The sequence below is a fragment of the Chlorocebus sabaeus genome, chromosome 18 (assembly GCF_047675955.1).
Source record: "Chlorocebus sabaeus isolate Y175 chromosome 18, mChlSab1.0.hap1, whole genome shotgun sequence".
In the NCBI taxonomy this organism is placed as follows: Eukaryota; Metazoa; Chordata; class Mammalia; order Primates; family Cercopithecidae; genus Chlorocebus; species Chlorocebus sabaeus.
The window spans coordinates 33,436,500-33,996,789 of NC_132921.1; the positions used below are offsets into that span (position 1 = coordinate 33,436,500).

At 41.0% G+C, this 560,290-nt stretch overlaps 4 protein-coding genes, 3 non-coding genes and 2 pseudogenes across 17 annotated transcripts; 8 read left to right on the top strand and 1 right to left on the bottom strand.

The window, feature by feature from the left end:
• The first annotated feature begins 34,394 nt into the window (after positions 1-34,394).
• Positions 34,395-36,926, top strand: LOC103222840 (signal recognition particle subunit SRP72 pseudogene; annotated as a pseudogene).
• Positions 36,927-39,110: 2,184 nt separating this feature from the next.
• Positions 39,111-43,411, top strand: RPL17 (ribosomal protein L17). Of its 3 annotated transcripts, none has more exons than XM_007974059.2 (7): positions 39,111-39,195; positions 40,057-40,109; positions 40,198-40,238; positions 41,005-41,139; positions 41,384-41,482; positions 42,369-42,560; positions 43,329-43,411. In XM_007974059.2, the coding sequence occupies exons 2-7, from the start codon at positions 40,070-40,072 to the stop codon at positions 43,374-43,376; spliced, it is 555 nt and encodes a 184-aa protein (XP_007972250.1). In that variant the 5' UTR covers positions 39,111-39,195; positions 40,057-40,069; the 3' UTR covers positions 43,377-43,411. The 3 variants fall into 3 exon arrangements, with proteins under 3 accessions (XP_007972250.1, XP_037838258.1, XP_037838259.1); XM_037982330.2 differs by having other exon boundaries at positions 39,180-39,496; XM_037982331.2 differs by lacking the exon at positions 39,111-39,195 and adding an exon at positions 39,812-39,827.
• Positions 39,912-39,977, top strand: LOC119618677 (small nucleolar RNA SNORD58). The gene has a single exon (XR_005235046.1). It is a non-coding gene; the product is annotated as a small nucleolar RNA SNORD58 (small nucleolar RNA).
• LOC119618675 (small nucleolar RNA SNORD58) lies at positions 40,296-40,360 on the top strand. The gene has a single exon (XR_005235044.1). It is a non-coding gene; the product is annotated as a small nucleolar RNA SNORD58 (small nucleolar RNA).
• On the top strand, positions 42,607-42,670 carry LOC119618676 (small nucleolar RNA SNORD58). The gene has a single exon (XR_005235045.1). It is a non-coding gene; the product is annotated as a small nucleolar RNA SNORD58 (small nucleolar RNA).
• A 1,159-nt stretch (positions 43,412-44,570) lies between the features above and the next one.
• C18H18orf32 (chromosome 18 C18orf32 homolog) lies at positions 44,571-52,055 on the top strand. Of its 4 annotated transcripts, none has more exons than XM_007974056.3 (3): positions 44,571-44,686; positions 49,969-50,156; positions 51,301-52,055. In XM_007974056.3, the coding sequence occupies exons 2-3, from the start codon at positions 49,992-49,994 to the stop codon at positions 51,361-51,363; spliced, it is 228 nt and encodes a 75-aa protein (XP_007972247.1). In that variant the 5' UTR covers positions 44,571-44,686; positions 49,969-49,991; the 3' UTR covers positions 51,364-52,055. The 4 variants fall into 4 exon arrangements, with proteins under 4 accessions (XP_007972247.1, XP_007972248.1, XP_072862425.1 ...); XM_007974057.3 differs by lacking the exon at positions 44,571-44,686 and adding an exon at positions 44,693-44,850; XM_073006324.1 differs by lacking the exon at positions 44,571-44,686 and adding an exon at positions 46,907-47,048.
• A 21,570-nt stretch (positions 52,056-73,625) lies between these two features.
• On the top strand, positions 73,626-74,330 carry LOC140709050 (large ribosomal subunit protein eL21-like; annotated as a pseudogene).
• Positions 74,331-80,096: 5,766 nt separating this feature from the next.
• DYM (dymeclin) lies at positions 80,097-478,981 on the top strand. Of its 6 annotated transcripts, none has more exons than XM_007974061.3 (17): positions 80,097-80,438; positions 107,571-107,763; positions 141,480-141,532; positions 153,878-153,971; positions 154,926-155,059; positions 170,601-170,673; positions 198,036-198,161; positions 199,856-199,998; positions 246,000-246,182; positions 250,473-250,651; positions 259,210-259,335; positions 273,140-273,253; positions 274,585-274,679; positions 356,471-356,573; positions 399,946-400,128; positions 416,852-416,965; positions 478,579-478,981. In XM_007974061.3, exons 2-17 carry the CDS (start codon positions 107,624-107,626, stop codon positions 478,726-478,728), a joined length of 2,010 nt encoding a protein of 669 aa, XP_007972252.1. In that variant the 5' UTR covers positions 80,097-80,438; positions 107,571-107,623; the 3' UTR covers positions 478,729-478,981. The 6 variants fall into 6 exon arrangements, with proteins under 6 accessions (XP_007972252.1, XP_007972256.1, XP_007972257.1 ...); XM_007974065.3 differs by having other exon boundaries at positions 246,003-246,182; XM_007974064.3 differs by having other exon boundaries at positions 80,163-80,397.
• On the bottom strand, positions 151,387-151,823 carry LOC103222442 (ATP synthase subunit g, mitochondrial). The gene is given in 1 exon segment (XM_007974060.3): positions 151,387-151,823. A coding segment is annotated over 1 exon segment (312 nt). The 5' UTR covers positions 151,809-151,823; the 3' UTR covers positions 151,387-151,496.
• Positions 478,982-560,290: the final 81,309 nt, after the last annotated feature.

Genomic DNA, 560,290 nt, shown 5'->3' on the forward strand with positions numbered 1-560,290 from the left:
GGAGGATATAATATCCGATCCCCACTTCCCATCATGACCTGAACTAGTTTTTCAGGTTAACTTTGGAATACCCTTGGCCAAGGGGAGGGTCCACCAGTTGGTTGGGGGGCACTTAGAATTGTATTTTTGGTTTATATAACTATTTGAGTCAAAAGAAAAATCAGACAACACAATACAAAAACAAGCAGTTTAAGATCTGAGCAGAAATTGTCTGTTCATCCTCTTGGGATTCCATAAGGAAACACAGAGGAAAATTCCCCAAAAAGGAGTCTGGCACCTTCTCTGTTTTTGTCAAGGAATCCCAGGCTGTTAGAAATTAGTTTAGGTTCCTCATACAGTAGAGGATGGCAAAAGGAAGGAGAGACAGGCAGAAGTAAGTGGAGAGAACAGAATTCAGTTGACTGAGAATTTAAAAAAAACAAAAAAACTTTTTCTCAAAAAACAAGATCCTGGGAGAGAGAGAGAGAGAAAAAAAAAAAAAAGCATAAAGTCCCTTTAAATAGGCACATATACATACTGGATATCAACTTAGAAGTTTATTTTGCCAAGGTTAGGGACAATGCCTGGAAGAAATAAACATGGACTTATAGAAACAGTCTGTGGTCTGTGCCTTTGTCCAAAGATGATTTTGAGTGCTTCAGTATTTAAGGGGCAAAAGCGAGCTGGAGGGGAAAAAGGGAGGGCATAGTAATCCAGGTGTTGCAAGAGAAAAGAAGCAGGTAGGGTGATAGTCGATTATGCATTCATCTCGCACTCTGTAAATGGACAGGTTATATAAGGTAAGGCCCCTGTGGAGATATTTCACCTTTTATCTGTAGCTATCTGCTTAGGAACAAAAGAAAAGGCAGCTTCTTGCATGACTCAGCTTTCAGCTTGATTTTTTCCTTTGGCATGGTGAATTGAGGTCCCGAGTTTTTTATTTTCCTTTCACACATGTTGGAATAATGGAGCAGTGAATCTTTTATGGAAAGACAATGGGGATAGCTTCTAAAGTTTTTCAGCCATTTTTCTGGCATCTTTGGGCCACCCTAGAAGTACCATTTGCATGGCTGGCAGTACTTCCTCAGGCGTATCCCATCCTGCTGTGGCCATCCAGTTACTTGCCTCCCCGGGTCCCATCTCGTGTATAATCTGACACAAATTGGGAGGTCCAGAGTCACGGACTCCTGTGAGAATTCTAAATTTCTCAGCAAATTTTTTGGGGTTTTCTCTAAGGTTTGGAAAATCTTTTGCTATGACTCTGAGTTCAATTTTTCACCAGTTTTTTTACTCGGATTTGAGCAAAAGTAGTTACAGGAACCAGACGTGGCTGTTCTGAGGGCCTAACTTCCCATCGCTCATCGTCTTCAGGGTATAAGCATAACTGGGCAAAAGGATTAGTAGATGTAGGCTGAGAAAATGGGTGAACAAATATATTGAGGATAAAGGGAGGAAATGGTCAAAGTCATGTCAGTTACCATAAAATTATTTTTATTTTCATCTTTAATTCATCTCTTAAGCTTTTCAGTTTCCTTATTTGCCTTTAAAAAGGAGTCTTTTTGAGAGGCAATTTTGGAACCAGTCAACCTTTTAGAAGCCTTCGTCTACCAAACAGGAAATGCATTCCATTGTTTCTGAGATATGTGTGATCCCTCCTTTTCCAATGTGCCCCATAAATGAACAGTTTTATCCAGCTCAAAACTTCTCATTGTTGTGAACCTAGGAATTAAGTTTTAGTTTTTTTTAAAAAAATGTTTTAACCCATCCCACTTTAAATGGTCTCTAGCAAGGTGCATTCATTTCTCTAGAAAACCACAGATTTGGGGTCCATAATTTCTGAACATACTATTGGCTTGTGAACACCTGTGGACAGAGGACTCCCAGACTCCTTAGATGCTGATGAACACGTCATACCCTGTCCCTCTAAAATTTTACCTACCTGAAGCCTCCAACTGAACCCAGTCCAGTTCCACTGGACACCCAGTTCAATCTCTGGGTCCAGTCAAAAATAAAATTACTCCTGTAATCCCAATACTTTGAGAGGCTGAGGCAGGAGGATCACTTGAACCCAGGAGTTCAAGGCCAGTCTGGACAACATAGCAAGGCCCCCATGTCTACGAAAAAATATGTTTTAAAAAAATTAACCAGGCATGGTGGCATGTACCTGTAGTCCCAGCTACTCTGGAGGCTTAGATGGGAGGATTGCTTTGAACCCTGCTTTGTTCAAGGCTGCAGTGAGCCATGATCACACCCTTGTACTCCAGCCTGGGTGACAAAGTGAGATCCTGTCTCAAAATAAATAAATTAATTAATTAAATAAAATAGAACAGCTCAGATGGACACAGTGGCTTATGCCTGTAATCCCAGCATTTTAGGAGGCTGAGGTGGGTGGATCACTTGAGGTCAGGAGTTCCAAACCAGCCTGGCCAACATGTAGAAACCCTGTCTCTACTAAAGTACAAAAATTAGCTGGGCATGGTGGCGTGTGCCTGTAATCCCAGCTACTCAGGAGGCTGAGACACAAGAACTGCTTGCATCCAGGGGGCAGAGGTTGCAGTGAGCTAGATCGCGCCACTGCACTGCACCCTGGGCAACAGAGCAAGACTCCATATCAGATAAAATAAAATAAAATAAATAAAATTACTCAAACTTGGAGAACTCAGGACACAAACTGGAGATCAAAATCCAAGAGATACTCACTCAGGACCTCCAGATGCAGTGAGAAAGCAGTGAGCATGGTGGGCTCAGCAGGCACCTCATGCCTGCTTCCTTGATACTCCTGGGGGTTGCTGGGTGTCTTAGTCCATTTTGTGTTGCTAAAACAAAATTCCACAGACTGAATAATTTATAAAGAACAGAGATTTATTTCTCATAGTTCTGGAGGCTGGGAAGTCCAAAGTCAAAGGGCCTGCATCTGACAAGGGCCTTCTTGAGCTGAACTCATCCTTTTTCAGGAACCCACTCTCCTGATAACTAGCCCACTCTGCCTATAACAGCATTACCCCATAGATGAGGGCAAGCCCTTGTGACCTAATAATCACCTCTTAAAGGTCTTCCCTCTCAACACCACTGCTTTAGGAATTAAGTCCACAACATACAGTCGGGGACACATTCAAACTATAGCAGTGGGATGGGGGTGATTGTCACCTTTGGATCCCTATTTTGACACCAAACTGCAAATGAAAAACCTGAAGCACAATAAAATTGCAAACTGTTTATTTGAGTAAGAAGTAATTCATGAATTGGGTACACTGGACCAAAACAGGTTTAGTATTCCAATGACAAATCATCAGGGGCAAGTATTTTGGGGGTAAATTCAGAAGCAAAATTTACAAATTATTTGATTCTTTTTGCACTTACAAAGTTGCCTTTTTTGTTGGAAAATCCTTAGTTACATAATCATATAAATTGGCTGCTTATGATTGGCTGAGGTTAAGTTTTCTGCCTAACATAAGCATGCACCAGAAATGACTCAAGTTAAGTTTTACCTATATTTACAGTTTTGACCCAAGTTAAGTTTCACTGATGTTCACAGCCTAAGCAAGGTTAAGGCTACTTTAAGGCCTAGCTGGTTTTATGTGCTCAGGAATTTTGTTTCTTTTCTTAGAGAGGGGGTCTCTACAGCTCACCATAACCTCAAATTCCTGGGCTTAAGCCATCCTTCTGCCTGAGCCTCCTTAGTAGCTAGGACTACAAGGGCATGCCACCACACACAGCTAACTATATTGCCCAGACTGGTTTCAAATTCCTGGCTTCAAGTGACCCTCCCAGCTTTGTCTCCCAAAGCACTGGGACTACAGGTGTGAGCCACAGCACCTGGCCTGCTCAGGAATTTTTTAGGCCCAGTCTCCATTTATAATTTTGTTTTAACAAAGGTAATAATTCATGGAGGTTCTCCTACATCTACTCCTTGATTCCAGACCCTTATGTCTATGGGGAAATCAGTGTCACATTTTGGTCAAGACTCAAAGCCCATACCACGTCCTATAAAACCTACAACCTCAGTGTCTCAGGTTAGTGACCCCAATTGGTATCACTTTGGGAGGCCAAAGCAGGAGGATCACTTGAGCCCAGGAGTTTGAGACCAGCCTGGGCAACATAGTGAGACCCCATCTGTATTTAAAAGAAGAAGACAACACAAGACAAGAAAAAAGAAGTCTGGACACCAGCTCCATGTGGCCTCTCCTCTGATGTTCTAATTCTGATGTCCCTAACTTCTTCTTGTCCCTTCTGCCCCCCACCCTAGGGGTGGTAGCTGCTTTCTGTGCTTACTCTCTCTGGATTAGTTCAGTGTGCTACTTTTGCTCTTTCAGACAATGGGAAGTGAACTGTGGTGGGAAGAAAAGCCAGAGTGTTTGACCCCCTCCCTCTCTGTCTTCAGGGGAGGCAATGGCTCCAGCATGGCTCCAATTGCTATCAGCCAGAGCAGCTGTGATTCCAGCCTCCTTCGGGTGATCCCAGCCCTTGGCTCTGGTGACACCACCTCCTTCCCTTGACTCTGACCTAAGGATTGTAGGGTATTCTTTCTGCTGCTATTCTCTGAATGGCATCATCATCTCCTGTTCGGCTCCTCATCTCCTCCATCCCCTATGTAACTGGGAATCTCCTCTGTTTCACATACTTACAGTGGTATCTCTTATGTTGGTTAGGCCCTGACTGATACCAATATAGTTCTTGACTGATTGAAGACACTTATACAAATCCATACCCTACCCCCATTGTTGCCTGGAAAAAACTGTATTTCATGCTTCAAAGTTCAGCTTAAAAAAAAATTTTTTTCTGAGGATTTGCTTATCTTCCACTCTCCACCTCATCTCACCTCATTCCCACCCATGAATTCATTGCTGTAATTCTGGGATCTCCTAGCACTTGGCTTCTACAACATGTCCCATATAATTGTTTTTATGTCTCTTTTCAGCTAGAATAGGAGTTCCTTTGCTGTTTTTTTTTAAGACAGCGTCTCTCTCTGTTACCCAGGCTGGAGTGCAGTGGTACAATCATAGCTCACTGCAGTCTCGATCTCCCGGGCTCAAGCAATGCTCCCACCTCAGCCTCCCAACTAGCTGAAACTACAGGCACTCTTTAGTAGAGGTGGGGTCTTGCTATACTGTCCAGGCTGGTCTCAAACTCCTGAGTTCAAGTGATCCTCCCACCTTGGCCTCCTAAAGTGCTGGGATTACAGGCATAAACCACCACTCCTAGCCTATTTATTTATTTATTTATTTATTTATTTATTTATTTATTTTTGAGTCAATGTCTTGCTCTGTTGGTCAGGTTGGGGTGTAATAGTGTGATCTCGGGTCACTGCAACCTATACCACCCAGGTTCAAGCAATTTTCCCACCTCAGCCTCCAAAGTAGCTGGGACTACAGGCATGTGCCACCACGCCCAGCTAATTTTTGTATTTTTAGTAGAGACAGGGTTTCACCATGTTAACCAAGCTGGTCTCAAACTCCTGACCTCAGGTGATCTACCCACCTTGGCCTCCCAAAGTACTGGAAGGCCACCAGGCCCAGCCTCTAGCCAATTTTTTAAATTGCTATTATTATTATTTTAGACGCAGGGTCTTATTCTGTTCCTCACTCTGGAGTGCAGTGGTGCAACTGGCATGATCATAGCTCAACGTATCCTCAAACTCCTGGGCTCCAACAATTAGGGTGGGAGTTTCTTGATGGCAAAAACTAAATTTTATTCATATAATTTCCTATTTATATATTTGACACACACTAGATACTCAGTAAATGTTTACGGAATTAATGAAGGAGTGATATTGACTTCTTCTGTTTAAGACAAAAACAAGAGACTAGGGAGAGGGTTGACTAGGGACTTAATTGCTTAATGGGTGTAGAGTTCCAGTTGGAGAAGAGGAAAATGTTCCAGAAATGGATGGTGGTGGCGGTTGCACAACAACGTGACTGTACTTAATGCCACCGAACTGTATACTTAAAAATGGCTAACATGGTGAATTTTTGTTGTATACATTTTACTACAATTTTTAAAAATAAACTAACAATTAAAATACCCTTTATTCTCAGCTTATAAAATGAAGTTCCACACCCTATGGTGTGGAATTCTCAATTCTACTTCAAGATCTGTGTTTTCAGAATATTCTCACACTTGCATACAAGGACGGAAGCAAGTCTGTGGGTTTCATTGCAGTCTTACTTGCAATAGCAACAAAAGAGGTATGGGTAGGGGGAAAGGACAACCTTAATGTCTAGTTAGGAAAATGGCTAAATTGTACCATTTCATACTATGGTATAGTATATACTATTCCAAAGGAATCTATGAAAGCAACATGGATAAATCACAGATAAATCTCACAAACACAGTATTATGTAAAAAACGAAGGCTGCAAATGATATTGACAGTATGATGCCATTTTGTAAATCTTCTCTTTTGTTGAGATGGAGTGTCGCTTTGTTGCCCAGGCTAGAGTACAGTGGTGTGATCTTGGCTCACTACAACCTCCACCTCCCGAGTTCAAGTGATTCTCCTGCCTCAGCCTCCCAAGTAGCTGGGACTACAGGTGTGCACCACCAAGCCTGGCTAATTTTTTTTATTTTTAGTAGAGAAGGGGTTTCACCATGTTGGCCAGGCTGGTCTCGAACTCCTGACCTCAAGTGATTCACCTGCCTCAGCCTCCCAACAAGTGTTGGGATTATAGGAGTGAACCACCATGCCCAGCCAGATTTTGTAAGTCTTTAAAATAAGCAAAACAAAGTATTATTTATGGCAGAATTCATATATATAGTAAAAATATGAAAACATGCAACTTCAGGTTAGTGGTTTGCCCATGGAGAGGGATCTGAAAGGGATGAGTGTATTGGGTTTTAACAGTGCCTTTAATATTTTATTTCCTACAAAAGGAAGTAGGAAGTAAATATGGCAAATACTACACATTTGTTCAATCAAGTGAATGACTGAACAATAGATGGGGGGGTCAATTATATTTTTCTGTACTTCTTTGTATTCTTGAAATGTTTCGTAATTGAAATCTAAAAATTAAATTAAGTTGATAAAATAAAGGTCGGATTCCTTTGTGACACACACACTGTGACTAACGAGATTCTCACTACATGACAATCTGCCTGCCCAGGCCCTTGCCCACTTACCGACGCACACTAGTCAATGTGAGATTCAAAATGCGGAAACACTTGCATGAGGATGATTTGGGCAATTAAAAATCTCACACTACACATGTGCATGTGCACACATGGACACACACCTGAACAAAACAACCAGCCATACAACGCTAAATTAAAAACCCAAGTGCCCGCTGTAAGATGGCAATAGAATAGAAATGGAATACTCTCTCTTTTGTATTAAGAATAAAACCAATTAGGTCACAGCTTGGAAGTAAAATCCTTCCATGAATGACAGCCTTTGCAAGTAAGATGGTTCCCCTGAGGCTGGTAACAATGCTGGCAGAAGAGCAGAGAAGGATGCTGATTTCACTTTGTCTGGCCCAAGAGCCCCTCCAGGGAGAGCCAAGCAAATGGCATCGTGGGGCTTAGTAAGAGGGTGAGATAGGAAGGGAGGGAACCACCTGCCCAGGAGTTCCTGCAACTCACAGAGGAAACTTTGCCAAGGCCTCTAGTGCATGGAATCCCTAAAAATCTCCAGGCCTAAGGGCCTCCCTACTGCAGAAATCGCTTTCACAGCTGCTCCTGTCAAACCTTCACTTACACATTTCCAGAGTTGAGGCCCGACTGCTTTTGAGGCAGCCCATTCCATTATTGGACCACTTTAGTTGTTGGAAGATTCCTATATTTTTTTAAGAGAAGTAATCAGATCTGAAGCAGGAAGCACAATATATAATCACATTGTATAAAATGACCCTGAGTGTGCACGAGTGTTTGGGAGGTCACACGCCAAAATACTAACACTATGAGGGTTGGAATTACTGGTAACTTTTATTTTCTCTTTTTTGCCTGTCTGTATTTTCTAAAATGAACACATTTACTTGGTAAAGTGGGAAGAGATCATATTATATATTGATTAGGATTAGTGGGAAGCCAGGGGTGGTGGCTCATGCCTGTAACCCCAGCACTCTGGGAGGCCAAGTTGGGAGGACCGCTTGAATCCAGGAGTTTGAGACCAGCCAGGGCAACATTGTAGGAACACCATATCGATGAAAAAAAAAATTTAACTAACAGGGCATGGTTGTTGCATGCCTATAGTCCCACTATTAGGAGGCTGAGGTAGGAGGATCACTTGAGCCTGAGAGGTCAAGACTGCAGTTAGCCATGATCACACCACTGCATTCCAGCCCAGATGACAGAGAAAGACCCTGTTTAAAAAAAAAAAAAAAAGGCTGGTCACATTGGCTCACACGTGTAATCTTAGCATTTTGGGAGGCTGAGGTGAGAGAATTACTTGAGATTAGGAGTTCGAAACCAGCCCGACCAACATGGTAAAACCCCATCTCTACTAAAAATACAAAAAAAGTACCCAGGTGTGTTGGCGGGCACCTGTAATCCCAGCTACTTGGGAGGCTGAGGCAGGAGAATTGCTTGAACCCAGGAGGCGGAGGTTGCAGTGAGCCGAGATTGTACCACTGCACTCCAGCCTGGGCAACAGTCTTTTGAGACTTCATCTCAAAAGAAAGGAAACAAACAAACAAAAAAAGATGAGTGGGAGATAAAATATTTTTCCTCTCACAAAGGGGAGATAAATCCTTTCATATTTTGCACCCATTGGTCCCAGTTCTGTTGGATCCACCCTCAAGTGGGCAGTGGTCCCAGATGGGGCAGCCACTCAAAGGCCAGGCCAGAACTTTCTATGCTGCTGGTTCAGCCTGAACACATGCCACCCAATAAAAGAGGAAGGAAGCTTTTCAGCAACTATGGTAAACTTAAGCATGTCCATACTTCACTGAATTAAGAAAACCAATTTCTTCTCAGAAAAGGGGGTGCTCAACTGTCATATTCTAATCAGTACTTTCCAGAAATGCAATGAATTGAAAGCCAGTTTAGCTAAAGACAGGTTAGGGGGGAAATGTTTTGATCTGAGTAATGCAGGAAAGAAAATTTTAATCCCTGGCATTTGCATAGCCCTTTGAGAGGAAACCTTTCACAGGCATGATCTTATGTGACTTAAACCAGAATACTCTCTCCCCACACCACCCAACCAAAATGCACAGTGCATCCAAAATATTGTATGGATATGCATATTCAGTTTACAGGGAAGAAGGGCCTCATTACATCAGATTCTCCAAGGGGTTTGTTAAAGGGTTAGGGCCACTGGTCTGATAGATGCAGCTTAGAACTGGTTTTTAGCAAACTAGGTCTGGGTCCTCATCTGTTGAAAAGCAGTATTGGGTGGCATGATCTCTGTAACCTCTTCCAGCTCCTGCTGCCCCTCTCTTTGTTACACTCTCCAGGCACTTGGGAGTCAGAACTTATTTCCAGGGCCTAGAGGTGGCCCAACCTTCACCATCTATCATAGCCTGCCCCGGGACTTGTCATGGAGTGATGAGGACATCGGCCTGCCTGGTGATGGGATTTGCAGCCAATAAAACCCTCCACCAGGCAAGAGGATTGTGAGACCTGTCTGGCTACAATTTATTCTCCTTAGACACTTTGACTGACTGCAGCCAATTGCCAGGGGAAATTTGAATCTGAATGCTGCTGCCTGTGAAATTAGCTTAGAAAAATATGCAGGCTCTCTTTGACAATGGGCAATTCCAGCCCAATCTAAAGAGCCACAATTGGGGTGGGATAAAGACACACAAGCAGACACTGTCCAGTTCGGGAGGGTCTCAGGAAACCAGAGAGAGATTAACTTCTTCCTGGAGGGAGCACGTTGCCCTGCAGGAGAGGCAGTCACTCAGCTTAAAAAGGATGAATGGGCCGGGCACGGTGGCTCAAGCCTGTAATCCCAGCACTTTGGGAGGCCGAGACGGGCGGATCACGAGGTCAGGAGATCGAGACCATCCTGGCTAACACGGTGAAACCCCGTCTCTACTAAAAATACAAAAAACTAGCCGGGCGAGGTGGCGGGCGCCTGTAGTCCCAGCTACTCCGGAGGCTGAGGCAGGAGAATGGCGTAAACCCGGGAGGCGGAGCTTGCAGTGAGCTGAGATCCGGCCACTGCAGTCCAGCCCGGGCTACAGAGCAAGACTCCGTCTCAAAAAAAAAAAAAAAAAAAGGATGAATGGAGGCAGAAGAGACCAGAAGGGATGGGGGATAAGAGAGAAAAACATTATTAAGCTCATCTGAAGAATACATTCAGGAAGTCATGGGTGTAAGCAAGAAAAGGGCAGCTTCAAGAACAGATGTGCAAGCACAGTTGTTGCAGCAAGGTATGTGTAGGATCAAAAGGTTGGAGGCAACCTACATGTGCATCCCTGGGAGACTGCTGAAACATACTGGGGAATACTATGTGGCCATTGAAAAGAATGTGATAGAGGCCGGGCACCATGGCTCACACTCCCAGCACTTTGGGAGGCCAAGGTGGACGGGTCACTTGAGGTCAGGAGCTCAAGACCAGCCTAGCCAACATGGCAAAACTCTGTCTCTACTAAAAATACAACAATTAGCCGGGTGTGGTGGCAGGCTCCTGTAGTCCCAGCTACTCGGGAGGCTGAGGCAGGGAGAATTGCTTGAACCTGGGAGGTGGAGGTTGCAGTGAGCCAAGATCAGGGTGACAGAGTGAGACTCCATCTCAAAAAAAGAAAAAAAGAAAAAAAAAAAAAAGAATGTGGTAGATCAACGTGGACCGATATAGAAAAAAACTCCACTTTTTCTTTGCTTTGCTAAGAAAAAAGCAAGTCATAGAAAAGCATGTGACGTATGTGGAAAATGTTACTCTTTATGCTTTTAAAGGGAAAATGCTTATAGATTTGTATTATCTCTCTGAAAGAATTCCCAAGAAACAGATCAGGAGTAGAAGGGAGACTTACTTTTCACCTTCTACCTTTCTAGACCTCTTGAATTATTTACTATGTGCCTGTATTCCTGTTTGAAAGTGTAAATAAGCGAATAATGTTAAAAAAGGAGAAGGGAGGTGGAGACGGTAGTTGCTGCCCTCCCTCCAAAGTCAGCCCTGCCACGGAGCCATCTTCCCTTTCCAGATGGGATGGTTAACTTCATGTGCCAACTTGGTGAGCCACAGTACCCAGATAGTTGATCATTATTCCAGATGTTTCTTCGAAGGTTTTTTTGTGTTTTTTGTTTGTTTTTAAATGGAATTTCACTATTGTTGCTCAGGCTGGAGTGCAATGGTGCAATCTCGGCTTACAGCAACCTCCACCTCCCATGTTCGAGCAATTCTCCTGCCTCAGCCTCCCAAGTAGCTGGGATAACAGGCATGTGCCACCACGCCCAGCTAATTTTCTTTTTTTTTTTTTTTTAAGTATTTTTAGTAAAGACAGGGTTTCACCATGTTGCCCAGGCTGGTCTTCAATTCCTGACCTCAAGTGATCCACCCATCTCTACCTCCCAAAGTGCTGCAATTACAGGCATGAGCCACTTCACCTGGCCGAAGGTGTTTTTTAAATGAGATTAAATTTAAATCAATAGGCTTTGAGTAAATTAGATGACCCATTGAATGACTGGGCCTCATCCAATCAGTTGAAAGCCTACCTTCTTGCTCAGGGGCAAGAATATATATACTCTGTTGGTTCTCTTGATCTGGAGAGAACTGACACTGGGGCTTGAGAGAATCTCTGAGCCCAGGCTTATGCATAGGCACAGGTGAGGCGGCCTTTGCTACCTGCTGGGGAAAGGGTGGGGTCTGAGAATCGTTCACATGGAGACTGGATATTGACCTCACTCTGGGGTCAGAACTGGGAGGAAGGTGGGTCTGGCCAGGCCTCTCCCTGTATGTGAAGGAAGCCTACCCATAGTTCTCCCATGAACACTCTGAATACTCCCCGAGCATGAAATGGAAGCTCTATTTGCTTCCTTGTGGCCCTTCCTCACAATCTTTCTTTTCTGTTTCCTCTCTCGCTCTCCAAGTCCTTTCCCTTCCATGTCTTCTTTGTGAACAAGGTTACACCAATAAGGCAAAAATAAAGATGTTGCTATGTTGCTGTTTCCTCCCTGGCTATGAGCCTGCTGTTCGCCTCAATTCAGTTATTCCTCATGGCTTCCAGCGCCAGCAAGTTCTGCTGAGCAGAAAAGACAGTCTATCAACTGGTTACTTTGTCTCAAAGACCCAAATAGTAAGTTTGACCATTGTCCTCTGCTTTCATTGACCAAATAAAACCAGGTGATTCAAGTCCAAATGATTGAAAATGACATGTATATGCTGGGCTTATGCATATATATGTATATGTGGTGGCTCATGCCTGTAATCCCAGCACTTTGGGAGGCTGAGGCAAGCAGATCATTTGAAGTCAGGAGTTTGAAACCAGCCTGGCCACCACGGTGAAACCCCATCTCTACTAAAATTACAAAAATTAGCCGGGTGCAGTGCCGTGTTCCTATAATCCCAGCTATTTGGGTGACTGAGGCAAGAGAATCGCTTGAACCCAGGAGGCAGAGGTTGCAGTGAACCGAGATCACACCACTGCACTCCAGCCTGGGTAACAGAGCAAGACTCCATCTCAAAGAAAAACAAAAGACAAAAAAAAAAAAGAAAATGACTTGTACAGATACCCTGTTTTTTCCTCCCTTCCCAACTCATGATACACTGCATTATTCATTCAGACTGTGTTATTCATTCCTTATTCCACCAAGAAATACGGCATAAAATAATCTCAGACCTTGAATTGGGTGGTCCCTTTACACTAAGTCTCCTTCCCCGTATTCCAGATTCAATTAAGCAGTCAATCCAGAAAGCCATGCTGAACTCAGTGATGATGAAGGCAGCACACTAGCCACTGAAAAGATTCAAAAGGGCAGAAAAAGAGCTTATGGACAAGACAAGTGGATACACTGCAATACATAAATAGATCATAATAAGCAAAGCAGTATAAGGCTAAAGAAGTGACAGATCAGAAGAGAGCAGTTACTGTGGGCTGAAGTATCTCAGAAGGCTCTGGCCTTGAAGATACATAGGAGGGCGTTGAAAATAGACAAAAGTTAAAAAAATAATCCTGCTTTACCTTCTGTTACATCATTTAATCCCTACAGCTACCCAGCAGGGGAGATGGTTCAGAAAAATCTTCCCATTGTCAGGCGGGTTCAGTTCAAGGAAACCAAATGTTTCTTGCCACACACCAGGAAGGGATGTTCAAAGAGGCCAGTTGCTTTCACCGATGTTGTGGAGCATGTCAATGCCAGAATCAGGGCTGGAGCCAGGTTTCCAAACTCCATAGTTGGTGCTCTGGCCACTGAATGAGAAAAATGGACAAGGATTTCCAGGCGACGGCATTCAGGCAGAAAGGCCCAGAGGCACAAGGGAGAGGAGCCAAGAAAAGTGGGCACCCATTCTCATTCTCATAGGACATGTATGCACACACATGCATGTGCACACACACACATGCACACTCCGTTTCCTCAAATTACACTTCTGCCTGAGAGAGTATGAACAAGCAAAGCCTTGTGCACACATCAACTACACCAGGATTCAAGAGGACAGCTTTGACCTCTAGGTCCTTGCCCCCCATAGGAATCAAGCTCCAAATGCATTCAGCAGGATTAATATGATGAGAGAAAAGCTTGCATTTGAGGCCCGGCATGGTGGCTCATGCCCATAATTCCAGCACTTTGGGAGACCAAGGTGGGCAAATCACTTGAGGTCAGGAGTTCGAGACCAGCCTGGCCAACACGGCAAAGCCCCATCTCTACTAAGAAGTACAAAAATTAACCGAGCATGGTGGTGCCCGTCTGTAATCCCAGCTATGTGGTAGGCTGAGGCAGGAGAATCACTTGAACTTGGGAGGCGGAGGTTGCAGTAGCCGAGATTATGCCACTGCACTCCAGCCTGGACAACAGAGTGAGACTCAGTCTCATAAATAAATAAATAAGCTTGCATTTGAGTTTGTCTGACTTTATGTCAGAAACTTATAGAGGAAGTAATAGTATAATAACTCTATTCAGCCAAATAAATAAGTGGAGCTTTATCATCCATGCAAAGTTATGCGCATTGTCCCAGAGCTGATAGTTTTAGCCATACACAAGAGAATTATCACCAGGACAAGGAATTTGTTCTAGGAGCAATAAACTGTGGGGTGAGTTATTCACTACAGCTCATTGGTCTGGGCCTTCGAAATGGACAAGACTCCACCATCAGGTGACCAGCCTAGATACTCTATCACTGGGAACTGTTACAAGCCCAGCTGATGTGAACAGAAAAGGAATGAATGGACCTACCAAGGGATACCGGACACTGGCCTCCACTTTCTCTACCCGGGTCGGCCAGTCTCCTTATCGGCATAGTCAGGATGATAAAACTCCAGGTTTATTTGGATCCCGCAGAGGACACTGCCATGTGGAAACAACTGCAGCTGTCATCTTGGACTTTACCCCCCAGTAGACTCAGTGGGGAAAGGGGGGAACATTCTGGGGACCTCTGTAGAGGGGCTTCAGACCTGGATAGATTTCCCAGCAGGGTAAAGTTCAACTTCCTCCAGGATGCTGGGTTTTACAATGTCCTTCCTTCATATTATCTAGAAATCCAGACCCTATCCTCTTTTTTTTTTTTTTTTTGAGTTTTGAAATGAACTCTCACTCTTGCCCAGGCTGGAGTGTAGTGGCATGATCTCGGCTCACTGCAACCTCTGCCTCCTGGGTTCAAGCAATTCTCCCTGTCTCAGCCTCCCGAGTAGCTGGGATTACAGGTGCCTGCCACCACACCCGGCTAATTTTTTTATTTTTAGTAGAAATTGGATTTTTTTGTCATGTTGGCCAGGCTGGTCTTGAACTCCTGACCTCAGGTGATCTGCCCACCTCAGCCTCCCAAAGTGCTAAGATTACAGGCGTGAGCCACTGCATCCAGCCTATTATACAATTTTATAAGTTACAGATAAATTATAACAATGGAAAATAGGCTGGGTGCAGTAGCTCACACCTGTAATCCCAGCATTTTGGGAGGCCAAGACAGATGGATCAGTTGAGGTCAGGAGTTCAAGACCAGCCTGGCCAACACGGTGAAACCCCATCTCTACTAAAAATACAAAAATTAGCCGGGTGTAGTGGCAGGCACCTGTAATATCTACTACTCAGGAGGCTGAGACACAAGACTTGATTGAACCCGGGAAGCAGAGGTTGCAGTGGCTGACATCACACCATTTCACTCCAGCTTGAGTGACAGAGCAAGAGTCCATATCACAAGAAAAAAAAAGGAAAATAATTATCTTTTAAACACATGCAAACGAACTCCATCCAGTGGAGTGACAATTCTTCCATTTCACCACCACCACCACCACTACCAAGGAAAAGCCTGTTTCAGGCTGGGCGTGGTGGCTCACGCCCCAGCACTTTGGGAAGTCGAGACAGGTGGATCACCTGAGGTCAGGAGTTCAACACCAGCCTGGCCAACATGGTGAAACCCCATCTCTACTAAAAATACAAAAATTATCCAGGCATAGTGGATTATGACCACGTGCCTGTAATCCCAGTTACTAGGGAGGCTGAGGCAGGAGAATCGCTTGAACCTGGGAGGTGAAGGTTGCCGTGAGCCAAGATTGCACCACTACACTCCAGCCTGGGCAACAGAGCCAGACTCCGTCTCAAAAAAAAAAAAAAAAAAATGTTTAACCTTCACTTACACCTTTATTTTAATAGTCCCAATCTGTTTTTTGGATTGTCCTTTTTTTTTTTTTTTTTTGAGACAGCGTGTCCCTCTGTCACTCAGGCTGGAGTGCAGCGGCACAAACTCTGCTCACTGCAACCTCCTCCTCCTGGGTTCAAGCAATTCTTGTGCCTCAGCCTCCTGAGTAGCTGGGACTACAGGCACGTGCCACCACACCTGGCTAATTTGTGTATTTTTAGTAGAGACGGGGCTTCACCATGTTGGCCAGGCTGCTCTCTAACTCTTGACCTCAGGTGATCCACCTGCCTCGGCCTCCCAAAGTGCTGGAATTACAGGCATGAGTCACCGCACCTGGCCTGGATTGTCCTTTGTTTCTGTTTTGTTTTTTCTTTTTCATTGTTTTTTGAGACACAGTCTCACTCTGCGGTGGCACGATCTCGGCTCACTGCAACCTCTGCCTCCCAGGTTCAAGTGATTCTCCTGCCTCAGCCTCCAGAGTAACTGCGATTACAAGTGCATGCCACCATGCCTGGCTGATTTTGTATTTTTAGTAGAGACAGGATTTCACCATGTTGGCCAGGCTGGTCTTGAACCCCTGACCTCAAGTGATCCACCCACCTTGGCCTCCCAAAGTGCTAGTATTACAGGCATGAGCCACCACACCTAGCCTGGATTGTCCTTTGAATTGGTTTTAATACCTTGCCAGTTTTCTCTTTAATTAGTTAAATATAACCTTTTTTTTTTTTTTTTTTTTTTTTTGAGACAGGGTCTCACTCTGGTGCCCAAGCTGGAGTGCAGTGGTGTGATCATGGCTCACTGCAGCCTTGATTTCCAGGCTCAGCAATTCTCTCACCTTGGCCTCCAGAGTAGTTGGAACCACAAGCATAAGCCACCAAACCTGGCTATTTTATTAGTATTATTATTTTTTGTAATGATGGGATCTTACTACGTTGCCCAGGCTAGTCTCCAACTCCTGGACTTAAGCAAGCCTCCTGCCTTGGCCTCCCAAAGTGCTGGGGTTACAGGCATAAACCACCATGCCCAGCAAAATCTTATCATGTATTAACTTTTCAAAAAAATCTACTCCCGGCTGGGCGCGGTGGCTAACATCTGTAATCCTAGCGCTTTGGGAGGCCGAGGCAGGTGGATCACTCAGGAGTTCAAGACCAGCTTGGCCAACATGGTGAAACCCCATCTCTACTAAAAATACAAAAACTAGCCGGGCATGGTGGCAGGCGCCTATAATCCCAGCTACTCAGGGGGCTGAGGCAAGAGAATCTCTTGAACCCAGGAGGCAGAAGTTGCAGTGAGCCAAAATCATGCCACTGCACTTCAGCCTGGGAGACAGAGTGAGATTCCATCTCAAAAAAAAAAAAAAAAGAAAGTCTACTCCTGATAATTTCCACCTATTGGATTTAGTTCTGCACCCTCATCCATGCAGTGGATTCAAGTCCCAGAAGACTGTCAACGTGGATCCCACCCCAGGGTCTTTTCTGTTCCAGGCCAAACGTTCCCAATCTACCTAGCAATACACTAATTACAAGCTGCAAATCAGACAGGCCTGGTTTGGAATCCCTTGTCTACAACTTTATAGCTAAGTACCCTTGGCAAGTTACTCGGTATTGCTTATCTCCATTTCTCTCACCTGTGTAAAGGGAATAGAAATGCCCATTCCAGGCTGAGCGTGGTGGCTCATGCCTGTAATCCCAGCACTTCGGGTGGCTGAGGCAGGCAGATCACCTGAGGTCAGGAGTTCAAGACCAACCTGGCTAACATGGAGAAACCCCCTCTCTACCAAAAAATACAAAAACTGGGCTGGGCGTGGTGGCTCATGCCTGTAATCCCAGCACTTGGGGAGGCCAAGGTGGGAAGATCATTTGAAGTCAGGAATTTGAGACCAGCCAGGCCAACATGGTGAAACCCCATCTCTACTAAAAAATACAAAAATTAGATCGGGCGCAGTGGTCATGCCTGTAATCCCAGCACTTTGGCAGACTGAGGTGGGTGAATCACGAGGTCAAGAGATCAAGACCATACTGGCCAACGTGGTGAAACCTCGTCTCTACTAAAAATACAAACATTAGCTGGGTGTGGTGGCACACACCTGTAGTCCCAGCTTCTTGGGAGGCTGAGGCAGGAAAATCACTTGAACCCAGGAGGTAGAGGTTGCAGTGAGCCGAGATTGTGCTGCTGTACTCCAGCCTGGTGACTGAGCGAGACTTCGTCTCATAAATAAATAAATAAATAAGCCGGCATGGTGGCGGGCACCTTTAATCCCAGCTACTTGCGACATTGAGGCAGGAGAATCGCTTAAACCCAGGGAGGCAGAGGTTCTAGTGAGCTGAGATCATGCCACTGCACTCCAGCCAGTGTGACAGAGTGAGACTCCATCTCCCCCCCAAAAAAAAGAAAAAAAAAGTATATATGCACAAAAAATTGTGGCCAAGGCAAAAGAATCACTTGCACCTGGGAGGCAGCAGTTGCAGAGAGCTGAGATGGCACTGCTGCACTTCAGCCTGGGTGACAGAGTGAAACTCTGTCTTAAAAGAAAAAAAAGTGCCCACTCCAGAGACGCTATGTCAGACAGACTCCAGGATGGCCCCTGCAGCATTCACCTGCTGGTACTCATTCTCTTGTGCCACCCTGGGGGGCAAGGACAGGGTGCTACATGCATCCTTTGCCCACAAAAATAATGGGGAAAAGCTTCTTCTGACGCTGAACTGGTGCCATCTAGTGGCCCATGGTGTCCCTCAGCCACTCCACCACACAAATGTGTCCTTCAAATGAAGTTTTTGTGAATAGTAGTATTCAGGGCTTCTTTCTGGACTGACCCTTGGCAATATCCAAGACAGGTTTCCCCATAATTTTGGTATCCCTTTTCTGAAATTCTCTCCCATGACAGGCAGGTGTAATGGAAAGAAAGCAAACGGTGTCAGGCTCACCTAGCTCTACGCATAATGCATCCCCAACCACTTACTGGCTGTAGGACCTTGGGCAAACTACCAAACTTCCCTGAGCCCCAAGTTCATCCTCCGTAAAACGTGGGTAGCACAATCCTCCTTACAAAGCTCTTCTGGGGAATATGTGGAAGGAACCATACCCAGTGCTCAGCATACAAGTAGATGCTCGCTAAATAATTAGCTGTATTTTCGTGTCTTCCCCTTTATCATAGTTCCATCCTATCTTCTCTGTGGGCTCCAGAATTACTTTCCATTACCTAAAATATTCATTGACACTAAGAAGTGTGAGACTGAATGTATAACTCTCCCCAGGAACACAAAGGATTCACGCCAGGAGGCCTGGGGTTCCGCCCTGCTCCAGCTCTGCCATTTATCGGGTTAGCTTACCTTTCTTGTAACCAAAAAAAAAAAAAAAAAAATGCGTTGTAAAGATTATTTGATTTAATGAATGTGAAAATAACTCACATAAAATAAGCATTCAGGCCGGGAGCTGTGGCTCACACCTGTAATCTCAGCACTTTGGGATTCCAGCACAAGGAGGGCGAATCACTTGAAGTCAGGAGTTCGAAACCAGTCTGGCCAACACGGCAAAACCCTGTTTCTACTAAAAAAATATATATATATATGTGTGTAAAAAAAAAAAAAAATCAGCCGCGCATGCTGGCGTGCTCTTATAATTCCAGCTACTTGGGAAGCTGAGGCACTAGAATCACTTGAACCTGGGAGGTGGAGGTTGCAGCAAGCCAGTATCTTGCCACTGCACTCCAGCCTGGGAGACAGAGTGAGACTCTGTCTCAAAAAAAAAAGAAAAGCATTCAATAAATATTAATATTCATTCCAGAAATAGATGAATTTTACAAGAGGAAAGATGGAAGGAGGCAACTCTAACGATTAGTCACTGGTGGAATTTTAGACATGAAGTCAGATATCCAGGCACAAATTGTATCTAATTGCATTGCCGACTCTACATAGGCATGTTCATCCCAGTCTCATTGTCCACTTCAAGTTTTTATTTATTTATTTTTTTATTTATTTATTTTTTTTTTTTTTTTTGAGGCGGAGTTTCACTCTTGTTGCCCAGGCTGGAGTGCAATGGCACGATCTCGGCTCACCACAACCTCCGCCTCCCAGGCTCAAGCAATTCTCCTGCCTCAGCCTCCCTAGTAGCTGGGATTATAGGCATGTGCCACCACGCCCAGCTAATTTTGTATTTTTAGTAGAGACGGGGTTTCTCCATGTTGGTCAGGCTGGTCTCGAACTCCCGACCTTAGGTGATCCACCCACCTCGGCCTCCGAAAGTGCTGGGATTACAGGCGTGAGCCACTGCGCCGGGCCACTTCAAGTTTTTAGAAGAGTATTTGTCACTGGGTATGTAGAACAAATCAACTCTTTAATAATTGTTAGTATAAAGGAGTTAGTACGTTGAAAAGAAATGGGACTAACACGGTGAAGAGGAGGACGAGGGAGCAGCTGACTGCACATATAGACAATGCTCACACAGCTGAACCATCATTTATTGCCAGGGCATAGTGGTTGCTCCTTACTCTGTCCATCATCCAGGGTCCCAGCTGGAAACAGAATTCGCCAAGGGTAGCTCAAGTGAAAAAACCCTAATGAAGGGACTCCCAGTAGAGACATAGATAGAGTTAAGGGAGAAAACAAACAAAGACTGGTCACTTCCCCTTGGATAGAGGAGGAAAGGAGAAGATGGAGCTACTAGAGACCGGTGAGACCTGAAGTCACGGAGGAGGACCACCATTGGGAGCGGGGATCATAGGGGAAACAACTAGCGTCAGATTCTCCATAGCAAGCAAGAGACAGCCCTGGACTTTGGGGATTTTGGTCTGTAGAATTTTCCCTTGTGTGTATGATTAATTTAACTATTAAAATAAATTTTTAATTAACACATAATAATCGTACCTATTTATGGGGTACATAATGATGTTTTGATACACACCATGTATAGTGATCAGACAGATCAAGGTGATTCATATACCCATCATCTCAAGCATTTATCATTTCCTTGTGTTGGGAACATTCAATATCCTCCTTCTAGCTATTTGAAACTATATATTATTGTTAACTATAGTCATCCTACAGTGGTAGAGAACATTACACCTTATTCCTCTTATCTAGCTGTAATTTTGTATTCTTTAGCAAATCTCTCCCTATCATTCCCTTTCCCTACCCTTCCAGCTTCTAGTATCCTCTGTTCTACTTTTTACTTCTATGAGATAAACTTTTTTTAGCTTCCACACATAATGTGCAGGGTTTAACCTGCTGTTCTGGCTTTTTTTTTTTTTTTTTTTTAGATGGAGTTTTGCTCTTGTCACCCAGGCTGGAGTGCAATGGTGCAATCTCAGCCCACCGCAACATCCCCCTCCTGGGTTCAAGCAATTCTCCTGCCTCAGCCTCCTGAGTAGCTGGGACTACAGATGTCCACCACCACAACCAGTCACTTTTTGTATTTTTAGTAGAGATGGGGTTTCAACATGTTGGCTAGGCTGGTCTTGAACTCCTGACCTCAGGTGATCTGCCCGCCTTGGCCTCCCAAAGTGCTGGGATTACAGGCATGAGCCACCGCACCCAGCATCTGGCTTATTTCACTTAACATAATGTCCTCCAGTTCCATCCATGTTGCCTCAAATGACAGAATTTCATTCATTTTTATGGCTGAATAGTATTCCATTGTGTATTTATATCATAATCTCTTTATGCATTCATCTGTTGTTAAATACCTAGCTTGTTTCCATACCTTGGCTAGTGTGAATATTGCTGCAATAAACATGAGGACGCAGAGGTTTCTTCAATATACTGATTTCCTTTCCTTTGGGTAAATGCCCAGTAGTGGAATTGCTGGATCATATGGTAGTTCTATTTGAAGTTTTTTAAGGACCCTCCATACAGTTCTCCACCGTGGTCATACTAGTTTACATTCCCAGCAGCAGTGCATAAGAATTCTCTTTTCTCTACATACTTGCTAGCATTTGTTAGCTTTTGTCTTTTTGATAATAGCAGTTCTAACTGGAAAGGGATGATACCTCATTGTGGTTTTAATTTGCATTTCCCTGATGATTAGTGATGTTGAGCATTTTTTCATATATGTATTTGCCATATGTACATCTTCTTTTGAGAAATGTCTGTTCAGATCATTTGCCCATTTTTTAAATTGGATTGTTTGGTTTTTTGCTGTTGAGATGTTTGAGTTCCTTGCATGTTCTGGATATTAATTCCCTGTTAGATAGTTTGAAAATACTTTCTCCCATTCTTTAGGTTGTCTTTTCACTGTGGTGAATGTTTTCTTTGCCATGCAGAAGCTTTTTAGTTTGATATCATCCTATTTGTTTATTTTTGCTTTTTTTGCTTTTGTTGCTTTTGAGCTCTTATTCAAAAAATATTTTCCCAAGCCAATGTCCCAAAGTGTTTGTCCTATGTTTTCCCCTAGTAGTTTTTTGTTCACTTGTTTTTGTTTGTTTGTTTGTTTTGAGATGGAGTTGTGCTCTTTTGCCCAGGCTGGAGTAAAGTGGCAGCTCACTGCAACCTCCGACCCCCAGGTTCAAGTGATTCACCTGCCTCAGCCTCCCGAGTAGCTGGGATTACAGGCACCCACCAACACACCCGGCTAATTTTTTGTATTTTTTTGTAGAAATGGTGTTTCACCATGTTGGCCAGGCTGGTCTCGAACTCCTGAACTCAAGTGTGATCCACCCGCCTCAGCCTCCCAAAGTGATAGGATTACAAGCGTGAGCCACTGCACCTGACCTTCTCCTAGTAGTTTTATAGTTTTAAATCTTACATTTAGGTCTTTGATGCATTTTCAGTTGGTTTTTGTATAGCATGAGAGGTGGAGGTCTAGTTTAATTCTTCTGCATAAAAATAACCAGAATCATTTATTGAAGATTATTGAAGATAATTATTGAAGATTCCCTTTGCTCAATGAGTATTCTTGGTATCTGTGTCAAAAATCAGTTGGCTATAGTCACGTGAATTTACTTCTGGGTTCTCTATTCTGTTCCATTGGTTTATGTGTCTGTTTTTATGTCAGTACCATGCTGTTACTATAGCTTTGTACTATAAAGTCTTGTAGCATCATGCCTCCAGCTTTGTACTTTTTGCTCAGGATTCCTTTGGCTATACAGTCGTTCGTGGTTTGGTACAAATTTTAGGATTGTTTTTCTATTTCTGTGAAGAATGTCATCAGTATTTTGATAGAGGTTTAGTTGAATCTGTAGATTGCTTTGGGTAGTATGGTTATTTTAACAACATCAGTTATTCTGACCTGTGAGCATGGGATGGCTTCCAATTTATTTATTTATATATTTTATTTTATTTATTTATTTTTCTTTTTTGAGGTAGAGTCTTGCTCCATTGCCCAGGCTGGAGTGTAGGGGCACGATCTTGGCTCACTGCAACCTCCGCCTCCCAGGTTCAAGCAATTCTCCTGCCTCAGCCTCCCAAGTAGCTAGGATTAACAGGCATGCGCCACCATGCCCGGCTAATTTTTTTGTATTTTTAGTAGAGATGGTTTCACCATGTTGGCCTGGCTGGTCTCAAACTCCTGACCTCAGGTGATCCACCCCCCTCAGCCTCCCAAAGTGCTGGGATTATAGGCGTGAGCCACCGCGCCAGGTGTCTTCCAATTCGTGTTCTCTTCAATTTCTTTCACTGGTATTCTCTAGTTTGCCTAGCAGATACTTTCTTACTTCCTTGGTTAAATTTATTCTTAGGGGCTGGGCTTGGTGGTTCACACCTGTAATCCCAGCACTTTGAGAGGCCAAGTTGGGTGGATCACCTGAGGTCAGGAGTTTGAGACCAGCCTGGCCAATACGGTGAAACTCCATCTCTACTAAAAAATACAAAAATTAGGTCGAGCGCAGTGACTTACACCTGTAATCTCAGCACTTTGGGAGGCTGAGGCAGGTGAATCACAAGGTCAAGAGATCAAGACCATCCTGGCCAACATGTTGAAACCCTGTCTCTACTAAAAATACAAAAATTAACCAGGCATGGTGGCAGGTGCCTGTAATCCCAGCTACTCAGGAGACTGAGGCAGGAGAATCACTTGAACCCAGGAAGCAGAGGTTGCAGTGAACAGAGATTACAGCACTGCACTCCAGCCTGGGCAACAAGAGCAAAACTCTATCTCAAAAAAAGAAAAAATTATTCTTAGGGTTTGGGGTTTTTTTGGGGGCAGGGGTTGGGGTGTAACTATGGTAAATGGGATTATCTTCTAAATCTTTTTTTTTTTTTTTTTTTTGAGATGGGAGTCTTGCTATGTTACCTAAGCTGGTCTGAACCCCTGGGCACAAGCAATCTGCCTGCCTCAGCCTCCTGAGTAGCTGGGATTACAGACGTACACCATTGTGCCATCTTGAGTTCTTTTCTTGTTTGTGTCTAGAAATGCTACTTGTTTTTGAATATTGATCTCATATCCTGCAACTTTATTAAATTCACTTATTAGTTCTGAGAATTATTGAGTAGAGTCTTTATAGTTTTCTCTTTTTTTGAGACAGAGTCTTGTACTGTTGCCCAGGCTGGAGTGCAGCGGTGTGATCTCAGCTCTCTGCAACCCCCACCTCCCGGGTTCAAGTGATTTTCCTACCTCAGCCTCCTGAGTAACTGGGATTACAGGCATAAGTCACCATGCCCAGCTAATTTTTTTGTATTTTTAGTAGAGACAGGGTTTCGTCATGTTGGCCAGTCTAGTCTCAAACTCCTGACCTCAAGTGATCCACTGTCCTCAATCTCCCAAAGTGCTGGGATTACAGGCATGAGCCACCTCATCCGGCCTGATTTTTCTATATATAAAATCATGTCATCTGTAAACAAGGACAATTTTACTTCCTTCTTTTCAAATTGAATGTCCTTTTTTTTTTCTTTTGCCTAATTGCTCTGGCTAGGACTTCCAGTATTATGTTGTAATTCAATAAATACTTGTTGAGAACTTATTATAAACAAAAAATTATTCTAGGCACGGAGGGAAAAAAGACAAGAACTATGTTTTCTGCCGGGTGCGGTGGCTCACACCTGTAATCCCAGCACTTTGGGAGGCCAGGGTGGGCGGATCACCTGAGCTCAGGAGTTTGAGACCAGCCTGGCCAACATGGCGCAACCCCCTCTCTACTAAAAATACCAAAATTAGCTGTGGTGGCATGAGCCTGTAATCTCAGCTACTGGGGAGCCTGAGGCAGGAGAATCGTTGAAACCCAGGAGTCGGAGGTTGCAGTGAGTGGAGATCACGCTACTGCACTCCAGCCTGGGCGACAGAGCAAGACTCTGTCTCCAAAAAAAAAAAAAAAGAACTATGTCTTCAGAAAGCTCACATTTTTTGAAAAAGAGATAGAAACTTAAGAAGAAAACTAATAAATGTGATAATTGCATTCAGTGAGATATGTTGTGAGGACAATAAAACAAGATTATATGTCAGAGAGGAGCTCCATAGACTGTGTCAGGGAAGGAGTTGAGGCTTCAGTGACTGGAAGAAGCCAACACGTGAAGACCTAGTTGTAAATCATCTTACATGGAAGGAAGGGCAAAAGCAAAGGCATTAAGACAGGAATGAGTTAACTGTATTCCTGAAGCAGCAAGAAGCCAGTGTGGCTGGAGCAAAGTCAGTGCACAGGAAAAGGATAGGAAATGAGGGCCTGGAGCTAGAGCAGCCTGCACAGCACAGTAAGCAGTTTGGACTTTATTGGGTGTGAAATGTGAAGTCTTTCAAGGGTTTTAACCTGGGAAGTGCTTTGGAGAGAAGTGAGGAGTGTTGTATTATATAGTTTATATTTTTTAAAGATTACATTTTTCTAGTTATAGTTATTATAGTTCCAGAAACTATATTTTAGGAAAACCAGATCACCCCAGTTAATAAGAGAAAGCTTTTTACAAAGAATGCCAAGCCATTTCAGACTAAAGAAAAATAAAGAGACTTGGCAACCAAACACAATGTCTTATTCTGAATTTGGCTCTTCATCCAAAAAAAATTCCATAAAAGATATTGTTGGGATAATTGGCGGCAATTAAATATGGTCTCTAGATTAGACAATATTATTATAGTAAATGTTAAATTTCCTGATTCTAATAACTGATTACAAAAGAGAACAACCTGGCCGGGCACAGTGGCTCACGCCTGTAATCCCAACACTTTGGGAAGCCAAGGTGGGCAGATCACCTGAGGTCAGGAGCTCGAGACCAACCTGGCCAACATGGTGGAACCCCGTCTCTACTAAAAATACAAAAATTAGCCAAGCGTGATGGTGGGCGCCTGTAATCCCAGCTACTCAGGAGGCTGAGGCAGGAGAATCACTTGAACCCAGGAGGTGGAGGTTGCAGTGAGGTGAGATTGCACCACTGCACTTTAGCCTGGGTGACAGAGCAAGATTCTGTCTGGAAAAAAAAAAAAAAGGAGAACAACCTTATTCTTAAGAAATGCACACTAAACTGTTTAGACACAAGGGGATAATGTCTGCAACTTACTCTCAAATGATTCAGATAAAAATAATATATACATTTAGGTATATATAAGATGTGTGTGTGTATATATATATAAATGTATACACATATAGAGAATGAGAAATGTGCCAAAATATTACCAATCGGTGAATCTAAGTAAAGAGAATTCATTGTATTATTCTTGCAACTTTTCAGTGAGTTTGAAGTTATTTCAAAATAGAAAGTATTTACAGTTTAACTTTTATCTTTTTTTTTAGATGGCATCTTGCTCTGTCACCCAGGCTAGAGTGCAGTGGCACAATCTCAGTGGCCTCCCGGGTTCAAGCGATTCTCCTGCCCCAGCCTCTCGAGTAGCTGGGATGACAGGCAGCTGCCACCATGCTCGGCTAATTTTTTTTTAATTTTTAGTAGAGACGGGGTTTCACCATCTTGGCCAGGCTGGTCTTGAACTCCTAACCTCATGATCCACCCGCCTCAGCTTCCCAAAGTGCTGGGATTACAGACATGAGCCACCGCACTCGGCCTACAATTTAATTTTTTTAATTTAAAAAAATTAGCTAAGGGAAGTATAAAAATAACAGAAATAAGAAAATTAGCATTTTATAAGCTCTAACAGAATGTTTGATTCTGGCTAACATATTAGGTAAATATTTGGTGGGGTACTGACATTTACCCAGCCAAAGTAGTAACATCACACAGATTATTTTCTAGGCTAGAGGTTTACAAACATAGCCCACTTGGCAAATCAGGCCTACTACCTGTTTTTGTAAATAAAGTTTTATCACAACACGGACATGCCCATTTGTGAATTGATTGTCTATAGTTGTTCTCACACAACATAGTTGAGATGCATGGTTGCAACATGGGCTGTTTAGCCTACAAAGTCTAAAATACTTACAACCTGGCCTTTTAAGAAAAGATTTGCTGGCCAGGTGTGGTGGCTTACGCCTGTAATCCTAGCACTTTGGGAGGCCAAGGTGGGCTGATCACTTGAGGTCAGGACTTCAAGACCAGGCTGGTCAATGTGATGAAATCACATCTTTGACAGGCGCTGTGGCTCACGCCTGTAATCCCAGCACTTTGGGAGGCTGAGGTGGGCGGATCACAAGGTCAGGAGTTCGAGACCAGCCTGGCCAATATGATGAAACCCCATCTCTACTAAAAATACAAAAATTAGCCAGGCATGGTGGCTCACACCTGTAGTCCCAGCTACTCAGGAGGCTGAGGCAGGAGAATTGCTTGAACCTGGGAGGCAGAGGTTGAAGTGAGCTGAGATCCCGCCACTGCACTCCAGCCTTGGTGACAGAGCGAGACTTAGTCTCAAAAAAAAAAAAAAAGAAACCCCATCTCTACTAAAAATACAAAAATTAGCCGGACGTGGCGGTGGGAGCCTGTAATCCCAGCTACTCAGGAGGCTGAGGTAGGAAAATCGCTTGAATCCAGGAGGCAGAGCTTGTAGTGAGCCCAAATCACGCCACTGCACTCCAGTGTGGGCGAAAGAGCAAGACTCTGTCTCAAAAAAAAGAAAAAAGAAAAGATTTGCTAACCCCTGTCTAGTCTCAAGGAGAGCAGACAGTCATCACCACATCCCAGTTGTCAACCTCAGCATTCCTCAGGATGGTTACCCAGGTATGTCTGCTGGAGGATACAATGTGGAGTAGACAACAGCATCTATAATGTACTCCAGCCAAAAATACCTAATTTGAATCCACCCAGTTAAAAGCTATGATACCACAAAGAAGCAACTAGACAAATCCAGAAGATGGTAAATTATGTAGATTCACTGGCTTGTCATCTTCAACAAGACTATCATGAAAACAGAAACTATGGAAGATTAAAAGAGATTCAAGAGAGCCGGGCATGGCGGCTCATGAGATCTCAGCACTATGGGAGGCCGAGGCAAGAAGATCACTTGAACTCAGGGCTTCAAGACCAGTCTGGGCAACATAGTGATACCTCTTCTCTACGAATAATTTAAAAATTAGCTGGGCATTGTGGCACGTGCCTGTAGTTCCAGCTACTCAGGAGGTTGAAGTGAAAGAGTCGCTTGAGCCCAGGAAATCGAGGCTGCAGTGAACAGTGATTGCACCACTGCACCTCCACCCTGGGTGACAGAGTGAAACTCCATCGGAAAAAAAAAAAAAAAAAGGAGGCTCAAGAAACAACAACCAGGCCTGGCGTGGTGTCTCATACCTGTAATCCCAGTACTTTGGAAAGCTGAAGGGGGTGGATCACTTGAGGTTGGGAGTTCAAGACCAGCCTGGCCAACATGGTGAAAACCCATCTCTACTAAAAACACAAAAATTAGCCGGGCATGTGGCAGGTACCTGTTATCCCAGGTACTCAGGAGGTTGAGGCAGGAGAATCACTTGAACCCTGGAGGCAGAGGTTGCGGTGAGCTGAGATCGCGTCACTACACTTCAGCCTGGGCAACAGCAAGCCCGTCTCAAAAATGAAATAAAAAGAAACAACAACCTGATGTCATGTGGGATCTAGATTGGGTCTTGCTTTGTTTCTGTTTTTTTGTTGTGACTGCTTTTGTTTGTCTGTTTGTTGAGACAGAGCCTTGCTCTGTTGCCGAGGCTGGAGTGTAGTGACATGATCTCAGCTCACTGCACACTCTGTCTTCCAGCTTCAAGCAATTCACATGCCTCAGCCTCCAGAGTAGCTGGGACTACAGGTGTGTGCCACCATGCCCTGCTAATTTTTTCTATTTTTACTACAGACAGGGTTTCACCATGTTGGCCAAGCTGGTTTCGAACTCCTGGCCTCAAGTGATCTGCCTGCCTTAGCTTCCCAAAGTGTTGGGATTACAGATGTGAGTCACCATGCCTGGCGGGTCTTGCTTTGAACAAACCAACTAGAAAGGACATCTGGGGAACAACTGGGATAACTGAAATTGAGGTTAGGTATTAGAAGAAATGAAAATGTATCAACATGGTAAAATTGAGATTAACTGGAAAAAAATCAGATTATGAAATAGTATGTACAGTATAATTTCACCTGGTAAGTATATATGTATATACATACATGAAGTATATATCTCACACTATACTAGAAGGATATACATTGAAGGTTAATCTTTTGGAAATATAAGGATTTTATTTTCTTAATCTGCTTATCTGCTATATCTGACTTTCTACAAAACACATATAAATAATTTTAAATTTTTGAATAATTTTGAATTTTTACTTGTTATTTATTTATTGAGATAGAGTCACTCTGTCACCCAGGCTGGAGTGCAATGGTACGAACTTGGCTCACTGCAACCTCTGCCTTCCGGGTTCAAGCGATTCTCCTGCCTCAGCCTCCCAAGCACCTGGAATTACAGGCATGTACCACCATGCCTGGCTAATTTTTTTTCTTTTTCTTTTTTTTTTTTTTTTTTTTTTTTTGAGACAGAGTCTTGCTCTGTCGCCCAGACTGGAGTGCAGTGGCGCGATCTTGGCTCCTGCAACCTCTGCCTCCCAGGTTCAAGCCATTCTCCTGCCTCAGCCTCCCAAGTAGCTGGGACTACAGGCATGTGCCACCACGCCCGGCTAATTTTTTGTATTTTTAGTAGAGAGAGACGGGGTTTCATCGTGTTAGCTAGGACGGTCTTGAGCTCCTGACCTCGTGATCCACCCGCCCAGGCCTCTCAAAGTGCTGCGATTACAGGCATGAGCCACCTTGCCCAGCAACTTTTTCTATTTTTAGTAAAGACAGGGTTTCACCATGTTGGCCGGTCTGATCTTGAACTCCTGGCCTCAAGTGATCTGCCCACCCTGGCCTCCCAAAGTGGTGGGAATACAAGCGTGAGCCACTGTGCCTGGCCAATTTTAAATTTTTAAATAAATAAATTGCTCTAGCTGCTCTAGATGGATTACACAGGCAATCAAGAGTGGAAGCCGGTTGTCTAGTTGATCAGCAATATGCTTTTCAGTATCTGTTTCCCAAGTCTAGGTGGAAGCCAGATTCTTGCTGGAAATGAGGCTTCTCCTTCATGAGAATCCCACATACATGGCCACAGAGATCTTATGGCTGGGAGCACAAACTGGGTATGTTAAAGGGCTTGATATTCTCCAGGGTATTTTGTTGTCTAACAAAGCTGGTTAGAGATTTGCACAGGTCCACAGAGCTGCTCAGTAGGGGAAAATCTGGAGGAGTGTTATCCAGCAGCCTAAAGGCAAGGCACCAGCCCTCTCTGAAGTTATACAAGGGCCCAGCCAGGAAAATCACAAGTACACACACATACCCAACATCAGTTAATGACAAGATGAGAAAGAAAATGTACTTTAAAATTTGATCTTAAAACAATTCACACCTCTTAAAAATTATGCAGAATAAGCTGGGTGTGGTGGCTCATGCCTGTAATCCCAGCACTTTGGGAGGCCGAGGTAGGTGGATTACAAGGTCAGGAGTTCGAGACCAGCCTGGCCAATATGATGAAACCTCGTCTCTACTAAAAATACAAAAATTAGCCAGGCGTGGTGGCACGTGCCTGTAGTCCCAGCTGCTCAGGAAGTTGAGGCAGGAGAATTGCTTGAACCTGGGAGGCAGAGGTTGCAGTGAGCCGAGATGGTGCCACTGCACTCCAGCCTGGGCAACAGAGTGAGACTCTGTCTAAAAAAAGAAAAAATATATATATAATAATAATAAGCAAACTTTGCAGCTTGAGGAATTAAAGTGTCTCACAAACGGAATGAAATCCCTCAGGAAAGCCTAGTGAAGAAAAATGTCAGCTATTACCCTAACTCTGGGAGGTAAGGGAGAGATAGCCAGGCCGCGGAGAGGAGCAGCCAGCAGCCCAACGTCTGGAGAGGCGAATAAAAGGACTCCAGCCGCCTGAGAAGGGATTACATTTTCTGATTGTTGTGAAAAGAATTCCCCTTTCCTAGCTAATAAGGCCAATTTCTAAGTGAAGCTCAAAACAGAATTGTATGGGAGGCTCAGAATGAGAAGAACAAAGTAAATCCCTGGCAAGGGATTAAGAGTTTCCTCTCCCCCCTCCACCCTACCCTACTGCCTGCTCCCCTGGAGGCCCAGGAGCCAATCCTCTAAAGAGAATTCTACGAGGGGCAGGAAGAAGTGGATGATAATGCTGAAAGACAGAGCATTGAATATTCACTCATCTGAAAATCCCCAAAGACATTCCTTTCTAAGAAGATGGTCAGAGTAATCCATACTGGCCAACTGATTTAATGTGCCACACTGACAAACCCTTTCCTAAGAATTTATAGCCTCAACTAAAAACAGTTGTTTGGACAAACTGTCAAACTCCTGCAGGGCCCACTTGACATCTGTCTTTGTCAGGAGAATGGCCATTACTTTGAAAAGGCTAAGGGTTTCTGGTTTCCTGCTGCTCCCAGGAGATCTGCAGAGTAAGCGAAGTCTCAAAGCCTCGGTGGTTACCATTAGGCAGAACCCAATAGAAGTCCTCGGGAGAGCCATGTTTAAATTCAGCACTTGCCCAAGGTTGGCTAATCGCTGGAGGTCAGGAGTTCCAGACCAGCCCGGCCAACATGGCAAAACCTCGTCTCTACTAAAAATACAAAAAATTAGCCGAGCATGGTGGCAGGCACCTGTAATTCTAGCTACTTGGGAGGCTTAGGCAGGAGAATGCTTGAACCCTGGAAGGGGAGGCTGCAGTAAGCCAAGATTACACCACCGCACTCCAGCCTCGGCAGCAAAGCAAGACTCCATCTCAAAAAATTAACTAATTAATTAATTAATTAATTCAGCGCTTGCTATTCCATTCCCACCTTCTTGGCCTTTGTCTGGATTTCTGCTACAGCTATCCTGTTGCTCTGCTTAGAATTCAATCCCGTGTTCCTGGCCTCACCAGTGTACCCAGCCTCAGCACCAGAATAGTCCTCCTCAATACAGCTTTCATTGGGTCCGCCTTGATGAGTTCAGGCAGCAGCGAACGCGGAATGTGATGTGGTGGATCAATCCCTGAGAACAGAGCCAAAGCTGGGGTGAAGAGAGACAGCTGACCAAGAGACAGACTGCCCGGGGCACGACAGGAGGGCAAGACTAGAACAGAGAGTACAAGATCACCCGGAAACATGGCGGCCTGGGTAAGAAGCCGGGAAGGCATGAAAATGTGCAGAACTGGCAGCAAGGACCGTGGCAAAGAGCACAGGATTCAAAGGTATTAATAGAACTAGGCTCACATCCTGGCTCTATCCCTTCTGAACCTCAGTTTTCTTATCTGTAAAATGACACATTAATACCTGCTGCAGTGCACACTGCGATGTGCTTCCCAGACACCTCCCAGGAATGAAGGACTCAGTCTCCCTCTGCTGAGAGTGCAGGGTTAGTCCTCTCTGAGGATTGGCTGAAGAAGACTGCCCCACCCAAGGTCACACCTTCTTCCTGGGGCCGCCCACAGCCAATGACCGAACAATAGGGGAGGAACAAGTGCCCAGCCCTACCCCCAACGTGAGGCAACTGCGGGAATCTTCAGCTACTGAATCCTCCCGGGGTGGGGGAGTAGTGTTGGGGTTACGTCAGTCCCCTCTTCAGTTCGGCTTCCTGACGCTCTCTTCCAGTGTGGAACGCAGGCGCACGGTTTGCTCTCTGAGTCCGCTTCCTGGGCAGCCCAGCTTGCCACAGCTATCTCATCCAATCATGAGGTTCCGTTAACCTAGTTTTGTTTTGTTTTGTTTTTGTTTTTTTGTTTATTGTTTATTCTTTATTTGTTTTGAGGCAAGGTCTCACTCTGTTACTTAGGCTGGAGTGCAGTGGCACGATCTCGGCTCACTGCAATCTCCACCTCCTGGGTTCAAGAGATTCTCATGGCTCAACCTCCAGAGAAGCTGGAATTACAGGCATGTGCCACCACTCCAGGCTAATTTTTGTATTTTTTGGTAGAGTTAGGGTTTCACCATGTTGGCCATGCTGGTCTGGAACTCCTGACCTCAGATGATTTGCCGGCCTCAGCCTCCCAAAGTGCTGGGATTACTGGCATGAGCCACCAAGCCTGGCCCGTGAACTATTAATAGTAAATGTAAAGCATCCAGCCACAACACGTGGTATAGGCTGAGTATCCCTAACCCGAAAATCCGAAATCCGAAATGTTCCAAAATCCAAAACTTTTTGAGAGCCAACATAACACCGCAAGTGGAAAATTCCATACCTGACTTCACATGACAGGTCACAGTGAAAATGCAGGTGCACAACCCAGTTTATTTAACATACCCAAGGAACAAAGACCCTCCTAGTGCCCTTCAGCTGCACTAGGTGCACGCTGGACGCACCAAGGGCAGGTTCCCCTCAATGATGTCCCACGTGGATTCAAGACCTATGTGCATTATTTATTGCAATTTTTTTACTTATTCTCTGCTCTATGGTATAAAAATATTGAAAGATAATCAAATTATTGAAAGAGGGAAAGTTCTTTTTTACACAAGTACAATATAAAAAATGCTAATGGAATAACAGAATTACAAAATCATCATTTTTCAACACCTGATGACATAATGAATGTAGGCACTGAACTTTAATATCTCCTGAAGCAATCAGATGAAAAGCTGATGAGGAACTTCATAAGGAAGGGGTCACAGCAACAATTCCTGAACTCATTTGCCCATCTTTTTGTTTGTTTGTCTTTGTTTTTAATTTTTGGTTCTGTAAATGGTGTCTGTGTTACCCAGGCTACAGTGAAATGGCATGATCATGGCTCACTGCAGCTTCAGACTCCAAGGCTCAAGCAATCCTCTCGCCTTGGCCTCCCAAAGAGCTGTGATTACAGGCATGAGCCACTGTGCCAGGCCAACTGCCCAGTGTTAATATCAGTAAAACTGAGACAATTAGATGACATTATGTACACACAAGGCAAAAGGAGAGTCAAAAATAATATAAGTAGTTTATTTGGGCCAAGTTTGAGGATTGCAACCTGGAAGCATAAATTCAAATTGCCTTGAATATATGCTCTGGTTAGCAGCAAGTACAAGTGGATATTTAAAGGAAAAAAGAAGAGGCAGTTTCTAAATTGTTTACCAAGAATTTACAGTAAAATAACACAAGCTAGCCGGGTACGGTGGCTCATGCCTGTAATCCCAGCACTTCGGGAGGCCGAAGCATGCAGATCACGAGGCCAGGATATTGAGACCATCCTGGCTAACACAGTGAAACCCCATCTCTACTAAAAATGCAAAAAATTAGCTGGGCGTGGTGGCATATGCCTGTAGTTTCAGGAACTTGGGAGGCTGAGGCAGGAGAATGGCTTGAACCCAGGAAGTGGAGGTTGCAGTGAGCAGAGATCGCGCCACTTTGTGTGTGTGTGTGTGTGTGTGTGTGTGTGTGTGTGTGTGTCCAGCCTGGGCGACAGAGTGAGACTCCACCTCAAAACAAGCAAAACATAAGCTATTGATTGGCAATATGTTGTTTTTGTATCACAAATTCCAGGAACGTGAGAATAATGGATAAGGCAGCTAGTCAGGAAACTACAGGAAAGAAAAGAAAGAACAAAATGTCATTAAACAATGGGCCGTGCTGGGATTACAGGTGATTTGTAATCCCAGTACTTTGGGAGGCCGAGGCAGGCGGATTACAAGGTCAGGAGTTCGAGACCAGCCTGGCCAACATGGCAAAACCCCATCTCTACTAAAAATACAAAAAATAGCTGGGCGTAGTGGTGAGCACCTGTAATCCCAGCTACTCCAGAGGCTGAGGCAGTAGAATTTCACTTGAACCCAGGAGGCAGAGGTTGCAGTGAGCTGAGATCGTGCCATTGCACTCCAGCTGGGCAACACAGTGAGACTCCATCTCAAAAAAAAAAAGAAAAGACATACTGCAACTACAAGCTGAACAGAATTAAGAAAGCCTTGAAGACTACAGAAAGTGCCAACAAGCAGACAGACAAACTGAAGGAGTTTTATGGACAAGCGTTATGCCATTTGGAATGCTATGATGAATGCTTAGCAGTATACAGAGATCTCACCTGACACTCCCAAGATGATTATGATGAGGAAAGGAAAACAAACCTTTCAGCAGTTGTTACTCCCCAAAGCAATTGGGGAAAAGTTCCAGAGAACTTGGGCCTCCAAGAAGGCACACATGAGCTGTGCTACAACACTGCACGTGCGCTGGTTGGACAAGGCCAGCTGAACCAGGCCATGAAAATCCTACAAAAAGCTGAAGATCTTTGCCGCTGTTCATTATCAGAAGACTCTGATGGGACTGAGGAAGACCCACAGGCAGGACTGGCCATCATTCATTGTCAGATGGCCTATATTCTGCAGCTTCGGGGTCGAACAGAGGAGGCTTTGCAACTTTACAGTCAAATAATAAAACTGAAACCAACAGATGTGGGATTACTAGCTGTAATTGCAAATAACATCATTACCATTAACACGGACCAAAACGTCTTTGACTCCAAGAAGAAAGTGAAATTAACGCAGAAAGAGTGGAGTTTGAGCTTTCCAAGAAACAACTACAAGCTATAGAATTTAACAATGCTTTACTTGCTATGTACACAAACCAGGCCAATTAATGTCACAAAATATCCGCCAGTTTATAGTCCCAAAGTCCCGAGCATCTCCCACCTGTGTTAATCCAAGCTGCCCAGGTTTGCCTGGAAAGCAGCACACAAAAACAATAGAGCTGCTTCAGGAATTTTCAGATCAATATCCAGAAATGCAGCTGAAATGAAGCTGATCATGGCACAGCTGAAAATTTCTCAAGGTAATATTTCTAAGCTTGTGTAATATTGAGAAGCATAGAGGAGTTAGAGCAGAAACCAGGCGTGGTGTCTGTATTTGTGATCATGTATAGCCATGAAGAAGATATTGATATTGCCATTGAGGTCTTCACACAAACTATTCAGTGGTGTCAAAACCATTGGCCCAAATCTCCTGCTCATTTGTCCTTGATAAAAGAAGCTGCAAACTTCAAACTCAAATATAAACAGAAGAAGGAGGCAATTAGGGCCGGGCGCGGTGGCTCACGCCTGTAATCCCAGCACTTTGGGAGGCCGAGGCGGGCGGATCACAAGGTCAGGAGATCGAGACCATGGTGAAACCCCGTCTCTACTAAAAAATAGAAAAAAAATTAGCCGGGCGCAGTGGCGGGCGCCTGTAGTCCCAGCTACTCGGGAGGCTGAGGTAGGAGAATGGCGTGAACCCGGGAGGCGGAGCTTGCAGTGAGCCGAGATTGCGCCACTGCACTCCAGCCTGGGCGACAGAGCGAGACTCCGTCTCAAAAAAAAAAAAAAAAAAAAAGGAGGCAATTAGTGACCTAGAATAGCAATGGAAACAAAATCCAAAAGATTTTTACACCCTGGCACAGCTTATTTCTGCTTACTCACTTGTAGATCCAGAGAAAGACAGAGCTCTTTGTGAACGCTTGTCATTATCTGAAAGCATGTCTCTAAAAGTAGATGTCAAGGCTCTTGAAAATTCTCCTGGTGCTACATACATTTGGAAGAAGGGTGGAAAAGTTACTGGAGATGGTCAACGAAAGGGGCAAGGGTGGGGAAATTTGAAAAAGAGAAAAAGACGGGAAAATTGCCTAAGAATTATGATGCAAAAGTTACCCCAGATCCAGAAAGATGGCTACCAATGCAAGAACATTCTTATGACGAGGGAAGAAAGAAGGGTAAAAATAAGGATCAGATTGGAAAAGGGACCCAGGGAGCAACTGCAGGAACTTCATCAGAACTGGATGCCAGAAAAACTGTGAGCAGCCCATCCACCTCCCGAAGACCTGGCAGTGCAGCGACACTATCTGCCTCTACAAGTACCATCATACTCCCAAGACACAGAAACCTGCAGGGGCTCCAGCAACAAAAAAGAAACAGCAACAGAAAAAGAAGAAAGGTGGAAAAGGTAGCTGGTGATGAGAATATTCTTGTTGCAGGCTGTTTTTTCAACTAGTCTCAGGAATATAATTTTAAACTAGTCTAGGAATGTAATAAAGGTAACACACCAAGAAGAAGAAAAAAAAAAAAAAAGAGGCTGCAGTGCGCTATGAATGAACCACCACACTCCAGCCTGGGCAACAGAGAGAGACTCCATCTAAAACAAAAAGTTCATTTAAGTTTTATAGGAAAATCACTGAAGGTTCAAAAGACAAACTATTCACTCAAAAGGAAATGATCTCACAAGGCTTAAATGTCTTCTAATCCAATGCTGGTTGACAGAATCAAATGTGGTGTGACTATTTTTAATTATAGGCTTGATTTCTCCCTAAAATCAGAGAAAATAGAGTTGGAGTCCATATGGGAAGGAGAAAGAAGGGATAAAAGATGAGGAAGGCAAAGGCCAGATCACGGAAGGCTCTTATATCATCCCCAAATATTTGGAACAGGGGCCACAGGAAAAAAAAAAAGGAACCCCAAAAAATGACATGATCATTCTGACAGTCATTTCAGAAAAATGACTCTGTCAGGGCCAGGCGTGGTGGCTCACGTCTGTAATCCCAGCACTTTGGGAGGCTCAGGTGGGCGGATCACATGAGGTCAGGAGTTCAAGACCAGCCTGGCCAACATGACAAAATCCCATCTCTGCTAAAAATACAAAAATTAGCTGGGCGTTATGGTGGGTGCCTGTAATCCCAGCTGCTTGGGAGGCTGAGGCATGAGAATCGCTTGAACCTGGAGGCGGAGGTTGCAGTGAGCTTAAATCATACCACTCCCCTCCAGCCTGGGGCCACAGAGTGAGACCTTGTCTCAAAAAAAAAAAAAAAAAGAAAAAGAAAAGAAAAATGACTGTCAGGAATATGGAGGATATATTAAAGTGCAGAAAAAAATAGGGCAAGAAGACCACTTAAGAGAATAATCCAGATTTTGTTAAATAATTGTATGTGCAAAGACAAGAAGAGGGGAGTCTCTCATCTTTCTGGTTTAAGATCCTAGGTGTATGGGGAAGTCACCAACCAAGGAAGGGAGAAACGCAGGGTCACCTAGGGATGCAGAGTTTGGTTGCAGAAGCCTGCCTTGGATCCCAGGGCTGCCACTCCCGGCTGTAGCACCTTGGGTTTGTGGGAGAGTTCTTTTTTTTTTTTTTTTTTTTAAACACATTGTAGCAGCCAGATCAACTTCATCATTTACAAAGGGTTGTCCTAAGGATTACTTGAGGAAATGCATGTAGAAACACTGAAAATACTGCCTGGAATCTAGTAAGCTTATAGAATCATTGTCTGTTGTTACTCTTGTCACCATGCGACATAAAAGAGGAACCCGGCTGGGGGATGGGGGGAAGATAAAGAGTTCTGTTTAAGGGCATGTTAGGTTTCAAATAACCTCAGGTCTTTAGGGACCTCCCAGAAAGGATGTCCAGGGAGTAGTTCGCTGTCAGGGTCTAGCTCAGGAGAAAGATGTGGGGCGGGGGTATTATCCGGGAGTTAGCATGCAGTTGAAAGCTCATGTGAGGGGAGGGAATTACCTAGGAAACATCAGGGAATCCAGCATCAGCAATGGAAGTGGAGTGGAGGGGAGAGACTTGGGGCTGAGGTCTCTGACACTGAGGTCAAGGAAGCAGGTGAGCCTAGCCTGGAATCTACTCTCCTGGAGTTTGAACTGCCTAGAGTGGTGGTGCCATGAAATAGAAGACCTAACAAAAGCTAAGTGCTTCACTGACTATGAGGGAATAACCAGAGAGGTGACCTGGGGAAGGAAAAAAGGGAAGAAAATGCCAACAGGTTTTCTCCTCCAGATGAAGATCTAGAAGCAGCGGGAAACAACGAGGACATTGAACCAAACCCTTCAGTTAGTGCATTTTTCACACAGGTTATAACAAAATTGATTGGATGACATTCCCATCCTGAGAATTTCCTGATTACCATAATTACGTCTCATCCTTTCATCATTTTAATTATTTACAAACCACTTTCAGGGGTGCAGGGCCACATAATCAAACCTAACTAATGCCGATGAATAAATAAAATGTTTCTTTCATATCTAATAATACGTAGATGTCCTAGAACTACAACCCTGTTTTTAATTGACTGACATTTAAAGCCTGAAATTTTTATTTCTGTATAAAAAAAGAGAACTTTGAGACAGTCCCTAAGGAGGCAATTCGTTTTCACACGTTTTAAAAACATATTCCACACTCCCTTCCGCCTCCGCTCTCCTCCCTCCTCGGATCTCGTTTCATCAGCTACGAATCTCGCGAGAAGTCAAGTTCTCATGAGTTCTCCCAGAAGCCACCGCTCTTCCTCTTTCCCTCAGCGGCCTGAGGTGAGTGTTTCTCTTGTGTTGCTGCCGGGGCTCAATCCTCCTGCCATCGCCGCCATCCTGGCCTCGGGGGCGTCGGCCTCCAGGTCCCCGGGAGGAGAACTCCCAGAGCTACTAAATCCTCGCTGGAGGCGGTGGTTTCTTATGCGGGGGGACGTGGCGGAGGGCCCAACTTTGGGATCCGGGGCCGGTCGGTCTTTGAAGTCCGCAGAGGGACGTGATGGGCGGGAATGGGACCACCGGGCTCCTTCACTGGTGGGGCCGCCTGTGGTGCGTGCGGACTCCGGAGATCCAGTGTCCAGTGGTGAGTGATGGCCGAATACGCGTCACATTTGTGGCCGCAACGAGGAAAAGTTTTGGGGGAAATAAAGTCGGGTGGAGGCTTTACACATTTCTACAAGAGTGCTGCGTACCGGAGGGTTCTTAACGTGGGTCATAGCCCGAAGGTGTTGGGAGAGACGGTACTACCTGCAGCCCTGACAGCAAAGGGGTTTCTGTAGAGCGGGAGGGAGGAGGTAGAGGGTTGTAGTTGAGTTGTGCCATGCGGATGCGTCGAGTCATTTTACGCCTGGAAGATCCAGCATTGGATTGAAACAGGCTGTATTTTCTTCCAAAGGGTAGACTGGATTGGTGAGGTCCGTGTGGCTACTTTTGTGGAAGCAGTGCTGTAGTTACTGGCAGATAAAAGGGAAGAAAGCCCTGGGTGGAGGAAAGGATGGCTGCGATGATGGCATTTCTTAGGACACCTTTGGATTAATAATGAAAACAACTACTCTCTGAGCAGCTGTTCGAATCGTCTAATACTTACGTATACCGAGTTACTGTAAGTACGTATTGACACAATTACACTGTATTTTCCTCCAGGTAATCTGTGAAAATGGTTCGCTATTCACTTGACCCGGAGAACCCCACGAAATGTAAGTGGACAGGAGATAGATACCTATTTCCTACTTGGGGGTTGGCATAAGATGCCAAAAATTAACCAAAACGTTTTTTATTTTCTAGCATGCAAATCAAGAGGTTCCAATCTTCGTGTTCACTTTAAGGTATGCGATTCATAGTTGTGATCCAACAGTTCCTCATGTTCCACTCAAAAAAGGTAGCTGCGGTGATGACTTTCTTAGGACACCTTTGGATTTACCGTGAAAATTAATAAATTCTGAGCGGCCACCTTATATTTAGGCATTGATCATCGGGGTGTAAGGATGTAGGGTTTGTGAAATTGAGTAGAAGTACCAGAAAGTCATTTGAAAACCTAGTGTGCAGACCACGATGGGAAATGTTAATGGTACTACATGATGATGGAATAAATGGAGTTTGGGGGTTTTGTCTAGCTTCAACGAAGTTTCCCTGGGTTTTAGTCACAAGGGCTTTTTTTTGTTAGTTTGTTTTTTGTTTCTGAGATGGAGTCTTGCTTTGTTACCCAGGTTGGAGTACAGTGGTATGATCTCGGCTCACTGCATCTTCCATCTCCTGGGTTCATGCAATTCTTCCCTAGCCGCCTGAGTAGCTAGGATTACAGGCATGCACCACCACGCCTGGCTAATTTTTGTATTTTTAGTAGAGACAAGGTTTCACCATATTGGTCAGGCTGGTCTTGAACTCCTGACTTCACCCACCTCAGCCTCCCAAAGTGCTGGGATTACAGGTGTGAGCCACCATGCCTGGCCTAGTCACAAGTTTTTTTTAATTGCCTTGCCCCCAAAGAATAGAAATAACTTGACATTTTGAAAAGCCAAAAATTTCACATTTACTTTAAAAAGTAAACAATGCTTTGATCTAGTTAACCAACACTTTATTCTTCACTCTTAGAACACTCGTGAAACTGCCCAGGCCATCAAGGGTATGCATATTCGAAAAGCCACGAAGTATCTGAAAGATGTCACTTTACAGAAACAGTGCGTACCATTCCGACGTTACAATGGTGGAGTTGGCAGGTGTGCCCAGGTGAGAATTCTTAGTTGCCATTTGAAGAGACAAAATTTAATGGAAAAGTGATGGGATAGGATAAGAATGGCTAAGATCTGTGCCGATAAACCTATTTCTGGTTGCTGTAATGACAGAGGACACCTTGGATTGATGGTGAAATAAACCATGTTCTAAGAAGCCATGATGTCGGATCAAATAGATTCATCTTGGCTGTAATGTTAATTTAAATCAAGGAAAATGACTAATCTCCATTTTCTTTCAGGCCAAGCAGTGGGGCTGGACACAAGGTCGGTGGCCCAAAAAGAGTGCTGAATTTTTGCTGCACATGCTTAAAAATGCAGAGAGTAATGCTGAACTTAAGGTACCCAAACCATTAATATCCTGTGCAACTTGGGTGGTTTAATTAATGTTGGCTGTTCAGATCTATGTCCTTGATTTTAAAATTTCTACCTCCAGTTTCCACGGGACTAAATTATTTCCTTTTTTTTTTTTTTTTTTTTTTTTTTTGAGTCCCTTTATGGCAGAATTCTGTGAAGATCCAGAAGCGTGCCTCTGTGGTCTCTTTAAGCCTAACATTTAGTATTTCTATTTTTCGGCTGTCTTTTTACACTGGAGGTACTTTACTAAGGGCTTTTAACCCTTTTTGTGCCATACACTTTTTTGGTAGTATGGTTAATTATCAAAGTTATTGCCTTGGCAGTGATTAATGTGGTTTGTGACCTGCCTTCATAAAGAAGAGCCATGTTACATTTCGGAAAGAAATTGTTTAAAATTTCAACAAGTTTAAACAATGATAAACTTGTGTTGACAAAACACAAATTTCTCCATTTTGTATATTACCCATTAGCCTTTTGCATTTGAAGGTCTGGGCCAGAACTGAAATTAGTTTAGGTCTGTATTGCTCCAAACCTTGTAAGCCATGCTGAGAAATTCTGTTTATCATCAAGACTTTGAATTGGGTTCTACCTTACCCCTCAGCTCTCCACTGTCTAACGATCTTTGGGAAGGGCACTCATAGACAATGTATTTAGCACACTGAGTCTGGTGACAGTTTAGACACAAAGGTGAAGGCAGACAGTTGCTTAAAAACATGCTGTTTGAAGAATAAAAGGATTGCCTTTCAGAAATGATTTCATTGAGGCAGGACTTTGGAACAAGGCTGGGAATTCATATTTACCAAAGATAGTTTGTGGTGGTTTACTAATTAAGGATGTTCCTGGTTTCATTCTCCTTCCTTTCTTCCCAAGGGTTTAGATGTAGATTCTCTGGTCATCGAGCATATCCAAGTGAACAAAGCACCTAAGATGCGCCGACGAACCTACAGAGCTCATGGTCGGATTAACCCATACATGAGCTCTCCCTGCCACATTGAGATGATCCTTACTGAAAAGGAACAGATTGTTCCTAAACCAGAAGAGGAAGTTGCCCAGAAGAAAAAGGTAAATTAGTAGTTGCTCAGTTTTGTGATAGTAGAAAGATTTGTGGTTGCTGTGATGACTATCTTAGGACACCTTTGGAATAACTATGAAAGAAAACTATTCTGAGCAACCCTTTCACCTATCTTATTTTGGCTTTTGTGAGTTTGTTTCTTGACTAATAATAAAGGGTAGTTTTATATTCAGTACATCAGGCCTGTATGATTATCTGCTGATGGCCCCACTTACATGTACATAGCCACTTCAAAACCTCTTTTTTTTTTTGGATGGAGTCTTGCTCTGTCCCCCAGGGTGGAGTGCAGTGGTGCAATCTCAGCTCACTGCAAGCTCCGCCTCCCGGGTTCACGCCATTCTCCTGCCTCAGCCTCCCAAGTAGCTGGGACTACAGGTGCCACACCTGGCTAATTTTTTGTATTTTTAGTAGAGATGAGGTTTCACCGTGTTAGCCAGGGTGGGCTCGATCTCCTGACCACGTGATCCGCCTGCCTCCGCCTCCCAAAGTATTGGGATTACAGGCGTGAGCCACTGTGCCCGGCCAAGAAGCTTGTTTTCAGTAATTGATCACATTCAGTTCTTTCAAGTCAAGAACCTGATTGATTCTGTACACTTCTCTTTATACCTAATGAACTTCTGTTCTGTTGATTTCTACCATTTAAGTATTTTCCCCCTTAGTCCTTAACAACTGCGTTTCCTGCCAGAATAAGCTGAAGTCCTCCAAGATGTACTGTGGGTTTCTCTAAGAAACTTAACACTCTATTTTTCTTTCCCCAGATATCCCAGAAGAAACTGAAGAAACAAAAACTTATGGCACGGGAGTAAATTCAGCATTAAAATAAATGTAATTAAAAGGAAAAGAATGTTGGTTGTCTTTATTAGTGAACGTATTTCAGGTGTCCTTAGAAGATGAATCAAATGAGAATTTTTAGGATTGGAATTAAAACACAGATTGCTTACCCTGCACCATTAAAAACCATTTTCATGGTTGGGCACAGTGGCTCATTTCTATAATCCCAGCACTTTGGGAGGTGGAGGCTGGCTGCTTGAGCCCAGGAGTTCAAGCCCAGCCAGGGCAACATGACAAGAACCCTGTCTTAAACAATAATACAAAAATTAAGTGTGGTGTCGCTTTCATGTAGTCCCAGCTAATTGGGGGGCTGAGGTGGGAGGCTGCAGTTAGCACTGCTGCAATCCAACGTAAGACAGAACAAGACCCTGTCACAAAAAAAATGTTTCATTATCCCAAAAGGAATTTGCAATGGTTTTCTTTATAGAATAATCCAGTGTGTGAATATACCAGTTGGTCATCCCCAGTTGGAAATGGCTCTATTGAGCATTTCCTTTGAGTGTCATGACAGCACTCAAGCTCAGGTTTTGAAGTTTTTTAGGTTGATGCTCAGGGTTTTTTTTTCGCTGTTAATGCTACTGTGAACCTTTGTGTGCAGATTTTTGTGTTTTCATTTCTCGAGTATATACTAGAGTGGAATTGATAATAAGGTTACCTGACTAAACATCTGAGGAACTTACAAATATTTAGAAAAAGGCTGGACGTTACATTTCCACCAGCGGTTTATGAGGGTCCCAGTTTCCACGCATCATCGCCAACACGTACTGACCTCCTAGTGAGTGTCAGTACTTAAGTTTATAAAGTGATATAACTGCTTTTAAGCAACTGATGTTTGTAAAGTTGGCCTTAGTTAATGTTCGTTTGCTCTGCCCTTGAATTTAAAAAGCGAGCAAAACTAATAGCTTATTCAGTTGCCCTTGAACGGTCTAGCTGCCACCTTCCCTGTGGGTGCCGCGCCATTTGCACGGGCGTCATCCTTTACCGAGGTAGTGTTCTGAATTTCAATCCTGCGTTCTGGGTCACGGAGTAGTCAGGTCAGGCTTTCTTCCCGGAGCGGACCTTTCAGTTGGGCACCTGGGAGATGCAGGACTTGCGCGTTACCTGCAGGGCGCAGAGCCGGAAGTCCCGCCGCATCCCCATGGGCAACACTGCTGCTTGCCGTGCGCTCCGGAGCTGACGCAGGCGCACCTTTGTCGTCCCCCTTGAGGACGCCCATTGGCTCGGCTGCGGCTCGTCCCTCCCTCCGGAAGTGCGGACATTATCAGCTGCGTTTCCGCGGTCGCTGGTGAGTGTGTCCCGGCTAGCGGCCTGGGTTGGGCTTTGTAGCTGCTCCGCAGGCCCAGCCCGGGCCGCGCTCGCAGAGTCCTAGCCGGTGCGCGGCCTCCTGCCTCCTCCCTCCTCGGCGGTCGCGGCCCGCCGGCTTCCGCGGTGCCCGCCTTCTCTCTCAGGGTACCTTCCTTCCGCACGCGCGCTCCTCCGTCCTCCCCTCCCCTCTGTGTTCCTTGTCCACCACCGGCGCCCTCGGGGCTTGGATTTGCCTCTCCGATAGTTTATACTGATTTTGTTCTTTTCCGTGGCCAAGTATCGGTTTCACATCCCTTCTGTTACCTTCACCATTAGGCCTCTATTTTCTCTTTTCAGTCATTGTCATTGACTCAACCTGTCCCCGCTCCCTCTGTCTCCACTAAGATTACACGCTCTACTGGATGATTTGGAGGAAGGTGGCTTTCCCTGTGTTGCCTGACCTATTTCGGATGGAGCCTCAGACTTTAACTGTCTGCTCTATTGTCTGAACTTGAAGTCGAGTGAGAGAAGATTCCTGTGCAACAGCTTTAATCCATTTTGCTCGCTTCGTTGGCTTGGAGCGAATAATTAAAATAGTAATATCTCCTAGCCACCTTCTAGACTTTTCTGACCCAGTTTCCACATGTGTGAAGTAAAATATCTTACCGAAGAATTATGAAGATTAAAAGATAAGATACAAGTAGGCTTCATTCTGAAGAGAGCTAAAAAGTCTCTTAAAAGCCATAATTGTGGAATAAGTGATTAGTAGTATTTGTTCTCGAGAGTTTATGTACACCATACTGTGTGCGAACTTACTTAAAACACAATTGCAGAAGTGAAAATGAATCTTTTTGATGGAGGGCCTGTCGGTCACTAAACCATTACTGGTAACATTAACAGTTGTTTTGAAGGGGTTTAGTTGGTTTGGAAAGTTTGGTAAAAACAAGACCATTGTGTTTTTGGAAGAGGAAAAGGCAAGAGCATTGAGGAAAACCAGAACTGGAAATAATGATCTTAGCCAGCTCTAGTTACCAGTTACCCTCTGTGAGAACTTTGGACAGGTTACAACTTTTTTTTTCAATCTTGAGACAGGGTCTGCCTCTGTGGCCCAGGCTGGAGTGCAGTGGGCCATCATAGCTCATGGCAGCTGCTTCTTTCCCGGGCACAAGCGGTTCTCCTTCCTCAGCTCCACAAGTAGCTGGGACTGCAGGCGCGTGCCACCACTCCTGGCTAATTATTTAAAAAAAAAAAAATTAGGCCGGGATCCGGTAATCCCAGCACTTTGGGAGGCCTAAGTGGGAGGATCACTTGAGCTCAGGACTTGAAGACCAGCATATGCAACACAGTGAGACCTCATCTCTACTAAAAATTAAAAAATTAGTCGGGCATAGTGGCGGGGGCCTGTGGTCCTACCTACTCAGGAGGCCGAGGAAGGGGGATGGCTTGAGTCCGAGAAGTCAAGGCTGCAGTGAACTCTGAACACAAGTGGTATGTTTCAGCCACTGCGCTTTAGCCTGAGCAACAGAGCAAGACCCTGTCTCAAAAAAATAAAAATCAATTGCCTTTTTTTTTTCTGAGACAGAGTTTTGCTCTTCTCACACAGGCTGAAGTGCAATGGCAGGATCTCAGCTGACTGCAACCTCCGCCTCCCAGGTTTAAGCAATTCTCCTGCCTCAGCCTCCCCAGTAGCTGGGATTGCAGGCGCCCACCATCACACCTGGCTAATTTTTGTATTTTTAGTAGAGACGGGGTTTCGTCATGTTGGCCAGGCTGGTTTCCAACTCCTGACCTCAGGTGATCTGCCCGCCTCAGCCTCCCGAGGTGCTGGGATTACAGGCGTGAGCCACCGCACCCAACCTCAATTTACATTCTTGTTTATAGCTCTTGCTTGTAATTCATTTCAAAGACACATTCAGATTGGATTATCTATACCACTGTTTACCTGTGTTGTTAATAATTTTAAAATGCCTTAGCATAGTGATGGTGCTGACTCATTTGCCAGCAGATGCTATGTAATTTGCAATATTTTGAAAATCTTTTTTTTTTTTTTTTTTTTTGAGATGGAGTTTTGCTCTGTCACCCAGGCTGGAGTGCAGTGGCGCGATCTTGGCTCACTGCAACCTCCATCTCCTGGTTTCAAGCAATTCTCTCACCTAGGCCTCCCGAGTATCTGGGATTACAGGCACCCACCACCTCGCCCGGCTAATTTTTGTATTTTTAGTAAAGACGTGATTTCACCATTGTTGGCCAGTCTGGTCTCGAACTCCTGACCTCAAGTGATCCACCTGCTTTGGCTTCCCAAAGTGCTGGGATTACAGACGTGAGCCACTACTCCCGGCCTGAAAATAAGAAATCTTAACATGGTAAATTATCAGCCTTATGCACTGTTCGAAAGCTTCTTTCTTTTTTTTTTTTTTTTTTTTTTTTTTTTTTTGAGACGGAGTCTGGCTCTGTCACCCAGGCTGGAGTGCAGTGGCCGGATCTCTGCTCACCGCAAGCTCCTCCTCCCGGGTTTACGCCATTCTCCTGCCTCAGCCTCCGGAGTAGCTGGGACTACAGGCGCCCGCCACCTCGCCCGGCTAGTTTTTTGTACTTTTTAGTAGAGACGGGGTTTCACCGTGTTAGCCAGGATGGTCTCGATCTCCTGACCTCATGATCCGCCCGTCTCGGCCTCCCAAAGTGCTGGGATTACAGGCTTGAGCCACCGCGCCCGGCCGCTTCTTTCTTTTTAAGACCCTCTATCCTATTCTAGGAGATTAAAAAGTCTTGTAAATTTAAGAGATCATTTGGTGTAATAATGTATTATGGAACAAGTATTGGTTCTTCTTCAAGAAGTTGCTGATTTTGAGAAGCTCCCACACGATTTCTAATCATTTAGGAAATACATGGTGTTAGTTAGTTTTGAGACAAAGTCTTGCACTGTTGCCCAGTCTGGAGTGCACTGTTGCCCAGTCTGGAGTGCAGTGGCATGATTGTAGCTCTCTACAGCCTTGAACTTCTGGGTTCAAGTGATCCTCCTGAGCCTGGCATGGTGGCTTACACCTGTAATCTGAGCAACCCAGAACACTGAGGCAGGAGGATCACTTGAGGCCAGGAGTTTGAGACCAGCCTTGGCGACACAGTAAGACCCCATCTCTAAAAGAATTTTCTAAAATTAGCCAGGCATTGTGGCTAATTACTTAGGCTCAGAAGTTCAGGGTTGCAGTGATGATTGTGCTACTGCATTCCAGCCTGGGTGACAGTGCAAGACCTTGTCTCAAAACAAATTAACACCATTAATTTCCTTGATGATTAGAAATTATGTTGGAACTTCTTAAAATCAACAAACTCGGGAGGCTGAGGTGGGAGGATCACTTGAGCGGAGGCTGAGGTGGGAGGATCACTTGAGCCCAGGCTGCAATAAGCCACAATGGTGCCACTGCAGTCCAGCCTGGGCAACAGAGTGAGAAGGGTCTTAAAAAACAACAACAACAAAGAAGCAATCTTCCCACCTTCATCTTTCAGGTAGCTAGGATTACAGCCATGTACCAACAAGGTCAGCATGGGTGTTTTTTGGAAAGAAATAATTTACTTAGAACATATGATAATACTAAATAAATTTGTTTTGTTTTGTTTTGTTTGAGACGGAGTCTCGCTTTGTCGCCCAGGCTGGAGTGCAGTGGCGCGATCTGGGCTCATTGCATCTTCCAACTCCTGGGTTCAAGTGATTCTCCTGCCTCAGCCCCCCAAGTAGCTGGGACTACAGGTGCCCGCCACCACGCCCCGCTAAATTTTGTATTTTTAGTAGAGACAGGGTTTCACTATGTTAGTCAGGCTGGTCTTGAACTCCTGACGTCATGATCCGCTCACCTCAGCCTCCCAAACTGCTGGGACTACAGGCATGAGCCACCGCACTCAGTCAATAAAATTTTTTTTATTACTTGATACACCTTAAATTATGTTCTTAAAAATAAAAGCAAAATATATCAAAGGAGAGTTGTTGCCTGGGAAAGGCCAGCTGATTTGCAGCCTAGAGGTCTTGCAAAGTAATGTCTTGTTAAGTTTCGTATTGCAGGATTTACCATCAGCATTGTAGGTTTGGCTAATTGATATTGTCAGTCCCCGAAGATTAGGACTTGGGAGTTAATTCACGCAATGTCCACTCCACACTGAAATTGAATATAAGTCATAATACTGAATTTAATGTTTTTGTTTCTTTTTTTTTTTTTTGAGATAGAGTTTCACTCTTGTTGCCCAGGCTGGAGTGCGATGGCACAATCTCGGCTCACTGCAACCTCTGCCTCCTGAGTTCAAGTGATTCTCCTGCCTCAGCCTCCTGAGTAGCTGGGATTACAGGCATGCACCGCCACACCTGGCTAATTTTGTATTTTTAGTAGAGACGGGGTTTTACCATGTTAGTTAGGCTGGTTTCAAACTCCCGACCTCAGGTGATCTGGCCACCTCAGCCTCCCAAAGTGCTGGGATTACAGGCGTGAGCTGCCATGCCCGACCCATTTTTAAAACTCTAAATAGAGATAGTAGCAAAGACACCCAACCTCACTGATTGTTTTGAGGATTAAATGAGTTGATATATGTAAACTGCCTAGCACCTACTAAACGTTGTTGTCTTTCCTGTATCGTCAAATTCATAATTAGGGAGCAGCGATTGGAATTTTGGAGGCAGGCACCTCATTATTATTTACATGCCTACCACCTATTATTTCTTTATTTTGAGATGGAGTCTTGCTCTGTCACCCAGGCTGGAGTGTAGTGTTGGGATCTCGGCTCACTGCAGCTTCTGCCTCCCAGGTTCAAGCAATTCTCCTGCCTCAGCCTCTTGTGTAGCTGGGATTACAGGCGCGCGCCACTATGCCCGGTTGATTTTTGTATTGTTAGTAGAGACGGGGTTTCACCATGTTGGCCAGGCTGGTCTCAAACTCCTGACCCCATGATCCGCCCGCCTCAGCCTCCCAAAGTGCTGGGATTACAGGCATGAGCCACTGCACCTGGCCTATTTCTTTACCTTGTAGATAGCCGCTTTTTATTTAGCACTTATGTAGCTGGGACCATAGGAGTACACCACCATGCCCACCTAATTTTTTGATCTTGTAGAGGCAGGATCTCACTCTGTTGTGCGAGTTGGTTTCGAACTCCTGGGCTCAAGCTATTCTCTTGCTTCCCAAAGTGCTGGGATTACAGGCGTGAGCCACCACATCTGTCCCCTTTCAGATATCTTAATTTTGGTAAATTCCTTCAGTTACTAATCTGTGATGAACTGATTTTTTTCTTCATATATATCAACAGTTGAAGAGCTCAAGCTCGGGAAAATGGTGTGCATTCCTTGTATCGTCATTCCAGTTCTGCTCTGGATCTACAAAAAATTCCTGGAGCCATACATATACCCTCTGATTTCCCCCTTCGTTAGCCGTATATGGCCTAAGAAAGCAATACAAGAATCCAACGATCCAAACAAAGGCAAAGTGGACTGTAAGGTAAGAACATTCACATGTCTTGAATTATGAGCAGTGAACAGGGGTGGTACTTGGGTGAAACACTTAGATTTTGGAAAGACAAGTTTTAGAACCAGAAGCTTCAATAGTTTGTCTAACATTTGGCTTAAATTAAAGTTTTAAAGTAGGCCTCTGATTAATGCATTTATCCTTTGGCCAAAATGATAACCAGTATTTCCTGACTGATAAGTGTGATAGTAAATAGCTAATGGATGAGGAGAGATTATACTAATACAATCCAGTTTCACCGATTGATAACTTTGGTAAGAGATTTAATTAGAAGGATCATGGAGATTTAAAAAAAATTTTTTTTTAAATGAGTGGACAACTCTGTTGTCTTTAGAATTGGTGCTTTTTTAGATTCAACTTTGTACTCAGCTGCATTAATTTAGCCACCCTGCCCATTTCTGGAAACAAAATATTTTCACTCTGGAGCTTGAATGTTTCTTCAGCCTGGTGCAGTAGCTCACACCTGTAATCCCAGCACTTTGGGAGGTCAAGATGGGTTGATCACCTGAGGTCAGGAGTTCAAGACCAGCCTGACCAACATGGTGAAATCCCATCTGTACTAAAAATACCAAAATTAGTGAGGCGTGGTGTTGGACGCCTGTAATCTCAGCTACTCAGGAGGCTAGGCGGGAGAATCGCTTGAACCTGGGCAGCGGAGGTTGCAGTGAGCTGAGATCACATCACTGCACTCTAGGCTGGGTGACAGGAATGAAACTCCATCTCAAAAAAAAAAAAGAGATAATGTCTCTTAGTATCTTTTCGTTGTAATAATTTTTTTTTTGTTTTGTTTTGTTTTGTTTTTGAGATGGAGTCTCGCTCTGTCACCAGGCTAGAGTGCAGTGGCACAATCTCGGCTCACCACAACCTCCACCTCCCAGGTTCAAGTGATTATCCTGCCTCAGCCTCCTGAGTAGCTGGGATTATAGGCACGTGCCACCACACTCAGCTAATTTTTGTATTTTTAGTAGAGACGGGGTTTCACCATGTTGGCCAGAATGGTCTCGATCTCCTGACTTGGTGATCCGTCTGCCTCAGCCTCCCAAAGTGCTGGGATTACTGGCATAAGCCACCACACCCGGCTTGTTATAATGATTTCTAAAATGCTTTTTCGTTTTAGGGTGCAGACATGAATGGATTACCAACAAAAGGACCAACAGAAATCTCTGATAAGAAAGACTAAAGCAGTTTTCCTAAAGGACCTCATCATTTAAAAAATGGACCTGATAATATGAAACATCTTCCTTGTAACTGTCTCTGACCTTTTTATCTGAGACCGGAATTCAGGATAGGAGTCTAGATATTTACCTGATACTAATCAGGAAATACGTGATATCTATATTTAAAATGTAGTTAGTTATATTTAATGACCTCATTCCTAAGTTCCTTTTTCATTAATGTAGCTTTCATTTGTTATTGCTGTTTGAATAATATGATTAAATAGAAGGTTTGTGCCAGTAGACATTATGTTACTAAATCACTTTAAAATACTTGGTTCTGTATCTAATTCATAGGAATTTGACTGCTGTTTGCTCTACTTTCTTTGGGCTCTTCTAATTTGAGTGGAGTACAATTTTATTGTGAAACAGTCCAGTGAAACTGCAGGGAAATGCAGGTAGAATCTTGGGAGGTAATAATGATGTGTAACATAAAGATATAATAATTACTGTCCAACACAGTGGAGGAGCTTGTCCACAAATGTAGTAATTACTATTTATTGCTCTAAGGAAGATAAAAAAAGATAGGGAAAAAGGGGAAACTTCTTTGAAAAATGAAACATCTTTTACATAAATGTCTAATGTAATTATAAAATGTTAATCCTTACTGCATTTCTTCTGTTCCTACAAATGTATTAAACATTCAGTTTAACTGGTAGTTCTTTTTCTTTTAAAGTCGATTTAAATATTCAAAAGGGAAATTTTTCACTATGTCGGAAGGCAGAATTTGGATGTTGTGATGGGATCTGTGTGGTGGCGGGACAACAGTTACCATTGTTGCCTAGGAAGACACTCCAAAATTCAGTGGTTTTCAGCAGCAGTGACTCGACTGGGCAGTTCTGTGCTGTTCTGGGCTCACTCATATGGCTGGCTGCGCCTGGGTCTGGACCTGGGCACTATGTGATTTTTATCTTGGGCTTTGAAAACTCAGTGTAGGGACCTGTAAATATTCAAAGAGGATGAGATGCATCCTTATCTATATTTTTTGTTCCCTCTGAAGCTGGGAAAGATTAAAAGGGACTCCTGCCCTTGGGTCCCCAGTGGAGTCTGGGTCCTAACTCAGGCTCTGTTAAGTTCTGTGTCTGGTCAAGTTACTGACTTAACCTTGGACTTTATTTGATGTAAATCATATAAATCAGCAGGTCTTAGCTTTTATGTCCAAAGCCACCTGAGGGATAAGATAAATTCTCATTAGCAAATACACTTTTTTAAGGTATAAATGGTATTATAAAAATAACAGGTATCTACAGTAAAACAATGCAAGAGCATCCTAAATGAAAAGCAAAAGTTTTTTCTCAACTCTCATTCCCTTATTCCAGGTCCACAGAGGTAATCAATTGTTTTTTTTCATCGTGTGGTTTGTTTTTGTTAGACAGCAGCCTTTTCCTGAACACTGTTTCTCCTTGTGGAGCAAGGCTAACTCATAGGCAGTGCGTCCAGAGTCTGCCCCAGTTTGTTTTGTGTGTAACCTTCTAACAACTTTTTGAAAATTAATTTATTCCTAAATACACACATCATTTTTTTTTTTATTTATTTATTTTTGAGACAGGATCTCACTCTGTCACTCAAGCTGGACTGCGACAGCATGATCACAGCTCCCTACAGCCTCGACCTCTGGTCCTGAAGTGATCCTCTCACGTTAGCTTCTCAAGTAGCTGGGACTACAGCGGCACACCACCACACCCAGCTAATGTTTTTTGTATTCTTTTGTAGAGACAGGGTTTTGTCATATTGCCTGGACTGATCTCGAACTCCTGGGCTCAAGTGATCCTCCACTTGGGCCTCCCAAAGTGCTGGGATTACAGGCATGAGCTACTGCACCTGGCCCACACATCTTTTTTTTTTTTTTTTTTTTTTTTTGAGCCGGAATCTCGCTCTGTTGTCCAGGCTGGAGTACAGTGGCGCGATCTCGGCTCACTGCAAGCCCCGCCTCTCGGGTTCACGTCACGCCATTCTCCTGCCTCAGCCTCCTGAGCAGCTGGGACTACAGGTGCCCGCCACCACGCCCAGCTCATTTTTTGTGTTTTTAGTAGAGATGGGGTGTCAGCGTGTTAGCCAGGATGGTCTTGATCTCCTGACCTTGTGATCTGCCCACCTTGGCCTCCCAGAGTGCTGGGATTACAGGTGTGAGCCACCGCGCCCGACCCCACACATCATTTTTAAAAATATTAATATTACAACATTTCTAATTGTCCCTACTACTTTGCTCCCCAGAGGTTTTACCTATTGAGCTGTGGATTTTTAAAATTTATCTCCATATTTATAAATAATACATATAAACATTTCATTTTTTGAGATGGGGTCTCTCACCCAGGCTGGCTGGAGTGCAATGGCATGATCATAGCTCACTACAGCCTCCAACTCCTGGGCTCAAAATCCTCCCACCTCAGCCTCCTGAGTTGGTAGAACTAAGGTGTGTGCCACGATGTCTGGCTAATTTTTGTGTTTTCTGTAGAGATGGGGTCTTGCTGCTGTTGCCCAAGCTAGTCTCAAACTCCTGGCCTCAAAGTGATCCTCTTGCCTCAGCCTCCCAAAGTGCTGGGATTACAGGCATGAGCCACTGCCTGGCTATACTGTTATTTTTTGAGCCATCAACTTCAGACATTGTTTTCTGTCATGGTTGAGATACAGCCATCTTACACTGTCTCTGCTTCTCCCACACATCCTCCCAATGTGCTTTTATACGTTTTGCTTACGTCATCAGTGTGCATAGCATGAGTGTGCCAGGTGTCTTTCATTTGCCCCTCCAAGTCTCTGCTCCCCTCATCCTGCTTTTCAGCCCAAGGAAGCTGTATAGACATCAACAGGCTTACCATGCCTCTGGGTTCTGCTGGGTTTGGTCAATAGGGATCCATAGCAGGAGATAGAGGGAGGGAGGAGAATGAAGGCAGAGTGTTTATTCCCTTGGCCCTCTCTGCAAGGTCACTTCAAGCCAGCTCTTCCTCAGCCAGAAGACAGTGCACCTCAAGGAACACTCGAGGCAGCCAACTCCACCTGACTCCTTCCTTTTTCCTAACCTGTCCTTCCTCCTGCCCTTTTGGGCCCAGGGATGGTGGTATTTCTGTTACTGGTTCTGGGCTACTGCTCCCTCTCAAGAGTGCTGTCTGGCTTGCTGGGACACTGCCTGGGAGAATGAGCATGCACTGTTGCGCACTGCACAGGTTAATGCACTGTGATTGCATCCCTTTTTCATATACAGGTGGTGTCTTCCTGGAGTGACCAGTTTACCTTCTCCCCATACACCTCTCTTGCCTAGCTGTTGCCTAGACCTGGTGCACTGCAGTCCTAGGGACTTGCTGTTGCCACCCTCCTGTGTTGGATGCCTTGTTTCTATATTCCCTATCCTCTTCCTTCTTGGTTTATCCCTCATTTTTTTCTGTAGCACAGCAGTTTTCTAATTCAATACTTTTAGGAGGTTGAGTATGGATAATTTTGGAGTGTCCCCAGGATGATTCCAATTTATTTAAACCTGTTTTCCAGAGAGCTACGGGTCTCCTAAGGCCTTTCTCATTTCTAACAAGTCTCGCTCTCTAGAAAACTGGTTCCCAGTCGTAGTTTTCATACTAGCAACATTTTACAAGCAGGATTGGGGTGGCTAGTATGTAATTGCCAACTTTTGATTTTTCCAAGCAGGAGTATATCAAAAAGCTACAATTTATTACCAGTATTTCATAGAAGACAGTGTGATACCAAAAGAACATGGGAATAGTGGATAAAAATAGCCATTAGTTTGAATACGCTTATGAAAAGTGTTAATTTTATGAAAAATTCATTATTTTGTTCATATTTTTCTTATTTTAAAGACTGATTGGTAAAAGCTTTTATCCGTTATCCGTGGGCTGGAGTTGGTAGCCACTGTTTGATGCCACTGTTTCTTTGCCCTAAAATATCAACATCTGTCTGTGTGAAGGTCAGGGCTGCCTTTTTAGTAAGAGTTACCATTTGTTAAACACATTGTACCTGCACTGTGCAGGGGTGTTTCACACACACGAACCTACCTGATCTATATAAACATGAAATATAGTCAAGAAAACAGGATCCACCAGATGCGGTGACTCACACCTGTAATCCCAGCACTTTGGGGGCCCAAGGCAGGCAGATAACTTGAGGCCAGGAGTTCAAGACCAGCCTGGCCAACATGGTGAAACCCTGTCTCTACTAAAAATACATAAATTAGTTGGGCATAGTGGTGCACACCTGTAATCCCAGCTACTCCAGAGGCTGAGACATGAGAATCGTTTGAAACCAGGAAGCAGAGGTTGCAGTGAGCTGAGATCGTACCACTGCACTCCAGCCTAGGCAACAGAGCAAGACTGTCTCAAAAAAAAAAAAAAAAAAAAAAAAAGAGAAAAACAGCATCCCAGCCTGGGCAACATAGGGAGTCCTCACCACCAAAAATAAAAAAATTTAGCTAGGCATAGTAGTGTGCACCTGTGGACCCAGCTACTCTGGAGGCTGAGGTGGGAGGATTGCTTGAACCCAGGAGGTCAAAGGCTGCAGTGAGCTGTGATCAAGCCACTGCACTCTAGCCTGGACCACAGAGCAAGACCCTGTCTTAAAAAAAGAAAGAATAATGGAGTTTAAATATGTAAATGACAAGTCTAAGATTTCAAGGTCATACTTTTACACTATTTAAGGAGCCATCATAACTACTAATGTCTTTTTTTTTTTTTTTTTTTTTTTTTGAGATGGAGTTTCGCTCTTGTTGTCCAGGCTGGAGTGCAATGGTGCGATCTTGGCTCACCATAACCTCTGCCTCCCAGGTTCAAGCGTTTCTCCTGCCTCAGCCTGCCAAGTAGCTGGGATTACAGGCGCGCACCACGACGCCCAGCTAATTTTGTACTTTTAGTAGAGACGGGGTTTCACCATGTTAGTCAGGCTGGTCTCAAACTCCCAACCTCCGGTGATCTGCCCGCCTTGGCCTCCCAAAGTGCTGGGATCACAGGCGTGAGCCACTGGACCCGGCCGCCATAGCTACTAATATCTTAATTGTTAGTAATACCTTACTGGGAATAATTAGGCAGAAATGGAGAGGGTGAGTTTAGACTAATCAGTATTTGTGAACTTGTTTTAAAGTTTCTGGAGGCTGAAGTGAGAGGATTGCTTAAGCCCAGGAGGCAGAAGTTGCAGTGAGCCAAGATCATGCCACTGTACTCCAGCCAGGGCAACAGAGCAAGAGCCTGTCTCAAAAAAATATATAATAAAGTTAATTTTGCTAACCTTGTATTATAACTTTTTAGTTTACCTACTTTTCAACAACTTATTTTTGCTTTGTGAATGTTAACTGCATTTCCTGTCTCTTTTTATGAGTTAGACTCATTTTCTCAGGTAATTATTTAAGGCTAATACTCTTGGGTTTCGTCACTTTTTTTTTTCATTACTAGGCTGCCGCCTTAGGAAACATAGGTGACTCAGCACTTCCTCAAAGTGACCATTCAGAACTGGCATGTTGACAGAATAACTGGATTAAAAAGAAACTCCAACTGCTGATCTTTTCATTTATTATTATTTTTTAGAGACAGAGTCTCGCTCTGTTGCTGGGACTGGAGTGCAGTGGGGCGATCATAGCTCACTGCAGGCTCAAACTCCTGGGCTGAAGTGATCCTCTTGTCTCAGCCTCCCAAGTAGCTGGGACTACAGATATGAACCACTGTGCCCTGCCCAGGAACTGATCTTAAACCTAGTTCACTCATAATCAAAGAGGAAATGGAGGAAAGTTTTCTTATGGTTTCCTCCACAAACCTCAAAGCTAAATTTATTGACAAGGCAACAGTTCCTTAATAAAGAAGCAAAGACTATAGATTCTTTGGTTTGGCTGTCCCCTCCAAAACTCATGTTGAAACTTAATCCCCAATGTGGCAGTATTGAGAGGTAAAGCCCTCAAGAGATAATTGGGTCATGAGAGCCCTGCCCTCATGAATAGATTAATTCATTCATGGATTAGTGGGTTAATAGATTAACAGGTTATCATAGGAGTGGAACTGGAAGCTTTTATAGGAAGAGGAAAAGGTGCCAGGCATGGTGGCTCACGCCTGTAATCCCAGCACTTCGGGAGGCCAAGGCAGAAGGATTGCCTGAGCTCAGGAGTTCGAGACCAGCCTGGGCAACATGGTGAAACCCCATCCATACTAAAATACAACAACAACAAAAAAATTAGCCAAGCGTGGCGGCATGCGCCTGTAGTCCCAGCTACTTGGGAGGCTGAGGCAGGAGAATTGCTTGAACCCGGGAGGTGGAGGTTGCAGTGAGCCCAGATCGTGCCATTGCAGTCCAGCCTAGACTACAGAGTGAAACACTGTCTCAAAAAAAAAAAAAAAAGGAAAAGGCTGGGCACCGTGGCTCACGCCTATAATTAAAGCCCTTTGGGAGGCCAAGGCAGAAGGATTGCTTGAGGCCAGGAGTTTGAAACCAGCCTGGGCAACGTAGTGAGACCCTCATCTCTACAAAAAGTAAAAATAAAACAATTAACCTGGCATAATGGTGCATGCCTGTGGTCCTAGCTACTTGAAAGGCTGAGGAAGGGGGATCACTGGAACCTGAGAGTTTGAGGCTACAGTGAGCTATGATTACGCCACTGCACTTCAACCTGGGTAACAGAGGGAAACCCTGTCTCAGAATAATAATAATAAAATATATAAAAATTAAAAGACCCTGTCTTGGCCGGGCACAGTGGCTCACGCCTGTAATTCCAGCACTTTGGGAGGCTGAGGCAGGCGGATCATGAGGTCAGGAGATCGAGACCATCCTGACCAACACAGTGAAACCCCATCTCTACTAAAAATACAAAAAATTACCTGGGTGTGGTGGCATGCGCCTATAGTCCCAGCTACTCAGGAGGATGAGGCAGGAGAATCGCTTGAACTGGGGAGGCGGAGGTTGCAGTGAGCCGAGATCACACCACTGCATTCCAGCCTGGCGATAGAGTGAGACTCCTTCTCAACAAACAAACAAAAAAACATGTCTCTACAAAAAATAAAGGATAAATTATCGCCAGGCACAGTGGCTCATGCCTGTAATCCCAGCACTTTGAGAGGCCAAGACGAGCAGATCACCTGCGGTTGGGAGTTCAAGACTAGCCTGACCAACATGGAAAAACCCGTCTCTACTAAAAATACAAAACTAGCTGGGTGTGGTGGCACGTGCCTGTAATCCCAGCTACTCAAGAGGCTGAGGCAGGAGAATTGCTTGAACCAGGGAGGCGGAGGTTGTGGTGAACCAAGATCACGCCATTGCACTCCAGCCTGGCCAACAAGAGCAAAACTCCATCTCAAATACATAAATAAATAATCTAGGTATAGCGGGACCTTCCTGTAATCCCAGCTACTCAGGAGACTGAAGTAGGAGGATCGCTTGAGCCTAGGAGTTTGAGGCTACAATGACCTGTGATCGTGGCACTCTAGTCCAGCCTGAGTGACAAAACAGGAAAAAATCCGAGCTAGCACACTTGGCCATGTGATGTCCTACACTGCCTTGGGACTCTGCAGGGTCCTTACCAGCAAGAGGGCCCTCACCAGAAGTCCCTCAACCTGGGACTTCTGAGCTTCTGTAATTCTAAGAAATAAATTTGATTTATAAACTACCTAGTTTCAGATACTGTTATAATAACAGAAAACAGAATAAGGCAACAGGCAAACTTGTTCTTATGAACTGACAACGTGGAAGGTTTTAAGAAAAACAACAGAAGGCATTTGGGCAGAGAGTTGAATATCGGTAAGTTTAAATTGAAGATGTAAATAAATTTAAGATTTTTCAAGTGAAGGAGAGGGTGAAATTGAGAAAGTAACAACTATAGATGAGCTATGAAGGGCCAGCGTATGGTAGACGATTCACAAAATATACCAAATGCTCCAAGCGTTGAGCTGATCTGGACCTTAGGGTATGTTCAAACCAATCCTCTCATTTTTACTAAGGGCTAAAAAGGTTAAAAGCGGTAGCCCAGATGCTCTCACAGGGCATGAGTCAAGTTTCCTGCAAGGGTGCTGTGTACAGTTGGGCTAAGTGTTGGGCTAAGCATGCACTGCCCAATTTCAGAAGGCGCCGTACACATTGACAACAATGTCAAAGATTCCTCTAGGTCTATACTTTACACAAGGGACCTGTTCCTGACCTGATAATTCAGCAGGTCTAGTTCCAGAATTCCTTGGTGCATTGGTTTTCTATAGCTGCATAACAAATTGCCACAAATGTAAGGGCTTAAAGCAACCCAAATCTATTACCTCCCAGTTTGGGGGATCAGACGTCCTGGTATGGTCTAGTTGGAGTCTCTGCTCAGGGTTTCACCAGGCTAAAATCAGGATGCGGTCCAGGTCCGCAGTTCTCATCTGGGCTCAGGGTCCTCCTCCAAGCTCACTGGTTGTCAGCAGAATTCTTTTCCTTGTAGTCCTGTTTTCCTCCTAGTCAGCCAGGGCCTGCTCTTAGCTCCCAGAAGCTGCTCGCAGTTCCTTAGCACGTGTCCCCCAAGGTCAGCTCCCCACATCGATGTTCCCTTTCTTCCAACTCATCTGGAGTATATCTCTCTGCCTTCTAATCTTCTGGGACCAGCTAGAAAATTCTCTCCTTTTAAAGGGCAGAGTGATTAAATTAGGCGTGACTGGATAACCTCCCAAGGTCAACTAATTTGGGACCTTAATTATACAGTATCTGCAGAATCGCTTCACAGCAGTGACCACGTCAGTATTTTCATTCTTCTTCTTCTTCTTCTTTCTTCTTTCTTCTTTCTTCTTTCTTCTTTCTTCTTCTTCTTTCTTTTCTTCTTCTTTTTTCCTGAGACAGAGTCTGTCCAGCCTGTCGCCCAGGCTTGAGTGCAGTGGCACAATCTCAGTTCACTGTAACCTCCACCTCCCAGGTTCAAGTGATTCTTCTGCCTCAGCCTCCCAAGTAGCTGGGACTACAGGCACGCGCCACCATGCCTGACTGATTTTTGTATTTTTATTTTTTATTTTATTTATTTATTTATATGAGACAGAGTCCTGCTCTGTCACCCAGGCAGGAGTGCAGTTGTAAGATCTCGGCTCACTGCAACCTCTGCCTCATGGTTCAAGCGATTCTCTTGCCTCAGCCTCCCGAGTAGCTGGGACTACAGGTATGCCCCACCATACCCTGCTAATTTTGTATTTTTTGTAAAGACAGGGCTTTACCACGTTTGCCAGGCTGGTCTCAAACTCTCAACCTCAGGTGATCCACCTGCCTTGTCCTTCCAAAGTGCTGGGATTACAGGCATGAGCCACTGTGCCCGGCCTAGATGAGTATTTGATTGATGTTTGGGAGAAAGTGCCTGCACTTCACGGTCCAGGAATCTAGGGGCCTATCATAGAAGTCTGCCCACCACATTTGGCCCCTTTCCTGATAAACTATTCCAGTCCTTCAATTACTTGGGAACCCGCTGAGGATTGGAATGTCATAGTTCCATCTATTAATGCCCCTATGCTGTATTGACTGTAAACTCTGGAGAGTTGGTTATCTTGTCATTTAGAGAGCCACTCAGCATAGTCTTTCCTGACCCTAAATCAGATGACTAGAAATCATTTCAGATGGAGGGGGCATGAGGAAGACAGTTAAAGAAATAGTGTATTTCACATAGGAGAAGAAACAAGACAGGCGCATAAATATGAAGATACAGGTTTCATCAGAAAAATGCAAATTAGAACCCTAATGAGAAACTACCAGAATGGTTAAAATTAAACATCGAAGGTTGGGAGGATGAAGAGCAGAGGCAGTTCTTGGGTACTGCTGGTGGGAGTGCAAATTGGTACAACTGCTTTGTCAGCATTATCTGGTAAAGTTAAACATGCACGGCTGGGCGCAGTGGCTCATGCCTATAATCCCAGCACTTTGGGAGGCTGAGGTGGGTGAATCAGTTGAGGTCAGGAGTTCAAGACCAGCCTGGCCCACATGTTGAAACCACATCTCTACTAAAAATACAAAAATTAGCCGGTCGTGGTGGCAGGTGCCTGTAATCCCAGCTACTCAGGACGCTGAGGCAGGAGAATCACTTGAACCAAGGAGGCAGAGATTGCAGTGAGCCGAGACAGTGCCACTGCACTCCAGTCTGGGTGACAGAGCAAGACTTCGTCTCAAAAACAAAAACAAAAACATGCTCACACACTGCGATCCGGCTACTCCTTCCTAGAGTGTAGATCCCAGTGAAAATAGTGTACCTGTATACCTGGAGACAGGTGGAAGAATATTCTTGGAAGCAGTTTGTGTTAGCCCCCGCCAAAAAAATCCCCCAAAAAGTCCTTCTAAAGTAGGAAGGATTAAATAAACTGGTGTAACAAAGCTGTGTTATGATGTTTTAAGTGAGTTTCAAAAAATACCATGTGTAAACTGTAGACTCATGTCATTTTAGGTTAATAAAATAATGGGGGCAAGCTTGCTTAGCTAACCTCATTCAGAGATCCAAGAGCCAATCAGGAATCACTTGATATCCAAATTTACAAAATATAGCCAGGAATGGAAGTATGTGCCTGGAGTCCTAGCTACTCAGAAGGCTGAGGTGGGAGATCACTTGAGCCCCGGAGTTCAAGGCTGCAGTGAGCCATGATTGTGCCACTGCACTCCAGCCTGGGTGACAGAGCAAGACTCTGGCTTAGAAAAAAATATATATATGTATGCATATGTAAAATATGCATATACTGGAATACTATGCAGCAGTGAAAAATGAAAGAACTCAAAACCATTGTTGCTTAGGCATGAATGGTAGTTATTTTTTAGGTATGAATAGTGGTTATTTGTTGCTTAGGTATGAATGGTGGGATAGTAATTGGAAAGAACAAGCAAGCTTTCTAGGGTGCTAAAAATGTTCTCTATCTTGATGTCAGTGGTGGTTACACAAATAAATACATACATATGTTAGATATACCCTTAACATTCATCAGCTTACCAAAGCAAGTCAATAAAAACGTAAATTAATTTAAAAAGTGAATTCTTAGATGCATGCATGCATCCACATGGGTGAATCTCAAAAAGAATTTTGAGAGGAAAAAAGGAAGTCATAGAATAATACATACTGAATGATTCTGTTTTTACATAATTCAAAAACAGACAAAGCTAAATAATACATTATTTAGAGATATATAGAAAGGTAGCCAAATAATTTCTAAAAATCTAGAGAGTTATTAGAGAAGTCAAGATGGTGGTTATCTCTGGGAAGAGAGAGAGAAGATCACAGGATCAACACAGAGGGGGCTTCCTTCTAGGATATTGTTCCTATTTCATTTCTTAGTTGGGTAATTGTTTTTAGCCTCAGAATGTTAGAGGGTATTATCCTTTAAACTGTTTGTCTGACATGCACAACCACGTTTATAGCAGCACATTTCACAATTGCAAAGATATGGAACCAACTTATGTGCCCATCAACCAATGAGTACATAAAGAAAACGTGGTATATATATACCATGGAATACTACTCAGCCATAAAAAGGAATGAAATAATGTCTTTTGCAGCAACGTGGATGGAGGTGGAGGCCGTTATTCTAAGTGAAGTAACTCAGGAATGGAAAAACAAATATTGTATGTTCTCACTTTTAAGTGGGAGCTAAGCTAGGAGGCTGTAAAGGCCTAAGAATGATATAATGGGCTTTGGGGACTTGGTGGGGAAGGTTGGGAGGGGGATGAGGAATAAAAAACTATATATTGGGCGCAGGGTACACTCAGGTGATGGGTGCACTAAAATCTCAGAAATCATCACTAAAAAACTTATCCATGTATCCCCAAACCACCTGAACCCCAAAACTATCGAAATTAAAAAAAATTAATTGTGCATCTGTTATATATTTCTTTTCATTTATGGTATGTTTCACAATTATAAAAAGAAACAACAACAGCATAATCAGCTCTCTAAAACTTAACACATCTTTCCTAAATTTTAATTTTATTCTGCAAGTAATACATTAATATATTTGTACTATAGAAGGTTTTTTTAACTTGTCTTCAACATTTAGTTCATCATCTTCAAAAAATGGCTCCCCTGCTAAACTGGTTAGCTGTGTGATCTATCCAAGCAGCAAGAAGATGGCCATGCCATGGCAGTCCTCTTCCCATTTTCCCTAGCCACTCAGGGCTCAACAGCAGGGTGAGGCTCAGGTGGGGGTGAAGCGGGGGAGCATAAGGGCTACTTTCCCCCAGTACAACGTGGTGTCTGATGCTTGATGGGAGAGCAGAACTGGTGAGACTTGAGGGAAGGGTCCAGGGCCTGTATTCAGCCAGAGTCACTGCTGGAAGAGGAGGAGGAAGAGGAGGAGGAGGAATGCTTGCCATGCTTGTGGTGCTTGTGCATCTTTTTATGAGCTTCATTTTTTTCTGCATCTTTTTGTCCACTGTCAACGCCTGGTCCAACCAAGCCAGGAGCCAAGGGATTTGCAGGAGGCATTCCAGGGGCAGCCGGTGGGTGTGGAGGAGGGTAGGGACCCGAGGGTTGGATACCCTGGCTGTGGCACAGGAAGAGGGGGGTCCACCTGGGAGGAAAGCTGGATTGCCCTGGGGAGCTCCTGGGGTAGGAGGAAAGGGGCCTGGGGGAAAGGGTAGATGGATAGGTGGTGGGTGGGCAGAATTGGAACCTCCAGGGTACCCGATGTTGTGGGGATATGGATTTGGCCCTGGCTGCCCGGCATTGGGATTCCACATGTTTAGGTGTGTCCTCCAGCCCCGTCACTTTTCCACCACTGCCTGGGCTTGTAGAAGCCCAGGTTCTACCTGTGTGCTCTCTGTAGGAGATTTTTTAAAAATACAGATAGTATAAAAATCCCTCCTGACCTTCAGTGGATATTTTTTAATGGTGCCTTTTTTACCTGTTGACGTTCAAGATAGACTTTAAACAATCTGAAGGAAAATAAATCAATATCAATGACAGTCACACACTCAAGCAATCTGTTTCAAAGTCTAATCATTTGTCATCTATTCTCAGTGTTTCTATTGTAATTTTTATTATAATAATAGTACACGTTGAATCCCCAGCACCTATAGCAGTGCCTGGTTCAGAATCAATACTTAAATATTTATGGAATGAACAATAAATGTTCTTTCAAAAAATGATAATTCAGAAGTATCTGTATATTGCAAAAGGTAAAAGATCTTCCTTACCCTCCCCCTCTCCATTCTGATGATTACGTGAAGGGAAAAGCCTCTATCCTTGGTGAATCTCTCATTTAGCTCTTCCTTTTTAAGAAGTTGTGTATTCTGGTGGTCTTTAACAGAAGAGGGCTGTGTGCTATTGGGGGTTCATTGCCACCTGTAGGAGGCAAAATAACCTGTGATGAGTTGGCCCCATTGAAGTACCACACCTCTAGGAAGCCTTCCCTTCCTCCCCTTCTCTTGCCCTTGTTTCTGCAAGCTCTATACAACACTTCTTATCCAGGTGATCTTGCACTACAGGTAGCTGGCTACCTGCTGTGTCTTTCACAGGATGGTGAGCTCCTTGTAGACAGTGCTGTCTTTATCTTGCCACTTCCCACAGTGCCTTGGAGGGTACATTTGCTAAACGTTTTGGAACTAAACAGAAAAAAATAACACAGTATAATTAGAAAGTACCATAATGCTAAATCAACAAATTACTTGAATCTCTTCCTCTGACACTTTAGTAGCTCTTGAAAGGGCAATTTCAGTGATCTTGTCAAACAGCTAAGTCACCTGGTGACCTAGGAGAGGGCTTGGAAGTTTGAGTCATTGTTGTTTAGAATACTTTCCTCTCGACATCTGACCCCCATCCTCTGCAAAACCATGGGCAGTGCAGAGTAGGTCATAAGTATTGTTTTTTTTTTTGTAGAGACAGGATCTTGCTGTGTTGCCCAGGCTGGTCTTGAACTCCTGGGCTCAAGTGATCTTCCCACCCTGGCCTCCCAAAGTGCTGGGATTATAGGTGTGAGCCAACATGCCTGGCCTAGGTCATAAATCTTCCAGGCTCGTGCCACTGGCTTCTGGGAGATTCACCTTGCCTAATGAGACTATAAGATATGACCTAATGGAAATGGAAATGATTTTTACCTATTTGGGTTCAAAGACATCAGTAAATAAATCTGTTCTTGGCCACTGAGGTCAGTTCTAGTTCTTCAGATCTCGCCTAGAGTGTAGTGTTGGCGCCTCGTGTCATGGGTTGAATTGTGTCCCTCCAAAATTCATTTATTCAAGTCCTAACCCCTGAGGTACTAGCCTCAGAATGTGATCTGTCAAAAGACAAAATTAGGGTCAGGTGCGATAGCTCATTCCTGTAATACCATCTACTTGGGAGGCTGAGGCATGAGAATCGATTGAACCTGGGAGGCAGAGGTTGCAGTGAGCCCAGATTGTGCCACTGCACTCCAGCCTGGACAACAGAGTGAGACTCCATCTCAAAACAAACAAACAAACAAAAAGACAAAATTACAACAAATTTAGTTGAAATATCTTAACTGCTTTTATTTACAATTCTAGAATCAAGCAACACCTGATCCTATAAAATAAAATGGGTGTTCCCAAGAGCTGAGCAGAGGAGTTTGGTTCAATGGAGAGAAAAAAGCTAAGGAAAGCGGGAACAGAAAACAAAAAGTGGATTGGTTGTTTCAGAGTTACTTCCTTGTTAAGGCTGAAGCAGAGGGGACGTCCTTATCATGCTAGCTAAAACTGGTGTCTTTGGGGATTTGGCTATATCCCTCACTCTCTTCATTTCTCAGAGGGTCGGATAAACAACTTATTTTCCATTTGGTGACATGGAACCTTAGCATTAATGACTCCATTTTGGTTGGGCCTAGTGCAGGAGCTCAGTCCAAGCCAATGGCCTCCTATAAATTTTATTTAACAGGCTTTATTTGGAAATAGGTACACTGTAGATAGAATTAGGTTATAATGAAGTCATGAGGATGGGCCCTAACCCAATACGACTGGCATCCTTATAAAAAGAGGACATTTTGATGTAAACACACACACACACACACACACACACACACACGGAGAGGGCCATGTGAAGATGAAGGTGGAGATAAGGGTGATCCTTCTATAAGCCAAGGAATGCCAACAATTGTCAGTAGACCAGCAGAAGGTATGGCAGAGGCATGAAACAGTTTCTTCCTCGCAGCCCTCAGAAGGAACCAACTCTGACAATGCCTTGATTTTGGACTTCTGGCCTCCAGGCCTATGAGACAATAAATGTCTGCTGTTTGTGCTACTTTGGTATGGCACCCTAGTAAACCAATATACCCAGGTATTACAGTCTGATATTACAGTCCATGTTAGCTGGAAACACAAGGTAACTCTGAGGAAGCCAAGTGTGAGTCTTCCAACACTGGCAGTGTTGGCAAAAAGAGCTCTGAGACAGCCTTTTCCAGTGAGTGACAGCGTGGGCTGTGCAGACAGACTGCTGGTGTGTGAGCCTCCAATGGCTAGCTTTGCAATGTTGGGAAGTATATTTAACTTGTTGGGGCTGTACAATGGGGGACAATAAATAAATACCTCATCTTAGTCCTTCTGAGCTGCTATAACAAAATACCACAGATTGGGTAATTTGTAAAAAGCAAAAATTGGCCAGGCACAGTGGCTCATGCCTGTAATCCCAGCACTTTGGGAGGCTAAGGCAGGAAGATCATGAGGTCAGGAGTTCGAGACCAACCTGGCCAAAAAACTCTGTCTCAAAAAAAAAAAAAAAAAAAGAGCAGAAATTTATTTCTCACAGTTATGGAGGCTGGGAAGTCCAAGATCAAGGCACCAGCATATCTGGTGTCTGGTGAGAGCGTTCTTGCTGTGTCCTCACGTGGAGGAAGGGCAGAGGGGAAAAAAGGCCTAGGTAGTTCTCTCAAGCCCTGCCCCCCATCCCTTTTTTTTGAGATGGAGTTTGCTCTCGTTGTCCAGTCTGGAGTGTAATGGCGCAATCTCGATTCACTGCAACCTCTACCTCCCAGGTTCAAGCAATTCTCCTGCCTCAGCCTCCCAGGTAGCTGGGATTACTGGCATGCACCACTATGCCTGGCTAATTTTTTGTATTTAGTAGAGATGGGGTTTCACCATGTTGGTCAGGCTGGCCTTGAGCCCTCTTAATAAGGCTATTGATCCCACTAGTGAGAAGGGAGGAGCCCTCACTCCACTCAATCACCTCCCCAAAGGCCTTGCCTCCTTTTTTTTTTTTTTTTTGAGACGGAGTTTCACTCTTGTTGCCCAGGCTGGAGTGCAATGGCACTATCTCGGCTCACCATAACCTCTGTCTCCCAGGTTCAAGCGATTCTCCTGCCTCAGCCTCCAAAGTAGCTGGGATTACAGGCATGAGCCACCACGCCCAGCTAATTTTTTGTATTTTTAGTGGAGATGGGGTTTCACCATGTTGGTCAGGCTGGTCTCAAACTCCTGACCTCAGGTGATCCGCCTGTCTCGGCCTCCCAAAGTGCTGGGATTACAGGCGTGAGCCACTGCACCTGGCCAGGTCTCACCTCTTAACACCATCACCCTGGGGGTTAAGTTCCAACATATGAATTTTGAAGGGACACATATATTCAACCCATAGAATACTTATTCTGAAGTTTCCCTAATGACCATTAAGTGAATTTAATAGATCTAAAACTTTTTTTTTGTTTTTGTTTGCTATTTTATGTGTTTATTTATTTTAAAATACAGATGGGGTCTCCCTATGTTGCCCAGGCTGGTCTCAAACTCCTGGGCTCAAACAATCCACCCACCTTGGCCTCCCAAAGTGTTGGGATTACAGATGTGAGCCAATGCACCTGGCTGTAAAATTTTAGAGCAGTGCCTGCCATAGGTAAGTATTTCTGATACATCATTAACTTTTTCTTTCTTTTTTTTTTTTTTTGAGACAGAGTCTCGCTCTGTTGCCAGGCTGGAGTGCAGTGACACAATCTCGGCTCACTGCAACCTCTGCCTCCTGGGTTCAAGCCATTCTCCTGCCTCAGCCTCCCAAGCAGCTGGTACTACAGGCGCGTGCCACCATGCCCAGCTAATTTTTGTATTTTTATTAGAGACGGGGTTTCACCATGTTGGCCAGGATGGTCTTGATCTCTTGACCTTGTGATCTGCCCACCTCGGCCTCCCAAAGTGCTGGGATTACAGGTGCAAGCCACTGCACTCAGGCCTGGTTTTTTTGTTTTTTTTTTTTTAGAAACAGGGTCTTGCTCAGTTGCCCAGGTTGGAGTGCAGTGGCATGATCATGGCTCACTGCAGCCGTGATCTCCTGGGCTCAAGCAATCCTTCTTCTCCAGACTCACAAGTAGCTAGGACTACAGGTGTGCACCATTACGCCTAGCTATTTTTTTTGGTAGAGATGGGGGTCTCACTATGTTGCTCAGGCTGATCTGGAACTCCTGACCTCAAGTGATCCTCCCTTCTCAGCCTCCAAAAGTGTTGGAATTGCAGGCATGAACCACTGCACCTAGCCCCCATGTTAACTATTATTAGTTTGTGACTCTTCCTAATTTGTCCCAGACAGGAAGGAGACAGTGACAGCCGCACTGTGCCCCCTCCCTAAGTTCTGCCATCAGTACTGCTCCTCTGACATCTTTTCTGATGACCAGAAAGCCATCAGGACCCATAGAGATCGGGCTGTCTCAACCTCTTTCCCTAGGCTAGGCTAAGGGCTCAGGAAAAGGAAGAATGAATGGGGGCTCTGTAGAGTGCATCTAAGCTCTCCTGCATGCAGGAGGGCTGGAGAACGAATTGTGTAGCCGCTTACCTTATCAGGCAGGCAATACCCAGGAACGCTGGAGTCACTGCCTTTGGAGCATTTGAACCCTCTGCAGCAGTATCTGAGTCTTGCTGCTAACAGCTGGCCTTGCAAGGAATTCATTACCATAGCACCACAGGAGGCCTTAGAGGACGCTAGCTCAGGAGCTTGCTCAGTCGTTTGCACAGCTCGCTGGCTGCGTATCTCTGTTGGAATCCTCTCATGTCACTAGAATTCAAATCACTAACGTTCCCTATGCTGTTGTAACTTTATTTTACTACCTGTTCAGCCAGCCTTTGCTTGAACACATGCAGTGATTGGGATCTCATTTCTCTTCCAGATAGACCATTTCACTACCAGTAAGCTTAATTTCACTGAACCCCTGTGGTGAACTGTTTCCTAAGTCATTAAATAACTTTCTACTGCACCCTTTCTCATAGGGTTGTTTGGAGACTTAAATAAGATAACAGTGCCTAGCTCACAGAAAACAGCCTATAATGTGAACTGATAATTATTGCTGCTGATATTGTTTTCAGAAAGCTTTTATATGGAGCTGAAATCTGCATTCTGTAACTTTGAAAACTTAGTCTTAATTTGGCTCATTGGCATAACAGAAAATAAGTCTAACCATGCCCCCCTGAGGACGGTTCCATTTATCACAAGTCTCCTTTTAGTCTAGTTCTTCATACTCAGTTCCTTCAGCCCTTCCACATGGGCCGTAATTTCCAGATCTCTCACCCTCCTGACTGCCCTTCCCAGGACAGGTTCTGGTTGATCTTCATCTCTCCTTGGAGGAGTGGCTAGGGGCTGACAACTAAGACATGTGAGCTGTCCATCATCTGGATTACACAGAGGAACTAACATTGAAAATGACATGCTACATGCATTACTTTTTTTTTTTTTTTTTTTTTTTTGAGATGGAGTCTTGCTCTGTCCCCCAGGCTGGAGTGCAGTGGCGCAATCTCAGCTCACTGCAAGCTCCACCTCCCAGGTTCACGCCATTCTCCTGTCTCAGCCTCCTGAGTAGCTGGGACTACAGGCACCCGCCACCGCGCCCGGCTAATTTTTTGTATTTTTAGTAGAGACGGGGTTTCACCATGGTCTCGATCTCCAGACCTTGTGATCCGCCCGCCTCGGCCTCCCAAAGTGCTGGGATTACAGGCGTGAGCCACCGCGCCCGGCCATACTTGCATTACTTAATTTCATTCTCACAGCACCTTCATAAGGAGAAACCTGAGGTTCAGAGACGTTAAGTAGCTTTCCCCAAATTGTTTAGCTCAGAAATTGGGGAGCTAGAATTCAACCCAGAACTGTCTGACTCCAAAGTCTGCTCTTCTTTCTTGGGGAAGTGGAAGCCTGAATGCTGTTCTTGGAACAGCCTCAAGACAATAATCTGGGGACTGTCTTGGTCCTGCTTGCAGAGGGTCCTTCTGTTACGTATGGGTCTTTTCTGGCCCTTTAGCTTCTACAAAAAAAGTCAGTCCCCCTCCAGCTCTAAAGACACATGAAGTCTGTTTGCAGTCCAGACCTTCCAAACTTGTAGTTATAGAAACCTCAGCCTACCAGGGCTTGAAGGATACTTGGCTCCACTTTACATCCACATTCCTCTTTTCCTCCTGTTTTTAATGTCACAGTTTTGTGTATTTCATGCATTTTCATGTGCAAGTCACCCTGAGAACATAAGCAAACTATCAAATGAATAATCCCTGCTCTTTCTCTTTTACTACATCTAAGCTGAAGTTTCCAGTGTAGAAGGAAACTCTTTAGCTGAGTTCAAAGTCATCTAATACTTTCTAGGATTGTTTAACTTTGAACCACAGTCTATCTATTGTTCTTTCAGTTTTCAGTCTTCAGCATTTACATTTTTTTCTTTTTTTTTTTGAGATGGAGTTTTACTCTTGTCACCCAGGATGCAGTGCAATGGCACGATCTCGGCTCACTGCAACCTCCGCCTCCCGGGTTCAAATAATTCTTTCGCCTCAGCCTCTCTAGTAGCTGGGATTACAGGCGCCTGCCACCATGCCCAGCTAATTTTTGTATTTTTAGTAGAGATGGGGATTCGCCATGTTGGCCAGGGTGGTCTCAAACTCCTGACCTCGTGATCTGCCTGCCTCAGCCTTCCAAAATGCTGGGATTACAGGCGTGAGCCACCATGCCCAGCCTAAATTTTTAAATTATACTTACTTTTTGAATAGGTGATATGCTCACTAGGTACAAAATTCACAAGGCACAGTAGTGCACACACAGACTTCTCCCTCCCACTCTGGTTCTCAGGCACCCAGTTCCCCCTCCTAGAAGCCAATCAACATTACAAGTTTCTTTCTTCTTTATCTTCCAGAGATATTTCCCTTATGCACAAGCAAATAATATATCTGTATGGATTTAACTTTACCTTTATTTGTTCATATTTATTATTTTTGAGCCCGTCCTGCTCTGTTGCCCAGGCTGGAGTGCAGTAGAGCGAACATAGCTCACTGCACCTTCAACATCCTGGGCTCAAGTGATCCTCCCACCTTAGCCTCCCAGGAAGCTTGGACTACAGGCACATGCAACCATGCCTGGCTAATTTTTAATTTTTTTATAGAGATGGGATCTCAACATTGCTACTGATACTGTTGTCCAGGCTGGTCTTGAACTCCTGGGCTTACATGATTCTCCTACCTTAGCCTCCCAAATATGCTGGGATTATAGACATAAGCCACTGTGCCTGGCCTTTTATCTTTTTTTTTTAGACAAACAGAACATACAATATACACTGTTTGACTTTCTTTTTTTCAATCAAGTGTATTGTTTGAGATGGAGTCTCGCTCTGTTGCCCAGACTGGAGTGCAGTGGCACGATCTCAGCTCACTGCAAGCTCCGCCTCCCGGGTTCATGCCATTCTCCTGCCTCAACCTCCCGAGTAGCTGGGACTATAGGCACCCAGCAACCCACCTGGCTAATTTTTTGTATATTTTAGTAGAGACAGGGTTTCACCGTGTAAGCCAGGATAGTCTCGATCTCCTGACCTCGTGATCCACCTGCCTCAGCCTCCTAAAGTGCTGGGATTACAGACATGAGCCACCGTGCCTGGCCTTTTTTTTTTTTTTGAGACGGAGTTTTACTCTGTTGCCCAAGCTGCAGGGGTATGATCTCGGCTCACTGTAACCTCTCCCTCCCGGGTTTAGGTGATTCTTCTGCCTCAGCTTCCTGAGTAGCTGGGATTACAAGCGTGTGCCACTATGCCCAGCTAATTTTTGTATTTTTAGTAGAGACAGAGTTTCGTCATGTTGGCCAGGCTGGTCTCAAACTCCCGACCTTGAGTGATCTGCCCACCTCGGCCTTCCTAAGTGCTGGGATTATAGGCGTCAGCAACCATGCCCAGCGCCAACATTCTTTTTAAAGGTTGCCGTGTTCTGTTGGATGGGTATGCTGTAACATTATTTAATTATTCCCGTCTTATTGAACATTTAGGCACTTTGGTGATATTTGTTAGCCAAGTATACAGTTTTGTCTACATGGGCAATAGGGGAGATTGATTACCTGCTGTATCTGTTTGATAGAGCTGCTGTGACAAAGTACTATGAACAGTGCCTTCAACAACAGACAATTATCGTCTCATAGTTCAGGAGGCTAAAAGTACAAAATCCAGGCGTTAGCAGGGTTGGTTCCTTCTGAGGGCTTTTTTTTTTTTTTTGAGACGGAATCTCGCCCTATCGCCCAGGCTGGAGTGCAGTGGCCGGATCTCAGCTCACTGCAAGCTCCGCCTACCGAGTTTACGCCATTCTCCAGCCTCAGCCTCCCGAGTAGCTGGGACTACAGGCGCCCGCCACCTCGCCTGGCTAGTTTTTTGTATTTTTTAGTAGAGACGGGGTTTCACCGGGTTAGCCAGGATGGTCTCAATCTCCTGACCTCGTAATCCGCCCGTCGTGGCCTCCCAAAGTGCTGGGATTACAGGCTTGAGCCACCGCGCACGGCCCCTTCTGAGGCCTTTAAGAGAGAATCTGTTCCATGACTCTTGCCTATGGCACTCTTAGGCGTTCCTTGGCTTATAGGAGGATGCCCCCCATTTCTGCCTTCATCAGCACATGGCATTCCCCCTGTGTGTATGTTTTGGTCTCCAAATTTCCCCTTTTCATTTTTTAATTTTAATTTTAATTTTTTGAGATGGTCTTGCTCTATTGCCCAGGCTGGAGTGTAATGGTGCGATCACAGCTCACTGTTGCCTCGAACTCTTGGGCTCAAGTGATCCTTCTGCTTCGGCCTCCTGAGTGGCTGGGACTACAGATGCATGCCACTATGTCTGATCAATTAAAAAAATTTTTTTTTGGTAGAGATGAGGTCTCCCTATGTGGCCCAGGCTGGTCTCAAACTTCTGGGCTCAAGTGATCCTCCTGCCTTGGCCTTCCAAAGTGCTGGGATTACAGGTGTGAGCCACCACACCAGGCCGATTTCCCTCTTTTATAAGAACACCAGTCACAGTGAATTAGGGGCCACCCAAGTGACCTCATTTTAACTTGACAACCTCTGAGAAGACCCTATCTCTAAATAACGTCACATTCTGAGGTACTAGGAGTTAGAACTTCAACATATGATTTTTTTAAGGGGGAGGGGAACACAATTCAACCATAACACCTGATGAAATGGTTGGTTATTTAATTTAAAAAATGTTTACTGGCCAGGCGCAGTGGCTCACGTCTGTAATCCCAGCACTTTGGGAGGCCAAGGCAGGCGGATCACCTGAGGTCAGGAGTTTGAGACCAGCCTGGCCAACATGGTGAAACCCAGTCTCTACTAGAAATACAAAAGTTAGCTTCCTTTTGGCTGGAACCGCATCTTCCAGAAATGACAAACACAAAGGGAAAGAGGAGAGGCACCCAATATGTGTTCTCTAGGCCTTTTAGAAAACATGGCATTGTTCCTTTGGCCACGTATATGCGAATCTATAAGAAAGGTGATGTTGTAGACATTAAGGGAATGGGTACTGTTCAAAAAGGAATGCGCCACAAGTGTTATCATGGCAAAACTGGAAGAGTCTATAATGTTCCCCAGCATGCTGTTGGCATTGTTGTAAATAAACAAGTGCAAGATTCTTGCCAAGAGAATTAATGTGCATATTGAGCGCATGAAGCACTCCAAAAGCCAACATAGCTTCCTGAAACGTGTGAAGGAAAATGATCAGAAAAAGAAAGAAGCCAAAGAGAAGGTACCTGGGTTCAACTGAAGCACCAGCCTGCTCCACTCAGAGAGGCGCACTTTGTGAGAACCAAAGGGAAGGAGCCTGAGCTGCTGGAACCTCTTACCTATGAGTTCATGGCATAATAGGTGTTAAAAAAAATAAAAGACCTCTGGACTGTAAAAAAAAAAAAAAAATTAGCCAGGCTTGGTGGCACACGCCTGTAGTCTCAGCTACTCAGAAGGCTGAGACAGGAGAATCACTTGAACCCGGGAGGTGGAGGCTGCAGTGAACTGAGGTTGCCCCACACACTCCAGCCTGGGCGACAGAGCTAGACTCCATCTCAAAAAAAAAAAAAAAAAAGTTTACTAAGTTATATTCTTTCATGGCAATTTAACCTGATTTTTCACTTGTGTAATGCCTGCCTCCTCCACCAGACCTTAAGCTTCATGAGGTCAGGATCAGGTCTGCAGCACAGTGCACACAGAGTTCCTAAATAAATGTTGAACAAATTAATGAATGATTCAAATGGACACTCTTAATCAGAAGCATCAGTCCTCATTGTGTAGATTGGCAGTATCTTGCTGAAAGTCCTCTGAGTAGTGAGGAGGATGAGGAGGTTACACAGGACTACCATTTCTGACACTCAAATGTCTCCAGTATGTCACTGGATATTTCACTGCTTCAGTGGCTTTTCTGTGTAACTCAACCTATTTCTGGAGTACAGTTGATTTTTATAATAGTCTAACCAAAATGAACTGGGAAGGTTAGACATCTGCAAAAATAATAATAATAATAATAATAATAATAGAATTGCATGCCTTTCAAAGTGAAGTATAATCTTTTTGTGGGCCGGGCATGGTGGCTCACACTTGTAATCCCAGCACTTTGGGAGGCTGAGGTGAGTGGATTGCTTGGGCCCAGGAGTTTGAGAACAACCTTTGCAACACAGTGAGACCTAGTCTCTACAAATAATAAGGAAATTAGCTGGGCATGGTGGCACATCCCTGTGGTCTCAGCTACTTAGGAGATTGAGGTGGGAGGATTGCTTGAGCCCGGGTGGTTGAGGCTGCCATGAGCTGTGAGTAAATCACTGCACTCCAGCCTGAATACAGAGCAAGACCCTGTCTCAAAAAAATTTTTTTGGGGTGCATTTTCTGTTTTGTTGTTACTTTCTATGGAGCATGAATAATTGTACAGTCCCATATTGAATATGTGTTGGAAACACAGGCAGCCATTTGGAAGTTTTTTGTTTGTTTGAGATGGAGTTTTGCTCTTGTTGCCCAGGCTGGAGTGCAGTGGTGCGATCTCGGCTCACCGAAACTTCCGCCTCCTGGGTTCAAGTGATTCTCCTGCCTCAGCCTCCTGAGTAGCAGGGATTACAGGCATGCGCCACCACGCCCTGCTAATTTTGTATTTTTAGTTGAGACAGGGTTTCTCCACGTTGGTCAGGCTGGTCTCAAACAGAAGTTTTCTTTTTAATCACACTTTTTAAATATTTACTTATTTATAGAGATGGAGTCTCACTATGTTGCCCCGGCTGATCTCGAAATCCCAGTCTCAAGAGATCCTCCTATCTCGTCCTCCCAAAGCACTGGGATTGCAGGCATGAGCCACCATGCCCAGTCTAGTTTTGCTTGTTTATTTATTTATTTTTTAATTTTTGAGTGTATTTATTTTCTTTTGCTGCTATATTACCAGAAACTTAGTGGCTTAAAATAACATACATTTCTTATCTGTTCTGCAGATCCAAAGTCAGATACAGTCTCATTGGGTTAAAATAATGGCATAGGTAAGGGTGTGTTCCCTCCTGGGAGCTTTGGAGGACAACCTGTTTCCCTATCTTTCCCAGTTGGTAGAGGCCGCTGTCCATATTCCTAGCCTCTTCCCATTTTCAAAGCCAGTAATGCCTTGTCCTCACATTGGTCACTCTGGTCTTCTTCCATAGCCACCTCTCCCTATGATTCTTCTTCTGCCTCCCTCTTGTACTTTTCATTATTGTGAATATGTGGGGTGCACTCTGATAATCCTGGATACTCTCCTTATGTTGATTAACAATCTTAATGCCATCTGCAGCCTTAATTTCTCTTTGTCAAGTAACCTAACATATTCACAGGTTCTGGGGATTAGGATGTGGATATCTTTTGGGGGATATGAAATTATTCTGTCCAGGCTGGGCGCAGTGGCTCACACCTGTAATCCCAGCACTTTGGGAGGCTGAGGCGGGTGGATCACCTGAGGTCAGGAGTTCAAGACCAGCCTGGCCAACATGGTGAAACTCTGTCTCTACTAAAAATACAAAAATTAGCTGGGTGTGGTGGCCTCCACCTTTAGTCCCAGCTACTCAGGAGGCTGAGGCAGGAGAACTGCTTGAACCTGGAAGGTGGAGGTTGTAGTGAGCTGAGATTATGCCACTGCACTCCAGCCGTGGCAACAAGAGTGAAACTCCGTCTGAAATTAAAAAAAAAAATTATTCTGCCGGGCGCGGTGGTTCGTGCCTGTAATCCCAGCACTTTGGGAGGCCGAGGCGGGCGGATCACCTGAGGTCGGAAGTTCCAGACTAGCCTGACCAACAGTGAGAAACCCCGTCTCCACTAAAAATAGAAACCTAGCCGGGTGTGGTGGCGCATGCCTGTAATCCCAACTACTGGGGGAGGCTGAGGCAGGAGAATCGCTTGAACCCGGGAGGCGGAAGTTGCGGTGAGCCAAGATCCAGTCATTGCCTGGGCAAAAAGAGTGACGTTCTGTCTCAAAGAAAAAAAAAAAAAAAATTATTCTGTCCACCAGGTGGAATAATGTAATATTTAATAATAAGAACAGTCGCAAGGTGTAGAGAGTTACTGTATATCCATCACCCAGCTTTCCTTAATGTTAACACTTTATATAACCATAGCACATTTGTCAAAACTAGGCAATCAGCATTGGTACAATACTTTTAACTAAACTCTGAACCTCATTGAAGTTTCATCAGGCTTTCCACTATTGCCTTTTTCAATTCCAGGATGCAGTCCAGGATATCCTATTGGATTTAGTGGAAGGATTTCATAGCTTTTCTATTGCTGTTCCTGCACTAACTAGACACTGAAGTTGCTGTCGAGTCAATCAAAGTTATCATAAGACCTTTTTTTTTTGGTTTGCTTTTGAGATGGAGTCTCACTCTGTTGCCCAGGCTGGAGTGCAGTGGGGCAATCTTGGCTCACTGCAACCTCTGCCTTCCAGGTTCAAGCAATTCTCCTGCCTCAACCTCCTGAGTAGTTGGGACTGCAGGCCTGCACCACCACGCCCGGCTAATTTTTTTTTTTTTTTTTTTTTTTGTATTTTTAGTACAGATGGGGTTTCACCATGTTGGCCAGGCGAGTCTTGAACTCCAGAACTCAGGTGATCTGCCCACCTCGGCCTCCCAAAGTGCTGGGATCATAGGCGTGAGCCACCACACCCGGCCATCATTCTTCTGCAGGCAGTTTTGAAAGTTGGTGTCCAAGGATAATAATTTGCACATTACATGTACAAAAAAGTTGCATAAGGATTGCTACTCTAACTCATGCTTCCTATGTAGTAAAAAATATTCCTAATCTTATCCTCTGATTTATGACATTTGCCTAGCAACATTATAACATCTGTCTAGGAACACAGGCAAGACTGTTTATTTCAAGTCATCCAAAAATGACCAAAGGGAGAGGATGTAAAATTTCACTAATAGGATCCCCTTAAAATAAAATATTTTGCTTCTTGGTCTATAAAGCCATTTCTGAGGAGATGCTCATAACTGTTGCTGAGTCAGTTTGGGGAAAGTAGACTGTGTGCCAGGCAATATTAAAAACTATTTTGAGTTTGTTTTCTATGCCTGAGTCTCTTTTTTCATTTTTTATTTTTTTGAGACAAGAGTCTGGCTCTGTCGCCCAGGCTGGAGTGCAGGGGCACGATCTCGGCTCATGGCAAACTCCACCACCTGGGTTCAAGTGATTCTCCTGCATCAGCCTCCTGAGTAGTTGGGGCTACAGGCGCATGCCACCACACCTGGCTAATTTTTGTATTTTGAGTAGAGACGGGGTTTTACCATGATGGGCAGGCTGGTCTGAAACTCCTGCCCTCAGGTGATCTGCCTGCTTCGGCCTCCCAAAGTGTTGGGATCATAGGCATGAGTTACCACGCCCAGCCCCGAGTCACTTTTTGCAGTAATTTTAAAATAAAATTGTACATGTACTTCATATTCCTTGTAGAAAAATTAGAAAACATAAGGAAAAACTAATTTTAATCACACATGATCTTATTCCCAAAGTTGCAATATTGTTAATGTTATTTGTCTTTTTTCTACTAGCACATATACATAGGTATTATAAATATTATAGTAAACATTATGTTACATGTTATGTTAATACATCACTTAATATATTAGTATATTATATATTATAAATATTATATTTTAAGTGGCAAAAACCACAATTAGTTTTGCACCAACCTAATATAATTCACTTATGAAAATTTGATACTATATATGTTTCCGCTCAATGTATCATGAAAATGTTTTCAAATAAATATGCATTCATAGCATTCTTTACAAAGGCTGCATAGTAGTGTCATGGCTTTTTAGTTAGGTAGTTTGGGTTTTTTTTTTTTTTTTGAGACAGTGTCTTGTTCTGTTGCCCAGGCTAGAGTGCAATGGCGAGATCATGGCTCACTGCAGCCTCAACCTTCCCGGCTCAAGCGATTTTCCCATGTCAGCCTCCTGAGTAGCTGGGACCGAGGGTGTGCCCACCACTTCCAGCTAATTTTTGTATTTTTTGTAGAGACAGTGTATCGCTATGTTGCTCAGGCTGGTCCTTCCGAACTCCTGGACTCAGGTGATCCTCCCACCTCCGCCTCCCAAAGTGTTGGCATTATAGGCATGAGCCACAGAGCCCAGTCTACTTTGGGTTTTAATATGTTTTCCTGTCATAATTCTGCAAGCTCAGTGAATTTACTGGCAGTCTATGCTAGAAAAGAATATCTAGTATTTGTATAGTACTTTACAGAGTATACTGGCACATATTGACTATGTAATGGGAATAACGGTGCTATCTGTTCCATAGGGTCATTTTGCGAAATGACAAATAGAAAACATGGCATGGCATGGCAAATAGAAAACAATCCATAATGTGAATTGTTATTACTACAGTAATGTCAACATTCCTGTAAGGGCAGAATCATCATCATGTATATATTTTAGATAAGGAAACTGGCTGGGAGAGGTGAAGTAATTGATCTAAGACATCAATGTGGAAACCTCAGCTCATTTGACTTCAAATTCCATAGTTTTGGCATTGCCTCATATTGCTAGTCTTTTCTATGGGACCTGTCCTTTCCCACAACATTGCAGGCAGGGCTAGCCTTGCCAGCTGCCTCCATCAAGTTATTTTCCTGTTTCTCAACTCTCCAGAATCCCACACGAAATTGCTTGACTTTGGGATGGTTATTCAGCTGCAATTAACAGGGGCCTTAATAAAGTTAAGCCGCCGAAACAAGCGGTGTAGCATGAGAGAGGACTCTAGCACCTGGCAGGTGAGGTTTTTGCACTTCTCTCTGTCTCTTTTTTTTTTTTTTTTTTTGATAAGAGTCGAGCTCTGTCGCAAGGCTGGAGTGCAGTGGCGCGATCTCGACTCACTGCAACCTCTGCCTCTAGGGTTCAGACGATTCTCCTGCCTAGCCAGCTAATTTTTGTATTTTTAGTAGAGACGGGGTTTCACCATGTTGGCCGGGATGGTCTCGATCTCCTGACCTCATGATCCGTCCACCTCGGCCTCCCAAAGTGCAGGGATTACAGGCGTCAGCCACCGCGCCCGGCCATTTTTGTGCTTCTCGATTTCGCCACGTGGCCTTGGTAGCCCAGGAGGCTCTAGGAGGGCGGAGGCACGAGTAACACCCAAAGGACTACAGTTTCCAGAAGTCCGCGCGCTCCGCGTGCCACGTGACCGCCTGGCTGGCGCGCGCGCCTGGGGGTTCGGTCCCTAGCCGCGTTCTCGGTCGCTTCCCTCTTCCCTCGCCGCCTCCCGGCCTCCACACCGACGCGGCCCGGGCTGGAGCCAAGCCGGGGCCGAGCTGCAGGCCAAGCCGGAGCCGGATCCTTACCCGCAGGACGTGGAAACATGGAGGCCTGAGCCGGCGTGCGCCACCTGAGGCTGCGGCGGCGACCGCGACTTCTCCTGACCCCTCTGCCACCGGCCCGTCAGTCCGTAGGTCCGTGGAGCTGGAGCGTATCCCCCCGCCGGCTGAGACAGGTGGGCTGTGGCGCCGCCCCCCTCAGCTCGGCCCGGCCTGAAAGCCCGGCTGCTCCCGGCCTCCTGTCAGAGCGGGTCAGGGGCCACCCTCCCCTCCCCGGCCAGCGCCCGGAGGCGAGGGGCAGCGCAGCGGGGCGGCGGCGAAGGGACCCTCCCTTCCCTGCCCGCGGGCGCCTGGGCCACCCCGGGAGGGCTGTGGTGATAGCGGACGGACCTCTGTCCGAGTCTGCTGTTGGGAGTTGGGGGGATACCGAAGGCCAAGTCGGTGCTTCCGGAGATGGGGCGGTGTTGGTCTGACAAATGGGCGTGTGATGGGCAGGGTGAGCAATAGTTGTGGGTTTTTCTTTCTTGTTTTTACATTCATAGTTTATTGAGATGTAATTAACATGTCAGAAAATTAACCCTTTAAAAGTACAACTCTGGCTTTTAGTATATTCAGAGTTGAGCAGCCATCACCACCGTTAATTCCAGAGCATTTTTATCACCCCCAACAAAGAAGCTCGTACCCATTAGTAGTCTCTCCTCCTCCCTCTCTCCCCTACACTATTATCTACTTTCAGTCTCCGTGAATTTGCCTGAGTAATTGTGTTTTGACTGAAAAGTGAAAGGGTGGGTGTTTGTGAACTGGGGGCAATAGTGGGGTTTGAGGGTATTGGTGTGGTAAAGCTGATTCGATAAAGCTGTTCTCTGCTGAACAGGGGCAGAGAAGTGGTGGGATGATTGTAATTGGCCAGCAAAGCGGGTACCCAGGATAGACTGATTAGGGGGCACAGATGGAGTGAGATCGTTGAAAGAAGAGAGGGGAAGTTGGAGAGAGGGGTGTGTAGAGCAAGGGCGATGTGCTGAAAGATGAAAACTTGGAGGGTGGAGGCGGTGGAGAGGAATGTACCGTCCACCAGAGGAACTCAGGTGCTTAGGCTGATGAGTTGAGGGCTCAAGAGAAGAATAAGGTGGAAGGGAAGAGAATCTATAGGAATGGGTGAATGGTTGCTGCAGAGGATGAAATTTATGAATATATGGATTTCTGGAGTGATTATCCTGCTTTGAAGTTTTATTTTAGATAATCCTCTCAGCAATTCAGAGATAGACCGGACGAGTATGAATATTCCCATTCTGTAAATGAAGAACTAGTCTTTAGAGGTTAGGCGTCTGGCTTAAGCTCATAAACTGAGTACATAGGGCAAAATGAGTTGGAATAATTGATGAAACAATCAGTCACAAGTGGATTAAATGGCCGAGAACTGAGTTGGGGCAATGTTAATAGGAAGGAGATTCAGCTATTAAGAAGTCTGTGTTGTTACAACATATAGTTCAAGGAGTTTTTATGTTTTTGCACTTTTTAACCATAGAAAAGTTCACACAGTGAAATAATAAAGGGTACTCCCATGTACCCATTACCCAGCTTCAACAATTAACTCATGCCAATTTAGTTTCATCTGTGTACCTATCCATTCCTATCCCTACTCACAGTTATTTTAAAGCATATCATAGGCATTCAGTTTCATCTGTAAATATTTCAATATATATCTGTAGAAGATTGAATTGCTTTTTTTTGTTGTTGGTGGGAGGCAGAGTCTCGCTCTGTTGTTCAGGCTGGAGTACAGTGGCGTGATCCCGGCTCACTGCAACCTCTGCCTCCTGGGTTCAAGCAATTCTCCTGCCTCAGCCTCCCGAGTAGCTGGGATTACAGGCACGTGCTACCATGTCCGGCTAATTTTTTGTATTTTTAGTAGAGACAGGGGTCTCATCACGTTGCCCAGGCTGGTCATGAACTCCTGAGTTCAGGCATTCTGCCCATCCCGAAGTGCTGGGATCACAGGGGGTAGCCATAGCACCTGGCCTGCGCTCTCTTTTTAATAGGCCCACAATACCATTATCACACATAAAAATTTATAGTAAGTTTTTAATATCTAGAAAGATTTACTGTACTTTAAAAAAAGCGTGGTAATCCATTTGATACAAGGAGGATGAACAGTGCAAATGCTTTTATGTTTGACTCTGAAAAATGTGGCATAATTATCTCCTGATTTTTCCATTAGATCCTGCCATCCTGATTGTTCCATTTTTTTTTTTTTTTTATTAATATGGCTTATTTTTCTACAAAAAGTTTGAAGAATTGTCACTTTGGCTGGCTTTTTAATGAATGGAGGGCAGGAGAGAAATAGAAGTGAAATCTGTTACAACATGTACAAATGGCTCTTTCTTATATTGCTCCGAATATTTGGGCAATTTGGTTATGCTTTTCTTTTCTAGATAATTTCTTATATTGTTAGAAGTTATTTAATGTTATGTATCAGTTTTCTATGATTGCTGTAACATAACATGTTACCACAAATTTAGTGGCTTAAAACAATGCATTTATTATTATAGTTCTGTAGGTTAGAAGTCAAAATGGGTCTCACTGACTGTCAACAAGGCTGTGGTCTTTTCTGGAGGTTTCTAGGGGGATATCTATGCCTCTTCCAGCTTCTAGAGGCTGCCACTTTCCTTGGCTTGTGGCGCACTTCCTCTATCTTCAAAGCCACCAGTGTTGCGTCTCTCTGATCATACTTCCATCCTCAAGTCTGACCACACGTGGGAAAGGTTCTCTGCTTTTAAGGACCCATGTAATTAGATCAGACCCACTTGGCTAATTCAGAATAATCCCCCTTGAGGTTCTTAATTTAATCACGCTTGCAAAGTCCCTTTTCCCAGCAACATAATCACGGCTTCCATGGTTAGTATGTGGACATCTTTGGAGGCTGTTATTCTGCCTACCACAATGTGTTTTGGAATATTTTGCTGAGACTTAAGAAAGTAGGTGATTTCTTTTGCTGCTGTACATGCAATGAGAGGGCCGTCTTTCACTTAGGATTGTAGATAATGGGAATGGTTAGATCTAGAGAAGACTGTTTCCTTTGAGTGGAATATGGGAAATACCTGTGACACTTGTAGTATAGGCTTTGGTAAAATGAGACCTTTAAAAATGATTAAGTATAAAAGCAAATACAGCTCCATGTAAAGTTTTCCTATATTTCGTTTTGGTCTCTTTTTCATATTCATGTCTTAAAAACATAATATATATGTGTGATCAGAGGGCTAACCTGATACTTGACACAGGACACGCTGGGGGCAATGATGGTTCCCATGCCCAGGGTGAGAAGGCAGGGACTCTCTGTCCTAGTGGGAGATAAAGGCACCCCCATTTCAGCAGCAAAGGAAGACTTCTAATGAAAGTGAGAGAACATCTTCAGGCAGAATGAACTACTGTGAGATCTGGACTTGAAGCAGCCCCTTGTCAAGTTCTTCTGTGACTCAGCTGGGCATGGTAGAGTGCTGTGGGCCTAACAGAGCAGAGTGATAAGACGGCCATTGCTGCTTTTCCTTTCTCCGTACAGAGAGAAGACTAATCTTAGAGATGCAAAGGATTTCCGGAAGTCCTCCGGTTTGGGATCCTGTTTCCTGGTGGGTTTCAGTTTCCTACTTAGCTGTCAAAGTCTTGACTGTCTCTAGGTGTGAAGATTCTGGCTTTCTGGTGGTGGTGCATCATTTATGAGGAAATGTGATGGGACTTATTAAATATCTGCTCTTGCCTTTAAGCATTTTTTTTTTCTAGTAAGGTTTTTAGCAGAGCTTAATGCTTTGAACTTTGCTTGTAAACAGTTTGTAAGTTATCCTCACATTACTTGATTCTAGACAAAATGAACTAGTGGGGCTGGGAACAACTTTACATATAGGTCTTATTTAGTAAAAGTTTTTTTTTTTTTCATTTCTTTAAGAAAGTTTGATTAGTGATTTTTGATATCTTCTCTGATTTTTATCACATTCTTTAAAAATGCAGACAACAAAAGTGGCTGAAACTTTCCAATAAGGACATTGGAATACTTATTTTTAAAAAGCTTATCTTTTCTTTTATTGCTCAGTCTTTTGGGCATTTGAAACCTTTTGTCCATCATATGATCGATGATAAATTTCTTTGTTAGGTTGAGTCAGTCACTGAATCTTGACAATTCTTCCTTCAAAATATGTCATGCAACCCTCCATCCAGAATACTTTGAAAGCCCTACCTGTATCAGTTAGGATTAGGTTTGGCTACGAATAACAGAGACCTGAAAAATAATAGCTTAAACATGTGACTAGTTTGTTTCTTTTGTAAAAGAAGTCCAGAGGTGGACAATTGAGCTGGACAGCAGAGCTGGTTTGGCAGCTCTGCTGTCATCAGGAATCCAGCCACCTTGCAGTTTCTTACACTGTTAACCTTAAAGTATGGCCCTTGATTTCTGGGTCCAAGATGGCTGCTGGAGTTCGAGCTAAAATTTCCATGTTCCAAACAGCAGGATGGAGGAAGGGATAAAGAAGTGACTGTCCACTCTTAGAGACTTAAATGTATTTTAGTTGAACAGGAATATGCCTAGTCAAAAAATTGGAGTTCTGTTCCTAAAAGGAAGGGAGGACTGGAGATTGGGTAGGGAATTAGCATTTTTTGCTATTCTTTTTTCTTTTTTCTTTTTTTTTGGAGACACTCTGACCCTGTTGCTGGAGTGCAATGGTGGGATCTTGGCTCACTGCAACCTCTGCCTCCCAGGTTCAAGTGATTCTTCTGCCTCAGCCTCCTGAATAGTTGGGATTACAGGCATGCGCCACCATGCCTGGCTAATTTTTGTATTGTTTTTATTAGAGTTGAGGTTTCACCATTTTGCCCAGACTGGTCTTGAACTTCTGACCTCAGGTGATCCACTCACCTTGGCCTCCCAAAGTGCCGGGATTATAGACAGGAGCCACTGTGCCTGGCTTCTGCTCTTCTTTATAATTAGTTTCTCTGTCTGGACCCAGACTAACCTACATACTTTTTGAAACTCTAGGTTTGAATCCTAGTTCTGTCATTTATTTGCTTTGGCATGTTACTCAACTTTTTTGAGCTTCAGTTTTCTCATCTGTAAAATGGGACTAATATATACTTTATATGTTTTTTAGAGAATAAAATGAAAATACCTCTATGTATCTAGCAATATATACACTATAACTATTAGTTGTTTTTCATTCTCTTCCTTTAGGTTTCTCGACTTGGATATCTGAATGAATGGTGTAAAAAGATGAGAATTGGAGATGGACAAGGGGAAGGATATATATTAAGTTCAGTATTGAGCATGTGGAGTTTGAGGTGCCTGTGGGACACCAGATGGCAATAGATGTTAGGCAATTAAATAGGCCTGGCACTCAAAAGACAGTTCTGACTAGACATAGATATTTTGGATTGTCAGTGTATAGGGGTAGAGTTCATCAGTCTGGAAGTCTTAGGGAGGATGTATGCAATTGTACGGTTACTATGTGCAAAGTAAGAAGGCATGCCCTTTAAAAGTGAGTCTTTGTGTAAAGCGTCAAGCCTCAGCTTACTTTCTGGCCTCTTCTTTATTTATTATTTTTATTTTTATTTTTTTGTGGGTTAAGGAGTGGAAAGTTTAATAGAAGAAAGGAGAGAGGAGAGCAGCTCTTTGAGAAAGAGAGAGACCTCCGAAAAAGAGGGGAGGCCATGGACCACAGCAGATTTTATATGGAGAAGGTGGTGTCTGATTCACATAGGGCTCACAGATTGGTTCAATCATGTATGTTGTCTACAGAGTGTGTGGGGACGGCTGGTTGCCTCTACCTAATCGTATGCAATGGGCTTGCTAGTTGATTGGCGCCATCCTATCTGCTCCTTACAGTACATATGGCTGGCAGAGAAGAGACGATGGAGCCGCCATTTTGAAAATGTCTAGTCCTTAGTTCCTGCAGGCATTCTCCTGTGCAAGCTCCCAGTTTACAGGCTGCTCTTTGTTAGAAAATGATTTGGGGCTGCTTTTCATTAAAAAGAAAAGTCTTACTGAGGACTCCCATGCCTTTGCTATCTGCCTAAGTAATTCATTGTTAACTTCTGTATCATCATTCCCTGCTCTGGAGTGGCAACCCTAACTGCTGTTAAGTAATTCCTTGTTAACTCCTGTGTCATCATTCCCCACTCTGGAGTGACCCTAACTGCTGTTAGTGGGTGTTGGGTGATGACTCTTTGTGGCTACTTCCTGCCGAAAAGGGGCGCCACGTGGGGAACAGCAGCTAGGGCTCCTCCTGGGGTCAATCTAAGGGTCCCTGGAAGAAAGGCATGTCCGTGTGTGGTTCTGTCGGCAGCACCGTTTGGAGTTTGATTCTGTGGCTATTCTGATGGGTTGTAACACTGGTTTGCCTCCACCAGATGTTGCTGAAATGTTAATATAAAAGTAACATTCCTTTTAGGATAAGTGGCATTGGATTTGGGTGGCTGTAGTAATTTTAGTGTTAACCTTGGCTAGATCTTTCCTACAGTTATCAATCCCTTCATGACTTCCACAGAAAATCTCTTTCCTTTATAACCTTCTTTGCATAGCCAGGGTGTGACATATTACCAAACCCAATAAGAAGTTCTAGCAAACTCGGTGATGGTAAAACTTTCATGCTTCCTTTTTGTTGGTAATTATCCCTGCTATAAGGATAATAATTAAGCAAAATACTACAACAATGGAAGCTCTCTGTCCAGTATTTCAGTTAGAAGGTGCTACCATGTATAATCCTACTGCAAATAGAGTGAATATAGCAGTTCCCACAAGTATGGTATAGTAGATACTTTCCATCTGAAATTTTACTTGCCAGGGTATCCAGATTTTTATGTTACCCATCCCTTTTTGTTTCTTCCAAGCTTCAGGAGATCGCCACTTGATTCACAGGAATAAGCAGGGTTAGTCTAAAATGTAGGCACACAGCTTAAAAACAATTAGTGTGACTAGGATTTAATGACAAAGGTATGATAAGCTTTGGAGCCTATTTTCTCTCTCTAGTCCTCATTTTTGGTAAAAACAAATTATGATAGGACCGTGTTGTTTGTAGAATAAACTTTAGTCTTATATTTGGCCGGGTTATTTGCATAAAGTTCAGCAAGAGTAATTATTTCTACATAGTCCTTTTGGATTGGCTTTGATAGAACTCTGTTCCACAAGAAATCTCAGATAAGACTTCTTAAAGCTGAGCCCAGCCATGGGTTTGTATCCTCAAATACCTGTGAGTTGGCTGATCCTTTTCTCTTAAGGTCCCAAGATAAACTTGGAACTCCTGGACCTGTTAGAAAGTGACATTCTTCACAGACCAAAGGTTAGGAACCCTGTGCAGGGACTGTGTAGACAAGGTATGAGGCCAGTTCTTCCCATGGAACTTTTTCAGCTCTGCAAGTGGAGATTGACTCCTTAAAGGGAAGCATACACTTCCAGTCAAAGCCTTGATAAAATAATAACCAGTTTTTCCAGTTGTGTCCTGTTGAAAAAGAAAAATGGATTCTTATTTCACTGATGCAAACAACTATATTGCCATAAGTTAAGAGTTCTCACAGATTAGAGGAACCAAGCAGAGAGAAACAAACATGCTCCAAGTTTTGTTCACAGGAGTATACCTTACTGTATTATTAAAGACTGTAAATAGTTCAAAATGAGTTTCCTTGACCCTGAAAAGCAAACCAAGGATCAGCAATATTCTAAGCAAAAGTCAAAAAGATTGCTTTAGCTTTCTGAGTGCAGTCCATTTAGTCAGCTCTTGTTTCGCTTGATATTTGTGAACATTTCAGTTCTTAATGAGTCCTGTACATTCTTTCTCTCTTCCAATGTTACAATCTTCAAAGCTGTTAAAAACCTGCATTTGAGAACACCGGTTAAAAGTCCTTAATATAGCTTGATTATAAACCATCTTTTGAGAAGGAACAAAGCAAGACAACAATTGTCTGTGAATGACAAAATTTCCAGGTTACAATTAAAAACATGACTGAAAAGTTTAGTTAACCTTAATTATGATTGATAGCATATATTTAGACATTAGAATTTTAGAAATCCCATACAATTTTGGAACATATATTAGTATTCACCAAAATATAACTTAAAGAAGATTGGACATCATTTTGGCAATTCTCATGTGACTAAACACGTCAGATAATCCTGTTTACCTCTTTGGATGTTTCAGGGACCCTCTGAACAATCCAGAAAGCCAGGCATCGGGAAAGACAATTTTGAAGCTTGAAGCTTGATTTTGGGATGCCTGTTAAATGTTAGAGGTTTAAAACACTTGATATTATGAAATAGAATTCCAAATTGCCATTATTTATTTTGCCAAAATGATGACACAAAAGGCAAAAATCTTTCATTAGCCTTTACTATTACATGAAAATCCTGTTTAAAGCCAAAATTTACCCTTGTATTAGTTTATTAAAGTTGTAAACAACCTTTTGATAAAACTTCATAGGAAATTCCATCTAATCTTAACCAATAACCATGGGGTGAAGTCTTTACAAACCCTTTACAACCCCTTTTGCTAAAGGGCAGATTAGTGTCTTAAGAGAGCCTTACTGTGCTTTTCTTTCAATGCTCAATTTAGGAAAGGACGATATAATACCTTTTTGAATTTAGTTAATGTTTACACATTTTTGCAAGATTAATTTTTGTCTTTCTATAACTTGTTAAACCTTTAGCTCTGTCTTATTAAATTTAAGATAATTCCTTATCCCTGGGCAAAATTTATATTTCCATGCTTTCTTATAATCTTTTATTAAAAAACACATTTCACTGTTTTTATAAGCCTTGCAGATAAAACCGTTTAGAGATCTCAAATACATGTTGCACTGTTAACTCTCAGCAACTTTTACTTTTGGTGAAAAACCTGGTTAGTAAGTAATTTTAATTATGTACTAGGTGTGGAGTCTAGGACCCAGATGAAGTTTGGCTTATGGGGTCCTGGGCCTGCATCCTAACCTGAGGTACCCTTTCTGTTGACAGAACTGTACAGAAAGACACACAAGCACACCAGATTGGCTACAGCATAAGACCAACCTCACAAATTCTTTTTTATTAATTAAAACTTTACAGAGAATAAACAGTGATCCTTATTGTCCTTTTTACCGGTTTGCACAGGAAGAGATAAGCCAAATTGTTATTGGCTTATGTTATATTGTTGACTGGTTAAAAAAACCTTTTATCCTTTTGCCAACATGTTGGGCTTCTGGGTTCCCTTCCTATTAGCTCAATTCTAAGTCAAGCATTTTAAGGTTTTGGGAAATTAATTTTTCCTACTTTGGAGGAACATTATAAAAGAAGAGATAGGAACCATTGTACACTGTGAAAGAAGGAAAAACACCATAGAAAAGTCTGGGGATTCCAGTTAGGGTTGTCAAGAGGTACTGCCTCTCTTCTTATTGGGAATTGTGTTTCCCTTATTTCTTTGCCTTCCCTATTTTCCCTTTTCGTTTTAGGCCTACTATAGGAAACATTGCTCATCTTTGAATTTCTCTGCTGCCTGCTTTTCAGCTGTAGTTAGGGTTTGGCTTAGAAGCAACATAACATCTCTTCATGAGAGGTCAAACACCTGAGTTAAATTTTGGAAGGCTTCTATATACCTAGCAGGGTATTTAGAAAATTGGCCTAAGTCTCCTTTATTTGCCTAAGGTGTTGCAAAGAGAAGGGAACTTGAACGCTAGTGACATCACCTCCATTGGGCATTTCCTGTAGAGGTAAGAGTGAAAGTGGGGAGTGGGAAATTTTGGAGATGGTGGAGGTGGAAGAGCTGGTGGTATGGTTGGAGATGGCCCTGAATAAGGGGGACTTGGAGGGCTGGGACACCCAATAACTGCCTCAGATGATTTCCCCAGAAGTTGCTTCTCTAATTTTGGGGAATTATTATCTTTGGGCCTGCTCAATGTGATTGCTAAAAGGGCTGGGTTGATTCTGTAACGCTTACAAAAGTCTAGTAAAAAGGCCATGCATGCCCTTGTGCAAAAGAAAATGAGCTGCTTTTTCTTTAAAGTTTCAGGGTCAAAGGAGTCCTTGTGCTTCAGAATGCACTCCAGGGGAGTGCAGGATGAAGATGGTACCCACTTAGAGAAGTGACAATAAGGTGGCCCTTTAGTCTCCTTCCTTTGGGTGTAACCCATGGTAGAGAGGAAGACAGTGGGGGCATACCCCCTGCTTTTTTCTCTCCATGTTTCCTGGGTCCCAGGCACGTTGTTGAACGTGCTGCCCATGGTTGCCAGTGTGACCCCCAGCCATGGAATCAGAGGAACTAAGTCATTGGGTCTAGTCAAGCTCACCCAAGTGGCTCTAGTCCTCTGCCTGTTATTTCCCTTCAACTTCGTAGACTTGTGTGACTTGCCTGGCTTCCCAAAAAATGGATCTCAAGAAAAACTACACAATAGTTGGGCAAGGCCCCTTTAATGGAGGGGGTGTGCTAGATTGAACTCTGTATCCTGCTATTATGGCCTGTGCTGAAGCATTTACCCTTAGAGAATGGTTCCAGTTAACTTCCAAACTTAAAACTCCCTTACTAATTAAGTACTACTCTAATTGTAGGCAGAATAGGTGCCTTAAAAAAAACGTGGGAATCGTATGGCCGTTTTCCTGCTGATGAGACAGTATTGAGACTAAAATTTGGCTTTGGAGGATATTTTACCCCTAGTTGTTGAAGGCAGAAGTTTCCCAATTACAGAAGCAGCATAAAGCCTGGTTTCTAGTAGAGAGGCAGAAAAAGGAAAGAGAATTGGGAGGCTAGGATATTTCAGTGAAGGACTGACAATATGCTTCATGGAGAGGATTCCTATTTCACTAGGTGGCACTGTTGACCTTGAAACACCACATACTCTCTAGACCAAGGGCAGAGAGAGACCTGGAAAATGCCATGTGCTCTCCAGACCAAGGGCAGAGAGAGAGAGAGGTGCTCACTGTTGGGGGGTCAGGGAGCCCTGTTCTTAGAAAATCACAAAGATGCTTCCCCTTAAACTATATCCCCAGTTACTACGGCATTCCCTGATCTTGCCAAACAAGATTACTTCCCTGAACCTTGAAACTTCCCACACATTTCTTACACAGAGAGGATAAGAGATATGGCAGTTGCGAACAGCAAAGGAGGAAATTACAATAGGAAAGTTGGAGTTCTTGTTGCCGACACCCCATTGGGGCGGTTGGAGGCTGGGGTCCAGAGCCTTTGGATAGCACCGGGGGTAGCCCCAGCCAGAAATCCTCAGTTACCCCGGGACTTCTTCCAGCCCCACATGACAGCTAAGTCCTTCATGAAAGGTCTAAAATGGAAGCCGAGAGCCTTGGAATGAAAGGACAGAGTTGGAGTTCACTCTTCTACTTACCGTTCTGATGAATGTTGTACTTTGGTATCCCGGACGAAGCCCCCATTTTGAAGTGGCTACACTGTCTGGGGTATATACCCTGGGGTTTGTTGTTGCCCACCGAGAAAGAATTGGGACACGGACACGTGGGTGGGTTAAGGAGTGTATAGTTTAATAGAAGAAAGGGGAGAGGAGAGCAGCTGCTTGAGAAAGAGAGGCATTTAAAGAAGGTACTTTCTGGCCTCTTATGCTTCTGCTTTGATTCCTTTTCTGTTCCAGCCATGTTAAACTTCTTTCAGGTCCTTGAACAGACCCTACCTGTTATTTCTTAACCATAGGGCTTCACACGTGCCATTCTCTGCTTTGGAAGTTTCTGAACTCCCACATCCACCCAGGCCAACCCTTCTTGTCCTCTAGGTCTTAACTTTTTTTTTTTTTTGAGATGGAGTCTTGCTCTGTCTTGCCCAGGCTGGAGTGCAGTGGTATGATATCGGCTCACTGCAGCCTCTAACTCCTGGGTTCAAGTGATTCTCCTGTCTCAGCCTCCTAAGTAGCTGGGATTACAGGCGCCTGCCACCACACCCAGCTAATTTTTGTGCTTTTAGTAGAGATGGAGTTTCACCATATTGGCCAGGCTGGTCTTGAACTCCTGACCTCAGGTGATCCGCCCACTTCAGCCTCCCAAAGTGCTGGCATGAACCACCGTACCCAGCCGGTCTTAACTTTTGTGGTGTGACCTCTTGGAAGCTTTCCCCAAGTCTTGAATAGTTGCCATCTTAAAATTTCTTGTTGATTTATTTGTATCTCTGTATATAATTCCATTCTTCACAACTTTAACCTTGGCACTTTGCATACTGCTGGCCACATAGTGGGCAATCAGGAATATTTACTGGCTATTGATAGGCTTCTTGTGCTTATTGTAACCATAATGTGATGTAGCTTATATATTGCTTATTTGGTTTTTCAACCCTGTACTGTTCTTTAGTATTTGCACATTGAATTGTTTATATGAATCATTGATTATGAAATAGTAAAGCTGATTCTCTCCTATTTATTTTGATATTTTTTCTACTTAAAGTAATACTTGTGTATTGTTAGAAAAGGTAAATAATGGTAAAGGCAGGTTATAAAAAATCAGCAATATCCTTACCCATCCCCACTTTTTAGTCTCATTTTCAGAGGCAGTTGCTTTTAAGAACTCTGTCTCTCTCTCTCTCTTTTTTTTTTTTTTTTGGGTAGAGATGGGGTCTTGCTATGTTGCCCAGGCTGTTCTTGAACTCCTAGCCTCAAATAGTCCTCCTGCCTGGACCTCCCAAAGTGCTGGGATTACAGGCCTGAGCCACTGCACCTGGCCCTAAAAATTCTTTTAAGCTTTTTCTTTTGATACTTACCTCTGCGTTTATAAATCTGCCTAAATTGCTATTTTGTGATTTATCAATTTTAGATAATACATATTAACTTCTTGTCATGGTAGGTGGGGTACTCTTCCACTTCTTTCCCCATTTCTAAAAGCCCTTCCAGTATAGTTATATAAGAATTCTTGGTTAATTTAGTGTTTAACTTTTATATTGTTATGACTACATAAATATTGTTCACTGCTGGTAAGTACTTTACCATGTTTCCCCTTATTGCCTCCTAGTTTGCTTAGTTTTCCATGGATATATTATTAATTTTTAACAAATACTTTGAATGGCCTGTGGGATTTAGTGCCTAAGAAACTGATGTAAGGTGTTAGTCTGGCTACTGCTATTGCAGTTGTTTTGTGTCCCTGTTCCAGAGGTTTCATGTCTTTTTCAGCTTTGTCAGTAAAGTAAAATCTCAGATCCCCACAGTGCCTGACCTGACAGTGTAACATCCCCCATTTTGTTTGTGCTTTCTTTTTGGAACTGTTACTATTAATATATTAAAATCTTCTAAATTATTCTTTAAATTTTCTATTTTTTCTCCTCTTGTTTTTCACTTATTTGTCTTCTTGCTCTTTATTATGGGAGTTCCCTTGACTTTTATCTTTTCTCCGTTCTAGTGAATTTGTTAATCTTATTTTAAATTTCAGGTGTCCTTTCTTGTTCTTTATTTCATTTTTTATGACATCCTACTCTTGCTTCATGAAGCAATATGTGGTTAAAAGAGAATGGTTTCTGTACCTATCCTACCTGGGTTTAAAACCTGCTATGCCACTTTCTAGCTCTATAATCTTGGGCAAGTTACTTAACCTTTCTTTGCTTTAGTTAAATTATGTAGGCTAGGAGTTGGCAGACGTTTCATGTAGGACCAGATCATAAATATTTCAGGCTTTATGAGCCAAGGGGCAAAATGAAGGATATTTTAAATTATTTAATCAGTTCATTATGTAAGTACTTATATAACAAGAGAGAAAACATTTCTACTAGTTTTTTGTTAATAAAAATGCAATACTAATAATGATCGAGAACAATTTTTGCAATAAAGGTTTGCTAATGAGAAGAATGAATTTTTTTTTGGAGGAGAGGGGATAACATTTGGCTTAATTGGAGTTTAAAGTTAGTGTTGTCTATCATCAAAATTGATTATAAATGTCCACCTATTAATGCTGATTTGTAATGAGATTTCATGTATTTCATCTTTGAAAATGTCTTCTTAGATACTGCCAAATACTGCTAATAGTCTGTGAACATATGGTTTTAATAGAGCATATTCATTGCTTGGAAAGCATTTACAGAATTCTTTTAGACTCTTTTCTTGATATTTAACGTTTAGCAATTCATTACATTGCAGACTAATCACTTCCAATTGAGAATTAGGTGGAAGCTTCTCGTTGCACAGTTAAATGGTTTTTGAAATGTGAAGTGTTCGTTTCTACTTGCATTGAGGTATGAAAAAATACTGCTGGAAATATTTGATTTTGGAAAATATGTCTGCTGCGTATTTGTGTGGCAGCAGAGATCTTGCTTCTTATTTTAATTTTTGGCAGCATAGGAAGTGCATGAAGCATCTTGACATGACTTGTGACTCAGGCAATGTTAGTTGTCCTTGAAATGACTGTCTCAATATAGGTTTTGCATGTAGACCCTGTAGTCCTTCTGATTTTAGGCTGAATTCATTAACAGATGTAATCAAGTCTGCAGCAACAATAGTGGTTGAGGGTGATTCTTTTCATTCAGAAAAATTTGTCTTGGCCTGGAGCTTGAAACATTTCAGTAAAACTCTGCCATTGTTAAGCCATTATGTTGTTTTGTGGCAGGACTCGTCAGGATATTTCGCTTCTATTTCTGACAAAAATGTCATGAGAACAAATGAAATTTACCTTTGGCATTACTGGTCCAATAACACATGATAGATTCAAATGTTTTCTGCAGAGTACCTGCTGATTGAGAATATGATGAATAGCCATAAGCTTTAAACACCTTACATCTCACAAGGCTTGTAAATTTGTCCAGCTAAGCCCTTTTCTGCTTCATACATATTTTTACCACCGTCAGTTGTTACACATCTTAGCAGATTCTACTTCAGGTTGTTCTAAATTAGTATTTTCTTGACTTTTTGGAAAATATTCATAGATGTAATTGTTTCTTACGTACTGTACTTCGAGCCACTGTTTTCATGGAAAGAGTAAGATGTTAAAGATATTTTCTCTGGACACAATTCTTTGACGGCTGTAATCAAACACAATTTAATTAACTCACCGTTGGTAAATCCTTTCCTTGCTTGCTTAACAAATGAGCCATTTGGAAATTTACTTTGGTTGCAGCCTCATTTCCCTTGTTAATTTTTGGCAAGACATTCTGCTCTGAGGAGGTATATCTTGTTTAACATTTGCCCATTTTCCTCTCCATTGCTCTCATGAGTTGGGAGTGAATGCTGTGTGGCAGGGCATATTGGGATATTGTGATGAGTGCTTAGTCTAGTAATGCTTCCTATATTGTATTTTGCTGGCACAGCTGTGATGCGTTTACATAATAAAGTATTTTGACATCTAACTAGATTTAAAAATTCTACAGTTCACTGTGACTTACGAGTGTGACATCAGAGTACTTCTGTTGTTTTGTCGTGATAGTCACTGGTAAAATAGTATGGCAATACTCATGACACTTGAAATGCTGTTGAGTATAACTGTATCATTGAGATTTGTGGTGCACTGAGAGTATAAAGAGATGAGGGCACCACAAATGGTCTCTGTAGCAACTACCCAAGTCTGCTGTTGTATCAGGAAAACAACTGTAGACCGTATGTACACAAATGAGCACGGCTGTGTTCTGATGAGACTTTATTGACACTGACTTTTTTTTTCATATAATTTATACATGTCACAAAATATTCTTTTGATTTTTTTCAACGATTTAAAAATGTGAAAATCAGGTTGGGTGCAGTGACTTTATGCCTGTAATCCCGGCACTTTGGGAGGATAATGTGGGCAGATCACCTGAGGTCAGGAGTTTGAGACCAGTATGCCCAACAAGGTGAAACCTCGTCTCTACTGAAAATACAAAAATTAGCCAGACATGGTGGCGCATATCTGTAGTCCCAGCTTCTAGGGAGGCTGAGATGAGAGGATTGCTTGCACCCAGGAGGTGAAGGTTGCAGTGAGCTGAGAGTATGCCACTGCACTCCACCCAGGGCGACAGAGTGAGACCCTTTCTGGGGGAAAAAAAAAAAAAAAAGTAAAAATCATTCTTTGGACAGTACATAGGATTTAGCCCTTGGGCTATAATTTGCCAATTTATGATTTAGGCAATGAGAAAAAAAAGTACTATGCCATAGTTTGTGGTGAGTGTTAAATCAGTTAGTATGTGTGAAACACTTAAGATGGTGACTGGGGACATAGTAGGTGCTAAATAAATATTTGGTATTATTATTGTTACCGTTTTCATTATTATCTAAGGATATTTTAGTTTTTATTTTTTTCTTAGAATCATCTGTTTTCTATGATTCCTTTCTTTAGTTTGTTTTGGTTTCCTTTTTCTTTTTTTGAGATAGGCTCTTGCTCTGTTGCCCAGGCTGGAGTGCAGTGGCGCAATCACAACTCACTGCAGCCTTGATCTCTCAGGTTCAGGCAATCCTCTCACCTCAGCCTCCTAAGTAGCAGGAACTGTAGGTGTGCACCACCATGTCTGGCTAATTTGTTTATTTTTTTGTAGAGATGGAGTCTTGCTGTGTTGCCCAGGGTGATCTCCAAGTCCTGGGCTCAAGTGATTCTCTTGCCTTGGCTTCCCAAAGCGCTGGGATCTAGGAGTCAGTCACCATGCCCGGGCTGTTTTGGTTTATGTGTTTCATGTTGGAGGCTTTACTCACAAGTCTAATCATTTTTGACTGTCCATTCTTATTTAAAAATGAAACTACCCCAAAACTGATTGGAAGCTCTTTGTGTAAGTAGATTTTGTTGAGTGGTGGGCATTGCTGTGAGGTGATGATCTGTTTTTTAAATTGGCCTGGCAGTTCCTAAATGTCTGTATCTTTTCCCTAGGTTCCTATTCAGTTTCTCTTGAGAGGAATCCTTCAGTCTCCTGCCTTGGAGGCAGGGAAACTCACGATGGAGCTGTAGCAAGTTGACTTTATCTTCATTCTCCTGTTTTCTTCATTTTCCACCTTATTACCCTCCCCAACTTGGCGTTGGTCTCTCTAGTCGTATTTCTCTGGGGAGCACATGTAATAATCTCTTCCTGGGGAGAGAGACCCCCAGACTTTAGCCCTGCACTTTGCCCCATATTCCCCAGTGCCCAGTCTCTCACTCTTCAGCCTTCCCACGGCTCCATGCCTTCCTTCTTGTTAGTGTCCCCCTTGGCAGGAACTCCCTTTGAGGCTTCCTCAGGTCTGCTAGTTCAGGTACACTCCTCTGTCACCTTCCCATCTTCCACACTTCCCTTGATCTGATCTTTGTAGGTTTATATCTTTCTTTCCATTGCTTTCATTTCATTGGGCAGGGAATACCCAACTCTACTTAATATAGCACTTGGAACCTAGTTGCGTTTCAGAGAATGTTCTATTACTTGTGGACTCATGGCACCTGTGGCATTTACTATGTCCTTTGACTGGTGATTATTGCCCGTTATTTCTCTGATCTCCTGTTTCAGCTTTCTCCTTAAAGGCTCTTAAGTACAAGTGTGGCATATATGTGTGTTGTGTGTGTTTGTACACACAGGGAATCCATATATATATTATATATCATATAATATATCATTTATGATATAATGTAATATAAATATATTATTTATAATGTGTATATTATATAATATATAAATAATATAATACAATATAATATGTATATATTTAGGAGGAGAGCAATTCTGGAATATAGTGTAGAATTGTGGATTATCAGCCTGAGATGGGACAAAGGGCATTAGGGCATCATTTACACATTTGAGGGTGTTAGAACAGGATTTGGTTATCATGGATTTTCAGATCCACTAATGTTTACTTTCTATTTAAGGCACATTAAATCAAGAGATAGTCAGTACACATAAAAGAGGAGATTTACTTTTATGTATTTATCAAATATTTCACAAATTAAATATAAAATATTGAACATATCATGTATTATTTATTTATTTTTTTGCTGACAGAGTCTCCCTGTGTTGCCCAGGCTGAAGTGCAGTGACATGACTGTATAATAGCTCACTGCAGCTTCAAAATCCTGGATTTCAGGTGATCCTCCTGCCTCAGCCTTCTGCGTAGCTGGGACTACAGGCTCATTAGCCGTGTTGCCTGGCTAATTTTTGAATTTTTTATAGAGACAGAGTTTTGCTTTGTTGTCCAGGCTGGTCTTGAACTCTTAGCTTCTGGAGATCCTTGCACCTTAACCTCCCAAAGTGCTGGAATTACAGGCGTGAGCCACAGTTCCTGGCCTGTTACCAAGTATTTTTTAACGTTTACTAGTTCGATGGGTAACGATGATACATTATTGTTTTAATTAGCATATCGTACTCAGGATTTAGTCTGAAGATCTTTTCATATATTTATTAGCTGTGGGACCTTGGCTATTTTCAGCAAGTATTTTTTGAGTAATTTCTCTTTAGCAGCATGCCGGAGGTTGATTAGGGATAAGGAAGAAGTATAAGGCCTGATTCATACCTCTCAGGTATAATCTACCTGGGGAGATATGTTTTATGTACTACAGCATAATAACATTTCAAGGCTGCTTTTACATAATCACAGCTTTAGGGGATTAGTGGAGAGTTTTAAGGGGTAACAGGGAGGAATGATAGAATCAATTTTACACATTAAGATTGAGCTCTTGACTACATTGCATTGAAGATAGGTCCTTTGAAAGGTTTGCTACTAAAAGTGTCAGCAATAGCCTACTTCTCGTGTCTAGCATAGACTTACATAAGGATCACTGTTACCAACAAACTTACTGATTATATTATATATATCATTGAGTTAAAAAAAAGTCTTAAGTAATTTAGAGATATCAATACAACTGGCTTCCTGACCACAGGTTGGGTCTAGAAGGAGAAATTTGAAAGTAGTATCATGGAAGCCAATAGAAAAGCCAGGAGATGGGATCAGTTACTGACAGATTTAGAGAAAGAAGAGCTGGAAGCCAAGGGAGTCTAATGATGCCCAGTGAGGGCAAAGGCAGTAGGAGTCTTTGGAGATGACCCAATAGTGTTTTCTACTTTACTCTAGTTTTCATTGATAAGGGTCTTGAGAATTCCAAATAAATTGGGAGGAGGTGATTGTGTGTGTGTGTTTGGAATCCTTGGCAGGAGTCATTGCAGAAGAGATGCCGTTGGGGCTCAGTTTTCTACTTTACTTTCTGTGGGGGAGCAGGTGGATCTTTCTGGCAAGAGTGCCTCAGTGGCTACTGGTCTTATTATGTCTGAACTTGTTTCTCCTGTATATTCCAGCTGCCCAGGGTGTTGCCTTCACTCTGTTCCTAGCAGGTAGCACCCTGTTGTTGCTTCCTGTGGGAGTAAGGGCTTAGGCAGGGGTGTCTGCTCAGGTGCACTAGCCAAGCTTCTGGGCCTTTTTCTGGCCTTTCTGCCTTTGTGCCGGAGTTCCTGTTCACACTCTTTGGGATGGTGCCCTTGAAGGCCCTTGAGCCTGCTCTGGGATGCCGTTTCCCTTTTTAGCCCATTTCCAGCTGTTTTCTATTTTATAGGGATTCTTCACAGCTTCTGGCCCCCTGTTATTTTATTTTATTTTATTTTTTGAGATGGAGTCTCGCTCTGTTCACCCAGGCTGGAGTGCAGTGGCCGCCCCTGTTATTTTTTTGAGCATGGCTGTGTAATCACTGGCTATTTAAAAAAATATTGTTTATATTATTTCTAGGGTTCGATGAGAAAAAACGGAGAAGGAGGCACTGTACTCTTTGCTCAGTTGGCTGTCTTGATTTTTTTTGTTAACGTTCTGTTCAGTGTCTCTCCTGATATGCTTGTAGGCTTTATTCATATTGTTTTAGAACGATTTCATAGTGTTCTTAGACTGAGCAGTTATTTTGATTTATTAATTTTATTTTTGATACAAAGTCTTGCTCTGTTGCATAGTGCAGTGTTGCAGGCGTGGCTCACTGCAGTGTTGAACTCCTGGGCGCAAGCAATCCTTCTGAGTAGCTGGGACCACAGGCTTGTGCCACCATGTCCAGCTAATTTTTAAATTTTTTTGTATAGATGGGGTCTTGCCATGTTGCCCAGGCTGGTCTTGTACTCCTGGGCTCACGCATTCCTCCTGCTTCTGTCTCCCAAAGTGCTGGGATTACAGGTGTACAGGTGTTTGATTTAAGACTTAATTTTGTGGTCTATCCTAGCCGCCTTGAAAATAAAGTTTATTTCCTATAAACCAGTAGAAAAGAGTCATAGGATATGAACAGGTAATGGCCTTATTCAGGGCAAGAGAGATGCAAAATAAAATTGTATTGAAAAACTTTTAAAAAAAATCTAAGTTGGCTAGGATCAGAAAGTTTGATTAAATAATGGTGGCTGTGAAGTAGAGAAATAGACATTGCTGGTGAGAATCCAAGTATCTATCAAAATTACAAATGCATATACCCTTTTACCCAGCAATTCTATTTTTCTCGATTTATCATATCTGTCTACTCATACATGTGTGAAATATTTTATATGCTTATGTAAGTGATAGTATAAGATATAAGTAATGTATATATCTTACTGGGGAATGACATTTATTTATTTTTTATTACTTGGAGAATGATTTGTAATAGCAAACGATGTCGACTACTTAAATGTCCATCAATATGGTATTTGAGAAATTATAAAATGGAATGTTACACAGTTGTAAAAAGGAATGAAGTGGTTCATATACGGATATATAATGACTTCCTATATATTGATGAGTGGGAATAGCAGAGTATAGAGGAATATGTCATATGCTATGGTTTGTTTAACAAGAGGTTGAACATATGTTTGTAGATACACAGAATGTCTGTGGAATGATGTCCAAGAAACTGGGAATGTTTTCTCTGAGTTGAGAAGGTGGTTAGAAGATGGAATGGGAAGAAGACTTTTCACTGTATATCCTTTGAAGCTTTTGTATTTTGTACCATGTATATTACTGATACAAAAAGAACATAAACAAAAACATCTGACAGATTTTGTTAGTAGACTCTCTGATAGTATTGTTTCTCATTGTTGCTTCACCTGGTGGGAGGAGGAGGTTGATTCCAAAATAAAATTTTGTTCTTTTGAAAATTCAGCATTCATGTACTCAGTTAAACTCTCGGGGTAAAATTGCTTGCTTTTAAGGTATCACACAAAAATAGTAAGATACTGGTCTATTTAAATGAGAACAAATTGTTATGATTCTCGTTTCTTTTGATCTGATGTCATTTTTATCCTGTTATAAAATTAACAGAATAAAAATTAAATTTATTAAAATATGAAGCACAGAGAAGGAAAATTGAGTACATGGTAGAGCCAGGAGGACCCATACTTAAATTGCTGTCAGTAATCCAACACTCTTTGAACTAACCCACTTTCATCCATACAGTTAGAGGTGCTTATTCAGTACACTAATATTAGGCCTATAATCCTAACTGCTAATTAGCATGAGTCCCCTGATAAATAGCGCACTGTAAACAAGTAGTAAAGGTCCTTTTTACTTGTTTGTTTAAACATACATTTTATTGAGGCATATTCAGGGTCACAGGGATTATTGGACAAATAAAAATAGTTTGAAAGATTTGGCTAAAAAGGAACCAGCAATATCCTTAAGTAGGTTGTGGAGGACAAAATCTGTTGTATACTCCTCAGAGTTAATGAAATTAATGCAGATCCCAGAGGACCCAAGAACATTACTTATTTTGTTTTTATTGAAAAAGTTCAATTTTGAATAAAATTTGGAAGAAATAATTTATTGGGTAGCTGGGAGAGGTGACTCATACCTCTAATCCCAGTGCTTTTGGAAACCTGGGCAAGAGGATCTCTTGAGGCCAGGAGATTCAGATTAGCCTCAGTAACATAGCAAGACCCTCATCTCTACAAAAAATTTTTAAAAGTTAGCAGGGTGTGGTGGCGTGTACCTGTAATCCCAGCTACTCAGAAGGCTAAGGCGGAAGGATTGCTTGAATCCAGGAGTTTGAAGCTACAGTGAACTATGTTCATGCCACTGCACTCTAGTCTGGGTGACAGAGTGAGACACTATCTCTAAAATGAGTAAATAAATTTAGTTTGGAAAACTAGTCTAAGTGAAAGAGCATTCTATAATAGGAGTAACTATAATACTATATAACTATAATAATCAGTGTAACTATAATAGTTACACTGAGTAACTAGAATGTGAGATCCTAATATCTCATCATGTATAATATGGATGATGAAGTAACTTAATATGTAAAAACAATCCTAGTGGTTGTGAAAGAAAGTACCTATTAGTCTGATTTGTTGGCCAGGGACACGTAGATTCTTTTTCGTTTGTTTGTTTTTGTTTTTGTTTTTGTTTTTTTTGAGATGGAGTTTCGTTCTTGTTTCCCAGACTGGAGTGCAATGGCGCGATCTCGGTTCACTGCAACCACCACCTCCTGGGTGCAAGCGATTTTCCTGCATCAGCCTCCTGAGTAGCTGGAATTACAGATGCCTGCCACTTTGCCTGCCTAATTTTTTGTATTTTTAGTAGAGATAGGGTTTCACCATGTTGGCCAGGCTGCTCTTTAACTCCTGACCTCAGGTGATCCACGCACCTCAGCTTCCCAAAGTGCTGGGATTACAGGCATGAGCCACTGTGCCCGGCCCTGTGGTTTTAATTGAGCACTTTATGAGATTAGGTTTCTCTTTTCTTAGCATATCAATTATACTTTTTTTTCACTTTTTTAGTGGTTACCCTAGAGTTTGCAATCTACGTTTACAAGCAGTCCAAGACTGCTTTTAAATAGCACAATAACAACACTACCACTTCACAGATTGTACAGTACCTTATGATAACAAAGTACTCCTAATTCCATCTGCCTGTCTGTTGTATTTTCAGTTCACATATACATTGCTGTCCTTCACCTCTTTTTTTTTTTTTTTTTTTTTTTTTTTGAGATGGAGTTATGCTCTGTTGCCCAGACTGAAGTGCAGTGGCATGATCTTGGCTCACTGAAACCTCTGCTGCCTGGGTTCAAGTGATTCTTGTGCCTTAGCCTCCCCAGTAGCTGGGATTACAGGCACATGCCACTGTGCTCTGCTAATTTTTGTGTTTTTTGTAGAGACGGGGTTTTACCATGTTGGCCAGGCTGGTCTTGAACTCCTGACCTCCAGTGATCCCCCTGCCTTGGCCTCCTAAAGTGCTGGGATTATAGGTATGAGCCACCATACCTGGCCTAAAAGTTTTTAATTTGATGAAGCCCAGTTATCAATTTTTTCTTTTCTGGGTTGTGCTTTTTTTTTTTTTTTTTAGTTGAAATCGCCATGTGGTGCCACCACACCTGGCTAATTAAAATGAATTTTTTTTTTTTTTTTTTTAAGACGGTATTGCTATGTTGCCCAGGCTGGTGTCTAACCCCTGCCCTCAAGCGATCCTCCTGCCTCAGCCTCCTGAGTTGCTGTGATTACAGGCATGATCTACTGCATCTGGCCAGAAAATATTTTATTTTTAATCAAAGTAGTATATGGACACAATTTTGAAAAGTCAACTAATATGACAGACTTAATGTAAAAAACTGCTCTACCACCCTCCCCACTCCAGAGTCCTTTTCCACAGGGGTGGCCACTTTCTTTTTCTTTCTTTTTTTTTTTTTTTTTGAGACAGAGCTTTGCTCTTGTTGCCCAGGCTGGAGTGCAGTGGTGCGATCTCGGCTCACTGCAACCTCCACCTCCCGGGTTCAAGTGATTCTCCTGTCTCAGCCTTCCAAGTAGCTGGGATTACAGGCACCGGCTGCTACACCCAGCTAATTTTTGTATTTTTAATAGAAACAGGGTTTCGTCATGTTGGTCAGGCTGGTCTCAAACTCCTGACCTCAGGTGATCCACCCGCCTCGACCTCCCAAAATGCTGGAATTACAGACGTGAGCCACCGCACCTGGCCACCACTTTAAAATCTATAAGCTGTTGCTTTGTGCTATTTACCTCCTTATTTATTTATTTAACTTGAGATAGAGTTTCACTCTGTCACCCAGGCTGGATTGCAGTGGCACAATCCCGGCTCACTGCAATCTCCACCTCCTGGGTTCAAGTGATTCTCGTGCCTCAGCCTCCTGAGGAGCTGGGGTTATGGGCATGCTCCAACATGCCTGGCTAATTTTTGTATTTTTAGTAGAGATGGGTTTTCACTGCGTTGGCCAGGTTAGTCTTGAACTTCTGGCCTTAAGTGGTCCACCTACATTGGCCTCCCAAAATGTTGGGATTACACCACACCTGGCCCTGCTTCCTTATTTATAACTAATACATTTTTACTGTTTTTTGATTTACTAACTTTACATATTTTCTATTGAGCACTACCTATTATGGAAGATGAAGGTTTAGCAGTCATAGACCACCAATCCTGCTTCTTTTTCCGGAATCTTTTGAGAGTTAACTCACAATTTTTGGTTAAATATTTAGTATTTATATCATAGTGATTATATAAATACTGATTACTGTTGAATTTAGTCATATACTATGATTACATGACCTTTCTTAAATAATTTCTGTTTTTCCCAAAGTATGTAGTCTATACAAAATTATTTACTTTATTCTCCATATAACTATTATTCATTGCTTACAAATTCTCCTACAGTGTTGTAACATTCCACAGAGTAAGGTTAGACACATCAAGTGAACTGTCAGTTCTATGCTTTCTTCTCCTGGAGATCCGCGAGCTGTTTTGACTCTTGTCCCAGCCTGCTGCGTGGCTGTGATTCTCTATACCACTGCCCTGTGTTGGATCCCTTATTTCTTGAATTTCTTATTTTTTCTTGGCTTACTCCCTCATGTGGAAGGAGTACATCTTGTAGCTTCCTTGTAGGTTCCTGGGAGGTCTTTTGAATCTTGGCAGATCAGAAAATGTTTTTATTCTACTTTCAAACTTAATTGATAGCTTGAAAAGCTATAGATTTCTGGTTAAATTATTTCCTTTTGGCTAGGCTCAGTGGCTCATGCCTGTAATCTCAGCACTTTGGGAAGCCAAGGCAGGAGGATTGGTTGAAGCCAAGGCAGAAGGAGTTCGAGACCAGCCTGGGCAACACAGTAAGACCCGATCTTTACCAAATAAAAAATATTAGCTGGGATTTGGTGGCATGTACCTGTAGTTTCAGCTACTTAGGAGGGTGAGGCGTGAGGATCTCTTGAGCCCAGGAGTTTGAGGTTACAATGAGCTATAATCACGTCATTGTACTCCAGCATTGTACTCAGCAACAGAGTGAGGCCCTGTCTCTTCAAAACAGAGCAAAACAAAAAACTGTTTTAATACTAGTGCTAGCTATGAATAAATCCATAATATTTTTTGCGAGTTTTAAAATCTTATAAATGACAGCATACCATATCTATTAGGTAGCCTGCCTTTTTAAAAAAACATTTTATATTTTTGAGATGTATCCATTTAGCTCTGTTTCATTCATTTTCACTAGTGTATTATGTCCCCTTATAATTTTGATAGCTTAAAATACTATTGTAAGTTAGGAATTTATATATTTCAGAGTTTTTTTTTTCTTTTTTTCTTTTTTTTGAGATGGCGTCTTGCTCTTGTTGCCCAGGCTGGAGTGCAATGGTGTGTGTGATCTTGGCTCACTGCAACCTCTGTCTCCTGGGTTCAAGTGATTCTCCTGCCTCAGCCTCCCTTGTAGCTGGGATTACAGGCATGCACCACCACGCCAGACTAATTTTGTATTTTGAGTAGAGGGGGTTTCTACATGTTGGTCAGTCTGGTCTTGAACTCCGGACCTCAGGTGATCTGCCTGCCTCGGGCCTCCCACAGTGCTAGGATTACAGGCGTGAGCCGCCGCGCCTGGCCTTCAGGGTATTTCTTTTATAGCATTTTCTAATTGGGCTTAACAAGCCCTACTTTAAGAAATTAAACCTTATGATTAGCTGGCTTAATATAGAGGCTTAATTGAAGCTGAATTATTATTCATTTGAAGTTGAATTGAGTTATTGGGGCCCCTGTCCCCTTGCAGGAAGGGTGAAAGTAGTGGCTGGCCTCAGGTTCAGGGGCAGGTGATGAGGAACTAGATTAGTATTTCTCTCTCAGATTCGGAAGACCCGGCTGTCCATGTGCATCATCGGGGAAGCCTCTTGCTCTCTGAATAAGCAGCTCAATCCAGCTTCCAAATTCTGACCATGGCTTCAGTGCCTTTGTGGAATGAGGAGGGACATGAGGAAGAAAGTGAGTCACTAATGTACATTCTCACCTGAGCTGAGCCACCTTTGGTCCCTGAGCCCATGTAGTTTCCTTTCGTTGTGATTGTAATTTTAAAATAGTATAATTTATTATTTACCTTATCACCATTTTGTTATTCAATGGGAGACCTTTTCTGAACAAATCAAGATAAAACATGATCTAGAAGTGTGTTAAATGTGATTTAAGGAAGACAGTGATTCATATTTGTAACTAAACTATTAGTTTTCTTCCCTTAGTGACTGAGAACAACCAATACTGACTTTTGAAGAGCCTCGTGGATACTAATTATTTATTCACTCGCTTGTTCTTTCAACATACTGTTTAGGGAATTTTTTACATGCTAGTCTAGACAGTGGGCATAGAAAGATGAATAAAATAATTCCTGTCATAAAAATGTGCATGGTTTAGGAGAAGAGGCATACCAACAAAAACTACGTATATGCCCTATGGCAGAATGAGAGAAACATTAAATGTGATTCCTTTATAACTGGGATCTCTTTCACTTGAAGTGGGTAATTCAGGTTTGTCCCCATGACCCCCATAAGTAGGGGCAGCACGTGGTAATTACTTGAGCTATATTCCCTTCCTTGTACATTCAAGCCATCCGGATTTCTGTATTTCTTTGTCACCATTGTTTTGGTTGTAAAACAGCTTCATTTTCAGACTCATTATAAGTTAGATTATTATGATTTTGCTTTGAGACATTTTCTTGGGTAGAGATATGCCCATCCTAAGATACATAGTACAAATGCCATATAGATTTGGATTTTTGTGTTTGTATTGGCTAAGACAGGTGTTAGCTCCATATTCTTTTTCTTTTTTTTCTTTTTTTTTCTGAGACGGAGTCTTGCTCTGTCGCCAGGCTGGAGTGCAGTGGCACGATCTTGGCTTACTGCAACCTCTGCCTCCTGGGTTCGTGTGATTCTCCTGTCTCAGCCTCCCGAGTAGCTGGGACTACAGGTGTGTGCCACCATGCCCAGCTAATTTTTGTATTTTTAGTAGAGATGGAGTTTCACCATGTTGGCCGGATGGTCTCAATCTCTTGATCTCGTGATCTGCCCGCCTCGGCCTCCCAAAGTGCTGGGATTACAGGCGTGAGCCACCGTGCCTGGCCTAGCCCCATGTTTCTTGTAACTTAGTATCTGGTGTCTAATATATTTATAAATACAGACAGATGTGATTTTCTTTAGTAAGTTTACAGTTTTTTTTATAGGTAGACAAAGAATGATGACTTTTGAACAAGTTTAAAGTTTTTTTATTTTTATTTTTTATAGGTTGTCTTGTGGAAATGCAGGTTTAAGGACAAGTTATCTGCTTAAGGTAGAAGATGGGATCAAATAGCAGCAGAATCGGCGATCTTCCTAAAAATGAATACTTGAAAAAGTTATCAGGCACGGAATCTGTCTCTGAGAATGACCCGTTCTGGAATCAGCTTCTCTCGTTTTCTTTCCCTGCACCAACTAGCAGGTAAGAGATTGCCTGGAGATTGAAAATTTGGATAACGGGCCATATCAACTTGTGTGGTATGCGGATTAAAAAAAATTTTAGAAATGTTCTATCTGGTCTGTCATACATAAATCAGTAGAAAATCCAAAAGATTTGAAAGTAGAAAATAAGCTTTTCTCTTCTTTTTACCCCACTCACTAGCCACCTCCCTTCTCTAGAGGTGAGCACTGGTGGCAGTTGATTTCGAATCGTTCTAGAGATAGTATAGGTTACTTAAGCATATATCCCATATAGTTTCACAAAATTGTTTAAATACAAATGGTAGCATACTACAAGTACTGTTCTGTCCCTTGCCTTTTTTCCCACAGTTAAGTAAAATATATCTTGTATATGTAGCACATATGCAACTGCCTTATTCTTTTTAATGACTGTGGAGTATCTGTAGAATATGTTTAATTGGTTTTCTGTTGATGAACATTTAGATTATTTCCAGTCTTTTATAACAGTTATTGCCACATACATCATTTCTTATACACACAAATATATCTTCAGTATAAATTCCTTGAAGTACAATCGCTGGGTCAAAGTGTATGTGCATTTGCAATTTGGTAGCTATGCCAAGTTGTGCTCCATGGAAGTTGTAGGAATTTACACACCTACCAGCAATGCATGAGAGGTGTGTTTCCCCATATCTTTGTCAGTTTGATGCATTTTTAGACTTTTGACCTTTGCCAGTTTTGGAGGTGAAAAACAATATCTCATTTTTAATTATATTACAAAAACTGATAGACAATAATGTAGAATGACTAGAATATTGAATTCCTATACACTCAATAACTAGATTTTAAAAAATTTTATTTACTTTTTAAGAGCTTTATTATGATAGGCAGAATAGTAGCCCCCGAAAGATGTCCATATCTTTGTCTGCAGAATCTGAATATGTTACATTACATGGCAAAGGGGAATTAAAGTAGCAAATGGCATTAAGGTTACTAATCAGCTGACCTTGAAATAGAGAGGTTATCCTGGATTATCTGGGCAGGCCCAATGTAATCACAAGGCTTCTTGAAAGTGGAAGAGGGAGGTGGAAGAGAAAGTCAGATGTGATGTGAGGAGGACTCAGCCTGCCCTTGCTGGCTTTGAAGATGGTAGGGGGTCATGAGCAAGAAATGTGAGCAGCTTTGCCGGGCGCGGTGGCTCGCGCCTGTAATCCCAGCTGTTTAGGAGGCTGAGGCGGGTGGATCACGAGGTCAGGAGATCGAGACCATCCTGGCTAACACGGTGAAACCCCGTCTCTACTAAAAATGCAAAAAGTTAGCTGGGCATAGTGGTGGGCACCTGTAGTCCCAGCTACTCTGGAGGCTGAGGCAGGAGAATGGTGTGAACCCGGGAGGCAGAGCTTGCAGTGAGCTGAGATCACGCCACTGTACTCCAGCCTGGGCGACAGAGCGAGACTCCGTCTCAAAAGAAAAAAAAGAAAAGAAATGTGAGCAGCTTCCAGAAGCTGGCAGAGGCAAGAATGCAGATTTCCCTCTGGAGCCTCGGGAAAGGAATGCAGCTTTATTGACATCTGGATCTTAGCTCATTGAGTGTCAGACTTCTGACCTACAGAACTGTAAGATAATAAATTTATGTTGTTTGCACTACTAAATTTTGATAACTTTTATAGTAGCAATAGAAAAATAATACACTTTTTGAGGTATGTTTCATATATCATGTAATTCACCCATTTAAAGTGTATTATTCAGTGTTTTTATTCACAGAATTGTGTAACAATCACCAATTTTAGAACATTATAATCCCAGAAAGGAGCCCTCTCCCATGCCCATTAGCAGACATTCCCCCAAACTCTAGATTGCACTAGCAACCACTTATTTATTTATTTATTTATTTATTTATTTATTTATTTTTTTGAGAGGGAGTCTCAGTCTGTTGGAGTGCAGTGGCACGATCTCTGCTCACTGCAAACTCTGCCTCCTGGATTCAAACAATTCTCCTGCCTCAGCCTCCCGAGTAACTGGGCCTACAGGTGCATGCCACCACACCTGGCTAATTTCTGTATTTTTTGTGGAGATGAGATTTCACCATGTTGGCCAGGCTGGTCTCGAACTCCTGACCTCAAGTGATTCACCTTCCTCAGCCTCCCAAAGTGCTGGGATTATAGGTGTGAGCCACGGCGTCAAGCCACTAATTTAATAACAACTACTACTATCTTTGCCTCTTCTAGACGTTTCATGTAAATGGAATTGTAACAATAAGGGGTCTTTTGTGACTGGCTTCTTTTTTTTTTTCTTCTACTTTTTTAGAGATGGGGTCTTGCTCTGTTACCTAGGCTGGTCTTAAACTCCTGGTTTCAAGCAATCCTCAGCACCCCAAAGTGCTGGGATTACAAGCGTGAGCCACTGCACCCAGCTGTGACTGGCTTGCTTCACTGAGTGTAATATTCATACATGTTGTTGCATGCACCAGTACTTGCATTCCTTTTTTTTTTTTTGAGACGAGGTCTCACTCTGTTGCCCAGGCTGGATTGCAGTGGTGCGATTGTAGCTCCCTATAGCGTTGAACTCCTGGACTCAAGTGATCCTTCCACTTCACCTTCCTGAGTAACTGGGACCACAGGCATGCACCACTATGCCTGGTCTTGAACACCTGGCCTGAAGTGATCCTCCTTCCTCTGCCTCTGAAAGTGTTGGGATTATAAGCATAAGCCACTGCACCCAGCGTCTGTTCCTTTTTATTGCTGAGTGATACTCCATTGTATGGATATACTGCATTTTGTTTGTCCATTCAGAAATTAATAGACATTTGGATTGTTTCCATATTTTGTTCATTATTGTTTTTTAAGTATCTTAAAGTCTTTTTTTACATAACCATAATACCATTATCACACCTAACAAAATTAACAGTAATTCCTGCTACCCAGTTCATATTTAAAATTTTCCAGTTGTTTTATAGTTTATTACAATTAGGAGCCAAATAAGGTGCATATGTTGCATTTGATGGTTCTTGTTCTTAAATATCTTTTAAAGTAGACTATAGGTATCCACTTCCCACCTTGCCACTATTTTTTGCTTCATGTCATTTTTAAAACAAATTATGTCAGTTTTTCTGTAGAATGTTCCATCTTCTCTATTTATCTGATTGCTTTTCACACCTTGTAACTTGTTCTTTTGTTCTGTGTATTTCCTGTAAATTGGAAATGAGATTTAAAAGCTTGATAAAATTTAGGTTAATCATTTTTGGTAAGGTTTTCCATATGTAGAAAAAGTGTGTTTTATACCAATTATCATACTAAGATTGATCAGAGTTTTGAGTGTAAATATTTTAGCATCTATTGATTTTTGTCTGAATCACCTGTTTTATGAGGTTACAAAATGGTAATATTTCTAATTTGGTCATTTCTACATTTATTAACTGGAGTTCTTCTGTAAAGAGGACTTTATGTCATCAATTAGGTTATGTAAAATATAGTTCTTACTATATTTATTACTAATTAAGGGTAAACATTTCAGTTTTTTTCTTTACCGATTTTCAGGAAGGGGTTGGCGTAATCGTGACAAAGAAGTCTATACTTCTCGTTTCCCTTGACCTCAGAGGTAGAGGGCCTATTTGTCTGTCTTTTGAGGGTAAATTCGTACACACACACACACACGTTTTTCCGTGTGACTAATAGCAGTCATTTTTCTTTTTGATACCCAGTTCAGCAAGTTTTGGATAGTGGTCCTTATGGTTTTATTTGGCTTTCTTTAATAATTAAGGTTGTGTTTATTTTCATATGTTTAAGGAGTATTGGTATTTCCTTTTCTGGGAACTGTCTGTTTACATCTTTTGGCAATACATTTTAATTTTTAACTTTATTGTATACAGTTGGATTGTGCCTTCGAAGTTTAATTTAGTTTAAGCCGGGCGTGGTGGCTCACGCCTGTAATCCCAGCACTTTGGGAGACTGGGGCGGGTGGATTACCTGAAGTCAGCAGTTCAAGACCAGCCTGGTCAACATGGTGAAACCCCGTCTCTACTAAAAATACAAAAAATTAGCTGGGCATGGTGGCGGGCGCCTGTAATCCCAGCTACTTGGGAGGCCGAGGCAAGAGAATCGCTTGAACCTGGGAGGTGGAGGTTGTGGGGAGCTGAGATCCGCGCCATTGCACCCCAGCCTGGACAACAAGAGCAAGACTCTGTCTCAAAAAAAAAAAAAATAGTTTAACTTAGTTGATAATTAATCTGATGGCTTGGATTAGATGTATTTTATATTGAAGTGGTTACTTATTCTTGCTTCTGAGATCCTTGGAAAATTAAAGGTGGCTGTGGATTGGTGGGAAAGGTCATACTGGACATGAGCTATGGCATCAACAAATTTTGAAATCATTTCCTTAATCCTTGCAGAATTATCATTGAGTACTGCGAGTACTGCTGCTCATGTGATAGTGATACGACTTAGAGGAAGAAAGGGCAAAATGGAGAGCATGATTTATCGTCAAAAATAATTTTTCTTTTCACTTATGTAAATTCGAATGTAATTTATAAAGCTATTCCAAATTACAGTATATGGTTTTTACACTGAAATATACTAAAGTAGACTTAACTAAATAGAGGTATGTACCATGTTTAAGGAATAAGGAGACTGCTGTTAAAATGTCACTTCTTTTCAAATTGACCTATAGATTGAAGACAATTTGAATTAAAATTCGAAAGCCTTGTTTTGGAAGATTGGGGGATCTTGATAAGTTTATTCCGAACTGTATATGAAATAGAATAAAGAATAAGAATAACTGAAATACTTAAGAATAATAAGAATAAGAATAAATGTATGTGTATGTACTTGTTTTATGTGGAGCTGGCATATCAGTGGGGAAAAAGATGAACTTCTCAAAAAACAGTGATGGGAATAATTTGTTAGCCATTTTTGTCTACCTGTGCCAGTGCCTCACAGTTTAAGTTATTATGGCTTTATAGTTTATTTTGTTAATTGCTACTTTTACTCAAAAAAAATTTTTTTTGAGACAGAGTCTTGCTCTGTTGCCCAGGCTGGAGTGCAGTGGTATGATCTTAGCTCACTGCACCCTCTGCCTCCCAGGTTCAAGCAATTCTCCTGCCTCAGCCTCCCAACTAGCTGGGACTACAGGCATGTGCCACCACGCCTGGCTAATTTTTTGTATTTTTAGTAGAGAGAGACGGGGTTTCATCGTGTTAGCTAGAATGGTCTTGAGCTCCTGACCTCGTGATCCATCTGCCTTGGCCTCCCAAAGTGCTGGGATCCCTTTATACCTTTCTCTTAAATCACCTGAGTGATTTAAGAAAAGGGAATGGCAGCCAGGCGCAGTTGATCACGCCTGTAATCCCAACACGTTGGGAAAGGTATAAAGGGATCTTAGTGAAAAAACTGTAAAGTAAATAAACTGCATTGTAAATCTGTGAGGGTATACTTATAAAGGTTTCTTCCTGCCCCCACCGCCACAAGTGAGTTTACATGATAGAGGTTTCGTTTGTGGTGTTGCATATACTTTTGGCCTGTCACTTTCTCTTTGGCACTGCCCTGCTCCTCACTGATGGTATTTGATGTGTGACCTTGGGACTGAGTAGGCTTTGAGGTAGCACTTGCCCCCTCGTTGACAGAGTCAGGGACCAAGATTACCTAGTTTATGAATTATTCAGGACTAAGATGAATCTCAGTAGAAGAGACTCTGAATCTAGATAATTATGAGATTGTTCACTCTTGGAATTCCTTAGATATGTATGTACCGTCTTCAAGTAAAGTCCATTTTTGTAGCCAAAAATTGATGTTTGCTGCAATTTTTAGAAATACTAATAAGGCCTTTAGGGTGAATCTAATCCTTCCTTACTATTAACTATTTTTAGCATCAGAGTAATCAGATTTTGTTAGAGTTTCCACATGTGGTTCTAAAATTTTACTTAAATTATTTAATAGTTTAAAATTTTTCACTCTTAAAATTAGTTGTGCAGCAAAGGTCTGAAACAAAATGAAGAATAATTAAATACTAAAGGTTAATAATATACACTGGTTTTTTCCTAAATATTTTAAACTACTTATATGACTGATTTTCTTTTTTTGTTTTTTATCTTTTTTTTTTTTTTGAGACGGAGTCTAGCTCTGTTGGCAGGCTGGAGTGCAGTGGCGCGATCTCGGCTCACTGCAACCTCTGCCTCCTGGGTTCAAGCAATTCTCCTGCCTCAGCCTCCCGAGTAGCTTGGACTACAGGTGCGTGCCACCATGCCCAGCTAATTTTTGTATTTTCAGTAGAGACGGGGTTTCACCATGTTAACCAGGATGGTCTCGATCTCAACCTCGTGATCCACCTGCCTTGGCCTCCCAAAGTGCTGGGATTACAAGGATGAGCCACCGCACCTGGCTTATGACTGATTTTATACATGTTTCTAAATTACATAATGGCAGCAAAAATGAAAAACAGATCTGTGCTTATTATTTTTTGGTTCACAAGCATCTGAGGCTATGGTGTGTGTGAACATAACCATGTGTCATGGTTATCTTTGAGAACTGCTGGACCAGACTATCTCTGTGTATCAAACTATTATTCATTTATTTGTTTCTCAGGCTATAATGGTTAGCTAGATATATGATGTCTTTTGTCCTTAAAGGCTTATAATCTTTTTTTTTTTTTTGAGACAGAGTTTCACTCTTGTTGCCCAGGCTGGAGTGCAATGGTGTGATCTCGGCTCACTGCAACTTCCGCCTCCCAGGTTTGTGATTCTCCTGCTTCAGCCTCCCAAGTAGCTGGGATTACAGGCATGTGCCACTATGCTCGGCTAATTTTGTATTTTTAGTGGAGATGGGGTTTCTCCGTGTTGGTCAGCCTGGTCTTGAACGGCTAATTTTGTATTTTTAGTAGAGATGGGGTTTCTCCGTGTTGGTCAGGCTGGTCTTGAACTCTCAACCTCAGGTGATTGGCTTGCCTTGGCCTCCCAAAGTGCTGAGATTACACGTCCAGACAGGGCTTATAATCTTATCTGTAAATCAACAAACAAGTATGGTGAAATATGATAAAGGGTGTTATAGAAGAATTGCATTTTATGCATATGCAAACAAATATGCACATATATCCCTTCTCTTTTTTTGACAAATAATAGCACGTATGTTACATACACTTTTTCACTTTGTGCTTTTCTTCATCAGTTGTATCTTGGAGAGCCTTCTATATATATTAACTTCCTCTCTCTTTTTAATGGGAGACATATATACCAAAATTAATTGGATTTACCATTTGGATTTTACCATTTGGATTGCTTCCAGTGTTTTGTTATTACATATAATGTAGCAGTGAATAACCTTATACAGGTTGGGTGTGGTGGTTCATCCCTGTAATTCCAGCATTTTGAGAGGCTGAGGCAGGAGGATCTTTTGAGGCCAGGAGTTTGAGACCAGCCTGGGCAACATGGCGAGACCCCATCTCTACAAAAAATAAAAAAATTAGCAGAGCTCGGTGGCTTATGCTTATAGTCCCAACTACTTGGGAGGTTGAGTCAGGAGGATCCCTTGAGCCCAGGAGTTCAAGGTTGTAGTGACTATGATCAGGTCAATGCTCTCTCCAACGTGGGCAACAGAACAAGACCCTGTCTCAAACACCACCACCACTAACACCACCACTACCACCTTATACATATGGATAGAAGTGACTTCTTGTACTATAAAGGAAACGTGACCAAATGACTTCTAGTAATGCTTCCAGTTTGTGTTGAGAGGAATGGGAATCAAGTGTATTAGGTCGGGAGTGTAGAAAGTGCTTCCCAACGTATTTCATGATGTTTCAGGGTAAATCGATAAGGCTGCTCGGGTCTAGAGTGGTCTGCGGCTCTGAACAGTGTAGGGGCTCTAACTATGAAAGGGTGAACTGGGAAATAAAAATCTGTCCACCTGTTACCTGTTTTTGGCATACTTGTTAGAAAGTTGAGGATTAGAAGTAGAGTCCCTTGTAGGCTCTTGTTGAGTGGATTTGGAGAACACATTGTTTCAGAGACATTATTTTTTTTAAGTAGGGTGAGTAGGTGGAAAGTGCAAGAAGAAAAACTAGGGCAGGAAAACAAAATCTGAGACATCTGCAGCAACGTACCTGGGATGTGCTGAAGGTCTGAATTTCTGTTACTGTGTAGGAAATGGAAAGTCCTATATCTCGGTAAGTGTATGTAACCAGCTAATAGCAGTATAGAGAATAATATCTTTAAAAAGTTATTTTTGTTTTAAATTAACACTTGATTTGAGTGTTAGTACTTAATGAGCGTAGAGTTCTAGATTTGAGAGCAGCGCTGAGCAGTATAGCAGCAGCCTGAATACTCTTCTCCAGAGGAATTGTTTTGCTAAAAGGTGCAGTGACTTTGGGTGAAGTGTGAAGAATGGAGACCATGAAGCATGGCAGGGGGAACATGGATTTTGAAGCCAGACTGACCTTGCCTGAGCTCCACAACTGACTAGTTTGTGAATTTGGGAAAGCTGCTTAATGTCACTGAGCCTGTTACTGCTTTTGTAAAATGGAAATAATAATCCCTACCATGTAGATTCATAGGGATGATGAAACAACATCACACATGTAAAGTGTCTGATTTTGCTCTTCTTTTAAGGAGTAATTACCAATTAGTTTACAAAAGACCAAGGACTCTGTCTTGAGAGTTAGTCTAAAATATTTGAGGAATGAAAATAAGCAGCAGAAATTTAACCAATTTTCTGATGACGGCTTTATCTTGATGATTGAAAGTCCTGTGCCTCTTTTGAACTAATTGTTCTGCTGTTTTAAAAATTAGGCCAGACAGTGATTATAGTAATAGTCATCTTTGTGTATAAACAGTCTACCTTTTTTTTTTTTTTTTTTGAGTCGCGTTTCTCTCTTGTTGCCCAGGCTGGAGTGCAGTGGCATGACCTTGGCTCACTGCAGCCTCCGCCTACCAGGTTCAAGTGATTCTCCTGCCTCAGCCTCCCAAGTAGCTGGGATTACAGGCACATGCCGCCATGCCCAGCTAGTTTTATATTTTCAGTAGAGACAGAGTTTCACCATGTTGGTCAGGCTGGTCTTGAACTCCCGGCCTCAAGCAGTCCACCCGCGTCAGCCTCCAAAAGTGCTGGGATTATAGGCGTGAGCCACCATGCCCAGCCACAACCTACTTTTTATAAAGGCTACTTTTCAGAAAACTTTACTGTGTTATAGAAATTGTATTATGTGTACTGAGCACTAGATGGTGCTCATATAAGGCAAAAAGGGCAGCTCTTGGCACAGTCACTTAAAACTCATTTTTCTGAGTACCAAAGTAATGCATGTTCATTTTTAATACTTTTAAATACAGAAAATCACCAGGAAGGCAAAAAAAAAAAAAAAAGATAAAAATAATAACAACCAGGAGTAACTTGTTAACATTTTGGTGTATATCATTTTAATTCTCTCCATTTTAATTTTTTTTTTTGAGAGACCCAGTCTTACTCTGTCACCCAGACTAGAGTGCAGTGGCATGATCTCAGCTCACTGCAACCTCCACCTCCTGGGTTCAAGCGATTCTCCTGCCTCAGGCTCCTAAGTAGCTGGGACTACAAGTGTGTGCCATGCTTGGCTAATTTTTGTATTTTTGGTAGAGACGGGGTTTTGCCATGTTGGCCTGGCTGGTCTCAAACTCCTGACCTCAGGTTGAAGCAGGAGAATCGCTTGAGCCCTGGAGACAGAGGTTTCAGTGAGCCGAGGTCATGCCACTGTACTCCAGCCTGGGAGACAGAACGAAACTCCGCATCCAAAAAAAAAAAAAAAAAAAGTGAGTATTTTTTTGATTAATATACCTAAAAAAATAGTCATGGAATGTCTTCCAGTTGCCAGGGACTCTTTTTAAGGACTGAAAACATGAATGACATGGTCCCTGCTCTCAAGCAGTTTACATGTTACTAGAGGAGATGAGTGATAAACAAGTGAAAAAATAAATATGTTAGGTCATTTCTGGAAGTGTCAAGTGTAAGAAAGAAAAGCAAAGCAGAGTGAGGTCATGGAGAGCAATAGCTTTAGGAGATTTCTTTAGCCAGAGAGTCTCTGGGAAAGCAGCATTTGAGCAGAGACATTAGTGACACCAGGGAGTGAGCCATGCCTGTTTTGGGGAGAGTATTCCAGGTAGAGGGGCAGTGAGTGTAGAGAGACTGAAGCAGGAGTAAATTCTGCTCATTAGAGGAGCAGCAAAAGGCCTGTGTAGTAGAACAGCCAACATGAAACAAATTACATAGGAACTTGGCTATGTGAAAGATTTTATAAGTTGTATCGTAGTCCAGAGATGAGCCTGTTTCAATGTCACTATTTGGGAATTGAGTCTAGTCTGCTATAATTTACTAACTATCCTATAATATGGAAAGATTTTATTCATGTATTTTTTTATTGTGGTAAAATAAACATAAAATTTACCTTTTCAACCATTTTTAAAATTATTGTTTTTTCATCTGGTCCTCTTGACTCTCGTAACCTTTTCAACCATTTTTAATTGTACAGTTTAAAGTACGTTCACAGGGTTGTGCACCCATCCCCACCATCCCTTTCCAGAATGTCTTCATCACCTCAGATAGAAACGCTGTACCTATTAAACAATAACTTCCCATCCTCTCCCCCTAGTTTCTGGTCACCTCTGTTTTTACTTTCTGTCTCTTTGAATTTGACTACTCTGGGTATGTCATATAAGTGGAATAATATAATATTTGTCTTTTTGTGACTGGCTTATTTCATGTAGCATAATGTTTTCTTTCTTTACTTTTTCTTTTTCTTTTTTTTTGAGAACGAGTCTCTCTCTGTCTTCCAGGCTAGAGTACAGTGACACAGTTTCGGTCAGGGTAGCCTCAGCCCCCCAGGTTCAAGTTGTCCTCCCGCCTTAGCCTCCCAAGTATTTGGGATTACAAGCGTGCGCCACCATGCCTGCTAATTTTTGTATTTTTAGTGGAGACGGGGTTTCACCATGTTGGCCAGGCTAGTCTTGAACTTCTGACCTCAAGTGATCTCCCCACCTCGGCCTCCCAAAGTGCTGGGATTATAGGTGTGAGCCAGTGTGCCCAGCCTAGTGTCATGTCTTCAAAGTTCATCCATGATGTAATTTCCTTCCTTAAGGCTAATTACCCATTGTAGTTTTATACCACATCATATGATGTTTTCTAAACTTCAGTTTGCTGTACTCTTATCCTTTTAAAGGGCTTCCATTTCTCTTTAGCATTGTTGGTTTCCACTTGTCACTTTCACTTTTCTTTCAGGGATTTTTCTTACGTGATAAAAAATGTAATTCTACTGAGATAAATGATAAAATAGAATGATGAAATGATAATGATAATATCATTCTGCTAAAAGGCTTCGCTAACATAAGCATCATTGTTTCTTTACCAGTTATTTATTGAGCTCACTGTTTGTCAGATGCTGGGCCTATTGCTGTAGGCACCTCTGTTTGTTTAGTTCTATTATTGTTATTCAAGTCTGTTACTCCCATGTGTGAGAGAACTGAGGCCTAGGAAGGTTGTCTAAAGCCACACAGTGAGTAGCGAGTAAGGACCAGATTTAATTTAAACCAGGTTTATTTGTCTAAGTCCAGAGAGGAATTCCGTTGACCATCATGCCACACTGTCTCCTTGGGAAGCACAGGCTAATTTGAGACCCAGTTTCACATAATTACTAAAGAGCTGCAACATTAGATCGTATGGTAATCTTTGAGAGTAGAACCACCAGATTATATGTTCACATTTTCAAGCACTTTTCAAAGCTGCAGATCATAATCACAGGTATCTTAAGTGCCATTATTTACAGTGATCACACAAGCTGATGGGTAATCTGTTTAGTATTTTCACCTTGCCTTGAGTGGAACGTATCTTTTCTCTTTTTAAGCGGAGCTGCCTGAATGATTCTTTGTCAAAGTTTCTTAGTCTGTTTCCTCAGTTGACACACAGGAAGAGAGACTTCTATTGAATTAGGTCACGTTTTTAGCTGACAGAAACAAGTGATTGTAAAATTATTTTCTTCTTTGAATCTTTGATGCCTGTCTCTGTTTCTATATTTTTAGACTCTTTGGCACACTTTATGTTCAATTTTATTAGAACTTTTCAAGTTGAAAAATCTGCTCTGTTGTAGAGGTGGGCCTGGGATCGCTACTAAACCATCTTCTAAATTCTGTTTTGATTTTTTTATCATAGGTTTTCTTGGTTGGTCACCAAAACAATGTACTAGGCTATTTTACTCAGGGAATAAATAATTTGATACTATTCTTGGCATCTTATTATATTTTTCAAATTGAGGGACCACAAGAAGTTCAGTTTTTACATCTTGAATCAAAACCTTTATTTCCCATCCTTTCATTTCTACCTTTCTATGCAAAATTCATTTTAGAAGATGCTTAGGTTTTCCCAGGATTAATCAGTCCCTTAAGCTAAAAGCTTAAATGGGGAAATATAACCTTTAAAGCATTAAAGTAAAGGGACATGTAAGTTTTACTCCAGGTGCACCCTTGATTCCTTTTCTCACATTATCTAGCATAGTAGTTGCTGAAAATTTGACATTTTAATAGTTATAGTTCCTTTCATTTTGGCAGTTGAATGACAGCATATAGGATTGTCTGTGAACCACATGAATGTAAACACCTTTTTGGTTCTGCATGGGTGCATTAAAAATTGCTATAATTTATATGCAGTTTTTATCCTTTGACTTTTTCCTATGAATAGGCCCTCTTAAAACATTAACCTTCCCACAGTTTAACCACTGAATGGGCTGATTCTTGTTAGTTTTGTGAATAATTTCTGTAATTCTCTTTGCTAAGGTGAGGGGGAAAATGTCTTCAGAAATGCTTCTGTCCTTTCCTGAATGGTTACTTGTTGATTTATTCAGGTTATGTCTTAAACTGACTAGCATTATATATTGTCAGAATTTGTATGTTGTTGGCTGAAAATGACATCATATAAAATGTCAGTTTTGAAAGAATTTTATGGCAGAACTTTCAGCTGAAGGGACGAAGGATTTTCAGTGTTTATTTTATGAAACTTATAGTTTCTTTGATTGTTCAGCAAACCTGTATTCAGAAGTCTGTTATAACTTCTCGCCTAACTATCTGCTTTTCTTAAAAATATTTGAGCTATGAATTTCTCGGTTTTCATTATTGAGATTCATACATGAGAACGGTGTGCTTAAAAGTAAAATAAAACCAGTCTAAATTACAGAAAACTGTGAATTAGGGAATATTTAATTTAAAATTGTAGCTTCCTGACCACACTATAGTTTCTGATTTCATAGCAGTTACAAGAAAGTTGTCTATTATCTTACCATTTTCCTTACTAGATTTAAAATTTTGTTTTCTTCCCATTCTTTATAATTCACATAATTTTTACATGATTGTAATTATAATGTAGATATACTTTTTATAATAATTTATGTATGACACAACTCCTTTTAGGAATATATAGAAATTCCAACTAGTTGCTGGAGTGCTTCTAGGTTGATATTATGTGGGTTTGCCTTAAGAGTATCTAATTTAATATTATTCATATTGAAAGAATCTTAATCTGGAAGTTAGATATGTTTATTCTTATATTGTCACATTGGACAAGTTACTCAGCTTCTCTATTTCTGTCACTTGTAAAGTGAGGATACTCCCATTTCCTCGGTCAACTTCTCAGGGTTTTTAAAATAAATCCAATGAAATAATAAAGGTGAAAGAACTTCGAATAGTGTATATAGGCCTGTACGAAATGCAGGTTATTTCAGCAAATTTATTTACATGTGAACAATAATATGCCAACATCTTTAAATACATTTATTTTGTAGAAGGTTAAATAATACTTTTTCTAAATCCCTTTTTCCCTTGTCAAAATGATTTATTTAAAGTATAACACAAAAGTCAGTTTCAATTCAATTTATTTAATTTTAATTTTAATTTTTTTTGAGACAGGGTTTTGCTGTGTTGCCCAGGCTGGAGTGCAGCTCATTGCAGCCTCCACCTCCAGGGCTCAAGGAGTAGTTGGGAGTACAGGCACGCTACCATGCCCAGCTAATTTTTTTTAGAGAAAAGGTCTCACTATGTTGTCCAGGCTTCAGCTCAATTTTAGACAAACAGGCCCCAATCCTGAAATAGTAAATTTCTTTTTTTTTTTTTTTTTTTTTTTGAGACAGTGTCTCGCTCTGTTGCCCAGGCTGGAGTGCAGTGGCCGGATCTCGGCTGGCTGCAAGCTCTGCCTCCTGGGTTTACGCCATTCTCCTGCCTCAGCCTCCCGAGTACCTGGGACTACAGGGCCCGCCACCACACCCGGCTAGTTTTTTTTGTATTTTTTTTTAGTAGAGACGGGGTTTCACCGGGTTAGCCAGGATGGTCTTGGTCTCCTGACCTCGTGATCCGCCCGTCTCGGCCTCCCAAAGTGCTGGGATTACAGCCTTGAGCCACCGCGCCCGGCTGAATTAGTAAATTTCATATCAGTAAAGTTCTGCTAAATGTATATAATAAGACTTCTTTTTTTATTTTTGGTTGTGGTGTTATACAACCAATTGGTAAGCTTTTTTTTTTTTCCCTAAGATTATATATTATTCAACTTCCTATTTTTTTTTTACCTTAATCCCTGAGGACCAACACCATGGCCTGGCAGTGTCCATTGGTACCTCTTTTAATGCTTAAAAATCCAGTGGCCGAGTACTGTGGTTTATACCTGTAATCCCAGTACTTTGGGGGTCAAGGCAGGAGGATTGTTTGAGGCCAAGAGTTCTAGACCAGCCAGGGCAACATAACGAGACTCCATTGCTACAAAAAAAAATTAGCTGGGCATGGTGGCACACAGCTGTAGTCCTGGCTACTCGGGAGGCTGAGGTGGGAGGATTGCTTGAACCCAGGAGTTCTAAGCTGCAGTAAGCTGGGATCATGACACTGTAATCCAGCCTGGGGAATGCATTGAGAGGTCTCTAAAAACACACACACACAAAATCCAGAGTGTTCAGATGAAGAAGAAAGAGACAGATGAGTTAGCAGAAAAGCAGATTGAGATGACAAAGGAAAAAAGTGTTGGATGATGGAAACCACTAAAGAGGCACAAATCATTTCTTCAGGTACTGTGTGTAGGCTCCACGACCTAAGTCACAGAACGTCAAGTAAGTTAGCTTAAGTGTGCTGCTTCTGTTGACCCCAGTTGTATTTTACTTGCAAAATGTAGCCTGCCTGACCTGCTACACCAATTGACCAACATATTGTATATACCTCTTGCATATTTTCTTATGTGACAATGATCGGGAATAGGTATTTAGTTTATTAGATGGTCCATGTTATGTATTTTTTTTTTTTGTGGAAACTTGAATTCTTGAACTACAGGCTCCATATGAAAGAGGCTTTTTTCCCCCTACCAACAAGTATTTTTCCTTATTAATTTGTCAGGATGGGAAAACTAATTGACATCCAACAGTGGTACACTGTTGATGATTGAAGGGATACATGCTTTAACGCCAAGCTCTGATCTTTTTATTCCATCATTTGTGAACTATGGCGGGGTCTCCCCTGAGTTGTGGTGGAGAGCAGATCTGCCATCAAGGCCACAGAGTTGTTTGTCTTCCATCACCTCCCAAATGGTGGCTGATGACATTTGGAAGCATTTTCTGTTTAAGCAGCAATATAGTTGATCATATGTCTTTATAATGAACAAATGTAATCCAGAATTTTTTGTTTAACATTTGCTAACTTTTTTCTTTTGTTTCTTTTTTTTTTTTTTTCCTCAGACAGAATCTCACTCTGTCACCCAGACTAGAGTGCAGTGGCACAATCTTGGCTCACTGCAACCTCCACCTCCCAGGTTCCAGCGATTCTCTTGCCTCAGCCTCCAGAGTAGCTGGGACTACAGGTGTGAGCCACCATGCCTGGCCAATTTTTGTATTTTTAATAGAGACGGGGTTTTGCCATGTTGGCAGGCTGGTCCTGAACTCCTGACCTCAGGTGATCCACCTGCCTCGGGCTCCCAAGGTGCTGGTTCACAAGTATGAACCACCGTGCCCGGCCCACATTTACTGAGTTTTTACTTTTTCTGTCACAACTGAATATTTCTGTATTTTGTTGACTAGACCATTCTTGAAGTTTAGGCCAGAGCTGTTTGTTATGCCATAGGGTTCTCACACGAGTTTAAGTCCATAAAGGTTATAAACTCTGTACAATATTTATGTGCCCTGTCCCTCTTGTTATTTAATACAATTGATTGCCTGGGCCAGCTAAAGAACTTAGGTGGTGTTGAATAGTGTTCCTTCTAAATTTACATGACATGGTAATAATTTGCTACTTAGACATCATACCCTTTATGAGTTCCTCTGTAGGCCATTTTGGAGGGAAAACAATCCATATTTGTAATAAAGCTTTATACTTGCTTACTCTCATCACATACTTATTTGAGTTTAAAGATAACTGGATTTGATGTCAAAAGATCTTGATTTGCAACTTTGCAAATCTAGCAATGTGTGGAAGATTATAAGCTACAATTATGCACTACTGCTGGGTAATCTTTCTGGAATGTAATTTGCGACATTCATCAGAACAGAAGTGTTCACTGACCTAGCAATTGCACTTCTAGATTTATGTTAAGGACATAATTGGACAAGTTCAGAAATATATGTAGAGAGACATGTGTAATTCATAGCAATGTTTATGGTAGAAAATTGCTAACAACTTAAATGTCCACCAGTAAGATTGGCTACATAAATAAAAATGATGCATCTGCACACTGGAACAACATGTAGCCATTAAAAATAATCCTATGTTTTTAGATATGGAAAAGAACCTATAGCATAATAAGTGGTTAAAGCCAGTTATAAAATCATATGTATAACATAATATTGTTCATGCAAAATTGTATGTATATTTTAAAATGTATATAGTGTATTTATTTAAATTTTTAATATAAGTTTGTGTAGCTTTTTATGGTTCAGAGTTTTGTTTTTTTTTTTTTTGAGATGGGTTCTTACTATGTTGCCCAGGCTATTCTTGAATTCCTGGAATCAGGCAGTCCTCCCCCTTGGTCCTCTTGAGTAGCTGGCACTACAGGCGTGTGCCAATGCACCTGACTGGTTCAGTTTTTAAAACTTACTTGGAAATAATTTAGATTGATTAGAGGTTGCAAAAATGTACAGGGTGGTTCTTTAGCTCCCATAGTTTCCTCCAACTGTAACATCTTGTGTAACTACAGTACAGTATCAAAAATAGGAAACTGACATTGGTACAATCCCTAGAGCTTATTGAGATTTCAGCAGTCTGTGATACGGTTTGGATATTTTGTCTCCTCCAAATCTCATGTTGAAATGTGACTTCCAGTGTTGGAGGTAGGGCCTGGTGAGAAGTGTTTGGGTCATGGTGGCAGATCCCTCATGAATGGTTAGCACCATCCCCCAATGATGAGTGAATTCTTGCTCAGTTAGTTCACACAAGATCTAGTTGTTTAAAAGAGTGTGGCATCTCTTACCTTTCTCTCTCTTGCTTCGTCTCTTGCCATGTAACATGCTGGCTCCTCCTTCACCTTCTGCAATGATTGTAAGCTTCCTGAAGCCTTACCAGAAGCTGAGCAGATGCCAACACCATGCTTCTTATACAGCTTGCAGAACCATGGGCAAATTAAACCTGTTTTCTTTACAGATTACTTAGGCTCAGGTATTCCTTTATAGCCATGTAAAATGGACTAACACAGTTAGTTATCCGTGCGTTCATTTGTGTGTTTATGTATAGCTCTATACAGTTTTATCATGTGAATAGATTTATGTAACCAACCATGATCAAAATACAGCGCTTACCCTTTATAGCCACACCCATCCTCTCCTTCCCATCCCCATCCCTAATTCCTGGCAGCCACTAATTAGTTTTCTATTTCTGTAGTTTTATTTCAGCAATATTATGTAAATGGAATTTTACATTGCATAACATTTTGAGAAGGGCTCTTTTCACTCAGCATAGTGTCCTTGAAATCCATTGAAGTTGTTGTCATGGGTCTCACTTGTTCATTACTTTTTAATTGCTAAGTAGTGTTCTGTGTTGTAGATGTGCCATAGTTTATTTAGACGGTCACTCATTGAGGGACATTTGGATCATTACCACTTTTTGGCCGTAATGAATAAAACTGCTGTAAAATTCATGTACAGGTTTTTAAGTGAATGTAAGTGTTCATTTCTTTGAGATAAATGTTCAAGAGTGCAATTGCTGTGTTGTATAGTTTGTGCATATTTAGCCTTATAGGAAATTGCCAAATGGCTTTCCAGAGTGGTTTTATCACTTTGCTTTCCCACCAGCAGTGTATGAGAGAGCCAGTTTATCTGCCTCCTCGCTGGCATTTGATGTTGTCACTATTTTTTATTTTTGCAGTTTCGATAGGTGTTTAGTGTTGCCTCCTGGTGATTTTGGGATGGGTCGTTTTTACAATAATAAAAAGTAATAGCCACTTTCTTTTTTCTTTTCTTTTCTTTTCTTTTTTTTTTGAGACAGAGTCTCACTCTGCCACTCAAGCTGGAGTGCAGTGGCAACCTCTGTCTCCTGGGTTCAAGTGATTCTTGTGCCTCAACCTCCCAAGTAGCTGGGATTACAGGTGTGTTAATTTTTGTATTTTTAGTAGAGACGGGGTTTCACCACGTTGGAGCCAGACTGGTCTCGAAATCCTGACCTCAGGTGATCTGCCTGTCTCAGCCTCCCAAAGTGTTGGGATTATAGGCATGAGCCACCATGCACATCCAAAGTAATAGCCATTTTCTTTTAAAAAATAAAAATAATGGCCATCCTAGCCTGAGCAATCAGGCAAGAGAAAGAAATAAAAGGTACTCAAATAGGAAAAGAAGAAGTCAAACCATCTCTTGTTGCTGACAATATACTTCTAGAAAATCCTAAAAACTCCTGCAGAAGGCTCCTAGAGGAGATAAATGACTTCAGTATGATACAAAATCAATGTACAAAAAGTCAGTAGCATTTCTATACGTTGATAATGTTCAAGCTGACAGCCAAATCGAGAATGCATTCCCATTAACAACAACCTCAAAAAAGAAAATACCTAGGAATGCATCTGCCCAAGGAGGTGGAAGATCTCTATAAGGAGAACAATAAAACACTACTGAAAGAAATCATAGACAATACAAACAAATGGAAAAACATTCCATATTCATGAATTGGAAGAATTAACGTTGTTAAAATGACCATGCTGTCTGAAGCAATCTACACTTACAGTATATTCTTATTAAACTACCATGTCATTTTTCACAGAATTAGAAAAAACTGTTCAAAAATATGGAATCAAAAAGCTTGAATAGCCAAAACAATCCTAAGCAAAAAGAACAAAGCTGGAGGCATCACATTATCTGACCTCTAAGTATACTATCAGGCTACAGTAACAAAACCAGCATGGTACTGGCACAAAAACAGACCAGTGGAACAGAATAGAGAACCCAGAATTAAAGCCATATACCTACAGCTATCTGATCTTTGTCAAAGTGGACAAAAATAATAAGGAAAAGACTTCCTAATCAATAAATGGTGCTGGGATAGCTGACCATATGCAGAATAATGAAACTGGACCCCTGCCCCTTACCATATAAAAAGTTTAACTGAAGATGGATTAAATATTTAAATGCAAGAACACAGAGTGTAGGAATCCTACAAGAAAACCTAGGAAACATCATTCTGGACATCGGCCGTGGGAAAGAATTTGTGACTAAGTTCAGAAAAACAATTGTAACAAAAACAAAAATTGACAAGTAGAATCTATTTAAACTAAAGAGCATCTGAACAGCAAAATAAAAAATCAATCAACAGAGTAAACAGACAACCTACAGAATGGAAGAAAATATTTGCAAACTGCGTTCAACAAATATCTAATATCCAGAATCTATAAGGAATTTAAACGGCTCAACAAGCAAAAACCAAATAACCCCATAAAAGGCATAAATGGACAATTTTCTCTTTCTTTCTTTCTGTCTCTTTCTTTCTTTCTTTCTTTCTGTCTCTTTCTTTCTTTCTTTCTTTCTTTCTTTCTTTCTTTCTTTCTTTCTTTCTTTCTTTTTCTTTCTTCCTTTCTTTCTTTTCTTCCTTTCTTCCTTTCTTTCCTTTCTTTCCTTTCTTTCCTTTCTTTCCTTTCTTTCTTTTCTTTCTTTTCCTTCTTTTCTTTCTGATGGAATCTTGCTCTGTTGCCCAGGCTGGAGTACAATGGTGCAATCTCAGCTCACTGCAACCTCCACCTTCCAGGTTCAAGCCATTCTCCTGCCTCAGCCTCCCTAGTAGCTGGGATTACAGGTGCCCGCCACCATGCTCAGCTAATTTTTGTATTTTTAGTAGAAGTGGGCGTTTCACCACGTTGGTCAGGCTGGTCTCAAACTCCTGACTTTGTGATTCACCTGCTTTGACCTCCCAAAGTGCTGGGATTACAGGCATGAGCCACTGTGCCCAGCCATGAATGGACAGTTTTCAAAGGGAGACGTATAAGAAGCCAATAAACGTATGAGTAAGTGCTCCACATCATTAATCATTAGAGAAATGCAAATCAAAACCGCAATGATTTGCCATCTCACACCAGTCAGAATGGCTGTTACTAAAAGGTCAAAAAACAACATATGCTGGTAAGGCTGCAGAGAAAAGGGAATGCTTATACATCACTGGTGGGAATGTAAATTAGTTCAGCCACCATGGAAAGCAGTCTGGAGATTTCTCAAAGAACTTAAAACAGAATTACCATTTCACCCAGCAACCTATTACTGGGTATATATTCAAAAGAAAATAAATAATTCTACCAAAAAGACACATGCACTTGTATATTTATCACAGTATTACTTGCAGTAGCAAAGCCATCAGATCAACCTAGGTGCCCATCAATAGTGGATTGGAGGCTGGTCATGGTGACTTATGCCTTTAATCCTAGCACTTTGGGAGGCCTAGGTGGGAGGATCCCTTGAGGTCAGTAGTTCAAGACCAGCCTGGCCAATATGGTGAAACCCGATTTCTACTAGAAGTACAAAAATTAGCCAGGTGTGGTGGCATATGCCTGTAAGCCCAGCTACTCAGGAGGCTGAGGCAGGAGAATTGCTTGAATCCGGGAGGTGGAGGTTGCAGTGAGCCAAGATTGCACCATTGCACCAGCCTGGGTGACAGAAAGAGACTCCATCTCAAAACAAACAAACAAAACTGAAAAAACAACAGTAAATTGGATAAATAAAATGTGCTATATATATGCCATGGACTATTATGCAGCCATAAAAAGAATGAATTAACATCCTTTGCAAGCAACATGGATGCAGCTAGAGGCCGTTATCCTAAGGAAATTAACATAGGAACAGAAAACCAAATACCGCATGTTCTTACGTACAAGTGGAAACTAAACATTGATTACTTATGTATATAAAGATGACAACAATAGACACTGGGGACTACTATGGGGGGAAGAAGGAGGGGGACAAGGGTTAAAAAACTGTTGGGTACTATGTTCACTACCTGAGTGATGGAATCATTCATATCCCAAATCTCAGCATCATGCAATATTCCCATGTAAAAAACCTGCACATATACCCCCTGAATCTAAAATGAAAGTGGAAATTTTTAAAAAATAAAAAATCCTAGACTTAAGTCTTTGTTCTGCTACTTAGTGTTTTCTTTATCTGTGCAAATATCTCATCTATAATAGAAATACTATCTGCTATGCCTTTTTCACAATATGGCTGTATCAAATGAAATAATATATTCATAACCACCTTGTAAGCTATAAAACATCATGCAAATGTAAGTTGCTTAATACTGAGAGGTGTCCTAGGTGTGAACAAGGATGTTGATTTTCTTTGTCGTCTACTAGGTTTATACTTCTATTGTAATAAAACATTAATGTAAATAAAATCAAAGCACATCACCTACAGTTGTTTAATAGAGCTGCTTTGGTACTATTTCAAAATGTATAACCACTCAAAATTACTAAATGATGTTTTATACTCCTCTCCTGCTCAATGCAGGGGAAGATAAGGGAAGACTGATAAACTTCTTTAGTAATTTAAGTGTGTATTAAGGGATAAATAAGTTAATAAATATTTGACAGTTTAATACTAGTGGGTTTTGTTGTTGTTGTTGTTGTTGAGGAGTTAGGGAACTCATATTTATTGAGCTGTGTGCTGGGCGCTTTCTGCACATTGCCATATCATCTTCATAGCTGTCCTATGAGTTGGCATTTTTACCTCCATTTTACAGATGAGAACTGAGATTCTCAAATTAAGTAATTTGGTTATCCCAGTAGTTAATGAAGAAGTTGGAACTTAAAAATGCAGCTTCAAAAATCGATCTCTTTCCATTATACCAGGGGCATATCTGCTTTTCAGTAACAAGCACAAAATTGGAAATCTGTGTGAGCTGTATGCAGGAGTTTTGCTAATTGATGGCAGAGTTTAAACTGAGAGGTAGAGTATACTTGGTGTATATGGTTTAAACATGATCCGCCTATGAATCCAGTGGGTGCAGAGACGTTCCATATTCTTGCTGTTGGAATTCCTTCCTAGTATTTTAATTTGGTCTATAATTTTAGTGGAATTAAACAAGAATTTTTAAAGATTATGTACCAGATTGTGTTGTGATTTAGTAAGTTAGTGGTTCATCCAAATCTACTAGCCGGACACTTGGCAGCAGTGGTTAATTATATAGGGATTGTTGTGAGCACATGGTTAGACTTTATCATATACACTAGTGGAGACCTGATTATTGCTGTCATTCTCATTATCTTTTTCTTCCCCCCTAAAAATCTCAGGATGGTCATAGCCAGGGTCAGATATTTAACCATTATATACCCTAGTCATCTTGCTGCTGCTCTAAGAGTTTTGTTAATTTTTTTTTTTTTTTTTGTGCTTAATGACTCATCATTAGATGTAGGATGGAATCCAAACTCCTTAGCAGGACATAAGGATACTTCATTCTTTTGCTCTGATTTACCTTACCAGTCTTCTCTGCAACCTACACTTCCCAGTAACTCTGCCATGATATATGTTGGTAGGCTCAGTAGAGTTGGCACGTAACTTAGAAATAACTCAGTTGTATTATTGGTGTTTGTCGTTGGAATTTTGTAGCAGAAGCTCCTGTAGAAGCATATAGATGGTGGGAGGTTGAGGTTGTTGACATCTGTCTCTGTAGGGAGATTCTCTTCATGAAATCAAAGGAAGGAAGCAAACAGAATATAGCCCAGAAGTGGCAATGGTAATGTTTAAGAGTTTCCTCTACAGTTGTGAAATTTTTCTTTTTTCTTTTCTTTTTTTTTTTTTTTTTTGAGATGACGTTTCGCTCTTGTCATCCAGGCTGAAGTGCAATGGTGTGATCTCGGCTCACTGCAACTCCACCTCCTGGGTTCAAATGATTCTCCTGCCTCAGCCGCTGAAGTAGCTGGGATTACAGGCGTGCACCACCACACTCAGCTAATTTTTGTATTTTTAGTAAAGATGAAGTTTCACTGAGTTAGCCAGGATGGTCTCAATCTCCTGACCTCGTGATCCGCCCACCTCGACCTCCCAAAGTGCTGGGATTACAGGATTGAGCCACCGCGCCCAACCTGCTCTTAGTTTTAGCTACATGTAGTTGCTGACCACCTGAAATGGTCCAAACTGAGATTTGCTAAAGCATAAAATACATACCAGATTTCAAAGATTTTTAAAAGAATGTAAAACATTTCATTGATTTTATATTCATAAAATGATAATATCTGAGAAATTGGGGTTAAATAAAATACATTAAAATTAAATTCACCTTTTTCATTTTACTTTTTCAATGTGACTACTAGAAGACCTTAAATTACAAAAGTGGCTTACCTTATATTTCTGATGGACAGAGCTGCTAGAACCTCCCAGCAGTTAAAGGCAGTGTCATGTATAAAAAATATCATACATACACACAAAGCTAAGACCTACTAACTACTTAAGTGAATATCCTTTTACCTTAAAAGTCTCAAATTATATGCATATTTTAAAAGATACTGTCTTTTTAAAGTTAAATGTTTAAGTTTCATCTAAGATTGACTTTTTTTAAACAAGATAACCTAGAAGTGATCCTATGATATAGTTTATGGGTAGTAGTTTATGGAGACTCACCATATTAGATATTTATAAAGTGTCTGCCAGCCTTACGTCGTCTCTCTGCTGTCTGTCTCTCTGTCTGCTGCCTCCCTGCCCTTTTTTCTGTCTTCCCACCTACTTTTCAGAGTTGAGCAGAGGCAGACAGATAGGTGCAGCGTGTCTCCACTCCTGACATCTAACCCAAGCCTAGCCCAAGTCTTAGAGAATTTAGAATTGAGATGGAAAGACAGGTTTTCCATTTGGCTGGAACTTGGCTGCATAGTTGAGGGCGGTGGGAGGCCATCCTCTACTGACAGAATGGCAGAGAAAGCCAGTTAGTAAGAAAGATGAGTAAAAGCTTTGCAGAAAGAAAGACATAAACAGCAAGGACTCTCAGGATTGCTGCTGGCTTTCCAATTCCTGGGACCAGTTCTTCCAGAAGCCTGGATGTGTTCTTGATCTTGGATTCTATGAGACACTCCAGTCTCTTCATCACATCTTCCCCTTTCTCTGGCATATACTAAGTAAAATTGATTTTTGTTGACAACCAGAAGACTTCTAATTAATAAATCACTGTGGTCAGATTTAATGATGCACAGTAGTTGGCAAGAAGTGGGAACTATGAATTACTCAGTTTTTCGGTTACTCAGACAAAAAGTAAAAGAGGTATAAAATGCAAAGGATTGTAAAAAGCTTTATGAAATTAATAACTAGACCACATGCATAAAATCTATTTCACTGGTGCTTCCACTTTCTTCAGTCAATGGCACTCTCTTTTAAAGCTGACTGGAACCAAGAGTTTCAATTATACACATGTGGCTATAATCTTCGAAGCTGCTAAATTTGTTCATTCAGCAAATAGTGCTTGGGTGCCTAGGACATGCTAGACTTTGGGAAAGATGCTGCCTCTGCCTCCAGGCTACATGGAGGAATGAAGTAGCAGATAGACTGTTCAGTGCTGGGTAAGTATGAATTGTCACACCGGCCCTGTGTCTGAGCTCACAGGATGTGCACTCAATGAACCATAGGAGGAATCAAAGAGGCCATCCTGGAGGAAGTAACTGTTCTTCCTGAAGGACCAAAAGACATCAGGCAGGCAGAACAAAGAGAATAGTATGCAGAGACATGGCAGTCACAGAGAGCCTGGCATGCTCTGGGAAGGGGGTGGTTAATCAACACAGGGGAATGGCAAATTACAAAGCTGGAAAAGTATTCTAGACGGCTGGAATACCAAGTTCAGTCTCTCCACTTTCGTTTTGGGTATAAACAAAAACCAAAACAGAGCTCTGGTTTATTTTTACAACAGTATTAGCCTGAAAAGGGGATTAATTCCAACATATATTGGTGAGGTTGGTTTGGACATCACTTCTTCCAGGAAGCCACCTTTGATCAGGTCTCACCTAAGACAAGGTAAGAAGCCCATTCTCCACCCCAACAGCACTCAATCATAAAACTGGGCACGTGGCAGTAAGATTGCCCAATTGCTTGTCTATGGCCCCTACTAGATTGTGGGCTCCTTGTTCATCACAGTATTCCCAGCTCCGTACAAAGCAGGCAGTTAGGCACTGTCAGACACCACTCAGACCTTCATTACCAGCAGACAGAATTATTTCCCCTGGCTCCTTAGGGAACGCTTCCCAGTTTCCAGCCCTCAAGGCAAGGTCTGCTGGTCAAGTTTAAATTTCTGTTAAAATATTTTTTAAAAGACATTTATTTTTCTTTCTTTCTTTTTTCTTTTTTTTTTTTTGACGCAGAGTCTTCCTTTGTCACCCAGGCTGGAGTGCAGTGAGTGATCTTGGCTCACTGCAACCTCTGCCTCCCAGGCAAAAGCAATCCTCCTGCCTCAGCTTCCCAAGTAGCTGGGATTACAGGCACTTGCCACCACGCCTAGCTAATTTTTGAATTTTTAGTAGAGACGATGTTTCACCATGTTGACCAGACTGGTCTTGAACTCCTGACCTCAGGTAATCTGCCCACCTCGGCCTCCCAAAGTGCTGGGATTATAGGCGTGAGTCATTGCACCCAGACTAAAAGACATTTATTTCTTTCCAGATATAAAAAAGCATATCCTTTTGAAGCAGTCTCATTTGTCAGAATTATCTGGAAAGCTCCCCACTGTAGTGAGCTAGCCAGCACCTGCCATTCTGTGACTATGTCCCCCAGGCCTGGATCCCCTAACACAGGGCCACAATCTGAAATAGCATCACTGCCACTGCCTCGTTCAGCAGTCACCACTTTAGAGCAGAAGCATCTTCAGAGCTCACATTATAAGCTCCAAGAGAACAGGACAATGTCATTCACTTATACATCCCCCGCCGTGCCTGATACAGTGACTTAGCCAGAAAAAAAAACACTTAGTAATTATGTATTAACTAGAGTCATAGAGCTCTGTTTGTTGCAGGATGCCTGCAATTTCTGCACTCTAAAGTGTTACTTATTTCTACAAAGGAAATCAGCCAGGCACACCCCTGCCAAAAGCAACACACCGATTGTTATAATAGAATTCCTTTCCTCTCATCCTTCCATCCCTCAATTTTCTAAACTTCTTGGAACATTTTAAGAATAATCTGCTTTCCCATTTGCTTGATTTAGAGCTATAATGAGGTGGTAAGGAACTGGGTTGGTTGGTAACTGTTGCTGCCTATTACAGGCATCTGTGCACGGTACTGTTTTAGTTAAACAAATGAGCTCAGATGTTCTGGCAGCAGGCAACTAACAAATCATCATTTGCAGTAAATAAAAGTAAAATGGTGCTGTAAAAATGTGCCAATGTTTCCAAGAATATTACGATTAGAAACGAAATGTTGTTTCTGAAGGCAGATTTGGGCAGTAAAAACACGTAAAAGGGGGCAAAAAGGCAGTGTCAGATATTCATACTAATTCAGACTAAATAAGTATCACACAGTATACTTCAAGCTTAATGCATACATAAATTCCATACCTCCAGGTCAATTCGAAAACTGTCAGTAGTGGGAAATTAGGGATAAATACTTAAAACTAGTTATCTCTTAGTCAAAGTAGCTAAACAAACTAAACTCTCAACAACCATACTGATCCAATGACCAGGTGTGACTCTCCCTGATGCAATCCATATATTAGAGGCCTTCTTTTCAGAGGATGGCCACACTATCACTTTGCCAGCAACATAAACAGATGGGAGTCACAAAACTGGAATCTTGGTTTTATTTTGTTTTTTACTGATACATAATAATTGTAAATATTTGTGGGATACATGTGGTATTTTGATGCATGTATACAGTGTGTAATGATCAAGTGAGGGTGATTGGGACATCCATCATCTCAAACATTTACCATTTCTTTGTGTCAGTTTTGCTGGTGACATCACAATGAACAATTACTAAGGGATTGGAGAACTGCGCCCAAGAATCAATCAATCAACCTTTTTCTCTCTCTCTCACACAGACACACACACACACACACACACACACACACACACACACACACACACAAAATCTGAAACACAGTTAAGAACCTTCATTGGGCTACCCGGAAGATAATTCAGTAAGGAAGTGATTATGAAAATTGTCACAACTAGACTGGGTACTAAAAAATACAAAAAAATTAGCTGGGCGTGGTGGCGGGTGCTTGTAGTCCCAGCTATTCCGGAGGCTGAGGCAGGAGAATGGCGTGAACCCAGAAGGCGGAGCTTGGAGTGAGCCGAGATCCCGCCACTGCACTCCAGCCTGGGCAACAGAGTGAGACTCTGTCTCAAAAACAACAACAACAACAACAACAGCAACAACAACAAAGACCAATCAGTTTCCTTCCACAGGTTTTCTAAAGTTTTCTTGTCAAAAACCTTGATGGAGTGAGTCACTCTTAAAAAGTGCACTTCACCAGCAACAGAAAAGAACCCTGGAGGGGTACAGGTTTTAAAGCTGCCACAAGAGAGTTGCCCATTTGGAGGATTTACTGTACCATGTGTATTGGTAGAAAAGAAAACATAATTTTTAATCAAGTCACCAGGCTCTAAAGCTGGTTCTTGTTCTACTCAGACTTTGGATTCCTGGAATTTTACTTTAAACTCCTTGCATGCCTCAGTTTTCTTATCTATAGAAATAAGGTTTATAATGACCCTGTCCCCTAGAAGAGATTTTCATGGGATTTAATTGCACCAATACATTTGAAAGTGTTTTGAAAGATATTTAAAGGGTTAAACAAACGTGAAGCATTATTTTAATTTATTAGCTATGGGGAAATCACTACATTTTGGAATCAATAATAGCTATCATTTTTAAAAAGTTTTATTTTGTTAATTGACATAATTATATTTATAGGGTACCATATGATGTTTTGATGTATTATACATTGTGTAATGATTAAATCAGGGCAATCAGCATATCCATCACCTCAAATACTTGTTATTTCTTTGTGGTGAGAACATTCAAAATTATTTTAGCCATTTTGAAATGTAAAGTACATTATGGTTAATTCTAGTCACCTTACTGTATAATAGAACACCAGAACTTATCCCTCTTATCTAATGTAACTTTGTACCTGTTGACCTCTCTCCCTCTCCCCGCCTGACCTACCTAGCCTTCAGTGCCACCGTTCTACTGTTTACCTCTATGGATCAACTTTTTAAGTTTTCACAGATGAGTGAGATCATGTGCTATTTGTCTTTGTGCTTGACTTATTTCACTTAATGTCTTGTGGGTTCATCCAGGTGCCTCAAAGGGCAGGATTTCATTTATTTTTATGCCCGAATAGTATTCCGTTGTGTATATGTACCTCATTTTAAAAAAATTCATCCATCGATGGATACTTAGGTTGATTCTGTATCTTGGCCATTGTGAATAGTGCTACAGTAAACATGGGAGTGCAGATATCTCTTTGACATACTGATTTTGTTTCTTTTGGATATAGAAGTTGAGTATCCCTAATCCAAAAATCTGAAATCCAGAATGCTCCAAAATCCAAAACTTTTTGAGCACTGACATGATGCTTAGAGAATAATACTCATTGCACTATTTTGGATTTTGGGTTTTTGGATTAGGGATGCTGAGCTATAATGCAAATATTTCAAAATCGGGGAAAAAAAAATCTGAAATCAGAAATGCTCCTGGTCCCAAGCATTTTGGGTGAGGGATACTCAGTGTTTGTACCCAGTAGTTGGATTATTGGATTATATGGTAGTTCTATTTTTAATTTGTTGAAAAACCTCCCTACTGTTGTCCTTAATGGCTGTACTAATTTACTTTCCTAGTGCCTTGGTCTGTTTTGTGTTGCCATAAAGGAATACCTGAGGCTGGATAATTTATAAAGAAAAGAGGTTTATTTGGCTCACACTTCTGCAGGCTGGTAGCAGCATCTGCATCTGATGAGTGTCTCAGGCTGCTTCCACTCATGGCAGAAGGTGAAGGGGAGCTGGTGTATACAGAGAACATATGATGAGAAAGGGAACAATGGGGTGGGGAGATGCCAGGCTCTTTTTCACAACCAGTACTAATGGGAACTAATAGAGTGAGAAGTGATTCACTTCTGAGGGAGGGTATCAATCTGTTCATAAGGGATCTGCCCCTATAACCCAGACACCTTCCATTAGGCCCCATCTCTAACATTGGGGATCAGATTTCAATATGAAGTTTATAGGGATCAAACATCCAAATTATAGCACCTACCAACATTGTATAAGAGTTTCCCTTTCTCTGCATCCTTGCCAATGTTTGTAATTTTTTGTCTTTTTAATAATAGCCATTCTAAATGGGTGATGTGATATCTCATTGTGGTTTTGATTTGCTTTTCCCTGGTGATTAGTGGTGATGAGCATATTTTTCATATACCTGTTGCCATTTGTATGTCTTTTTTTTTTTTTGAGATGGAATTTCGCTCTTGTTGCACAGGCTGGAGTATAATGGCACGATCTTGGCTCACCACAACCTCTGCCTCCTGGGTTCAAGCGATTCTCCTGCCTCAGCCTCCCCAGTAGCTGGGACTACAGGCATGCGCCACCATGCCTGGCTAATTTTGTATTTTTAGTAGAGATGGGGTTTCTCCATGTTGATCAGGCAGGTCTCAAACTCCCGACCTCAGGTGATCCTCCTGCCTTAGCCTCCCAGAGTGCTGGGATTACAGGTGTGAGCCACTGCACCCGGCCTTGTATGTCTTCTTTTGAGGGGTGTCTATTTAGGTCTTTTGTTCATTTTTAAATTGGATTTTTTTTTTTTTCTGTTGAGTTCCTTATGTATCCTGGATGAGTCCCTTGTCAGATGCATAGTTTGCAAATATTTTCTCCTTTTCTTTGGATTGTCTATTCACTTTGTTGTTTCCTTTGCTGTGCAGAAGCTTTTTAGTTTGATATAACCCTATTTGTCTATTTTTGCTTTTGTTCTCTGTGCTTTTGAGGTCTTGTCCAGCAAGTCCTTGCCCAGACCTATGTCCTGCAGCATTTCACCTAAGTGTTCTTCAGGTAGTTTCATAGTTTCAGGTTGTACGTTTAAGTCTGTATTTTAAGTTGATTTTTGTAAGTGGTTAGAGATAGGGGTCTAGTTTCATTTTTCTGCATGTGAGTATTCAGTTTACTCAGTACCATTTATTGAAGAGATTGTTCTTTCCCCAATGTGTGTTCTTGATGCCTTTGTCAAAAATCGTATATGGATTTATTTCTGGGTTCTTTATTCTGTTGAACTATCGAAAAAAGAAATAAGGTAATACATTTTCAATAGCTATTAAAAAACACACCTAGCAATAAATTTAACTGAGGAGGTAAAGATCTCTGCAATGTAAACTATAAGTTATTGATGAAAAAAATTGAAGAAGACATAAATAAATGCAAAGAATATCCCTTGTTATATATCAGAAGAATAAATATTGTTAAAATGTCTATGCTATCTAAAGTGATCTATAGATTCAATGCAATCCCTATCAAAATACCAGTGATATTTTTCACAGAAATAGAAAAAAAGTTCTAAAATTTCTGTGGCAACACAGAAGACCCAGAATAGCCAAAGCAATCTTGAGCAAAAGAGCAAATCTGGAGACATTACATTACCTGATTTCAAAATATACTACAAAGCAATAGTAGCCATAACAGCATGGTACTGGCATAAAAACAAACACAGACAAATGGAACAGAGTCTATCATTTATTGAGGATTTACTTTGTGTCAGGCACTGTTCTAAGCACTTTATCGATACTGTATAATTTAATCATAATAACCTTATGAAGGTACTGTTACTATTTCTGTTTTATATATGAGGAAATTAAGACATAAAGATTTAACAAACCAGCCCAAGGTCAACTATCTAGTAAGTAGTTGAACTGGAGTTGGAATGCACTTAAAAAAATTGTGGCGAAATATACACAATGTAAAATGATTTTAACCATTTTAAAGTGTATAGTTCTGTGGCATTAAGTGTATTCACATTGTTGTGCAACCATTAACACCATCCATCTCTAAAACTTTTTAATCTTGGCAAACTTAAACTCTGTACTGACTAAACACTAGTTCCCTATTTTCCCATCCCCAGCCCCTGGCAACCACCTTCTTGGTTTTTCTCTGCGAGTTTAACTCCCCTAGGAGCCTCATATAAGAGGAATCATACAATATTTATCTTTTTGTGGCTGGCTTATTTCACTTAGCATAATGTCTTCAAGGTTCATTCATGTTGTAGCATATATTGAAATTCCGTGTTTTATTTATTTATTTTTATTATTATTATTTTCTTTTGAGATGGAGTTTCACTCTTGTTGCTTAGGCTGGAATGCAATGGCGCCATCTTGGCTCACCGCAACCTCTGCCTCCTGCATTCAAGCGATTCTCTTGCCTCAGCCTCCCGAGTAGCTGGAATTATGGGCATGCACCACCACGCCCGGCTAATTTTGTATTTTTAGTAGAGATGGGGTTTCTCCATGTTGGTCAGGCTGGTCTTGAACTCCCGACTTCAGGTGATCCGCCCGCCTTGGCCTCCCAAAGTGCTGGGATTACAGGCATGAGCCACCGCGCCTGGCAAAATTCCCTATTTCTTAAGGCTAAATAATATTCCATTGTGTGTATGTACATTTCATTTATCCATCTATCTGTTGGTAGACATGTGGGTTACTTCTACCTCTTGGCTACTATTAATGGAGCTGCTATGAACATGAGTGTACAACTATCTCTTCAAGACCCTGCTTTCACTTCTTTTGGGTATCTACCCGGAAGTAGAACTGCTGGATTGTATGGTAATTTTATGTTTAATTTTTTGAGGAACTGCTATATTTTTTGCCATAGTGGCTGCATCATTTTACGTACCATCAGTGTACAAGGGTCCTAATTTCTCTACATCCTTGCTAACACTTGTTACTTTCTGTTTTTTTTCCTTCATCCTTCCCTCCCTCCCTCCTTCCCTCCTTCCCTCCTTCCCTCCTCTTCCTCCTTCCTCTTCTTCCTCTTTTTTTTTTTTTTTTGAAATGGAGTCTGACTCTGTCTCCCAGGTTGGAGTGCGGTGGGACAATCTTGGCTCACTGCAAACTCCACCTCCTGGGTTCAAGCGATTCTCCTGCCGCAGCCTCCCAAGTAGCTGGGATCACAGGTGTGTACCACCATGCCTGGCTAATTTTTGTGTTTTTAGTAGAGATGGGTTTCACCATATTGGCCAGGCTGGTCTCGAACTCCTGACCTCAAGTGATCTGCCCTCCTCCGCCTCCCAAAGTGCTGGGATTACAGGTGTGAGCCCACCTCGCCTGGCCTTTTTTTTTTTTTTTTTAAATAAAAGCCATCCCAATGGGTATGGAGTAGTATCTCACTCTGGTTTTAGTGTTTCACTAATGACTAGTGATGTTGAGCATGTTTTCATGTACTTATTGGCCATTTCTATATCCTCTTTGGAAAATGGCTATTTAAGTCATTGGTTCATTTTAAAATTGGGTTGTTTGGTTTTTGTTGTTGTTGAGTTGTAGGAGTTTTAAAAGTATATTCTGGATATCAGTCTCTTATCAGATATGTGATTTACAAATATTGTTTTCCATTCTGTGGGTTGACTTTCACTCTGTAGATAGTATCCTTTGACGCACAGAAGTTTTTAATTTTGGTAAAGTCCAGCATGTCTGTTTTTTTCTGTTGATACCTGTGCTTTTTGGTGTCACATCCAAGAAATTGTTGTCAAATGCAATCTCAAGAAACATATTTTCTTCTAAGCTTTATTTCTGTCTCTGTCTGTCTGTGCCTCTTTTCTCTGTGTCAGTTTGAGTCTGTCTCTGTATCTGTTTCTATATGTTTGAATATTTGCATCTTTTTTCTACATATTTATAAACCACCAAAACATATATGTATCATCTCTTTTCTTGCCTTATTTCTTCATTTTCCTTTTTTTTTGTAGAACTTTTTGAAAGTATTGCAGAAATCATGACACTCATGTATTTCCCAAAAATAATAGCATCTTTCTAAACTATAATTACTACTGCCTTTAGAATCGGGCACACAGGGCCCCTGCCTTGTGCCGTCTACTTTGGAGTGCCTTTCTTGAATTTTGCTAAGTCTTCCCGCTGCCTCAGTGCCTGAAACGCAGGGTGCCCCAAGCTCTTCTCTTTAGGAGTCTCATATTTAGAATTACAGTAAATTTCCTAATTATATTGAAAATTGAAGCCTAACTTTTTTTTTTTTTGCTGATCTTATTGTTCACTACTGTGTACCATATTTTTCCTCAATTACTTATCTTTATGTATTTCTTTAACTGATTAGTGTGTACATATTTAGTATTATAGTCATTAATTACCTTTATTCTTCTGTCTCTCTAGTACTGAGTTGAAACTCTTGGAGGAAGCAACCATTTCAGTCTGCAGGTCATTAGGTAAGTGGGGAAAATGTGTGTGTATATGTGTGGGGCATTGTTTTCAAATTTGGTTTTAGATTTTGATAGTATATGAATTGAATTAATGAAGTAATTATTCTTCTTTGATAGCAGTAGTAGTATTTTTTTCTATTCGTGGCATTCACAGATGCTGCTAGAAGATACCCTTCAGTCAATAGCAATATGACACATGCTTGACTGTGTCTGCAGTAGTGGCAGTGGACTCTGCTAAGCCATAGACAGTCTTTCAGCTTGTTCTTTTTGTGAATTTTGAAATACTGAAAATAATGTGATTTACCAACTGCTATTATTGACTATGTTCACCAGAATAATTATTACTTGTTAAAATCTATTAGGAATCTATATTAGAAAGTTTCTATAACAAATTGATATTATGGCAAAGAGCATGGAATCCAGAATCACTTTATGATTTTAATTTCAGGTGTGAGACTTATTAGCTGAGCTTTAATTTCCTCATATAAGTTGAGGATAAGGACAACTATTTACAGGATTCTTATAAGGAAAAATTGGGTAATATGAAATATTCTGTACAATGTGTGGCATGTAGTCATTGCAAACCATTTATATCAGCAAATGTTACCTTTTTCAGGTCTTGTTTTTCAACTGCTTAACTTTCAAGTTCGTAGCAATTGGAAGAAATTGTATATATTTTTAAAATGCAGGCAGTTATACTTAGATTGCATTGGTGCTTTGAAAATTAAAGATAATGTGTCTGTAAAATACCTAGTGTATAGGAGTATAATAAGTGAGAACAATATTCTGTTTTAAAATCAAGCTATATAGGCCAGACAAGGTGGCTCACGCCTGTAATCCCAGCATTTTGGGAGGCTGATGTGGGTGGATCATGAAGTCAGGAGTTCAAGACCAGCTTGGCCAAATGGTGAAACCCCGTCTGTACTGAAAATCCAAAAATTAGCCAGGCATGGTGGCAGGCGCCTGTAATCCAGCTACTCGGGAGGCTGAGGCAGAGAATTGCTTGAACCCAGGAGGCAGAGGTTGCAGTGAGCCGAGAGGGTGCTGCTGCACTCCAGCGTGGGAGACAGAGCAAGACTCTGTCTCAAAAAAAATTAAAAAAAAGAAATCAAGCTGTATGGATAACTCCCATATAAACTATTTTGCTAAAAACAGTTTTTGATGATTTTTTTTTTTTTTTTTTTTTTTTTTAAAAGAGAAAGAGTCTTACTTTGCTGCCCAGGCTGGAGTGCACTGGTGCCATTGTGGCTCACTACAGCCTTGATCTTCTGGGCTTCAGTGATCCTTCCACCTCAGCCTCCTGAGATGCTGGGGCTACAGATGCATGGCACAACACCTGCCTAATGATTTTATTTTTTGTAGAGATAGGGGTCTCCTGTGTTGCTGAGGCTAGTCTTAGGCTCCTGGCTGCAAGCCATCCTCCTCCTACCTTGGACCCCCAAAGTGTTGGGATATTACAGGCATCAGCCTCTGTGCCTGGGCCCAAATATTTTTGTTTTTAAAAACAAACTATGTTGATAATGAAAAAGGTGTTATTGTAGTAGTTGCCTTGCCTTACAACCATAGCTTAGGGAATTTTTTGCTTAATAGAGCTGGCTTTCAAAAGCCATGTTGCAATTCAGTGCTGAAAATTAAGCAGTTTGATGTAACAATATTAGTGCAGTTACTGTGATAATGACTTTTAAGGTGACTTTGGGTTTTTATAAAAATTAAAAGATGAAAAAACAGAAAAATGTAACAAAATAAGGAAAGCAATGAGAAAACAAATAAAGAAAAAAATTACATTAAGAAAACCGAAAGTAGCTGGGAGTGGTGGCTGATGCCTATAATACTGGTAACTTAGGAGGCTGAGGCAGGAGGGTTGCTTGAGGTCAGAGTTCAAGGCCAGCTTGGGCAACATAATAAGATTCCATCTCTACACACAAAAAAATTGAAAAAACTTAGGCATGGTGGCACGTGCCTGTAGTCTCAGCTGCTTGGGAGACTGAGGCAGGAGGATTGATTGAGCCCAGGAATTTGAGGCTGCAGGGAACTGTGGTGGTGCCACTGGACTCCAGTCTGGACAATAGAGCAAGGCTCCAAATCTAGGGGCAAAAAAAAGCAAGTAATATTTACTTATTATATATAATGTGGAAAGCATACTAAAATGTAAACAAGGTAGTAATTGCTCATAATTTGAAAACCCTGACATGGCATTGTTGATATTTTTGTATTTTTTCTTCTACTTATGCAATGGATGTAAATTTATATATATATCATCCACCATACAGACACACACACACACACACACACACACACATTTTAATCTGTGTTTTTCATTTGACATTGTATCAGGAATGTGTTCATGTTTTAAAATACTTTTGGGAACAGCAAAAAAAGATATACATTTATTGCTCCAAATTCCAGTAAATATGATGGTTCGGCTAAAATAAAAATAATCTCATATTAAGCAGTACCTATGTAATCGCTGCAAATCTTTAGTGACAGTTTCATATAAATGGTATTGTTTATATTTTGTTTACACTCAGCAGCATGTCAGGAACCTCTTCACATCAATAAGTATAAGTGCATATCAACTTTAAGGGCTTTGTGAGTATGCTTAGTTTCCTTTTTGAAAAAAAAAATTTTTTAAGTGCTCGTCTACTGTCAACAATTTTCCTTCTCTTTTTTCTTTTTTTGGTCTGAAAATGTTCTATTTTTTTCTTCGCTTTTGAAGCATATGTTTTGCTGGATATAGAATTTTAGATAGACATTAATTTATTTTCCGTAATTTAAAGGTGTCATTTCGTTATTTTTTAGCTTTTCTTGTTTTTGTTGTGAAGAAAGCAGTCAACCTTATTGTTGCTTCTTTGAAAATAATGGAATTTTTAACTTCTGGCTGCTTTTAAGTTTTTCTTTTTATCTTTTGATTTTCAGTAGCCTTAGAGTGAGGTGCTGAGGAGAAGTTTTCTTTGTTTTTTTGTTGCCTGAGGTTTGTAGAGATTCTTAAATCTGTGGGTTGGTGTCTTTTATCAGTATTGGAAAATTCTTAGCCATTATCTGTTTATATATAAAATTTTTGTTCTATTCTGTCTCTCCTCTCCTCCTGGTACACTTGTTATACTTGTGTTCAATGCTTTTGTTTCCATTGTGTTCCATATACTTGTTAGGACTTTTTTTCTTTTGTAGTTTACATTGTTTTTCTCTCTGACCTTCAATGAGATATTTTCTGTTAATTCATCTTTAGTTTCTAGTCTTTTCCTTTTTTTTTTTTTTTAAATTTTTATTCTGAGACAGTGTCTCACGCTTGTTTCCCAGGCTAGAGTGCAGTGGCACTATCACTGCTCACTGCAACCTCAGCTTCCTGGGCTCAAGAGATCCTTCCACTTCAGCCTCCTGAGTAGCTGGGACTACAGGCATATGTCACTATGCCTGGATAATTTTTAAGTTTTCTGTAGAGGTGGGATCTTGCCATGTTGTCTTGAGCTTCTAGGCTCAAGTGATCCTCCCATCTAGGCCCCCACAAAGTGCTGAGATTACAAGTGTGAGCTACTGTCCCTGGTACTCATCTTTTCTTCTGATATGTCCCATTTGCTGTTAAAACTATCTACTGAGATTTTTAAAACAAGCTTTTAATTTTAGAATAGCTGTAGACTTATGGAAACATTTCAAAGCTAGTATAGAGTGGTCCTGTATACTCTTCACCTACTTCCCCTATTTTAACATCTTACTTTAGTATGGTACATTTGTTTCAACTAAGGAATCAACATTGGTACAGATAAACCCCAGAGATATTGTGGGTCAGTTCCAGACCACTGAGATAAAGCCAGCATTGCAATAAAGTGAGTCGCATGAATTTTTTGGTTTCCCCGTGCTTATAAATGTTATGTTTACATTATACCATGGTCTATCAAATGTGCAATAACATGTGTTAAATGTACATATCTTAATCTTATAACTGTATCACAAAAAAATGCTAACCCATCATCTGAGCCTTTAATGAGTCATAATCTTGCTCGTGACAACATGACATCCAAGATCACTGATTCAACCAGGTGCGGTGGCTCACTCCTGTAATCCCAGCACTTTGGGAGTCTGAGGTGGGCATATCACCCGAGGTCAGGAGTTCAAGACCAGCCTGGCCAACATGGTGAAACCCCATCTCTACAAAAATACAAAAATTGACTGGGCATGATGGCAGGTGCCTGCAATCTCAGCTACTCAGAAGGCTGAGGCAGGAGAATCGCTTGAACCCGGAAGGCAGAGGTTGCAGTGAGCCGAGATCGTAGCATTGCACTCCAGCCTGGGTGACAGAGTGAGACTCTGACACACACACACAAAAAGATCACTGATTAGAGATCACTATACAGATATAACAATAAAATGCTTGAAATATTGCAAGAATTGGCTGGGCATGGTGGCCTGTAATCCTGGCACTTTGGGAGGCCAAGGCGGGAGGATTTCTTGAGTCCAGGAATTTGAGACCAGTCTGGGCAACATAGCAAGACCCTGTCTCTACAAAATACTAAAAGAAAATTAGCCAGACATGGTGACTCCTGAGTAGCTACTCAGGAGGCTGAGATGGGAAGATCTCTTGAGCCTGGGAGGTTGAGGCTGCAGTGAGCTGTGATCACACTACTGCATTCAGCCCCATAGGTGACTAAAGACCCGTTTCAAAAAAAAAAAGAAAAAAGTAAGTAAATAAATATGAAGACATTTTGCAAGAACTACCAAAGTGTGATGCAGAGACATGAAGTGAGCATATGTTGTTGGAAAAATGGCGCTGATAGACTTGCTCACTGCAAGGTTGCCACAAACCTTCAATTTGTAAAAAATGCAGTATCTTTGAAGCACAATAAAGCAAAGCATGATAAAATGAGGTTATGTTAATTCTATTAACTAAACTGCACACTTCAGTCTTTCACTTGCTTTCTCCTAATGTGCCTTCACTGTTCCAGGATCCCACCTAGGGTGCCACATGACATCTAATCGTCATGTATTTCTCTGGTCTGCAACAGTCTCTCAAATTTTCCACATTTTTGATGCCTTTTGATGATTTTGGGGAGTATTAGTAGGGTATTTTCCCAAATGTTCCTCAATTTGAGTTGTCTGATGACTTTCTCATACTTAAACTGGGGTTATAGGTTTGTGGAAGGAAGACCATGGAGATGAAGTGCTGTTCTGAACACACTGTATCAAGGGGACATGCTGTTAATATGACTTATCACTGATGGTGTTGACATTGATCACTTGGCTGAGGTACTATTTATCAAGTTTCTTCAGTGTAAAGTTGTTTCTTTCTCTCCTGATTCCTTCATTTTCAAAGGGTAGTTTTTCTAGGTATAGAATTCTTGGTTAACATTTTTTTCTCTTTCAGCACTTTGAACATATTATTCTACTGTCTTCTGGTCTCTATTTTTTCAGATAAGTCTGACATTAATTGTATTGTTGTTCCCCTGAAAATGTTGAGAGATTTTTTCCTGCTGCTTGTAAGATGTTCTCTTTGCTTTTTAAAGGAGTTTTTTGGCCAGGCGTGGTGGCTCACACCTGTAATTCCAGCTCTCTGGGAGGCCACAACAGGAAGATTGCTTGAGGCCAGGAGTTAGATGCCAGTCTGGGCAACATAGCAAGACCCTGTCTCTACAAAAATAAAAATAAAAATAAAAATAAAAATTAGCCTGGCATGGTGGCTTGCATCTCTTAGATGTGTAGATTAATGGTTTTCATCAGTTTTGGGAAATATGTTGCCTTTTTTTATTTTTTATTTTTTTCTTTTTTAAGGAATAGGGTCTCATCCTCTTATCCAGGCTGGTCTTGAACTCCTGGCCCCAAGCATGCATCCCACCTCAGCCTCCCAAAGCACTGGCCATTATTTTTGTTAGGCTTTTTATGCTTAGCTTTATTACCTTTTTCCTGAATGTACACATGAGGTTTTCTTGATCAGATTTCTTTTCTTTTTTTTGAGTCAAGAGTTTTGCTCTTGTTGCCCAGGCTGGAGTGCAATGGTGTGATCTCCACTCACTACAACCTCCACCTCCTGGGTTCAAACGATTCTCCTCCCTCAGCCTCCCAAGTAGCTGGGATTACAGGCATGCACCACCACACCCAGCTAATTTTGTATTTTTAGTAGAGATGAAGTTTCACCATGTCAGTCAGGCTGGTCTTGAACTCCTGACCTCAGGTGATCCACCCGTCTTGGCCTTCAAAGTGCTGGCATTACAGGCTTGAGCCACCACGCCCAGCCCAGATTTCATATTAAATACTTCACAGTAAATAAGACGTCCATTGGTCCTTCTTTGTCCTAGTTCTTACCCACTAGGATAATGCTGTGAGAGCCAGGTCAGTTGTTTTGTATGATAGTCAGACTCTTTGTAGGTGAGGGATGAGGAAAAACATTTGCCAGCTTATAAAGGGTAAAGAAGCAGCTGTACCATCCTCTCCTGAAAGAGTCTGCTCTTTACTCTAGCCCTTTGGCATATAAATACAATTTTTTCAGGAGCCAGGTATCCTCACTTCTTGTTTTGGCATTTTAACCTAGGGATATCTCCAAGTTCTGTGGCCTCATTTGTCCTTTTTTTCTTTTTTTTTCTTTTTGTTCATGAGACTTTTTCCTTTAACTCTTGGTGATAAATATTTCTCATTATGCTTTTTCTCTGTATGGTTTTTCCTATAATTTGATGAGGTGTTTTGATTGGTGTATTAAGATCCTTTTCAGTTCAGAAGCTTGTTTTTCTTTTTTCTTTTTTTCATTATGGCTCTGATTTTGTGTTTTAGTTTCTTCTCCTTACCTCTTGATCACCCGTAATGTTCAGGTTGGATCTCTGTTCTTTACTTTCTGTATCTTTTTGTCTCTGTTCTTTTCTTATATTTCCTCCTTTGTATGATTGATTTCAATGTTTTGTACACTGCCAGTTCTCCTCTTTTACTATTGTAGTGTATGTTTTAGCTGTTATTGCATTTTTAGCTTGTTTCTTAATCATTTCTAGTCTTTTGTAGATAGGCTGCTCTCCTTTTTTTTTTTTTTTTTTTTTTTTTGGTGTTGTTGAGATGGAGTCTCGCTCTGTCGCCCAGGCTGGAGTGCGGTGGCATGATCTTGGCTCACTGCAACCCTCGCCCCCTGGGTTCAAGCCATTCTCTACCTCAGCCTCCCAGTTAATTGGGATTACAAGCATGCGCCACCATGCCTGGCTAATTTTTGTATTTTTAGTAGAGATGGGGTTTTACCATATTGGCCAGGCTAGTCTTGAACTTCTGACCTCAAGTGATCTTCCTGCCTCGACCTCCCAAAGTGCTGGGATTACAGGTGTAGCTCACTGCACCCAGCCGTTTTTTTTTTTTTTTTTTTTGAGACATGGTCTTGCTCTGTCGCTCATGCTGGAGTGCAGTGGTGTGATCATGGCTTACTGTAGCTTCAACCTCCTGGGCTCAAAGCAGTCCTCTGCCTGGCCTCCTGGGTAGCTGGGACCATAGGCATGCACAACCACACCTGGCTAATTTTTGTATTTTGTGTAGAGATGGGGTTTTGTGATGTTGCCTAGGCTGGTCTTGAACTTCTGCCCACAAGCATTCCTCTCACCTTGGCCTCTCCAAGTGCTGGGATGCAGGTGTGTGCTGCTGTGCCTGGCTTGCTCTCTTTTCATTACATGTGTTTCCCCCAATGGATTTCTGTTCTTTTTTTAAAAATAGATGGTTAATTTTCCTATTGTCTGTTGTTGATTGCTATGTATTAAAATTCTTTTGGCAATTTTGATTTAGCTTTTCTTCTGAGGTTTCACTGTAACTCATTTCTTATCCTCTGGTTGCTGTTGTTGTTATTTTCTTGTTTCCATTAAACTAACATATTTATGGAGCACCTACTATATTACAGGAATTATCCCATAAGCTTGGGCTGTGACTGCAAAAAACACTGACCCAGGTCTCTGACCTCATGGATCTATTTATTTCATTGAGGAGCCAGATAATTAATAAATATATCTAGTTTATATAATGGTGGCTGTTGAGAAAAATAAAGCAGAGTAAGGGGATGGGGTATAACCCATGAAGGTGCATTGTTTGCTCCCAGAGAAGCTGTGTTTATTTCCTCTGTTGCTTGTGTAGATCCTATAGATGCTTGTTGAATCTGCTGTTATTTTAGTTTGAGAGCAAATTGATTTCCCAAACTAATTTATAGAGCCTGAGAAGGTTTTATTTGTCCAAGTCTTCTTAGTTTAAATGGGACCTTCATTACCCTCACTTCTTGGCTTTGAGGTATGAGGGAATTCTGAAGTTCCCAGGTTGATCATCTGCATTAGTGTCTTTCTACCTCTCCCTCCACCATATGCTGCTGTGTTGTCCAAGCCGAATATGTATCTCTAAATAAGGATTCTTAAAAAAAAAAGTACCACGATCTTATGAAAAAAACAACTTTTAATATCACAAAATATTCAGTGTTCAAATTTGTAATTGTCTCATTTTGTTTGAACTGGGGGCCGAATAAGTTCACACATTATTTTTGGTTATGTCTTTATATTTCTTTTCATAGCAAGTTTCCCTTTTCATCTGTCTTTTTCTTCTTTTCCCTCTCTCAGTGTATTTATTGAAGAAACTGAGTGGTGGAGTTTCCCACAATGTAGATTTTGTTCGTTGTATCCTTGTGTGGGGTCATCTTGTCCTCTCTCCTCTGTATTTTCTCTACATTGGTTGTTGGATTTTAGAGCTCATGAGTCTTTCGGTGAGATCTTAGAAAAGTTTGTTTCAGGGGCTAGAAGCAAATTTAATCTCTCATCTCAAACAGAAATCCTGTCTACAATACCCTTATCTGAGTGTTACCCAAACTTTGCTTGAATTCTTGTAGAGATGGGGGCATTCCCTTCTTTACACGAGCATCGCTAGTTAACAGACTGCTACAAGTTCAAGCTCTAGCATCAGGTAAGTTAGCTCTTTATCAAGCACTGTTGTTATCTTAATTTTACAGATGAGGAAACTGAGGCAGGGGCCAGTTTGGTAAGTTGCCAAGTGTTCTACAGCTGGTCAGTGGTGGAACTGAGATTTGAACTTTGTCAGATTCTGTAATCTAGTCCCATTACACTTTTCTGCTTTCCGGTTGGACCTCCTGTGTTGTTACTCTGGTTCCCGAAGCTCATTCAGCTTCAACATAGCATTTTATTTGCACCAATTAACTGTGATCATGTAAAATTTCTTTTCTTCTACCATTGAGATATTTTGGAATCTTGAATCTACCATGGAGTATTGTTTAAAATCATTGAGTGTATTTAATTTTATTAACTTACTACCCTAATCTTCATCTTATCCAAAAGAGTATCATGGAAACTTTTTAACTGTCTTGGTAGGTAAGCTCCACGAAGACAGGGAGTTCTCTTTACAAATATTTCCTTAGTATCTGAAACAGTGTGGGCACATATGAGTAGCTCAATAAATACATGCTGATTGAATGAATGAATGAAGAAGGTACACAAAGCTTTAATTATATCAATCAAGTAGTCTGGTTACTCTTTCCAAAAACACAATGTTTTGTTTTTTTAAATAGCTAATCATTTATACATTCAACAATTACAAGGCCATTCAGTAATAAAGGGGGCTGTTGAATGAACAAAGATTTCAAAGTTGGGATTCTGAGTGATGATTGTAGTCATGTTACCCTCAGCTTAGTTTGTTTCAGCATTTTGTTTGGATTTACAATAGCTAGATAATGTCCCATAGAGATGCACTTGCAAACCTTAACTGTTTTGTTTGTTTGTTTATTTGTTTTTTCTTAAAAAGTTTATCCTGAGGTCTCTGGGTATTTTTTCATTAACACTAAAACTTGAAAGAGGAATAGGACATTTTTGTTTCAAAGTGAAACTCTTAACATTATCTACTATCTTATCACATATCTATTCTTTTTTTTTTTTTTTTGATAAATCTTATTTTATTCAGATAGCAGTCTGATCACACATGGTCCAACAACACTCAAATAATAAATCAAATATAACCAGATGTTAAAGATTGGTCTTCAAACATCATAGCCAATGATGCCACGCTTGCCTATGATCTCTCCAACATAAAACCACATCAACACCTCAGTGGCCACCAAACCATTCAGCACAGCTTCCTTAACTGTGAGCTGTTTGAAGCTACCAGTCTGAGCACTATTGACTATTTTTTTCAGGCTCTGAATAGCTCTAGGGATCTCAGCAGGGGTGGGAGGAACCAGCTCAACCTTGGCGTAGTACCAAAATGTGGCCAATCAAGGCTTCGAGTAAGTCACAGCAGCATTCACCAGAGCTGGGGTCTTCTCAACAAGGTTACGGACAAATTGGGCCATGGTTCTGGAATGCAAAGTCTGTCGCCCGGAACGGCCGGCTGAATGTCACCCCCACATATCTATTATTGATTGTGAAGGCTGGACAAAAACTGCTGATTGACAACAAATGTTGCACCTTGCTACTCACAGTGGTATTCTTCAGCTAGCAGCAGCAGCAGTGGATGTCACCTGGGAGCGGTAGAGATGCAGAATCTCAGTGCACATTTCACATGTGGAGTCCATTTGCATTTTAATAAGAATGCCTTGTGATTTAAATACACATTAAACTTTGAGAAGTACTGTCAACTTCAGTTAGGAGTATGGTGGACCTGAGCTTCTGAACTTCCACCAAGCTCTCAGATAATGCTGTTGTGGCCAGTCCATGAACCACACTTGGAATAGCAAAGTGCTTGTCATTTTATCATAGTTAGAAAGTTAGGCAATTACTTGGATTGACTCTCAAGTCATGACAAGAATACATATGCAGCAGGGAGTGAGCCTGGCAGTTATTAAGCACAATGCAGGTATGCTGTAATGCTGTACTTACTCCCATGTATAATATTTTAAAATATATATGTATGGGCCTGAATTTTAAAAAATATTCTGGAAAGCTTCATTTTTTCAAATCTTGACACATTTCAATAAGTTCAAATATGCCAGCCTGGGCAACATAGGGCCATCCCATCTCTACAAAAAATACAATTAGCTGAGCATGGTGGTGCATGCCTGTAGCACTAACTACTTGGGAGGCTGAGGCAGAAGGATCACTTGAACCCAGGAGCTCAAGGTTGCAGAGAGCTATGATTGCACCACTGCTGTCCGACCTGGGTGGTAGATCAAGACCCTGTTTCTACATTTGAAAAAAAGAAGTTCAAATATATTCCCAGATCTTCATAAGAATGAACTTTCCTGGCTCCTCAAGCCAGTGTGTTTGAGTGTTTGCATTTCCAGTTTTCAAACTAGTTAAAAATACACTTCAGAAGAGAAACAATTATCCAGGACTCTGGAATCTCACATTTTGAAAACCACTGGTCAAGGAAGAAGACTGTGTTTGCTACTAACATATTGTTGACTTTAAGCCCAGAGCTTAGCCTTTCTGAGCCTGTCTCTTCATCAGTCAAATGAAAGAATAATCTCTCCCTTCTGATGAATTCTTAGCTTCCATGCTTCTGTGACTTGCTGTGCAGCCTAGTAGAGCTTTATAGTTTCGTTAAGTCCAATTTCTTGATTATAGAGGTTGCTTCACCTAGCAGTTTAAAGTCAAAGATTTGAGCCAGTTGATAAGGATGTTTCCTTGAGCAAGTAGCAACCTCCAGGTGAGGATCTGTGAAATGGAAGCAATACTAGTGCTTTTCCTGGAGGGTTGGTGTGAAGATTAAATGAGTTAATGCATGTAAAGCACCTACTCTATGTTGTTCATCATATGTTAGCTGTTGTTTCTTTTGCAGATGAGAAAACTGAGGTTGGAGAAGTAAAGTGATTTGTCTGAGGTTCAGTATTCAGTTAATTATAGACCTGGATCTAGAAACTAAATCTGATTACTGATACAGTTGCTGAAGTGCCCATCATTTAAAGTTAAAAACAAATTCTTTAAAGTTTTGGCTGGTCAAATAGCTCCCCCTCTAGCCACACCGCTTTGTTGATATATTTTCTTAATTTTTCATTCAAATGATTTGTGATCTGGACGGTGTTTTAGATTTAATAAACTTTTATAGTTTATTCTATATACTGGGGACATATGATCAATTTTTGAGTTTTTAAAAATCTTTTCTAGAGAAAGATTTAGTGTGTAACTTGACTATGTCTGTTAACTATTATTTTTTCCTTTATGATTTTGGATTCTGAGATAAGATGGCTACTTGTACTGTTTCTATCATTTTCATTTTGCAGATCAGTTTTTGATGTTCAGAATTAAGACCAAGAGCAGCAGTTTCTCTCATTGCTTATTTCTGTAATTAGGTGTGAAATTAACAGTAAGGTTGGTCACTGAGCAATTTCAATATGGCATTTGGTTTTATAAGTGTTATGATAAGCTCACTTTGATTTTAGTTCTTAAATTTAACTTTTTAAAACCTTTTCTTCTCTTGCAGTTGAAAACAATCCTCGAACAGGAAATCTTGGTGCACTGATTAAGGTCTTCCTTTCTAGAACCAAAGAACTAAAACTCTCAGCAGAATGTCAGAAGTAAGCTGGCTAATTAAACCATGTTTGCTTTATATTTAACAATGTGAATTTTAGTTTTCATTCATTGGTGGAAATGGACTGTGGTCTTTTGAAAATCTCTGTGAAGGAATTATTATTATTAAGGAAAAAAGGTAAAAGAGTTATTAGGTTAGTGTCTTAAGTCACTGGGGTGAGATTATAGATTTTGGAATTTGATTTCAGGTTTTTAGACAATCTTTATATGCTTTAAGAAGATGAGTAATGATGTAATTATCATTAAGAAGGTAATCCCCCCCATTATCACTGCTGCTGCTATCTAGTTTAAATGATGACTTAGTCTGAGTTTTATTTCATTCTACATCTGTTGCCGTTATTTCCGTCATATTCTTTACATCAATGAAAGGTTAACTTTTTATGCACTGAAGCATTTTTCAAAACCATGTTTGGGTGTCAGTCTCTGAAAAGATTAAAAGATTTTGCATTGTCTTGCTTATAAACAAATTACATTGAATCCAATGAAGTTTTTCTTGGGAGTTCATGGTCATTAATACAAATAAAAAGTATTTTACTGTGCTGCAGGCAGTGCCTCATTGAAAATTTTGGTTACATATTTGCATATATTCTTTTTATGTTACCACAATTTTTTAAATTTTTTTTGTAGCCTTCTTCTCTTTTAATTGCCTGTATGTGGTATACCTGTTAAGAACAAAGAACAGTTGTTCCTACAGTCATCAGTAAAGATTTTTATTAAGTAGATTCACTATGTAAAATATGTGGAATGAACTATGAAGTAAAACATAATATCGCTGGTACAATGTAATAAATCATGAGCCATTAAAATATATGGACATTGTCCTAATATTACCAATTAGGATGGACAAAATGGTTGACAGATCAGGAAGAAATAATGAACTAGAAATAAACCGTGATGCTAATGTTTAAATATTGATTCTTGTATGATTTTGGTCTTTCTAGCCACATCTTCATTTGGCAGACACACAATGCTTTGTTTATTATTTGCTGTTTGCTGAAAGTGTTCATCTGTCAGATGTCGGAAGAGGAATTACAACTTCATTTTACTTATGAAGAAAAATCTCCTGGCAATTACAGTAAGTATTGTTTTTGAAGATGTTCTGGATACAGCATGTGTAACATTATAAGGATAAAATTTCAGGAATAAAAGTATAATTTTGAAAATTCCAGTTATCCTTATAATTTTCATTTTAAAATGAACTTATACTGTCATTTTTTCTTTTTCTGTATTAATTTAAATGAGCCAAGACTCAGAATTTTTTTTTCCTTTTAAATAAGAAAGCTGATGGGGTTGAAACTTTCATTTATTTTGACTTTCATGCATGTGGATGAAGAAGAAAGTAACATAAAAATAAAACTCACACAAGATTTACTTCTTTCAGAAAACAGAGGTGTCAGTTTTAAATATCATTGCCAAGTCAATGTATTATTAAGGGAGCCAACTAGTCGGATTTTATGTTAAAGGTTACTTTCATAGAGTGCAGCAATAGCTTCTGGGTCTGAGTGTCTTTGAGACTACAACACTTTATCAGAAGTAACATTTTCAAGGACAGTTTTATGATGCCAAAATGTGTCATCTTTTTCTGAAGATATAGGGAAAGGTTACGCTTCACACTATCTTTCCTTTCTGAGGGCAAGGCAGTGTTGCCCCGTAGTTTTCTGAGTTCTGTTTTCAAAATAGATCTCTACCCTCATCAGGCTGACAGCATCACCTGTGTGATTCAAGGTCATATGTTACCATCTCTTGTGGGGACAGGTATTGGGAGAGAACTTTGTGATGTGTATACTTTTCATGGAGGTCTGTGTGCTATGTGGATTTCGTGTATATACATAATCACACTTAACTTTCAAAAACCAAGAGTAATTTTTCACTGTGGTTTCAACTGTGGTTGCTAAATTCCTGTTTTTAAATGTCAAAGTCAAATATTGACAAAGGGAAACAAACGTATAAAAGAGTTACTATTCATCTAGGTCAACTTCACAATGTACTGATTTTTCAGTATATCCATGTCTATGGGGAATATTTCTTAAATTCTGTTATAGAATTTTTATTTTTATTTTTATTTTTATTTTTTTTGAGATGGAATCTCGCTCGGTTGCCCAGGCTGGAATGCAGTGGTACGATCTTGGCTCACTGCAACCTCTGTTCCTGAGTTCAAGCAATTTTCCTGTCTCAGCCTCCTGAGTAGCTGGGACTACAGGCACATTCCACCATGCCCAGCTAATTTTTGTATTTTTAGTAGAGATGGGGTCTCACCATATTGTCCAGGCTGGTCTTGAACTCCTGACCTCCAGTGATCCACCCCCCCTTGGCCTTCCAAAGTGCTGGGATTACAGGCGTGAGCCACCGTGCCCGACATAGAATTTTTAAAAACAATATTATGGGGAAGTAGAAAAGATTCTGTGAAAAGTTAACCTTTTGTGCATTCAAGCATTTCTTAAAACTATTTTTAGATGGCAAAAATCTTATGGAAATTCTGGTTATATCATTTAAATATATTAAGGTATTATGTTACATTTTGAGCAAATGAAATGACATGATACAAGAAAACAATAGTTTACAATACTTTCAACTCAATTAGCAGAGTGACCGTGTGTATTTATCTCTTCTCCCTCTGAAACCCCATTACCTGATGGCAGAGGAATTTTCTACACATACTATCGAGCAACTTAGGACAGTCATTTCATCCTTCTTTAGGCTCCTTATGGCCTCTTTTGAGATCAGGAAACGGTTTTGGAGAAATAGAATATGAATTTCTGTTTTACTGCAATCTTTTCCTCAGTGTATTTCCAAATTAGAGAAGGACATTCTTCTTGACTCACACTTTGAAAATACGATTTTACCATCTTCTAACATTTTAACATCTTTTCTGTGACTTGATAGCCATTTGGCAGGTTCATGTCCAAGGAGGCTATTGCCTTTCATTTCTGTAAGGTCCAAATCTCAGTAAGTTCTGCAGGTTTTGAGGAAACTGAAAGGTGGCAAACATTACAGGGCAGGAAACCACTGCCTCATAGCAATGCTGTGTGCAGGGCATGCAGAACATTTAGCAGGCAAGAGCTCTTCATTTTCTTTGGTTAGAAGTTTGTAGACTGAATGGAATTTGCTGCAGTTTACATATGCCCTGTCCCCAAATATGCAGATAGATGAGCAAACTCTCGTTTGTGCTTGAACAAGATATCAGCAATCTTTTGTTTTCTGTTTATGTGGAAACATTTTTTTTTCCGTCTACTGATACTGGACAAATACAGGTTGAGTGTATTTAAATTCAAATTTCATCCTTGAGAGCGTGCTGAATTTAAAATATCACAATTAAGTTTGTTTCGTAAGTGTTCTAAAGTTTCTTTCCAACAGATGACATTGTTGGCTGGTTGCAGGGAAGCAAAATCATATGTTCCACTTTTCTTTGAAAGTTATTGTATTAGGGTTCACTAGAGGGACAGAACTAATAGCATAGATGTATATATGAAGGGGAGTTTATTAAGGAGTATTGACTCACATGATCACAAGGTGAAGTCCCATAATAGGCCCTGTGCAAGCTGAGGAGCAAGGAAGCCAGTCTGAGTCCCAAAACCTCAAAAGTAGGGCTGACAGTGTAGCCTTCAGTCTGTGACTGAAGGCCCAAGAGTCCCTGGCAAACCACTGGTGTAAGTCCAAGCATCCAAAAACTGAAGAACCTGGAGTCCAGTGTTTGAGGGCAAGAAGCATTCAGCATGGGCGAAAGATGAAGGCCAGTAGACTCAGCAAGTCTGCTCCTTCCACCTTCTTCTGCCTGCTTTATTCTATTCATGCTGGCAACTGATTAGATGGTGCCCACCCAGACTGAGGGGGGGTCTGCCTTCCCCAGCCCACTGACTCAAATGTTAATCTCCTTTGGCAACACCCTCACAGACACACCCAGGAACAGTACTTTGCATCCTTCAATCCGATCAAGTTGACACTCGATATTAACCATCACAGTATCACAATTACGGTTCTACATTTCATGGCTAAAATGTGGATAACTTTATTATTCTTGAATAAAGCAAGCATATCAATTTTAGCAGTTTTATTTGCTGTCATCTTTTATTTTCTCTTCTGTCCCAGAAGACCATTTCATGAAAAGTCATATATTGTTTTGCCCAGTTTTGAGTTAGTATGAATTACTACCTCATTAACTTTGGGGGATGGGGGGAAGGGGATAGGTACTGAAATTATCTTTGATGCTGTTAAAAAAATGTTAAATTTCAGATACTATACCATATTAATTTATTAAGTAAAGAATACATTTCTATAAAGGGTGAATAAAATGGCAATGAATATGTTTGTGTATGTATATATATATAGACACACACACATATATATATGTATTTTTTTTTCTTTTAAAGTCCAAGGCAGGTGTAGTGTGTGTGTGTGTGTGTGTGTGTGTGTGTGTGTGTCCTTTCCCCTTTCCCGTTTTGTAACTGTGAGAGCCCCATGTGTTTAGGGGCTGCCCCATGAGTATTTCCCTTGGATAAAAATGTTTACCTTGTCTTCTCAGGGGAAACAACTCTCCAGTTTCATTGTAGATCAGACATTCCTTTCTTGGATTCTGTGCTTTCTACTCTGAAGTAATTCCTGCTGAACTTTTGAGATTCTGCTCTAAAAAAGATAGGCAGCTTTTTTTTTTTTTTTTTTTTTTTTTTTTTGGAGACAGAGTTTCGCTCTTGTTGCCCAGGCTAGGGTGCAATGGAACGATCTCGGCTCACTGCAACCTCTGCCTTCCAGATTCAGGTGATTTTCCTACCTCAACCTCCCAAGTATCTGGGATTAGAGGCATGTGCCACCATACCCGGTTGCTTTTGTATTTTTAGTAGAGACAGGGTTTCACCATATTGGCCAGGCTGGTCTTGAACTCCTGACCTCACGTGATCTGCCCACCTTGGCCTCCCACAGTGCTGGGATTACAGGTGTGCTCCGCTGCGCCTGGCCTGGGCAGCCAAATTTTATTGAAGCTACCTTTCATTAAGCTACCTTGGAAAAGGGAGCTGAGGCACAGGAAGCAAACTAAACTGTCCTAATATTTTTAGAGATTGAGCATTTGTCACTTCACCAAAGTTTATTTCAATAATAAAGTCCCTTTGACTCCACATTTGATTAGTGGTACTGGAAAAACAGGTATTTCTCCTTCTTCCCCCTAAACTTTCACAGGCAAAATACATTTTCTGTCTCTTTCTCAGTCACTAAGTAGGAAAGGAACATAAGTCAAAACTTTCTAAGTTGTTTCTGAATATAGTTAGATTTTTTGCTGGTCTTGATCTTCTTTTGGGATTGATCATTATGTTCTCTGACTACCATATAACTGTATGTTATAGTATAGACTTAATCAAGGATTTGAGAAAGTTAATTAAGTTGGTGTGTGAGAGATTCTGCAGAATTTTGGCATTTTGAATGTTATATACTTTGTTTTTTTCTAGGAGGGAATGTTTACAAGAATTATATAGAATTGAATTAATTTAATGTAACTATCCCCAACACTCCATCATCTTTCACAGTTATCGTTTATCATTCAGCAGTGATTTTCAGAGCTTGTGCTTCATACATCGAGTTTGAGTTTCAAGAGAGGAATATGTTTAATTTACTATGTTGATAATTAGCCTTCTATATTTGTTAAATATATACTGATGTCTAAAGTAAGAGCTTTTAATTAGAATTGTGTCTTGCATGTGTTAGTTTTGTTAATGCTGGCCTTCGTGATTGTGATGCCAGCAGTACCAAAAACATAGTTCTGCTTGGCAAGTTGCAAACCTTCCCACGAAGTGCTAGCAGCAAGAATGGAGTGAATGTTTATCCTCACAGGGCCCAAGAGCATAGCCCACTCAATACCTGCAAATCCAGCACTTTGTTTTGTATTATGTACTACAAAATATGCATATTTTATACTTTATTTAACATGATATTGTCAGAGGCATGGGAACCAGAACAACTCCATCTTGAATAGGAGCTAGGTAAAATTAAGCTGAAACCTACTGGGCTATATTCCCAGACAGTTAAGACATTCTAAGTCACAGAATGAGATAGGAGGTTGGCACAAAATACCAGTCATAAAGACTTTGCTGATAGAACAGGTTGCAGTGAAGGAGATGGCCAAAACCCACCAAAACCAAAATGGCCATGAGAGTGACCTCTGGTGGTCCTCACTGCTACACTCCCACCAGCGCCATGACAGTTTACAAATGCCATGGCAATGCCAAGAAGTTACCCTATATGGTCTAAAAAGGGGAGGCATGAATCATCTACCCCTTGTTTAGCATATCAAGAAATAACCATAAAAATGGGCAACCGGCAGCCCTCGGGACTGCTCTGTCTCTGGAGTCGCCGTTCTTTTTTTCCTATACTTTCTTAATAAACTTGCTTTCACTTTGCACTGCGAACTCGCCCTGAATTCTTTCATGCATGAGATCCAAGAACCCTCTCTTGGGGTCTGGATTGGGACCCCTTTCCTGTAACATATTTATCTATCCTGTTACAATATCATTTTTATTTTAATATAAAATTATTTTTCATTATATACCATTAAGTGAATTGATGCACTTTAGAGATATGCTGTATTTATTTTGGGGCCAAAATCTCAGAGTATCCCTGCACCCCCCACCTTTGTCCAAGCTTGGGACGCAAGATTTTTTTGTTGTGCATCCTAGGTATCGTAATGTAAGGATAGTGGGAAAAAGACACTTTTTCAACCATAGGCCACATTATCAAGATAGTTATCTCACTGAAAGAGCCATCTCTGTGGTAATCTGTCAGTGATTCTGTCCATATACTGACAGAGCTTTTCTTTCTTTCTTTTTTTAATTTGAACCTGACATTGTGAATATATGTTTTCTTTATACAGAGTTGACAGTTCAGGATTTTATACTTTTTTTTTTTTTTTGAGACGGACTCTTGCTCTGTCACCCAGGCTGGAGTGCAGTGGTGCAATCTCGGCTCACTGCAGCCTCCACTTCCCGGGTTTAAGCAATTCTCCTGTCTCAGCCTCCTGAGTAGCTGGGATTACAGGTGCCCGCCACCAGGCCCGGCTAATTTTTGTGTTTTTTTTTTTTAGTAGAGACGGAATTTTGCCATATTGGCCAGGCTGCTCATGAACGCCTGACCTAAGGCTCATGATCCGCCCGCCTCGGCCTCCCAAAGTGCCGGGATTACAGGCGTGCGCCACCTCACCTGGCCCTATACATGCTCTTTAGTGTTGTTGTTTGTGTTTATAATTGAGCCTACTCTTGGTCCACCAGCTTAAGTCCAGTGAATATCTTTTAAGACTAAAGACTTTCTGTTTTTGGCATATGTAATTATTTTTACCTTAGTCTTCCATGTTGTAAGTTTGAGATTTCTACTTTAGCCCTTTTTATATTTTCTGCCAATTTCTTTTTACAGTTGATAAAAGAGCAATAAAATTAAATGATTACACAGATACTGTTGAAAGGGGGAAAAATGGTGCATGACCACGCAGTAGCTGAAGACATCCGTTTATCAGCTGATATATGATATCTGATTTAGGTATATGAAAGACTGTTTGGGGTCAATAATATACAGTGGTACAGGTTGTTTGAAGGTTGAATTTACAAAAGTGGAGGGCCATCTGCAAACAATTGAGCGAAGTCAACTGAGGCATCTTAGGTATGTTGGCTTATTCCACACACAGCATTTTTTTCTTTATTCCAATCCATTGTAATACTGCGGTGATCACATGGATATTGCTGGCATTTTCAGTGAAGCAGTCTTTATGAGAGTAATGTGTCAGTAAGCTCTTAGTTTGTAATCTAAGTTTGTGAGGATTTTGTATTTGAACATTTTCCCATAGGCTACGTATAATGTGGTAGCAGATTGTTAGAGAGAATTTGTATTATTATATGAGGATAGCTCTTTCCATTAGTCCATGCCTTTTGAGAATCAGTCAAAGGGGACAAAGCCAGCCCGAGGCAAAACTATGAAGTAATACAAAATTGTTTCCATTTTCCTTTGGCCTTCAATGTGAGTTTTTCTTTCCTCTTGCCAAGGTAATACTGATATTTATTTTACATTTTGTGTCTTACAAATCCAATATTTTAAGTCCTTAAGGGCCTAAATCTGTTGTTTGTTTTTGGAAACACTTCTCATGGCTTGTTTCCTTATGTATTTGATGACATTGATTGTATTTTTTTTTTTTTTTTTTTTGAGACAGAGTTTCTGTCACTCATGCTGGAGTGCAGTGGCATAGTCACAGCTCCCTGAAGCCTCAGCCTCCTGAATAGCTAGGGCTACAGGCACATACCATCAAGCCTGGCTAATCTTTAAAGATTACTTTTGGTAGAGATGGGGTCTCACTATGTTGCCCGGGCTGGTCTCGAATTCCTGGCCTCAAGCAATCCTCCTGCCTTGGCCTTCCAAAGCGCTGGGATTATAGGCATGAGCCACCGCACCTAGCCACGTTTGATCTTATTTGAGGCTCCAAATAAGGGAGAGATTTGCATTTGCTTCTAAAGGGATCCAGGGGCTGTAACATCTCATGCCATGTTAGCTTCCTGCAGCGATTCTTGACTTAATATGGAGTCTCAGGTTCAGGCCCCATTCCTTGCCACTGACTGAGGCTTAGTCTCCCCGTAGTGGGCTTCATTCTAACTGGCATTCGTCTTCTGGGTTACGTACCTTAGAGTTTGCTTACTGCTCAGTGTTTTACTCTGGATTAAAGTCCATTTATTTGCTTGTTCTTTTGGTTATAGGGTTGGAGCCCTTAGAAATTTGCTTTACATTCTGGAAGCCCATCAATGCACTAAAAAGTGTTATTTTAGCCAAGAACTAGATGTTTTGTATAGGAGGGCTCATTGGAGTAACTACTCCACCATGCTGCAGTGATAGTGTCTTTTTCTTTTTCTTTCTTTTTTTCTTTGGAGACAGAGTCTCGCTCTGTTGCCCAGGCTGGAGTGCAGTGGCATGATTTTGGCTCGATGCAGCCTCCACCTCCTGGGTTCAAGTGATTCTCCTGCCTTAGCCTCCTGAGTAGCTGGGAATCACAGGCGCATGCCACCATGTCCCGCTGATTTTTATATTTCTAGTAGAGACAGGGTTTCACCATGTTGGCCAGGCTGGTCCCAAACCCTGACCTCAAGAGATCCACCTGCCTTGGCCTTCCAAAGTGCTGGGATTACAGGTGTGAGCCACTGCACCTGGCTATAGTTTCTTTACAAATATATTTTTTTTAAATGAGGGAAGAAGACTTTGGAGATTTAGAGGCTGAAGATAAAAGCAACTAAGTGGGGGTGGTGGGAAATAAAGCTGAAAGGAAGGTCCAGGGGAGTAGGAGGTGCTAGGATGAAGAGCCCAGAGAGGAAGTTAGTCCTGGTTTTTGTTTTTTTTTTTTTCTGAGATGGAGTTTCGCTCTTGTTGCCTAGGCTGGAGTGCAGTGGCGTGACCTCAGCTCATTGCAACCTCCGCCTCCCAGGTTCAAGCGATTCTCCTGCCTCAGCCCCCCAAGTAGCTGGGATTACAGATGTGGGCCACCATGCCGAGCTGATTTATGTGTTTTTAGTAGAGACGGGGTTTCACCATGCTGGCCAGGCTGGTCTTAAACTCCTGACCTCAAGTGGTCCACCCCCCTCGGCCTCCCAAAGTGCTGGGATTATAGGCATGAGCCACTGTGCCCAGCATTAGTCCTGTTTTCAAAGAGATTACCACCTGTGGTGCAGTGGGCAGCTCTTCGAGCACTGAGGGGAGGAAGGCAGCAGATGAGCTGCCCAGACCTGGGGCGAGTGAGGTGCGTAGGCCCAAGACACTGCATAACCCATGAGTACAGCTTTGTGGAGAGTAGGAAAGAGACAGGACTCGACAAGGCCAAGCAAAAGCCTGGCTTTAATGGCACTTCCATGGCATAAAACAGTTCAATATAAATTTATTTTTAAAAAATTATTTTGTGGGACTTGCTCTCAAGCATAGTGGATTAAACATGCGTGTTTGCTTTCTCCTCGAACTCCAATAAAATATCAGCAAAGGGACTTTTAAAAAGTCGTGAATTTATTAGATTGAGGAAGAGAGGGGAACACAATGTTAATAACATTTTGAAAGTTGGAAAATGGATAATGATGAGCTTCACTGATCTATGAAAGCTGAAAGCTAAATGGCTTCAGGGTTGGAGAACTCCAGAAAAAAAGCCAGTTCTTACTCCAGAACCCTGGAAAGGCTTAGGAATTAGAAGTGCCAGGTGTCTCTGAAGGCATTCCGGCTTGGTAGGAAGAAGCAGTTCTGTCCAAGGTTCTGTCCCTTGCCATACAGTCAGGAGGCCACCCCCCTTTCCAATTTAATACTAGAGATCTGTTATCCATAGAGGCGGAACTCAGAGAGCCTCCTGAGTGAACTCTCAGGCACTGAGGAAGGAGGGTGGCCTACTGAGACCAGGGCTCAGTGGAAAGGCCACATATGGAAGAGTAAGGTGTCTTGACTTGGCTGCCAGAATGCTGGCACCAGGATTTTACCCACCCTATTCCCTTTCCTGCCAGATTAGTGATACTCTTATAGAGAAAATGAACCAAAACGGGGAAATGGCTTACATTTCAGTGCCCCCATTGAAGCAGCCCAAAATCCTCCAGTGGGAACCCCTGTTTGGCAGGCTCTGCCTGTGCACACCACGCTTCCAGTCAGCATTGGCCTCACGCTGGTGGGTCAGTGGAGAGCCAAGGATTCCAAACAGTGAAGGCAACGGCTGACTTGTGAGAGATCAAAACAAACAAAAAAAAGATACAAGATAGGAAATTTGTGGAAGTATATTTAAAATTTGTTAATTACCCCCTCTCTAACACAAGCAGTTTCCTTTCCATTCTCCCCAGGCTTAAAACATTTTTGAAACTCTTTCTTTGGAATCACCCTAAAAACCTGTGGCATATTTGTTTTGCCAAACTCGAGGGCAGTGAGTCCTGTGAAGCTAGCTTTGTTTTTCCAGATGGCTCAGGTGCTTTGGCTGCCACGGCAGCAGGTTCCCTGCTCTCCTTTCTCTGCTGGAACTGGGCCCTAGAGACCAGGGCAGGCGGTAGCTCAGGAGGTAAACCCAAATTTGTATAGTATAAATTTGCTTTGTTTGTTTAAATAGCAAATTTAATAATTTAACCTTATAGGTAAGCAAAGCAATAAACAAACCCATGTGGAAAAATGTGGCTCAGAGAAAAAAGAAAGCATGGACTTATTCCTTTAAAATATTGACTTGTAATATATGACTTGTAATCGGTCTCTGCAGAAAAACGAAAGTGCCTCTAGGAATTCCTGAACTGTTCTTTGGTCATATAATAGGTGTAATTGTTTTGTAATATTTCTGTCTCTTCTCTCCCTTTCTTTCCCTTATATTATTAGTGGAACAAAATCAATTAAACTTTTCTAATAGGCACATTTTATAATCAAACCTGGTAGAGTATATTATCTTTTAGGGTAATTAGAAACATTTCTGTTTGACCGAAATAATAGCAGTCAACCAGAATTATTATCGATTTGATTTGAATGGTGTAGGACACAAGCTTATAAATATTGTAGTGCACTGAAACACAGATCACTTTTCTTTTTAAAAGAGTCCTTTTGCCTTTCATCTTTATGATGAACCTACAAGAGACATTTTGGTTTTGCTGATTAGAAGTTTAAATCTAATATTTTAGAATATTTTAGAATAACTTCAATGTTAGTTTCACTGTTAAAGTGGCAAAAACCTAGATTCTACCATGAGTCTTTCATTTTCTGAATGTAAGTTTTTAATGAATATAATCTAATTATGTGTCTTCCATTTTAAGGAAGCCAGTTTTATTCTGAACTTCTAAGGTACTCTGTTAACCTGTTTTTGGAGCACAGCCCTATTCGATTAAGTTTTTAGTACTTGTATTTGGCACAGTGTAATTTTGGGGAGCATTAAAAAACTGGCAGTTCAACCTTCTGGATGCAAAGAAAACAAAGACAAAACTCTTTTAACATTTCTTTTTTTTCTTTTTTTTTTTTTTTTTGAGACGGAGTCTCGCTCTGTCGCCCAGGCTGGAGTGCAGTGGCTGGATCTCAGCTCACTGCAAGCTCCGCCCCCCGGGTTCCCGCCATTCTCCCGCCTCAGCCTCCCGAGTAGCTGGGACTACAGGCGCCGCCACCTCGCCCGGCTAGTTTTTGTATATTTTAGTAGAGACGGGGTTTCACCGTGTTAGCCAGGATGGTCTCGATCTCTTGACCTCGTGATCCGCCCGTCTCGGCCTCCCAAAGTGCTGGGATTACAGGCTTGAGCCACCGCGCCCGGCCAACATTTCTTTTAATGACTATATATATTCTGATTTAAATCCATATGTTTATTTTTCTGGTTGCTTTGTTTTCTAATGATCAATGAGCGCTTTTTAAAAACAATTTTTTTGCTGTCTTCCCTTCCCCTCCTACTGTGATGGAAGGCCTTTGATTAGGACAGTATTGTACTGTTCTCTGCTTCTCTCCCTAAGGACAAAATGAGACTGCTATCTCAGCACATGGTGCTGAATGGATGCTGGATAGAATGAACTAACAGGGACTGCCGCTTAATTTTGGGTATAGATTATTAGAACCTTAAGGGACCCTAGATATCATCTCGCTTGTCTACTCCTTCCCTTGGTGAAGTTCATAGGGACTAGAGCAGTGGGGCTTTAGAATGAGAGTGTTCCAGGGATAGGGCTGGGATTTTAGTGACCTTGTTCTGCACAATACGGATGATAATAGCTTATATTTATTCATTGTTTTAGATTATTTGTACATTGGATTTTGAAGAAGTCAAGAACTTCTAGTATGTGTTGATGAATACATTGTGTGTCATCTTGATGTATAAGCTAATACATAGTACTTCAGATGTCTCCCTCCTAACTGGGCCCGTAGTACTCAGGGTTTTGTATTTACAATGTTCAGTGAAACATGAATTGGTTGAATAGTTTCCCCCAACTTTGTATAGAAACATATCTTTAAAAATAATTTAAAGGATATTTTCCTTTTAATTTTTTCCCTTGAGAGTATAGATTTGAGTTCAAATCTGGATTCTGCCCCTTACTCTAATTAAACTAACCTGAGCCTTGATGTCTTCATCTATAAAATGATGATCATAATCATTAACTATTCATCAAGAGTTATTGTCAGGGTTAACGTTAACATGACATTGAATATAAAGTGCTCATCACAATGCCTGTCCAAGGGTACTCGGTAAATGCTGTTAATGTGATCTTACAGAAACTAAGACTTAAAATACTAAAATATTTGTCTGGAGCTATTGTGGTGATTTAAAACTCTTTAAGGGAGAATTCTGGTTTGTTTGTTTGTTTTAACAGTCAGGGTCTTGCTATGTTGCCCAAGCTGGCCTCCAACTCCTGGGCTCAAGAGATCCTCCTGCCTCAACCTCCTGAGTAGCTGGGACTATAGCATGTGCCACTGTGCCCAGCATTGAGAGAGAACTCTTAGGAGAGAAATGTGCTCTATAAGTTATAAAACTTCACAATACAGTGAACACATTGAATCTTTGCAAAAACCTTTGCTCAAAGAACCTCAGTTTGTTTTGTCATTGACCTGCAAATTTCAAGAATTTTTAAGATTCTCTTTACTGCATGAAATGCTTGAATGTGTTACTATACTTTTTGTAGGTGAGTTTATATTTATTTTTTGGAACTAAGGAAGATATTTGGCCTTATAAGAAAGCTAAGGTGATATAAGTGCTAGTTGGGAAATAATGCAATATGAATGGCTTGCTTGATGTCAAACCTAGTAAGCAGTCAAATCTTGTCACTCTTCACTTAAAATACAATTATTTACTTCTATATTAGCTGAGAAGCAAGAATTTAGAATTCTGAGGAATTTTTTTTTTGGGGGGGAATGGAAGTCTTAAGATATTTCAGCTGGATATTGCTTGTTGTCTTTTGTTAGAGCTTTGGCCTTGAAATATTATATTTTACTTGTATGAAATATATTTGTCATCTTCATTATTTTATTAGATTGATAACAAAGCTGTGTGTATACTCCTTAATTGACCCAAATGTAAATTTGGCTGAGGTCGTGATTTGAGTGGCACATGGAGTTGAATAGAGAATCCTTGTCATCATTTTAATATGTAAAAATTAGGTGTTTTTATACCCCTGGAAGTTAAAAAATCAAATCAGGCACCATCTGTGGTTCCTGAATACTTGGTCTCTCACCTTCCATAATTAAAAAACTATGCTGGCTGCTTGGCTGAACAGGGGTGTTATTAAACTGGCATTTGGTCTGAAATGTTCCTTAGGGAATCACTGAGTGATTTTAAGTGTTCTTTCTTGGGCCTGGGACACTACATCCTGTAGAATGAGTTAAGGAGTGACTGTTTAGCAAACATATATTGAGTATATATTATATACCAACAAATCAACTTGTTGGAGTAGGTTGTTAACTTGAGTTATGTTGGGCAGTCTTGGCAATGAGAGGGATTTTAGTTAGATCTGGTAACTAACCATGCAGTCCCAGAGACAAGTATGACTTACTCTCTTATTCTATTTTTTTCACTAATAATAGAGCCAAGCCCGATGGTTCTTGGAGTGAGATTTAATTTGGTTGTTGAACTTGAGTCTTGCCGTGTGTCCTTTTTAGCATTGATTGGTGTGTTCAGCATGATTTAATATTCTTTTCAAGATTTGTACTTACCTCTCATGGGGTTACTATGCCAGTTCTTTTTGTAAAGCAGGATGAAATTTCTTTATAATTTTTGAATGCTAGGTGATATTGTGGCCTAGAAAAGAAATTGGTAAACTTTTTTTTGAGACTCCAAGTGCTTTGATGCTTTGCAATTACCTGCTGGATTTTTTCTGAGATACCTGGGCTCAGTTCAGCAAATTGTATTGAGTACATATTATGTGCAAGCTCGGATAGAGTCCAGTAGGGGCCTGCTTGCTTGTAGACAAAAAATGATGGCATAATGTAACCAACATATGCAATGCAAGAGGCATGAACAAGGCATAGATACTTTATAGATTATTCAGGGTGAGGCAAGGGGTGGGTTTCATGGAGGAGATGAAACTTAGGATGGTTCAGATGGATACAGATGGGCTTTTTAAAAATTAGATTTTTATTGTTGGAGGCTATTCCAGGCAGAGGGAATGTTACTGAGGTGTGAAATAGCACGTAGCAGATAGCTTGGCATTGCTGGAATATACACTGCTGTACTGGAGGGAGATAAAGGTAGAAAGGGATAAGGGAACTATATCTCCAAGAATCTGGCATGCTGTACTTTGGAGCATGGAATTTTTTTGGTATGTATTAATCAGCTTAAAGTAATTGAAAAGACCTAAGCCAAGAGAGTGAAAGGATAGAGTTTAGTTAGCTCTCTCTGATTGCAACCTGGAGTTTGGATTGCAGAGGAGTAAAATTGGAACTAAATACTAACTAGTCGTGAAGGTTAAAGGAGTCCAGGAGTCAGTTTTCTTTCTTTTTTTTTTTGAGACACAGTCTCGCTTTGTTGCCCAGGCTGGAGTACTGTGGCGCGACCTCAGTTCACTGCAACCTCTTCCTCCTGGGTTCAAGCAATTCTCCTGCCTCAGCCTCCTGAGTAGCTGGGACCACAGGCGTGCGCCACCATGCTGGACTAATTTTTATATTTTTAGTAGAGGTGAGGTTTCACTATGTTGGCCAGACTGGTCTTGAACTCCTGACCTCAGGTGATCTGCCTGCCTTGGCCTCACAAAGTGCTGGGATTATAGGTGTGAGCCACCACAACTGGCCCAGGAGTGAGTTTTAATTTAGTAAACTTCTTTAGCTGAACTGTGGTGATGAGATAATGAACAAAAAAGCACGACAATGGTAGAACTCTGGGGAACATGCCAATAGTTGAAAGGTATTTTGAGGAAGCAGACACTGGGAAGAAATAGAAAAAGAAGTTTGTTAAAAATAAGGTATTATAGGAACTGAGAAAAGAAGGAATTTCCTGAAGGAGGAGGTGTCAGTAATGTCCAAGAGCAGAAGTCACGTAAGATACTGACTGACTTTGGGAATTTGGAGGTCAGTTACTTGCAGTAGTTTGGGATAGGGGAACATTTCCATTGGAATGGTAATTTGCATTCTGCCTTTGCCACTTATTTATTCTTTGACTTCGGAAAGCCCTTTTACCTTTGACTCATTGTCTGTAAAGAGGAGGTTGGCCTCTTTAATGGGGTTCGGTGTATGATCTGTGGAGCTCCAGAGGTTCATAAAAGGTACCTTGAGACCCATCAAGAAATCAAGGGTAAAACCAGATATTTGTTGGGGAGGGAGGGATAAAAGTCCTCTACCCCTGCTTCAAACAAAGCAGTGAGAGCAGCTTGATCTTTATCTTTTCATATATTTGGCTTTAATGTAAGATTTCATTGAAAGAAACACAGTGCAGTATAAAAAATCTGACAACTACTGGCATACAGGAGCATTAAGTACCTTCAAGCTTTAAAAGCTATATTACTATAGAGGTGTTGAAAGGTCCTATACTAGATTAAGATTATGATAGATGCTAACCTGTTCATGGTTTGGATTTTAATCAGAGGTGAACATTAATGACTGAGTTTATATAATGATAACTGTTCATATTCTCATTAGGAATGAAAATGTAACTTCTAAACAACTGTATTCTACTGTGTACTTTGTTTTAAAAAAAATCTTTTTATATGTCTTACCAGGTTCTGACTCAGAAGATCTTTTGGAAGAATTGCTGTGCTGTTTGATGCAGTTAATCACTGATATTCCACTCTTGTAAGTTCCGGCTAGGCCAGGATTTATCTTCTTTGTATGTGGCAGATCATCATTGATCATGTTGCGAAGTTTGTGGGTCCTGGTGTAATACTTATATGTGTGCCTTTTAAGGATTCTATATCCAGAGTTCTTTTCTTTCTGCCTAATATTTATACTGGCTATTCATCGTCAAAACAAAAATGTTACGTTGTTAAGGGGGAAATAGTGAAACTATCTTAAGAATATGGTAGGCACGGAATTAATCTCTGTATTAAGAGAGCTTATAGATCTTTGGAAACAACATTTTAAGAGAGAAGCAATTTGAATCTACTTCATATTATGGTAGACACAGTGAGTTGAGTTCTCCTTATCTTCCTGACTTCTTGATTGTGTTTCCAGCCTCTTTTGGTGAAGCCAGATTTTCATTTCCAGCCTTCTTTGACGCTAGGCATAGTCAGTGAGATGTAGAGGAAGGTCCTCCAATGAGACCTCTGAGTAAAGCTCTCTAAAAGGAACTGCTTGAGTCAGCTAGGAGGCATATCTTTTTTCTCTTGACAGCCCTTTCTCCTGCTGTCTGGAATGTGGACAGTCTTTTGAGTTGCACAGCCTTCTTGGCACCATGAACCAAGAGACTCACAGAAAATTCTGTTTTGATGTCATTGAGCTGCTAAACCAAAGTCAACAACTACCAGCACCACCTTTTTTCATCCTGGACTTCTCATGTGACAGAAATAGACCCTTATTAGTTAACACTGCTGTAACTGGGCTTCTGTCACTGCAGCTCAACGCAATTCCTATATGATTCAAAATGTTCATCTCGTTTGTTACTTTTTAAAATTTAAAATAGAGACAGGGCCTCACTGTGTTGGCCAGGATAGTGTCGAACTCCCAGCCTCAAGTGATCCTCTGACCTCAGCCTCCCAAAGTGCCTGGATTACAGGTATTAGCCACCGTGCCTGGCCTCATTTGTTACTTTTAAAGCAGTGATTCTCAACCTTTAAAAAAAATTATTGGCCAGGTGCAGTGTATCACGCCTATAATCCCAGCACTTTGGGAGCCTGAGGCAAGTGTATTGCTTGGATGCAGGAGTTGGAGACCAGCCTGGGCAATATAGTGAGACCCTATCTTTACTTTAAAAAAAACAAAATTAGACTGGGCGCAGTGACTCACACCTGTAATCCCAGCACTTTGAGAGGCCGAGGTGGGCAGATCATGAGGTCAGGACTTCAAGACCAGCCTGGCCAACATGGTGAAACCCTGTCTCTACTAAATATACAAAAATTAGCTGGGCATGGTGGTGCATGCCTGTAATCCCAGCTACTAGGGAGGCTGATGCAGGAGAATCGCTTGAACCAAGGTCGGGGAGGTGGAGGTTGCGGTGAGTTGAGATTGCGCCACTGCATTCCTGCATGGGCTACAGAGCGAGACTATGTCACAAAAAAATAAAATAAAATAAAAAATAAAAATAAAAAAAAATTTAAAAAATATTTTCTACCTGAGAAGCCTTGTTTGACATTTCTTTCATAATTGCCTCTCCCACTTAATGAAATTTGAGTCCCCAGACACACTGAATATCTGTTTATGTCCTACAGCCCTTTAGAGGACCACAAACCATTATTATTGTATCTATGAAGATTTTTACTTACCTCTGTAGAAAGAGTTTACATCTCCTGTTGAAAATGCATATATAAAAGGAATTATTTTTGAAATAAAAAAGTAGATTTTACTGTTTCTCATGACAGAATCTCAGTCTACATGGGGATATAATTGGAAATGTGCTATTTATCTATGGCGCCAAAAGGAAAGACAGATATTTGTGAAAAAATAGGCTGCAAGCTGCTGTTGTACATGAATGCAACATCTAGAATTTTAATATAGTCTTCGAAGTGAGAACCACCAACCCCCGTCATGATATGGTCTCATGGTATGCACCTGGGAAATTAGGCTGAGACAACTGAAGAGTCATCGCCTAGGGAAGGAAATGGGACAATTTCCCATTCAGCTGGAGCTCCTGCAGCAGACACATGCATGCCATCCTTTCTCCCATTCCATTCTAACAGAACTCCAGTATTGTTTAGAGTGGTGCTGTGTGCCCAGATTTGTTTTGCAGACACTTTGGTGGTTCCATGTGACCATGTGACATAGTTTGGGTCAAGTATATGTGAGCAGAAATCATGAACTTGCGGAGCATATCCACTCCAGCCTTTTGCTCGTTGCTCTCCCTTCCTTCCTGGAATGTGGAGGCAATGCTTAGTCTGTCTTGAAACTATGTTAATGAGCATTGCATGCAAAGAACAGTGTCCTGGGAGCATGGGATATTGGTGACATTATGAAACTATTACATGGGCCCTGGATCCCATATCTTTGGGTTTCCTCTTACATGAGAAAAATAGATACCTATCTTGCTTAGGCCACTGTGGTTAGGTTTCTTTTACATGTGGTCAGATCAGGGAAGGGAAACACATATACTGTGTGCTGTTTCTTTGTCATGGTGTGTGGAGTGCTTCATGTGTTCCTGATGTAATTTTACAAGTAGCACCACCTCTAATTTTTCTTTTTTTTTTTTTTTGAGATGGAGTCTTACTCTGTTGCCCAGGCTAGAGTGCAGTGGCGCGATCTCAGCTCACTGCAACCTCTGCCTCCTGGGTTGAAGCAATTGTTCTGCCTCAGCCTCCCAAGTAGCTGGGATTACAGGCAAGCACCACCACACCCAGCTAATTTTTGTATTTTTAGTAGAGATGGGGTTTCACCATGTTGGCCAGGCTGGTCTCAAACTCCTGACCTCATGTGATCTGCCTGCCTCGGCCTCCCAAAGTGCTGGGATTATAGGTGTGAGCCACCAGCTTGGCCCTAAATATTTTTTTTTTTATAACACAATACCAAGAATTTAGTACATATCCTAAATGCGTACACTCTTTTGTTGTTGTTGCCTTTATTGATAAAATGTTTTGGTGACATTCAGGGGGATGGAAACAGTAAATACCTTTAGATAGTAAATTGGCTCCAAACACAATGAATACAGCAGCCGTTTAAACACCCTTGAGGAACAAGCCGATTGTGTTGTAATATATCAAACATTTCAGTGTTTTAATGTGTTTATACCTTTTAAATTAACTGAAAATGCACAGCTAGCCAGTTGTCTCCTATTATGTACACTGAGCTTTAACCAGCTGCTGAAACAATTTCTGATGATTTAATGTTCTTGGAACTCCATCCTACAAGAAGGTTTGTCTTGGTAACGGTTTCCATGTGAAACCAAACTACTCTTTAAATGTTTCATTTCCTCTAACTGTAGTGCAGTATTATGGATCAATGTATAATTTGAGAGGATATAGGAATATATGCAAACCAGGAATGCTCTCACACCTGAACATCATCAGAAGTGCTATAAACGTTTCACATTTCACATTGGTAATTCCTCCTGTGCTGCATTAGCAGGTGAATAACAAGATGAAACTAATTTTAATGGCCACTGAGGGTAATTCAAAACTAGCGTAAATGTTTCTTATGAGACTTTTAAAATCATTCTGTTAATATTGAGAGCAAAGGGGTTACCATACATATGCATATGTATGCTATGTATTTATTTAGAGATCTGTAAACTAAAATGTAAATGATACCTCATTATAAAGAGAATAGGATCAGTGGCAGTAGTTGAAATAAACTCCCGGAAGTTCATTACAGTGATCTTTGTAGGAGTTCATTTGTAATGAAGATTGACTTTTAAGTAGTTATTGGCTACTGTTTCTCAGACACTTTGGATTTCTTGATAAAATATTCACGGAGGTACTAATCTTCTTTAAAATTGTTCATCTTTCAGGAATCCTTCCTTAACTCTATAGCTCTCAGCATTTATATATTTAAAATAAAGATTAAGTTCTGCATGGACTTGACATTTTTCAGTGTATTTTAGATCGATCCCACTAGAATTTAAATAAATCTGTCAAAAGCAAAACCTTGCCTTTGATTTTTATACCTTACCTGTGTCTCAGTGAAGTAAACAGGAAAGTAATAAAGATAAAGGTGTTTTCCTCAAGACACTAATATGGAGTGTTCTAACAGAAAGAATGTGGGTAGGTAAGCCAGAGGTAAAAGCCCAGCGCTTGGAATTTGTGACACTGTCTGGGTTCTCGTGGTGTTACTATAAGGGCTGAATGAGACTTGTGGGAACCAACCAAGTGGTGGAGTCGGGCGGGGCCGTAGCCGCAGAAGCAGTGATGCTGTATAGACCCATCCTTGTATTTTCGGGGCTACTTGTGATGCTGTTTTGTTAATAAATGGAAGTTATTTTGAGGACTCAAATTAGATTTTTTCCCCCTTGTCTTTGTATCTGTTTTTGTTACTGTCATTTTTCAGCAAATCTGTGGCTGTTAGCTGTACATGATGACGTCAGTGTCAAGCACAGGCCCCACCCCTTCTCACTAGTGCCACCACTCTGGACAGGTCTGCTCAGGGTAGGCGTTTTTCTATTGGCCTCAGACCCAAAATACAGCCTCTTTTCTCTGGGATCCATTTCTGTGGCCTTTCTTATGAACCTGTGACCTCATTGAGGACTGTTTAATTTTTAGCCTGGCCCTGATTTACAGATTTGTAAATTATAATTTAATCTAAGAAAGCATTTTTAGTTTTTTTCGTAAGGTATAGATTGATAAAGATGAGATTTTCATAATTAATTGCTTTCACTGCCTTTTTCAGGGAGTGTGTATCTATTTGTGTACTGTGACTTGTCGGGTACAGGGGATTATCGGATGTCATCTGCTAACCCTCGCTGGTGGTCCTGCTGATGTGGAGCATGCCAGTCCATGGTGTCTAGGGCCTTGCCTTCTTTCCTTCTGCAGTCTGTCTGCCTTTAGATATTTGCGTGGCTCACATTCTGACCTCCTTCAGGCTTTCATCTGCTTCAAGTTTTGTTTCTTTAGAAATGGCCACCCTGACTACCCTATGGAGTACCTTTGACCACCCACCTGAAAATAGCTCCCCTCTCATTCTCTGTCCTTTTTTCATGTGTTATTTATTTACTTACCTTTTTTTTTTTTTTTTTTTTTTTTTGAGATGGGATTCCCACTCTGTCACCCAGCCTAGAGGGCAGTGGTGCAATCATGGCTCAGTATAGCCTCAACTGCCCAGGCTCAAGCAATTCTCCCATCTCAGACTCTCGAGTATCTGGGGCCACAGGTGTGTGCCACCATTCCTGACTACCTGATTAATTTTAAAAATTATTTGTAGAGATGAAGTCTTGCTATGGTGCCCAGGCTGGCCTTGAACTCTGGGCTCAAGCAACCCTCCTGCCTTGGCCTCCTAAAGTGCTGGGATTACTGGCAAAAGCCACCACCCCCGGCCTGTTTTTTGTCGTAACACTTTTCACTCTCTTCATATTATCTGTTATCTTGTTATCTCTCTTGCTCATACTTTCCCAATAAAACTAGAATGAAAGCTCCATGAAAACAAGGGCTCTTGTGGCAGCATTTGGCTTGCTCACTGCTGCTGCATCCGTGATATTCAGGTTAGCCTGGCACATGGTAGACTCAAATATTTCTTTACAGAGTAAATTAGTAAGGATCTAACCTGTTCAATGTGCTTAAAGCATTTTGCTTGTTTGTTTCTCAGCATCTAGTCCTATATGGAAACAGTATTGTACTAAGGCATGTTCCACTGCAAGTGTAATGGCTCATTTGTAGTTGGCACATTGTAACAAGTGGGTGTCTTACTGACATTTGTGGTAGAAAGGGGCTACTGGAAGCTGAAGCACTGAGAAATAACACCTGAGATTGTTTGAGTAACTAGTAGATTAATTAGTTATAAGTGCTGAGTATTCTGGGGCCGTTTAGGGACGATGGGCTTTGTATCTCAGTAGTCCCTAGATTATTCCTTCTTAGTATAATAATTTCTTTTTTAATTCAGGTCATCCTCAAAAACATATTGTGAACATACTATGTGTGTACAGTGGAGTAGACCCTGAACACAGAAAGGTGTGACTCTTGAAGAGCGTAGAGTTGGATAGACAGAAAGATACCCCGATGAGAGGAACATTTGATAAATGCCACAGTCATTTGGAGTTGAACGGATTAGCACTGGCTAAATTATTAAGGAGGCAGAAAAGAACTGGATAGGGACTTCTTAGGTATGAATAATGTATTTGGAGAATCACAAGCACATTAGGTTAAGCAGAGGATTTGTGGAATATTAGGGATAAAGAAGCTACATTGATGTAGCAAAGACTCAAATGTTAGAGGACTAAAGGTTTGATTATTTTTAGGATTCTCTGTTTATTGAGATATAAAAAAGAATATAATTATTAGAAATATTTCTGTAAAATACATTTTGGAAATATTTGAGAGTGAAACTGAGAATCTTATTTATAAAATTCAGTTTATAGCATTTCTAAAATGTAATAACATTATATAAAATGCACATTTATTGGTCCCATAGATTAATAGTACTGGGTTAGATGTTCTGCTGTGGAAATTTGAGTACTGAAAACATTTGGTGGTAACAGTGAGTAGATGGTTCAAGAACCTAAAGAGTCATAAATGGTTTCTTTATGGAGTCTCCAAGTTGTTGGAAGAGAGTGAAGGTACAGGAGAGACCCGTGGTTGGCAACGAAGGGCCTAGCTGTCGGGAAAGTGCCTTTCTACAGCCCTGCATGTTGATGCTAAAATGCTTCTCTGAATCTAGCCGTAAGGTAAGGGAGGGGTTGGAGGGTGACTACAGCGAGTCAGCATTTTAAGTTTTAGGTGTTACAAGGTAAACATCTACTATAGCTTTCTGAATGAATTAGGCATTTAAGGCATCGACTGAATCAGTGAATCAAAGATTGTAGTATTTTCAGATACCAAAACAGTATTATGTATTAAGTTCACAATAGCTTTTTAGTTTGAAAATTGATGTCTGGTGCCTTCAGAGAATTTTTTCTGGTAAAAAACCAAGATTGTTACTGAATGCTGCTGTTAATTTTGTTTGCTGTTGTTAATACATGTATAGCAAAATATGAATGAAGTGATTTGATGTTAATAACTGCACATTTTAATTCTCCCAATGAACAACCGATTTTTTTCTTTTTTATTTTTGCTGACACATAACATTTCTTTACGGAGTAATTTCTTTTCAGACATAATCCAGATTATATTACGTTTAAATATCTTCTGGTAGTCATTGGTGCTGAATTTTAAGTGGTCATGTATGTATGCACATACATACATGATTTAGGGACAAAATCAGATTGCACAGAGGCTTATAATGAGAGCAAATATTATTTGTCTCATCCCTTTTTAAATGTTTTCTCCTGAGAGACAACCCTTCTAAATTCTCACCTGTTCTGGTGGTTTATATAAACCTTTACCTTCATTGAACCTTTTATATTTCTAAATAATATACCATTATTTTGAAAAAAAAAAAGTCTTAGTTACTCTCAAAACATTTAGTTTTGAGAGTAATTTTAGGTTCACCACAAAATTGAGCAGAAAGTACAGAATTAAAAAGAAAAAAAATTAGTTGTTTGTTGGGAGAATTAAAATTTGCAGTGATTGATGTTAAGCCTACCCCACATACATAGAGTACTCCTGTCCCATCAGTGTCCGTCAGCAGAGGAGTACATTTGTTATAATTAATGAGTCAGTACTCCTGTCCCATCAGTGTCCGTCAGAAGAGGAGTACATTTGTTATAATTAATGAGTCAGTACTCCTGTCCCATCAGTGTCCGTCAGAAGAGGAGTACATTTGTTATAATTAATGAGTCTGCATTGGTACTGGATTATCTCCCAAATATAGTTTACTTTATTGTTCCCTGTTGGTGTTTATTTTCTATGGGATTAGACAAATGCATGATGAAATGTATCTATAATATGTCATTGATACAATGTATACGGTGTATCTATCAATATATTGATCAGTGTATCAATTCTGTCAGTTGTATCTATCAATGTATCAGTGTATCATCTATGTGTCATCTATCAATTTATCAATTATCGATAGATATATCTATACAGCCATATCTGTGATAGATATCAATGTATCGATATAAATAGATATCGATATCAATAGATATAGATATCGATACATTGATAGATACATCTATCTTTGATACATCTATCAATGTATCTATCAATGTATTGATAGATCAATTGTATCTATCAGTTTATTGGTCAATGTATCAATTGTATCAGTGTATCAATGTATTGATCAATGTATCTATCATTGTCATATACAGAGTAAATCAATGGATGATGGTTAAAGTATGTTTAATTTTGTAAGAAATTTATATTCTATGGGATTAGACAAATGCATGAAATTCATATTCTATGGGATTAGACAAATGCATGGTGAAATGTATCTATCATTGTTATACAGAGTAGATGAATGGATGATGGTTAAATTATGTTTAATTTTTTAAGAAACTGCTTAACTGTCTTCCAAAATGCCTGTACCAATTTTGCCATTCCCACCAGTAGTGAATGAGAGTTCCTGTTGCTCCACATCCTTGTTAGCGTTTGGTGGTGATAGTGTTTTAAATTCTGGCATTTGAATAGGTGTGTAGTGGTATCTCATTGTTTTAATTTGCAGTTCCCTAATGACATATGATGTTGAGCATCTCTTCATATGCTTGCTTGCCATCTGTGTATCTTTTTTGATGATATATCTGTTACTACTTCCCACACCCTTCATTCAGTTCTGTTTCTTTTTTTTCTCTTTTTACTTGTATTATCTGTACTTTTATATCTACTTATTTCCCCCCAGGATGACAAGTTTACTTAAGAATATTCTTTGTAGGAAGTACACAAAAGGAAGCCAAAGAGCAGGGATTAGTTGGGTTCAATAAAAATAATGGGAAGGCAGAACTCTCCGTCTCTTAAATTTTTACTATGTATCTTAATTGTTTTAAAATATTAGTAATTTCTAGATCAGAAGCCATCTAGGTAAATCTTGTAACATTATTGGAGCTAAGTTACGGGATAGATAATCTAAATGGGAGAAGTGACTTGGAAATGTGCATATGTTTTTAATTTTCTTTTAGTATATTTATTGTTTTGAGAATTTACTTTAAATCAGCTACTGAAACTACTCTATGAAGACCTGACTAGGGAGGATTTTGGAAACTCTTTCATTTCTACATTTTGGACCTATTTTACTCCCTCCCCAAAATCTGTCAGGATGACAGAGTATCAGAATTTACAGAGAAAGCAATATGTGTACTTGTAATTTGCAGTAGATATATTGTGCAGTAGATATAAAGAGTATTGCAAAGCTTTAAAAAAAAATCAGACCCTCCCAATAATATACTTAGGCACAGGGAGAGTTTAACAAAGTAAATCACTAGATACTGTCAATTATTTGGGCATCAAACTTTGCTAAATAATCCATAGTTGATTCCTTAAGAGTCAACTTCAACTACAAAAATCCACTCCAGTGTCACAGGAGGTTTTATTTTATTTTATTATTTTTTTAAGTTTTATGATATAGAACAATTCAATTACATCCCTCTCAACTCAAGTTCCCTAGTTTCCCTTGTGGTCAGTCTGTGCCCCAGCTCCCAGTCCCTGACAACCACTTGGCAAGAAGTATGGCGTGATCTACTTTCTCATGTAAGTTTTTGTTTTTCTTGGAATTTAATGACATTTCTTAGCTTTTTATGTTTTTCCTTTACTTTAGCTTCACTTTTAAAAATAAAGCTTTATTGAGATAGCATTCATATGCCACAAAATTCAGTCTTCTAACTTGTACAATTAATTGATTTTAGTGTATTCACAGAATTGTGCAACCATCACCATTATTTAATACCAGAACCTTTTCAGCACCCCAAGCAGAAGCCATGTGCCCATTAGCAGTCACTCTTTATTTCTCAGCCCCTAGCAAAACCGGCCTACTTTGTGTTTCTATGGAATTTGGCTATTCTGGACATTTCATATGAATTGTGTCATATGACATATGGTCTTTTGTGTTTGCATTGTTTTACTTATTATATTTTCAAGGTTCATTCTAGTTGTGGCATGGATCAGTACTTCATTCTTTTTTTATTATTTTAGCCTAATTTTTGAAAGTTATATGTGTAGTCTTGGGACTACTCATTGACACCATCAGTTGCTTTGTAGGGCTATCATATAGCTGTGTCATCTGGGATTCCTCTTCACTATTTTCTTGGGTGGCTTCCACTGTTGTCTGGTATTCTTTAAAGCCATTTTTGGTTTATTTCCTCAGTTTTTATGTAGCACATTCTCATGTAGCTTTTGAAGAAAGTATTAGTCCTTACTTGTCTATATTTGTATGTATTTGTCTTGTATGTCTTGTAAGTCTACATTTGAATGATAGGTAGGCTAGTTATGAGTTTCTGATTGAGAATCAGTATTCCCGAGAGTTTTGAAGATACTCCATTACTGTCTAATATTATTATTAGTGTTGTTAGAGGAAATTCTGATGCCATCTGATTATCATTGCTCTGTACAGTTTTTTTTTTTTCTTTTTCTCTGTGGAAGATTTTAGAATCTTGGGTATGTCTTTAGAATTCTGAAATATGGTGATGTGTTAGTGTGGGTGATATTTTTTCATTGATGGATTGCTTATTAGTCAGTAAATATTTGTTCTTCAACTGTGGGCAGTTTTTTGTGTTATTTAATATTTCTTTGTGCATTTCTTCCCTCTTTTTAAATTTATTTTTATTATTTATTTATTTAGTTTGAGATAGAGTCTTGCTCTGTTGCCCAGACTGGAGTGCAGTGGCACAATCTCGACTCACTGCAACCTCCACCTCCCAGGTTCAAGTGATTTCTGGCTAATTGTTGTATTTTTAGTAAAGCCGGGATTTCACCATGTTGGCCAGTCTGGTCTCGAACTCCTGACCTCAAGTGTTCTGCCCTCTTCAGCCTCCCAAAGTGCTAGAATTACAGACGTGAGCCACTGCACCTGGCCCTTCCGTCTTTTTTAAAATCTCTCTAAAATTCATGTTCAAGTCAGATACTGGACTTTGTAGGTTTAACCTGTCTTATCTCAACTTTTCACATCTTTAAAAAAAATTCTAACTTTCTGGAAATTTGTTTGATTTTTATTTTTTGATGTCTTTCATCAAAATTTCTGTACTAAAATATTTATTTTTAATAGGTAATATGTGCGCATGGAAAAAAATCAGGCAGTATAAAAGTGAATATAATAAGTCATCTTCTCACTTTGGACCCTTTTTGTCTAATCTTCTAGTCCCTCTCCCAGTCGTACAGTCGTAGCATACAGCATAAAAAGTGTTTTTTTTGTTTGTTTGTTTTTCTTGAGATGGAGTCCCACCCTGTCACCTAGGGTGGTGTGCAGTGACGAGATCTTGGCTCACTGTAACCTCTGCCTCCCGGGTTCAAACAATTCTCCTGCCTCAGCCTCCTGGGTAGCTGGGATTACAGGCGCCCGCCACCACGCCCAGTTTAGTTTTGTATTTTTAGTAGAGATGGGGTTTCACCATGCTGGCCAGGCTGGTCTCGAACTCCTGACCTCGTGATCCTCCAACCTTGGCCTCCCAAAGTGCTGGCATTATAGATGTGAGCGACTGCGCTCAGCCAAAAGTGTTTTTAAATAAAAATGATACCAGCCACACAGACTATACTGTAAGTTGCTTTTATCACTTTTAACTTGATTTTTCCCAGTCAGTAGCTATAGATTAACTTTGATTTTTTATAGCTATTTATGGATTGTCTGAATATATCATAATTTAATCAGTCTCTTATGAAAATTTAGTTTATTTCCAGTCTTTTACTGTTATAAACAACATTCCAATGAATATTCATGTACATAAATTCACTTAATATATACAGATATAGACATCATATGTGTTTTAGAGTTGGCATTAATTGTGCACATTTTACGTTTTGATAAAGATGTGATAAGTTTGGTAACAATTTATTCCCGAAAAAGATTATACCAATTATAGTCCCACCAAAAACCTCTAGCAGAGCCTTGCAAATATTGTATATTATACAACTTTTTGTAAGTTAAAAATTGAAATCATATTGTGATCCTTTTTTAAATTTTTTTGAGACAGGGTCTCGCTCTATCACCCAGGTTGGAGTACAGTGGTGCGATCACGGCTCACTGCAAGCTCGAACTCCTGGGCTCAAGCAAGCCGTCCTCCTCCACTTCCCCCGTAGCTGGGACTACAGGTGTGTGCCACCAGGCCCAGCTAATTTTTTAAATTTTTAGTAGAGATGAGGTCTTGCTACATTACCCAGACTGGTCTCTTTCTGTCTTTGCCTCCCAAAGTTTTGGGATGACAGATGTGAGCCGTGGCGCCTAGTTATATTGTGATTCTTATGTGCATTTTCTCATTGTAAGTGAAGTTGAATATCTCTTAATATTTTAAAAAGCCATTTCTAACATTTGATGAAATTTTACAATCATTTTTAGTTTGTGAGGGTTCTTTTTCTCTGATTATTCCATGTTTTATGAATGCAACATTTTGAGTTGGCCTAATTGCACTTTGGACATATACCTACCCACCATAAATTCTATACTTGTTACAGTTTTGGAATATTTGCTTTATTGTTATGTATCCATCTTATCAATCTGTCAGTCTATCTTAATTTTTGTTTTTAAGAATATTTTTAATAACTCTTTTTTGTGTTGAACTTTATTTCAAGAAAATTTGTGGCTATATTTTAAATATTTGATGCATTTTTTGCATATACAGTATAGCATTTAAGTTTATAAAAGTTCAGTTTTTAATATTTATGATTTTATGGATTTTTTTTTTTTTTTTTTTTTGAGATAGAGTCTCACTCTGTCACCCAGGCAGGAGTGCAGTGGCGCGATCTTGGCTCACTGCAACCTCCACCTCCCAGTTTCAAGCGATTCTCGTGCCTTAGCCTCCCCAGTAGCTGGGATTACAGGCGCCCACCACCATACCTGGCTACTTTTTGTATTTTTAGTAGAGTTGAAGTTTCGCCATGTTGGCCAGCCTGGTCTCGAACTGCTGTGCTCAAGTAATCTGCCTGCTTCGGCCTCCCAAAGTTCTGAGATTATAGGCGTGAGCCACTGATTCTGGTCTTTTTTTTTTTTTTTTTCTTCTGAGGAGTCTCAGTTACCAGGCTGGAGTGCAGTGGTGTGATCTTGGCTCACGGCAACCTGTACCTCCTGGGTTCAAGTGATTCTCCTGCCTCAGCCTCCTGAGTAGCTGGGATTACAGGTGTGCACCACCATGCCCAGCTAATTTTTGTATTTTTAGTAGAGATGGAGTTTCACCATGTTGGCCAGGATGGCCTCTATCTCTTGACCTCAGGTGATCCACTCACCTTGACCTCCCAAGTGCTGGGATTACAGGCGTGAGCCACCGCGCTTGGCCTGGTTTTTTTTTTTTCCCCGTTTTATTTTTTTTCAATAAATCATGAAAAAATGGAATGGATATTTTAATTTGTGTGATCCATCCCTTTAGTTTTTATATATGATGAAGTTGATAGGTAATGTGGTCAATAACAGTAATGATTGGCAGTTCTGAGACTAAAATCCACATTTCTTGAATCCCAAATGCCAAGCACTCTTTCTTCTAGTGTTAAGACTTTTACAAATGAGGAGTATTACCATGTCTATGATCTGTTAATTTTTAAAACTGGCCATTATACTAACATAATGTTGTTGACAATATCTGTTCTATAGCATATTATTTTTTAGTCTTTCCCCGTATTTGACTCCTAGAATCTCCATGTTGGCATGCATTGATATTTCTAAATTTTGGTCTCAATCCTTTGAACTTGACAGTTGTTTTTATTAAACTTATGTTCCATTTACAGTACCATCAGGTTTCTTATCCAATAGTAAGCAAAAGGAGGATTTTTTTTCCTCTGTATTCATTGACTGCCCTTAGCCAACACTAACACCCATTTCATGAAGTCTTTTGTCTTTATCCAAGTGTTCCACTGTGCCCTAGCAGAGCAGTGCAGGGTCATGGCGCCTGTCTCTTTTTCTTCACATGAAATTAATAACTTACTCCAGCAGTAGTTTGTTCTAGGACATTTCCAGACCAGATGGTGGAAAGTTCTTGGGATAATATGGCAGCCAAAGCAGTATTTTGGCTTTTTAAGGTTGACTTTGTTTTGGTGATTGTGTAATGAAAATCTTCTGAAGATTATACGAGGACATTAAAACAAGAAAGATCTGTTGGATTAAAACATTTTCATCTTCTAAAAACCACCACACTCAGCATGGTAGAATTTTGGTTTCTTTCAAGTATTGGCCTCTCTGGCTCTTTTTCCTGATTATTTGGCACTTAAGATAGCCCAATTAATGTATTTTTAATTTTGTCTTCACAGAAATGTAACATTGCTTTTGAATTCCTTTTTTAGAGAGAGCATTATAGAAAGTTGCAGGAGGAAATGACATTAGAGGTCCTCTTGCACAGTGTACTTACTTACAAATAAGAAAAGAGACCCAGAGAAATTATTTATTAAAGTTGACAGAGTGAGTTAATAGATACTTAGAAGCAGACCCTAATTTTCTTAATTTTGAATCGGTGACAGCATACTGTTTGTGATTTGGGTAACTGTGTTTTTTTCCTTTGCTTTTGTTTCAATATGTTATGTTTTAATTAATAAAAGTTCAGTTTTTAATATTTATGGCAATCTTCTGTTTTTAGTTATTAACTTAATTTTTATATAGATGATGCATTTATATTATTCAAAAATCCAACACATAAAAGTATACATGAGCAGTCTCCCTCTCATCCTTGTCTCCCATCTTCCTAGTCCTTCCATTGGCCTCCATAGTTAACTGCTATTCTTAGTTTCTTACTTATCCTTCTTATAATTTTTCACAAATACAGAGATGACCTCCAACTTAATGATAATTTGACTTATGGTTTTTTGAATTCACGATAGTGTGAAAGCGATAGGCATTCAGTAGAAACTGTACTTCAAGTACCTATACAACTATTTTATTTTTTACTTTCAGTACACTTTCAGTACAGTATTCAATAAATTACATGAAATATTCAACACTTTATTATAAAGTAGGCTTTGTGTTAGATGACTTTGCCCAACTGTAGGCTTATTTAAGTGTTCCAGCATGTTGAAGGTAAGCTAAGCTAAGTTATAATATAATAGGGTATTTAAATGCATTTTTGGCTTTTCATACTTTCAACTCACGGTAGATTTATTGGGACATAATTCCATTATCAGTCAAAGAGCATCTGACTACAGGTGCCTGCCACCACACCCAGCTAATTTTTTATATTTTTGGTAGAGACAGGGTTTCACCATGTTAGCCAGAATGGTCTCGATCTCCTGACCTCGTGATCTGCCTGCCTCGGCCTCCCAAAGTGCTGGGATTACAGGTGTGAGCTACTGTGCCCGGCCATTGATGGACATTGTTAATTTGTTTTTGCTCATATCCTTTGCCCAGTTTGTATTGCTGCCCCTATTGTATCTTTCTAAAACGCTTTTTGTGTTAGAATTTAAATTTTTTTTTTCCGTTTGCCTGTTGATTTACTTGCTTATAGGATATTTTTGTTTTTGTCATGATGACTTTTTAATAAAACAATTTTGAACAATTTAAATTTATCCATCTTTTATAGTTTTTAGGCTTAAGGATCTATAAGCTGACTTAATTTTACCTTTTTAAACCTCGTCTCGTACTACTTTTCTTCTTGCACATTCTATTCTAGCCCTACTGGCCTCTTTGTTGTTCCTTAAAGGCACTAGGTATGTTTCTACCTTGGGGACTGCGTGTGCTGGACCCTCTACTTGGAAGACACTTCCCTTCCCCCCTTGCTTCTTTCAAGTCTGCTTAAATGCCAAGTCCTTGTTGAGGTCTTCTTACTTAAAATTATAACACACCTGTGATAGGTTGTCAGTAGTCCCCCAAATTTATCTTCTTTATTTAGAGTTTAGCTGGACAATGGCTGTCCACGTAGAGATGCCATTTATCAGGATCCCCTGCAGCTAGGTATGGATGTACCAGAAGAAGAGATATATGCTACTTTTACATTTAAAAAAAAGAAATGACTTGCCTTGGAGTGCCTTTTTTCCCCTTCTCTTTGGTGGGAAATTATGACAACTGGCACAAACTTTGAAGCACACGCAAAGGGTAGTAGAGCTTCCCTTCCAGCCTGGGCCTTGCATATTCTTATTAAGTAGAGCCTACCTGATCTGGATTATTTTCTGGATTATGATATGGCAGAGAAATTAACTTTGATCCTATTTTAACTACTTAAACTTTAGACCTCTTTGTCACAGCAGCTTAGCCTGTTACTTACCCTTCTACCCCAACCTGGCATTTTTGGTCCTACCTTTATACCTTACTTTTTTCATAGCACTTATCATCTTTTAATGTAATGTATAACATATTTATTTATCTGCCCCTCTAGATTTAAGCTCCACGAAGCTTGTCATATAGTAGATACCCAATGAATGGTTGGAAAGACCTTCACTAAAGCATGTTATAAAGGAATTCTTCCATTTCTTTTTAGATTTAAACCTTTGATATATTTGGAATTTAGGTTCCCCCCCCCCCACAGGTTATATAGTTATCCTACTATATGTATTAATATTCTTTTAGAATGTTACCGATGAAGTCCTGTTACTAACTTATATAACAATGATTTAAAAATAAGAAATGTCTATTCTTCTACCTAATAGATTTCTTACGGGAGAGATAAGTGCAGACTCAATCATCATGAGATCAAAAGGAGATTTTTTTTTTAAGACATTAATTCTTGTTTTCTCTGAATCTTATATTTTTATTCATATTAAGTGGTGTGTTGACATGTGACATCTCTTGATCTGTGGCTTGTAGTTATAGGCTATTTTGTAAATAATCAAGAATAACAAAGTCCAAAGTCTTGAGTTATGAATATGAGTTAGCCAAGCAGTGTGGAGGCAGAATGGGAAGTTGAAGCCATCACAGAGACTTGGAAGATGTGAAGGAACGTGGTAATGAGGACGCAGTAGTTGATGGATAGTTGCATTTTGCCCACAAGTGTCTTTAAAATGTATTTCTTAAATGGCTGTTGCCGGGTTTTTCTGTTTACATCATTTTTTTCTCAGATATATAGAACCCAAATTTGGGTTCCTTATTTTTAAGTTGACTTTTTAAAAACATCAGTCATCTTCAATACCATTTATTACAGAAAATGGGTTAAATGAAGGCATGGGCTACTTTGAGTAAGTCTTGCTTCAAATGAATGTTGAGTAATTATTTTTGTTGTTACTACTAGTTCTGTTACTGTGGCTCCAGGAGTCTAGTGATTTTTTTTTTTTCTAATGTGGTGTAGAGGTGGGGTCTTGCTATGTTGCCCAAGCCTGCCTGAACTCCTGGCCTCAAGTGATCCTCCTGCCTCAGCCTCCCAAAGTGCTGGGATTACAGGCATGAGCCAGCATGCCCAGGCATGAATTTTTCTGCAGCGTGCTAAATCATAAAAAAATATTTAGAAGCTGGGAGTTTCAGATATTTTTCGTCATTTAAAATTTGTACACGAATGGATGTATTTTTCTTGGTTTTGGTAAAATAGTATTAATTTTTCACTGTGCCTGTGAGCATAGTTGAAGAGACTATTCAAAAATATGTGAGTATTCACTTGTTGTCAGTCCTTGTTTTAGCTGCTAGGTATAAAATACTCAGTAAGACATAAATTCTAGTTGCGAGTGGGATGGGACAGACAATAAACACATTAATATGTAATATTAGGATGTGATAAAGGCAATGAAAGAAATAGTAATGTGGTAGTATTTTAGCCAAGATCATAAGGGAGGCCTTCTTGTGAAGTGGACCTTATAATAGAAACCCAAATAAAGTCAAAGACAGAGTCCTGTTGCTGTTTGATGGGAGAGCATTCTAACAGAGGGAATAGCAACTTCAAGGCCCTGAGGCGGGCACATGCTTTGTCTATCCAAGGACACTAAGCAGGCCAGTAGAGCTGAACAGAATGAGCAAGGATGGGGAGGGTATGTGGTAGAAGATACGTTAGTATGGATGCAGAAATCACAGAGGGTCTTAGAGGCTGAATTAAGGATTCTGAATTTTATTCTTAGTGGGGTGGGCAGCTGTGGGATGGTCATTATCCTTGTCTGAATATTTTCGCCCTGTGTATTTAAATTTTCCCTTGCTTTGTGGTTATAAGAACCATCCTCAGACAACAAAAATTGGAAATTAGGTTCTTGACATCTTTGCCCACCTTCTCTCCACAAAATCATTCTGTTCTCGCTATTTCTAATATTTATACCTTTGCTACCATTTTAAGCTGTGCTTCATTGTGTATACAGTTATGCATTGCTTAATGATGGGGATATTGTGAGAAATGCATTATTGGGCAATTTCATCATTGTGCAAACATCATAGAGTGTACTTATATAAACCTAGATGTTACAGCCTACTACACACCTAGGCTGAATAGTATAACCTGTTGCTCCTAGGCTACAAACCTGTATAACATGTTACTGTACTAAATACTGTAGGCAGTTGTAACACAATGTAAGTATGTATCTACACATATCTAAACCTAGAAAGGGTACCTTAAAATATGGCATTATAATATGGAAGCATTATCATATATGTGGTCATTGTTGACTGACATATTGTTATGGACTCATGACTGTATTTTTATTATCCTCACCTCCCCACCTAATCTGGCAGATGAGTATAACAATGAGTAATATTTTTATGCTTGCTGGTAGGCAGATTTTTGGTTCTTACTGAAATTAGCACATAATCTGATTCTTACTGCATGCTAGTGGTAGGCAGACTAGTGCCATTCCAAACCCCAAAGATGTGCATGCTCTAATCCCTGGAACCTGTGAGTAACATACCTTATATGTCAAAAGTGATGTTGTAGATGTGTTTGAGGTTAAAGACCTTTTAGTGGAGAGACTGTCTTCATTATCCTGTTGGGCCCAGTCTATAATCACATGAGTCCTTAAATGAGCAAAGCAGAGTGGGTCAGAGAGATGTGATATAAGGAGTCACTCAAAGCCCTTGCTTCCTTTGAAGACGGAGCAAGAAATCCATGGGCCAAGGGATGTGGTGACCCCTAAGTGCCCTCAGTTTACACCCAGCAAGAAAACGAGGACCTGGGTTCTACAACCATGAGGAAATGAGTCCTGCCAAAAACCCAAATGAACAGGAAATGAATTCTTCTTTAGAGCCTCCAGAATGGAATGCAGCTTGCCGACACCTGGATTTTAGGCTCATGAGACCGGTACTGGACTTCTGACCCCCAGGACTGTATGATAACAAATTGTGCTGTTTAAAGCTGCTACATTTGTGATGATTTGTTAATGGCAGCAATATAAAACTAATACAGTGCTGATAGAACATATTCAACTTCTCAGAGTAGACACCTTTAGCAAATTAGATTTATTAAGTACAGAATTTTCAATGGTTCATTCATTCTAATATTTGTTAAATACCTACTATTTTCTGGGAACTGTGGGAGGAGCTAGGAATGAGAGAGGTTCCTGACCTCCCCAAACTCATAGTCTACAGTCACTTCATAAATAGTCAATTTTTTATTTTATATTTTTGAACTTATGGAAAATTTCAAGCATATAAATATAGAGAGAATAACGAAACTCCATGTGCTTGTCACTCAGCTTCAATAACTATCAACTCATGGCCACTCTTGTTTCATGAATACCCCATCCACATCCACCCTCCCTCCATCTCTGGGATTATTTTCAAGAAAATTCCATACTTCATGTTATGTCTGGATAGTCAATTTTATATGAGGCTTTGCTATGCAGGCATTATCTTGGACTCCTCCTCAGTGACACAAGGGAAATACCTTGCTTTTTATTTTATCTTTTTTTTTTTTTTTTTTTTGAGACAGAGTCTCACTCTGTCGCCCAGACTGGAGTGCAGTGGTGCGATATCAGCTCACTGCAACCTCCACCTCCCAGGTTTAAGCGATTCCCCTGCCTCAGCTTCCTGAGTAGCTGGGACTACAGGTGTGTGCCACCACGCCTGGCCAATTTTTTGTATTTTTAGTAGAGATGGGGTTTCACTGTATTAGTCAGGATGGTCTCGATCTCCTGACCTCGTGATCCACATGCCTCGGCCTCCCAAAGTGCTAGCATTACAGGTGTGAGCCACCACACCCAGCCTTTATCATCTTTGTCATAGTGTAATTTATCTGTGAATTCATTTGGTATTTTTTACTTTCTATTTTTTGTTATGAAATTTGGTCTAGGATTTCTTTGGTGCAAGTTAGAAAATTAATGTAGATTAGTTCAGTTAGCAGAAGTGCTGCAATACTGATTTGGGGGTTACAAATAAATTTTAGTGAATAGGTGATTTTACAAATACAGAATCTGTAAATAATGAGTGTTGACTATATGTATGACAATTTTCCATTTCCTGTGTTCTTGAGTTAGCTAATGGCATCACCATCTCTGGGTGCTAAATTTAGAAAGCTTAGTCTTTCTCAATTAATCTATTTTTCTTGCCCATTTTAAGTATCTGATCAGTCACTGAGTGGTAATAGTTTTATTTTGTTAAATGTTATTCAAGTCTGATTGCTTTTTCATTCATGTTGTCGCTGTTTTAGTGGATGTCCTCATTATGTCCCCCCAAATGATTTATTGCACACATCTATTGTTTCCTGGATTAGTTTAAACATTTTCCCACATCAGTATGTTCCCCATCCTCTTATGCCTCCTTTCATCCCACAAGCCCTGGTTTTAGACTCATCAGACATAGGGTTGAATTTGTCAATTTGTCACATTCTTTAGCACTATCATCATCAGCTCCTGTAAGGCCGGTCCTTTCCTCCATTTACTATTCATCCATTCATTTATTCTCTTTTATCTCCATTCCCTGTTTCCTTTTCTTTCCCATAAATAGCCATTCTAGTGTGTTTAATATGTTTACTTCTATTTATATATGTTCAAGTACAAAATGTTATTCATATGTGTACATGTATTTTTAACATATGTAAATAGACTTGTGTTATAGAACTCATTCTGTTTTTTTACTTTTTTCCTCTCAAAACTGTTTTTAAGAGTTACTTGTGGTGCAAAGTGAACATCTAGTCTGTGGCTTTTAAAACTGCTCCACGTGGGCTGGGTGCGATGGCTCACACCTGTAATCCCAGCACTTTGGGAGGCCGAGGCAGGCAGATCATGAGGTCAGGAGATTGAGACCATTCTGGCTAACATGGTGAAACTCCGTCTCCACTAAAAATACAAAAAAATTAACTGGGTGTGGTGGCGGACACCTGTAATCCCAGCTACTCGCGAGGCTGAGGCGGGAGAATGGCATGAACCTGGGAGGCAGAGCTTGCAGTGAGCCGAGATCGTGCCTCTCCACTCCGGCCTGGGCGACAGACAGAGTGAGACTCTGTCTCAAAAAAACAACAACAACAAAACAACAACAACAAAAAAAACTGCTCCATATATGGCTCTGCCGCATTTTACTTATTTAATTCCTCGGTTATACCTGGATTGCCTCCAACTTTGCATGCCCACAAATAATGGATGTTTCGTGTTGTTCATCTATTGCTGCATAAAAATTACCCAAAACTTAGCTGTTTAGAACAACGAATACTATTGCACAGTTTTTTAGGTTGGAGATCTGAGTATACCGTAGCTTTAAGCCTCTGACTCAAGGTGTCACATGAGGTTGTAGTCAAGCTGGGACTGTGGTCTCACTTGAAGCCTCAGCTGGGGGACGCCTTGCTTCCTAGGTCTGTCATTTGGCTATTGGCAAGATTCAGCTCCTCAAGGGTTGTTGGACTGAGGACCTCAGTTCCTCACTGACTATTGATTGGATGCCTCCCTTAGTTCTTTCCTGTGTGGTCCTCAGTACGTTAGCCTGCAGCAAGGCAACTGGCCGGCAAATGGAAGAGCAAGAGGGGCTGCTCAACACACATTGTAGTCATTTTGTAAGCTGATCTCTCAGAAGTGACCTAACTCTCACTTTTGTTGTATTCCGTGAGGGGAGGGGATTACACAAGGGCATGAATAGCAGGAAGCAGGCATGATTGGGCGTCATTTTAGAGGCTACCTACTATATTCCTCATACATATCTCTGGATTTTTCTTTGGCATGCATGCATGCATGCACCCGTGTGTGTCTGTGTGAATGGACATAGGTTCTCTAAAACTGACTATGCTGGTCAGTATTCCCATCAGCAGAGCATGAGGGTTTTTATATCACCACATGCCTGGCAACACATTACATTCTCTAGGGCATAGGGGGATATCACATTGTTTCAGATTGCCTGTTTATATCTTTTGATTTCTTTTTCTAGCAGAGTTCCTGCCTTTGTATTGGTTGTTTGCAGGAGTTACTTGAAATAGTCTTGATATTAGTTTCTTGTTCTTCTTTCAGTCTATTATCTACCTGTTAACTTTGTCGGAGGATTCATTTGCTGAGCAGTCATCTTTAATTCTGATGTAATTAAATGTGTAATTTTTGCCTTTGTAGTTTGTGTTCTTAGACTTTTATTTAATAAATCCTTTCTTGTGCTTATGTTACAAATTTATTGTACATTTCCTTCTATCAATTTTAGTTTTATCATTCACATCTAAGTCATTAAGTCTTCTGTAGTAGGTCTTTGAGTATGTCGTAAAGTGTAGGGATCTGTCATTATGAAATAAAAGAGGTGTTTCTCATTACCATCTTCTGTACAATCTGTTTTTCTCCATTGATTTGTGGAGTCATCTTTATTGTATATTGTTTCCATATATACACAGGTCTGTCTTTGAATTATCAATTGGGGTTCTTTGGTTTGTTTATTTCTTGTACAAATACCATGCTGTTTTTCTTACTACAGCTGTATAGTGTGGCTTGATATGCAGTAGGGAAAGTGCCCCTCTTCACTCTTTATTGTCAAGGTTGACCTGACTATTTGTTTATTATTTCATAAAAGTGAGTCAATTTATGCGGTTCCTCAGAAAAGTCCAGTGAGGATTTTGGTTGTGATTCGTTGACTTTCTGTATTAATCTAGGTAGAATTATTATCTTCATAGTATTGTCATTCTGTTCAGATCATCCACTGTGTCCTTTTAAAATGTTTTCTTCATAGAGGTCCTATGACTTCTTAATTTCCAAACATTCTAGTTATTCTGGCAGTCTTGCAAAATGCTATTTTGTTTTTGATAATCTACTATTGTTGGTTAGTGCTGCTAAGGAGAAATGCTATTTATTTATTTCTCAAAGTTGATCTTGTATCTGTCCTAGTTGAATTTTTAAATTAATTTGAATACTTTGTTGATTTTTTAATAACTGTTTTAATCTCACTTCTCCAATATATACATACTTTTTCCATTTTATTAATTTATCAACTCCCAGTTTGAGTCCCTTTGCTCCCACCTCTTGCCCCCACCTTCTTGTAATCTGTTTGATCAATACTGAATTTCTTATTTTCCTTCAAAACTACCAGACCTTTTTGTGGCTGCCTTTGCATGGTTTCTTCACTTTAATGCCCTTCACCGCCGCCTTGTTCTTCCTCTGCTGAAATATCATCATCTTTGTGAAGCATTTCCGTTCTGCCCTAGGCAGAGTTGGTTGCTGTTATCTTTGTGTTCCTAATACAGATAGTTCATATTCTTTCATGGGATTTGTCGGATTTCATAGTAATTTCTTTTTCTATGTCTGATTATTCCGTCGACTCTTCACTAGGACTCCTCTCTTCTCTCCTTTTTGCTCCTTCCCTCTCAATCTTTTGTCACTGCTGTGTCCTCTCAATTGTCCTCTCAATTGTCCTCTCAATTGTCTACGTTCTCAGGCAGGATCCATCGACAGAAAACCAGTGGCAGCTCTTTGCATACATGGTTCTTAGCACTCACAATCTCAGAAGGAGAGAGTGTCTCTTTTCTGATAGTTCCAGAAGTGCTGGGAAGGATTTTGAGAAGGACCATTTTTATTGGCCAAACGTGGATCACCTCTTAACACCAGGAAGCAGAGTCATGCCCATTGCGATCCACATGTATGGAGACGAGGGAGGTTCTCAGGGGGACAAAAGGGCTGCTTTTGCCAGAAGAAGGGGAGGTGGATGTTGGTCAGACAAAATCAACAGAGGACAGCTGTAAGCCAGTCAACAACATTCTGGATCCTTCTTTCATGAAATTCTGTTTACATTTTTTTGCAATGAGTATTCCATTTGTGCTTATGAACACATATTACGTGACCTCAGCATTCTTCTTCCTCTTTGCTATTCTAAGTTGTGTATGCCTTGTATGCTATGCTGATGGATCTGTTAAGGAAGGTATTCAATAAGTTTCCAGTCAAAAGGAAAACAGTAAAAATTCCTCCATCTCTCCATTTATTTATCCATTAAGTACCTCTTACATACTAGGATTGAGAATATAAACAACAGCAAAAATGAAAGAGTCTCTAGCTAGAGTCTCATATATTCTAGCAAGAAAGAAAGATTTGTAAGTAATTGCCACTCATACTTTACGTTTTAAATGCCACTTTTTAAGGGAAGCTTTCTTTTGATCCCATGGTTAATATCAGAGTGTCCTGTAATCCTCTTTTGTTATTACTTGTTCTTTTCCTTTATAGTCCTTTTTGGAGTGATTATTATTTGATTTTTCATTTTTCCACTAAATTGTAAGCTTCAATAAGGCCTTATCTATTTGTTGATGGATATGTCCCCAATATGTAACATAATGCCTGTCTAGACATAGTAAGAATAAATTTTTAATAAATATTTGTTGAACAACATATGAGCAAATATACTGTGTGATAAGCAATTTGACATAATTTGTTTCTCTGGGCTTATGGAAGACACACATGGTTCTGTTTAGGAATTTGGGGAAATGGGTTTTTAGCTTGGCATGACTCTTATTGTCATGTTGCTTCAGTATTCTTATGTGCTGGAAGCTTTCCTTACCTCCCAGCGTCAAACTCTCTACTCTTCATTCTTGTACATTTCTACAATTCCATGGTAAGAAAGGATGATCCAAGGTTAACACTTTTTTTGTTCTCTCACTTCTGATTGTGTTTGGCCCAATTAATTTTGAAGGAGAACAACACTTTTTTCTAAATACATATTCCTTCCCTAAAGTTATTAGACCTAGTATTTATTAATAGTCATAAATTTTAGTTTAAACAAAACTAAAACAATTCAATTTAGTAAAACAATTTGTTTCTAGATCTGGGGCATAGAGTAAGATGTTAAATTGTAAACCACTGCAGCTGATTTTTTATCATTGATGCAATGACAAAATACATTTGCGGCCTGGCACGATGGCTTATGCCTGTAATCCCAGCGCTTTGGCATCCCCAGGCAGTCAGATTGCTTGAGCACAGGAGTTCCAGATCAGCCTGGGCAACATGCTAAAACCCCTTCTCTACAAAAAAGACAAAAATTAGCCAGGCATGGTGGTATCTACCTGTAGTCCCAGCTACTCGAGAGGCTAAGGCAGGAGGATCACTTGAGCCCGGGAGGTGGAGGTTGCAGTGAGCCAAGATCACACCACTAGGTGTCAGCCTAGGTGACAGACGAGATCCTGTCTCCAAAAAGAAAAAAAAAAAAAAAAAAAAGACAGAATATGGTTGCAAATGTATTGGACATAGTCATCCATCTGCCTATCTAAATAGGCTGTAACTCACAGCCAAGTATTTGTTACGTCAGAACTTGGCTTTAAACCCTGACCCAAGTGAAAAGCCTAGCCAGGTGACTATTGAGTATGGATTCCAGACAGGTGTGGGCTATGTTATGAATGAATGATTATTGTGATACGAAATTTTTGGGGGTTCTGAGCACCCAAATCAAATCCTCATTAGTAAATGATAACATGACACAAAACATCAAGTTTGTCTTTCATTCAATTCATGAAAGAAGAACAAATACAAAAATTGCTTTATTTTTTAAATTTTTTATTTTTATTTTTTGAGACAAGAGTCTCACTCTGTTGCTCAGGCTGGAATGCAGTGGTGTAATCTCAGCTCACTGCAACGTACGCCTTCCAGGTTCAAGCATTTCTAGTGCCTCTGCCTCCTGAGTAGCTGGGATTACAGGCATGTGCCACCGTGCCCAAGAATTGCTTTTTACATGATTAATTTTTGCAACAGTGATTATGGAAATTTCAGGAAAGAGATTGTTCTACAATACTTTAAAAGTCAGATTTCTGAGTAGAGCTAAGCTTTATTCAATATGTAATAAGGCTAACTGCGCTGGCCTCTTGTGTGTTTTTTTTTTATATGTCATTTTTAAACATATTTCTTTTTCTTTCTTTATTTTTTGTTTTTGAGACGGAGTTTCGCTCTTATCGCCAAGGCTAGAGTGCAATGGCACGATCTCGGCTCATTGCAATCTCTGCCTCCCAGGTTCAAGGCATTCTCCTTCCTCAGCCTCCCAAGTAGCTGGGATTACAGTTTCCCACCACCATGCCTGTGGCTAATTTTTTGTATTTTTAGTAGAGATGGGATTTCACCATGTTGGCCAGGCTAGTCTCAAACTCCTGAACTCAGGTGATCCGCTCACTTTGGCCTCCCAAAGTGCTGGAATTATAGGTGTGAGTCACCGAGCCTGGCCTTTTAAACATATTTCCTATCAGTAATAACTCCTTGAGATATCTGGTAGAATTTAAATTTTTCCAGTTCTAGAATCAAGTCATCATTAATTTGTTTAATGAGCTTTCGTTTAAGTAGGTGTTAAGTATTTTTCTTTGTTTTTCATAATTATTTCATTTTTATAAAAAAATTTTAGTATTCTTTTGGTGCTATTGCTCTTTTTGCTGTGTTATTGAGGTTTCTACTTCCTTGGTCTTAACATGTACCCCATTATAATACTGTTTAAACTTTTGCAGTAACTAGAAATTTCTGGATGCCTTTGTTCCTCTGTGTGCTTTCTGTTCAGCTGAATTTTTTAATTTGATCTAAGACTTGTTTCCCAAAGGGATTTATGATCTTGAGAGGACAGAGTAACCCTTCATAGTTAAAATATGCTTAATAAAATAGGAATAACTTGTTTACTGTTAATATTTTGCTGAACATGCACAGTTGGCCTTGAAAAAGGTAGTCACTAGAGACACAAGATCTAGGGTGTATTATTGTTCTGATTGTAAAGTGATCATCAACATGAAAAGGCACTGTTTTCTTCCCTACACTGTAACTTCTCTTCAGCTTTACAATCTGAGTATCTGTATTATCACTAAACAGAAATGAACATAGAGGTCTAGAGTGGATCTTCAAAGCAGAACACTGCTGGTAACTATTTCCATTATACACAAATAGACTTGTCATCTAATAGGAGATGGGAACTGGAAAATAGGGAAATAAAGGGATAACTAACCCAAATATACCAGCTAACGACAGGGAAGGAGTTTAATATTTTTGCTTGACTTAATTTTTATGTTAATATTTCTCAGTAACCTGAAAATACTGAATATTTAGATTTGAGTTTTTAAATGTACAGTTCATTTAGAAAAGAATAGAGTCCTGATCTTCCAAAGTGATTGTTACTCTGTTTTTCTTCCATTTCAGAGATATTACATATGAAATATCAGTAGAAGCTATATCAACAATGGTTGTTTTCCTTTCCTGCCAGCTCTTCCACAAAGAAGTTTTGCGACAGAGCATCAGCCACAAGTATTTGATGCGAGGTCCATGGTATGTTTCTACTTTAAATATGTCTAGTTTTCATTGTATAAATTTGTATTTCTAGTCTTGTCCTCTTACCTGAGTATCGTCCCGTATCTCCAACCAGGTGTTTCCTCTAGTTGTTCTGTTCTCTCTTTAAACCCAGTGTACAGGGAACCGCATTCTGCTTTCCTGTGCCATCTACCCATCCTCCCTGTTCTTCCTGTCCCCTAGCTTCATTACCTTCTCCAGTGGTTGCTTCGTAGAATCGAAACTTTGAAATAATCTTTTTCTTCCTTCTCCTTCATTCTTTCTGTGTTTAAACAGTCAAGTCATATTTGTTATTCAGATTATTTTTGTATCTTTTTCTTCTCAGCAGTCTCTGTGAAACAACTGTGATCTGTGCCCCCTCAGTCTCTTTGGGTTTCTCCAACAGCCTCTTCACTGACTATTTCTACTTCATTGAGCCTGCAAATATTTACTGTGTGCTAACCACGTGCCAGGCATGTTAGGCTGTGGGGCTATGATCTTGAGCAGAAGCTTACGATCTCCTAGAGGGTGGGGATGCAAATGACCAACACACATGCACATACCTGACCTTGTATTAACATAATCTTCATAAAACTTTAAAAATGTAAAACAAATCCAAATAAAGTACCTTTGAGGAAAGTTCTCAGGTAGTGGGAGCTTTGTCTTCTTCATGTTCTTTTTGCCACCCTGATTATTCCTGTGGCATGTATGTTCTTTGAACATATTTGAAAATCACTGATAAGAGGTAGAGGACCTGGACTTTGGAGACAGAGGTTTGCATCGGAAGCCTCTCTGACAGAGACTCTCAGAATGACCGTGATTTGAAGTAGTGCTGGCATCGTGGGATTGTGTGCATCTTTGCTAAAACAAGACTGTGAACTTCATTCCTTATAGTACGAGAGTATTCAAGTTGCTTTTTAAAAATAGACATAGAGAGTGTTAGTGTTCTTATTTTCTAAGTAAGGTTTTTATAGTATCATTATGGTGCCAAATATTTAAACCATAATATATTCTTTACTTATTTTTGTGGTTCGTCTTGGAAACCATATTTAAAAAGCTCAATAGTACATTAAAGACATCTGTTAAAAAGCTTACTCTAGATTGCAGGAATTAGTTTAATACCAATTGAATAATTGAATAATTTCATCTTAAAAAATGTAGTCCTATTGTTATTTTTAAATTCTTGCTTTTTTCTACCGATTCCGTGTTACTACTTCCCTTCAACTGCCAGATAATGTGTTAGGCACTAAATTTGTAATAGCTTACAGTGTTATACAGAATACAGAAAAAGTAACTGAAGTTCAAGAGTTCAAGTGGGCTGGGCATGGTGGCTCATGCCTGTAATCTCAGCACTTTGGGAGTCCGAGGCAGGAGGATCGCTTAAGTTTAGGAGTTTGAGAACAGCCTGGGCAACATAGTGAGACCTTGTCTCTCCCCGCAACAACAACAAAAAAGGATTTAAGTAATTTGATCAATATTTTATGATGTGGTAAGAAGAAAAGCCAGGATTAAGCCTCAGAATTGCTCTCAAAGCCCATGGTCTTCACTGTTACATTACAGTGCTCAATTTCTGTGAGTTGTACCAATAGCCCTTTTATATTAATAGTGTTAATGGCAGAATTATTTCTGTATTGTTACTCAGAATTAGATGACTCCCATAAATATGAGTTTGATTTTTTTTCCTTTTCGTGTAGTCTTCCATACACCAGCAAACTTGTGAAGACCTTATTATATAACTTTATCAGACAAGAAAAGCCACCTCCTCCAGGAACCCATGTTTTCCCTCAGCAGTCGGATGGGGGAGGACTGCTTTATGGACTTGCATCAGGAGTAGCAAGTAAGTTTTATCAGATTTTTTCAATTCTTTGGTGCACATAATTTTGTCTATTTAGGCATAAGAAATTCTGTTTGTTTGGCTGCTGCCATTAATAGTTACATTGAATTTGTGCAGCTGGTTAAATGTGAAAACAAAGTAATTAAAATAGTAAACTTTCTGTTTTGTGCAGTGATTTATGTTAAATGTATGCAAATAATGAATAGATTACCTCCAAAACATCGTTTTTCAGGAAGAATGCTTACACATAAATATACATATTGCATGAATTATAGCTGTACAATGAAAATAAAATTAAGCATTTGTAAATGTACAACACTACTTGTATTATAAGAGAAAATCTCTTTTAGGTTATTTTAGGGTATTTTTTGGTTAGGATTTTATGTGACTAATTAGGTGCAGTTTTCCTAGTACACTAAGTGCTTTATTCAGTGACAGCTGAATATTTTGCAGAATTTTGTAATAAGCTGTGAAATGGCACAAACTTGAGTTCTGTTTGTTTGCGTGCAAATTTCTTAAGTGAAGAAAGCTCTTCCCTACCTTGCAGTAAGTCCTCATTTCTGCTTCACTTCACAGTATTTGGACTACAGACACTAGAAGTAAGAGAGTAGTTCTGGTGGAGGGCCTGGGTCATGTGAAGTTATATAAATGAAACTTCCTAGAGCGACACTTTGGTACTTGTGAGGTCTGCCTGGGAGCTTCTTACTACTCCTAAACCTGCAGCATTGCCTCTCCTTAATCACGCAGGACAGAGTCAAATGGAACAGATTTCCACAGCTGCATTATGGCTGTGGCATGCTCTACACTCCAGCTGGATATCAGTTTGATATGAAAAGGTTGCACTGCAATAACTTACTAGATAACCAGTGTTGGGAGCTTCTTTGGATTCAGAGTCCTCTTTAAAAAGCAGTAGACTTGGTCTGTTAATTGATAGAATTAATCAGTGAACCAGACTTTCTTAGATTTGCCTTCCTTTGATTTCTTTTAATATTATGAATTGAGTCACACTTGTGATCACTTCTGCCTTTGGTGCTGAGCAGCCTGCCAAGAGTGCCACACCTACATAGGTTCTTTGAGTTACTCCTATCCAGTTTCCTCATTATTTCAGGGATTTTTGTGTCCCATGGGAAGGCTTAATTGATCTGTTACTGTTTTCTTTTTTTAAAAAATCATTCAACTGGTATAAGTATTTAAAAGCTGAATATTTCCCAATATTCCAATATGGTTAGAGGTTTTCTTGAGGTGGCAGAGATAGTATAAGCCTGTAAATGCTTTCTTCAACACAGTGGTAATACTTGGCATTTTTTAAAAAGTAAACATAGATTTGTGTATGGGTTTTGGTTTTTCTTTCAGTTATGTGTCATATCAGGAGGAACCCAGTATTGTATGTGGTGTCATTAGTGTGCCAGGTGCCAAAATTGTTTCCTAACTAGATAGCAGGAAGGAAGCCCCTTAATTTTCCTAGCCCTCAGTTTCCTTGTCTATTTAGTGAGAAGGTGGGTTGGAATGGTGATTTCTGACATTATTACGACATAACTTTCTATGGTCTTTTTTTTCCTCATCATTTTACAATTTAATATTCAGTTAAGTGCATTAAAATAGATTTATGGTTTTTAGTATGCTATATAGTCACAAGACATTTTACACAGCTTTCTTCCCAAATCTTTATAAAACTATTCATGTAAAAGTATAAATCAAGATGGAGTAATTATGGATTCATTATTTCATGATACATGTGACTCAAAGGATTATTAAAAAAACAACAAAAGGACATTCTCCTAAAAAACACAGCTATGTACTGTGGGCAAAATGAAATGTAAAAATGATCACAGTCATGTAATTTTAAGTTAATCTATGTTCCAGGAAAGTCAGTCAAGTTGCCAGCATTTGAATTAAGTTGTGTGATCACTTCTGATGATCTTTTGGTTGGTAGTTAAAGAATTATCTTACTTTACTATTGGCTTTAGAAAATATGATTTGGAAGTTTCTCACTGAAAAAAATTATATTCCAAAGCCAAGTGTAAATTATAAACTCATTTTGATTATATTCATTTTTGTTGGGATTGAAGTTTTCCTGGATATAGCAAGCATTTCTTTTCATAGCAGTGTGTGCATTGTATGTGTTGCTTACATTATTTCCTTTGAAACAGAGTGCCTTATTGTAAAAAAAGCATACAATTTCGGAGTGAAATTTGTTGGCACTGGCAGGGCAGGAGGAGAATCCTTGTACTGGAACTGCGGCTGGATGAGTAGTGAACCACTTGCTTGGACCCTCCTATGAGTCAGGCAGGGCCTTCTGCAGTTTCTTCTCATTTACTTTTACAGATGTGTTTTTGGTTATCCTTTTGTTTGTTTCTGAGACTCTGTGAAAGACTCTGTTACTTTGTTGCATCCTGATACTCTCCTTTTTCTTTCTTCTTTTTTTTTTTTTTTTTTTTTCTAAATTATAGTTTAAGTTCTAGGGTACATGTGCACAATGTGCAGGTTTGTTACATACGTATACACATGCCATGTTGGTTTGCTGCACCTGTTAACTCATAATTTACATCAGGTATTTCTTCTAATGCTATCCCTCCCCCTACCCCCCACCCCACGACAGACCCGGGTGTGTGATGTTCGCCACCCTGTATCCAAGTGTTCTCGTTGTTCAATTCCCACCTATGTGTGAGAACATGCGGTGTTTGGTTTTCTGTCCTTGCTATGGTTTGCTCAGAATGATGGTTTCCAGCTTCATCCATGTCCCTACAAAGGACACGAACTCATCCTTTTTTATGGCTGCATAGTATTCCATGGTGTGTATGTGCCACATTTTCTTAATCCAGTCTATCACTGATGGACATTTGGGTTGGTTCCAAGTCTTTGCTATTGTGAATAGTGCTGCAATAAACATATGTGTGCATGTGTCTTTATAGTAGCATGATTTATAATCCTTTGGGTATATCCCCAGTAATGGGATGGCTGGGTCAAATGGTATTTCTAGTTCTAGATTCTTGAGGAATTGCCACACTGTCTTCCACAATGGTTGAACTGGTGTACCTTCCCACCAACAGTGTAAAAGCGTTCCTGTTTCTCCATCCTCTCCAGCACCTGTTGTTTCCTAACTTTTTAATGATTGCCATTCTAAGTGGTGTGAGATGGTATCTCATTGTGGTTTTGATTTGCATTTCTCTGATGGTCAGTGATGATGAGCATTTTTTCATGTGTCTGTTGGCTGCATAAATGTCTTCTTTTGAGAAGTGTCTGTTCATATCCTTTGCCCACTTTTTGATGGGGTTGTTTGATTTTTTTCTTATAAATTTGTTTAAGTTCTTTGTAGATTCTGGATATTAACCCTTTTTCAGATGGGTAGATTGCAGAATTTTTCTCCCATTCTGTAGGTTGCCTGTTCACTCTGATGGTAGTTTCTTTTGCTATACAGATGTTCTCCTTTTTTTGCCTTTGCTAGGATAGAACAGTAGCTTGGAGTCCTCCTTACTTCTCTCTCTGGCTCTTTATTTTCTGCCTATTCATCCATTAAGGACTGTCTTGAGTTCCACCTTCTCCAGGAAGACTTCCTTGGCCCTCCTGGCTACATGAGATCTTTTCCTGTAACGCTTTACCACTGTATCACTCTGCTTTGTAGGAACTTACGTACATGCATCATTCTCCCTATGTTGGCTCCACATAGAAAAAAATGAGAACTAACATATAATATGAGTTTACAGTGCCACTTTTGAGCATCTCATTTATTCTCATAATAGGCTCATCTATCTGAAATAGATGGTTTTAATTTTTTAATGATGGGTGAAGAGATTTTCCTGGTTAATACGTTATTTTGTGTAAGATTACATAGGAAAGAGATGATGTTGGCTTGTTAACTTAAGCTCAGTTCATCAGACCCCTGAGCCTTTGCTGTTTTTGCCTTTTGTTATTGTGGTCACCCAAGTCCTGAGGGCATAAGCTCCTTGACTTGTATGGGTGTCCCCTGCAGTATCCAGCAGAGCGCCACCCAACATCTGTGGACTGTAGTGAATACTGGTGTGCAATTAAATGCCAAAAGCTAATGCTCAAGATAGATGTGAACTCAGTTGTAGTAACGATGTCTGTCATTTGCTGAATGCCTTCTATTTGCCAGGTACTGTGGTAGCTACTTTACATACCTGATTTCATTTATTCTTTATTTTTCTTTTCTAACATTTTATTACAGAAAATTTCAGGGATATATAGAGTAGATGCCAGGCACGGTGGCTCATGCCCGTAATCCCAGTGCTTTGGGAGGCTGAGGTGGGTGGATCGCTTGAGCTCAGGAGTTTGAGACCAGCCTGGGCAACATAGTGAGACACCACCTCTACAAAAAAATACAAAAATTAGCTGGACGTAGTGGTGCACGCCTGTAGACCCAGCTACTGAGGAGTCCGAAGTGGGAAGATCGCTTGAGCCTGGGAGGTCGAGGCTGCAGTGAGCTGTGATCACGCCACTGCGCTCCAGCCTGAGTGATAGAGACTCCGCCTCAAAAAAACAAAAAACACCCTAAAGATATATAGAGTAGAGAGAATGGTAGAATGAACTCCCATCTACCCACAACTCCTGTTCAAGAATGAACGACAATCTTTTTTCCCATTTATCTCCATCCTCCTACTTAAAAAAGTATTTTTTATTTTGAAATAAGTTCACGCATATAGAAAAGTCCCCCCCCCAAAAATCACAAAAAACTATATGTAACTTTATCCAGATTGATTTACTGTTAATATTTTATCCCATTTGTTTTGTTGTTTTTTCTCCTCCTCTGTCTCATTCTGTACTTTCTTCTCTCTCTCCCCCCTGCTTCTCTCTCTCTCTCTCTCTCTCTGTCACACACACACACACACACACTTTTTTTTAACCGTTTGTGGATAAGTTACGTGCATTGTAATATCCCTTTACTCCTAAATACTTTAATGTGTATTTCCTGAAAGAGGATATCGCTTATGCTACCACAGTATACTTGTCAGCTTCAGTAAATTTAGCATCCAGCTGTCCTTAAAAGCCATTTGCTTCTAAGTCAATAAAAATAAGAAAATGGATATTTTCCTCTGTATTTTAAAATCTCCTTTATTGAGTATAGCGTTGTTTGTATTTCACTTAAGTTGAATTTTTACAATTAGGTATTCTTGTAACCACTCTGCTCTCAATTTATCTATCTTAGACTAAAAGCCCCATGAGGTGGGATCCGCCTTTCTTCCTCCTGTTTATTATTGGCACTGCAGTCCTCAGTGAGTGCTTGGTTGGCATTCAATCAGAATGTGATAAATAACTGGAGGAATTACTAAGACATTGTAATTACCACTAGTAAGTTTTTAAAATTAGTGTAATAGAAATTAACTTACAGATTTTAGTTTTTTTTTAAAAGCTTTTTCAAATGTGTCAAGTGTGGTTTATTTAAGTCACTAGAAGGGGTTAGAATGAATTATATGTTAATATATTTATCTTGTATTATCTATACTAGGTGCAAGCAAACTTGTATTCATAAATTTCCAGTACAAGAAAAAATTGTTTCCTTTCTGTTTAAATATTCTTCTAATGTGCTGACAAAATGGAAAATGAATCAATTGATATATTACTTTACTAATTAGAAGAAGGTGTTGCAATTTTAATTAATGTGGTATTTTTAAATGAACTTTTTACTGAATCACAGAATTCCAGAACCACCTGGCATACTTTAAAAACAGAAATATGCGTTGTAGTTAGAACTTGGAATTTCTGATTCATTAGACATGAGGTGGGACCTGGTAATATGCACCTTCAGTAATTATTCTAGGTGATTCTGATGTATCCGAGCCATTTCAGCACCACTGATGAATGCATCCTCCTTTCCAGTGCCTGAATCTCTTCCGCTGTGGGCCTTTCATGGCATGTGGTTGAGCCAGTGCTACTAACTACTGAGGAAATGTATTGTTTCGAGGCAGCTTATAATGGATTTAACGGATCCCCTCCTCATGTATTACCTAGGTTTCTGTTCTTAGTGTGCTCTGTTGCTGATGAGGTCCAGTTTTCAGGATAAATCTTTTGAGTCTGACAATGAGTACAGTACTTTAGCATGGAATAAATAAATTGGAACTCTAACTTCCCTGATTTTGGAGTCTGCATTTTAAAAAATTAACCTAAATGCACACTAACTGTTTTGGTGCTAATATTCAGTTATTAATAAAATTTTTGCCAATTTTATCATCTATGTCTTTTCCATATCTGTAGTTTTTATGTCCTATCTTCCTCTTTCATACTTTATATATAAAGGTACAGCTCTCAGTGTAGCTCAGCGAGATTCAGTTTTGTTAGGTGTGTGGCCCATAATTGTAGCCAGGATTTGCTCTTATTTTCAGCTCCAGATCATGATTAAACCTATATTTTGGGGGATTTTCGCTTTTCTTCAGGATTGTGTCCTTGGTACCATATTGAGAGAGTAGTGGCACATTTCAATTCTTGTGTGGAGAGCGGAGTGTTTCTACAGATGTCACATGTGAAATAACAACAAATGTGAATGTAACTAGGGATTTTTTGACTCTTCTTTATAGAATATATTTCATCTGCTAGAAGCCTGATAAGGATTTGCTGTGAGGGCAGTAGCCTGGGTTTGTCAGGCAACAGATTTTAGAGTTAATAAGGAATAAGGATTCCCATAGTTTCCCCTATGTTTTAGGACTTACCCACAGGAATCTTTGCAAAACTAGAGCTAGTAGTACCCCTGGTGGTGGGAGGTGCTTGGGAGCCTCTTGGGCATTCAAATCCCCCCAATATTTCACCCTGGATTATTATTGCCCCGGGACCTCTCAGCTGCCTTTCCTCATCTCCCACTCCTGGACATCCTGGTGGCTAAGGGTGGGTTCTAGAGCCTGATAATCAGAATCAGAAGATTTGGGATAGAATCATACCTCAGCATGACCTTACCAAGTTCTCCAGCGTTTAAAATCTCATGACCTGATGTGTAATGCTGACAAATATAAGACCATTTGAACAGAGTTATTGTGAGGAATAAGTGAGGTATTATATACAAAATAGAAAATTATACAACATCTGTTCTCATGTAAATAACTGTTTTTGTTTTCTGCCCTGAAGCTGTGCTGGTGCTTATTAGTTACAATAGAAAGAAAGAAAGAAAATAAATTTAATTAGAACAACAGCTAATGATCAGAAAATCCTGGACAAATTTATATAAGACAATTTAAAAATGTAAGAACTTTGGATCTTTTTGGTCTGCTCAAATTTGAAATTTATGTTAAAATATTTTGAAAAACTGACAAAAGTGAATATGCCAGCCATGTTTTCTCCAATTGGCTTTTCATTTTATGTGGTGCAAAATGTGGCCAATAACAGTTAAAGAAGGAAAATTTGATTGTTAAACAGATATTGCCCACACGAGAGTTCTCCTTGCTTCCTAAGTGAACTTGCCTTGACAACAATCACTATGGTACCATTTCTTATTGACTAATTTATCTAAAAGGTTATTTGCTTTTTTGACAGTTTATTTATAAAATTTGCCAATTAAAGATTTTAATAAAGAAAACATTTGATGCGGACTCAACCGGAATTATAAATATTTCGAATGTTTCAAACTAATCAATGATATCAATATTATGGGTAGCCTTAAGTATAGTCTGTAAGGCAGTTAATAGTTAATTCTTTCTTTAATCTACAAGCATATCACCCTGCCATATTAAAGTTTTTTTTTTTTTTTTTTTTTTTTTTTCCTGAGACAGAGCCTATCTAGCTCTGTCACTCAGGCTGGAGTGCAGTGGTGTGATGTAAGCTCACTGCAACCTCTGCCTCCCAGGCTCAAGCAATTGTCATGCCTCAGCCGCCTGAGTAGCTGGGATTACAGGCCCCTGCCACCACTCCTAATTTTTTGTATTTTTACTAGAGACAAGATTTCACCATGTTGGCCAGGCTGGTCTTGAACTCCTGACCTCAAGTGATCTGCCCACCTCAGCCTCCCAAAGTGCTGGAATTACAGGCATCAGCTATCATGCCCATCCGTTAAAGATGTTTTATAAAGCAAATGACTGAAGACCCCTACTTCCATAATTTGTTATGTGATGGGACAGGATGTTAGATGGTAAAGTATTGTCTTAGTCAGCTTGGGCTGCTGTAACAAAATACTGTAGACTGGGTGTCTTGAACAACAGAAATATATTTCACACAGCTCTGGAGGCTGGGAAGTCGGATATCCAGGTGCCAGGAGATTCACTTCTTGGTGTAGAACCCTATTCCTGACTTGTAGATGTCTATCTTCTCGCTGTATCCTCACAGGGCAGAGAAAGGAAGCTCTGGTCTTTTCTTATGAGGGCACTACGCCCATCATGGGGACTCCACTCTCACGACCTCATCAAAGCCTAATCACCTTCCAAAGGCTCTACCTTCTAATGCCTTCACATTGAGAGCTATGGCTTCAAGATAGGAATTCTGAGGGTGACACAAAAATTCAGTCCATACCAGGTATTAAGTAGGTTGTGCTGGAATGCTCCTCACTGAAATTCTCAATTTGGAAGGCTACTGATCTCTTTTGTATGTTGGCATCTAAGGCACCTTTCAGCTCTAGTCATCATCTTAAACTACAGCTCTGCTTAGTGGTAATGGTAAGGATTGTTGCCAAAGTAGATCACTCACTACCCATTCTAACCCTGCCAACTTGTTTTTTTGTTTGTTTGTTTTTTGTTTTTTTTTTAAACAAAAAACGAAACAAAACAAAACAGGCCAAAATATGTAAGGAGTCCCTCAGAAAACAATTCTGTGATTGAAACAGGTTATCCCCTTTTCTAATTTTGAGGGCCACCACTTACATTGTCCTTTGTAGGAGGATCTAGCTGTGGTTACAATAATTTGGTATTATACAAGAGGGATGAACTGGACTCCAGATGTTTGTGTTAGGTAGACCTAGAATTGAATGCCAGACCTGCTATTTATTAACTGTGTGTTCTTGGGCTATTAACCTCTCAATGACTCAAATTCCTCACAATAAAATGAGAATAATACCTTCCTTTGTGGGGCTGCTGAGATCAAATGAGCAAATGTATAGGAAAAAGACTGGTACCTTGGAAGTATACAGTAAATGGTCACTATTAGTATCAGATATTATTACGTGGTAATATTTAAGATATAACTTTTGTTTTCAAAGTACTGAAAAAATAAAGGCCTTATGATTTCCAAGTTTCCTCAGATTTTTAATGTAAATAAATTATGAAAATTATCAGATGTTTGGTATATATTGTATGTGTTGTAATATAACAACATACATATAATAATGTATACAATAAATGTATAATAGAGATTCAGGTAGATGATGAAAGAAATATGTTGAAAATTTGATATCATGAGGTGAAATAAGTTGTAATATTTATTTGGTTTTTTTTTCATTTGATTCTATCCTTACCACTTTGGCCTTTTCTTTTAATATATTTTTCTCTAATGTCTAAAAAGGGGATGAAGCAAGGAAGTGTTGACTTTGAAATTTCTTCTGTGTTTTAAGTTATAAGACAAAGCTGTAATGTCATTATAATTATTTCATATTTTGAAAAGTCAAATCTAATTAAATGTGTTCTGCCAAACTTCATTTTCCACCACAAGTTCTGAGGTTTTACACAATAACTTCTGATATATGGTTTTTCCATTTGAATGAGCCATCCAAAATGTTTTTTTTTCCTTTGCTTGCAATGGTGGGTGTCCAAGCCAAATTGTAAGGCCAAAGGAGTGTTTATTTCTTTAGGCAAATGCTATGATAGAGAAATTAATACAGTAGAACTTGAAGATTAAAACTCATATTCCTAATTTCTGTTTTTGAGAAAACTATTGAATTCATTGTGATGGGTATGGTATGCAATAATTATAATGTATTTTACTTGTCTGTTATTTTTCTGTTCAGTTTTGGCTTTTTCTAGGGTGACTCATTGAGAGAGAAAAACTACGGTAAGAGAAAAAGTCTGTGGCAATCAGAAACGGGCATAGTTGTGAAAATAACAGATTTCTAATTAAAATGCTTTGAACTTTCAAAAAAGAAACTGCTTAATAAACAATAATTATATTCTTATTTCATCTCTATTTGGAATAATTTGAAAGATTTTATATGCTCACAGAAAGAATGACTCCCCCCCCCCCCCCTTTTCAGGATTGAACTCATTTTGTGACTTATAAAATATAGGTAATTTCAGTTTACTGTTTTTGTGCAGTGGTTCCTTGCAGGGATACATTGAAGATTTAGAATAGTGTTTATGATGCAAAAGAACTATATTTAGTTGTAGAGTAGTAATAAAAATTGCTCTTTGACAAAAGTATGGCTTCAGATTTTAGACTTCTTAAAAGGTGTTTTAAAAATGGTATTCATTGGAAGTAATCTAATGTCAAAATACAGCTTTGTTATCTTTTGTTCTCGTAATTTGCTGACAACCCCTGTTAAACCAGCTCCCAGAATTGGCTTTAGGAGTCATTATGCCCACCTTCTACTCTCATTTTCTTGTTAACAGATTTGAAGGGAAGACTGATGGCCTCTTTCATGCTACAAATAGTTGAAGAACGAATTAGTTTGTATTTACCAGGAGGAATATAGAATAAAACAATCAATTGCAGATGAAATCCTGGGATAAGTTTCTGAGGCTTGCTACAGGTGCCATTTATTTGGTGCTAATGATTTAATATATTTTTGAGATTGTATTGTAAATTGTAGAATTTAAAAATATTTAAAAGTGAGAATATTGAAATTGAAATTATGGAATTCTATTTTTTGAGACTATAAATCTTATTCTTTGAAAAATGAAGTAATTAAAACTGATTTGCTTTAAAACTGTTAAATTATATCCCAGTCAAGTGAGTGTAACTTTTATTAAGCAACTGTTTTAATTTATGTTAATTTCAGAATGGGTGTTTGGAGTAAATTTAAAGATTAAATTTATTCAAGGTTACTCACTGACATAATTTGTGTATAGTAGGAAAAATCCTAAAACTATAGCTTGTGTAGCTTTGAGACCACCTTTTACATGGATAATTCTTAATATTTATAATTACATAAATATTTTTTTCAAAGATTAATGTTGAGTTATTAAAAAACTAATGTTAAGAGTTATTCAAAGCTTCCCCTTTTAAAATAGAATCAGGCCAGGCACGGTGGCTCACACCTGTAATCCCAGCACTTTAGGAGGCCCAGGCAGGCGGATCACCTGAGTTCAGGAGTTCAAGACCAACCTGGACAACATGGTGAAACCCCATCTCTACTAAAAATACTAAAATTAGCTGGATGTGATGTCACACCTGTAATCCTGGCTAATCTGTAGACTGAGGTGAGAGGATTACTTGAACCCTGGGAGATGGAGGTTGCAGTGAGCCAAGTTCGTGACATTGCATTCCAGCCTGGGCGACAGAGCGAGACTCTATCTTGATTAAAAAATAATAATAATAAAAAAATGGAATCACTGTGTTTCTGCAACTTAACTTTGACATACATTAATAAAATAAGTTACATTTATGGATGAATAGAGGGATTGATAGATAGATAGGGATATTATCACAAATACAGCAAAATGTTAATGTAAAATCTTGGAGCTGAGTTTATGGGTATTCATTATAGAATTTTTTGACTTTTCTGTATGTTTGACTATTTTCATAATAAGCGTTGGGGGAAAATAGAATCACTCTGAGGATGAATTACTGTTGTAAATTTCAGTTTGTCTATTAAAAATATATGTTTTAATCCTTAGTCCTTCCAGAAGTGCTAGGTAAGACAGTATATGAAGAATGTGGGGTCTGATCAGACCTGACTGCACGCTAATAAGCTCTATACTTGGGAAAGTTGTAATTTCTCCAAGCTTTTCCCTATCTATAAAAACAGAAAGATGATGCTTTATAGGATTATGGCACATGGCTCTGCATTTTTCCCCTGTTGTACTTGTTCATAGTCTTTGTGAGACCATGGTCCTTAAAGGCCCATCAAACACAGTTGGACAAGTGGTGGAGAGAGAGAGCAGGGTGCCATTCATTGTGGTGCTTAGCAGCCTTCATCACTTCTGCAGGACACAGGGGTCCCATACTTGACAAAAGGAAGAGAGGGAGAGAAACACTGTCCCTCTTCACCAACAGGGTGGTGGATTGGAATAGAATATGACTTTTGGCATCAGAAAGGTCTCAGCTGGAAACCAGGCCCTGCCTTTTACAAATTGAGTCACCGTGAGCAAGTTATTAACTTTGCTGAGTCCCAGTTTCCTCATTTAAAAATGAAACTTAGAGTATCTTTGTCTGTGGGCTTTTGTCACGTTTAAATAACGTGTGATAAGTGTCCAGAACAAAATGAGAGCTGAAAATAAATACTTGTTTTTTTTTTTTTTTTTTTTTTTTTTTTGAGACGGAGTCTTGCTCTGTAGCCCGGGCTGGACTGCAGTGGCCGGATCTCAGCTCACTGCAAGCTCCGCCTCCCGGGTTTACGCCATTCTCCTGCCTCAGCCTCCGGAGTAGCTGGGACTACAGGCGCCCGCCACCTCGCCCGGCTAGTTTTTTGTATTTTTAGTAGAGACGGGGTTTCACCGTGTTAGCCAGGATGGTCTCGATCTCCTGACCTCGTGATCCGCCCGTCTCGGCCTCCCAAAGTGCTGGGATTACAGGCTTGAGCCACCGCGCCCGGCAATAAATACTTGTTTACCATTCACTTACTTCATCTTTTTTTCTCCCTCTCATCTATGTCAATTTCTTTAGTTTTCCGAACAGCCTTAAATGTTTTTATCTTTCTTGTTTCATGGTCCTTTAGCCTTTCAGCTTGCAAAATTACCTGCAAAATTAATGTAATTTCCCCCTTTTTTAGATTATTAAAAAGGATAATAAGTGCAGATTAACCCCAGTAGTACCCTTCACCATAACTTCATCAAATTGGAAGCCTTGCTAGCTATCAGTACCATTTTTCATGCCTATTAACACTTTTCAGGACTATTAACTCTAGTCCTCATGCTGTACTTTGTATCTAGTTTGTTTATTTTAGAAAGTGTAGACTAGCAGATATTAGCCTTAAGAGAGCAGGTGTCTTCAATAGTAACTGTTCCAAAGTGTAAAGCTTTGCAACAATGTTTCTAAAAGTAGAAATAATGTTACCTATTTATACGCGTGTTGATCAAGAGAGATGCTGTGTGAGTAACTAAAAAATTGTGGCGTTATCACTTATTTTTAAAGATAATTTCTTAAATAAAAAATTGTGGGACCCTTATTTTTAAAGATAATTTCTTTCTCTCTCTCTCTCTCTTTTTTTTTTTTTTTTGAAATGACGTCTCGCTGTGTCACCAGGTTGGAGTACAGTGGTGCCATCTCAGCTCACTGCAACCTCTGACTGCCTGTTTCAAGCGATTCTCCTGCCTCAGCCTCCCAAGTAGCTGGAATTACAGGCGCACGCCACCATGCCCAGTTAATTTTTGTAATTTTTTTTAGTTGAGATGGAGTTTCACCATTTTGGCCAGGATTGCCTCAATCTCCGGACCTCATGATCTGCCTGCCTCGGCCTCCCAAAGTGCTGGGATTACAGACGTGAGCCACCACGCCCGGCTTAAAGATAATTTCTAGACCTGGTTTGTTCTCAGGTCTCCTATTGTCTTCTCTCAGTCCCCCATATTGTTCGGATCCTTCTTCATTGCGGTTGGCTTAATAGCCCCTGCATTTCCTGCCTTAGTTTGCTTCTGTGTGTGATGCTGCCCTGAACAACCACTTGCATCTCTGGGTTGCCATGATGCTGTGAGCAGTGGTGGCTCCAGGAGAAGCATTGTGGTCATGAGTTTGTGGACCTTGGGGCAAGGATGTGGGGTATCAGGTGTAGGCGTGAAGCAGAATGAAATGGAGTAGAGAATTAGAGTGGAGAGATGGTAGGGTCTGTGTAGAATCATCTGTTTTCCTGGGTAGCCGTGGGTTCTTAAACTGCTCTAGGCCTCTCTGTTACCTACCTAGTGTCCCCTGCTAGAATATGAAGAATGTGTTATGAGCAGGAGTTGCTTATTGTACCTGAACCCTCAGTGCATTAGCAGAGATCCTGGGTTATGGGAGATACTAAATATTTGTTAAAAGGATGAATGCTATCAAGCCTTTGTTAGAATGACATGAGCAGTCTTGAAAATCTGGATGGCTTAGCCGGGCATGGTGGCAGACACTTATAGTCCCAGCTACTTGGAAGATTGAGGCAGGAGAATTGCTTGAACCTGGGAAACAGAGGTTGCAACGAGCTGAGATTGTGCCACTGCACCACTGCAACTCCAACTTGGGCGATAGAGTAAGAATTCACACACACAAAAATAAATAAAAAATAAAAAATAAAAATAAAAAAATCTGGATGACTAAGGACTAGGTCAGTACCCTTATATGAGGTGATTGTTTTACTTAAAGACTTCTGACAAACCTTCATTTCCAGGCCCACTTCTCACTCTTGCCCCATTTCACATGCCTTCTCTACTTCTGGACCCCCTGCCAAAGACTCTGCTGGGAGTTTTTTTCATCCTCTTCTCTGAGAATTTGACTGTGTCTCACCACATTCACTGCTAACTTTATACAAGAAATTGTTAAAATCCATCAACCACTTAGGGCTCCACTGTCATTCTCTTTATGGTTGTGCCTTTGTCCTGTTCATTCTTTACATTTTACTTTAAAAATTAATAGACTTTATGTTTTGGAGCAGTTCTAGGTTTACAGAAAAATGAGTGGAAAATGCATACAGTCCTCATACACGCATTTCCTCTTCAAGTTTCCCCTGTAAGCATCTTCTATTAGTGTACCACCTTTGTGACAGTTGACAAGCCAATATTGATACATTATTTTGGACTAAAATCCATAGTTTAGGGTTTACTCATTGTGTTGTACAGTACTAAGCATTTAGACAAATACAAAGTTGCCCCAAATTGGAAGCAACCAAGATGTCCTTCTACAGATGAGTCAAACTGTGGTACATTCATAAAGTGGAATTTTATTCAGCAATAAGAAGAAAAGAGCTGTTAAGCCAGGAAAAGACATGGAAGAACCTTAAATGCATATAGCTAAAGGAAAGAAGCCAGTTTAAAGAGGCTGTCTATACTGTATGATTCAAATTATATGACATTCTGGAAAGTGCAAAAAAAAAAAAAAAATAGAGACAGTAAAAAGATCAGTGATAGCCAGGGTTTCAGGGGGAGGAGAAGATGCATAAGTAGGTAGAGCATAGAGCATTTTGGGGCAGCAACACTATTCTGTGTGATGTGATGATACATCCTGTTGTGTTTAGCTGTAAACTTGATCACATTTCTCATATTGTTATAAACTTCAGTAAACATTGTTTTTATTATCTCTTCTGTGTGGATTTACTGTCATTTATTTAAATTGCATCTTATGTGCATTTAGATGGTTTATAAATGCTTGCTTAAGTATCATTGCAGTGAAACATCTTTTTACCTGATGTTTTTCTTCTATAATTTGGAATTTTTTTCAAATATATTAATTCTGGGACATTTTGATTGAGGTCTTCAGTTTTACAAAATAAGCCACTGAAAACTTACATTCCTTTTCTTTTTGATTTTTGTAAAATATTTCTCTATATTTAACTTGAAAAGTATTCATGAATTTTTTTTTTTTTTTTTTTTTTTTTTTTTGATACTGTGTCTCACTCTGTCACCCAGGCTGGAGTACAATGGTGCGATCTTGGCTCACTGCAACCTCCGCCTCCCAGGTTCAAGCGATTCTTCTGAACAGTCTCCTGAGTAGCTGGGATTACAGGCATGTGCCGACATGCCCAGCTAATTTTAGTATTTTTAGTAGAGATGGAATTTCACCATGTTGGCCAGGCTGGTCTTGAACTCCTGTCCTCAAGCAATCTGCCCACCTTGGCCTCCCAAAGCACTGGGATTACAGGTGTAAGCCACCGCACATGGCCTATTCATGAATATTTTATTTTATAAAATGTGTGTGTGTGTGTGTGTGTATGTGTATGTGTATGGTTTTTTGTTTCTTGTTTTTTGTTTTTTGCTTTTGGGACGGAGTCTTGCTTTGTTGCCCAGGCTGGAGTGCAGTGGTGCAATCTCCGCTCACTGCAAGCTCCGCCTCCCGGGTTCACACCATTCTCCTGCCTCAGCCTCCCGAGTAGCTGGGACTACGAGGCGCCCGCCACCCTGCCTGGCTAATTTTTTGTATTTTCAGTAGAGACGGGGTTTCGCCGTGTTAGCCAGAATGGTCTTGATCTCCTGACTTCGTGATCTGCCTGCCTCGGCCTCCCAAAGTACTGGGATTACAGGCGTGAGCCACCATGCCCGGCCAAAATGCCTGTATATTTTTAGCAAACTTGGGTGTTTTATTGTCCTGAAATTTCCATTACATTTCTAAAAGAAAACACTTGTTTCATATTTTTCTCCAATAGACTGGTTTTCTCTAATTCAGTAACCAAGTGTTGACACAGGGTTTCTCTTACATGGTTACCACTGAGATGTTTTCAGATTGTCAATGATTATATGGGTATTTTGGTACAACAAAATGATATACTGTGATTCATTTGCTTTTAAGTTATATTTTTGTGTTTCAAAATTTTATTTGTATGTTTTCAGATTCTGGCAGAATTAGAAAATAATTGTGCTGATTATTTGAAATGTATTTATTTTGAAGGATTTTTAAAAATCATGTCGTTTAGTCTTTCATGTAGTCAGTGCAGCAGCAGCGTAATTTAAGTAATCGGACCATAAATGTTAATAGTTTTTTATGATGGGCAAAGATGGGTGGAAAGAGGCAAGTTCTCTGGACAAAACATCTTCATTCTTGTGTCTGAAGTTTATAACATCACATACATCTTCATAGTACATAAAACTCAATATTTAAGAAATGTATTACATTTTCTTACTACAGATGTTGCCATATCTATTTTTCCCCCCATACCTGGTAGGCAGGTTAGATGTAGTTCTGATATTGAATGATAAAAATACCATACAATTTTTTGTACATGGGAACTTAAATTTATGGAGCCTAACTTGTATGTTAAATGATTAAAGAAATAAGCAATCTTTCTTTCTTCTTCTTTTCTTTTTTTAATACAGGGTCTTGCTCTGTCGCCCAGGCTGGAGTGCAGTAATGTGATCTCAGCTCACTGCAACCTCCGCCTCTCGGGCTTAAGCGATCCTCCCACCTCAGCCTCCTGAGTAGCTGAGACTACACGCATATGCTACTATACCCAGCTAATTTTTGTATTTGTTGTAGAGACTGGGTTTTGCCATGTTGCCCAGGCTGGTCTCGAACTCCTGAGCTCAAGCCATCTACCCGCCTCAGCCTCCCAAAGTTCTGGGAACCACCCCTGAGCCACCAGCCTGGCCTTTAAGCAATCTTAATAAACATGATTGCAGCACACAAAAAGAGTGAGCCAAACAGAAGAGAGAATGAAGAGCTCCAATGACCTTGGGATTCTTGGTATAACTTCCAGAGATGTACAGAAGCCAATCATAAGATATGAATATCTGAATTCTCCCTGCTGGTTCTTTGTGGAGCTAGATGTTGCTTATTGGACTGGAGATGTAGTTTTACTCTTATTTTGCATAAAGTGAAAATGAATTAAATCCCTTTCAAAATGGGGCAAATATTGAAAACAGGTACAATTGCCAAACTGGAAATTAACGTTACATCTAAATTATAAAAGAAGGCAGTGCGCCAGTAGGAAATATTACTTTGTTAAGAATATATTTAGGTGCAGCTGCTTTGATCTTTATTTAGTAAAACTGAATATGTATCTACTCTTTAACACACTGCCTCCATTCTTAGATGTACTCTATAGAGGAATTTGCACGTGTGTACCAGGAAACCCATCTAGAAATATTCGAAGTAGCATTTTTTGTAATGGTCCCAGGCTTGAAGCAAGTCAGAAGACCATCAATAGTGGCATGGATGAAAAGTACTATGTTCAATATACACAGCTGAAGAACCTATAGTTACTCATATAAACCTGGGTGACTCTTACAGCAAAATGTTTAGTGAAAAGCAAATTGCAAAAGAACACGTATAGTGTGAAAGTTCAATAGGCAAAACTGTATTTTTTGAAAACTGGCAAAACTAAACTATATCATTTAGGGTTTTATCTACAGGTGGTTCTGTGTATAAAGAAAAGGGAGGAAATGATTATCATAAACTTGTAAAATAATATTTGATTGGGAAGAAATTACCTATCCCTAGTTTACCATGGATGACAGTGGCATGTAAGGGGATTGTGTTTTGTTCTTTAGATGTCTTTGGTTTGCTCGTTGACATTAATTTCTTATTTACTCTTGTTTTATATTTTTATATTCCACCTGCCTTATAATTGTGGTGGAATCCTCCTCCCAACCCCTGTTGTTTTAGTTTAGCAAAATTTCCTCTGGTATAGAGAAAGGTCAAATGCTTGGAATATGGGATCTGGGACTAAGTTTATCTATATATATGTGTCTTACAGCTATCTTAAGGCTGATGTAATTATTCTGTTTTTATATTTTCTTTCTTTTCTGTTCTTTTGTTTTGTTTTCTTTTGTTTCTTTTCTTTTCTTTCTCTTATTCTGTCACCCAGGCTGGAGTACAGTGGTGCGATCTTGGCTCACTGCAACCTCTACCTCCTGGGTTCAAGCAATTCTCCTGCCTCAGCCTCCTGAGTAGCGGGGATTACAGATGCACACCACCACGTCCAGCTAATTTTTGTATTTTTCGTAGAGGCGGGGTTTCACCATGTTGGCCAGGATAGTCTCAACATCGTGCGTGGCCTATATTTTCTTTTGATAGAGCTGAGCCTAGGCATGGAAATGGGGGAGAATAGTTGAGTTGGAGGTATAAGTAGTGGGAGGGGAAATGAGAGAGACCCAGAGAGAGAGTGAATGGGTAGTCATCATACCTACTTTAAATCTCCATGGCACTTTACAGATTCTAAATGACCTCACATGTGTGGGGTTTTGTTGTTGTTGTTGTTTTGAGATGGAGTCTCGCTCTGTCACCCAGGCTGGAGTGCAGTGGCGCCATCTCGGCTCACTGCAACCTCCATCTCCCAGGTTCAAGTGATTCTCCTGTGTCAGCCTCCTGAGTAGCTGGGATTACAGGCACCTACTACCACCCCAGATAATTTTTGTATTTTCAATAGAGACAGCATTTCACCGTGTTGGCCAGGCTGGTCTTGAACTCCTGACCTCCAGTGATCTGCCTGCCTTGGCCTCCCAAAGTGCTGGGATTACAGGTGTGAGCCACTGCGCCTGGCCACGTGTGTTTTTTTCATGTGATGTTTACAATAGCCCTTGGAGGTAAGTGGTGCAAGTCAAATGTCATCTTTATTGGTAATTTATTATAAATAAATTACCAGTGGCTTTATCGGACCCCACCGGTAATTTATTATGAATAAATTACCAGTGGCTTTATTGGACCCCACCACTTACCCAAAGTTAGCCCTGGGTCAGGGGCTTCCTCATTATTATCTCTTCTGTGGGTCACCAGAAAGATGTTACCAGAAAGGGGTCCCAATCCAGATCCCAAGAGAGGGTTCTTGGATCTTGCACGAGAAAGAATTCTAGGTGAATCCATACAGTAAAGTGAAAGTAAAGGAATGTTTATTAAGAAAGTAAAGGAGTCAGGTAGCGTGATGCCTCCAGCTTTGTTCTTTTGACTTAGGATTGTCTTGGAGATGCGGGCTCTTTTTTGGTTCCATAGGAACTTTAAAGCAGTTTTTGCCAATTCTGTGAAGAAAGTCATTGGTAGCTTGATGGGGATGGCATTGAATCTATAAATTACCTTGGGCATTATGGCCATTTTCACGATATTGATTCTTCCTATCCATGAGCATGGTATGTTCTTCCATTTGTTTATGTCCTCTTTTATTTCACTGAGCAGTGGTTTGTAGTTCTCCTTAAAGAGGTCCTTTACATCCCTTGTAAGTTGGATTCCTAGGTATTTTATTCTCTTTGAAGCAATTGTGAATGGAAGTTCATTCATGATTTGGCTCTCTGTTTGTCTGTTACTGGTGTATAAGAATGCTTGTGATTTTTGCACATTAATTTTGTATCCTGAGACTTTGCTGAAGTTTCTTATCAGCTTAAGGAGATTTTGGGCTGAGACAAAGGCTACAGTAACCAAAACAGCATGGTACTGGTACCAAAACAGAGATATAGACCAATGGAACAGAACAGAGTCCTCAGAAATAATACCACACATCTATAGCCATCTGATCTTTGACAAACATGAGAAAAACAAGAAATGGGGAAAGGATTCCCTATTTAATAAATGGTGCTGGGAAAATTGGCTAGCCATAAGTAGAAAGCTGAAACTGGATCCTTTCCTTACTCCTTACATGAAAATTAATTCAAGATGGATTAGAGACTTAAATGTTAGACCTAATACCATAAAAACCCTAGAAGAAAACCTAGGTAATACCATTCAGGACATAGGCATGGGCAGACTTCATGTCTAAAACACCAAAAGCAATGGCAACAAAAGCCAAAATTGACAAATGGGATCTAATTAAAGAGCTTCTGCACAGCAAAAGAAACTACCATCAGAGTGAACAGGCAACCTACAGAATGGGAGAAAATTTTTGCAATCTACTCATCAGACAAAGGGCTAATATCCAGAACCTACAAAGAACTCAAACAAATTTACAAGAAAAAAACAACCCCATCAAAAAGTGGGCAAAGGATATGAATAGACATTTCTCAAAAGAGGACATTCATACAGCCAACAGACTACAAGCTCACACCACCATGCCTGGCTAATTTTTTGTATTTTTAGTAGAGATGGGGTTTCACCATGTTGGCCAGGCTGGTCTCAAACTCCTGACCTCAAGCAATCCACCCGCCTTGGCCTCCCCAAGTGCTGGGATTACAGACGTGAGCCACCGCACCTGGCTTTTTTGAGACAGATTCTCACTCTGCTGCCCAGGCTGGAGTGCAGTGGTGTGATCATAGCTCACTGTAACCTTGAACTCCCGGGCTTGAGTGATCTTCCCACCTGAGCCTGAGCCATGAAAAAATGCTCATCATCACTGGCCATCAGAGAAATGCAAATCAAAACCACAATGAGATACCATCTCACACCAGTTAGAATGGCGATCATTAAAAAATCAGGAAACAACAGGTGCTGGAGAGGATGTGGAGAAATAGGAACACTTTTACACTGTTGGTGGGATTGTAGACTAGTTCAACCATTATGGAAAACAGTATGGCGATTCCTCAAGGATCTAGAACTAGAAGTACCATATGATCCAGCCATCCCATTACTGGGTATATACCCAAAGGATTATAAATCATGCTGCTATAAAGACACATGCACACGTATGTTTATTGCAGCACTATTCACAATAGCAAAGACTTGGAATCAACCCAAATGTCCATCAGTGACAGACTGGATTAAGAAAATGTGGCACATATACACCATGGAATACTATGCAGCCATAAAAAAGGATGAGTTTGTGTCCTTTGTAGGGACATGGATGCAGCTGGAAACCATCATTCTTAGCAAACTATCACAAGAACAGAAAACCAAACACCGTGTGTTCTCACTCATAAGTGGGAACTGAACAATGAGATCACTTGGACTCGGGAAGGGGAACGTCACACACCGGGGCCTATCGCGGGGAGCGGGGAGGGATTGCATTGGGAGTTATACCTGATGTAAATGACGAGTTGATGGGTGCTGACGAGTTGATGGGTGCAGCACACCAACATGGCACAAGTATACATATGTGATAAACCTGCACGTTATGCACATGTACCCTAGAACTTAAAGTATTAAAAAAAAAAAAAAAAAAGGGCTGCCGGTTGCCCATTTTTATGGTTATTTCTTGATGATATGCTAAACAAGGGGTGGATTATTCATGCCTCTTTTTAGACCATATAGGATAATGTCTTGACATTGCCATGGCATTTGTTAACTGTCCTGGCACTGGTGGGAGTGTAGAAGTGAGGACGCCTGGAGGTCACTCTCATTGCTATATTGGTTTTGGTGGGTTTTGGCCAGGTTCTTTACTGCAGCCTTTTTTTTTTTTTTTTTTTTTTTTTTTTTTTTTTTTTTTTGAGACAGTCTCACTCTGTTGCCTAGGCTGGAGTGCAGTGGTGTGATCTTGGCTCACTGCAACTGATAGCTTCAAGGACTAATTACAAGTGCATGTTCATAATGCCATATCTCTGGCACCCACCTCTCTTCTAACTTTGTGGCACATGTGATTAGGACTCTGTTAGTCTTAGAGGTACCTAAATCTGTGCTTCCACTCTACCTTTGCTGTCTCAGAAAACCTACCTTCCATTTAGCTCTCAAAGCCAAGAGCTAACCCAACTGATGTAGGATTTTTCTTCTTAGTCGCTTTGCAAATTGGGGACTCCTGGTGGTGATGCCCTGCCTGGGCCTTGCTTGGCCATGCTGACATGCCCCCGCTCACCTGTGTTATAGCTTGTACCCATGTTCAGCGGCTCCCAAGCTCTTGTACCATGCCCAAGAAGAATGAGGATATGCAGGACATTGAAGGGTGAGGAGGGCAGAGAAGAATTTTATTGAGCCATGAAAATGGCTTTCAGCAGTGAGGGGATGCATAGGGGATGCTTCCCTTACCTGAAGGTGGGAAAGTTCCCCCTGTGTGACTGGGTCCAGGGTCTCTTATGGACTCAGATTGGAGAGTGTGTGCTGTTTGGTTTGTGGGTATGCAAAAAAGGTTAAAGTGAAGACACCACTCAAAGGTGGGCATGACACTGTAGAAAACCAATTAGGAAAGGGTCAGTATATGTAAAATAGGTGAAGGGTGGGTGGGGACCAGTCAGAGGAAAGCACGCCAAACAGGGAGACAAGTTCTCAATCCGGTCTGAGGATTTAACTTGCAGCTTGGCTTTCAGGCTTTAAACTGTCTTTGGCTTGGAGGTGAAGTTTCGCTGGGGACCTGCACCTATCTACCTAAGCATTTGGCTGCCTCCTGCTGCTCTCACAACCTCTGTTCTTGATTTCATCCTTTACTTCCCCCAATCCCAATATGCCCTCAGTTATGCAGTCACACACAGTGTATTAACATAAGCAATAGCGAAGTTTATCAGCTATACCAGTGTTTGTAGCTTTCCTAGAGATGAAGATGGCCAGTGTATGACAAAAGAAAAAAGTCACCAGGAAAATATAAATATCCCAAGTTTGTAGGTACTTCTCCTCAATTTTACCTCCAGATCATCTGTCTGCCCCTTCCTCTCATAACCTTAACCTTCATCATCTCTCATGTGAATTCTTTTTTTATTATTATTATACTTTAAGTTCTAGGGTACATGTGCACAACATGGAAGTTTGTTACATATGTATACATGTACCATGTTGGTGTGCTGCATCCATTAACTCATCATTTATATTAGGTATATCTCCTAATGCTATCCCTCCCCCATCCCCCCACCCCACGACAGGCCCCAGTGTATGATGTTCCCCACCCTGTGTTCAAGTGTTCTCATTGTTAAATTCCCACCTATGTGTGAGAACGTGAGGTGTTTGGTTTTCTGTCCTTGCTATGGTTTGCTCAGAATGATGGTTTCCAGCTTCATCCATGTCCCTACAAAGGACATGAACTCATCCTTTTTTATGGCTGCATAGTATTCCATGATGTATATGTGCCACATTTTCTTAATCCAGTCTATCATTGATGGACATTTGGGTTGGTTCCAAGTCTTTGCTATTGTGAATAGTGCCGCAGTAAACATCTCTCATGTGAATTCTTACAGACCTACCTTTTGTTACAGTCTTCTCTACACTTTTCTTTTGGAGAGAACTTTCTAAAACTTTATTGTGTTGGCTCTTATTTATACTCTTTTGGTGTGGATCTCACTGATAATAAGATTGTAAAGCCCTCAGTAGCACACAGTGACCATCATAACTGGCAGTTTGCCTGCCTGTTGATCCTCAGTTCCACTTACGTGATCTTTCCCTTCTCCAGCTGTGCCTTGTGCTTCTCTGCCTCTGTGGCTTCGGTCCTGTTGTCCCTCTGCTTAGACCTGTGCTGTCTCTAAGGAAACCTCTAGCCACATGTGACTTTTGAGCATTGAAATGCAGCTAGTTGAATTTATGTGTTCCAAGTGGAAAATACACACCAAATTCCAAAGATTTTTTAAAAATGTAAAATGCTTAATTCATCATTTTTATATTGATTGCATTGGAATGCTAATATTTTGCCTATATTGGATTAAATAAAATATATAATGTAATTATTTTTACCCATTTCTTTGTAAGTTTTTAGTTGGCTACTAGAAAATTTAAAATTATAAATGTGGCCCTTATTGTTTGAATTGAACAACATTTGACTAGAATGCTTTACCTTCTTTTTGGCTTATCAAGTTCATCTGTAATCCTCTCGAGCATATATGTTTTTTAATGTAAAAGCAACATTTTCTATAGTGTATTGAATTAACAAGATACTAAAATAAAGGGACATCTTAGCAACAAAGTGAAATGGCCTGGAAAATACAGATATGAGTATATACTCTGTATTTGGAAAATATAGAGAACTGTAAAGAAAAGTTAAAATATCTAATAATTATTTTGGCCAGACATAGTTACGGTTAATAGTTTGATATATCTGCCCTGTATATGTGACAAATATACATACATATACACTCTTTCACATGTATATGCATAACTGAGGTCATACTTCAGGTTTGTAATTTTACACATGCGGGGCCATCTTTTGTGCTTAGAAAGTAATACTGGCAGTTACTCGTGTGTTATACTAAAATTTTTATACTTTATTAAAGTAACATTTTCAAGTTTACCCTTTCCTTCAGCTTTTAAGTTAAGGGTAACTTCATTTGAATAAATTTTAGCAATAGCTTTCAAAAAGACCTTTGATTAATATTCACTGAACTCAGGTTAAACAGACTGAATCCCATGTAATTAATGTCATTTATAAACTTAGTTAATTAAATCCATTAAAATAATAAAACTGCTATCATGAATTTGATACATTGGATTTTCTTTTTAATCACTTGACTTGTCTACCCAAAGCACTTCCTATTCTTAAACAATCATAGTACATCCAATGTAGTGGATTTCTAATTCTTTTAAGTATTTTGGTATTATTTACAAGCTTTGAGTTTTGTTGTCTTGGTGCTGCACGCATCCATGCTGTTTTCCCTTAACACAGGGATGGCTGGCTATACACTGAACCATTCTGTTGTCCCTGTGATAACTAAGAATTCTGGGTCCATGCCATCTGGATACGGTTGATTTCGACCCTTCCATGCACCCATGGGTTCAAGTTACATTAGTACTTTATCCTTCAGGGAGATTTATTTTGGCCAGTGTTTCTTAACCTTTTTTTCCTTTATTATTCCCCTAAGGATCTTTTTTGGGCCATTTTTTCCTAATTGTCATTTCTCCTGCAATGGCAGGAAATTTTAAGACCACAGATATACTGTGTACTGATTATGTACTTTATATATCTGTGGTTTATACATTACAAAGTTAGGTTTAAAAAGCATTTGTTGTTTTTAGAGACAGGATGTTGCTCTGTCACCCAGGCTGGAGTGCAGTGGTGCAGTCATGGCTCACTGCAGCCTCAACTTCCTGGGCTCAAGCTATCTTCTTGCTTCAGCCTGCTGAGTAGCTGGAACTGCAAGCATATACCATGACACCCAACTAATTATTTATTTTTTTATAGAGACAACATCTTTCTGTGTTGCCCAGGCTGGTCTCAAACTCCTGGCCTCTAGTCAGCCTCCTGCCTCAGCCTCTCAAAATGCTGGGATTATGATCATGAGCCACTGCACCCAGCCCAAAAAGTTAGTTAAAAAAACAAACAAAAACCCTTTCAATCAAATTTTCAAGTTTGCCACCTTTGAGTGAAAATCCATAGTGTAAGCATAAATCTGCAGCCCTCTACTTAGGCTGACCCAGTTTTCTCCAAGTAAGGATTGCATTTTCTGTTCTTTTCATATCTTTCTGTCAGGCTTGGACATAACTCTCATAGATATTTAAATGATACTAAATTTGAATCTGCATTTTTTTATGCTCTTGTCTAGCTCTGCAGTAACAATACTAACATAATGCTAATGACAATATAGCTTTTAAAATCCTGTCTTGTTTATGTACCATTATGGTCTGTTTTCCATGCCATTAATATTTCTTCATGAATGTAATTTTGATGGTGTATTATATGAATCTATCCAAGCTTATTTAGCCTTCAGCCTATGGTTGGTCATTTTGGTGGTTTTCAGTATTTTGCCATTCCAGATAACACTTCAATGAACATCTTTCTACATTACACTGCAGTAGCACCTGCTGGCCCCACTCCCATGGGAGCCTTACTACCTGAGCAGGAAGCCGCTGGACCCATCATTGCATCTGCCAGAGACCCCACAGGAAGCGAAAAGAAAAATGATTCCTCCGTTCTTTTCGCCTTCCCGTCTCCTGCCAGTGTCTCTCATTGTCAGACCCTAACCTGAAGCCAGCAGGCAAAGTAGTTTTGGGAATATAGCTTGCAAGTTTCTAGCTCCCTACAGTACAGATCATAGATGGGAGGGGTGGAAATGAAAGCAACAGACATGAAATAGCTGATACTGTAGTCTTTGTTTTAGAGAAAGTATATAATTCTCACGAAGGTACACAACTAGTAGAAGGTAGGACTGGACTTTAAAGTCATTTCTGGCTTCAAAACCAGGATGTTTTCATGATACCATCTATCTCTATCTTTATACTATATACATGTGTGTAAGATATATATATATGTGTGTGTGTGTATGAAGTGTCTGTTTATAAAATTTTAAAACATTGCATAAAGACATTCAAAGTTCTAAAAATTAAAAAGTAAGTTTAGCTATAATTCTGTCTCTGTAAAAAAAATAGCTGGCCGGGCGCGGTGGCTCACACCTGTAATCCCAGCACTTTGGGAGGCCGAGGTGGGTGGATTACCAGACGTCAGGAGTTCGAGACCAGCCTGGCCAACATGGTGAAATCCCATCTCTACAAAAAATACAAAAATTAGCCGGCGGTAGTGGTGTGCACCTGTTATCCCAGCTACTCTGGAGGCTGAGGCACGAGGAGTGCTTGAACCCGGGAGATGCAAGTTGTGAGCGGGGATGGCGCCACTACACTCCAGCCTGGCAACAAAGCAAGGCTCGGTCTAAAAAAAAAAAAAAAAAGCTGTTTTTGGTCTTTCTCATTCTTTTTCAGTTTTTGTCCCTAGATATATGTATAGATTATATTTCAGCAAATTAAGTATTATAGTATTTATTGTTTAAAATGTTAAGTAATGTCATTTTATTTTGTCATTAGAGAATATTAAGGGTACATTATGAAAGTAAAATTGCATATTGCAATATTTTTGGAAAGCTGGAGTCCTACTAGAGAAAGGTGCAGCTTAAATCCAAGCTGTCACTTTTATTAATTTCAGTTCCTGACTTGGTCACATCAAGAAAGCAGGCAAATTCTTGCTGTCGAGCAGCTGAAGTCATTTTCCTCCTTCTTTTGGTTCCATGATTAATAGCACATGTTTTGAGTCACCTTGTTGCTTTTATTCGAAGGGAGGATGTTAGGGTACTTCTGCCAGTTTTCATGTTTTTAATGAAGCTCACTGGTTTATCTGGGCACAGTTGTTTCTTCTGATCTAAGTTAAAGAAAGGACGTGAAGGACAGGCTATGGAAGGTAAACTATCTTTTCTGTCATATCAAGTGAAAAGGAGTATTCTTGGGGCACTGCAAAGGTTTTACTCAGATGAGGTGTGGCAGTGACTGTTAGTTGTACCCCTTCCTCATTTTAGCTGACTACATGCACACCAAGAATAGACCATATTTCTCATTCTTCTTTGCAACCAGGTGTGGTCCGTATTTTAGTCAATGGAATATAAGTAGAAATAGTATGGGCAAATGTGCAGGTAGAATTCTTAAAGTAAGTACATACACTCATCTTTTTCCTGGTGACTTGAATGAAGATGTGATGGCTGGAGCTGGTTTAGCCATCCTGGACCATGGGTAACCTTAAGAATGGAGACAATCCACAGTGAAGCAACAAAAGAAAAGGAGCCTGGCTTTTGACCATCATGAGGCAATATGCAAGCTCTGCTGCCCTTACTTTTGGACTTTTGTTGAAGCCATTATTATATAGGCCTGTAACTCTCCCTAATCCTTACTTATACTAGGATATAACATATAGTAGATGAAGGCAAGACCATGATGTAATAAACTAGCTTTCTAGATTGAATTATTTGCAGAAGTGATTATCAGAACTTCATAACAAGCAGAAGAGAGTGGGATGAGAGAGAACCATGTATTATACTTCTCCCTTTTTGGGTACCAGTGATTATCAGAACTTCATAACAAGCAGATGAGAGTGGGATGAGAGAGAACCATGTATTATACTCCTCACTTTCTGGGTACCAGTTTGTGTCCTCAGTCTCCCGATATTTTCGTCATACTCTTCACAAAATAAAACATTTAAATCCAGAGTAGAAGAAACAATAAAAATACAGTTAATTACATGAAAAATCTTCTTTGTTAAACCGACTCTGAATCCTGAGAATCATAGTAATTCACAGGTTGTTGAGAAAGTCATTAGAGTGCTCTTTAAGCTTAGCCTTTAGAGTGGAAGAAAGTAAGTGCATAACTCATTTATGGATCGAGGAGTTTGTTAGAAGCCTGTTACCACATGCTTAGGTTTCATAGTTTATCTTATAAATAAATGCATATTTGAAGTTCTACTTTGGTAAATATATCCATGTTTGTTTTATTACAAAAAAGATGTAATCACATGCCAGTTCAATTACTTAATTAACTTCCTTGAATTCCTTTTAGAAAGTTAATGTTCCAGGAAAATGTCATTCTGTGGTTTTGCTTATTCCTAGTGCACCATGGGCTGTCTCCAAGAGTTCACATATCCCAGTTTAAGAAGCAGGATAATATGTGATTTGTGCCTAAAGGAGTTTCTGAGCCAACTGGAGTTTTCTTTCTTTTCTGAGTGATGTGGTATATTACAAAAAACATAAAACCTAGACTTAAGCCTGCTAGTTTTCTGACCTTAGAAGGGGAAAAAAATAATTAAATCTCCACTTCTGGGTAACTTTTGTGATCTGAAGTTTTAATTTGTTGTGTTTTTCTGAAAATGCCCTGTCAAGCTTATTGGACCTTCTTATTCTATTCATGTCTCTGGTCTCCTAGAATTTCCATTTCGCTTCCATCTGCATTTTGGGTAATTTCCTTGGATTTATCTTTCAGTCCACTAATCTTTTCAGCTGTATCTGATCTACTATGAAATACTTTCATTGATGTTTTCTAATGTGTGAGTTATAATGTGTGTGCAATAAAGTACACATCTTAATTGTGCAACTAGATGCAGATCTAAGTAAGTAAGTAAGGTGAGGACTTAGAATGGACTATTGGTAAATGAATGGAGCTGGTACAATGAAAGTTGGTGGTCACTTTGTCTTGAATCATTTATTTGGAATGGTGTTTAGGAAGCTAATTAGGATGGGTTGAAGGGAGAAAGGAAGTCAGAGTATAGGCAGAAGAATAAGGCAACAAATGGAAGGGGGCATGGATTCTAGGGAGATTTTTTTGTTTTTGTTTTTGTTTGGGAAATTTTACATGTTTGTACACTGTGATAGGAATAATTCAACTTATTTCCACAAATATTTATTGAATGCCTACATTTCATTGAGCTTACATTTTATTCAAAGCAGAAAGATTGATATTCCTAAATATAGGAGGAAGTATATTTCATCCCTTTTATAACAGGAGTAAAGGCAGAATATGTACATGTTGATGCAGATGAATGTGTAGATTTTAAGGTGGAAAGACAAGGTAGTTCTTTTCTGATAGATTCCATCTTTCAGTTAAAAAGAGGTGAAAGTCAGCTAAGCATGAAGATTAGGGATTGTTGTTAGAAGTTTAAAGAGAACAGTAGGAGAGTCAGGTTTCCCCAGGGAGTAGATCAATGTAGCAGGATTGCTGGGCAGAGCTGGGGGTGCACTTGAGATTTGTGGTGATGAACTTAAGAGCAAGTGGAATGGTTTATGTTGTTCTTTAGCTATATGTAACTGCCCTGGGACATGGAGTAGGTGGAGAGTTGGATTTAATCAAGGGTAGGGTTTTGCCAGGCAAGTATGAAGGAAAAGAGAAGTGAGGGAATTGGGAAGGCATCAGCAAGAAAATGATTTCAGTACTGAACTGCAGAATCCTAGTTGGGTGAGGAGGGAAGTGAGGACATGAAGGTGGCTATGGGACAATGAGAAAAGTAGTAGAGAGAACAGAGCGGGCCAAAAACTGTTTGAGTCAGGACTGGAGGAAATGACCTGAATGCTGGGAAGTGGTAGTCAGGGAGTGGAATGCATGAATTCAGAATTGTAGTGGCAGTGCAGTTACCAGTGGAGAGAATATCTACGCAGGATGAGACTAAGGGGCTGGGTAGCTGAGGTACAACAGAGGAAGTGAGCAAGCAGATTGAGGACTTAGAGGCCGTGTTGTTGGGTGCCTTGTCTGCAGGAACGTAGAAATTTACAAAATGAGCACGAGAGTAGTGTGGAGGGAAATACAATGAGCAAGGTGCTCAGATTATCAGAAAATGAGCAGGAGTGATGGTGATATCTGCAGATGACTCAAGCAAGAAAGGTTGATGAATGGAGTAGTCTCATGGGCTATTTCAAGGTAGCTGGGATGTTTGAAGAGAAATGATTTGGAAGCAGTAATGAAGAGTCATCTCCGTGGTACATGGCTTGTGGAGAGAGAGCTAAGACGTCACCACTTGAAAAGCCTTCTGAGAAAAAGCTGTCCTCAGAGGACACCCAGGTTTCTGTTCAAGGAGGCTGAGGTTGACAATACAGAGTGTTTTTTCCTAATGAAAATGTGTGCTCCAGAGGGCTCAGTGGAAGTGCTGGGATGGAGAGAGCTGTGGGTGATAAAAGGGATATAAAGCATAATATGATAATGTTGATGTTTTAGGGGAAGGTAGGCAATGAGTTCTGATTCTAGCTTTTGACAATTTGTCATGGTAAGGCTGTTGGCCTCCTGGCCAGGGAAGTGGGTCTCCTACTCGAAGGATTGAGAGCTGTGGGAGCCTCTTTTATATCCTGCTGGTTCGTTATATTCTGACAGGGTCAGGATGTTTGCAGACTATGGTCTTAACAGTCCGTGCATCACTGTATTGTGTAGGGTTAACCAGAGAACCCACAACCATCTTTGACCATTTTGAAGTTAACAGAAACTTATAACTGAAAAAGCTAGAGATGCATCAGTTGAATACTATGACCAATATAAAACCAAATGCATCAATAACAGAACATCCTTCTTCCAAACTGCAGGATTCCAGACACCTGTGGTGTGTGTCTGTGTGTGCATGTATGTGAATGAGGAGCTCTGCAGCACAAACAAGCATTGCATGCATAGCAGCCAGACTCTTTTGTAGGCGACTTAGTTAGGGTGTCCTGTAAATTCTAGTAATTTTCCCCCTATGTATATGAAAACCAAATGCAATATCCCATAATTCATTTAGTAAATTAATACTAAGTTGGTATTAATCATAGTAGTAAAAATGAAAATGAAACGTACATACTTTATGCCATTCATTTATATGAACATAGGAAAGCACTTGAACTTTTGGCCTGTCTGTGTGGTCCTTCAGAATTGGGCAGTGGAACATCCTGTGGGAAGCACTATCATGTGGCTGCCTCACAGCCTGCCCTCTCTTTTCAGCCTTACCTCACTGTATAGCTCCAGCCAAAGTACCACGTACACCAGAGGCTCACACCTGACCAGCTTTGAATCATTCCGTACACTGAAATGCCTTCCTCCTCTCTACCTGCAGATCTGTCTCTCTCCAGCACACTCCAGGCCATAGGCAGCCTTCTTTTGGAAGCTCTCCTGGAGTTCCCTAGCAGACTTCGTCCTCTGTGTTCCAGGACTTGGTAAACCTCTCATTGTATGGTACTAGAATGACACTTCTGCTTGTTGTCTTCTTTAAAATGATGGGCACCTTAAATGTAGTGACAACAATTTATTCTTTGAGGAATTTGAGCAGGCCTGCAAAGAGACTGTTTAGTGAATAGCTTGTTTAAGGAATGAACCATAAAGAAAGGGGCAAAATGCCTAAGAGAGATTGTCCCTTAGGAGAAATCAGGAAATACAGATGCAATACTAAGATGAACAGATAGCAGAAGAGGCAACAAATCAAAACAAGCAAACACAAAAACCAAAAATTGCATTTTTTTGGACTAGTAACTATTTCCTTGTGGATATGGGGTTCTGTGGATGAGGATGAAGGAGTAGGAGAGAAGTCTAGAAAGATAATTTGGAGCTAGACTCACTGCAAACCACAAAATGCTATTCTCTAGAACAAATAGATTGAATTTAGGCCTGTTAAATATGAGGTGCTGAAGTTCTATTCTATAGCAGATGCTAAACTTGCTATTATTTTCAGCCAAGGTGAGGGGCCCCCTTTAAGGTTTTGGAGTAGGAGAGGCATGGCCTGGTGGTTGAGAGCATCAGTTTTAGAGTTGGAACAGCATGGATGCACATCTGCGTAGCATTCTGTTATGTCAGTAAGGGACTTAACTGCTTTGAGCTTTAATTCTTTATGGGTAAAATTGGGTGAATAAAAATGCTAGTGAGATTTTAATGTAGTAATTTTTGTGGATCATCATTAAATAGCAGAAGCTGCTGTTTTTCTTCCCCCTTACTTTTCTTCTTTCATTCGTTCCCCCACCCCCGCCTTCAACAGTTCCTTGAGTATGGTGGACTTTAAACTTTATGGATCATACATCCCATCAATATAACCTTTTGAAGCAGCACCCTGATTTAAGTGAATTGATTTAGAAATTATATAATGCATAGTTATATTAATTATGACATCTACAAATTGATATTTTTCCAAGGATAAGATTAAATAAAAGTTTTAAAGCATTTAAAAATTGTGTTTTCACAATAAGAAAATCTTTTATATTGGAAAAACTATTAATGATCATCTGAATAAGTTTTATAAAATGCTTTGCTAATCATGATGGCTTAATGATATCATTGTTTAATGTTGGAAGGAACAGTATCTATTTAGAGCCATGTTCATTGTTAATAATGGTGGATGTAAATCTGTATCTCAGAGAGTCTTGGTAATGGATAGAAGAGCAGTCTTCTTCAGAGATCTGATTAATATTGTCTTTGTTCTTAGGTCACAAAATGGCTAACAGAGCTTTTTTTGTGTCATTGTCATTGACTTGTACTCAGATCATTAATGATTTCTTTTCATCTGGAATTTCTTTGCACGCAAATTTTAAAATAGTTTTATGATTCCATTATTTTTAAATGGAATTTTATGAGAATCAGTTTAGTTAAACCTAGGTGGTAGGATTATGCGCACTAAACCACCATGTGTCTCATTTTGCGAGAGAGAAGGAAGGAGAGGGTGCCTGTCACTCCTGTTGCATGGCAGGGCTGCACTCTTCTCTCAGAATACCTAGGGCACCACACATGACTGTGACTTCCTGACAGATGGACCGAGTGCAGGTGCCAGTGTCAGGCTGGATTGTGCATACTGCTGAAGCTTAGCTGCTGCATATTTCTGAGATGAAAAACAAAGCTCTAATATTTTCTTTCCTCACCTGCTTTGAAGACTACTAGTGTTAATGTATGCCTATTAACTGCTTATTGAAATGAATTGAATGCTTTGGGGATAGTTTTTCAATTTCATAAATACCTTCAGATCATTCCTATCACTCCTGTTTGCATATTTCACATTTACTACATGTAACTTTCTTTTTTGAATTACTGATGTCTTGGGAACCTTTTTTTGTTTGTTTTTGAGACAGAGTCTTGCTCTGCTGCCGAGGCTGGTGTGCAGTGGTGTGATCTCGGCTCTCTGCAAGCTCCGCCTCCTGGGTTCACATAATTCTTCTGCCTCAGCCTCCTGAGTATCTGGGAGCCTCCCGAGTATCTGGGACTATAGGCGCCCACCACCACCCCTGGCTAATTTTTTTGTATTTTTAATAGAAATGGGTTTCACTGTGTTAGCCGGGATGATCTTGATCTCCTGACCTTGTGATCTGCCTGCCTTGGCCTCCCAGAGTGCTGGGATTACAGGTGTGAGCCACCACACCCGGCCCGGGAACCTTCTTAATTCTTTTTGAGGAGTAAAGGCATACACATTTATTTAACATGTATACATGGTAGCCTCCTAATAAATATCCATATTAGAATGAAGACCTCTTGATTCATTAATTTGAAATCTTCTTTTTCAAATACTTACATGGTGTCCCTTTATTTCAAAGATTTTAGTTTTACAGTGCTTCCTGAACTCCCGTCTTATTCCTCTCTTTAGGTTGATGACTTTGCTATTGCTAACTTTAAGGTTTGAGGCACTGTGCTCCATAACTCAGGCTTTCTTCTTGGTATTATCAGTGAAATCAAAATAGAGTTTTGGGGAGAAACTCTATCTTTCCTTGAATATTACTTTCAACCAGGGAGTAGTAGTTACCCAAGGATTCTTTTACCTTTGGCCCATGATGATCTTGTACAGAACCAATCCTTAATTCCCAGAAAACTAACAGCCAGAGACCTATATAGAAAACATGACTTACTGGAGGTAGGAATATATCTATACAATGTACTTTATTACATCTACTGTAATTTGGTTTATATTTACTCCTTCATAAAGTTCACTTGAGTTTTTGCAATATAAGCAATTAGCGTAAGATTTTTCTATGTAGAAACTTTGTTTTTTGGTTTTGTTTTTTTTTGGAGATGGAGTCTTGCTGTATTGTCTGGGCTTGAGTGCAGTGGCACAGACATCAACTCAGTGTAATTTCTGCTTCCCAGGTTCAAGCAGTTCTTCCGTCTCAGCCTCCCAAGTAGCTGGGACTACAGGCACGCACCACCATGCCTGGCTAATTTTTAGTGTTTTAGTAGAGACAAGGTTTCACTGTGTTGCCCAGGCTGGTCTCAAACTCCTGAGCTCAGGCAACCTGCCCACCTCAGCCTCCCAGAGTGCTAGGATTACAGGAGTGAGCCACGGCATCCAGCCTACTATGTAGAAACTTTTATAGTTTCCAAATTCATTCTTTTTGGTTACTATATTGTTAAAGTTAAGAAGTTTATTCTTTATGTTTTTGAGTATATCAAAATATATATAGTAGATTGTTTCTGATAAAGTCTCATACATAATTCAGACTTCAATCTAGATTTTTATATGGAGAAAGAATTTCATATAAATATATAATATATAGAGAGCATGATATAAAATGTATACATTTTATGTATACATTACATTTTATGTATATACACATATACGTATATACATATATAATATATATTTTATATGTATGTATATCTATGTTTATATATAAATATATATTTATATATTGAGCATGATATATGAAGTATATTATATTTTTATATACATATAAATGTATATTTAATATACATCTATTTGTATAATATATACATTATATTATATATAATATATAAATAATATATAAAATATATAAATGTGTGTATATTAAATATATAAATATATGTATATATTATATACATATGAAATATACACATATTTATATATACATTTTACATATAAATATATACTTTATATATCATGCTCAATATATAAATATATAATATATATTTTATATGTATATTCATATGAAATTCTTTCTCCATATAAAAATCGATTGAAGCCAGAATTATGTAAGAGATTTTATCAGAAACAGTCTACAATATATATCTTGATACACTCAAAAACATAAAGAATAAACTTCTTAACTTTAACAATATAATAACCAAAAAGAATGAATTTGGAAATTACAAATTTTATATATAAAATATATATTATATATGTATATAAAATATAGATTTTTTTTTTTTTCTTGAGATGGAGTCTCGCTCTGTTGTCCAGGCTGGAGTGCAGTGGCACAATCTCAGCTCACTGCAAGTTCCACCTCCCAGGTTTACACCATTCTCCTGCCTCAACCTCCCGAGTCGCTGGGACTACAGGTGCCCACCACCACACCCAGCTAATTTTTCGTATTTTCAGTAGAGACGGGATTTCACCATGTTAGCCAGGATGGTGTTGATCTCCTGACCCCGTGATCCGCCCACCTCAGCCTCCCAAAATGCTAGGATTACAGGCATGAGCCACCACGCCTGGATCATACGAATATTTTTACATAAAATGTAAAAAATCAATCTGTAAAAATGCAAAATTTTTAAAATTCTCATTGTTTTCCTATTTAATGTAATACGAAAGATTGTGCTAGATCCTAGGAGTACAAAGGAATCAAACCCTGGTGAAGGAGGGAAGACCCTCTCTCAGGGAACCCACAGTTTAGCAGGAAAGATGGGTATGCATGCCAGGGCTGTGTAGTAGTGGAGGGTGGACAGGGTGTTGCAAGGTTAAAGTCTGTATATCGTAGAGGAACCGTTTTAGGAACAGGTCTTGTTTTGTTTGAAGAAGGAGTCTCTGGTGGTGGTATACACTGTCAGATGCTTAGAGACTTATCTGTTTTCCTAAAGGGTAATATTTCCAAAACTTCAGCCACATCCATGCCACTGCCATGATTTTGTCTTATATGAGTACAACTTGAATTCCAGTTTACTTAGTTCACTTTAGAATGACTTACTTTTTCAAAATTGTAAGCTTATTATTTACTTTATTCTTTTACTGTATGGTAAAGTCCTTGACCCTTCTGAGATTGATATGCTAGTTATATATATGTCTAATATACATAACTATTAAAGTTTTTTTTTAAGTTTTCCTCTGCTTACACCGTCGTCATTGATCCATGTACCGTTTTGGGAAACACTGCTTTAGGGGATGACAACAGGACATATGGAACAAAGTTTCTGGGAACCAGACATAGACTTGTTTAAAGGAAGGGTTGTCTGTCCCTCCAAGCTGGTAGCACCCTTTCCTGTTTCATGGATCATAATTAATTTATTGTTTTTGCATATGTGGGTGAGATAGGATTTATCTCTGAGGGCACAAGACTTTTACATTTATTTTGTTTCCTTTTATGCTTTACATTTTAAAATATTACCTGGCTCATCTAAGTTTCTCATATGTGTTTATTGTAGGGATACATGAACCAGGAGTTTTACTGAGACAGCTGAATTCTAGTACCTTTCAGGGTTGTTCATTTTTGAAAACATGTAAACAGGAATCAATCTTTGTAATTACTTAAATATTTCAGTGGATTTTTTCAACTTTTCGGAAACAGTTCTGTTTTCTATTCTTCAAGGAATTAAACTTTTAAAAAACTTTCATATGGCATATATTATGCCAGATTATAAGTCAGAGAGATTCTGACAGAGTTTTTTTTTTTTTTTTTTGGAGACGGAGTTTCGCACTTGTCACCCAGGGTGGAATGCAATGGTGCAGTCTCAGCTTACTGCAACCTTTGCCTCCCAGGTTCAAGCAGTTCTCCTGTCTCACCCTCCTGAGTAGCTGGGATTACAGGCATTCGCCACCAGGCCTGGTTAATTTTTGTATTTTTTAGTAGAGACGGGGTTTCACCATGTTGGCCAGGCTGGTCCTGAACTCCTGACCTCAGGTAATCTACCTACCTTGGCCTCCCAAAGTGCTGGGATTACAAGCATGAGCCACCATGCCCAGCCGCTTCTGACAAATTTGAAACTACAAAGGAGGATAAAATGTTTTACTGTGCTATGAATTTTAAAAAACATTTTTCCTTTGTTCCCCCTGTGTTTTTTTTCTTTCTTGAGATGGTCAAAGCATTCCTTTTGGGAGACAGGATGGGTTAGTACTATCATGTTGTTTTGTGTTAGGAAAATTGAGTTTGACTCAAAACTGTTTTAGGAACTAGCAGTCACCAGATATTTCAAGAGTGCTTTAAGTGTAAACACATGTAAAATGGTGAAACTATTAGTGACCCTTTTTTCTCCTTTCCTAGCATTATAACATGATTGGCTGTCATTCAAGGTTGTGTATGTTACTGTTTTACATTCATTTTTAGGCTGCCAAAAATAGGTGTTGGAGACTGTGTTTTCTTAATATATATATTGATTACATAGAAGAAGTGATACTTGAGGATTATGCCCTTTAATAAAGATGCAACAGCAAGTATGATTTTTTTTTTCTGATTACACCAACACTGTTTCTTTTAGGAAACATTGTTGTTCTAAGGCTGTGCTATTAATTTTTTTCTATTTAAATTTTATTGTTTCTTTTGCTGTATGTTCATTTTAGAAATCAAAGTATTTTGATGAGGAAAAAAATCACCCAGCATATAAACATAAGCACTGTGAGCATACTATATACCTGTCACCATCATTATCGTCCTCGATCTACACAGAGGGATACATACTGTGCTTTTCTTGTTCTTCATGGTAAACTTTTTAAGTGTAACTTACAGAAAAGTGCATAATTAGCATGTGGCTCAAGTAATTATTATAAAGTGAATGTGTTCAGTCAGGTGAAATAATTCCAGCACTCCAGAACCTTCTCTCCAACACTCTAACAAACAAATGGAGAAACATTCCATGCTCATGGATAGAAAGAATCAATATTGTGAAAATGGCCATACTGCCCAAAGTAATTTATGGATTCGATGCCATCCCCATCAAGCTACCATTGACTTTCTTTACAGAATTAGAAAAACCTACTTTAAATTTCATATGGAACCAAAAAAGAGCCTGTATAGCCAAGACAATCCTAAGCAAAAAGAACAAAGTTGGAGGCATCATGCTACCTGACTTCAAACTATACTATAAGACTACAGTAACCAAAACACCATGGTACTGGTACCAAGACAGATATATAGACCAATGGAACAGAACAGAGGCCTCAGAAATAACACCATGTATCTACAACCATCTGATCTTTGACAAACCTGACACAAACAAGCAATGGGGAAAGGATTCCCTATTTAATCAGTGGTGTTGGGAAACTGGCTAGCCATATGCAGAAAACTGAAACTGGACCCCTTCCTTATCCTTATACAAAAATTAACTCAAGATGGATTAAAGACTTAAACGTAAGTTCTAAAATCATAAAAACTCTGGAAGAAAACCTGGGCAGTACCATTCAGGACACAGGCGTGGACAAGACTCCATGACTAAAACACCAAAAGCGATGACAACAAAAGCCAAAATTGACAAATGGGATCTAATTACACTAAAGAGCTTCTGCACAGCAAAAGAAACTGTCATCAAAGTGAACAGGCAACCTACAGAATGGGAGAAAATTTTTGCAATCTGTCTGTCTCACAGAGGGCTAATATCCAGAATCTACAAGAACTTAAACAAATTTTCAAGAAAAAAAGCAAACAACCCCATCAAAAAATGGGTGAAGGATATGAACAGACACTTCTCAAAAGAAGATATTTACGCAGCCAACAAACATATGAAAGCTCATCATCACTGGTTATTAGAGAAATGCAAATCAAAACCACAGTGAGATACCATCTCATGCCAGTTAGAATCGTGATCATTAAAAAGTCAGGAAAAAACAGATGCTGGAGAGGATATGGAGAAATAGGAACACTTTTATACTGTTGATGGGAGTGTAATTTAGTTCAGCCATTGTGGAAGACAGTGTGGTGATTCCTGAAGGATCTAGAATCAGAAGTACCATTTGACCCAGCAATCCCATTACTGGGCATATACCCAAAGGATTATAAGTCATTCTGCTATAAAGACACATGCACACGTTTGTTTATTGCAGCACTATTCACATAGAAAAGACTTGGAACCCACACAAATGCCCATCAGTGATAGACTGGATAAACATATACACCATGGAATACTATGCAGCCATAAAAAAGGATGAGTTCATGTCCTTTGCAGGGACATGGATGAAGCTGGAAACCATCATTCTCAGCAGATTAACACAGGAACAGAAAACCAAACACCGCATGATCTCACTCATAAGTGGGAGCTGAACAATGAGAACACATGGACACAGGGAGGGAAACATCACATGCCGGGGCCTGTCATGGGGTGGGGGGCTAGGGGAGGGATAGCATGAGGAGAAATACCTAATGTAGATGATGGGTTGATGGGTGACCTGCGTGTTCTGTACATGTATCCCAGAACCTAAAGTATAGTAATAAGACAAAACACTTGTCAACACCAGATTTGTTCTTTTAGTTAATTTTAGTATTTAGTATTTTTTAGTTTTAGTTAGATGGATTTCAAGAGTTTGTTTGGAAGACCCAAGGGATACAATTAAGGAACTTTGGGAACCATCCTAAATTTGGTTTTTGGAACACAAGGAAATATATTGTAACTTTCCTTATTTTTCTGGTGGAGAGGTTTTTTTGTTTTTGTTTTTGTTTTTGTTTTTTTTTCCAACAGGAAAATGGAATTCCACTAAGATTCTTGGGTCATAGATCAGAGGCTTGGACCAGCAAAGAGAAATGAGCTTTTGGAAGAATCTTTATCCAGTATTATGGGCCAGTTTAAACTGTAATGTAGGCAGTGACAGGCTGCTTCATCTCTCCTTGCATTACTGTTCACCAGAAAAAGGAAAGAAGGCTCTGTGTGTGTGTGTGTGTGTGTGTGTGTGTGTCTGTCTGTCTGTCTGTCTGTCTGTCTGTCTGTCTGTGTTGGTGGATTCAGGGAAAGATGGAGAAGCTTCCCAATAAAATGTTCGTTTATCTGAAATTAGAAGCAGCTTCTCAGCTCTCTTGGAAAATCTTGAAGAAAGGAGAGTGAATCTGTGTTGAAAGGGAATCAGAATTTTGTATGTGCAATTTGTTCAGTAGTAGTCAACTCATTTCCACTAGCAATGGAGATGAGCAGCTGTGAAGAGGATCCAAAAAACACTTCTATTTGACCTTGGGGAGCGTGTTGTGATTATTTTTGTTGCAGATTGAAATTTGTAATTGTGTTTCTCATTGCTCTGAATCCTGGAACACAAAGTGATGGATATTGGAGCTGACTGTCATGGAGCATACTCTGAGTGGAAGAAAATGGCTTTAAATGTTTTAAAATGGTACAAATAAACAACACAAATCAATCTCAAAGCAAATAATTAATACTTGGCTACTGGCTGTACCTTCTTAATAATTTTGATTTTCTTATTAAATGTCTCAAGTTCTTCAACTATGTCATGAGGATTGTTTTGAATAAATTTAAATTTTGGTGTATAATTACCAATTATTGACAATTTTAATTCAGATTTTCCTTATGAAAAGGAAGGAGCCACATTATTTAACAGAAACTTTCCTGTGTTCCTCAGTAATCTTAAAATCCTTCCTGTATTAAAGAACAAAACAAAAAAAAACCTCTTCTTGCTGATCCTTGAGTTTGCTTATACTTATACTGAAAATTTATACCAGATGTGCAATTTGAGGTTCCCAGTATGCTCTTCTTTGGGGACCTCGAAATTTGGGGATGAGGACTATTTCCCACTTTCCCCCATAACAGCTCCTTAAAAGTTAGTAGTAAATCAATTTCAGTAATCATTAAAAAAGCTTGATATTTGTAGGCTCACAATTATGTAAGAAATTACATATTGTTATGCTATTTATAAGGTACTTTATTTTGTGTGTTCAATAAAAAGTACAAAATATTAGAAATGAACAGATGTTCACACTAGACTATTTAGAATGTAAAGCAGAAATAAAAAGTATCTGCCTGTGTTAGTTCAGGAGAAACAAAACGTATCAGTTTCTTATTTTGTTATACATTGTTTATAATTTATTTACAGAAGCACTGAATTCATTTAATAAGAATTTGTGTAAAAAGGACACCTGCCAATTAAATAATAAAAATATGTATATGCAAAGATTAAAAAATATCACATCCATTGTCATGGTCCTCGATATAATCAGAGCTAACATGTTGATGATTTTTCCCTCCAAAATTATCAGGAGTTTTTCTGTTTGGTTGTTAAAGTAAAAATTACCGGGCTGTATCCCTAGTTCCGAAGTATTTGCATCATATTTTTGGGGGAGTTGGTGACCAGGGATTTTCCTCCTTCCCTTCCTTATTATTTTTAATTGCTTGTTATGCTTGAATACGTCTGTGTTATAGAAGAGTCAAGCAATAGAGTAATACTACACTGAACAGAGTCTGAGACTCTTCTCAAGCCACCTTCACTCCCACTCCATGACAAATGACCACTGTCTACAGTGGACCTTACCAGTGACCTGTAGATGGACTTACATGCATAGATATGTATATTTGCAAGTTCTTAAAACAAATGGAGCATGCATATATATACATATATATTTATATATGTGTAGTTTGTGAATGGCGTTTTTCACTTAGTGATTTCTGATAAGGTTTTCCTATATTCCTCATACTAATGGGATCTATATTGTTCTGTTATTTTAATTTTATTCTTTTACATTTATTTTTAAAGAAATAAATATATTATTACTGGGGGAAAATTAAACTATACAAGTAAAACAAAAGTCTTCCTTGAATTCCATGCAATCCCACTTCATCCTCTAGAGATAATCTCTGTTTCCAGTGTGATGTATACTTTGTCCTTCTTGTTTTTTAAAAATATGTTTATATATATGCATGTACATATGGATACATATATGGTTTGGTAAGTGATTTTTAAAATTGTTACATTGGTTTTTCTGCAACTTGTTTTTTCCCCTTAACGGTATTTCCTTGTTGGTACATAGACATCTACATATTTATATTGTATTCCATGGCATAGTTTAACCATAGCTCATTTTACCATTGTTACTGGGGAGCATTTGTATGTTGTTTACATTATTGGACCATTATAAACAATATTAAAGTAAACATTCCTATACGGTGCCATGCTCTTTTGTGTGCCTATTCAAGTATTCCCTGGTATAGGGAAAAAAAAAAAAAAAAGAATTGCTAGGTTCATGAGTATGTGCATTTTATTTTCAATGAAAACTGCCAAATATGCTTTAAAAAGTCCTCTACCACTTGGATCTCTTAGTGTTGGTAATTTCCTATACCTTTACTGATACAACTGAGTATTATCAGTCTTTCAAAAATTTTCTAGTCTTATGGGTCATCTCATCACATTTTTAAAAATTATTTTTATTGTTTGTACTTTCGTTGCCCATTTAAAAAATATACATGTATTTGAGATAGGGGCTTATTCCGTTGCCCAGATTGGAGTTCAGTGGCACAGTCACAGCTTACTGTAGCCTCAACCTCCTGGGCTCAACTGATCCTCCTGCCTCAGCCTTTTGAATAGCTGAGACTACAGGCATGCACCACCATGCCCAGCTATTTCTTTTTAAATTATTATTATTTGTAGAGACAAGGTCTCACTGTGTTGCCCAGGCTGGTCTTCAACTCCTGGGCTCAAGTCCTCCTGCCTCAGCTTCCTTTGTTGCCCATTTTAATTTTGGATTACCTTTTTTTTTTTTTTTTTTTTACTGATTTGTAGATTTTTTAAAAAATCCTTTTGTTATACATATGTCACTTGTCTTTGTGATGTATTTTATCATGTAAAAGTATTTAATTTTTAAATGCTCAAATGAGTATTCTTCATGTATTCTTGAATGTTGTTTCTTGCATAAGAAAAGGGCTTCCCTGATTCAAGGTTTATACACATATTTCTATAATTGAATACTAAGAAAATTTTATTGTCCCAGGAACACTTAACAGAATTTTATCCTTTTCTTACTGATCTGGCACACTACCTTTATCATAATCTTAATGATCAAATACATGTAGCTCTGTTCTGACCTAATTTCTCTTCTGTTGACCTATTTTTCTCCTCTGCTGCTAAATCACACTTTTACATGACTATAGCTTTATACAAATTTTACTATGTGAATGGATGTATACTTCCCCAGGTCAGTCTCAGAATTGTTTTCTTATGTATTTTTTTCATGTGGAAATGTTTTATTTATACTCTATTGCAAAATATCAGATAAAGTCTTGTTGGTGTTTTGATGGTTATTATACTGAATTTTAGATTTACTGAGAGACATTTGACTTTTTTTTTTTGAGACAGAGTCTCACTCTGTCGCCCAGGCTGGAGTGCAGTGGCATGATCTCAGCTCACTGCAACCTCCGCCTCCCAGGTTCAAGAGATTCTCCCGCCTCAGCCTCCCAAGTAGCTGGGAGTACAGGCATGTACCACCACACCTGGCTAATTTTTGTATTTTTAGTAGAGATGGGGTTTCACTATGTTGTCCATGCTGGTCTCGAACTCCTGACTTCAGTTGATCCATCTGCCTTAGCCTCCCAAAGTGCTGAGATTACAGGCATAAGCCACTACACCTGACCTAGATTTGACATTTTATAGTATTGACTCTTTTTGTCCAGAAACATGTTATGCCTTTACATTAATTCAGATCTCATATGGTCTTCAAATTCTATGGTTATCAGCCTGAAGGTCTTCTCTATTTTAGGTTTATTCCTGAATATTTCATTGGATTTGTTGCTATTTTGGTTGGAAGTAAATATATTTTCTAATTATTTATTGATTGTGTATCAAGCTTTTGATTTTTATTGTTGTTGGTATTGACCATATAGCCATAGTACTGCACCAGAATCTTCTATTAGTTCTAATAATGTGTCAGTAATGGAGTATCAGGTGACTGTCTTTTATATTCTAGAACAAGTAACTCCGTCCAATAGAAATATAATAGAAGCCACATATGTAATTTTAAATTTTCTAGTGGTCGTGTTCAAAAAGTAAAAAGAAACAGGTGAAAGTTATTTTAATACTTTAACTCAGTGTATCTAAAATATTTCAACATGTACTTAGCATAAAATATTAATGAGATAATTTACATTCTTTTTTTTGGTATTAAGTCTTTAAAATTTCATGTATATTTTATACTTATAGCACAATGTGATTTGAGCTGCAGTAGTCTCACTTTAAATGCTCAGTAACCACAAGTGGCTAGTGGCCACTGTACTAGACAGTGCTTTTTTTTTTTTTTTTTTTTGAGACGAAGTTTTGCTCTTGCTGCCCAGGCTGGAGTGCAATGGCGCGATCTCGGCTCACCGCAAACTCCGCCTCCCGGATTCAAGCAATTCTCCTGTCTCAGCCTCCCGAGTAGCTGGGATTACAGGCACATGTCATCACGCCCGGCTAATTTTTTTGTACTTTTACTAGAGACGGGGTTTCTCCATGTTGGTCAGGCCTCCCGAAGTTTTGGGATTACCCACCGCGCCCAGCCTGGACAGTGCATTTCTAAGTGAACCAGAATATTGCTTACAAATAATGAAATTCTTTCTCTAAAATTTTTTTGGTCTTTTTTTCTTTTGCCTTAATGTTTTTGCTTGGACATCAGTAGTACCATGCTGATGTTGATGATATTAATGCGAATACTTACAATGTTTGACCACTATGAATTTCTGGCTAGAGGTTTCCTTCCCATTCTGGTTTGTAAGAATTTTTCTTTAAATCAGAAACCAATTCTAAGTTTAAAAAATATATATATATTTAAATATATTTATGAAAATGTGGAAACTCTCGAGTGACCATATTTTTTATCTTAAAAAATAGAAATAATACTTTTAAAATGGTGAACAATTCTTGTATTTTAGAAACAAAGCCTCTTGATCATAATGCATTTATTATTATTATTATTATTATTATTATTATTATTGAAATGGAGTCTTGCGCTGTTGCCCAGGCTGGAGTGCAGTGGCATGATCTCAACTCACTGCAACCTCTGCCTCCCAGGTTCAAGCTATTCTTTTGCCTCAGCCTCCCGAGTAGCTGGGACTACAGGCACCTGCTATCACATCCAGCTAATTTTTGTATTTTTAGTAGAGATTGGGTTTCACCATATTGGTCAAGCTGGTCTTGAAGTCCTGACCTCTTGGTCCACCCACCTCAGCCTCTCAAAGTGCTGGGATTGTAAGTGTGAGCCACCGCACCCGGCTTGCATTAATTTTTTTTTTTTAGCAAATTTTTCTACTAAATTTCATTTGCTTTTTAAAAAAATTTAGGTTACCTAATCATAAAAATCTCTATTTCTCTATTTTGTTTTAAATGCAGTCAATCTTTGTCCAGTTTTTATAGCAACGAGGATTTTCTGGCCTTGTGAAATGTATCGACCTGATTCTTGTTCTACACTTTGGAACTGCTCATTACCATGTTGTATTATATTGTATTATATTACACAGAATACTGTACGGAAATACATTCATCTCATTGGTGGTGGCACATCCTAACAGGGTGTTTTCCTCCCCAGCAGGACTCTGGACTGTCTTCACGCTAGGTGGTGTGGGCAGCAAAGCGACTGCCTCTCCAGAGCTTTCTTCCCCTCTGGCCAACCAGAGTCTCCTGCTTCTGCTGGTGTTGGCCAATCTGACAGATGCCTCAGATGCGCCAAACCCCTACAGACAAGCCATTATGTCCTTCAAGAACACACAAGGTTTGTGGTATTTTTTCTCTAATATTCTTTGTAATGGGGAGAGTATTGCTTATTCTATATTGTTTATTGTCTTGTAGTTTTGGAGATGAGTGTCCATTTGTATGTTTTCATATTGGTCAAACATGAGAAAAACCTTAGCTTTTCCTGTCAATGTTATCAGGAAGGTCAAGCAAATCCGAGAACAGGGCTGTGATCCTTTATATCTGTTTAAATTCGTATTTCTTTCAGGGATAACCAAACCAGCATGTGTTTAATTTGGGTCAGTCTGTACTACCTGTTAGGGGTAGGAATTAACCTGGAAAACCCAAATGCTAGGTTGTTTTAAATTTTCAGTTAAAGTCTGGGTTCTAGTTAGAGTTTTATAGAACTAAAAATTAGGTCTCAAAAAAAAAAAAAATTAGAACACAAATCAGAAAACCTTTTTCTGTAGGGATTAGTGGCTTTGTGGAGCCACATGTTCTCTCCTGCAGTCTCTTAGCCTTGCCATTGTTGCATCAAAGCAGCCATAGGTACTATGTAAACAGGTTAGATGGCTGTGCTCCAGTAAATCTTTACTTCCAAACAAGGGGGGGTAGGCTGCCCATGAGCTGTGTAACTTGGTATTAATAACTCCTAAAGTAGAAGGTGAGCATATCACTTCATGTTGAACCAGCATCTCTTCTCAAAAGGTTACATTCTAAAAGCAGGATTCCTGTAGTACAGTCAAGTGCTGCTCAATGGCAGGGCTGTGTTCCATTAGGCAATTTTTTCTCTGCGTGACTATCATAGTGTACTTAGACAAACCTAGATGGCATAGCTGCTACACAACTAGGCTCTGTGGTGTAGCCTATTGCTCCTAGCCAACAAACCTGTTCAACATGATGACGTACTGAATACTGTAGTCAGTTGTAACAACGTGGTATTTGTTTATCTAGGCAATCTAAACCTAGAAAAGGTACAGTAAAAATGTGGTATAATCACATGGGATCACTTCAAGTATGTGGTTTATCATTGACTGAAACGTTATTATGCAGCACATAGCCAGATTCTCAAGACATTTCTAACACCAGTGTGATGAAGATGGGTGGGAAGTACAGTGATTGGATGGGAGCATTTGTAAGCCTTCTGATGCCCCGTGCCATGCTTCTTCCAGGTTATTCTGATACACATTTCTTATAGACGTGGCTAGATGTGCCCATTAATTGTGCCTCTGCCAATTCTGGTATTATTTGCAGCGTGTCCATTTGTGCTGCTCTAACAAAATACCTGAGACTCAATGACCTATAAAGAACAGAAGTTTATTTCTCACAGTTCTGAAGCCTGGGAAGTGAATCTAAGATCCAGGCACTGGCAGGTTTGGTGTCTGGTGAGGGCTCAGTCTCTGCTTCCAAGATGGGTCCTTCTAACTGTGTCTTCACATGGCAGAAGGGAGTCAAGGGCTAAAAGAGCTGAATACTATGTGGGCCCTCTTTTATATAGGCCTTCATCCTGTTGATGAGAGAGGGGCCCGTAGGACCTAATCACACTGTAAAGGCCCCACCTCTCAACTTTATTTCATTGGAGATTAAATTTCAACATGGATTGTGGAGAGAACATAAACTATAACACGTTACAATGGGGAAATAATAACAATTTTATGAATTAAAAAATGAAAACTCCTGTATCTATTAGTATTTTTCTGTTCCCATTACTTACTCTTCTTGGTGACAGTATGACTTAATGGTTAAGAAAGCAAGTTTCAGAGTCAAGCATACCTGGCTTCACACCATACCTCTATCACTTCAGAGTGTGAGACCTTTGACAGTTTGCTTAATCTCAATTAGCTTCAAAAGCTTTGCCTATAAAATAGAGAAAATATCACCTAATAGTATTTGTATAAAGACCAAGCAAGGTAAGTCTTTAAAATGATTAGCCCAGATTTTGCAACAAAGCGGGTATTCAGTATATGGTATCTACTATGTTACTCTTGCTGCTCAGGCCAAATGTTGGTATTTAGGGCTGAACTTTGCTTGGGATGGTCACGGTTTGGGAGACCATTTAGTACAATGATGCAAAGTGTTGGCTTTAGGATGCTCATATCCATCAGGGCTGATCTTGGCAAAGTTACTTGATCCCTTTAAACATCTATTACATTCCTTGTAAAGCTGATCAGAATAATGACACGTTTGTTGTATGGGTTAAATAAAGGATAACATAAACAAAGTGTTTAGTATAACAGCTGGTTCATAGTATTTATTAGCTAGTAATGTATGTATGTTGTGGATACACACACACAACACACATATTCCCTTTGCAGTCAGGTATAATACAGGTTGGTGAATTTGTTACTTTGCTTCAATTTTATAGAAGTGTAGTGTGTCTAGAATCTTCCACCAGTGGGCATTCTGTAGATTCCATAATATCTGCATACTCACGGCACATGGCAACACTTTCTTTTGCCATCCCTTGCAAAAATATAAAGCCAACCACAAAAAAAAAAGAATTATTTTTGTAAGAGTCAAAAATACAGTGTCAGTATTGAAAAAATAGCCTCTATTTCAAATGTAGAAGGAAAAGTGAGGGCACTGGATGGTAAAACTGAAGGCGTTTTGATGCATTCTCCTCACAAATGTAAAGCTTAGAAAGGAGAATCTGAGAGGCAAGGACTGTGTTGGAACATATCTTTTTTTCCATAAGAGCACAGCTTTTAGGAATGTTAAAGCAAGTTATTTTGTCTTGGTAGTGCTTCTGTGTTTTTAAAGGCTTAAAATAATTTTGGTACTTTTTAGAACATAAAAATATTAGCTCTTTGTGCTACCATGTTCAGAGTTTTATTTGATTAGATGATGACTTTCTCTGAATCCGTTGAACTTATCTTTATCTTCTTTGTTACTTCCTAACCTTGATTGCTTCAGTTTCTCAGCAAATCCAGTTAACTGTTGGAAAGGGCCTGTGTCGGTTTGGAATATCAAGAACTTTCCTAGTACAGGCTGTGATTTTTGCTTTTGATTGTTCCAGTGACTGTACTTTAAAAAAAAAAAAAAAAAAAAAAAGTTTCTTAGCAGTTGTAGTCAATTAGGTTTACATTGGAGATTATATTTTATTTTATTTTTAAAAAAGTTATAGAAGTTTTCTGGTAGTTGTCTCAAGCTTGGTATGCTCTTTTGATTATAGAACCTAATGTTGAACGTACACAGATGGCCCCCAACCTGCAATGGCTGGACTTAGGATTTTTTGACTTTATGATGGTGCAAAAGCAATATAAATTCAGTACTGTATTTAATAAATTACATGAGATATTCAACATTTTGTTGTAAAATAGGCCTCCTGTTACAGTTGGATTAATACAATTTGGAACTGTACACAAAAATAATAGCTTAGGCTAGGCTAGGCTAGGCTAAGCTATGATATTTGGTAAGTTAGGTTGTATTAAATGCATTTTCAACTTAGAATATTTTCAACTTATGATTAATTTATGGGAATATGATCCCATTGCAAGTTGAGGAACGTCTATACTGATTTTGGTGTAAGTGGATACTTCAGCCACAATTTATTCATTTGAAGAAAATTAACCCAGCTTTAAAGGCAGTTGTTTTCTTTTTAATTCTATATTAAAAGAGAATTTTCTATTTTGTATAGAAATTCTATCTTTCTCTCTAGATGTTTTTTTATTTAGGACTCATGGTTATTTAGTTTCAGTAACAAAGTATTTCATCTTGAAGTCCTGGTTAAATTGTATTGATTGGAGAGCCTTTTGACTCGCTCATACTTCTGTTTATTTAAGTTCATGTTCTTAGAGCTGATTTATTTCAGCTACGTTAATGGGAAAATAGTAACAGAGTCGAACTATATGACTTAATTTAGTTCTTTTTAAGGTAAATTTTTTTTTTTTTTGGAGACAAAGTCTCACTCTATCGCCCAGGCTAGAGTGCAATGACGCAATCTCGGCTCGTTGCAACCTCCACCTCCCGGGTTCAAGCGATTCTCCTGCCACAGCCTCCTGAGTAGCTGGGATTACAGGCCCACACCACCACGCCTGGCTAATTTTTGTATTTTTAGTAGAGATGGGGTTTCACCATGTTGGTCAGCCTGGTCTCAAACTTCTGACCTTGTGATCCACCCGTCTCGGCCTCCTAAAGTGCTGGGATTACAGGCGTGAGCCACCATGCCTGGACCTCAAGTAAATTTTGTATACATTAAAATTTTGAATCTGAAATGTAATGACTTTCCATAAAATTAATGGGAATTGAGTTGTACACATTACTTTAACAATATTTTCATTTATATAAAGCACAGCTAGAAATTACTGATATGCTGTTTTCTGTATTCCAGATAGCAGCCCTTTCCCCTCATCAATTCCACATGCCTTCCAGATCAACTTTAATAGTTTGTACACAGCTCTTTGTGAACAGCAGACATCTGATCAAGCAACTCTCCTCTTGTATACCTTGCTTCATCAAAATAGTAATATTAGAACATACATGTTGGCTCGCACAGACATGGAAAATCTTGTAAGTATCATACTAACCATTCCATGTGTTTGTATTTTACAACATTTTGAAGAAAAACTTCTTTTCCCAAGAGGGCAAGTTTATTTGCCTGGTTGCCACAAAGGTGATGATCAAGAAATTCATAGGGAGGTGTCACCAGACACAGACAGAGGGTAGGAACTTCTCCAGCATAAGACACAGCTCATGTGGAGGGGGCCTCCCACAGCAGGACACAGCAACGTCCCTGGCTGACTTGACGCGCCTCCTTGTCCTTACCAGGATTCAGCCTGTTCAAGTCTTCCAAAAACCCTCTGCAATTCTCAAGGGGATTTTTAAATCATCTCAGTCCCTTCCATCTGCTAAGTGCCCACCCACCAACTTCATGTTACTCTTCACAGTTGCAGAATATTCCTGATAAGAATGCTGAAAGGAAAGTGATGTTTCAACTCAGCTGCTCAAATGTCCCATCCCTTCTGGCAGGCTTAGGCTTTAGGACTGTCTGAACTCACTCCCTGGAGTCTTATAGTCGTTTTAAGGTACTTTTGTCAGATATCCCTTAAATTATACTATCCATCACTACATGAGTGAAATTAGTTCTCAAATTTTTGTTCATAGACAAAAACTCCTGTAAGCAATAATCGATTTCCTTTATGACTAATGTGCAAACATCAATGTTTCTATGAGGGGCAGAGTAAGCTACCTCACCAAGGTGTTAATGTTGTTTGAAATACATAGTATGTAGATAACTATGGACCCTAATATACTCGTAAAAATGTGAACATTCCCGAAATAGTCAGTAGCTGCCTGACAGCAAAATGTTCCCTCTGCACCAGTTTTTACAGATTGATAGCAGGATTCTCCCAGTATTTGGTTACCATTTTTTCAGTGTTCAATATAAAATACTGCATAAATAGTGAAAGAACACGGAATACTAGAATTCATTGAACATACTCTGCATCCAATTGACACTAAGAATGAAAAATGTGATGAAAGAGTGTCTCCACCTTAGGTCTAGGTGGGAAACATTGCTTAAATAGCAAATCGAGTATGAAAGTATACTGCTTATATGAGTAAAATCCTGTAAAGAGAAGGTTTGTTTCCTGATGGGTGTGGATAGGCATAGAGACAATTCTGAGTATGATGTATTCTAAGGGAAATGTTGGCAATAAGCAGGAAACCTGTGACATCACCTGTTTCAGAAAGTTGTATGGTAAGGATGCGGGTATATAAGATGGTGCAGAGAGCAGCTGTCTGTGTTTGATGACATACCCGGTGAAAGGTTAAAAGGTTTTGTGTTGTAGTTATTTTGGAGGGTGGTGTTTGTTTATTTGTTCTGGTTTTGTTGGATAATTTCTTAATTTATGCCCCATCTGTCCTTTTACCTTTCTTCTATAATAAATATGTTGAGGCTTTGATGAGAAAATATGTTATCAGTAGGAAAGTTACTGTGCTGATCTGATTTTGTTATGGTTATCAATTATTTTATTCTGCAGTCTTTGACATTAAGAAGGTAATGTTTGACGGATTACAGTGTTTCTAAGAAATACCTTATTGTGTGTAAATCCCATAAGGCTGGAGGCAGACCTGCCTCTGTTCAGCGACAGGTGTTGGCTGACTTCGATTCTTTCTGTTGATGGTCTGACTCACTACTGTTTGACTTGTTTTAACTCAAAACAAGTTAATTAATCTGGTATAACTTCTTATGGTACATTTTTAATTGGTATCTATTAGAATAACAATACAATGACTCTTGCATTTTCTTTTTGTGTCTCTGAATAGTGTCTAGGGCGAATCCAAGTGCCTGAATGTTAAAAACAGGGCTTAAGAGGGCATACTTTTTAGAAAAACTCATTATAGACATGAACACAATTTTTATATTTTATCACAAGCAAATGTTTAACAAGAAAAGTAGCTAGACTTTTAAGATAGTCATGATTCTTTTAGTTGTAACAGACCCATTTATGCCTAGCGTAAGCAAAAAGAAATATATCTGTACAAATGAAAAATTTGTGCATTTTTTTTTTGGCTTCAGTCATAGCTGGTTCTAGGGGCTAAATGTTGTTATCCAGGCTCGGCCTCTCCATCTTTTGCCTCTGCCTTTTATAGCTTTGGCCTTATTCTCAGGCACACACTTTCCAAGTGGGGAGACAGGTGGCCACCAGCAGCTCTCGACATATCATAAGCTAAAAAGAGGAAAGATTACACAACTACTTCAGAAATATTTCATGAAGGGCTCCAGTAGTCTCTTCTTGGGTTGTGTATCCACTTATTTGACCAATGATTACAGAAGGAGGCACAGTTAATGCTAAGCCACCATAGCCACAAAGGTAAAGGGAATTTCCTTAAGCAAGGGATCTTGGACAAATAATATATAGTCACTTTGACACTATATTGCTTGTAACTTCCTTAATCAGGGCATTATGAGTTAGTCACTCTTTTAATTTCTGTTTGTGTTAGTCCAGCAGAGATTCGGCTGGCGTTTCCCTTAGGCCTCCAGCAGTCTTCTGCTTTTGGGTCAAGCCTTGAGCCTGCACAATATTGCAGATATGCAGCTCCTGTCATTTTGATACTTACTCATTTGAAACTTCACTGAAGAGACACTTAGAAAATGAGATTAAGATTTACAATGATATGTAGTCTATGATTTATCATGAATTATAAAAGAAATGACATAGGATCTTTACATCTTGTTTTAGATGGACTAATAGTCCTTTATTTTCTGAGTGTGGTTTTTATATAAACATCAAAAAGGAAATTTTCTTTTAGCCCTTTTCTTTTCCTTTTCATGCTAAGTTTCTTGAAAGCCACATTATTTGCCTTTACTTCTTGTGCACTTTTCTACCTGTTGTGATCTAACATTTGTTTCTACAACTTCCTCATCAGGAGCTCCTGATTGTTAGTAAATCTTTGGTCATGTTTCATCATTTTCTTATTTGACTGCATTGCTGCATATGACACTGTTCATTTCTTTATTCTATAAACCGCTGAATACCTATGTGTTAGTCAGTTCTGGCTTAGTTAGTTCAGAATTTACTCAGGCCTGACTGCTTTAACAAACATACCATAGACTGGTGCTTAAACAACAGAAAGTTATTTCTCACAGTTCTGTAGGCTGAGATTTCCAAGACAGAGATGTCAGCCCCCTTGGTGTCTGGTGCAGACCTGCTTATTGGTTTGTCAAGAGTCATCTACTTGCTGTGTCCTCACATGGCAGTGAGCAGAGGCAGGGAAGAAGCAAGCTCTCTCCTATCTCTTCTTATAAGGGTACTAATCCCATCATGAGTGCTCCACACCTGTTACCTAATCTCCTCGCAAGAGCCCCACCTCTTAATAGTGTCCCATTGGGGGTTAGGGTTTTAACATATGAATTTTGGGGGCCCAAACGTGTAGTTCATATATCTACAAACATATACCTTGGCTTTCTGATCATTTTACTCTGCTGGTTTTTCCACCTCTATGCCTACTGCTTTTCTCTCTCCTTTATGTGTTATTTTTTCTTGTCCTTAAATGTGTCCTGCTGCGGGGTTCTGTCCTTCTTTTTGTTTTTTCCCTGTACTTCTCCCTAAAACATCTAAGCAAACTCAGTTGTCATTTATATGTTGCCAGTGTATATGTTCCCATTTATATGTGCCATATATGTTCTATTTTTGCAGCCCTGGTTGCCTGTATCTCATATCCATGTATCCAGCTGCCCCAGACATTTCCCAGTGGCTGTCTCATAAACACCTTAAACCAAACATGTAAAAATTGGGTTCATTATTTTCCCTGCTCTTCCTTCTCTTACCCCTGTATTCTATATCACAGTGAGCCATCCACAGAGTTAGCAAAAGCTTTGACTCTCCTGTTTCATTCCCCCATATCCAACCAAATCTTTTTTATTTTCTCTCATTATGTTTGGAATATGTTAGTGTTCTTTTTCCTCATTGCCATTCCTTTGGTTTAAGCGACCTTCATCTCTTACTAAAACTATTGCAACATTTTTAACTGGTTTTTCTGCTTTCTGTCTTGCTATTCTTTAATATTATTTTCTATCCTGTTTCCAGAGTGAGTATATTAGAGTCAAATCTGATCATGTCACTTCTCTGCTTTTAAAGCCCTTTCATGGCTCCACAGTGCCCTCAGGTTTAAAGCTCTTACTCTTAATGTGGCTAACTAGACACTTTATAATTTTGCCACAGCTTCCATTTTGGGTCTCATCTCTTTGCCATTATGTCCTTTTTATTCTTTATTTAATCATAATAAATTAATTTAATTTCTCTCAATCTGACCTATCTCCTAACTAAGTTTAGGCTTGGTTTTCTCTCTAGAATACTTCTCCTTGAAATTTTCTCCCTTTTCCTCTTCTCAGATAACTCCTAGTAGTTTTTCAGATCTCAGTTTAAATAGTTCTTTCAGAATTAAAGTTATGTTATAAAAGTAATTATATACCATACCCAAGTGGGATTTATCTGAGGAATGGAAGCTTGATTGGACATCTGAAAGTCAGTTATTGTGATGCATCATATCAAGAGTGAAAAACAAAAATCATACGATTATTTAAATAGATCCAGAAAAAAACATTTGACAAAATCATTACTTTTTAATGAAATAAAAATATTTAACAAACTAGGAATAGAAGGGAACATCCTCAGATTAATAAAGGGCTTCTATGAAAACCCTACAGCTCACATCGTACTTAATGGTAAAAGACCATGTTGTCTTTCTCCCTAAGATCAGCCACAAAACAAGGATGTCTGCTTTTGCCATTTCATTCAACATTTTACTGGAGATTCTAGCCTGGGCATTTGATTAAGAGAAAGAAATGAAACACATCTAGATTGGAAAGCAAGGTGTAAAATTATCTGTATTTGCAGATGACATTATCTTATACATAGAAAATCCTAAGGAATTCACTGAAAAACTCTTAGAATTAATAGATGAGTTCAGCAAAGTTGCAGGATACTGGATCAGTATAAAACATCAATATGCAAAAAATTGTATTTTTATATATGTGAAATCCCAAAATGAAGTTAAGAAAATAGTTCTGTTCATAATAGCATCAGAAATTTAACAAAAGAAGTACAAAACTTACACTCTGAAAACTACAAAATATTATTGAAAGAAATGGGAAAATATATATTCATTGATTGCAACATAAAAAAATAGAGATAGGGTCTTGCTGTGTTGCCCAGGTTGGTCTTAAACTTCCGACCTCAAGCGATCCTCCCACATTGGCCTCCTAAAGTGCTGGGATTACAGGCATGAGCCACCATACCCAGCCCTGATCACAGTACTTAACATCGTTAAGATGGCAGTATTCCCCAGACTGATGTACACATTGAGCACAATACCTATTAGAATCCTAGTTGACTTCTTTATAGAGATTGACAAGATTGTTTAAAAATTCATATAAAATTGCAAAGGACCAAGAATAGCCAAAACAATCCTGGAAAAAAACAAATTTGGAGGACTCATACTTTCTAATTTCAAAACTTATTATAAAGCAACACTAATCAATACAGTGTGGTATTGGCACAAGGATAGACGTAATACATCATTGGAGTTGAACTGAGAATCTAGAAATAAACCCATATACCTATCATCAACTGATTTTCTGCCAGGGTGCCAAGACCAATGTGGAAAGAATAGGTTTTTTCAACAAATGGTACTGGTGCAATTGTGTAGTCACTTGCGAAAGGATAAAGTTGGGCTTTTGCTTCACCCCATATACAAAATTAATTCAAAATGAGTCAAAGGCCTAAAAAGAGCTAAAACTATAAACCTCTTAGAAGAAAATGGGGGTAAATCTTTATGACCTTGAATTTGGCAAATGACTGTTAGATATAACAACAAAAGCATGAGCAACTAAAGAAAAAATAGGTAAATTGAACTGCATCAAAATAAAAACGTTTGTGCTTCAAAGGGCCATCAAGAAAGTGAAAAGACAGCCTACAGAATGTGAGAAGATATTTGCAAATCACTTATCTGGTAAGGAACTGTATCTATAATATATAAAGAACTTTTTAAACCCAATAGTAAAAGGACAACCCAATTGCAAAATGGATGAAAGATCTGAGTAAGCATTTCTGCAAGGAAGATATGCAAATAGCTAGTAATACACATATGAAAAAAACAAACTTGACATTATTAGTCATCAGGTAAGTATAAATCAAAACCACAGCAAAATACCACTTTACTCCCACTATGATGCCTAGAATAAAATGTTAGTTAATAAGAAGTGAGGATGTGGGGAAATCTAATCTCTCATACACTGTTGGTGGAAATGTAAAATGGTGCAATGGCTTTGAAACAGTCTGGCAGTTCCTGAAACAATTAAATAGTTACCATATGATCCACCAATTCCAAGGCTAGATATATACCCAAGAGAAATGAGTATACGTCTTCAGGAAAACTTGTAAAGGAATGTTTATAGAAGCATTGCTTATAATAGCAAAAATGTGGAAACAGTTCAAATGTTAGTAAACAGAAGAATGGATAAATGAAATGTGATATGTTTATGCAATGAGATATTATTTGACATAGAAAGGAATGAGACTCTGATACATACTGCAACATGGATGAACCTTGGTAACATGTTCAGTGAAATAAGGTAGTCACAAAAATCTACGTAGTCTATGATTCTATTCATACAGACATCCAAAATAGGGAAATCTATAGAGACAGAAAGTGGTTCCTTTGGGCAGGCTACATAGGGGACTGGAGGAGGTGATAGTTAAAGGGCATGGGGTTTCTTTTTGCGGTAATGAAATTTTTTAAGTTGCCTGTGGTTATGGTTACACATATTTGTTAACATATGGCAAACCATTGAATTATGCACTTTGAATGGATTGTATGGTCTGTAAATTGTGTCTCAATACAGATATTTAAAAGAATGAAGTACTATTCTGACATAGTCTCATTGGACCCGTTACTTACTCTTACATTATTATTTCTTTGAATATACCATTTGCTTGTGTATCTTGTCTGGTAAAGCACAGAGTCTCAATATTTTCAGTACTCTGGTGATATTAGGTACTGTAGGTAAGATGTGCTTTCTACAGGTGTAGCCAAAAAAAAAAAAAAAAAAAAAAAAAAGAACATGGCATAAAATATAGTCATATGTTGCTTAATGTGGGGAGTCATTCTGAGAAATTTGTTTTATTAGGTGATTTTGTCATTGTGCAAATATCATAGAGTGTACTTATACAAATCTAGATCGTATAGCCTAACTACACACCTAAGCTTTATGGTGTAACCTATGGCTCCTAGACCATAAACCTGTACATCATGTAACCATACTAAATACTGCAGGCATTTGTAACACAATGGCATTTGTGTATCTAAACATAGAAAGGGTACAGTAAAATATGGTGGTGTAATCTTATGAGACTATACAACCACAGACTCTTACATGTGATCTGCCATTAATGGAAATGTTATGTGGCGTATTGAAAACCCCAGAATCAGAATTAACAAATGTTGAGTTAAATGACCGTAAAATGTAACTGTGCTTACTAGGTAATGTGGAATGTGAGTACAATGTATTATGTTTGACACAATGTCAGAAGAAACTCCAAAGACAAGAATGCCTGGGAAAAGAGAAAGAGCAATGACTACTTGGTAACTGGTACACTTTGTTCCTGGAATTTAATAGTGCTCATGCACTGAACTTCATAATTTAGAGGAAGTTTTAACTACAACTTATAAAAGAACAAAACATACCAGTGCCACATTTTAAAACCTTCCTGCAATAGGTGTGCCTGTCAAAAACACGTATGCCTCCGTGTGCGGCATACCCGCCTGTGCTTTAGGGACTTGTATGTGTAAACAATTTACTCATTACATGTATTGTCTGATTTAGATGATAGATTTTTTTTTTTTTTTTTTTTTTTGCCTATTTTCTAGCATTCAGTGGATAGTGTTCATGGTTGTTTCCTACGAGACATGCTGTATAGTCTGCCCATCTTTAATAAATAATTTCAGTAACCTCCTTACTTTAGTAAAGAAGGAACAAATAGAAGGTGTCAATGATTTGAAATAAGCACAATTGTAAACGGCATTTTGAAATGAAATGTTTGATGGATACACCTAAGAGCAGATCTTAATACATATGTTGAGAAAATGCACCTTGGGTTCCAAGAGTATGTTTAATTACGTATTTATTTAAAATATATTTCTTGAAATATATTTTTTACTTATTAGCTTTAAAAAAGTGATGCTAAGCACATAAAACGTTAACTTGTGAGCAGCTGTGCTCTCCCCACTACTGCTACTTTTTGGTTAAGTTGGGAGAAGGCAATGTGACTTCTTAAAATCTTCCAAACAAACCTTGAGCCTAAATGGTCCTTGCAGATCCAACCTTTATGTTGATTGGACCTTAAGAGACCTTCACAGAGTTAGTGATGATTTTCTCCACTGGCATCTTAATAGCTAAGATACATTTGGAAAATACATTCAGTCAGAAGGGGGTTTATATGGTTTTTTCCTCTAATGAACGATACAGCTATGATATTAAAGCAGAGTACAAAAGTGTAAAGATTTAAAACATTTGGATTTATAACGAAGTACTGAAATACTCAATTATAATTTTTATTCTCTAGGTTTTACCTATTCTTGAGATTCTGTATCATGTTGAAGAAAGGAATTCACACCATGTGTATATGGCCCTTATAATATTGTTGATCCTTACGGAAGATGATGGCTTCAACAGATCCATTCATGAAGTGGTAAGTTACCATGACTTGGATTAGAGTTAGAGTTAGATTTACAGAACACACATGTCCCTGCGTAAGATTTACTACAGTCTTTACATTTCTTTCTGGTAGATTTTCCTGTGAGAACCTACATTAGAAATGTTATGTCTGTCTTCAGATTTTTGAAGCGGTGCTTTTTTTTTTTTCCAGAATGACTATTAACCACTATTAAAACCCTCTCAAAATGGTTCTTTGGTAATTGATACAAATGATTTTGCTGCTACTGGGTTCATTTTTCTTCACTATTTCATTTCCACTTTTTCATTGTGGCAGAAATTGTCAAACAGGTTTGCTTCATGCATGCAGAATTAGAGAAGAAAAAGGGACCAAAATGGGAGAAGTTTGAGAAATCCATTGTTTTACATATGTTTTTTAAAGAACATAACATAATTTTAACTCTTTAAATTTTGGTCCTGTTGGAGAGTTTTATTCCCAAACTGGTTTTATCTTCTTTCTTTGGCATTTTTTAATTTTATTTTTTGCATCAAAGTAATACACATATATAGTTTTAAAACTTACATGGAAGTACGAGGTTTTAATGAAAAATAACAGACCCATGTTCACCTTGTTTCTGATTCCCACTCCTCTAAGGGAAATGCTTTCAGTTCTGTCCATGTTTCTAAATAACATGCTTATATTGTGATTTCTTGATTTCAGTTGTAGATATTAACTATTATCTCCCTAAGATGGAAGATAGTCATTGATTCTTCCTGCATACCACATGTGTTCCCTCTGGGTTCCCAGCACGCTTGCCAGCACACAAACTTTTTCCTTTTTCCATCTTATTACCATTTTTGGTTAACTCAGATTTTAAATTATTATTTTAGATGTTATTTTTAGTTTGACTGTGTACTGTAGGATGATTGCATTTCCTTTCTTGAACATGTTTTACCATTTCTGTAGCACATCATTGCCCTGTTTTTTATTTGTGTACTAATACACTGATTCTACCCCCGGTACTTCAACAGAACTGAAAATTTGCTCAAAATATATTCAAACTTACTGAGTTTTCTTTTTGGACTCCTGTCTTTGCTAGAGCGTCTGGTGGCTCTGGTTGATCTGTTCATCTGTAGGAGTAAGCACTAAGAAGTCGATTGGAAGTCCTGTGTGTGGGCAGGTCTGTCTTACTGTACCTTGTTGTACATAGTCTCTTTCTCTGGGACTCTGTCCCTGCAGGCCATTTTTTGGGTAGATTGTTTTTGATTCTTCCAGTCTCCTTGCTAGGGGGTCTATAGGAGAAGGGGGCAGGGCTTTCACTCTTTATAAGGGTACAGACACTTTGTTTTCTCCTCATTTTCAGTAGGGCTTTTATATTATCTTTACTGCTCTCCAATGTTCCCTTAAGTCATGTTTTTGCCTCTTACATAGTATGACCGTAATTTCAACTAAGATTTAAGGAATCTTAAATGACCATTGTGGAAGGAGTATAAAACATAGAAATTTATTTTTTGTGTGTATATTTAAGGTATATAACTTGATGTTTTGATATATTAATACATGTACACAGAGAAATGGCTACTATAGTCAAGTAAATTAGCATATCCATCATCTCACATAATTACCCCCTTTATTGTTTGTGGCAAGAGCAGTGATACTCTCCTTTAGCAAAAATCCTGAATACAGTACAATATCATTAACTGTAGTCCTCATATTCTGCACTAGATCTCTAGACTTCATCCTATAGACCTGCAACTTTGACCTATATCTCCCCATTTTCTCACATCCACCCCCGGTACCCATTGTAATATCCTCTATCTCTGTGTATTTGACTTTTTAAAAAGGTATTCCACATATATGTGAGATCATGAAGTATTTTTCTTTCTCTGGTTTATTTCACTTAGAATAATCTCTTCCAGGTTTACCTATGTTGTACCAAATGTTGGTGTCTTCCTTTTTAAGGCTGAATAATATTCCTTTGTTTATACAACCATGCACTACTTAACAATTGGGAGGCATTGTGAGAAATGTGCCCTTAGGTGATTTTATCATTATGTGAAAACTGTAGAGTGTGCTTACACAGCCAAGATAGTGTAGCCTACTACACGCCTAGGCTGTGAGGTATAGCCTGTTGCTCCTGGCCACAAACCAGTACAGCATTGTTACTGTATAGTGTAAGCAGTTGTAACACAATGGTAAGTATTTGTTTATCTAAATATAGAAAAGCTACCATAAAAATACAGTATAAAAGATTTTAAAAGGCACACCTGTATAGGGCACTTACCATGAATGGAACTTGCAGGACTGGAAGTGGCACTGATTGAGTCAATGAGTGAGTGGTGAGTAAATGTGAAGGACCAGGACATTGCTGTATGCTATCGTAGACTTTATAAACACTGGACACTTAGGCTACACTACATTTATAAAAAATATTTTTCTTTAATAATCAATTACCCTTAGCTTACTGGAACTTTGTTACTTTATAAAGTCACCACAAACACATGAATAGTGTGTTGTGCTACAATGGCTACAACATCTAGGTGATAGGAATCTAGTTATAATCATCTGGGACCTTCTTTATATATGCGGTCTGGCATTGACCAAAACATGTTATGTGGCAAATGACTACATACTACAGTTTCTTTATCCATTTGTCTGTCGACGGACTCTCTGGCTATGTCTGTGTCTTGGCTGTTCTGAATAGTGCTGCAGTGAACGAGGGAGTGCAGTTATCTTTATAGGTGGTGATTTCATTTTCCTTATGCCCAGAAGAGGAACTGTGAGATGATACACTAGTTCTATTTTTAATTTCTTTAAGAATCTATATACTGTTTCTCACCTTGGTGGCTCCAATCTACATTTCCACCAACAGTGTGCAAGGGTTCTGTTTCCTGCATCCCCTCCCATACTTGTTATCTCTTGTCTTTTTCATAATGACTATCCACACTGGTGTGATGGTTTTGATTTGCATTTCCCTGATAAGTAGTGATTTTGAGCACATTTTCATATACTTGTTGACCATATTTATGTCTCGAGAAATGTCTATTCAGGTCCTTTGCCCATTTTTTAATGGGGTTATTTGTTTTTCTGCTATTGAGTTGTGTGAGTTCTTTATGTATTTTAGATACTAGCCTTTTATCAGATATATGGTTTGCAAACATTTTATATCCATTCAGAGGCTGCTTTTTCATTTTGTTGATTATTTCCTTTGTTGTATAGAAGCTTTTTAGTTTAATATAGTCCCATTTATTTATTTTTACATTTGTAGCCTGACCTTTTGATGTGAGTATAGAAATTTCTTGGTTCTTGTTTTCAGTAAAATACTATGAGAAGTAATATTTTCACTGATTTACTCAACTTTTTAAATAAATTAAAAATCAATGTGATTTTTAAAAACATCTTACAATTGAAGTATAATATGCATATAAAACACACAAATTTTAAAGGAAAACTAATGAAAATTACCTTCTATATTTGTGTCATTACCACCCAGATAATTATTTGCTTCTGCAGCAGCAATAACAAAATAATCAGAACAAGAAGAAGTAAGCACACAAAAAACTTTGAAGCAAACATGACAAAGATGTTAATTTTTGGCGTAATTCATATGTGGGTATACTGTTTATTGTGCTATTTTCTATACTTTTCTGTATCCTTATTCTATAAATAAAACACTTTCAAATTAGCAGAGAATTTTGCCTTAAAATTAAACTTCACTGACTGCCAAAACAGGGTTGGTGAGACAGGGAAAGTTCAGTTCACATTCAAGTTTGGTTCCATTGGATTTCAGGATATTTTAGATGACATTTCAAATTCAAATATTGAAACACTTGTTCCTTTTCTCTAGAATCTGACTTTCTTGTTGATCTCCATTTATTTTGGTCCCTTCCCTTTTCATATGTAATATAGAAAAGAGTAAGTTCAAATGTTTTACCAAGTTTCTCTACATGGAATCATTAGTGTGAACCTACTTGCCTATGAAATATATACTGTTATCTCATTTTGATTTGAATTTGCATTTCTTAATACCCAATGATACGGAGAATTTATTTTTAATGTGCTTTTTATGTGCATATATATTTTTTTGCTATTTTTTAAATTATCTTTTTTATTTTGAAATGTTTGTAGATTCACATGCAGTTTTAAGAAAAATAAGAGAGACCTCATGTACCCTTAACAGTTTTCCCCAATGGCAACTATAGTTGTAAAACTGTAGTTCAATATCACAGCCAAGATATTTGATATTTTTGTTTGTTTGTTTGTTTGTTTGAGACATAGTCTCGTTTTGTCTCCCGGGCTGGAGTGCAGTGGCAGGATCTCAGCTCACTGCAACCTCCGCCTCCTGGGTTCAAACGATTCTCATGCCTCAGCCTCCTGAGTAGCTGGGATTACAGGCACACGCCATCATGCCTGGCTAATTTTTGTATTTTTTATTAGAGACGGGGATGTTTCACCATGTTGGCCAGGCTGATCTTGAACTCCTGACCTCGAGTGATCCAGCTGCCTCAGCCTCTGAAAGTGCCAGGATTACAGGTGGGAGCCACCACGCCCAGCCTGACATTGATACACTTTAAGGTATAGAACATTTCTGTCACCACAGCATTATATACCTCATCTTGCTCTTGAATAGCCATACCCCCTTTTAAAAACTTGGCTAATCTTATTATTGAGATGTAAGAATTATTTATTCTGGATCATTTGCTTTTTTATATTCTAGTTTGTTAATGTAGTAAATTATACTGATTATTGAGAATTATACTGATTGTTGAATATTAAATCACCTTTGCTTCCTGGAGTAAACTGTGCTTGGACATGACATGTTTTGAAATGTATTTTCATATACAGTCTGGTTAAGTTTTGAGCTTTGTGTTTTCTGAGGAATTTGTACATTTCTTTTAAGGTAATGAATCTATTACAATAAAATTGTTCATAATATACTCTTATTACCTCTTCTTTTTTTTAAAAAAGTTACCTTTTAATGTCTGTACTAGCCAGAGAGATTACCCCTCAGTCTTCATGCTGATGTGTCTATTCTCTTCTTTATCTTTCTAACTTTTTTAAAAAGTTAAAAAAACTTTAAAGAACTAACTTTGATTCTATTGATTTTTTTCCTCCATTTTTTGTTTTCTATTTTAATTATTTATGCTCTTTATTATTTCTTTTCTACTGCTTACTTGAGCCTCAATTTGCTTTTTTTTTTTCTTCCAACGTTTCTTAAGGTAGAAGCTTAGACCTTTGATTTTATATTCTTCTGCTTTTCCACTGTAAGCAAAATGTATGAAAATGGTTTTCAGACTTTGGACAATAGGCAGCACAGGAGAGTAATGCTAGAAATAAAAAAATGTATTTAACAGTAATTATTTTTAAGAATTTGAAAAAACATTAAAGTCAGACTTTATCACTGCCACCTAAGATGTGAATACCTTAGCTTAAGACAAATTATTATACTGTTTTAGTGTAAATGATCATACTCATTCATTTACTAGAAATTAGAACTATTAACATTGGGTGAACATCTTTTTCAGAAAATTTTCTTCTTTTTATTTAAGTTGAGACAGGGTCTCACTCTTGCCCCCCATGCTAGAGTGCAGTGGTGCAATCACTGTTCACTGTAGCCTCGACTTTCTGGGCTCAGGTGATCCTCCTACCTCAGCCTCCTGAGTAGCTGGCACTGCAGGTGCATGCCACCATGCCCAGCAAATTTTGTTTCTGTGGAGATGGGTTTCGCCATGTTGCCCAGGCTGGTCTCTAACTCCTGGGCTCAAATGATTTGCCTATCTCAGCTTCCCAAAGTTTTGTGATTACAGGCGTGAGCCACCACACCAGACCTTCATTATACAATATATTTTTAAATATTCGTATATGGTGAAGAAAAGAGATTTTGGAAAGATAAGATGTTAGAATCATTGTTTAGTTATTTTAAATCCATGTTGCAGCTGTAGAGAGAATCAGTGTATTTCTTAATGAGAAACATGAGAACATTATTAATTCCACACTTCTTTTCATCTCTTTCTTCCAATTTTTTGTTAGTTTAATTATTTAATTTTATAAAAATTTTTTTTGAGACAGTCTCACTCTATTGCCCAGGCCAGAGTGCAGTGGCGCAATTTTGGGTCACTGCAACCGCCGCTTCGCAGGTTTACGCAATTCTCGTGCCTCAGCCTCCCAAGTAGCTGGGATTACAGGCAAGTGCCACCACTCCTGGCTAATTATTTTTTTAGATTATTCAAAACTTACAACATTTCCATTCTGTTTTGTAACTAAAATTGCCAAAATTGCCTAATACTGATTTTATTGAATGTGTTGTCTACCATCAACCCTTTTACCATAGTTTAGTTTCTGTGTTCCTGAGTTCTTTGTTTTTATTCATCTTCTATATGTCTGGCTTTTGTTTTCAATTATTTTCTTCACAGAATATTTCTGTGGCATATTTTATTCACCTTCTCATGTTTGAAAATGTCTGAAGGTTTTCATTTTCTCTCCCACACCTCTTTCCACTATTTAGTTGGAAGAAGAAACAAATAAATAAACCTACCAAACTTGTTTCTCTCTCTAGATTTGGGGATTTTCATCAGAATTTTCAGGATTTTGTCAATTTTTCCAAGGGACTGCTACAAGGTAAGGCAGGATTCAGTCAGGCATGTTCTTCTTGACCCTGCTCTAGGGTTTTCTCCCTTATCATCTGTCATGGACCCCAGTACACCTAAGACTGTGTGCTTGGGCTCATAGAAGCATTGTTTTTTTACCACATGTTAACATGGGACAGCCTGTAATTTACAGCATATATATTGTTTTTTTTCTTTTTATTTTGAGATTGAGTCTCACTCTGTCACCCAGGTTGGAGTGCAGTGGCATGATCTGGGCTCACTGCAAGCTCCGCCTCCCGGATTCACACCATTCTCCCACCTCAGCCTCCCAAGTAGCTGGGACTACAGGTGCCCGCCACCACGCCTGGCTAATTTTTTGTATTTTTTTAGTAGAGACGGGGTTTCACCGTGTTAGCCAGGATGATCTCGATCTCCTGACCTCGTGATCTGCCTGCCTCGGCCTCCCAAAGTGCTGGGATTACAGGAGTGAGCCACCATGCCCAGCCTGCACATATATTGTTTGGTGAGATTGTTTAAGGACTGTATATACTTTGTTCACTCCCACATAGGCCTAGGATTAGTATATTTGGTACTACTAATTCAGTAAGCATTTAATGAGCATGTACCACCTCTCATACCTGTGGTAACGGTTAAATGAATTTTAACCGTCACTTTTTTAGTATAGCTCCTAGTTTTAACTTGCCAGATAAGTCATGTGCTTTTATTCTCTTCTCCAGATTATAGAGGTGTGGTAGACTTTGAGGATATTAAATTTGGGCTCTAGTCTATTTGTTCAATGTACTGCTCTTCTAAGGCAAAACTTTAAAATTGTGATTTCACAATTTCTACCTATTTCCATGCCTAGGGATATGACACATTTATTCCTTTTGGTATTTTTTCTCTTTTCTAGCCCTCTTCTTGTCAAGCATGGACTTGCTTATACCTAACACAAAGTATTCGATAGAAAAATGGGCAAAATAATAGAAAAACAGAATAGAGACCCTGAACAGTAATCATCGTTCAACCTGATGCTTCATCAGGATTGTGCCAATTAAAGCAACTGAAATATTCTGTGCCTGTCAGAGTAGCAAAAACGACGAAATCTGATATATCGAGAGTTGGTGATGTTTTTGTTACTATGGGGTTGATGAAAGAAAAAAGAATTGGTGAGGATATAGAGAAAAGGGACTCTCATATGCTGGTAGTGGTAGTACAAATTGGTAGAACCACTTTAGAGAGGAATTTGTCCTCTCAAATTCCTCAAATTATATACAGAAATAAATACTACACCTCTCATAAATTCCATTTCAAGGTTATGTTTTAGGAAGAGCTTCATAGATCACGAGAACATATTTGAAAGAATTTTCATTGTAGTATTGGGAGAGCAGATAATGTAAATGAGATATTGTAAAGCAACTAGAATGAATGCATAGAGCTACATGTATTGATAATAATAAAAATCAAAAAAAAAAAAAAAAAGCCCATCCAATTTCGGGATAGTGGCTGCCTCTAGGGAGGCAGGTTATCAGTGTAGAACAATGAGGAGGCTTCAGGTACTTTAGAAGCAAGAATACTAACATTTGATAAATCTAGGTGATGGATACAGTGGTGGTCTCTATACCAGGCTAATCAATCAAACTTTCTATCCTCGTAGAAGTCTTCTATGACTGCACTGTGCAGTATGCTCACACTTGAAATGTAGCTAGTATGGCTGATGAATCGATTTTACTTTTATTAAATTTTAATTTAAATATCCACTTGTGGCTAGTGCCACTATGTTGGACAGTGCTGCTCTGTGCTTTTTAGTGTGTTAACACAGTTAATGGTAACTATACTTTTTTTGTGTGTGTGTGTGTGATGGAGTCTAGCTCTGTTGCCCACACTAGAGTGCAGTGGCGCGATCTCGGCTCACTGCAACCTCTACCTCCCAGGTTCAAGCAATTCTGTGCCTCAGCCTCCCAAGTAGCTGGGATTACAGGCACCTGCCACCAAGCCTGGCTAATTTTTTTATTTTTGGTAGAGACAGGATTTCACCATCTTGGCCAGGCTGGTCTTGAACTCCTGACCTTGTGATCCACCCACCTCAGCCTCCCAAAGTGCTAGGATTACAGGTGTGAGCCACCACGCCCGGCCTATACATTTATTTTTAAAAGAAGATATTCAATGATTTGGCAATTCTGCTTCCTAGTAAATTCTCACAGATGTACTTAGGAAGTCATGTGCAGGTATTTTTGCTTTCAAAATCTGTGTGATTCCTGAACTTAGGTAAAAGTCCGGATAGTAAGAATATGGAGAGTAAGTAATTCTTTCTTTTTTTCTGACTTTCATATAGTAAGATTTAGGATAGTGATCTGAATTGTAACATTGCTTTAAATAGGAAAACAACTGTAAATAACCTAAATTTCCATTAATAGAGGAATGGATTTTTTTTAAAAATGTGACTTTCTAGTATAGTACTCTAGAGTGGTTACAAGGAATGAAGTAGACTTAGATATAGAGGTGACATTCAAATGATTTAACTAGTGTGGATGGCACCAACACCAGCCAGTAAGAATGGATGTGGACCATAGTCCTTTGTTCTCTGCTGTATATTACCTGGGGGAGTGGCTTGCAACAACAGCTATTTACTAACTAGTATTGAGTATTCCATTTAAAAAAAAGAACTAGTACTATCAGATAGGCATACCTGGTGAATATTCTTCTTATATGTGTCAATATAGGAGAGTTACAGAAACATACTGAGTGAAAAAAGTAAGATGCAAACAAACCAGATGTGTGTTAGTTTCTTAGAGCTACTGTAACTGACCACCACAGTTACTGAGTACTGCTGATATAAATGAAAGATACTTGGTATGTTCCAGAGTTGTCTGAGTACCACAGCTAGGTGACTCCTAACAACAGAAATGTATTGTCTTCTGTAGCCTGAAAGTCCAAAGTCAAGGTGTCAGTGGGGCCATGCTCTCTCTGAAGGCTCTAGGGGAAGACCCTTTCTGGTGTCATCCTAGCTTCTGGTGATCATAGGCAATACTTGGTGTCCCTTGGCTTGCTAGCTACATCACTCCTGTCTCTGCTACTGTCATCACATCCTTCTCTCAGGAGGTATCTGTCTCTGTGTCTGTCTTCCTCATCTTAAAATCACCAGCAGTCATAGTGACCTAGAGTCCACATTAATCTAATGCAGTCTCATCTTGATTATATTTTCAAAGACCCTCTATCCATATAAGGTCACATTCACAGGTTTTGAATGACATAGATTTGGGGAAACACCATTCATTCTAATACATTATGTATGGTACTATTTATGTGTACTAGAAAACACACAAAGGAATGCTGGTTTTGATTTTTTACATATATATGTATACACATGTATGTATATATGCAGATAAAGTAATTGAAATGGTCTAGAGGATACATACTAAACTCAAGATAGTGTTTGTTCCTTCATAGGGGAATAAAATGAGATTTATATATTAAAAAATATTAACAGTTGCTTTGGGAGGCTGAGGTGGGTGGATCACGAGGTCAAGAGATTGAGACCATCCTGGCTAACACAGTGAAACCCCGTCTCTACTAAAAATACAAAAATTAGCTGGGCGTGGTGGCAGGCACCTGTAGTCCCAGCTACTCAGGAGGCTGAGGCAGGAGAATGGCGTGAACCCAGGAGGCGGAGTTTGCAGTGAGCTGAGATTGCATCACTGCACTCCAGCCTGGGCAACAGAGCAAGACTCCATCTCAAAAAAAAAAAAAAAAAAAAAATTAACAGTTGGTAATGTGAATTGTGGGCGTATAGATGTCAATTTTTTTTGTACTTTCCTATACATATTTAATTTTTTAAAACAGTTGATATTATGTGATGTTACTGTGTAATACTCTATCATATATAACTTATGGAATTTATTTTTGAGAAAGAGTCTTGCTCTGTCGTCCAGGCTGGAGTGCAGTCACTGCAACCTCTGCCTCCCTAGTTCAAGTGACTCTCCTGCCTCAGCCTACCAAGCAGCTGGGATTACAGGCGCATGCCACCTCGCCTGGCTAATTTTTAGTAGAGACAGGGTTTCACCATGTTAGTCAGGCTGGTCTCAAATTACTGACCTCAGGTGATCCATCCACCTTGGCCTCCCAAAGTGCTGGAATTACAGGCGTGAGCCACCGTGCCCAGCCAAACTTTTATATTTTTTACTTTTCAATTCTGAATAATATTTAACCACCATGTAGTGAGTATTTGTTGTGTGCCAGCCTCTGAGTGGAGAATGCAGTCAGGGTGGGCTTGTTTGTAATGGGGGATGCTGGGTGATGTGGGGCCAGAGAGTTGAATGAGTGAAAATATGTGTGGGGAATGCACCTGTATATAGTTGTACTTTCAAACATATTGACATGAAATTGAGTGTGGTATTCCTTTGTGTTTTTATTCTTTTTATGTTTCTATTCTCCCTATACTTGTTAGAGAATGATCTATTTTAATCCCCTTTTAGAAAAACTAAGGTACAACCATATTATTTAGACTTAATTCTGTTTTCCTGATGTCATGGATGACTGTTGTGTTTGTTCTTGTTTGTATTCCATATTCTCCTTCTCTTGAATTCTCCTAGATTTGTCCTGCTGTTACTATGGTGAGAAGGGGCAGCTAAATACTTACATGTGTTGTGGTGGTTTTTTTTTTTTCTTCCTGATATGGTACATGGGTGGTTCATGCTGAGTTTATTTTGCAACAGACTTACGTGGTAGTTTCTCAGGATGTAGAATTCTAGAATCATAATGTCTTCCCTCAAAAATCTTGAGACATTGTTCTGCTGTCCTTCAGATGTGTAGTGTTCAAAATGGGAACTCTAACGTTAGTCTCCTTCTCTTTCCATTGGTGATAACATGTTTCTTCTGTCTGGAAGCCAGTGGAACTTTCTCATATACTGCGAATTCATTAATCTTGCAAGAATGTTTTGATTGTTTTTCATGATTTTTTCTTGGAATGTTGGATGTTTTTCTTTTCCTCTCAAAGAAATTTTCTCATATTACTGATTGTTCTGTTTTTCTTCTAGTTTGTTTCTTCTGGAATTTTTAAGTGCCTATGACGTCTGCACTTTTCTCTTATAGTATCTGTGGAGAACTTCTCAATTTGGTCCTTCACATCACAAATTTAATTCTCCATAGTGTTCACTCTGCTGCGCCCAGGCTGGAGTGCGGTGGTGACATCTTGGTTCACTGCAACCTCCACATTGTAGGTTCAGGCGATTCTTGTTCCTCCACCTCCAGAGTAGCTGGGACTGTAGGCATGCACTACCACACCCGGCTAATTTTTTGTATTCTTAGAGAGTCATCGTTGGGCCAGGCTGGTCTCAAACTCCTGACCTTGGCCTCCCAAAGTGCTGGAATTACAGGCGTCAGACACTGCCCAGCTGCCATTTTAATCTTAAGCAACTTTTCTTTGTTCTGTGATTTTCTCTTTTCATAGCAGTCTCTTCTTATTTTATGCATGCAATATTTTGTCAAATCTCACTAAATATACTAATTAGAATTTTTTAAAAAAATTCCAGCTTCCTAAATCCTCTGTTTAATTAGAGGTCTCTTCTCTCTGCCTGTTCAATTTCACAGTTTATTATTTATTTATTTACTTGATAAACTTTTTATTATGAACACTATGAAACTTAAACATAATTGGAGAAAATAGTAGCATGGATCTTCATGTAGTCATTATTAACACTCGTGTTCTTATTTCATCTACCCACTTTACCCTCACCACCTTTTACATTTTGATTTCTATTTTTAAAAACAAATCTTCCATATAATTTCATGTGTAAATATTTTAGTATGTTCTTTCAGTAAGTATGGACTTTAAAAAATGTATCATACTGGCCAGGTGAGGTGGCGCATGCCGGTAATCCCAGCACTTTGGGAGGCTGAGGCAGGCAGATCACGAGGTCAGGAGATCGAGACCATCCTGGCTAACACGGTGAAACCCCGTCTCTACTAAAAAAATACAAAAAATTAGCCAGGCGTGGTGGCGGGCACCTGTAGTCCCAGCTACTTGGGGAGGCTGAGGCGAGAGAATGGCGTGAACCCAGGAGGCAGAGCTTGCAGTGAGCCGAGATTGTGCCACTGCACTTCAGCCTGGGTGACAGAGTGAGACTCCATCTCAAAAAATAAATAAATAAATAAATATAAATAAATAAATAAAAATGTACATTCAACAAAATCAACAATAATGTTTAAATTCTTCCTAACAATTTATTATCTCTAATTATCTTTAAAATGTCTTCTAGAGTTGATTTGTTTGAATCAGATTCCAACATCTACTGCATTTAATTATTAAGACTCACAAATCTATAGCACTCTCTCCCTATCCCAGCTTATTTTACCCCTTATTTGTTGAAGAAACTGGGTTATTTGTTCAGTAGGATTCCCTGCATTTTTCTTTAGCTGATTATGTATCATCATGGTATTTAATGTGTTCTGTCCTTTGTATTTCATGTGCACTGGTTAATTAGAAAAGTCTTGAGTAGGTTCAGCATATCACTCTCTTAGGTCGAATGTCTTCACTTAGTGGTTTGGTTGTTCATCTGTACTTATAAACACAAGTCTAGACTAACTTGTTTTGCAAGGTTGTGGGATCCCCCGTCTGCATTTGTGAGTGGTGGGGAGTCTGCTGTACTCTTTGGATGTGTGCCTCTTCTTAAGGGAGAGGGCAAGAATCAGCCCAGCAGTCTCTTCCTTTTTCGTGCATAGGTAAAGAATAATATGGCACAGTGACTTTCCTTGAGTCACGGAGAAAGGATGCAGGAGTAACCTTAATGGAAGAGAACATTAGAGAGTTCGAGTGCTCGGCTGAGCCCATTGGGATTTTTTTATTGTTGTTTTTTCCCCCATTTACCTCTTTCTTTGGGGCAGCCCAGATTTGGCTGCTGTACTGCCCAGTGTTTGTACCTGTCTGTCTGTCTGCCTGCCTCTCTCTCTCTCTCTCTCTCTCTCTCTCTCTCATCTCCAGCTTACAAATCTGCAGTGGAAATGTCTTAACTTAGAAAACAGTTCTTGCTTACTTCGGCCCAGAGGTGTGCACCAGGGCTGCCTACTCTCCATAGCCATGGCAGAGCACTGGAGCATCTCTCCTTGAAGATCTGGAATCATTTGTATTCGTGGCCTCTCTCTGCTGCTTAACTCACCTTCAGAGCAAAGTCATGGTTTATCAAAAATTGTGGACATGGAGTAATCCTTTTGTCTGTAAAGCAATCATTTTTTACTTAAACTTTTCTTCCCCATTACAGATACTAAAAAATATTACTTGGTATTCAGAACGAGTTTTAACTGAAATCTCCTTGGGGAGTCTCCTGATCCTGGTCGTAATAAGAACCATTCAATACAACATGACTAGGACAAGAGTAAGTATTCCAGCTGCTGTTCTATCTTTTTTGCATACAGTACAATTAAGACGATAGTTTAAAGCAATCCCAATATTTAGGGTGCTAAAATTCTCATGACATATGGTAGAAAATACAGGTCACTGTATAGTCACTGTATTACATGATCCTAATGTAACATAAGGTCTTAATATTTAATGGATTGTATGATTGGAGATATTTTACATGAAATAGAAAACAAGCAATGCAAAACATTTAGATAAAAGCTATTGTATGTCTTTATTTGGCCAGTAACACTGATTTGCCTTTTTTAATATCAGCAAATAACAAAGTATAAGAGGACAAGAAAATGAGCACAAGAAATGAGCACAAGAAAGTATGAATTAAATGAGAAAGAAAAATAGAAGAGAGAGAGTATTTTAAAGAGTAAAAGAAAAACAGAAAAGAGAATATTTTAAAGAGTAAAAGAAAACTTTCTGCTGGATACTATTCACAGTACCTGGGAGCAAATTACAGTTCTGGTTAATAGAAATATATTGTTAAAGAGAAGCAGTGTACAGAATTCATAGCTAAGAGAAATGGTATTTTATTTATTTATTTATTTATTTTTGAGCTGTGATTGTGCCACTGCACTTCAGCCTAGGCTGCACTGGAGTGCAGTGGCACAATCATAACTCATTGTAACCTCCAACCCCTGGGCTTAAGTGATCCTCCTGCCTCAGCCTCCTGAAGAGCTAGGACTACAGGCATATGCCACCACACCTGGCTAATTTTTTTTTTTAATAGCCAAAGTCTCGCTATGTTGCCCAGACTGGCCTTGAATTGGTTTTGAACTCCTGTCCTGAAGTGATCCTCCTACTATGGCCTCCCAAAGTGTTGGGATTATAGGCGTGAGCCCCTGCTCCCAGCCCATTTTCAGTTATTTTCCCCTGTGGGGCTATTGCAGATACACATTCATGTTTTTATCTGAAACCCTAGGAGCCAGCTATGTTTTAGAAAGCAGAAGTTTTTGGATTTTAGAAAGATAATTATAGTTTATATACTCTATGTAACCATTAGGGCCTTAAGTAGCATGCTATACTTAGACATTATATTTCTGTAGCAAAATATTTCAATATTCACCATGGAGGGAATAATGAAGACCATCAGAAACATCGTCATTTTTTGTGTTGTGAAAAAACTTTGAATTTTCCGTGCTTTATGGATTTAGGAATTAGAAAAAAGAGATTGTGGAACTGAACTTTCTAAAATCAGTGACAACTGAGTTTACATTTGCTTCTATTAATAGTTAACCTTGGTTAAAATATGGAGAAGACTTGATTGTATGTTTTACACTTGCTGTTTCCTCACAGGACAAGTACCTTCACACGAACTGTTTGGCAGCTTTAGCAAATATGTCGGCACAGTTTCGTTCTCTCCATCAGTATGCTGCCCAGAGGATCATCAGGTAAATATGAACTTTAAAAGAAATACTGATTTGCTTCCAGTTGAGCTATTAAGATGGATACTATGGTGGTTCCATTTTAAATGTTACCTGTGAGGACTATCACATTTTTCTACTTAATTTTTATCACCTTCTTGTTTTGTTAAAAATACCTTGTTCTGTTTTGTTTTCTAACCTAACTTTTTGATCAAAGTTAATTGTATTTACGTTCAATCTTTTTATAAAATGTAATTTTAAGTGTAATGTTAGTTTTTTAAAGGAGCAGGTATATTTCTTAGTAATGTAAATTAAATATGAATGTATTTGATGAGCATTTTATAGAGCATCACAATATACTTTTAAGGATTTATCTGTGTGCATTTTAGAGAATTTTTATAGCAGTTCACCCGTGTATTAGTTGCCATAACCCGTGTTATTAGTTGCCATACACCCGTGTATTGTTGCCATAACAAATTACCAAAAATTAGTGGCTGAAAGCACAAATTGGTCATTTTAAAATTCTCTAGTTTAGAACTCCACCGTGGGTCTCACTAGGCTAAAACTGAAACAGAGATGCATTTCTGTCTGTAGGCTGTAAAGGAGAATCTGTTTCCATGCCTCTTCTAGTGGTTGGAGGCTGCCTGCATTCCTTGGCTCATGGCCCCTTCCTCTGTTATCAAAGCCAGCAACAGTAGATTGTTGAGTCCTTCTCATACCTCATCACTCTGACCTCTTCTTGTGGTTCCCTCTTCCATGCTGAGGACTCTCGTGATTTCCTGGACCCTTCCTGATCCAGGATTATCTTCCCATCTCAAAGCCAGAATCATAATCATAAGGTCCCTTTTGCCATGTAAGGTAACATTCATAAGTCCAGGGGATTAGGATGTGGACATTTTTGAGGGAGCCATTATTCTGTCAGCCAGTAACCCTTGTCTCTTCCCCACCCATTGCCAAAGACATGACTTTTTTTTTTTCTTTTTTTCTTTTTTTGGATGGAGTCTCGCTCTGTCTTTTAGGCTGGAGTGCGGTGGTGCGATCTCAGCTCACTGCAAGTTCCATCTCCTGGGTTCACGTCATTCTCCTGCCTCAGCCTCCCGAGTAGCTGGGTCTACAGGTGCCCGCCACCACACCTGGCTAATTTTATTTTTATTTTTTTATTTTTAGTAGAGACGGGGTTTCATCATGTAAAGACGTGACTTTTAAGGGTAGGAAAGCTAACTAACCAGTCATGAGTGAGTATCATTGCAGGACTTTTTAATATATGGGGGTACTTTTTTGACTTCTTGTAGGATGTTCAGTATTGTCCAAGTAGCTCTCAAATAGAACCTCAGTGAAGTCATATTGTTTCCTTTAATTTTTACTTTTCGGGCAATGCAGGGTTTTTCTTCTTCTTCTTCTTCTTTTTTTTTTTTTTCAGACAGGGTCTCACTCTATCACCCAGGCTGGAGTGCAGTGGCGTGATCTCGGTTCGCTGCTACCTCCGCCTCCCAGGTTCAAGTGATTCTTCTGCCTCAGCCTCCTGAGTAGCTGGGATTACAGGCACACGACACCACGCCTGGCTAATTTTTGTATTTTTAGTAAAGACAGGGTTTCACCATGTTGGTCAGGCTGGTCTCAAACTCCTAACCTCGTGATCCGCCCACCTCAGACTCCTGAAGTGCTGGGATTACAGGCATGAGCCACTGCGCCTGGTCTTTTCTTGTTTTTTTAAGAGACAGGGTTTCACTCTGTCAAGCAGGCTGGAGTGCAACGGAGCAACCATAGCTCACGGAAAGCTCAAACTCCTGGGTTCAAGGGATCCTCCTGCCTCAGCCTGGTCATGTGGTTTTGACCATTCAGTTTTGTTTAGCAGTCATTGATGGTGATCCCAACAGCGTATCACTTTTAAGCGCTGATCTCACATTCTGTTCATTGTTTAGGCATTGATTGACCTGGGCTCATTTTTAAGTTACTCAAAATTAAGTTGTCTGTTTATCTTCAGAATTTAGTAGAGGATATTTTGCATTGACTCACTATTTAATTTATGTCTAGTCTTAATACATTCCATTAGATTGTTTTTTGGGTTTGTACTTTAGAGATCATCTAGTTGGCTGACATTGGACTAATGTGAACTTCACTATTTAAAGTAAACATAGCAGTCTCCTCCTACCTTGGAGTTTTTCAGGTATTCTGAAGAGCCTTTAGTTTCCAGGAGTTAACCTTTGTCACCATGCTTTATTTCACCATAACAGAGTTAATGATTTCTGTGCTGCTTTGTAGGCTGTTTTTCTGTTTATGTGCAGTTTTATAACGGTTTCATGAAGATTTCATTACACAATTAACTTTTCTCAAATGACAAATGAACATTTAGCTTGTTTGATATGAAAATGCCAAATTGGCCAGGCGCGGTGGCTCACGCCTGTAATCCCAGCACTTTGGGAGGCCGAGGCGGGTGGATCACAAGGTCAGGAGATCGAGACCATCCTGGCTAACACGGTGAAACCCCGTCTCTACTAAAAATACAAAAAAGTAGCCGGGTGTGGTCGTGGGCGCCTGTAGTCCCAGCTACTCAGGAGGCTGAGGCAGGAGAATGGCGTGAACCCGGCAGGCGGAGCTTGCAATGAGCCAAGATCACGCCACTGCACTCTAGCCTGGGCAACAGAGCGAAATTCTGTCTCAAAAAAAAAAAGCCAAATTAGCTGGTTGAGAATTTAAGTTCTGATAAAATACATTAAGTACGATTAAATATTTTTGAGATGCAAAAAAATTTCTAGTTGGGAAAAATGTATATTAAAACCCTGTGCTCAAGTTTTAATCTGTGATGACAAAAGTAGAAAATAAACCAATCATATTTGAAGAAATAAGAAACATAGTTTAGATTTGTGATCTGAGAATATTTAGATTGTGATCATCAATAATGAGCAGTGCTTTACTTCATTTTAATAGATTTTTAGTTAGCATAATATGAGTAAGGAACTATGTTAAGCAATGCTCAGTATCAAAATAAATAATAAAGATTCCTGCCCTCAAGAAGCTTGCAATTCAGTAGGAGGAGTAAGACCAGGACTAATCTTTGTATATATATGATACAAGGATCCTTTATATAGCAGAATGTTATATGAAATATATATTATTATACCTTAATATTATAATGAAATAAAAATTGCTATGGAGGGGGTGAATGGCTGGTTCCAAGAATGGTGAGAATGCTTCTCGTTGAAAGATTAGGCAGGGTGGCTAGAGAAAGATGACGTGATAGATAAGAGAGACTGGCCTGATACAGCAATCATCAGCTACAACAAACTGAAGCAAAAGAAGAGGGGGTATGGTGAGACAGCATGATTTATATATAGAAAATAACCAATTTCATGGAACTGGCATGTTGTGGACCTCTATTGGGATTACAGGTGAGACGCCTGAAAGGAACAGCTGGGGCCATTACTGTGGAGGGGCTTAAGGGTGGGACTCACAGTTTAGAATAATCGAAAGGAATGGAGAGAAAAGAAGGTCTTTTCTTAATAAAAACAAAAAAAAAAAAAAAGTATGATTAAATGAGTTTATGAGTAGATTTTGAAGAAAAGAATTTAAGGTAAACTTTTTGAGTCACCTCTTTGAGCAGATGATAGTATCATGGTCTGTTTGTCACACTGAGGGAAGTGTAGTTCTACCCAGCTCCCACATGCTGCCAACACTTTTCTTGTTCAAGGACCACATTTGAGTAGCTGGCGTGGACCAGAGCGTCGTATCACGCAGGAGGGAGCTTGTTGGAAATATAGAGTGTAGGTGTGGCTTTTGACCTACTGGATCAGTCTTCTTTTTAACAAGATCCCTGGATGATTTGTATCTACATTAAAGTTTAGAAAACACTTTGAGTTTTGGCCTGGAAATCATTATGTATTTCCTGAGAAAACATTTGTCTTGAGCTGGAAATGGGGGCCAGCTTTTTTGTACTTTGAGGGAACTCATTTTCTACTAAATATTTGTGTTTAGGGTATAGAAATGTATGATAAGGGATGCATAACAAAAACTGTTTAGATACCCAGAAGGTATTACAGCAGTACAACTCAGAATTCACCAGACTCTCTAGTAACTGCTTCAAGTGAGAAGTAAGCAGTTTTCATATACATGATTCCTAAATCCTCTTTTAGAAAAAGACTACACAATTTGATATTTGCCAGTTGCAAAACTTAGAAGAGTCAGTATTTCACATTATCTTCACCAAATGCAAAACAGATAACATGTTACATTGCTATGAAAGGATGTGGATAAAGCTTTGAAAAGCCTCCTTAGCTGGACATAAATGTAAGGAATTATTTCTTACAGTACCGAGGCTGTTGCTCATATTTAATGACAATGTGTCTTCTACAGACTCTTGGTGTTCTAGGAGAATCACAGATCTAATTTGAGTTTTGCTCGATTTGTAAGTCTTCTGGATGTGCTGTAAGGGTGCATATTTGCTGTGTTCTTTATTTAGGATTATGAGGTTATTCAATTTCAAGACATTTATAAAGAGCAGATTATATGCAAGGGATTGCTCTGGGTTAGAAAGATATCATTTACTTCCAGCCCTTAAGACTGTCCCTTATTGTCTTTCATGTCCCTCCACTGGCTGTTTCCTCTGGCTTCTCCTTCACCGTTTGCTTAACAGGTAGTTTCCTCTAGTATCTCATTCTGTCTTGTTTTCTTCTGTCTTTACACATTTTCTCTGGGAGATCACATATATGTCAATGACTTTACATACTGTCATTTGTATACTGAAAATCTCTTGATATGGTTAGGCTTTGTGTCCCTACCCAAAATCTCATCTTGAGTTGTAATCCCCATAATCCCCACATGTGAAGGGAGAGAACAGGTGGAGGTAATTGAATCATGGGGGCAGTTTCCCCCATGCTGTTCTCGTGATAGTGAGTCTCACAAGATCTGATGGTTTTATAAGGGACTCTTCTCCCTTGGCTTTGCCACTCTTCTCCCTGCCACTTTGTGGAGAAGGTGCTGTGCTTCTCCTTCACCTTCTGCCATGATTGTAAGTTTCCTGAGGTCTCCCCAGCTGTGCTGAACTGTGAGTCAATGAAACCTCTTAACTTTATAAATTACCCAGTCTCATGCAGTTGTTTTTTTCTTTTTGAGACAAGTCTCACTCTGTTGGCCAGGCTGGAGTGCAGTGGTGCAATCTCAGCTCACTGCAACCTTCGCCTCCCAGGTTCAAGCAATTCTTCTGCCTCAGCCTCCCAAGTAGCTGGGATTACAGGTAGGTGCTTGCCACCATGCCTGGCTAATTTTTGTATTTTTAGTAGAGATGGGGTTTCACCATGTTGGCCAAGCTGGTCTTGAACTCCTGGCCTCAAGTGATCTGCCCACCTTAGCCTCCCAAAGTGCTGGGATTACAGGTGTAAGACACTGCGCAAGCCTCAGGCAATTCTTTATAGCAGTGTGAGAACTGACTAAAACACCACCCAAGTCTAAATTCATAATCTAGATCTTTCTCCTTCACTGTACTGGCAGACGGTACAATGTAGAGGATAAGCACATAGCCTCTGGAGCCAGACTGCCAGGGTTTGAGATTTCAGCTCCAGAACTTTACTACCTGTGGAACCTTGGCGATGATGTTCTTCACCTTCGCTGTGCAGCAGTTTCCCATCTGTAAGATGGGAGTGGCAGTAGCTGCTATCTCAAAGGATTATGGTGAGAATGAAGTGCATTGACATTTGTAAGGGGCCTCGCACATAATTTGCCCCGAGTAAGCTTTAGCTGGCTAAGCACCAACTCCACTAGGTTCACTACCTGGGTATCCCATGCTTACTTCAGACTTTCATTATGTTTAAAACTGAACTCATTTTCAAACCTGCTCTTCCTTTTAAATCCCCTATCCTAGGTAATGGCGCTCACCACCGTCACCCAAATTGCCAAGCCAATTCTGTAACTTTTCTGCCTTTCTCTCAAATTCTCTTACTGGACCCTGAAGTTGTACTCTGCCATGTAATTTGCATGTGTATGCTCTTCCCTTTCTCCATGGCTGCTGTCTTGGTTCACATGTGTATCGTCTTCACCCACACTATGCCAGTAGTCTAACTGGGTCTTTTTGCCTCCCTACTCACCCCTGCACACTGCTGTATTCATTGGAAAAGCAAATCTCATCTTATTGCTTCCTTTGCCTAAAAACATTAAATGGCTTCCTATTGTTATCAGGTTAAAAATCTGACCTGTGCTCTTCACTGGGGTGATTTTGCCCCCCAGGGAACATTTGACAATATGTGGAGATTTTTGTTGTTGTTGCCGGAACTGGGAAAGAGGTTGCTACTGACATCTAGTGGGTAGAGGCCAGAGATGTTGCTAAACGTTCTACAGTGCACACGACAGCCCCCACAAGAAAGCATTACCCAACCCAGAATGGCAGTACTGTCCAGGCTGAGCAACCCTTTCTTAAAGTGACAGTCTGGGCCCTGCCCTTTGCCCTTCATCTTCAGTTGCCATTTGCCATGTACCCACTGCTTCTGCTTTCCTGAATCATTACAGTTCCTTGCTCTTTCACAGCTATGCCGCTGAATCTGGATAAATGTGGTCTGGAACTAGAAAAAGGTTGAGGCGGTTCTTTGTATCACCTCTTTTTTTCGGTAGATTTTTCTTTTTCAACCAGCTTCCCACCCCTTTATTCCATGTCTTTTATCTTGAACCTGCAGTGGCTTCTTCAACTTGCTGAGGCCTCCCCAGTTCAGCTCTTAGGCCTTTTATTTGGACCAGGTTGCTGTTAACATAGTTGTTTCATATTCCCCTTTCTTCAGATTACAAAGAGAAAGAACCCATTTGGCCCTATTCATCTCTTCATAGCAGACCATGGATCACTGTCAGTTTCTGGCCTAGGGGCTAGTTACTGGGGCTAGAGCAGGAAGGAAGGCCCCGGGAAAGGAGAAAGGAGAAAGTTACATGTTAGAAGCTCTGGCTGTGGTTACCTGGCTTCTTTTAGAAGTAGGTGTGGGAAAGATAGAACTTCCAAGTCTTGACCTGTCCAGTGTAGGTGCTTATGACATACTGGCCTGGTCTGGAGTTGCAAGTCCTGTTGCTTAAGCAGAGTAATAATTACTGGAGTTAAAAGACTTATTTTATATTTCTTTGCATTACTTTACAGAGAGTCGCTCTCTGTAGGCACACAATAGACTTTTAATAAATGCTTAGTGACTGATTCTTAGAAGATGGGCTGGCATCTGGAATTTAAACTTAGTTCTGGCACCCACTATTCTGAGACTTCGTGCAAGTTGATTAGCATCTGGCTATGTTTTGCAGATACCTGCTGCCGCTTGAAACTAGTGAAGTTGATGATCTAGTGTCCATAAGATGCTTTAGACAGTGCCACACACTGTTGAAAGCTTTCTGGGTTTTCACACCTCTTGAGAATAAAGTAATACAAAATATAGATTAGGTTTTAATTAAAACAATTTTATGAGAGCAATACAGTTATTTCTGATAAAATTTAATCATGCAATTTAAGAATTTTAAAATTCTCAAATCCATGACTTATGCTTTCACTTTTTCTCACAGCCATCAGGAGTGAGTGTATACACTTCAGATTTTAAGTGTATGGTTGTGTAACTTCCGTGTAGTCTCAAGCTGGCATTTTATGTGAGCTGCCTTTTCCTGCCCTGCACACGTGATGACACATATTTTAATCACCCAGCATTTTTTTGAAGACTGCAAAACACAAGTTGATTGTTGAACTCTGTGGTCAGCTCCTCTATTTTGGGCAAATAAGATATTTTAGACCATTCAGGCTCATGGAATTAAAGAAAGAAAGACAATTTGCCGCCAGCCTTCATTTAAATAATTATTTAATATTAACTTACCCTAACAGGCTTCCTCACTTCTGTTCCCACTGAATTAAATTTTCATGGGTTTTTTTTTCTCAAATGTAAAGGGGAATATTAATAAGCAAATTGACCTGTTTGTTGGGATGAATTTATATTACACACACACACATGCACAGTTCAAATGTGTAATATAATATATGGTTATGATATTTTAGAAATATTGCCTTATTTTTTAAAAAGCCCATTTAATGATAAATTTATACCTGCCATCCTCAGTGTCTCAATACTTATCTCTCTTGTGTTACATTTAAGGCTAGTTGAAGTCTGGAGGTTTAGACAGTCAAGGGTATTGACTCTTCACAGCTGGTAAGTGGCTGGCCCAGGTTTGTCCAGATCAAAAGCCTGGCTCACTCCAAGAATGGCAGAATACGCCTTCTGAGAGTGACTCACTCATCATGGGACCATGGATCCACACTCCTGGGATTTATCTGGAACAGACAGTTCTCTGCAATCTAAGGTAGCCATGCCCTTGGTGGTCATGCAATTTGCTTTCCCCCAGCCCTGATTCCACCTGCCTCCCCATCTAGCTAAGTACCTAAAGTTATAGTAGCAAAGACAGGAAGGTCTTTTCCATTTTTTAGAACTGACATGTTTGAGACAGGTATGGATGTGTTCAGGTATTACAATACATGGTATGTGGAAATTATCCTGGAAAAGAAGATAAGAACTGTGTGTCTTTTAGCCTGAGACAATAATATTTTTTATATCTAATCCTTGATATTAAATTTTATTTTTAATTTAATAAATACTTATGAATGCCTACCACTGCTGAAGTCCTCTTTAATTTGAGATATCTTATGTTTTTATTGTAGACGAATGCTATTTGTTGTATCTAGAAATTAAGTGTTATAGTTGGTTTTGTTTTTTTAAATTTTGATTTTATTTTAACCTTATATTATTGTTAGCACTGTAGTCAAGAAATTATTTCTTTAGGGATGGAATTATCTGATAGTAAGAGTTGTAATGAATAGTTCAGTTCTGTTTTCAAAACCTTGCTAAGTTATTTAACTTTTTTTTCATCTCTTGAATGAGGTATGATACCTACTTCATTTGAGTGATGTAAGAGTTAATGATGGCTTGTAAAGTCTTGCATCTCTATTTTCTCTATTATAGTATTATCACATTTTTGAGATATTTTGAATCTAAAAATAAATCTGGATAACATCTCTACAAAAGAATTTATTGGTCTCTGCTAACATTGCTAGATTCTGATTCCCTGCCCGATGGATTTTCGAATTGCCTATATTCCCCAAATATTTTTCTAACAAAGACGATGAAGATCTTATTGAACATAGAAGTTTTTAATAATTGTTTTATTGTAGATTGGTAGGAGATCTGAGCGATGGCTTGCGGTGGAAATACTTCTCTTAAATGTATATGATTTCATTTTTAAAAGATAGAATTAGCTTGCCCTTGCCCAATGCCCAGGCAATAAAAAGGTTCCAGTTTCTTCATTCCTTTGGTCTTTGCTGATCCTTGTTTGATCTTGGCATAGCAGTAGCCAGGAAAGGAAGGAGGAATGTTTGTCTTGAAAATCTGGCTTCCTGTATTTCCTACAGCCAGTGGTACTTTGAAGGCAGCTAATTTTTTCAGGGAAATCTGGCTTGGTTTGCTTTTTTAGTTTAGTCCTTTCTTAAGGAGTTACACTGAGAACATTAGGCAGCTCCTCTCTGAAAATTTATAAGTTTCCAGTAGAAAATTGTTGCCTCTTCAAAAAATTGCTAATATTGTACAACAGGGTATCTTGGCAGACTTGATGGGACACATGAAAACTAATTGGTTTAATTTCAGTTTAGACTGCTGGCACATTCAAAATGTCAGCTTTAAAGAAGCATGTCATATGTTTATCAGATTTTTTATTTCTTATAAGTAAAGACCTTTGTGGACAAAATTGCCACATAGCAAATTAAACTTTAAAATAACTTCCATAGAGCTTTATTGAATATCACCATGATGTTACAGAGGTAACTGGGTGTGGTTCATACTTTGTTCTCTTAGCCATCAATTATTAAGCCTCCATAAGCCTGTTTATTTTTATGAAGTTTGTAAGATTTTTACCTACTTTCAAGCTAACAAATTTACCTGCTACAGTTTTGTAGATTCTGGTAGGACACTCAAGACTCCTGGGTCAGAGACAAAGGAGAGTGTGTTATTGTCCTTTTATTATATGTTTTTATTGTAAATTATTAGTCATAGCAGTAGTAGGAGCCAGAATACTCTTTTCTTGTGTGGTTCCCATACCCACAGGGCAACATGACAAGGGCCAGGTGACACCTGCAAGTGCAGTGGGTTGCAGTACAGGAGAGGAACCCAGAGCTTGGGAATCCCTAGTCTTTTATAATAGCCTTCAAGCACACCTGCCCAACCTTTGCTTTGAAGGGAGACATCTTTAATATATTTGATATCAAACTACTCTCTGCTCTAGAGAGAGACACTATCTCTGTCTTCCAAGTCTGTTCACTCTACAAGCATCCATGCAGAGATAGCCCAGAGCAGAAGGCTGCTAATGCCTCTGCTTTTAAGATGTGCAAAACATGAGAGAGTGGGGAATTGTCTCCTAACACTCCTTACCTAGTTAGGAATTTCTGTTGCCACTGGAAAAAGCTGTCACTGTTTCATTAAGGTAGGGCAATAAAAGATCACAAGGCAAAGGCAAAATTAGAATAACTAAGAGGGTCTGTGTCTCACTGTGCACGCGTTGTCTTGATAAACATCTTAACAGGAAACAGGGTTCAAGAGCAGAGAACCAGTCTGACTAGAATTTACAGGCTGGAATTTCCCAATCCTAGTAAGCCTGAGGGCACTGCAGGAGACCAGGGCATATTTCAGTCCATATCTCAATCGCATAAGACAGACATTCCCAGAGCAGCCGTCTGTAGACCTACCCCCTGGAATGCATACCTTCCCCAGGGTTGTTCCTTTCTGGGAAGAAAATTCAGCAATATTTCTCCTACTCGCTTTCTCCAAGAAGAAAAATGTGGCTCTATTCTGCCTGACCCTGCAGGCAGTCAGACCTTATGGTTATCTTTCCTTGTTCCCTGAAAATCGCTGTTGTTCTGTTCTTTTTACAGATGCACTGATTTCATATTGTTCAAACACACATGTTTTGCAAACAATTTGTACAGTTAATGCAGTCATCACAGGGTCCTGAGGTGACATACATCCTCAGCTTACAGAGATGACGGGATTAAGAGATTAAAGTAAGACATGCATAAGAAATTATAAAAGTATTGATGATTGGGGAAGTGAGAAGTGTCCATGAAATCTTCACAATTTATGTTCAGAGATTGCAGTAAAGACAGGCATAAGAAATTATAAAAGTATTAATTTTGGGAACTGACAAATGTCCATGAAATCTTCACAATTTATGTTCTTCTGCCACGGCTTCAGCCAGTCCCTCCGTTAGGGGTCCCTGACTTCCCGCAGCAGTCACCCAGTAATTATCAAAGGAAAAAGATCTTCCTTGTTAGAGGGCTCACAGCACCATGACTTGTTCATGATGGCCCAGTAGGTATATGAACGAATGATGAAATTCTGATACTTGAATTGAGCTAAAACAAATGGTTAAAATCTACTGGCTATAGGTAAGAAGGAACCAGTGTGCGTATAGACTACCTTGTTTTTGGTTTTTTTTCTTCTTCTTCTGCGAAGCTGGTATCTGTCACACACATACTGGATCCTATGCAATTGGTTATTTGTGTTATCCAATAATATGAGTATTATTTATATTTTATAATGAAGAAACTAAATCTCAGAGAAGTAACTTGTCTGTAGACAATGACAACATTGGTATTTAAACCTGCGCCTGTGCTCTGTCTACAATACTGCACCACCTTCCTTTGCCAGTGCTTCTTGTAAGTGAAGTTTTAAATTAAAAACAAGTAATTTGTGTACTTGGTCATTTAATATAACACTTTACTTGGGGGCAGTTGTTGCCAACCTTTCTAAACATGTGATCCCCCTGTTGACATGTTTTTAAAAACCCATTGACTATCTTTCAGTAGTTACTGACTGAAAAGATTTGAGGGTGAACAGTGGGGTCCCAGACACCCTGTGATAGATAGTCTAAGCAGCTTTTCCCAATCAGAGTTCATGAGAAAATCAAGTCCAACGGAGAACCAGATGAGTGGGGATTTCCCCAGTTCTTTCAAGGAGATAGTCATACATAGCGAATACCTTCTAAACAAGTAGGAGATAAATTAGTTGATGACAAAACTTTTGCCTTCTTAGGAATCCTGGTTTAAAAGATCTGTGAGGCATTCTGGGTTTGAGGTCCACTAGTTAAGAAAAATTACTGTAGGAACCCAATGTGACACTCCTGTTAATGATTTTTTTTTAAAAAAAATCTAAAATATGCCTGCTTTAGTCAAACTTGAAGATCATATTGAAGCATGAGAGCATTTGTCTATTATTTACTGAATAAACTTTCATGGACTCATTAGTCCTGGAAATTCAGAAGTATATACAACTCTGTCAAAACTTACTGCCTGATATTGATATAATAATTATATCTTAGTACATAAACCAATCAAAGACCTTCATATCATTATGAATTTCCAATTTAGGATCACTCAGTGTTAAATGAATTACTGAGATTCTAAGTATGTCCTCTGATAAACTAGAGAGACTGGTTCTAGCAATGATTTCTTTTTTTCCCTTTTTTTTTTTTTTGAAACAGAGTCTTGCTTTGTCACCCAGGCTAGAGTGCAGTGGCACGATCTCAGCCCACTGTAACCTCCACCTCCCAGGTTCAAGTGATTCTCATGCCTCAGCTTCACAAGTAGCTGGGATTGCAGGCACATACCACCACACCTTGATAATTTTTGCATTTTTAGTGGAGACAGGGATTTACCATGTTGGCCAGGCTGATCTCGAACTCCTGGCCTCAAGTGATCCACCCTCCTCGACCTCCCAAAGTGCTCATATTACAAGCATGAGCCACCACGCCCAACCTTAATAATGATTTGTTCATGGAGTATTTTAAACAAGAGTAGGTATTTAGGGGACATGTAATCATTTATCAGATATTTTCTGTGTGGCTACCATATGTCAGACATCTCCAGGCACTGGCAATTCACACCATAGACTCGTGCTGCCTTCAGAGAGCTTATCATCTAGCAGGCTCTGCTTTTTACTGTGATGAAAGTGGGACACAGAAGGCAGCCCACTCACCTGAATATCACAAAAGCCTTACCAGTGAGATGATTGATGCTTGAGTTATATCTTGGAAGATGAGCAGGTCTCCTCTTTTAAATTAGTGAAGAGGCAGCTCTTTTCTCTGTCCATCTGGCTCTTGGCCCTTCCCTAGGCTTCCTTTAGAAACCCTAGGTATAACTTGACGTTTTGGGATATACTTCCCTTTCAGTGACGTACAGAAGACGCAAAACTTCCTTCATCTAACTTGACTCCCACAAGGGGATGAAAATAAACTTTGTATTAAAATAAAACCCATCTAGAGGCTGTGTGTCAAGCTGACCTTCATCCAATTTTAATTTGTTTTCTTAGGAAACTTTATTTTTCAATGTATATTACAGTTATCAGATGATCGAAATACTCAGATTACTTTATGTATTTTTATTGTTATTATTATTTTTTGAGATGGAGTCTCACTCTGTCAGACAGGCTAGAGTGCAGTGGCGCTTCCCACTCAGCGCAACTTCCGCCTCCCGGTTTCAAGCGATTCTCATGCCTCAGCCTCCCGAGTAGCTGGGACTACAGGCTCACACCACCATGCTCAGCTAATTTTTTTGTATTTTTAGTAGAGACGGGGTTTCGCCATGTTGGCCAGTCTGGTCTCAAACTCCTGACCTCAAGTGATCTGCCTGCCTCAGCCTCCCAAAGTGCTGGGATTACACCCGTGAGCCACTGCACCCAGCCCAGATTACTTTAAATTAGATCAGCAGTTCTCAGCAGCAGTGGAATGGTGGGGTGGGATGAGAGCACGTGGAGTGTAACTCCAGGCAGCCCATCTGACTCATCTTTGCAGAAAGGCTCCTGAAGAACATGTGTGGTACATGTTGTAGTGCTGGGAAAATGGTTGATAACTCGTGTGGAAACTGAATTTGTACGTTATTAAATTAACTACAGTCAGTGCATAATTATTTAGAAGCCTCAAATGAGTGATCAGTTTTTTCCTTTTTAATTTGAAAAACTGGAAACATGTTTGAAGAGAATTATATAATGAAACTTCAGATTCTCAGCACCTACCTTCGGCAGATACCAGTTCTTGCCAAACTTTATTTCATTTATTTCCCCACCTCTTCCTCCCTACCCTGGATTATTTGGAAGCAATTTCTGACATCATTTTATCTATCAGAATTGCATTATGTAAAGAGGTACATTTTTATGAATATCCATTTATGATTTGGTCCCTCTACAAGTGGTGGAGAGAAAAATAAAATCAGGTTACCACTATCTTCCAAAACATGGAAATTAGCCATAGTTTTGGTCCTTAGTCATTTAGAACCTGATTCAGTTCAGGGCTTACTCTATCACTCGTAATCCTAGTCAGTGTTGTATGGACACTCTCTTATTTAATTGTAACTCTAGCCATCTATAAGGTACAGAATTTCTGTTTAAGAGATGAGGAGACTGAGACTCAGCCTGAGACTTATCCAAGGTCATATAGCTCTTAGTGTGGTGGAGCTGAAATTGAAATCCAAGTTTGACCCTAGCCTGGAAATGTTCTTTTTGGCAGACATGACATTGATAAAACTGAAAAGGATAGACAGACATCATCTACCTTATACCTGCACTCAGAGTCTCAGTTATGAATGAGTAGAATGTCCACTATATAAAGTTTCTATGGAGTCTTGGATCACTTCTGTGCGTTGATTCTCAAAGTGTGTTCTGTGGGCCATAAAGGGTCCATGGAGTCTAGTCTAAGCCTTTTATAATAAGACATCATTTGCCATTTCCACTGTGCTGACATTTGCATCAAAGGTACAATAGCAGTCTTGGGGTAAAACTGCTGAGACTTTAGCACAAATCAAGTGGTACCTAACTGTACTACTATTCACTGTATTTTCCACAACTACACACATATTTGTGGTAAAATAAAAGCCATCTTCACTGAAAAATGTCCTTGGTGAAATAGTAAAAATGATTAGTTGTTATAAATCTTGACCCTTGAGTACATCTTTTTGATATTTTCTGTGATAAAACTAGAAGCTCACATAATGCACTTCTACTCCATACTGGGTTCCAGTGATTGTCTTGAGGAAAAGCAGGTGTGTGATGGAGTTGTGAGCTGAACTAGCCACTTTTCTGATGGAATAGCATTTTTACACTAAAGAATGCGAGATAGTCTTGGCAGAGAGGAAACTGCCAGTGTTGGTTGCTAATAAAGTTTTCAAGTCAAAATTAAAATTTTAACTTATATTCGACTTATATTTGGCATCATGAGTTTGACAACTTCTCAATAATTTAGACTTTTGTTATAACATCAATGATGTTAATAAACGTGGATTTTAAAAAATATTATTTGATGAAATGTGTCAACATTTGGAAGATCTGCATAATTCAGTGAACCAGTATCTCTCAAATGACTGAAGGGGCTTTTTCACTAACTGTATTAATGTTAACATGTAATGTGTTTATGATTAAATTTAAATGAATTAGGAAATACTTAATATTTTTCTCAGTTTTAATATCTATCAGTATAACTGACATATCAAAAAATTCTTTGGGGCTCTCATTAATATTTTTAAGAGTTGAAAGGGGCTCTGAGAGAAGTATAAGAGCCAGCACTCTAATGCCCTTTCAGGATGAGGTAGGTAGAGTGGATGTGAGCATGTCTGTATTACAAAGGTCACTGTATATACTTTTAAATATCTACCATTTCTGAATTAATTATACCTTTACTTCCTTCCATCAGTATAATCAATATTTAACTACATTTGTATTATTCATGCTTCCATTTAATAAATATTTATTGAGAACATAGTTATCAGATGTTGGAAGAGAAGGGGTATACAGAATGTATAAATCATGTTTATTCTCTGTAAGAGCTCATGGTCTCTATCCTAAAAAGTTTTAAGATGGCAGTGTTACTGTACTAAATTGCCTTTTAAGTTTATTGCTTATCTTGCCCGGGTGTGGTTATGAAATAAATTTGTTGCTGTTGTCTATTTCTGTGTAACAAACCACCCCAAAACTTAGTGGCTTAAAACAACAATTTGTAATGACCTCCACAGGGCTTTGGGTTGATTGCTTAGCTAAGTGATTATCTACTTGAGGTCTCTTGTTTGCCATCACAGAGCAGCTGGGCTGGCTGTCCAGTGTGGTGTCATCTCAACGCTGGCAGTTGATGCTAGCTGGGAGATATGTTGAGGTGTTGCCTGGAACACCTCAGTTCTTCTCCTTGTGACCTTGCTATGAAGCTTGGCCTCTTCACTGCAACATAGGCAGGTCCCCAAGAGGAGACATCCCGAGAGTGGCAGAAACTGTTAGGTTTCTTATGGCCTAGCTCAGCTATCCCTGAATGTTACGTTTTATTGGTCAAAAGCATGTCACGAGACCAGCCCAGATAGAAGAGGAAAGAACCACAGAAGGGCATAAATGCTGGGAGATGTGGTTCATTTGTGGCCATCTTTGGATACTAGCAGCCACAAGACTGCTAGAAGACTGTTGAATTAAGTTTTATAAATTATTGCTTATTGTAGCTGGGAAGATGAAAACTTTCATTCTTAAGATCAATATCCAGGCTTCTGTTCAAAATAGAAAATTTAAGCTGAATCCATTCAAATGCTATTCTTTGCATTTTTTTCCTTTAATTTACATTTGACATTAACATCATCTCCCTGACTTTTGCCTTTAGTTTCTTTTGTTGAGCAGGAAATGCCCACTATCTAGTAGAGGTGTCTTTATAGTCAGAATGGAAGAGAAGCAAGTGCAGAGTTCCTGTATGATGCATGTTCATGTGGCTGCGCTTGCTGGCCACTGAGTTGTGTCTTTAGTCTGAGAAAATGTATGGCTGTGTTATCTTGTGGTAATGTGGCAGGCTGGATGTTCACTCTGACAATAACAGCTCAAGTTCTGTACAAGAGAGGCCGAGGGGTAGCATGTGGAGGGTGGAGTTTGAAGGTTGTTTGCAAGTCCCATTTAAACTACATTCACAGTATCTCCAATTTGATTATGTATCCACAGTGGCTTGGAGATCTGGCTGGAGGAAATATTTTTCTTTTTCTTTTTCTTTTTTTTTTTTTTTTTGAGACGGAGTCTCACTCTGTCATCCAGGCTGGAGTGCAATGGCATGGTCTCAGCTCACTACAACCTCTGCTTCCTGGGTTCAAGTGATTCTGCTGGAGAAAATTTGATAGGGGGATGCTTTGGCTAAAGCTCCCCCTTGGTGGTGCTGTTGCACTATAACTTCCAAAGAAAACATCTTTTCTGTTGCTCTTTTTTTAAAGCAAACGTTTTATTGGACGCTAAGGTGCACCAGGCTCTGTGCTAGGCTTAGGGGAACTAATACAACAGTTAATATCCTTACAGTCTAATCCTGGCTATTAACTTTCTTAACATCAAGAGTGAAGAAATAATATTAATACATAGCTAATTAATTCAAGCCAGATCCATTGCTGCATGTAGACACTATGGAGGCAGTAACCAATTTGCCTAAAGATGATGCATTCACAAATTTCAAAGTTTTAAAGGTTACTTAAAGAGGTATCACATAGCCGTTAAATATTGTTAAAAATGCACAGTTTCACTCTGATATGAAAATTGCAGTTTAAAACTTCACTGACATGCTGTTTTTCACCTATCAGATTAGAAAAATCTGTTTTCCAGGTTATGTGGAAACAGACCGTCTCAAAATTTTCTGGTTGAAGTGTAAATTGGTACAACTCCTATGAAGAATGTAGTAATATCTATCCAAATTTCAAATAACATCACCCTTTGACCCAACAATACTACGTGCATTTGTGCAAAATGACAATGTACTGCTTTATTTTGGGAGTTTTTTTATAATAGCAAAAGATTAACAACTCAAATATCCACCAATAGAGACCTACTTAAATATAGTACACTGATCTAATAGTGTGCAGCTGTGAAAAAAAAAAGGTACTGATGGAAGGCCCTTTCAGATGTATTATGTGAAAAATACAAGATATGGAATAATACATGTAGTATGTGATTAGTGTAGGGGAAAATAATATATGTTTGCATTTATCTTGTTTACATGCAGAAACTTTGGAAGGATACATAAGAAACTGATAAAAGTGGTTATGGGGTGGGAGGAAAGCTAGCCTTTTCACTGTGTATGTTTTTCTTCTCATCTCTTACCATGTAAGCACCAAAGGGGCAGTGATCTTTATTTTTTTCACAATGGTATCCTTATAACAATACCTGGCACATAAATATTTTTAGAATAAATGATTCAAAAATAACTCAAAGAACAAAAGTGACATAAGCTGATTACAAAAAATATAGACAAACTTGAAACTATTAATATAACGTCTGCTTCCAGGTAATCCTTAAATTGATATCTTGGTGGATAACACTGTAGATAATTTTCTACTCATGTGTATGCAATTAAAAAAAAACCAGTTTTATAGGCATTTTCCATAATCTGTGTTCAAAGATACATGACCTCAAAATATCATTGAATTTATCCAGTTAAAATTGCTAATGCTATATGTTAGGACATTTAAGTTGTTTGTACATACGCATGTCAAGACACATACAAACAGCTCTGGAAAGAAAATATTCACTCATGCATCAGAGACAGTGTATGACAGTGTGAACACTGGAATGAGAGACCAGCCTCCATTTCTTGCCAGCCGTGTGATCTTGGGAAGTTACCTAACCTTTCAGTGTGTACAGTCCTTTAGTACTTGTCCCTAAAGTGATCCCTAGGGTCACAAGCAGGAGACCCTTATGGATAATTTGCTTAATAAAATTGAGTATGAAGATACCTGGATGAGCAACTGCAGGAGAGTTTCTCTCTTCAAGGGAGTAGGGCTAGGTGAACTGCTCCCAGATCATGTGTGTCTTCAGCTTCGTTAAGCAACAAGGAAAAGGATTCAAAGTCTAGCGGGAGCAAGTTCAAGATGAGGGACCACTGATTCCTTGGTTGACCTTGTTAAGTTATATTTGCAAAGAGCAGCTGGTTTGGACTGATCTGACTCTTGCGTGCATGTTGTTTTCATCCTCTACCTCAGAGGCTAGGAGTTCTGCAGGCCTGGCTCCTACAGAGTGGCCTTTTGGGAGCGAGTTCACATTTTCCCATTTACTTACATTGTTTTTTTAAAAAGACTTTGTTTTCATTTCTCAATGTTAATTGGCACTTGGAATTCACCCCTGCCTATTTCCCTTCCTGAATCTTGCCATTTATAAAGCAACTTGTTCTTTCCATATATTAGTTTTCCTAAAGTGGGATTTATTTCATCAAATTCAAATAGTTCTGAAAATACCAGTAACATGACTGAGAATGGCTATTTATTTATTTATTTATTTATTTATTTTTGGCGGGACAAAGTCTCGCCCAGGCTGGAGTGCAGTGGCATGATCTCGGCTCACTGCAAGCTCTGCCTCCTGGGTTCACGCCATTCTCCTGCCTCAGCCTCCCGAATAGCTGGGACTACAGGCACCTGCCATCACACCTGGCTAATTTTTTGTATTTTTAGTAGAGATAGGGTTTCACCATGTTAGCCAGGATGGTCTTGATCTCCTGACCTCGTGATCCACCCATCCCAGCCTCCCAAAGTGCTGGGATTACAGGCGTGAGCCACCGTGCCCAGCCTATTTATATATATATATTTTTTAGTGTATAAATGGGCATTTCAAAGGCCATTCTCATATAAGAGGGAGAATTGGAAGTCCTTTGAAATATGTTTTTTAAAAAGGTTTTAATTTTTAAGTTATCCAAAGTGACATCTGTAATGTGAATAAGACATTCCAGAACAAAAAAAGTTGAAACACAATTATCAGTGTTTTATACAAATGTTATACTCCTTATGTAGCTAGAAATAAAACGTTTCGTATTAAAATGAGAACTGAATTAAACAAATTTTGTTTGCAGAAGTCTGATTCCTTATGAAGAGGAAAAGTTAATATGAAGATTTTATAGTATTATGTTTTTATATTGCACTTACGAAATTGAGTGAATATTGTGTGATAATTGAAAGATTCTGGGCATTTTTTCAAGCCACAAATATTTTTCTTCTTTCACGGTGATATATGGTACTTACTGGAAACTATGCTTTTCTTTCCTACCATATCATTTGCACCTGTTTTGCTGGTGCGTGTTGATTGATCTTATTGTATCTCATAAGTAATTACTAACCCTGACTAGTTCAAACACTGCCTGGTAGCAGTGTAATCTCATGCCACTTAAAAAAGGACTCTATTAAAATTGGGCCATAGTCTAAATATTATTAAATTTGAAGTATCACACCATATCTTTGTTGCAACTGAGAAAGTGAAAATAGGCCTTATTAAAGTCTGTTTAACTTGTATCATTACGTCTATTTTTAAAAATTGTTCACAACTTGAATAGTATTTCACTTGAGTTTCTGTTATTCTTTAGCTTTTGATCATGATATTATTATGTGTTGAAAGGATTTCATGAAGTGTATCAGTCAGATTTAGGTTCAACTGTGAATAAGAGAAAAACCTAAAATCTGAGCATCTTAAAGAAAAAATAATTTCTTTTCTCTCCAAGTAAAGTCCAGAGCAGTCCTTCTGAGACTGATGAGGAAGCTCTGCTTCAGGAAGTCTGTATTAGCTTCCATTTGCTGCTGTAACAAGTTACTGCAAACTCAACTGTTTAATCCACACAGATTTATTATCTCACAATTCTGTAGATCAGAAATCTGGCTTGGCTCAGCAGGTTTCTCTGTTCCAGGTTTCAAAAGGTTGAAATCAAGTTGTAGGCCTGATGGGCTCATATTGGGAGGCTCTGGGAAGAATCTACCACTAGGCTCATTAAGGTTGGTGGCAGAATCTAGTTCCTTGTGATTGTGGAACTGAGTTCCTCCTTGCCTTACTGGTGTTCAGCTGAGGGCTGCTTTTAACTCCTGGAAACCTCTCTCTGGTCCTTACGTGTGGGCCCCTGCATCTGACTGGCACATCAAATGATGCTTCTCATGCTTGGAATCCCTCTGACTTCTGCCACATGTCTCTGACTCCAGCCAGATAAAGTTCTCTGCTTTTAAGGGATCATGTGATTAGATTGTGCATATTTGGATAATTCAGGATAGTCTCCCGGTTTTAAGGACAATAATCTTAATTATGTCTGCAAATTACCTTTTGACCTGTAATATAACATATTCACAGGTTCCAGGCATTAGGGCATGGACATCTTTGAGTAGAGGGAATTCTGCCTATCACAAAGTCCTCAGAGACTCACACTCTTTTCAGACCCACCATCCCCTAGGGTTTGATCCTCCTTCTTAGGTCCAGGAAGCATCTTAGTTCAAGCCACAGAATAGGGGAGGAGGCAAACAATAAAAAGTGAGGTAAAACACTGGGTGACTCTTCTTTTTTTTTTGAGACAGGGTCTCACTCTGTCACCCAGGCTGGAGTACAGTGGTACAATCTTGGCTCACTGCATTCTCCCCTTCCCGGGCTCAAGCAATCCTCCCATCTCAGTTTCCCAAGTAGCTGGGACTACAGGCATACATCACCATGTCCAACTAATTTTTTTCTATTTTTTGTAGACACAGGGTTTTGCCGTGTTATCCAGGCTGTCCTCAAACTCCTGGACTCAGGCAATCCTCCTACCTTGACCTCCTAAAGTGTTGGGATTGCAGGCATGAGCCACCATGCCTGGCCAAGACTGGGTAACTCTTAATGAAGGTTCTCAGAAGCTGCCAGGAGACCTTCGACCTAGGAATCCGGAATTTCACCATGTGATCATACTTAGCAGCAGTGGAAGCTGAGAAATATAGTCTTTATTATTTGCAGCTATGTGCTCAGCTTAAAAAAAAAAAAAATTCTGTTAGTGTAGAAGAAAGGGAGAAATTGATCATTGGGGAATAGTCGACAGCCTCTGCCCCACTAAGTGCATTTGCCTAATCACTGGAAACCAGCAAACTGAAGGGAATTATAGCAGAACTACTATATTGTGGGAGTGGGGCAACAGCACCGTCATAGGCAAGTTAGAGGTCCATAGGGTTAGACTGAAGAGAAGTCTGTCATGTAACTTGACATCTGAACACAAAGATTTTATACCTGAAAGAGCATCTAGTCTTGATTTATTTTTTCTATTACTCTATACTTGGCATGGTGCTTTTACAAAGTAAGTCTTAGTAATTATTTTTTTAATGAATTAAAATGTTACGTGGCATTTTGAGTGAGAAGGTATTTCATAAAGCCGCAGTGGATGCTTTTTTCATCTGACTGTTCTGTGAAAGGTATTTTGTTGTTGTTGTTGTTGTTTTGTTTTGTTTATAGATGGAGTCTTGCTCTGTCACCCAGGCTGGAGTATAGTGACTTGATCTCAGCTCACTGAAGCCTCTCCCTCCTGGGCTCCAGCGATTCTCCTGCCTCAGCCTCCCCGGTAGCTGGGATTACAGGTGTGTGCCACTACACCCGGCTAGTTTTTGCATTTTTAGTAGAGATGGGGTTTCACCATGTTGGCCAGGCTGGTCTCAAACTCCTGACCTCAGGTGATCCGCCCACCTCGGCCTCCCAAAGCGCTGGGATTACAGGTGTGAGCCACCACACCTGGCTGAAAGGTACATTTTTAGATTGTACTGAGTCTTTGCTAGATACCCCCCCAGTTTGTAACCAATCCATATATTTTTCTATTATATGGATCTTTAATTCTTATAGCATCTAAATATCTTATGTGTTGAAAGGGAATGTGAAAGTACACTTTAAGTATAAGAAATTCCGTTTCACGCTGGGCATGGTGATCACTCCTGTAATCCCAGCACTTTGGGGAGGCTGAGGTGGGCCGATCACCTGAGGTCAGGAGTTCAAGACTAACCTGGCCAACATGGTGAAACCCTGTCTCTACTAAAAATACCAAAATTAGCTGGGGGTGGTGGCGCGCATCTGTAATCCCAGCTACTTGGGAGGCCGAGGCAGGAGAATTGCGTGAACTCAGGAGGCAGAGGTTGCAGTAAGCTGAGATCTTGCCACTGCACTCCATCCTGGGTGACAGAGCAAGACTCTGTCTCAAAAAAAAAAAAAAGAGGCCGGGCACAGTGGCTCACGCCTGTAATCCCAGCACTTTGGAGGCCGAAGTGGGTGGATCACGAGGTCAGGAGATCGAGACCATCCTGGTTAACACGGTGAAGCCCCATGTCTACTAAAAATACAAAAAATTAGCCGGATGTGGTGGCGGGCGCCTGTAGTCCCAGCTACTCGGGAGGCTGAGGCAGGAGAATGGCGTGAACCTGGGAGGCAGAGCTTGCAGTAAGCCGAGGTCGTCCCACTGCACTCCAGGCTGGGCGACAGAGCGAGACTCTGTCTCAAAAAAAAAAAAAGAGAGAAAGAAAGAAGAAATTCTGTTTCAATCAAGTAGGATTTCCATATAGCCAGCTAATATAAGGCAGAAAGTGATAAATTGTGCAAAGCATAAGAATATGGAAAGTAGGGGGAGCAAATAGTTCCAAACTAAGATAAAACAGAATGCTTAATAACGTACCTGTCTTTCAAACAAGATCTTAACAGATGAATAGTATTTCAGTAGGTAAAAGGCAGGGGAACAGGAAAATCACATGTGTAATTTAGAAACATCAACAGGTTGCAAGAAAAAGAATTTTGGAAGGTATATATAACTGAGTATTATTATAAAGGAATTACATGTTTTCAAATTTTGTATCTATGAATATTTAGTTCTGAAGTTTTCTTGTCTCCAGCCTGTTCCTTTTCTTGCCTGCAGAAGTAAAATCAGATACAGACATTGCCGTTTTAAGAATCACGTTGATGTGGCCCTCTTCAAGGCTAGTTAGTACTTACAGTTTGTATTTAGACTTTGACTAAGATTCCTCTGGTGACTTTTAGCTCCAGATGTGCTAGTACAGTATGAAGCATTGTAACAGCTGTTTATTTCATTAGAGTTGGATCTAGACTGCCACTACCTCAGAGGAACCAGATAGAAGTAGATCCACTCCACTTCATTTTACAAAGGAAACATGCTGATCCTAATAACTAAAAGGAATGTGGCAACTAGTTCATGTATTTCAATATCTTTCACATAGGACAGTGTAGCTGTGACCTGCATTTTGACTTGGGAAAAAGACCTAAGAGAACTTAAGCTATTCAGCCGTGGCTGCATACCTTTGGAGGCACCATCGGAGAGATGGATGGAAAATTGGGTAAAGGGAGGTCTACCCCCGAATCCAAGATTCTGTGATTCTGATACCTTTACTTTAAAGCAGTGATTTTCCAGTTCTGTGTTTTGTTCTCGTACTCTAGATCTCCTGCTTTCTTTGCTGGTGGCAACATGAGCAGCCACCAGTTACTCTGGGATACCCACTGTACTCCTCCCAGAGCAGCTCCACTCTGCTTTGATCTGTTTACACATTGCCATTTCACATTAGCTTTCATTGGAAGAAAGGGTTCCATTGCTTTAAATATATGCATACATAAGCACATACATATATGAATAAGTAAGTCGAAAATTAGGAAACTCTTCTTAAAGGATGGAGTAAAGAGGTTGATCTTAAGGTTCTTTGAACTTCTCAAAAGGCAGTATAGTAGTCTAAGCTAATATATCTATCTAAAAGATGAATATTGTGCATTAGAAAAATAGTATTCTTTTAGTGACATTCTTGAAGTCATTTTAAAAATAAATAATGGACCCATTTGATTATTTAAGCTCTATGTGCATTTTAAAATATATTCATCATGTAGAAATATTCTTTTTGGTCTTTTACTTATTTCTACATAGGCTATTGAGTTTTTCTGCATGATTCTGTATCTCTTTTGTTCTCTGCCCTCTGCAGAATTTTATCTGATAGCAGATAGGATGTGGATTCTTAAGGAGAAAATCTGTTTTATTAATTATAAGGCATATGTCTCAGACTACCAAACCAAGTATACTGAGTGTTTTGAATGAAATATTTAGTGCTTCATTGACTATTTCCTCTGACTTCCATTAAGACCTTGAGAAATAACTCTTCTCTAATAAGCCTTTTGTTTGTTTGGGGCCAATATACAGATTGATGTGGAATGAACCATTGCTGTAGTATTTAGGGTGTGGTAAGCTTTTCTCAGGAGCTTATCTCATTTTAGTATAGCTCATTTTTGGTAGGATATTAACAAGTCTCTATCGTGGCAGGAAACACTTGGTTTTGTTCCCAGATGTCTGATAGTAGTTCTTTTTTGAGAATAGTAAGATTTTTTGGATGCTAGCATGGGAAAGAAATGTAAAAAGTGTAGAGAGATTATAAGGGGCTTGATATCAAAGGTTTTTAAAGACAAATGGTCTGTGCTTGAACAGGACATTAGAATTGAGCTTAAAATCTGTAACCTAATTTTCTTCTTTCCTTGAATACAGTTGGTATATTTGACCAGCATAGGCTACTGCTTCACCATAGTGACTGTTGTTTTTAATTTTTTAGGACACTAAAAAATGTATTACATATAAAAAATTTCCCTCTTTTAGTAAATAGTTCTTTGAGTTGACAAACACATAAAGTCATGTATTTACTACCACAGTGAAGATAATATGTTCATCTCCCTAAAGATTCCCCTGGGCTACTCTAGTCAAACCGTTCTTACTACCCAAGCCCCTTTCTGTTCTTTAGTTTTCCTTTACCACTTTGTCATAAATCAAATCATATGGTATTTAGTTTTTTGAGACTGGAGATTTATCCATGTTCTTGTGTGTATCATTCCTTTTTATTACTGAGCAAGTATTTTATTCTATGAATACCACAGTTTATCCATTCACTGGTTGAAGGACATGTGGATGTTTTCATTTTGGGACAATTATGTATGAAGCTGCCATAAATATTTGTGTAGAGAATTTTTGGGGAACCCACGTTTTCATTTCTCTTGGGTAAATACCTAGCAGTAGAGTTTCTCAGTCATATGTAATTGTATGTTTAACTTTATAAGAAAGTGTCAAAGTGTTTTCCAAAGTGGCCATACCATTTTGCATTCTTGCCAACAATATATGATAGTTCCAGTTACTCCACATCTTCACCAGAAGTTAGTGTTTTCTTTTTGTAAAAGCCATTTCAGTAGTTCTGTGGTGCTCACTCATGGTTTTAATTTGCATTTCCCTAATGACAAATAATGTTGAGCATCTTTTCATGTGTTCTTTTGCCATCCATATATCTTCTTTGGCGAAATATCTATTTAGACCTTTGTCCCTTTTAATATTGGGTTGTTTGGGTTTTTGAGTTTTGAGTATTTGAGTGTTCTTTATTTATTTTGGATACAAGTACTTTACAAGTATGTTGTTTTGCAAACATTTATTTCTTCCAGGCTGTGGCTTGTTTTTTCTCTTAACATTTCAAATAATCCATAATCCCCACTTATTATTTTTCCCCGATACTTGTTTATAGACCACAGTACTTTATTTTGTCCCTGTTCTTATAGCTCTTATTGTTATACATTTATTATTTTGTCTAATAGATTTATTATTTGTCAAGTAATTTGGAATTATTCAATTGTTATATTAATAAATTTAAAAGTAGTTTTATTATTTGTCAAATAATAAATAATACAGAATCATTTTATGTCTTATGTTGTTTTCTTCTTAACTTTTAGTAAGTATGTGTATATTTTGTATCTTCAACTAGATTATAAACTGCTTGATGAGTAACCATTGGTTAATTTTCTTAAAAATTATGTACAAAATGGAGATAAAGGGAAGAGTTATATAACTAATAACTGTTTATTCAGATGTGAGATAAATAAGAACCTGTGTCCTTTTCATCAGAATTTAGGTCTTCCTTGGACCCAGTTTTCTCCTTCTAGGAATGGCCACCAAAAATGCAATTTAGCTTGTCTTCCTATCCACAGTGAATTTCCTCCCAACCCCCATCATGGTCTCTTTCATCGCACCTCACCCATTTCCTATATCCCACAGTTACAACTTTTACCTGAAAAACGATAGGTAGCCTTCATAGAGGACCCTAGTTCTAGAGGTTGGTAAAAGTATTGCTGATTTTGATTCAAAATAATCTGAAATAATTCATAGAATGAATAAAGTGATAACTGAAGGTCTTCAGAACTATTTCAGTTTGGCCAACTGTGAGATTAATCGTATTATTCTAGTTCTCTATTCTGCTGGAAGAAAATAGAAAGCTTTCCTTTTGGTTAGAGACCAGGGATGATTAAAATGATGAATTTTTCTCACCTCTGCTAAATGGCCAAATTGTGGGGTTTTCTTAAGATTTTAAGAAATGAGCAGTTAAGACCTTGGGAATTATTGTATAAGTTCCTGTTGCCAGTGATTTATAGGTCTTTGCTTACTCCTAAGGAAGGAAGTAATTTTGTTTATGGTTATGACTCTGAATCTCAGCCCAGCCTAAACTGTGCTTGTCAGTCTAATATAAAGGTAATGATGATGCATAGAACTCCCATACATAAGATAACTTGTATATCATTTAATATGGAACATTAGTTTTTGTCCATTTCCTCCAGTTAATAAATATGGTGGTTTCTTACGCCAAACACTATACTAGGTACTAGAGAAACGAAAATAAAAACTCAACATCTGCCCTCAAAGAGTTTACGATTACTGAGAGGGGAGATAGACAATAAAGCCATTTACAAATGCATTTTGTGAACTTGCTTGTTGGTAGTAAGCATAAGGCACAGTGGGAAGCTAGAAGGGAGAGCACCAAAATGTGCATGTAGCAATCGGGGAGGGCCTCATAGAAGAGTCACACTTAGTGAAGAGTGGGAGTTTTCCCAGAGGATAAGGAGATTGGAGGAGCATCTCCAGATAGTCAGCGGCAGGTGCAAAAGACCCAGAGGCAAAAGACTCCATAGCTTGTCTTTTTCCCTTGGAGAAGATACTGAGGTATATGCCTCAGTCACTATGGCAGTCAGGCTGACACTTCAATTAGACTGGCTAGAACATTGAGCTGGTGAGACCAAGATCAGTCTTTTCATCTCCAACCATCTACCCCAGCGAGCTTCAATTTCTGATGACTACATTCCTGTAACAGACAGCTCCCATAATCCTCACCTGCCAGCTCACAGGTCTGGGTTTAGTGTGTATCACCACACCCTTGTGGGTAAAAGGGTGAGAGACTGTGGATGTTTCCATGTATATCCATGGCCACAACTGAAAAATGACTCTGAAATGGTCTTCTGATAATGACTTAATGGCATAATTTCTGTGTATATATATGAAGACTTTTTCTTATTTTAATGACTCCAATAGATTTTCAACTCTTACCATTATATAGCATTTTATCTTGTGAGTATTTTTTCTGCTCTGCTATAGAAAGGATATGACATAAATATTTAATCAGTCTCAGCAGAATTGGCCTTATTTCATGGCTCCAGATTATCTAACTTCACTGATCTATTATTTGTGGCATGGATGTTGAAGAATCAAAACTTAGAGCTCAGTTTTTTTAGGAAGAATTTTATAATGGCTATAAATCGTTTTGCCAAGAGGCAGTTTGTACAAAATAATGACTTTAAAAATGAGCAAGCTTTTTGATGATCATAAAATGTGCTGAACATGCTATTTTATACCTGTTTATTTGTGAACTCAATTTTTCCATTACATTCTTAGTGTTTATACCTCAGATTATTCAGTGCAGACAGATGTGTGTGGAGTTTTAGCATATAGTCATCATGCATGTCCCCAAAAACTAGATGTTTTAAAACAAGTATCTTAATTTCTCTAGATGACATTAAAAGGTAAATTTTAATATTTTCAGGCTGAATTGTGTGTCTTTGATGGCTATTTTTGTAATGAGCATGTGCTTTAGGTCTTTTTTTCTTTTAGTCAACTGCATTCCCACTGGAACCAATTTGGCATCTGTGGGAGTCGTCGTTTTAATGTGTGCTCTGTCCATCCACCATTTCCTTTGGTACAAGAGGAACATAATGACATTGAAATGCTTCTTTCAAAATATAAGGTGTAAACAAATTAATCAATAAATTATTTTCAAGTAAATTTTGTTTTTATGAAATCTCCATTAGTGTTCCCTTTACCCTAACTCTATATTCATGAAAAGAAAGTGCCAGAAAGAAATTTCTTTTTTTTTTCTTTTCTTTTTTTTTTTTTTTTTTTTTTTTTGTGAGACAGAGTCTCGCTGTGTCGCCCAGGCTGGAGTGCAGTGGCACGATCTTGGCTCACTGCAAGCTCCACCTCCCGGGTTCACGCCATTCTCCTGCCTCAGCCTCCCGAGTAGCTGGGACTATAGGCACCCGCCACCACACCCAGCTAATTTTTTGTGTTTTTAGTAGAGACGGGGTTTCATCGTGTTAGTCAGGATGGTCTTGATCTCCTGGCCTCGTGATCCACCCACCTCAGCCTCCCAGAGTGCTGGGATTACAGGCGTGAGCTACCGCGCCCGGCCCAGAAAGAAATTTCAAATGAATGTCTACATGTGTGGAATTTTAGACCTCGTTTATTAGACCACAAGTAGAGTAGACAGCAACATGCTATTAACACATTGAAATACAACTTCAAGCCATATAGCAAACTGTGCATTGCTGGGAACCAAGCCAGCTTCACATTGCTGCATGGCCATATTGGGCATTTGCAGAGCAAATGTCTGTAATGGAGAGCCATGACAACATTCTTTTTAAATAGTTGCTTTGTCCAAAGTCAAAAGACATGTTTCATTCACATACCATGTAGGAAGGAATGCTGGTAATAAATTGATCTGTTTATCCACACCTGTAAATATAGATGGTCCATCTGTAAAACAAGGGACAGTGGTATACTTAATGAGTACCTTGCACATTTTCATCTGCTCAGTCTCGGAATTTTAGATACCTGGTGCATATGACTTACTGTTTACAAAACTTTTAAAAACTCTTTTCAGGTGCCTTGTCCCCTTTGCTTTGGTGGTATATGATAATCTGTGCCTTTACTTTGTTTTCTATGTGGAAGAGAATGAGATTCTATAAACTGTGCTCAAGTCTTCAAAGACAAGTTAAAGTTCTCAAAAATATTCTTGGAAATAAAATTTGTCCCTAAGAGATAATATGATTATTCCTGTGGCTATTGCCAAATTTATATCTGAACCTAATAATATTTACAATATTTTAAAATTAGAAAGCAAGTAATTTGACAGAGATATCATGAAATTGCTATCTAAGATATTTGGCTGTTATTTATGTTTCTACAAATTAGGTTTTAGATCTTTATTGATGCACTTGTATACCAGAATGAATGTCTAATTTAGGACGAAAATGCTTATTGAAAGATTTTGAAATCAGCAGAGAATATGATTAAATCTCAGGTACCAAGGATGGTATACATTTTAATTGATTAAAAAATTGTATTTTACTACAGATGTAGGAATTTCTTATTCTGAATTTCTTCAGCAATTAATAAAACAACTCACAGAAAAGATGCTAATATTGGTATATTATAAAGAGGTTCATTATTATTATTATTATAGTCTCTATTATTTTATAAATCTGGCAGTGGGATATTAGGTCATTTCATCCCCTTTGAGCTAGTACTAGATTGTTCCCTTCAATATATTTTCCAGTGTTTGAGCCAGTCTGTTAATCCTTCATACTAGAGATTCCCAGGATGTTCACTGCTGGCAGTAGATTCAGCTCCAGGAAAAATGGCTTCTGCTGCCAAGGAATTAAATGATTCAAGGGTTGTGCTTCCACCACTGTTGTATAGTTTCCTGACATTCATTCCAGATTTTCCTTTGCTTATTTTCTTGGATATGTAAGTTTTATACTGTGTAAAATTGTGTGTGCACGCTATTTTATAAATTTTTAGTTTGTAAAAATTTACCCTGGAAACTTAGTGCATATTTAATGCATGTGAATGAGCTAATCAATGAGATTAAAGGTATCTTAGGAAGTCTTGCATTCAGATTTTGTTTTAATCAATGGTATTTTTAATGTTACTAATGAAAAGAATTGTTGGTCACCAGTAACCTCCACATTGCCAAATCCAGTGGACATTTTCCATCTCATTTATCCTTTCAATTGTATTTGACACTGGTAACCACTCCTTCCTCACAGTAACCTCTTCTTGGTTTCCTCATCTTCTTTATGGTTTTTTTGGCCACTCTTCAAAATTCTGTAAAAGTTTATCTTTATCTAGATTTGAAGTGATCTTGTGACACTTTAAATGTTGGCATTTCTCAAAGTCACCCTGTCTTAGTTTGGGTTGCTATAACAAAATAGCATATACGGGGTAGCTTATAAACAACAGACATTTACTTCCCACAGATCTGGAGTCTGGGAAGTCCAAGATCAAGGCGCCGACTGATTTGGTGTCTAGTGAGGACCTGCTTACTGACCCAAAGAGGGCAGTTTTTTCTCTTGTCTTCCCATGGTGGAGAGTGGAAGCAAGCTCTCTTGGGACTCTCATAAAGACACTAATCCTATACATGAAGGCTCCACCCTCATGACCTCGCCTAATCCTAATGCCTTCCCAAAGACCCCACCTCCTAATACCATCACCTTGGGGGCTAGGATTTCAACATACACATTTGTGGGGGACACAAACATTCAGACTGTAGCAACCCCCTTCTCTTTTCCCCCTCTACTCTTTTCCTAGGTGATTGTAGTCACTCCCATCCTTATACAGATGACTCACAAACATACCTTTAGCTAGCCCTATCCTCTAGCTTCAGACCTGCATGTCCAATCAGATGACTAATGTCACCTTTTGGATTTATCAGAGACATCTCAAACTCAGCATGTTGAAAATGGAAATCTTGCCCTTTCCCGGCCTCTTTTGATCCTCTTTCTCTGTTCCCACCTCATTGAATGACACCACAATTTTTTGCATGCCAGAAACCTGAGAGTCAATTTTGACACTCCCTGTCACCTGCCATATCCAATTCATTACCAAGTGTTGTCAGTAACTACCCCTCAAATCCATTCATTCTCCTTTATCATCGCCTTAGTGCCTACTCTACTGCAGTAACTCTTTAACACATCTGATGTCAACTCTTGCTTCATCAGTCTCCAACCAGACGGATCATTTCAAAATGCAGATCTCATCTTGTGACTCCTCTGCTTTATACACTTCAGATGCTTCCCGTTGTTCCTAGAATGAAGGCATAATTCCTTGGTGATTTTACCTACCTCTGTTCTTCTGCAAGGTCAGCTCCTTACACATTGTCCTTTACTTTTGCGTAGGAGACATGTTTCCTTCCAGTCTCGGTCCTATGTCTGCCTTGTTCCTTCACTTGTAATTATTTTCCTGCTTATCTTTAGTCTTCCTGCAAATCTTGGCTGAATCGTTACTTTTATGAGGAAACTTTCCCTTACCTATCTATTCAGGCAAAATCTCATCTATTTCAAGTTTCATCTGTAGTACTTTGTTACTCATTTACATCAATTTGATTATTTAGTTTGTCCACTCAAGAATATTAACAACACTTCCCTTAATATTATCTGATTCCAAACCCATATTCACATTATGCCTGATTATCTTTGAAAAAAATATGTTTATTTTGATTAGTTCAAATCAGGATTCATACAGGATCCGACACCACATTTGATTAGTCATGTGTCTTAGTTTTTTTTCAATCGAAAAGAGGCAGGTTTTTGTAAATGAAGTTTTGTTAGAACACAGCCATGCCCATTTGTGTGCATCCTATGACTGCTTTCTCACATCAGTTGCAGAGTTAAGTAATTTTAAGTGAGACAATACAGACTGCAGCTATTTGCTACCTGACCTAAGTTTAAGAAAAAAATTGTGCAGTATCCCTTGCTTGCTTTTCTTTTTTAACTCTTCAGCTCACATCTTTGACTAGTTGGTCAACAGGTAAGCTGTCTTATAGAATATCTCACATTCCGGATTTGTTTGTTTGCAACTTTCTGTGTCCTTCAGTTTGTTCCCTCTCATCAATTTCTCTTGTAAACTGAAAATTAACTCTAGAGGATAGATCATTTAGATGGAACTTATTGGCAAAAATACTTAGTGTTCCTGTTTATTTCATATTCTATCATATGAGGAGATACATAAAATCTAGTTATTCTGGAGATACTAGTATTGATCGGTAGGTTCAGATGGTGATAGCTAATCCTTTCATTCTAAATTTCACCATCATTCTTTCATGTGATTTTCATTTGACTAAACTGTTTTATTATATGTTGTCAAATGGCAAATTTCTAACTATAATATTATGTGCATATTTGTGACATAGAGTTTTTCTGTAAAGAAGAATTTTCCTCCATCCACTGTGTAATCATAGTTGGAAAGAGGGGAGTAATGCTTAATTTTTTCCTTTTAATATTTAATTTTCAAAACTGAGTTTGATACCTTTGGTACCTCTAGTAGTAATTGATACATTTTCATTTTTGGTTTTTATTTATTTTGTTATGAACTTCTGTTCATATTGTCCATATAGATTGTTATGTTTTTGATCACTCACAGAGCAGTTATTCTTTTTGGTTTCTGATTGTTTCATTTTTGGCCATTGGGAGATCCCTTATGTTGCCTCTTATGTCCTTTTGACAGGACTCCATTCATCTTTGACAGTTTCCTTGCTTCCTTCCTAGATTTTAGGCAAACAAGATGTCTCAGACTCATTTGTATTAAATACATTTCTTGTCTCAGACCTAGAAACCACAATGTGGTTGGTAGGTGATAGGGTGCTCATTGTTGAGGAGTTTGTAATTTTTTTAGGTCTCTTCAATGGACAAAGCTGAAAAGATATAAATTCTTGTAGAGAAAAAAGATTATTTATACTTTTAGTTCTGATTCAAATTTCAGATTATTTAACAGAAATTCTGATTTGCTTTTTTTAATAGCATTGATATAATGTTTTTCTCTTTATTCTGCTCCGTGTTTGTGTATACAGTTGTTTCACAATAATATTAATATTATGACTAATTTTAAGTCAGTGAATGAAGTTTAGGATTTTTTGTATGTGTTTCTATTAGTCCTTAGAATATAACCCACTGAATATATATGGTCAATTCTACATTTGAAAGTTATTCAGAGTAATTTTTTGTGTAGTTTCATTACCACTTGAGATACAATTAAATTTGTTTTAGTTTTCAGTTTGAGGAAATTTGTTTTTCTTTTTAGTTTAACTTTAGTTTTGAGTATGTATAATTTTAAGCTGCATTAATAGAGTATAATCTTTTCAACACTGCCCAAAACATGACACATCTAGAATAATATGTTTATTCTTTTTGCCATATTTTAGGAATGACCAGCCTGGTATCAAGGGTGGGATGATACGAGTGGTTTACCCTGGATCTAGATGGCAGTAAGGGGATATATTGTGTATGTCTGTAAAGAATTTCAAAACTATAATACAATTAACAAAATTTGGTCTGGGTTTTTATTCTCACCATGCACCAGCAATTCGCAATACTACCAGTGAGAAAGTACTTCTCCCTGCACTGACTGTGCTGCTAAGAAGCTTATTAGGCAGTGTGAGTATCCAAAGGAGAGTAACAAGACTGATGAGGAATCCAAAAACCATAGCCTATGAGAGGTGAACAGATTTTAACTTCAATCAGAGAAGAAAAGATGAAGAAATTCACAATTTCCTCATCTATTTAAAGACTGTAGTGTAAGGAAGTAAGTTAGACTTTGTGTACTGAATTCCAAGTTTCATTACTGGGTAGAAGTTACAGAACAACTGGATTTAGCTTATTATAGGAAGAAGTTTTCTAATTGTTAGAATTTACATATCTGTAGAATGAGGCGATTTGTCAAATTAGAGAGTTCCTTTTCCCTTAAAGATGTATAGTAAGAGCAGTGTAAACATCTCACGAGGGTTGTTAGATGTTCTTCTGTGGATAGATCTTGCACAAGATGACCTCCTGGGCTCTCCCAGCCCTGTGATTCTGAGATCACAGTGCCCATTTTCAGGAACCCTCACTGTCTAGACCCATCCACTAAAATGAATCATCATCTTATTCATATCTAAGCCCCATTACAAGTTTATTAATATCATCCCTTTCAGTGGAAATGAGAAATATTTTATTCAGTTATGCTAATGTAATTAGCTCATAATGTTGTCAAATGCTTAAGAAGTTGAGACTAGTTCTGCTAAGTGTTTGATTCTCATATCAAATGTCATACCATCAGTGAAATCGTTCATAACCACCAAAATTAACAATTAGCCCCTTCAGCCCCTCTTCCACCTTTATCATATTTTATTTTGTTAACAAATTATCTTGTTTTTTTACTCACTGATTCTGAATCTCTCTCTATTTAAATGTGTATTCTGTGACAGCAGTCCTCAACCTTTGTTGCACTGGGGACCAGTTTTGTGGAAGTCAGTTTTTCCACAGACAGGGACAGAATGGGGGATGGTTTTGGGGTGAAACTGTTCCACTTCAGATCAGATCATCAGGCATTAGATTCTCATGAGGAGCATACAACCTCGATTCCTTGCATGCGCAGTTCATAATAGGGTTTGCCTTCCTATGAGAATCTAATGCCACCACTGATCTGACAGGAGGTGGAGCTCAGGTGGTAATGCGAGCAATGGGGAGTGGCTCTGAATACAAATGAAGCTTCGCTCATTCAGCTGCCACTCACCTCTTGCTATGTAGCCCAGTTCCTAACAGGCTTCAAAATGAGGGATAGGGCCCCTGGTTCTATGTGAGCAGAATCCATGTATCTTTTTGTACCACTGAATCCCAAGCATTTACTGTTGGTACATTTTTCTGTAAGGGAATCCATGTCTTTTGTTGGCTTTTAAAATGGCCACCTAAAAAAATTTTAGAGTAATTTTGTCAAAATCAGATACAAACAGTTGAGATTTTGAATCTGTGAAGGATAATGGCATTCTTTGTATTTTGTCTTCCCATCCAGAAACATGCTAGTTAGTATTTCTTCATTTATTCAAGATTTCTTTTATGCCAAATAGTTAACTTTGGTAATTTTCTTTATATAGGCCATAAACATTTATTATTAATTTAATTTCTTGGTATTTTTAAGTCTACTAATGGATCTACTAATGAGCTTTCTCAAAGGAAGGAAGGGAGGGAAGAAGAAGGGAAATTGGAAAAGGATATGCAGAATATTTTTATTAGTCTAGGTAAAGGTTAACCTGCCTCTGGTAATCTCATTTTTTTAAGTTCTTTAAGCATATAGATAATTAGGAAAATAAATTGGCTGGGCGCGGTGGCTCGTGCCTGTAATCCCAGCACTTTGGGAGACTGAGGTGGGTGGATTGCCTGAGGTCAAGATTTCAAGCCCAGCTTGACCAATATAGTGAAACCCCATCTCTACTAGAAATACAAAAGTTAGCTGGGCATGGTGGCATGCTCCTGTAGTCCCAGCTATTCAGGAGGCTGAGACAGGAGAATTTCTTGAACCCGGGAGAATAGCTTGAACCCGGGAGGCAGAGGTTGCAGTGAGCCGAGATTGCACCACTGCACTCCAGCCTAGGTAACAGAGCGAGACTCTGTCTCCAAACAAAGTCAGAAAAAGTTGCTATGAAAATGTGTTATAATTTTATTTGATAAGTACTGCAAAATACATTATTAGAAAATTTAACCTTGGAATCTTTTTTAAGTATTACTCTTTTGTGGTTTTTGTCATCTTTTACAGACTTGAATGTTGTTCAAGGACAGAATATTATCATACTTTATTTTAGTGAAGCATAACTATATCAAATAACATTTCAGAACTATACATTGCACAATCTTGGACATTTTCTTGTAAGAAGGCATTAAGGAAATTTTATTTTTGTGAAAGTATAATTCTTAAGTAACGGTGACTGTTTTTTATGGGTTAGCTCCAGACCACATTTGCCTACTTCCCATGATCTTGTTTTTCTGATGTCCCAAGCTTTAAGTGTAGAGGTCAGAATGACATTTTAGGGCTCTAGGTTTGAATCTCATAATCTTAAAATGGATATTATTCAGTTTATCAAAAAGACCAGTTCTATTTTTTTTTTTTTTCAGATTAAAAATAAATTAGGCTGGGCATAGTGGCTTATGTCTATAATCCCAACACTTTGGAAGGCCAGGGTGGGTGGATCACTTGAGCCCAGGAATTTAAGAACAGACTGGGCAATATAGTGAGACCCTGCCTCTAGTACAAATTTTAAAAATTAGCTGAGTATGCTGGCACGCACCTGTGGTTCCAGCTACTTGGGAGGCTGAGGTAAGAGGATCGCTTGCCCAGGTAGTTTAGGCTGCAATGAGCTATGATCATGCCACTGCACTCCAGCCTGGGCGACATAATGAGATTCTGTCTCAAAAGAAAATTTAAAAAAATAGTTTTACCAAAAATGGTGCAACTAATTTTCATTTACCTTTAATTCACATTCCCAAATGTTAAAATTTTACCACATTTGCTTTACTATTGTTTGTCTCTTTTTTTTGAAATGGTTGAGAATAAGTTTATAGACATGATACCCCATTACTAACTACTGCATGGTATATTTGTTAAAAATAAGGATATTTATTAAAATCAGGAAATTAACATTAATAAAAACTATTTTAAGTAAAAAATGCCTTTTTTCCCCTCCAAGTCAGGGATCTGATACCAAAATCATGTTACATATAGTTGTCTTCTTTCATCTTTTTTAATCTGGAATGGTCCCTCAGTCTTTCTTTGTCTTTTATGGCCTTCAAAATTTGGAGAATACAGAACAGTTTTTTGTTTATTTGTAGAACGTCCCTCAATTTTGGTTTGTTTGATTTTTGGGGGATTAGATTTTGGCTATGCTGTGATCATATCAGGAGACACATGACATCTGCTTGCTTCGTGACTGATGATAATGTTAACTGTGATCCCTTGTTTAAAGTGCTGGTGGTATGCATTTTTCAAGAATATAGTTCTTGTATTTTCTTAAGTTTTTGCTCTCTTTTGGTGGATGGAGTCCTAGAATCCTTTCCAAGACTCAATAGAAACATCTCTTTAAATATAAGCCTGCTTTAAAAGATTTTTAACTACTCTGTTTTGGAGATTAACAGCTTCTTAAGACTTTCTCTATTTTAGAGGGATTTTGTTGTGTCTAGTAATCTGTCTCCCACTCTAGGTTGTAAGCTCCTTAAGGGTAGGAATTGTGTGTACATCATTCCCCACCCTGTCTTCAATGCCCAGCACTGTTCCCACATGCAGTAGATAGTAGTTACTGCTTGACTGATTGGTTGTTTGATAGGCTAGTGGGTTGAATGGATGAATGGATTGTTCATTTGTGGAAATTTGCCCATGTCAAATCTTCTAACTTACTAGTTTTGAGTTCAACATACTTTAAAAATTACCTATCACCCTCTTGGTATTAATACTTTGATATAGTTTTGATGTAGTTCTTTAGACATGATTCTCAAGGACTAATAATAGCCAAGGCATATCACATGATATGTTCACTATTTTGTTGATTTGCCTTGTCAGATTGATTTTACATTCTCTTCTCTCTAGCTTGCTATTTTTAAATGGCTTGAAATGTGGCATCAGTGAAATTACTCTGACAATAATAGTGATAATTCTTATTGGTCCTCTTATTACTTTATTTTTTATAATATCACTTTAAAATCTTGGAGCAGTTTAAAATTTTTTACTTCTATGTTATTCGCTTATGGGTTTGAGGCTTAGAGAGGTCATACACCCACTGTTATAAAGCTGCCAATGGGTGAGCGGGATTTAGATTTCTAAGTCTTGTCTTTCTTTAAAAAATTTTATTTTTGCAAGCACTTTTCCAAAGGATTTCTAAGTTTTCTGACTTGCAATTCAGTGTTCTCTCTACCATAATCTCTTCCATATTGTAGTAGTATTATTGCCTACTTGCCAGGAACGTATTCATAATACCATGAAGAAAAAGTATTTTGTATCACTTTGTTCTACCAAGGCATATTTTATGTGGTTCACTAATGACAGCCTCGTATTTTGAGACTTTTCTCCCAGTGAGTATGCCTTTTTCTCCACCAAATAGACTTTTTAAAGAGCAGTTTTAGGTTCACAGCAAAAGTGATCAGAAAGAATAGAGTTCCCATATTATTCCCTGGCGTCCAACCTCCCCCGCTATCAACATCCTGTGCCAGAGTGACATATTTGTTATAGTTGATGAACCTGCATTGACACATAATCATCCAAACTACATAGTTTACATTAGGGTTCACTCTTGCTGTTGTATATTCTTTGGTTTTTGATAAATGTATGTATCCACCATCATAGTATTAGTAGAGTAGCTTCACTGCCCTAAAAATCCTCTATGCTTTGTGTATTCATCTATCCCTCGCCTCTAACTCCTGGCAACCCCTAATCTTTTTGCTGTCTCCATAGTTTTTCCTTTTCCAGAATGTCATATAAATGGAATCACACAATATGTAGCCTTTTACAGATTGGTGGCTTTCACTTAGTAATTTAGGTTCCTCCATGTCTTTTTATGACTTGATAGCTCATTTTTTTAGCCCTAAATAATAATCCATCGTCTAGATGTACCACCGTTTATTTATTTATTCATCTACTAAAGGACATCTTGGTTGTTTTCAAGTTTGGGCAATTATGAATAAAGCTGCCATAAACACCTGTGTGCAGATTTTTGTGTGGATATAAGTTTTCAACTCTTTTGGATAAATTCTAAAGAGCACAGTTTCTGGATTGTATGGTAAGAGTATATTTAGTTTTATAAGAAGGTGCCGAACTGCCTTCCAAAGTAGCTATACCATTTTGCATCTCCACCAGCAGTGAATGAGAGTTCCTGCTGCTCCACATCCTCGCCTGCGTTTGGTGTAATCCATGCTCTGGATTTGGGCCATTCAAATAGTCTGTGGTGGTGTCTCATTGTTTGAATTTGCATTTTCCTCGTGATGTATGATGTTAAACATCTCTTCATATGCTTATTTGCCATCTGTATATCTTCTTTGATGAAGTGTCTGTTTAGATCTTTTGCCCATTTTTTATTCTGATTGTTCATTTTCTTTTTTATCTTTTCATTCTGACAGTTTTTTTTCTCGGGCACCATCTAGTGAAGATACACAGAAAGCTTTGAGGACATAAAGAATGATTTATTTTTTCAAAGGAAAACTCCTCTCTTTCTGTTTCTCTCCTTTTACCTTTGTCTTTCAGTTATACCTGCCGCCACTTGCGGAGATATGTTTATGTGTTGGACAAACTGTATTTCCCCCACTCTCACTGTTCTACGCTTCAGCATTGCTTCTCGACCCTCAGTGACAATGGAGAGGAACTCTTGTCTTTAACTTGCTCTCACATTCTCAGATCCTATGCTTCCAGGTTATTAACCTCTGCTGTCCATTTACTGCATGCTGCATGTTGTATGTGACTGATAATTGCATGTTTTAATAAGACATGTGTCAATTAAATTATTAAAGAGAACATTTATATTTGAGATGGTACTAAATAATTTTTTTAAGTAATAGCTGGATTTTTGTTTCCTTACACATGTCTTCTTAAGTAATTTATATTATGTTTCATGGAAGAGAGGAAAGCGTTCAACCACGGAATTGTCCGTATAAACTTGCCAGAACTATTCTTTTTTTTTTTTTTTGAGACGGAGCCTGGCTCTGTCGCCCAGGCTGGAGTGCAGTGGTGCAATCTCAGCTCACTGCAAGCTCCGCCTCCTGGGTTCACACAATTCTCCTGCCTCAGCCTCCCAAGTACCTGGGACTACAGGCATCCGCCACTATGCCCGGCTAATATTTTGTATTTTTAGTAGAGATGGGGTTTCACTGTGTTAGCCAGGATGGTCTCAATCTCCTGACCTTGTGATCTACCCTTCCCGGCCTCCCAGAGTGCTGGGATTACAGGCGTGAGCCACCGTGTCTGGCCTAAACTTGCCAGAACTATTCTATACCTCATTCCATTTGGGAATCTTTTGATTTAATTTATGGCAGTTGGAGTACTCTGATTTTTATATGAAATAGACTCTACAGTTACTATGACCTTTGAGTTCTCCTTCATGCAAGCACACCTGAGAGCTAGCTGTAGGATTTCACCTATGTTCTGATAGAAGTGCATTCAGTTGAGCAGATTGATTTTACAGGAAGGCAGAAATTATACTATTGGGGTTTCATATTTTTTACTCATTTTATTTACATACAGAGTGGCTATAAAATCATATAAAATCAGCAGGTTGCAGTGTGTCATGGATGAATGTAAATTAAACATAATGATGGTGGGTGGAGGAAGAAAGAGACAAGCTGTCAATCTCGAATATCAGAGAAAATCAACACCTGCTGTTTTGTGTGTATCATGCACCAAAATAGAGGGCAGTATGACATTACCGCTTTGTGCTTTGCAGTTAACATTTTTAACACACTTTTTTTTTTTTTTCTAAATAAGAGATGACTTATACCAGCTCTATACTGTTAGCTAGATATGATGATTTAAGGCAATATCTTCACTGCCAGATGATTTAGATGAAGAAGGAGAAAATTCCATGACAACCTTAACCAGAAATTAGCAAACATTTGGAATTTAAAATAGACCTTTTCAGATGATGAAACATATAAAACTTCAGACTATACATAATATCTAAGTGAAAACACTTGATTGCTAGGAAAGGAAGGCAGTCTGGTGTGTAAATTAACAGAGACTTTTCTTAGCAGCAGAAAGATTTTACAGACTCATGATGATGTTGATCAGCCTCTTATCAAGTCAGTGTGGATACTTTTGAGAAATAAAAAGCTCAGGGATAGAAAAGCAGGTGAAAATAATAGAATTAACTCTTAAGTATGTAATGTTAGAAGAATTTATCAAATTTAGCAAACTAAACCCAGTGACTTTCCACTGGCTTATGTAAAGTGAGGGAATATCAGGTAAGTTGCCTGATATTCTTAGGAATTGGAGACAGAGTGTGTCTGGTTTCGAGGGATGAGGAGAACTGCTGCTGATCATTGAACTTCTGAAATGTGCAGCATAACTGACCTCTCTTTTCTTTTCCCTTCCCTTCCCCTTCCCCTTCCCCTTCCCCTTCCCTCCCCTCCCCTCCCCTCCCTTCCCTCTTTCTTTCTTTCTTTCTTTCTTTCTTTCTTTTCTCTCTTTCTTTCGTCTTGCTCTGTCACCCACCCAGGCTAGGCTTCAGTGACTCAATCTCAGCTCACTGCAACCTCTGCCTCCCTGGTTCAAGCAATTCTCCCACCTCAGCCTCCTGAGTAGCTGGGATTACAGGCGTGCACCGCCATGCCTGGCTAATTTTTATATTTTTAGTAGAGTTGGGGTTTCACCATGTTGGCCAGGCTAGTCTCGAACTCCTGACCTCAAGTGATCTGCCCTCCTCGGCCTCCAAAGTGTTGGGATTACAGGCATGAGCCACTACACCCGGTCGACCTTACTCTTATTTACTAGTTTATCATCAGGACTCTCCACAAAACCAATAGGAGATTTTATATGTAAGTGGAGAGAGAGAGACAGAGACAGAGCTATTTTGGGAATTGGCTTTGGCGATTGTAGGGGCTTGCAAGTCTGAAATCTGTAGGGCAGGTTGGCAGCCTGGAAATTCAGGTAAGCCTTGATGTTGCAGTCTCAAATCCTAAATGCACAGGGCAGGCCATCAGACAAGTGACTCAGGCAGGATTTTTATGCTGTGGTCTTCAGACAGAATTCCTTCTTCCTCGGGAAACCTGTCCCTTTAATAGCTTCAACTGATTGGGTGAGTCCCATTCACGTTATAAAAGGTACTCTGCTTTCCTTAAAGTCAGTGGATCATAAATGCTAATCACATCTGCAAATACCTTCACAGCAACATCTAAACTAGTGTTTGACCAAACAACTGGGCACAATAGTTTAGCCCAGTTTACACATAAAATTCATTATCACACTATGCTTCTCCTCTGTGTTCTTTGTTACCACATATCTATTCCATGTGTTTTTCTTTGTGTGTATCCTATCCTGTCATAGGTATCCTTTGGTTTTGTGGAAACTATAAGCCTTCTGGGGGTAAACACTATATCTTGTTCATTGTTATACATCATGTAGCATGTCATTCCTGGCACATCGTTAACCCTCATTAATACAGCTGGCAGCAGATTTTAGCATTCATCATGCGTGACAGAGGCCCCTGTCTTTTTTCTCCTGGAGTCACACTCCTCACGTAGCAGGAGCAGACAGGAGACAGAAATACACAATCAGCTGGGAAAATAAAAGGAAATGAAAGAAAAAGGAGAAGGAAGATAAGGTAGGGAAGAACAAAAGTTAAAAAATGAGAGGAGAAAGATGGAGACAAAAGTGGCGAAAGCAGCGTCCAATTCCTGAGCCCCCTTCCCCTGATTCCCAGCAGAGTTCAGCCAAGACTCAGTTTCTGAGCCAGTGTAGAATTTATTCTGCATTTTCTATTTTACTCTTTCAACACCTTTCCTGGAACCCCCTCATTCCTTACCCACTTGGATTTCTCAGTACTCTCAGTTAGAGTTTAAGGTATGAAGCCTCCAAAGGGCATTTTTTCAATACCAAGCCCTCCTGAGGCCCTGCCCATTTTTTTTCTGAACAACAGAGAAGAAATACGTGTTAATATAGTGTAGTGACTAGGGGCATGGGCTCTGGAGTTAAGGCTTCCTCCCCATACCCGCAACCAGCTTTCATTCCTTTTCTTACCACTTGCAGTCTGGGATGGGACAGAGGACACTGTTCTATTCAGGACGGACCTGAATAGATTTGCATAAAAAGAATTATCTGGCCACCTTCTCTTGCTGTGTTCCTTTGCAGGTGACAAACATTTTGCATACACAGTGACACATGGCCAAGTGGAGTGTAGTCCCTGCAGGTGAGAGATTTTCTTCAACAGAACTCCATTAATATAGAGAGACAAACTAAGCCAAATGTCTGAATGGAGCAATCACAGACTCACTTAAAATCAAATAACTTTTGGTTATGCAGAATTTAAAAAAGTAAGTCAGTTTCTAGAGAGAAATATAAACTTATTTCTTAAAAAAGAACTTTACCAGCAAGGCACGGTGCCTAATGCCTATAATCCCAGCACTTTGGGAGGCCGAGATGGGTGGATCACGAGGTCAGGAGATCGAGACCATCCTGGCTGACAAGGTGAAACCCCGTCTCTACTAAAAATATAAAAAAATTAGCCGGGCGTGGTGACACACGCCTGTAGTCCCAGCTACTCAGGAGTCTGAGGCAGGAGAATCGCTTGAGCCCAGGAGACAGAGGTTGCAGTGAGCCAAGATCGCGCCACGGCACTCAAGCCTGGGTGACGGAGCAAGACTCCGCAAAAACAAACAAACAAACAAACAAACAAAAACTACCTTAGTCTCACATGACCTACTGCTATAGATAGAAGTCTCATTCCACTGCAAACTTCTTCCAAATGTAAGAATTTGTTTTACAGCATCCCTGAAAGAGAGCATTTCTGTGTGCTGCTTACCTCAGAAGGCAGTAAAGCTCTTGCTGTTTCATTTTTAGAAAGATTAGAATATGTTAAGCCTGCCTGCAAATAATTTTTATATATTGGCTATAGCTCTGTGCTTTAGAGAAACACACAAATGTATAAACTGTGCTGTCTATGAGGTACCCTTGGGTTTTTGAAAACATCTGTCATTGACTCCCCTTAATTTTTGTTCTTCTTAGCTTAAATACCTTGGCCATTTAATCTGTTCCTGACAACAGATGAGTTTTAGATTATGCAGTCTTTTTATTTTCTTCTTGGATGATTGATAGTTCCCATCATAAAATTTGATATCCAGAATTGGATATTTCAGTATATTTTATAATTTAAAAATATGAATTATAAAATTATAGTTATAAATTAGATGTATTTTTTCTCATCCACTATGGCAATCTGTAATAAATTACACTCTTAATTTGTCCTAAGACTGGAGTGATCTTTAAAAACAGGCACACCTTGACTCATATAGAATTACCAGATCTTTTTCACACAAAAACACATTTCTCTAGATTTGTACATTTAATTATTTGAATGTAATTGCAGGGCTTTACATTTGTTCTTGTTTAAATGTAATGGATTGAGGCCAGGAGTGGTGACTCACGCCTGTAATCCCAGCAGTTTGGGAGGCTGAGGCAGGTGGATCACCTGAGGTCAGGGTTTCAAGACCAGCCTGGCCAACATGGTGAAATCCTGTCTCTACTAAAAATACAAAAAATTAGCCGGGTGTCGTGGTACATACCTGTAGTCCTAGCTACTTGGGAAGCTGAGGCAGGAGAATCGCTTGAACCCAGGAGGTGGAGGTTGCTGTGAGCCAAGATCACGCCACTGCACTCCAGTCTGGACGACAGAGTGAGACTCCATCTCAAGAAATAAAACAAATAAATATATGTAATGTATTGAGGTTTTTCTTGTTTCTGAGTCACATTTTATGAAGCCATAAGCCTTTCAGACCTGTTAGCTCCCCCATTTTACCCCCAGAAGCATGGAAATCAGCTCTCAAATTACCAACCTTGGATTTGACTTCTCTAGAAATCAAATTTAGAATTTTGAGTAAGCACTTGAGAATTTCATTTCGTTGCTAGGCTTTTTTGGTTTGTGTGTGGACTTCAGTTGCCAATTGAGGTTTACTTAGTGCTTTTGAGAATGATTGTGATATGGTCAAAGCATGCTACTTCTGATGACTGTCATGCATTTAAGTGAATCTGAGAGGAAAGAATCTGAATTTAGGTAATAGACCAACACTGCTTAGAGTTCCACGTCCAATTTTAAGTTCTACTTTCTTAGGTTTCAGGGTGGAGTGGTGAATACGTTTTGTGAAAAATCTGTGAAGTAAGAAAGTACCTATTTGTCTTTATTTTTACTTCACATACTTTGCTGATGTCAAAAATATAGCTGCTACTATTGTTTTAATTGGGGCTGAAGCAAGGAAAAATGAAGAGCTAAGTTTAGTGTTTAGTTAATTCTGTTGCAGTGGCACAATTTATTTTGAGTTACTATTAACTAGGCTCTTCAGATTGTTGCTGCTTGATGAGAGAAAGCTGAGAAACAGCATCAGAAATGTTTTAAAATTATTTTCTAACACATATTGAGTTAAAAACATTATGTTCTCTTCGTATAAAGTAAAGCATGTTAACACTGAAGCCCTTGACTAGTTAATACTTTGCCAAGATCAATGGTTCCTGACCTTTTGGGGCTCATAACTCTTCTACAATCTATTAAAAATTATGGACTCTCGTCAAAAAACAGAAATAGGAGTTTTTGCCTCTAAATTTTACATGGACCTGATTTAGATAGAATTTTAGATATAGCCGCTGTGTAAAAGAGAGACTCCCCTGCGCAAATAATAGTGGCTTAAAGAAGCAAATGGAAGTTTACTTCTTAAGTAAAACTATGAGCTGATGTGGCAGCTCTGCCCCATAGAATTTTCAAGACCCAGAGTTCTTTTCTCTTGTGTTCCACCACCCGTCATGTGTTGCTCTGACCAAAAGGTCTCAAATAGCTCACCACAAGCTCTGCATTTCAGACAGCAGAAGTTGGATGTAAATTTCCATTTTAAGGGCATCACACATCCCTTTGGCCAAAAGATTGCCATAGGACTACCCAGTGTGTGTGGTAAGCTGGAAATAAAGTTTTTAGCTAAGTGGCCATGTGCCCTGCTAAGTATTCTGCTATTGGGTAAGAAGGGAAGATGGTTATAGGGACAACTAACAATCTTTGCCATACAATCAAGAGTTCCTGTCCTGAGTAATTAACAAATGCTTACTCAGTGATAACCGTGTGATTAATCCTGTGCCAAACAGCAAGAGAGGTTCACAGTGAAGACAGAAAGATAATACCATTGGGAAAAAATCATTACCCTGTACTGTTAAATATAAAATTAGTAACATATAAAAAGTGATCTCTTCTGACAAGAGAATCTGAAGTTGTCTGAAACAGAATTATTTGAGCAGGAACTAAGAATAGATAATGTTCTATTACCAGAGTAGGCATGGAAAACTCAAGTGCGGAAGTTCACATATGGGAGAGCACATGACATATGCTGGGGCAGTAATAGGATGTTTGGCAAAAGCAGATTTATCTGTGATATTAATCAATATTGCAATGAGTTACATTTTCTAGGGCCAGACTCCCGAGGGCCTTGAATGCTAGGCCAGGTCATTTCACATGTTTTATTTTGGTTTTGACTTTTTTTGTTTGTGTATGATTTTGGTAGCCCATTGAGTTTTACTTAGTGCTTTTGAGCGTGACTGTGATGTGGTCAAAGCATGCTGCTTCTGGTGACTGTTGTGCATTTAAATGAACCTGAGGGGAAAGAATCTGAATTTAGGTAATAGACCAACACATAGACTACCCGATTGTGGCAGTAGAGATGAAAAAAAGAAGGACTTAATGGAGGTGAACTTTGAAAAAAAATGAATTGAAGTATGATATTGAGAGAACATTTTTCAATATTGAAATGGTATAGTATGAAATATTAGTAGGAACTGTGTTATTACTTCTGTGCATGTAGTTTGTTCCTATCAACATGGCAAATATTTAGTATGTATCATTTGTGTGGTTTATATTTTATACTGTAAGAGGAGTGTGCTAGGAGAATTCTTGTTACCGATACTCAATATTAAAAGCTTTGTGTAATCAGTTGGTAAAAGAATGATTTTTTAAGAGTGAAGATTTTTTGAACTGTCCAACCATTTTAAAATTGGTTATACTTAAGATATGGCATAATACATGATTCTGGATTATTTTCCAGTCATACAATGCAATCCAAAGAATGGCGATTCAAGAGATCTGTTTCACAACATGGTGATTATTGTTAATAACAAGATATTGTATACACGAAAATTGCTAAGAGAGTAGATCTTTAAGTGTTCTTACCACAAAAAAGTATGTGATGCAATGAATATATTAATTCACTTGATTTAATAATTTCCACAATGTATACATATATCAAAACATGTTGTACATCACAAATATATATAATTTTTGTCAATGAAAAAAATTTTTAGTAGTAATGAAGATAGTGAATTCTATAAAGAAATATGTTAGAAGTATTTACCAAAAGTCATTAAAATGTTAATATATTGGAATTTATCTTAAGGGAAGAACTTAACCTACAGAAAGAGTTATATTTAGGAACAAAATAAAAGAATGGTCCACTAAACTGTATCCTATCAACTCAATGGACTATCATATAACCATTAAAATATTATAAAGAAAAATAAGAAATATGGAAAACATTTGACATGTTTATGAAAAAAGAATATAAACATATACTGCTATTTTGTATTTTTAATAGTTATATTTGACATATTGTTTAATGAAAAAAAATATAAAATTATATACGGCTATTAAAACAACTACATAAAAATTATGTGTGTGTCCAAAAACCAGATAATGTATAAAAATAGCTGTGGAACAATAGTAAAATATACATGACATTTCTTTTTAAAATAATTTAAAATTTATCTTTTACAAATTAAAAAAATTATCCAAATCTAAGTAAATCTTTTCTCTCCCTTTTCTCTACCCTCCTCCTAACCACCGCCAAGTTACTTGTGTGTCTTTGGATTTTCTTTTATTTTTTCCCTCTACTAACATAATGTAATGCCACTTTATTAATAGGCAAAGAACTGCCGTGGTTTACAGGATTAGATAGGAGTTCACCAGTATGATCACAGAGAATTTCTCCCATGGTTTATTTTAGAACTTTTATAGATATGCTTTTTTTTTTTTTTTTGCTTTTTTTTTTTTTTTGCTTTTCTTTTTAACTGAACGGATTTATAATTCTAAATAAATGTGACATGAAATCATTTCTATATCTAAACTGTAGCACTTTCAAATTTAGGAATATTTTTACCCATTTGTCATGTCTTTTGTACTGTGCTTTAAAAAAAAAAAAAAAAATCACATCTGGTGCCATTTTATTGCTTTCAAAGGATTGCATCTTCATTCTAAATCTAAGACAAAACTCTAATGAGTTTCCTCAAAAGAAGTTTTAAAAATTGCTGGAATGGTCTTGTCTACTCACAATATGCTACTCACTAAATCTGTAATGAATAAATACTTGAAGCTATAGTCATAATTTTTCATGCATATGATACTGTCTTAATAATTCTGTTGTGGCTGTGTGCTTTATTGATTTCTGTGCCACTTCTGTGGCATGAAATGAAATGTATTATCCCACTTAAACCATTATGGTTTCCTTTTGAATTACATATTCACTACTTGATCCTGTCATCAAGCTTATTCCATTTTCTATAATGTGATATTCAGTCTTAAAGATTTACAGCATTAGTACTCAGTGCAGTATAAGTCAAAATAGGACAAGTAAATTCAGATCAGAAAAGTTGGTAAGAAAATATAATAGATAAATTTTAAAAAGTTCTTCTAACTTAGTATGTTTCTGGTTTGGGGTTTTTCTTTTTTTCAAGAACCATGGGAATGAATTGTTTACATGCATTCTAGGGGAGAGAGGAAGGCACAGTTTGAGTAACTTCACCATCTTCTTTACTTGACCCCAACAGATGAGCTAGGTAGCGCAGCCCCACCCTCTTCTTTTGACTTCTGTGACAGCGTACTCCTGGCTTTCTTCCCTCCCTTTTGCTGTTTCTTTTTATGCTTTTTGGTTTTAAACATTAGAACTTTTAAAAAGCTTGTTCCTACTTAAAGTCTTACCTTATGCATTTGCATCAATTTCTATGACTGTACATGACGTCCGCGTGCCAATATGTTCCAAATTGATAATCCAGCTGAAACTCTGAGCCCTTGTCCTATCCTGAGAGCTGCCTTACTGTTAATGTCAACACTCATACCTCACATGTCCCATCTCCCAAGAGAACTCTTAAGCTTTCTCCGTAAACCTTTTCATCTCCATGAATGGTGCCTGTATCCATCAAGTTGCTTCTGCCTACCACCTAAGAGTCATCAGCGTTTTCCCCTCACCCGCTGTTTCCATCCTCACTACATCCATTTCAGTTCTCTATCCAAAGTATAAATCAAATCCGTACTTTTTTTTCTCTGTTACCACTGCCAGACCCCCTAGCTCAGACAGTCCTTAAAACACACCTGGACTCCTGCCTGGTCCTTTTCCTCAAGTTCTGTCACCCCACCCTTGCCCCTAATTCCTGATCTAGCAAGCATCTTGATAGATTCTAAGTCACATGTCCCTTCCTTGCTTAACTCTTTAGTGACTTTTCTTTGCCCTTAGGATGCTACATTCTCTAGCCATATCAATTGTGTTTTCTCTTCCAGGAGTTGCTCGCCCCTTTTCTCTCTCAGGATTTTTTGCATGTTCTTTCCTGTCTTTTCCCTTCTCTGTATTTTCTTACATTTGTCACTTCCTCAGACAGGTTTTCCTTTATCCAAAACGTTGTTATGTTAATATTGTGGTTCCTCTCACATGCCGTTCCCCACACTCTCTCACTCTTGATGTCGCTCTCACTCTAAGAGTAGACTGTTAGTTCCATAAGGGCAGAAAATGTGTATGTGTATGTGTGTGTGTGTGTGTGTAACCACTGATCCCTAGCGCTTAATATGATACTTGGGTATTCAATAAGTGCTTCATATTTGCTGAGAATGGGTAATTTTGTTTTGCTGAAATGAACTTAACTTTTTGCAGACTTGTTTAGTCTACTAATCACTTTTCAAGAGACTTAGAGAAGCAGTAAAGTGTGATCCTGTTATAAAGCTACTGTGTCTTAAAAGTAGCATTCAAGGCCAGGTGCAATGCAGTGGCTCATGCCTCTAATCCCAGCACTTTGGGAGGCCGAGGCAGGTGGATCACCTGAGGTCTGGAGTTCCAGACCAGCCTGGCCAACATGGTGAAACCCCATCTCTACTGAAAATACAAAAAATTAGCCAGGTGTGGTGTGGGTGCATGTGATCTCAGCTACTCAGGAGACTGAGGCAGGAGAATCACTTGAACCCGGGAGGTGGAGGTTGCAGTGAGCCAAGATCACACCACTGCACTCCAACTTGGGCAAGAGAGCGAGGCTCCGTTTAAAAAAAAAAAGAAAAAAAAAAAAAGCATTTAAGAGAGCATAATTAGATAATGAAATATTTGGTTGTAGTTCTCTGGTTATAGTTTCTACAGATGTGCAGTAAAACTACCTGAGTAAAGAAAAGCTCCTTAAGTCTTCTTGAACATGCAGAATTGCACTGCTTTTCCTCCCAGTAAAATAATTTACAAATTTTCCATGTATTGAAATTATCTGATAACCATGACCATCAAGGCAATATCAACTTACCTTGAAAGAGTCCTCCTGAAAACACGAAACTTTTTATTGTGGATGTATCTATAGTGTTGGTTGGGTAGGGTGCTTTGGCTTCAATTCTGGGTAGATGCAGTAGCATAGATTCTCTATGATTTCCTCAGCTAGGAGGGGAGGATAGGGAGAGGCTGGTTAATGAATACAAAATTATAGCTAGCTAGGAAAAGTGAGTTTTCATGTTCTGTGGTACTGAAGGGTGAATATGGTTAACTTTAATTTATTGTATATTCTCAAAAAACTAGAAGAGAGAATTTTGAATGTTTACAACACAAAGAAATGATAAATATTTGAGGTGATGGCTATTCTAATTACCCTGATTTGATCATCACCCATTGTATACACATATAGAAGTATCACTCTGAATCGCATAAATATGTATAGTTTTAATGCATTAAATAAAAAGGAGAAAACTTAACCTTAAAGTAACACAGTACTTTGAGTAGACAGTGAACTGAACTAACAATTACATCTTGTTAGATAAGAATAAAGTGTTGGGAAAATAGATACATAAATGACCATTAATTAAAGAAATCAAAAGCTTGAAAAAAAGTATAAAATAACATTTACTCTGCTAGCTTCAGCTAACCAGAAGAGCACAGAGAGGAAAGCAAAATTATTTTACATTAAATTTTGCCTCTTGAAATTTAAACACAAAATTGGAAAACAATTTGAAAATAGAGTAGTCCTAGCAAGCTTTACCATCACCACTCACTCCCCCAAAAAGTTTTCCTTTGGCATAAGTAAATTATGGAGGCTAATGACTGCAATAGTAGTAACAGAGTAAAGTTTCAGGAATATAGGTAAAATATAAGAAAATATGAAAAATACCATTTAACTTTTTAGTTCAAAATAACTTAGCAGAAAAGTAAATAAATTTGTACTATACCTGGAAATATTTTTAAAATTTTTTTGTGTGTTACTTATAAGAGTATTGTTAAGATTTATTGAAGACTAACAGTAACATTAAAACCCCACCCAGAATAAATTTTAGATTACTAGCCTGCCACCGTGATCTACACTAAAAATGTCACCAGTAGTATCATTCAAAAATGGAAGAAATTAAGTCAGTAACTAAAAATATAACAAAAATACTTATTAACTGGATTTTTAATCTGTAAGAAGGATGTCATAAGAATTTTGGCATATGGAAGCAATGTAAGAATAGGACCTTAGGAAAGAACAATATGAAATTCATATTTGATCCAAAAAATGTAGTAGATCCTTTTTTCCCACCAGACGCTTCTAGGTATAGATCGCATTGGTGAAGGGGGCACTCAAGTCTCAACTGATGTAGAGTGTGTAGGTGTGGGTGTGCAGGTGTGACCAGAATTCCTGAATATGAACATGCTAAATAACAAATTAAAATTTCTCATGCAGTTTAAATATGTGTATGGAGGATTTGGATTGGATACAAAATTCCTCAAGTTGCATGCTCTTCTCCTGGGCTGCCATTTGCAGGGAATTTCATGTACATATTCAGACATGCAGACTTGCACAACTGCTTATTATAGAAATATTCTTTGTTACTAAAAGTCTAACAGACTTAAACATACAGAGTTTCCGTATATGGAGAAAAGTGATTCTACCCACTCCATGCCCTGGCATGTCATGATGCCAGCCCTTAGATTTATTTGACTTCCAAAATTTAAATTGACAGTGATGTAAATCAGAAGTTAATGTTTCACCTGCTGGCACTAAGTAACTAAATCATCACACTAGTGACGAGGAAGGTAAATCCTTTTCAGTTTGGCTACAGAATGGAAATGGCATTTATTCCAATATAATCTAAGTTATATTGACAACAGAATGATTTATTTCTATGTTATAAAAGATGAGGAAGGAAAGGAGAATACAGAGAAGTTAAATGGTTTGGCAATGATCACACAACAAACCAAAGTAGAATCCAAGTCTCTCTGGAGTCCCTTCTCTGATCAAAGTTTCATCTTATTGAATGTCACAGCATTATAAAGTGAGATAAATGTATCTCACCACACATGTGCCTAGTGAATTATTCTCAGTAGATAGCTTCTTCTATTTTTAAAAATGTTGTTCTGAGATTTTAAAATTTCAGTTCTATTCTCTTATGTTTTAAAAACGTTCTTACAGATTTGAGCTAAAATGGGAATCGAAGAGTGACTTTGGCATTTTTCCATGACTATTCTTGTATTGATATTAAATTGGCATCACACGTGTTCCAGGAGGGCACTTGTTTTGCACAACTTCTACAAACTAGCTGTCTATAAGAGGCAGTTCATTAAAAATTAATTTTTAAATGAACTTTAGATGTATGGATTTTTTTTCAAGGCTACATATTAGAGAAAGCATGCATACAAAATATTTTTTTTGCCCAGTAATGGTGATAATGGCTAATATTTATTGAACTCTTACTCTGCAGTAGCCAGTGTTCCAGTTATTAACTCTTTATTTAAATTTTTAAAAATTTTATTTTTATTGTTTATTGACAAATTACAGTTATATATATTTATGGGGTGCCAGGTGGTGTTAAGATTTTTTAATACAATGTGGAAAGATTTAAGTTAAGCTAGTTAGCATATCCATCGCCTCACTATTTAACATTTTTTTGTGACGAGAACATTAGAGATTTACTGTTAGTGATGTTGAAATGTATATAACAATTATATTCACCATGCTGTGTGATTGATCTAAAAAAGAATCAAACTTATTCTTCCTGCCTAGCTGAGGCTTTGTACCCTTTGACTGTAATCTCCTTTTACCCCCTACCCCCTTGGCCTCTGGTAACCACCATTCTACTCTCTACTTCTATGAGTTTATTGGTTTTTCAGTGCAATCGCTATAAAAATTCCAATGTCATTTCTCATACATATAGAAAAATAATCCTAAAATTCATATAGAACCACAGAGAAACCCAAGTAACCAAGGCAATTGTAAACAAAAAGAACAAAGCTGGAGGTATTACACGACCAGATTTCAAACTACTGTATACTATAAAACGATAGTAATTAGAACAGCATTGTACTGGTATAAAAATAGACCCATTAACCAGTGGAACAGAATAGAGACCCCAGAAAAGAACCCATGCAACTATAGTCAATTGATTGGCCGGGAGTTCAAGACCAGCTTAGGCAAGACTCTGTCTCTACAAAAAAAAAAAAAAAAAATTAGAGACCCCAGAAAAGAACCCATGCAACTATGGTCAATTGATTGGCCAGGAGTTCAAGACCAGCTTAGGCAAGACTCTCTCTCTACAAAAAAAAAAAAAAAAAATTAGCCAGGCATGGTGGCACATATGTATAGTTCCAGGAGGCTGAGGCAAGAGGATCGCTTGAGCCCAGGTGTTTGAGGCTGCAGTGCCCTATGATTGCGCTGCTACACTCCAGCCTGGGTGACAGAGTGAGACCACGTCTCCAAAGTGAATGAATGAATGAATGACTTGCTTAGAAAGGTATTAAAGCCAGTATTGCAATCCAAACATTCTGGCCCCCAAAGCCACACTTTTGACCTTATTCTTTGCCTCCTAAGAATCCTTTTAATAATAGTATGATTTCATTAGCTTTGCCCTTGAAATCATTTTGACTCATCATAGTGCCATTACAAATTTAATATTATTTGATGACTATACATTCTAAATTATATTTGTGTCAAAATTATTGAACTTCTGTTCTTTACCTACTCACAGTTTCACTAGGAGATAATTTATAAAACTGGCTAAAATTTTAAATTGATGTGTAAACTGTAGAAACAGAAGTAACTCAAAACCATTTTTCTTGGTCATTTAAATTCTTTATCTTCCGTTTAGTCTGGTCTCTGTTCTCTAAACATATAGTGTCTCTTGTTGTCCAAAGCTACTAATCTTTATAAAAATTTCATGGTGTTGTATCCAAAATATCTAAGTTCAGTTTTAATTTTTGATACAGGGTTGATTTTTTTTTCTTCTCAAAGTAATAGTGGATATAAGGTATTTTCAACTAGATTTCAAAAAGTAAGCATTTATAGGCGGAGTTTCAAGGTAACCCAAAGGATAAGTTTTAGGTTTTACTTAGTACTGGAAGAGGAATAATTAAGAGTAATTAGCAACTGAGTATAATTTATAATGGTGACTAATATTCTCATAGTTTCCTTGTCATTCTTCTGTTTAGTTACTAACAATTGTGTTATTCTAACTTTAACAAGCAGAAGCTTTTCTGGGGATTCTGAAGTATAGTTACTATCCAAATATAGTCGACCCTTGAATGATGTGGGGCAGAGTGCCAACCCCCAAACCCCCTGCGCTCCCCCCAGCACAATCACAATAGAACTTTGACAAATAACTTTGCATATGACTTTGGACTTCCCTAGAACTTAACTAATAGCCGACTATTGACCAGAAGCCTTACCTAAAAAATATACGGTTGATTAACATATATTTTGTATGTTTTATGTTTTATATACTGTATTTCTACTATAAAGTAAGCTAGGAAAAGAAAATGCTATTAAGAAAATCACTATTTATTATGCAGAAATGAATCATCATAAAGGTCTCCCCTGTCTTCACATTGAATAGGCCAAGGAGGGAGGAAGAGTAGGAGGAGTTGGTCTGCTGTCTCAGGGGTGGCAGAGGTGGAAAAAAATGCATGTATAAGCGGACCTGCACAGTTCAACCCTGTGTTGTTCGAAGTACTGTATGTACACTTTTATACAGGTAATATTTGTACTGTATGTACACTTTTATACAGGTAGCATTTATACAGAAACTTAAAAATGTTCATTTTTAAGTTCATCCTTGTATCTCATGTTGATACCATTATTTTCATATGTGCATTTATTTTCAAGTAGCACATACTATATGCCAATAGGAAGTTCAAGAGCCTATTAATTATGACAGTAGAAGTCTTAAGAATTCAATGTATTGTCTCTGCATCCTAGCATGCAATGGTTGTGGCATTGAGAGTCTGGGCGGAGAGAGCAATGTATATCTGGTTAGGGTGGTTTCATTAAGTTTCATGTGATATCCTTCAGTCCTAAACCTCCAAAATCACTTTGAAAGATAGCAATGTAACCATATACAATGATATTTCAGTCTTTTCTGTAAAATGTTAAAAATAAAAGAAAAACCAATCTGGTATCAGTGAATAAAAAGCTGCAGGAAAATTTATTTCTGTGTGTTCAGTTAGAAAAGTATGTTTGGGAAGTACTTTTCACAGTTTAGTTGATGGTACAATAGCCTCTGAATTTCTCTTACTATCCTTAAGTGATCGAGTCAGAGAGCATCATTATGGATTAAATACTCATCAGCAAAACACAATGGACAGTCATCTGTTCTGTGATTGTCTTGCTGTTTTCTTGTCTTGCATAACACTGTGTACTATAGCAGGCAGCTATTGAAACAATGTTGTGATTGTCTAGTTTAACGGAAGGAAAAGAGCTTTGGTTTTCATTTGTTTTTTAATATTCCTTTTGAAGAATCACTGTCATTTAATTTCGGAGCCTGGCACTAAGCAGCGAATGCAAGAGGTATGCAGACTACCAAATTTTATGTAACAGTTGATGTGACTCTTGCAAGAGTTTGTGGTATTTCCTGTGATCATGGTTGTTTAGAGAAATTTTATTTCACCCTCACTGTCTAGTTTTCTAGTCCCTCCTTTTCCCTGTGGCTTTATTACTGATATTAATAACCTGTGCATTGATTCTATATACAGTAATAATTTGTGGTTCCACAGAAAGATGATCCACTTGAGCTAGAATCACGGTATAAACTAAGAGACACTGGTTACAAGGTTGTAAATGTAACTCACTTATGCCTGTGACTTTTGGGTTATTTGGATTTATTTTTTTGTGACTCTTTTTGCCCACATGCTTGTTATTTGGTCATTTCTGGGCTTGGGTCATTGTTTGGTAGATAGTAACTATAGATTACTTGTTTTTTAAAAAACTACTCTGGGGACAAAATATGGTAACAGTGTATTATCTGATGCTTCCCGGGTACTCCATATGCCATTTAGAAGTTTGGCCAGGACTGTAAAAGCAAAGTTCTTTTGCCCTGGAAAAGAAGAAGCAGTTGAACCCATATTCTTTTCCCCACCCCAACCCCTTTTTAAAAAATTTCGATTCAGGGAATACATGCAGGTTTGTTACAAGGATATATTGCATGATGCTGAGGTTTGGACTTCTATTGATCCCATCACCCATATAGTGAACATAGTATCTGATAGGAAGTTTTTCAGCGCTTGTCCCCTTCCTCTGTCCCCACTTTTGGAGTCCCCAGTTTCCGTTATTCCCATCTTTATGTCCATATGTACCCAGTGTTTGGCTCCCACTTATACATGAGAATATGTGATATCCAGTTTTTTGTTTCTGTGTTAATTCACCTAGGAATTGCTGTAAAATACATTATTTTGTTCTTGTTTATGGCTGCTTAGTATTTCATGGTGTATGTGTACCAAATTTTCTTTATCCACTCCACCACCGATGGGGGTCTAGGTTGATTCCATGCATTTGCCATTATAAATAGTGCTGTGATAAATATTCAAGTGCAATTGTCTTTGTACCCATATTCTTGAGAGGAACTTTTCATTTATGAACAGCTAGATCTTAGAGGCCCACTTTCCTTTTCCATTGTCTGTGTGTCACAGACTACCCCCGACAAGATATGTTAAGAATACACTCCTTCTGTGCTACATTGTCTAGTTGTGACGGGCCTCATAAAACAAAATGGACAGAACCAGGATCCCCTGGATGGAGTACTTCTACTTCCCGCCTTATGTGCATCTTTTCTTTAAATGAGACCACGTCAGTTTGGTGTTAATTTGAAATGCCTTCTCCACAGTCAAACTGGTGGTGGTTTTGTTCTGCCATAGTGATAGTGCTACCCCCAAACAGCCAAATGAACTCTTACAGTGATTGCTTTATAGTTAGCTCAGCTCTGGGATATTTGTATTCTTGGATTTCAGTTTGTTGGCACACAACTTAAATTACTGCTTTTTATGTATTGGGGAATGTATATCCTTATTTGAGTAGTGCTCTTTAACTTCAAGAATGAAAAAGAATCACTAAGTCGTTTTTTTCAGAGGATAAGGTGGCCTTATTGATTTGTAACGTGGAAGTTTGATGTCTCTCTCTGTAATCAAAAGCACAGAACTCGCTTTCTCAATACCTATTGTGTTTTTTAGCATAAAGAAGCCATATGTATTATCATGTTATTTTTTCTAACATGGTTCTGTAGGTGATATTCTCTGATTTTGTACATTTAGAAAAGCGATTTTTTCCCTCTTACATAACCAAATGGCATTTCTTCTGATGGTCTATATTTATATAAATACAATAGTTATTTTCTGACCTATTAATATTTGTTACTCAAATTTTTGGGGAGAGTTTCATTCTCATTCTATTATTTTTAGATATATTATCCCATTAAAAATATCTTTCTGATGTCCTATTTCAGCTTTGAATTTTAATTCCTTGTATTTGTCTTAAACTGCAATGTTAAAAAATTAGTGTTAACCTAGAATTGTCTTATTCAATGTACAATTCTGCTGAAAAATATGTTAATAGGATTTCTAATGCCTTAGCTCATTATACTAGCTCACTAAATGTACAGTCTTTGGCCCAAAAGAGACAGCTTTCCATGTGTGCTATTTTGTTTTTTTATTACTATCCTTACTGTCAATGTGAAGAAATGGGCCCAGAATTGATATTCAGAATTGGACAAGTTGTAGGTGTTAGGAGCAGGACAAGACCAGATCTTCACTTCACCCATTTTCCCCATGAGATTGAGAGGAACTTTTCTTAGATTGTGTACCAGCAGTGAATATATGATCTCCCTTTTGACAACTGGATATTCACATCTGAGTGTTTGTCCCTATGTCCTCTGAAAGCAGTGGTTGGATTTATAATTCTTTAGCAAGATCCCTCTGGATTATGCATACATTTTGGTTCCTAGATATAGATATACCTGGAAGCCCTACTTTTACATTGTAAAGTTTTGTTAGAATTCACATTCTCTTCGGTGTGAGTGAAGTTGATGAACCTCATAGTAGTGTAAAAATAATAAAAAAACGTTTCAAATTTGAGCCTCAAAGAGGTTGGCCTGATGGATTCAGTCCATAAATAGGACAAGTGGGTGGATGGATGATGTTAGGTAGGCTTCACTGACTAAAGTGACTTTTAAAGAAGTTATTGGAGGACAGACCTTTGGTGGATTAATAGGTTTGTTCCAAGCATTGGGGGTGGCATGAAAGAAGATACAGGCAAGAGTGGGCGAGAGAGACAAAGGATTCATTTAGGAGAAAACAATAGGGAATGGGACAGGATGTGGGAGGAGATGAGATCAAACATAAGAATTGGAAAAGAGCTGTGGACCATTTAAAGACAAGAAAAAAAGTTGAGCTTTAAATATTGAGAGCCAACACTGATTAGAAGTGTGTTTGAAGATATACTCCCTCTAAAAGACAGAATGCTTAGCAGTTCAGTAAGTTTCATTGTTTAATAAAAAAAGACAATGAGTGGGCAGAGCAAAAAATAAAGTGATTATTAAGTAAGTGATTATATAATTTATGATCCAAACCTGGTCACTTTAAGAAAGTGAAAAGGATGCTATTTAGTGAGACAAAATGTGTAAACTGGGACTGGACAAATCAAGACTGTGGTTATCCCATTATTATTAAATAATGACTCGGAAATCATTAATAGATCACAAAGACAGGAAACATTAAAATCCTGAGTTTTGAAAGTGACACATAATAATAATCCTTTTCAAAAACTAAATAGGAAGGTGTTAGATTTTGGTCAGGACAAGCAGAAACAGTTGCTGAGGTTGATAGACAAATGTTGGTGTTTTCATAGCATTGTGCATATGGTGCTTAGGCTATGAGTCAGGCTGCCTAGGCTTGAGTTCTAGTTCTGCCACTGACCAGCTGGTAATCTTCAGCAAGCAAATTGGGAATGACAGGGAAACCTGCCCCTCTGGGTTAAGGCCAGGTTTAAATGAGGCAATGTGCGCAAAATACTTTGCATAGTACCTGTCACATGCTAAGCACTCACATGTGGCTATTATTTTTTTCTACTATTACTACAATAACAACCACTTTTTGTATATTAGCAGTTAGCATATTTTCAATTTAAAGATAAATACTTTAAGCTTTCTGATGTTGCCGTGAGCTTTCTGCCTTTTATTTCTAGCAATAGTTCAGTAATTGATGAAATAAATTTGAAAAACTATTTTTCATTCCAGCTTTAATATTATGAAGCTCACATTACACCTTCTACCTGTCTAGACTGTTCTTGCTTTTCATAAGTAGACAAGTTTCCACAGTCATATAATAGAATTATTGAATACAGTAATTCTCATTTTACATTCAAGTAAGTCTTAAAGATGTAATTTTTAGCAGCATTGTGTTTTTCAAATCCAATTCCTGTTCTGTAGCAGATAGGTTCTGTTGTTGCTATAAATGATAGCTGAACAGTAATCAGTTAATTTTCTCTTCTAAGAAACATGAAACTTTTCTTGGGGATGGGGGATGGTTCTTGGCAAACAAAAATGATGTGATTTAGGTCTTTTAAAGAAATTCATGAGATTATTTGTAATTCAACTTGAACATGTCCTTCTTGTATTTATTGTTCCTTTTTATTGAAATACTCTTTCTCAAGATTGTGCACAACTCACACACACAGTATCTTTAGGTCTTTGCTTAAATGACACCTCCTCAGTGAAGCCTTCCCTGGCCACCCCATCCAAAAACTGAAACCTCCTTCTAGCAATCCTCATTCCTTCTTTAGTTTTATTTTATAATGCCATAAATGATGGTTATTTTAGAAGCCCTGTGATAGTTCTTCTTACCTCTGAGATATATGCAGTGGTCCCCCATTATCCTCGGTTTTGTTTTCTGGAGTTTCAGTTACCAACAATCAAATGTAGTCTAAAAATATTAAATGGAAAATTTCAGAAATAGAAAATTCATGACTTTTAAATTGTGCACTGTGCTGCGTAGTGTAATTAAATTTTGCTGTGTCCCACCTGGAATGCGAATCATCCCTTTGTGTGGTGTATTCATGTTGTATATGCGGCCTGCCCATTAGTTACTAAATAACCATTACTTAGCAGCCTTCTTGGTTATCAGATCAGAAAACCATTGTATATATTAGGTTTGCTACTATCCATGGTTTTGGGAATCCACTGGGGGTCCTAGAATGTATCCCCCATGGATAAGGGGGGAATACTGTATTGCTGAGGTATCTCTGAACTCTGACTCTGTGATGGAATAAGGGTTTGCACTTCTCTACTACCTCAGTAACCCAGTCCTTAGGGAATTGAGCTTTCTTTTATAATTAATTTGCTTGTAAGAGAACTTATGGAATGTCTAATCTTAGTTGGGAGTGAGTTGTTGTGGCCTTGGCTAAGGATGAAGTGACAATACTCTTTCAAGCATAGCCCTCTGGAGAAAAGGCCACTTCCCTTCCCCAACAGAAGAGTTTTACTACTGGAGACCCTAGGGCCCTAACTTGCTTTTTAGTGGAAAGAGAGGAACTGCCTCATCTTAAACACATCCCTGTGTATATTAGTCAGCTCAGGCTCATAACAAAATACCACAGACTGAGTGGCTTAAACAACAGCAGTTTATTTTCTCACAGTTTTAGAAACTAGAAGTCCAAGATCAAAGTGCCAGTAGTGTGGGGTCTGTTGGGGTCTGGTGAGGGCCCTCCCTTTGGGCTGCAGATGGCTGCCTTCTCACTGTGTGTTCACAAGGCCTCTTAGTATGTGCACAGAGAGAGAGATCTGTGGTGTCTCTTCGTATGAGGACACTAATCCTATTGGGTCAGAGCCTCACCTTTACAACCTCATTAACCTTAATTATTTCCTTATTCCAAATACAGCGGTACTAGGAGTTAGACCTTCAACATAGGAAGTTTGGGGGAGACACATACATTCGGTCCCTAACACTGTGCATCCCAAATTATTTCTGAGTTCAGTTCAATTAAACCAACATTTTTTTGAGACCCTGTTAAATGTACAGGCACTATACAAGGCATCAAAGAGGCAGAAATGAATTATCCCAGGCTCAAGAACTTAATATTTTTAGTGAAATAAACATGTATATGATTAACTTGAAAATGTGGTAAATATTTTTCTAAGCTACATTTTGAAGGATGAATTGAAAATTGCCAGGCAGGTTTGTATAGGGGAGGGAAGTGAGTGTAGGCCAAGCAGTTAACAGAGGAACAGAATGGAGTGTGCAGGAATGATGAGCGGACCGATGTGGAGTGAAATAAGGAGTGGTGAGCACGAATTTAGAAGTGCAGGACTGCCTTGTAGTGTTTGTCCTTCCTGATGGTGCCACAATATTTTCTGGAAAAGTAGCAAGTACCTAGTATGTTGATTTTCACAATGAAGGATGAGCTTTAAAAGACTGCCCATGACTGGCATTTACAATCTACAATAAGAGACTAATTGTGCAAATAAAATACAGTGATACAAATCACTTAATTAGTGGGATTAAGTGAATAAAATTTCCACACAAATATTTAGTGTTGTATTTGAAAAATCATGGTGAAATTTAAAATACTGTGGTTATCAGAGATGGAAAAAAATGTGCAATCACTACTTCAAGTAAGGAAAAATATTAGATTAAAAATCTTTGGTTTTCTGCAGTGTTCCTTAAGTTTCTATGTAAGATTTCTAAAACTGTGGGGTTTTCTTCACACAGATGTTCAAAAATCACTATTCACTTCCAACCAAGATAGAGTAACAGAGACTGGATTTACCCTTCTGCCTGAAATAACAACAAAAACAGACACAGTGTATATATAGAACAGGGACTTTGGAGACACTGGATATCAGGCAACAAAAGAAGCAAATCCCTGAGAGATGTTAGCAGTTGAGGGGAGCCCTGTGAGTTTTATAGCTTACTGTCTTGAAAGTTCCCAGACTACTGTTCAGAATTACAGCTAATAATCCAACAAATGGAATCATAAAAATACTCAACCCAAAAGAAGACAGAAAAAATGGAAAAAGGGGGAAAAAAAGAATAGGACAAATGGAAAACTACAGCAAAAGGGCAGACGTAAATGCAACCATATCACTAACACCGGTCAAAAGAAAGCAGGAGGGACTTATCAGCAAAGTGACTTCAGAGAGGAAACATCACCAGAATAAAGAAAATTATTTCATAACAATGAAGGAATCAGTGTATCAAAAGGACTATTGTAATCCTAAGTGTGTACGTTGTAACATACACATTTGAAGCAAAAACTAATAAAATTGCAAGGAGAAACAAATTACAGTTATAGTTGGAGCTTTCAATATCTCTTTGTTATTAATTAATAGAAGAAGTAGACAGAAAATGAGTAAGAGTGTAGAAGACTTAATACTATCAACCAACTTGACCTAGTTGACATTTATAGAACACTCCAATCAATAACAGCTCCAGCCAAAACATTTGCATAGGAACATGTGCCAACAAAGACCAGATTCTATGCCATCAAACTAGTCTCAGTAAGATCTAGGTTATAAGATTCAAGTCATGGAAAGCTTGTTTTCTGACCACAATGGAATTATAATAGATACCAATAGTCGATAGCTTTCTGGAAAATCCCCATATATTTGGAAATTAAATAACATACTTCTAAATAATCCATGGATCAAAGAAGAAACCAAAAGTGATTTTTAGACTAAGTGAAAATGAAAATAGAACATATCAAATGTTGTGGGATGACTGCCACTAAAGCAGTATTTTAAGGGGAAAATATAGCCTGAAATGCCTATATTGGAAAGAAAGAAAGATCTCAAATCAATGACTTCAGCTTTCACCTTAAGAAACTAGAAAAAGAACAACAAATTAAACCCAAAATAAAGAAAATAAAGATAATAATAAAAAGCAGAAATCACTGATGTAGAAAACAAATGCAGGAGATAAAACCAAAAGCTCATTCCTTGAGAAGATCAACAAAAATGATAAACCTTTGGCCAAGATTGTATGTAGAGTAATTTTGGACCGTATCTTGAACATATGATGGTTACACAGATGAGGTATCCCTAATCTAAAAATCCAGAATACTCCAAAATTCAGAACTTTTTGAGCACCGACATAATGCACAAAGGAAACGTTCACTGGAGCATTTTGGATTTCAAATTTTTGGATTTGATATGTTCACCTGATATTCCAAAATTTGCAGAAATTCAAAATTAAAAACACTTCTGGTTCCAATCATTTCAGATGAGGGAAATTCAACCTGTATTGTGGGGACTTTGGACAATTCTATTATAAACCAGCTGGTCTATGTCTCATAAAACGGAGAATAACATGTTATCTTTACTGGGGAATCAAGGATTAAATTAAAATACATTTATGTAAAAATTAAAGATTTTTTCATTGGCATATAAATATAGTTCTGAGTGATCTCAAAATCATGCTGTTCCAGGGAAACATTCATTTTGCTTTGAGTTTCTCTCATAAAATCATCTTAACCTTTACCCTTGACTTTTTCCTACCAGAGCACATCTCTTTTGTTTAAAATACCCATCTAACTCCAACATAACCTTGACTCTAGATGGTTTGCTCCATTTCATGACATGTGGTATTTCCAGTGTTTCTCCAAATCAGAAACTGCATACTAACAACCTGCAGCCTGGACTCAGGCTAGAGAGGTGCTCTGTTTGGTTTGCAGGTTTTTAAATTTTTTTTTTTTTAAGTTAGAATTTGTTGCTAGCATATTAACAAGTTGGAACAGCTGGCAACGCACAGCCCGCAGTCCTCCATGCCAGAAATCAATTGGAACTGAATGGTGACTTTTTCCATAGGTTCTCTCTTAAGGGTTTTTACATTAATTCCCTCAGTTTAACCATCACAGCAACTCTTAACTGCCACCATCATTATCACCACGTATAAGGACACTGAGTCTCAGAAAAATTAAGCGTCAGAAATCCCATGAGCTATTAAATGGAGGAGCAGGTGTTTAAATACAAATGTGTCTGAATTATCCTATATTCCTTTCTGCATAACATAAAAAATGAGGTTATTTTATCTTTCATTTCAATTGAGAAATCACTGGTATCCATAAATATTATATGATGCTAGCTGTAGTGCCCCAGGTATCAAGTTTATCATGCTAAATTATCATGTTAAATGTTAAAGGTTAAAATTTACATTCATTTGTCAATTTTCTTTAAGTTCCTTAATATGGAGTTTACCATAGGCTACTTCCTTATTTCTAGAATGTTGACATTTGTTACCTGTGCTGTCCATATAGGTAACTGATAAATAATTGAGAAAGGTGTTCACTTTAACATTGTTTTCCTATTTAAATACTTTATTTAATGTAACTCCCTTTTATGAAAATAACAAGTAATCACTACCAGAGAACGAGGATGGGCACTGACATCTATAGTTTTCTGGTTTCAGAAGGAACACAGAAATTAAACTTCATTTTGAATAAAAGCTGTCCATGATTTAGATAATAATTTATATCTTTTATCAAGAAAAAAAGTCTTCCTTACAAAGATAGACTTGTATATTCTAGCTTAATAAATATTTCCTTTTTGACTGAACAGATTAGAATCTTTAATCTGGGACTGTTTGTTTCTATCTAAATAGCATTGTTATCAGACTAGAGTTAGGTTTTTCCATACAACAGATCACTTGACAAATAATTAAATACATCTATTGTACAAAAGTAAATTGGAATTAAATACTAACATTTATAGTCTAGGTCATGTAATTTCCTCTACCAAAAGTAAGGAAAATATTAACCCTCTCCACTTTAGCGTAAACTTTAAAGAAGTTCGACAGATTCAGGCTTTGAATAAAGTATCTTTTGCTTTCCTTTTTTGCCTTAAGTGGAAATGATGGTGCTGGTAGTAAGAGATTATTTTACTGTTGCTATCTCTGTTGATTAAGAGTGAACAAAATATCAAAGCATTTATATACAGAGGAAGTAGTAGATACTTGGTGTTAAACAGACGTTGGGTAATTTACTTTCCCTCAGCTCCCTTGTCTGTAAAATAGGTATAGTACTATCAACCTTATGTTGACAATGATTTCTCTAAGGACCCAATCCTGTATTTGTTGTGTAATAGATACTCTATAGATGGTAACCATAAGCCTCTTCATCGTTGTTGTCATCATCATCATCATTATCATCATCATCACAACAAAATGACTTTATGGTTTTGACAGACCTGAAGATATATTGTGTGGTAACTATATATTCCAAGTCAAAAGTTGTGACATGGTTTGTAAGCAAATGGTAGAATCACATTAGGTGACATTTTAAGTACTCAGTATATCAAGAAACTTTATAGTAGGTGTCTTAAATTGGACACTGTTCAAACAAATTAGAAATGGTGACACTCTTTAAGCCTAATGGGTCATTATTGAATATTAGTCAAATCTCCTTATCAGTTGTAATTACAGTACAGTGAAAAATCTGTGTAACCCAAAGATACTGAGCTTCAGATTTTAAATAACTTGTAGCAAAATAAAGTTCAGTAATAGTCTTGTACATGAAGGCAGTGAGATCATTATAGAATGGAAGGAGCATTGGATTGGGAGTCAAAAGACCAGTTGTTCTTGCTCTCAGAACGCTTTGTGACTGTGGTCTAGTTGTCACCTCTCTTGTTTTTCATCAACATTCAAAGAAGGGAGCTGGATTACATTGTGAAGATCCCAAATATAATGTGCCAATGCCTTTCAGTGACCTGTAATGGGAATTAACTGTAGCTTTTGAGCCAGCAGAGGGAGCACGAAGCATGAATTTATGTCTAGGTTTTAGGAAAATGGGGGCGTGGGGGGGTTACATGGTTAAACATTAATCACAGTTCTTAAAATAGATTATTTCCTATCAGGTTATGCCCAACTTGATTTGATCTATAATTTTATCTGAGATGGTGGCATTCTTACAACTACTGATAGAATTCTACCTCTATAATTATCGGTGGTTGTAATAAAGGACTATATTCCAAAAGTACATTTAATCCATAGTTATTTCTGAGAATTACTCTCATTTATTTTCTCTATGTTAGTGTATTTTTATTAGAAAGAATTATAATTTTATCATTTCAGAAATATTCGGTTGATATTGAAATAACTGGGCTATTTGAAGCCATAAGAATCTTGAAGTGATACCTCATTTATCTAGCATTCTTGGGAATTGTGGAGTTCCACATATTTTCCAAGTAACAAAAGCATGTTTCACTAAAGCACCACCTTAGAAATATTAAAAGGTATTTGGGATAGAGATCTTGCTATTGCACACTTTTGTGAGTTTGAAGTAAAAACCTTACACACATTTGAATCTTTTTCTCATTGCTGCGGGATTGTTGATTTGAGCATGTACTGCTGTACTAAACCATAGTGGGATTCTGAGTTTGCTCCTTCTTTGATGTTGAGGCCCTTTTTTCTCTTTTTGGTCACAGTAGTCTTAAATTTTTCCCATTTTCACATTATTCCCACAATAGTTTTCCTTTCTTCTTTGTTGCTTTTATTATTTAGAAACTTTAGCTGAGGAAGCCAGTAACTGAGCTTTCTGAGAATTGTGTTAAATTAAGACTCTAATTTAAGGCCTAAGGAGTTAAATCCATGGCTTTCCTATGGGCATTGATAACAACTTCATTCATGGAAATTGTTCTGTCTGTGTGGTTTGGGTTTATGTATTAAGAGGTTGGAAAGGGGGCTACTTCTTTATTCAGGATGAGTCACAGTAGAGGTGGGTTTCTTATGAAGTTACTGTAAATATATGATTGGTTTTGTGGTTTTTCTTAAAAGTAGTTTAGAACTTTTCAAAGAATATCTTATCCACCAGTCAGTAGATATTTTATTTAAAAGGAAAATGAGGGATCATTAACCCACTGAAACCATTGGTATATACAGGAGGCATTGTGGAAGCATTCAAAGAAGAAAAGAGGAATGGACATTTGTGCCCTTGAACTTGTATTCACATAAGAAATGAGACAAATATACAAACAAAAGATAAAGGAAGACATGGGAAAAACGTGTAGGGCAAGTATAAATTAATAATTAGGTACACAAAGGTCAAAAGGAAGTTGAAATAAACATCAAGTTTTTACAGACATAAGATTTTTTTTATAGTGATGAAGCTAATAGGTGTTGAAAAAAGGCATTTACCAGTAAAGACCTATAATTCCAGTTAAGACTTCCTGTTCCTATGGCCATCCCAAAGACTAATTATATTCACTAAATTAAGATTAAGGGCTAAGCAAAAAGGAAATTTCAAAGTTCTAGTTAGGATTCTCAAATTAAGGGTCCAACACCTGGGAAATATTTTGGCTATCAATTGTATCATAACGTAGTTATAGGTACTCTGCAGCATTTCCACAAAGTTAGCGATATCATGTTTCCTGTGACTATCTTTGCAAAATCTGACATATAGTAAACATGCTTTATTTGGTAGGCTTCCCCTGAGAGGAAATTTCTTTACACTTAGGAAGTGCCTTATGACCTGTGATAATAATAACTTCTACACGGCCATCCTGGCTCCTCTTGCGCTCACTGTGAAGTCATTCCACTTTCCAAATGAATTTTCTCATTCAATGTTATTTTGATCCCAATTATTCCCATAAGTTAGTGACACTGTGCCATAGGATTTTTTAAAAACTGGACAGATTTGCTATTTCTTTGCATGCAGTTTTCTCAAGAGACTAAGAAAGGGTCACCGAAAAAGACAACAAATTTCTTTCAAGTCAGAAAATCTCTTTCTTTACAGAGTATAATTTTCTAATAGAGAAGAGAAAATACCATAAAACTTCTAACAAGATTGATATATTTAGAATTGCATACTAATTATGAAAAATTAGTCTTTCATCATAGTTTAGTTTATAAAGGATATATATTTTTTAAATACATTATCCATGAAATATGTATAAAAGGAGTAAAGTTCTTTTGAGATAAATTTTCAATTTTTAATTTTGTAATTTTTGCTAAATAACATTTCTGACCAAATCTAGTCAAAATTGGAAAGAAGCCAAGCACAGTGGCTCACACCTATAATCCCAGCACTTTGGGAGGCTGAAGTGGGAGGATCATTTGAGGCCAGGAGTTCGAGACCAGTGTGGGCAACAAGGCAAGACCTAGTCTCTGGGGGGAAAAAAAAAAAAAAAAAAAAAAAGCCGGACTTGGTGACACGTGCCTCTTGTCCCAGCTACTCAGGAGGCTAAGGCTGGAGAATCACTTGGGTCCAGAAGTTTGAGGCTATCATAAGCTATGATTGCACCACTGTACTCTAGCCTGGTCAACAGAATGAGACCCTTTTTCTTTAAAAAAAAAAAAAAAAAAAAAAAATTGAAAAAAAAAAAAATTGAAAAAAAAAATGTATTTATGTTAAAAACACACAAATGAAATTTGCATGAATGTTTTTATGGAAAATGAAAATAATTGTCTTTAAGCTAATGTTAGATGCTCTTATTTCACTCTCTTATAAATTTGGTAATATAGTTACCAGAGTTTATATTGACAAATTGTATATTTTATCCATTATTTTCAACATGTTTTATCAGTAATAATTTTGTAACATTTTTAAAGTTGTTAGCCATCTTTCAGTTTTCTTTCTATGTATTCCATGTTTTGACTTTAGTTACCTTAGCTAGGGGAAATTAAATTCCTGAGTTTCAGCTTTTTTTTTTAAGAAACATTGTTTAGTCCAATACTTTGCCATGTTGTATGACTAGTTATTTTTGGGTTTACATATAATTTTTGATTATGCAGTCATACCATGAAGATCATACTGAATGTTGTACTATAATTTTAAGTTCTTGCTAAGTTACACTGTGTGTTTTTAGGATACTAGGATTGGGTTCTCCAGTTATAATGCAGGGTGTGCCCTTTTGGTGGGAACCTCTTTCACTAAATATCACACATATATTTCTTTGTCTTTTGCTTTTACTATATATAGGGCTTTTGAAGAAGATGAGTTACTGTGTTTTCTTTATAGTGTTGAAATATGGAGTAGTAGGTTCTACTAGAACATGTATGGTGCTTAGTGTACTGATGGACACATCTGTTGTCCATGTATTATGCTGTGTACAGCTAGTCACAAGACATTTATATTTTAACAAGCATTACTTGACAGTCAGCAAGCTGGTGGTGCTGAGGTTTGTTATTTTGTTCTCCACCTTTTATGCCATAAAATCAACACCATTTTAGCTCTTGTTCTGGGTGGAAATGAATTTTAAGCTAGTTATTATATACCTAAAATAATGTTTATGGTTATTAAGGCAATTAAATGTGAATGAATGGGCAGTTTACTCTGCCCTAACCTTGCTTCTTTGTATAAATGTCAGTTTTCTTAGCAAAGATTGTTGTGTAATTAGTCTGTCCTTCGTTTTAACTTTTGGTCCTTAAAAATAAGATTTTTAAACTAAAATCAACTAAGACTGCTTGTTTCTGATTTTGTAAGGCAAGAATACCAATGTCATTGCAGTTTCTTTTATTGGAGTAAGAATGATAGAAAAGAGAAATCATCAATTAGTAGTAAGCATATTTTAGACCATGTTGTGTGCAGAACACTGTCCAAAGATCTACAATCAAGGCCTTAAGTGAACTTGGCATTTGGAAAAATACATGTTTACAGTACAAATATGCATTACACTTGTGTGTAGCAGTTTAAGAGCAACTTTGAAGCCACATATTGAAGCAAACAAATAATTAAGATGACATAATTTGATAGAGAAGAAAAGCTTGGGAAGTTACTATTTCTATTATAATCTGCAAGTACAAAGTGACAAGTTTCATAACATGAATTTGTGCTGTCTTCGTTGGCTTTGATGATTTTTTTTTGTTATGGTGTATTAAACCTCACATTTTCCATATTTGTTAAAACCATCATTATCTGTCCCTTTCTCCTTCAGCCTTTTCCCTCAGTTCTCTCTCTGTCTCTCTCCCTGTCTCAGCTTAAAGCCACTTCATTCTGTCTTCTTGCACATAGGTTTTCTCCATGAAGCTAAGCATGACCATCTTGCACATAGGTTTTCTCCATGAAGCTAAGCATGACCATAGCCAACTCCAGAATTACGTCTTTACAGTCTTCTAACCGGTGAGAAAAAGCAACTTTCTCACCTTTCTAGTTAGTAAAATCCTAGGGAATATTTCCAGCTGGCTCAACTAGAGCTTATATTCATTGACCAATCTTTGTGACTCAGGGAATGAGCCTGTGTCATAATCTCACTTTTTTAAGGAAAGTAGTGTCTGTTCCTGAAAGTAAGGGGTGAGAGTGAATCATATTGGACAGGAAAAAAAATTAGCCATCATAATTAATATATCTCCATATAAGAGATAACAAAGTGGTAATGAGTCCATGGTCTAGACTCGAATTACCAGACTGTGAATTCTAGCTCTTCCGTTTATCAATAGCCTAGTCCTTGGCAAGTTAATTTACTTCTGTATGTCATCACTTATAATGTGACATTAATAGTAATACTGTCTTCATTAAGGAGTTGTATATTTAGTTAACAAATATAAAAGGTTAGAGAGATGTGTGGCATAGAGCACATTCTCAGTAAGTGCTAGCTACCATCATTCTTATTATCTACATCATCATCATACAAAAAGATACCACTGGGACCCATCCCAGGAATGTAAGTCTGGTTTAACATGCCATAATTAATCAATTCACTACTTTATTAGACTTAAAAAGAAAACTATGTGATCATCTCAGTAGGTACAGAAAAAGCATTTGACAAAATTCAATGGCCATTTATGAAAAGAAATGAAACCAGCTTTCACATAACAAGGAATAGAAGGAATTTCTTCAACCTGACAAAGAGCATTGATGAAAACCTTACAGCTAAAATCATACTTAGTGAAAAATGATACTTTTCCCCTAAGATCAGGAAAATGGCAAGAATATGTACTCTGACCTTTATTCAGTATTGAATATAGGTCCTAGCCAGTGCCATAAGTCAAGAAACAGAAGTTTTTAATATCCAGATTGAAAAAGAAGATTTAAAACTATCTTTTACAATCTATTAACTATTTAGCTATTTGCATAAGACATTAATATGTGTTTTAAAAGTCCTAATGAATCTACAAAAAACCTACTAGAATTGATAAATGATTTTAGCAGGATCATAGGACACAAAAAGGTCAGTGTATAACAATTTATTGTTAAATTTACTGTTAAGTTTGTTATTGTCAGTATATAACAAATTTATTTCTACATTCTTGCTATGAACAATCAGTAATTGAAAAATAATACCATTTAACAGCAGCATCAAAAATATGAAATAAGGATAGACTTAAAATACATTCACGACCTGGTACACTGAAAACTATAAAACATTACGGAAAGAAACTAAGGAAGACCTAAATAAACAGGGTGATTTTATCTTCATGAATTAGAGACTTAGTATTGTTAAGATCCTAAAATTGATTTATACATTGAACACAATCCTAATCAAAACCTTACCAGGTGATTTGGTAGAAATTGACAAGTTGATTCAATATTATACAAAGGACCTAGAATAGCCAAAAGCAATTTTGACAAAGCCTAAGTTGGAAGACTCAGACTACCTGATTTCAAGATTTACTATAAAGCTAGAGTAATCAAGACAGTGGGATAATAGTGTATGACAGATTTATGTACCAATGGAATTGAATAGAATCAAGAAATAGACCAGTGCATATATGCTCAATGAAATTTCAACAAGGGTGCCAAGGTAATTTAAGGGGGAAGGATAATCTTTTCAATAAATGGTACTGGAACAATTAAGTAGCTATATGCAAAAATTTTTTTTAAAAAGACACCCAAACCAATTAAATAAATTGTAACTCTTCATGCCATATACACGTATTAATGCAAAATGGATCACAGGCATAAATATAAGAACTAAAACTATAAAACTTAAAACTTAACTATAAAACTATAGGAGAAATCAGAAAATCTTTGGGATCTTTGGATTAGGCAAAGATTTCTTAGATAAGACATAAAAAAAACAACCGTTTTGTAAAAAAGTGATGAACTGATGAATTTCATTAAATCTAAAATTTTTGCTCTTCAGAAGACACTGTTTTTTGAAGAAAATGAAGAAGATAAACTGCTCCATTACCACCACCCACAGGCCATAGACTGGGAGAAAATATCAACAAAACTTATACCTGATAAAGAACTTGTATCCGGAATATATAAAGAACTCTTACAACTCAAGGAGAAGAAAAACAACCCATTGTTTTAAATGGGCAAAAGATTTGAATAGACACTTCTCCAAAGACAACGTATGAGCACTAGAAAACTCATTTGGAAAATGCAAATTAAAACCACACGGAAAATTACTTCACACCCACTAAAATGGCTGAAGTTGAAAAGATTGAAATGCCAAGTGTAAGCAAGAATGTGCAGCAGTTTAGCAGTTTCTTATAGAGTGAAACGAATAGCATATAATCCAGCGGTCCTACTCGTAGGTATTTATTCAAGAGAAATGAAAACATATGTTCACACAAAAACCTGAACAACTGTTTACAGCAGCCTTCTTCGTACTAGACCAACACTGGTAAATAAAGAAATCGAGGCACATCTGTGCGATGGAAAACTACTCAGCAATAAAAAGAAATGAATTACTGATATACAAAACAGCATGGATGCATTTAAAAAGTATTATGCTGAGTGATAGATGGCAGACACAAAAGAGTACCTAAGGTATAATTCTGTTTGCAGGAAATTTTAGAAAAGGCAAAACTGCAGTGACAGGAAACAGATCAGTGGTTGCCTGGAAAGGTGAGGGGAAGGGTATTGGAGCAGGAGATTGAGTGTAAAAGAGCCCAAGGGAACTTTTTGGGGTAATGGAAATGTTCTGTTTCATGATTGTAGTGATGGATTACATGAGTGTTTACATTTTTCAAAACATTTTTCATTGCACTGTCTACTTAAAATTGGTGAGTTTTTATTATATAAAGATTATTTCTCAATAAAGCTGATTAAAACTAAGGTAACCAGTAGCATAGGACTGTCATGAAGGACCAGCAGTGGTTCAGAAGCAGGGAGAGCACAGGTTTGAGAAATCTTTCCCAGAGGGTGTGGGATCGGTGGTATGGGGGCTGTAAGGACTTGCAGGAGAGGAGGAAGGAGGGGTGTCTACATGTAGAGGGAATCAGTGTCTACAGATGAGAGCATGACACTTGCTGTGAGATTTGGTTTCTAGCTCCCACTCCACCTCTAATAATTTTAATAGTTTTTTGTTTTGTTTTGTTTTGTTTTTACATTTTAGTAGCTCTTTAGGATTTATAAAGAACTTTTGCATTCACTACACAATGTAAATTTGATCATGGGTCAAGTACCTAACTCTCTACACCTAGGTTTCTTTATCTGTAAATCGTCTGCTCCCAGGTCTTTTGTGGAGTTCAGTTACTTCTCTTTTCCCCCATGACTGCTGTTGCTAGTGTGTTGGAGGAAGGACTGAGGCATGGAGAAAGAGATTGGCTGAGAGTTGTGAGGATTGGCAGGGCTCTCGTAGGAAATGTCTGAAACTTTCAAAGACAGAACCTCCAAACCCCCTCCCAGTAAGTGACCTTTCTGTGATGTGTTCCCTTTCCCTTCGGAGCATTACTCTAGCACTCTGCTCCCCAGCAATGTTCAACTTCTTAAAAATCTACACCTATTTTCTGTACTTCCTCACATCCTACTTATTTCTCAATCTCTGCAGTCCAGCTTCTGCCTCCTCCTCCCCTCTGAAAGTGGATAAAGTCACCACTGATTTGTTTCCTTGTGCCAAATCCAGAGACTTCATTTTTTGTTTTATTTTGTAAATCCTACTTTACTATTTGACAGCTTTTAACAGTGATGATTATTCCCTCCTTAAAATTGTTCTCTTGGCTTCCAGAACGTCTTTCTTTCCTAGTTCTTCTCCTACTCTTTATTGCTTTAAGTGACCCTTTCTGGCCTCTGTTCACCCTTTCTTAGTGTTTCCCACAGTTGCTTTTTTTTGAGACGGAATCTCGCTTTGTTGCCCCGGCTGGAGTGCAGTGCTTGGTTATCTTCTCTCACTGCAACCTCCGCCTCCCAGGTTCAAGCAATTTTGCTGCCTCAGCCTCCTGAGTAGCTGGGATTACAGGCACGTGCCACCACACCATGCCTGGCTAATTTTTGTATTTTTAGTAGAGGTGGGATTTCACCATGTTGGTCAGGCTGATCTCGAATTCCTGACCTCGTGATTCGCCCGCCTCGGCCTCCCAAAGTGCTGGGATTACAGGCGTGAGCCACATGCCTGACCTCCTACAGTTCTTTCTTACATTACACAATATCCTTGGGTGATCACCTCCACTTTTGTGATTGCAGCTGATACAAATAACCATAAAATTTCCCCTCCCCTCTCTTCTGAGCACCAAATTAGTATTTCTAAACTGCCCATCTGCTTCTTTCTGGCCACCTCCACCTGTTGTTCCTGATCATCTGTAGGTTTCCTAGAAGACTTGTTAAGAGCACAGATTCTAGAGCCAGCAATGCTAGCAATGACTCCTGACTCCACCACTTAGCTGTGTGCCTGGGCAAATTACTCTCTCTGGTTCAATTCCATCATCTATTTACAAAAGTGGGGGGGAGAATGGATAATGGTAGGACCTACCCCACATGGTTGTTAGATGGACAGCACCTGATACATAACTCATAACTGCTGCTACTGTTAATTTCTTTGTCTTCTGAGCGCTCTCCCTCCCTTTCGGCTTGTTTGTATTCCTAGCCTGTCAGTCACCTTATCAGCTAGCCACTGTGTTTCCCAAGTTAGAGACCTCAGTCAGCCCTGATTCCCTTCTTTCCCTCTCCATGCTATCTCTGCCTTCCACATAGCTTCCATTTGCTTTACTTTAAGGCCTCCTCATCTCTTTATTTGGATAATGTGGACATTTCCTAAAGGTTCTGTTTCTACTCTTGTTTCCTTGTCCTCTCCTGTCCATCCTTTTCTCCAGGAGCAGAGGAGTCTTTCTAAAATAAATAGAATTTTAATACACTTGGCCCACATCGCTCAGGTCAGTGGTTTTCAGCCTTCGATTCTAGGAGCCCTGAAGTTCCATGGTAGGGACTTTGTGGCCACCATAGATGGCAGGGCATAGGGAGGAGGCTCAGGACATAGATGCACAAGGAGTAATCTGTCATCCTTACTGCCGAGCCCTGCCTCCCACCTCGCACCTCAATACCAAACACAGCAGCTTTGTGTTGATCACTTTCTCATATTGTTGTCCTGCTTTCATAGAACACCTCTGGCTTTCAGGATAAAGTCCAAGGTCTGAGAGAGACATAGGAGGCACTTGATGAGCCATCCTCACTGCTACCCAGCCTCATTGCTGTGCTCTGCTATGTACTCAACACTTGATGTGCATGCAGTGCTGTTTCCCCACCCACAGGACTCGTATTTCTCTGCCCAAATCACCTTTGTGGTTGCCTCATTTGCTCGGCTGACTCCTAATTGTTTCTTAAGATGCAGTGCAGGCATCATCTCCCAAAGTGATTTCCTCTTTCTCCCTTCAGGTACAGTTGGGCAGTCCTCACCTGTGTTCCCCTAACATTCCATGTTCACCTCCAGTCTGTTTAGGCATGCCCTTTCTCGCCTGACTGCACCCTCTGGGGAGGCAGGACGGAGACCGTGTTGCTTTTGCTTTCACATTGCCTGACACATAGTAGGCCCTGGGTAACTATTTGACTCACTGTCTGTCTCAGTGGCTGAGCAAGATGAAATGCAGACCTCTTAGCATGGTCCATGTGGCCTTTTTATTTGGCCCCTCTTACCGGCTTCATTTCTTGCCACTTCTTAGCCCTGTGAGTTTTCTCTATTCTCGCCTTAAAAGCTATGGGTATTTCCTTGAAATCTCCCAGTGCCTTTCTAGACACTTTCCCCCTTCTGAATTGCTCTTCCTCCCACTTTGCTTTTCCAAATAACAAGTCCCCTAACCTTCAAGGCCACAGTCAAGATAGATTTCCTCCATGGAATGCACCTAATCTTCCCCCTGTTCTCCCACAGCACTCTCCTCAGACCCATGGCATTCTCTGATTTCAGTATTGTAGATTTTTTTTTTTTTTCTCATCCCAGTAGACTTGAGTTCCTTGGGGGCAGGGATCCATGCCTCTTTCATTATTTTGTAAGACTGATGTTCCATTAGCTTCTCACTCTGAATGGAATAAAGTCCAGGGCTTTTGATGTGCCATAAAGCGGCCCTTCACAGTCTGGCTTCAAACTGTCTTCGTTCTGGTGTCATCTCCTGCCACCATCTGTGCACCCTACACTACAGCCATTTCCACCAGCTTGTGATTTTCTCAGCGTGTTCCCATTTGGACTGACCACACTTATTCTGTTTACATGCTGCTTTCTTTTGTGAAATGCTGTCGTTGGCAGGGGCTCTGTTTTCTTCAGGATAGCATGTTCTTTTATCAGATTTTTTAAATGTTATATAATACTTCCTGCATACACAAAAAATAGAGCAATATACCACTCTCTTGTGTATGTATCCAGTGTTACCAAAAGAACATTTTATATCTACTGTATATGTGTCCATATATAGAGAGAGAGAGAGAGCGAATACTCATGTGAGAGCTGGACCCCCTTTTTCCTCCTTCCTCAGAGAACAGTGGCTATCCTAAATGTAGGGTTTATCATTTCCATATATATTTGATGTTATTAATATATTTTATCTGTAAATGATTTGTAATATTGTTTTCCATTTTTGAAACATAAAATCACCTTGTTCACATTTTCTAAGGATTCTTGCCTATTTTTTACTCAACATTGTTTTTGAGATTTATTCATATTCATACATGTAGCATTAGGTAATTCTAAATTGCTATATAGTATTTCCTTGTATAAATATCCCACAGTTTATTTACCCATTCTATTCTTGATTAGTGTTTTGACTGTTTTCATTTTCTTAGTTTGTAATGAACATTCTTATACAAAAAGAAAAACTAGTCTTTTTCAAATTTTAAAAAAGTATTCTAGCAAATAGATCCCAGCTAAGTAAATATTAAGCTAACTTAAAGATCATTTTTATTTTTAAGACTGATTTTTAAAATCAAATTTATCCATTTACATACAAACATATATCTTTATTACTTACTCTAATTAGCATTAAGCTGGGGGTAAGTACTTTGAATGCAAAGCTTTAAGCAAAAGTTACTCTTTTCACTCAGCAGTTTGCAAGTCATGTCTCATATACATTTTGCCTTAAAAATGTTAAATAAAAGCCAAAATTAGAATGTTTAAATAAAACTTCAAAAGCACTTGCTCTAAGATTTTAGTAAAATGCCTGTTAAATTGTATGATAGTAACAAAGTAAATGTGAATTCTCTGTTTCTCTTTGATAGAGAGCTGAATGTGACCTCAAATGATCTATTCTTACAGAGAATTTCTTAAAGATAGCTAGAAGCAGTATCCACAGCTTCCTGAGGTATACCATTTCAACATTTTATGTCCTTAATAGTGAAATTTTCCATTATGCTCAACCAAAATATCTCATGTTTGAATTGAAGCTCACTTCCTTGTTTGGTGTCCTACTAGCAAGCAAAACAGAGTGTTCATACTCTCTTTTAAAATCAATAAACAAACAAACTAGCCTTTCTTCTCCAAAAGAAACAGTTTCAAGTGTTTTTTGCTCTGGTCCCTAGGACTGTTTAATTATTTTCTTAAATTGATGATGAAAGTTACTATTGATCACCTCTGCTGTTCTCTGATAGTGCACTAATAGGGGACACACACACACACACACACACACACACACACACGGAATGTGAGAATGAACATCCCAGGTTTGCTGAACTCATGAAGCACCTCTCGAATTCTTATTTTTTCTTCAACTCAGCAAAGTATGCTGCTGTGTTTCACTTGTTCCATTTCTTCTTCCTAACACCAAGAAGCTCACTTCTTTCAGGCATATTTATTGCTTTTCTTTTTTTGTTTGGGTAGCCAGTTTATATTTTTGAGTCTTGCCACACCTTGTGCAAGAATTGACTACCCAAAGTTCTTTTAGTCTCAAAAAACTTCTGAAATTCCATTTATTCCAGAAAATACACTGTAACCAATTAGAAGCATATTGCTGATTTCCTTCTGTATGCATTTCCATGTATACCTGTCTTATAAATAATCCCAACTTTTTTACTTTTTTTTTTTTTGCATCTCCTGCAAAATAACTTACATACTTGAAAATATGGACCCCATAATGCAGTTCAGTATTATGTTCAGTTATTCTTACTCAGCAGTTTTGCTTCAGGCAATTTATCATAAAGATAGTCTCACTCGGGCATGCTTAAAGTTATTTACAAGGGTGTTCATTTCAATGCTGTTTATAATATAAACGTTTGGAAACAATTGCAGTGAGTGATTAATAATGGACTAAATAAATTATGGTATATCCATATCCTTTGATGTCAAGTAACAGTAAACACTCATGTGTTTGTTGAATGAAGGAAGGAATGTATTATTAGATGGACAAAGTGCAAGGTACAGCATAGTATATATTTCATGGAATAAAAAAGATGGATATATATGTATACAGTATGCATTTGTTTACATGGATTAATGCGTATAACGTTTCTGGAATCATACACAATAACTGGTTAATATTAGTTATCAGTGGGTCATGGGAATAATGGTGAGTTGAAAGTATGGCGTTTACCGTTAACCTTAAAAAGGAAAGATAAAGCAAAACTAAACCTCAAATGGAGAAGACCCAGAAAAATAAAATGATTGGAAAAAAGTGTATGTGCCCTTATGTACTGAATCCTGTTTTCTACTTCTTATATAGTACCTCCATTCCGATTTTCTTGCTGTCTCCTACTTTTGCCTCTGTGCTTTGCCTTCTATTTGGAAGTGCCTTTTATTTTCTCTTGCACAGATAACTCTTTCTTCTTTCTCAAGACATTGTATAGGGCCTAAGCTGACCTTCATGAAACTTCACTGGAGTATTGCATTTCAGGAGTGTTTCATTTCAAAGAAATCATTCAGATATATCCTCAGCATGTAACCAGTATCATATAATTTCATACTTATTCATTCAGTAATTATTTCATGTAATTATTTTTCTTCCCACCTTATTTAAGTATAAACTTAAATAATATTCACTGCCTCTCTTATGTTTGTTTTGTACAACATCTAACATTACCAATAAATGTTTAAGGAACTTTTTTCCTTGATGATATTAGTTGAAACTTAATCTAGAAAAACTACTTAGTGGCCCAGTCTTCAATGGATATCCTTTTTAAACCATCTGAAATAATTACAGATTTTCCTATATCGATATTTAAATAAATATTTTTTTTGTAAGGGGATTACTAAATACTATAGTGAAGTTTTGGCATGAAAAAAATACTACGGGCCATACTTCAGATTTTTATGGAAAGTACATGGAATCAGAATTGCCTTTATTTTTAAGCCACCATCTATCCCAAAGAAGAATTCTTTCTTTATTAGATACAATAAATTTAATATTGGGATCATATAATTACATATCTCTAAAGTTCTTTTATTAGGCACATATGTATTTAGGATTGTTATGTTTTCATGGTAAACTGGCTTTCATCATTATAAAATCTCCCTCTTTAGTAATAATAATATTGTTCTTAAGCCTACTTTGTCTGAAATTAATATGGCCACTCCAATTTCCTTATGATTAATGTTTTTATAGTATGTCTTTTTTGTATCCTTTTGTTAATTTACCTGTATCTTTAAATTTACAAGTGTGTCTCTTTTAAATTGCACATGGTTGGATCTTGCATTTTTATCCAGTCTGAAAATCTCTGACGTTTAACTGGGGTGTTTAGTGCTTTTATATTTAATGTAAATCAACTGTATTATTTGAAGATTGTTTGTTTTGCCATATTAAAGAGCCTCTTAGAAGACAGTAATTTGCACTCTAAAGTAAAATAGCCTGACTACTAAAGCATGGCCTTTCTAAGAATTCAGCTGAATGTTCGTGTTCAATGATTTTTATCTCCTGGCTGGTTAGAGCTCCAGTATCCCTCAGTCTGTTATGGTCCCCAAAAATCTGTGTTTAGTTTACAGCTCCTGGATAGTTGTTTACTGCCACACCTTGTGGAGTCTTGCTCTGCACATTACAGCTTAACATTTATACAAACATTCAAGAAGACCCTTGGATTTCTGGACCTGCTTTCTGGAAATTCTCTCCTCTCTAGTATTCTGCCTTGCAAAATGCAGTTGCCACAGCAGCCTTAAATTCTTCTCTCTGTCTGAGCTCAGCACAACACTGCTGTATATTCTTTGGGTCCCACCTTCCTGGACCATAATCTGCAATGTTCCTCGAGACAGAAGCTCACCATTATGGGGCTCATCTTTATATCCCTTTTGTTAGGGATTATAATCCTTTACTTCACATGTTGTATAACATCTGAAAAGAGTTGTGTCTTTTTTTTTTTTTTAGTTAGTGATAGCAGGGGAGTTAGTTCAGTATCATTTAATCTATCACGGCCAGAAGCAGAAATCTTATAAAACATTTCAAGTCATTAGTTTTGAGAAATAAAGCTATAATACAGAACCATAGACTCTGTATGACGGTAGAGATATAATCTTGTCCAACACACTTTTTCAGAAGATGAGAAGATACACAAGCTCAAGTGACTTGTAGTAGATTGCACTATGAGTTAGTCGTAGTCTACATCTCAGGTTTTCTCCACTATTCTTTTCCCTATAGTAATCTTATGAAAAATTCTATGTTTGAAACATAATTTTAAACAGTCATTAAAAAAATTTTTAGAACTCTTATGATTTAAACATCCTCCTCACTCATTTTTTCTTACATAAATAGTATTGTTAATCTTGCTGTTAACACAGGCATGAAGGAAGAATCATTTACAAGTATATTTTAGAATAATTGACATGCTGTGGAGCTATATAATTCCACAGAAGACATAGAAAACAGTTTTCTTTAATATAATTGGTTTTTTGTTTGTTTTTCCAGTTTATTTTCTTTGCTGTCTAAAAAACACAACAAAGTTCTGGAACAAGCCACACAGTCCTTGAGAGGTTCGCTGAGTTCTAATGATGTTCCTCTACCAGATTATGTAAGTAGTTACCTTATTTCATCAAAAACTTTTCCTTTCAGCCAGGCACAGTGGCTCATGCCTGTAATCCCAGCACTTTGGGAGGCCAAGGCAGATGGATCACTTGGTCAGGAGTTCAAGACCAGCCTGACCAACGTGGGGAAAACCCATCTCTACTAAAAATGCAAAAACTAGCCAGGTGTGATGGTGCACACCTGTAGTCCCAGCTACTTAGGAGGCTGAGGCAGGAGAATCACTTGAATCCGGGAGGCAGAGGTTGCAGTGAGCTGAGATCATGCGCCTGCACTGTAGCCTGGGTGACACAGTAAGACTCTGCATCTCAAAAAATAAATAAATAAATAAATTCTTTCATTGTAAAATTTATAATAACATTACCCCCTCTCTTCTCAGAATCTTACTGTGCTGAAAATCTTTGATGCCTGAGAAACCTCTAATATGCAAATAAGAGTGATGTCTCAAATCAAGGGAACAAGTTGTAAATGATTGTTAACAAGTGATTGAAGAAAATCAACCCTAAACCAATAATTTGTACATAATTAAGAACCCTTATATCTGAGTTGAGAAACCCACTCAAGCTAATAACACAAAAACAAAAGCAGGGATGATTTTATAGGAAGTATGCAAAGATTCCTCACTGAACTTAAGGGGAGCAAGTACACCTGGATTTCCCAGAGATCTGGAACCTAAAATTGAAAAGCCTTTGGGTCCTGTTTCAAGGGTCATTTTGTTTCTGATCTCTGCTTCCTTTTGATTCTACTTTATTCTGCTGCTGCTTTCTACCATCTGGGTTTATCTGTTTGCTTACTTGGACCTAAAATAGCAACCCCAGCCCTTCCTCTTCTTCCCTCCAACCTATAAGCATGTCCTTGTGAGTGCAGTGCCTTTAGCTGTCTTAAAGTCCTCATTCTCAATTCCTGAGAAAGAGCATCTAATTGGCTGTGCTCTCATCAGTATGTGACTCCAGTCTTATCAGACATGGTCAGAAGAGAGCAGCAGTAACATGTGGCCTTTGTTCCATCCACCTCAATGACGAAGAGCTTATTACCAACTGCTACGGTTGAATGTCCCCTCCAAAACTCATGTTGAAACTTAATCCCCAGCGTGGCAGTATTGAGAAGTGGGACCTTAAATAGGTGATTGGAGCCCTTATAAATGGATTAATGAATTCATGGATCAATGGATTAGTGGGTTAATGGATGAATAGGCTAGCATAGGAAGGGAACTGGGGGCTTTATAAGAAGAGGAAGAGAGAGACTTGAGCTAGCATTTTAGCATACTTAGGCCCCTCACCATGTGATAGATACTCTGCTTCATCTTGGGATGCCACAGAGAGTCCCCACTAGCAAGAAGGTTCTCACCAGATGCATCTCCTTGATCATGGGCTTCCCAGCCTCCGTAACTGTACAAATTCATTTTCTTTATAAATTACCTAGTTTCAGGTATTCTGTTCTAACCAACAGAAAATGCACTAAGACATCACCTGACCTTAGAGGATGCTGAAGGAATAGAATAGAAACAGCATAGGGGTTAGCATAATATAATAATTGGAAAGAGAATGCATTATAAATTTTCTTAAAGTAGTTTCACTACCTGTGACATTTCTTATATTTTGGAACATGGCTTAGATGAAGATGCTAAAAATTATCTTGCCATTAACCACGGGAGAAGTTCGTCAAGTTCTAATAAGGACGGCCCTAAATCTCCAGATAACAACATAGTGGATTGGTATTTAGAAACTTTATTAGAAAACTCTTTAATTCTGAGTTTGCAGTGATGATGCATACCAGACAGCTGTAGAGTTGCCTTGCTTGTCCTGTGTTTTGTTTCATTTCTTTCCTGATATGAGACTGTGGGAACAGCACCCAGTCCAGATATCAGTCAATGATAAATAAAGATAGCTGTGTGCAGCCACAGCCTGACTGGTGCTAGTTTTTTCTCGTGTGTGTGAGTGTGTGAGTGTGTGTGTGTGTTTGTATGTGATGTCACAATCTGTCATCCCCTTAAGGTATTAAGTTTATAATTCCAAAATGTGTCTTTTAAGATTTTCCTGTTAAGTTGAATGTTCTAATTTTTTAATTAGCATAACAGCTCACTTAATTCTACACTTGCCATACCTGTGATAACTGTTTAGAAGCTCCATCCAGGGCCAGGATGGCAATAGGGAATTGTGTTTACCAAAAACTTGAATTTGGGTCATCTGCAAATGTTTTGTTATTTGTAAGCAATTATTATTTGATTTATGTAGTATTCCTGTGCCACTTACTCCACAAAAATGTGTTGAATATGTATAGTTCTGAAGTTCTGATGTTGCCTTCGTAGGATTCTTCTTTAATCAGAGATCTATAAAATTAATATTTGAGGAAATAGGTCATATTTACTGGTATTTGCCAATCATGGGGGTAATAATGCCATGATAGGACAATTTGAATTTGTAACAGTCCTGTATTAGTAGAATTCTGCTACTGAAGTTTACAGATTTTAGAGTCACTGATTGAATATTTTCTAATTGTATAAAATTTTCACTAAGTAAAAATGAATTCTTAAAGCATCTGCTTCCTAGAAACAGTGGGAAAACTCCATTTGGAATCTGTCATTGACAATCCTTTTTTTTTTTTCCTTAATATTTATGTGTATGAGACTTCGTAAATCACAACATTTTTCAAATGGGTTTATGAACTTGAATTTTGCTGCCTTTTTTCAGAGTTAATTGAAGAAAATGGTTAGCACTGATTCAGTAGGAGAGATGACTGTGAATCACTCCTGATAGAGACCTGAACGGTGATTAAACAAACAGCAGTAACCTTAAAAATAAGCACTGTTGTCTGTTCTTTCATGATACCTCAGTGTCTTATTGGTCATTCCCATTGCTCAAAACACTGTTGTATAAGTGATTTAAACGTTTGAAATCATTTTCTCTTTTACATTAGTCATTAACTGAGCAAATGAACATGTTCCTTCCTTTTCTTTCGCAGAATTTTTACTTAAGTACCTTTGCCAGTAACCACATAAAATTCTGAGTCCTGGACTAATGCTTTAAACCACTTGTTGGTAAAAGATGAAAAAGGAAAATGAGAAAGTCTTAATGCAGCAGTGGATTCCTAGATGTGTACTTTCTTTTTTTTTTTTTTTTTTTTTTTGAGACAGAGTCTCGCAATGTGTACTTTCTACACCAAGACTGAGTGAACTATATTAGCAAAGAATTTGAATAAGTACCTAAAAATAAGGACATGTTTTTCTTCTCACTGTAGTACACAGAGTACTTTCAGTCTATCTAGAGAGTTCTAAGTTTATTAAGAAAATGTTTATCCTCATTATACTGTATAATTCACAAGTCAGTTGAGTAACAACATAGAAAGCAAATTGCAAGTTCCAAAAACATCAGTATTAGTACTTTAGTGCAACTATGTTGGTCTGAACATCTCTGGGGAAACCTGAAACCTTCAACTGAGTTCCAGATAATGAGGAAACTGCCCTGGCTATTTAAGGGGAAATAAAACAAAAATTGTACTCAAACCTGTGGGGAGAGAGAAAACCTCTACAGGGGCAATAAGGGCCTTTAAGAAAGCAAGTAAAGTTCCATTGACTTGGCTTTGCTTTGGTGTTTGTATTATCAGGATTACATAAAATTTAATTCAGTGACTAAAGGGGACAGGAGAGAACTGTTAAAGGAGAATCTTTCAACAGATTTTTTTTTAATAAAAATGAACTGAACTTTCAGAGAAGTTTGGTCATATATAACCAAATATGGAACCTGAATATAGAAAATGAAACAAAGATAACAAATGAGTTATGATTGCCTTTTAAACTATAACCATATAAATATTTAAACTATAACCAATGATGAATATTGTTACTGTACCATATAAGCTTTGTTTCCCTAGTTCCTAACAATTTAACTTTTATTCTAGTTGCAACCATAAGGAACCAAATTATATTGTCCTGTGGTCGTCAAATAACTTTGAATATTTCTGTAGGACTGACTCTACCATCTAACTCCAAAATTGTAGAGATGGGTTCTCACTATATTGGCCAGTCTGGTTTTGAACTCCTGGCCTCAAGTGGTTGTCCTGCCTTGTCCTCCCAAGGTGCTAGGATTACAGGCATGAGCCACCATGCCCTACAGATAGTTTGCTTCTAAATTATAACTTTCTAAAAAGCAAAAGCCATCCATTTGAAATTTATTTTCATCAAGTCATGATCGCTTATTATTATCATTCTATATGGAATTTTAAGATACTGTTGACTCTGGAATATATCATTGGCTGACCTTTTGACATCATAGCTTTTATTAATATCTTTTAGACCTTGTTTACAAACTTTTAAATCTGCTTTCAGACATTTAGTTTCTTCAGAAATGTATTATAGGATATTCTGATCTGATTTTCATATGACAAAATTTAAATTCAGAGATTTTTCTATTTCCCACTCCATCCTTTTTAGGTTGTTCTATTATTAAGATTCTATGTTGGTGTTTACTCTTTAACTTAGATCTCAAATTCATTTGATTCAATAGTTGATGGATAACTAATATTGAAGACTATCTTCAGTCGTTTGTTTTGTATAATGCTTGTGCCTTTACTGAGCTGGTGTTAAAATGCCCCTCTGTACACACACATGCACATAAATAATACAAAGATATACATACATAGTATTTGTATGTATTGGTATTAGAGTATTCTTTTTAAAATTTTTATGGGTACATAGTAGATGTATATATTTATGGGATACATGAGATATTTTGATACCCATGTACAATGAGTAATAATATCAGGATGAATGGGGTATCCATTTATCCTTTCTTTGTGTTACAAACAATCCAGTTATGCTCTTTTAGTTATTTCAAAATGTGCAATAAATTACTGTTAGCTGTAATCTAGCTATTATCAAATACTAGATCTTATTCATTCTATCCAACTATATTTTTTTACTCATTAATCATCCCCTCCCTGCCCCAACTACCCTTCTCAGCCTCTGGTAACCATCCTTCTTGTTAAGTGAAACAAGCCAGGCACAGACAGACAAACATCACATGTTCTTATTTATTTGTGAGAGCTAAAAATTAATACAACTGAACTCATGAAGACAGAGAGTAGAATTAGTTCTTGATGGAAATGTCCCTTAAAGATTTTTATGGAAGATTTAAAGGCTGGCATAGGTAATTTAACATTTATATAACATAGGAACAGTTATCTTAGGTATGCTGCCATATCCAAGAAGTTTGAAATGCTGAAATTTGTTACTCTTAAAACAGCTCCTTTTACATGTTGTCACTTTTGTCAATTGCTTTTGGGGGTCAACTTTTCATGCATTTATTCTAGTGATGATAACAGTAATCAGAATATTATTAAACCTTCTGTTTTACATTACTTTATCATGGTGTAAGAGGTAAAAATGAAGAAGGCATAGTACCTACTTACAGGATAGTTAAAACAAATATACAACTAAAATACAATTCAACGTATAACCAATTTTATAAAAGCTACATAACCAAACTTGCGGGATGTCAGAAGAGTGAGAGAGAACAACTTTTAGGAAGAAGGGGAGGTACTGTGGCAGTCTTCATTGAAAGGAGTTGAAGTTTGAGCTGGTTAATATTTTTCGAAGGAGGAATTCAGGCAGGAAAACATTACAAGTGTTATGCTTCTTCAACAAGGGCATGAAAGTGAAAAATGATCGTGCATCATTGTCACTGAGTTGTTTGTATCCAGCACAGTGTCTGGTATATAATAGTTCAATAATTATTCATCACCCCTCACTCATTCTATACACAAGAATTAACTCAAAATGGACCGTAGACCTAAATGTTAGAGCTAACATTATACAGCTTGTAGAAGAAAACACGATTAAACTTTCACGACTTTGGGTTAGGCAAAGACTTCTTAGATGACGCCAAAAACTCAAATGACAAAAGAAAAATAGATAAATTAGACTTCAGCAAAATTTAAAACTTTGTGTTTCACAGGATGCAATTAAGAAAGCGAAAAGACAGTCCACAGAACGGGAGAGGATATTTGCCAATAATCCATCTGATAAGGGACTAGTATCTATAATATATAAGGAGATCAATAATAAAAAGATAAATAGTGGAATTTTAAAATGGGCAAATATTGTATTTTGTGAACTGGTTCTGTGGCTTGTGACCTGTGTGGCATTAAGCATGTCGTTTTGCCTCACTGGGCCTCAATTACATTGTCTGTACTATGATGGCCAGAACCAAGAAGACAGATAATAACGAGGACTGAACACCTGGGGTTCTTGTGAGGATTAAATGAATGAGTCAAGGTAGGATCCTTGGCATGAAGCAAGTGCTTGATAAGGTTAGCTATTGCTGCCCATGTGTGGGAGAGGCAGTCTGGGACCACAAGCGTTAGTTCAGAAGGTGGAACTATCTCTGAGCTCTTTAGTGCAGAAAGAGCTTCCTGCAGGAGGAAGAGTGGTGTGATATTAGATGAAGAGGTAGGGATCACAACAGCCAGGAATTACTAACTACAGGTGAGCAGCAACATCAGGAGGATTTTCTAATCTGTCTGGGAACATCTGGGTAGTTACTCGACATCACAGGGTGTACTTGAACCCCAAAGATGGACTCCCTCTTCCCAGGGTGCTTCCTGACCTTGGAATTGTCAGGGCTTGGTATGTCCAGGAGCCCCAGAAATAAGCCAAACCAGAATGACCACCAAGAACAGAGAAATGGAGGTCATGTTGACAGGCTTCCTGTCAACCAGCTACTTTTCCTGAATGCCAGGCATGTGCCGGGCACCCCACTAGACTTTAGGTGGGGCAGAGACTGGCTGGATGCTCTACAAAACCCATTTCCTCTCCCTGATTACACAGCAAAGCAACATTTTCCAGCTCCCTTGCGTCTAGGAGGGGGGCATATGACTAACTCTAGTCAGCGGAATGTAGGTAGAAATGCTGTCTTCTACATTTTTTTTTTTCCTTTGAGACAGAGTTTTCACTCTGTCGCCCAGGCTAGAGCACAGTGGTACGATCTCAACTCACTGCAGCCTCTGCCTCCCAGGTTCAAGCAATTCTCCTGCCTCAGCCTCCTGAGTAGCTGGGACTATAGGCATGCATCACCTCGCCCCACTACTTGTATTTTTAGTAGAGATGGGGGGTCTCATCATGTTGGCCAGGCTGGTCTTGTACTCCTGACCTCAGGTGATCCACCCACCTTAAACCCCCAAAGTACTGGGATTACAGGCATGAGCCACCACACCGGGCAATTTTTTTTCTTTTTTTTTTTTTTTGGTGGGGGTGGTTTGTGTGTGTCTTCCACACTTCTCTTTTCTCATCATTTGCTAGCTGGTTGCAGGAGATCCAGTGGGAGATTCCAAGGTCCCACAGGAAAACATTTCCTGGATCCCTGGATCCTCTCATGGAAGGCCAACTGAGCACCCTGTTGGACTGTGATGCAAGTTAGCAATAAAATTTTTACTGCATTTTTTAAATGGGAAAAGTCTTAATAGACGTTTTTCCAAAGAAGGTATAAAAAGTGGTTGATTAGTACATCAAAAGATACTGAACATCATTGGCTATTAAGGAAATGCAGATCAAAACTATGAGATACCACTTCACACATCTATTTTGATAGCCAGAATAAAAACGCAGATAATAACAAGTGTTGGTGAAGAGTGGAGAAATTAGAACCCTCATGTACTGATCATGGGAATGTTAAATGGTGCAGCCATTTTAATTCATCAGTAATTAAACACAGTTGTCATATGATGGAGAAATTTCATTTCTGGGTTTACATACAAATGAATTGAAAACATATGTCCACCTGAAAGTGTGAATGTTCATAGAACCATTATTTGCAATAGCCAAAAATGGAAACAACTGACATGTCCATCAGCAGACAAAGGAATAAAAAAATGTGGTGTATCCATAACATGTGAGATACCACGTGAGATACTACTAACCCTTCTCAGTACATCATACAATAAAAAGGAATTAAATACTAATACATTCTTCATCATGGATGAACCTTGAAAACATTATGTTAAGTGAAAGAAGCCAGTAACAAGGCCACTTATTGTTTGATCCCATGTATGTGGAATGTCCAGAATAGTCAAATCTTATAGAGGTAGATAGTAGATGCCTTAGGGCTGGAGTGTGAAGCAGAATGGGGTGTGACTACTAATGGGCACAGAGTTTATTTTGGGAGGTGATGAAATGTTTTAAAAGTAGGCTGTGGTGATGTTTGCACAACTCTGTGAATATACCAAAAACCGTTCAATCATACTTTAGATTGGTGAAGTATATGGTATATGAATTGTATCCTGATGAAGCCTTTGAAAAAAAAAGTAGTGCTTTGAGCACTGGGGGAAAAAGAGAGCTATTTGTTGGGTGTGTGTACTAGCAGATAAAGATCAGCAAGGCTAGCATTATGGCACAAAGGAGAATGTAGGAAAATAAATTTTATACTTTGAAATAATATTTTAAGGAGGCAAAATATGTTTGAGTGATTTGACTTTAGAAACGTAAAAGTCAGCTAGATATGCAGTTCCACACAGGTGTGCATATTCTTCAGCCTTGTTTAAGAACCAGAAATGGAAATAAGCAAAATATTCATCAATAGGGACTTATTAAAGTGTAAATTCATCCAGTGCAGTATTCTACAGCTATTTTTTAAATGAAGTCAGTCTATATTGGTTTATATGAAAAGATATCCATGATATGTAAACCAGTAAGAAAAATACTTTATAGCATATAGGTTATACATACATGTATGCTTGTAAATATGCATTAAATTTTTCAATAATGCACAAGAAACAAATAATGGTTACTTCTGGGGAGTCAGACTGAAGGATCTCAAAAAAAAAGAATAACAAAGAATAACATACTTTTTACTTTATATTCTTCTTTGTAGGTGTAGATCTTGAATTTCTGTCAAGTGTACCTGCAACTTGCTTTCTCTCCCTCCATTCCTCCATTAAGATAATGTTAGACTTACAGAAATGTTTTAAAGAATTTCCGGTTGGGCGCGGTGGCTCACGCCTGTAATCCCAGCACTTTGGGAGGCCGAGGTGGGTGGATCACCTGAGGTCAGGAGTTTGAGATCAGCCTGACCAACGTGGTGAAACCCCTTCTCTACTAAAAATACAAAAATTAGCCGAGTGTGGTGGTGCACGACTGTAATTCCAGCTACTCGGGAGGCTGAGACAGGAGAATTGCTTGAACCCAGAAGGCAGAGGTTGCAGTTAGCTGATATTGCGCCATTGCACTCCAGTCTGGGTGACAAAAGCGAAACATCTGTCTCAAAAAAAAAAAGAATTTTTATATATACTTCACCCAGTTCTCCCTTTTGCTAATATCTTACATGATCATGTAACATTTATCAAAATTAAGGAATTAACATGGTACATTACTGTTAACTTTAATAACAATCTCATTCAGATTTTACAGTTTTAACATTATTGCCTATTCTTTTCTGGGACCCAACCCAGGATCCCGTATTAAATTTCCTTGTCATGTCTCCTAAGTCTTTCTTGTCTTTCGTGACCTCAACACTTCTAAAGACTACTAGTCAGTTATTTTGTGGAATATCCCCCAGTTTGGATTTGGCTGGTGTTTTCTCATGATTAGATTGAGGTTATGCGTTATTGACAAGGATTGGGAAGAGGTGAGCCCTTCTCAGTGCATCATACCAGGAAATACATGATATTGATATGTATTACTGGTGAGGTTTACCATGACCATTTTGCTAAGGTGAGGTATGCCAGGGTTTTTTACTGTAAATTTGTTATTTTTCTGTTTGTAATGACTATATATTTTGGGGAGATACTTTAAGACTATGCCAATATCCTGTTTCTGCTTACAAATTTTCCTACAAATTTTGGAATCCATTGATGGATCTTGCCTGCAGCATATATCACTGATTTATTAGTGATTTTCTATTTTTCTCATTCTTTCTGCCATTATTAATAGAATTCTACAAGGAAGAGTTGTCACTTCTCCCTAGTGTATTTACTTATTCAATTATTTATTTCTATCAGTTTGGACACATGGATCCTTGTTTTATTCTGTGTGTTATAACCAATACTGTTATTATTCTGTTGCTCATGTTGTCCCAGCTTTGGCCATTGGGAGCTCTTTCATGTTGAGTCCTCTGCCTTCTCAGTTTACTCTTATCCTCTTTTGAGACCCTCAACATGCTCCAGTTCATCGTGTATTTTCTCTGCCTCAGCCCTGGAATCAACCAGTTCTCCAGGAGGATCATGAAATTTGGGTCAAGATCTTTATATTTACTTTCATGTTAAAGAAACTGTGTAAAACAGTTAGAGCCAAACCTTGTGAATAAGATTGGTGAACATCCCTAGCACAACTGCTTTGAACTTAAATAGATTTCAAGCCCCATATTGATTAGGTCTCAGTAAGTTTCTTCTTTAGTGCAATCAATTTTTCCCAGGTTTATGAGTCATAATAAATAAAAAAATTATTTATTTTGGAGTGTATGACATGATTTGCTGTATGTATACATTGTGAAATAATTACCACAATTAAGTCAATTAACACATCCATCACCTCACATAGTTACCATTTTGTGTGATGAGAACACTTATGATCTACTCTCTTAGTAAATATCACATGTACAATACAGTATTATTAACGTCAGTCACCATGCTATACACAGGGTCCACAGAACTTACTCATCTTATATAACTGAAAGTTTGTACCTTGTGACCAATATCTCCTTTCCCCCACCCCCTGGCAACCACTGTTCTACTCTGATTCTATGATTTTGACTTTTTTAGATTTCACATCTAAGTGAGATCATATAGTATTTCCCTTTTTGTCTCCGTCTCATTTACTTAGCATAATGTTCTCCAGGTTTATCTATGTTGTTGCAAATGATAGGATCTCCTTGTTTGTGGCTAAACGATATTCCATTGTGGATATGCACCACATTTTCTTTCACCATGTATCTGTCAGCGAGCACTCAGGTTGTCTTCATATCTTAGCTGTAGTTAATAATGCTGAAATGAATATGGGAGTGCAAATACAGATACCTCATTTCCTTTGGGTATATACCCAGAAGTGGAATTGCTGGATCATATGGTCGTTCTATTTTTAATTATTTGAGGAACCTCCTGCTGCTTTTCATAATGGCTGTACCAATACAATTGATTTTAAATTTAAGCAAAGTCTCTAGCGAGTAAGCAAACTCCTCATCCCCCGACCCTACCACTTTTTCCTCATTAAAAACCAGACCTGACTTTGACATAATAAGACCAATTTTCATGCTTGTGTTCTAACTTGGCAAGGACCTGAGAGTTCCAAAAATGTGATTCTAAGGACAGTATTAAGTTGGAGGGTTCCCCTCTTTTTTTAAAACAAAAACAAAACATTCCTTCATTGTTAAACTGAAGGATGGAAGGAAACACTATGCCTTTTCTTACTCCTGAAGAGGAAGATTGTTCTGTCCCTTCTTATGGAATATGGCAGAATATTCTTTTTAAGGACTTTTTAAAAAAATTATCATTAAAAATACTTAAATAACTTTTATGTTCCTTCCTCTCTCTGGCTTATAAAAAGAAATAGGATGTGTTTGCATTGAAATCTGGCAATGATTAATTGACTTTCTAAGGGAAGTTTAAAGAATACAGAAAAAAACAACCCATGCATATTCAGTAGTAATGTGTGATAGATTTCTGAAAAGCAGTGATCACAGTTTCTTTCCCCCTCTTTCCATTCTAGTGAAAAAGTTTTTACTTCCTGTTGCATAGAGCTAATATAAAAACACCTTTTCCTGAAATATTTTTAAATTTCCTTTTACTTATTTGAGAAATCTTTAATTCTGTTTGCTCACATCTTGATTGTTTTTCATTCTGTTTCTCCCTTTCTGCCTGTTCATAGTTTCTAATAGGAAGAAAAGAAGTCTCCTATTTGGAATTTTCTTTGATTTATCCTTGATTTACATGGCAAATAGAAAGCAGCTGTCTATTTAAGCATCTAATTCTTGAAACCATAGTCCCCTCAAGCGTCATCTGGAAATAATGTAGCTTATAAAACAAAGCTAAGAAGAAAAGGCAATGTTTGTTTTATGTGGGATGAATGATTTCTGTTGGGGTCCTTTAATTCGGCTATTATGAGGGTTATTAAAAAGCAGTATTACAAAAGAGGTTTAAATGAAAAGAATTTTTTAAGCTGGTATCTTATTATTACAGTTGATTATAGTCAAAGCTACAAATGTTTTGTAAATGGCACTTTATTTGAGTTTCTCTAAATAAGACCCCCAAAACCAGTAATTTTATTCATTGTATGAGTGGAAATTCAGCCTTTTCCTTGGTTGATTTAATTTCTGAAAACAAATTGTATTCGAGAATTCAGCTCTGCTTGTTTTTCTGGAAATTTCACGGATTTCTGACAAATTCATGAGAAGAATCCTTAACAGGAGTATTTGAGAATCACCTTATAAATGCAGAGAATGAACAAGAAAAGCATCAGACTTTATCTAGACTTAAGGTATTATTAGAAAATTCACTGAACACTAGATAAAGTTAAGTCCTACATTGTTTCTTAATTTATTCATAAATTCTTTGAGTTTCTGAGATAGAAATTTGGAGATCTTGGCAATGGGAAGTGGTATACTTTGGGAAGTAGGAAGGCCGGTTGATTTGTGCTTTGATGGTTGTTAGAGACCATTCCATGATTGGAATGTATTGATTTTCTTGATTTATTTGTTAATACAACAAAGTAGTTATTTTTGGACAGTTGACATTTCAGAGCTAAACAGTCCTTAAATGTACTTGGAATTATAGAAATGGAATTACTTGGCATGTTTGTTTAAAAATCAATAGGGCAGTCCTGTTTAATTATTTTCACACATTTTAATCACCTGTAATCTCTCCCCTAATCTCTTCTATGATCTTAAATTTGCATCATGCTTGACATCATGAGGAACATTGTTGCTCAGAAACATATCCTTTGTCCTATAATAGGCAGTGCTAGCTAATCAGTCTGGTTGCTGAATGAATGATCCATCCTCTGTAGGGTCATGTTTTAAGCCTGTGTTAGTCAGCTCAAGATGCCATAACAAAATATAGACTGGGTAGTTTGAACAACCAAAATCTGTTTCCTCACAGTCCTTGAGGCAGAAAGCCCAAGATGGAGTGTCAGCACAGTTGGGTTCTGGTAAGGCCCCTCCTCTTGGCTTCCAGACAGCCACCTTCTCAATGTGTGCTCACATGGCCTTTTGTTAGCATCTGTGTTAGCAGAGAGACCAAGAGCAAGCTCTCTGGTGTCTTTTACTATAAGGGTACTAATGTCATCAGACTAAGCTCTGCCCTTATCACCTAATCTCCTCCCAAACACCCCCTCTCCAAATATCATTACACTGGGGGTTAGGCCTTCAGCATATGAATTTGAGTGGGAACACATTCAGTCCATAACAAAGCCTAAACAGTACTGAGCCTTTAATAATCAGATGTAATCTCTCTTAAGTTTCATACTAGTTAATGAATTCCAGTTAGACTAACTTTTGTTCCATTTGTAGTAGTGCTTTAAACCTCTATGTGAAGTAACTCATTAACCAATTACAAGTCCTAAATTTCCCATACCCATTATGAATGAGCTATAAGTTATAAACATTCTCCAGGTTACCAGTTTTAAATAGCAATTATAAAAGACTAATACAAGTATAAAAACACTTTGTGAGGCTGGGTGTAGTGACTCACACCTGTAATCCCAGCACTTTGGGAGACTGAGGCGGACGGATCATGAAGTCAAGAGATTGAGACCATCCTGACCAACATGATGAAACCCTGTCTCTACTAAAAAAATACAAAAATTAGCTGGGTGTGGTGGCACGTGCCTATAGTCCCAGCTACTCGGGAGGCTGAGGCGCAGGAGAATCGCTTGAACCCGGGAGGCGGAGGTTGCAGTGAGCCGAGATCATGCCACTGCATTCTAGCCTGGTGACAGAGCAAGACTCCATCTCAAAAAAAAAAAAAAAAAAAACACTTTGTAATGGTGCTTGAAATTTCTTACTCTTTCATCCAACAAATATTTAATGAGCAGTTTCTATGTTCCAGGCACTGTCCTCTGCCCAGTGACAATAAAAAAAACCTGTGCTCTCATGAAGCCTTCATTCTAATGTGAGGAGAGATATAATAATTTCATACATATGTGAATGAATGAAAAAAATCAGTAAAATGTTAGAAGGTAACAAGTTCCATGGGAAAATAAAACAGGACAAAGAGACTGGGAGTGTTGGGAATGGGGAGGTAGCAGTGCATATGGGTGATCAGTGGAGCATATATCTCATTTAGAAGGTGATAGTTGAACAAGGACTAAAGCAGGAGAGGGAATGAGTTTTGTAGATATCTAGGGGAAGTGTGTTCTCATGGACCAGTATTGGTCCATGGCCTGTTAGGAACTGAGCCACACAGCAGGAGGTGAGCGGCAGAAAAGTGAGCAAAGCTCCATCTGTATTGGCAGCTGCTCCCCATCACTCTATTACCTCCTGAGCTCCGCCTCCTGTCAGATCAGCAGCAGCATTAGATTCTCATAGAAGTGCAAGCCCTATTGTGAACTGCAGGTGAATGATCCAGGTTACACACTCCTTATGAGAATCTAATACCTGATGATCTGTCACTGTCTCCCATCAGATAGGGCTGTCTAGTTGCAGGAAAACAAGCTCAGGTCTCCCACTGATTCTACATCATGGTAAGTTGTGTAATTATTTCATTATATATTACAATGTAATAATAATAGAAATAAAGTGCACAATAAATGTAATTTGCTTGCATCATCCCAAAAGCACCACCTCCACCACCCTGCATCTATGGAAAAATAGTCTTCCATGAAACAGTCCCTGGTGCTACTCTAATAAAATAGAGCAGGGAGTGCAAAGGCCTTGAAGCAGGAGCCTCACAGACCCCTAACAAGGTATTGGGGCTGGAAAGGAGTTTATCTGAATCTTGTTTATAATCATCTTAAACAAATGCTAATTGAGGAATGATCCAGAAAAGTTTTGGATAGAGTGACAGACTGAGAATTACAAGACCTGAGTTCTGTTTTTAAGATAACTGTAATTTACTATGAGCTTGGGCAACTTATTTTGCCATGTTGACCCTTGATTTTCTTGCATTTAATATGTTTCTTAAAGGCTGGGTGCAGGGGCTCACACCTGTGATCTAGCAATTTGGGAGGCTGAGGCAGGAGAATATATTGAGCCTAGGAGTTCAAGACCAGCCTGAGCAATATAGGGAGACCCTGTGTCTACAAAAAATTAATTAATTTAAAAAATTTTAAATCAATTTTAAAAATGTGTCTTAAAGTACATTTTCTGTTTTCTAATGTGGTTTTTTTGTGGTTGTTTTTAGCTTCTGCATTCTCTGATTTCATCATTTCCTTGAGGATACCCTGGATATATAGAAAGGGATTTAGGATATTACTTCAAATCAGATGCTGGGAGAGAAGGAGGAGGAAGGAAAGGAGGCAATTAGCTAATTTCAATATTACATGTAGTAGGGAATCAATAGAAAATGACAATTAAAGTAAGGGAACTAGGGAGTTATATAAAGTTATTCATGTAAAGGCAACTATTAGAACAAAGATATAAACCTTCCTAAATACCAAAAATAAAAGGTAAAAACTAAAATATAAAAAGAAAAGAAGTAAAATGGACCACATATTGAAAGACTACTTACATAAAATACTTGAATACATAGAAATATATATGAGGACATTAAAAACAAGCAGATAAATCTTCTACCTACAGCTCCATCAGTAAGAATTCATTGAATAAGTTTTGGTACATTCACACAAGAAAGTATTATACCATGCAGCTATAAAAATGAATGAAAACATCTCCATATGAAGCTCCATATGCTACCACATAGGCATCCTCGGGACAGGTTGATGATACCCATTTGTGTCTATTTATATTTTGAAAACAAATAGGGGAAGGACAAACTATAGAAAAAAAAATTGTTAAACAGTTACCTATAAAGATAGTGAGGAAATTGGGTGAAAGTGAAAGAGGAATGAAACTAGACTTCTTTGAATATTTTTTTCTTTGATGTAACTTAAGAACTCCATAAATATTTTACATGATTATGAAACAAAAATTTAAAGGAGCAGTCTCTAAAATTTAAATAAATTGAAATCAGTGAACCTAAATATATATCCATTTGGTGGCATAACCAAACATCTAAGTGACTATTCCTAGTAGGCTATACCTTAAAGACACAATTGAAAAAATAGTTTTTGCTAATGACTTCAAGACGTGTGTAATATGAGTTTAATAAAACAAATGAGTAATTGTGAAATATTCTAATTTAGTTTTCCCATTGGGAACCTATATTTGTATATTATATATAAAAATTATATATGAATTTTTCTGAGACAGGATCTTGCTCTGTTGCCCAGGCTGGAGTGCAGTGTGTGATCATAGTTCACTGCAGCCTTGAACCCCTGAGCTCAAGCAGTACTCCCGCCTCAGCCTCTCTAGTAGCTGGGACTATAGGCACGTATCACCACGCTCAGCTAAGTTTTTTATTTTTTGTAAATGCAGCAGGGTCCCACTGTGTTGCGCAGGCTGGTCTGAAACTCGTGCCCTCAAGCAGTCCTACTGCTTTAGCCTCTCAAAATGCTGAGATTACAGGAATGAGCCCTGGTGTGCCTGGCCCAGGAACCTAGATTTTGACATGGAAACATTATATGCAGATTTAAAATAGAAGAGATTAAGTAAAAACCCTTTGATCTTGCATTTGAATAGGAAGTATCTTCATGGACTTATGCTTTTGTTGTTTTAATATTTATAGTTCTGTCTAGTTATTCTACTTCTGTCCTTTGAAGTCATGGAAACAATGACCAACCCAATAACAGCTTTGAGCATCTGTAACAACCAGATTTCCACTAAAAGGAACTAGGGATTTGTCCTGCCTTTCAAATAAGATGGTAACACTAGATGTCAAAATAGTAGATATGGAGAAGTTCCTCTTTAGAGAAATATTAATAACTGAAAAAAAATGATAGAATTAGAGTATCACTATTTTGCAACCCTAATTAGTAGATTTAAGCATTGAGCATTAGTGGCTGTGAACTTATCTAAAGAGGGAACCATACATTATGTGTCTCCTAATGTAGAACACATCACCATCTATGAAGTAGTCTTGCTTTAAAAAAAAAACAAAAACAAAAAAAACCCATGAAACTAATCTGACCAAGCCTCTAGATTTAGCTACCAATTTTCTGGAAATACCCAGAACAGAGAAAAATTAAACACCACCAAAAAACAATCTATATAAAACAAATAACCTGATTTGTTCAACTAACAAATTGCAGTAAGAAAGGAGAGAGAGGCCGGGCGCGGTGGCTCAAGCCTGTAATCCCAGCACTTTGGGAGGCCGAGAGGGGCGGATCACGAGGCCACAAGATTAAGACCATCCTGGCTAACACAGTGAAACCCCGTCTCTACTAAAAAGTACAAAAAACTAGCAGGGCGAGATGGCGGGCACCTGTAGTCCCAGCTACTCGGGAGGCTGAGGCAGGAGAATGGCGTAAACCCTGGAGGCGGAGCTTGCAGTGAGCTGAGATCTGGCCACTGCGCTCCAGCCTGGGCGACAGAGCAAGACTCTGTCTCAAAAAAAAAAAAAGAAAGAAAGAAAGGAGAGAGAAAAACACATTAATGAGGACAAATTACACCATAGAGATTTTATTTTAATTCTCATTCTGCCTTTAAGAAACCTTTTTTTAAAACATAATTAGAAAGTTGAGCACTGTCTGGGTATTTGGTAATTTTCAGGGATTACTGTTTATTTTTTATGTGTGAAAATTACATTGATTTTTTATGTGTGAAAATTGATTTAAAAGAATCTTTATATTTTAGAGATACTTAACCAATATATTTATGGTTGAAAGATTTGTTTGGACTTTGCTTCAGAATAACACTGGAGAAGAGGAAATGAATGAGTATAAGGAAACAAGATTAGCCATGAGTTAATGGGCTGGGTGATAGGTACATGGAGGTTCATTATACTATCTTGTCTGTTTTTGTATGTATTTGAAATTTCCCAATAACGAAAGTTACAGAAGTTATACAGCAGTGTGAATATGCGTGGCACCACTGAACTGTATACTCAACAGTGGTTACAATGGTAAATTTTATGTTTATTTTGCCACAATTTTTTTTAAGTTAAATAATATGAGTATTGGGAATCAGAAATAACTAGATTTAACCTTTATGTGACCTTGACATTAACCTCTCTGATATTCGGTTTTCTTAACAGTTAAATAATAACAGTATCTGGCTTGCCAAATTTTATGAGAATTAAATTAAATACTGCATCAAAAGTACTTAGCAAAATATTTGGCATATAACAAGTACTGTGTAAATATTAGTGACCTTAATTACTACCACTACAGCTTCTACCACCTGAAAGATAGGAAGATAGGCCCTTTATTCTCTTATCACCTAAAACCAAAGCTTATTACTGAGGAAGGCTATTTAAAATTCTCTTTTCATTACTCTATGACATAAAGGAATAAACTTATGCTGCAAGTCAGACAGACTTCACTCCCCATTGTAGGATTTACTAGCTATGCTGTGTTGGTTAGTAAATAGTTACCTCAGAGAAGTTCCTGTGCTCTCATGTATAAAGTGAGAATACTAATATCTACTTTCCAGAATTGGATTGAATATTTGTAATTATATGTGTAATGTTCTTGGCATAATGCCATGATCATAGTAGGTTTTCAGTAAATGATAGATATGATCATATCATGATTGTATTCAAACATGATTATCATTGTTCAGGAATGGAAAGTAAGAAAAGGTCTTTTCCATATAGTCTTCCTGAACAAAATTGATCTGAACATGAGAACAATCTATTTCTGATTTAATTATGGGCTTTAGAATATATGATTAAGTGGTATCTATTTTTCTCAGTTTTAAACATTTATAACTTCATTTAACTGAGGCTTTATCAATAGCACCTTATCATCTTTCCGGTTAGGGGGATGATACGTTGCTACTGTGTTGGTGATTGTGGCAGATGAAAAATAACTGGTATAGCGATGCCCAGGGTTAACCTATTCTTTTGTAAGTAACTCAAAAATTTTATACCAAAAAGGACTTGTTATTTACCAGATGCAAATAGATAAAGTACTCTGCCTTTCCCTTTCTCTACTGGAGATTCAAGTCCAACAGAGATGAAGTCTGCATCTAACAGAAATGCTTTTAAAACAGACTGGAAATTTTTTGTCTGGAAAGAGACAAAAAAGAATTGATTGTAGAAAATCTGTATTCTCAATACATGAGTAATGTAATAACATGCATCTTGTTTTTCATAATGAAAGCAAACCCTTCAAATTCTCATTTCTTAAGTCATTGGTAAATCACTTCATATATCCAAGCTTCAGTTTCCCCACCCAAGAGCAAAGACTCTAGATTAGAAATACCTGAATTTGAATCCTAGTTCTGTCTCTTAATAGCCATGTGACAATGAGGAATTTATTTAATCTTTTTGAGTTTCAATTCTACATCTGAAAATAAACACAACACTATAATTAATTAGCCGTAATTAATTATCGTTTAAATAGAATAGATATAGTAGATGTAGAAGCAAAATATGGAATAAATACAAGGAAAACATCATCCATAAATATGTTTAAAACATATTTATTGATTTTATTCATGTCCTATTCTGTCCCAGACATTGAGTACATAGCGATGAATAGGCAGTCATGGACCTTGCCTGAAGAAGCTAGTGGAGGGAAAATAAACATCATTTAGCAATTAAAAATGGAGCTAAAATAACAGGGACATAATGCAAGAGAATCACAAGAATCCTATTTTAGATTTAGAGGCTTAGGAGTTCAGGGGTTTGCTCTCTGAGAAAGTGATATTTAACTGAGACCTGATGATGAATAAGAGTTGCCAGAGAAAGAATGAGGATAGAGTGTTTTAAACAGCATGTGTGAAGGCCTGAAGCAGGACAGAGCTCTGTTTGTTCAAGAAACTGGTAACAGGCCAGTATAGCTTGGAGTGTGAATGGTGGGAGAGAGTAGCATTAAATGAGTTTGAAGGAATAGGTCCTTGTAGGGCTATGTTCAAGGCCTGATGAGCCCATTTATGGTAAAGAGTTTGGAGGTTAGCCATAGTTCAGCATAAAGTCATTGAAGGATTTTGGGCAGTTGAGTAACCTGGCCTGATGTACCTTTGAAAAAAGCACTATGGAGAAGTGATTTAAAGGGCTAAGTGTTGAGGCTGGGAGGCCAGTTGTCAATGTGCTAGAGATCACAGTGGCTTGGAACTCAAGAGGAAAAGGCTAGGCCATAGATAGAAATGTAGGTGACATCAGCATAAATAAAATGTTCGGAGTCATGGCAATTGATGAGTGAACAATGGGAAGGAAAGAGGGATCAATCCAGAGCTCTGAGAGACCTCCAACCTTCAGAAGCTGGGTAGAAGATAAACTGCTAATAAAAGAAATCAGAAAAACCACAAGAACATGGTGTCAGGTAGGCATCTCTTAAAATGGAAGAAATAGTGAACAATCATACATTGAAGATTGAGGGTAAGATGAGGATTAAAACACGTACATTGGATTTGGCAAAACAGAGGTGGTGTCTGGGCATGGAAAAGTGGGGATTATTTTGAATAGTAAAAACTGACAAGTAGCTAGATTAATTAATCTTGAGAGGATTCTCTTAGGGAATAGGTTTTTTAGTTGAAGTCTAAGAAGGAAAGGGCATGAAATTTATTATTCTCAGTCTCCTATTTAGCCTGTCTCATCTTAGGATATGTCCATACCCCTGTTCCTGTTTTTTAGCCAACCCAACTTTATGAAGTTCGTGTGGAGTCTAATGATGATAGGGAAACTTTTTTAAAATACAAGTTTTATATCACTACATTAATTAATAACAGCTCATAGTAAACTTTATAGTTGCTAAATATCTTGACTTTTAAAAATTTGTATCAGATTTTAAATCATGTTATGCTTAATAAACCAAGTGAAAAATACTAAAGTCAAAGTGTATTACCATGTCTTAGGTTATAGGAAGCTCCAAATGGCCTCATCATAACACTGGAATTATTTCCATGAGATTACAGAATGTATTTAAGTATCTCTTACGTTATATAGTAAACCTTGCAGTGATCAGCCCATTTCAAGGAAATACTCCTTGAAAGTATGTATAAATGTGTTTCTGCTTCACAAATGTTTGTCATTTTCCTATCAAAAACTATAGAGGAAAAGGTTTTGAGAACTGAGTACAAATGAGGAAAATGAGTGCTATGTGGCAAAGGATGACAACTCTGTGTGTGTATGTGTGTGTGTGTCTTCTGAAAAAGCTTTAGACTGTTTTTTTCTTTTTAATGTTTTATCCTAGCCTCTTTACTATTATGTTACTTATGTAGAGTCCTCTGTCCATTGAGTTCAAAGCACTTAACAATCATCAAGTCATTTGTTTTTTGAATTTATTGAATGGGTGCCCATTGTTCAAAAGCCTGTGGGCGTAAGTACAAAGTTATAAAAGCACACAAATTAAATGTAATGGCACAGGAGTAAGAGAGAAAGCCAGCAGGATTACCGCTGTGCCTATTGGGAATGCCAGACTCCTAAAAAGAAAGAAAAGAAGAGAAAACAAAAGAGAATAAGAAAAGGAAAAAACCAACAACCTAGGATTCATCATATTCTGAGAGTTACAAAATAAATTTGTCAGTCAAAGCGAATGACCGTTAAGAGAGTCCTAATTGAATTTGCAGAGCACTCTGAAAATGCTCCGGCACTCGCAGACCCAGTTTTTCCTCTAAAAACTAAGCCTGATAAACTGTTGTTCTATTTTCTTCATTTTAATGATAGACATTCAGATATAAGGGGATTTGCTTAACTACCATTGTCTCAAAGCAGTATGGTAAATTTGAAGCATGATCTTTTTCTCAGATTCCCAGTTAATTATTGGTTTTGTTTCTTTCAGTCATTTATTTTAAAAGAATATCCATTTCATTTTAGTTGTCTCCCTCAAACAGTGGTTTTAAAAATGGATATTTTCACAGTTTAGTAAATCAGTAAAACTTAGTAAGCTCTTTCTAAAATTAATTTAGAAGAAGGAATGCCTCGTTTTTTAAGAATAAGGGGTCAATAGATAATTGAAAATTATAAAATTTAAAATAATAGTACACATTATTTCAGAATAAGAAGGCAAATGTTGGAGGAAATAGCTAAAATGGTTCAAAGTATTTGCCTCTAGGTCATGGATTTGGGGGAAGGGAAAGGATGGATCAGAGGACTGCTCTTTTTCTGTTTTAAGTCTAGTAGTCTTGAATTTCAACTGCTCTCTTATCACTTTGATAAAAATTAAAATTACAACAAAAGTTTAGGAAAAAGAAAAATGAGAACAGGAAAGCTATTCCTCATGTACAATAAATTTTTGAAATCATTTGCAAAACTGAGCTTAATATATTATCTTCTAGGTATTAGTCTATACAGTTAATAGGCTCATCAGCACCCTCCCTCCCTAAAGCATAGTCTAACTCTCGGTAATTCTGGAGAGATTGGCTATAACTGCTAATCAATTATGCATTCCACAGTTAGGCCTTTTCTCCTATTTCTGGTATTACTCCTCATTTAATTGGAATTTCTAATGACACTTGACTGAAACTCTTGAAAGTATTATAATATGAAGACTTAAATCAGACCCTTCCTGTACTTCTGTATTCAGATCTCAGTCTAAATTGTATTAATACTTATTTATCTTCCCTTTTCTCTGCTTTCATAGTATTTTTCACAATTTTCAGTTCTCCCCTACTGGACTCTAAATTCCAGTTAGTACTGTACCTGTTCATAATGTCACTGTTTAGTATTTGTTAAATAAATGACACATTTCATCTGGGAATATTGTGGTATATATTGATAGCTATTGGGAGAACTGATTAAATTGCATCAATTAGCCTGTTAATCGAAGATATTAATAAGACTTCCCCACCTGCCTAGATTACATTGAACCAAACCTACCAAAACCAATAAATTACAGTGAAGCGGAGAACGCTGGGCAGGTATTAAGTATCCATGTTCTCAAAGCCCCTAGGAGGTGCAGGGAATATTCGGATAGCAACTGTTCTGGGATCTTTTGTAAAAGGCAGTTTGCAACTGTGGTTTTTTGTGTGTGCAGCTAATGCATTTTTAATTTCTCCCTCTGTGTCTTTGCCTTCAGTTTTCTTATTCTTCTTGTTCAGCGTGTCTGATTCCTCATCCAATTTACTCAAAATTTAATTGACATAAAGTTGAAGCCATTTAGAAGGTTATAATCATTCTTTTATTTGGCTTGTTGACATACCAAAGGGTTAGAGTTAGCAGTGACTATTGAATAATAACCAGTAAATTAGTTCAAATAATGGCACGACATGTTTCTTATATATAAATCACATACATAAAAAAAGAAAAACTCCTTTCTAAACATTTTGCTTGGTGAGGCAATTTTATTAAGAAGGCAATTAGATTACAAAAATTGGTTTTATACTACCATTTTCCTATTCTTTGGGCATAGAGATTTCTTGTTTGCCTAACTCCCAGTGTAAAACCAAAGGGTTTTTAGAAATATCGTAACTGATCATTGGCTTTGTTGACGAAATGTGGCAGAGTTTTTCTGGTTGCCTCTGTGCACATTTAGGCGCTTCCCAAGGTTAAATGAGTTGTGTTCACTACAAAACACTTTCTGTTGCTCCCTATCTCTGTGATTGGTGCTTAGGTGGTGTGTACTGTCTGTCCCACTGGAACTGGTGCCTGTCTCATGACATCTCTGACTTTGGATCTTAGGGAAAGCATGGTTTGCTTTTAACTAAAGAAAAACTATCTGTTATTTACAAACTTAGAGGACAGCTGACCAAAGAGAATTATGGCCACTTCCTTTATCCAGTGCTAAATTATCTACCCTTATTGCTCTTTCTTAATATTCCTACTAAATTAGAGGATGGCAGGATTTCTAGAGTCAAACGCAAAAATACAGTCTTAATCAGCATGGTTGATTATACATTTCTGTAGCATTTACAGTTAACAAGTCATTTTCAAATTAGTTAATTCTCATAACTTTACAAGGCAGGCAAGCATTATATTTCTACTTAACAAAAGAAAAGAAATTCTCAGATTAAATGAGTTGCTCAAACTCTGAGGCAACTATTTAGCAGAGGCAGGTCTAGAACCAAGGTCTTTTGACTCCCTGCCAGTATTCTTTCCATTTCACCAAGACAGGACTGGGAAAGTGTTCTGTTACTACTTACCAAGTGCCAGGCCTGTTCTGAGTGTGTTATTTAACTCATTCAATTCTCATGGCACCACCGTGAAGTAGGTCTGTGTAGGAAGGAAATGTTTACTTGTCACATTGATCATAGCAGAAGATATGCTGTGGTGGTCAATTTAGTGTGTTCTGGTGATAGGATTATCCTATGCAAATGTTACAAGGTTCACACATTGTAGAATCAGCTGCATCTTCATTCTGTACTGTCACTATACTAATACTACCAAGTGAGTTTTAGCTTTGTTGCCATTGATACTAGTATGAGTACTGAATGTTTTCTTGTTATCATGTATTCATTACCATAAAATGTCTTTTACTTGCATTCTATATCTTCCTCATAACAAAATCTTTTCCTTATACCCAAACCGACATGAGTGGATTAAAGAAATGCAGTAGAAGAAAGGAGGGAGTTGGGTAGGGATCACATTCTTACTTGCCAAGTAAATTTTGACTGAGAACACTCCTTTAATAGCATTTTTCTGCATTTCTACATTAATATCAACTTTTCTTTGCCTCAAAAAAAGAGGATTTCCTTCATGCTTCATTAAGAGTGTTTTTATTTCTGGTTTTATATTTTACGTATTGAGAGTTGTTTCTACAAACTTCTTCCCAAGAAGACTCTCAGTAAAATAAAATTAAGCATTTGTCTCTTCCAAAGAAATTGACACCATGTACCAAAATGACAAACAGCTCCCAACTCATGGTGTAATTGATTGCTAGAATATGATTCCCAAGTTGAGCCATTTTAAGTCAGACCCTTATAAATATTATACATATTAAGTCCTATGCCCCCAGACTAAACTCATTATCATAAAAATGCAAAAATAGATTATAATGAATGAAAAATTTGTGTTTTAAAACCATGTAATCATAAAAGTAGCTAAAAATTGGGATATATATATATAACATACATGTATGCTTTTGGGTTCCTTTGGTGCTTTGAAAATGTAAGTCCAATGCTATTTGTACTGAAGACATCTTGTTACAGTAACGCTTGCTGTAGTAAGGATTCTTCATTACTGTAAGGACTTTCAAACTGTTTTTAAAATTAGTTTCTGCCACAGGAAATAAATTGAAAATTTAATACAGGATTGCCTTCTAAAGTTCCTGAATGGCAATGGCTGGGCCACAGGAAGTTTCCATGGCAACTTTAGAGATCCCTTACTCTAATTGTACCAGCAGACTGAGTTAGCCTCACTGCTGTTGACCTTGACTGAATCATGAGCATTAGCAGTTGTTTGGACAAAATATAGGCATTGATTCCATTCATTAGACAACCATAAATACAACTTTTGGTCATGATTGTGAAATATAGTTATAATGCAGTGAGGTTTCGAAGCAGGCTGTCTCCAATCAGGGTCACCTCTATTTCAGCACTAGACTTAAAATATTTTTTAAACATATACATAATATTTTCTAAGGAGATTAACCAGAGTTTAGTATAACAATAGCATTTAGGTTTTTAAAGATCTCAGATTCACAGCTTAGAGCATTTCATTGTAATGCACTTAAATGTTCTAAAATTCAAATTTCAGCCTGATGGAAACACTTCTCTGTAAGAAGACATTAAAGTACAAGTCAGAAAACATTAGTTTCTCTTAGTGCCTGATAGCCTTCTTATACCTCCCAAATACATCTGTACCTGATCACAAGAACAGAAAACCAAACACCGCGTGTTCTCACTCATAGGTGGGAACTGAACAATGAGATCACTTGGACTTGGGAAGGGGAACATCACACACCGGGCCCTATCATGGGGAGGGGGGAGGGGGGAGGGGGGAGGGATGGCATTGGGAGTTATACCTGATGTAAATGACGAGTTGATGGGTGCTGACGAGTTGATGGGTGCAGCACACCAACATGGTACAAGTATACATATGTAACAAACCTGCAGGTTATGCACATGTACCCTAAAACTTAAAGTATAATAATAATAAAAAATAAATTTAAAAAAAAGAAACATTTATTATTACCATTGCTTTTATTAGTAAGAGCAACAATTTCGTGAGCTGCTACTCTGTATTAGGCATTGGGGTAGGTGTTTTGCATGTTCATTGTCTCATTTCCATTCTTTTGTAATAGTTTTTCTGATAATGAAATCAAGGTTCAGACCCTCACCCAAAGTCACATAAGCAGTAAATAGTAGAACAAGGATTCAAAGGCAAGTCTTAAGAGCCTGGCCTGTTAACTCCTGTGCCACAGTATTTCCTCTTCTATATCTGACCAATTTTTCATACAACTGGGGAGTCTTTAATACACAGAGTAGTTGCTCCTGATTTGAATCTATGACAGTAGTTTCTTGTGTTTTCAGTGAAGTTCAGCATTCTTCAATTATATCTGCAGTATTATTTCCAAGTAGAAATAGCCATTTTTTTCTTTTTTAAAATGTTGTTTATTTACATATCTGGAGAGAAGTGGTTTTTTTATGTTTTGTTTTTTTCCAAGATGGAGTTTTGCTCTTGTTGCCCAGGCTGGATCGCAGTGGCACAATATCGGCACATTGCAACCTCCGCCTCCCGGATTCAAGTGATTCTCCTGCCTCAGCCTCCCGAGTAGCTGGGATTACAGGTGTCTGCCACCATGCCTGGCTAATTTGTTGTATTTTTAGTAGAGATGGGATTTCACCATGCTGGCCAGGCTGGTCTCGAGCTCCTGACCTCAGGTGATCCACCCGCCTCAGCCTCCCAAAGTGCTGGAATTACTGGTGTGAGCCACCACGCCTGGCTGAGAGAAATGTTTTTGATAGATTTCTGCCTTACAAAACTAGACAAGCTTTTATAACTCAAAGGTGAAATAAATGACAAGGACTACATCTTATTTTATATCCTTGGTATCTGTTCTCAGTGCTTAAGACAATGCTACATGTCATTATGTTGGCACTCAGCTGATGTTTGTGAAATCATCGTGGTTATTTTCTATTCATTTTATTGTTTGTCTATTTCAGTAAGCTGAGGATCTGTTTTGTCAAATTTTGTTAACCTGTGAGGTGGATTCACTTATTTCCATCTAGAAATAATTAAATCAAGACAGCATTTGTTTTATGTGTTAATTATTCTAGAGGGAACTTTCCTTTTGAAAATAAAAATTCCTCAAGCATATTATTTGGCTTTTCACTAACAATTCAAAAAATGCATCCTATACTATTGTTTTTCTATTTTAATTTGCTAATTTCTTGAAAACTAAAGTGAGGTGATATTTAATGCTGTTTGAAACTTAATCTCCTTATAAACCATTATGCAAAAGCTTAATCCTGCTGCTTTGCTAGAAATATGTTCATAAATGTCTAGAATTTCACCCAGTGAAGTTGGATCATTGGGGCTAATTGGTTTTTTTTCCTCCAACATTTTACTATTAAAATTTTCAACTATACAAAAAAGTTGAAAAATTTTGCAGTAAATGTCCGTATACCTACCACCCAGATTCTCCAGTAAATTAACATTTTACCGGACTTGCTTTATTACCCTCTATTTATCTCACTGTTCTTCTATCAATCAATCCATCCTGTTTTATGTATTTCAAAGTTAGTTATGTGATACCTCATTTTAATAGTTTTATGGTATTGCTTTGTCCAGATGTACTATAATTTAATCAGTCATCTACTATCAGACCTTTGGAATTGTGGTAGATATAATAATGGCCCCTGAAAAGTGTCCACATCCTATCCCCAGAACCTGTAGGTATGTTAAGTTACATAGCAAAAGGGACTTTGCAGATGTAATTGGGGTTATGGACCTTAAAAGAGGGACATTAGACTGGTTATTCCAGGTGGGTTTAACCTAAACACACAGGCCCTCAAAAGCAGAGAACTTTGTCCAGCCAAAGCAGGAGAGATGTATCAGATGGGGATCCTCAGAGAGCTTCAAAGCTGAGTGGCATTTGCCTTGCCATTGCTGGTTTGAAGATGAAAGGGGCAATGTGATGGGGAATGCAGGCACAGACTCCCAGCTTATACCAGCAGGAGAATAGCTCTGCAGCTACAAGGAACTGAATGCCTCTAACCTGAATGAACTCGGAAGAGATTCTCTCCCTGAGCTCCCAGAAAAGAACCCTGCTCGGCTGACACCTTGCTTTTGGCCTCATTAGATGCAGAGGAACCAAACCTATCTGAATGCAGAACTGTGAGATGACAAATTTTGTGTTGTTTTAAGCGGCTAAATTTGTGGTAGTTTGTTATGACAGTAACAGAAAACAAATTCAGGGATGATGAAAATTTTTTGTTATTGTACAATAGACATCCACAAAGTAAATCTGTGGACACAATCTTATTTCCTTAGGATAAATTTCTAATATTAGAATTGCAGGGACAAAGAGTCTTCACATTTTTTAAGACTCTTAAGTACATATTTATAATTGGGTCCCTGGAAAAGTAGTTTCAGATTACACTTGCATCAGTGCTCTATTGAGAATGCCATCTCCTTTCTACTTGACAACACAGAATTACAATCATTTGTTATTCTTATAACAAAAACAAATGGCAAAAAAATATATAGCATTATAATTTAACAGACATTGTTTACCAGCAAAGTTGAACATATTTTAATATTTTGTCTTTGGTAAATTGTGTGTTTGTGTCTACTATGCATTATTCTTTTGAGTTGTTTGTCAGGAAGCCCCTTTCTCCTACTTTACTAAAATAATTTTTTATATGAGAAGTGCCTGTTGACTTTTCCCTAATTCCTTTTCAAAATCTATTAAGATGATCATGACTTTTTTCTCCTTTGAATATTTACTGTGAGTACATCAATAGATTTCCTAGAATTGTACTCTTCCAGAATTCTTGAAATTACTTGGATTGTAACCTTTTTAGCACAGTGTTGAATTTAATATTCATATGTTTAAGTATTTTAATGACGTTGGTTTTTATTTTTATTTTTAAACTAACTGTACCAATTTTTGAGATTATACTTATGTTACCCCTGGTTAAGGAATAACAAAATGAGAAATGTTCTTTTTTTCTGATTTAGAAAGCTTAAATGGCATAGTAATTATATATTCTTTGAAGATATAAAGGAGTTTACTCATAAAACCATATGAACCCAACCCCCTTTTTTTAACAGTGTATCTCTGACAGATTTTTCCTTTTTTTCATGGTTATTCTCTTCATATTTTTTGTTTGATCTTAGGTCAGGTTGAGGAATTTATAGTTTCCTACACAATTTTCCCTTTAAGTTGTCAATTTAAAAAAAATTCTATTATGAAAAAGTTCAAAAATACGCAAAAGTAGTTTAATGAACCCCCATATGCTTATTACCTTGTTTCTGCAATTAGATTTTGTCATATGTCCTTTATCTGAGCTTTTTATTTTTCTTTTGCTGAAGTATCTTTAAATAAATCTTGAGATTTTACTCCTTTGTATTTTGGTATGCGTCTCTAAAAATAATAATATTTTCTTTCATAATCACATATCATTATCACATCTAACAAAAGTAGCAATATTTCCTAGGTATAATCTAATGCACAGCATATTAACATTTCTCTGGAAGTCTCAAAAATGGCTATTGGCAATGTGTTAAAATCAGAATCCAAATAAAATTCACACATTTGGTTGTTGTGTCTCCTGTCTCTTTTAATCTAGAGCAATCCTGTCTTTCTTTTTTTCTCCCATCCAATTATACGGCAGAAATTGAACCATGTGTCCTGTAGAATCTTTCACATTCTGGTATGTCCTTTTATTTCCTTTTGGTGTCATTTAACTTGTTTTCTGTCCCTCATACTTACTGTAATTAAAGTTAGCTCTAAAGTCTGAAACAGATTCAGAATCTCCTTCTTGTTAAGAATACTGCATAGGTGGGTACTATTTGGTTGACGTATGAGAAAGTATGATTGTGTCACTTTAGTGATGGTTAAGTGTTAACAGACTAAACTGTTTCCTCCAAATTAATATATTGAAGTCCTAACCCCCAGTAAGACTGTATTTGGAGACAGGACCTTTAATGAAGTAATTAAAGTTACACAAGAATGTGCCCCTTATCCAGTAGGGGTGGTGCCCTTATAAGAATAGGCAGAAGCTGGGCATGGTGGCTTATGCCTGTAATCCTAGCACTTTGGGAGACCAAGGTGGTGCATTGCCTGAGCTCAGGAGTTCGAAACCAGTCTGGCTAACATGGCAAAACCCCGTCACTACTAAAAATACAAAAAAAAAAAATTTTTTTTAATCAGTCAGGCATGGCAGAGCAAGACTCTGCCTCAAAAAAAAAAAAAGAAGAAGAGGCGGAGACACCAGAGCTCGCTTGCTTGCTTGCTTGCTGCTCACAGAAGGCCGTGTGAGGACACAGGGAGGGAGAAGGTGGCATCTGCAAGGCAGGAAGATTGAAATGTCCTCCATGTCTGTAGTCACATTCTCTTTGTCACCTTAAAGTTGGATATTTGTGTTTTTCCTCCTTTTTTCTTCCTCCTTGTTTTGGATTAGCATTTCGTCTGTTGTTTGTGGTAAGCATTACAATAACCACCGTGTAAGGAACACTCTTTATCTGCTACGCAAGACCACAAATAGTTTTAAATATGTTATTTAATCCTTACGTCCTCTAAAGTAAGTAGTTCTCTCATTTTTCTCACGGGAAAGCTGAGGCTCAAAAAGGTTTAGTGAATTGCCCAAGGACACATAGTCAACATATGCTAAAGCTGGGATTCAAGCCTGACTCCAGGGCCTATGTTCCTACTATTCAGCTATGTCCTCCTCCCCACAAAACCCACAACCCTATTCCAAGTGCTCCCATAGCACCTTGTACTTTCACAGGGTGCCTCTCCCCTAAATGGTAGCCTGTGTGAGGGCAGGAACATGTCTGGATCACCACTCCAACCCAGCGTCTGCCATAGTGCCTACCAAATCATATAGTCCATTGTATAATTATAGGAAATCTGTTGATGTACTCATAGTAAATATTCTAAGGAGAAAAAAGTCATGATCATCTTAATAGATTTTGAAAAGGAATTAGGGAAAAGTCAGTAGGCACTTCTCGTATTAAAAAATTGTTTTAGTAAAGTAGGAGAAAGGGGCTTCCTGACAAACAACTCAAAAGAATAATACACAATAGACACAAACACACAATTTACCTAAGATAAAATATGGACTTACGGACTATATGATTTTTTTCATGTGTCTCATTTTCTACTGAATGCCGTACATTGTGCTAGGACATTAGAATCTGAGGTTAAAAGCATGTATGTGTGTAAATGGGGAGACCTTTGCTTTTAGACTGTTAATGGGAGTTGGTTCCTTCTAGTCAAAGCTTGAGCAGAGTTGGGTTTTGCTTCTTCAATGTGCCACCAGCTTCAGATTCCTCTAACAGCTCTTTATTTTATGCTTAAAGGGTGGAGTCTGCAGCGTCAGAGGGCTTTTTTCAGTGTTTCTTTACTACTCCATTTTCAGCAGTCCCAGCAGTAGGACTGGAGAAGAGATCTCTCTGTTGTCCTAGTCCAGCCTCAATCCTGGAGAGTCCCTGTGTGCACCTGGATGTCAGAGGTAGACCTTTCTCTGCATTCCTGTCCCTTCTCCAGTGGTAGCAGACCTGTGCTTGATATTGGAATGAGTATAGGATCCTGAACCCAACTTGGTTTCCTTCCTCAAATCCCAGGACTAGAAAGGTTTTTGCTTTTATTCCTCTACCAGCGGGATTGGATCTTTATCTGTGTCCTGGAGGTGAGAGAGCTTCCTACCTCTTGTTCAGGGGCAGACATCTTTCTACCTTCCCCCTAGAGAAAATGAAAATTTGCCTGTGCTACAGGCCAAGAGGGTTGGCTGCCCTGCAGCTTAAGGCTTTTTCTTAGCTTGAGAGAAGGGTCAGGGAAGCAAGTGAGTCTTGGCGCCTGCCCCCAGCAGCAGTTATCACCTCCTGCAAGCTTGAGCAGTGATAGAGGGGCCCTCTTCAGTCTCCTGTTCCATACCAGCCTTTCTCTTGAGCGCCTAGTAGAGGATAGTGAGGAAGAGCTCTTAAGTGAACATAAAATCTCTTGCATCTGGGCTTCAGGTTTCAAGACTGACACATTAGACCACACTTAGCCTTCAATAATTCATCAATATTTTAGCTGCTTTCTTCTTAGCCACTTCTGTGGATACCACTTCTTCCTTGCATGTTCAGCCAAAGGTGTTTGTGTTCCTTCTTTCCTTAGAAGAGGTACTTGACCCTCTTTGGAATTCATTTATCTGGTTGCCTTATGAAATCATATTCTGATGAACTTAAGAAGATTTAAGATTTATTATCTGGTTTTTTCCTCCTCACTAAGTAGAGTCATTCTTTGTTACTTTCCACATCCTACACAGAAACCAAGGTCCGGGTTCCTTATAATGTGTCCACATGTGACCCAGATAGCCTGTTTATCTTACATTTGAAGGAACTGAGGCCTGCGAAAATGACGTGCCCTGTCCATGGCAAAACTGGGACTAGAACCCAATCTGGAGCTTCTCTCTATGAACTTGGAGCCACTCTGTTTCTCTCTCTCTCTCTCTCTTTTTAACTTTTTGTTTAACTTGAGCTTATTACACCCCTATATGTACATATGTAAAAGACAGTACATATTTACTGTCTTTTTTGGCATCACTGACTCTTCTTCCCAAGAAAGAATGAAAAAAAGGCATCAAGCGTCATAGGTCTCTGAAGTCAATGTGTAATCCATGACACACAGGTTTAGAGATTATTTCCCTTCTGTGTGTTAACAGTATCAAAGATAAATAGCATATATTGAAAACCGAAGAATCAATAGGTTCCTTGGGTTGGAAAATTATTATTTTGAAACTTAGCTTTGTGCATTTTTACTTGTAAAGGTTTTTGGATTTTCTTCTTCTAAAAACCAATAATGACTCTATTCAAGGTGGTAGGGTAATCTAAATTCTGAACTTTCCTGAAGTTTGAGGTTACCCTGAATACCTTTCTATTTTAATTACATTTTTTGGTTATATTAATAAAATTTACTTTCCAAATTCAGTATTACCTAAATACTTTATGAAGCTGAGACTTGAGGTTAGGAAGGGGTTTTTAAAAATTATTTAAGTACTTATTTTTGCAAATAAAAACTGTAACTCACGTGATGTGGCAAAGGTCACACAGCTAATTATTGGCAGTGCTGGGACCTCAGATTGGGATGAGACGAGGCACTCAGTAGAAAATCAAAGACTTTTTTAAAAAAGACACATCTTCCTAAAGTATTGTTTTGCTCAGATTTTACTTTTCATAGGCTGTAGAAAGGGATCTCTTTTTCTAATAAAACACCAATATAGTCTAAGAAGAATGAAAATGAACACTAATACTTAAGGTAAAACACTGAATTTTTTTTTTATTATACTTTAAGTTCTAAGGTACATGTGCACAACGTGCAGGTTTGTTACATATGTATACATGTGCCATGTTGGTGTGCTGCACCCATTAAGTCATCATTTACATTAGGTATATCTCCTAATGCTATCCCTACCCCTACCCCATGATAGGCCCTGCTGTGTGATGTTCCCCATCCTGTGTCCAAGTGTTCTCATTGTTCAGTTCCCACCTATGAGTGAGAACATGCAGTGTTTGGTTTTCTGTCCTTGTGATAGTTTGCTCAGAATGATGGTTTCCAACTTCATCCATGTCCCTACAAAGGACATGAACTCATCCTTTTTTATGGCTGCATAGTATTCCATGGTGTATATGTACCACATTTTCTTAATCCGGTCTATCATTGATGGACATTTGGGTTGGTTCCAGCTCTTTGCTGTTGTGAATAGTGCTGCAATAAACATACGTGCGCGTGAAAACACTGAAGTTTTAAAAACAGAACACCAAACTCTGGTATGCGCTTGTCTGTTCTGCTGGCAGGGGGCCTGAGGAAGGGTGAGAAACTCCATTCTGCACCCCAAGTTCTGCCTAGTGCAAGTGGCCTGCTGACATAATCTGATTGTCAGGGGCTGCATCTTTGTTGGATTTCAATCAGAACACTCCTTTTTGTGTGAGTTCTCTGGCTCTTCTCCAGATGTGGAAATACGTGGCTTTAGCCAGTGTGCTCTGGCAGCCACCATTCTCTTGTCGCTGCCTCCAGTGCCTTTGCAGTAGTGTATGTTAAAGAACAACTTTCCAGAGTGTTGTTGTTGAGGCTCGTGGGTCACATTCAAACCACATCCAAGGAGTGTAGAAAAAGACCACATGGTTTTACATCCCCGCATGGGACCAGTGGTGCAGTAACTGCTCTCTCCTCATGGCCTCCCCCTCCCACTGCTTTATTAAGGTTACCCATTGTCTTTTTAGGTCACAAGATTTATTCTTCAGCTCTGATTTTGTGTTTAATATAAAAACTGTTCTTTCTATCAGAAGCTCAGTGTTTTGGGACAAATCCAGTTCTGGCTGGAAATAACATGGCCACAAAGCTTTCCAGAGTGTGCACCAGAGAATTAACAACGTAAAGATAACAAGAGTCTATCACCAAGTGATTGCCTTTGAAGGCCATTGGCGCATTAACTTTAAAGAGAACCTTGCTTGTGCATTTCCTCCCCCTGCTCCCCGCTTTTGGCAAAATCCCATTAATTTTGTTGAAGGTTTTATTTTCTGCTGAAAATGCAGGAAATTTAGACAACTCTCTTGGAATCCCCCCAAAACTAATACAAACAAGATACATATGCTTCTCTTAAGGAAACTAAAAATAAAGATTTGAAACTATTTAACTGTATAAATTCCCTCATAAAAGGAAAAGGAAGTTTATAGAATGAGAGGCAACTCTGACTGCTGTTAACAAGGTAAAACATTCCCACAATGGCCAACTTGTCTATTTGATATGAAATTACTACTTAGCATAGAATTTGTTGAGCTTTCATTCCCAACATGTATGATATATCAGAAACATCTGAAAATGGGATCATTTTCTTGTTTTTACGTTTGAAATTGTCTGCAGTAAAATAAGTATGCCCATTTTTTTGAGGAGAAAGCCTATCTGATGTGGAAGCTGTAAGGACTAAGAATAAAATACCATGGCTGCCCCATCGATGAACCAGCAGATTCTATTATGGGTCCATTGAGGAGCCAGCAGATTCTACCTCTGACAAAGCTAATTTTGACACAATACTGAGGAAATATGATTTTCAAAAACGTGTCTTCTGTAAAATCTTATTTTGTTTCATAAATGTAAGTTATTTTTTCTATACATTGACTACTTTTATAAATTAATAAGAGTGGGATTTTGGACTTACATTTAAAACTAAGAAACATGAGTTCTGAGTTCTTTGCACTTATAGTAATTTCAACTTTGGGAAGCCATTTTTTTTAATGATAACATCTGAAGTTAAAATGATTTTTCTCCTTCAAAATACTTTGATAATGTATTTGTGGATGTTTTGGATAACACTCACATAGTGCTTACCATGTGTTACACACTGTTTTAAGGACTTTACAAATGCTACCTCATTTAAAATTTGTGGAAAAAAACCAAATAATATTAAATACCATTTGAAATTCAGACACCCAAATAATGAGATTAGATAAATTTTAGGTCTATTTAAATACTGAAATTTGGATGATTTTGTAATTTTAAAGAATCTCTCCAAATTCATGCTTTTTCTTCTTTTTACAAGTGGTGATTATAACCCAATAATGCTTTTTAAAAATAAAACATAAAGGATTTCATTTATGACCACATGTAGTAGGTACCTGCATCAGACATCTAATCAGAGCAGCAAGTTGAAGATGCAAATAACTGGGAAATTATAGTTGTTGAGATAGTTTTCCTTTGAAATTAGAATTAGCCAAAAATTTGATACTTTTTTTTTTTTTTAGGAAATTAGAGTCTCAAGGTACATAATTTACTCCTGTGGCTCGTGATTATTTCATGATCTGCTTGGTACCTTGAAGTTGTGGTTGATCTTCCAACACCAGTGGGAGGATCCAGAGCATAGTTTCCAGGAAACGACTTATACAGTAGGAATTCTGTCTGTTCCATAAAGGATAATCGAAGTAGTGGTTAGCAGAGAACTGTTGTCACTTAAAAACAGAAATGAATTAGTTGCAAGGATTACAAATGTATAAATACTTATGTATCTTAATGGAGATAATAGAATACACAACATTACATCTGTGATCAAAACAGTCCAAATGCTAGACATCTAGCAAAGTGCAAATAAGATGATGAGAAGGCTTTAAACCAGGTTGTATTGAGGGACACTTGAGGTTGCTGATGGGCTTGAGAAGAAGTGGAATAGACTGAAGACCAGCAAGTAGGAGTAGAGTGGTGGATTTCTGCCAAACTGCAACAGCTTTCTGTACTGCATAGAAAGAATGAGGAGCCTTTCAAAAGTGATCCGTATTCAAGGATGGGTTGGTTGACCACTTGTTATGAATGTTATAGGGATTCTAGCATTAAGGGGAGCGACTTTAGTGTCTTTTGTATCTTCTGAGTGTGTTTTATAATTTTACGATTCTTTGACCAAATTCTAAGCTTTCTAATTGGATAGATAATAACTGAATTAGTCCGAAGTAAATTAAAGAATTGCTGAATTGAAAAAAGTAATGCACGTAGAAATTCTTGGTATAGTTTTTGGAATAAAATAAAACCAATTAACGTAGACCTGACTTCAAGGAAACTTGATTTTATTTCTCTTTCTTGAAAGAGAGTACTTAAGAGTACTTATGTCACTACTACAACTGACCTCCAGCCAATGCAAGCTAGTAGGGCTGCCCTGGTTGTGCTCAACCTGCATCCACTAGGACTAGCAGTGCCAACTAGTTGTTAAATATTTGGAATTTCACCCCTGGGCATAACCAGAAAGGAAACTATTCTTAATCTCATGAAAAGGGTATCTATGTTGAGGTTTATAGGGTTTCTTTATATTGAAATTTTTTATTGTTATTATTATTATTATTTTTGAGACAGAGTCTCACTCTGTCACCCAGGCTGGAGTGCAGTAGGCGATCTTGCTGGGATTACAGGTGTGTGCCACCACGCCCGGCTAATTTTTTGTATATTTAGTAGAGGCAAGGTTTCACCATGTTAGCCAGGATGGTCTCGATCTCCTGACCTCGTGATCTGCCTGCCTCAGCCTCCCAAAGTGCTGAGATTACAGGCGTGAGCCACTGCGCCTGGCCTGATAACTTGTTTAGAGTGTTACATATTAAAGTAAATATTGATGGAAAATTATAATTAGCTACTCTTTAAACTTACTTCTGAATTATGTTTCTCATTTTTGTTTTTCAAAATAGTAGTACGTTAAAATTCAGAAGATTCTTTCTAGCATGGCAGTCCAGCCAAATATGATATCATATAAAATGTGTTTGCTGTAACTTCCCACACTATGTCGTTAGTCAATTTGAGTAATGCTAGAAACTATATGTTCTCGTCATTTAATTTATAAATCTGCAACTCAATATAATCTATAAAAGATAACATTAGAATTTGTCACAGAAACAATGTAAGTTAGGTAAAATACCCAATAACTCTAAAAATAAGAGAGTTAGTATAACTCTTAAAGAGCCTTTAGTCAGATTCATGCAAAGTAAAAACTAATGTAGAGCATGCTTATTCATATAAAGTTTCTTTCTTTTTTTTTTGGAGACAGGGTCTCACTCTGTTGCCCAGGCTGGAGTGCAGTGTCATGATCATAGCTCACTGCAGCCTCAAACCTCTGAACTCAGGCAATCCTCCTGCCTCGGCCTCTTGAGTAACTGGGACTATAGGCATGCACCACCACATCACACCTAGATAATTTTTAAGTTTTTTGTAGAGATGGGGTCTTGCTCAGTTGCTGAAACTGCTTTTCACTTCTGGCCTCAAGTGATCCTCCTGCCTCAGTCTCCCAAAGTGCTAGGATTACAGGTGTGAGCTGCTATACCCAGCCTAAAGTTTCTATTTTATACTTTCCCTGACTTGGGAATAAAATAAGTAGTCAATATTTTAGCCTGGGTTTAAACTAGCAGGTGCCTATTTAGGAATTGGGTATATTACCCTGTTTGTTTCAGCAAATTACTTATTTAAACATTGAGCATAAACTCTCAATGTGTTTGAAAGCAGAAATTGTAAGCTATCTGCAGATAATTTTTGAAGTGTAAGTTTCATATATCAGCACTTATACTTAGCATAAGTGTATAAAATATATATGAACATAAAATTCTACAGAAAGCTAATATTTCGACTTGATTATATTTCTAAAGTAGTCATACCATTTCATTGGGTTGCCCTTAAATGACTGTGAGAGAGAATTCTGAAGTTTGAAGTCTCTTCCTTCTTCTATACTAATTCAAATACCAAAATGAGAAGCAAATATAATTCAGAGAACTTCTGGTCAAGATTATCTTGTTAGTTCCAAATTTGAAGTCTCATCTTCTCCCCTTTGCTTCAAAAACATAACAATAATAGATGAATCATAAAAAGAAAACATTTTAAACACATAGCCAAATCCCAAAATGAGACAGCTATTTCTTGATGGAACAGAAACAGAAAAAGCAGTCAAAACAGTGAGCCTGCTGAGCTGGAAGGAGGAGAAGTGGCTGGGAGCTCAGCTACTGTAGGCCAGACACTAGTGCCAGGTTCTCTGCTAGAAATTAGGAGCTGGAATAGATCCTTTATTAAATTAAAGAGCCTGAATAAATGTGTTAATAATAACAGTTAAATTCTATGTCTGGGGAGGCAAAAGTACACAGAAACAGCCTCACCATGGGATCTTGAAACAAACTGATACCGGCATGGTGATAAGCCCGGCCAGTACTGTCTTTAGTGTGATTGTAGGGCAGGAGCACCAATGCACCAATTATGAGACCTGGTTTCAGTCTGAGACTCTAGGAAGCCACCACATAACCTATAGATTTGGAAGTATTAAACCATATTAGATGAGCTTGCATAACAAAATACATGCTGAAAGTAACAATAGAAAAATAACAGTCATGATCATAATTAAGGTAAATTTATCCAAATAGAATTAAAAACTAATAGCATAACTATGGGAATATTTTGAGTAGCCTCAAAGATAAATGAAGGAATAATATTCATAAAAAAGAGTATATCGGAAATAAAAACAGAAAGAAATGAAATAACATGACTGTGAGAGAGAACTAGTTAACTAGAAAGCTTAAAATGAAAAATATAGTCATTAAAAATCAAAACTTAGTAAACAAGATTGATCTATACTGGACACTATCAAAGAGTTAATAAATTGGAAGATAATAATTAGAAAAGATTATCCAAGTTATCTTTATGGAAGAGACTAGGTTGTCAGATCAAAAGTGCACTCCGAATATACTGAGCAAGACGAATAAGAATAAGCCAATACCTAGACTTGTGGTTGTGAAGCTGAAGAATATAAAGCAGGAGTCCCCAACATTTTTGGCACCTGGGACCGGTTTCATGGAAGATGGTTTTTCCATGAACTGGTTGATGGTTTCAGGATGATTCAAGTGCATAACATTTATTGTACACTTTGTTTCTATTACACATTGTAATATATAATGAAATAATTATACAACTCAACTCACTGTAATGTAGAATCAAGGGGAGCACTGAGCTTGTTAATCTGTATTTGGAGCTGCTCCCCAGCCTTAGCATCACCACCTCAGTTCCACCTCAGATCATCAGGCATTAGTTTCCCATAAGGAGTGTGCAACCCAGATCCCTCACATGTGCAGTTCAGTCCCATTCAGGGAAATGGCCACTAAGGTAGTAGCAGTGTATTTCTCTATTACTTTCAGGTAGTGAGTTTTAAAAAGAACGAGTATACCTGCTGTTGGTGAAAAAATGGTAGAAAGGGCCTTCCTACATTGCTAGTATAAACGTATTGTCATCACCCTAAACAATCTGACGGCATCTATTAACATTACAAATACAGCCTTTTCAGCAATCCCTCTCCTGGAATCTATCCCAGAGACGTAAATGTACCTATATATAAACACATCTACCAGGAGGCTTATCAGCCTTATTCATAGAAACAAGGAAACTAGATATATATTGGATGCCCATCAGCAGAACGTTATGATATATTTTACATGTTATATATATATGCTATAAACCTATACTACATGTCTACTATTTTTACTTTAGAAGTCAGTTCTCTTTTAGAATGATTAAAAATAAGAAAAATATCTTGCTTCCCTTGTGGACATCCACATTTCTGTCTGTTTTCATATTTCCTCTGCCTGAAGAAATCCCTCTAATATTTTGTGTAGCGCAAGTAATAAATTAGCTTATTTTTGTCTGAAAAAGTCTTTTTTTCACCTTCATATTTGAAAGATATTTTTGCTGTGTATGGGATACTTGGCTGACTGTTGTTTTATTTCAGTGCTTTAATGATGCCGCTACATTTAGGTTGGACTGCATCGCTTCTCCTAAGATAAGAGTCAGCTGTGACTCTTATCTCTGCGCCTCTGTATTTAATGTGTGTGTGTGTTTTTGTTTTTGTTTTTTAAACTGTCCTCAAGATTTTCTCTTTGTCTTTGATTTTTAATAATTTGAATTTGATGGATCTAAGTAGATGGTTCTTTTGGTTTTTGTTTGGGGGTGGGGTGACCATGGATATTTTCTGACGTGCTTGAATCTGTTTGATTTTTTTTTTTCATTATTTATAGGAAATGCTCAGTCATTATCTCTTCAAATATCTCTTTTGCCCCATTCTTTCTCTCTTTTCCTTCTGGGAGTCAATTGCGTGTATATTAATGCATTTCATATTATTTTACAGCCCTCATTGGATTCTCTGTCTTGTTTTCTCACTCTTTTTCTCTTTGTAGGGTTAGTTTGTGCAGTTTCTGTTAACCTGCCTTCAGGTTTGCAGTTCATTCGCAAGCTCTGTCCAGTCTGTTGTTGAAACCTGTTTAAGGCATTCTTCACTGCAGTCACCACATTTTACAAAAATTTTATCTTTACCATTTGTCTCTTTCTTATAGTTTTTAACTCTGCTGAAATTCCCAATCAATTCAAACAAATTTTGTAGATCATAGTTCTTTTAGATTCCCTCTTTGATATTTTCAGAATGTTTTATCTCTGTGTCATATTCTGCTGATGACTTTGTCTTTTCAACATGGATTCTTTTACTTGCTTTGTTGTGTGTTTCATACATTTCAATTGAATGTTAAACATTGTATTTAAGAAAACAGAGGCAGAGGCTGGGTTCAGTGGCTCACCCATGTAATCCCAGCACTTTGGGAGGCTGAGATGGGAAAATTGCTTGAACCCAGGAATTCAAGGCTGCAGTGAGCTAGGATCGCGTCACTGCACTCCAGCCCAGGTGACAGGGTGAGACCCTGACTCAAAAAAAAAAGTAAAAAACGCAAGACAGAGGTAAATTGTATGGACATAGGCATACCTTTTCATCTCTTAAGCAGGGAAAGTAAACTTTTTCTGTAAAGAGCCAGATAGTCAATACTTTTTATTTTATAGGCCAGATAGACTCTGAAGTCTACTCTAATACTAATATAAGTCAGTCCTCCATATTTTGAGTTAAGCATGCACAGATTCAACCAACACAGATTGAAAGTACATACAGTTGGCCCTTCATATCCTCGGATTCCATACCCATAGATTTTTTTAAATCTATGGATGGAGTGAGCAACTGTAGTATGCCATTTTGTATAAGGGACTTGAGCATCTGCAGATTTTTGGTATTTCCAAGGCACGGGGATGTCCTGGAACCAATCCTTTAAAGATACGGTATACTGTATAGCCACTCCTGCTTTCTTTTGACTTATGTTTGCGTAGGTATCTTTCCGTCCTTTTACTTTCAACCCAACTATATTAGAAGTTTCTCATAGATAGCATATAGTTGGGTGGTGTGCTTTTAATCCACTCTGACATTCCTTGGATTTTAACTATTGTAGACTATTTGCAATTAATGTAGTTATTAATACGTAACTGCCATTTTACTTTCTGTTTTTTGTTGGTTTCCCCTTTTTCATTTGCATTTTTTCTGCCTTCCTGTATGAAAATTTTTTTAGAATCCCATTTTGATATATCTCTAGTTCTTTTTTTCTTTTTCTTTTCTTTTTTTTTTTCTTTCTTTTTTTTTTTTTTTTTTCTGAGACAGTCTGGCTGTGTCACTCAGGCTGGAATGCAGTGGAGCAATCTCAACTCACTGTAACCTCCACCTCTCAGGCTTAAGCCATCCTCTCACCTCAGCCTCCCAAGTAGCTGAGGCTACAGGTGTGTGCCACCCGCCTGGCTAATTTTTGTATTTTTTGTAGAGATGGGGTTTTGCCATGTTGCCCAGGCTGGTCTCAAACTCCTGAGCTCAAGTGATCTGCCCACCTTTGCCTCCCAAAGTGCTGGGATTACAGGCGTGAGCCACTGCCCCCAGCCTTAATATATCTATAGTATTTTTGTTTCTTGTCAGGTAGATTTGCTCTAGACATTACATTATATGTACATAGCTTATCGCAGTCTACTAGTGTTGATATTTTACCAGTTCAAGTGAGCTGTAGAAACCTTTGTCCCTTTAAATCCCTTACCCACCTTTGTTTATAATTGTTTTAGATATTCCTTTACATACATTGAGAACCACATCAATGTTATAATTTTTGCTTCAACTGTCAAATATATTATAGAAGACTGAAGAGGAGAGGAAAGTCTGTTGTATATACCCATGTGCTTGCTCCTTCCATTGCCCTTTTCTTCCAAGAGGTTTGCTGATTGCTTACTTTGAGCTTTGCTGTTTGGTAACTATTTAATGTTCAGATTCCCAAAGACTATTCACTCCGAGGAAACAGTGACAAAATCATAGTCTGTTATCTGAAATATAAAGACTGAAATGACAATGCAGAGCAATGAAGTCATTTTCTGAATTAGTAGTCATTTTCTTGGAATGGGTACTACCCTACCACTACTCTACATCGTGGCAGTCTTAACAATTTAGGGTAGTACAATAGTGAGAATACCAATATGGATCTATTAAATGAGGAACTGAGTAAGCTCCAAATTTCCCTCTAGATTGATGTCTGTAATTTATTATATGAAATTCCTAATTATTACCATACTAAGTTCAAAAGATTTTAACCCAAATCCTTTAGTAACTGACAAACCTCATCCTTTAGTAACTGACAAACCTCATTCTTAAGATTCTTGACAGAAATAATCTTGATGAGCTTCTCTGTGTGATCTTTCCAATTCTGTTATAATTTTAAGGCAATTTCTCTTATTTCGATTAATTCTATTGCAAGGAGAAAAAGAGTGACTCTGTGTTGGGGTTTCTTTTCCTTATGAGGCACAAGACCTAAATGTCATTGAAGAAGTGATTCGAATGATGTTAGAGATCATCAACTCCTGCCTGACAAATTCCCTTCACCACAACCCAAACTTGGTATACGCCCTGCTCTACAAACGCGATCTCTTCGAACAATTTCGAACTCATCCTTCATTTCAGGATATAATGCAAAATATTGATCTGGTAAGTGTAAATGAAGACATTTATTATGATTCTTTTTTAAGTGTTAAAGCAGAGAATGTTTAATAAGCCTTGGTAAGAACTGTAATAGTAAGAGTTTCTTCTTTCAACATTAACTGTATTTGCAGTCTATTTTGCTATAATAATTGTGGTAATCTGTGTATTGTATATACATACACATACATATTTAATACAATTGAAGTCATATTTCATACAGTTCTTTATTCTGCCATTTTTACTTTACACTTAGACTGTGAGCATTTTTCTATGGTATTATGAACTCTTTGAAAGTCTCACATTTTAATATTTATCTAGCCCATGTTTGTGTCCTAAAATATATATAACCATTATCCCATTTTTGCTCATTTATTTCCAATGTTTTATATCAATTCATAATGAATGAAAAGTTTATAAATAAGTCTTATCTCAAATTTTAAAATTAATTTTTGGTATGGTTTTAAAGCTGGAATTTTACTAGTTTTTCTGTCAAAGGGCATCTTTATTTTCAAGATTCAACACAGGTTGCGAAATTGCTTTCCAGAAAAACTATAGAATTTGTGCCTCTGGGCTGGGCGCAGTGGCTCATGCCTGTATTCCCAGCTACTTGAGAGAGTGAGGCAGGAGAATCGCTTGAACCCAGGAGATGGAGGTTGCAGTTAGCTGAGATCACACCATTGTCCTCCAGCCTAGGCAACAAGAGTAAAACTCCGTCTCCCAAAAAAAAAAAAAAAAGGCCAGGCAAGCGGTGGCTCACGCCTGTAATCCCAGCACTTTGGAAGGCCAAGATGGGCGGATCACGAGGTCAGGAGATCGAGACCATCCTGGCTAACATGGTGAAACCCCATCTCTGCTAAAAATACAAAAAATTAGCCAGGCGTGGTGGTGGTCGCCTGTAGTCCCAGCTACTCAGGAGGCTGAGGCACAAGAATGGCATGAACCCGGGAGGCGGAGCTTGCCGTGAGCTGAGATCGTGCCACTGCACTCCAGCCTGGGCAACACAGTGAGACTCTGTCTCAAAAAATAATAATAATAATAATTTATGCACCTGTATATCATCTTATACTTCCACAAGTGACCTATGAGAGGATCTATGTCACTGTACTTTTGTAGCTTTCAGCATTGTAATTATTTTAATGTCTTTTTATGGCAAAAATGGTATTTTTTCATATTTTAATTTCCTTAATTACTAACGTGGTTTAACATTTTTTACACGTCTGTGAATGTTTGCTTCCTGTCCTTTTTAAAAATGTTTTTGCTAAGTTTTCTACTGCCATATTAGTGTTTTCTGATTCAATTTGGTTCCATAGATATTTTTTGAATAACTAATATAATTCACAGTGCTAGGTTCAAGTAAACTGAAGAGCCACCATCACTGTCCTTGTGTTACTTATATTTAGGAAGACATTCAATAATTAAGTTATGAAACAAACATAAATATATAATTTCAATAGTAAGTAAGCACATGTACATACCTTTCTCTGGGGTGTTTACCCAATAGTGGAATTGCTGGGTGTTGTGTATCATGCCAAACCATTTTCCCTGGGGTGCTACCATTTTACACTTTAGTCACTGCTGTATGAGAATTCCTGTTGCTTTACATACTCATAAAAAATTGTTTTGATAGTTTTGTCAGTTTTGTAATGGCATCTTATTATACTTTTAATTTGTAATTCCTTGATTACTAATAAGGATAAGCATATTTCATATGTTTATTAGCCATTTAGAGTTCCTCTTTTGAGACTGCCTGTTCAAGTCTTGTTAGTTTTTCTATTGAGTTATTTATCTTTTTCTTATCAATAAATATTTTATTATTCTTGTGTTCTAGATTCTAAACTTTTCTTGGTTATATGTTGCAAATATCCAATCTCTAACACAGCTACAAACTTTTCAATAAAACTCTAAAACTCCTCTGCAAATAGTCCAACAGATCAGGTAACATTCTCAAATCTGCTCTTTCTATGGAGACCTGCTACCTGCCACACCCATTGTGCACTGGTTCTGCACAGCTACAGTGTATTCTTGGGAATTGCCTTCAGTGCTCTCCTTTGGTTAAGCCTGGCTCCTGTGTCTTTGTCTTTCTTTGTTTACTACTTTGCGTTGATGGAGCATATACTATAGTAGCTTTCTGGGAAAATGGTGTATATGAGATAGATTTTTTTATTTTTAAATTTATCATGTCTGAAACATCTTTCTTCTCCCTTTATATATGACCTGGTCTTTATGGAAGCTTTTCTGATCTCTTTATCCTTGTGTTCTGGAACATCGTGATTTCCTGTGCATTGGGTAATTGTAGTGGATACTTGAAGAGCCTTTTTAGTCTAGAGACTGATGTTCAATGCTATCAAATATTCTTTCTGTTGTTGTTTTTGAGACAGAGCCTCACTCTGTTGCCCATGCTACAGTACAGTGGCATGCCCATGGCTCATTGCAACCTCTGACTCACAGGCTCAAGCAATCCTCCCAGCTCAGCCTCCCAACTGGCTGGGATACAGGCATGCATCACCACACGCAGGGGGGTGTGTGTGTGTGTGTGTGTGTGTGTGTGTGTAAAGGCAAGACCTTGCTATGTTGCCCAGGCTGGTCTCAAACCCCCAGGTCAAGTGATGCTCCCCACTCAGCCTCCCAAAGTGTTGGAATTGCAGGCGTGAGCCGTTGCACCCAGCCAAATAGTCTTTTAAATTATTTCTTCCCTGCCACTTTTGGTCTGTGAAATTCTTCTTAATTAGATGGTCATTTCCTTGGAACCCCTTTATATCAGTATCATTAAATCTTGTTTTGGGGGCTAGTCCATGTCCTTAGATAAGAATTCTTTAGGCCCCTGCCTGGAGTGTAGAAGCCTGTCTGTCAGAGTTTTGAAAGCAAAGATAGAGGCTGAACTACTTTGGGGATGGAGAGAGAAGGTAGAGAGTGGCTTCTAAACAAAAACCTCCTTTTTGCTTTCAGGGTGGCAGCAACACATAGATTCTGGTCAAATTTCAGACATTTAAGAATGTCTCTATCCATTCTCATAAGCCAGTTTGCCGAAGTAGGTTAATCTTTTGTTTGTCTTAGTAGAGTTTTGTGTAGTTGTTAGGTACTTGGTTGAAATCAGGTTTGGGCCATAGCTAGCCTCCCATTCCAGACTCTTAACACATAGGATGTATTAACTGCTGGATACTCTGGAATCTACACAATTAAATGTGAGTTTAATCTACAGTTGAGTATACTATTGCAAATCCATTCATTGATTTTCACAGCTTTTTCATGATTGCTGGTAAACAGAAATCAATATTAAAACTCTCTGTCAGCTTAATTTCATTGGCTTTCCTTAAGCTGCTTCAATTATATACCTAACGGTTGCAGCTATAGCAAAATATTTTGCCATGCACACTCTTGTCATTTTCCTACGCTTATATCAACATCATTTAGGTATCATTAACAGAATTGGGGAATTTGGGTATAGTTGCCATCCATGCAATCAAGGTAAAGCAGAAACACCATTTCACACAAGGATATTTATTTTAAGAATCAAACTTTGACATTTTAAGGGAAATCTTTATGAACCAGTATACTCCCATGTAGATTCACTGATATTTAGGATGTGTGTGAGCGCATCCTTAGGCAACTTCTCGAATATTTCATCTCTGGCCCCATGTCCTTCTTGTTAATTCTGAGTTTTAATTAAGAAGTGTTGGTGTTGATAAGATCTCTTTAAAATTGAAAAGTGTCAGTGTTAATAAGATTATGAAACAAAGTATTGCCTAAGGAACACCCATCACAAGTTAACTCCGTCTTCTTTTATGGGATAGACTATTTTTGACAACATGGTAAATTGTGGTTTATAGTCTTAAGAATTTGTGTTAGTTTTATGCTTTGATAGAAGATGAGAATGCAAAAGTACCAGTTATTAAGGGAAGTAAAGAGTCTATGGGGGCTGGAGGGTATCTCATGGGAGAATGACGTCCCTGCTGTCATCTCAGCTCTCAAAGAAACTATCCAGAACTCAAGCAGAGCCTTTATCCATTCCTCTTTTTTTTTTTTTTTTTTTTTAATTATATCCATTCCTCTTAACAGTTATTCCTACAAGCAGTCTTAAGGATTATAACATCCAGTAGAAATTGTTCTCTCTGTGAAGGCAAATTTATAGGCAGCTATTTACTTACTTCTGAAAAGCTTCTTCTAACCATGTCATTCATGAATTTGTCCAAATTCATTTCTGTTTCTTGCCAGTAGTATTTTTGGAGGTAAAATACTGAGTTTAAGACTCATTATGCTTGTGGGTAAAGGTTTCACAAAACTTTTTCCCCTTTTACATGAGAAATTGGCCTTGGGTTAAGATGCTTTTAGCTCAGTTCTCTGGAAATCTAATGGAGGTAGAATGTCAGTTGTGTTACCAAGCAACACTGCTATGATAAAATGATAATGTGATAAAATGACATTTGATTGGTAAGCTGAGTCATTACTTGGAGGACTATGAATGAACTACAAATACTTGATGAGAAGCCATCGCTTTGGGCTTCTCTGAATGAGAGAACTTTTATAACTGGGCACATCCTTTACAAAGACCTAGAAGCTGAGACTGTCACAAGGATATTGGTTTCTATTTGGGACATGGTTCTAAGGTAGGGTGGCTACTGCATCTGCCTACAGTAGTCTCATTCTCTTGCATCTGAGCTGTCATTTGAAGGGTCAAAGACTAGCCCAGAAACTACCATAAGGATTCCCAAGGAAAACAAAAGCCTGTGGGGTTTTGCTCTTGGCATGCTACTTTTCCTATCTTTATATCTTTTTAAAAATTAATCTGATGCCAAGTGTGGCCTTTTATAGTCTTGAGACTCTTGATGTCTAATATTTCATCTAAGAATATCACCCATGAATGGGCATTGTAATGTTAAAATAGTATTTTCTTGTATTGGTTTATTAATGTATCTCTTTCAAGCTCCAGAGGTAGGGAGATATTCCTGGTTTTCCAAGATTTATTGAGATCTTTACATTCTAGAAATATCCAACATGTCTGTTTTCAGTCTTCGTGTTTCTAAACTGTGCCATCCCATTCATTTCAGTCTGCCCTTGTGGCAGTCCTCTATCCCATCTGTCCTAACTTTTGCCTTTCTCTGGACCTCCCTCATTCCAATTTCTTTTTTCATTCCTTCCTTTCTTTCTTTTTTCCTTTAAAAAATTTTTTAAAGATAGTCACCTGAACTATGGGCTATGTATGTCTGGTAATATACACCTGCAGTATATTGGAGAAAAATAATCTCTAATTCCCAGTACCTTTCATTGTGATGGGCAATATTTTCTTTGTGTTCCTGACAAAAGACTAAACCAGAGATTTTTTTTTTCCCTCTGTGGTCATAGCTGCAATAGCTGCAATATTACACATCATTTGGAGTATTTAGCTTTAAAATTTTATTTAAACCACATCAAAAGCCATTTGCTTCTTTTCTAATCATCACTAGCTTTTATTGCATACTTGCTAAGCACTTACATGCATTAACTTACTTATCCTCATTAAAAAATAAACCATGAAGTATATTTCATTTTAGTCCTCAATTTGCAGATAAAGAAACCAAGTTAGAAAGATTAATTAACTTGTTTACTGTCACACATTTAGAAAGTGATGCAGCCAGAACTTAAACCCAGAGTTTGATGATAAGGCCCATGCTAGTAGTAATTCTGCCTAACCACTATACGCATTCACTAAATGCTCCCACGGTTGCCTACGAAACCATCTGATCATATCATATCCACAAACGTAATTACTTTCTCTTTCAAAATCAGTTCTAATGAAATCCAATCGGTCTTTATTCCATCAGTGGTGCAATAAGGAACATTCTTAGTAACCAGGCAGTTGATATCCTTAAAAATGTCTCTGAGGCGTGGTGGTGCTCTGTTATCCCAGTTGCTCAGGAGACTGAGTCAGGAGAATCTCTTGAGTCCGGGAATTCAGGACCAGCCTGGGCAATGTAGCGAGACACCGTCTCTTAAACACACACACACACACACACACACACACACAAGAAAAAGAAGAAGTAAGTCTCTGAAAGACCAAATTAATTTTTTTTAATATAAGGACACAGAACCATGCAAAGAATTTAAACTACATCCATTTGAAACACATTCTCCTTTGGAAGAAGTGAAAGGCAGAGTGGAGGTGAGGAAGTAGAAAGGACCTCACTGTAAGCACACAGTATAGAACCATGTAGAAGTAAAAGCAGGAAGTTAAGTTGGACTTACACCTGTACTTACTTTTCTGTCGTTGTCGGAAGAATGGGCCACTTATTTACACGTCACCTGTATTTAGTAAAAACTGCATTCTCAGGCTAATCATTTGGCTATATGCTGTTATGCAGTTCTTAAAACCACATAAACAAATGCCTAAACAGTTTTAAGTACACCTTCCAGATGATGGGAATGAGGCTTGAGTGCCTCATGTATATGACTTCTTTTACCATCCTTAATCTATGTGAGCTAGGCTTATTATCCCACTTTACAGATAAGAAAACCAAGATGCTGAGAGGTTTCTCAGATGCCTAAGGGTCATTGTCTTGAATAATTATCACATATCGTTGCAGGGGGCTCTATCTCATTGGCCCTTTTGCCATCCCTAGGAGGAAGGGAGAGCAGGGCTAGAGAAGGGCTTGAGACCACTTAGCTAGCAAGTCAGTCAACCAGGCCCTGAATCCAGGTTCTCATTCTGTTAAATCCCGTGTTTTCAACATTCACTTGGATAAACCTAAGTAAGGTTCCAAATGAGCAGGTTTTCCAACAACTTTTTGTTGAATACTATCATCCAAAATAGTGCTGGGCACACTGGAAATTCATTTAAAAAACATTTTAAACACTTTTTACATATTTTGAAAAGATTGCTGTGATAAAGATATAAATAACATCTCTATTTCTGCCTCTTTCAGTACTTTACCTTCCCCTTCTATCCCCTAAAGACACCTGAAATTTTGGCTTAAACAAGCTTTTGCTACTTTCTTCTTTCATAGAGTTAACCTTCAAAAGTTAACTGTGGAAGACTGTAGAAGAAAAAAAGTTGGTGGAGGAGACGAATCTACTGTTATTTTTAGCAGGCAGGGAGTTGAGAGTTGATTATTTTTGGTTAAGACATTTAGCAGCACTCAGTATCTCAGAAGACGGAAGTGGCTAACCTTGGAGCACTTTTAACTTCAGCAGAAGGAGTTAGATATATGGTTTTCAAGTGCCCATATTTTTATTACACACGGGTACCTATCTCTCCCATCTAAAACATTAGGTGATATGATCAGGCTGAATTAAGCAGCAAGACAAGGTAGAATATGACACCAAACAAGAGAGAACATAAAATAAATTGTCTAGTTACCTAAGAAATGGCTGAATATAAGTAGAGGACAGATGCAATGAACTGTAACCATTGTATAGTATGGTAAAGGCAAGAAATATTTTTATCTCTGAACAGTGTAGAATTCACATTAGATCTTGTGTATTTCCAGACTTGACCATCCTTATCAAGGTCTAAACTAACACATTAGGCTACTGACTTGACGGTCCCACAATTGTTGAACAAGGTTAAATCATAATTCTTGATTTTCTGCAAAAACCAATACAATATAAAATATTTTATTCTACAGTCTTTCTTATCCCAATATATGACATCAGTATCTACCCAGTTGCTTAAGGAAAAAAAAAAAAAAGAAGAAGAAAAAAGGAGAATAATGAGAGCTCATTAGAATAGGGGTAGGAGATTGCAGATTTAAAGAATGTGATCAGGGAAGCCTCTCAGAAGGTACGTTTGAGCCAAAACTCGAAGCAGGTAGAGAGTGAGCTATGCAGCTATCTGGGGACAGAGCAGCACTCTAGGCACAGAGAATAGTGGGTAGGACGGAGTGATGGGGAACTGACCAGGAAGGTGAAGTGAACATTCTGTGATAATGAGGGGCAGGTGGTTACAGGGTATGCATATTTGTCAAAACTGGTTGAACTGTACCATTAAAATGAGTAGGTTTATTTTATTGTATGAAATTGTACCTCAGTAAATTTACTACTAAAAAATAAATTCCCTAGAGTGGACTTCTGCCTAGGATATAGAAAGCTGGGAAGAGTTCTACCCTAACAAAGAGAAAAAGAGGTAAACTACAAAATCATAACTTTTCTTGAACCTATAAATGAGCTGAGGTCACAAGGCAACCAAGTAGCCTAGATCCCAAGTAGGGATCATCGGCCCGCCCACCCCTCAAGTTGAGGTGAGACACCAGGACTGGATCACCTGTGGAAGAGCATAGGACTAGGCAGCTACCATACAAGTGGGTAAAAAGAAATCAGATGCAATTTTAATAACTTGCTAAAGGTTGAGTGTTGACTAGCATGACATTACAGAACACCCAGGAGACCCAAGCACCAGAGGAATTTGCACTCACAGGCTGTTTTCCACTGAGACTGGGGGCATGGCAGGAAGCCAGAGAGAGCCTCCCAAGGTAATATACCTATAGAAAAATGCGTAGCATCATTCCCCTGCCAGACCTTTCTTTCATATGGTGCAAAAGCCTTAGATTGCTGGTGGGTGGAGGGGTGGGGTGCAGAGGCAGGCACTAAACATTTTTGCCCTCAGGGCATAGGCAGAGACCCTTTATTGCATGTAAAAGATTAAAAAACTCTCTACTTCTGGGTAAAGGGCAGGAAACTGTCCTAGCCCCAGGATTCTACAAGAGTACCATTAGAGGTATCCTACCAACAACTCATCACAGATACAGGGCAAAGTTTGGCTGCCATCAGAAGAAAGGGGAGAGAAAGCTAAGAAAGCCTTATGCCCTAGGCCCAGGCATAGAGAGCCCCATTTAAGACTGAGGGCTTAGGACAGCAGGTAGAGAATCCCCTACCTTCTGCCACCAGCCTAGCAAGTACTGAGTAACAAGCAGCAGCATCTACTGCTGGGAAAGATCAAGGGCATGGATACAGACCCTACTCTGGGACCCAGGCATGCAGAGCTCACTGAAAGCAGAAAGTGGAGCATGAACATTGAAAAACCTGTGGCACTTCAAATCCCAGCAAAGCAGAAGGCGTCATTAGAGGATGTGGTGCACTGAAGGTAGCCACAGCAACAGCCAAACTCAAATTCAGCTTACCTTCTGAGTGAATCAGCTCTACCTCCAAGCCTGACCTAAGAAGAGATGTGCCTGAATTTATCATAAATAGTATTTCTGTCAGTCTCTACAGTTCTACACATGATGTCTAACATTCAACCAAGCATTATGAGACATAAAAAGGCAAGAAAAAAAATGATGTTGTCAATAGACAACAGACCCAGACTCAGTGATGACTCAGATGTTGGAACTGTCAGACTGGGACTGTAATTATGATTTATCAGTTTCAAAGATCTGATATGAAGGTCAACTAAGTAGGACCCATAAGGCAAATGCAGCCCACAGCTTGTCTTTGTACAGCCTGTGAAATAAGTATGTTTTTTATGTTTTTAAAGGATTGTTTTAAAAAAAAAAAAAGAAGGATGTGTTACAGAGACTATATTGGGACCCACAAAACTGAAAATATTTACTACCTGGTTCTTTATAGAAGATACATACCAACCTTTGTCCTAGGGGTAAAGGTGACAACATATATAAACAGTTCCAGAGAGAGATGGGAACTGTAAGAAAAAATAAAATGGGAATGCTAGAAGTAAAAAACATATGACAGACAAAGAATTGCCGTGACAGGCTCATTAGTGGGCTTGTGAAAAAAAATATGTGATCTTGAAGACAGGTCAGTAGAAATTATCCAAATAAACACAGTGAGAAAAACGTGAAAAATGAGAACATAGCATCCAAGAGCTATAGGATGATATCAAATGATTCAATATACATATAATTGGAGTCTCAGAAGGAGAAGAGAGAAAGAACACCTCAGAAGAAATATTTAAAGAGATAATAGCTGAGAATGTTCCAAAAATACTGACATGAAACTACAGATCCAAGAAGCCCAGAGAACCCCAATCAGGATAAATCCATTTTTTTAAGACATTATATTTAAACATCTGAAAATCAAAGATAAAAAACACAGTCTTTAATTCAGCCAGAGAAAAAAATAAACATATACAGAGGAACAAAGATCGTAACAGCAGTTTTCTTGACAGAACCTAGGCAAGTCAGATAATGAAGTGACATCTTTATAATGCTAAAATTAAAAACAAATCTTACCCAAAAAATGTCTTTAAAAACTGAATACAAAATAATGACATTTCAAACAAAACTGAGAGAACTTATTGCTAGTGTGTACTATAGGCAAGTTAATGGAAGTTATTGAAACAGAAGAGCTATCGTATCTGACAGAAACTTGGATCTACAAAAAGAAATTAAGAGTTCCAAAAATAGCAAAAATAAAGGTAAACATAAAAAGTTTTTTCTTATGTTGATTCACTGTATAAAATAATTGACTGTCTGAAGAAGAGGTCCTCAAACTTTTTCTGTAAGTGATCAGATTGTAAATATTTTAGCCTTCACAGGCCACATAGTCCCTGTCACAACTATTCTACTCAGCCATTGTAATTCAATGGCAGCCATAGACTATGTGTAAACAAGTGGGTATGGCTATGTTCCAATAAAACTTTATTTACAAAAACAGACAACAGGCCAGATTTGGCCCACAGGCTATAGGTTGCCAACCCATTTTGTCTAAAATAAAAATATTAACAATGTATTGTGGGGTTTATAACATGTAAAAGTAAGATATGTGTCAGCAGTAGCACAAAGGATGAGAGGGAAGAATTGGAAGTTGGCACATATGTGTGTTGGGAGATAATTTTCCAGAGATTTCATCTTGTGAGCAAAGGCACTGACTGTCCTTTGCTCTGGATTATCTTTTCAAAGATGTTTGTATCTCCTTCTGGAGTAAAAGATAGGCATGGTTACTGACCACTCTAAGAGATTCGGGTTCCCTAAGCTCAGGGTTCTGTCCTTTAATATAATTTACTGGATGTGCAGGTATTGTCTGACCCTTGTCACATCACCCTGAGCAAACTGGGGCTTGGGGAGCCAGTGTGGTAATGCAGATGCTGTGATCACTGCTGTTGCTGTGACTAACAAACTTCCCTCCATCTCTGACCCAGAAATATCTCTTCTTCCAGGATCCATGAACTACAGACAGGAAAAGCAGAATAAGGCAGTCAGGAAAAGCAGAATAAATAATAGTGGAACAACAGCAAAAAAAGAAATATAGATTTAAATCCATTCATGCCAATAATTAAATCAAATGCAAATAATCCTGATGCCTCGATTAAAAGACGGAAATTTTCAGATTGGATAAACAGCAGGACTTAACTATGTGCTGTCTATCAGAAACCCACCTTAAACATAAAGGAATAGATAGGTTAAAAGCAAAAGGATAAAAAAAGTTTTACTATGTAAGCATTAATCAAAAATAAAAGGGTAGGATGACTATATTAATAGCAGACAAAGTAGACTTCCACACCGGGAGCATTACCAAGGGTAAAGAGGGACTCCATGTAATGAGAAAGAAGTCAATTCACCAAGGAGACATAACAACCATAAACGTGTGTACAACAGAGTTTCAAAATGCACGAAATAAAAACAGATAGAATTGCAAGAAGACACAAACAAACCCATAATTGGAGAAGTCAACACTTCTTTCTCAGTAATTGATACAACAAATAAACAGAAATTTGTGATTATATAGAAGACCCAAACAATACTAACCACCAACTTGATTAGTTGACATTTATAAAACATACCACCCAACAACATCAGTGCACGTGAACCATTCACTAAGAGAGACCACGTATGGGGCCGTAAAACAAACCTCAGCAAATTTAAATGACATGAGATCACCTGTTCTTTGACCACAGTGAAATTAAACTATTTAATAGAAATCCATAAGAAAGATATCTGGAAAATCTCCAAATACTTGGAAAGTGAACATTACACCCATGTGTCAAAAAATAGACAAGGGAAATAGAGCAAATTTAAAGTGAACAAAAATGAAAATGTAACATATCAAAATTTGTGGGACCCAGCAAAAACTCAGAAATTCGCAGCCTTAAATAAGTTAATGTCTGCACAGCGCAAAGTGCATGGTAAGTGCTCACAAAACATTAGCTCTTTCTGTTATTAGGTGTGTGTCAGTACCCTCATTTACAAAATGACAAAGTTGCCACGTTATCATTATTGGTTCCTATGCAGTAGATGCTGCAACTTTGTCACTTTGAAGATATTATAAGGAGAGGTGGGATTTAAACCCAAGCAGTCCCACACCAGGTAAGTTCTCTAAACCACTGCATCATGCTACATCTAGATGTTGAGTGTTTTACAAGTCACATTGTTAGTATCAGAGGCAGGAATCAAATCTAAGCCTTCTGACTTTGAGTAGTTCATTGTCCACTTTACCATGATGTCTATTCTAATTATACAGATTTGATCTGTCTTATCTCCCAAATTATATTGCGTCTTTCTTGAAGCAAGAAAATGGTATCATCTATTTATTTCCCTGGTAAATCCTTGGGAGAGCTCCTCTGCTGAATGGGTTGTCAATATATGTATTGATTAAAATACAGTAATTTGCGGAGAAACTCAAACAAGTCAATGAGGAAATATATATGTATTTCACATGTTTATCATTGTCTTAAAAAATAAAAATAAAATAAAATTTAGCTGTCTACTTCTGCCTCTTAGGAGAGTGGCCATTTTTAGCAAGCAAGCATGTTTGCCTGATGAGTACATACTAGCTCCTTTTCACCCTCCTCTACTCCAGAAAAGCTTCTCGTTTCTATTAATCTGTGATCTATTAATAATAATCATTCACTTGTTTCATGACAGGTGGTTAAATTTGATTTGACATTACTCAAAGTATACAACTGATTTATCAGTATATGACATTGGGCAATCACTGTTCAAAGCTAATAGCATAATGGAAGGTAATGTGCTGTACCTAGATTTCATGAGTTACAGCCAAATATGGTAGGTAGAGGAGGGTTGTAAAACATGCACTGTGGAAAAGTACCTTCCTTTGAGAGGTTGTCTTTGAATTACACTGACAAAGCATTCATCTCCACTTTCACTAAAGGTTTTACTTAAATTTTTCTGTTATTGGCTGTGTCTCATGCAGAGATTTTCAGAGGAATAAAAGTTCATCTATTTTAACAGTTTTAATGGTTGCTATACAAATTGATAAAAGCCACACATCTGTTGTAGTCATCATCACTAAAAGTACTATTATGTGCAAAATTATAACCTGGGAGTAGGAAATAGAAGCTCATATCTTTGAATGAATTGTCTCACATTCTTTGGTGATGTTGCAATTGAATAACATCTGAAAGGTTTGGCTAAACAACTTACACCTTTCACTCAGATATCGCCTATTTGAAAAACTAAGCTAGTGCTCCATTTTGCTACGTAGGAATTGCCAGAGACATGATAAAATAAGAAGAAATACCTGAGCTAGAGCCCTGCTCCTCCCACTTGCCTGGGTCACCCCAGTCTAGTTTCTTGTCTCTCTGATCCTTTTTACGGTTCTGTAGGACAGAGATTTTTATCAGCCTCGTGAGATTGTCATGAGAATTAAATCAATAGTATGTGTACAGCACACAGTCCATGATAAACATTCAGGATAGATTTGTTTCTTCGGTTTTGATACATAAATTATACTTCCCTTCTGCAAGTGGTAGTTTTATCATTTTCTAAAATCGTGTGAGTTTGAATGCAAAAACATGAGAATGTCAGCTTTAAAACATACAAATGAGAACCAGTTTGAAAAAGGAATTTAGTTAGAAACCCAGCCTCATGCCTACTCTGCAGCTCTCCCAGTGGAAATGGAAATTCCTTGTGGCTTAGAGGAAAGCCAGTATAGGCCTCAGAGTCAACAAAGCAAAACTGTCATTGCATTACTTTGTTCTTGGTGGTGTGACACATAAGTACACTCCCTTTTGTTGGTTTGTCAAGTCTTTGAGTAGTATGTGAATACTGTTAGTTACATTTAGCTTTGATTATGTGCATTTTGTTATCTTGATTAGTGATTATCAAAGCGGATGGCTGCACATGCGCCTAGATATTGCACTAACAGTTCGTCCATAGAAGCATGGAAAGAAAATATTAGAGCTTTTATTTATTCATCTAAAAATAAAGAGATTTAGTTTTAATAATAGTATTGGCCTTTACAACCTGCCAGGGCTGTGTCAGCTTCAGTACTCCAGATATCCCGAGGGAGAAGATAGAAGTTCCTCAACTCGTAGGGCTTGGCATACATGCACTCACCTGTTCATTCACATAAAGCTTAGTGTAGTATGTATGTTCCTGGTTACAGTATCTGGATTTAGTTAAACCCTCATGAAACAGCATGTTTCCCCACACACTGAAGGTGATAGAAAAATGTAAGCACATATGACAAAAGATAATGGCAGAGCTGACATACCCCTGCTCCTGGGACAAGTGCCACATTACAAGGGAAGAACAGTGATGAATCAGTCTAATCTCACAGCAAATGGATCCATAAAAGTTATCAGGAAGACTGTTGGCACTATGGATTTATATTCACTGTAATAAATGATGGATCTTACCACAGGTGAATACTGTGCTTGCTGATGGTCATGTGAAACCACTGTGATTAGTAATCTGTAATTACCCAGATTATATTCAATGACATTTTAGTGAGTACAAAAACCGTGTTTTGTATCATCGGGTTTTTTAAATCTAATTCATTTTATCTGTATCTCGTTCTTTTAAATTTATTTTATGAACATTTCATAATATGTAAAACATTACTGCTGTAGAATATTGCACGATTTATAAAAAACTAGAACATATATTGCAAGCACATCCTCATTTTTTTACTTGTAGATGTATATAACCTGAAAAGTTTGGAAACCTGTGGTCTAGATTTTGGCTGATCATCAAAATCACCTGGAGAGTCTGATGTGTAATAGAAGGTCCCTGACCAGGCCCTGGGATCAGAATTTCACAAGGCTTCTCAGCTACTTCTGATGATCAGCCATGCTTGAGAACTACTCCTTGTCTATATTATCTACTGCTATAAACAAAACAAAAATCCAGTAGTGAAATAGCTTTCAGCACATGTTAGAAAGAAAAAAAAAATTCAGTAAGCCTCAAGCATCTGTAACATCTATCTACTTTTTAATTATCATTTTTTTTATTTTTTATAATGTATTTTTAACAGATATGCTCTTACTCTTTAAATATTTTTTGGTCAAAGAAGATAATACTATGCATAGGTGTTAGGTTGACCCATATAAAATTTCGAACATTAAACCATTTTTTTTTTTACCAACAAAATTGGCATTTTATATGGTTAACCAATTCTTTTCTCAGAAAAACTATGCTCGTGTTTACAACCTGTGAAGATATTTACACAAAAGGAAAGCATTTATTTTGTGTATTTGTTGTTGCATATTTTAAAAATAGGATTGTAATCTATTACAATATGTTTTGCTATCTGTGTTGTGTCTTTCTTCAAAGACTTATTCACTGTATTATAAAAATCAGTTTTTGGACCTGCTGTGTCTAAACTCTGTGAACAAAATATTAATCCCAGAAACTCAAAAAGAACTTGAAATCCGACATAGGAAAGAACAAGGCCCATAGGCACATACCAGAAAAGCAACTTGTGGGCAAAATAAGCAACTTGCCAAGGAGCTGGTGGTGCCAGCAAACTGCTTGAGATAAAGAAATGGTTTGACTGGAATCACAAGCAGTGTCACCAGCCATGAGCTGCCTTTGTTCTCACTCGTTGCCACAGAATTGTGAGGCACATGCTTGTTAATGGCCGTGGCGCCAGCTAAGTCTCTTTACCTTCCAGAACAAATGCATTTGGTGGCATTTATGTAATATAGTGTATTTTCCACTAGAATTGTTAAGAGAAAAGTTATTGTACTCTTAAACAATTAGCATTTAGGAGAGTAATTCTGAAAGAAAATGCATAAAAATGTTTGTGAAGGATTGTTTGTAACTTAATATATTATACCTATGAAATAGAAGACATAAAAGGCAATGCTCAACTTTACAAAAACACAATAATTTTTTATATTTTTGCATGTCTGACTATAAACACCTAAATGTTATTTTCTTGAATTTAAAAGGGATCTGCAGTCTTCTTGATTTATGAACGTTGTGGTTTTAAAAATAATTTGCTGAAAAATGATGTTTTGTTTTCATTTTTTAGTGACAAATCTTTAGGAACAGTGTATTTCCAGAATGCTACTGTGTTAATATCTTGCTACATACTTTGGGCTGTGCTATAACATGAAGCAAAAGTAATTATAGGTTGCTATTCGTTATCCCTGGTGATCACGATAAGGGAAATGTGGCTAAATTCATAGATAATCCCCAAAACATCATTTTGGCCATTAGTTTCAAATTCTTTCCTGTTAAGCCCTTATGAGAGAGAGAGAGCTACTATTAAGCTTCAAAAGTGATAGGCTTTAGGGTTTAGCTTTCTCTCCCCACTTTCTGTTGGATACTGCTCTATAAATGAAATGTAAATGCAAGGTTGGGCAGCACAAGAAAGAGTAGAATTCAGGAGGCTACTTAATTCACAGAATGAATAATCAGCCCTGGATATTGGAGGGGTTGCGCAATTCTGATTCGGCTATCAAACCCAACAGAGAACAAACTATTTAGGAGGGCTAGTGAATTAAAAGCCAGGTCACTGTAGGAATGGAATCGTGATAGTTTACCATGTGAGGAAGGCAGCTACTAAAAATACACTTCATACGTCTTGTTTTAAAAAATAACACTTTACATTACAGGTGATCACCTTCTTTAGCTCAAGGTTGCTGCAAGCTGGAGCTGAGCTGTCAGTGGAACGGGTCCTGGAAATCATTAAGCAAGGCGTCATTGCGCTGCCCAAAGACAGACTGAAGGTAAGATGGCTAAAGAAATGTCCACTTGACACTGCTGTGTCCCTTGATGTAAATGTTAGTGTCTGAGCAGGCCCTATCCAGAATCATGCTGCTTACCCAGTACATAGACTAGAAGGGCTCCTCAGAACTGTGACAAAGGTTTCTGACAGCTTTTCAAAAGAAGATAGCAAAAGAAGCATTAATACTTTCATACCACTGCATATCCTACAAGCAACCATGGCATGCACTATAATTCATATACTGTTAATAAAAGGACACCTTATTTTTTTAACCCAGTGAAACAAATTCGGCCTTAAAAGTATCATCACGAGTTGTTGGGAAGGTGATGATGAAGATGATCACAACAGTAGCTAATATTTACATAATATTAACTCAGGTGCCACACAGGTTCTAAATGTATTATATCAAACTCATTCAGTCCCTACCACAGCCCTTCAAGGTGGGTAGTGGTATCATCCTAATTTTTCAGATGAGGAAACTGATATACAGTGAAGTTAAGAAACTTAGCCAAGGCCATACAACTGGAAAATGATGGAGCCTGGAGATTGAAACCCAGGAAATCTAGCTCCACAGGCCACATTCATGATTGCTGCACTGTTTACTGTGTGCCTGGGATGTAGTAGTGGAAAGAGATGCACTTCGTGGAGATGGTGGGGGAAATGCTGTATTTGAAGAAGGCATTTACATCTGTGTGATAGATATATTCCTGAAGCAGTCTCACAATATAAAACTCATACTTCAAGACCAATTATCCCATAAGAAAAGATGTAAAAGAGATCCTTTGGGGGAATGCATGAATGTACAGCATTGCAGCTTACTTTTACTTTACTGTTCTTTTTAATTTTTTCTTCATTAGCTCTAATTTTTTAGAGTGCTTTCACCTAAATTACCAACACAGGAGGTCATAGTGGATATTTGGCCTTCATAGTGTTTTATCACAACTCACGTCTGTTCCAGTGTTACTGTTTCTGGGGGCTGTGTTGTTCAGCACTATCACTAGAACCACTACTTAATGAATGCTTGAGAGATGTTGTTGTAGGATATAAAAATATTTTCAATTATAATAACAGAGTTTGTAAAATAACAGCACATTAGTCATCATAATCACTTACAGAAGTTCCACTGTACATAAACAACGGTGAGATTCACATGTACTGAGCAAAGATGGCAAGTGTTCTGTTTATCAGCCAAAGTAGCACCACCATGTGGTAATAGCATAAAAACAGGTTACAGTTCATTGGGTCCTCCAGCTTGGATGTGTTCCTATTCCAGATAATTTTTTAAATATAGAGAATTCATATTATTTCCATTTTTACATAAAGTAAGACCTTGGTTTGTTGGTTGGTTTGGGGGTATTTTTGTGGGATTTTTTTTGAACTATTTCAAATTTATGTAGACTATACCATGTGAACCAGTACAAAAAAATCCATGAGGATTAGAGTGGCTAGTCCCAGGAAGTGATGGATCTTGGTGTCTAAGCTCAGTCAGGAACAAAGTAGAAATATCAAGGCCGCCAAAAAAGGACACTGCAATGGAGTCTGGGGAAGGTTAATCTTGTAGTTCACTGTAATACTTACCTTAAAGCAAAATGAATTACAATGTGCTGGCTAAGTACTTGTATGTTAATATTTGTTCATTTATTATACTATGTTCAAAAATAAAATGTCATTTATATTTGAGACAGTAACATATAAACAAAAATGAAACTCTTTTCGTTTTTCAGAATTATGGCTACATAGAGAAAATAATTGATCTATGATGGGTCCCAGGCAAGTTGACTCTGATTTAGAGCAAGATCCTATTGAGGCCAAGGTCATGGGTAAATTTCTTAAGTGGGCCAGTTAATTGGTTCTGGAACATAGCAAGAAGTTGTACTCCTGACCTCAGCTTGCCATCTCACTTCATGGTTGCAAAAGGATAGAGGAAGGATGATTCAGTTTAAAAAAAAAAAAAAAAAAGAACTATCACCAGTACTAGAAAAGATTACATTTACTAAAATTACATTTACCCACAGATGGTGAGTCATCCTAGTTGGTTTAAATGATAGCATATTATTACCACAGATGTTACTAGAAAAAAAAAGGCTGTTTATCCTTACAATCAAGCCTTATCTCAATTATTTTAATCATCTTTTTGGATTGAGTGTTTATGATAAAATGAATCACTTAAAACCTCTAGAGTTTAATTCACAGAATACCACAGTATCTAAAGTTGATTGAAAATTCAAGCTGTGTTGAATAATGTTTACATTATGCTACATGACAGCACATTAGTCTTTGGAGTAGTTTACTAATATATACTGATAAAATAATTGTCGGGTATGTAATAATAGTTTTATACATGATATTGACGTAAAAGAGTTGGTTTCAAATTGGAAATGCTGTCTTAATAAGCTCTGTGAAAATGTGGAATAATATATACTGATTGATTTGTTGTTTCTTAAAATATACAAATTAAACACTTAGAAACTCAAAATTATTTACTACTACCTTCTGGATTGTTAAGAGGATCACAGTGCCCCTTACTCATGAGAAATTCACCAGCTAATGTCGGCTGAAGACAATGAGCCTAAAGTTTTAGAAGTTTCCCTTTCTTTGTAGAATGGAAGCCAAATGTGTAGAAGTAGTATTCTTCCAATTTTGGGCAAGTAAACAGTAAGATCTGGAAGCCCATGGAAGAGTAATTGACTTCCAACCAAATAAAATATTTTTCAATCAAATATTATTTGACATAGCCTTCTAAAATATTTGTGTAATATCCTATGTGGGAATACATACTCTTTGGATAAATCTGTCTATATAGTTAAACAACTTGGCTGTTCAGAGTAAATAGTATTAATATCATTCTAAACATTCTCTTCTTACTGGTATTCTGTGAAGTCTGGGAAAGGCAATACCAGGTAATTATTTTTTCCGGACCCTCCTTCTTAAACAGAGACCTAAAGAACAGGCTCTGAAATTCTGAGTCGCTTATTTCTCCTTTAGGGTTTGGAAGGAAATAAATAAAGTTAGTATGTCCTCTGGAAGCCGACTTAGAAGCCGCAGCTCAAAGCTCTCGCTGTCTGTATCCACAACAGGGCATGTTCCTGGCTCGCATTTCGCTTACTGTGGAGCAATTTGAATGTCATGGTGATGGGTCGGAATCCATCCAGATCTGTGCATGTTCTTACACCACTACCACCTCAGGTTTCATTATGTTGGACTCTCAAGTCCCCTCTTTTTTTCAGTTTAGTGAATTATCTATGTCATTTGAGGATTAAGAATTTTACCGTATTTAATGTTTGACAATTAGGTAGTGCTTTTCAAGAGGAATTAACCAGAAGATAACTTACCTTTTAATGTAAATAAGAAAGTATGGAATAATATGTTATTGACATTAACCAAACTTCTCATATACTCAAGACACTTGATAAGTCATAGGAATTAAAAGTAATTACCAGTTTCACACTAAATGATTTTTAAAGCCTTTATTTTATATCCAGTTTTTATAACACTTTTGTGGTTTTTAGTTGCATAAAGAAAAATATAAAAAATTATACTAACTGAAATTTCAAGAGGTTTTTCACAGCTTCTTAATATTGACTTGCTTAAAACCTTTCCCCTTGCTCCTGTTCAGGGGTCTCTTCCCTATCTCACCCTAAGCATCTTGCATTCTCTGTCAGTTCTCTATCCCCAGAGCAGATTCCTGAGTGCCATACTGGGAGGGCCCCCTTGGGGTCCCACAGGAACAACCCCCGTGTGTCCACAGTCACTCTCTTCTGCCTCCCTACACATCCACACTCCTTGTGCATCTCTACCTGTGGAAATATGAATAGCCAGCATCCTCCCTCTAACATGAAAGTACTGTTAGATCCCCAACCCTAGAAATTCTCATTTCTCAAGTCATTCCTTTCCCTCCACATTGCCACCCTCCCATGTGGCTTCTCCACATTTCCTCCACAGTCTATTGCTATAAACTCCTAATCGGGGGCCCCACTTCACATCCTTCTTCCTCCCCAGGCGTCCTTAGCCCTGTTGCTGCTCTTATACCCTGCTCTGATCCAGCACGCAAGGCACTTCATGGCCTAGCTCCTGACTTAAGTTTTATTCTTTTTCCTCCTACGGATTCTGTGCCCCAACGCTGTCAGCCACTAGCCGATTGCCAGGTGGACAGAGTCCTTGCATGCCAGGCCTTTGTGTGTGCAGCTTCTGGGTTCTCACAGTTTCATGGCTTGTCTGTCAGGTGAGCCAATCGTGCTCCCCGCTTTCTATGAAGCCCACTCCGATTCACCCACGCACACTCGGTGATTTTCTCCACATTCCTATGGCACCACGTATGTCCCTCCATTATAGCAAAAACCATCCCCCAGCACACCCATCTCATTCAATACATATTCATGGGGTAAATTAACTTCTCCACTCCACCTCTGGATTCCTATTTCTCTCCTTCTCAGCCAAAATCCTGATTTCTCCTTTGGTCCTTCAACTCTCCTTATTCACTGCACAGCATTAGTGCAGAACATTAAAGGAGGGACTCCCAGTGAAGAGTGAGGCTTTTCTCCATGGCATGCTGTCCCAAGGCCCCCTCAGCCCAGGCTCCCGGGTGGAAGACAAAGGGTCTCTTACCTCTAAGCTTTCCCTACCAGTTGATTTTCCTGTATTTGGCCCGTCTCCTTCTACCACCATTCTCCTTCTGTCCCCAGATTTGCTTCTCAAGATGTGTGCACTCATCTCTCCCTTTACATTAATTTGCATCATCATCATCATCACTGATATCACCTATAATATACAAGCAAAGCATCACTTACAAATGTGGTTTGTTTCTTCCTACTGCAGCTCGTTATTTTACTCCCACTTTGACCATAGCATTGCTAGGACATTGGGGAAACAGAAGTGTGTAAGACACCACCTCTGCCCTCAGAAAAATGTATTACCTTTCAGGAGAGAAAGGCACCCCCTTGCATTGCAAAGCTGAATAGAGCAGGGTACTTTACACTGCGTGTCAAATGAATGGTGTAGAAGTTAAGTTCTGGAAGAAGGAATGGAGACACTACTGGGAAGAACTAGTCAGGGAACATTTAAGAGAAACCTGAACTTGACCGTCTCTGTCTTAAAAGGATGGTAAGGTTTCCATAAAGCTGGGATGAAAGAGAAATCCAGGTGGGGAAATCTGTGTGTGAATACAAGAGAAGGCCCAAGGCAAGTTCAGCTTAGTGTCTAACTGGAACAATAGGACTCCCCTAATTATCTCTGCTGTATTAATATGGCTTGTATTATTTAATGGTGCAATAAAGTAATTAGACCAGTGGCTTTCAAACTCTTTAGACTGCCACCCACAGCAAAAAATACATTTTACATCATGATGCAATTCACACATTTTTATACAACTGAAATGAAAGTTTCATAAACAGTGCTTACCCTCATTAAATGTGATGGGCTCCAACATTGCCTATTCTGTTTCTTTTTTTAAAATTGCTGGTCAGACCCATTAAATTGATTTAATTATCCACTATTATTTAGTAACTCAGAGAGTTTTAAAAATAATATATCAAGGCTGGGCGTGGTGGCTCATGCCTGTAATCCCACCACTTTGGGAGCCAGAAGCAGGCAGATCATGAGGTCAGGAGTTCGAGACCAGCGTGACCAATGTGGTGAAACCGAGATTGTGCCACTTCTCTCCAGCCTAGGGGACAGAGCGAGACTCCATCTCTAAATAAATAAATAAATAAAGTATCAAATCACTGTTTTTCAAAGTGTGATCCTCATATCAGCAGCATCAGCATCCCCTAGGAACTTGCTAGAAATGGAGGTTCTCGGGCCCTACCCCAGACCTATGGAATTAGAATCTGTGGGGCTAGGGCAGTCAACGCTTTAACATCAGCCCCTGTGTGAACTGATGCCTGCTCCAGTTTGAGAAGCACAGCACTAGATAATTGCTCCAAACACACCAGCCCTCTCCACTCTTAGAGCCTTGCCTGGATCACTCTCCCTACTCCAGATGTCCGCTGGCCTCATTCCTGCATCCCCTTCAAGTCTTTACTCTCGTGAGCAAATCTCTCTCTCCATCAGGCCTGCCTGACCTCCCAGTTTACATTTCTGCACTCCCAGTCCCCCAGTCCTACTGTATGTTTTCTTTTTCCGCAGCAGTTGTCATCTAGCATACTATATAATTATTTATTATTATCCTCCTAGATAATGTAAGCTCCAGGAGGCAGAGGTCTTCATATTTTGTTCACTGGGGTATCTGAAACGTACCTGGCACATACTGGGCACTTTAATATTTGCTGGATGGGAGGGAGGGAGGAAATGAGAAAGAGAAGGATATCAACAAACAGTGGGCCCGTTGACCATAAAATGCTGCTTCAAGAAAATGTCCTTTGAAGAATGGCTCTCCATAGACTCTTAAAAGGTCAGCTTTTATTCCAGAATATTATAAAGAAGCTCAGTTAAGACTGGAGGTCTCGGTCACTTAGTTGAAACAGTCGCTTTTTAAAAGTCTACATTATTCCACACATGCATTCTTAGAGCTACAAAACCCTTCTGTGAAGACCTCTACTTTAGTAGTTCTCATCAATAAGCTAATTCCTATGTAAACTGGCCTTACTAAATTTTTAATAGTTTCTCAGGGGTTGTCTTCTTGACTGTCACCTGCAGTGATTTCATAGTTCAAGCAGAGTAAACTATTCTGATTTATGTTATGAGGATAAAATTTTCAAGTGATCTCATTTTTTCCTATTTCTGAACCTTTCTCAGAGGGTAAAAAGCATGGAGGGCCTGTGAGGCTCTACGAGAGTCCAATAAAGAGCCACTGTTGACTTTTTCTGGTTCATTCTCTCCACTTTCCCTGATCCATGTAGAGCATGTGTGTGTTCAGGGCCTGATAGAAAGTCGAGGAGACTGAGTGCCTGACACCGTCCACCAGCCCAGCAGCAAAGCCTCTTCTTCAGACTAAATCTGCTGCTAGCATATAGCTACTTTAATTGTACAAATGATGTCATTTGACTTTTTTCTCCTGTTTTTGTTTTTATCACTTTAGACTTTTAAAAAATCGTTTTCTCTCTTTCCTGAAATATTATTACCTTTTTGCTGTGGGATGGGAGCTAGGAAGCATTCAGCATAAAGGGGATAGTTCTGTGCTGGGCTTCTATCCTCAAAGGGGAGACGACATTTCTGCCATTTCACCAGGCCCAAAATGATCTCTGCAGAATTCAACAATCACAGTGGCTCTCCCTCCCATTCTGACTCTCCTTGAGTTTCTTGTCCAGTAAAGACAAAGATCAAGTCTTATAAGTTACTTCGGCCTCCCATGGAATAGTAAACTCAGGCTCATAAATGGCTCCGGAAACTGCTAGAATAATGTAATACCTGATTCTTAGGACCATTTAATCCCCATGTGAGAAATTTTCTGTTATGAACTCCATGATCTCACATGCACACATGCACACACACACATTTGCAGGATGTTGCTACAGTTTTCCAAGTCACCAGTTCTACACATTGAGAAGGAAGCAAATGGGAAATCTTAGCCAAGGCCAGTTCCTCAGTTGAATCCCTCCAGAGTCATTTTGCAGGACAAGGACTGTAGGAAGGCACAATAGAACACTCATAATGTTGATACTGGAATCTCTTCTGATTGGGGTTATCTCAGAAGGAATCTGGTCACAGTGATTCTCCCTCCATTAAAATGAGGACTTCAAGAGAATTATCTTAATTAATGAACAGTTCCCTGGAGCACTCTTTTCATATGCAGGTTCCGGATCCCACCTGAGATTCCAACCTAGTAGACTGGTGATGAACTCAGGAATCTGTCTGGTTAAACAGTTCTTTGAGCAGTGCTGATAACCTGCCGGATTTGGGAACCACTACTGTATGGACCAGTTTTCTTCAATTCCCTGCCCTCACAAAAACTAAGGAGATGATGGCTAGAATTAACAGTTGGCCATGATAAGGTTGAAGCTGTTTTTTCCAACTTCCCTACAAACGACAGAGAACTTTCACTTTGTGATCCTTAAAGCAGATTCCTTTAAAGTAGAAAATCTTTTACATGTAACCCAAATATAAGATGAGAATTACTTTAAAACGAGACAGAGTAGTAAAATTCCATTAATAAAGTCTGTGGCCTTTTAAATGTTGCATATGCTTTTCAGTCTGACGTAAGTATCCCTCTTTTGACTCAACTTCCTTTTTCTTTGTTGTTTACTATTCTGTTAACATTAATTGAGCACTTGCTCTATACCAGGTGCTCTGGTATTTTTATGTAGGTGATCTCATTTAGTCTCCCTAGCAATTCTATGAAGTGTAAGGATAATTTATATTCTGCAAGTGAGGAAAATGAGGCCAAGGAGTTCATTGGAGCCAGGTGCAGTGACTCATGCCTTTAATCCCAGCAGTTTGAGAGGCTGAGGCAGGAGGATAACTTGAGTTCAGGAGTTTGAGACCAGTCTGGGAAACATAACGAGACCTCATCTCTACTAAAACTACCCCCAAAAGAATTAGCCAGGCATGGTGGTGCACACCTGTAGTCCCAGCTATTCAGGGGGCTAAGGCAGGAGTATCACTTGGGCCTTGGAAGTTGAGGCTGCAGTCAGCCCTGATCCTACCACTGTACTCCACCCTGGGTGACAGACAAGATTATTTTAGTCCCTCTTATCTTTGAGCCATAAATTTCAGCTATTCCTTCTTTCAAATCCTAAATTTTTGCTTCCACTTAACCCATTTGCTTATTAGACCAATTTGTGTAACTGAAAGCATACATAATACACCAAATCAAGTCCTTGGGTTTGAAAATATCTGTATCAGTGCTATAAAGGAACCTTTGAAATGTTCACCAGTTGTGTCCATTGCTGCTTTATGAAGTACTGAAAGACTGTTAGGCCTTTCTTGTACTTTCTTGTTCATGGTATTGAAATTGCAGTAAACATGCAATGGGTTGGCCAGGCGCAGTGGCTGATGCCTCTAATCCCAGCACTTTGGGAGGCCGAGGTGGGCAGATCACCTGAGGTCAGGAGTTCAAGACCAGCCTCAACATGGAGAAACCCTGTCTCTGCTAAAAATACAAAATTAGCCAGGCGTGGTGGTGCATGCCTGTAATCCCAACTACTCGGGAGGCTGAGGCAAGAGGAATTGCTTGAACCTGGGAGGCAAAGGCTGCAGTGAGCCGAGACTGCGCCGTTGCACTCCAGCCCGGGTAACAAGAGCGAAACTCCATCTCAAAAAAAAAGACATGCAATGGCTTAATGTCATATTTTCTTTCTGGCTAATCATTCCTGATAAACAGGCTAGCCCATGATATTCATTATAATGTCTTACATTATTTTTGTTTAATTAAACATATGGTAGATTTGTAAGCAGTTTATAAGCAGTTTTTTCCCTTGGAATTGATCAGCAAATTAAGCATAGTTTTTACTTTGTAATCCTAGGGTAGCAAAATTTAGTCTTTATTATCATTGCATCTTGAATATAGTCATCAACTAAAACACTTAATTGAAAAGTGATAAATATCTAATTCTTTGTCAGCAAAATAAATCTTGCCTAGTATTTTAGTTTGTTCAGGCTGCTATAACAAAATACCATAAACTGGGTAGCTTGTAAATAACAGAAATTTGTTTCTCAAAGTTCTGGAGACTGGGAAGTCTAAGATCAACATGTCAGCAGATTTAGTGTCTGGTAAAGGCCTGCTTCCTGGTTTATAGATAGCCATCTTCCTGCTGTATCTTCCACATGGCAGAAGGGGTAAGGGAGCTTTCTGGAGTCTCTTTTATTTATTTATTTTTATTTTTATTTATTTATTTTTTGACACAAGTCTCACTCTGTTACCCAGGCTGGAGTGCGGTGGCACGATCTCAGCTCACCGCAACCTCCACCTCCTGGGTTCAAGCGATTCTCCTGCCTCAGTCTCCCAGGTAGCTGGGATTACAGCTGTGCACCACCATGCCTGGCTAATTTTTGTATTTTTAGTAGTGACGGGGTTTTCCCATGTTGGCCAGGCCGGTCTCGAACTCCTGACCTCAGGTGATCTGCCCACCTTAGCCTCCCAAAGTGCTGGGATTACAGAGCCACCGCACCCAGCCCTGGGGTCTCTCTTATGAGGGCACTAATCCCCTTCATGAGGCTCCACCTTCATGCCCTAAGTATTTCCCCAATGCCTTACCTCCAAATACTGTCACACTGGAGAATAGGATTCCGCATATTAACTTTAGGGGAACACATTCAGTCTATGGCACCTAGTTCTCCAGATCATGGTGCCGTGGTTTGAATGTTCCTTCCAAACTTATGTTGAAAATTAATACCCCAGGGCGGCAGTATTGAGAGGTGAGGCCTTTAAAGTGTGATTGGATCATGAGGGCTCTGCTCTTATAAATAGATTAATCCATTCGTGGAGTAATGGCTAGTGGATTAATGGGTATCATGGGAGGGGGATTTGTGGCTTTATAGGAAGAGAAAGAGAGGCCTGAGCTAGCACATTTAGCCCCCTCCCCATGTGATGCCCTGCACTGCCTTGGGACTCTGCAGAGGGTCTCCACCAGCAAGAACACCCTCACCAGATGCAGCCCAACCTGGGACTTCTAAGCCTCCATACCTGGAAGAAATTCCTTTCTTAAAATAATTACCCAGTTTCAGGTATTCTGTTGTAAGCAGCATAAAATGGACTAGGACACATGGTTTCCAATGACTGCGGGACCCAAGTTCACAGTGCAAGGGCAACTCTGGAAAAGGCTGGCACTCTTCAGTAGAAAAGGAAACATTAAGCTGTGTGATTTTACCTTGAAATCCCTGCTATTAGTTTTGATAGAAATTTTTTGGGTCAGAAATGTGTGATTCACAAACTAAAATTTCCTAAAAAGATAATCTAACTGTGGTGCTTTTAAAAATGTAACCAGTTGCCGGGAGTGGTGGCTCACGCTTTGGGAGGCCCAAAGTGCTCCCAGCACTTTGGGAGGCCAAGACAGGTGGATCACAAAGTCAGAAGTTTAAGACCAGCCTGGCCAAGATGGTGAAACCCCGTCTCTACTAAAAATACAAAAATTAGCCACGTGCAGTGACAGGTGCTGATAATTCCAGCTACTTGGGATGCTGAGGCAGGAGAATCATTTGAACTCGGATGGTAGAGGTTGCAATGAGCTGAGATCATGCCACTACAGCCTGGGTGACAGAGTGAGACTCCATCAATAAATAAATAAATAAAACCAGTTGTCCTTATTTGTCTGCCTCAACTGTGACTCTTCTGTTAGATTTGTCCAAATATTGGACCAGTATTTCAGGGAACTTCCTAATCTCTGACTAATAAAATGTCAATCACTGGATTGTGAAAATCACTCCCAGCATGTTCTACTTGCCCCACTTGAAGAGTATCCACTATTTAAAAAAAAAAAAAAGAACGGAGGGCGGAGCAAGATGGCCAAATAGGAACAGCTCCAGTCTCCAACTCCCAGCGCGAGCGACACAGAAGACCAGTGATTTCTGCATTTTCAACTGAGGTACTGGGTTCATCTCACTAGGGAGTGCCGGACAATTGGTGCTGGTCAGCTGCTGCAGCCCGACCAGCGAGAGCTGAAGCAGGGCGAGGCATCGCCTCATCTGGGAAGCGCAAGGGGGAAGGGAATCCCTTTTCCTAGCCAGGGGAACTGAGACACACAACACCTGGAAAATCAGGTAACTCCCACCCCAATACTGCGCTTTAAGCAAACGGGCGCACCAGGAGATTATATCCCACACCTGGCCGGGAGGGTCCCACGCCCACGGAGCCTCCCTCATTGCTAGCACAGCAGTCTGCGATCTAACCGCAAGGCAGCAGCGAGGCTGGGGGAGGGGCACCCGCCATTGCTGAAGCTTAAGTAGGTAAACAAAGCCGCTGGGAAGCTCGAACTGGGTGGAGCTCACAGCAGCTCAAGGAAACCTGCCTGTCTCTGTAGACTCCACCTCTGGGGACAGGGCACAGTAAACAACAACAAAAGCAGCAGAAACCTCTGCAGACGCAAACGACTCTGTCTGACAACTTTGAAGAGAGCAGTGGATCTCCCAACACGGAGGTTGAGATCTGAGAAGGGACAGACTGCCTGCTCAAGTGGGTCCCTGACCCCTGAGTAGCCTAACTGGGAGACATCCCCCACTAGGGGCAGTCTGACACCCCACACCTCACAGGGTGGAGTACACCCCTGAGAGGAAGCTTCCAAAGCAAGAATCAGACAGGTACACTCGCTGTTCAGAAATATTCTATCTTCTGCAGCCTCTGCTGCTGATACCCAGGCAAACAGGGTCTGGAGTGGACCTCAAGCAATCTCCAACAGACATACAGCTGAGGGTCCTGACTGTTAGAAGGAAAACTATCAAACAGGAAGGACACCTACACCAAAACCCCATCAGTACATCACCATCATCAAAGACCAGAGGCAGATAAAACCACAAAGATGGGGGAAAAAGCAGGGCAGAAAAGCTGGAAATTCAAAAAATAAGAGCACATCTCCTTTGGCAAAGGAGCGCAGCTCATCGCCAGCAACGGATCAAAGCTGGACGGAGAATGACTTTGACGAGATGAGAGAAGAAGGCTTCAGTCCATCAAACTTCTCAGAGCTAAAGGAGGAATTACATACCCAGCACAAAGAAACTAAAAATCTTGAAAAAAAAAAGTGGAAGAATTGATAGCTAGAGTAATTAATGCAGAGAAGGTCATAAACGAAATGAAAGAGATGAAAACCATGACACGAGAAATACGTGACAAATGCACAAGCTTCAGGAACCGACTTGATCAACTGGAAGAAAGAGTATCAGCGATTGAGGATCAAATGAGTGAAATGAAGCGAGAAGAGAAACCAAAAGAAAAAAGAAGAAAAAGAAATGAACAAAGCCTGCAAGAAGTATGGGATTATGTAAAAAGAGCAAATCTACGTCAGATTGGGGTGCCTGAAAGTGAGAGGGAAAATGGACCAAGTTGGAAAACATTCTTCAGGATATCATCCAGGAGAACTTCCCCAACCTAGCAGGGCAGGCCAGCATTCAAATCCAGGAAATACAGAGAACGCCACAAAGATACTCTTCGAGAAGAGCAACTCCAAGACACATAATTGCCAGATTCACCAAAGTTGAAATGAAGGAAAAAATCTTAAGGGCAGCCAGACAGAAAGGTTGGGTTACCCACAAAGAGAAGCCCATCAGACTAACAGCAGATCTCTCGGCAGAAACTCTACAAGCCAAAAGAGAGTGGGGGCCAATATTCAACATTCTTAAAGAAAAGAATTTTAAACCCAGAATTTCATACCCAGCCAAACTAAGTTTCATAAGTGAAGGAGAAATAAAATCCTTTACAGATAAGCAAATGCTTAGAGATTTTGTCACCACTAGGCCTGCCTTACAAGAGACCCTGAAGGAAGCACTAAACATGGAAAGGAACAACCGGTACCAGCCATTGCAAAAACATGCCAAAATGTAAAAGACCATCGAGGCTAGGAAGAAACTGCATCAACTAACGAGCAAAATAACCAGTTAATATCATAATGGCAGGATCAAGTTCACACATAACAATATTAACCTTAAATGGAAATGGACTAAATGCTCCAATTAAAACACACAGATTGGAAAACTGGATAAAGAGTCAAGACCCATCAGTCTGCTGTATTCAGGAGACCCTTCTCACATGCAGAGACATACATAGGCTCAAAATAAAGGGATGGAAGAAGATTTACCAAGCAAATGGAGAACAAAAAAAAGCAGGGGTTGCAATCCTAGTCTCTGATAAAACAGACTTTAAACCATCAAAGATCAAAAGAGACAAAGAAGGCCATTACATAATGGTAAAGGGATCAATTCAACAGGAAGAGCTAACTATCCTAAATATATATGCACCCAATACAGGAGTACCCAGATTCATAAAGCAAGTCCTTAGAGACTTACAAAGAGACTTAGACTCCCATACAATAATCATGGGAGACTTCAACACTCCACTGTCAACATTAGACAGATCAACGAGACAGAAAGTTAATAAGGATATCCAGGAATTGAACTCATCTCTGCAGCAAGCAGACCTAATAGACATCTATAGAACTCTCCACCCCAAATCAACAGAATATACATTCTTCTCAGCACCACATCGCACTTATTCCAAAACTGACCACATAATTGGAAGTAAAGCACTCCTCAGCAAATGTAAAAGAACAGAAATTATAACAAACTGTCTCTCGGACCACAGTGCAATCAAACTAGAACTCAGAACTAAGAAACTCAATCAAAACCGCTCAACTACATGGAAACTGAACAACCTGCTCCTGAATGACTACTGGGTACATAACGAAATGAAGGCAGAAATAAAGATGTTCTTTGAAACCAATGAGAACAAAGATACAACATACCAGAATCTCTGGGACACATTTAAAGCAGTGTGTAGAGGGAAATTTATAGCACTAAATAGCCACAAGAGAAAGCAGGAAAGATCTAAAATTGACACTCTAACATCACAATTAAAAGAACTAGAGAAGCAAGAGCAAACACATTCGAAAGCTAGCAGAAGGCAAGAAATAACTAAGATCAGAGCAGAACTGAAGGAGATAGAGACACAAAAAACCCTCCAAAAAATCAATGAATCCAGGAGTTGGTTTTTTGAAAAGATCAACAAAATTGACAGACCGCTAGCAAGACTAATAAAGAAGAAAAGAGAGAAGAATCAAATAGATGCAATAAAAAATGATAAAGGGGATATCACCACCGACCTCACAGAAATACAAACTACCATCAGAGAATACTATAAACACCTCTACACAAATAAACTAGAAAACCTAGAAGAAATGGATAATTTCCTGGACACTTACACTCTTCCAAGACTAAACCAGGAAGAAGTTGAATCCCTGAATAGACCAATAGCAGGCTCTGAAATTGAGGCAATAATTAATAGCCTACCAACCAAAAAAAGTCCAGGACCAGATGGATTCACAGCTGAATTCTACTAGAGGTACAAGGAGGAGCTGGTACCATTCCTTCTGAAACTATTCCAATCAATAGAAAAAGAGGGAATCCTCCCTAACTCATTTTATGAGGCCAACATTATCCTGATACCAAAGCCTGGCAGAGACAACAAAAAAAGAGAATTTTAGACCAATATCCCTGATGAACATCGATGCAAAAATCCTCAATAAAATACTGGTAACCCGGATTCAGCAGCACATCAAAAAGCTTATCCACCATGATCAAGTGGGCTTCATCCCTGGGATGCTAGGCTGGTTCAACATTCGCAAATCAATAAACATAATCCAGCATATAAACAGAACCAAAGACAAGAACCACATGATTATCTCAATAGATGCAGAAAAGGCTTTTGACAAAATTCAACAGCCCTTCATGCTAAAAACGCTCAATAAATTCGGTATTGATGGAAGGTACCTCAAAATAATAAGAGCTATTTATGACAAACCCACAGCCAATATCATACTGAATGGGAAAAAACTGGAAAAATTCCCTTTGAAAACTGGCACAAGACAGGGATGCCCTCACCACTCCTATTCAACATAGTGTTGGAAGTTCTGGCTAGGGCAATCAGGCAAGAGAAAGAAATCAAGGGTATTCAGTTAGGAAAAGAAGAAGTCAAATTGTCCCTGTTTGCAGATGACATGATTGTATATTTAGAAAACCCCATTGTCTCAGCCCAAAATCTCCTTAAGCTGATAAGCAACTTCAGCAAAGTCTCAGGATACAAAATTAATGTGCAAAAATCACAAGCATTCTTATACACCCGTAACAGACAAACAGAGAGCCAAATCATGAATGAACTTCCATTCACAATTGCTTCAAAGAGAATAAAATACCTAGGAATCCAACTTACAAGGGATGTAAAGGACCTCTTCAAGGAGAACTACAAACCACTGCTTAGTGAAATAAAAGAGGACATAAACAAATGGAAGAACATACCATGCTCATGGATAGGAAGAATCAATATCGTGAAAATGGCCATACTGCCCAATGTTATTTATAGATTCAATGCCATCCCCATCAAGCTACCAATGAGTTTCTTCGCAGAATTGGAAAAAACTGCTTTAAAGTTCATATGGAACCAAAAAAGAGCCCGCATCTCCAAGACAATCCTAAGTCAAAAGAACAAAGCTGGAGGCATCACGCTACCTGACTTCAAACTATACTACAAGGCTACAGTAACCAAAACAGCATGGTACTGGTACCAAAACAGAGATATAGACCAATGGAACAGAACAGAGTCCTCAGAAATAATACCACACATCTATAGCCATCTGATCTTTGACAAACCTGAGAGAAACAAGAAATGGGGAAAGGATTCCCTATTTAATAAATGGTGCTGGGAAAACTGGCTAGCCATAAGTAGAAAGCTGAAACTGGATCCTTTCCTTACTCCTTATACAAAAATTAATTCAAGATGGATTAGAGACTTAAATGTTAGACCTAATACCATAAAAACCCTAGAGGAAAACCTAGGTAGTACCATTCAGGACATAGGCATGGGCAAAGACTTCATGTCTAAAACACCAAAAGCAATGGCAGCAAAAGCCAAAATTGACAAATGGGATCTCATTAAACTAAAGAGCTTCTGCACAGCAAAAGAAACTACCATCAGAGTGAACAGGCAACCTACAGAATGGGAGAAAATTTTTGCAATCTGCTTATCTGACAAAGGGCTAATATCCAGAACCTACAAAGAACTCAAACAAATTTATAAGAAAAAAACAACCCCATCAAAAAGTGGGCAAAGGATATGAACAGACATTTCTCAAAAGAAGACATTCATACAGCCAACAGACACATGAAAAAATGCTCATCATCACTGGCCATCAGAGAAATGCAAATCAAAACCACAATGAGATACCATCTCACACCAGTTAGAATGGCGATCATTAAAAAGTCAGGAAACAACAGGTGCTGGAGAGGATGTGGAGAAATAGGAGCACTCTTACACTGTTGGTGGGATTGTAAACTAGTTCAACCATTATGGAAAACAGTATGGCGATTCCTCAAGGATCTAGAACTAGATGTACCATATGACCCAGCCATCCTGTTACTGGGTATATACCCAAAGGATTATAAATCATGCTGCTATAAAAACACATGCACACGTATGTTTATTGCAGCACTATTCACAATAGCAAAGACTTGGAATCAACCCAAATGTCCATCAGTGACAGATTGGATTAAGAAAATGTGACACATATACACCATGGAATACTATGCAGCCATAAAAAAGGATGAGTTTGTGTCCTTTGTAGGGACATGGATGCAGCTGGAAACCATCATTCTTAGCAAACTATCGCAAGAACAGAAAACCAAACACCGCATGTTCTCACTCATAGGTGGGAACTGAACAATGAGATCACTTGGACTTGGGAAGGGGAACATCACACACTGGGGCCTATCATGGGGAGGGGGGAGGGGGGAGGGATTGCATTGGGAGTTATACTTGATGTAAATGACGAGTTGATGGGTGCTGACGAGTTGATGGGTGCAGCACACCAACATGGCACAAGTATACATATGTAACAAACCTGCGCATTATGCACATGTACCCTAGAACTTAAAGAATAATAATAATAATAAATAAATACAAAAATACATAAATAAAATAAAACCCTACGTTAAAAATGGTAAGTTGTAGACTATTTGTGTCTAGAAATGATCTTTGCACATCAAAGCATGTTCTTTCAGATAGAAATCATTTAAAATATGAAATAGTTCACTTTAAGTCACCTTTTCTTCAGTGTTAGATCAGTTAAACTTGAGATGGGTTTGGTATTAAATTATATTGTTGCTCACTAGTCTCACAGTGAGATTGGAAGGAACATATTTTATACTCAATTTCAAAAGTTTATTGAGTCATAAGAGTAATTCCCTGTTTCTGGTCATACATCATATCTAGAACATAGTCAAGGTCTCATCTACTAATAAAGCTATCCCCCTTCTTTTTTTTTTTTTCAGTGTATATTGAGAGATAGTATATACAAATAAACTATAGATGTATACTGTAAAATAATAGTTACAAACTAAATATCCATATAGTGGCTTTTCAGATCAAGAAATGGTCATTGCGAACAGCCCAAAAGTCCCAGTATACCCTCTAGAAGTAAAAACTGTTGCCAGGCGCGGTGGCTCATGCCTGTAATCCCAGCACTTTGGGAGGCCGAGGCGGGCGGATCACAAGGTCAGGAGATCGAGACCATGGTGAAACCTCGTCTCTTCTAAAAATAGAAAAAATTAGCCGGGCGCAGTGGCGGGCGCCTGTAGTCCCAGCTACTCGGGAGGCTGAGGCAGGAGAATGGCGTAAACCCGGGAGGCGGAGCTTGCAGTGAGCCGAGATTGCGCCACTACACTCCAGCCTGGGCGACAGAGCGAGACTCCGTCTCAAAAAAATAAATAAATAAATAAATAAATAAAAACTGTCCTGACTTTGGTGATAACTGTCATCATCTTCATAATTTTACCATCTGTGTGTATATTTCTAAACAATGTGGTTTCCAATTCTGACCTTTTCATAAGTGGAACCACGCACTATATTTTCCTTTGCAACTTTCTTCTTTCACCCAACATTTTGTTGATGAGAGACGTTTATGTTGTTAGACAACATTTGTTCCTATCCACTGATGTATTAGTATTACATTATATAAATAGTTCACAGTTTATCCATTGTACTATTGGTAGACATCTAGGTTATTTCAAATTTTGAGCTACTAAAAAAATTCCCCAAAATAAATGAAACAAAACTTTACAGAACTGAAAAGAAGTAGAGATAATTCAAAAATAATAGTTGGAGACTTTACTGCCGCAATAATAGAACAACTAGATAGAAAGACAGCAAGAATATAAACTTAAACAGCACTATCAACCAACATGATCTAACTAACATCTATAGAGCATTCTACCCAATGGCAGCAGAATACATACTCTTTTCAAGTACTCATGGAACACTCTCCAGGATAGACCATGTGCTGGGTCACAAAACAGATCTCAAATTTGAAAGGATTGAAATCAAACAGATATATTTATTGGCCACAACATAATTAAATTAGAAATAAACAAAGGTATTTTGGAAAGCTTCTAATATTTGGAAATTAAGCAGTATACTTTTAATGGGTCAGGAAAAGTTTAAAACAGTTTGAACTAAATGAAAATGAAAATATGGCATATCAAAATTTGTGAGATGCAGCTCAAGTGGTGCTTACAGGAAAATTTATAACTTTAAATCCTACGTTAGAATAAAAGAAACATCAGCTAATCTAAGCTTCTACCTTAGGCAACTAAAAAGAAAAGCCAGTTAAACCTCAAATAAGCAAAAGGGCAGAAATCATAAAGATCAGAGCACAAATCAATGAAGAGAAAACAGAAGAACAATAGATAATATCAGTGAAACTGAAAGCTGATTCTTCGAAAAGATCAATAAAATGGATAAGACTTTACCTAGAATGAGCAAGAAAAAAAGACGAGACACAGATTACCAAAGTGAAGAATGAAAAAAGGGCATCATTATTGACCCTGCAGAAATTAAATATAAAGGAATGCAATATTAGAAACAAATTGAAATGAACAAACTAAACATTGTAGATGAAATGAGCAATTTTTAGAAAGATACAAATTATCAAAATTGATTTAAATAGAAATATAAAAACCGAATAGACCTACCACTATTTTTTTAATGAATTAGTAATTAAAATCTTCCCATAAAGAAGAACACAGGCTCATATGTCTTCACTGGTAAATAGTTTTTGCAAAGAAATAATGTGAATCCTCCACAGACCTTTCAGAAACTAGAGTAAGAAAAAGGAATGCTACCCAACTCATTCAAGGAGGCCAGTATGACCTTGATAACAAAACCAGACAAAGACATCACAAGAAAAGAACAGACCAGTATCTCTCATGAACAGAGACACAAAAAAATTCCTTTACAAAATGTTAAAGTGACACCAGCAGTGTACAGAAAGGATTGTACACCATAACCAAGTCAGATTTATCCCAGGAATACAAAGTTAGTTTAATATCCAAAACTAAAATAGTATAATATGCCATATTAGTAGAATAAAGGACAAACCACATGATCATTTTAATAGACCAAGAATCAACAAACCACAACCCACAGGCCAAATCCTGCCTCCACCTATTTTTGTAAGTACACTTTTCTTGGAACACAGCTATACCCACTTATTTATGTATTGTCTGTGTCTCCTTTCACACGACAGTAACAGAGTCAAGTAGTTGTGACAAAGATCATATGGCTTGCAAAGCCTAAAATGTTTCTTACTGGGCCCTTTATAGAAAATGTTTGCTGACCCCCACAATACACACAGACAAAACCTAACATCTGTTCATGTTAAAAATTCTCACAAAACTAGGAATATAAGGTAAATTCCTCGTCTGACAATGGGCACCTGGAAAAAACCTACAGCTAATGTCACACATAATGATGAAAGACTAAATTCTTTTTCCACTGATCAGGAACAAAGCAAGAATGTCCGCTTCCAGCACATGAATTCAGCATTGTGCTTGAGGCCCTAGAAGAGCATACAACAAGATAAAGAAACCAAATGTATACAGATTAAAAAATGAATAAGTAAAACTGTCTGTATTTGGCCAAGCACAGTAGCTCATGCCTGCAATCCCAACACTTTGGGAGGCCAAGGTGGGAGGATAGCTTAAGGCCAGGAGTTCCAGAACTCCTGGGCAACATAGCGAAACCATATCTTTATATTAAAAACAGCAACAACGGCCGGGCACGGTGGTCATGCCTGTAATCCCAGCACTTTGAGGGCCAAGGTGGGCGGATCACAAGGTCAGGAGATCGAGACCATCCTGGCTAACACAGTGAAACCCCGTCTCTATTAAAAAATACAAAACCATTAGTCGGGCATGGTGGCGGGTGCCTGTAGTCCTAGCTACTCAGGAGGCCGAGGCAGGAGAATGGCGTGAACCCGGGAGGCAGAGCTTGCAGTGAGCTGAGATCGCACCACTGCACTCCAGACTGAGAGAGAGAGAGCGAGGCTCCGTCTCCAAAAAAAAAAAAAAAAAAAAAAAAATCAATGACAACAACAAAAACTGTATTTGCAGGTGAAATTATCCTGTTCTTGGAAAATCTTAAGGAGTCTATAGCACAACTAATAGAACCAATAAATGAGCTTCAAAAGTTGCTGGCTAAAAGATCAGTGTACAAAAATCAATTGTGTTTCTTTATACTAAAAACAGTGCTGTATGGACAGTGGTATTCTGTCAGTATTGAAATTGAACATACACATCTGTTCAATTTCAAATTCAACCTGCTACCCAAAATGGTTGTGTCAATTTATATTTCCATCAAGAGTATTTGAGGGTTCTTGTTTTTCTACATACTCTAAAAAGGATGTCATCCCTTTTACTTTTAAATCCAGTGGACGTGTGTCAGTATCTGTGGTCCTATATATTCTTTATACTTTTCTGCTTCCTAGAAGATTACCTCTTGCTTCTGGAAATGCCATCTAAAACGGGAAGTTATTCTGGCTTCTCAACTGCCTCTAGATAGACACCAGGGATTACTCCTTCGTCTTCACCATCCCCTAAATGTAGGTCTACCTCATGTCTTTCACACTCATGGCCATGCCAGTCTCATCAACCCTCCACTCTTATCCGCAATGAGCCATGTACTCTTGCCAGAGCATTACTTGCATTTTTCTACCTCTGTGCCCTTGGATATGCCACTTCCTGTCTTTCTTTGAAATTCTACCCATGTTTCAAAAAGCATTGCCAAAACCCTCTCTCCAAGTTCTTCTTCACCATTCTGTTTTTATCTCCTGCTACCTTGTGTATTAATACATATGTATATATTTAATCTCATTTCATTTTTAAGTTAATTGCTGTGTTTTCTATGTTTATGTCCCCCCACAGCATCTTGACATAATACACTACCTTGCACAGAATAGCTACTCGTTAAATATTGCTAAATAAAGTAATGCAGCGTGGTTTAAAATTGGCTTGGGAATTAAGTTTTTGCTTCTAGGTATCAAGACCCTACCAGATAATACACCCTACAGAAAACAACTATAAAGTCTGAACATATAATACAAAACATAACTACCTGAAGATACTGGAGAGTGAATAGAAGCAAACCATTTCAAGCTGTTTATGCTCGTTTAGAGGAGAGGAGACAGGAAGCTATATACATACATTTCTATTTCCATGGCATTTAGCCTGGAACCAAGTGCAGTCCATGTAGTTTGTGGCATAGTGGCAAGCACCTCATGTGGAAGACTCTTGATATTTCTGGCCTGGGAAATCACAGAAGAAAAACTGGGAAAGCATGAATGCCGAAGAGAGTAGAAGAATCCTAAGAAGGGAAAGAGCTGGAAGGGAATTCCAAAACTGCCTATCTGCATCTATGACTTGTCCCTGAATCAGAGCAGCTCAGCTAGAAACCAAAACTCTGAACTAAGACCAGCTCTGAAGATACAGAAGAGTGAGCATATGCAGAGACTCTCATGAAGAGGGTGCATTCTTCACTTGGAGGATGGAAAATAACAAACCTACTTCCTGACACGTTCAGCCTTGGGCTAACTGCAGTCACAGCATCGCACTGCACACACAGCAGAGGTGGGGCACATGTGGAAAAGTAGCAGAGCCTTTCTGGCCTGAAAACCAGAAAAGAGAAGTTGAGAATCCATAAACTCTGAAAACAGTGGAGGAATCCCAGAAGAGAAAGAGTCAGAGAAAGGAATCCTTAAACTCTGCCAGTCCACATCTTTGACTAAACCTTGAACCACACATCTGCAGAACAAACTCTAAGCAGCCTGGCTAAAAACAAAAGATCAAAATACAGATTTTTCAGTTCTAGCCCAGACAAGAATCTCTACAGTGTAACATTAATATTATTCAGGATACAACCCAAAATGTCCCAACATCCACAGAATCAAGAAAATGGAACATATTTTATACACGCAACAATCAAGTTTTCTACCCCAAAATGAACCAGATGTTAGAACCAACAAAGATTTTGAAGTAACTACTATGGCTTTCCTCACTTTTTTTCTTTGCGTGAAACGTTTTTAATGCATGAACGTTCCAGCAGAGAAAGGAGATGTCTCAGCTGAGAAATAGAAACAAGTAAAAAGGGCCAAATGGAAAAAAGACAGACAGTTGCAGATATGAGATGCTGACACCAAGCAGAATAAACACAAAGAATCTCATGTCAAGGCATTTTAGCATCAAAACTGTTGAAAGCCAAGAGAAAAACAACAAAGTATAACATAGTACCAAGTTCCCTTATGCGGGAACAGCAACTCAATTAACCTCTCACTTCTCATTAGAAGTCCAACAATGCTGAAGGAAGTTCTTCAGGCTGGGCAAAAATGATGCCAGATGGAAACTCAGGCTTTCAGAGAGGAAGGAAAAATATTTACAAGAAGTTGTAAATATCTAAGTAAATACATAACATTCACATTTATATTTTTCATTCTCTTTACCTTCTTCCCTCCCTCCCTTTCCTCCCTTCTTTCTCTTTAATTTTTAAATAAACTAAAATTCCTAAATGACATGGTGGCAAGCACCTCACATGGGAAACTCTTGATATCCTGACCAGCACAGGAGAGAAGCTGGGAAAGCATAAATGCTGAAGAGAGTAGAAGAATACCAAAAGGTAAAGAGCCAGAAGGGAATAACCAAAATTATCACTTTATAATCTATGTGGATGTATATATAACACCTATAGTATATAGGAGAGAAGAGGAGGGATATGGCCCTGTATGGTTGTGAGAGTTGTATATTTTACATGGAGTAGTATATATATATATATATATTTTTTTTTTTTAATTTTTGTGGATGCATAAGTATATATATGGGGTACATGAAATTTTTTGATACAGGTATGCAACATGAAATAAGCACATCATGGAGAATGGGGCATCCATCCCCTGAAGCATTTACCTTTGAGTTACAGACAATCCAATTATTCTCTTTATGTTATTTTAAAATATGCAATTCAGTTATTATTGACTGTGGTCACCCTAAGTAGTATATTATTATCTGTAAGTTGACTGAGAAAAGTTAAGAGTGTATATTGTAATCTCTAGGGCAACCACTATAAAAGTAATTTAAAAATGAATAGCTCAAAAGCCAAAAGAAAAATTAGAATTCTTAAAAACATTCAAATAATTTTTTCCCCAAAGCAGGAAGGGAGGAACAAAACAAGAGAGGATTTGAGTAGAAAGCAAAATATAATATAGCAGACTCAAACCTAACCATATCAATAATTACATGGAATGTTAATGGACCAAACACTCATTAAAAAGCAAGAATTGTCAGAATGAATAAAATAAGACCCAACTATATACTGTCTGCAAAGGACATGCTTTAACTATAAAAATACAGGTTGAAAGCAAATCAGAAAAAGAGGTACCATGCAAACAGTAAGCATAAAGTGGCTTTACTAATATCACATAATACAGATTTCAAACCAAAACCAAAGGTGAATGGGGATACTTCATAATGATCACAGGGACAATTCAACAGGAAGACATAACAAGCACAAACGTGCATGTGCCAATAACAAAGCTTCAATATCATGAAACAAAAAGCTGACAGACAACGCCACTATGTTGGAGACTTAACCCTCCCTCAGCAACTGATAGAACATCTAGACCAGAGAAATTCACTGAAGACATAGAAGATCTGAAAAATACTGTCAACTACCTCACCTTCATTGATATTCCGAGAACATTTCACTGGACAGTGGCAGAAATTCACATTCTTTTCGAATGTATGTAACACACTTAACCAAGATAGATCCTATTTTGAGCCATAGAACAGATCTCAATAAGTTTAAAAAATTAGAATTGTCAAAGTTAAATTGATGAAATCAATAAAAGCTAGAAAAGGCAAAACTGAGAGAGAAAGCAGATCTGTGGCTTCCTTGGGCCCAGGGGGACAGCACAGAAAATCATGTGCAAAGGGACGAGAAGGGGCTTTCTACTCTGCATCTTAATTGTGGTGTGGTCACGCAATTGTATACAAACGACAAAATTTATGAAACTGAACACTTAAAAATTAGTAAATTTTATCTTGTGATCATCTCAAGAAGCAAAAAATAGGGGAACAGTCAGTTTGGTCATTTTCATCTAGCAAATGCCGGAGTTCAATTTTAAAATGTAATTGGAGACCAGAAAAACATCGCCAAAAGGGAAAAAAGTCCTTCTGTGAAGCTCGCGTGTTGTACAGGGCACCATATGTTTCACCACCTGAGACAAGAGCTAATTTATGGTTAGAGCATTTAAAGAGTCCAGGTTTTTTGGAAAAAGGAACTGTATACAAGTGAAGCTTCTTAGGAAGACTTAAGAGCATTCTTTCTCCACATTCCTTCTCGCACAGCCCAGAACTAGTCTTGTACCAGAAGAAAAGCTATGAAAGAACTACCCTGAAAAGCCAGGCTTCTTTATATGCAATGAGAAGATTTTTCATCTAAGCATATTATCTGTTAAAAAGTGATCAGGGCTGACAGCAGCAGTCTGTTCTGTGGCATCCACAGCCTCTCTGTGGCGTTCCCAGGGAGAATTCTGGTAATAACTGATACCATATTTTTTAGTACCTTCAAGGGTTGTTTTAAAGCAGAATGTACAATTCACCTCTCCCAGATGTCGTCAGGATGTGAACATGTGGCACTTTATACTGTTATTACATTTTACATGATAATTTTTTATATAAAACATAAAATGGCTCCAGAAAAATGGTTTTATATGGTACCTACTCTGAAAACCTAAACAAAATAGTGCTTGTTACTACACTGGTGTTGTGAATTACTTGAACTGTTACGATAGCATGTTTCACTAAAATGTATTTCAGTAGTTTACTATTGGCATAATATCTGCAGCATGGAGATTAAGTGTCATCTCAAAGTAGAAAGGTATGGCATTTTTCTTAAGGTGTCTTTCAGACTCAAAGTTTAAAACATCATATTTTTCCTGTGATTGCTACTATTTTTATATTCATATATCTCTACACACACTACACACACAGAGACACACAGATACATACAGAGAAAGATTATTCCCCAAAATGAAAATATTTACTTTGAGCAATAAGATTAAGGGTGAGTTGGTTGGTTGATCAGTTTTGCTCTGCTTTTTTGAAATTTACTTTAATGTTGTTATACTGCCTCTTCAGTAACAGGGTGCCCCTGCTAACACATTTCTGACATTGCCCTATCAAGATGGAGGATAAACATTGCCACAGCCCCAACATAGGAAAACATGTGTTATCAAGCTTTTAAGTGTATGGGGTTTAAACTCTCTTCATGTTATATCAGATCTTTACTGTAAACTAGCCAGAATATTTCCCAGCAGAAAATAGTAAGTGTGTCTTCAACTGGAAAGAGCACTTCATAAAACTCGTTTCATTACAAAACAGAGTAAACAGTCTTTTGATCCCTCCTTCTTCCCCACCTCAAAAGTTAAACTGCCATTCCTTGTTTCCAAGACTCACAGTAGTAAATGTTTTGAATTTTCCGTGTTGGAAAAATTCTGACATGGCATTATCTACTACCCCCACCATCACAATGAGGATAGGACTGTGTGTCTATAGTTTTACTCGTACCAGTGGCCATTTTCCCAAGCAGGAATCCAGAAATGTGTATTTTCTTCTTGACCCTGCCATCGATTCCCTGTTTATCCTTCACTGAATCCTTCTTTCCCTACATTTCCTTGGCTCCATAATGGACAGATTGGCTCACTTTTATTAAAGATTCCTGAGTGGCCCTGATCCTTGGATGAAAATCTGAAGAGAGGGATAAGGAGTGATGGGATGGGAGTAGGGGAGTATCGCACAGTGGTGTTCAGGAAACAAACCTTCAGCATTCAGGCTTTGTCCCCAACCAAACCAGCACAACCTCCTCCGCAGGGGCTGCACACTCGACCCTCGAATGGGACGGTTTTGGGGCTCGTGTTGATGAACAGAAACCAGGAAGGAAGAGAAAGCAACTGAAAGAGGGAATGTCCCTGGCTTCTCCTCATCATAAGTACTTGAGGTCCTTAGGGTTATGGGTCCTCACTGATTGTCTAGCTGTAAAATCCATGGTATCTGTCTCCCTCCAGCAAGGAGACAGAAGTGAAAGCTAGGTTCCTGGCCTCCTGATTTTGGGGTTGATGAGCATCAGAGGGGACGCCCAGCCTGTCTGCCTCTCCCGTTGCTTATCAGCAGCCCCTTCCTCAGGACTCTGAGTCCATTGCATCCAGCCTTCTCCATAGTAGTCTCAACATTAGTGCACTTTTAAGCCTTCTCTGTCCTCTATGCAACTCCCACCCACATCTGGCTTCTGAATTTGAGATGATCTGAAAGCAATCACATTCAAAAGAAAACAGAAAAACATTTTAGTTCTCTTGGAACTTATTGTATAAGAAGCTCATGTGCTTTGTGGAATATTCACAAGTAACAGTTCTTCAGATTAATTAGAGGAATTAGAGGTCTCAGATTTGCTTTTGGCCGTTAAACTCGGTAGTCATTTGTAGCTCTGTTCTACAAAGCACTGATTAGTATCCTCTAAATAACTCAGTTTTCATGTTATGAAACAGACTAATTCTCGTGCCACAGGTATTGAGCCCGATTTTTGAATCAAACCTTTTGATTTTTCCAGTTTGGCTTATTTTCTGAATTTAAAAGTACCATGCACAATTATTATATATGTAGACAGTTAAAATTTGAAATGGTTCATAAGCACAATACAGTTATCTCTCTGTATCCATGGGAGATGGGTTCCAGGACCCCACCCCCTAAACACCCCCCATAGATACCAAAATCCACAGATGCTCAGGTCCATATTATGAAATAGTATATTTGCATATAACCTGTGTACATCCTCTTATATACTTTAAATCATCTCTAGATTACTTACAATACCTAATATAATGTAAATGCCATGTAAATAGTTGTTATACTGTATCATTTAGGGATAATGGCAAGAAAAAACAGTCTGTAATGTTCAGTGCAGATGCAACTATCCTTGTTTTTTCCTCAGAATGTTTTAAATCCGTGGTTGGTTGAATCCAGGGATGCAAAACCTATGGATACAGAGAGCCGACTGTGTAAATTTAGTTTTGCTCTTTATTTATAAGCTATGGAGACCAAAAGAACCTTATATTAAAGTGGTCATCTTTTTCAATTCATGTGACTGCTCAGAATCACAACTCAGATAGTTTTAAAATAACCTAGGAGACCTCCTTTCCCTTCCATCTTAACATTTTGATACCAAATTATTTTACCTTGATAAAGCAAGTTTAGCACTGCCTCCCTATAGTGAATGCACAGACTTCTCTACTTATCCTGGGCCTGGAGACAACCCAACTCAGTGTCACCAAGAATCTAAAACTGAAGTCAAAAAAAGAATGTGTCTTGTGGTTACAAAACCATGGAAGAAGAAAAAATGGATTAAATGGTTAAAGAGGAAGCTTAGGGCTCATTGGCATTCCCCCATTCCTTGTTTTAGACGTGGTTATTGTCGGTGGGTGAAATTAGCCTCGGCCTCTCTGTAGACCTCCAGCATATCCTTGTTGCTGCTGTGACGTGGGTTTGCAGGGTGAACTTAATCAACTCCAGGCTTCCTTACTGCCAGGCCAAGTCTGCCAGCCTCTTGAAAGCTCACTCGTTTCAGATTTGGTTTTTTGGGTTTTCTAATTTTTTGTAATTGAGGGCCTGAAGCCATTATTTAAGACTTTCCCAAACTTCTCTTGCCTTCAAGTGTTCATTTGACTATTTTATGGGGGTGGCGGGGAGCTGGTATTGTGTGTGTTTTCTAAGCAAGCCCAAATTACATATTTTTTAATCTGTCAAGTTAACCTTTGACAAAAGTTTACTTGAATTCTTTAAACATATTTGTGCTTTGGCCAATTCTGAATTAATGTGAAAGGTGTTAAGATGTTTTTAAATTTTTAGGCATAAATATAGCACATATAGTGTTATGAGAATTGCCTTTTAGTTTACTTAAACATAAAGATATTCATTTCAAGTTTAAAATGTAAATGATCTTGTGACGAATGAGGCTATTCACATTTCAGATGAACTTGTTTCAATACTTTGAGGCACTTTCTATTTGTCATAATTTCCCTGAGATTGAGTTACTATGTTTTACTTTTATTTATCCATGTATATGTTCATTTTTATACATTACATTTCCCCAACTCTAAATCAAAACTGAATGCCGAGGATATTTTGTTTTTGGTTGGATGAGGGGGGTTACATTTAAATGAGAAGACTGTTAAGCCTGCTCTTCTAAACTAATTTTAATAGGCATATGTTTCCAGCCCTGCAGGTTAAAGAGCCTAGTCTAATGGAAGGGGCACACGATAGCAATGTCATTTCTTAAAGGGATACCACATGTTTGTGAAGCCCTATCAGTTGTGCTTCAGCAAGGGCTCTAAATGGAGTCTGGCAGCTCTCCTGTTTGCATGGCGCTGTCTGGCTCAGCAGTGATAAGCAAAGACAGCCGGCTGGCTCCTTCAAGGAGCCTTTCATAAAGTCTCAGCTCTCAAACGTTCCGAAACTCACTGGTGGACTTTCCCCTGTAGACCATTCATTTATCAGGAAATGAAATTGGTTACAGGGTTTCTCACATTGCCAAACCTCACTGACGAAATCTGGTTTCTTCCAAAGTTCAGGAAAAGCATTTACTCTTTTTTGCTGTTCACTACTTCTTGTCTTTATGGAAACCCCCGTCAATACAAGGGTTTGAGAACTCCACAGGGAAAAGGTTGGAGTGGGAGGTGGCCAGGGAGTGAGTCTGGGGGCTACTTTCATAGATATCAAATCCCATCCCTTTCGAATGGGACTTTTTTTTTATGTTGGTATCTTCATCTTTCAAACTACAGTGTCAGTTTCACAGGAGTGATTTTTTTCCACTTCAAAAATGAAAGCCTTTAAACATGACACAAATCACCTTATTGGCAGCATAGCCTTGTAACTTAGACCAGAGATCATTGTTTAAACTTTATGAAACTAGAAGGAACAAAAATAAAGAGAAACATGTAGTTGTATGGCACAGAGAATGTTTGGATAAGTGAAGGTTAAATTATTACAAAGTATGTAATCTAGTTCATATGTTTGAGGAAAGGAAGTAGGCTAAATTATCTAAAATATTCTGACGTACTGAATCATTTCATTTTGTAAAACAAAATCTGACTAGCAGGGCATTCTGTTGTAGACCAGTCTGTTGAGTGCAGTGTGCAACCTCCTGTGTTTGGAATTAGCAGGCCCAGGGGTAAGGCACAGCGTGCATGTGGCAGTTATTATGGCTGTGGAAGTGGTTGCTGGCTAATTGATAGCAGTAGCAGTAGAAACAACCTAATTTAATTTTCAATAGTCCCTATGACAGGACGCTATACATGGGATCCTTTGTAGTCTTACCATTATTGTCCTTTCTCTCCCTGCCATTAAATATGTGATAGTTAATATATACACTTGATGATATTAAGGAATGAATTCCTTTTACTCTTTTTTCCCCCTTTGGATCGTCTTCACATTTGACTTCTAGCCCTGATTATTTTAGGCCCCCAGGTAAGTAGTGATTTACTATCAGTGAGCATGTTACCCTTGAACATTGTAGCTTCAATTTGCTAAAAATGTACTTGTGGTCACAAAGCCACCTCTTAGCCTATGCTGGCTGGTGGCTTTGCTCATAATCTGAACCCCAAAGAGACACACTGGTTCCATAAAGGGTAAATGAATGAATCGTCTTCTCTATTCATCGTGGGGAGATAAGCTTTTGTGAACTTGAATTGCCTTTAGAGCATTGTGTTCATGGTTTCAATTGTATCACAGAATGTTACACAGACTGAAGTTAAGTGGTTACTTTTTGTCAAGGGTTATCTTATTTTTCTCCATTCAGTTTAACATGTCTACTGCAAAAGACAGTATTTTTTGGAAATGAAAGCATAGTCTTTCATTTAAAACATGCATCAGAGGGATTTCACTAATGTAAGCATTCAAATCATGTGCCTAGTTCTTGTTTCTAACAGCCTCTGCCATTAAATAAATATCAGTCTTATCAAATTCATGCATTCAACATTTTTCCTGTTGATACAGGCATGAAAAATAAAAGCAGGTAGGCACTATAAAAGATTTGCCTTCATCTTTGGTGATCTGTATCCCAGCCCTAACCTACAGGAACTGAAAACGAAAAATCAGTGATTATTTTTGTCCTTTATAAATGGTCTGCACATTCTACCGTACAGCCTCTCATTGTTAACAGTCCCTATTGAAGAGAAAACACCAAACCCAATATTGAGAGTTTTTCAAATCAGGGCACAATGGGGTCCAAGGAACCATGCGGACTCTTGATCATTATATTTCTTTGTGGTGTTCCCACAGTCTTTAGGCCTCTGCGTCTTTGAATAAATATCTCCAACATCCAGTGGCTAACATTCCTTTTCCTACAAAGCTACTATTTGCAATAGAGATTTTCTTGCCTTTCATTTATTTGTTCAACTAGTATTGATTGAGCAACTCCTGCCTGCACAGCACTCTGCTAGTGGTTGTCCCTTAAAGAACCTTACTATTGGGGGCACAGTTTCTAAAGTAGCATTCAAAGAAACAGCTTCTCTACTCCCTTCCTTTTCAAATGTGAGGAACTTAAGCAAATTAGAGAATGCAAATGGGCAAAGGGAGCTTGGGAGGCAAAAGGAGACTGCACAAACTCTGAGGGCTTTGAGCTACAGTGGTTTCCTTGAGTGTGAAATGAAGAATGGCTATGGGCAGAATGCAGATTCTGAAGCACATAAGTGGAGAAGCAGGTGGGATGCTGGAGGGCTGAGAGTGAATCCCCAGTCCTGCTGTCTGGGGCAAGTTATTTCACCCTCACTTGCATCAGTTTCTCACCTCAAGGACAGGTCTAACTCATCACCTTACCTACATCCTGGAATAGGTGGAGAAATCAAAAGAAACAATGCATGTAAACTCCCTAGCACAAAGCAAGCTCTCAGTAACTGTTAGCCAATGTTAGTTTCTCAGATATCTATCAACCTCACTTTTCCAGAACAAAGACAAAAACTAGAGTTGTAGATTCTGAACAATCAAAATGAATGGCTCAGAGCTCTTGTCTTGTACTTTATTAATCAGGGAGTGCTCTGAGCCTCTTGCTCATAGCCATACTCCTTGCTTGATACACAGTGTTTTTTTGTTCATTTGTTGGTTGGTTGGTTGGTTGGTTGGTTGGTTTCTGAGACAGAGTCCTGCTCTGTCACCCAGGCTGGAGTGATGTGGCGTGATTTTGGCTCACCACAACCTCTGCCTCCTGGGTTCAGGCAATTCTCCTGCCTCAGCCTCCCAAGTAGCTGGGATTACAGGTATGCGCCACCACACCCAGCTAATTTTTGTATTTTTAGTAGAGATGGTGTTTCACCATGTTGGTCAGGCTGGTCTCAAACTCCTGACCTCATGATCCACCTGCCTTGGCCTCCCAAAGTGCTGGGATTACAGGCATGAGCCACCACGCCTGGCCCAATACACAGTTTTAATAAGCTTAGCCATCTGGTTCCCAAGTCCATAATAGACTAGAAGCCACAACTTAAAAGAACTGCTACAAGTTAGTACACTAACAGTTATGAAAATCAAGGGCCACTTGTCCTGATTAGCAAGGGAACAAAACAACACACGAGTCTTACTTTTATAAGTAAGTGTGTTGTTTTGTAAACTAAACAACACACATGAGTCTTACTTTTCAGTATCTTATAGGAACTTTTACATGCTACTCATGAAAATATACCAAAAAGAGTTGTGAGTCTGTGGCAGTCATGACCCTGAGGAAAAGTTGGGATAATACAGGACATAGAGCTGGTATCATCTCTACTGTTGAGAAACACAAAGCCCTGTCTTTGAGAATAGTGAGTGGGTGACCTAAGCCCAAAGAAGGCTCAAGGTGCCAGTCTGAACTTTCAGAATAGGTAAATTGCTGAGTGATTTTCTTTAGCAGGTTAGTTTTCTTTTTATTTTACTTTGGGAGGGATCATAGCAAGATTCTTTTAAATGCTGACTTTAATGTATGATTGAGTTTATAACAATTTAGTTTATTCACTATTTTCCATGAACACATTAGTAGCTCTGTCAAGACTAAGTGGTCTAATTTGACTCACACATCATCCCATCTATGTCGGTGAGTATTTTACTAATATGTTGTCAAATGAGGGTAAACTAGGCTAACTCTGAAGATCCCTTCTTTCCGTAATCAATTTATTATACTTCTTTTGTTTTGCCTGTGTCTCTTCAATATACGTTCTATTCTCACAGTAAGCAAAAACTGAAAACTTGGCATGGTAAACTTTCTCCTGGTTCCAGTGTTTTTAAAAGAGATTCTAGTGTTTGTGTATATGAAAAAACATCAATTCCATGCAGATGTGTTCATGTGAACTGTTTAGAATTGACCCTGATTCCAAATCCCATAAGTGACACTTTCCAGTAGAATTAAAAAGATGGTTTGGAATGTAATCACTTCTAGAGAGGAAACAGGAGAAGCTACTTCCTTGTTTTAGATTTCCACTCTTTTATTCGACTGAGAGAGGGCATAGAAAAAGGGGGAAAAAAGAATTTCCACTCATCCTCAGCATATGAGAGCTGCATGTGGCTTTTTAAGTTTTAACAAAAGCAGCCCAGTGTCAGGGTGCCCAGTTCATTTTTGGAGTTGTTCTGGCTTGTCATGTACTCCTCACCTCCAGCAGTCCAGCCTAACAAAAGCTATTAAAATGACTTAAGAACAATATTCTCTGGAGCTCCCTTCATTTCTAAGGAGCAGCATCAAATGGTGCCCTTTCTCCATGGTAAGCCTTAGGATTTGTGGGAAATGTTTTTATTTAAAGAAAGGTACACAGGAACCAGTCATGAAGCTTCTGTTCCTAAGGAAGTGGACCGAAAAATATCCTTTCTCTCAGCATCAGTTGTTAGAATGGAGAGAGAAGAGATACTTGAGAAACCCTTTTTCAACCCCCTTATTTTATGAATAGGGGAAATGAGAATTGCCTCATCCAGGGTCACAAGGCTGGTGGGGGCAGATCCAGGCCCCGATCCTGGACTTCCTGACTGCACCTGGTAATGTTTCTTTGTACTACACATGGCTGTTCTCTGCATTCAAGGGACACTGTAACCATTAATATCAGTCTACAGTGCCCTCTCAAAGCAGCCTCAAAAAAGCTTCATAGTCCAACTATTACTAGTCATTGGCCCTGTGCTATTCTTTGTGTAGAAGGATGATGCCATGAGTTTTGGCTTGATGTTTATGATGTATTTACGTTAACTCAAATCTGAGTTAATTCACTGACTCTCCCCTTTGTGACTAATGAAATGCTTTTGCAAAAGGGCCAGTTTTGGAGGGGTGGGTGTTCTGTCAGCAGTAACATCCCAGATCTGTCTATGCCTTGGAGGGACCATGTCCTCAGGCTAGGTCTCGGGGGCTCAGTATTCTAGCACCATAACTACTTTTAGAACTGCATTTTGGAGTTGTATTTTCTTGCTCATTTGTGACTAAATTTAATATTTTTAACTGGCAGACTTTATTTTGTTATGTTATATGTTATTTAACTGCAAGTTGATCTTTAACTGGCCATTTGAGAGGCAGATTCTTCCGCTCTGCCCTGCATGTGACATGGACGATTGTTTCAAGATAATGCTGATCCCTCCCAGTTCGCTGAACATGGCATGCATGCTCTCAGCCTCAGCCTGTGCTTGTTTCCCACAAGACCCAGTGAAGGCCAGAGCTTCACCCCAAGATTTTCACACATCACCCCACTCCTTCCCTACTGAACTTCCATAACGCTCACATCACCCCACTCCTTCCTCTACTGAACCACCATAACACTCACATCACCCCACTCCTTCCTCTACTGAACCTCCATAGTGCTCACATCACCCAACTCTTTCCTCTACTGAACCTCCATAACACATCACCCCACTCCTTCCCCTACTGAACCTCCATAGTGCTCACATCACCCCACTCCTTCCCCTACTGAACCTCCATAACACTCACATCACCCCACTCCTTCCCCTACTGAACCTCCATAACACTCACATCACCCCACTCCTTCCTCTACTGAACCTCCATAGTGCACACATCACCCAACTCTTTCCTCTACTGAACCTCCATAACACATCACCCCACTCCTTCCCCTACTGAACCTCCATAGTGCTCACATCACCCCACTTCTTCCCCTACTGAACCTCCATAACACTCACATCACCCCACTCCTTCCCCTACTGAACCTCCATAACACATCACCCCACTCCTTCCCCTACTGAACCTCCATAACACATCACCCCACTCCTTCCCCTACTGAACCTCCATAACACTCACATCACACCACTCCTTCCCCTACTGAACCTCCATAACACATCACCCCACTCCTTCCCCTACTGAACCTCCATAGTGCTCACATCACCCCACTCCTTCCCCTACTGAACCTCCATAACACATCACCCCACTCCTTCCCCTACTGAACCTCCATAACACATCACCCCACTCCTTCCCCTACTGAACCTCCATAACACTCACATCACCCCACTCCTTCCCCTACTGAACCTCCATAACACATCACCCCACTCCTTCCCCTACTGAACCTCCATAACACATCACACCACTCCTTCCCCTACTGAACCTCCATAACACTCACATCACCCCACTCCTTCCCCTACTGAACCTCCATAACACATCACCCCACTCCTTCCCCTACTGAACCTCCATAGTGCTCACATCACACCACTCCTTCCCCTACTGAACCTCCATAACACTCACATCACACCACTCCTTCCCCTACTAAACCTCCACAACACTCACATCACCCCACTCCTTCCCCTACTGAACCTCCATAACACTCACATCACCCCACTCCTTCCCCTACTGAACCGCCATAACACTCACATCACCCCACTCCTTCCCCTACTGAACCTCCATAACACTTACATCACACCACTCCTTCCCCTACTGAACCTCCATAACACTCACATCACACCACTCCTTCCCCTACTGAACCTCCATAACACATCACCCCACTCCTTCCCCTACTGAACCTCCATAACACATCACCCCACTTCTTCCCCTACTGAACCTCCATAACACTCACATCACACCACTCCTTCCCCTACTGAACCTCCATAACACTCACATCACACCACTCCTTCCCCTACTGAACCTCCATAACACTCACATCACACCACTCCTTCCCCTACTGAACCTCCATAACACATCACCCCACTCCTTCCCCTACTGAACCTCCATAACACATCACCCCACTCCTTCCCCTACTGAACCTCCATAGTGCTCACATCACCCCACTCCTTCCCCTACTGAACCTCCATAACACTCACATCACCCCACTCCTTCCCCTACTGAACCGCCATAACACTCACATCACCCCACCCCTTCCCCTACTGAACCTCCATAACACTCACATCACACCACTCCTTCCCCTACTGAACCTCCATAACACTCACATCACACCACTCCTTCCCCTACTGAACCTCCATAACACATCACCCCACTCCTTCCCCTACTGAACCTCCATAACACATCACCCCACTCCTTCCCCTACTGAACCTCCATAGTGCTCACATCACCCCACTCCTTCCCCTACTGAACCTCCATAACACTCACATCACCCCACTCCTTCCCCTACTGAACCTCCATAACACTCACATCACCCCACTCCTTCCCCTACTGAACCTCCATAACACTCACATCACCCCACTCCTTCCCCTACTGAACCTCCATAACACTCACATCACACCACTCCTTCCCCTACTAAACCTCCACAACACTCACATCACCCCACTCCTTCCCCTACTGAACCTCCATAACACTCACATCACCCCACTCCTTCCCCTACTGAACCGCCATAACACTCACATCACCCCACTCCTTCCCCTACTGAACCTCCATAACACTCACATCACACCACTCCTTCCCCTACTGAACCTCCATAACACTCACATCACACCACTCCTTCCCCTACTGAACCTCCATAACACATCACCCCACTCCTTCCCCTACTGAACCTCCATAACACATCACCCCACTTCTTCCCCTACTGAACCTCCATAACACTCACATCACACCACTCCTTCCCCTACTGAACCTCCATAACACTCACATCACACCACTCCTTCCCCTACTGAACCTCCATAACACTCACATCACACCACTCCTTCCCCTACTGAACCTCCATAACACTCACATCACCCCACTCCTTCCCCTACTGAACCTCCATAACACATCACCCCACTCCTTCCCCTACTGAACCTCCATAGTGCTCACATCACCCCACTCCTTCCCCTACTGAACCTCCATAACACTCACATCACCCCACTCCTTCCCCTACTGAACCGCCATAACACATCACCCCACTCCTTCCCCTACTGAACCTCCATAACACTCACATCACACCACTCCTTCCCCTACTGAACCTCCATAACACTCACATCACACCACTCCTTCCCCTACTGAACCTCCATAACACATCACCCCACTCCTTCCCCTACTGAACCTCCATAACACATCACCCCACTCCTTCCCCTACTGAACCTCCATAGTGCTCACATCACCCCACTCCTTCCCCTACTGAACCTCCATAACACTCACATCACCCCACTCCTTCCCCTACTGAACCTCCATAACACTCACATCACCCCACTCCTTCCCCTACTGAACCTCCATAACACTCACATCACCCCACTCCTTCCCCTACTGAACCTCCATAACACATCACCCCACTCCTTCCCCTACTGAACCTCCATAACACTCACATCACCCCACTCCTTCCCCTACTGAACCTCCATAACACTCACATCACCCCACTCCTTCCCCTACTGAACCTCCATAACACTCACATCACCCCACTCCTTCCTCTACTGAACCTCCATAACATCACCCCACTCCTTCCCCTACTGAACCTCCATAACACTCACATCACCCCACTCCTTCCCCTACTGAACCTCCATAACACATCACCCCACTCCTTCCCCTACTGAACCTCCATAGTGCTCACATCACCCCACTCCTTCCCCTACTGAACCTCCATAGTGCTCACATCACCCCACTCCTTCCCCTACTGAACCTCCATAGTGCTCACATCACCCCACTCCTTCCCCTACTGAACCTCCATAGTGCTCACATCACCCCACTCCTTCCTCTACTGAACCTCCATAGTCATCACATCACCCCACTCCTTCCTCTACTGAACCTCCATAACATCACCCCACTCCTTCCTCTACTGAACCTCCATAACACTCACATCACCCCACTCCTTCCTCTACTGAACCTCCATAACACTCATATCACCCCACTCCTTCCCCTACTGAACCTCCATAGTGGTCACATCACCCCACTCCTTCCTCTACTGAACCTCCATAACACTCACATCACCCCACTCCTACCTCTACTGAACTTCCATAGTGCTCATAACCTACAACATTTATTAGCTGTTTATCATATGCTGCTTCTAGTAAGATCTTAACTATATTTCCTTTTTCCAAACTCGGTTGTTACACCTGATGTCAAGGACCTGCTATCTGCCTTTTTATATCCCCAATAATCAGCCTGGGACCCTGTATACAATAGACACACACTGCATGTATCTTCATTGTGATGGGATGAAGAGCTATGAGTGGCCAAAGTACAGGAGGCTATGTTGGCCAAGATGCAAGTATGATAGCCACCTTGTAAGCTGTAGCAATGTCCAGGCAAGGTTTGATATAGGGCAAGATCAGGGATAAGGAAAGCGGTAAAGAAGGTATGATGTGGTCATGAAAACCTTAAAAAAAAAAAAAAAAAAAAAAAATCCAAATTGTACAGATACTTTAGAAAACAGTTTGGCTTATCTACTAAAGTTGAACAGATGTGTATGCATACTGTCTCCCACTCCTAGGTAAACATCTAACCTAAATGCCTGCCCTTGCACACGAGATGTGTAAGAATGTTCATAGCACAATTGTTCATAACAGTCCAACCCTGGAAACAACCCAGTGTCCATCAGTGGTACAATTAATAAGTTGTGTATATTCAAGCAATAGAATACTCTACAGCAATGACCATGAATGAATCACAGCCAACCCCAACATGTTTGAATCTCACGTGCATAGTGGTAAGTGAAATAATCCAAATACAGAAGGGTATACACTGTGTAATTCCACTAACATAAAATTCACAGATAGGCAGAACTCACCGAGAGTGCTATGGAATGCAGGTATAGGTGGTAAAAGTTAAGTATAAGAAAGAGCAAGGGGCCGGGCGCGGTGGCTCAAGCCTGTAATCCCAGCACTTTGGGAGGCCGAGACGGGCGGATCACGAGGTCAGGAGATCGAGACCATCCTGGCCTACATGGTGAACCCCGTCTCTACTAAAAAAATACAAAAAACTAGCCGGGCGAGGTGGCGGGCGCCTGTAGTCCCAGCTACTCGGGAGGCTGAAGCAGGAGAATGGCGTAAACCCGGGAGGCGGAGCTTGCAGTGAGCTGCGATCCCGTCACTGCACTCCAGCCTGGGCGACAGAGCGAGACTCCATCTCAAAAAAAAAAAAAAAAAAAAAGAAAGAGCAAGGAGTGCTCACAAAAGTCAGGGTGGCGATGGCCAGGGAGACGGGAGAGGGTTCCCTGACCAGGCTGGAGCAGTAATTCCGTAAGTGCTTCTGCTATAGGTTGATGCAAAAGTAATCGTGATTTTTGCTATATGGCCAACCTATATGCTATATGGCAAAAACCACGATTACTTTTGCACCAACCTATTTAGTTGTTACACTTTATTATTGGGAACTTTTCAATATGCATTTCACAAAAACATTTCACAAAAGAAAAGTTTTTTTGTAAAGTGCTTAAAAAGTGAACAAAGTATGGTAAGTGATGAAATGTTAAAGAGATTCCAATGAACGTAAAAATCAACTATGTAAAATTATTCTCCCTGTTTCCATTTGCATATAAAAATCAAATGATTTTATCCATTTTTGCTCTCCTAAGATGTGATCTATGCCCCTCACTAAAAGGACTAGAAAGAGATACATCAAAGTATTTCATAGTTGTTATATATTTGGATTGTGGAACTAATTTTAGTGATAATTTTATAAGCCCTGCTTTTAATTTTTTTCAGTGAATAATATATTTGATTTTACTACAAGGCATGTCAGAAAATAAAAAAATATTGAGGCCGGGCGCGGTGGCTCATGCCTGTAATCCTAGCACTTCAGGAGGCCAAGGTGGGTGGATCACCTGAGGTCAGGAGTTTGAGACCAGCTTGACCAACATGGAGAAACCCCGTATCTACAAAAATACAAAATCAACCGGGCGTGGTGTCGCATGCCTGTAATCCCAGCTACTCGGGAGGCTGAGGCAGGAGAATTGCTTGAACACAGGAGGCAGAGGTTGCGGTGAGCCAAGATCACACCATTGCACTTCAGCCTGGGCAACAAGAGTGAAACTCCGTTTCAAAAAAACAAAAAATTAGCTGTTTCACTAGAAAAAGGAAAACATAGCCTAGGCAATATGAGTTAGAGGAAGTTGTTGTAATGAATGTGTGGACTTGGAATTAGTGGAGTTACTGGTTTTAAAGCAAATGGGAATGGGAAAATAGATTATATCCCTGCTTTCTCTAAAATCAAGACCCAGGCCTTCTGTGGGTATTTTAGTGACATGCGGTGCAAAGAAGCCCAAGCCAAGCTTGTGATTTGTCTGTGAGCACTTACAGCCAATTTGTATTTTTTAGTTATTCTCTCTGATCTCCAATGAAGTGGCTAAACAAGTAACTTTTAAGTATACCTTAAACAGTTCAATACTTTCAGAAATGAGTGTAGCTAATTTAAACCGTGTAAGTAAAAAGTTTGGGAAAACAATTTGTTAATAGCTTAGCAACCCTTGGGGATAGAACATCTGTGTTTTTAAGAGGCAATGTTTAGTCATGAAGTGACTATAAATTCATACTAGATACATCATGAACAACAAAGAGGTTGAATTCCAAAACAGTATTTGACAGTAAAGAGAGAAACTACAATTTTGAACACAGTAAAAATTAAACCTACATTTATTTTAGTTGCAGATTTAGAAGTGTGAAAAGGAAAAATATATATATATTTTGAACATGCTGTCCCAGTGATGTATTAATAGAGCGTAATACACTCTAGCTGGAGATTTCAAATGCCTGCTAGCCTCTCCACATATAAGTGCAAAGGCTAAAACTTCCCTTGCATCAGTCTAGCTAGTTTTGTGTTATTTTTAACTTTCAAGTAGGGTTTAATCAAATAGATCATAGAGTGGCCTTCAGAAAGTGAATGTGAAATTTCTTACTGTTAACAGTTTCTTCAGGGAGTATGAAGTCATAGAACCTGGTGTGGAGAGCTTCACAGAAGTGAATCTATTTTCAGAATTGTTTGATGTGAATTTTTGCATGTTTACTTCAAAGGCATTTTCATTATGAGGGACAAATGACTTTTGAGGAGGATAGAATAAAAATATTAGCTTAAAATAATTGAAATCTGAGAAGTTAATTTTATTGACCAATGAATAGGTTTATGAAGCATCCCATTTTGAAATCAGAAAATTTATATTTCCAAACTCAAATCTGCCTAAAAATGCTACTTTTCTAGGCATGCAGTTGTTCTGACTAGATTTTGTATAATGTGCATGGTTGGACTATCAGTTTCATGGTAGGATTCTATATAGGTTTATAAATTATAAACTGTCAGTATATAATATAAATAAGAAGCCTAGTCCTTTTGGGAATGATTGGTTTTACTGTCTCCCTTGTAAAGATAGTTATTTTTACTGTTTTTGCATACATGACTCTATTCAGATTTTTTCCCAATGTCTAAAGTGCTTCTTTCCTACCCAAACTCACCCCTTTCTCTTAGGGTTTAGAAATTAGCTTCAGCCAGGCATGGTGGCTCACACCTATAATCCCAGCACTTTGGAAGGCCAAAGCAGTTGGATCACTTGAGGCCAGTCATTTAAGACCAGCCTGGTCAACATGGCAGAAGCGTGTCTCTACAAAAAATACAAAAAAATTAGCCAGGCGTGGTGGTGAGTGCCCATAATCCCAGCTACTTGGGAGGCTGAAATGGGAGAATCACTTGAACCCAGGAAGCAGAGGCTGCAATGAGCCAAGATCGCACCACTGCACTCCAGCCTGGGCGACAAGAGCTAAACTCTCTCTCAAAAAAAAAGAAATTACTACCTTCTCAGCAAAGCCTTTCCAACCACTTAGCAGCCCAGCTATTAGAGCACTTCATATTTTGAATTAGCAGCTTGTTGTATGGTTGTGGCTATCCGTTTAGAGAACGAGGTCCCCCCAACAGTGACTGTCCTAAACCACATTTAGTTTCTTAGCCCTGTGACAGTGTTTTTCATTTATATATTTCTTTAGTTCTGTTCATATGTTTATTTACAAAATATAACTTATTTCCCAAGCTTTTTAGTAAGAGGGAAATTCTTTAGGCATGGATTTAAAAAAACACACACACACACACAAACTGCCTTTTCTCTTTTGATTAATTCCTAATCTCACGGTCTCACTCATCCTTCGCATGTGGTTTCTCCCTGGACAGACCTGTGTCTGGCGTGGCAAACTGGGCAGAGAATGTTATCATCTCAGTGGAGGGTTCTATAGCAGTTGTTTTTTAACTTGCTGAATATGTGCTTTTTCTCTTATTTGTTCCTTTGTCCTAAAAATAGGTGTGCTTTAGTGAAAGTTCCAATTAGTAGGGTTCCATTTCCTGTAGATTTTGCTACACTGGAAGTGAGAGGTGACTACAGACTGATCATGGCAAAATATTCCAGACACAGAAAGCGCCTGCACAGGGAGTTGGTTGCCTTCTGCCCACAGGTTAAGACATATTGCCTCAGTGGCTTTCCAGATGGATTATAATCTCCTCCCCATCACGACATCCATTCCCACCCTCATTTTCAAAGGTGAAAAAGAAACAGGGTGGGGAAGAATCCCTGGGGTGAAATTTGGATGCACACTTCTGAAGGGGAGTAACTTTTTCTAAACTTTGTAAAGAGGATGACCCCTCACTGAAGTCAGTTTTTCTACGCTGGAACCGTCAGCCCTAGTGTGTTCCAAAGACTCCTATTTCCTTTCCAAATAATTCAGGAGTCAGGTGGAGGAGAACAAATGGCAAACAGCATGGCCACCGTGTGTGTTCTGTACATGGCAGTCAGGGCTGGGCACTGTGCCGTTGGTGCAAAGCACCTGGAGTCTAGTCCATTTTAACTCTTGTCTCAGGAATCTTAAGGGCTCCTGGTTTTCCCTGAAACCTGTGGGAGGAAGCTTGCTGGCTTCACATTTATGGCAGGAGGACCAGAAGAGTCCATCAGTGGCTGCATTTGCAGGCCTCGGGGATCCCAGAATCAAGGCCTAGGGACTGACTAGGTCATAGTCAGCAGGTCCTGAGCTGGGCTAGATAAGGGTGTGCTTCCTAGCCTCTGATCAGAAAGTTAATCATTGGTGACAGTGAGTCTGCCCTTGTTCCTAAGCCATTGTTTTAGTTTTGTAATATTTACAGGGCTGACAATCAGATTAAAATGTAGAGAATAAGTAAAACCTCCTTCCTTCAGAAATGTGTATTGGGACTTTCTCCCAGGCTCTCTCTCCCCATTTTCTAACCTTTGAAGATAAAGGCAGAATTATAATTCTGACAAGCCTTCCAGACAGCTTGCTTAATCTGGGCTATGAGGCTGTCGGGCCCGGAAGCTTGTCTCCGCAGCTACTGCTAAACTGAATATCAAGGCACCATGAGGTCAGCTGCACAGAGACCCTTTCCCAGAGGCAAACTGGCTGGAAGAGACCATATCAGAAAGATAAAGACTCATTAGGATGGAGCCAGATGGAGGATGGAAACAGAATTTTATTTGTCTGCTCTTTTGTTTCTAGGGAAAAACAAAAGCAACACAGGTCATTGGACTCTAAACATATGAAGTTTGACTATTGACAGAGGAAGCTCTTGGATTCATTTCTAGATCTCTTCCTTCCCAGCCCTGATTTCCTTCCCTTTCTGGGGAGAGGCAGCTGTGAAGAGCTGCCAAGTCTCCCTGCCCACTCACCCTGGTGGCACTGCCAGCTCTCCTCTGTTCCCACTGTCATCTTTGGGTCCTAGCCCTCAGCCCCCATCGCCTAGACCCTGCACTAGCTGCTCACCTCCAAGGGCTGCTTCCCTCCCATCCAGATGGACCACATTGTTTCCCAAGTAGGCTCCCAAGAGCATGCTCCGGTCCTGGGCACAGCTCTGCTCAGGTGCATGGAGTGGCCCCACTTCGTACGCAGAAAAGTCTAGGCTGAGTCTCAGCAGATCTCCATAAACCTACCTTCCAAGCTATTTTCACATTCCCCCTCTTATTCTCAAACACACCGGTTGTTCCGTGGGCACCCTTGTGCTTTTCTGTCTCCCTGTCTCTGCTTCTGTTATTCCTCTGCCTGGGTTACCCTTCCCCCCACTTCCACATGCCCAAATCCTACCCTTTGTTTACAGACCACCTAGGTGCCTCCTCCTCCTTGAAGCCTTTCTTGATGCTTCCAGCTTAATTTCTCCCTTCCCCACTTAATTTCTCCTGGATCCCCACAGATTATACTTATTTGCACACTTCAGATGATATTATCACCTCCTATCTTATCTGATAGTTATTTTTGTACATCTTTTATCTCCATGTGTAGATTATGAACACCATGGTTCGGAGGCTCTGCCTCTACGTTTTGGTATCTTCTATGGCAGTGGTTTCCATTGAGAAGCCATCGGGATTTTTTTAAGCACAGAATAACATGATCAGATTTTTATTATGGACTTTTTTATTCATGCCCCCCTCGCTACCCAGGAACTGCTCAGAAAGGTCATTATATGGGAAGGTTTTTTTTGTTTGTTTTTTGTTTTTTTTCTCAGCCAGGTTTCTGAACAATTTCCCCTGACTAGACAGTGCCTTCCACTTCTCTCTCCTCTCCATTGGGACCACCCTAGCTGAACTGTCTTGCCGGCATCCCCTGACTGCAGTTTTTACAAAGTCTTTCTCTCTCTCTCTCTCTCTTTCTTTCTCTCTCTGTGTCTCTCTCTCTGTCTCTCTCTCTCTCCTAAGCCACCCTGTGGCAGAGGGTACTGTTCCTCACTCAGCAATGCCTGACCTGGGGCTGCATGGCACAACAGAGAGCCTGCCTTCAAATCATTTATGTCCAATAGTGAATGGAAACTATCCAAACCCATGTGCAGCCAGGCACTTTGTAAGAAATACACAGGTAATGCTGTAGGCAGGCAGGGACTGGGCACTGGAGAGGACCGTGCAAGACTCTGGAGGGAAGGAAGCATCTGCACCAGCACTGCAGGAAACAGAAGTGTGGTGGGAAGGACATCCTAGCTATAAAGAGACCTGTCAGAAAAGGCATGGAGGTGAGCATTTGCCTGAAGTGTGCAGGGGACCCTAGGGAGCTCACCTGGCAGAGGCTAATGGTCTGCTTAAAGGAGAGGAAGCAAATGAAGCTCAGGTCCTGGGCACCCAGTTTGTGGAGACTCCAGAGTTCATACAGATCAGAACTGGCAATTATGACATTGTACTTTCTAACATTAGGTTATGTTAGAGGATTGCTTTTTAGTGATTTTTTTTTCATTTGCATTTATCTTAGCTCTCCAAGTAAATGTTAAGATCCTTAAGGGCAGGGACCATATTTCATATTTTTGTTAAATGCTTTTTATGGTACAAAGGGTCACCCTACAATTTATTTTATTCTCATATTGGGTTTTCTTAAAGCAGAGTAAAACATTCTTACCTGTTTAATTAGGTTAATATTTAAGAGTGAAAATATATAATGTCCAGAATTAGCACCAAACTAATTCAGAGGAGGGAAGTTGGGGTAGCTTAAATGAGTGCCCATGAGTTAATGGCTTGTAGCTGGGTGATGGGCACACAGTGTTCACTGTATTATTTTCCCCACTTTGGTGCACATGGGTAATTTTCCATAATAAGATGTTGGGTCTCCGGTGGTACTGAGTAAGCCTTCAGCTTACAGGACTGCCAGCACAGCTCCCTCCCTCATACCACCACACTGTGTAGCAGCCACCTGAGCCTCTAACTGCCAGCTGAACCCCTTGCTACAGCCCTGACCTCCGGAACAGCCAGGAAAACAGCTAAAGATCAGCCATTGGGTTAGGGTCCTGGTACAGTCACAGCTCAGTGATGCAGACACATCAACCAGGTGGCAAAGACGACCATTATTTTCTATCACCATTGTATTTGTTAAAGCACAAGTGATTATAGTTATAATGTAAATATTAATAAAAAGGAAGGAAGGATGCATGGGTGAGCAGGTCACCTTTTGTCTTAGTCCGCTGGGGCTGCTATAACCAAATAATGTAGAATGGGAGGCTTATAAACAACAGAAACTTATTTTTCACTGTCCTGGAGACTGAGAAGTCTAAGATCAAAGCACCAGCAGATTTGGTGTCTGCTGAGGGCCCACTTTGTGGTTCGTAGACAGCACCCTCTAGCTGTGTCCTTACATGGTGGATGGGACTAGCTGGCTGGCTGTGGTCTTTTCTATAAGGACACAAATCCTTGCAAAAGGGATTTAATCAGAAGTTTTATCTTTTTTGTTTGTTTGTTTTTGAGACGGAGACTTGCTCTGCCGCCCAGGCTGGAGTACAGTGGCCGGATCTCAGCTCACTGCAAGCTCCACCTCCCGGGTTTACGCCATTCTCCTGCCTCAGCCTCACGATTAGCTGGGACTACAGGCGCCCGCCACCTCGCCCGGCTAGTTTTTTGTATTTTTTAGTAGAAACGGGGTTTCACCGTGTTAGCCAGGATGGTCTCGATCTCCTGACCTCGTGATCCGCCCGTCTCGGCCTCCCAAAGTGCTGGGATTACAGGCTTGAGCCACCGCGCCCGGCCTGGAAGTTTAATCTTGAAACATCTTTCTTCATCAGAAAGTGTTTTGTGCACACTTACAGGTAGAAACCATAGAAGATGTATTTACAGTGTCAGTTTCTCTTTAAATAAGCACATCATTCTATCTTCCTTAAATCTGCTTTTTCATTGTACAAGTTCCAAAACTCAGATGTTGTCACCCCTTTTGTGCTGAACATACATTAGTTCTCTCTAGGGGAAATTTAGAGTTTTCACTTTTTCTTATGTATACCAAATTTTGATTAAAAAAAAAAAAAAAAGGTATGTTCTGCATCCTCTTGTTCTAAATAAACCCAAATATAAGTGTCTTATTATATGTTACCTATATCTAAATCCCAAAATATAGTATGTTGATTATTTAAATTTGGAATTTCCTTTTGAAAGATCCTTTAAAATGTTTTATGGGTGTTTCCAAGGTAACTCTCAATGTTGTTTAATTTTCATGCTTACAGTGTATCACAAATTGAATTATCTATCATTGGTCCCTGAAAGTAAATTAAGAGATAAGCAGTGTGTCTTTCTTTATTGAAATATGTAAATTTGTGCCAGGCAGTGTGGCTCACACTTGTAACCCAAGCACTTTGTGAGGTCAAGACAGGAGGATCACTTGACCACAAAACCAGCCTGGGCAATATAGTGAGACCCCAGCTCTATAAAAAATTTAAAAATTTGCCAGGCATGGTGGTGCAGACCCGTGGTCCTAGCTACTCAGGAGGCTGAGGTGGGAGGATCACTTGAGCCCAGAAGTTTGAGGCTGCAATGAACTATGATCACATCACTACACTCCAGCCTGAGCAACAGAGCAAGACCCAGCCTCTGAGGAAAAAAAAAAAAAAGAAGAAAAAAAAATGTAAATTTAGCATAATTGGAGACTATGTTATAAAATATGAGTCCTTGCTCTTAATTCCTTGTTTTGAAAATGACTAGAGATCTCCAAATGCTTCATTTACAGATGTTTTACTTACCTACTGGGGCATTGATTTGAAAAAAATCATGAGAGAGAAGGGAAAGGTCTTGTATTTTCCAGTTGTCCTTTGGCTGTGAACCTTGTTCCAAGGCAGGAGATGGACTCCTTTGAGGCCCTTCTCTGGGATTGCTTGGACAAGGCAGAGCAAGGTGCTAACAGAGTCCGGCCAGTAGCTGTGCCTGGCCCTCACTGGGCCTCTCAGCCCTGCCTGTGCCACCTCAACGTCACAGTCAGTCTTCAGCTCTGCTCTCCACCAGTCAGAGCAGGCCTCGTCAGCCGTAATGGTTTACAGATGAAGTAACTAAGTGTCAAGAAGGGACATAATTTGTCCAAGTTTATTAGTGTCAGAGCCACCTCTGAAATCCAAACATCTTGAATTTTCCCTCCATGATACCATTCATAGCCTAGATGGGAGAGGTACATGGTAGTCTTAAAAGTTTACACTTCTTTTTTATGGTATTTATTGAAATTTCAAGTAATTGATCAGTGCGACAATTGCCTTGGAGAGCATGAAATGCCAGCTGCCTGCTCTTCTGCCTTCCAGCCTGTCTAGGCTGAGGAAAGGAAGACAGCAGATGTCATGGTGGTGTGTCTGGCACAGCTTCAGCTGTCAAACTAGGAACAATGGGGCAGGGCGTCTCCTGGGCCACCACCAGACCGCCCCCCAGTTAACATGTGGGGCAGGTGGGAATGAGCATGACTCCCAGCTCCCTTGCCCTGGCTCTTTCTGGCCCCATCATGTGACAGGCCTGCCTGGGAAACACTGTGCATGCTCATCTGTGGCCCTGCCTGAGCCAGCCCCTGAGCGGTGTCCGCAAGAGACCTGGGCTCAAGGAGCAGCGGTCTGCAGAGGTGTCGAGTCCTTCCTCTCTGCGGTCTCCTCGTCTGGTCGGTCAGCATTACTGCTTTGCCACCTCTGAATGTACTTTCCCTCTATCCTGCCCACGGTGTTACTGCTAGTTCATAAAGTTGTAAACTGTGAAACTGCTTCCTTCATAAGAAAATTACAAAAAAAAAAAAAAAAAATTCAGATCACACGGATTTATACCAGTGCAGTTAAATTTCTAGCCTGCCGCAAGGCCAGATCAAGACCCTATTTTGGATATGCTGGGCCAGGTTTTACACTGCTAACACACTGAGAAATGAAACTCCCGACCTATGCCTTTTTGTACAGGAAAGGCTAACAGCAGGAATTGGGCCAGGCCGTGGTGCACACCTGTAGTCCCAGCATTTTGGGAGGCTGAGGTGGGCAGCACATCTCTTGAGCCCCAGAGTTTGAGACCAGCCTGGGCAAAGTGGCAAAAACCTGTCTTTACGAAAAATACAACAATTACCCAGGTGTTGTGGCATGCACCTGTAGTCCCTGCTGGTAGGGAGGCTGAGGCAGGAGGATCACTTGAGCCTGGGAGGTTGAGGCTACAGTGAGCTGAGATCGCACCAATGCACTCCAGCCTGGCCAACAGAGTGAGACTCTGTCTTTAAAAATAATAATAAAATAAATAAAGCAGGAATCATGAATGAAAAAGAATAGGCTTTTATAAATGGAGATTGAATCTTTGTTTCAGCTTATAAATATGAATATTTTTACACTCATTAGCCCTCTGTGAAGATTCTCCTTTCCTCAGTGGCATGTAGTGTAAGAGCCAAATCCTGTTTGATTTCTGATCACATCACCTGTCCCTTGCTTATTAGCTTTCTCTACGTTGGTTTAGGAAAACAGAGAGTTTCAAGTATTCTTTCTTTTCTACTCTAACAGTGACAATGAAAATGGCCTGTCTTCAGTGGTTTTTAGGGGCTCTGTGGTAGTGCTAGCAGAAAGCAGGGCCTGAGCCCATTTGGTGGCTCTTGAGTCTCTGAGTTGTCTGAAGAGTCCTGCCTCCATCTCAGAAAAGTGGGAGCAGAGAGTGACAGCTGAAGAGACAAGAATGACTTGATAAACCCCAGTTTCCTTCAGCCTGCGCCTCCCCCAGCCCCCTCATTACTCACTTCCCCTAGCCAGGCTCACGTGGCTGCTGGGCTGAGTCGCCTGAGCTGCCGTGGCAGCGTCACCACCTCCACCCTCACTGGCCAGCAGTGGAGAGCCGTTGTTCCGTTAGTCAGCCACTGGTTGCTTGTTCGTCTTTTGGTGTGAGCCCTCCCAGGAAATTTCCTGGAACGCTGGAGGGAAACATTTCTTCACCCAGCCTTTCCAGGCTTCAGCTCATCATAATCTTTGCCTTCACATTCTCACAAAGGCAGGGAGACCTTTATCCAAGAAAGGGAATTCAGGTTACTCACCCACAGCACGCTGCTATGCTTTTGTTTAACATTCTGCCCATTTGGCCCTCGGCATGTTGGGAAGCTCTGCAGCTTGGCGTGGGGCTACTAATGGGCAGGATCCCACGCAGTCTGTTCAGAACCTCAAAGACAGCATTACTGCTGTGGGTTAGGAAGGACTCTTGGCACCTTGTATTCAGACTCTGTCTCTCATTAGTATCATCATCTTTGAAGACAGACAGCAGAATTCTCCACTTTTGCCCCCATCTCCTACCTTGGAATCAAAATATTCTCCTTCTTCCAGCCTCCTAAGTAGGAATTGATTTGCATCAGGCAGTTTGACTCAGTAATGTAGTCAGCCTTCCTGAGGAGTTGACACATCGGCAACTTCACCTGCCGCCCCGCAGCTGATGGCTTTCAGATCACGAGTCTCTGTCTTCCACCTGTCCCCTCGGCTCTAGGCTTCCCAGGTGAACAGGCTTCCCTCGAGGCCACCTGCGTGCCTCCACCCACCTTTCCAAACTTCTAGCCACACCTCACTGCAGGTCGGCCCCCAAAAGAGTGCTGTCAGCCTCTGTCTGCTCCAGAGGCTCCCTCTACATGCAGTTCCAGCACCCCCACCCCAGCCCTGTCTCCACAAGTCAGAACCCTGCCCACATGCCAAGGCAGCAGGAGAGACTGCACCTTCCCACCAGCCCCCAGAAAAGAAAGAGAAACTGAAAACCGAAGATAAAGTCTCTCTCCTTTCTGTGAACCCCATTAGCCTGGGTCTGTGGCCGAGGTCCTACCAGAGACTTTTGCTCAAGATTCAGACTGGGGGTGGCTTCCAGTTCTAGCCAATGATACAATGGTTTGTGGAAAGCTTGTCCCGAGCATAGGGCTCCACTTTATATCCTCCATGTTTTCCCAAAGAGTCTTTTCGCCCTCGCTTACAGAATCTGTTGGTGTCACTTGCAGACACTCCACAGTGGTGAAACCATTTCCTGAGCTCAGGATCCATGTCTGCCAACCTTATAAGTGCCCCTCTTGGGTGGTAACTTAGTGCCCAGAGACCCCCCTCCAAGGTCCCTCTGTGTCACCAGCCATGGTGTGGTGTTCCTAGATATGCAATGTGTTGCAGCTGTCTTCTGAGCCACTCTCATGATGGGCTTCTTAATTTTAACTTTGTATTTCTTAACTTGTAACTTCTAATAAGCGGTCCTTTATAATTTTATATACTTTGAATTTAGTTCTGGCCCAGCGTAGTGGCTCATGCCTGTAATTCTAGCACTTGGGGAGGCCAAGGCGGGTGGATCACCTGAGGTCAGGAGTTCAAGACCAGCCTGGCCAACATGGTGAAACCCCATCTCTACTAAAAATACAAACAATTAGCCAGGGGTAGTGGCATGCCCCTCAAATCCCAGCTACTTGGGAGGCTGAGGCAGGAGAATCGCTTGAACTCGGGAGGCAGAGATTGCAGTAAGCCGAGATCGCACCATTGCACTCAAGCCTGGGCAACACAGCAAGACTCCATCTCAATACAGAAAGAAAGTTCTTCATTAATTTTAAAATTAATTCACATAAAATGGAACTTTTCCACATTCATTGCTGATGTTATTCATAGACTAGTGCTTATCTTCTTTTTTGTTATAATATTTGATAGATTTGTCACTCCTCCATTACACTTGGAAGAGCCTGCACTTTCCAGTCTTGATCAACAATTTAGCTGAATTGATGATTCATTATTTCGTCCAGAGTTTGCTGTCCAAGCCCACCTAAAACCTCCTGGGCCCAGTGTTCGCCAGAACTACCTGGGAGAGTGTCCTCTGGCAGCACCACCCGCTTCCCATCCTGGGTCATGCTCCCCGCTTGTTCTTGTTTCCTCCCCCTAACTGATGCACCCTGTTCAAGGAGCAGCAGTTATTCCTCCCTTTCCTCTACAGCCAAGCAAATGCCTCATGTTTAGCTGAAGCCCACCAACATTTGATTTCAGGACTCATCATTGATGAACTAAGGTTACACAGCAATAGAATATGGGGGGCAGGGGAATGATATGAGGCTACATAATCCCCAAATTCATCCTTCACCCCCGGAATTAAGAAAAGAATGTAAATGCATCCTCTGCTATTTTATGACAGGATCTCAAAACCTGTGTAGTTTTCATCTGAGCAGGACTGCCCACCACAAGCCCTGTGCGTGCTGTCTATAGTCACTAACCCGTCATTCCTGACCTGCACCATCTGCCAACAGTTACTGGTCTGCCTTGCGACCAGCAATCACCCATTTCCTTGTCTATTCAAAGGCTTAATATGGTCTTAAAAAATTTTTTTTTCAATCTGCTATGTAGCTATTGGATTTTAAATTGTATTAGACGCTCTGGACCTGTGCCAGGTGCTTGCTAGAGTTTCTGATGCTATCTTATATCATCTTGAGGTGGAAGGGGGAAAACTCCATTGAACTTTCGTGGTAATAAAATTATTGCAGTTGTGCCCTCTATCTGTTCACTGAACTTCCTGTGGGTTTTCACCAGATCACATGACTGACAGCAGAGACGGCTTTCAGGCTTTTGGTCTGCTTGTTGTACCCAAGTCTCCACCACCAAACCAGACCCTTGCTTTGTCTCTGAGCTGGGCGTCCGGATGTCCCACTGTGGTAGGTTGATTCACTGGAGCTGATAAAAACATTCCGGCCAAACTTGAGAGTCTAGCATTACCTCTGGCTCCAAAAATCAAAACAACAGGATTGCTGTAAGTAGCTTTGGATTGAGACCAAACTACAAGCTTGAGAGATGGGTTTTCTCTCCTTGTTGAGCTGTGTCTCAGGACAAGTATCTCAGAAAGAGAAGCATGAAAGCCAGGGGCTCCTCACCAAAGTAGCCTAAGCTTGAGATAACCAGCGCCCTGCCCTGTGCCAGCCGGTTCTAGCTGAATTCCTGCCGTAACTATGAGATCCAAGCTCCCTGATCCTTCCCAGGCACCTCCTCTGCCTTCCCGGAGCTTTAGTCTAAGTCTTCAAAGCATGTTGACCTGAGAGTCACTAGCTGGAGCCCAAAGGGGTTTTGAGAAGCCCAAGGGAGGGAAGATGTGGGTAGAGAAGAGCCAGACGGATGTCAGAGCTGGGAGGGCCTGGGAATGCCTGAGCAGCCGGGGCCATGGGCCACAAAGAGGGTTTGTTAGCCACGTCAGAGACGAAGACACTCTCAAGTGAAGAAGTTGGACTTTCCTTAGCCTCACAGGATGGCATCATTGTTCTCTACAAAGGGATATAAAGGAAAGGGTGATCTTTTCTAGGTTGTTGATTTGACATTCAGACTGACATTTCTTGGACTGAGTCCTGACAAAATGTGTCCCCCGTGTCCTTAGTGCTAAATTAAACCTTTTGTCTTTCTTTTCCTTAGTACTTTAGACTTCTAAGACATCTTAGAGGGAGGAGCACATATTTTTAAGAATTGCTATTTAAGTCTCAAACCATGCTGGCTCGCTCTGTAGGGAGGTAGATGGACAGGTAGATTTGGAGAGGGGTCAAATTAAATTCAGCTCAGGCCTACCCAGGTTGACTGAATAACATTCTCAAAATTCTTTTATGATTTATGCCTAGTGTTCACCCCTTTAAAGTGTTCCCAGGCACTGCCCTTACAAACAACTCCCTTCAGGAAAAAGGAAGCTCCTTACCGTGTGCTTCCAGGCATTTACTCTGTGTAGCCAGTCCTGGAGAACGTGCATAAATAGCAAACAGAGCATGATTCCCCTTTCTGAACCTTTTAGGTGCTGATGAAAAGTTCCAAGCAAACAACCCTAAGGAACAATCTCTCTGCTCCCTTGCTCACTGTGGGAGGAGAGCTGGCACTGTAGTTCAGGGCGTGCACAGTGCTATCTGCATGTTCAGGTTTTCCAGTAATGGCCGTGTGTTCATGCTACTCTCTCTACCCGCTCTTTCGGTCCCCCCATGACCAGTGGTGCACACTTAGGAGACAGCAGTTTGGGAACCCAGTCTGTGGAAGAGACCAGGCCTTCACTAACCAGCACAGACAGGGCAGCGCCTGGAACCTCAGCCCACTTATCTGGGAGCTCCCAGGCTCAACAGCAGCTTCAAGCTTGTCCTTGTTTTCAGCGGTGGGGAGCCTTAGCCTTTAAAACTGTCTATTGTCAACCCCCAGGACATTCAGATACCATCTCCAGTGCAAAGTCTGTCTAAGTAGAAATCAACAAATGCTTGACTTCAGGGTTGCAGCTGAACCCAGGCCCAACCCATTCAACCCTTTCTCCAAGTGAACCCTGCAGAGCCTAGAGGCATGGCAGGGAATACACCTTTAGACCTTATTGGTCTAAACATAAAACCACATCTCATAAAACCACACCTAGTCAGAATTGGAAGGAGCTCAAAGGTCCTTCATTTTTCACAAGGCTAGAAAACTGAGTCCTGAGAAATGCTATGACTTGCCCCAAACTGCCCAGCTTGCCAGCTGCTGAGCCAAGACAGAGCCAAGGCCTCCTGACCCCAGCCTGGGGTTACCTGGTGATCAACCGCATCATTCACAGTGAAGAAACTCGGCCACAAAAGGTTAGTGAGTTGCTAGTTAGGAGGATACTGAAGAAACATCTGAAGTTCATTATTATTACTTGAAAGACATGAAAACCTAGTGGCCACATTGGCCACAGACATTTTAAGAAGGGCACACTTAGGTCCCTTTTGACCCTGGGGAGGCTCCAGAGGAAAAGCCTGAGCTTCGTTCAGCTTCTGGCGCTACCACTCACTGCTGTGGCCTCTTTTTCATGTGACTTACCCTTTTGGGACCTTGATTTTTTAAATCTCTATAATAGAGTTAATAATACCTGTGTCACAGGATTTTTGTGCAGATTTTACGTCATTCATTCACTTATTTAATTCCTCATTCAGCAAATATGTCTTAAGATGTCAGTGACATGCCAGATGCTCATAAAGTCCCTGCCTTCTTAGAGCCGGTATTTGTTCTAGTTGGGGAAACAAATGGTGCACAAGTCAACAAATAAATAAGAGAAGCACCAATTGCACTGAGTGTTGTGAAGGCAAGAAGCCAGTGAGCCAAGAGAGGCCACTTTTGTTTTTTATAGGGTGGTCATTAGTGAAGCAGGAAGTGCCTGGTACATGGCAGCTCTAGTCAAAGTCACTTCCACTCAGCTTCCTACTGGGCTGTCTCTGTGAACTTCAAGCAGAAGGCTTCATTCCTGGTCAGCCACAGCCCCCACAGCCCCGTGCGGCTCAGGGAGTTAGCTGCCATGCCTCAGCTTGGATGTTGTTGAACGTGCTGCACGATCTTACAGGAAGATGTAAACACGTAGGTCACATACATTGCAGAAGTTACCCCTTCTTAGATTCATAGTTGCCCCATGAGATGGCAAAAGCCTAATGTCACATACATGGTAGAAGTTACCCTCTGGACTGGGCGTGGTGGCTCATGCCTGTAATCCCAGCACTCTGGGAGGCCAAGGCGGGTGGATCACCTGAGGTTGGGAGTTGGAGACCAGCCTGACCAACATGGAGAAACACCATCTCTACTAAAAATACAAAAAAACTAGCTGGGTGTGGTGGCACATGCCTCTAATCCCAGCTACTAGGGAGGCTGAGGCAGGAGAATCACTTGAACCTAGGAGGCGGAGGTTGCAGTGAGCCGAGATCATGCCATTGTACTCTAGCCTGGGCAACAAGAGTGAAACTCCATCTCAAAAAAAAAAAAAAAAGAAAAGAAATTACCTCTCTGTCCACCTTACCATAGCCATAAACCCACTCAAGGACCAATGTTCTCCCCTCCAGTTGGGCCTGATTCTGAGACAGAGAAAGAAGGCAGTTCTTCAGAACCTGCCTTCTCTTACTGAAACAGCTTTGTTCTTTAAAAATGTTGCTGAAGGTGAGCGCAGTGCCTTTAAGCCATTTGTCAGCACTTCTGTCTGGTTTTCATGCAGGGAGGTTTGTTTCTAGTATTAAGAGTCAGTTGCCAAGTGAGAAGTTTCCATTTGGGTGCATAAGAGAAATGGGCTTGTAAGAGAAATGGGCTCTCTAATCACATCTAAAGACTAGACTTCACTGTGACCAGGCCATAGTAAGCATCATAGTATGTCTAGTCTTTAGGCTTGATTATAGAACATTATAAGAGCATCCCTTACACTTGCATGTCATTTTAATGTCAGTAATCATAGCCAACATTCACTGAATCCTTAACTCTGTGGTGGTACTATACCAAACCCTTCGTGTGGCTTATCTCATCCGATTGTCAGTACAACTCTGTGAAGTAGGAAGGATAGCTACATTCCAAGCCTCAGAGTGTAGTAAACCTTAAGAGCCTGATCTGAGCAAGAATGTGAGACTAGTCCAAGATCACTCAGCTAATAAGGACTGGCCTTTTAGCTCTTGAAGGCTGGAACCCCATGTGTCCTAGTGGCTGTATTTTTGGTCCTGCGCTTACTATACACTAGGCCCTCAGTAAGTATTTACTGAGTGAGTGAAAGCGAAAAGATGGGACTGAAACTCAAATTATCTGCCTGCCTTTGGAGTTGCTTTTTCTAGTTGTTTCAAAGATGAAATTAGTAACTATATATAAATTCTTTGAATACGCCTGCCACGTAATAGGTAATCAGTTGTATTAGCTATAAATGTTAGGTATAATCTCAGAATTTATTTTTTATGGGGAACTTCTATGGAAATGATGATTGATCAGCTTGAAGAATAACTTCATAATAAAATCTACACATGTCTTCTCTTGACAGATAGTTTATACTATTTTATACTACTTTTGTGTACTATCATATGCTATATACTGAATGTTCCTGAGATTTTGTTTGCAGCATTTGAAAGCCATAGTTACTACTAGCCAAAGTGTGTACTTTCCAATTAGAGGAAAGATCTCTGTTGCTGAGAGATGTCCTGTGCCTTTGTGGAGGGTGAAATGGATTATTGTTTCGACATCAACTTGAGGCATTTTCACCTCTGGTTGTACCAGGTGGTGGGAAGGATAGTCATGGGGGTGCCAGGTATTTTTCCCAGATCCTCTTTTGCAGGATTTCAGGACAGTCTTTGACTCATTACTCCTTCTAGCGGAATAGTCGTCAGAGTTTCCCCAAAGCCATGAGGGCAGGAAAACTTACTGCCAGCCCATAAACTTAGCAGCGGCTCTTGCCTAAGTTTCTGTAATTCAGCTGGAAGGAATTCTTCTGAGAGCAGTTTACAGTTTGTTGGTTTTATTTCCCCTTCCACCCTCCTTAGAGATGCGGAAAGCAGCCCCGCGTAAGCTGCCTCACAGCCGCACCTAAGGCCTTCGTGGGAAAAGCCCCACGTAAGTCACTGAATGGAGAAAGGCTTTCACATCTTCGAGTCATTTTTATTTCTAACAATGAGAAGTGCGTGTTAACAGCGACATTACCACATAGAAATGTAAGACGTTATTCAATGAAAACAGGCCGTGAGGGGACTCTGCAGCCCCACCCAGCCCCTCTCTTCTCTCTGAGTACGTGTGAGGTTTTCTAAACTTTGAGGCCATCTAAGAACTAGGACTTTCATCTCCATTATTATGGGTGAGTTTCATTTCTTCTTCACATAGCACCACTGTCCTCTCATGATTGCCGTCATGTGGTTCTTTTTTTAAGGACCAGCAGCGTGCTGAGCTCTGTGCCTCACACGCAGAAGGGTTTCATGGAGCCTAAGAGAATCAAATTTAAGGACGAATCATTAGGGTGGCCGGAACTCTGATGTCACTTTTCAAACTAACTTTGCACACAGTCAGACCCAGGCTTTAAACCTGACTCCACTCCAGCAGGCTGCACGACCTTGCACCGGGCACTGAGCCTCTCTGAGCTCCAATTTACCTTCTCTTCGTGGGGTTGACACTGGCCTCAGCGGGACATTTGGTGACTGACCAGGATGCCATGGGAGCTTCAGACAGGCGTGGTGTGTGGGGAGCACGGGTTGATGGGAGCTACTTGTTGCCTCGTGCTACAAATGCTGATTTTTCACAGAAAAGAACATCATTGTGTTGGTACCTCTAAGACACCTGATTCCATGATGAAGACTTTCCTCTAAGCACCCACATACCTGAGAACCCCATGTCAGGCTGGAATCAACACAGTGTGTGAGGAGGCTCCCAAACTCTCCAGGCCCTAGGAGACCCCCCCACCAGCAGTTAGGAAACACCCAGAAAGCACTGTGCAGGGAAGGTGGGGGACAAGGGGACTTCAGGAGTGAACAAGGAGGGAATAGAAAGCTGGGGACCTTAGGTGTCAGCTGAGAAGAGGGAAAGAATAAATAAAGATAAAGCTGGGGCCTCATTGAGCTCTGGCTCATGCCAGCAAGTGCTGGAAATAGAGCCACATCTTGAGCTCATCAAACTTTGTCAGCCAGACTGACCCAAAGAGGCTAGTTAAAGAAGTTGTCCCCTCCATTGCAGTCATGAACAATGTCATCAGCAGATACGGAGACTTCCAGCCTGCCCTGATAATGGCAGAGAGCCTGAAGGAAACACTGATGGTCTGAAAAGGCTCGGGTTTCATTGAACTAGAGTAGTTTTGGAAAGAGGACTGCAGTGTGGGGGTGCAGAGCGCGGGGAGATCTTAGTGCTGGAGCTTGGCGCCTATTTATATAACACTCTGGTAGCCACGAAGTGGGGAGTTGCTGATCACTGAAGCCCTAGCAGACAGGGGCTGTGCTGTCTGATGTGTTGAAGTTACATCAATGGCCAGAACACCCTCCATTTTAGGAATTCTTACACACTTTTTCAAGATGTAACTCTTGCCACAAAGTCTTTGCAGCTTCGCTGTGTTCCTCTCTGATCATTCTGAAACTCTGAAGACCCAGCACTTAGATGTTTTTTGTTGGTTTTCTTAAATTTATTTTTTTAATTTATTTTTTTGGTTTAATTATTTTTAGAGACAGGATATCACTCTTTGGCCCAGGCTGGAATGGACTGACATGATTCTAGCTCACTGAAGCCTCAAACTCCTGGGCTCAAGCAATCCTCCCATCTCAGCCTATCGAGTAGCTACAGACATGCACCATCACATCTGGCTAATTTTTAAATTTTTTGTAAAGATAGGGTCTTGTTAGGTTGCTCAGGCTGGTCTTTAACTCCTGGGTTCAAGTGATCCTCCTGCCTTGCCTTCTCAAAGTGCTGGAATTACAGGCGTGAGCTACTATACCTGGTCCAGATGCTTTTAGTTTTAATCACTGTAAATGTTACTTTAAAATTCTTGTTACTGTGTGTGTGTCCATGTGTGTGTCTGTGTTGTGTCTCTGTTGTGTTTGTGGGTGTGTCTGTGGGTGTGTCTGTGTGTGTGTTGTGTCTGTGTCTGGTGTGTGTGTCTGTGTGTGCATGTCTGCATGTCTGGGTGTGTCTACCTGTGAGTGTGTGGGTGTCTGTTTTGTGTGTGTTGTGTGTGTATATGTATCTGTGTGTTGTATGTGTGGTGTGTGTATGTGCATATCTGTGTGTGTGTGTGTCTGTATGTGCATGTCTGGTTGTGTGTGTGTCTGGTGTGTGTGTGTCTCTGTGTGCATGTCTGGGTGTGTTGTCTGTGTTGTGTGTGTTGTGGGTGTGGATGTGTGTGTTTTGTATGCGTTGTTTGTATTGTGTATGTGAGTCTGTGGTGTATGTGTGTGTGCGTGTCCGTGTGTGTATCTGTGTGTGCATGTCTGTGTGTGTATCTGTGTGTCTGTGTGAATGTGTGTGTGAGTGTGTGGTGGGTGTGGGTGTGTGTATACACATGCAGCTCCTCTACCTGCTCCTCCCCTTTCCTAAATATATTTTAAATCCACCCAGCTAGCATCATCCTAATTCAGGCCTGTTTCCCGCTTCCCTGGACCAGGCTCCTGCCCCTGCCTGCTGCACCATGCCCTCCAGTTCTCCCCGCTGTGATGGGAGCAGCCACTGCACAGTGCCATTCTCATGCCGCAGCCTTCAGGCCCTTCAGAGGTTTCTGGGATCTTATGTGCAGCTCCCGAGTCTGACCTCTGCTGCCCAGTGTGTGCTCTTCCCCCATCTCCTCCTTAGCTTCCAGTGTGTTATGCCTCCTGCCTCACACCCAGGCCTTCCCCATGCAGGGCCCTCCAGGGGAGCCCACCTCCCCTTCATCTGGCTGCCACCTCCTCCCTTCTCGCTCCTTGTCCTTCCCTGCCTTGCTGCCCTGTTATTATTGATTTTTTGTTACTGCTGCTGCTGTTTCTGTCTCTATCCTCTATGAAGATTTACCTTCCGTGAGAACAGGAGCTAGGTTTGGCCACTGCACCTCCATATCTCTAGGCCCTGGCCCACACAGTGCCTGCCTGGTACCTGGCAGCAGAGAGTCAGTAGAATGAAGAATGAGTGAATGAACAAATGAATGGACTCCCATAAGAAGGACTAAATTAGATAATACACATGAAGCATCTACAGTGTGTCTGGGACATAGTTGGCCCTCAATATATGGTTGATTGCTTCACTGATTCATTCACTCATCTGTTTATTAAGTGCCTGGCTAATATCCCTGGGGACGCAGCAGCTGACAAAACAGATAAAAACCTCTCTGCCCTATGGGCCATGCCTTCCAATGTAATATAATAAGTGCGGCTATGGATGCATGTGGGGAAGTGTGGGGTTTCCTCTCTTTCTCTATTTCAGCCCCCTCTCTCAGCCTTCCACCATACTCCTCCTCCCAGGACCCTGTCCCCTCTCTCTCCACCCAATCTGGGACAAGGGTCACCAAGCTGCAGCTACTCCTGCCAGCGATGCCTTGGCAAAGGAGCAGCCCAGGGGCCTTGGGTAGACTCTAGCCGCTCCTCAAGCTGCTGAAAGTGGAATCACTTCCTCTGCCCTGGCTGAAATTAATAGGTCAGGAGTAAAAGTGGAAAATCAAAAGCCCGAATCCCAGTGATGTGCTAAAACGCAAGTGCTGCTGAGCTGCGCGACTTCTTACATAGCAGAGGACTGGAGTTTGCAGACCAGGGCACCCACAAGGTGTTTGTAGAGCCAGGCCTAGGCCTTTTCCTACCCTCCATGAGGAGCAGCCTCGGGCTCCCTCTGCAAAGCCGAAGCCACTGTTCCTGCCTCCAAGGAGGAAGAGACTGAGGCCAAGCTATGGCCAAGCAAGCTGGCCACCCCAGACCCCTGCTCCTCCAGAGTAGCCCCTCCACTGGTGGCACACACCTACCCCTTCACATCAGGGCTCAGGATTGTGAGAGGAAGGTCCTCACCTCCAGAATGACGGAACCCTAAGGACAGTGCCTCTCAAGAGCCAGTCCCCAGCGTCACACTCTGGGGAATATCAGCCTGAGCCCTGTCTGCCTCCCAGGCAGGGTCCATGTCTCAGCTGGGATATTTCTCATCATACCTTAACCATGGGTGGGGTCCCTAGCAGGGAACTATCAGCCCAACTGACATTAGCCAACCAGGACCCATTATGTTATTTGCTCTCCCCATCGGTAATTCACATTTTCTCAGGAGCCATTTGACAGCTGAAATATTTTAAAGCCCCAGATCTCTCAGGTCCTGTGACCAGTTGGCAGGGGTGGGTGAGCTTCCCGCACACCACAGCACCACCTGCAAACTCCCACCGCTTTTGCTTGTGCATGGAACTGTGGGATTATAAAATCATCTTATTTTCATTGCAGAAATTTCCAGAATTGAAATTCAAATATGTGGAAGAGGAGCAGCCTGAGGAGTTTTTTATCCCCTACGTCTGGTCTCTTGTCTACAACTCAGCAGTCGGCCTGTACTGGAACCCACAGGACATCCAGCTGTTCACCATGGATTCCGACTAAGGGCAGGATGCACTCCCACCCGGACCCCTCCAGCCAAGCAGCCCTTCAAGTTGTTTCATTTCTGGGTAACAGAAGTAGACAGACAGATTACTTGGTGTATCTCCTGTTAAAAAGGATTGCACAAGTGTGTTTTCCTCACACACTTTGATTTGGAGAATTGCTGCCAGTTGGCAATAGATCACTCAGCGTAGATAGTAGTGCAAAAAGGGGAGGAAATACACAACAATAATAAATGTAAAAACCTGTTATTCAACATGCAGTTTTCTTTCGAAGCCAAAAACCTAGAGCTTTCCCAAGATCCTGATGCCCTAGGCACATCACACTGCAACAGTGCACAGTATTCAACCGTGTACACTATTCAGCAGTGCACACTATTCAGCAGTGCACACTATTCAACCGTGTATACTATTCAGCAGTGCACACTATTCAGCAGTGCACACTATTCAGCGCACACTATTCAGCAGTGTATACTATTCAGCAGTGTACACTATTCAGCAGTGCACACTATTCAGCAGTGTACACTATTCAGCAGTGTACACTATTCAACAGTGTACACTATTCAGTGCACACTATTCAGTGCACACTATTCAGCAGTGCACACTATTTTTTTGCATGTTCAAGATATTTGTTTTGGTCTTACGTGTGTGTGTGAGAGAGAGAGATTCCTTTAACATTAAGGAGCATCAATGAGAAAAGATGATGAGGCAGGAATTAATAAAGAAATGAAGTCGTGTGTGTGTTTGGTTGCCTCTCAGAGGGCCCATAATTTCATAAACAAACACCATGCCTGGACAATTTGATATTAATCTTTAACACCTCTGCATCTTTCCTTAAAAAGGAATATGGGCTGGATGCAGTGGCTGTCATTTGTAATCCCAGCACTTTGGGAGGCTGAATCAGCAGAATTGCTTGAGCCCAGGAATCTGAGACCAGCCTGGACAAGATAGTGAGATCCCATCTCTACAAAAAACTTAAAAATTAGCCAGGCATGGTGGCACATTTATGTAGTCCTAGCTACTCAGGAACCTAAGGTGGGAGGATTGCCTGAGCCCAGGAGTTCAAGGCTGCAGTGAGCTAAGAAGGTGCCACTACACTCCAGCCTGAGCCACAGAGCAAGACCTTGTCTCCAAAAAACAAAACAAAAAAAGAAAGAAAGAAAATGGCTACCTCTCATAAAGCCCAGATTAACTTTTCTGTGAATATGGCCTGTGAACTGTTGCTGGAATTAAATTGGAGTCTAGCACAAATTAAGTTAATCTACTCTGTATTCATCATTAGGAAAAAGAAAAGCTTCATTTGAAAACAGTCTTTTTCCTTCACACACACTGATAGAAAAAGGAGAGTAATTTGTTCATACTGTATTCCACGTGGGATGAAAAGCATGTTTTGCTCTTTGTTTCTGGGCTGGTGTGATCAGCATGTTGGTGCCTGAGCTGGAGGAAGGAGCTTCTCAGAAGGAAACAGCCACTGGGGCTGCACTAAGGGCCAGTTGGGACTTTCCTTTCCAGTCACACTCTGTGTCCTCACGGGCCCCTTCACAGTCTAGATAAGGAGCCCAGTTTCATTCTCAAAGGAAAAGTATTTGCTCTTCAGCATAGAAAGCACATAAGCCCAGACCAGACTGAGCACACTGTTGGAATCCACTGCCAGTTCATCGGTGTCAGGGCTGGCTTCTCCTGTCCCGTGTCCCAGGGCTGCAGGCCCGTGTCATTCAAGTCCATCACATCTTCTGAGGGCCTTGGAGGAACCATTCTCAGTCACCCCAAGCTCTGTAAAAGGTCAAAACACTGCCAGCATCTTAGTGCGCCACTGTGTGGGCTCCACACGGGAAGGCCTGGCCAAGCTGCGCTCTCAGAGGCTGTTGAGGTAGGGCAGGCAGCTTCCTTATCCTCATTTGGAAGGAATGAAACAGTCTCCCTGAGGCTGAGGGACTCGCAGAGGGCCCATCCCTGGTGGGGTCCCAGAGGCAAGTGCAGCTTGCCGCCCATCCCCGAGGGGCTTGTTCTGTCAGGCCTCTTCCGGTCACTGCTGGAGTGGAGCCTCTGACTCCTGTGCTCACCTCAGAGTGCATGTACAGGGCATCCAGGCTAGAGGTAAGGCTCAGCAACAGCTTCGGCTAATACTTAGTCAGCTTTGCAGAGGAGCCAGTCTGAAGGAGGAGGAGCAGCACTCTCAGCCAGCAGGGGGAGTGATGATTATCATTTCAGGTAGCAAGGGTATGTATTTCCTATGTGGGGAAATAATTTGCAACTTTAATTTGTTTCCAAAGCATTTTGATTGGCTTCCTTTTCCTTTAAACCAAAAAACGTTTAAATGTTTAAGGGTCATGTGGAGCAGCTGAGCTTCTGACAGGACCACAGAACTGTCCACTGAGTCTGAGGGCTGAGCAGTGCCACAGGACAGTCCCTGGGCTGCAGGACTGTCAGTGCTTGTCGTGGGAGGAAATGAGGCCCTTCAGAAACCCAGTCATCGTGACATAGGGTACACTCCCAAGGAAGGCCTAATTGGGGAATCACATAGCCTCTCCTCCAGGCCTCTGGGCTCACTGAGGTGTCCCCAGAACCCTGATTGCCCTCCCCTCTTTCTCTCTTCTCATTCATCACACAGTAGAAGCACTCACTGGCTAAAAGCTCAGCTGGGGCAGCAGCCTCCAAGGAGGCCTGCAAGTGACACTCCCAACGCTGGCTCCCCCTCAGGAGGGAGGCCCCACCACATGCCATCACTGCCTCAGCTCTACAAAGTCACCAGAGGCTTCTTCCTTATTTTTGTGAAAGATTTATTGTATGGCAATAAATCTGAATGATAAACTTTCATTATACTTGCATTAATTTTGAGTATTAGTTTGCTTAGAAATTTGTACATGAAGTAAAAATGTGTAATGATGCAACACAGGATCATCATGTGTTCAGATGGAAATTAACATCTGATTTTACCCAAAATCGGAGGCTGTTACTGCATTGTGTCATTTTATTAACAAAGACTTCTGCCACAATATTTACTTTTAAAAGAATGTGTCCCTTTCAGTAGCATCTTCCCTATCAAGAGTTCAAGGCACTTTGCAGAAAAGCTTCAGAATTCTAACTCTAGTTCCCACAGTCACCCATTGAGGCTGGTGTCATACAATCTATGAACAACAACCTTGCAGCAGGACTGCCACCATTCAGCAGTGCAGACAACACAGCTCAAGGACAAAGACAGAGAAGGGAAAGAAGAGAAGGTCCCTGAAGGTGAAGCATAGAAAGTACACTGCACACACAGTTCTCTCTGGAAGGAAAGCACAGGAGCTGGGGAGTAGACGATGGGAAGTGGAAAGGACACAGGACCAGCATCAGAACACCCAGCAACTTCCTAAGACCTTGCTAAGGTACATCCAAGAGAAATGTTTAGTGGGGGAAACTTTTAAGCACTAAACTTGTTAATATATCATACTTTAAGCAACATTTCGTCCTTTAGATTCCGGGGAGCCAGGGTTTTGCATTGGGTGGTAGAGCTCTCCACAGAACTGAGTCACTCTGCATTTTTTTTGCAGAGCCATAAATTAGTTTCGGCACTTGCTGATACTTCATAGGCTGGAGTTTGCAAGGTCAACCCTTTGGGTCTCTTAATTCTCTCCTAGGCGCTATCCCTGCAATATCAGTAGTTGCCATTTGATTTTAGGGACTGATCCTTAGGCCTTCTGACTCCAAATCTGAAACTGTTCCAGTGTCCTACATCACCTCCTGGAGTCAAAGAGGTCAGAGTTTCTATTCAGTGATGAAGAGCCAAGCTAGCTATGCATATGAAGAACTGAAGTAGATTATAGCACACGATCCACAGCAAATAATGCATATTTATTTTGTATGAATTATATTAAAACATAAAATTTAATCTCATTAGGGTATAGCTATTCAGAGGTCCCATCCAAAGCAAGGAAGACTCACCAGTAGCCCCAAGACCCCTGGTCAGGTCGTACTCCAACCCCTAATCTGACTTCACAAGGCTATCTAAATGTCAGCTACTCAGACACAGCCTCTGGCATTAGCAAAATTCCCTAGAGGAAAAGCAGCCCCATAGAGCTGGACAAGTAATACTTTAACTATCTTGTTGGCTCTGGGATCCTTCAAGCAAATTTTAAAAATATTTTTACCAGATTTCCAAGTTGTCCTTAGCTGGAAGGTTGGTCCTCCATTACTGTCATTGGACTATCGCTCATGGGTACTGCAGTTCAACTTCTAAACCACCTCAGTACCTGAATGTGGTCGGAGGTGAAACCAGATTACTGATGCCTTCAGGTGCCCAGCTGAAGCAAATGCAAATTCTGTGGAGGAAGTGAACATAACCCAAGGCCTCAAATTATTTCTGCAGTGTTGCAATAAGAAATACCCAGGTATGGGAGAAGACCAGACAACATTAATTACTTGAATTAAAACCATTAGAGGAAAACATAGACAATAGAAATATCCAAAAGGACTCCAGATACATTAGTCACAGAATTTAAAACAGCTATGCTTACTGTGTTCAAAAAAATGAGACGCTTGGTCAAGAATTTCAGCAGAGAGTCAGAAACTGTAAAAGGCCCATTGGAAATTCTATAACTAAAGTAGTGTAATGAGAAGAATAGTGAACAGGTCTAAGAGCAGATTAGAAATAACTGAAAAGAGAATGAGTAAGATGAAAACTCGGGGTTGAGGGGTGGGAGCAGGAATTACATAGTAAAAAAAAAACAGAATATAGAGGATAGAGGGTAAGAGACTTAAAGGATACAGTGAGCATGTCTGACCTAAGTGTAGTTGGCATCTCAAAGAGTAGAAGAAAGGGATATTTCAATAAATGGCTGAGAACTTTTCCAAAACTCATGAAAGATATCATACCAAAATTCAAGAATCCCTCCCACAAAAACTTCAAGTGGGATAAATAAAAACAATCCACACCTAGAAACATCATAGTAAAACTGTTGAATACCAAAGAAAAATAATAGTTTAGACCTGGGGTGGGAGGAGGGAATATAACCATTAAAGGAGCAATAATATTAGACTGACAGCTCCTTCTCAGCAGAAACAATGGAAGACAGTTAAATACTGCCTTTTATGGTTCTGAAAGAAAATGACTGCCAACCTAAAAATTTCTAATCAGGGAAAATATCCTGCAAAAATGAAGAGGATATGAAGACATTTTTAGAGAAACAGAAGAATTAATCAGCACGCCTACCCTAAAGGAAAATTTAATAGGTGTTTTACAGGCAGAAGGAAAATAATCCCAAACATAAGGACAGAGCCCTAGGAAGGATTGAAGAGCAATGAAAATGACACATAAGTATTGACTACGTAAAACAATAATTATGTATTATGGAGTTTTAAATATATAGAGAAATAAAATACATGAAAATAAAGAGATTTATGTGGGAATTTTAAGTGTTCTAAGACACTTGACATCATCCAAGAAAAGAGTAAATATCCATTTAATATTAGTCTTTGATAAGTCATGTTTGCCTGATAATATTTGAGATATCAATAAAAGTGTATAGCTTTCCACATAATAAGAGAGAATTGGAATAATCATTTCAGTGGACAGATTTAAGAATTGCAAAAGAGTCTGAGAAAGAAGAAAAAGCAGAACAGGTGGAACAAATAGAAAGCAAGATATTTATGATTAATCCATTATTACACTAAATGTAAATGGACTAATGCTCAAATGTTGGCAAATATTGTCAGTCTTGTTTTAAAAACAACCATATGCTATTTACAAGAGACACTTTTAAAACATGAATTTAGAAATTTTGAAAGAAAAAGATGGAGAAATACATACCCAGCAAACAGTAACCATGAGGAAACTGGTGTAGATATATTTAAGTAAACTTTAAGGCAATAATTTTTTTAAGAAATGAAAGGGTCAATTCAATTACTAGAAAGATAATATAAATTTATATGCACTTAAAATATAAACTCAAAATATGTAAAAGAAAATTTGATAGGAAATTTAGGCAAATATGCAACCAGAGTGATATTTCAATGTGCCTATTTTGTTAATAGGTAGAAAAAAAGCTAGCATACAAAAACCAAGTTATAGAAGATTTAAGCAATGAAATGAGCAAACCAAATGGATGTATGTGGGACACCAAACTCAATAACATACTTTTCGAATACAAATGGCACACACTTCAAAATACTGGGCTATAAAAGTTTCAACAGGCTAGGCACAGTGGCTCACATCTGTAATACCAGCACTTTGAGAGGCCAAGTCAGGAGAATCACTTGAGCCCAGGAGTTTGAGACTGGTTTGGGCAACATAGTGAGGCCCCACCTTTACAAAAAATACAAAAATTAGATGGCCATGGTGGCATGTGTCTGTAGCCCCAGCTACTTGGGAAGCTGAGGCAGGAGAATCACTTGCGTCCAGGAGGTCAAGGCTGCAGTGAGCTATAATTGCACTACTACACTCCAGCCTGAGTGACAGCAAGACCCTGTCTCAGAAAAACAAAAAAGTCTCAACAAACTTGAAAATACTTCAAATGAAATACGTTCTCTGACCAGAATAGAATCAAGACAAATTATTTACAAAAAGATAATTTTATAATCCTCATATTTTTGGAAATAGATTTCCAAGTAACCCAGCTGTCAAAAAAAAAATCTTAATGGAAATTTGAAATATTTTGAACTGATCATGAAAATACTACATATCAAAACTAACGGAGAAAAAAACTTGTGGGATGCAACTAAAACCATGCTTCAGATGATGTCTTTTAATTTTATTTTAAATTTAGAGAGTACATGTTCAGGTTTGTTACAAGAGTATATTGGTGATGCTGAGGCTTCTAATGATCCTGTCACCCAGATAGTGAACATAGTACCCAATAGAAAGTTTTTCAGCACTTGCTTCCCACTCTCCTTCCCTTCCTCCCTCCTTTCGGAGTCCCTAGTGTCTGTTGTTCCCATATATATATCTTTAAATGTTTATGTTAGAAAAGAAGATATGTATCTTTAAATGTTTATGTTAGAAAAGAAGAGAGGTTAAAAATCAATTAAGCAGTTACCTCAAAAATTTTAAAAACCGCAAATGAAACCCAAAAATAAGCCAAATTACTGATATAGAACACAGATATACAATAAAGGGAATCAAAGTCAAAAGTTGGTTATTTTTTAAAAGGGTTTAAAAGGATTAAGAGGATTCATCGGCTGGGCACGGTGGCTCACACCTATAGTCCCAGCGCTTTGGGAGGCCGAGGTGAACAGATCACCTGAGGTCAGGAGTTCAAGACCAGCCTGGCCAACATGGTGAAACCCCGTCTCTACTAAAAATACAAAAATTAGCTGGGTGTGGCAGCGGGCATCTGTAGTCCCAGCTACACAGGAGGCTGAGGCAAGAGAATTGCTTGAACCTGGGAGGTGGAGGTTTCAGTGGGCAGAGATTGCGCCACTGCACTCCAGCCTAGGCGACAGAGCGAGACTCCATCTCAAAATAAATAAATAAAGGATTCATAACCCCTTAAAAGACTGATCAAAAAGGAAGGAGAAAGGGCAGGAGAGAGGAATAGCCAATATCAGAAAGGAAAACAGGCAAGTTACTTCGGATTATGCAGACATTTAAAATACTTAAAAACCATCCTGGCCAACATGGTGAAACTCTCCTGTCTCTACACACACACACACACACACACACACACACACACACACACATTAGCTGAGCATGCTGGTGTGTGCCTGTAGTCCCAGCTACTGGAGAGGCTAAGGTAGGAGGATTACCTGATCCCAGGAGGCAGAGGCTGCAGTGAGCTGTGGTCATGGCATCACACTCCAGCCTGGGCAACGAAATGAGAGACCTTGTCTCAAAAATATGTATACATATTTAAAAGAATATTATGAATACCAATAAATTTTAAATCTAGACGAAATGATCTTCATTGCAGTGATAGGTGTATACATATATCTAATCAAATTATACACTTTATTACATATGTGTAGTTTTTATGTATTAAGTATTCCTCATTAAAGTTGTTTTTAGATTTTGCATAAAATGAACAAACTATTAAAAAAAAAAAACTCTCCAAAACTGACATGAAAAGATCCTGAACATTGGAATCATCCTATATGTAGTGCATAAATTGAGTCCATAATTACAATCTGCCACAGGAAATTTACAGACCAAGATGGCTTCGGTAGTGAATTTAACCAAACATTTAAGAGCGAAATAATGCCAATTTTAGACAAACTCTCCCAGAAAATAGAAAAACCTTCTAATTTGTTTTATGAAACCAGCTTAACCTTAGATATGAAGAATCTGCCAAGAACAATACAAGAAAGGAAAATTACAGGCCAGTCCTCATGGTATAGATGCAAAAGGTCTAAACGAATGTTAGCAAATAGAAACCCCCAATCTACAAATACAATGTGTAAAAATACATCATGATCAAATTGGATTTGTCATTCACAAATCAATTAGAGTTATTCACATAAACAGAATACAGAAGGAAAAGTAAATGATCTAAATAAATGTAGGGGAAAATGTGATAAAATTCAGCAATCTTGAGTGATAGAAATGTTTAGCAAACTAGGAAAAATGGAATCTATCTTAATCTTACAAATATTATTTTAAAACTACAGCAAACACATCATACTTAAAATATCAAAAGCTTTCATTCTGAGATCAGAAGCAAAAAAAGGATGTCTAGTATCACTTCTATTCAAAATGTCATTAGGTAATGCTATGCATGCCTATTTAGGGGGGAGTGTACTGGTACCTTAAATTACTTTGAAATGCATCACGAAAAGGGAAAAAAGGATAGGTATATATGTGATAAAGCAGATATAGTAAACTTGGTAAAATCTAGAATGGTAGAATCCAGATGGTGGGTATACAAATGTACACTGTGCGATAGTCAATTTTGCTCTATGTTGAGGAAACTATTACCTGAGTTCCTGGCCTAGTACGGCAAGATTTCCTTTTAAATTAATTGGGTAGGATCAGAAGAAAATTAACTATCATTATTTGTAAATGACATGATTGAGGATATAGATAATTTAAAAGAATTTGCCAATAAACTAGTAAAATTAAAGTTTCTGAATACAAGGTTATAGACAAAAATAACTTGTATTTCTGATGCTAGCAATAAACAATTAGAAAATGAAATTTTAAAAATGAACCATTTACAATAGCATTCTTTAAAACATTAAATACTCAGAGATCAATCTAAAATAAAGTGTGATTGAAACTAAAGATCTAAATAAGGGTTCCCTAAATAAGGGACCATTCCAGGGTCATCAGATTCATGAGTTGGAAGGCTCAGTATTAGAGTTGGTTCCCTCAGAATTGATCTGTGGATTCAATGCAACCTCAGTCCAAATCCCAGTATGATAGGGGAATGGGAAAACTTGACAAATTGATTCTAAAATCTACATGGAAATGCAAAACATCCAGAATTGCACAGAAAAGCTTGAAAAAGAAGAAAGTCCATACTTACATTGCTGGATGTCTACAACTTACAGATGTACTTTAATTAAAACCTATAAGCCAGGTGCAGTGGCTCACACCTGTAATCCCAGCACTTGAGAGGCTGAGGTGGGAGGATTGCTTGAGACCAGCCTGGGCAAAATACAGAAAATTTTAAAAATTAGCCAGGTGTGGTGGTGCACACCTGTAATCCCAGCTGCTGGGGAGGCCGAGGAAGGAAGATAGCTTGAGCCCAGAGGCAGAGGTTTCAGTGAGCTGAGATTGCACCACTGGACTCCAACCTAGGTGACAGAGCGAAATCCTATCTCAAAACAAAATGAAACAAAGACTTACAGATTTACTCTCTGGGCTCTGGGCCCCCAGCTCTGAGCCAAGGCCATGGAGAGATACTTAAATGTAAAGCCCTCACGGCCACCCTGGACTTTGGGGAAGCAACTCCACTCTTCACCCTACTCTGGCATTCACTGGCCGCGTGGCCTTGGCGAGTCCCCCACACTTCCTGACGTCACCATCTTCCTTGTGAAATGGGATGTTTACATGTGACACTGTGTAAGGGGGTGACATCCTCATGACATTACAGTTTACGTTTCCATCTTCTCACATGCCTGTACTCATCTGGGCCCCAGCCCCACCTGTGATAGAGGAAAGACAAAGAAAGAGGCTGAGAAGTCACACTGCACCCCAGATCTCATCATTCTCCCACACCCCACCACTGTCCTCGAAATCCTTATTTTTTCAGAACATTGAAGAGCCCCTTGCACCCACCTCCCACTGTGTGGATGGGGACATGGATTGCTTCCTTGAAAATGTTGCTATTGCAGCTGACAGAGTGGGTTCACTGTCCCTGAAGGGGGCCCAGGAAGAGCTTGTCAGAGAAGAGACCTCCTTCCTGGCCTCCAGCGTCCTTCACTGCACTCGGGGAGATGAGGCAGATTAGCGCGTGAGCCAGGAAAGTAATTCAGCCAAACCATCACGGAGGCATTGGGGGTCATCTTTCATGACTCCAGAGCCTGAGTTCCAGTTCCATGTGCCAGCTGTGAGAGCTCAGGCCGACACATTCTCTTGGGGGCTCAGTTTCTACATCTTCCTATACCCAAGTGTGGGGGAACAAGGTTAGAGTCATTGAAAACAGGCCATTTGCTTCTTTGGGCAGGGTTCCTAGAGGGTTAAGGTGCTCGCCAATGGAGAGGTGATGGCCTAAGCAACAGTTCTCAAAGTGGGATCTGGAGACCTGGGGGTCCCTAAGGTGCTTTCTTTATCACCATCATCATCATCATCATCATCATGTTATTTACCTTTTCTCTTTCATTCTTTCGTGAGTGTTTGGTGGAGTTTTCCAGAAGCTGCATGTGTGTGATATTGCAACAGATTGAATGTGGAACTGATATGAGAATCCAGCTGTCTTCTATTAAGGCAGACACTAGAGATTTGCAAAAATGCAAAACAATGCCACTCTTCACAAATCTTTTTTTCTTTTGAAACATAGTATTCTTCATAAAAGTTATTTATGTTAGCATGTCATGGGTTTAGTATTGTTATTCTTCAGTGAGTTCATATTTTTACATTTCTGTTTAATTTTTTATTAAATATGGACAGATCTAACACACACAAACAAAAGCTTTTAGGAGTCCTCAGTTTTTAAGAACGCAAAGTTGTGCCAATCCCAGAGACTTTGAGAACCACTGATCCAAGGATGATTTCTAGAGGGATGGCTCTGGTCTCTGCTTCTCAGCCCAGCCCTGTTCAACAGTTTTATCACTGTGTGGAGGAAGATATAGAAAGAATGTTCTCGGCCGGGCGCGGTGGCTCAAGCCTGTAATCCCAGCACTTTGGGAGGCCGAGACGGGCGGATCACGAGGTCAGGAGATTGAGACCATCCTGGCTAACCCGGTGAAACCCCGTCTCTACTAAAAATATACAAAAAAAAAAAAAAAAACTAGCCGGGCGAGGTGGCGGGCGCCTGTAGTCCCAGCTACTCGGGAGGCTGAGGCAGGAGAATGGCGTAAACCCGGGAGGCGGAGCTTGCAGTGAGCTGAGATCCGGCCATTGCACTCCAGCTTGGGCGACAGAGCGAGACTCCGTCTCAAAAAAAAAAAAAAAAAAAAGAATGTTCTCCACATTTGTAAGTGATGAGGTGACAAGGCTACTCAATACAGCACATGCTAGAGAGGATCCAGAGAGAGGAACGGGCTGAGTCCCAGGGATGAGATGTGGCGGGAACCGTCGTGGAGCTCAACCTTTGCGTCTGGCGGTTTGGATTTAGAAAAATGAGTCTCACTCAGTGGCTTCACTCAGGACAGTATTTAGGAGTTCCAGTTGTGTGTAGTGGCTGCCAAAAATGATGATGTGATTGTTCCTCATTAGTAGACATAACTGGTACCCAGGACAGGGTGGTCACCATGCTGATGACAAATTCAGCTTTTGTCTATCTATAAATGCCTTTCTTTTGTCTTCATTTTTGAAGATATTTTCAAATTCTAGGTTGGCGTCTTGCTCTATACAGGCTCAGCTTAGCCAGTGACAAGAGGAATTACTGGCAAATTTGGGGCTCCTTCCTCTCTAGCATCTTGTCCCTCTTCTTCCAGCCACACTGGCTACCCCAACTTGCACCCTCTGACTCGCAAGCCCAGGAAGACCATGACTTTGCTTGGGCTCTATTTTCTGAGTCCTGGTGCACTGGAGAGGCCGTGGGAAATGCAGGCGAAGGAGGATGTTACTTAATGATGTCTCCCTTTCCCTATCCAACATCCATGCACAGCCGCCTTCCCCTGCAGAGAGCACCACACACCCTCCCCAAAGAACAGAAACCCGAAGAAAGTTCCATCTTGTGACTGCACCGGCCTCATGTCTGGCTGTGACTTTCCTTCCTACATACAGGAGGCAACAGTTTGACCTAACCTTTTTCCACTGCATAACAAGAAACACCAGCTTTTTACCCATACTGGGTGAATTCCCACCATCTACCACCAACCATCTCCCGTAAGTGCATTTTAGGTGATATTATTTGCAGTAAACATGTAATCTACTTGAGCTGATTTGGGGGAAAAAGCGTTTATTTCTGAATATTAGATAGCTGCCCAATTCCAGGGTGAGCCAGGGACCTAAGCTTGGATGGCACCCAGCGAGGGGAAACTCCCAACTGCTCCCCAGTACTGAGAGGCAACGTGGCTGCTGCCCTGCCCAACACTCGGTGTCCTGCCATGCAGCTAGAGACCAGCAATGAGACTCTGCCCACGATGGCCCCGGAGAAGCCAAGGGCCACTACTTCGCCCACATGCCCACGCACTTGCTGTGGCCAATGCTCACTCCACTTTCCAAGTCCCAGCTGGGTGGCCCTCCTTGGAGAAAGCTGGGCTGCATGCAGGACCCCAGCCTCAGAAGTGCCTGGAGAATGACAGCTTTTGCTTTCCAGCCTCTGCTGTCTGTAGAACCCTCTCTGTGTGGGGAGACTGTGTCTTGAAAGACAGACCCTGATGTCCGCACTTCAGCTCAGGCTATGGTTCGAGGCTTCAGTGAAATAGCATTCCAAGAATGGAGAATGTGGCTGGACCTGTAATTCCAGCACATTGGAAGGCCAAGACAGAAGGGTCACTTGAAGTCAGGAGTTTGAGACCAGGCTGGGCAATATAGTGAGACCTTGTCTCTACAAAAAATAAAATAAAAAAAAAAAAAATAGCCGCATGTGGTGGTGTATGCTTGTGGTGCCAGCTACTCAAGAGGCTGAGATGGGAGGATTCCTCAAGCCCAGGAAGTCAAGGCTGCAGTGAGCTATGACTGTGCCATTGTATTCCAGCCTGGATGACAGAGCAAGACTCTATATTGTTTTTAATGGAGAATATATCTTCTCAGGGAGCAGGGATTTATGTGTGATTTCTGCACATCTACATCCCACACCTTGTAATCTACCTGATTACAAGAAATAATAGTTGAATAATGTGAGCATTTAGCGCTATGTCTAGAAATGATAAGCCCTCAGGAAACCAGAGCTGGTGTCATCTCACAGGTTAGGAAGCCCCAGCGAGGGTGAAGGCACCAGCTCAGTGCCATCCTAAGGTCCTATGCTGTGTCCCTGTGTACTTGACACCCTCTGGCTGGCTTCCCTCATACTCACAAGAGGGCTGCCACAGCTCCTGGTGTTACATCAAAGCATGATCTCATCTGGAGTACAGCTCAGGAGTAGGGCTCCTCTCTCAGAGGCCCCTTCACATATCCATGCCCAGGCCTGTTTCCCACACCCATTCCTAAACCATTATTGGCAAGGAGAGGAGTCCCCATCATGGCACCAAATCAGGGTCGGGGGCCAGCCTACTTAGCTGCAGAGAGGAGAGTGAGGCCCAGGATATTAATCAGGCTCTGATATGTGGGATGTCTGTCCCCTCCAAGTCTCATGTTGACATGTGATCCCCAGTGTTGGAGGCAGGGCCTGGTGGCAGGTGTTGGGTCATGGGGGTGGATCCCTCATGGATGGCTTAGTGCCATTCCCTTGGGGATGAGTGGGTTGTTGCTCAGTTAGATCTGATCGTTTAAGAGTCTGGGGCCTCCCCCTTGGCTCTCTTGCTCCCTCTCTCACCATGTGATACAGTGGCTCCCCCTACGCCTTCAGCCATGACTGTAAGCTTCCTTTGGCCTCACCAGAAGCTGAGCCGATGCTGGTGTCATGCTTCCTGTACAGCCTGCAGAACCATGAGTCAATCAAACCTCTACAAATTACCCAGCCTCAGGCCTCCTTCATAGCAACATGAAACAGACTAACACAGACTCCTTCAGGAAGAAGGACGGGGAAGGCAGGGATGGGCAGGTGACCAGGCATAGTTTGCCCAGGGGCAGAGGAGAAGGTCATAGCCAGGTTTGTAGTGAGAACCCCCATCCAGAGCCCTCCCAAGTCCTGGCTGTCAGCCCTTCAGTCAGATGAAGCTGCTCCCGGGCCAAGGGACAGTTCCCAGGACAAAGGCCAGTTCTGCCCATGGTTGGCCAGGAGGCATGGAGAACAGACATGCCCATAACCCTTCATGGCCTCCCCAGCCAGTCCTCAGCACCCCTACACACACACACACACACACACACACAACCACACACACACACACAGACACACACACAGATACACACACAGACACACACACACACAACCACACACACACAGATACACACACAGACACACACACACACACAACCACACACACACAACCACACACAGACACACACAACCACACACACACAGACACACACACACAGACACACACACAGACATACACACACACACACACAACCACACACACACCCAGACACACACACACACACAGAGACAGATACACAGACACACACAGACACACACACACAGACATACACACACACAGACATACACACACACAGATACACACACAAACACACACACACAGACATACACACACACAGATACACACACAGACACACACACAGACACACACACACAGACATACACACACACAGATACACACACAGACACACACACACAGACACACACACACAGACATACACACAGACACACACACACAGACATACACACACACAGACACACCCAGACACACACACACAGAGACACACAGAGACACACACACACACACAACCACACACACACACACACAACCACACACACAGACACACACACACACAGATACACACACAGACACACACAGACATACACACAGACACACACACACACAGACATACACACACACAGACACACACACCCAGACACACACACACACACACAGAGACACACACACACACACAGACACACACACAGACACACACACACACAGATACACACACAGACACACACACAACCACACACACACAGAGACACACACAGACACACACAGAGACACACACACACACAGATACACACACAGACACACACACACACACACACAGAGACTGCATGATGGAAGGCAACTTCTCCATCTCGCAGAGTCTGCTTAATAGGAAACAGGGTTTAGTGGATAATTGATGGCAACCTGAGCCCTCAAACTGGAAACATCTGTCCTTGCCATAGCTCACCCTCCCCAACCCAGCCCCAGCCCAGCTCCTGAAGGGGCCCACCCGCCTGGCCTGGGGGACTCAAAAACCTTCCAGGGATAACAGTAGAGTCCCCAGCCTGGGAGGGGTCTGCAGGCTCCCAGCTCTGGACCCCAGCGCCTCATGGGCTCCTAGCCTCATGCTACCCCCACCCTGGGCCATGAGGGGACTCAGGGCTGATGGTCCCAAGGAAGCCCTGGGCTAGATTTTTTCTACCCACCCCACTGGGGGCCAGGGCTGGGCAGAGAGATGTCTGAGGGGAGGGGTGTAACCTTAGCCCCCCAAGACCCTCACTCGTCCTCCTGCCTCTGCTCTGTCTGGACCACCCTTTCTGTCCTATCTCCCTGGTCAGTCACTGTCCGCCTTCAAGGCCAGACTCAGCAGTTGTCCTGGCAGCCAGCCCAGCTGCTCAGATGCCCCTCCCCGGGCCCACAGTGTCCCGGTCGGGACCCTGACTCCATGATGTAGGAAGCCACTCAGGGCAGCGTCATGCCATGTGCTTCACACAGGAGCCCCATCGCCAGGCTGGCATCTGTAAGGTCCCCAGGAACATCCGGACAGGAGAGGTGACCAGATGCACCTGAGACCAAGAAGCCATGGCACAGGGTTGGGGCCACAGTGGGTTCCAAAAAACGGACGCTGATACCCACACACTTGGCTCCCTCCTGGCCACTACTGCCGGGCAGACACCAGGGTGCTCCCCCCGCCCCCGCCCCACTGGAGAGAACCTGGCCCTGGAGCAGCTGCCTGGTACCGAAGGGCACCTGTGTGCCTGGGCTGACACTGGACTCTCTGAGCCTCAGCTTCCCCATCTGTACCTGGAATGCCAAGCCTGTAGAAGCAGGACTGTGGAGCACAAGATGACAGATGCAAAATGCCTGGGAAGCGGGGGATGGAGAGATGGCAGGGGCTCAGTGGTGGCGGCTGTCACTGCAGGCTGCCAGCAATGTTGGTCCCAACCTGAATTCACCTGGATGACAACCTCATGGAGGGAATTTCCCCGAGTGTGTGTTGAAGAGATGCAAAGGCCAGGCAAGGGGGCGGAGCAGCACCTTAGCCCCAAGAGCTCTGCCCAGAGCCTGGCATGGGGGGCCTTGTGGTGGGGCTATCTGTCTTTTGGGTGAGGGTAGAGGAAGCAGAAGAAACTGCCTGGGGTCAGAGCCTGGGTCTTAGCCACCTCTGAGAAGGACTCACCTCATTGACCAGTTTAAATCCCACCTCTTCCAGGAAGCTGTCCTGGATCAGCCCAGCCCCAGTGTCCTTCCTTCCCGGGCTCCCAAAGCTCAACCACAGTCCTGCCATTCCCGTTCCCTGCCAAGGGCACAGGACAAGCAAAACAGCAGCGTCAGCGATGAGGAGCTGACCCTTCCTGTGCCCTGGTCTCCAGTCTGCATAATGGGGATGACATTCTTCCCTACAGACCTCGGACGGCCATGAAAGCCAGAGGGAAGGTTGACCTGCTCGGCGGCTAGGAGGAGGCTTCCACTTGGCAGGGGGACTCAGTTGTTGGCTGAGGGACATAGGGGCTGAAGAATCTGTTGTCACTGGGAGAGGCTGGTGCCAGGGTGTGTGGAGAGGGGGCACTGGGAGGTGAGTTCTGCTCAGGGTCAGTCCCACCCAGCCACTGGCTGCACCAGTACAAGCCCCACCAGGATGGAGCTGGGAGAGCAGGGGGTGTCCAGGGCAGAGAAACATCCTCAAACCAGCCACTCTCCATCCCACAGAGAGCAGGAAGCCCCAGCTCAGCCTCCTCCTGGGCCTAGAGACCTAGGAAAGCAGATGTAGTGAGGTGGCCATCTCAACATGCACACATCTTCAAAGCGGGGCTGCTTTCCATGTCCTTCGGGCAATTTTAGAACAAGTTTGTAAAACTGGGAAGTTAATGGACGACAGTCGTGCTGTTCTCACGCAGGCATCTGTGTCTGGGCACCTTCGGTGGCTGTTGCCGATACAGCCTCTTGGGAGGTGGAGTGGGGGGGGTGTTTCTTAAAGGACCTCCAGATTTCCTTTTAGGTTCGCTGCATGTTGCAAAGGACTGAACCTTCAGGAATTGGGGGAGGGGCTACAGAGTCAGCTGGCAAGGGAGTTGGGGGTGGAAGGCACAGTCTCATCAGAAACCACCCTTCACACACCCTTTCTCTTGGCTCCAGGTGGAATCCGGTGTATTCATGCGCTGAGGCCTTGCCTGGCTCTTGGAGCAGCTGCCCTTAGTTGGGGGCTTGCAGATGGCGACCTTCCCGCCACTGCCTCGCATTGTTGCCCCTGGTCTGTGTCTTGTCTGTGCCCTAATCTCCTCTTCTTTTAAGGACATCTGTCATGTTGGATCAGGGCCCACCGAGATGACCTCACTTTAACTTCACTAACTCTCTTTAAAAACTCCATCTCTGGGCCAGGCACAGTGGCTCATGCCTGTAACCCCATTGCTTTGGGAGACTGAGGCCAGGAGTTTGAGACCAGCCTGGGCGACATGGCAAAACCCCATCTCTGCAAAAAAAATACAAAAATTAGCCAGGCGTGGTGGCACACACCCATCATCCCAGCTACCACGGAGGCTGAGGCAGCAGGATCTCTTGAGCCCAGGAGGTGGAGGCTGAGGAGAGTCGTGATCACGCCACTGCACTCCAGCCTGGGGGACAGAGCGAGGCCCTGTCTCAAAAACAACAACAACAACAACAAAAACCCATCTCCAACACAATCCCATTCTGAGGTGCCGGGGTTAGGACTTCAATGGAGGAATTGGGGGGACATAATTCAGCCACAACACGAGACACTTCCCATTACTTTGGTCTGACCCTCAGTGCTTCCACGTCTAACCACGCTTCCCTGCCTTCCTCTTCTGTCAGGGGCCCTCCCCACGCCACACTCCCTGCCCAACATACGCCCACCCACACACAGGATGGGGGTCCGAGAGCAGCTCCTTTGCCATCCCCGCCAGCCTGAGCTTTCTGCTCACCTCGCAGAGCTGCCCACCCCCGAAGCAGAAACGTGGGCTCCACCACTCCCGGGCAGCTCTCCCCGTGAACTCTGATTCTGCCTCCTCCTGGGGATGAAGGCCCCGAGGTCCCCCACCGGCCCTCCAGGCTGGAGAGCGCCTCCCTGGACCATCTCACTGCAGCACCCCAGAGGCAGCTCAGTAGACCAGGTGACCAGGACAAAGGCCACAGGAGGTCTGGGAGGAGAGGCAGGGCCAGGCCTAGGGGGCTTTGGGCTGCTGAGGAGACGTCCCGCAGACCACCCAGGATGTGGTCTGCCCCAGGGACACAGATTTGGGTTCCTGTGCATGGGAGAGAAGCATAAGCTAAGGTGGAGATCCTGGGGTACACCCACATTCAGAGGTGCTGGACAGAAGGGAGCTCCCTGGGGGGAACTGAGGCCCAGGCATGGAGGAGGAGGAGGGAACAGGAGGGAGGAGGGGTCATAGAAGCCAAGGGCCAGGGTATCACGGAGAAGGCTGGAATGGGGTCGAGAGGTGAGGAAAGGTCACACAGAAATGAGCACAATGAATTCAGCCACCCAGAGGTGCCAGGCTCCCTGGTGACAGGAGTCTCTGTGGAGGGTGAGGAGGAAGCAGGTGGTAGCTGATTTGTTTATCGGTTACCGCATGACAAGTAACGCCAGAACTCAGCCACTGCAAACAACCGTTTCCTTATGCACCCAGATTCCGTGGTTAGGAGATTGGCAGGGTGCAGAAGGGGCAGCTTGCCCCTGTCCATGATGTCTAGGGCTCGCTGGCAGATCTCCAAAGCAGGGGCCAAAATGACCTGGACGTGAATGTCTCCCCTCAAGTCTTGGGGGGTGTGATGCTGGCTGTGGTCTGGGGCCTCAGCCGGGGCTGTCAGCTGGAACCTGGTCTAGGACCTGGGATTCCTTCCAGCGTGGGACCCCACAGTAGCTGGACTTGGACATGGTGGCTCAGGGTGCCACGCAAGTGTCCAGCACACCAAGCCAAGGCTCCATCACCATTCACTCCAGAGCCTGAAAAGAGGGAAGGCAGCATCATAGAGGGGCTGAAGAACATGGACCCTGGAGACAGACTGCCTGGGTTCCAATCACACTCCAGCACGTACTGGCTGTGGGACCTCTCAGGGCTCCATTTCCTTATCTATGAAATGGAGATAATAATTGATGTTCACGCAAAGCTGTTACAAAGATTAAGCCTGTGCTGCAAGGTGACGCCCTCAGAGCAGAGCCCGATGCATCCACGGTCCATGCCTCACAAGTGTGTGTTGCTGGAAGTATTAGCCTTGAGGGGAGCCCCTAAGAGGCAAGGCATGGGCACGCCTGTGGGAGGGGAGGCAGGAGCCCAGGATGTCGAGGCTACAGTGGGCTATGATTATGTCATTGTACTCCAGTCTGGGTGACAGAGCAAGACCCACCTCTTAAAAAAAAAAAAAAAAAAGAGGCTATGTAAACCAAGTATGCATGTGTGTGCATGTGTGTGTGCACACGTGTGTGTATGCATGTGTGTGTGTCTGTGTGTGTGTGTGTAATAATCAGGGCCATCACGTTGCTGGTCCAGTCGGCATGTCAAGTCTGTGTGTGGGGCGCCCTCTGCAGTTAAGCAGTGCACAACCCATGCAGCCGTACCTGGCAGCCCTGAGTGTGGACTGTGGGACCGTCGGCTAGGTAACCTCCCTGACGCCAGGCCCAGGCCCCGCCTCCCAGCCCCTCGTGCCCTGGCTGCAGGAGCTGCAAACCTGGGCTCACCACTCTACAGTCTCTTTTCCCCCTGGTGAGGCTGCTCCCTGAGTCAAGAGGAGGAGGCAGTGCCCTCCGGTCCTGGCGTGCCCCTCCTGCAGATGCTATGGGGACAGCAAGGTGTAGGACGGCGTGACCTTGGCTCTGAGACTGGCTAGGCCCCTCCTCTGTTACCTGAGTCATGGAATTCTCCAGAAGTGGGCAGGGCTGTGGCCTGGAGCCAGGAGAGGTGAGGTCATGGGTTGTGTCTACCATGGGCCCTACCATCAGGCAGGGAAGGGTGTGTCCCCTCCATGGGGTGTGGTGGCTGAGCCCATGTTTCCCAGAGCTCCCGGCTTTGACTTGAGCCTGAGAGTCCCTCCCGCAGACTGGAGCTTTCTCGCTGGTGCTGCACCTCCATCCGGGGCTTCACGTCCCCTCCACCTTTTTCACCCAACACTGGACAACAGGGAAGCCCGGTGAGGGAAAAGGGGGTGAGTGAGGGCCCCTGGGGGCTGCCTGCTGCAGATGGAGGTGACAGACCACACAGCTGTGCACTTCGCTTGGAGGCGGGGATGGGATGTCCTGGGGAAGGGCTAGAGGGGTAGTCAGGGCCCAGCTGTGGCAGTGGGGGCAGTGGCACTGGACTCCAGTGTGGTGACCATGCCGGCCCTGGAGGGGTCTGAGCCGGGGCGTGGCTTGGCAAAGGTCACGGTGGAGCTGGACAGCTGTGTGGGAGGGGAGGGGAGGCCAGGGGAGGCCGGGCCCTCACAGGCAATTGCAGCTGGGCCCTGATGACTGCAAGGGTTCCCATGCGGGGTCCGGGACCCACACTGGCTGAGCCCCCTGCCACTCTGCACACACCTCACCCTGTCTCAGCCACTCTCCCACCAGCCCCGAAACAGAGGGGAACCCGAGGCCTCAGGAGTAGCTCTGGGCTCCGGGTCACGCAGGGACTGCAGGGGCTTAAACCAGCTCTCCCAGCTCCAGAGCCAGCACCACTTTTCCCTCGCCCGCCACGCGGCCGCCTCTGTCGGTCCTGGTGGAATTTGGTTCCAGGTGATGGCCTCAGGCTGGGAGCCTGGGAGGACGTCGTCAGTGGAGAGGTGGCGTGTTTTGGGGGCGAGGGGAGACGAGGAGGCTGTTTTCAGGCATGCTGAGTCTGTGGCGGGGATGACACATCCCTGTGGACATGAAGAAACCACCAGAGACCTAGGTCTGGACTCGGGAGACCATGACTGGGGCTTCCAATGTCAGCTCCCCAGAGGCAAGAAAGACAACTCCAGGCCACCTGAGCCTTCAGGAGACTCAGACAGCAGAGGTGCCAGGATGGGGGAATGAGGGGAGGGGCCTGTGGGTTGCCAGACTTCCACCCCCAACCACAGCAAGCCGCCATCAGGGAGCCTGGTATGGGGGCCGGGACGATCTACAGCAGGGGTGAGGGTGGAAGAGGCACGGGGCACAGGGTGAGACGCACAGGGCAGCCTCCCTGGGCGGAGAGGAAGGCCGAGGGTGCTGGAGTCTGCACATCGACCCAAGTCCCCTGTCCCTAAGGCTGGCCACGATTCCTCCTGCCCCAGAACTGCTGGGGGATGTAGGGGCAGGAAGCTGGGGCGAGGGTTACAGCCAGGGCAGCCTGATGGCCAGAGAGGCCACCCCCTCCTGCCTGACACCCTGCTGCTGTGTGGAGCACAGTCATGGTCGTCACCCCGGTGCTGCCTGGGGCTCAGCTCTTCAGGCTCAGCCTTTACAGCAGGACCCAGGCTGCTGGGAAACAGTGAATGGGTGGCCTGGGGGACATTGGAGCACCTTTCGTCACTCAGCCCCAGACTCACAGGGATCCGCGCATGTGCGTACACACACACACACACCCCCACACACATCACACACACTCATTCACATTCACACTCGTGCACACCACACACACGCCACACATCACACACATTCACTCACATTCACACTTGTACACACCACACACATGCTCATTCTCTCACGCACATGCCACACATCACACACGCTCTCACTCACATTCACACTCATACACATACCACACGCACGCTCATTCACACACATGTCACACACATCACACACTCATTTACTCACACCACACACACACACCACACATCACACTCTCATTCACTCATTCACACTCATACAGTCACCACACAGCTCACACATTCATTCACTCACACCCTCCACACATCACACACTCCTTCACACTCATACACTCACCACACATCACACACACTCATTCACACATTCACACTCATACACTCACCGCACATCACACACCACACATCACACACATTCACTCATTCACACTCATACACTCACCACACATCACACACCACACATCACACTCATTCACTCATTCACACACACTCACCACACAGCTCACACATTCACTCACACTCTCCACACATCACACACTCATTCACACTCATATGCTCGCCATACATCACACACCACACATCACACACACTCATTCACTCCTTCACACTCATACACTCACCACACATCACACACCACACATCACACACACTCATTCACTCCTTCACACTCATACACTCACCACACATCACACACCACACATCACACACACTCATTCACTCCTTCACACTCATACACTCACCACACATCACACACCACACACATCACACACACTCATTCACTCACACACACACTCACACACACTGACTCAATCATTCCTTCACACTCACACGCACACACACACCTGCAGCCAAGATAGGGCACCTCATGGGGCCGGGGGACTCCAGGCGGGAGGGGCCCTGGCTGGGTGTCCTCGAGGGAGGGCTGCACTTCACAGCTGTGGCCTGCAGCCAGAGAGGACGAAGACTGTGGAAGGTCATCCAGCCTGTCGGGCGGGCCAGGGCTGGATGGCAGAGCTGTGCCCCCACACCCCTGGGCTCCCGGCTCATTTCCCCACTGTTCTCCCACCTCTGCTTCCCTTCGGGATGGCACCGCCAGGCCTGGGACACTGGTGCCCCAGAGCCCAGGCCCGGAGGGGCTCCTTGCAAGCGTGTGCCCAATGCCAGGGACGTGACTGTGTGCTCTGGGATGGCCCTGCCTGAGGACCCTAACCCCAGGGGCTGGTTCCCCAACCTGCACCCAGAACTCCAGCTCCTTGGCAGGCAGGAGTCCCTCCCACCCCTGCCGTGGCCTGAGCCATTCCCCAGCCGTGGCCTGGGTGGTGAGGAGATGAACCAGACAGCCCTCTGCAGATGGCCCCCCCGAGCGCCCCAGCTGGCAGCCCTCGCTCATGCCTGGCTGGGGGGTCTGAGGTGTGGGAGGAGCCGGCAGTCCTGGGACACAGCAATCCCCGGGCTAAGGACCAGTTCCCAGCACACTTCAAGTCCCTGCTGTGTCCTTTCCCAGGACGAGGATACGCCCTCTCTAGACCTCACTCTATTTCGGCGCGGTTTAATAGAAGCCTCCTCAGGCGGCTGCCGTGGGGGTTAGATGTGAACACGCGTGGAGAGGACTTGGTGGCACTCTCGGTAATGGAGGCTTAGCAGATGACACCGTTAACCCCAGGCCCAGGGTACAGTGGCCTCTGTCCCTCAGCCACGCAGGCTGAGCTCAGGTCAGGGTTGAGAATAAGCGAGGCCAGGGCACCCCCAGGCCGGGGATAGAGACCTGGCCCTGGGCTTTGCCACCAGGGACCCCCGCTCATCCTTGTACAGTGCGAGGGGCAGGGTCTGCCGGAGGAGGGGCCTGCTGACCGCAGCTAGGGAGATGCAGAGGTTTGCTGGGACTACTAGCCTCCAAGGGCAAAGCCACCCCAGAGCTGGGGAGATGGTGGCCCTGGAAATGAAGCAAGGCTGCCTGGGCCTCTCCTCACTCACCCTGAGCAGGGCCGTTGCTTCGTAAGGAGCGGCAGGGCCTCAGGGCCTCTGGCCCAGCCAAGGCCTGCTAAGGGGGCCCTAGGAGCTCAGGGGTGCATGAAGCCGGGCCCCTCCTGCAAAGGCCCAGACCCAGGCCCTTAGGGGTCAGGAGATCAGCTCGGCTGCTCCTGCAGGCCCACCTGTCCCTTCCCTCTCCTGTGCCTTGCTGGGTTCATGCCACTCCTCAGATTCCCCAGAGTGAGGGCAAAGCCCCTGCCTTGGTTTCCCCAATAGTGCCTCGCCAGGTGGGGTAGGTCTGCAGCAGGGGCGTCCCCTGGGAGGGCAGCATTGTGACCCCCATGGTTGGAAGTTGGGGTGGTGCAGGCGGGGGCCGTGGAGTCAGGGTGGACCCTGCACCCGGATACACCTTAGAAAGGAGCCGGCCAGGCCGGGGGTAGTGGCTCACACCTGTAATCCCAGCACACCCTAGAAAGCAGCCGGCCAGGCCGGGCGCGGTGGCTCACACCTGTAATCCCAGTATTTTGGGAGACCAAGGCGGGCGGATCACGAGGTCAAAAGATCGAGACTATCCTGGCCAACATGCTGAAACCCCGTCTCTACTTAAAACACAGTGGTAGCACACACCTCTAGTCCCAGCTACTCAGGAGGCTGGGACAGGAGAGTTGCTTGAACCCGGGAGGCAGAGGTTGCAGTGAGTGAGATCACGCCACTGCACTCCTGCCTGGTGACAGTGAGACTCCGTCTCAAAAAAAGAAAAAAAAAAAGAAAGGAGCCGGCCTCACTGGGACTTTTTGTGCTAACAGCCCTGATTTCCACGGGTTTGGTGGAGGGAGCAGGGGGCTTCCTGCTTCTTGAGACCCTCTGCCCACAGGGCGGTATCTGTGAGTGGACCCGCTCCCTCCTGGGCCTCAGTTTCCTCCTCCTGCAAGTTGGCACCGGCCTGGGACGCCTGGGGCCATCCCGATGAGCACTGAGGTCAGGGCTGGGAGGCCACGAGGTTCCCCCAGGAGGACGCACATAAATACCTCCTTGGCCTCATTATCTTCATTAGAGCCCGGGAGCCCAGGCGTGCAGAGCTGAGCAGGCAGTGCGCGTGAGTCACCTGAAAAGAATGCCCCCCCCCCCACCCTGGAGTGGGGAGAACGGGCTTCCAGCGCTGGAGAGGGCTCCCCCGAGTCCCCCAGCCCCTGACCCTGAGGTCTCTCCTGCTCCACCAGCCCCTCTCGCTCATCCTTTATCCCTCTCCTTCCCCAACACACACACACACACACACTCACACGCACCTCTCACCTCTGCCTGTAAACCCGGGGAGGAGCATCCACTGTGGGCCACGTTCTGAGCTGGTGACAGGAGACCCACAGCCACCCTGGCTCGGCCCTGCCAGCCCCTTTTCCCTCCTCAGACCCCGTGTATCCGAGGGCCGTGAGCTGACAGCTTTCCCTCCCTCCATTGTTGGCTCCCTTCTCAGCCCTCCTCAGGCTTCCCCCACCCCGGCCCCCTCCAGGCTGTGTCTACTCACAGGCCAGGGGACCGGGCCCTGCCCCAGACCCGAGAGCCTCAGGGCTGCGGTGGGTTTTTAGTTTTATTTTTGGTGGGAGAGGGTATACATTCATGGAGACAGAGCTCTCCCATCCGAGACTTGAGTGGGAATTGGAATACAAGACCGGTCACCTCTGGGGAGGAGGCAAGGGGTGTGGGGGTAGCACTGAGTACCTCGTGCAGGGATCAGACAAGCCTGAGCAGGGGAGGGGCCGTGTGCCCTCCTGCATCTCTTAAATATTCTTATGACATGATGATAGCTGAAAACCTTTTGTGATAAAAACACTTAACAAACTATGAACAGACGGGAACTTCCTCAATCCCGTAAGATTTCTATGAAAACCTGTCACTAGCACGGTACTTAGTGGTGCAAAAGACTTGACGCTTCTCCCTTAAGAGGAGGAACAAGGCAGGGTGTCCCCATCACAACTTCTGCTCAACACGGTGCTGGAGGTGCCAGCCAGGGTGATCAGGCAAGAAAATAAGTAAAATGCCTACAGATTAAAAAGGAAAAAGTAAAACAATCTCTGTTTGCAGATGACAAGATCTTATGTAAAGAAAATCCTAAAGAATCCATTAAGAGACAATTAGAACTAATAAGTTCAGCAAATTTGCAGGATATAAAATCAATATGCAGAAACTGACTTTATTTCCATACACTAGAAATGCGGAATCTAAAATGAAATTTAAAGAACAATTCTATTTACAATAGCATAGAAAAGAATAAAATACTTAGGAATAACTTTAACAAAAGAAATGTAGTATTTGAGAGTACGAGGCACGCAGATCACCTGAGCCCAGGAGTTCAAAACCAGCCTGGGCAACATGGTGAGACCCCATCTCTACAAAAAATAAACAATAGCCAGGTTGTGGTCTCAGCTACTCAGGAGGCTGAGAACCTCCCACCTGAACCTGGGAGGTCAAGGCTGCAGGGAGCCATAATCTCACCACTGCACTCCAGGCTGGGTGATGGAAGTAAGACCCTCTCTCAAAAAAAAAAAAAAAAAAAGTAGGTCTTTTTATACTCTAAAAACTATAAAACGTTGTTGAAGGAAATTTTTTTAAATTACAACAAATAGACATCCCATGTTCATGAATCCCATGTTCATGAATTGGTCTTATTAAGACGGCAATACTCCCCAAATCTATCTAGAGATTCCACACAATCCCCCTCTCTTAAAGCTCTGAAATGTCTATTTCTGTGAAGCAGAGACGGGCCCTTATTTGGGAGAGTTGAGGATCTCACCTTTATCCTTCCCTCAGGACTGCCCGCGGCTAACACCAGAGGACTGTCCGCCTTAGGGCAGTAAGTTAGTTGTAGAAGGAAAACCTGGATTCTGGGGCCAGACAGTCCTGGTATGAATTCCAAAACTATGTGACCTTGAGTACGTTGCTTAATCTCTCTGAGCCTCTTTTTCACAAGTATAAGGTGGGAATTGACATCACCTATCTCACAGCGTAGTGAAAAATACAGAATATTTGTGAAGCATCTCTCATGTGGTCCAGCATACTCAGGGTGCCCAACTAAGACTGGCTCCTGCACGCGCCTTCTCTCACCTCCAGCACCCCCAGTGCTCCTGGGTCAGATGGATGCACCCACCTCGGGACAGGCCCAGGCTTAGGGAAGGGTTGAGACCCAAGGTGATGGATGTTGCCTGGTGGCCCAACCTCCTGCCACAGAGCTGAGACCCGCTGGAGGCTCCCAGAGCCCCCGGGATCCTTCATCATCAGTGTAAGGGCAAGGTTCCCCCAACCCCCAGCTTCAAGGCTCCACAAAGAGATGGTTTGTGGGTGAATGGGAGACGCACAGCCGTGGCTTTTGGGAGGCTTGTGGAGGGGCGTCAACTGTGTGGCTAGACCGGAGGCTGGGGCTGCACGAGTTTCCCTGCACAAAAGCTGGGCCTCTGGGAGCCCCGAGCGAGGAATGTGCATAACGAGTAACATCTGTGGAGCATAGCAGGCACAGGAATGAGCGACTATAAACTCATTTAATGCTGATAACAACGAGATGGGGGAAGCAGTCTTTGGCCTCTTGGCTGGCAGGTTTGCAGAGGTGGTAAGTGCTATCTTTCATCCCACGTTTACAGAGGAGGAAGCTGAAGGTAGCGGGCTGAAAGTGGCTGCGCTGGAGCCGAGGCCCAGGCTCTGGCTCTGATGCTCTTCACCACTTCTGTGTAGTTCCACAGTCAGGAGCGTGAGGCAGCTGCCTTGGAAATGGCCACAGCCACTGTGAACTGGGTGAAGAAAGGTGTCACATGGGCTAACACGGCCCGACTGGAGAGACAGAGTTGGATTCCCAGTTTTGTCGTTCACCAACTCTGTGACCTTGGGCAAAATCTGCAAGCCTCAATTTGCTCATCTATAAACCAGAGCTATAATCCACTTCTAGTTGATGGAAGAACTATGGATAACACATCGAAAGAGGCTGCAGGCCCAGTGAATAGCAGAGGCTTTTATTAGCCTTTTAGAACGTAGGGATGCAGTATGAGAAATAAATCTGGAGGAGCAAGTCATCGGACAGAGGGTCATAAATGCGTTTGGATTGGGCTATGATGGAGAAATCCGAGATTCTGTGAAAAGGGAAGGAAAAAGCATGCCAGGTGCCAGGAATAGAAATAGTCAAAGCAGGGAGGTGGGAAGGTTCAAGAAGGAAAGTCAGACCCTCTCCAAGCATTACAACATTCAGCCTTCCCGAGAGCTCACTTCAGAGAGGAGACACTGGAGCCTAAAGCATTGAATAACCTTCCCTGAGACTGTGCAGCAGCAAGGGGTGGAGAAGGAATTCCCCTCTGTGGACTGCTAGCCTGCGGCTTCCCTAGCCTGACTCCCTGTGGGATGAAGTGTGGGCTGTGGGCTGGGTGCCTGGGAGGAGGAGTGGGGTGCAGAGGGAACGGGTGGCCTGGATCAGGCACCCAATAGTTCTGCCTTGAAAACTCCAGGAAATTGACCCAGGGTGAAAAATAGAGAGACACACCAGCAAAGTCAAACCATAGTGGGAAAAAATGTGAAGTCCAGCAAGAAGTGATTGCCATCAAGTCAAGACAGTAGCAACATTTAGGGGAAAGGAGGAAGAGAAGCTTGGGACTACTGGGAGGGGCCCCCCAGGAGAAGGATGGCTTCTGGGGTGCTGGAAATGTTCCCATGATCTGTGTGGCTGCAGGCATTTCCTTTTGAATCATTTATTCCACTGCACATTTGTCTTGCATGCACTTTAGTTGATGCCTATTTCATGGTAAAAGTTTTTGAGGCCAGGTGCAGTGGCTCACGCCTGTAATCCCAGCACTTTGGGAGGCTTAGGCGGGCGAATCACAAGGTCAGGAGTTCGAGACCAGCCTGGCCAACATGGTGAAAACCTGTCTCTACTAAAAATACAAAAAAATTAGCGGGGCATGGTGGTGGGTGCCTGTAATCCCAGCTACTCGGGAGGCTGAGGCAGGGGAATTGCTTGAACCAGGGAGGTAGAGGTTGTGGTAAGCCAAGATTGTGCCACTGCACTCCAGCCTGGGCAACAGAGTGAGACTCCATCACAAAAAAAAAAAAAAAAGAAAGAAAAAAAGAAAAGAAAAGAAAAAAAGAAAGAAAGAAAAGACAGAAAGAAAAGTTTTCTAAAAGAAAACACAAAAACCCCACAATAATAGGGCCACGAAAGGGAGCATAGCCACAGGTAAGACTGAGACTTTTACATCTCTAGGAAGTATTGTATATAGGCTAGGCCAGTGGTTCACACCTGTAATCCCAGCACTTTGGGAGGCTAAGGTGGGTGGATCACCTGAGGTCAGGAGTTTGGGACCAGCCTAGCCAACATCGTGAAAACCCGTCTCTACCAAAAATACAAAATTAACTGGGCGTGGTAGTGCGCCTGTAATCCCAGCTACTCAGGAGGCTAAGGGAGGAGAATCGCCGAACCCAGGAGGCAGAGATTGCAGTGAGTCGAGATCACACCACTGCACTCCAGCCTGGGAGACAGGGCAAGACTCTGTTACAAAAAAAAAAAAAAAGTAAAGTATTGCTGCACCGCAATCCTTGAAAGTCGGGATGATATGGATGCATTTTGGGGAATGCAGAAGAAAATGACTTGAGAAGTGGTAGAAGGGATCTGATTGGCCAGGCATGGTGGCTCACACCTATAATCCCAGCACTTTGGGAGGCCGAGGTGGGTGGATCATGAGGTCAGGAGATCAAGACCATCCTGGCTAACACAGTGAAACCCTGTCTCTACTAAAAATACAAAAAAAAAAAAAAAAAAAAAAAATTAGCCAGGCGTGGTGGCAGGCACCTGTAGTCCCAGCTACTTGGGAGGCTGAGGCAGGAGAATGACATGAACACAGGAGGCGGAGCTTGCAGTGAGCCGAGATTGCACCACTGCACTCCAGCCTAGGCAACAAAGCCAGACTCCGTCTCAAAAATAAATAAATAAATAAATAAATAAATAAATAAATAAATAGAAGGGGTCTGATCAGCTCCAGTATAGACCCCAGGTCTGGAACGGGATCCAGGCGGCCGCACACACAGGGCTTGCTTCTGGGATGGCTCCTGTTTTCGTACATAGCATATAATGCTTTTACAATAGAGAACAACCCAGATGCTTCACAAAGGGCAGCGATGCTCATGGCTGCTGAGCAGGGCTGGCCAGGCGGTGGTGAGGCTGCGCTCCAGAGGCCGCCCCTCCACTGGCCCATTTTCCAGAGGCCCAAGTGATAAGGCTGGTGTCTCCCCTGGACTTGTAATGCAGTCAGTCAGGCAGTCTGCCCACTGGAGCCAGAGCCCCCCTTCTTCCGGAAAAGTCTATCAGCATGTCTCCCCTATCTGGGTGCCTCGGAGGCAGTGCTGCAGAGAGGGCCCTGCTGGCTGGGTCTGCCCTCACCTCTCTCCTCTGGAGGCCAGCAGGATAGCATCCGGGAGGAGCAAATCACCCGCAGCTCCGCTCACTTCCTTTCCTAGGGAAACCCCTCTGCCCAGAAGTTTGGGGCCTGGATCAGGCTAGTGGGCCAGGGAGTGTGGCTGCAGCCCTGGGGGAGGCTCAGAGGCTGGGATCCACCTGGCCCGGGGTTCCTGCCTGACATAATGCCCCTCCTGCTTAAGCCCCTCCAAGCTTGGCTCTTATACCAACACAGTCTGAGGGTCTGAGTCCCCATCATGTTTACCCTGGGATCCAGGGAGGTGAGGAGCACCCAGAAAGCAGAAGGAAATCCTTTGGCTACTTGGAAACAGAAAAGGGAGAATAAGGCATCATTTAAAAAGTTCAAAGCTAGACACACTATGAGAAAATAAATATTTGCAATATATGTAAAATATAAAGTGTTAGTATCCTGAATCTGCACACAAGAAAAAGATAACACAATAGAAAAATAAGCAAAAGATGGGGAGAAGACATTCCCAGAAGAAAATGAAATGGTTCATAAACTTATAAAAAGATGCTTATTTGCTCCAGTACAAATAGACAATAATGAGATATTTTTTCTCTACCAGACTGGAAAAAAAGTAAAATATTGGTAATATGCAGTGCTGGGGAGGATGTGGCTGCATGGCTCATTTACTATCAGTTTGAATGAAAATGGATGCAGCCTTTTTGGGGTTAATTTAGCAATAGCTGTTCAACATTTAAGTACATATTGCTTTCAACCCAGCAATTCCATGTCTAGGAAAATATTGCATAAAAGCACTTTTTTTTTTTGAGACGGAGTCTCACTCTGTCTCCCAGGCTGGGGCACAGGTGGCAGGATCTCAGCTCACTACAAGCTCCGCCTCTCGAGTTCAAGCAATTCTCCTGCCTCAGCCTTCCAAGCAGCTGGGACTACAGGTGCCCGCCACCACGCCCAGCTAATTTTTGTATTTTTAGTAGAGATAGGCTTTCACCATGTTGGCCAGGCTGGTCTTGATCTTCTGACCTCGTGATCCGCCCGCCTCGGCCTCTCAAAGTGCTGGGATTACAGGCATGAGCACTATTGCGCCCGGCCTCATAAAAGCCCCTGCTATGAAGGTCGTGTGGAAAGATGTCCATGCAACTTTGTGTCTGAATTAGCAAAATATTAGAGGCAGCTGAATGCCCACCAAGAACAGGTTGCTCCAATAAACTATGGCGCCTCTACTATGAATCCCAGGCATGGCATGACTGAGAAAGATCTTTTTTGGTAGTGTGTCTTTAAGACAAGAAGCAAGTCATGGAGGAATATGTAGAAGATGAGCTCAAGTTTGCAGAAACAAAACAAATCAAAGGTAGATAATAATAGAGAATAAACACACATAGAGAGGGGGAGACACAGTCAAATCCAGAGAGTGGAACTGGAAGGAGGTGGCTGGGGATGGAGTAGACATTCATTTATTTCTCTTTCAAGTATTCTGTGAATATTTATTGAGAAACTGGTATGAACAAATGCTATTCTAAGTGCTGGAAATGCAGCACCTTTCTTTTTTTCTCTTTTTTTTTTTTTTTTTTTTTGTGAAAGAGTCTTGTTCCGTCACCCAGGCTAGAATGCAGTGGCTCGATCACAGTTCACTGCAGCCTCAATCTCCCTGGCTCAAGTCATCCCCCCACCTCAGCCTCCTGAGTAGCTGGAATCAAAGCCTGGCTAATTTTTAAAATTTTTTATAGAGACAAGGTATTGCCATGTTGCCAGACTGATCTCAAACTCCTGGGTTCAAGGAATCCTCCTGCCTCAGCCTCCCAAAGTGCTGGGATTACAAGCGTGAGCCACTGCGCCCAGCCAACGCTCACTTCTTCCTTTAGATCTTTTGTGCTGTTTTAACATTTTTTCAGCAAACATGTAAAGAAAAGTTAGAAAATAAAAGGGATGATCTTGAGAGATCCGGCCAAAGCTCTCAACTGAAGGTGACAGTTGGCGTCTGGGGGTGAGGGTGGGACCGGAGTGTGCTCTGGGCTATGTGCAGATGGGCACATCCCTGAGCCCTTCATCCTTTTCAGCTACCTCTGGCCTCTTTGGCAGGACAGCTTCCCTCAGAACCACCCCACCCACCCCGTGCTCACTGGGAGCCACTGCCGGTCTCCCTCTGTGGCCCTTCTAGGTTGGTCTTTCTGAAGTGCAGAGACCACTGGCGCCCCTACTGCCACCCCGGGGCCCTAAGGCTGAAGTCTCTGAGATGGCTGCCTCCAGCCCTCCTTCCCCATGAAGCCTGAGCCTCCTGCTGAAACCATCACTGTGCCAGGCCTAGGCCTTGGCTCTGGGGCCCCCGTCCCTCTCTACCAGGCAAAGCCCACTCACCCTGAAACTGCCCAGCTACCTTCTGGTGTTGGCCCTGCTTCTGGCAATGCCCTTGGCCCGCCATTTTGTCATGGTCTCAGAAGCTGGAAAATAGCTTCACTTATAAGGAAAGGGATGTATGTATACGTGTGCGTGTGTGTGTGTGTGTGTGTGTCTGTGTAGCCTTGAGGGGTGGTAATCTCAGAGGCTCCTGGGTCCTCTGCAGTCTCAACCAGGGCCCCAAAGTCAACAGTTGATAGATGGGAGGTTCTCCCTCAATGGGCAGAGAGTCCTGCTGCAGGGGACCCAAGTGGGGCAGGGAGAGAGACAGTGGCCATCCTCTCCCCTCATGGCCACCAGCCATTTTTGGGAGCCACACACGAGTCCCCCTGGACCTGGACTGTTCAACAGGCAGCGGTAGTTGGGAGGAGAGACACCAGCAACCCCTCACTCAGACCCTGATGTCCCTCAGCGCCCACCAGTTCTCCCTGTTACTGCAGAAATGGGAGGAGCAATGCAGGACCGTCAAAGCCCCCGCTGGCGGACACTCCTCACAGACCAATTCACCCCCTCCCCTGCTCCCGCGCTTCCCAATTTTCTTAAAATTAAACTTTAAAAAAATTCCAGAACACACTTGTTATTTTACAAATCCGAACAGTAGGGACGTATATACAGTAAATGTTGAAAAACCTCCACTCCCCTCCCACTCGCCAGAGCTTTCTCCTCTTAATAGTGGAGAGTGAATCCTGCCAGACCTACCCCAGTATAGAGAAGCATTTCTTGTACACATGCACATTGTCACCAAAATGCTTCCCGTTCTCCTACTGCCTCCAAAGTCAGCTCCCCAGCTTGGGGCCTGGGATCCTGCATAACCATCCACCTGGCACATCTCGTTTTATTCCTGTATCCCTTCAACAAATATCTAAGCATCTGCTGTAGAGAACCAGACAGACAGACTCAGTCCGTGTGGAGCCTGCGCTCTGGTGAAGGAGACCGCAAGTAAACCAAGGAGATACTCTTGGATGTCGCTGTTTGTCGCTCCAGACCCTTTGTCACTGTCTCCTCGCCTGGAAGACCTTCACTCTACCACTGATGTTGCAATTCCTCCCCATTCTCTGAAATGCATCTCTTCCTAATTACCCAGCCTGCTGGGATCTTTCTCCTCCTCCAAACTTCTTCACTACTTGGTAAGTGGTGCTATGTACTTTAGCTTTCACTATGAAGTCACATTTGTCCTGTGAAAGCGTTAGGCTCCTATGCTGATCACCTGGGGCGTGCCAGGTTCCGTGCTACAGAGTGAGGCTCGTTGATTGAAAGTCACAACCCTACAAATTTGTTATGGCAGTTTTACATATGAGGAAACTGAGGCACAGAGAAACAAAAAGACTGACTCAAGTCCACATAGGGTTGAAGCCCGGGTCAGCCTGACCTCCAAGCCCAGGAAGGTTCTGCAAACTCCACTGCAGGAATCAGGTCCTGGTCCTGTAGCCCCTATGACAGCCATCCCTGATTGCCTAGGGCAGCCCTGGCTTCAGTCCTTCTCCCCAGCACATCCAGAGCTTTGTTCTGAAAACGTGCTGTTCATCCCCTGAACCTTGTGCTAGCTGAGTAGTGTGGTTTAGAAAAAAAAGATGGGGTGTGGATTTTGTGGGTGCCCCCCCACTTTGCCCACCTCACGAAGGGGAGAGGAAAGGTCTGTGCATGGAAGAAATGCCAGGCTGAGAGAGGAGTGGGTGGGAGGAGGGGGCGGGCCCTGGGCTCTGCCTGCACTGACGAATCCTCCCAGCGTGTTTTGACACGTCTCCCTCCGAGGAGGGTGTAATTATTTTCAGTAAGGGTTTCCTAACGTATCATTAATGGATCGTTTCCCGCCCGCTGCAGAAGGCGGTTGCTGAGAGACTGGGTGAAGGGGCACATTCTCTAAATGTGTATGAGAATCTAGAGGAAGCTGGATGGAGGCCCAGCTGCCACATCAGCCCACCCTGCTCCCCAGCCCCCTCCTCACCACAGCAGACTCCCAGGAGCCAAGCGTTCCCTGCCCAGCACTGGGGGAATGAGACATTCTGGAGCTTTCTTTGTGCCTTTATCCAGGATGGATTGGTCCCAGCCCACGGGGGCCTGGGTTACCTTGTACTGTATGTTTTTTCAACAGTGGCTGTGTCCACACAGCAGTAGCGTGAGGCTGTGTGTCACCTCCTGCTGGTGGGATTCAGTGACCTTTTGAGAGGACTGGTAGAAACACCAAACACCAGCTCCTTTATCTGGGCAACTTTTGGCAAACTGCTTATCCTCTCTGAGTTCAGTTCTCTGTCCATAAAATGGAGATGGTAAGGGTGGAGGGGTGGGTATAGAAAGGTGGCTTAAGGTGCGGTGGCTCACGCCTGTAATCCCAGCACTTTGGGAGGCTGAGGGAAGCAGATCACGAGGTCAGGAATTCGAGACCAGCCTGGCCAACATAATGAAACCCTATCTCTACTAAAAATACAAAAATTAGCTGGGTGTGCTGGTGGGCACCTGTAATCCCAGCTACTCAGGAGGCTGAGGCAGAATTCCTTGAACCTGGGAGGCGGAGGTTGCAGTGAGCTGAGATTATGCCACTGCATTCCAGCCTGGGCAACAAAGCGAGACTCTGTCTCAAAACAAAGGCTGGGCGCGGTGGCTCACGCCTGTAATCCCAGCACTTTGGGAGGCCGAGGCGGGCAGATCACTAGAGGCCAGGAATTCAAAACCAGCCTGGCAACATGGGGAAACCTTGTACCTACTAAAAATACAAAATATTAGCTGGGCGTGGTGGTGGACCCCTGTAATCCCAGCTACTCGGGAGGCTGAGGCAGGAGAATCGCTTGAACCCAGGAGGCAGAGGTTGCAGAGAGCTGAGATTGTGCCACTGCACTCCAGCCTGGGCGACAGAGTGAGACTCCATCTCTAAAAAGAAAAAAAAAAAAAAAAAAAAAAAACAGAAAGAAAGGTTGGTTCATGGGTACAAACATGTAGTTAGAAGAAATAAGCTCTAGTGTTTGATAGCACAGCATGGTGACTTCAGTTAACAATTATTTATTGTATATTTTTAAATAGCTAGAAGAGAAGATTTGAAACGTTCCCAACACAAACAAATGACAAATGTTGGAAGTACTAGATATGCTCATTGCCCTGATTTGATCACTACACATTGTACGCATGTATCAAAAGATATCACATGCAGCCCCAAATACGTACAATTATTACGTATCAAAAACGCCAAATAACCAAACTTACACCAAATAAAATCAAGTACTGTAACAGCAAAAAATACATTAATTAAAAAGATATAAAGCAAAAACAATTGTATTTAAGAGAAAAAATGGAGATGGTGCTGTGAGTTTGTAGAAATTCTGAGAGAATTTGGCTGGGCGCCGGTGGCTCACGCCTGTAATCCCAGCACTTTGGGAGGCCTAGGCGGGCGGATCACGAGGTCAGGAGATCGAGACCATCCTGGCTAACACGGTGAAACCCCATCTCTACCAAAAATGCAAAAAATTAGCCGAGCGTGGTGGCAGGCACCTGTAATCCCAGCTACTCTGGAGGCTGAGGCAGGAGAATAGCGTGAACCCAGGAGGCGGAGATTGCAGTGAGCCGAGATCGCGCCACTGCAGTCCAGCCTGGGCGACAGGGCGAGACTCCACCTCAAAAAGAAAAAGAAAAAGAAAGAAATTCTGAGAGAATTAGAGCTAATGTTTGAAAAGAGGTCAGAATAAAATGTGCTCAAGAACTGGTAGTTATTGCTGTTTGGAGTTACGTGGATTTTGATTCATTCATTCAACAAAGACTTATTCTGTGCTTCCCCAGCCGGAGGCGGGCACCTTTATAGGCTCTCAGGATGCATCAGTGAACACAAGGGGCAAAGATTCCCGTCCAAATGGAGTTGGCATTCTAGTGGGATAAGTTAGCCTCTAAGCAATAACATCATAAGAAAATTGTATGAAATAGTAGAAGGTAATAAATGCTATAGTGACAAATGGAGTTGACATTTTATTTTAGTTTTTTGACACAGAGTCTTACTCTGTCACCCAGGCTGGAATGCAGTGGCGCTATCTGGGCTCACTGCAACCTCCCAGGTTCAAGTGATTCTCCTGCCTCAGCCTCCTGAGTAGCTGGGACTACAGGCGCCTGCCACCATGCCCAGCTACACTATTGTATTTTTAGTAGAGATGGGGTTTCATCATGTTGGCCAGGCTGGTCTCAAACTCCTGGCCTCAAGTAATCCACCTGCCTCAGCTTCCCAAAGTCCTGGGATTGCAGGTGTGAGCCACCGCACCTGGGCCAGGAGTTGAAATTTTAAATAGAGAAGGTGACACTGAGCCGAGACTTGAAGGAGGTGAGAGAGTGGGTGGTACAGGTACAGAGACAGGACAGAGGCCGAGGGCAGGGCATGGCTTGGTGTCGCTGGTCAGCAAGGAGGGCTCTGTGGCTGTGGCTGGAAGGAAGTGATCGACTGGGGCGGGGGGCGTGGGGCCCGTCAGGTAGGTCCTTACAGACCAGTCGTCCTCCCACTTGAGCCAGGGCTGTCAGGATCACCCGGAGGACTTGGGAAGGCCCAGCTTGCTACTCCCCCAGCCCCAGCCAGAGTCTCTGGTTCAGCAGGCCCAGGCCAGGGCCTGAGAGATTGCATTTCTAACAAGCTCCCGGGCGCGCGTGTGGGTGATCGGGGGCCCAACGTTGAGAGTCGCTGTGAAGATCACTGCCAGCTCTTTGGTTTTACCCTGGGTGAATGGCAGCCCTTGGAGGGGTCAGCATTTTGAGCAGAGACTCAGTGACATGACCTGCATTTTGAAAGGATTCTCTGGTTGCGATGTTGACATGAGGCTGCAGGGGAACAAGGGTGGACACAGGAACGAGAGTGAGGAATCGAAATTTCCAGATGAGAGTGCCATGGTAATGCCGGTGGGGAGGTGGTGGATTTCTGGCCATATTTTGAAGGCAGAGTCAATAGGATTTCCCAGTGGATTGGACACTCGGTACAAGAGAGAGAGGTCAAGGGTGACTGCAAAGTTTTTGGCCTGAGTAATACGAAGCTGCCATGAGCCCAACTGGGGAGTCCTTCAGGGAGAGCAGTTTGGGGAGGAGACGCTCAGGAGCTCAGGTTCATCGTATTGAGTTTGATAAGGTCACTGGAGGTCAATGAGGAGAGGTCAAGGAAGCTGTTGGAATTGTGAGCCTGGAGTTCAGGAGAGAGGTCTGGGCGGGAGAGTAAATGTGGGTGTTGTCAGCCATCAGGTGAGACTGGATGAGACCACCAGGAGACGGGGAGCCAAAGGAGCAGAGTGGAGTCGAAGGACTGAGTTCTTGGCATCTAACCCAAGAGGGCAGGGAGGAGAGAAAGGAGTCTAGAAGGAGACAGGGGAGGAGGGAGAGGAGGTGGGGGAGGAGGGGGGGAGGAAGGGGGAGGGGAGAAGGGGAGGAGGATGGAAAGAAGGGAGGAAGAGGAAGAAGGGGAGGAGGGGGAAGGGGAGAAGGAGGAGGGGGAAGGGAAGAAGGGGAGGAGGGGGAAGGAAAGGGGAGGAGGGGGAAGGAAATGGGAGGAGGGGAAGGGAAAAGGGAGGAGGGGAAAGGTATAAAGAGGAGGGGGAAGGGAAAAAGGAAGGGTAGAGGGGGAGGGGGAGAAGGAGGGGGAGGAGCCTGTGTGAGGAGGGAAAGGCAGGAGGGTTGTGCCTGGAAATGAAGAAAATGGGTCAGGGAGGAGGCCATCCCTGCGAATGCTGCCGACAGATCAGACACATCAGGCCAGGTGAGGACTCAGACCCCACCGCTGGGCTCAGTATCACGGGTGACTTGGGTTCCTATCATTCCTTCAGGTTCCTGACTAACCCAGTCGTGCACTCATTCAGGCATCTGCTGGGCACCAGCTCAGGGCTGGGCTATATTCCAGGCAGTGTCGGGGCCATGGGGAAATGGCAGCCCCTTCCTACCCTTGAGGCAGGTTCCAGGGCACCCTGGCATGTGCAAAGCACTTTAGCCATTGCAAGGGGTCTCTGCAGAAATTCTTCATCTCATTCTTCACAAAGGCACGCGGGAAGAAGGGAAAATATTGTTATCTGCGGGCCCTGTGGCCCAGTGTGGCTCTGAAGGGCTTCGGTGGTGGAGTTTTGATGAGAATCTAAGTTTTCAGGCCTTCCCACGTGTCAAGGCTGCCTGGAAGAAAGCCTCCGGGTAGTTGGAGGACACTTGAGCAGTCGTTCTGTGTTTTTCTTGGGTTTTCTACTTTCTCATTAAATAAGTTATTTATTTAATTATATCATGAATTTGTGTCAAGTGCACATGATTTAGGTGATACCAAAACACACAGTGTGGAGAGGACGCCTTTCTCCCTCCCGCCCTTCCGGAGTCACGGCCATCCCAGGCTTGCTGTGCGCCCTCTGGGGTCCATGCTGACAGCAGAAACTGAGGCAGCAGGGAGGCTCCTCCCATTCGATGCGTGGGTCTCATGGTGGGTGTGCTTTTGCAATTTGCTTCTTGTTCTCACGGTGTCTTGAAGAACCTTGTCAGAACCAAAAATCCATTTTCATAGACTCTGGTGGCCTGAATGCTGCCCAGCCCCCAGCCCCTTGGGATCCCCTCCCCACCTCCCTGCTCAGTTGGGCCAGGGAAGCTCCCAGCCAGGAGGTCAGAGGCAAAATGAGGCGGTGAGGAAGTCCCACCCCCCACCGCCTGCCCCAAGAGGCTGAGGCTTGGTCAAGGCTGTGTTCTTCCCGCGACCCCCCACCAAGTCCCGGAGGTCAGTCCTCAAAAAGCAGCTCTGTCACCTGCCCCAGAACCGGAACTGTCTTCCTCCTATGCCTTCAAGCTGGGCAGGTGGTGCCTGGTCTGGTCTCTCCTAACCTGCCCCCACCTTTTTTTTTTTTTTTAGACGGAGTCTGGCTCTGTCGCCCAGGCTAGAGTGCAGTGGTACGATCTCAGCTCACTGCAAGCTCCGCCTCCCGGGTTCACGCCATTCTCCTGCCTCAACCTCCCGAGTAGCTGGGACTACAGGCACCCACTACCACACCCGGCTAATTTTTTGTATTTTTTTAGTAGAGATGGGGTTTCACCGTGTTAGCCAGGATGGTCTTGATGTCCTGACCTCGTAATCCGCCCGCCTCAGCTTCCCAAAGTGCTGGGATTACAGGCGTGAGCCACCACACCTAGCCATGCCCCCAACTTTGTAAGTTGTCCTTCTACCCCCTTGTCTTTGTCACCCCTTCGAGGCCTCTCTAGGACTCCCTGTGGGGACCATGCCCCAGGCAAGCAGTTTCTAGGTCCAGGCACAGCTCTGGGTCCTTTTCAAGCATTAACTGATACAGTCCTCACAGCAGCCCTCAAGATAGGAATTGTCAGCACCATTTTGCAGGTGAAACACCAAGGTCCAGTAAGGTGAAGCACCTTGATCTAACTCACCCTGCAGGCATATTACCTGGGCCCCTAGGATGGAATTGTGTCTCATGTTTTCTACATGTGACCTTTGGGGCATTTGAAGCCAGGAGTGTGCTGGGTGTGGACACGGTATAGCTTCTGCTAATTGCCCACCTTCCTTCTCTTCCTTCCTTTCCTGCCTCCCTCTCAGGCCATCCAGCCCTCAGGAGTAGCTGCTCCGGAGGCCAGTGTAGTGGGACAGGTCTGAGGCCTTGATGGAGGCAGGCTCAGATTCAAGGAAGACACCGTGTTGCAGGCCCTGGAGGAGGGGCAGCCCAGAGAGGAGAGGCAGCCCAGAGAGGAGAGGCAGCCCAGAGAGGAAAGGCAGCCCAGAGAGGAGAGGAAGCCCAGAGCCTGTCTCCTCCCAGGGCCTCGGCCCTGAGCAAGCTCGGCCCTGAGCACATTCCCTCCTTCCACTCCCGCCTCCCACGAAGGTCCTGTGCTCTGCCCAGGAAGGGCAGCGGGTCCAGGTCTGCCTGGAGCCTCGGGTTGAAGCAAAGGGCATGATGCCAGCTGGCCTCATCAGAGGGGTCAAGCCTGCAGGTATGAGGGCAAAAACTCCAGGCTGAGTCCCGGATCTGGGGGCTCTGAAGGCTGTGGAGGGAGCCACAAGGCACCCCTTGCTCCACAAGACCCCAGCTGCCTCTGCCCCACCCCACAGCCCAATTCACCCAGCAAATTCAGGAGAACAGAGACCTAATTATTTCTATCAACGGCCTTAACGAGATTTCAGAGACAGGCTCAAACTGTTCCCCCTCTCCTCCCTGCCACCTCCACCTTCCCTGCTCTCCCATCCCAGGGCCTCTTGTGCTTCTCGAGAGCCTCATTTTTCCAGGATACTTTTCCATATAAGAGACTAGTGAGCCTGGCACGGTGGCTCAGACCTATAGTCTCAGCTACTTGGGAGGCTGAGGCAGGAGGATCACTTGAGTCCAGGAGTTCGACTCTAGCCTGGGCAACATAGTGAGACCTCATCTCTAAACACTAAAAAGTAAATTTAAGGCTAGGCACTGTGGCTCACGCCTATAATCCCAGCACTTTGGGAGGCTGAGAATGGCAGATCACTTGAGCCCAGGAGCTTGAGACCAGTCTGGGCAACATGGCAAAATGCTGCCTCTACTAAAAATACAAAAATTAGCTGGGCGTGGTGGTGTGTGCTTGTAGTCCCAGCTATTTGGGAGGCTGGGGTGGGAGGTTCGCTTGAACCCAACAGGTCAAGGCTGCAGTGAGCCGTGATCACACCGCTGTACTCCAGCCTGAGTGACAGAATAAGACCTTGTCTTAAAGAAAAAAAAGAAAAAGAAAAAAGGCTGGATGTGGTGGCTCACGCCTATAATCCCAGCACTGTGGGAGGCTGAACCAGGCAGGTCACATGAGGACAGAAGTTTGAGACCAGCCTGGCCAACGTGGCAAAACCCCGTCTCTATTAAAAATACAAAAATTAGCTGGGTGTAGTGATGGGTGCCTATAGTTTCAGCTGCTCAGGAGGCTGAGGCAGGAGAATCGCTTGAACCCAGGAGGCGGAGGCTGCAGTGAACTGAAATTAAGCCACTGCACTCTAGCCTGGGCAGCAGAGTAAGACCCTATCTCAGAAAAAGAAAAGAGATGCTTGATATCACTAATCATTAAGGAAATGCGAATCAAAACTACAGTGAGCTAGCACCTCACACCTATTAGGCTGGCTACTATTTTTTTTTTAATAGAGAAAATGACCAGTGTTGATGAGGATGGAGAAATTGGAGCCCCTGTACGCTGCTGGAGGGATATAAAAGGGTGCAGCCACTGTGGAACACAGTACAGCAGTGCCTTGAAAACTCAACATAGAATTACCACATGATCCAGCAATCCCATTTGTGGGTATGTGTTCAAAAGAACTGAAAGCAAGGTCTTGACGAGGTTTCTGCACACCAGTGTTGATAGCTGCACTGCCCCCACAGCCAAGGGGTGGAAGCAACCAAATGTCCATCCGCAAATGAATGGGTAAAAAAAAAAAGTGGCCTATCTACACAATGGAATACTATTCAGCCTTAAAAAAGAGAAGGAAATCCTTTCATGAGCTACATCATGGATGAACCTCGAGGACATCATGCTGAGTAAAATAAGTCAGTCACAAAAGGATGAATACTGTATGATCCCATTTTATGATGTATCTAGGCAAGTCAAAATCATGGAAACAGGCCGGGTGCGGTGGCTTACACCTGTAATTCCAACACTTTGGGAGGCTGAGGCGGGTGGATCACTTGAGGTCAGGAGTTCGAGACCAGCCTGGCCAACATGGTAAAACCCCGTCTGTACGAAAAATACAAAATTTAGCTGGGTGTGGTGGTGCACACCTGTAGTCCCAACTACTCGGGAGGCAGAGGCACAAGAATCACTTGAACCTGGGAGATGGAGGTTGTAGTGAGCCGAGATCGAGCCACTGCACTCCAGCCAGGGCAACAGAGAAAGACTCTGTCTCAAAAAAAAAAAAAAAAAAAAAAAAAAATCATGGAACCAAAAAGTCAAGTGGTGGTTGCCAGGGACCGGTGGTGGGGAAGAGGAGTTATTCAATGGGAGCAGAGTTTCAGTTTGGTGAGATGAGAAAGTTCTGGAGATTTGTCACATGGCAAGGTGAACAAAGTTAACACCACTGAACTGCACACTTAAAAATGGTTATGAAGGTACATTTTATATTATGTGCTTTTTACCACAATTAAAAACAAAAATAAATATAAACTGACCAATGAACAAATTATAAAATCTTATTTTAGTGGGTAGCCGGTGTTTGCTTGTTTAGGGGCTTGGAGCTCTATTTTTACTGACACACACACTGCCTTCATTATATTTCCAAAACCCAACAAGCAGGTCACCTCCATTCTCATCGGCCAGCACCTTCTCCCATACCAGCCCTGTTCTAGCATCTCACAGTCTCTTGAGATCTTACATCTTCCCCAGCACTCTAGAAGGGCCCTGGGCAGAGCACAGGGCTAAGACCTGATGCCTGGCCGAGGGTCTTGGAGCCTGAGGACTGTTGGCTCCTGAAGGACAGGCAGCTCTGCTCAAGCCAGGAGAGGAATGTCAGAGCCCAGAGGGTGCCCGGGGCCCCAGAGACGCTTGCCAAAAGGGAAAAGCTCAGCAGCTGGTCGGGGAGGGGACGCTGGGCAGGAGTCCCTTGGCTCTCAACCTTGGCTGCACATTAGAATCTCACGGTTACATCAGAATCAGGATATTTTAAAGCACCCTAGGTGGATCCAGCATGGAGCCGAGGCTGAGAACCACTGCTCTAGAGAATGGGATGGAAGGGTGTCCCCACGGGGCTCAGGACTGGGTCTGTTGTCAGTGGGAGGTCTGGCTCGGGGCCAGGACACCCTCCCGGCTTCCACCCCAGGGCTGGTGAGCAGCTCTCAGCCGCACCTGACCTTAGTCAAGAACTGGCAGGCAGGCACCAAGGGTCCTGCCTGGAATTCCAAGGCGGTCACGCATTCCCCACCACCCCCCACCTGGGAGCCAGGGGCGTTACATCATGTCCAGGGCCCTGAGTCACTACGGATGTCTCCACTGATGGCCACAGAAAAGCAAGCACCCAGCAGGAGGGAGGAAGCTGTGAGCACAGCCCCACTCCCACGTCCCCTCTCACAGCAGCCCCATAAACAGGACCAAGCTATTTTAGGGGAAGATCAAATGTGGGGATCAGTTCCCCCAGCTACTTTTGACTCAGTCCTTCAGGCTATTTCTGTGAGGACGCAGGCTGGTGTCACCCCGCGTCACCAAGCACTCTGGGCCTGAAATTAAATGTGTCTGCTGGAAGAACGAGTGTGAATTCCTATAGGATAGATGGTTGCCTGGCAACACAGTGTCAAGGCCAAAACATGGGCCAGGGCAGGACGGGCGCGGGAGACACTCAGGTTTGCAAAGTGCCAACTCAAGCCTGTGACAGTCTCAAGGGTCTCTGAGACTCGAGAAATGGATATTTGCCCAGGACGCCTGTGGGCCTTTAACCACACACCAAAGAGGGTAGAGTGTGGACCTGAGCCTTGTGCTCTGTGACGCATCACAGCCTGGCCCCTACCAGGACCCAGCACCGAATTTTGATCAGTCATTCTGTACTATTTTCCTGAAGGAGACACTCTTGCAAATTGTGTAAGCTTCAGGGCCCCTCAAAACCTGGAGAATCTTCTGACCCCTTTCCATACCAAAAGAAAAAGTTCTACCTGTGAGTATCCAGGTAAATTTTATGTATAATAAACACCCCTGCAATGGAAGTCTCATGGACCAAAGCTTTGGTCAAACACTCAGTTAAAATCAGTTCTGTGCAAATAACCGGGAACTGGCAGGAACTTTAAAATCCACCTTGCTCAGCCCTTTTCTAAGAGAAATGCAGCTCTGGGAGGTGAGGCTGCGCTGCCCTCCTTAGAGGGTTATCAGCAGCGCCTCCCATCTCTGCAGGCCCCTGGAGCTGGCAGGAAGGGGAATTGACCTATGAGTCGTTTTGAAAACGTGCCTCAGAGGTGAAAGACACAGGGTGCAATGTGGCATTTTTATTATTCTTGTGATGTCATCACTTTGAGAAGCTTATCTATACACACATCTCCCCACCCAAACAACAAAGTCAGCTTCAAAAAAGAAAGCCCTGAAGCAAGCTGTTTGTTTCATGAGTTGCTTAGCAAGCCAGAGGCATCTGCTCTCCTGATTCTAAAACTGTAGGTGTCGTGGGCAGCAGAGGCTCCCAGGTCTTGCTGGCCCTGGCCTGCCCTTCCCAGGCCAGCCGGGCCGATGCAGTGTCTTGGGGGTGGGGTCGGGGTGGTGCCCAGGAGGAGGAGAAGGCCTAAGCCAAGACAAGCCTCAAAGCCTCCTCTTCTCTAGCGCTGGCCCTGCCCCACTGGCTTCCAGAAACCTCTGCCAGCCTCCCTGCCTTTGCTCCCAATTCACCCGTTCTCCACAAGTGAGAGCTGGAAAGAGTTGCAGAGATCATTCCAGTGCAGCAGCTTTTCGGGTGGAGCCTTGAGGCTCTGATGTGCTCAGAGTCTGGGGACCACGGGCTGCTGACCTCTCATGCACCCTTGTGGGGTTTTTTGGGGTTTTGTTGTTGTTGTTTTGAGTCAGGGTCTCGCTCTGTTGCCCAGGCTGGAGTGCAGTGTTGTGATCTCAGCTCACTGCAACCTCCGCCTTCTGGGTTCAAGTGATTCTCCTGCTTCAGCCTCCCGAGTAGCTGGGACTACAGGCGCCCACCACCATGCCTGGCTAATTTTTGTATTTTTAGTAGGGATGCGGTTTCACCATGTTGGCCAGGCTGGTCTCAAACTCCTGTCTTCAGGTGATCCACCCGCCTCAGCCTCCCAAAGTGCTGGGATTACAAGCGTGAGCCACCGTGCCTGGCCACCCTTGTGTTTTTCTGAATCACCAGTCTTTTCTCCTGAAATATCACTGCCCTAGGTCCTGTTCCTGTGGGGATTGGTAGGGCCAGTGGTTTTCAAAATGTAGCTCCTAGACCAGCAGCCTCAGCCTTGTCTGGAAACTTCTGACGCAAGCAAATTCTCAGGTCCCACCCCAGACACCTGCTGGTTGGGAACTCTGGGGCTGTGACCAGCCTTCTGTGTTAACAAGTCCCTCAGGAGATTCTGGGGTACCTACGCTTGGGCACCTTTCTACAGACAGAAGCTCTATGAACGCAGGGAGCCACCTGCCTTATCCGCTGCCACTTCAGCAAGGCTCCTGGAAGATGGTGGCTGCTCAATACATGTTGTTGAGTGACTATCCTAGACCCAAGCTAGAGCTACCGAAAACGGGCGTGTGGGGGTCCTTATGGACATCTGCATTTTAGCAGGTCTTCCAGGGGAGCAGTGGATGAGGGACCGCGGACACCATGAAGGGGCAAAGGGCCCCAGTTCCTCTGGCTGGGGTGTTTGCTGGGCTTGAAAGTGGAACAGGCAGCTGACTTCGGGAATGGGGGCTCCTCTATTTTCATGCTGCCTTTATTCAACCAACCTCTTTTACACAAATGGTCCTCTTGGTTTCTGGGACACGAGGCTACTGAATAATCAAGAAATGAAAGATGGGTCCATCACAAACCGGACAATCGCTCAGGACTCTGAGGATGTCCTGTCAGCAGTTCTCGATGCAGAGGAACCCATGTGGACACGTGGCTTGTTCCTAGGCTAATCCCCAGCCCGGCTCCAGGCGGGCATCACAGTCTGCCCTGTGCTCTCTTTCCGCCCTGCTTACCGGCTTGGAGGATTCTGAAAGGGAGCCCGTGCCTAGGAGGTCTGGCAGCTTCTCCTGCCATCCTATTTCTGGGCCTGGCCACAAGGAGGTTTCCAAGAAGGGCCCTTGGTCCATATCATAGACAGCTCTTGGGTTCCTGAGCTGTGCCTTGTTAGGGCAGACCATAGAATCCAGTCACAAGTACAGGCTATTTGCCACCACCTGGTCCATGCGGATCCCCCTCTGTGTACCGGAGGTGTGAGGACACTGCTGGGGCTCAAGTTACAGACCCTGTACCCCTCAAAAGACAGAGTCTGACTGCTGAGGGCAAACACTCCACAAAGCCATCTGAAAAGCACTGAGTGGGAAGGCAGTGGGGGGCTCTGAGTGTGACCCCAGTGCCGAGGCATCCGTTCAAGGGCTGATGGGTGGGAGAGGCGCTGAGAGCGGGGGAGCAGGATGTGGAGATGGGATTTCTCCTGGGAAGACAGGTCTTGCAGGGCTTATGGCAGGATGGTGCAGAGAAGGGCCCAGGAAGCAGGGGACTGGTGCGGGTTAGGTGGGTTGGGTCACTGTTTGGGATGCATGATAGTTGTCTCTGCTTCCCACATGCCTTCAAACTCAATGGCACGAACTAGAGGGCACAAGGGACCTCCTCTCAAAACCCCCAAATCACCCACCATCTCTGCGTCCTGTTACTGGCCACATTTTAACAAATAATGTTCAGCACAACTTTTTCCCTTTGGGTTTGTCAGAGCAGGGTTATCCCTGGGTGTTCCGTAGGGTCGTTGTGTGGGGGGCAGGGTGGGGGAGTAGTAAAGGGGGAGCAGGGAGGAAGGGAGGGAAGCACCCTGGGAACTATTTCTACACAAATAACTAGCTATTTTAGTTTCTCTACTGGACTAAATGCCAAGTATCAATTAAATATTTTTTTAAGAAAAAAATAGATGTATTAATTCCTGCTTCCTCCTTTTGTTGGTGGTTCTGCCCTTTGCCATTTGTGAGGCCGTGTGTGGGTGTGAACGTCTGTGTGTGCACATGAAGGGCCGCATGTGCTGGACACGTGCTCTATCCACGCACGTACTCAGGCCTGGATGATACGGCACCCTTCACCCCCTTCACCAATTATGAAACTGCTTCACGAATCCAACCCCAGAAATGACTGGATTTAGCATTTTTATGGGGTGGGATGGTGAGGCACATACCCCCACATGCCATCTCCCATGAGGACAGAAAAGAGCATCATACTTTATTTTATGACCAACAGGTCATTCGTCTATATCTGCTCTTGAAAGCCACTGAGGACATTTTGCCAATCACTAGGAGAAACTAAATAAACAGAGCCAAACAGTGTCAGCTCTCTGTGGCTGAGTAATTATGAGGAATTCCTCTTTAAATAGAAGTTTAAGTAAATATAGAAAGATCACTTTACAGAAGGCAGCTTGAGAAGAGATGGGGCAGCGGGGCAATAGGCGACCCTTCCAAGTCAAGGAGAAGGTAAAGGCTGAGCTTGGAGAAACCAGAACCAGAGGGTTTCTGGTATGAGCCACGCTTCTCCCTCTTCAGGGCCTGGAAGCAATACGCCAAGTTGTTTCTGCCTTCATCTTGGCAGGCTTCAATTTTGGATGCTTCATTTATAAAAATGGCTTCTGTTCTGGGCCTGGGCTGAACCCCTGGCCCTGAAGACTCGCTCTTGTCCGCCAGCTCACCAGGGCTCTGTCCCATTGGCCACTGTGCTGAGCCTTGGAGGAGGGATAGAGTGTGGGGAACAGGTAGAGCTTGGGAGATCGCTGCACACCGAGAAGAGCCCTTGGTAACGCATAGAAACTAGTTCGTGATACTGTTGGTTGGTGCTAAGCAAGTCAGAAAGGCCAATGGGCACTGGGTGAGTGGAAGATGATTGTTACCCTGGTCTGCGGAGACAGAAGGCCTCTCACAAGTTTGACCAGTCCCCATGGAGAAGCCCCACCCAGTGCGAGCTGCCCACCCTATTCTGTGAACAAGAGGGCTGTGCAATGATCTCTCTGCCCTTGTCTGAACATTCTCTGGTCCCCCACAGGGCTGTGAATTCCCCATGGTCATGGCAACTAGAAGAGTCGTTGCCTTGAAAGCTGAAGCAGAAACTGTGTTCTGCACTGTGAAACAGCAAGACCAGTTCGAAGTCCCTGCCACACAAAGACTGAGAGGTCCTGGAAGACTTCCCAAGGGAGGAGGCACACAAATGATGTTTTGAGGAATGAATAGGAGTTTGCTGGAGGAAAGAGGCAGGGCATTCTAGAGCAGGTGGACATCTCAGAAGGATCAATCCCAACATGTTGGGAAACTCTGAGCAGACAGAGAATGGCTGGAATGTGGGTGGAGGAGAGAAAAGATGAGGGCAGATGGGAGCGAGGACGAAGGAAGGTCAGCCTCCTTCCAGAGGACTCTGTCCTAGCGCAGTGGGAAGCGACGGGAGGAGTTAGGCAGGAATGTGGCACACCCAGGCTCCCCTGTTTCAAACTTCCCAAGGGGGGGCTATGAAGGCTTGAAGGTGGATGAGCATGGCAGCGTGACATTCAGTTAGCAGATGGCTGCAGTGGTTTGGTGACAAATGACAATGGCCTGGCCCAGGCTGGTGGAGGGAGGTGGAGAGCAGTAGACAGAATGGGGAAGTAAGTGCTGAAATCAGCCGTGAAGTTAGTAGGGGTGGGGGCAGGAAGGGGTCAAGGACAAGGTTGAGGAAATCTGTGGGATGATGCTGTCATTTGTGCATTGGGGAAACCACAGCAGGAGCAGCCTGGGTGTGGCCAGGCTGGGGCTGTGCCTGTGGGAGCCCAGGAGAGAGGGTCTACACGCAGCTGGGTGAGGGGCCCGGAATGCAGAAAGGAGGTCTGGGCTGGAGAGGCCTTGGGCACAGACAGTATTAAAACCGTGGTTTGGGTGAAGTCACTCCTGGGAGAATGTGGAGCGAGGACAGTACTGAGGCCAGTCCCCAGGGGACCCACCTTTGGGGCAAGTGGCAGGGGAGACTGAGGAGTCCACTGAGAGGACAGTTGGGGGAGTGGGGAGTGTTCTAGAAGACGAAGCAGGAGGCAGAGGAGGGGACGGTCCATGACATCAACATCACCCAGAGAGGGCCTGAAAAGCGGCCACTGAATGACAGCAAATGAGGCTGGAGGCCATGGAGAGGCCTGTTCAGTGAAGAAGGCGACACCCCAGCTGGCCCGGCCTGTGGACTGGCCCCTTCCAGCAATTGCCACACTTCCTCCTGCCAGGAACATGGTTGGCTAGATAGTGCCGGGCGGGGGACACTGTCCAGTCAGTGTTGGACAAGGACCCATGCCCTCCTCCATTTCTGACCCGAGCTTCAGGCTGTGGGGCAGGTGTGAGGTGAGCCTCTATTCCCGCCAGAGCAGAAGCTGCCAGCTTGCTGTGGGTCTGCACTGGGTGGCCAGCATGAGGTGCCCGGGTAAGGTGGCTGCCCCTCACCTGCAGGACAGACCAGTGGTGACAGTCATCCTCCTGGGTGAGATGGGTGTTAGCAGTGTGGGGAAAAGGCGTTGGAGAAGGTGCCTTCCCTGGAGACAGATTAGGCCCTGAGGCAGAATCCTGACCAGCCTACACCCCAGACCAATGAAATCCAAGCCTCTGCTGAGAGTCTTGGCCCCAGTGTTTCTGAAAGCTCCCCAGGTGATTCAACCCCTCCAGGGCTGAAAACCACCAGTCTAGGGAGAGAGAACCCAGGTGCAGGGCTCCGTGAGCGCTTTAGATCAGAGCAAAGCAGCAGCACTGAAGCAACAGAACCCAGGAAGAGGCTGAACTCACAGGGGCGGGGCCGGCTGCGCGGCAAGGTCAGCCTCCCTTCCAAGGGGCTCCTTCCTTCTCCCTCCGGTCCTCGAGGCCCTGGTGTTGTTTTCCTCCAGGAAGGGTCATCCCCACCCCACCTTCAGCCCCCGTCTTAACCCAGCAAGATCCTCTGGGGCTCCTCCCTCCCCTGCCACCCCACCCCACCGTTTCTGGGAAACTGCCCCGGGCAGGCTCCTGAGTGTCATCCCCGGCGCTCTGCACTGATGAAGGTCACAGCCCAGGGCCAGCCCACGCCCCAACCTGAGGCCCCTCTGCAGCGTCAGGGAGGTGGAGGACTGCCTGAGGTCCCTCAACCTACATCTGTCCCTGGACCCAGAGCATGGAGAGATGGCAGCCCACTGGGGTCACTGACCTCAGAGCCCAGACTTTCACTCTGAGCTGGGGAGGGTGCCACGCTTGGCAGGGTTGAGGCTTAGGAGGAATTGGGGGAGGCCCCGAGTCACTGTGGTCCCTCCTTCCTGGAGGAGAGCTCTTGGAGGCCAGGCGAGAGTTCTGCTGCTGGGAATTAGGAATGAAGAGGTCCTGTCTGGAGACCAGGTCAGAATCCCGTCCAGCCTCAGGGCAGGGTGGCCCCAGCACCTCTCCCATCATTCCTGGGATGAACTCCGGGAATGGTATGACCCTGACGTGACATGCCGAGCTCTCCCTGGCCACCTTCGTAACAGGTTCTGCAGGGACAGATTGACCTAACCTCCTCCTGGGGTAGGACTGAGGATGCCACAGACCAGAGGAGAGGCAACCTTCACAGGGTCGCGCAGCACCTGGTGGTCGGGTCAGTTCTAGAATCCCAGACTCCAGAGGCCTGCTTCTGTGGACTTTCCAAACACTGCCATGACTCACTAATGGTGACATACCAAGCAGGGCCTGTGTGCCCTGCCCGCCTCTCGGAAGCTCACCGAGGGGACAGTGTGGGTGTGCAGCTCTTTGCTACCGGGGAGCCCACAGCATGGGTGTGGAGACCCCTCTTGCACACACACAAAAACCCCAAAAGCCTCAAGCCAGCAGTGTCTCTGCTAAGCCTCGTGGCTCAGACTGTACCTGGGATGGGGACAGGCAGGGTCTGGGTGAGCAGTGTGGCAGGCAGACGGTGCAGGAGGGTGAGCAGGAAACCAGCGGAACGTGTATGTGGACAGGCGGGGAGGCTCCCAGTCACAAGGCTGAGGCTCACGGTGCAGGAGGGAAGCTCCCTCTCTCTCCGGCTGTGAGGCTGTATGGAGCCGGGACAGGGAGGGGCCCAGGACAGTGGAGGGCCTCTCAGCTCAGGCTGTGTCCAGGCCTAGCTTTCTCCCTCCCTAGCCCTCCCTCCTTCCTGCCCATTGCTGCTGTATGGGCGGGCACCCAGGCATTCACTTTTCAAGTTGTCTTTAGGATTGTGGAAATGGAGAGAAATCAGGGACTGGAAGGAAGGATGGGGGCAGGAGGCTCTGCAGAGCAGTGTCAAGAATTCAGGAATCAAGTCACCGGGAGAAATGGGGCTTCCCCCTGGCCCCGGCCCCTCACTGGGGTCCTAAGCTCCCAGCCCTTGCCGCCCACCTACGCCCTCATCCAAATTAAATGAGCCTGGAGTTGGATAAGAATCCCAGGCCAGGACCTTTGGGAAGTAGAAACCGCCAATCTTATCCACTGGGCTCTGAGGAATTTGGCAGGGCCAGGAGGAAGGGGCTCCAGGGACCGGGCTGGCCGCCGCAGCCTATCTCCCCCACCCTGGAGCAGGGGGCGCGCTCATTATTAATAGCCCCACAGTACACCCCAGCGATAAGGCTGCTCCTCTTCCCACCACGCAGATAGTTCTTCCAGTTCAGAATGGGGAAACAGAGAGCAAACCGCCAGGTTTCACAGAGGGGTTCTGTCCATAGAACAAATCTCTGGGTTGATGCCACAGCACACGGCCAAAGAGGTCTCACACCTTGGTCTGCCTGACCTGCCAGGGGATTCTCTTTGCTGTACAGAAGCAGCGCCCATCCAACCTCACGTTGGGTCCTCTGTTCAGCTGTCCCTCTCTCCAGAGAGGCTGTCCCTCTCCCTGCCAGCTGAAAGCTAACCCAGGCCTGGCAGCCAGTTCCAATAAGGCCGCCCCTATAGCCCCACAGACTGAGTTTTCCGCCAAAGTAGGGACAGAGGTGCATCTTTGGGTGGTGGGCTAATTCCTTCCCCTGAGTGTGTCCTGTCTCCAGTTTGCAAAAGCCCAGGGGAGCAGCAGCCAGGCGCTCCCCTCTGGGACCCCAAAGCACTGATCTTCTTGGAGCTGTTTTATTTGTTTGCAGTTGTTTGTTGAATGAATACACGAATGACTGGATCACAGAAGTTAGTCACCTGGCTCCTAGATGGAGGTCTTTTTTCTTTTGAGACAGGGGCTCACCTGTCATCCAGGCTGAAGTGCAGTGGTGATGAGGGCTCGTCGCAGCCTTGAATTCCTGTGCTCAAATGACTCTCCTGACTCAACCACCTGAACAGCTGGGATTACAGGCACATGCCACCACATCCGGCTTAGATGGGGTCGTAAGAGCAATCACACAGCAAACAACAAGCTTGTGAAAGCAGAGAAAAATGGGCTGGGGTACAGTCAGCAGCTAGGGTGGCACCTGCCCTGGCTCCAGGGTACGTGGGTTCAGGGCCTGGCATCCTCTGCTGGCTGCAGGTTGACAGAGGTCAAAATGCTCCTCAGCGTTCTATGGCTAGGACTCTTCCCAACCCACAGCCCCTGGGCAGCCCCAGAGGGACTGTGAGACATCCCCTCTGGATATGTGGGTCAGGCCCGAGCCTGGGGCACAGCCAGAGAACCTGATTTTGGGGTCAGCTCAGGAGCCCCTAAGCCACTAAGTAGCCAACTTCCCAGGGTCCCACAGGAACCCTCAGAACTCCAGCGGAGGAGCTCCGCGCTGTCTGATTCTGACCTTGACCTTGGCCTTGCCTGGCAAGACCTGTGCCCTGGGAAGGCCCCCAGCACCTCCCTCCCCTGTCGGGCTCCAGGAGACCACCTTCACTCCATCTGAGCCCCCAACCTCGGTCCCGCTCTAAGCTCCTGAGCTGAAGGCCTGACAGTGACCCTGCTGCCTGATCTCCGGGCCTGAACCCTGGGCAGGTTGCAGGGAGGCCAGACCTTCCTGGGGGAGCACCCTGTAATGAAGCTGGCCCTCCTCCCCCAGTTCAGGCTGGGTTAGCAGAGAGCTCCCAAGACCGACGCCCACCACAGGCCAGAGGGGTCGAGATGGGCGTGTTGGACTTTTCAGAAAAACATGAGCCTCTTCCTCAGTACAAGCACATTCGAGGAAACTTTTTTTTTTTTTTTTTTTTGAGACAGAATCTAGCTCTGTCACCCAGGCTGGAATTTCCATGGCACAATCTCGGCGCACTGCAACCTCCACCTCCCAGGTTCAAGTGACTCTCCAGCCTCAGCCTCCTGAGTAGCTGGGACTGCAGGCTCCTGCCACCAGGCCTGGCTAATTTTTGTATTTTTAGTAGAGACAGGGTTTCACCATGTTGGCCAAGTTGGTCTCGAACTCCTGACCTCAAGTGATCTGCCCTCCTCGGCCTCCCAAAGTGCTGGGATTAACAGGCGTGAGCCACCATGTCCGGCCTGGAAAACTTTTAAACAAGGAAACCGGATGGAGAGGGTGAAAAGGGGCAAAGAAGAGGGGGGCAGGAGAGGCCAACTTTATTATTTTTTTTTCTGAGAACACTTATTTCTCTCTGAGTAGCCAAGCAAGTCCTAATCCCAGCAGTTTTGGGGCAAGATTCAATAAAAACTCTGTCTGCTGGGGCCTGGGCAAAGCCACTGAAAATAAATACTTCGTGGCTTGTCCGGTCTCCTGCCTCCTGGAGCCTGGAGGGCCCTTCTATTGACTTTGGGCCCGGTGGGATATGGACCGAGGGCGGAATTCTCTCCCCAGCCAATCAACTTCCTCTCCCCGGTTAGGACCATTTAAAAATCAAAAGTAGAGTTTCCGGTGTGGAGGGGGGAAAACAGAGCATATTTAGTCGAAGAAAGAAAAAAAGAATTGCAGAGAGGCCAATTTATTTTCAATCAGAGCTTTTGGATTGTCTTGTTCGCGGAAAATAATCTTTGGGGTTAGGACCTGCCCTTAGCTCTCACACTTTCACCTCAGTCTCCTTCATCTCCAGGCCTGCAGCAGAAAGCCCAGATGTCTAGAGTCGGGGCTGGTGCAGGGTCTTCCAGGGGCTAAGGAGCCCAGGACCTCCTACCCCAGTGGTTGCTGCCAGGGCTGGGGAATGTGCCGGCCGCAGGGACAGTGGCAGCTCTCCAGGCCTGGCTGGGGGATGACTGGAAAAAAATGTGCGGGAAACCAGGGCAGGAAAACACTCAGGGTCGCAGGCAAGCAGCAAAGAGCCGCACTCTGATGCGCCAGTCAGAGCAGAGCAGATTTTACAAACTGGGTATCTGTATCTGGGAGCAGGAGGAGAAGGGATTGCATTTGATGCTGGGGGTTGAGGGGCGGTTCTACAAACCCAGGAGGAAAGAAAGGGTGAGGCACCACCGGATGAGCGGGTGGGTGGTCCACACAGAAACGGGAGGACGGCAGGAGAGCACACGAACCCCCACTGGGCCTAGGAACTGGAAACCCCCCACTTTTTGCAGTGTTACAGGTCAAAGCATTTGAACGGCCATTTTGGGGTGTGGAAAGTCCTAACACCAAGGGTAGGCCGCAAGAATGTGACCCATTTCCCCTTCCTATTCATTGTCCAGATCCTCCCTCTCACTGGGGGTCCGGGAGCCTCCAGAGGCTGTGGGAGGCCAGGGGTGAGCTAATGCGTCTTCCTTTCTCCCACCGCATGTCCAGGATGGAAACAATGGTTGGCGCTTGTCTTCCAAGGTCCGGACAGAGCACAGGGCTGCAGGGCCACAGCCTGGAGAAGCTGTGTCCCCTTCTTTTAGCCACCGTCGCCCTCGGAGGGCCTGACTGGGCAGCTGAGGGCCACAGGCTCGACTTGTGTGGTCCCCACTCAGTCCCTGGGCATGACATTCCACCCTCAAGAGTCATGTTATTCAATCCAGCATTATTCCCCCAGAAGTTCTTATTTTAAAATGAAGATACTCTTAAGAGGGCTGATTCTGAGCAGGTGTCTTTCTGGCTGACCTCCTCAGGCACTGGAGGATGGAAATGTCATCATGGCCCAACTCTTATGGGGGGTTGGTCTCTCTGGTAGAGCCAACAGCTCCCCAAAGCTCTCTCCAAGGCCTCAAAGCCAGTCTTGGTGGGCTGGACAAGGTGGCTCACATGTGTAATCCTAGCACTTTGGGAGGCTGAGGTGGGTGGATCACCTGAGGTCGGGAGTTCGAGACCAGCCTGGCCAACATGGCGAAACCCCATCTCTACTAAAAATACAAAAATGAGCCAGGGATGGTAGCAGGTACCTGTAGTCTCAGCTACTCAGGAGGCTGAGGCTGGAGAATCGCTTGAACCTGGGAGGCAGAGGTTGCAGTGAGCCGAGATCACACCACTGCACTCCAGCCTGGGCAACAGAGTGAGACTCCATCTCAAAAAGAAGAAGTCATGTTTGGTGGCTCCTTGTACACAAGGAGAATCCCAAAGCCTCTGTTTTTTGGGAGGGAGAAAGAATGGAAGAAGAGGATGAGAAAGTGCTGCTGACAGTCTTAGGTCTGATCCCCACTTTCGAAGACAGGGTGGGTAGTCATGGGTAATTTAAAAGAAGCGTCTTGGGGCAAGGACTGTATTTACTCTTTAGAAACTGTATTTACAGGCCGGGCGCAGTGGCTCACACCTATAATCCCAGCACTTTGGGAGGCCGAGGCAGGCGGATTACCTGAGGTCGGGAGTTCGAGACCAACCTGACCAACATGCAGAAACCCCATCTCTACCAAAAATACAAAATTAGCCAGGCGTGGTGGCACATGCCTGTAACCTCAGCTACTCGGGAGGCTGAGGCAGGAGAATCGCTTGAACCCGGGAGGTGGAGGTAGCAGTGAGCTGAGATTGAGCCATTGCTCTACAGCCTGGGGCAACAAGAGCAAAACTCCATCTCAAAAAAAAAAAAGAAAAGAAAAGAAACTGTATTTACAACGAGTGGTGACATGTCAACTAGTCACAAATCCATGTATCTAAAACCCCCATAGGACCAGAATTAAAATAGAAAACACTTCTGAGCAGCCAAAATAGATATTAAAAACCCCTGCTCTAAAACACAAGCTCTTTGTTTATTTGTGAGCCTTCAGTCAAAACCTTTGAATTCATATGTTATATACAGTTGCATCTGCCTATGTGAACTGATATCCGAATCCATGCAGGAGAAAAAGGTGCAAGGAGGGAAAAGAACTGTTATGGGAAAAAATGATCAAAACTCAGCTGTCTGCAGCATTTGGTACAGGGATGGGGTGGTGGGGTGCTGGCTGCCATAGTGCTCTCAAACCCCAAGGAAATGATAAGATTCATATAGGGGATCGCGAGTCACCAAGAAAGCACTCAACTCTGCTCAGGGCAATATGTGATAGATTCAAGGAAAATTTATATTCAAAATTGAACAGGGCTCTGACTCTTAAAGGGACAAATACTCCTTTATTGGAGTACCAGGTTTCTCCTCCATCTGAGCTGGGGGTGGAGATTTCACTGTGCCCAGCTCCATATCCAGCGAGTTCCTCAGGTCTCCTGAGGCACTGTTAGAGGAGAGAAGAGAATTGGGCCCTGCCCCTGAAACCTGCATCAGTGACCAGTCCAGGCCAGTGACCCATCAGGCGCTGGGGGCCCTTGTACCTTCACTGTCCAACCTCAGCACCTGTGCCCCTTCTCTCTTTTCTCTTTATTCTGCCTTCTCATTTTCTCTCCACCTCTCCTATTTCTCCTCTCCATTCTACCCACAGCCACCCACCCACCCACTGCCATCCTGTAGGACTTTGTGCAATAATGGAGATGTTCTGCCTTTAGGCTGCCCAATACACTAGCAATGAGTCATGTGGCTGTGGAACACCTGAAATGTAGCTAGGGCAACCGGGGAACTTCATCTTTGACTTTCATTTGTTTTAATTATTTTATTTGATTTTATTTTGTTTACTTATTTTACTTATTTTGAGACGGAATTTCACTCTTGTTGCCCAGGCTGGAGTGCAATGGCACGATCTCGGCTCACTGCAACCTCTGCCTCTCAGGTTCAAGTGATTCTCCTGCCTCAGCCTCCCGAGTAGCTGGGATTACAGGTATGCACCACCATACCCAGCTGATTTTTTGTATTTTTAGTAGAGACAGGGTTTCTCCATGGCCAGGCTGATCTTGAACTTCTGACCTCAGGTGATTCACCCGCCTCGGTGTCCAGAGTGCTGGGATTACAGGTGTGAGCCACTGTGCCTAGTCTATTTATTTTTTGAAACAGGGGTTTTCTCTGTTGCCCAGGCTGGACTGAAGTGGCATGATCACAACTCACTACAGCCTCAACCTTCGGGCTCAAGCAAACCTCCTGCCTCAGCCTTCCAAGTAGCTGGGACTACAGACGTGCACCACCCACCCAACTAATTTTTGAAAATTTTTTGTAGAGATGGGGTCTCACTATGTTGCCCAGGCTGGTCCCAAACTCCTGGGTTTAAGTGATCCTCCCGCCTCTGCCTCCCAAAGTGCTGGGATTGCAGACATGAGCCACTGTGACCAGCTTCATTTTACTTTAAATAGCTACATGTGGCTATCAGTTACCACTTCTGGACAGCACAGTGACCCTGGAGGAGCTCCATTGATTCCCCTCAGGCTGCTCACTGGCCTGCTGCCCTGGATGACCACAGACATCATTTATTGTACATGCAACTATTAAGCACCTACTGTGTACCAAGCAGAAAAAGACTCTCTTGTGAAATACTTCGGTGAGCTCTCAGTCCCTTCCTTCTCTGTTTTTCCTTCCTTTCATCAGCAAATCCTGGTTGCCTGCCAAGCGCTCAGTGCTGTATGACAGGGGTGCCTGAACTGCAGTGAGCCTCAGGATCTCTTCAAGGACCTGTTAAAAAATGCAGAACCGGCCATGTGCAGTGGCTCACACCTGTAATCCCAGCACTTTGGGAGGCTGAGGTGGGCAGATCATGAGGTCAGGAGATCGAGACCATCTTGGCCAACATGGCGAAACCCTGTCTCTACTAAAAATACAAAAATTAGCTGGGTGTGATGGCGTGTGCCTGTAATCCCAGCTACTCAGGAAGCTGAGGCAGAATTGCTTGAACCAGGGAGGCGGAGGTTGTAGTGAGCTGAGATCGCGCCACTGTACTGCAACCTGGCGACAGAGCAAGACTCTGTCTCAAAAAAAAAAAAAAAAAGCGGAACCCCCTTTCCCACCCCCACCCATTAGATCTACTGAGCCAGAATCTCCAGGGCAGGCCCAGCATCAGAGGCTCCCACAGGAGAATATATTCCCACAGTGAATACTAAACCAATGGCAGATGCTTTTCTACCAAAAGCTATAATTTATAAGGTGTGATCAAAAAAAATAAAGAAAAAAAGAAAAAAAAAGACAGGCCGGTAAATGGTGAGCTCTTTTTAGAAACAGCTATTCCCCAAGAACTGTCTGAAAATACCCTAGAGAGAACTAATACCTTAAGCCTTTTTATGGTGACTCTTAAGGGAATGTCTTTGGCAGATGTTTTTCCTGCCGTGGAGTCAAATGGCAGAGTGGTTAGGAACCAAGGCTGCAGGGGCAGATGTGGCCTCAGGTCCTGCCTGTGTGACCTTGACAGGGCTGATCCCTATCTGTAAAACAGAGATAATTGTCTCTGGCTTCCATGTCACAACATTTCATTATGAGCGTGGATCACAGGGAGATCAGGACAAGTTTCAGAAAGCTGAAAACCTTAGGGTCTCAGGGACCTCAACGCCAGGAAGGACCCAGCCCTTCAAGACTCCCCTGAACAAAGGGCATTTAGACCCTTAAGGCTTTAGTTTGGGATGTTTTCGGCTTGGGAAATATTGTTCTATATTTATTCCAGTCCAACTGGAATGCATTTAGAAAGTGCATCGATCTGGTTCCAGTTCAGACTGGTTCATTGGGTACTTCTTGGGTTAGAGAAAATTGACAAATAAGGAATCAGTTAAAAAAAAAAAAAAATCATCATCATATCTGAGTTCAGGGTTGAACTTTTCAGTTGGAAAGTTGTAAATCCTTGGTTCAGTTCAAGTACCTGTTTACAAATTTACAAGCATTTATTTAGCACCTAGTTTTGTTCCAAGAACAAACCAGGTATGAGACAGTTGCAAGGAATTTCTGCTCAACTGTGGAAAGGACAACTAAACAATCATAATCCCCTTAATGACCAAACAAGCAAAATCCCAGGGATGGCCACTAGAGAGCAAGGGGTTCTGGGGGAGGGTGGCCAGGAGAGACACTGTGGAGGGGTGGTGTGTGAGTACAGTGAGTGAGAGGGATTTCCCAGGCAGTTAGCGGTGGGGAGGAAGGGAAGCAGGAAGGTGAGATAAGCTGTACTGTGCACACAGTCACAGAAGAAGGGGAAGGATAGTCTAGACTGTGGGTGGCCCACAGGCTTGGAGAGGTGCTTGTGGGAGATCATGAAGACACCATGCTTTGCCTCCAACTTGCTACTCTGTCCTCACCCCCAAAAAAGGACCACTTTTCCTGGCCAGAAAGAACCACATTTGTATTTCTTTGTGTATTTATTTGTTTTAGTAGCTTTATTGAGATATAATCCATATACCACACAATCATTCATTCAAAGTGTATAACTGAATGATTTTTAGGACAGTCACAGATACATGCCGCTATCACCACAGTCAGTTTTAGAACATTTTAATCAATGCAAGAAATCCCATATCCATTAGTTATCTTCCTCCCACCCGCCCCCCATCACGCTCGCCTCCTCCCCAGCCCGAAGCAACCACGAATCTACTTTCTGTCTGTATAGATTTTTCTATTCTGCATATTACAAATAAAAGGAGTTGGCTGGGCATGATGGCTCACGCCTGTAATCCCAGCACTTTGGGAAGCCGAGGCAGGTGGATAACCTGACATCAGGAGTTCGAGACCAGCCTGGCCAACATGGTGAAACGCCGTCTCTACTAAAAATACAAAAACTAGCCAGGCGCAGTGGCAGGTGCCTGTAATCCTAGCTACTCGGGAGACTGAGGCAGGCTACTCGGGAGGCTGAGAATCACTTGAACCTGGGAGGTGGAGGTTGCCGTGAGCCGAGATCACGCCACTGCACTCCAACTTAGGCAACAGAGTAAGACTCCATCTCAAACAAAAGCAAAAACAAATGAATGGAGACTTACAATATGTTGCTTTCAGCGTGCGGCTTCTTTCACACGGCATAAAGTCTTCATCCATGTTGAGGCCCATCCATGTGGGAACATGTATCAGTCTGTCACCCCTTTTTTATGACCAAATAATATTTGATGGTATGGATAGACCACATTTGATTTATCCACTCATCTGTGGACAGACATCTGGGCTGTTTCCATCTCTCGGCTATCATGAACGATGCTGTGTGAACATTCACGCATGCGTGTCTGTGTCAGTCATTACTGTCGTAACTCCCGTGTCACAGATGAAGGTGCATGTTTTCATTCCACTGAGAAGTGCAACTGTTGGGTCACAGCGGAAATCTATATTCAACTCTGCAAGGAATGGCCGGGCTCTCTTGTATTTATACATTTACTTTGAAAAGAAGGAAATGCCGGGCGCGGTGGCTCACGCCTGTAATCCCAGCACTTTGGGAGGCTGAGGCGGGTGGATCACGAGGTTGGGAGATCAAGACCATCCTGGCTAACATGGTGAAACCCTGTCTCTACTAAAAATACAAAAAATTAGCCGAGTGTGGTGGCAGGCACCTGTAGTCCCAGCTACTCAGGAGGCTGAGGCAGGAGAATTGCTTGAACCCAGGAGGAGGAGCTCACAGTGAGCTGAGATCACACCACTGCACTCCACCCTGGGCAACAGAGTGAGACCCTCTCTCAAAAAAAAAAGAAAAAAAAAGAAAACAAGAAAATGAATGAGAAGATAGCAATAATAATGGAAATCTGCTTGAAGCCAAGAGACAGCCTACGTTCAGGGAAAGGAGAGGTTAGGGCAGCAATGAGATCACCACAGGTAGCCTTACATCTTCCCAGGGACAGTGCCAGCTGGGAGGAGACGGGCACAGGGCCAGCACCCTTGGCCACCCACCTATGGACCGAAGGCACCTCCTTGTCACTGCCCCACCCCTCCACAAACCAAGGCCCAGGCTGGCTGTGAGTCTCCATGGAGCAGAGCAAACATGTCTCCGCCCCAGCCTGCCATCTCTCCCTTCAGAGGAGAGACTAAAGAGTTCAAGGTCCAGAGGGAAGAAACATATCCAAGGTCCTGTTCATCCTGGCGCATCTGGTGAGCCCCCACTAGCTATAGGGACCGCCCAGCATGTCCATACATTCTGCACACATAGTGCTCACTGTGGCCAAACGCTATTCTAAACCAATCAAAATGCTTTAAATACTCAAAATAACTCTATGAGAGACTTCCTGTTAGGACTCCCATGTTACAGACAGGACACTGCATCAGAAAGGGAAGCCAGCTTCCACAAGGTTGCATGGCTCATAGTGACAACGCTGAGACTGAAGGCAGTCTGTCTGGCTCCAGCACCCACCTTATGCCACCTCAACTATTCTCCTGCAAGGGCAGTGTTGAAATTCTCATTCCACAGACAAGGACATTGAGGCTGAGGCTGGTACACTTTCCCAAGGTTGGGACTCAAGCCCAGTCTCTATTCCACACCACAGCCTCCCTTTCTGGTGAGAGGGGGCAGAGCTCAGCATGCAGTGAGTCACGGCAGTTAGAAAGCGTGTGCCTTTGTCTACTGCCACCTCTTTCAGGAAGCTCTCCCTGAGTGCTCCCTAGTCAGGGTTACAGATCACCCCTCCGGGCTCCCACAGCTTCCAGAGACGTTCTGCCACAGTCGTGCTCCCTGGGCATGGCCACTGGTGTGTAGACGGCAGATGCCTGCTGAGGATGAGCGTGACTTCATCCCCTCTGTCTCCCCAGCACTGAGCCAGGACTTGACCCCAGCAGGTGCCCCATAAGCATTTGGGGATGAAGGGAGTGGTCCAGGTACTAAGAGACTGACGGGCCTGGGGAGGGAAGAGCCAGCTGTGCCTGCAGCCAGGTACTCGAGGTGGGGCACCCAGGGCCAGGGAGGAATAGGGAGTGGGACACAGGGTAGGGGCTTCCAGTGGGGAGGGCTGGGGTTCCTCAGGGGCCTGAGGTCTCACTGTCCCAGAGAGGACTAGAGGCGGGTGGGGAGTGCTCTGTGGTAGCAGGTGCCAGAGTCTCAGTCAGTGCAGAGGGCACCTTTGTGCCAGTTAGGAGGTACCCTTCCTCCCTCCAGGCATCCAGCCCTGCCCCAGGACCCTGGGAGATGCCTCAGACCTTCAGCTGGGCACCCTTGTATAGGACACAACCAGGGTGCTGCGTGTGAGACTCACTGGGTGTGGAGTGTGACTGTGTTGTGTGGGGGTGTGGGATGTGGTATATATGCACACGTGCAGGGAGTGGGGTATGTGTGGTTGGAGAGGGTTGTGTTGTGTGTTGTGTGGGGGTGTGGGATGTGGTATATATGCACACGTGCAGGGAGTGGGGTATGTGTGGTTGGAGAGGGTTGTGTTGTTTGTTGTGTGGGGGTGCGGGATGTGGTATATATGCACACGTGCAGGGAGCGGGGTATGTGTGGTTGGAGAGGGTTGTGTTGTGTGTACATGGTGTGAGAATGGAGAATTAGTGTGGTGTGCATGTGGTGTACGTGTGTGTGTGCTGTGTGTGGGTGTGTGTGATGTGGAGTGTGTGAATTTGTGCTGCACTTTGCCAGCCTCCTGGGCTGGGTGGCCTCTGTGCAGGGAGAGCTGGGAGGCCAAGCTGTGAGGGTCACATCCTAGGGCCAGAGACACAGGTGTCTCAGTGGCTGAGCCTTCACCTGTCCCTGGGGGTAGGGGCTGACATGGGGTCTGCAATGGCAGAAAACGGGCTGGAGGTCCCCAGTGGGCAGGCACAGCTCGCCTCTGCTCACGAAGGCCCTTCCTTCCAGAACTCTGGCCTATCCCTTAGTTAGAGAGGGAAAGTTCTGGACAGACTGAGCTGAGGAAAATATTCCTGGGGGGTCAAGGGATGCCCTCAGCTTGAGGTGCCTGGTCAGAGGCTCAGAAGAAGAGATCTGGGGGGCAGGCCACATCCACACAAGGACGATGTTCTGGAAACCAGAGCCGCACAGCAGTGGAGGACGCTGCCTCCCAAGGGAGCAAAGCCCCACACCCTATGCCCTTGATGAGTTCCAGCAACGCTGCGGCCCCCTCAGCAATGGTGTTGGAGGAACCTCCCCTTTATGGCGCAGGGTGTGGGTCAGAACACGACCCCACAAACCCCTCAGCCTCCTGGGTTCTACAGAGGCAATGGGGACCCCAGGGCCACCTCCTTCTGGCAATTGCACCTACTGCCCCTCCCCGGAAGTTCCTCCATCGCTTTTCCCCAGTGGCCCCTCCAAATACTCCAGGATACCAGAATGTGGAAGGTGGCTTAAAGCCACCCTCTCATTTTACAAATGAGGACACTGAGGCCCTTACAGGGAAGGGACTCACTCAAGGTAACAGATGTACAGCTAACACTACAGGCATGCCTCAAATCAGGCACCCACCTAAGAGCCCTCATCTCCTCACACCATGCCCAAGGCGGGACCTTCTCCATCTTACACACGGGAGGACTTGGCCTGGGGTTGAGAGAGGCCAACATGGCCCAGGTCACAGCACTAGAAAGAGGGAAGGATTCTCATAGGGTCCCTTCTGCTGCCAAGGCCCTGCTGCTAACCTTGACGCTCACACTCGGTGTCCCCCACACAGCGATGAATCTGACACATCCACTGAGAGAGGAAGACAGACCCTCTCAGTACCGTCTGCCAGGGACAGGGTTAGGGAGGCTGGGCAGCTCACTCAGCCTGAGTTTGTTTCCCCAGTAGTCAAATGGGGATAATAATAGCAGTAACATCTGGGGCTTGTAAGAGTTCCATTAAACATGTGACACCTTCTCTTTCAGACCTCAACAAGCAGCGTTTCTCCTCTCCATCCCCTTCCATGACCAAAGTGCCACCCTCACCAAGCCACCTAGCCTCCTGGCTTCCCACACCCTTAGGGCCTCGGCCAGCTTTCTTGGGGTATCACCTACACACAGTAAGATGCACCCATTTTGCATTCAGTGTTGGATGAGTTGGGACAGCTGTATGCTTCCACCCACATAACCGCTCCTGGAGACGGGGCACCCAGGGTCAGGGAGGAATGGGGGGTGAGGTGCCATGGGGGAAAGGCCTTCCAGCAGGGAGGGCTGAGGGATCCTCAGTAACCCGAAGCCTCAGGGTCCAGAGACGCCAGTAGGTGGGTGGGGAGTGCCCTGCGGTCACGGGTGCCAGAGCCTCAATCAAGATATGGGACAGTTCCATCATCCCCAGAATTTCCTTGTCCTCATCCCAGTCACTGCCTCCACCCCCACCGCAAGACAACCAATCCTTTTGGTGGACCAGGGATTACATTTGTCTCTTCTAGGGTTTTCCATAAATGGGAGCCACACCATATGTATTCTTTTGGGTTTGGCTTCTGCACTCGGCATAATGTATGTAGGGTTTACTCAGCTTCGCACATCAGTAGTCTGATCCCTTTTATGCCTGCAAGAGAACAGAACCAGGGAGAGGTGGCCTCCCTGCAGCTGGGTCTCCTGAGAACCTGCTGTGGCTTCTGAGCAGCTGTGGCTTCACTGCTGGGCACACTGGGCCTGGCCCAAGGAAGGGCTCAAGTTTGTTGCGAGTAAACTGACTGAACCCTTGATATTCCGGAAAACACAAATTGCCTAAAGTAGGCGGGGCGTCATTTCATTGCTTTTATTTTCTTTTTTTCTTTCTTTCTCTCTTTTCTTTTCTCTTTCTTTTTCTTTTTTTTTTCTCTCCTCTCTCTTTTTTAGACGGAGTCTCACTTTGTCACCCAGGCTGGAGTGCAATGGCGCCATCTCGGCTCACTACAACCTCCTCCTCCTCCTGGGTTGTAGTGATTCTCGTGCCTCAGCCTCCCAAGTAGCTGGGATTACAGGCATGCGCCACACGCCCAGCCAATTTCTTTTTCCCTTTTTTTTTTTTTTTTTTGTATTTTTAGTACAGACAGGGTTTCACCATGTTGGCCAGGCTGGTTTTGAACTCTGACCTCAGGTGATCTGCCAGCCTGGGCCTCCCAAAGTGCTGAGATTACAGGCGTGAGCCACCGTGCCACCACATTTCATTGCTTTTCAAGCAGTCCCACCAGCGTGGAGAGGAAGGGGTAAAATTAAAAACGATGAAGGGGAAAGGACGGCTTAAGATAAAGAGCTTAGGCCGACTAGGGAACAGTCCCAGCGTTCAATTATCCAGCAGAGCGCGGCCTCCCCACGCCCGCCCACCGGGGATAATTAAAAGCGGGACGCCTCGGTCCCTTCCCCATGGAGGCGGCGGCCCTCCGCGTGTGAACCGGCGCTCAGGAATGAACGGCGACACAGTGACTCCATTGTTCGGCGGCGGGGGAAACTGAGGCCGGAGGGCGGCCGCCGGGTGACTGGAGGCTGGGTCACCGCGTGAGTCAGCGGCGCAGACGGGCAAGATTGCTGTCATTAAGGTTTACAGGTCTGCAGCCGCCGCCGCCGCTGTGCGGCCCGCGCCGCGCCCGGCCCGGGTCTCGCTCGGCCACCCCGCCTCGGCGCCTCAAGCGCAGCTGCTGGGGGCTCGGCCACCGCGGAGGGCTGGAGAGGTGGGCGCGACGATCTCTGTCTGCCCCGCGCTCCTCTGCCACCGCCACCGCCCCGCTCCTGCAGGCCCGCCTGCCCTCCGACAGCGCCCGCTGAGGGCCAAGCCTGGCGGCTGGAACCTGAGCCCTGGGGTGGCTCCCACCCCCGCCCGGCCTCTACCTGCGCCACCCGCGCGGCGCCCCGGGAGGCGGCGCGAGCTCTGGGAGCGCGGCGCCGGGCAGACGGCCCTCGGCCCGGCCCTCGCCGCCGCCCGGCGCCTCCGCTGCGTGCGCGGGCGCGCGCCCGCTGCCCCTCCCCCACTCCTGGGCGCGCGCACCCGGTTTCCCCCGAGGGCTCGGGGTCCCGGGTGCGCGCCCGGCCCGCCCGCCCCCTCCGCCAGCCTCCTCGGCCTTGCGTCGCCACCCGGCTGAGTCACTGGCAGCGCACACCCGGCGTCTGACTCTGCACGGGCCCCTCGGGCCTGGACCCCCGCGTCCCCACCCCCACCCCCGGAGGGTCCCTGCGTCGGTTACGGGGGAGCAGCGAGCGCTCCCCTGGAGGTCGCATTCCCACCCGGCTCCCGAGTCCTCCAGGAGAACCCCCCCGCAGCCTCGGCGGCCTCGCCTCCTCGGATCTCCCCAGGAATCGTGTTTCCCCCAACCCTGCCTCCGTGCGCGCCGTGGGGGCGGCGGCGGGACCGCGGTGGGGGAGGGGACGGGTGCGGTTTCGGGAAGGGGGGTGGATGTCGGCCGCGCCCGCTGCCCTGGCCCCAGGGTGGAGGCTGCGAGGATGGCGGGGTCACCGGGCTGAACCCGCGCCTGCCTGACCTGCGGGGGTGTAGGCGGTGTGGACTGTGGACTGGAAGACGTCCTTAAATTTTTAAAAATAGTCTTGCTGTATGGAGAAGAACACTGGAACCTTTAAGTCCGCATCCCCTCGCCCAATTCGGCTCGGCTTGGTCCCGAGTGTAACTCCAAACATACTTATTAAGAAACTGTTGCTTTATTTTGACTCGTTTACATAAAATTTCCACTTTGGGGGGGATGGCGGTGGGCTTGTGGATTCCCTAAAATAACTTTTAATGGAGCGAAGCCTTCCATTATGGGAAGCGCCTAGACGCGGAGAGGCGTCTGGGGGCCTGGGTTGCCCCTGCCACCAGCTGGCTGAGCGACCGGGGCACGTCGCTGCCCCCTCTGTCTGCGTTAGGAGAGTGGCCGCGGCGGGGCGACTGCACGAGCTGCCCCCAGGACTGAGAGACAGAGGCTGTCTCTCCTTAACGTGCTCTGATCCTGCAGAGAGGCAAAATGGAGTGAGATTAGAAATAAGATGCAAGCAGTTTGCTTTTCTGAATCGTGTGCTTTCCGCCCCGCTCCAGCTGTATTTATCACGCAGACAAGGTCAAGGTAACCTTCACGGTCTGGCCAGTTCCATTAATTACAGAGTGCCCTTTCACTAGGAGGAGACCTCCATTGAGAACTTGACTTCCCACATCACTTGGGAACCTTCAGGCCTTTGAAGGCTGCTACTCCAAAGGGTCAGGAGGGGAGAGGCCCGGAGGGAATGCGAGAAGGGACTTTTCACAGAGGGAGAGAAGAATGAAGGTGAATAGGTGATGTCAACTTGATGTGTCACATTTGGGGAGCCATAAACGGTTTATGGTCCTGTCCCAGGAGGCCCTGCCCTCCCCACCCCCATGGCTCCGCGGGGCTGAGTAATGTGGACACCCCGAAGTAGCGAGGTAGCGCAGCCAGGAGACCTGACTGCCTGGTCGTGCGCTCTGCTAACCTGCCCGCCTCCTTCCTCCCCTCTGCTCTGCCAGGGTGGCTGGGGGGTGAGTGGAACAGAGCCCACAGGGATGCTGTTTCACAAAGCTAGTGTCAGGGTCCCCTCCCACCGCCCCCCAGCAGCACACACGTGCATTAGCATGTCTGTGATGGGTGAGAGGCAGCTGCAGGGGAGAAGCAAGGTTAATTTAAAATGATGGAGTGGTGGGAAGAATGAAAGGCCGCGATTAGAGCTCAACTTTGAAAGAAGGCAGGGGAACAATTACTTTAAAAGGTTTTAATTGGTCCTGTTCTGAGGAACTCACTCCTCCTTTGCTAAAACCCCAGGCCAGCTCAGACCTGCATTTCTGGATTGCCCAAGTGCCTCCCTGTTTTTCCCCTTTGAACAGTAATTCTCAGAGTGAATGCCTCCACTGCCCTCTCTCCGTAGCCTTCTCGGTTTTGAGGTTGGTGGGTGTGTGTGTGTGTGTGTGTGTGTGTGTGTGTGTAGCTAGCTGGCTACTTATCTATCTTTATACAGCAGATTTGCAGGTTGGCAGGTCAAAGGACTTGCAGGAGAAGAGGGCCTCTCTAAATTATTCTCTCAACTCCTCAGTCTGACTCACTTGGGGCGGGTCTACATTGCAATCTAAGTAAAGTGAGGAAGGAAAGTGGCTTCAAGCAAACTGAAAACCTTTTGAGAGAAAGGGCGATGGGCCTGAAGGTGCGAGCCTAGCTATGCTAGCCATGGAAACAAACACCCTATAAAACACTGAACTCCTGATCTCCATTTCAAGTTACTTGCAATTGACTGGATTGCACCAGATAATAAGGCTGGGTTCTTTCCCGCAAGAGGACTACTTACATCTTAATGGAAAAAGGGGTCAAAACTGGCCAGTCTGCTCTGTTCAAAATGTTCAACAACGGCGGATCCTAGGACTGGGGCCAGAAATGCTGAAGATGAGTCCGGAGCACCTTGTGGTTCTGGGCAGTAGGAAAGTGCTCAAGATGAAAGGGATGTGGGTATGTCAGAAGGACACAGGGACCAACCTGAAAGAGGGCCCAGCCTCAAACCTGGAACAATTGGAACAACAAAATCAATAACGTAGTATTAGATTCTAATCTAAAACATAAAATAGGGGCTGGGTGCGGTGATTCACGCCTGTAATCGCAGCACTTGGGGAGGCCAAGGTGGGCAGATCACCTAAGGTCAGGAGTTTGAAACCAGCCTGGCCAATGCGGTGAAACCCCATTTCTACTAAAAATACAAAAATTAGGTGGGCGTGGTGGCAGGCACCTGTAATCCCAGCTACTCAGGAGGCTAAGGCAGGAGAATCGCTTGAACGCGGGAGGCAGAGGTTGCAGTGAGCCAAGATTGCGCCACTGCACTCCAGCCTGGGCAACAAGAGTGAAACTCCATCTCAATAAATAAATAAATAAATAAATAAATAAATAAATAAATAAAATACTTGTGAATGAACCCATGCTAATACAAAGGTGTGGTTGGATAAGTAAATGGAGAAGAAGAGACAATCTCTCATGCAGATAATTTCAAATAATTCATGTAGATAAAACTCTACGTATCTAGGTATGTAGGTAAACTCCCCTGAAGGAAGTGGAGCCTAATTCCCTCTCCCGTTGAGGGTGCGCTGCCCTTAGTGATTTGCTTCCAAAGGCTACATGCAGTATAGAAGGAGGTTGTGGGAGAGAAGAACTTTACAGTGGAGAAACCTGCAAACACTACCTTACCAGTGCTGAAGGTCAGCATCAGCAGTGCTAAGTCATGTTGACCTCATGCACCGCAATATGATGGGATGAGAGTGGCCCTTGACCTCTGTGGACTTCTTTCTCCTAACCCCTAATTCCAGTCTAACGATGAGGGACATTCTACAAAATACTTGACCAATGTGGAATCCTGGATGGGTTCTGGAAGAGAAAAAGGACGTTAGGGAAAAATGAATTGGAGTAAAGTATGAAGTTTAGTTAATAGTAATATACCAACGCTAGTTTCAGGGTTGTGACGAGTATTGCCAGAATAATTTAAGATGGAAATTGAGTATGGGGTAATACAGGAACTCTCTTTGCAACCTTCCTGTAAACCTAAAAATATTCTAAAAGAAAAGGTTTGTGTTTTTTTTTTAAAAAAAGACCCAATTTAGCCGATCTAGATTGGGCCTTAGAATCACAGGATTCACAGGATTTAGGCATTCTAAGAAGAAGGGGAAGAGTTAGCAATGGCTCCCAAGGGGCCCTCTGAAAGAAACTGCTGGGACTGGTTGGCGAGTTGATCAGGCAGAGTAAAATAATTTGGTTTTTAAATCATATCATAGCCCATATATTGTGATTTTAAAGTAGCTTGCAGTTGTCCAAACCAAAACAACTCCATCCTGAATTCCTCTATGTGTAAACTGAAATTAAAACAAAGAAAGTGTATTTTTTAAAATGTGATCTTTGGCTGGGCGGGGTGGCTCATGCCTGTAATCCCAGCACTTTGGGAGGCCGAGGCGGGTGGATCATGAGGTCAGGAGTTCAAGACCAGTTTGGCCAAGATGGTGAAACTCCATCGCTACTAAAAATACCAAAAAAATGAGCAGGGCATGGTGGCAGGCACTTGTAATCCCAGCTACTTGGGAGGCTGAGGCAGAGGTTGCAGTGATCCAAGATTGCGCCACTGCACTCTGGCCTGGGTAACAGAGCAAGACTCCTTCTCAAAAAAAAAGAAAAGAAAAGGATCTTGTTCATATACAGTTCAAGTGTGAGGAGTCGGACTAGTAGTTGCTCTTGTTGGGGAGGCAGTGGGAGGGTGATGGGAGGGAGAATCTAGGTTGGTGATGTTCTGCCTTTTGAGCTGGGAGCTGGCTAGCTGGCTGTTTTCAGTTTGAAAAATTCAGCAAGGTATATAGATCCATGTGCATTTTTCTCTATGTATTAATAAGCTGTATTAATAAAAAGTTTAGAAATTATATAAAATAGGCTGGGCACAGTGGCTCACACCTGTAATCCCAGCACTTTGGGAGGTCAAGGTGGGCAGATCACCTGAGGGTAAGGAGTTAGAGACCTGCCTGGTCAACATGGTGAAACCCTGTCTCTACTAAAAATACAAAATTAGCCGGGCATGGTGGTGTGCACCTGTAGTCCCAGCTACCCAGGAGGCTGAGGCAGGAGAATCGCTGGAACCCGGGAAGCAGAGGTTGCAGTGAGCCAGTATCGCCCACTGCACTCCAGCCTGGGTGACAGAGCAAGACTCTGTCTAAAAAAAAAAAAAAAAAAAAAAAAAAAAAAGAAAGAAAGAAAGTAAAGAAAAGAAATTATAACTTTGGGAGGCCAAGGCGGGTGGATCATGAGGTCAGGAGTTCAAGATCAGCCTGGCCAAGATGGTAAAACCCTCTCTCTACTAAAAATGCAAAAAAATTTGCTGGGCGTGGTGGTAGGCACCTGTAATCCCACCTACTCAGGAGGCTGAGGCAGAGAATAGCTTGAACCCAGGAGGCAGAGTTTGCAGTGAGCCAAGATCACACCACTGCACTCCAGCCTAAGCGACAGAATGAGACTGTGTCTCAAAAATAAAAAATTAAAATTAAAATTAATTAATTAATTAATTAAGTTGATTTCCAGCATTAAACTTTAGAGCTGGGAGAGACCAACATTCCTCTCTTCCCTCCCCCAACACTCCCCCAGGCAAATAAATTTAGAGAGTTCAAACAATTTACCTGGGGGCATGAGGCCATCAGAGCCCTGGGGTCCTTGCTCCCTGTCTAAAATGAGGGCTCTGCCACTGGGCCTCTCTGGGGAGCAGTAAAACCCCTTTCACCAGCCTACAGGTCTGGGCACGGCGGGTACATCTTTGGGGATAGAACTTCAAGGAAGCACCAGTACCAACCTGGTGACCTTAGATCAAACATGTATTCATCTGTGCCTCAGTTTACCTGCCATTAAAGAGGATTTCCAACTACTATAGTATGTCAGTAGATCAGCCAAAAATGTTGCCTTGTCTTAAGTTAGACTTGTCTTGGTCTGTGTGATTTCTCAGATTCCACGGGAGAGTTTGTGCATGACAAATAGGGATGTGAGGAAAATGCAGGTGACTAGTTCTGTCACAACATAATGAGGGGAAGAGAGGGAGACAAGAGCTGAAGGGTGGAGCCACCCATTTCTGTCTTGCACTCTGACTTCCAAGGGTCATTCAGAGGACATGCGGTCCAGCAAAGAGGACCCTGAGGCTCAGACAGATAAAGTGATTTGCCCAACATCCCCAGCTATTGGGCTACCCGCAGTAGTGACCTCAGACAGTTCAAACCAAACAAGCTGCCACTGGGACCATGGGTTTTATTTCCTTAAATAAAGGTTTTTTGTTTTTGTTTTTGTTTTCAAAATGCCTTTCATTAAAGCACAATTACCGGAGTTGACTTGTCTTTCTAGCATCAACAATGCAAGTCTGAAAGGTTTTTTTGTTTTGTTTTGTTTTGTTTTGTTTTGTTTTGTTTTGTTTTGAGATGAAGTCTTGCTCTGTCACCCAGGCTGGAGTGCAGTGGCCCGATCTTGACTCACTGCAACCTCCACCTCCCAGGTTCAAGCGATTCTCCTGCCTCAGCCTCCCAAATAGCTAGGATTACAGGCACCCGCCACCACGCCTGGCTAATTTTTGTATTTTTAGTAGAGAGGGAGTTTCACCATGTTGGCCAGGTTGGTCTTGAACTCCTGACCTCAGGTGATCTACCCACCTCAGCCTCCCAGAGTGCTGGGATTACAGGCGTGAGCCACTGCACCCGGCCCTGAAAGTTTTTACATTGTGAAAGAACACCTATCGTGATAGTACACATAAGCATTTTTTCAATATTTCGTTTTTGTAACTAAGGAAGAAAATAGCAACTCTTGGTTTGCCATTGTTGAGAGTTGACTAGGTTGCCAGCAACTTCTCCAGAGGTCTGGGGATGGGTGGAGTTGAGGCCAGCTGAGGGAGAAGGAATGAGGGTCACAGCCAAATTCCCCACACTCAGGAAACCCCATGGAGGGTTTTGGAGGAGTTTCTGTCTCGAAGAATTTTGCCATCAAACCCACAAACCAGTGCTTTGAGAACTGGGTTCAACTCTAAGGGCATTTTTGTTTTATTTCAAATTTTTAAAAGCTTTTTTTTTTTTTTTTTAAAGAACATTTTAAGTTCACATGCATTTGTAAGAAATACTATGGAAAGAACCTGTGTAACCTTCACCTAGATTCCCCCAAAGATGTTAATCTTGCACTAAGATTGTCTTGTATTTTGTGTGAGCTGAGGGAAGATCACCTAACCAGAATGTCTTCTTGTAAAGTTAAGAAAACCACTGGTTGTGGTGGCTCATGCCTTTAATACCAACACGTTGGGAGGCCAAGGCAGGTGGATCGCTTGAGCCTTGGAGTTGAAGACCACCATGAGCAACATAGCGAGACCCCGTCTCTACAAAAAACCACAACGATTAGCTGGGCATGGTGGTGTGCGCCTGTAATCCCACTTACAGGTTGAGGTGGTTGAGTCACTTGAGCCTGGGAGGTGGAGGCTGCAATAAGCCATGATAGTGCCACTGCACTCCAGAGTGAGACCCTGTCTCAAAAATTAGATAAAATAAAATACAAATAAAATGAAGGCCTGCATTGTCCAAGTGACTTTCTCAAGATCACACCTGGGAATGGCAGGGTCTGGGCCTGTCTCTAGGTCCCTGTGGCTCCCTCTGTATGAGATTCCATTTTCTGTCCCCCAGGATCCCTGAGGTCAGGTCAAGTTGGCAAATAGACGTGGACATATTCTGCCCCCTGACAACCTTTTTTTCCAGTGGTCCAGCAACAAAGGTCCATTTTCCACTCAATATTCTGTGTCCATCGTGGGTTGCCTGGAGGGCTCTGCTCTGATCATCACTGAGGGACACCCCATCTCTAGGTGGACATGATTGCCAGTGGCAGGCCAAAAGAGCAGTGTAATAGTGTGTGGCTCTGCCATTCACATTTCACTGGCTAAACCAAGATGCATTACTACCCTCACTCCAAGGGGGGCCAGGCTGGGCGTATGCAGTTCTACCTTTCACCTGGGAATGGAAACAGAAATATCTGTTAAGCAGCGCTAATGAACATTTTGATATCCTACGTCTATCAGGAGAGATGGGATGCTTTGAGTCAGTCACTGGCAAGCTTTTTTATTTGCATGATGAGAGGACTTCTTTCTGATTTCAGCTTTTCTATTGTGCTACCTTCTTTTTGGCAGGCTCGCAGAGTGGATGGGCACTGGTCAGTGGGGCTTGTGGCCCTATCTCCTCAGGGAGGGAGAAGATCTGGGAAGGCATGCTCCCATCTCCAAGCCAATGAGCTCTGGAAGCTCCTCCTGGAAAAGCTAATGATTGAGGTAGGAAAGAAGGAAGGAAGGGACTGTCATTAAAAACACAAGGGAGAGAATGATTCTTGTATATTGTGATGCTGATTAGACTCCTTCCTTCCTCCTTCCCTCCCTTCTTTCCTTTTCCTTCCTTCCTTCCTTCCTTCCTTCCTTCCTTCCTTCCTTCCTTCCTTCCTTCCTCCTTCTTTCCTTCCTTCCTTCCTTTTTTCCTCCCTACCTCTTCCCTTCCCCTTCCTTCCTTCCCTCCCTCCCTCCTTCCCTCCCTCCCTCCCTTCCTTCCTTCCTTCCTTCCTTCCTTCCTTCCTTCCTTCCTCCCTCCCTCCCTCCCTTCCTTCCTTCCTTCCTCATTCATAGCTAGAACATTCCAGACCCAAACACTGCAGCCTGGATGGCAATTTTTAACAGAAATGTAGACCAGTTGAGGTTCCCAGAGGAGGGTGACCATGAGCTGGACATCCTGTCCTGGGATGATCACCTGACAGAAAAGGGCATGTTCAGTTCATAGGAGAGAGGGTGAAGGAGGATGCAGGAAAGATGTTCAAGGAGTGCTGGCAGGTGGAATTAGATTACATTTGTTATGCTGCTGCTGAAGGTAAGAGTAGGATCAATAGGTAGAAGTTAGTACAGGCACAGTGGCTCATGCCTGTAATCCCAGCACTTTGGGAACGGGAGATGGGAGGATGGCTTGAGGCCAGCTCGAGACTAGCTTGAGCAACATAGGGAGACACCGTCCCTACAAAAAAATGTTTAGAAAATTAGCCAGTTGTAGTGGTGCACACTGGTACTCCTACCTACTTGGGAGGCTGAGGTATGTAGGATTGCTTGAGTCCCGGAGGAAGAGGCTGCAGTGTCATCATTGCACTCCAGCTTGGGCAACAGAGCCAGATCCTGTCTCAAAGAAAAAAAAATAGCTCGAAGAAGTTATAAGCAGGTAAATTTCAACTCAGATTGGAGTCAGCCTTTTAACTAGAAAGTTCAGCAAGGAAGAATGGGTTTCCTTGAAAGCAGGGAGTTTACGGTTCCTGAAAGTCTTCAAACAGGCTGAACGACCTTTCTTATTGATTATTTCTAATGTTATTCCCAACTCTGAGTCCACAATTCCTGAGAAAAGAGACTCTACAGAATCTTAGTTCAGGATCTAAAATTTCATCTTTAAATGAGGTCATCTACCTTCTAGCCTAAGAGTTGTTTTTTTCTATGTACAGCTAAATTTTATTAATAATAATGTTGACGATTTTTTTTTTTGAGACAGAGTTTCATTCTTGTCACCCAGGCTGGAGTGCAATGGCAAAATCTTGGCTCACTGCACCTCCGCCTCCTGCCTCAGTCTCCCGAGTAGCTGAGATTAGAGGTGTCCGCCACCACGCCCAGCTAATTTTTGTATTTTTAGTAGAGACGGGGTTTCACCATGTTGACCAGGCTGGTTTTGAACTCCTGACCTCAGGTGATCCACCTGCCTCGGCCTCCCAAAGTGCTGGGATTACAGGTGCCAGCCACTGTGCCCAGGCGATGGTTGTTATTTTTACAACTAACACTTATAGAGCACTACTATGTGTCAGGTACTTTTCTAAGAACTTTTATGTATTTTAATACAATTATTAATTTAATTCTCGGAACAACCCTACAATGAAAGTGCTATTGTTATCCCCCCATTTTACAGATGTGAATATTGAGTCATAATGACTGTAAGGGACAGAGCCAATGTTTGAATTGGGGTAGCCTAGTTCTAGAATTTAGAGTCTATGCTTCTAACCACTGCCTTTCTTGATGCCTCTTTTGATGATACGCAATGAAGTTTAGTGATGTGTCCGAGGTCACAAGGCTAGTTCAGTGATGACACTTGGTGTGGATGGAACCTTGTCTCCTGGCTACCCCAATGTGGTCAGTGTCAAAGACTTTTATCACCTGTGACCCAAAGTGGTGGTATTACAGTTGTGAGCCACCTAATCTTCTGTTCTTGTTCTTTGAGTAGATATCTAGATGGATTACTGGGTCAGAGATTAGGAGCGTTTTTTAAAATTGTGGTAAAATGCATATAACATATAATTTACCATTTTACGCTTGAACCGGGGCGGCAAAGGTTGCAGTGAGCCAGGATCGTGCGACTGCACTCCAGCCTGGGCGACAGAGCCAGACTCTGCCTCAAAAAAAAAAAAAAAAAAGAAAAAAAAGAACTTACCATTTTAGCCATCCTAAAGCATATAGTTCAGTGGTATTAAGTATATTCACATTGATGTGCAGCCATCACTACTATCCATCTCTAGAACGTTTTCATCTTCCATGATTGAAACTTCATATCCACGAAACAATCATTCCCTGTCCTCTCTGCCCGGCCCCTGGTAACCGTGATTCTACTTTCTGTACTCTGAATTTGACTACCTCATGTAAGTAGAATCATGCAGTATTTGTCCTTTTGCAACTGGCTTATTTCACTTAGCATGTCTTCAAGGTTTATCCATATTGAAGCCTGTGTCAGAATTTCTTTCTTTTTTAAGGTTGAATAATATTCCATCATATATGTGTGTGTGTGTGTGTGTGTGTGTGTGTATAGTGGACTATTATAAATGGAAACTATATATTTGTATAGTTTACCACATTTTGTGTATCCACAGGAACTTTTTTTTTTTTTTTGAGATGGAGTCTCGCTCTGTGGCCCAGGCTGGAGTGCAGTGGCACAATCTTAGCTCACTACCAGCTCCGCCTCCCGGATTCACACCATTCTCCTGCCTCAGCTTCCTGAGTAGCTGGGACTACAGGCGCCTGTCACCCTGCCTGGCTAATTTTTTGTATTTTTAGTAGAGGCGGGGTTTCACCGTGTCAGCCAGGATGGTCTCCATCTCCTGACCTCGTGATCTGCCCACCTGGGCCTCCCAAAGTGCTGGGATTACAGGTGTGAGCCACCGCGCCCGGCCATCCATAGGAACACTTTTAAGGCTCTTGATTCAAATCGTCTGCTGCTGTCCAGAAAGATCACACCAATTTACACATTCAATAAGAATGGATGAAATTAAAATTCTGAAGTTTGCATAGCTAACTCTTCACTATGGTATCTCACAGTCTAATTAATTCATAGCCCACATGCATAGAGTTTATTGTATTTGCAAGTATGCAGCATCAATACAATATGTAATACATGTACATATAATGAAGATTACATACATGTATAATTGTATTATATACATATATAATTGTATATGTATATAATACATTTAGATAATCTTCGATTATATGTATATGTATTATATATACATACATACACATTGGGAGGGATATATATAATTGAAGATGAGTATATTTAATGTTTATCAAAGGGTAAAGGAGCTCATCCACAGTTTGGATCAGAGCCTCAAAATCTAAATTCATGCCATGACTTGCGTTTTTCAGATGTTGACTTCCTAGGATCCTGTTCTTTTAAATCTGATTCAATGTTTGTGCCTATCAAGAAAGGCACCAAAGATTTTATTTAGGAGGAAATATGTGGTATTCTTATTAAACTTTTCCAAAGACATCACTTATGTGATCTCACTTGGTTTCTACAACATTCGCAGCCCCAGGAGGCAGGCAGAGTGATATTGCCAATCACATTTTTGTAGACAGGCTCAGAGAAGTGACATTACCTGCTAGATGTCACACAGCCCATCTGGGACCCCAGGACTCAAGCCCCTTCCCTCTGGCCTGAGTCCTGCCTCTATCTGCGGACTCCCAGCTCTTGCTGTTGCTACAGTGTGCTGCTCCTTTACTTGGCATGTCCACATTCCTGGGATGTCCAGGAACACACATTCTTGGAGAGGAAGGGGAATAGATATTTTAGCCACATACAACACTCTGAGCTTGCCAGGCATCTAACAGGGACACTCAATAAATATTAATTAAAGAATGCAGCCACATTGGCTTATGTGCTGGCCAGATCCTTTAAAGTGTCAAGAATATTCCTTGAGAGATTGAGTGTTAGGCTGGAAGGCTGTGTGGAGGCGGAGAGGACAGAAGAGTCCTGCAGTAATGGAGTGCATTATCTTGGAAGATGAAAATATCCACCCGCCCCAGGGGGCACCTATCTGTCACTGTCACCAGGAGAGAAGGAGGAAGGGAACGTGTCTGTTGAGTGCCTCTGGGACCGGTATTTTTCTTGCCGGGGTGGGATTTATTCTGCTTCTTCTGTACTTCTTCATCTCCAAGGCCAGTGGAGGACACCAGGGGACAGCTGGCTGAGATCAAGGGTGAGTGCAAATGGTGGGGTGTGGAGTGGGGTGGACGGGAGATGGAATGGGTGTGCCCACCCTCTCCTAGTGTCATGAGGGATTTACTGCTCATTGAGTAGGTGTTCCTTAGTGTCTCTGGCTTGACAACAGAAGTCTACTTGGATAGGCAGTTGTGGGCACGCACAGCCAATTGTCGGGGCCTCTCCCCTGGTCTGGGTGTTCATGCTCACAGAACTGGTGTCCCCTGGAATCCAGGGACTTGGAAGAGGGGAAAACTAAGCTGGAAGTGAAGAGTGAGGCAGAGGCCTGACCAGGGAACCCTTGGGGAGCGCCCCCCAGCCTGAGGGCTGCTGCCCAGTAGACCAATGTGCCAGGAGGAGGAAGGATGTAGGGGCAAATGGAGATCTCTGATTCCACCCAGAGACTGTGACTACCCTCTCTTTGCGCTGGGAGGTGTTGCATGCAGAAAGCATAAGCAAGGCAAGTGAGGCTCCTCTGGGAAAGCCAGAACCTAGACATTGATCAGGCTCCTGGGGCTTTTTCAAATGAGCTCATCCCTGCTTTCCTAGGCCTCTTTTGGCATTGAATGGTATTTCCCTTTGGTTCTTTCAAAAGCAAGATGTGTTTGTATAATTTTAAATAAGTGATCAATTTCAGATTAACGTCAGGGAGTTTCTTCATCATCTCCATCATCAAATTTTACTTAACATGCTCTGCCCATTCCAAGAGAAAAAGAGGAATGAATGTGAGCTCTTTTTGTACATACAGCCATTTACTCCAAAAATGCAGCCGGCAGAGATTCCACAGCTGGAAAGCGGATTGGTAAGCATCCTGTGTAAGTGAACGCGCTCAGTGGGATGGAAGGAAGAGTACTGAGGGGACGCAGGAGGGAGGGAGAGGGCTCCAGGTCACTCAGGGTTTTGTATGCCCAAGAAGGGAATTTGTCTTTGATCCAAGGATGTGCAGAAGCCCCGCTGGGTGGTCGTGCACTCAAATCAGCACTGAGCCTGACAGCCTGGCAGGGGAGAGAGACTGGGTGGGTCTGAGGAAGACAGCAGAGGCTGAGGCGTGGACCAGTCCCAGACAGATGCTGGGTGGTTGTGGTGGGTGAGCCTGGAGAAAAGCAGATGAGTGGAGAGGCACTTTGGAGGTAAAACGGATAGGATTGGGGCTGGTGGGATAAGGGGTGAGGGAGAGGTTCATTGTCCTTGTTTCTGGCTGTGATCACTGGATGGTGAGGAGTGAGCTTTCTGAGTGTGGAGCTCTGGAGCAAAAGCCTGTTTGGGAGTGTTAGAGGAGTCTGAACCAGAGCAACTCCATCTTGAATAGGGGTTGGGTAAAATGAGGCTGAGACCCACGGGGCTGCATTCCCAGAGGGTTAAGGCATTCTAAGTCGCAGGATGAACTAGGAGGTTGGCACAAGATACAGGTCAAAAAGACCTTGCTGTGGCTGCGTGGTGGCTCATGCCTGTAATCCCAGCACTTTGGGAGGCCGAGGCGGGTGGATCACCTGAGGTCAGGAGTTCGAGACCAGCCTCAACATGGAGAAACCCCATCTCTACTAAAAATACAAAATTAGCAGGGCGTGGTGGTATATGCCTGTAATCCCAGCTACTCAGGAGGCTGAGGCAGGAGATTTGCTTGAACCTGGGAGGCGGAGGTTGCAGTGAGTCGAGACCGTGCCATTGCACTGCAGCCTGGGCAACAAGAAAGAAACTCCGTCTCAAAAAAAAAAAAAAAAACAAAAAAAAAACCTTGCCGATAAAACAGGTTGCAGTAAAGAAGCTGGCCAAAATCCACCAAAACCAAGATGGCGACAAGAGTGACCTCTGGTCATCCTCACTGCTGCACTCCCACCAGCGCCATGACAGTTTACAGATTCCAGGCAACGTCAGGAAGTTACCCTATATGGTCTAAAAGGGGACACATGAATAATCCACCCCTTGTTTAGCGTGTCATTAAGAAATAACCATAAAAATGGGCAACCAGCAGCCCTTGGAGCTGCTCTGTCTATGGAGTGGCTGTTCTTTTATTCATTTACTTACTTACTTTTTTTTTTTTTTGAGATGGAGTCTCACTCTGTTGCCTAGGCTGGAGTTCAGTGGCGCGATCTCGGCTCACTGCAACCTCCGCCTCCCTGGTTCAAGTGATTCTCCTGCCTCAGCCTCCTGAGTAGCTGGGACTACAGGCATGTACCACCATTCCCGGCTAATTTTTCATTTTCTTTTTAGTAGAGACAGGGTGTCACCGTGTTAGCCAGGATGGTCTCCATCTCCTGACCTCGTGATCCACTCGCCTCGGCCTCTCAAAGTGCTGGGATTACAGGCGTGAGCCATCATGCCTGGCCATTTCTTTACTTTCTTAATAAACTTGCTTTCACTTTGCACTGTGGACTTGCCCTGAATTCTTTCTTATGCGAGATCCAAGAACTCTCTCTTGTGGTCTGGCTCGGGACCACTTTCCTGTAACAGGAGGAAGATGGCCTATCTGGGACCTAATGAGCTCAGGGTGCCTTTGAGATGTCAACCAGGCAAATGGGACTGGAGAGCAAAGCAGAGACCTGAATTTTTTTTTTTTTTTTTTGAGATGGAGTCTCAGTCTGTCACCCAGACTGAAGTGCAGTGGTGTGATCTTGGCTCACTGCAACCTCCACCTCCCAGGTTCAAGCGATTCTCCTGCCTAAGCCTCCTGAGTAGCTGAGACTACAGGCACATGCTACCACGCCCAGCTAATTTTTTGTATTTTTAGTAGAGATGGGGTTTCACCACGTTGGCCCGGATGGTTTCGATCTCCTGACCTCGTGATGCGCCCGCCTCGGCCTCCCAAAGTGCTAGGATTACAGGCGTGACCCATCGCGCCCCGCTGAGGCCTGATCATGTTCTGCCTCTTTGGCTGTAATGGTTGCTGCCAGTGAGAGGCATGGGTGACTGGCAGCCGAGGTAGAAGGAAGCCTTATCTTTCTCTTCTTCCCCTTTTGTATTCTTGGAATTGTGTACCACTGTGCATGCATTGCCTATTCAAAAGTCAATAAAATAGAAAAAGCAAAGAAAAAGTACCAAATAAGATGGACTGAAGATGGGGACTCTCTGGGCTATGCAACCTTTATAATCTCTACTGGCTTGAACCTCATTTTACTGCATTTCTCCAGATTTTTCTTTTACGGTCTACCAGACTCTAACAATACTAAATAACATCATCTTCCCCTAACCTTGACAGCCTTCAAAAGAAATGTTTATGGGAGAAAGGGAGATCAAAACTAAATTGGGCACTGCAGGATCCTGCCCACTGGGTAACTCCTCTCCGTGAAAATGAATCCCTCTTCACT

Excerpts from the sequence above, each read along its gene's own strand:
- RPL17 (XM_007974059.2), top strand. The coding sequence starts at position 40,070 with ATGGTTCGCTATTCACTTGACCCGGAGAACCCCACGAAAT. Across the intron at positions 40,239-41,004 it reads ATCTTCGTGTTCACTTTAAG|AACACTCGTGAAACTGCCCA; the intron begins GTATGCGATTCA and ends CTTCACTCTTAG. Across the intron at positions 41,483-42,368 it reads AGAGTAATGCTGAACTTAAG|GGTTTAGATGTAGATTCTCT; the intron begins GTACCCAAACCA and ends TTTCTTCCCAAG.
- C18H18orf32 (XM_007974056.3), top strand. The coding sequence starts at position 49,992 with ATGGTGTGCATTCCTTGTATCGTCATTCCAGTTCTGCTCTGGATCTAC. Across the intron at positions 50,157-51,300 it reads AAGGCAAAGTGGACTGTAAG|GGTGCAGACATGAATGGATT; the intron begins GTAAGAACATTC and ends TTTTCGTTTTAG.
- DYM (XM_007974061.3), top strand. The coding sequence starts at position 107,624 with ATGGGATCAAATAGCAGCAGAATCGGCGATCTTCCTAAAAATGAATAC. Across the intron at positions 356,574-399,945 it reads ATGTTCCTCTACCAGATTAT|GCACAAGACCTAAATGTCAT; the intron begins GTAAGTAGTTAC and ends TTTCCTTATGAG. Across the intron at positions 400,129-416,851 it reads TAATGCAAAATATTGATCTG|GTGATCACCTTCTTTAGCTC; the intron begins GTAAGTGTAAAT and ends TTTACATTACAG.